General features: G+C 43.7%; 6 protein-coding genes and 1 long non-coding RNA gene across 15 annotated transcripts; 4 read left to right on the forward strand and 3 right to left on the reverse strand.

Annotated features, from left to right (window-relative positions):
• The first annotated feature begins 59,446 nt into the window (after positions 1-59,446).
• EML1 (EMAP like 1) lies at positions 59,447-151,606 on the forward strand. Of its 2 annotated transcripts, XM_075426506.1 has the most exons (23): positions 59,447-59,720; positions 89,014-89,196; positions 94,640-94,772; positions 103,715-103,849; positions 108,726-108,754; positions 110,195-110,221; positions 113,414-113,543; positions 117,677-117,826; positions 119,857-119,926; positions 121,684-121,794; positions 124,200-124,295; positions 124,785-124,919; positions 126,394-126,493; positions 128,627-128,781; positions 129,983-130,108; positions 130,372-130,503; positions 141,229-141,296; positions 142,875-142,963; positions 143,493-143,590; positions 143,716-143,803; positions 143,991-144,086; positions 149,639-149,769; positions 150,048-151,606. In XM_075426506.1, the coding sequence occupies exons 1-23, from the start codon at positions 59,654-59,656 to the stop codon at positions 150,171-150,173; spliced, it is 2,475 nt and encodes an 824-aa protein (XP_075282621.1). In that variant the 5' UTR covers positions 59,447-59,653; the 3' UTR covers positions 150,174-151,606. The 2 variants fall into 2 exon arrangements, with proteins under 2 accessions (XP_075282621.1, XP_075282622.1); XM_075426507.1 differs by lacking the exon at positions 110,195-110,221.
• On the reverse strand, positions 151,526-163,160 carry LOC142361973 (uncharacterized). Its single transcript, XR_012764565.1, has 2 exons — positions 163,067-163,160; positions 151,526-153,744 (listed from the first exon to the last, which is right to left on the reverse strand). It is a non-coding gene; the product is annotated as an uncharacterized LOC142361973 (long non-coding RNA).
• EVL (Enah/Vasp-like) lies at positions 161,899-323,646 on the forward strand. 7 transcript variants are annotated; one of them, XM_075426522.1, is made up of 14 exons: positions 161,899-161,965; positions 245,060-245,228; positions 252,320-252,497; positions 302,301-302,364; positions 306,730-306,791; positions 310,880-311,109; positions 311,760-311,881; positions 315,323-315,383; positions 317,457-317,523; positions 318,876-318,942; positions 319,047-319,109; positions 321,475-321,541; positions 321,919-321,976; positions 323,036-323,646. In XM_075426522.1, exons 1-14 carry the CDS (start codon positions 161,961-161,963, stop codon positions 323,071-323,073), a joined length of 1,251 nt encoding a protein of 416 aa, XP_075282637.1. In that variant the 5' UTR covers positions 161,899-161,960; the 3' UTR covers positions 323,074-323,646. The 7 variants fall into 7 exon arrangements, with proteins under 7 accessions (XP_075282637.1, XP_075282638.1, XP_075282640.1 ...); XM_075426523.1 differs by lacking the exon at positions 161,899-161,965 and adding an exon at positions 187,177-187,485; XM_075426520.1 differs by lacking the exon at positions 161,899-161,965 and adding an exon at positions 187,779-187,953.
• Positions 306,801-310,274, forward strand: LOC142361972 (ena/VASP-like protein). Its single transcript, XM_075426519.1, has one exon. The coding sequence runs from the start codon at positions 307,519-307,521 to the stop codon at positions 308,929-308,931; it is 1,413 nt and encodes a 470-aa protein (XP_075282634.1). The 5' UTR covers positions 306,801-307,518; the 3' UTR covers positions 308,932-310,274.
• Positions 323,647-323,851: 205 nt separating the features above from the next.
• DEGS2 (delta 4-desaturase, sphingolipid 2) lies at positions 323,852-346,501 on the reverse strand. The gene is made up of 3 exons (XM_075426528.1): positions 346,382-346,501; positions 336,547-337,289; positions 323,852-328,546 (listed from the first exon to the last, which is right to left on the reverse strand). Exons 1-3 carry the CDS (start codon positions 346,461-346,463, stop codon positions 328,403-328,405), a joined length of 969 nt encoding a protein of 322 aa, XP_075282643.1. The 5' UTR covers positions 346,464-346,501; the 3' UTR covers positions 323,852-328,402.
• Positions 346,502-358,567: 12,066 nt separating this feature from the next.
• YY1 (YY1 transcription factor) lies at positions 358,568-383,882 on the forward strand. Its single transcript, XM_075426448.1, has 5 exons — positions 358,568-359,554; positions 369,075-369,237; positions 378,910-378,970; positions 381,430-381,588; positions 382,696-383,882. The coding sequence occupies exons 1-5, from the start codon at positions 358,858-358,860 to the stop codon at positions 382,876-382,878; spliced, it is 1,263 nt and encodes a 420-aa protein (XP_075282563.1). The 5' UTR covers positions 358,568-358,857; the 3' UTR covers positions 382,879-383,882.
• Positions 383,883-394,262: 10,380 nt separating this feature from the next.
• SLC25A29 (solute carrier family 25 member 29) lies at positions 394,263-403,613 on the reverse strand. 2 transcript variants are annotated; one of them, XM_075426455.1, is made up of 4 exons: positions 403,481-403,613; positions 399,916-402,062; positions 397,210-397,293; positions 394,263-396,543 (listed from the first exon to the last, which is right to left on the reverse strand). In XM_075426455.1, exon 4 carries the CDS (start codon positions 396,508-396,510, stop codon positions 395,800-395,802), a length of 711 nt encoding a protein of 236 aa, XP_075282570.1. In that variant the 5' UTR covers positions 396,511-396,543; positions 397,210-397,293; positions 399,916-402,062; positions 403,481-403,613; the 3' UTR covers positions 394,263-395,799. The 2 variants fall into 2 exon arrangements, with proteins under 2 accessions (XP_075282570.1, XP_075282571.1); XM_075426456.1 differs by having other exon boundaries at positions 402,019-402,062; positions 403,481-403,604.
• Between the last annotated feature and the right edge of the window lie 8,269 nt (positions 403,614-411,882).

Raw genomic sequence — 411,882 nt, forward strand, 5'->3', positions numbered from 1 at the left:
GAGATGCTCAGATCCTAATGTGTAGTTGCAAAATGATAACTTGCCCTCCTAAGGGCCAGTCCAGGCAAAAGGACCTGGTTTGGCTGGGTCTCCTTTCCAGCTCCCTCCAGGCCTGCAGTGTGCAGCATGCTCCAGGGCATGAGCACCTCTGGTCTGCCCAGAAGCAGACCCGGTGCCGAAATCACTCAGCGGTGCCAACCCCGGGGACGCAAGGGCAATGCTGGGGCTCTCCTGGGGCTCCAGCCCAGTCCGAGGGGTCTGTTTCCTTCTGCACACCATGCGAGGGACCTCCTTGCCTTTCCAGCTGCAAGGCCAGGATCCCTGGGCAGACCAGAGCCAGCACCCACTTATCTGTAAAAATGTGAGCATCCGAATTCTTACAAAAACATTTAGAGCTTGCAGCTGCCTCCAGTCCATTGTTTTCTTACATCTCCTTTTCTCTCTAGCATGAGGTGGTTAACCAGGAGAACAACAACTCTGCTAGTTCTTGCAGCTTTTGGGTACCAAGCCCAAATGGCCCTTTCTGTCTTGAAGTTATGGGTTTCTGTTGTCTTGCTTGTCTGTCCTCTCAGACCCCCGTGTCCAATAATGATGTGTCTGTCTCCTTTATGTGTTCTTCTTCACTGATTTAATAACCTGTGCCACCTCACCATGGAGTTGTCTTAGTGCCCATGTTTTGGGAGGAATTTCGGAGACATCGAGTATCTATACGAGTCTCAGGGTTTGATAGTTCCCCTCATTCTTGTGTATTGCCAATCTTTCAACATTTAATACTGATAAATTCAATGATGCTACTTTTAAAAGGACTATTTCTAGGGCTGTAGATGTAAGCATGAAGCAGTATTTTGCAGTATTTTGCAGTGAGAGAGATGTAGGTAGTGGATAACAAGCTGTAGATAAAATACCCAAAAGAATGAAATCCTTGTTTGGAAGATCCAAAAGCCAAATTAAATCCAGATGCAATCGAGAAACAGAGCCAGACAAAAAGTCAAGTTTTGGCTGTGGTTTTATAAAAACTCATCCAACAAATAGAGTTTGCAGAGCCATCACACCTCTGAGATTTTATTTATCTGGATCACTGATAAGAAGAGTTAGCAGTGTTAGGTATTGCCAGATTCCAGATGAAATAATTCAATATAGAGCAAACACAGATGATCAGCAGAGTAAACCTTCAAGCCAGAACACCAAACACAAAATTCTACTTTTGGGTATTAGAAGTGCTCGGGGGAATGTACAAGGTCTATAACCAAGCTGTAAGCATCACCTGCTCCTGGGCATTGCCCCGGTCCCCGCAGAGCTGAGGGCAAGGCTCCAGCTGACCTCAGCACTGCAGAGCAGGCTCTGTGCGGCTGCCCGGCCCCCGGACAAGCCGGACCAGGGGCTGTGCGAAGAGTCCGCGCCGAGCCTGGAGATGGGAACGTGTCCCTGAGGAGGGCTGCCGGGTGACACCTCAGCGCCACATCTCCCCTCAAACAGAGAAACGGGGCTCAGCAGCCCCAGCTTTCACACGCCACAAAGCCCAAGGAAGGGGCAAAACCAAAATTCTTTCCTGCTCATAGCCTAAGAGCGGTAACATGGTGTCTGAAAGCCTTTGGGATCCTACGGTTCATAACACCTCGGTTCTTCCCGGCGTTAATGTCTGCGCATCACCATCCTGCTGCAAGCCGCTTTGCTGTGTGATGGATTCAGTACGCATTGTACGAGTGTGTGTTACATCAGGCAGATCTTGCATAAAGGTTACCAGACTTTTTTTCCTTGTTTCTTTTTTTTCCACCCCATTTGAACTGGTTAGCAAAAATACAGCTCATCCAACATTAGTAGGTACGTAAATTCCATTGCTTCATTGCTCCTCATATTTTTGGAGAGTGTCTGTAACCTGTTCATAAAGATGAAGGTAAATGACCACCATCGTTATGAAAAGGATGGAGGTAAATGACCACCAGAAATATTTATCGGGGATGACAAGGGCTCAAGAGCCAACAGCTAGCCACATGCGTTGGAGCCCCAGCCACAAGCAGCACACCCCTGTTCGGATGCATGTGATGTGTTTCGGGTTTCCTGGCCGCACTGTTAGATGCCACGTAATGCTATGGGTCAGGTTCACTCCTGGCGCAAGTTCAGTGAAATCAAATCATCTGCCTTTGGGTTACTGGTGCTGCACCAGGGACTAATTTGGCCCATGGTGTTTAATTTCGATTGTATTCAGTTTGAATTAGCATTGGTTGTTTCCCACAGCGGGCACGCTTTACAAACAGGAGTTTTCTCTTCACCTCCTGCTGTGTGTGTCCCAGTGCATCTTCTTCCATCTTTGAAAAATTATTCTGAGTCCTATTGTATTTAAGGGAAGTATTCATCAATGGAGAGAGAAACGAGGATTAGCCCCACACCTGCTCGCCCCTCCGCTAAGGAGTCGGGTGAAGCAGAGGAGGAGTTCTGCCAAGGGAAACGGTAGCAGCGAGCACTGTTGATGTAGATAGAAGTAAAAAGTCTGCCCTGAGGACAGCTTGTCACATGAAGCCTTCTGTGCCATTAATTACAGTTCCAAGATGCAGATGAAATATGTATGTGATAGAAGAGGTTTGCTTTCTAATGTTCGAGTGCTTTTTTAAAGAGACAGCATCAAGCCAAGCCTTCAGCTCACACATAGCTGGTTTTCTTTCCTCGTTGCTCATAGACGCGTGCCATTTCATTCCCAAAGCACAGACAGTAGCTCTGGTTACATCTCCAAAGGCCGATTTCTTCCTGGGGAACCTACAGGAAGGGCTCTAAGACTGACAGACTGTCTGTGGGCACATCAGCTCTCACATCATTATCTAGAATTGTGAGAGCAATCCCAGCGTCATTTTATCTGCCAGGGAATTACAACTTATATAGAACTCCATGCAAAATAAAAAGGCATCACATGAAGAATTGTAATTCAGCATTAGCTACTATTTTTGTATTTCATATCAAAAGCATAACAAGACCTTTAACGAAAATACAACATGAGTGTACTAATTACAGAAGTACACTGAGCTCTCAGCCGGGACAGGAGCTCCAGAGATAGACACAGCGTAAACAGGCAGTATAAAGCAGCTCCTGCCCCAGACAGGTTACAAAGGGAAACTTTGCTATCTACAGAGGGAAACTGAGGCAGGGAGAAATTTAATCTTTTGATTAGTGTCACAGAGGCGATCCCTGGCAGAGCCAGGAACTAAACTTAGCCTGCCGAGTCCCGGCAGCAGCAGCCCTTTCCCCGGGACAGGCTGCATTCCTCCCCTGAACACAGCTGAGCAATAAATAGCAGCGGGCGGGGGAAATGGAAAGGAGAGCAGGGAGAGCTGAGGGCTCTCCACCTAGGTTGGTGGTGACCTGGCAAAGCAGTGAAGCGGCCGGGGAGGAGGATTTGCAGCTGGGAGAGCTGTGCCTGCGGCCTCTGAGCAGTGCTGGGGGTGCGCAGTGGGGGCAGGAAGGTCAGGGAGGAAGGTGCTGGTGATGAAGGTGACTTCCAGAAACAGAGCGATGTGTTTTCAGCTTCCACCCGAAACGGCTGAGCCATATGGAGATGGGTTTGAGGCCAAGCACAGCCCGGCTGTGTGAGGGGGTCGGTGGGCAGCAGGCCCTGGGCAGGCTGCTTGCGGTCACAGGACCACCCCCTGCACCCCTGCGGCACCAACAAATGCTGGCTTGCCACGAATTTTTTGTCCTCCTTGTTTTTCTAGTGGCAGTGATGCCCGTTTCCCCCACGGGTTCTCTCCAGCATCCCCACCACATCACAGCGGTCTCCCGCTGCCTCTCCAGCAGCCTCCGCTGCAGCGCTGCCTGACAGCCCAGCCTCCCCCTTCAGACCCCCACCTTCCTCCTGTGTCCCTGTAACCCTGCCAGAGCCACTGTCAGGGGTGGAGATGGCACACGCGGGCCAGCTTCGGGGCTCCGTCGGGGCTGCGTGGCCAGGCTGGCCACCCATGCTAGCTGTGGTTCACTGTGCCAGCCTGTCTCTAGTCAGGCAGCCCTAAACTAGTCCAGTCTCCCGCCTTTAACAGAGTCCCAGATGTTTTCTGGAAGCTGCAGGAACTTCAGTGCCTTTTGGACCTCGTCGCTGCTTGGGACTAGCCAGTGGGTTGAGGATTTATTACCGAAGGGACTGTGCAAATCTTCTTTCTTGAAGAAGCAGCGATGAAAAGGAACATTAAATTGGCAAGAAAGCAGCGGGCCAAATTCTGCCTGCAGATGGGTGATTGAGAGCCTATGGTTACTTCAGTGCCAGCAGCATGTGCCTTTCCAAGGGCTCACTTTAATCTGAGGAGCCTCCCAGAAGAAGAAGGGAGACATTAGGAAGGGAGGACTGGCGGCAAAGGTGCGGCTGGCCAGGCTGTGCCCACGGGGAGGACAGGGGAAGGGAGCCGTAACCTCCTAAAAATGAGCAGCTGGGTTTCTGACGGCATGTGTGCTGAAAGGAGAAGCGTCCTTCGCTTTCTCTCCCTCCCCTTCCCTCGCTGAAAAACTCAGCTCGAAGGAAAAATCTTTTCTCCGAATGGAAATACGATTGCCACATTGCCCTTTGCGAAAGAAACAACTTGACATTTGACCATACGTGGAATTTCCTTAGATGTGGGCTCTGCCGCGACAGATTTCTCTGAAGCTTCCGCTGCTTTCTAAATTAAAAGAAAAAAAATATCAACGGTGGTTTAATTTTCAGCTGCAGCCTATGGGCTTCTCTGGTCTATTCCATGCAAGGTTAACATCTCATCATTAATAAGGTTTTTGTAACTTTTAAGCATAATTTTGTGATAAAATGTAACTAACTATACACTGGTACTGTACTTGAAGGATCCCTGATTAGTCCACATTAGCTGCTGCAGTGATAGCCGGGGGACAGCATTTCAGCACATCTAACTCTGCTCCGCACAACAGAATGATGATTTTATGTGCAGGCCCTGCTGGTTAGCTGAGTGCTGGGGTTTCAGAGGCAAGCGTTCAGCTGCTTCTACTAATTCTTGCCATTTCTGTGGATTAATAAAATCATAGGTGAGGAATGAATCCCGGATACATCAAGAATACCGGCTTGGGTTTGTGCCAAAGGGGAGTAAAGGCACAGTGTGAACCAGGCGTCACCGAGAACTGCAAGAGCAGCCCCGGGAGGGTGCGAGAGGTGGCAGCAGCCCTGGCTCTGCCCTGAGATGGGAGCGCCGGGGTTTGTTGAACTGCGTGACCAAATGCTGGAATTCCCCTAACTGCCCCACTCCAGTGAGGTTACGATGCCTCTCTGCAGAAATGGCAGTGGGAGAAATTTAGTTGCCAGATTAGCCCTGAACGAGAACTGGGGAGTGAGAAGGAAGAAGCAGCTTCATGCATCCAATTAGGAAACTGCAAGGAAGCTTGTCTCTACAATTTTAAGGCATAAAATGTTTGATCTGTGCTTCCTGAATGCCTCCAGCTCCCAGGGCAGGCTGGGACATTTACTCATAGAGCCTTTGCTGCGTGGATGGTTGGACTTGATGATCTTAGAGCTCTTTTCCAACCTATGATTCTATGATTCTATGACTACTGAGTATCTCAAGATATTTCAGTTGTAGAAAGCGACTACAGCTTATCGTAAGCTGTAAGATATTTCAGTTGCAGAAGTGACTACAGCTTATCAGAGAGCAAGCCCAGCCCAGTGGACACCGAGCAAGTCGCTGAGCTGCCCCGGGCCTATGGCAATGCAGCCAGGCTGGCGAGCGTGTGGCTGCAAAGGGGTCTCCTGGACCAGCTGCATCACTTCAGTCCACCAAGGAGGAGGGTGCTGTTAAGTGGAAGGATGTCACCTACTTAAAGCCCCTTCTTCAGCAGCTGTTCCTAACCAAAATGCCAGCACAGCAGTGCCAGGCACACCATCAGCCTGCTGGGCAAAAATATTTTTCCATTCATTGAGACTTTCTATAAGAAGCAAAAACAAAGATTCTCACATTTTTCATGAGCATTGAATGGAAACACAAGGCTTTTTTCTCTTCCCTTTCTTCAATAACAATAAGCAAATTAGCTTTATTGAGACTCTCCTGTTTGCATGTGGCACTCCAGATTGACAGCCTGATGTAGTGAGTTCCCCTGTTTGCCCCTCAACCACTGTGGAGCAGAGACCAGGCTCCCCTGCCACCATCCCAGGGCCTCAGGTGATGACTCTAGGAAAGTCACTTCACCCCTTTCTGGGATTTCCTCCTCTCTGTGCTGGCAGGGGGGGCTGTGATCCCTCCAGGGCTCTGCGTGCCTGTCACCCCACACTGCCTGGCTCAGCACCAAGGCACCGCAGACCCCGCTGTGCATCTAGCCCAGGCTTCCCACCCCACAGCTGAGAATCTCACCACACCAAGGCAGGCCTGAATTCCTCCTTGAGGCAGCTGGAGGTGCATGTAGTGAAAAACGTCAGTATCAGAGAACCTAAAATTAATACAATCCCTTTTTAAAATGAAAACTGCTTGGAAATACTGTTTACGTGCTATTAAAGCAGCCAGAAGTGAGCTTTCCTTTTGCCCCATCAACTTGCCTCACCCTCAACACAACTTAAAAGGTTGCTTATGTGGTAATCTTCTTTATTCTCTATTCCCAAGGAGTCTTGTCCTCTCTACAGAAATTGGCAACGAGGTCACCGCTTCCGTTAATTGTGACTGTGTTTATCGTAAGAAGGAGGCGGCTCCAAATGACTAAGAATGAAAACTCCTCCCAGATCATTCCCACTGTCAAACGCTGGTGACGAATGTCTGCAAAGAAGAAAATGAAAGTGGGTTGTAAAGTGGATCATATTGCACGATGTTACAAACTTCATAGGTACCCTAATGAATAATTTCCCCTGCTGTCCAACTCTGATTCCATTAGCAATTCCTTAATTAATTCTGTCTCTTAGCACAGCAGACCTTCACTCAGTGTCGTGGAGACAGCAATTGCCTCAGCAGAGAAGATCAGCTGGAGGATTATCAGACCTCTCTGGTGCTCTGTCTCTGCTGCTGGTCATTCCCGAAAGCACAGTTCGTTCCTGCTCCAAGCTTGGGATGAACACCCGACCTTTTGGTTACCTGTGGTGGTTAACCTTGGTCTGTGACCATTTTAATGATGTATTTTCAGCTTTATGAAAACATCTTGCTATTCTTGACATAGCACTGAGCAGGGAGAAAGTCTTGGGGGTGAGAATGGAAATAAGATTTCATTTATTTGAAAGTAGGGCTGTGTATGGCTGATGTAAATATTCTGTGTTGGTAACGTACTATTTAGGCCTGGTTTTAATAAAGACTGAAGGTAAGCGAAGATGTGGTGTCTCTCTGACCTATGGTGGAAGGAGGAGGCTTTCACTCCCTCAAAACACATGCTGGTGTTGCCAGGGTGAGCCAATAATTCCAGGTGTCTGACAACTCACCTTCCTTTATCACCGAACCCATACCCTTGATCACAGATGGCTGCAATTAGTCCCCAGAGCACTGGTACTACATGATGAACGCTGTGTCTTTTGCCTTCTGAAAGGACGATACCGCACCTTCGTAATTCCTCTTGGGATTTTCTGGCTCTGAAGCCTTTGTCAGCTAACCTTGGAGATACAAGCTGTCTAGGGAAGTTATTGATTCCTCTCATCTCCACCTCCCTGCCCAGCTAGGTTGATTTATAGGAATTTTGGTAGGAACCACTAAAAACCTGGCAGAGCTCATTAATTTGTGAATCTTTTAAAGACTTCCCTCATTGCAGAGACCATCTGTTTGCCTGAGTGTTATTTTTGCAGCTGCCAAATCAGGTTTGCAAGACTCTCACCTTCTCCTCAAACCCACCACTTGATACCATAATATTTACATTCAGGGCTCGACACTCCTTCTTCCACCAGATCTGTACGGAGCACATGCAGCTACACTCAGCTGTGCAAGACTCAATCTTCACCCCACTGAAACAAACAGCAATAATGCCATTAAAACCAGAAGCAGCAAGATCAGGTGGAATCCTATAATTGTTCTTGGCTTTTTAGATTCGCCGGGAGACTATTCAGTAACACCTGGAACATTTGCAGAGGGAAATCCTGTTAACACCGATTGCAGCTGTGCATGAAAATCTACTGCGTGTGGATGGGAAAGCAGCTTCGGCCCTGGCCCCCCTGTGTGGGGTGACTCCTGCAGAGCCTGCCCGCAAACAGCCTCCTGCGTTTCTCAGCAGATGCTGAACGCTGGGCTCACGCTGTCACGCTCACCTTCTCTCCATCCTTGTGGAAGCACGTTTCACCTGAGCGCCAGGGCAGACTCATTGTGGTACCCGGTGTGTCAGGAGACATTGCCAGCAACCACTCCGACAGCTCAGCAGCCAGTTTTGTCTTTCAGACATAGCTTTTCTCTTTCCTCACGTAATTTCACTGGCCTTTCGTAACCCCTCCCTAGAGAACCCAACCGCTTAGAAATTCAATGAGACTAAATGCCACCAAGATTCAGACCATCCACTTGTTTCTTCTTTAAGATAAATCCTCCTCCAGGTCTTTGATCTTCTTATTTTATTTACTCTAGATCTGCATTTTTGCATAGAATATTTTATCTACGAGCCAGCAATTATCACTGGTAAGGTTCACATTTCTTGGAGATAGCTGGAATTTCTCCCTCATTTTCTCTTTGAATGTGCAAAATTATTTTCCCTGCCATTGGACTGGCATCACCTGACACAGATAATCTTCTGATCTTCTTTCTGGGGTGACATCAGAGGAGATGATGGAGACATTTCCTTTCTTGAATACAAAGCTCAGATGCAATTGTGACTAGTGAAAATCTTGTTAATAAAATTTTAAAAAGTACAGATTAATGCAAAATGGTGATACACCTGGTTACTTTGATGGGCTGCTTTTACTTTTCTATTTGTTGTTTTCTGGAGGAGTGTTTCAGCTGTCAGCTGCGTCTTGCCTTTTTTCACTCACTTTCCCTTCACTGCATGCACCCACAGGAGAACCTGTCAGTGCATCAGCTTCTCTTGTGATTGCATTATTACACTTCCCATCCATCAAGTTGAAATGTGAACAGAATGTGTCAGGAAACAGTAATGAAATAAAATCCCAATTATTGGAATTTTCTAAGCACTTGACTTGTAGTCTGAGCCTGGTTACTTTCCTCAGGGTAGTCTTCCACTGATGGCTGTGCAGAGGCTCAGGCCCCTCTGACCAACAGCCCTGGAGTCATTTCTCTCCCACACGTGCACTGGCACAGCATCCCACGGACCCTGGATGTGGCCCGCTAGTCCCATGGGCATGGCCAGGACTGCACCGAGGCCGCGTCAGCAGCTCAGGAGGTGTGGGGCTGGCAGTGGGGTGGGTGGGTGGTGGCTGGCCAGCACATTCACCTCTTGCTTCTCCGCACTTTGTCTGGGTGGAGGTCAAAAGCTGTGGTTAATTTTACCCCTTATGCTAGAGGACAGAAAGGCTCATGCTCTCCCCACAAGCCGCAGGGCTTTTCAAGGGGGGAAAACCAGTCTTTGCCAACAAATTCCTACCCACCACTCCCAGGGAAAAACAGCACTAGGAGCAAAAGACTCAAAGCATGTTCTGAATTTACTCAGCTTGTCTGTCTGTGCTGGCAGGAATGTTTAGCTTGTCCGAGCGTGGGTCGTGCTCTGGAATAGTCCCCGCCTGCGGGACTGCCTTTTGGGCTTTTCAGGGCCTCTAGAGAAGCTCACCCACGTCCTGATGCCAACCTGCTTATATCAGCCTGCAGCTTCTCTCGCTCTCTCTAGCTCTGTCCCTCCCCTCCCCCTGCCCAGGCTGCGAATCCTCCAGTACCCAACAGGCAGAAATCTCTTCACACGGCATGAAAAACTCAAAGGAATTTGCATAAATTAGAAGGGAGAAGCACATTTCAGCCATTCTCTACTTAAACTGCGTGGAAATCACAATGATGGGAGATATACAAATGCCTGCTGAAGCAGGCAGTAAGGCGCTTGCTTCAATCTCACGGAAAATTGAGGATTTGATAATCAGATGTGACTTAGTTAGCTAAAGAAATCACTCTCGCTCCTTGTGATATCCCTTTGCCAGTAGGGAGAAAGGAAGAAGGAAGAGTAATTCGCCCACGCTCCTACAGGGGTGACAAGCTTAGCAAAGCCCTTCCACCAGTAACGTTAGCAGGCGGCCAGCATCTGGCAGGGCCTGAGATCTCACAGCGAGAACCACAGCTCCCTGTTTTTCCTACGAGGTTTGGATGAGACCGGCTCCATCCGTGGCTGAGTGAGAGGCGAGTCAGAAACAGCAAAAAACCCTGGTCCAGCTGCGATCTTTCGGGTGGATCTGGCTCTCTACATGGTCAGATGGCTACGCGTGTCAGGCTGTGGGGAAAATGAGGATCCCACACAGCATTTAAGATCTTAAAGACCAGATTTTCCAAGGCATTGAGGCACTTAGATCAGAAACCTAATGGGATGTGTAAGCTTCTAGGTTAGAAACTAAGTCCCGCGATGTGTCTTGCTCATTTAGGTGACAGATAATATTTGGGCACTAAAGTGACTGTGTACTTGTACCATTGTAGGTGCTCTGCACACAGCTTTCCCCACACATATCCCCTTTCCCCAGGCATATCAGCCCAGCTCCAGGTTCTCCGAATCTCAAAAGCCCTTTGCATAGTCCAGACTGTGGGTTATCCGCAGGATTTGTGGCATAAACAACAAATAAGACTTTTACTTTTCTTCTTGGAAAGCTCTGGAGACTGGTACGGACAATCTAGCAAGCGCTTAGGTATTTAAAGGTGCATCGGGGCGATGCAACTGTCTCATGCAGGAGACCAAATGAGTCCAGGCAAGCAGTCTTTAGGAAATATGCCAATGACTTCCTTCTATACATTACATTTACCATCCCACTCATGGTATTTGTCATGGATTTTACGCAGAGGACTCTCTGTTGGGTAGTAGTATGAAGCAGACAGATTCATGACTGGTTCTCACTGTGTGTTGAAGGATAAGCATCCTTCAGGTTCCTTGGAAAGCCCAAGTGAGAGCAGATATTGACAGATATCCAGCACATTTCCCACATGAGTTTAACACCTCCTAAAATAATATGTTCTTTATTTCTCACCTTTTATTGTTTAGTTCAATTTTTGGCATTAGCATTTTTTGCCGTGACAGACATCAGGCATATTCATAAATTCTCAAAACTTTCTCCTTTCAGACTTAAATTTTCCAGGCTTGGCCTTTCTCCAGGAGCAAGCATGGCTTTTTTTCAGGCTGAGAAACAGAGGAAGTTAAAAGAAATTGTTGGGTTTACTCCAAAAATAAAAGTCTCATAACCTCTCAAAAACCAACACTATAACTAAGGTATCCAGGGATCAAAGCTAATTTTTTAATTGGATTAGTCATTCATCAAAGGAGGGTGTTTCTGAGTATCATTGTAAGAATTAGATCTGATTTGTTCAGCTTTTGACCCCATGGATAACGTCATGCTTTAGCGTTTCACTGAAGAGCTCTCCAAAGGCCAAATCCTAACAATGGCTCTGGCAGACAAGCTCTTGCCAACTTTGCTGTAATAGTTTAAGATGTATTTGTCCTCCACCTTAGTCTTCTCTGCCCGTCTTCCCAAAGATGCTGACCCCCTGTAGCAAACTTAGCCAAGGATGATGTAATGGGGGTGACTGAGGGAGGCATAGGTTTCTTAAATTGCTCTTGAAGATGAGCTAGAGCTGAGACACCAGTCTGTGATTTGGCATGCCTTCACTGCAGGCACTTGTCCAGCTCTGCTGGAGGGCTCCAACCTTCGGAGGAGGAGCACCAGCACACAGCTGTGAGAGGTAACTTCGAAATCAGCTGCAGCTGTTTGCTCTGTGAATGCAAGTCGGAATGGTGAGCCCTTGATCCTGCAAATACTTACGCATGTGTTTGACTTTATAAGTGTGAGTAGTTCCAGGAACTTCAGTGGGGCTTAAAGTTGAATTGGCACGTAACCGCTTGCAGAACTCGGAGCCTGCGTTTGCACAGGATCGAGCTAAGAAAGCTTTGATACAGACACATTGGAGCAGTATGTTTCTGCAGCAAAACTGCACTGGAAGAAAAGTCCTCTGGTCTGGTTTAGGCCTTCTTCCCTTCCCAGATGTGTACTGAGATTGAGACCAGACATCTCCAAGTCTTTCTATCTTTCAGAATAGCTAGAGGCCACTCCTTGAGCCTGTGGGCGGCAGCAAGATGGAGAAGCTACGCACGATGCCCTACACTTTTCCTCCTTGTACAGCCTCTTTGGCAAAAAGCACAGCCTGAGGCTCTGGTTCTCCCCAGAGCCGCCTCCCATGTGAGCCGTACACCAGTGAACATCCCCGTGCTGTTGCATGAGCAGACCTGGAACAGCCACCCACAAGGCTGTCCCTGACAGAGTGATGCCAACAGACCTTCCTGCCAGCAAAGCCCAGCAGCCCTGGCCACCCCCAGCCCCGCTCGCCCAGCCCTGTGCAGGCGACCCGAGGGATGGTTTTGGAAACTTCTATTTGCATTTGCAGCTATTTTAGATTCTTAGCCACTGGCCTGATAACCTGACAGACTCCGTGGCTAGCTATGCTGCTGAGTAACCAGCGGAGTATTAGAAGTCTTCTCTTCAGAGAGAAAGCAGACAGAGGCTGGCACTGTCAGCCTTCGAGTGCTCAGACTGAAGAACTGAAGTAAAACCAGCCTAAATTTCTCAGAGGTGCTGAGCCCACTGAGCTCCTCGTATAATTCATGTAAATTAAGCCTTTTTTTCTTCAAGGCATTTTGAAAAATGGTGTCCCCTGGGGCTCCAACAGCTCATTTCCCCAAGGGGCTCTGTCTGGCCACAGCTTCTGGAAGCATTTCCCAGTGCCCCCCCTCCAGATCCCCCCTCTTGCCTTCCTCTCTTCCCAGCCCTCACACGGACTCTGGCTCCAAAACCCTGACATTTGTGAAGGGCTCAGACACTAAGGTCTGTGTCGGGTAAAGCACAGACTGTCCCTGAATGTTCCCAGGAGAAAAAGTGGCAGCAAACCACTCCCCCGGGTGCTGAGGCACCCACCAGGTCCCCACACCTCCCTGCCGAGCCCACTGTGGGCTCTGACGCTGCCAGAGCCCTCGCTTGCCCTGCATTAAGGTACCCAATGAACACACCAGTGTGCAGGGGTATCCTACTGACTGGACCAGTCTGGAAATCTCATAGCAAGCAAATCGCACATAAACATTTCCAAAGATTAAAAAAATAAGCTGTGGGAGCAACGGCAAAATGCTTCAGTGAGGCAGCATTAAAGCGGTGTATTCAAAGCAAGCAAAAGTCACAAAGTTACAGAGAAATCTGCACTCACAATGATATCATATACCATTAATGAGCCTTTCATAACAGTGTCGCAAAAACTGTTTCTGAGTTATTACAGTATAAACAGAAGAGCGTTTTTTTTCCTGCCTCCTTAAAGAGATCCACCCTGGCTCCTGCGCGCTCCCCAGCAGCACGTATTTCTGCTCAGACCCTGGTGTAACCTGCAGTCGGAGAAGGTACAGCGCAAGATGCCGGAGCGTGCCCCCCAGCCCGCCTCCTCCCCCCGCAGCTCCCCGGGAGCAGGAGTGCCCCGGCAGCCCGGCTCCCACCACCACCAACCCCACCGCACAGCAGCCAGCCCGCTTCTCCAGCGCAGATTTGCGGCTCAGCTCTTAAAAGCCGTTTCATAAATATTCGATGGCCTTTCCGACAGGGTAATGTGCCTCTGTGACATTAAAGAGGAAACTCTGCGAAGGGGAGGGATGACAACAAATTTATCCACCAATAGCACACTCTTTTGGCACAAAAGCACATTCTTATCTTTACATCCCATAATGAGAAGGCAGGGACGGGACTGTTGCTCCAGCTCTCTGGGTGGGTAGATGTACAGTGTGAGAGAAGGGTGGCTGTAAATTGTCCGATATTTTTTTTCCCCGCTGCCTTTGCAAGCAGAAGGACCCGTGCTTGCGTTCCCGCTGTGGTTTTCCGAAGCCCCCGGTGAGGAGGACTTCTCGCACGATGTCAGACTGCGAGGGACTGCCTGTGGGTAAGCGCCAGATTTATATTTACCCTGGTGTCCTGCCGACTCGTTTGCATTCTCAGATTGCAAAGTCACACATGAAGCTGCTTGCTTTCGAAGGGAGCCGGAGCCGCAGCAGGGAGAGGAGAAACTCCCCGCAACCACTGCGGATCCCGGAGCGGTTCCGTACGAGCTGTGGTGGAGGGCTGGCACGGGTGGTATCGCCTGGATTTTGTCTAAAGGCACAAGGGCTGGACAGGAGGAAGGGTTCGGTGATTCAGGCAGATGCTCTGAAGCGTCTGCGGCCGGAGAAACGATGGTATTGACGCACGTAGTCTCGAGCTTGCGAAGCAGAGTTTCTGGGGATGGGTGCTGCAGGACCAAGCGCGCTGTGTACGTGTCCTGTTCATGCCTTGATAAACCTTCCCGGATGGTAACGGATGCAGAAAGGGCAGATAAATGTAATGTGAAGGGTTTATTTGCTGAAAGGAAATAGAAATGTACCTTATTTTCAAAAGCAGTGCCTTACGTGTTTTGCCTATATCTGGAAAGGGGTCCTTTCCTAGCACTTATGGCTGTGTATGTCAAACTTCACCGAGCAGGAGAGCGCTCAGCAAGAAGCATGTTTCTCAGCTGTTTGTTTTAAACTTCTATAGGAATTGTAAACATCAACTAGACTGTCTGCACAAAAGGAAACTCCTGTCAAAATGCTGAAGTAATTGTCTGCCAAGGCATTTTGCGAATAAAGAGATGGACCGTCGAAAACATCTTTTTTTTCCTTTTTTCCTTTTGCCATGGCAAGCATTTCTCTTTTCACATATGTATATACACGTTTACATACACATACTGTGTAGCACTCGTGTTGCACTGGCCTGTGAAGGCTGCGTGTCAGAGATGAGGATCTGGACTAAAAAGCAGGGCTGGAGAAGGCGAAGGCTGCTGCAGTGCTTTTTTTTTTTCGTCTCTCTCTGCTTCCATCTTACAAAACCAATCCCAAGTCCAAAAAAGCGCATTCAAAACCAGAGCGGAAAAATATAAATTATGTATAGGGTGCAGAGAGAACCACACTGTGCACAATTCCCCCTGCCGCCGCTATCGTTGTTTAAAGAGAGGAGAGGTGGAGATGAATAGTTCCTGCTCACCTGCTCAAAGGGCTGATCTGCTAAGCAGCAAAGCTGCCTTCCTTCAGGCTTTGATTTTCAGGGCCTGACCTCAGCTTGCTTGTTAAGCACTCTGAGTTGAGGGTGGGATATTTCAGGGTGACAGTGACAGTATTTAGCTGGCATCTGATATTAATGATGAAACTGATAGTGAGCGTGCATGGCATGTTGTGTGCAGCCGTTACTGATATCTCAATTACCTTTGCTGCTGAAAGGACCTAGGTGGTTTCCTCCAGAAAAGTGTTCGTAGATGCACGATTTGAGGGAAGGAAGCAGTCTGTTCTGGGCAGGAATGAAAGGTAGAGACAAAGTGGTGTTTAGATGTGGACGTGGATCGGAAATGTGCCAGCATATGCAGAGGGAAGGTTCATTTATCTCCGTTCCCCCCATAACCCTTCCACATCCTGCAGCCAGAGCTGGCCTTGCCAGAGGACTGGTCAGGGCTGAATGGTGGCCCACTGCGTGGACTTTCTGTCATTTTCTGGTTCATGCACGTATAGATGTATGCGTGCATGTATGTATATATAAATACACACAAAACTGGCACTAGAGATGGAAATGGTGGCACTCCTGCAGTTATTAAGCAACTCTAGTCAACCAGTTGCTGACAGCTTGCTTTTCATATCAGGGTATTTTGAAATCAAATAGTACTCTTTGTGGTTATTGCTCTTTTACTAGCTAGTTCAGAGTTTAAAATTTCAGCAGCAGATCTCCATAAAAAGTGTTGCAAAAAATCAGCATCAGTCTTTCCAAAATAGCGATTAGTGTCCACTAGTGCAGAAATACCACTCTATTGAATCCAATGACCATAGTAGGGCTGGCACTATACTTCTAAAATCCTTATTTTCAAACGTGGTCAGATAACATAGCTGCAAAGAGCTGTTGCAGTGACAGATACCACTAGCATTGCAATGTGGCTAGAATCCAGAGCCTTGCTTACAACACAAACCGTACAGACGTGTGCATGCATCCATCCATACACATGCAGACAGCTATAAATAAGCTCAGCCAAAGCCCAATATTAGTCAACCGTATGTATTGCTTCACCAACTGCTTTGCAAAGGGTATGCCTCCTGAACGACCTGGAGAACTGCAGTTTGTAGTTACAGTAAATTCATACCAGAATTTTTAGACTGCTTTCAGCCTACACAAGAATGTAGCAAGAACAGCTGCGTAATTGTTCCCTCGGACAAGCAACCCAGAGGGAACCGCTGAATACAATCTTTGAATTAAATAGCTGGAAATGAACGGGTTGATATACCAATAATTTTTCAACAAGAAGCTTTATTCAGTAAGAGTACCCTACTTCTAAGCTGGAAATGGTTATGCAATTTTTCAGGATGAAAGCATTGGGGTTTTTTAAATCTCTGTTTTACATTCGATTCCAGCGTGGCTGCACCCTTTCGTTGATGTGGAATGGAAAATTAAACATATGATGAAAAGAAAGTTTTATTTTGTCTTTTGAATGTAGCACAGAAGACATAAAAAAAAAGGATCCTAGCTGTCAGATTACAGATTCAATGTAAGTAAGTGTATAGTCATTTTGGACTGAATTCATACCAAAAAAGGCACTCGAAAGCATCGCTATCAAAACAATCTACTAGTGAACAGAATTCTAAAATTTACACTGTTAATTTCCCATTGTAGCACGGGGAGATAAGGCAGAAGGATCAGTCACTTCAGGACAAATGCATTCCTATTTCTTTCTTGTTAGCAGTTATTGACATACCGATGCTATCCATTAGTACCAGCTACATAGATTTACTGTCATTCCTACATGCAGATAAAAGAAAAGCACATCAATTATTTAAGTGCTTCCTCTTGTGTGTATTAGTTTTCTCATGTAAGGAGACATAGTTCAGTCTCCGTACGACTGAACTGCTTTTTACGCACCCAGCGTTTTGATTAGGAATATATGAGTCATGATGTCTCTGGTTCTTAACACAATCCTTTTGACTTCAGAGAAACCTCTGAAGTCACGCAAAGGTTCTTAAAGTGCCTCTTTCCTTATTTTCTTCTTTCTTGCTTCAGCCACAGACTGATTTTGAATGGCATGGGGAACTCTTTGTGGATAACATCACTGTTGCAATAACGCAAGGTATTCGTTAGCAGATGAAGATTGTATTCCTGTAGCGGGAGTAGCTATTCAGATGCAGGGAGCCTTATATGTACATTCTCTGTTATTTACTGTAACAGGGCTAAGAATCGAAGAAACAGAATTGATTTAGCTTATTCTGCAGCAGGTGGCATGCGAATCTAACTGGATTTCCTTAAAATTTCTCCCAAACTTTCACTGGCCTCGTTTCAACGGAGAAGGAAGCAAGACCTTTCATCTGAAAAGTCAGTTCCTGACTCTTTAGCTAAATACTTCCTTTCAAAGTCAAAATTACACATTTCAAACATGTCTTTAAGACAGACTGGAGCCAATTTGCTAAAAATGGTGTTTTCAGAATCAGGATATCCCAGAAACCTACAGGAATTTAATTTTCCCGAAATTGAACACATATTTTACACTGTCACGGGGAGTCCATTCAGCTGAGCCAGAGAGGCTGCTAGTGAGCAAGACCTTCATCTCCCACGCTGGGCTGTCTCTAAACAGCCGCTGGGAATACAATATGGCACAACCGTATTTTTGTTACAAAAAATCATTGGAAATGACTCAGCACATGCACGAACAGTACTCCTGTCAAATAAAATTGCCCCACTTCCACATGCTCATATTAGAACAGGGCTATGCTTCGAACTAATCTTTCATCAGACTTAGTAAAAAATGTCTAGGTTCTTGCAGATAACCCTGTGTCCCCCTTCGGGCTGGAGCACCAGCTCCACTTTGCACTGTAGACCTCAGATGCAAGGTCCTGCCTCAGACACTAACGCTGCCACGTGAGTGAATCATAGAATCATAGAGTCATAGGCTGGGAAAGATCTCTTCAGTGGTCCCACTGAATACTGCTGTTCGCAGGGTGAGACCAGAAGTAAAGGGCAACACACTGAAATCACCTTGCAGAACTGCCATGGAGACTGCCTTTAGCGCTGAGGGATAAGCAGGGAAGTGGCAAGGTTTTCTTCTGACATACCAACCCAGCTACATGCTGCAGGTGAGAAAGGTAATGACATTCCTTCAGCGTCTCAGGAGAGCAGTCTGCAGGATGAAGGACAGCTCTTGACCCCACTAAAACGACCAGCACTGGTTTGCACATTCAGAGCTCCCCAGGAGCATCCCCTAGCCTGGGGAATGTGAGGCCAGATTGCTGGGGCCTCAACGCCTGCAGAGCTAGCTTTGCACAGTGAGGCACGAGCAACCATAAAATCAGTCATAGGTTGGAAAAGACCTCTAAGATCATTGAGTCCAACCATCCGCCCAACACCACCATGCCTACTAAACCATATCCCAAAGTGCCACATCTACACGTTTTTTGAACACCTCCAGGGATGGTTACCCCACCACTTCCCCAGGCAGACTGTTCTGATGTCTGACCACTCTCTCAGTAAAGAAATTTTTCCTAATATCTAATCTAAACCTCCCCTGACGCAGCTTGAGGCCATTGCCTCTCGTCCTACCGCTAGTTACTTGGGAGAAGAGACCAACACCTGCCTCACTACAACCTCCTTTCAGGTAGTTGCAGAGAGCAAGAAGGTCCTCCCTCAGCCTCCTCTTCTCCAGACTAAACAGCCCCAGTTCCTTCAGCTGCTCCTCATAAGACTTTTTCTCTAGACCCCCCACCAGCCTCGCTGTCCTTCTCTGGACATGCTCCAGCACCTCAATGTCCTTCTTGTAGTGAGGGGCCCAAAACTGAACACAGTGCTCGAGGTGCGGCCTCACCAGTGCCGAGGACAGGGGCACGATCACCTCCCTACTCCTGCTGGCCACACTATTCCTGATCCAAGCCAGGATGCCGTTGGCCTTCTTGGCCACTTGGGCACACTGCTGGCTCATGTTCAGCCAGCTGTCGACCAGCACCCCAAGGTCCTTTTCTGCTGGGAAGCTTTCCAGCCACTCCTCCCCAAGCCTGTAGGGTTGCATGGGGTTGTTGTGACCAAAGTGCAGGACCCGGCATTTAGCCTTGTTGAAACTCATACTGTTGACCTCGGCCCATCAATCCAGTCTGTCCAGATCCCTCAGCAGAGCCTTCCTACCCTCAAGCAGATTGACACTCCCACCCAGCTTGGTGTCATTTGCAAACTTACTGAGGGAGTCTCCCGTCCAGATCATTGATAAAGGTGTTAAACAAGACCAGCCACAAAACTGAGCCCTGAGGGACACCACTCGTGACCAGCTGACAGCTGGATTTAACTCCATTCACCACCACTCTCTGCACTCGGCCATTCAGCCAGTTCATTATCCAGCAGAGAGTACACCCATCCAAACCATGGGCAGCTAGTTTCTCCAGGAGGATACTGTGGGGAACAGTGTCACAGGCCCTACTAAAGTCCAGGTAGACAACATCCACAGAGGTTTGCTGCAGGCAGCGTGAGAGCAGCAGGACACAGGTGTCCTGTCCCGGGGCTTGGCGGTGGTTAGGTGGGAGCCAACTGTGTTCCCAGAGTGTCCTGAGCAAAGGCACAGGGTTAGGCTGCATCTTCAGCCTCTGCATTTAAAGTGTAGCAGGTGAGGGGTCCTTCTGCAGACAAGGTTAAATATTTATCTGGCAGGTGGGCAGCGGCTGCGCCTGCTCACTGTGTTACCAAACCAAAATGTGAGTATGTGTGCTATGCGCTACTGGGGCTCCAGGTGGGGGGTATCTGAGCTAGCAGAGACATTAACACCCATTTTCAGAAGTCTAAGCTTGCAGAAATGTACTGAAATAATATCTGGGATTAATTTTCCTATTAATTATCTTATTTTTTTCTTTTTTTGTTTTTTTTGAGGGGGAGCGCTGAAGAAGGAGAGCAGTCATTAGAGACATTTGAAGTTAGCATGAGAGTTTGCAGCTGAGATGCTGGTTAGGGATCTAGTTAAGGAAACACAGAAGATGCTACGCAGTTCCCAAGTGTTCCTCTACCCCAGTCCTACACCCTCTCCCCCCCCCCCGCCTCCGCCGAACAGGAGGATTTTGCTCATCAGTAGAAATACTCGGCAGCTCTAGTTTGTCCCAGGGTCTGTGAGCAAAAGCCCTTGCACAGGCTGTACAGCACATTTCTGAACAGTATTATTCCATGATGTTTACAGTAACTTAAGGCATGCAAAAAACAACTGAATGTGTATTTTCGCTCCTCTCCTCCATGCCTCTGCAGCATTTCCAACACAGTCTGTGTTAAGCCATCGGCATTTAGAAGCCATAATTGCATTTAACATTTGCTTCTTGCTGTCTGGAGCCCTCGTTTGCTACAGACCTGTTTTACAGACAGTAATTTAGAGGGTGGGGAACCCTTCCCTTATTTTGCCTTTCAGACTCCAAACTAAATGCTCAGTTTGCCCTCCCACCAACCTGGGAGCACCCAGTCTCTCATCTACATATTCAGCTGCTTCTCTGTCCCTGTAATTTCTTTCCCTGCTGTCTGTGATCAGCTCCCTCGTCATGCACAAATGGTTTCCACAGTTAAATTCATAGCATTCAGGATTCCCTTAGATCTCAGCCCTCCTCTAAAACTCACCTAGAAGACTGGCAAGATCCTTCAAATGCTTTCTTTCTTGTGGGAAAGAAATTCTGGGGTGGAGGAATGGGGTCCTGACAAATGCTAAGCACTGGGCATGGACCTGGTGATAGTGGCCAGGATCAGCTCCCTAAAGGATTCCTGGGTATCATGGAGCAGCTGAAGTCCCCTTAGAGTCAGTGGGGTCCGTAGGGACTGGTCAGAGCTGCTCTTTGGCTCTGCACAAGGTCTGTCAATCACAAAAATTGCTTTTGGAGGCCCTTGAGGAAAGTATAATGCTGTCCCCATCACAGATAACAGGGAGCGTTTCAGAGAGGTGCCAATGGCTCATTCATCTCAGACAGCTCCTCCCCAGCACCCAGGCAGGGAGCCCCCCGCACCCCATCACCGCTCTCAGCACCGTTTGCATGGCTTTTGTTTCCATCACTTCAGCGCTCCTAAGGAGAACAAACGCTTTCACCCACACCAGCTAGCGTGAGGGCATGAAATGGAGAGTTTGGAGAGACATTTGAACACTTAGGTCCAAAATCCCCTCATAAATCCATAGACACTACTTGCCAAACTTGACATTTCACGTGGTTTTTCACCTGTTTTGCAATAAATATACTTACTTGCTGCCTACACAGCACACGTGCCCACTTACCCTTTGCGATGAGCTCTTTGTGGAGCTGCAGGATATGCTGTGGCTTTGCCAGTACTCTTCAATCACGCAGCACACTCAGAACACTTCCCAGTGACTAATAAAACTGTCGTGAAAATGGTAAAATCCTTGCTGCAGCAGTGGGAGAGGAGCCCCAGGGCTGTTGGATGGGGCACATTTGTGCGAGCAACAGCTCTCCTAGTTCACTCAGATGGGCATGGTCATTCCTCCTTCTCCCCAGAAGCTCTGAGGAGAGAATGACCCTGCACATTGGCAGCTCCCTGTGTTGTAAAAACGTGTCAAACCCCAGCAGGGAGCCAGCTACCCAGGCAAGGGGTCTCCAGCCTGAAGCCAGGCTTGGGTGAAAACCCCTGCAGCTAGACAACTTGCCTAAAGAGGCCTTGTTGGTGCAACAAAGAAGTAAAAGCACACAAAAAAGACCTGTGTGCAACCTCTGAACACCTAAGTGTTTTCCACAGATACTGAAAAATCTACAAAGGTGACAGTGTGCTGAGTGTCTCAGGTTGTGCTTGATCATATCACAGGGGTTAAGAAGGACCTAACTTCAGGTTTAACTTCTAATTTATGCATCTCCCTCTCTCCGGAGGAAGGAAGAGCTTTAGGAGCCTGATGTAGAACCCTTGGAGTCACAAGGAGCCTTTCCATTCACTCCAATGAATTTGGATCACAATTCTTAAAATCTCAGAAATACCTTTGTCCACCTGACCCACAGACTGTGGCTGGGTCAGCTCGGTTCTTCTTCTTAAGACATGCAGCCTGAGCCCTGTGCTGTGTGGCTGGCGAGGTTTGCTGGGTGACACCTCACCAGCAAGCACTCCCGTGGTGCCTGGGAAGCACCGTGCATTAGTCATACTCTGTCCCAGCATGATTGCTTAGAGAAAAGTATTTATATTTGCACCTAATTAAAACTCAGTGACTGTTTCTTATTTCCCCAACTGAAACATTGCTAGATATGACTTAGCAGTAAGTCACAGCCATGTGTGTGGTATTATTCAGAGTCGACATATGAGTGACTCAGACACTTCAAGATTAAGCCCAAACCAGTTCCCACTGATGTGGGTGTCCAATTGCAGATGCTGAGGAGCTTCTCTTTCAGAGCACCCAGCACAGCATTGTATGTTCATGTGTTCAGACTTCATTGGCAGCTGTGAGTGTTGGGCATGTCTGTAAATCAGACCCATGCTCTCCGGTCCGGTATGAGGAAATGAGGAATGTGCCATCAGCGACCATTTCTGAAAAGCTTGATTTCCACAGTTTCTCCATGGAGAAACTCTTCACAGAATAACAGAATGGTAGGGGTTGGAAGGGACCTCTGTGGGTCATCTAGTCCAACCCCCCTGCCAAAGCAGGGTCACCTACAGCAGGCTGCACAGGACCTTGTCCAGGTGGGTCTTGAATATCTCCGGAGAAGGAGACTCCACAACATCCCTGGGCAGCCTGTTCCAGTGCTCCATCACCTTCAGAGGGAAAAAGTTCTTCCTCATGTTCAGACGGAACTTCCTATGCTTCAGTTTGTGCCCGTTGTCCCTTGTCCTGTTGCTGGGCACCACTGAAAAGAGCTTGGCCCCATCCTCCTGACACCCACCCTTCAGATATTTGTAGGCATTTATAAGGTCCCCTCGCAGCCTTCTCTTCTTCAGGCTGAACAAGCCCAGCTCCCTCAGCCTCTCCTTGTAGGAGAGATGCTCCAGTCCCCTCACCATCCTCGTAGCCCTTCGCTGGACTCTCTCCAGTAGCTCCTCTTCTTTCTTGAACTGGGGAACTCTTCTCCCTTCCAGGGCTGCTCTGCAGCTGAGGCACAGATGCAATCCAGTTTCCAGTAACACTTTTCAAGCTGACTTAGCCTGAAATCATTCTTGATCTTCCTGGAATCTCATTCTTTACCGTGGTCAGTATTTCCAACAGGTGAAGGTGTGATGTTATGATAAACATCTTATCAGAAACACATACGTCATACAATACAAAATACTCCTCATTACTAGATCTCTAGCAATAAGTTTACTTGTTATAATAATAACTTGATACTTTACTAATTGTTTGGAGATGATCTACACTGTGTAGCCTCACACACAAGTACTTTTGATACAGGCAGCTTGTCACTGGGACACTAAATCTGTCATTTTCTACAGCTCTTCTACCCCAAATCAGAGGCTCCCAGGTTCATATTGTTGCTACAACAGTCAGCTGGCTTTCTGACACCCATCTGACATAGGCATGAGATTGCAACGTGTTTGTGCTGCAGGCATATGGACCGCATGTGGAAAGGATTTTGACACGGAAATTATTATTTCCTGAATATAGCATAAATTCCAAATAGTATATTTGGGCTTAAATGTTTGAAAACAGACAGTACATTGATGAAATGGAAGCAATTTCTCTGGGAAATTTCAGCTAAACTGTTTGATTCATCTTAGTGCTGCCAACTCTTTGATGTTTATCATGAGCCTCATAAGATTTGTTTAAGTTTTTTTTTTCTCCTAAAGGCAGGTTTCTTGGGTCATGAGTTTTTGGGGGTTGTCAAGATGTCAATGTACCATCTGTTTTCACCCAGTCAGCAACACATGGGGAATTTTATGCCACTGGAGTGTGAGGATTTTTTTAAAAGATGTTTTGTTCAGGTATTTAAACATCTAAGGCACAGGGAGAAGCATTGTGTGGGAAAGTGTGAGAGAACGTGCAGTGTCTGGAACAGATATGGCAGGCTCAGGCAGAGTGCTCACATGTGTAGGCTGGAGAACAATATTTCTGTAACAAAAACTGTCTTTTTAAACATCAACCACATTTTTGCGTGTTTTCATTTTGAGTCATTTAATGAAAAAATTGGAAAACTCCAGGGAAAGCATTCAATCTGCTCACAGTTTTTCACAGGAGGAGTGGTTATTTTCCCAACAAACTCCTCTCCTACAATTATTTGGTTTCTTCAGATTTTTGTGGAGCCTCTCTGCACATAAAGTAGCTGAAGAATCTTTTTGCTGTCCTTTACTACTCCCTGCCTACTCTGATGTCCTATAAAGTGGGGGGAGTAAGAAGACAGCTATTCACTCTTCTCCCACCACACTGGATGGTGACTATCACTGAAAAATGGCCAGATAACACATTTTTGTGGAGGCATGATGAGTCTCCCTCCCTACTGTAGGAGCCCCACTGTTCAGATCAATCCAAACATAATGGACACCAGCAAGGCTTCAGCACTGGTTTGGGCTCTGGGGATGCACAAGGACCATCAGACCCTGAGCGTGAGCATCTCCCCACTTCATGCTGCCATTGGGACCTCAGCAGGACAGAGACAGTTCCCAGAGCAGCATGCATGCTTCCATGTCATGTCCCTCACTTCTGAGATCTGCTGTCCTTGCAGGGGAGAAAAGGCAGAGGAGCACCCCAAGGCAGAGGTGCATGAGAAAACTCACTACTCCATGGATGTGAGACACAACAGTAGCCAGGACCTAAATGTCTCTGTCTTGTCCAAGTGAGAGATACAGGCTTATAAAATACTCAGTTTTCCTCAGTTGGCTTTAATTTCTCCCACAGAAATGTGCCTCAAAGTTGAATGAACGTTAAGCATTTGCTTCCTTTTCCTAATGAAGTTCAGCATCTGGGTTATCCTAGATAATGGTGACAAATCTTCAGAGATTTCTTTGTTCGGAGGCCATTGCTCAGTTGACAATCTGCCTTGTTAATGAAGCTGCCTTCAGGGAGAGAGGAGAACTGGAGGCAACTGGACAATTTAATGAGTTGATGTGAGGGGCAGGACAAGGCTGTAGCGTGAGTCCATCCCAGCAGGGCCCGGAGCCCCCCCAGACAGCTGTGTCTTTGCCACTCAGAGCGCCTGTCGCCTGTGTGCTTGGGAACAAACTTGAACAGAGTTGTTTGGAGTAAGGAGCCAGCACAGTGAGATCAAATTTACTTTCCACTACTCGGTGCACTGCCTCGCCGCAGGCCAGCCTGTTTACACATCGGCTGCCTGGAGAATGCCGCAGAGCAAACGCAGCTGGGCAGGCACCCTCTGGTACATTTTCTCCAGGCTTGGTCTTGTCCCTCTGTGCCAAATTGCTCATTACTAGCAATGAGTCCCAGACTGCTCCTCTCAAAAGTTAATAGCATCTAATGAGCCCATGGAGATCCTTACGTGCTTGGATTTCTGTGTGTCGATCAGGTATCAGACATCTACAAAAGGTGTAAAAAATCAGGAAGATGGCTAATTCTTCACTGAGCTCAGTTTATGGTCAGGGATAGCCCTAGGTTTCTGCCCAGAGCCAGAGGTGAGCTTTTGTTCAGTAAAAGGTTAGTAGAATCTTATTTATGCTTTCATTATTTCCCAAAAGCCACTTAGCAGAACTGAGTTATCTTCCTTGTCTAAATTCTCTGGCTGCTGATGATGCTTGGCTGCCTTCGCTGTATTTCCAAGGCCTTATGCTAAATTTAGGCAAGGAGGAGAGATTTCTCCTCTGGACCTTCATTTTGTGGGTTACCCATTGGCTGCTGTGGGCACAATGTGATCTAAAAATCCCATTTACTGCACAGCCAAGTGGGCCGGGGCTTGGAAGACTGATTTCTTCTTCCTACACACTAGAGCTCCTTTGTGTGAAGGGCACGTGCCCCGTGCTCCGAAGGACACTGCTGCAGATTTCCAAAGACTGAGGGCCACCCCTTCCTTTCTTACGTATTACCTTAGTCAAGTACTTCTTAAAAATCGTCTCTCTTCAACTGTGTCTGTGGTTCTCAGGAGAGCCCAGATAAGTGGCATCTCTGCTGTGGTGTGGTGCTCCCAGTCTGAGACCTCTCTGGCCCTTTCTCAGGTCTTCCAGTCCTGCCCATCTGCTGCTGCCTTCCTTGCTCTGCCCAGCAACAATTCCTGGGAAAACACCTTGGTTTTATCCAGAGATGGAACAGAAATCATCAAAATATCAATAATATGAATTTATGGAACTAAAGTTTTTGCATCTGAATACTCGTGAAGTAGAAATGCAAAAGTAATTTTCTGCTTGGTGTGAAGAACAGGAGAAATTTCTTTGTGGTTGTTAGAGGAAAGCATCTTCTACTATTTTCACATCTTTAATAAAGGCAAGTTTCTCCAATTGCTATGCAATAAAGGTGGAATTTTACCAAGTATCTGGTGATGGCCCAAACAACAATAATGAAACATGAGCCACTGAAATCTCAGAAGGGAATTATAGCCTTTGGCAGGGTTCATTTGAGGTATCCTACTTAAGGTAATACGACTGGACAATCTCATTAAGAGTTATTTCTAACCCATTTAAACATGGGTTCAAAAGTACATCTGGAGCTATACTGTCTTTATCTTTGGCTTATGGAAGAGACTGGAAAAAGAAGTAAACAGAAAACACAATCAATTGCTCAGTCTGCTGGGCCAGGAGACTGCAGTATGTAGCGGACTTGCTCCCAGCAGGCTTGGAGGTTGAGGAAATCAGAACACACTTTTGTCCTGATTATATTGCATAGGCTTTTTTTTTCTCTCCCACTGATTTTTAAGAGATATTGCATCATTCCAGGATGGAGGGGGTAACACAAAACTATTGCCTCTGCTCTTCTCCACTGGTAGTTCATCATGCTCCCTGGACTTGTTCCAGACCTGAATTTGTCCATACTCATTTGGGAAATGCATGGTTTAGGAAAAATACATTTTCAAACATTTCAGCTTGTGTTGCAGATTCCCTAAGTAGTCTGAGATGTTTACAAAGCTTCCAGTGCATTGGGCTTGTCCTCCCCCAGATAATGATATGTGGCAACAGTAATCCTTCTATCAGACTCTAAGTGCCTGTTCTTGCTTCTGTTGAAGTCGTCCAGATTGCGGGTTATTCGGAAGCATTATTTTCTCTGCTTCTTCAGTATAAAAGAAGCAGAGGATCTTTCCACCTGGGAGAAGAGAATTAGCTAGATAGCAAATACAGAAGCCCACCAAACTTGCTGCAGTGTCTTTCTGGTAAGTGGGAATAGATGCACTCGATGCTTCAAATGCTGGAGAGAGGCTGCACCTACCAGAAGACACTCGTGGTGATCGTGGCCTGAAGCCAGGGGCTTTTGGGATCAGACACCCTGTAATCCAGAGGCCAAGCTCAGGCTGCCATCATGGTCCAGGCCCTGTCACAGCCGGCAGCAGCGGGGCCATCCCAGGGCTCAGCCTCATGGGAGGGTGGGCTGTGGGGCTGCAGGGCAGCGCCAAGGGGGGCTCCAGCAGGCAGACAATGCGAACAGCAGGCGACATGACCTCACACACATCCTTGATGTTGCTTCCACACAGCAACATACCTCAGCCCTTCAGCCTGTGAGTGGGTTTTCTTGTTTGGGCAAGACCCATGGCACTCTCACCCTTCTCAGATTTGGACCATCCTTTGTGGTTTACCGAGACCCTGGGTAAATGAGCGCACCCAGAGAGCCCTGGGGATGCCAAGGCAGGCAGATGCATTTGGCCCCCTCACACACTTTCTGTGAGAGGCTGGTCTGGGAAGTAGATCCAGCATCACTCTTCTCTAAGTATGATTTGCTGGCACTTGTTTGATGTATAAAAATGCACAATCAACGCTGCCATGTAGGACAGGACTAAGATCTGCATGTTTGGAAGAAAACTAAGGGATTGAATAGGAAAAAAAAATGGAGTTTGCAGTTCTAAGGACCCATCACCATAGTATCCAACCACTATTTACAAAACTTCTTTGTGAAGAAGTTTCCACAGGCTCTTTCCTTCAGTTTCAGTTAAACTCAACATAGTCACTGCTCTGGATTTAAACTCTGTTGTGAAAGGCCTGCAATCTAAACATGGAAACATTTAAGTCATGCGCTAAAACATGAAAACAAAGCTGTACAGTGTGATCTGGTGCCGTGTGAGGTCCCCCGAGCTGCTCCTGGTTAGAGTTGCAATGGCCTCATTGCATAGAGCAGCACCCAGGTAAAACCCTCCTGCAAGCCCCAGAGTTGCTGTCCCAGAGAAGACCATCCTGCAAGCCCCAGAGCTGCCATCCTTTGGGGCAAACCCTCTTGCAAGCCCCAGAGTTGCTGTCCTTGGATGAGAATGCTCATGCCATCCCCAGAGCTGCCATGCTGGGGGACAAAACTTTCATGCAAGCCCCAGAGCTGCCATGCTGGGATGAAACCCTTGTGCAAGCCCCAGATCTGTCGTTCCAGGAGCCTGAGGCTGGGCCAAAGCTAACAAGAGCTGCCCGGCAGCCGGGTGAGCCAGGGCATAACATGACCCCGCTGCATCTCTGCAGCTGCGTTTCCAGAGCTGCCTGGAGCATCCGTGCGCTGTCCTCCCTCCGAAGATGTAGGTGTGCTCCAGTCTGAAAGCACCCAAATAAAGCCCCATCTGTTTTTGGTGGCCAGGTTGTGTGAAATAAAGTTCAGAACCTGTCACAAAGGAGGAAAAATTAATTGGGTATTCAAACTTCATTCTGTTTTAATCTGGAATTATTAAGGATATTTATACTTCTAAACACAATGTTTAACCTCACAGTGTCCCATTAAAATGCTTTATATAAGCTCATTAGAAGCTTCTGTGCTGTATCACATTTATTGCAATTAGCAAATATTAGTGGATCAGCCAAACTGCAGGATGTTTTTTCTGTCCTGCTCCTCTTTTGTTCCTGAACCTCCTGCCTGTCATAACCTAAGCATAGCCTAGATTAAATCCTTTCACACATCAGCTTTTCTGTCTGACAAGTCCTAAAGAAGGAGAAATAAAAAAAGGAAAAGGAATAGAAAATTAACCATTAGGAGCCTCTAAGAAATCAAAAGAGCCTCTTAGATTAAGTCCCTCACCAGTGTCAAAGCTAGCAGCAGTGCCACTGGCATTAGTGGCACTAAGTCACTTAATTCCGATATGATTCAGAATCATTTGTAGCTATCGGCTTATTCAAAGTAAATCCTCTTCCTCCTAGGTCTTTTGTTTGCCATCTCTTGACAAGCTACGTTGCATATAAATGAACCTGTAAGATATGTGAAGGAGGGATATATTTTCATTTGTAGGGAAGTTTCATGCATGCAAATGCTACTGTAGAAGTACTAGTAATGAAGAGTATTAACAGCTGATGAATCCAGTCTTTATTTTGGTTTTGTTTCGGGTTTTTTGAGCCCTTATTCAGACATAGAATATGTAAAATGAAAGGGAGGTTTCCTTGAATAAGGACAGAAGCCTGTTTTTAGAGACACTTAGACCTTGCTCCAGTCAGCGGCACAGGTGACGCAGTCAGCCCATGTCCCAACCTGGATCTCATGGGATGGCTGGAATTTAGCCTCCGAGGTCTTTCATGGTTCATGAGTGAATCACTGGCTGCTGAGCCACTCCAGGCCCACAGAGAGCTTGGGTTCCCAGGAAGGAGCACAAGTTTGGGCACCCGAGTCTCAAATCCTACCCGGAGCGCTGGAGCTCCAATATAAGCGCCAGCTCAGACCTTTCAGCCCAACTTGCCATTTCTGTGTGCACCCACAGATACCTGAGTCCTGACATTGCTGAGCAGATAAGCACTGGCGCTTATCCTTCAGCTTCTTGAGAGGATTCAAATCCTCTAGCAGTGGGCATCCTAAGTAACTGGGCTGGGATGCTACGATCAGACAGTGTGGAAGCATTTCGGAAGCAGTGTAGAAATCAGTGTTAGACCCTCCACGACAGACCTTGGCCTTTCCCTAGCAGTGCCGTGTGGCTGCGCAGGGGAAGGACTGCTGGTCCTCTGCCAAGCTCCAGCCCTACTTGGCTTGTCCGCAGTGTTAGACGTTAATGCTCCTCCCGCCCCGTGTGCTAGCCTGCACTGCCTGTGTTGGATGATAGCTGGGAAAAAGTCTGACTTTTACAACGCTGTTAGAGTTTTTTTGGTTTTCTGAAAAGGGAGGACATAAAGGTGCCCACGAAGCTCACTTATTTCTTAACACTTACACAAAAATACATCCAATCATTATCTTCTTTATTTGCAAAGAACTTACTGCAAACGTGACAGACATGTGGAGCAGCAATCAGAAAACGGATTTTTTGTTTCCTGTAAACATCAAAACTGTCACATGAGGTTCAGAGATCAGAGTTTAGAGTTCTTTTTCAGGACTTGGGCAATGAAGGTCCATTTTTAAAGGAGACCCCTTCTACAGCTATTAATAATCTAGATTTAAGGGCCCATTTCACAGATGTTTTCTAGTTTTGTGCTTTTCTACTGGAGTTTCTTGGGTCTCTGTTTCTTTTCGCAGCTGGTGCTCTTTCGTCCTAATGCCCTCCAGTAGGACAGCCCCAGCGGGACAGCCTGCTACTGCACTACTTGGAAGTCAATCCCACAGTGTCTCTTGCAGCAGATGTACTCCAAGTGCTCACCACTGAATAAGCACGACCCCCCAAAGGCTATTGCATAGTGCTATGTGTCATTGCCACAAGCAGAAATTATCAGCTGCAAGATGCCTGGAAGTAGTTTGCAGTCCCGTCTCAAAATATTCACCCTGAGTCTGTCTCATTCCTCCTTCAAATATTTTCATTGATTTCAGGGAGCTCAGCCATTCTGTAGGACTGAACTTAGGTTCCTAAAATCTCAAGATCTCACCTACTACTTTTCTTTTCAATTGTTTGACCCAAACATAAATCAACCGACAAGTGTATCTTTGTCCTGTTGTGTCTTGCACAAATGTAATCTTTATGGCATGTACTGGCTGAACCGAGAAATATTGTTGATACCTACTTCCATTGCCTTTCCAGGAATGGGTTTAGGACGCAGTCTAGAGATTAATGCCTTGGCTGGCAGTGTGGAGCATTAAGAGTGGGACCAAGATAGGGCCAGCTTAGATAAAAAGAGAAACACTAGCTGCAAAGTCCACTACTACGCAGCAGAGAGCAGAATAGCTCACGGATGAATTTAACAGTATTTCAAAGCTAGTCTGTCAGAGATGAAGCCAGCTACAGCACTACAAACTAGAGTCTGTACTCCAGCTCTGTTAGCTGTGATCTTGCACTAGTTGGTTCAAAGAAAATTTGAAAAGGAGCATAAATATTGTCTATAACCCCTGTTGCCAAAGAAAATATAAGCAGTATTATTTTCAGCTGCTTACTCATTCAGAGGGAGCCACAGCACATGAGTCTTGCTGTGCTTTTTGGCTGCTGGGAGCCAGCAGCTTTCCTCTTCAAGCGTGGCACTGTGCGAGGAACTGTGCACGCCCGGCTCACGAGGGAAAACAGGGATAAATCACAAGTCTGCTGACGCTGCCTTGCTAACCTGATGTAGTCTAGGCATGTGCAGTATGGATCATGAATGTGCTGTTGGAAGAGAAAGTATTTGGGGGAACTTTTGCAAAAGGAGAAGACCAATACGCTGGTATCTCTTGTTGTGCTCCAATAAGGACACGTGGCATTATGTGCAAACTGCCTAAGGAAATCCCTTCCTTCGTCAGCGGTAACGATGTTTCCTAACAAAGACAGCTTGTGTCTACAGAGAAAATAAAAAAGGTGACTGCCAAATAGTATCAGCAAATCTATCAAGAAAATACTATTTCATTACTCTCCCCCCCGCCCCCCTCAAAAGACATTAAAATCTGGTTACATGGCTTGTCTAAACTGAGGAGACTAACTATTCAGTAACTAAATATCACTACCAGAAGGATTTATTTATTAGTCCCCATTTATCCTACCACAATTTAAATACCTCACAAGGTGACCCTTAGCAGCAAAATCAAAACCAGCTATATTTTTTTGATTACCGGTGAGTTCCTGCATCAAAAGATAAAAGATGTTAAATATGAGATCCCATTGGAAAGAAAAAAGAAAGAAATAAAGAAGGAAAGAACCATTTATCACAGCATCCCAGATTTGTTCCTGCTGGGGCCGGTGTTCATGGTCACACCGAGCAGTGAGTGGCGGTTTCAGTCGTGGGAAAGGCCTGGCTCAGCCCCGTGCAGCTGGAGGGATGCTCTGGAGGAAAAGCAGGTTTTGGCTCCTTGGGGTCTGCGGTTCACGTCAGTATCATCGATACACGCTCATTGACCTGCTCTCTCAGCTAAACCACCTCTGATTGACCTGCCCTTTGCATCGGAGCAGACATAAAGAAGCCCATAGTGCAATTGAAGAAGCATCTTGTTCCCTCATTCTTCCTAGGGCTTGTTAGTGATGGGCAGAGCTTGCTTACAGAAAACATAGGACAGTTCCAGAAATATAGTTACACTGTAACAGGCAATAAAAAAATATAACAGCTCCAAGCAGAGCCCATTTCAGGTTCAAAACATCTATCAATAAGCTCAGTTATACATGTATAAACAGTCACTTGCACTACTACAATGTCACCAAAGGGCCCAGTTTCATTTTCTCCCAATCCACAGCAAGTTACAGGACTGTGATTTAAATCCTGGTCATCACCCTGTGTGTGTGTGTTTGGGGGATGGGGAGTTAAATCACATAAAGCTTTCTTTCTTACACAAAGCCTTCTTCAGCTGTACCTCGAGAAGGCATTCAGCACAATTATTTATTACTTGCATAAATCAGAGCAATGCAAAGAGATCTGCCACCAAAGTTTAACAGCATATTCCTGTTTCTGTTACTGTTCCAACATATCTAACCTGAGAAAGGGATGATTCCTTTGGTTTTGTTTGCTAGTTTTGTTTTGGGTTTTTATTGTTGGTTTTGTTTTTTTTTTGTAATGCTATATGCTCCCAGGGAAATAATAGACAGTGATTTATTTATGAAATTCCTAGAGTGGGAGGAAGTCATGCTTGGGTCTTGCTGTTGTGGAGGGAGATAAATAGACAGTCCTAGTACATTCAGCTAAAGAAGATATAACCCATAGCAAAACAGACTCACCAAGACTGGAGAGACGTATACAAACTGGTACGGGAGATACTGAGCCAGAGAACAGACTGTTTAGATAGAGGCACTTATGGGTACTCCCCACCAACAAATGAATCATCAAGGGCATAACTAGCTATTTTTAGCAGCAGTGCCTATGTTTCTTTTGCTTCAAGAAAACTGTGAAGCACTACGTAGAGCCACTAAAAGTCCATATGGAGCAATGCTGGGCAGGGCTCAGAGTGCCCTTGGCTTGGCTGTGCAGCATGGCCCACGGTCACATATGTATTTATATATACGTGTTTGTGTGTGTGTGTGCGTCCATGCAGAAGTAGTTAATTCTCCCAATATACGTCCTTGCATGGTGGGGAGAATGGGGGTGCTCCGGCACCCTTTGCGCTGCACTCCCCCCCCCCTCCCCCCCCCCCGCTCCCATGCTTCCCCTCAGCTCCCCAGCAGGGATCGGGGAGATTGCATCTTCTGATAGCCTCATCATTGCTCTGGGCAAAATCCTCCAACTTCAGCTCTAGGGATCATGATTTAATCCAATAATTTAGCCCAATAATGGAAACCAGTGGGTAACACAATATTTGTTTTTATCATGATATTCACCATTTGGAAGTAATGGGCTGCAAACCCCTTATGATTTGTGGCAGGGCATTCCATTAACACAGCTACAAAAAAGCAAAGATGTCTCCATTGACATCACTTAATTTTCTCTATTACTTTGGTGACTATTCACTTAGAATGGAAAGTGCTTTTCCGCACCGTTGAAGCATAGCCAGTATATACCCTCCGAGCACTCAGAAACGCTGAGGTGCTACAAGAAGGAACGCTTAAGAGAGCGCATCGGCTCTTTGGCACGCGCTGCCTGGCGCCAGACCCCGTACCGCTCACTGCCTGCAGCGCTGCCGCGTCACTCGTCGCTCGGGACAAAACGTGCCCCGTGGCATTGAGAGCAGAACAGAGCTATTTCATCTTGCCTTCTGGTTTTGCGTGATTGCCAAGTGGATTTTACATTTTGTCCCTTGTATGAAATTGGTGGTAAAACCTACGCAGGTGTAAGCTTGCTTCATAAGCTTTTATTGGATAGCAGAAACTGTGTGTACTCGTCTGGTGGGGGGGATATGGAGGCTGTAAGTTGAGAGGCTGATGTTCAAATCCAGCAGATCAGCATAAAGCCCTCAGGATATTATTCTTGCTGCAATTACAAGTAACAGCTGTCAGGAGAAGAAAGGGTAGGAGACTGCCATGTAGTGAATAGAAATGTTTCTCTTCAGTTGTTTGTATGAATCCTGCAGACAAGGATAAATAGTTGTTGCTGTAAAGCTCTTGGTGACAAATTGATCCCCATCTGTGTCTCTAGCAGTCCTCTAGCTTTTCCTTATGGGAGGCAGTGGTGGGTCATCAGTGTGGTCATTTTAAGCTTGGTATAAAAAAAAAGATCCTGATTTAAGAGTCTCCTTGTGCGACCTTTGCTTATATTCATAAGTGTTTCTCACACAAACAGCCCCACTGATGCTGATGCTAATAGGTAGGTGGTAGAGACGATTTCCCTGTGACTGTTAGAGACTGGAGACGAGGAACAAAAGCTCCTTTCTGAGAGCTGCCCATCCATCTCAAATGCTCTGACTCACTTCACCTCGTGTGGGACTGACTGCTTAGAAAAACCAACACTGCCATCTTTTTACCACATTTACAGGATCACAGCCTTAGGATACACAAAGCGTCACTCACTTCAGCTGATTCCATTAATGCTGAAGACACAGGCTTGCACTTACTCTGTACAAGCTGTAGAAAAGGCTTCTGTGTGAGAGGATTATGGCTACAGCTCAGATGCTCAACATTTTCTGGTGGAAATATTTCACAATGAAGCAATAGCACCATTAAGAGCTTGCAATGCATCAGTATCTGCTTTAATTCTTCTGTTAGAGTCTCACTAATTTTTTTTCTTCTTTTTTGTATAAGGCTATGAAGAAACTCAAAACCAATTGTTGCTGTTCTCAACTTTTAAGAAACTAGTTATTTAGGAAATCGAGAAAAAATCTCAGGCTCAGTTGCAGAGCACAAACCATCAACACAAAATGACAATGCAGAACCACGGCAAGGCAAGTGGCGAGCTGAGCAGATTTCTGGTCAACCGACATGGGCCTATCTGAGCATGCAAACACAAACTCAGTCTGGCATAAATTTTATGAACCATGTTATCTTGCATCACGATATTTTCCCAGTTCTGTGTGTTTCCAAATATATCTAATCTATGGATTTCTGAGTATATAATGTGTGTTACTCACAGCTGAAGCAGGTGTATCAGCTCTTCTCCTGCTTAAATCAGAGATACTTTTGGATGTTTCAATGGACAGAAAAAGTACTTCTCCAGGTGGTGCCAGGATTAAAAAGCCAGAGGTTTGACAGGTCCACACAAGTCATCCAACACAACCCCTCCAAACTATAAGTTCTTTTATTGCAGGACACATACTCTCCCTTTCCAGTGACCTTGCCATCCTAAGCAGGTTCTTATGACATCACCTTAATGCTGTGGCTTAAAAGCAGCTTAATTAATTTAGTGTCTATGCATCGTTGTCTGCTGCCATTGTAACCTTCACATAAATAAAAAGAAGACAAGGCACCCAGCTGCCTCTCATGCAGAGCCCTTTGAGTCCCGGACATAACCCACCAGCTGCTCCGGCGGCATCGCTGAGGAACATGAAGTCCATCCCCGAGGAACCGGTCCCGACAGACCACAGCGGAGCACCAGAGTTCTGTGCAGGTCACTCGTTTCTTCCATTACTTTATTCCACATTGCTGTTGACAGGAGGATTACCTTGTATTTTATAACAGCTGGGATTTTAACTCCATCTAGAAAGTAATTAATTTTCCTTAAGTGTGGTGGTGGCTCGGTGTTAAGTAGTGAGTAGACAAGGTTACTGCAAGGGTGTTTTCTGTGGTGTGGATATGATACTCTCAGATAGCATCTGTTTCTGTACTGTCTGATTTTAAATACCATACTACTGCAAGAAAAGTCGTTCTGACTCAGTGCTGAGCTCTGAAGACCTTACAGACTTGTTTCTTTTTAAGTATTCCCTGTTCATGATGAATATTTTGGTGTGAGTTTAAAACAGAAAATAGCTTTCCTTTTCCTTCAGTACAGTCTGGAAAGTAGACAGGTGGCAGTAAAAAAAGGGCTACAAATCTAAAGCAAGCTATAATGCCATTAATGGTTTAAGTTACTTTAATAAGAAAGGATTTGTTGCTTACTATCTGGAGATTATACATAACTGTACTTTCAGTCAGTAGGGGAAAAAACAAGATGAGCAATCAAAATACCTGACTTTAAGTATATTTCATTTTCCTGAGTAGTAGACTTTTAGATCTTTCTATGTTACCCACTAGCTAACAAAAGTAATCCCCATCCTGAGATCTAGCCAAGCAAATCCAGGACTGGAGTTCATGCAGAGACTAATCTATGTAGATTAAATAGCTGTATTGTCTTTCTCCCTGCATTGTGCAGCTTGGCAGCATACCCCAAAACCCAAACTGGATTTAAAAGAGAAGAATGTGTTGCATTTCTCCCCAGCCCCAGAAACACCAGCTCTCCCGTATCAAGGTTTGCAGATGGTGGTGAGTTTGTGGTCTGCAGGTGTGATCCCAGGAGGTGCTGTCAGCGATTATTGTTCACTGCCAATGCCCTCAGAGTCCTTTGCTTCACAGCACTCGATCCCACAAAGCAGCCCGAGTCCGGCAATTGGCATCACAGCAGCAAACAGAATTATCTGAATTATGCATGTATCAAACCTGGGCTCAGCACAGGAGCTGGATGCTTTGTTCAGAGAGAGCTTTAAGAAAATGTGCTTGCTCTTGTGGAATAGGTTCAGGCACACAAAAGGTGAAGGAGATCTGTTAAAGAGTCAAGGTACCTTACACTGGCGGGAGCCAAGCATAGGTCTGTGTCAGACACCCAGAAGCTATTGAAAGACAGAATTACAGCGAGATATCTAAAGCGATCTGAAGCTATACGCTGGGAGGTCAAATGCCAGGGTTTGTGGAAGAGCAGCTATTTTTACTTTCTAACAAAAATCTTTGAGAAGATCCTGGTTCACGTGTTGCCTGTAGTCTATAATAGGTCGAATGAGGAATCCATCCTCATGGGATTTTATTTCTTCAAAATAAAGAGATAAGGTAGCTAGACGTGGATAAATGGACATCCACAAATCCATGGGCCCCGATGGGATGCACCCACGAGTGCTGAGGGAGCTGGCAGATGTCATTACTAAGGCACTCTCCATCATCTTTGAAAGGTCCTGGAGAACAGGAGAGATGCTTGAGGGCTGGAGGAAAGCCAGTGTCACTCCAGTCTTCAAAAAGGGCAAGAAGGAGGACCCAGGGAACTACAGGCCGGTCAGCTTCACCTCCATCACTGGAAAGATGATGGAACAGCTCATTCTGGATGTCATCATTAAGCAAGTGGAGGAAAAGACGGTTATCAGGAGTAGTCAGCATGGATTCACCAAGGGGAAATCATGCCTGACCAATCTGATAGCTTTCTATGATGGCATGACTGGCTGGGTAGATGAGGGGAGAGCAGCGGATGTTGTCTACCTCGACTTCAGCAAGGCTTTCGACACGGTCTCCCGTAACATCCTCCTAGGGAAGCTCAGGAAGTGTGTGCTGGATGAGTGGACAGTGAGATGGATTAAGAACTGGCTGAATGGCAGAACTCAGAGGGTTGTGATCAGTGGCGCAGAGTCTAGTTAGAGGCCTGTAGCTAGTGGTTTTCCCCAGAGGTTAGTACTTGGCCCAGTCTTGTTCAACTTATTCATCAGTGACCTGGATGAAGGGACAGTGTGTACCCTCAGCAAGTTTGCTGATGACACAAAACTGGGAGGAGTGCCTGATACACCAGAAGACTCTACTGCCGTTCAGCGAGACCTGGACCGGCTGGAGGGCTGTGCAGAGAGGAAACTGGTGAAGTTCAACAAGGGCAAGTGCAGGGTCCTGCACCTGGGGAGGAATAACCCCATGCACTAGTACAGGCTCGGGGCGGACCTGCTGGAGGGCAGCTCTGTGAAGAGGCACCTGGGTGTCCTGGTGGTTGACAAGTTGACCATGAGCCAGCAGTGTGCCCTGGCTGCCAAGAAAGCCAATGGGATCCTGGGGTGCATCAAGAAGAGTGTGGCCAGTAGGTCGAGGGAGGTTCTCCTCACTGTCCACTCTGCCCTAGTGAGGCCCCATCTGGAGTACTGTGTCCAGTTCTGGGCTTCCCAGTTCAAGAAAGATGAGGAGCTGCTGGAGAGAGTCCAGCGGAGGGCTACGAGGATGATGAGGGGACTGGAGCATCGTTCCTACAAGGAAAGGCTGAAGGAGCTGGTCTTGTTTAGCCTGAAGAAGAGAAGGCTGAGACAGGAAATTCTAAATGCCTATAAATATCTGAAGTGTGGGTGTCAGGAGGATGGAGCCAGACTCTCTTCGGTGGTGCCCAGCGACAGGACAAGGGGCAACGGGCACAAACTGAAGCGTAGGAAGTTCCGTCTGAACATGAGGAAGAACTTTCTTAGTTTGGAACAGGCTGTCCAAAGAGGTTGTGGAGTCTTGTTCTCTGGAGATATTCAGAACCTTCCTGGATGCAGTCCTGTACAGCCCACTCTAGGAGAACCTGCTTTGTCAGTGTGGTTGGACTAGATAATCTCCAGAGGTCCCTTCCAACTCCCATCATTTTGTGATTCTGTGATTCTGTGATTCTGTGATTCTGTGATTCTGTGATTCTGCGATTCTGTGATTCTGTGATTCTGTGAAATGATGCTACTTTTAATCATATTTTTGGAGTTCGCATTCCCCAGCATGTACAGGAAGTGAGGCCCCAGCATGCTGGGCTCCCAGGGGAGGTGGGGATGGTGGCTTTTGGTGGATACCATGAAGCTGTGCAGGGAACAGTCATGCTGGGTTGCCTCTTGCATGTGTTCTGGTGTTGACACTGAGCCAAGCGTGTGCCCGGCCACTTCTCTGGATTTAACTGCACACTGATCTTCTCCCCCCGGCCATGTCATCCTCAAGATGTTTTTCCATGTCCTTTAATCAGATTAACCAGCTGCTCATGCTCGCAGGATGCTGACTCTCTGGGATGTTCTTCAGACGTTGGTCTGTCAGGCCTTCATATTTACCCCCTCGACAGCTGTCTGTTCAGAGCAAGCGGATTTTATCTGGCTTGACTTACTGGGGCACCTATATTCTGTTTTCTGTGAAAGGGGCCCTTTTAGTCCCCTTGGACATACTGTGCTGCACCTGTGTTCCCTGCAAAATGGGGCTCGAGGTGGTACCTTCCCTGGGGAGATGGCAGGTGCAGACCTGTACCATCTGCTTTGGACTGGTATCTTCTTCCAAAACATTTTAAGGGATGCTTGCTGGTAGAAATGAGTCTTTTACATCTTTTACATCCCTCAGGGTGACATTGGGCACTATGAGATGGTAGCAAGTGATTGAGCTGATACTTCTGGAGAGGGCAAGCTGCCACAACAGTGAAGCTCCTGATTCTTAGCAAGGACATGGTGAGGAGCTAATTTGCTGCTAATTTGATGTAAATATGAAGTAAAATGGGTATTTGAAAATGACCACGAAGATATCACATACCTACATGGAGCCTGTTCTCTAACTCTGATCTTAAGATGACATGTCTCTGGTGACAGAAGCCTACTATTTCATCTGTGTCCACAATCCACATATAGCACTAAATGTGTATGCAATCCATCTCATAAACGTTTACATTATTGTGGCTGCAGCCTGGGAAAAAGAAGCCAGTAAACCTCTGAATAGCCTCAAATATATCCAAACTAGAACATAAAAGGCTTCTCCATAAATACATGCATTTTGGGATGCCTGGTACTCTGTTCTTAAAACAGACCCAGAGCTAACTGCCAGTGAAATCAGCAGTCGCCATACCAACCAGATTATCAGCAAACAGCTACCACTGTGTTTACAGGACAAAGTCTGGGCTGCGCTGTGCTCCACAGTGCCTAGAACAAGTTGCCATCACTACTTTTCTTACTGTTATTATGCAAGATTTCCCAACTGTACTGCAACTGGACTTGTGAAGCAGTAATTGCTATGACTATGGATATACCTTCACTCACATATTATTTCTGACACATATGTTTTAAGCAGGGCAACAAAGATATATGAACAAGACAGGCTGTAATTGTTAGTATGGAATATATTTTATGAAGTATCTTGGATTTAAATGTCAGGTATTTTTGCTGTGGTATTCACTACGGCAATAAAGTATTGATTTTGTCCCCCTGAACACTAAATACCATTGTTAATATAAGTTTATTTGCATGGACCTAATACCTGGGATGCTGTGCTGGTTGCTTTATTGTTTCTACAACAAACATCAGGTGCAGAAGATGAGATCACGTACCTGTAACCAGCTCCTACCCTGGTCATACCACAGCTGAAAGCATGAACTGGTTTATATTTACTGCACGTGTTTTGCATAGCTTTTGCATCGTTTTACATTTACTGCCTGGTTTTACATAGCTTCACGCTTGCAGCTCTGTGCTGCAGCTGTATTTGCACACTAGAAAGGCTGGGTAAATGGTGACATGGTCACTACCCACTTGCCCTAATCACTAATGATAAAGCTGGTCTATTTTTTCAAAGGAAAACTAGTATTAAGCTACCTAATCTACTGAAATACAACTATATTCAGAATTTTCTTTTTGCCTCGAAAATATAATGTTCAATTTAATAGCTGCTTCTTAAAAAAGTGTATTTGTATAACTTCTTCCTCTAATAATCACCAACTACAGTTGACAAAAACAAGCAGTGAGAAAAAAACATTTTCATTTTATAGTCTGAAAGCTCTTCTGGAAACATAGTCTTGTGTTAGAGCACTTCTCAGAATATTTCTCTAGATCCATCTGTCAAAGGAAGATATTAAAACGGACATTCTTTTATCTTTTTATGTATTATGTGCCTAATTTGACAGCTTTTTCTTAAGCACATTTCCTGTCATTTTCCTCGCCCTTCTGAAACTCAGATGATACCATATAGGAACACTCCCTGGTACATTTATTTACTATTTTTGGCTGACAAAATTTTCCACGTCACAATTTCTAGACTTATGAGCATTGGTATTGAGAAGCATCAACTCCTAAGTGTATTTATGCTGACATACTATCAGCACAGACTCAGAAACATGTCCACCCCACTCCATCTCCTGTACTCCGGTCACCCTGCCAGAATTCAAGTTGCTTTCATATTCTGATTAGGTGCTTGCTCCACGTCTGGTTTTAGCATCTTTGTTTTGCAGATGGTCTCAGCAGTGTGTCGTTACATTCCTAAAAAGTGCTCAGCCGACTGGGGTGGGAAGGAAGCTGGAAAGCTCTGTCCCGCAGAGCCTTCCTTCTCTGCTGCAGCGCAGGGGAGCACCACAACGCCCTCCCTCCCAAATGGAGCCATACTATCAGCCTGAGCACGTCACCTCATTTGAACTCCTACGTTATATAAAATGAGGAAAGAGGTTTTAATGTATCCAAGTATATCCCCGTGAAAGGAGTTTCAAGTCATTTCACCAATTATGAAATCTCAGCCATGAAACTCTTATTCAGGCAGAACTATTGGTGGGAAGATCCCCATTACAGCTAGATTATTTTTCCTCCTAATAACAACGAAAAACCTGCTACATATTATTACATTTTGAATGAGGGCTTCTATGCAGTAGGGTTTTAATGACCTCATTGTTGCCAAGTTTTTCTTTCAAAATCCCAGTGGAACATTTTTACTAGGCCAATTAGGTAATGCACACAACTTTTGGGCACAAATTCACTATCTCTTATTCAATGTCCTCACACTAGACCTTGCCAATGACACAGATGTTCCTTTTCCATAAATTCCATCAACCATAGTCTGGAAGCCATAGTTTTCATTGTTCTGTTCATCTCTGCTTTGTATGCATTTGTTATAGTTGATCATTACTCTTCTACAAAAAAACTTTCTGTCTAATTTAGCTTCTCTTTAAAATAAAATCTCTGAGGGAAACAGAAGAAGACCGTTCTCTGCTTGGGGCCAGTTTTGACCCATTTATAAGCCCCAAGAACATCTTTGGTACTTATGATTGTCCCAACCAATGAATAAGGAAATATTCTCTTCCAAATCTCAAAATATGTCAGTTACACAGGTTTTGCAATACTTCCTTCTTACAGACTTATTTCTAATGGGATAGTTCACATTTTGTCAGGCCAAAAGGGGAAATCTTAAAATTTATGAATCTTTCAAGTGCTACTTTCCATCTGGCATTAACCACTTCGTATCTTCCAAAGATTTGAAGAACCCAAGGCTGTGATAAATACATTGACTCCAAATCAGTTTCATGGAAGACTTGCCCTACGAAAAGATGTAAACCTAATCAGTGACTGATATCTGGGCTGACTCTCCAATCCTCAGATAAAACAATTGCCGTAGAGTGTCTCAGCTGGGATAGAAGCCTGAGGGCACATCAAGGCTGCTGTCACTGTTTAAGGCTCCTGCTGCTAATCCTCTGCCAAGGAATGGCCAATTCATCTGTTTTAGTGGATCTGTTGGTCATTCCTGTTTCATTGCCTTTCTTTCGATATTGCTTAAGAAACAGTCCTGTATTAACCAGAAGATTAATGACATCACCTAATTGGTTTTGCTATCCTTAGAGATGACAGGCCAAATTAATCCCTGTTAGAGCTCCATTAATCTTTATGGATTTACACCCAAGATTAATTCGTCCCCATGATGCTAATCACTTGCTGTGTGGTCTGTGGAAAATCACTTAACTTTGCATGTTGGTTTTCCATCTCAGACGGAAAATGGGGGCATTAACTCTGAGTTCAGCAAAGACAAATGCTCCAGACACTCTTAGGATTGGTTAAAACGGAAGACACTTTATAACAAAATGCATGTTTTTTTTTTCTGAATGTTAGTTTCTGTTTGCACTTGTCTTCTCGCTTCTTGGTGAAGCTTAGATAGAAACATTTCCCTGTGGGGGTATTGATATGCTTGGTATTTATACCGAGCAAAGCCTTGGCACTGTACAGCTTGGTGGGAATCTATGTGCTGATTATCACAGGCCCGGGGCACCACACTTCAGGTTTTACAGAAGTCACATGTGCACACCCAGAGGCAGAATTTGGCCTTTCTCATTTCTACCTTGTTTAGGCTAATTTCCAGAGCTGTTCCCCAGTGAGAATTTCACAGAAGATAGCAGGAATTTTGCTTAAGTAAGGATTACAGGATTAATCCCTCTATCTCTACTCATGTTTATTTTGGCAGTCATTTAGATCGGAGATCTCCAGAGCTCCCTAGCTCAGGTTCTGTCCATTCGGCTCACAGATATGCATCTAGATGCGCCTCTCATCGATTAAAGCAGCAATTGTGTTTACCAAGAGGCTTCTACATCTGCAGAAAAATGTTCTGGTAATGCCACCAATTAGATAAAACTGGGACTTCATGCAGATAAATGAATCTGCTGATCAGGACTGCAGCAATTTAATTTAGCTGGGACCCATGCTAGAGGGAAATAACAAGCAATCCATCCCATCAGATGACAAAAAGTACACTTGAGTTTTAGAGCCCATTCCCTTTTAACATCCCCAGGCACTATTACTCAACCAGAAAATATATATGTTGAAATCTGTTCTTCTCTATTTATGCATATTTAATGTGTTCAATTGTGCATATTAGCAAATAAATGTATAATACAGAAGTTAAAGGATCAGTTGTTGTAGTCTTTTCTAGTAGGAGACTATACAATAGGATTTAATGATCTTTGCAAAAATGAAAGTGCAGTGTGTTAAGTAAAGAAATAATTTCTGCAGCGTTTTGACATTTATTTGGTACAGCGTCTTTGAGCGATTTACAAATTGCTATGTAAGAGTAAGTATTTTTCAGCTATACATTTTATTTTACAGCCAGTATTAGTTATTTCTACTTCATTCTAGAAATACAAAAACTGTTTTACCTACTTACTGGAATTCCAACAGACATGCTAAATATACACTGAAATCATCGTCAATTATTTATTTGAGTTGGCAAGGAAAAATATTTTTAAAGTTTAATGAAGCCAGCAGTGATACACAGTTTCATGTTGCTGAGCAACAGTACTGGTGGCCAGTATTTTTAAGGTAAAAGAATACAGTATAATCATGTTGATGCCTCAGGGCTCTGTTGTACCTCCCCTGGTTAAACTCAGGGGAGTAGGATCAAAGAGTGCAGTGGACTGCTGCAGCTCACTGAATTTCTCATGAAGAAGCAGAGGCTTGCAGGTCAGGAGGGGAAGCCTGGGGACAGCCCCCAAACTCCACTGGTCCTGGAAAGCCACAGGGAAGGAAGCTCTCACCTCCTTCAGAGAAGAAAAGATTGAAAGGTTTGAGTAAATTGAAGGGGAAGCTTGAGAGGGGTGTAGCAAAAAAATTGAATACTGTAGAGCGAGCAGTTAATCTGGCACTTCTCAGAGTTCAAGGATAAAGAGACATTAAGCGAAGTAAAAGGCAGAAAATAATTTAATTAAAAGACAAGGCTTTTGCAAAATGCATAATTGATCTGTGGGACTAACTACATCAGAGTGCTACCAAAGCTCAAAACATAAAAGATTCAGAGAATGACTAGCTCTAATACAGGCCATGCAATCATCATTAGCTGCATGAAGCAGAATTTTATTTTAGACAAGGAAAATATATATATATGTGTGTGCATATATATCTGTCTATAAATATCTATCGTCACACTTCCTGGGACTAAATAACTAAATAGCAAAACTGGGGAGAAAATTGTCCTGAGGACAAGCTATTTTATAAATGCCTGTTGTGCGGCACGCTGAAGCCTATCTGGTACTGGGGCAGCCAGAGCACAGGTTGGGGTTAGCCTGGGAATTCTTGTTCTTGGGATGTTATGCAGGGATGTCTCCCTGCCAGGTGGCTCTTGCCTTGGGCTACTTCCTTCATACTTGGACCAAATCCCAGTCCAATGGGGCAAGGGTAAGTGAGAAGGGAGACTTCATACAGAGGGTCCCACAAACCTCTGTGGCTTTGCAAGGGAAAGGAGAAGCTTTCCCACTTGGAAAGGCCACGGAAGTCACACGCTGACTTGACCGAGTGTGTCCAAACATGTCCCTTACTGACAAACGTGGTTCCAGCCGCATGGCGATCCCGTGGGGAAAGGTGCAGGGCTGGAAGGAGCAGAGCGGAGCGCTGCTGTTTCCTTCACTGCCAGCTTCTGTTTCCCCCTGATAACAGAGGAGCTGAAAACATGCAGTGCTTCAGCATGTTATTTCTGAACCACGTTCCCCAATAAACACAGTGGTGCAAAGCCGTACCCGATTGTCATCCTCAATTTGTGCATATTTTTGAAAAGTGTACTCTGTGCCCACTGGGAGTTCTGTTTTTGAACGTTCTTTTTCTGTACTCTCTGAGTCATATTCCCATCATTCCTATACCTCACAATATTTTCCCATTGCCATAGTGACTGCCTCTGCCAAGCAACTTCAAACTGAACCCAAATCGCCTACCAGGCTGGACCTCTGCTTGAGTTTGTCTTACATCAAGCAGGCGGTGTGAAACAAATAGTGCTTTTTATTTTTGAGACAATCATAGTTCCTTTCTGACACAGAGATGATATTGTCACCTGCCTGATCCAAAAGTCCTCCCACCAAACCATCCCAGTCAGTCTGATCCTAAATCTTCCGAGTGGGTCTGACTCTGTAAGCAGTCAGTGACTCCACACCTGGATTCTCACAGAGCAGCTAAATGAATTGCAATAGTAAAGTATGTGTTGCTCACTTGCATTTGTGCGTGCTCCCCGCTGCCAGTGGAATTCCTTAAACTTAGAAAGAGTTTGGACCAAGCCCGCATTTCGGAACACCTCCCTCTGTTGGACACAGATCCAAATGTCACAGCTTTCTCAAATGTCACACTACTATGTCTAAGCAGAATAGCAACCCTGAGTTTCATAAGTGTGAAGATATCATTTTAAATTTTGTGGTTTAGGTTCTGGAATATAGAAAAGATTAATAGATTTTATGAATTTAAATGTGTATCTCAGATAATGTAAAAGTCAGAATTCTCTTGTAGAAATTAATTTTGCTAGCACTGTGAAGGGCAAGTCCGGAAAATAGATACTCTGGCCTTCAAGGTTAATGATCGTTTTCAATGCCTGTTTAGGAGATTGTGCCACTAAGAAATAAATCGTATTAGATTATCACTCGTTTATGAGGGAAAGGGAGGACAGTCTGTACAGAATGCCTTTACGTGTAGGTGTCTGTGAATGCATAGAAAAGAGAGGCATAAATGCCTTTCATCTCACACAAGGGGACAATATAAACAGACCCAAACATTCAATTTTGTCCCTAGCAGTACTGTGCGATATGAAGACAAACACAGACTGAGCTGACTCTCCAACATTTTCAGATGAGCTGATTACAGATGTTCAGGAGCATCAAACCCAGAGAGAGCTCTTCTTTCCATAGGTGTCCATGTTTGCCTGCTAAACAGCAAATAGACACTTTTAACTGAAAGCAAATACTGCAGTCAGTGTGAAGAGGCTTTTTACTTTATCAGCTTGCCCATACAAGCATTATAGGAGTGGATCCAAAAAGGGAACAGAGTGGAAAAATGAAATCCCAGATATCCCACGTATTGTTTTGGAAGCAGACAGTGAGGACACCTCAGTCCTAATGCCTACTTGGGCTTTTGGCATTTCACTGTTGCAACTGTGGTAGCGACTTTTTGCCAAGTTTTGACTCCGATTTCTGTCTTCTCTTCTCGTAAGAGGGAAAGGGGCATTAGCTCCTTTTCTAACGAGCACTAGCAGACAGAGATTGCTTCATGTTGACCTAACACACACCAGCGACCGTGCGAAGAAAGGCTGATTCTCCGTCATTAGCCCCCCAGAACAGTAGCACTGTACACGAGTGCTCAGAAAAATGACCTGATTTTTTTGTATATCAACTTTATTTTTTGGTATGACATTAACCAGACTGCTTTCTTCATCAGCTGCTCTTGGGGGTGGTAGGAATATATTGCCAGTTACTTAAATGGGGGCAAGATTTCATCTCCTCAGAACAGAAAAATGGAGCGATATCCTAATTTATATTATTACAGCTTGATAGCAACAAAGAGAGATTTTGTAAGTAAAGTGGGATAATTTGAGGCACTCCAGCCAATTACTTGTGAACCTCACGTGAGAAGAACAATAGCAAAATGCCCATGGAAGTGGGCCTGCAGCTAAAGTTTCCCACAAAGCTTAATGGGCTGGACAATAACTTGGTGACGTGGGTCTTGGGAAACCTAGGCTGGAAAAGACATTTAGAGTTCATCTAGTCAATCTGACCCAAGGAAGGACCAGCTATATCACATCAAACAGGACACATATTTCTCTAAAATGATCTTAGAGATGTTCCACGGATGCTCTGTAACTTCCCCAGGCAGCTTATCCCAGTGCTTTACTGCCCTTACAGCTGGAAAGATTTTTTATTCTATTGTCTAACCTGAATGAGAATCTTTCTTGATACAATTTACATCGAACTTAATGCTTCAACTGAAGTGTTATCAATGCTGAATAGGGTGGGAGGATTTCTTCATACATTTTCAGGATTATTTATCCATCACAGTATGATGCTTGCCTTTTGTACTCTGCATAGCTCAGCTGACTCAGTGTTTAGTTTGTGGTCTACCTTTGGTCGAGGTATTTCCTAACCAGTTATTACCCACCTTCCAGCAGATAATTCCTGTCTAAATGTAGTCCCTCGTACAGGTCCTTAGTACATTTTATCTTGCTTTTACAGACAGTTCCTTCAAGCTGCCAAGATCTTTTTTTAAATTTTACCCTGTCCATTGACGAGCATACTTGACCTGCATACTTACTAAGTATGTCCTCTGCTCCCTTTTTCAGCCGCTAATGAAAATGGGACTAAGGACAAAACCGTGCAGAATCATGTTTCAGACATCCTTTCATTTTGTGTCACTTTTTAAGTATAATTACCTGAACAGTCTTACACCTGTGAGAACAGGTGTAGCAGGGTCAGCAAGGTTGTGTTTCCTTATTTGCTTATGACAGTGTCATGAGTGTGCAAAAAGCCTCACTGAAGTTATGTATATGACACCAACTGCCTTTCCCCCCTCTACAGCACAATACAGTCATAGAAAGAACTAGACTGGTTTGACAGACTTTTGTTCTTACAACTGGAGTGGAATGCTCCCTACTTCCCCTTTATCTTCCAGGCACTTATAAATAGTTTGTTTAAAAAGTCCCAGATTTTTTTGGGGGGGATTGAAGTTAACCAGATCCATCAATAATCTCCTAGCTCCTTTTCCCCCCCATTTTAAAGAAGGCACCACGCTTTCCTATTTCTGATCCTCTGACATCCTATATACCTAGTCACTCAGAGGCAGTAACTACCTGTCCTTCGACCAGGCTGCCCTTTAGGCATCATATGATGAAGTTACCAAGCCTAGCTAATTTGAAAAACAGATCTGAATACAGTGCAGCCATGAGATGTACCAAACTGCAGAACTAATTGATCCTAGTAACCATCACCCATTTGCTAGGTTAATTTTCATCTGGATCGGTTCCCCCATCCAGATCCCTGCACACCCTCACAAATCGCTGTGGCAGCAGGATGCAGGAGGGCAGCGAGCAGATGGGAACAGAGTGGAGCAGGGAGGGTGTAACAACATTTTTCAGCAACGGTACGGGCTGAACACATTTGTTGAAATACAGCTTTAATGAAGACAGAAACAAAAAAGTCATTAATCACTTGTACCTTCCCCGTGTCATCTGTCGATAGTTGTCTCGCATCCCTGAGTAGCGGACCAGCACTCCTCTGGCCTTCTTCACACGCATTTGTAGAACGAGATCTTGTGACCTCAGCAACCCTGTTTGTATCCTGTTTTGTGCTTTTGTCTTTCTGATTGTACATCAATGTACTTTTTCCATTCATCTATACTCTTCTTCTGTAGTTCAGTCACTTTCCACACAGTTTCTTCTGGTCAGGTCAGAAAGAGGCTTGTGATGAAGCCAGGGGCTTTATTACTACATATTTTCTCCTTCTTCTGCGCGGGGATAACTTGAGTTTCTGAGCTCGAAGGGAAAACGTGCGGGGATGGAAAAACCCTGGGTTTCAGTCTTCATATGCTGTATTTCCAAATTTCACATGGAAGGAAATGGTGAACGAATGAATGACAGAGCAAACACACTGCATCAGACTAATGGAAAAAGTACAAAATGCTAAATCATATCAAGACTCTCCCCTAATTATATTGCTTGAATACGATATAACTCCGAGCAGGACGTAGTCCATGCAGGACATGAGCAAGAGAGCAATGGACATTCATTCTGCAGTCCTCCAGCAGTTCTGATCTGCTCGGCAGAGCTGAATGTAAACAGATATTTTGCTCTGCTTCTGGTCTCTAACTGCATTGTTTTCCATAATTTCACATGTATGACAGCTGAAAATCATGACTCATAGTTATTCTTTTCCAGCATAAAGTATTATTTACTCCTTATGCTTGGATGGTCACCAAATGACATTTATAAGAGTGAAGGTGGCAAAATGTCCTTATACAGGTTTTCCTTAAAACATCTTACTGATATGAAATGAACGCCATCAACCTCTTTGAAATGGACATTTTTCTTAATTGGTCATATGACATTCAATTGCATAAACATTGCTAAGATTTTTTTTTGGGGTCGAAACTATTCCTGAACCAGAAAATAGCTGCTGATGTCTTCAAATAAAAGATGTCGTGAAGGAATGGGGAGATGTTACAGATGTGTAAATCTGAAAAATCTGTATCCAGAGTTTTGACTTCGCCAAAAAACTGTTTAGTTGAATGAAGTCCCTGATGAGCATTAAGCAGCTACCTAGCTTATTTGTAACTATTTCTGTATATAGCACCATAAAGGTACAAAACATTTTTTCTAACAAATAAAAAGTAATAAAATCAAGATTTCATCTGAAGCTGATAGTAATCTTCAAGCTTCCAGCAGATGAAGACTCAGCCCTTGGCCTGTTCTACCCACCCGTTCATCTAGGGGGACTCATTCACCTTCATGTGGGAATATGTCTGAAGGGATGGTTTAGGGAAAAGATGCACATCTTCTTTGCAAGATTTCTCACACATCTGTAAAATACACCACAAGTTAGTTATGGTCAAACCACTCGTTAAACAGCTGCTGATATGTAGAAGAGCTGTTTAAGAGGAAGAATGTGAAGGAAAAGGAAGCAAGCCCCCGCGTGACAGGGCTGCAGGCTGATGTTTAGAGCAAGATCCTAGCTTGGCCTGCACGGTGGTCACGCAGTGTCCCTTGGCAACCTCCGGCCCTTCATCAGGCAGCGCACGCTGCAGGGGTTTTATGTTCTTAATTCTTTCGTTCATGGCTGCATCTGCTTGTATAATTTATGGCACACAATACATATTTTTCTTTTGAGATTCATTCTATTCTTTATTGCAGCACTTATTCAGTTGGAAAGTGGTGGGACAAGGAGGGGTTATCGGGCATCAAAATGTTGAAAAGAGCTTGACTTCTTGCCCTTTTTTTCTTGAACTATGACTGCACTAATGACCAAATACTTTTAGTTTCCCTCCTTTCCCTTATCCGTAGCTCTGTTTTTCTCCTGCTTCTTTGCAAGCTTGAAAGAGAAACGTCAGGTGGTGAAATACTTAAAGGGCTGCATCAGGAAGCGTTTTTGAAATTAGGTGATTTGGTGTCTGAAACAAATGCACGATTGTTCTTCATGCTTGGATGGCTGGCAGCCAGGCGGCAGGGCCTGGGCTATTTCTCAGGGTTTCATTCAGAGACTGTCATTATTGCCCCTATTACTTTTTCCTCTGTCCAGGACCCTCTTGAATGCCACCACCAAAGAGAAGAATGCCACGCATGGCTTCCTCTGAGGAGGATTACTAATCCTACACCTTGCATTGGCTGGCAGAGGTGTTTTAAGAACAACCAGTATTCTTTCCCCAAAAGCCAAGTATTTTATTACTCTTTGGACCTGATCCTGCAGTTTAAACCCCGATGTCTATTCATGTTCCTGGGCAATCCAGTGAAGGCTTCTTTGGTTCAACCATTTACTTTGTTGCATTTTATTTCTGAAGTTTTCTATGTCAAAAGGAGATGAAAAATGGAATTTATGTAATTTTCTGGATACACTTGCTATGAATCTGTAGAAATAAATTACTTTGAAAAAACACACGTAACACACAATTACTTTGATCACAATGTGGGCCTTGGGTGATAGCACAGACCAGAACAAAAAAGTTTCTGCCAAGCCAAATTCTGTTCCAAAGTAAATAAAAAAGTTTAATTCAAACCAAAACTATAGTTACCCACAAAAATAAAAGCTACAGTCCATGCTGGAAATTAGTGTAAAGTAATGTTGAAAACTGTAGGAAAGGATTGTTCCCTGTTGCTTTTTTCTCGAGCCAGCCAAGTTTAGATTAGCTGATGATTTAACTGTTTTATTCCATCCCCAGGTTGTGTCTCAGTATCTTACACTGGGAAAGCAGAAATGGGCTGAGGCAGCAAAAGCAGCGGAGGGGTGAAGGTCTCAATGTAGGTGGTCTGGGGCTCTGGCAGATATCAAAGGAATCTGCGAGTGTAGTGGGCTGAACTCCCTGCCTATCCCTTGTAGGTCATCCTGCCGTCCACCCTCTTGCTCCTCCACCCACTCAGGAAAAGCTCCTGGAAATTCAATGAGTTTGAACCAGTGGAGTTTCCATTGTCTGCTTGCAGACATAACCCACATCATACAAATGGAATATTGTCTTCTTTCTTCCTCTGCCTCTTTTGGGATAATTAATATTGTGTTTGATGAAAGATACAGGATAGGCAAAACATGAAACTAGGTTACTTGAGGCAATAAATCGGCATATGTGATGACAGGAGTTAAGATTACAGGTAAACTCTCTGCAACTGCTTTCTATGACATGTTCAGTAGTGCAAATTAGCTTTTCCAATAAACCCCTAATTAAAAGCAAGCATAACATACCAAATCAGTAAAAGAGATGCAGTATTGTTTCCAGCTACCTCTCAGAAGACACTTGCCATAATTAATTTTCCATCTCTGGGCAGATTTCCAGTAACATAAATTACCAGTTTTAGCTCTTATTCCAAATGTAAAAAGTGACATAAATGAGATTGGCTAGACCTTTCTAACATTATTATATTGAACAGATAATATATATTGCAGTGCTACGTCTTACACATACATTTTTATGTGTGCTTTGTTATTTACATGGCTGACTAAATTTTCCTGGTAAGCGTCAGTTCCCATGAGATGCCCTTAACTGTCCTGGATCCTGAAAACAGCGATACAGTGACATGGCAAGGTGGGAAATTATGAGTATCAGTTCTCATAAGGCACAATTTTAAACCACTATCCTGCTGACAGGGGAACGTAAGAAATAGTGCTGAGATACCTCCCTCTGTCCACAGGCACTGTGGGTATCTGTCTGCAGAGGAGAGAGACTGCTCTCGCAGTGTAGCTGACATACATCCTCTGGACGCATATCCCGTTTTTGCTTCTGGGTTTTACACATTCTTGTAAATTGTTACACTTAAATGCAAATGCTCATTCTAAAAATGCAACAGACCAACTATTATAGTATCATGTTACTAAAAAATGACAATTTGTGTGTACACCTTAAAGAATCAATTTGCTACGTTATTTAAGTACCATTTTAAAAAAAGTATATCTACATTATAGTTTGTTCTAGTCTTATTCTTCTGTAATATAATTCAGAAGGCATAGATTTATGTTGTTCTGGCTTTGTATATACTAGGTATTAAATTGTATCAAAATATGACTTAAATATACGCATAAAATAGACTTCTGGAATATTTATTGTCACAGTGACATCTTTATAATCATAACATAAAAATGAAAACAAAATCAGTGATCTCAGCCATGTGCAGGAGGAGCGTCGATGTGGTGCTAGCCACCCAAAAGCATCATCATATCATACTTGCTGAAAGCATTTCTGAATACCTACCTGTGCTGGGGCTCCCCGAGGTTTCAGTGGGTGCAGGAAAGGTCCTTCTGCTGGGAGGGAACTCCCCGTGGGAAGTGACGCAGATCTGTAGGGATGACCCTCCTGCACCCTGGCTGGTGAATTGGGGAACCTGTGCCAAAGCTATCGCACCTGAAACCAGAGAAGCCACTCTCACAGGAGGTAGGATTCCTGCCCCAAACACACAGACCTCAAAGAGCTCTGCTAGTGGAAGCTTTCACCTCTGTTGAGGGCTGAAACCACCACAAGCAGGGTTGGTGGTTGGTTTTCAATTCTAGCTAAGCTAAAATCGAAAACTTTTAAGGAGTAATTTTGAAGACTGGATGGATCATTTCTTTGTGTGATGCCATCCATCACTGCGCCTCTTCACGTCAATCTCTCAGAGCATTAATATCTCAGAAATGCTCTTCCCATCAGCACAGATTGCACTGAAGGTGGCAAAGGAGTTGCATTCCTACATTCCTACATATCTGTAGCGTATATTGCTTCTCATCAGTTTGGTACAGTAATGTTCTACCTGTGGATGTAACAAGTCTGCTGTTGGCCATTACATACATTGATGTGCACTGAACTCAAGTTGTTAGGGGACCTTACAAAAGTGAGGGTATTGCTACTGCAGGCACTATGCTTGAAAGAATTTCATAATAAACCGTAGAAGTAACACCTTCAGTGTCTGCGGGCAGAGGAGTCTAATGGTTAGTGCACTCCACTGGTAGTTTTGATTCTGTCGCTGACTTCCCGGTGTGACTTTGGCTTGTTTTCCAAATAAGTAAAATAAAGACAACATTTATTTCAAAAAGGTGGTGCAAGTCTGAAAGCACCACTGTTTGCTGAGCAGCCTCCCATCTTAGAATGGGTAGAGTCATAGATGTGCAAAGCATTCTTCTTTTCATCTTCAAAGCCTTCTCTTTGTATTTACAAATTAATCAATCTGCAAAGCAATATTTTTTTTCCTGGGCAGTATGATTAAGAATATTCTTATTAGTTATAGGGAAAATTCCACAATTCCAATACATGTCATTTGAAACAACCTGATGTATACAGACATATTGCAACATATTTTCATTTGGATTGTAAAACATGCATACCTTTGATGGTTTCATCCCACATTTGTTATACTGTATTTTTAATGCGCTCAGACTGCGCTGGCATAATGATGATCCTCCCCTTGCACCCCATCTTTCCCACACGCATGAAGCGTGCTTTGTAGTGACATTCATGAAGACCCCTGCTGTGCCTGAAACGCTGGAGTCTGGTTGTTTAGAATGAATGATTATTCCAGCGGTTGAAGTGTTTTCACAAAGGAGACTGGGCAGCAAGGCACTTCTTCCTTTCCGACACCACAGTAGGAGAGCAAATCCTTATCTGAGCCTATGATAGGACTCTGACAGAGACCCCCACTCTAATACCTGGAGATAGTCCAGCAGTGAGGAAAAGCCACTTCTGAAGAATGAAGGCAATTTATTCACCACATGAAATTCTCTTAAAAAAAACAGTCTCTGCTGGTGCTCACTGAAAAGAAAGCGGAGAAAAAAAAAATCTGTCTAAATCAGGATTTCAGCAGGCTTTAGGCAGCTAAATCCAAAACTTAACCCCAGACCCCTCTCTGCTAAATGCCGATTTCATGTAGCAAACGCCTAAAACCCAGGCGCTGGTTCTGCCTTCCCTGAGGCTCCCACGGTGGGCAGCCTCCTGCTGCTGCTGGGCACCACTGCTGCTGGGCACGGCAGCTGCCCAGCGCTGGCCCCCGGCTCCTGCTGAAGCACCGCGTCCACCAGCGCTGAGGCAGAGCACCACACCCATGTCTGGACTCCAGCATCAGCTTTCAAACCACCTAGCTCCCAGTGCTGGTGATGAACAGTGGGAAGAGGTGCCTATTTATTGTGTTTTGAATGAGTGATAGGTGATACAGGGAGAAGCACACGTGTGGTACCTCATGTTCTGGACTGTAGTCTGGGGCCAGGCACCAAGTGTTACAGTGCTTCAGTTTTTTTAAAGGATGAAACCTCTGACTCACAGAGCAAAAGCGAAACTTGAGCAAACAGGCAATTTAAAACCTTCCAGACTCGAGCAGAGAGCAGAGGCTGACTGCTGCATTACGTCTGTCACTGGTGAAATGGACTCTTAAATGGACACACAGTGGGCCACTGAACTGAGCTCAGCTCCCTTTGGCCACGCTGCAGTAAATGTGACCTATCAAATGATTGCTAAAGAGCTTGAGGGGCTCTTCAAAAGTCAGTCACGGTAAAATAGATGCTATAATCATATCCACTGATAAATTTTTGCACAAGCAGCACATTTGCTGATGGTGCTAGATGGTATGCCTGATGAGGTTTTTCTCTAGTTACAAAATATGTTCAGGGTGTGCAGCAGCCATCCAAGCTTTCCAAATCAGTGCAGCAGTCACGCATTGCACTGACCTGAAACAACAAACTTCCAGCGTCTGTGGTGAACCAAGCCTTCAGCCCCTGCAAGCTCTGCAAAGCAGGGCCCGCTACACCTGACACCACTCAAACCTCTCCACAGCTGGCTTTGCCACCGACATCCAAATCCCAATCACAGAATCACAGAATGGCAGGGGTTGGAAGGGACCTCTGGGGATCATCTAGTCCAACACCCCTGTCGAAGCAGGGTCACCTACAGCAGGCTGCACAGGACCTTGTCCAGGCGGGTCTTGCATATCTCCAGAGAAGGAGACTCCACAACCTCCCTGGGCAGCCTGTTCCAGTGCTCCATCACCCTCAGAGGGAAGAAGTTCTTCCTCATGTCCAGACAGAAGTTCCTGTGCTTCAGTTTGTGCCCATTGCCCCTTGTCCTGTCGCTGGGCACCACTGAAGAGTCTGGCCCCATCCTCCTGACACCCACCCTTGAGATATTTATAAACATTTATAAGGTCCCCTCTCAGCCTTCTCTTCTTCAGGCTGAACAAGCCCAGCTCCCTCTGCCTTTCCTTGTAGGAGAGATGCTCCAGTGCCCTCATCATCCTTGTAGCCCTCCGCTGGACACTCTCCAGTAGCTCCTCAAATGTCCTTCCCTTGCCGAGTGCCACCACCCCACCCCCCAAGCAAGCCCGCCGAAGGCAATGGCATTCAGCACATACCCAGGTGCCAGGTCTGAAGGGGAGACTGTCCAAGCCACCACCAAATGGCGAAAAGAGCCTGGTGCTGCCAAACGGCAGAGACACAGAAATGACCCAGAAGGGACAGTCCCTCTTCAAAAGTCCTTCTCTACCAGCCAGAAACACGCTTGTGCTGGGTTTTTTCTCTCAACTTTATTGCTAAACGTGAACAGTACAGGGATAATATTTATATAGTCAGTGTCTGCCATTTTAGTGGATTTTAAGAAAATATTGTAACTCAGATTTCTTTGTTTCATATTGGCATGGTGACTGGGACAGCTTGCTCTTGACTTGAGACTATCGTTAGTTATAACATCATATAATAATACTACACAATTGTATACTGTTGAGAGCTATGAACTACAGTACTTCTGATATGAAAACGCTCCAGGCTATTTTTTGTATTTATTAGTAACACAAAAGAAATATTGATAAAACCAGAAAAGGAATACATAAAACATCAAAATTACTTGAATATATCCTATCAACAGGGAGTGAAAGCAAGGTTTCTTTGTCCTACTCCTGAAAATTCCGCTAGGGATGGGTAAAAGCCCTTTTGTTCTCACTTACCTAATAGTCACTCATATTACACTACTCAACACAAATGAAACAAATCATTAGCTACAAAATACAGCTTTCAAAAACATAATGTCGTACAGAGTTTGTGACACTGCCAACAAGCGTGCACAAACATAGAGCAGCAGCTCCCCGCCAGGTCCATCTGTCCCGCTGTCCTGCTCAGGATGCCACATTCCCACCCGCGTAATTTCCCAACTTCCAATGCACTAGCTTTGATCTGTACAAATGATTAAAGCTACACTTTCCCGAAAAATGGACAATAAAAAGTGTTTTCATTGTTTTGCCGTACCAGCAGAATTCCCAGAGACACATTAGCACATCCTTCTGATCCATTGTCCCATTGTTCCCACAGCCGGACAGAATTTCTTTCTCATTTTGTGCCTTGTGGTCCAGTTTAGTGCAATAGGATTGCAACAGGTCTTGAAATCATGGCAATTAAATTATTAAACTGTTTGCCTTTTCTAACCCTTGCCCTCAGAATATAATGGCATCATAACAGCGTCTAGAGACCAGAGCCGAGATCTTTTTCTGTCACATCACTACTGTGCTGATTTGCAGTGCGGTGAGCTGACAGGCTTCACTGACACCTGCACAGCTAATTTCGGTGGACGATCTATTGTAAGGTTTTAGATGTTGCATCTTCCTTTAACGATGCCACATTCAGATCAGGTTTAGATTGGAGTTTCTAAGTGACTTTTCATTTCCGCTCTCCAAAACGGAGCTGCATTGCCCGTTTTCGTCCTTTCTTCTGCTTTGGCAGATGTCGTAAATGTTACTGGGCGTTTACCTCCCATCTTTGTAGCACTCTCACTGACAACACATTTTTTACTACAGACATAATGCTTTTAGATAGAATAGATTTCATAGATTTATTTGCCCAAACTTGCATATCTGAAGAAGGTATAGGTTAAGGTGGCATTGACATCTTAGTGCGACCACGCTACCTGTGCTGATACTGTCTCTGGCCGGTGGAAAATCTGCATATTAAAACACTTTGCAACCTCAAAAAGAATAACTTAATCCTGGCAATAATGTTTTAAAGTTAAGGAAATCCTTAATTAAAATTTGTATCACAAATTAGCTTCAGTTTTCTATTATTGTAACTCATCTGCTAAAAATCCCATGCATACATATGTTTCTGTGTGTACAGTTTTTTGGAACAACATGGTATCTTCGAAAAGTTTGATGGCTTATGAACGAAAAGGTCATGAGAAAACCTGAGGGCTCTGTGTTAATTTTGAAGACAAGAAAGAATCATGGCTCATTTAAAACCTGAAGAAAATCTATTGTCTTTAGTATTTTTGAAGTAACTTTCTCTTCCACTTTTTTCTGCTTTTTTATATAACCAAGCTACCACAAATTTCCGTGATTTTATAGCCCACAGCTATAAAATGCAGCTGCTTTTGTCAGATACAAGTTAAGCACCACCAGGCTGGGTAAGTACTTGTGTTGGAGATGACTTCAACTCTACCGATGTTGGCACTGACAATTCAGCAGGGAGCACTTTTCACTGCGCTTTAATATGGAACTGATATCTCGGCCTCATTTTATAGCGTATTTTTTGTGTTAGCACCACCATAGTTTAGTGGTTGGTGAAAAGACTCACATATACCGACACATATACCGAACCCACGCCTGTAAACGCATTCACACGACGGAACCACCCTGCAATCAGCTCCTGACAGGACCGGGACCTGAAGACACGCTTTGTTAAGCGCATTTTTCAAGACGGAAGGTGCTACAGATACGCAATGCACCATTCTTCTTGTGTCCTTCAGGAGCTCTAAATACAAACGGCCTTCGGTCACCGGTCACTTCAACATCCCTAGCAGAGAAAGCCTGCAAGATATCAAGGTAGACAATTATTTTACAGTATGACTAGCCACCAGATTTGTACTGCCACCCTCATCTCACCGGGAATGGACTTTATAAACATAACCTGACCAAAATATCAAAAACAGTTGAAATTATTTTAGTGTCCTATATTGGAAAAGGGCGTAATAATCTTCAAACTACGTAGTTACAGCCGCATACAAGTGGCACGACAAATTACAGCCTGCACCTCCTTTTTTGTGACTGTAAGGGAGTTTCAGCCCCAGCACTGCCCTGACCGCGCTGCCCCGCAGCCAGCCGAACCGCCACGGACACGCGGCCCGGCCGCAGCGCCGAGGGGGGCTGCGGGGCTCCCGGCGGCGAGGGGCAGCGTGTGCTGCGGAGCTGAGGGGCGGTGCGGGGCTACCTCCGGCCACCCCCGCAGAACCCCCGCACTCACAGCCATCCCGTCCCGGGGCAGGACACCCCGCCTCGCCCCGCTGCCAGGCCAGGGCCGGGTTCCGGCGGCGCGGGAGCTCGGGGGGGGGCGCTGAGGAGGCGAAGCGGCCGCGGGGCCTGGCTCGCCCCGGGGTGCCCCCGCCGCTCCCCCGGTCGGGCTGGCGGCCTCACCCCCGCGCTGCGGCGCCTCCCTTCCCGCGAGATCCCGCCGGCCTCGCTCCGCCAGGGCTCCGGGCGCCGCGGGCCGGGCCGCCGCCGAGCGACAGAGAGGGAGGGAGGGAGCAGCCTCCCCACCGCCCCCCGCCGCCGCGCCGTGACGGCGCTCCGCCCCGCCCCGCCCCGCGGGTCTCCCCCCTCGCCTCAGCGGCGGAGCGGAGCCGAGCGGCCGCCGCCCCAGCCGCGGCGGAGTGAATGGGTTGCCATGGCAACTGAGTGAGGCAGGCAGCAGGCCGCCGCGGCCCCAGCCGCCTCCGCTCCTCAGCGTGTGGGCGAGGAGGCAGCGGGCGGGCGGCCGCCGGGACAGCCGAGGGGAGGCCGGGAGCGCGGCGGCAGGATGGAGGACGGCTTCTCCAGCTACAGCAGCCTCTACGACACCTCCTCGCTGCTCCAGTTCTGCAACGGTGAGGGCGGGGGCCGCCTCCCGCGGCCGCCCCCGGGGAGCGGCGGGGTCCCGGCGGGGCGGGGAAGGCAGCGCCGGGAGAGGGCCTGCCTGGAGCTGCCGGCGGCGTCCGCGCCGCCCGGGGCCGCTCGGCTCCGCCGCGTAACTCGGGGAGAGGAGGAGGGAGGAAACTTCACCCCCCTCGGCCTCCCCCGTTTGGCAGCGGGAAGCCGGGCGCCTCCGTGAGGAACTTCTGCGCCTCCTTCGCGGGAATGTGCGTAGATACGCGCGCGTGTGTATATGTACAGATATAATGCGCACGTACGTGTTCCTGCCCCGCAAGCAGACCCGCGCCCCGCGCTGCGCGTCCCCGCCGCGCCCGTGCCAGCGCACACGTGTGCGGGGACGCGGCCCCGAGGCGCGGAGCGGTGCGGCGCGGAGCGGCCGGGGCAGGTGTCCTTCCGCCCCCCCGGAGAGCCCCCCATCCCCATCACCGCCGCGGGAGGGACGGCTGCGGGGTGTCAGGCGCCTGTGCGGGATGATGGCAGCTGCCCTGCGCTTGTTCTTTCTGTTATTTTGGTTTTTAAGGTAGGGGTCAGTGGGCTGCGGTGACAGGACCTGGGAAGGGAGGTGAGGAGCTGCCGGTGGGTGTCTGGAGGTCGGCCTGCACCCTGTTTGGGGTTGTCCAGCTGGCTGGTGTTCGCTGTTGTCCCGGGGGAAATAAATCTGGTACCCTGGATGTCACAAAGAGTTCTTCATGGTAAACTTTCAGCTCAAATTGCCTTGTTTTGATTCTGGTTGCTGCCTTCTAGCAGCAAAATTGTGAGAATTCATAATCTTGCATTTCACTGAACATGGATTCGTGGGTCTCCCGTCCCTCCAGGTTTCAGTGGTGGCCTGGCGTTGCGCTGCTGTCTGAACAGCTGCGGTCAGGTTTGCGTTAAACTGCTTCGTGACGGCACCCGCACCAAACGGAGCTGCCGCTTCTCCAGGAAGGAATGGAGGTGACAGATTTTACAGGATTCGCGTTGAGGTGTGGCGCGGGAGAGGGACAGGTTGGCAGAAAGCTCTTGTCTGCGTGGACCGTGCGACGGTGGGAGCAGCTTTTTGGGGGGGGGCACGCCGAGTCGCGCGCGTGGGCTGTGCATGGTGAGGTGATGCCGCACGCTCAGAGCTCCTCAGGAGAGAGAACTATGGCTGCGTACGGGGCTTGTATGCTAACAGCAGATGCCTGTTTTGCCTAAGCTTAATAAATATTTCATTGTGAGTATTTTAAAGAAAGAAAACATACAGCAGCGTATTTCAAAGTTTGTGCGCTAACCCGTTCATAAGCGGGCTGTCTTCCTGCCAGAATCCCTGGGCTTTGCTTTTATAGTGCTCGTGGTGGTAGCGCACATATGGGAGCAGTAGGAGTAGCAACGCTTTCTGAGTAGTTTGAATAAGCAAAGTAGCTAATTTCTGAGAATTGTCGCTCATGGTGATTTTGTAACTCTGAGCACCTATTGTACATGATGGAAATAAGCTGTATGTGTTTATGCTGTACGTAGGTTTTAAAATCTTAGTTAATCCTTAAGTATTATGTTCTAGAATGTGTTACCGACAAGGTCGCTTGCCTAGCTGTTGTCTCGTAGTAGACAGTGAGCTCACGAGCTGTTGTAAACTTTTATTATTCTGTGTTGATAAAAGGAAGTCATTTGATTCAGAAGCCTTTCGTTTTATGAGTTAGCCTTCAGTGAGACTGTGTTGCATGAGATGAGGAAGAACAAGAGAATTGGGCCTTGGAACACCGCCTTGAGCTATCAGATATTTCACACAGACGCACGTGACCCACGAGGAAAAAAATACAGATGGAGGGTGGCAGTGAGGGTTTTGAGGTTGAAAGAGGAAAAGAAAATTGCTTTACAGGAAAGTGGAAAACTCTCGCAAGTATAGTGGGTGGTGTGAAAGGCGATGTGAAATTGGGAGTGCGGCAGGCATAAAGAAGAACCAAACAGAGCAGGCAAGTGGTGGAGACGTGAAGGAAAATGTGGGTTTGATATAGGGTGAACTGAAATGGCTGGTGAGCACTTGACATGGTCGTTGCTGTATGCTGTGAGGTTTTCTGTTCTGAACGGAGAAGAAAGCATTAAATTTAGTTTTACAAGTAAAGACATGATGGAATTTCCTGGTGGTCTTGAACTGAAGAAATGATGGAGAGACTGCCTGTACGGATTGTGTTTGGGAAGATGGGGACGCAAAGCCTGTGCTCCGCTTGGAATAGCTGCGGGTCACCTGCGGGGCAGCAGCCAGGCTCCGGCCATGGCCCAGGGACGGCTGCTGCTTCTCTGGTGTCCCAGTGCGTGCTCCCCGCTCGGGGCGGGTGGTAGCCGCGGAGGGGATGGGGAGGGGGGGAGCAGTGGTGGGCAGGGGGCTGTGGTAGGAAGGAGGGAGCAGGATCTTGGCTGTTGGAGGACCTGGCCAGAGAGGAAAGGAGTAATATGAGGGCAAACTTACCCCAGGCCTCTCTTTCTCTCTAGAAAGGCTCTGGATTTAGGAGAAGAATTTGCGTCTTGGGGTTGGGGTCTTCCCCCCCCCCCCCCCCCCCCCCCCCACTTCGTTCTTTGCTTATATGCAGATCTAGTCTGCATAGTTGTTTGGTAACGTATTTTTATGGTTTGAAATGCGTAAAAAATATGGTAAATGGAGAAGGAAGGGAGAGAATAAAGAGATGAGGAAAATATGTTAGTTTGGAGCCTCATGTCTAAAATCTAGGGCAAATTTTTAGCACAGCTAGTTCAAAGACACCTACTTTCTGCAACTCTGTTTTACGGAACAGTAGAGTAGGGTTGGCATTCGAGAAACGTTATGTTAATGAGCGCAAGTGTCAGTCTGGGATAGCATCAAAGCAAGAAATACAAACTTGCAATGTGATTTTATGCAAGTTAGTTCATTCTTGTAGCCTTAGTTTCCTTAGTTGTAAACTCAGAGGAAAGTGCGTATCTACTTTGGAGGAGTTTATCACATTCGTTTGAAACCCCACTCTTGATTTTCAGAGGACAGTCTCTTCAGATGCACAAAATGTTGCTGTGACTATTCTGTTTGTTTATTTTTAAGAAAGGTGCTAAAGTAACTCCTCTCAATGCCTGTCTAAGGACAGTTCTGAACTTACATCTCACTTTCTAGGTAATGAACACTATTGGTTTATTTTGCATGTTGAAAAGTAAAGCTTGGTTATAGATACCCTCCTTGGTATTGATGTAACTTTTATGTAGTTCCTAGGCAGAAAGCCATTATGTTTATCTGCAGTCGATCAGGGTGTTAGTAATGTGTTATTTAAGCTGGAGGCAGAAGTGGTAGAATGCTGATAAGGCAAGATAGTGTTTAGGTTTTTAGCATCTGCTTAAAAAGTGATGGAGAGGACCATGAGGGACACGGCACTCTGCAGAACAAGGCACATATTTGAGTTACAGACAGGGCTCGTCTCGCCTCCAGCTGATTTACTGAGCTGCAGGAGTGATCAGCAGTGATCACAGCCAGGTCGGGGAGACGTGTAGGGTGTGGGCAGAGGTTCGTGGGTCCTCTGACCACAGTCCCCTATCCATTACAGCCGTAACGATGACCTAATGAACATGGCCTGCATGACGCTAATGGCTGTGTTAGGCACGTAGAATGTAAAGGGTGAAGTCTGCGGTTCCTGCGCTCTGCTGAATGCCTGTGTGGACTTAGAGAAGGAAGTGGGAATTTATCCTTGATTCATTTGCAACTTGTAGCATCTTTTTAATATTCTTCGCTTGGCTAGTGGGAAAATTGTAGCTGTCAAATGGCCATTTCTGCAACCATGGATGCCTTGTTTGGCAGGAACTTCCAATTTAAAATATCTGGGTAAAACAGTAAAAAAAGTGAAAAACAAATTCTTTCTTAATGAAATTGATTTCTTTGGCAAGAGATTCCATAATATTAATTACAGTTCTGTTAAACTGATTACCTGAAGTGTAATTGCTAGTAGAAAAAGTTAGACTTTGAGAAAATTTTGAAGCGATACCAACTATATTAACATTTATTAAAAAAAAAGTAGAGTAATAATAATAAAACACACCCCTCTTGACAACTGACAGTTGCTTTTTGCTCCCCAAATCGCCATATCGTATTATTAAGCTTTTTGACAGTTAATGGTTTTGATAACTGTCAGTCACTACATCTTTTAAGTCATGAGAAGTAAATTGTGTGAATCTATTCATATACTAGCTTTGGCCAGTTTATTTCCAGTTTGAATCTTCTGCTTCTGTAAATATCCACCATTCCTTAAAATAAATCGAATATATGTACCTTTTCTCTCTTACTCGTGTGTCTACAAGTGGAGCGATGCCCCGTCGGTGAGGAAGTGAACGCCACAAACAGGAAGCCTTTATGGACATTATTATTCTGGCTGTCGGCTCTTCTTTCCCATTTGACTCTCGCACTTCCTCTCCTTAACCTGCTGAAATACCGCCAGTTACCCTCTTCCTACAGCTGGACCAAGATCGCACAGCATAGCGTAGGTTAGGGGAGGAGCAGTGGTGAGCTGAGCCTTACAGCTTTCAGGTCACTAGTTCAAATCTGTCCGGGGTTGGAAGAGCCTGTAATTTATTTTACTGTGATCACTTCCTAGGAATAGCACACGGCCAAACTGGATTTAATTTGGTTCTCACTGGGCAGATTCATGCACTGTGTGTATGAAAAGATGTTGCAAGCATGTCAATGGCATTACTCATATTTGTTGTTTTTCCCAAAAGCCTATAACAACAGAGACAGACAGACAAGCCGGGCTTTCTCATATTTCATCTCTAGACCTGTTCTCTCCAGGACAGCAGAGTGCTTTGACCTTGGAGGTGGAGGAGATAACCTACATGAAGCTTCTGTCAGTTTTGTAGGACAGTAGAAAATTTGATTACTCAGAATTGCTTGGAGAGCATTTTTGTGTTTTCCCTTTAACTGAGATTTGTTCTGGCTCTTGCAGTCGAACCCGTAAATTTAATGCAAGGTTGGACTCCACATTTATAAGGAAAGGCTGAGGGAGCTGGGCTTGTTCAGCCTGAAGAAGAGAAGGCTGAGAGGGGACCTTATAAATGCTTATAAATGTCTCAAGGGTGGGTGTCAGGAGGATGGGGCCAGACTCTTTTCAGTGGTGCCCAGCAACAGGACAAGGGGCAATGGGCACAAACTGAAGCAGAGGAAGTTCCATCTGAACATGAGGAAGAACTTCTTCACTCTGAGAGTGACGGAGCACTGGAACAGGCTGCCCAGGGAGGTTGTGGATTCTCTTTCTCTGGAGATATTCAAGACCTGGCTGGACAAGGTCCTGTGCAGCCTGCTGTAGGTGACCCTGCTTTGGCAGGAGTGTTGGACTAGATGATCCCCAGAGGTCCCTTCCAACCCCAAACTTTCTGTGATTCTGTGATTGAATGTCTGTTTCGCATGTTTTGGAGCTGTATAGATTATAAGCTGCTCTTTCGATCAGCTTGCTTCTAGAACTTATTTTCTTCTATCCTGGAGTAAAGGGGAGAGGTGGCATACAGAAACACATTTTTTTGTATGTGCAGTAATTGAATGCAGAATAAATCAATACACTATGAAACAAAAATAACTTGCTGTAATGGACAGAGACTTTCACAATGTATTAATGTATATTGTTAGCCTATTAAAGCTCAAACTATTATTTTTAATAAGACACTATAGAAGTAAAATGAATTTGTTGCCTTTTAATTATCTGTATATTTCCAAATCATGAATTATTAAAACTTGTTTTAGTCATGGATAGTGTTAATTGTAGTTACTGGAATTTAATTTTTTTGGCTTTTTTTTTAATTAAGCCTTCATAAACAAATGAAAATATAGACCAGTCATGAGACAATCCTTTGGTGACAGTCAAACCTCAATAGAGAATCTGTGTTAGTGTTAGCAGTATGAAGAGAAACTACAAGTACCAAGTGTTTTTATCATGAATAAAACAACATACAGAATTGCAAATCAAAGCATTGGGCGCTCAGCAGAAAAACATGCTTTATCTGATCTTCAAGGAATTTTTTAAAAATTTAGTACTACTTTACAGAGCTAATAAAATATGTGTTTTAGGTTCTAATTAAGAATAGCGAAACTCAGATTCTTTTCTTGAAGCTTAAACCACGTGCAAACAATTCAAATTAGAATTATGTTAGAAGTACATTATTAAAGAGTGAACACATGAGGAGGCAGTGAGGCAGTATGCCAGTCAGTGACATACATTTTAGTAGGTTTTATCCTGACTTCCCTCCTGTTTCTCCTTTGCTTAGAAATTTGTGATGAGGGTTTTAAAGTTGATGCTGCAGCTCTTTTGTCAAGAGAAAGTTTGCAAAGCTGTAATGAAGAACCTGTCTTTTGATCATTGAAATCTCGAGGAAGATGTGAGAGAATAAATAGGAAGGTTGCATGAAACTGTATAATGACTGCATTTTTTTGTGGGGTGCTCGCCGTTTGCAAATGACATTAATTGGGCAACCATAAGAAATTGTGAAAACTAAGAGGGAGTGCAGAAGGAACTATGGATGATGCTCTTCTTCCATGAAACACAATATAAAGTGTTCATCCAGTACATAATTAAAATGTGGAAGTAGCTCCCTGAGGTTTTTTAGGGATATGGGGTGGGGATAATGATGTGTTAACAAGATTTCACTAAATTAATTCTTTGGAAAGGAATTAAGTGAGATTGTCCACACTCCATTACTTCCAAAGAGTAAAATGTGACATGGTCCATCATTTTCTTGTCTTGCTTCGAAATGACTGATTATTGAGTAAGTATAATATACTCATTTGAAAGCATATTTGAGGTCTCTAGCAGTGTTTTTAGATGTTGTGGAATGTAGACACTAATAGCCTTTTTCGATTTAAAATCTGAAATAAACACCTCATTGTGATAAAATCAGTTTGCATTTCTTAACAGCATGGGCCCTGTATTTGATTGGAAACTTACACAAGTTTCCTGCAAGCAGGACAGAAGAAATATTTCCTGGCTTTAAGTATAACTTCTATAATCTGTTGCAGGTCAAGATACTAAACATTGCTACTGGCTTGTAGTCATCTGAGAACTGTGTGTGAACAAGAGCCTAAGCTAAGCGTTAGAATGTGAGGTTCCTAAGATGCAGAATAGAGGAGCACATGTCAATATATAAATAGAAAAGGTAGAGAAACAGTCATTGTTTCAAGCTAGTAAAGGCAAATATTTTATAGTGAAAACTTTGTAAACAACCTTGTATTTCATGAAAGGTAGATGCTTCTTTTTGTTACAACTGTGGTGAAAACCACAACAAACGGAAACAGCTTTTGAGATTTCCCACCGTACACCCAAGTGGGGATGGCTGGGCAGTGGTGTCAGAATTTCCCTGAGGTGATGGAATGCTTTGTACCCTGAAGTCAGCAGTATTAGGAACAACTTTTTTTTTTATTTTTTCCCGTGGGGGGGGGAATATCATCCTGAAACCTGAGTGAGATCCCAACAGACGGTCAGTTTCATATTTATGCTTACTAAAACCAGTAACTACTCAGTCGCATCCTTTCCCCTTCCCTGTCCAGCATTTCCCAAGCTGTTTTGCACAGACCTATTGCTGCCTGGCAGGCATCCTTCCAACTCCCACGTGGAGATGCTGTCTTAAACAGCTTGCAGGTCCAGCAGGTGGGTCCTGCTCCCGACCCTGGAGTAAGCACCTCGGGCTTGACGTGTTGGATGACGTGGTCTTACCGCTCAGTGTGTGACGGATTGCACACCGGCGGAGGGCGGCTTGGTGGAGGTGAGCGAGGTCTGCGGTGAGGTGGGTGGTCTGGCGAGGCTGGCTGGGCCACAGGGGGCAACGGAGACTTTATCTAAACTGATAAAAGCCTGACAGGCATTAGCATATCCGGAGATGCTGGCCAGTCTTTATTCCAACCAGTGTCTGCTCTGCTGCCTTTTTGCTTTACGTCTTCCAAATATAGGCCAAAATAGCAGGGCAGGGCCAACCTGGACTATGCTCAAGTGATCTGAAAAATCAGGCCAGCTTTTGTAGTTTCCTACCTGTGAACCTAAAAATTGAATTTCGAATTGAATTTTAAAATTGCATATAAAGAGTTCATGTCTGTGAATTATATGAGGCATGGATATAAAGCGTATTTAAAATAGCTCAGTTTAACACAGTAAACAACTGCTGATGTGATTTGGGGTAAGAGGAGAAACCCTGATGCTGTGCAGCCGATAGGAGTTTGCCTGTGGACTTCAGTAGGACTGCAGTTTCAAATTCTAGAAACGCTCATGGCAAACTCCAGTCGAGTTTAAGGAAATGAGAATTCTTAGAAATTTTGGCTCTCAGTAAAAAAATATACACCACTGTAATTTGCCTTACTCTGTATAATGCCGTGCACGGAGGGAGGTGTGAGGGTAGGTTTTTTCTTTTTCTCCCTTTTGTGCTAGACAGCGTGTGTGTGTGAGAGGGAGATCCCTGTGGTGGCTGTACTTCAGTTTGGAAATAAGTAATTCCTTCTGTGTTCAGATGTTTTAATGAGCCGATAAGGGATCCTTTGGGACAAAAGATTTTACGCATACGATTTTTAAGTTAAGCATTTATATGTTTTGCAAGGCTCAAGGCCGTCATCTACTGAGAAGTGAGAAAAGATCCATTTTGAAAATGTGGGATGTTGGTGCGTGGTCTGGCAGATGTGTAGGCGGGGGTCAGCTACCGGTGGCATACAGATAAACCTCTGCTTGAATGGCATGCTGCAGGATCTGCACCTGGAGGGCAGAGCACTTCAAAAGAGCTATGTGTAAGACTCACTAGCTCCGAGATGCTGTATTTTAGCATTGTGTCTACGTGAGCAGGAAGCGTGCGACAGAAGGAAGAAATCTGTCCAGCAAACCAGTTCGCGGTGAGGCCTCCGGTGTCCGTACGTCTCTGCGTTTGCCGTGGGCTGGCTCTAGCCTGGTGCGGTGCACCAAACGCACATCAGCCCTCGGAGTGCGGTCCTGAGGCTTGCCCACGATGCCAGGCAGAGAGGGGCGAGCGGGGACGATCACTGCATGAGCACGAGCGTGGCCAGGCTGTGACAGGCATAGGGAGATGGCGGTTATCAGAGCCAGCAGGCAGCTAGAGCTGGGGCAGTTGTGCTGTCCTGAATGATTCTATGATTCGATGTTGTCTCCCAGTCTCTAGTCTCTTACCATCTCTCTTTCTGATTTGGGAAGAAATATGGTTGGTACACTGCTGCTGAAAATTTGCTTTCTTGTTCTACTCTTTTTTTTCTTGAGAAGAGATTCTTAGTATCATGAACAAGGGACCGTAGGACTTGTGTTGGACTTGAGCACTTCTGTGTGTCCGAAGATTTATTAATGATTTGTTTATCAAAAATCCAATTATGGACACTGGTCATCTTTAGAACTGAAAATTAAAAACTCTTGACTTCTTTTGAGCAAAGTTAAATGGATTGGGCAGAACTAAAACCAAGGCTCTACATTTACAACAGTTCTGCATTATTGAAAGATCTAAGCCCAGTCATTTTAAAGGTGGTGGGGAAGGAAATGGGTGTAGCAGTTTACCTGGCCTCTTGAGTATTTAATAGCTCAGTGTTTCCACCTCTGTTTTTAAAGTTGAATAAACAGGATACAAATAGTAAGGTTTTTGTTTATGGGATTCCCCCCCCCCCCCCCCGATGGATTACTGTATCATTACTGAAGCCAGGACAGGTGGGGTTTGCTTAGATTGTTTTTGCTACACTTTACATTTGACAGTCTGTTATCTGAAAGGCTTAGAATAAATAGGTTATCTGCACAAGTCTGAAAAATGTTTCTATCACACCAGTAGTCTTTCAGAACAAATTTATAGCTGAATTAAATCATTAGTTATCTGAACTTTACTTCAGGTTTCTTTTATGACCTGGATGCTTTGGTTTGGTTTTTGGAAACAATGAAGAAACTAAGTTGTGGGATTACATGTTCAGCTATGGAATTGAAAAATGTTTGCTGCTGTGTTAAGCAAAAGCTTTATAACTAAAATTAATGGAAGTTGGAAAATACGTTTGTTGGTATGGTCTCCCAAGAGCAATATATGTGTATCTATTCATTTTTTTTTATGGAGTTTATGGTTGTAAGGCATTAAGGTGAAACTTTACAACAGTGAACGGGGCAGTGTGGTTTATTCCAGCATTGCCTCATGTGCAAGTTATTTGAGAGATTCCATTCTGTAGCTGTCATTCCCAGGTAGGATACTCTTGCTGGGACCCTAACCTCTTATGTGAAGACATACCCCTGGGTGATTGATATGCTTATTTCTAAAATTTGTTTAAACAGGGAGAGTCAATACCAGGGCAACCTACCACTTTTTTTTTTCTTCCTTCTTTTTTCCCCCATGGCAAAGCTAAATTGAAAGAACACTTTCTCCTTTTATCTGCTTCTTTTCATAAAATTTACCTTGTTCCTGGTGCATATTGATGTTATAAAATCATTCCAACTACTAACTTTGAAGAGGAGGGACGCTATGTGACAATGTTTCAGTTTTTTCAATTAAATGAAAGAATACAATGTAACATAGATGGAGATGTATAGAGACTGAATAAGGGATGTTAAAGATGGCAGGCTTGGTCCTTCAGATGTTAAGTGATAAGAGGGTGTATAGAATTGCTTAGGAGTAAGGGTAAACAGGCCAGAAAGCTGTGGGAGCTGGAAGATGATAGTAGAAAACTCAGGTGAAGTGGGTTCTGGCACTGGGGGAAACCTGATGCCCCTCCCACCCATCCATTCCCATTTTCAGGCTGCAATGCTCGGGCAGATAAGCCAACGTACACCGTGCAGCTGCTTGGGAGGAAGGTCTCACTTCTCCTGCCCTCGCTTGCGCTCTGTGGTTTTACCCACTCAACACTTGACAGACTAATTTGTCAGAGTTGATTTAACGTGCTAATCCAACAGAAAAAAAAGTCTACACAGTGTTTGTGTGTGGTACTTTGGTTTTGCTTTTGCTGGGTTAGTTTTCTGCCAGGTTGGAGAATTAAAGCATCTTCCAGAGGCAGCAGAAGATAAATTGTAGGAGTAGCGGGTGCTGCAGGCAAACTGGGGGCTGCTAGGTTGGCCCTGGTGTCTTGTGGAACTGAGCTTTTGTCATTGCAGCTGATTGTGGCACCATGTGTTGCACGGCATCAATAAATTAATCCAAGTTAGAAGCGATACCCATCTGTTTTGTATTGTGGCAGGTAGATGTGATCCCCCTTTTTCTGTTTTGTGCCAGGTGTAGTGGTGGTGGGCAAAGTTTTAAAGCAATGTGTAAGGCAATACAGGGGAGAGGAAGGCAGCTGCCAGAAGACTGTAATAAGGAGTAAGAGTACTTTTGGACTGCTACAAATATGATTTATAATTAAATTAAAAGTTCCTAGAGGTAGAAAATTACATATTTCATTTTCAGTCCAGTTACCCATTCAAAGCAGAGTTGACTAACAGAAATTTTTTACCATTGGGATTCCTTCATTTCTTTGGTGAATGTTTAGCTTTTGTGGTTGCTTTGATGTGTGTCTGTGTGTGTTTTGTGTTTTTTTTCCCTCCCTGGAAGCCATAAATCTCAATATTTTTTGTAATTCTTCTTATATTCTTTGCAGTATATGACATCACATTTGATTAAAAAAAAAAGCAAACCATAGTTAGCCCCAGGTGCACAGGTGTACTCACAATATTTTTATACACAGGAATTTTAATTCTTAATTGCATTTCATCTGCACTTTTCTTGCACTTCAAAACTTTGTAACTGTGTATTTCTTTGAATTTTCTTTTGTACTTTTAAGAGAGAAGTAAAATTTCTATCAAAAGAACAATGATCTCTTCTTTCTTATATTGTCTTTCTTGGGAACATGTTGAATTCAGGGACACATTGATCAAATTATTCCACAACTTTGCAGGAAAAGGCATACCCTAAAAGCAGAATTAATCAGTAGCAAACATCATCGGCGTGATGCTGCCACTCTGTTCTCAGAATCAAGTCTGGCTGACTACAGCTGAAGCATTTCTCTTGATTGCAGCAGACTCGTTGCAAGGGGAAGAGGAAGATCCACAAGACCTCTGTGTGTTGAGGAATTTGAACAAAAATACTCTTGCAGGAGCTAGCAGTCATCTTCAGTGGTCCCGTGTAGGAAGGCCTGGATTAAGAGTCTTGCACTAGAGAGAGCAGTTGTGTGTTCTGTTTGTTTACTCTTCTTCGCTTCCAAAAGTTGAAGTAAGGCTAAAGCAGCTCCAGTGATTCCTGCAAGGCTGTGTAGGGCTTTGCAAAGCCCAGAAACCGTTTGGCCTATGCTGGGTTATTAACCCTGGTAGCTGTGACTCAGAAGGTTGTGAGAGATTGGTGTGTGTATTGTTCCAGGAGGGTGTAGCTTCAGGGATTTTCCTCCTTACTAGTTTTTGTTTTTGAGTTTTTTAATTTAAAAAAATGTTTAGCCTCGGGGAGCCCTCTAAGTCTAAGCCTTTTACTGCCTCCTGACTTTGGCAGTTGCTTCTCTTAGTTCGAGTCTCTAGGCCTGTGTGATGTGAGACTTTGAAGTAGCTGCTGCCTGGCTGAAACCTCTCTGGGGGCAGAGAGAAGGATAATAAAGTTTGTGCTTTTGACATTTTCTTTCTTTCCAGCATGTAGATATTTTAACACAAGAATAAGTGAAATGGCTGATTTTTAGTAAAGACCCTAAAATTAGAGAATTGCAAAGACTGTATATCTTTTGCAGTTTGGTCTTAATTTGGAACAATCGCTAAAATCAATGGTGGGGAAAACCACGTCTTTTTTTGTCAGGGTTTTAATATCTAGTGTTAGCAACTCATTAATCCATTTAAGAAGCAGAACGTGAGATTCAAGGGTGAGAATCATTGTTTACAGCCCAGTTTTGTTAGATGGTGTCCCGTGGACCACTGACAAATACCAAAAGAGGCAAGGAAAGATGTTTGGAAAACAACACAAGCTTTTGGATCTTTGTAATTCTGGTTCTACATAGCGTCTGCCAGTCCCACACTCAGCTCGGCAAGCAAACATTTGCGAAGCCCATGGCAGTCCGTATCCCAAACAACAAGCATGGGAAAAACCTCTCTACCTTCACCTTTCTTAGGAGGGCTCTTCAGATGCTCTCTCAGCACTTCAAATACATATAGGCCACCTTCTCCTCCTATTCCTAACTTTTTCCAGCCTCGCTCCCTTGAAAAGAAGTGTCTTGAGGGAATGGACTAGAAGTAGGACAAATAAATCAGGGAGAAAAAAAAGCTATTTCAAGCGTCTTGACCATGGCAGGGTGAAGGTCTTTCTGTTTGTGTGTTCCCAGCTGTGGCATGGAGCATTTTCTGCACTACACAGGTTAGTATCAACCAAGATTGCTAGATTTAGTATTGACTAAAACATATAAAGTGATTTTAAAACAGATAGTGTTCTGCACCCGTTGCTCAGTTGGCCAGGCCGCAGGGACCTGAGCGGTGTGGGGGGCGTTTTGGCCTCCCATTGAGGGCACAAACCCTGTGCAATGAGGGGAGCGTGCCCCGCGGCGCTCTGCGGAGCTCAGACCTTCGCTTATTTAATTCATTTGAGCCATTTGGTTCTGGCTTGAGCAAGGCAGCTTGTTGGGGTTCTGGATCAAAGTTGTTCAATCGGTCCTTACTGATCCCTGATGTTTAACAGAGCGAAACCTCGTTTTGTAAGCCCAGGAAAAATAACTGTCTTTATTGTTGTGACTTCTGTGCACTGTGGAAGCTTTACCATTACTGTAAATGTATATTTTTTAGTAGAAACTTCATTTATCTTAAACAGTAGAGTAAATGATCTGTTTTTATTTGCAGTTTATTATAGTACCTTTTGTTCTGCTGCATAGATATTTATTCAGTTCCTCTTTGTATATAACCATTTGTTGTACTAAAATTAAATGTTAGACCTGTATAAAAATTTAAAATCATTCTGTGCTGGAAACAGCAATTCTGTGACTCCCTTGACAAGTCAGCAACTTGCATGGTTGTGAAATCTTCCCTCTTTTTTCTAGTTATGACCGGGAAGAATTGACATGTTGTGGCTGTTACGAGTCCCAGTTACCTGTTGTTTAGCGAGCTGTGGTTAAGAGCTGCGTGCTAAACCTCGCTTATCGTGTGCTGTGATCTGTATGAGCTGAATTCCCACTTCCACGGCTGTGGGAGTGGAAACGCAAGGCAGTGAAATAAGCTCAGTCCTTCAAGGCTGCTGCCAAGGTGGCTGGTGCAGCAAAGTTCAGGGGGTCCTTCGGCCTTTTGTAGGCACAAACCTTGGGGAAACAAATAAGCGTTGTTAAAGTGACTGCGTCTTTCAGGATTCTTCATCCTTTTTTTCTGTTTTTTGATAAAAGTAGCATCTTTAAAAAAAAAAAAAGCTTTTGACACATTTGACAGGCTTCCACATGATAATTAGATAATAAAAAGGCGTGGGCTGGCAAAGTATTAGGTATGAATGATGTGCAAGTTCGTATGCGTTTTTCTGTAAGCAACATTGTTGCGCTGAAGATGAAGCCCTGTGAGCAGATGGGTGAAGCAAAGGTTTTAGAGCGAGAACGAGTTGTGTCTGAAATAACCAAAGAGAAGCTGGAGCAACCTGATGGCACTCTTGTTTCTAGTTCTGAATAACGCCTTTGTCTGGGTAAGAAGTTTTTAATACAGCATATTATGCATATAATCTTAGAACTGTGTGCATTAGCTTCCAGTTACACCCGGTGTCTTATTTATTCACTTTCAAGTTAACTTTCTGGAATAATAATCTTTTTCTTGCACTATATATTCTGAGAATTACCTTTCCTGCACTTTGCAATCTGTTGAGGGTGCAAGAAAAAACATGTGAAAGAGAAGATGGTTTCTGTAGTTTGTATCAAGGAGGAGGAGGGATGGACAGAGGGAGGGAAGATGAAGCAGGGCCTTGATGCAGCTCTAGCGTATGAATTTGATCAGTAGTCCACAAGAAAATGGATTATGGGGAGATATGCACAAGACAGAAGAAAATACATGGCATTTATTATTCCTGTGGGATTTTGGGACGTCCAACTTAATTTGGCAGGGTATTATCAGCCAGTCAAAGATAGTGGTGGCAGCAGAATTGGGTTCGGGAAGTGGCAGCTGTCCCCTCTCCTTCTGCCGTGTTTGTGGCTGTGTGCTTTGGGGTTTGTGGATGTTCTGGGTGCTGTGCCTATTGGGAACCCAATTCCATGCTGGTGGGAGGCATTCGCCCCAGACCACGACCCCAAACTCAGCTCGCAGAGGTGGCTGCGTCCCTGTGTGTGCTGACTTGAGAGACGGGGCAAGTTCTTCCATAAAGTTTGTAACAGCAACAGCTGCCTGCATTGCAGGGACTTGCCCATGGGCAGTTGGGAGGCAGTTGTGAGGGCCTGGTCCATGGCGCCTCTTTTTAGATACTGTTTTCTCTGCAAATATTTACAGAATCACAGAATCACAGAACCATTTTGATTTCTTAGAGAGACATCAGGCTGAATTCTGGAGGACTCAGTGCTGTCGGGAGGACCCTTTTCCCACCACACCACTGCTCTGTCACGTTACCAGGCTGTGAGTCTTTCAGAAACCAGATGTGAGCTGCCAAAATAGCAGATGATGTTTCTGCTGTGCTTGCTGTAGTCTCTCATAACACTGGTGTTAATCAATCAGGCTTCGTGTGCAGGTCTCAGCAGCACAACTCAATGTCCTCCAGCCCTTGTCCCACCTGACTGTGTGGTCTTTAGCCCCGCAGAACAGCTAAGGAGACCCTGACTGAGGGCCATGGGGGTAGGGCTGGGTAGATTTTACCTGTGATGGATGCGGGGGACATCTTTCACTAGATCAGGTTCCTTGAAGCCCTGTCCAGGCTGACCTTGAACACTTCTAATGATGAGGCATCCAGAGCTTCTCTGGGAAATCTGTTTCAGTGTCTCACCAGATGCTGAGCAGGGTGAAGAGCAGAAGCCTCCAGAACCTGCACCATGAGAGCATAGTCCCTTGCAGAGTCCATAAGGAAGTGCAGATTTCTTGGGTCTTCTCTTTGCTGTAGGCAGTTGTCTATGAAACAAAATATTTTTGTATCTTCTGGTACAGATCCACAGATGCTAATACACTCTCCTTGCTGTTGGTTGTTTCTCTGGATGGAGTAGCAAGCAGATAGAAAGTTCCAACACCTCTGGAAAAATTAGGAAAATTACTAAGCTTTCCTTTTTAAGCTCTGGGAAGTTAGAAAATGTTAGAACTAAGGCTGCATAATGAAGCCTAAAACGCAACTGTTTTATTCATGTGGTACAAGATTTTTTAATTACTTCATCAACCCCTATAATTTTTGTTGGAATTCTGCCTCGTTCATTTCACAAGAGAGACTTTCCCTGAGTCCAATAAACCCAGTAGATCTGTTTAATGTAAATTTGAAATCCAGTGAATATAAAGCTGGTAAATTTGATAGCCAGTTCAAAAGCCTCTCTTTTTCCAGCAAGGGGGGCTAGAAAGGCATTTAAGTACTTGCAATACAGTAAAAAATATATATAAAGTTAATGATGTTTTTCTAGGCATTTTTCTTTTATAATCGATAGGGAAGTGGGAACCAGATTGAGTCTCATTTCTCTTCAACTTTTGACTTTGCAAATATGAAATGCTTGGTTTTGGTGAAGAATCAGCATTTGAAAACTGTTTGGCACAAAAAAGACCACTGAGCATGAGGAGCTGGGTCACTGGCCCAGGGAAGCTGTAGCCCTATGGGCGAGACTTCACTGCTGTGGAGAGCGCCTGATGTCTGGGGGTTTTCCTAAAAGGCTGTATTAAATTTTGGGAATATGACCTTCTTATCTGTGTATCTTACCATAAGATTGTTTATTATGTTTTTGTCTTTTATGTAACTAAGTATTTTCATGCTGAAGCTTTTCTATACTAGGCTTTACTCATGTCTGTCTTCTGCTAACCTGAAGGGTATTTTCATAAAGGCATCTCCTGCTTGCCTTATCTGGCTTACAAAATTGACGCGCTGCGAGCAAATACTGTTTCCTGGACTACTTATTTGGTGTAGTAGGGAGAAATGTTTTTCAATCACTTTCAGCCTTTTCCCCACCTCTCATAAATCTAGTGATTTCCAACTTCAGTATGTTGCTTGGCTTACAGCCCGTGGAAATCACTGCTCTGTGCTGTGCTGAGGAGGTTTACTACACCCGGGTGCTGTTTCGGGCAAATCGTATCACTGAAATAATCTTGACATACTTGGAGACCGCTAATCTGTGTTCAGGACTGCTTTTAAAAATGTACCTGTTCGAATCGTAAATAAAGATTGTAGTGTTAAATGGTGTCCTGGCATGTTTTGAATTTGACTTCTGAAGTCGTAGCCTACCAAAAAAAAAAAATCGAAGAGGGAAAGATAAATAAGTAAAAAAAAAAATATTCCAGTTTCACCAGTGAGAACCCTGAAAATATTACATGAATTTTGTTCAAGTGGCTATACTTGCCTTACCTTGCATCTGCACAATTGGATACAGAGGTCTGACTTATGTGAGGTCCACCCATATCCCAAGCTAATAAAGCAGAAGAGAGCTTTTGTCCTAAAGCTGTATGGCCATATTAGCCGTAAAGGTTTGTCTTTGCTGGTAGGGTCCACCTAATTGTGAAGGTTGAAGCTCAGATGCTCAGTAATCATGGAGCAACAAGAGCTGTATCGGCCAGGCTTTCTGCAGGGTTTGTTGGCGCTGGGGCTTCAGCTCGGTGCCATTAGGAGATGGCTTTTAGAAAAGGGTTTGCTCTGCACAGCCTTCACCCATCTAATCTCTCAGGTGAAACTCCTACAGGAGAAGAACTGACTGCCGCCAGAAGGAAATCAGTCTCAAAGTCCTTGAGGGAGAGGAACGGTCGGGAGCCAAGCTCTGCTTGGACCTTGGCCTGGGGCTTGCTCCCAGCCAAGAGCGGATCAGACATCTGCTGGCTCTCTCCCTCTGACTGAGGACTCTCTGTGTAGCCTTGGGGAGATACAATGCTGCATTAGTTGATCAAAGCATATCTGTAAACTTTTTTGACAAACATGAAAGCTATAAAATAGATTATCTCTGTCTCCTCCTTCCTCCCCCTCCTCCATGAAAACCTGAATTTCTTCTAAAACAGGCTGTGTTCGTGTCATTGTAGCATTGCCAAGTGCTGTGGAGGATGGGGCAAACCTTGGAGTGCAACTCCTTCGCTCTCGCAGGGCAGCAGGACCACACTGGTGCAATGTGCTGGGAATGGCAGCGCAGCTGGGTGAAACTTGTGACAATGCTCTGCACCCCACTGTGGTAAAAATAAGAATATGACCTCATGCTAGGGAATCCAGTTAAAAATAAAAAGAATGCAAATTGTCTTCTGTTAGAAGAGCTGCATTTTAAACCAAATGGTTTTTCAGATTATGTATGTTTCTCTGTTTCCTGAAACAAACCTGTAATCATTTTATTTAAGTATTTATTTTTTTTAAGGATAGGCAATAAAGGGATTTTCTTTCTTCTGTGTATCCTGCAAAGCCCTAAAGCAGTCCTCTTCCATCTAACACTATCAAATGGAATGTCTCTGGCTGTATTTGAGACCCTGGCAAGGGCAGTTTGCTCTTCCTGCATTAAAGTCAGTAAAGATATTTTGCTGGAAAGGGGGAATGTGTGATCTGAAGATTTTAGAATAAAAACAATGTATTACTATGAGTTATATTATTATATTTTATCTGTCAGAATTAAATGAAAGGAAGACTTAACCCTAATTGAAGATGACGATCGACAATATGGGAAAAAAATCCAGTCTGTTGTGGGCATCCTTTGTGCTTTTATCCCTCTCCCATCCAAGCTGTCACTACTTAATTCAAGTACTTCTCACGAGCGTTAGATTAACTGGCAATAATGAAAAAAATAGTACATTACTGTGGAAGACAGTACTGAACAAGACAGGTCTTAAAAGAAGACTTAAAATAGTTTTCTAAATTTGAGATAATTATTTCCTTTAAATATTTAGATTGTGATTTGTCTTTTTGACAACCTGTAATGAAATCTAATGTTGTACTGCATTGACTTCAGAACCTGAAATATTCATGAGGTAGAGCTCTGAAGAAAAGTCAGACCACTGCTGGAAGTGAAGCCATTAGCTGAGAACAAGTAACTAGAGTTTGCAAAAGTGATAAATCTGTTTTTGACATCAATAACACTTTCTGCAGGTGCAGAAGGAATGTTTTGTTCTTTTCATATTATGTCGCTTAGTTTGAGTCTACAGAAAACAATTTTTAGAGCTGATAAGCCCTTAAGAAATGTAAATGCAGAATGTTTAGAGGGTTTTATCTCTTACAAATAAATGCTATTGATTAGAGGCTGAGATTTTCCCATTCTTTATTCTCAAAGGATAGACTTACGAAATAATGCAAAACACAAATTATTTCAAGTTTATAACTATGGGTTTCTTGCTATTGATGTGGTCTCAGTTTTCATAAATCTTGACCTTCTTACATGGAAGAAGTGTTTTATTTGCTTATTCAGGAATTTAATAGTGTTTTCAATTTGTTTTTTAAAACCTTATGCATCTATGATTATAATTTTTATTAAAATGCAGATTATGAGAAATTGTAGGTAAAAAGTTGATGATCCAAGTAAATTGGATTAGTATCAGTTGCCATTCTAATATCTAATATGTACATTAGGAAAGTGAAGAAATGTGTGCTAACTGAAGTAGTTTCTTAAGTGTTTATATAGTGCTACCTCTAATGTAACGTAAAGGCTGCATTTAATTGCAGATCAGCTGGTGGCTGATGTGTCTCAGTGGTTTCCTGCTAGTGTGAATCAGCTTTTCTCTACGCAGATAACTTTATTGAAGTACACAACAAACAAAATAAGATTTCTTTGTAATGCATAAGCAGAGGCTAACACCGGTAACTTTTAAAAGATGCTTTAAATCAGTTTTTCTTGCCTTTTAAATCTGTCCTGACTGCAAGTGAAAGTGCATCTTTCTGCTTTACTTGCATATGGCAGAGCTGAAGAATCCAGTGGAGACGTCAATTTTTTTTTCTTTAGAGGCAGTGAAAACATAAGAAAAGGTTTTGTGTGAACCGATGTGTGGTGTTTATTTGCGCATGGTATAAAACACGTTTAGCAAAAGCAAATCTTGCACCTAAATTGGTTCCTTTTGTCCAACGGTGCTAAACAAAAGCTGAAGACTTGTTAGCGTACCTTGTGTGATGAATTTGAGTTTGTCCATTGCTGGCTTTTGTAGGATGGTAGCTGTGACACGGAGATGAGACTCATCGTAAATGTTCTCCCATGTTCCACAATCTGCTTTGCTTCCCTTGCCCTCAGGGGTGTGTTACAGGCAGATCCTCAGCATGTCGCTGAGAAGGTAAGGTGGTGAAACACTGCCCAGCTCTTATGCCCTGAGGTGCCTCGATTAATTACCCTGCCGGTTCCTTTCTTTGCTAGTTCGTGTTCGGCTGTATCTTCAGCTTCTTAACTCTAGGTAGGTCCCATGGTGTCACTTTTTCAAACTGCTGTCCTTGCAGTAATGTTATGCTACAGAAGGTCGTCTTTATTCTCCTGACTTTTGTTCACAATGTTGGGGTTTTTTTAATGGTGTGGACTGATCCCAGCGTAATGTGGAGGAATGATAATTTGTTAAAACGTTTCCTATTGATTTCTGTGTCTGTTCTGAACTGTAAAGCATTTACATTGATAGCCCTCTTCTGGGGAAAATTCCTCTAATTTATTGATGTGTGAAAAATTTATTCCATCTTCCACTTAAGCATTATTCGGGAAGATCGTTTTTAACTGGTTGATTTCCAAGCTCTTCTACTATCTGCTGGGGGAAAAACCAGTAAGCTGAGGGTTATAGTTTGACAGCTACAGGCAGGTCAAGGGCACATGCTTATAATTTTGCTACAGTAATTGCTGAATAATTAGCCACAAGGAACTTTCTGAGATTTTTCTGTTAAGATCGTTTTCTTCTCTCCCATTTTGTTAATGAATACTGTGCACCCAGCTGTGAGGCTCTGAGTGATGACTACTATTATGGATTTATCCTTTCAAATTCTGCTTCTAATTTTAGGAAGTTGTATTCTTTGTCTTAAGGTTTCTAGTGGTAAAACTGTAAAAGGACAAATTATTCCTCAGCGAATGTTGGGAAATACAGTAAGAGGATTTTATAAATACTGGACTACAATAGCTAGTTATATTAGTGAAGGGAAAATAATACTGTTCACAAAAATAACCATCTGTAGTCCATATATAGTAGATGAACAAATATTTTAATTACAATTTTTTTATTAGAATGTTTTAGCAGTGGTCTGTTCTCACAAGATGATACTTTACATTCCTGTGACTGTGGTCTCTTTTGGATCATCTGTCTCGTAGGTTCCCAGTGCAGTCCCGAGTATGGCACATTAGGCAGATGTGTGGGATAGAGATGTCTTCTTCCCGTTTCCTCCTACACGTACATACCTTGTGAGGACATGGAAAGACTAATCTGGTCTGTTCAGATTACTTACTGCGAGATGTACGTGATTCTACCCAGCTAGGGCATCTCCTTGTAATGCTAATCACTCTTATCTTAAGTACATGCAGGAGAGTAGGGCTTGAGCCGAGAAGTTGTCCTACCTGTTCAGAGACTGTATGCACATGTACATATATAAGCTTATAGATATGTGTGGTATTGTTCCTATAGCTATCAGGTTTAAAGATTAGATGTGATTTCTTGTTCCTCACAATAAAAGCTTTCCAGCTAAAAAAGCATGTATGGTGCCTGCGCTTTTATCCTATTATATATACTATTATAACAAGATGCAATTAGAGGATTTGATGTAATAAAGGTGATTCCTTTAGTGTTCAGCTGGCACCAGTTTTGCATTCCAAAGTTTCATGTGAAGCAACTCACTTTTACAGTTTTAAATGTTGTTAAAGATTTCTGTCAGGTTTTCCCCTAACCACACAAAATAACAAGATTGAATAGGATAACATTATTTTGGGCTTTAAATCCACTTGCTTCTCACAGTGGAAAGCTCTAATCTGGTCAAATCAGGGTCTAGCAGACCAGTCCGGTATGTACCAGACTTCGTGATAAGCTGTTGCCCATGTGTTGTCATTGTCCCCAGGAGACAAGCCTGGAAAGCCGCTGCTGTGTTCCAGGTGCGGTGCAATGTTTTGCAATAGAAAAGTGGATGGAGGAAAGATATTTAGTCTGTGAATTACTGTTGACGCTAATCTCAAACAAAGGAGCATGGCCTGGTGTTGTCAAAGGAAGCTAAACCTGCTGTTTCATTTTCCCGTTGTCCTCTTGCACAGAAAGTCTTTTGGTCTGCAAACGACTGCTGATGTTACGCCACAGAAATTGCTACAAGGAGAATGCTTGGTACTTTCGAGATCTGGCATCTAAGCCTGGTAAAGGGTGTCATGGCTGCATTCCCCTGTTCAGGGGCCACAGCGAATTGCTCCTGTTCATTGTGTGAGACGTTTTCATTTTAAACTTGGGTGGTTGTTGCTCTTCCTAATTCTCCTTCTTCTCTCTGTTGCTGTCGGTTCAGACAGACTGTATCTATCAAATAGGTTGGCTGGTTGACTTCTGTGCCCTGGACTCAAAGATGCATGAAATGAACCAAAAAGGGAGGACAGGATTTGGAAGATGCAGGAGATGCTTGCCACAGCGCACTGTTTTTCTGGGCTGTGAGAGGTTCAAGCTGAACAGATGGCATTGAGAGAGGTGAAGCGGGGAGGTCGTTTGAAAGTTAGTGGCAGTGTGACTCCCAGGGAGCCTGAAGAAAATAGTTGAAGTAACTCAATTACTTGCATGAGATCTCAGCGATGATGTGGGCAGGTGAAGGGGAGGCTGCCAAATGTGTACCGAGTGACATGTGCCACATCTGACAGTTTTGCAGAGTTAGTGGAGTCTGAAAAATGTTGGCGTTTATGGGTGGAAAAACGTTTCTGGAAGTGTAGCATAATCAGTGTTCTTACCTGCTTGCTAATATGCTGGGTCAAATCCCATCTATAGTTCTTCCTATCTAAATTCAGCTGCGGGATTGTATTTTTGTTTACTTATTTGTTACTAAATGCTGTTCTTAAGTTTCTCTCCCTTGGTGTCGTGGGCCCTGTCAGCAGGTGCTGTGTCCTGCCGTAGGGCTGGCTGCGTGCTGGCGGTGGAGAGTTCCTTTCTGTCCGTGTGCGGGTTTCCTAAGGCTCTGGTAGCGGTGCTGAAGTTTGTAGTGATTGCCAAGGAGCGTAAATACTAGTACCAATCAATTCCAGGAGAAGTGCAGAGAATTATATACTTACTGATCTCTCTCAGTGATGGAAAGTATTCCTACCAGTTGAGCTCAATTCTGGCTTGTTGGCACAGTCTACGTCTTTATACTAGAAGAAGGGCATTTCTGTGTGCAGGTGATGCTGCCGTTTCCCTGCCATCCTTTGCCATGTTTTCCATCGTATGGGTTATCCTTAATTTTTGCAGCAGACCGCTGCTGGATTTGCCATCCCTAGAAGGTTTAGATTTTCTTTCCTGATGTCCTGCAGAGTGTCTCAATTCAGGGACAGCTCTGGCCAGGACTGTAAGGTGCCACTTTTAATGAGTATTGTAATAGTGTCTAACAACCACACCCCCATAGTGCTAGGTACTTTCCAGACATATAACACACAGAATATATCCTGAAAGTTTTGGAAGTACTTCATGTACAATTTTGTCCTGTTACTTGGTGGTCCAAAGAGTGTAGATTGAATAAGTTCAAATCTGTTTCCCAGTCTTTCCAGAATCAGTACCTAATGTTTCCACTGCCATAGTCTGAGCTAGGCAAGACAACCTCAAAATTAATGTCTACATATGGCAAAGGCAGAATATATTTAATGAAGTAGTTCTTCCGGGGGGAAAATGCCAAGTCTATTTTAATTTTAGCTTTTAAAATTTGTATTTTAGTAGTGTGTGGAAAACAAATGAGTAATACTTATACAACTTACTTAATTTGAAAATTTACAGGCATTAGACAATGCAAAAATAAACACATATAGTTTCCTTTTTGGAGGGGGGAGGGCTGTGTGTGGTCTTCCTCCCCAAGAAAAAAAAAAAAGCTATTAATTCTGACAAGGCCCTTTGATTTCTACACCATTAATTTACAGTTCAGATTTAGGTTTTCCACCAGGTGAAAGCTATAGAAAATAGTATGCATTTTAATATCCTTCCTCCTAACTAATAGTTCAAGTATGTCATCTTGCTTTAGCCTACATACAGTGAAAAAAGATTGAAATCAGTCCTGTAAACAGCGTACACGTCCTGTTGTTGGCTCTGCTTCAGATGTTTCTTCACATTTGGCAAAGTTAAAGTAATAAATTGCTGAAAAACTGGAAGATGCTCTGGAAGCAGATTAATCATCTGACTCAGTATTGTCTTTTAGTTTGCCACAAGAAATCTTTCCAATCTATGAGATCATGGATTAGCTGGTTGGAAAATTTAGAGAGGCATGAAGAACATTCCCTCTTTTTGCTGCCTTCTCTTTGAAACCTGTGGAATGTCAGCAAAGCATAAATGACAAATGACTCTTCTTTCCAAGCTTTACCACAAATATGTATTACGATGAAAATCAGGCATCAGAATTGATACCTCCTCATTTTATCTAATTTTAGACATTGTAGGTGGCATTTATCTCATGAGATGTAGCTTTGCATGTTTGAGACAATGATTTAGACTTGGGTTATAATCCATGAAAAGAAATGAACACTTGAAGAATGTGATTCACTTCAGATTTCTGAAAACAGGTTACATAAATTTTGGTTTCAAAGTCCTTTTCCTTCCCATTGATGAAAAAGGAGGCAATTGTTAGTTCTGACATGCTATCGATGCTACCGATCCAATGCTTCCAGGCGAATTGTTTGGACTTGTAGTCTCCTTCATATGCTTTTCAAGATAGTGAGCATCTGTGGGTTTTGTGCAGGTGATAGTTAGCATCTGTGGGTTTTGTGCAGGTAGATTGCAAAGAGGTCACCAAATCTAAGTATATTGACACTGTTAAAGAGTCATTGAATCACAAAAAGTAACATGTAGTGAAGTAATGATATTCTTAATATATTGTAAAGACGTGCAGTAACAGTTGTGTATTATTGCTGCAAATTTCTATTTATGTGGATTTCTTTTAAAAGCATGTTTTTATTTCCTTGGATTCACCTGAGGTGTTTTGAGGATCTTTACATCGTTACTATAAAGCTCCTGTCTCTCGGTTACAGTAACCACACAACCAAAGCATGCTTGTCACCCCGCTGCGGCGTGAGTGCACGCGTGGACGTGGATGCTGCAAGAGACGCTGCAGCCCTGGGCTGGAACACCCCGAGGTGCGGTGGTCGCTGGCCTCTGGGCACCCCGCAGCCGCCTTCCGCCGAACCCCCCGTGTCCCCCCCAGCCCCCTCTGCGCAGGTTCCTTGAGGACGCGCCTTATCCAGGGGAAGGCCATGGAACTAGGTGCTACAAAATGTGTGGTCACTTCAAATTTAATATTGCCTTGGGAACAGTAATAGTAAGATGGCTCTACTCAGAGTCTAAATTGCATTACAAGTGTGTGCTAAAACTTTCCTCGCAAATGTTCTGTGCTGTGAGGGTGAGCTGTCTCCCGCAGAGGCAGATCACAAGTTGGGCTAACAATATAACTTTTGCTCTTGTTGGCAGAGTAGGTGACATCTGTTGTGACTTTGTTGTTGTTTGGTTAGTTTATATCATTAATTATTTTTTTGTTTTCTGGTACGATACCACTGTGCTTACTTGGTTGTGTTTAAGTTGCAATGTTATTGCTCAATGTACTCGATGCAAAGATCTCAACGGCAAGAACATTCCATCCTCTCCTTGCGTAACAAACAGGTTATGCTTACTTTATAAATGAATTTTGCATTCGTCAGAAAACATAGCTTTATTATATTCTGTGTCTCTTTTCTAGCTTACTGGCCTATGCATGCAAAGGGGAGGCAAAGTGAAGTCTGGCAGGACTCTTGTCTTCAGTTGCAATCTTACTGAAAATTGTTACAAACTTTGTTCTTTTCTGCATCCTTGGAAGGGGGTTGCATCCAGTGTGGTAACCACCATAAAAGAGCAGGTTGTAGACTGCGGCAAGGACGAGGGTTACGTTCATGAGGAGCAGGAAGAACGCTGATGGCGGAAGGCACAGACGCGCGGTGTCCAGAGGAAGGGTTTGCTGCTGCGTGTTGGTCAGCAAGGGTGTGAGGGGCAGAGTCACAGGGACAGCTGGGAGAAGGGGGAAGAAGAAAGAGAGATGTACATCTTAATAGTTATTAGTGGGCGTGGGTTTTTTGTGGGACTGTAAATAAACCAGTGCCACTGATTTACTACTTGAAGATTTATGTTCAAGCAGAAGGACTGTATCTACACACTTAAAAATTGGTGAAATTGATACTTTAATGAGGATGTTTTCTTTTGTAACAAGGGCTAGATCATTTTATCACCAACTGATTTCTCCCTGGGTTTCCTTCTCTGCCCAGAATTTGGGAATTGGCTATTTTTTGTTGACTGCATTCAGAAGAAAACTGTGCTGTGCCGTATAGAGTTTGGCAGAATGGCTGAAGGTTGAATTTGGCTTGTATTGGTTAAATCAAGCTTTTGATGTGGTTGCCCATTGTCCAGTATGCTAATCTAGGTTATTTCCAGCTGAGTTAAAGCGTAAAGTCGTTAGAGCAGCGTGGGCCTTTTGTTTGTACAAGGAAAGGTTAAGTTCTGCAGGCAGCTCATGCTGCTGCCAGCACGGCTGCTCATCCGAGCTGGGGGATTAATTACCTGCAGCAGCTGCAGGACAGAGTCCTGGGCTGGGCAGGGGTCTGCTGAGGCCCAGATTTGGAAAGCTTTGTCGTCAGGAAAGTTTTTCAGCATTTTTCAGGAACTAGAGTTCTGGTTTAGTTTGTCAGAACAGGGTACTTACGTTACCACTGTGTTCAGCCTAAAAATATTCTAACGCTGATATTTGAAATGTGCTCCGAAAATCTTAGAATTAACAAGCAATTTAAACTATATTAACCTGTAGCTATTTATGGACTGTTAATATGATGATAGTCTTTATTTCTGAGCTGTTTCTAATTCAGCTTTTGGTAACCGCGGATAGCTGTTGGGGGAGGGAGGGGTAAAGAAGCAAAACGCAGTTTACGAACAGATTTCGAAAACAATTTCTATTGGAGTGGTTTAGAGATGAATAGAGGGTTTTTTAGTTTTACATGCAATTTTTCCCCAGATCTTTCTGTTTAAAAGTTTGTATATATTAACATTTTTGGACATGTTTTTAAATGTGCTCAGAAGCTATTGTTTTCCTCTTTGAAAATTCAACACTAGTTATTACTGTGCACAAGCCGTTTATTTAACTTTCATTTTGTGCCCTTGTGCAAAAGAAGTGTAAAACTCTGGTTTGGAATGGAAGATAATTAGGTACACAAGAAATGAAAACAAATACCAGCTTCTTCACAAAGAGAGAAGAGCTTTGACAGAAGAAATATGTGCTGTGGGCTCACATTAGGAATGAGGGAGAAGTAAATTACGATTGTAGATAGTTGCATAAATATCAATTTTTGCTAAACTGTAATTTATTAAGTCTTCAGATGAAAACTGTAATCCAATCATCACTTGACTAATGTTACTTAAAATGATCCAGTAAGTTAATAGCCAACTTTCTGTAGGTTTCAAATTCAGCTCGTTAAATAAAACCTTGCAATTCTCTTTAAAAACTGCACAGTTTTTTTTTTTTCCTAATAGATACTGACTTTGACATCTTTGGCATTGCTTTTGTCTTCCTTTCTTCTTCTTTTTCCTCACTTAATATTCTAAGAAATTGCAATGTTTCTATTTGATAGGAATTGGAGTGGAAAGAAAGTACTCATTTAGGAAAAATATTACTAGTTTTGGGTGGAAAGCATGTGTAGCCTGCATCGGGGAGTTGCAGGCTTTAAGATTCTGTGGGTTGTTTCCGAATAATGTGTGAGTTGTATGCAGAGTAATGACCCTTTCAAGAACTTGCAGGCTAAGAGTATAATTACTGAGTAATTCTGTATTTATTTAATGTTTCTATTTCAGTCAGAAGGAGTGTTCTCGTAAAGCTGCTGGTATAAATTAGGAGTTAGCAGATGGAGTTAATATCTATTCTTCAGTCTGTGCACAATAACTTGAAAAAGTGTAAGCCTATCTGTTGCTTATATATATATCTAATGTATACATTCTGTCATGTATGTGAGAAGGAAAAATCTGGAAGGGTGTGGAGCACATCAGAATGTATAGCTGTCTACCTGAACACCTGCCAGTGCCAGAAAGTAGTGTTGAGCAGAACAGTGAAAGGTGATGGGTGATCACTCCAGTTCAGACATGTAGAGAGTTGATAATGGGGCCCAGTTAGCACTAAGTAGCCCTGAAGCCAACCTTATTATCACATTTTACTTAGGTACTCATTTATTTTTTTATTTCTGTCACTTCCTTTTAGTCACTTAATAGCTTTCTTCCTCAAGACATCATCAGGTCAGAGCAAAACGGTGGTTTTACCTGCCCCCAGTTATATAAGGTGTCAACCTGATGAAGTTCAACAGGGGCAAGTGCAGGGTCCTGCACCTGGGGAAGAACAACCCCATGCACCAGTACAGGCTGGGGCTGACCTGCTGGAGAGCAGCTCTGCGGAGAGGGACCTGGGTGTGTTAGTGGATGACAGGTTAACCATGAGCCAGCAGTGTGCCCTGGATGCCAAGAAGGACAATGGGATCCTGGGGTGCATTAAGAAGAGTGTGGCCAGCAGGTCGAGGTAGGTTCTCCTTCCCCTCTACTCTGCCCTAGTGAGGCCCCATCTGGAGTACTGCGTCCAGTTCTGGGCTCCCCACTTCAAGAAAGATGAGGAGCTGCTGGAGAGAGTCCAGCGGAGGGGTACAAGGATGGTGAGGGGACTGGAGCATCTCTCCTGTGAGGAGAGGCTGAGGGAACTGGTCTTGTTCAGCCTGAAGAAGAGAAGGCTGCGAGGGGACCTTATAAATGCCTACAAATATCTGAAGGGTGGGTGTCAGGAGGATGGGGCCAAGCTCTTTTCAGTGGTGCCCAGCGACAGGACAAGGGGCAACGGGCACAAACTGAAGCATAGGAAGTTCCGTCTGAACATGAGGAAGAACTTTGTTAGTTTGGAACAGGCTGTCCATAGAGGTTGTGGATTCTTCTTCTCTGGAGATATTCAAAACCAGCCTGGACGAGGTCGTGTGCAGCCTGCTGTAGGTGACCCTGCTTCGACAGGGGAGTTGGACTAGATGATCCCCAGAGCTCCCTGCCAACCCCTGCCATTCTGTGATCCTGTGATTCCTTGATGGTTATACGTTGTTGATAATGCATCTTTTTCGACTCTTTTACACAGATGACAGTGCCTCTGCTGCAAGCAGTATGGAGGTAACAGATCGCATTGCCTCTCTGGAGCAACGTGTCCAGATGCAGGAAGATGACATCCAGCTGCTCAAATCTGCCCTTGCTGATGTGGTTCGACGCTTGAATATTACGGAGGAACAGCAGGCTATGCAGAACAAGAAAGGACCTACCAAAGGTTTGCATTTCAGATATATGTAAAATAGGTTGTGCAATTCAATGAGTGTTTTATATGTATTAAAACAGGTTATTCTTTAGATCTTTGAAATACTCAAAATCAACAAATCAAACTCAAAATACAATACGTTTGAAATTTAACCTGTTAAAAAGAGCACATAAAAATCCAAGTGGTTAAATCTGTGAACCTTGTACAGTTCCCATGAACCAGCGAAGCCTTTGCATATTCTTAGTACTTCATCCACTATCTACATTTAACCATGGCTACCACTTCCTGACTTTTGATCAAGATTAGTTTATAAACTCTTTAGGGAATGCATCGCATTCTGTGGGTGAAACTCTAGTAGGTTTGGGATTTTTTAATCCAAAAAATTAATTAAATTTAAATAAGGTGTAATTTTAATTTAATTTAAAACGTCCTAAGTGTCTTTGGATGGTGCAGCCATGGCCAAAGACAGAGCTGTGAGCTAGCACAGAGGTGACATGGCCAAGGAGATGGTTGCAACAGCAGCTGCTCAGCTACGAAGGAGAGGCCGAGCTCTGGTTGGTGCCTGGCCCTGTTCAAGCATAGCAGATCCAGAGGCAGGGAAGTGACAGGTGTGGCAGGCTCGGCACTGTGCTGGGCTGCGCCCATTGCTTGCTCTTGGCTCCTGCTCTGCAAGAAGGGATTTGTTTGTACACAAATCCGAAAAGCTGGAGTTGGACATCAAGCACTTCGCAGCAGTAAAGGTTGATTAGAACCCAACCGGTGTGATTTACTGCAGTCTGTGAGGCTGCAAAAGCCTGGGAGACCGCCGATGTGCCGCTTAGTAGGAATGCACGAGGTATTTTTGGGTAGTCTTAGGAGTAAGAGTGGTGGCAATCTAGATGTGGAAAGTAGGTATGGCTGACTTCACAGGCTCTCTGTTGTCTGAATCAAGAAATTGCTTCTTTTGAGGTCCTGACATGTATTAATATAAATTAAAAAATTAATTGACATTGGAAGTGTGATATGCAATTATGAATTCATAATTTTCTCAGAAATTAGACTTCCTTTCATTTTGGTTGTATATTTGTGAATTTGCAACAGATATTTACTGTTAGGCATTGATGTAACAGAATAGGTAAGGAACTACTTAATTTGCTGAACAGAGATGTCACGTTTGTTTTAATATTTTGTGTCTGGAGATGCGGAAAGGAGAAAGGGACAGAGTTACAGAGCCAGATTAGTTGATCATGTATCATGCTAGTTGTCAGACAGAATATGCAGTAAATGTCTGTGATCTTGTTTTCTTGTTCTCTTCCCTTTCTGTTGTATTCTCCTCATTTTGTCTTGTCTGTTTGATTGCAAAAAAAAAATAAATAGAATATCAGATAACTTAAATGTTACTAAAGATAGCCTGCGCTTCGATAAAATGTTCCACCAAATCTGGTTGTACAAGGGATTAAGAGGCTTTATGTTGCCTGTAAAATAGATATTATCTGATGCGTGGAGGAAATAAAGTCTAATAATTATTACTGAGTTGTAAACAAATCAGTTCTTCTTGCCTGCTAGCTTTATGTAGCAAAATACAGACTAGATTTTCATGGATACTGTGAGCAGAGTTGAACTCTAAATCAGGAGATGCTTTCTTGGTCATGGCAGATCTTTAAAGCCTTTGTTCAATGTACATTGAAGAAAAGCTGCTGTAAGCCTATCCCTCTGCCTTTTGTGGCTAGTTTGGGGTTTTCTGAGGATTTTGGGGGGTTTTTTGGTTTGTTTTTGTTTGTTTGTTTGTTTTTGGTTTTTTTTAAAAAATGTGTGTATGGGATGGATACTTTTTGGTATGTGTGTGAAATGACAGCGTAAGAAGTTTTACTGTGATAATGCAAGTGGACGGCTACAAATGACAGTTGCTTTTCCATTACAAATTACTGAAATGAGTCCTGATAATTGCCAACTAAATCCACCTCACTTCTGGAAAAAATTGCTACTGTAACAATTTATGTAAAGGACTTTAATTTTACTATGTATCAGTTGTATCATTAGTGTATGGTAAGCCTTATTAAACACACTCTGCAGCAGCAACAGAATCTGAAGCATCCCAATCATTGGTTTCTTCTGGCTGTTTCGTCAAATAGATCACCATGTGAAATGTATTGTATTTTTCCTATAGTAGGCACAACTACTTTATAACGAACTGCATGCAATTACTTAGCATAAGATTAAGCTGAATTTCAGTGTTTTAACTTGGAATAGTATTACAGAGGCTTCTGATGGAGACTGTTAGGAGAGGGGTTTGCTTAGACGTGGACGTGTTTGACCACTTGTGCTGTGTGACCTTGATCCGTTTTCTTTCCGTTTATCATTTAATGACTAATTCCACAGTTGGAATTGCAAAAAGCAGAATTTGATCTCACAAAGTGACACAAGAATCTCGTCCGTGCAAACTTGGGTTTGAAGCATATTGTGTGCTGCTTCTTTCATTTGCCTGATAGATGAAGCAGGTCAGGGTTAAAAGTGTGTGTGTCAGGGGGAGGTTTGTGCCTCTGGAAAAACAGGATCCCCAGCATACTGTTTAAAGTCTGGAACAAGAAGGTTCATGGGACAGAATACTACATTTTTGTGAGTACCTCAGATTTAAAATTGATTTAAAGATTTCAAGTTTCAGGCTTTCAAACCTATAATGGAAAAAAGCTTGAGCTTGTTTTCAGTCTCTGTGTGTGTTCTTGCTCTAGACTTGAGCTATGCGACTGAAGAGCAGTGTACATCATGGAAAGTGAACTGCTTATCCTGTCCATTTGTGGAGCTCCTCCACTAATGGTGTTCTGGGTTTTCCTTTGGGTTTTTTTCCCCCCTTCCTTATTTAATTCAACTACTTGGCGGAGTTCAGTATGGCTTCCTACCTTTGTTTTACTTGTGTTTGTTGTTCTTTCCTTTCGCAATTATTGGTTTGTTTGTAAACTTAACAGCCCTATTAATCCTTAGATCAGAGCATGATTAAAAAAGCTGCTGCTGAGGTTGATAAACATGTCAGTACAGGTAAGACCTTGAAGCAACAGAACTTCCAGAATAAACGTTACTGACAAAGCAATAATACCAACGTGTTGGAGTTACTGACTTCTAACAGCAATGGTGCATTTGGGGTTGTTTGATTGTTATGTCAGTTACCACTGGTGCGAACTAGCTGTTGTAAATAAAACTAAATAGCTTCAGAGTGACTAGTGGATTGATTGAATAATGTATAGTTTTTCTTTGTGCCATGGAAGAGTTTCATGGTGTTGCTTTCTACACTAGCTGGCCACAGGGCTAGACCTTTAAATCTCTAGTTTCAGAGCCCGCAGTGCTGGGCTGGTGGAAGCAAGCCAGAGCTGAAGCAAAACCTCTGTTAAAAGTTGCAGGATTTATTCCTGGCTGCTGCTAGTTTCAATTTCATAAGACTGGGAGAGTAAACAGACTCCAGCTAGTTCACTCCAGCTACTTTTAAATTGACTTTTTTATATATAAGTGTAAAGAAGGGAAATATTTTAATAATTTATTTAACTTTAATTGTTGTTCTAATTTGTGAGCTCAAAGCCTCATTGAAGTTTTGTGAGGTACAGAAATCTTGTCAGGAAACAAGTCTTCCACAACTGCTCAACTGTAGCTGTCTGTGATTCTGTAGTATGCAACAGAATCAGTTTTATACATACAGATGAATAACGGCATTGCAGCAGTTAGTCAGGAAACAAGCAGCAGAGCATCCAGCACAAAACCATAGGAAGAATATAATTTGGAAGAATGAATACTGTAGAAGTAAATACGATTGTGATATCTGAATCCCTTAATAAGAAAAAAAAAAAAACAAACCTCAAAAGAGTAGTCTGTTAAAGTAGATCATGGAAGCCAGGGCTGGAAGGCACCATGAATTCATCTGGATCTTGTTTGGCCTTTCCTTAAAGCTTCCTGGAAAATCAGAGCACCCTTCCTCTTCCTATCCGTGGTGAGAGTGGTAGTGTCTCACCGTATCGATCTTCCATGGTTATAGGCTTGCAGATCCTCAGTGAGCATGGAGAAAATTTTCTTCATTATTTTTCTTTTTTTTTCTTTATTGACTTGTTTTTGTGCCATCCTTCAGTCTTTTAAGCTGAATAAGCCTCATTCCTCCAATATTTCCTTATGGGTTGTTTTCTAAATTTCTCTCCTCTGAACAAATAAATGATGAATACATAACAAGTAAGTGTTTATTCTAACAAAATTTCAAGACAAAGTTTGTCTTGATAATTGCATTCCCTAGTAGGCTGCATTTACTGACCTAATCTTGTCAAGGCGCAGGCTTTCACATCTGTCATCTTTTGTTCAATATGTGAAAACTTCAGGTGAACAAGTCCATAAACGCTTGCCGTCAGTGCTACAGTAAGATGGTATAATATAACCTGGGACTGTATGTGTTTGTTAATGTTTCAGTTTAACTTTTGAGATTATTTAGCCTCAGCAGTTTTTTTTTTAAGATTTCATAGGCATTCTCTCTGCCATCCTTGCCAAGTTCAGTGAAGTTTTATCTTGTGTTCCTTAAGTGACTTGTGACTGCTGCCTTCTCTCGGGTGTTGTTTCTCTGAACCCAGAGACTTTTGGCATCTGTAAAAGCCGGCCTGCGATACAAAGTTCTGTCAAATTTCAAGCGACTCAAGCTTTCATCCCTGCAACAGAGAGAGCACTAGTCATGTTTGTGTCTCCGTTTTCAGGCTGTGGTCTGCTGTTGCTTTCACGTTTATACTCACTGCTTGCCATTTTAAACACTGTTTGTTTTTGCAACTAATTTCTAACGTACTTGAATGGGTCTTTTCTGTTGTTCTAATATTAATTACAAGTATGACATGTATATGCTTTTTTGAGCCAACGTTTGATCAGAAGAAAGTAGGTAGATAATGTCAGTGCATAATATTCCGCTGCTTTCAATCCCTTTTTCTGACTAAAGAATAAAATTCCTTTGTCAAACATAAGCCCACAGTCTTTGAAAGAAGACCTTCTGGGAGGAATAGGGATTTCTTAACAGATCATTTTCTTGTGGAAGACCTGCAAGAACGTTGAGGGGTGAAGAGCAGGTAACCTGCCTTCATTTCCAGCACTCCTCTGTACACTATCCAGGTGGGCAAGAGACTGATGCTCTTCTAAGACAGCAGGATTGTTTTCAGTGGCAACAACTACCTTTGCACTTACCGGTAAGCTCCTTGAGCTAGGACAGAATTTTACAGATGAGAGACGTTATTGGATTGTGTGCTTAAGCCACATGCAGATGATTTTCTTGGTATGATTATTATTAATAAAAATAACAGGAATAAAATTCCTCCTTGTTAAAACCCTCGTCTATGGTGCATTTGGCAATAGTGAAACAAAAATGGCATACTACATGGATTCTTTTAAATATTCTAATGTTGTTTGCTGGGGACAAAAAAAAAAGAAAAGCAGATGAAAACAATGATTTTGGCTTCCTCTTGTTTTACAGCAAGACCACTGGTGCAAACCCTGCCTCTAAGGACTGCGGTTAATAATGGCACTGTGTTACCAAAGAAACCAAGTGGCTCTTTACCTTCCCCATCAGGAACCAGAAAGGAAACTGTATCGCCAGCAGCAAAAAGGTATTCATCTATCGGAAACCTTACAATTGTGAAATTGGAAACATGGTATATCTCCTCTTTTAAGCTTCTAGAAACGTAGTTTTCCTTACATGCAAAGCAACGGTCTAAATATTTTGTTTGGAAAGAAAAAGAGAGATGGGTTTTGTTCTAAGTGGCTTTAAGTTTTTTTGTTCTAATTAGAATTAAGGTTATTACCATGAATATTGAAAGAATGGGCAATGCTTGGTTTACTGGTTTGTGTTATTTTCTTACTACAGCAGCCTCACATATAGAGAATAAAGCATTTCTACTGTGCTGTTGCACAACGTGACATGGAAAGTAGTGCAAGAATTCTTCCAGTAGCTAGCAGAAAATTTATAGTATGTAGAGAAACTGTGCTATCAGTACAAATCAGTATATTACCTTCGGTTTTTTCCCACTAAAAATTATCATAGAAACTGCATGTGCAGTGTTAGAAGCATCTCAGGGAGGAGGAAAATTCTATGCCTAGCACATATTTATGCAAATTAAAACATCCATCTTTAGATATCTTACCATTAGCATGTATTGAATTTCATTTAAAAATTGCTGCTCTATCTCAATTTGCTTTGGGTGTGTATAGTTGTTTTTAAGTGGGCTACATGTTTTGTACATCTAGGCTGTGAGGAAAGCAATGGATTGGGTGCAGCAAGTTCAAGTTCCATGTGACAGTTATTGTGGTCCTAATCTGCTCTATGGTTTGCCTGTAAAAGATAATAGTGTGGTTTGGGGTTTTTTTTACATTTGTTTTGTGTTGTCCTCAGCTTTTTGTAGTGATGATGCTGTCAGCTCTGAGGAGCGCAAGTGGTGGAGAGGAGAGCATTAACCTGCTAAGATCTGAGGTCTCTTTTGTAAAGAGATTTTTTCCTTAAAGGGGAGATAGTGGCCAAGGATATGCCTCTCTTTGTTACTATGTTAAAGGGGACGGATTTTCCAAGAAACTTCAGGCTTTGTTATTGTAGAGCAGAGAGAAGCTATAGCATGCACAATTAAAATTGGAAATTACCATATTTGTTTGTGTCACACAAATGAACTCCTGTGAGCTCCTGTGAACCGGAGCTCACTGCAGCTGCAGGGTTTGGCAGGTTTGCCTAAATCAGCCCTTAAGATAAGAGGAGGAAGGCAAATACTGTATAGGCTGTTCCATTGTCAGAATTATGTTATCGGAATTTTGAAAATGGGTGAAAGAGCCTGTCTTTTTTAAAAGAAAATTTATTAATGTTTAAAAAGGAGTACTATTTTGGATATGCTGAATTTTTAATGAAATTATATTCTGGACAATTTTTTTTCTTAATAATTCTTGTCATTTCATTCTTGCTCATCCAGTTTCAAGTAGTAATTACAAAATACACGAGAGAGCGCAAGCATTGGCACGCTTCACGTGTGTACCGCTGGTGTGATTCCTGAGTCTCTGCACTCCATCTCTAAGGTTCAGCATAGGACTTTCTGCCCCAGAGCAGGGTGGATGAAATGCAGGTCAAGATCTTACTCGTGCTTTGCCTGTTCGGAGAGTCCTTCGCGTAGTTCAAGTGGTCCATCAGGCATTGCCTGCAGCCCGTAGGCATCTTCCTAGCTCAGGATCCCTGTAGATAAGTGACACTCTGCAACCCTTCTGCCTGACCCATTTGCGGACTGGGTGCCCTGGGTGCCACTGGGAAAGTCCTGAGGGAGCATCCTCAGGGAGCATTTTTGCACTGTCTTGATTCCTGTATGAGAAAGTCTTCCACAAGGTAAAGAATTCATGTCCTTTTATTATCGCTTATTCCTTCTCTTTGCTGAAGAGGCTAGACTGAAGGTGCTTTAAATATGCAGTATGAAAAATGTATATTCAGTTTTGGAAAAGAAAAAATACACATGGGCAGTTTTGCTGAAATAGATGGACACTTATTAAAGAGTGCTTAGGAGAATAGGGTTATTCTGTGTCCTGATGAAAGCATTTTTAAGTCCAGGCGCTGTGGAATTCCTGTTCCCTTCAAATGCTCTAAAATTCTGTATTGATTGTATTTAACATGCAAATTTTATTTTTTATTAATTTACATTGAAGTATAATTTATGCCTTGCCTATAAATATACTTCAACATGAAGAGTGTAGAATGGTAAGGATCTCACCGATGAATTTTTGTACAAAACTTTTTTTGATAAATGAGTCTCTACTTTTAGTAGCTTTTGATAATGAATCTTAAAGTAACTGCTTAAAATCATGCTCCAAATATTCAGTATTTAAGGATGATGTATTAAGTGTTCCAAGTAGCTTGCTTACAAATAGTCAGGTAGATGAATTCATTATGAACTTGTTAGTATGAATTAATTCATATTTTATAATGGACACTTTTACATTCAGGAATATATGCATAAAACAGTAATGGAAATATAGGAGGAAGATCAAACAGGTTTTTGTTTTTTTTTAGGAGGTAGGACTTCTTGATTTGTGTTAAGAAGCTTCACTGAAGTGTTGAACAGTTTACAGATGTTGTAATTTTGAATAATTTTTTTAATTCTGATTTTTGCATGGTTTTATAGTGCTCTTTTCATAGAAACTGATTCTAAAACTGGTAGTACTTTGTAATGTAGGTATTCTTCAGTGCAAAATATGGTAATGTGGCATAGCAGCTCTAAATAGAATTGTTAATTTCTGCCTGGATACTTTTAATTCTTTTCCTATATGGTGTAGGTGCAGAACTGAAAAATCTGAATTTTTCAAAATGTGAAAAAGTAAAATTTGAAAAGTGAAAGTAAAAAAGAAGGGTCTTTTTTTCTGAGTCTTCTTTTAAACCTTTGGTCTACTGTTGTGAATTACAAATATCTGCTAAGATTACTGTACTAGAAAAATATAATCTTCAATTTTTTTCTTACCTATGACCTTCGAAAGAGACAAACATCCAGGTTAATCCAGTCCCTCCCAGGTGTTTTACTGAACACAGTTATGAAAAGGTGGATAACAAATAACTTTCAATTCCTCCATTCTCTGCTACTGTCATGATTTAGGTTAGGAAGTGTAGGATACCCAACTGAAATTACATCAGTCTGTCCCTTGAAACTGTATGTCATGCATATTTATATAAATATATGCAAATCATCTCTGTGGGGACCAAGTGTGCGTCCATACATTGCACTGCTTGGAAATAAATGTACTTATTGATATGTCTGCAGACACAATCTCATTTCGTACAATAGCTACGTTTAAATGTGCTGGTTAACTCGTTTGAACCCACGGGTTGGTATACGGCACATCTGGATTACCAAGGCGATGTGGTTCAGAGTTCAGTACATTTTCTGATTTCCCATTTAATATTTGAAATGGAAATGACTTCTTCTGGCAGGAATATGAAACTGGAGGTAACAAAAAGGCTGGAGGCTGAAAGGGTGGAACTGGCAGGCTTTTATTTCAGTTCTGCCACATATTCTTTCAATGACCTATGCAAATCATTTAACCTCTATGCATATTGGTTTTCCGTATGTAAAATGTGTATCTCTGGATATCAGTAGGTTATTATAGGGCCTAATGTGATAATTAGATCCACATCTTGCAAAGCGTTGAGTAACCTCAACTGACTCTGACTTCAATTAGAATTGAGGGCACCAAACCCCCTTCAGCATTCAGATCTTGTATAGTCAACACCCAATTATCCAAGTTAAGGAAGGAATGAAATGAGAGAGCAAAAGCATAAACACAAAACATAGGTCAACCAGCTTATAAAATATGTGGTAATAACACAGTGCAAGAGAGAAAGCCTGGTGATACTGGGACCAGAAATTCTGGTCCATCACCAGCGGGCGCTGCCACGCCTGGGTGCTGGGGTGCCCTGTGGGGGTGCTGGGGTGCCCTGTGAACACGGCTGGGCGGCTTCCAACTGCGAGCTGGCGGATGCCGAGGTGCAGTCGTTTTGTGGTGGGCTGGATAATCACCTGGCACAGATAACCAAGAATGGCCCGCCTGTGTAAGTGCTTCAAAGTCGTCTTCACAAAAACCCTTTGCTCAGGGGGTTTGACTTTAATATATTTACTATTTTTATGCTGTAGAAGTGTAGAAGCTATTTCAAGCACCAACTTTTTGAACACTGTTATATTTTTGTTCTGAACTTTGTGCATAGCATAATTATTTGAAATTTTCATTCAGAAGAAGAGGAATTTAGTGTATCAGAAGTTTCCCTTCCCCCTCCACTCTTCCTTTCAGATGTAATGTGGCCTGAAGTTCCCTGCTTAACACTGAATTTGTCTTTGGAATTTGGCCAGTGCACAGTAGTAATGTTTTGTGTTCCCTATTAAAATCGAAGGTTTTGTGACTCATCTAGGATAGCTTTGTTTCCAAGAGTTGAGGGGAAAAAAAAGGAGGGAAAAAAAAAAAAAAGAAGAATGTAAGGGAGGAGAATGCAGAGGGTACCTTTCCCAGCAGGGATACTGCTGCAGGCGAGCGCGTACTTTGCCTTTCAGAAGGGGACAATCAGTCATTCTTTCTACCCCAGCAGATTGTAAAGTATTACAATGGTGCAAAACTTGGACAATGGAGATCAAAAGGAAGAAGCTGGAACAAAGAAAACATAGAGCTTTGTTTGTAGGGAGAATAAAATACTTTAATATGATAAATTCCTGTTCTTCTAAACACATGGCCCCTAGGAAATTGTTCAGTCGCCTGGGATTAATGTTCTGTGTTCTGTTCTGGGGGCAGCAATGGTTTGTAACTGGCGCACACACAAACTCTGTATCGAACCTGCAATTAAGTCTTCTGTTGAACACTTGACTCTCAAAGAAAATGTTTTGAAATAAAGTGAATATAAATTAAAAAAAAAATCCCTCTCCATTGAACTTCGAGTGGCAAAACTATTATGCCACTTCACTGTATCTCTAATAATTGAAGTTATTAGTGCATTTTGCTCAAAGGCATAATGAAATTAAAGTCATATGTTATTCTTGAATTTATTCTAATTGATTTAAATGAGGGTCAGAAGGAGTGCTAGAGAAGTTTTAAAAATATTAATGTCATCAGTTACTGTCTCAGAGCATTGTGCGCCATTTTTTGTTTTTTATTACCACGATTTTTTTTTCTTTCGAAAATCTTAATAATTTTTTTTTTTTTTAATTTTGGCCAGATTTGTTTACCACAATTCAGTAATGCAACCACCTGAAACATTCATGCTATACTGTGGTATGAGTATGTATGTTCGAGGATTTATTATCTTGTCTCTACTAGTGCTTTTTTAATAGTCTTTGTCTTCTAGCTGGCTCATCTGTCTTGTTTCTTCAGGTAGCCTCTTTGATTTTCTTTTGGTGGTGGTTTTTTTTTTTTGAGTCGCTTTACAAATGGTCAGTCTATTGGAGCATTACTGAGATTTTGTCATTCAAAGATACATTGGTGTTCTTAAATGTATGGTTTGAAATGATCAAACATTGAACTGAGTCAATAAGCACTGTGTTGTTTACTCTTGCACGTGACTTCATATCTTGAAAGCATGCAATTATGTCTTTAATGTAAGTTTGTTTCAAATGTCTTGTTTCCACATCTTCTTGTTGCATTCACTTTTTATTCTGCTTTGTTTATGCACCTCTCAATCTGGATTAAGCAGGTCTGTGAATCTTCTCAATGCATGCAAACTGAAAAAGCCTGCTCTAAGGTGAGGGATCCTTAATAGCTTTGTAGTGTTGAAGCTCAGTTGTTTTTCCTTTCTGTTTCGGTTCAACACACAGAAAGTGGCTGTTTTATACAAGCATTAACCTGGCAGGACTGTAATTATTATTTCCATTTTTAACATTTTCAGAAGTACGTGTTTAAAACTTTCTCATCATTGATAAATGTGGTGCAAAACTTAAATAATAATGATTTCACTTACAGTACCTGCATTATCTCTTGCTAACATTATTTTTATTATAGGAGTGTTTAATTAGACCACATTGCTGTCTTAAAGAAGTTAAAAGTTGTGTTACCAAATGTTATCTTTTAAAATAATTGAAAATGCTATCCTTTCACGTTACTAATGTAGAAGCCAAATTCTGGAATCCAGTTATACTCTACAAACCTGTAAGTTAAATGAATATTTTCTGTCATTTTAAATTCTTCCTCAGGTGACAGTGTATCTACTGTAACCATGGTATAATCACTGGTCTTTAACACTATAGCTACCAAAATGTGTATATGCCAAAACTGAGCTAATACAATGGGGTTATAATCGTCTTTTCCAGCCACCTGCTAATACTTCTCATTGGGCTGCTGTTGTTGTTGATGAAAGTTTAAAATAAAATTTGTCAGAAGATGGCCTTGCTAATTAGTTTAAGCAGTCATGGATGTAAGCCAAAAGAGTTTAGAAGAATTTTGTTCTTGTGGTAAAAATAGTTTTTATACTGATAGGAGACTTCATTATTCAGAAAAAAGATAGCATTACACTTGTAAGCTTTAGTCCCAGTCATTCATTTTTTACCCACCAGGTCATCTTTTGAATGTTGATAGATATAAAAATAAACCCCCAAGCAACATTAAAAGTAGTTTAAATTTGCTTCTGTAACTTATATTATTTTATACCATTAGTATAATTTGATGGTTTCCTTAATTTCAGTGTAGGCTGATATTGCCTCTTTTCCTTAACCAGGAAAAAATGCCAAAATAAAGGTATGATCCTGCAAAATCACACAGAAAGGATGTTTTTGCAAGTACTGTATATAAAGCAGTGTAAGGACTCATGCTAATAAAATTATTTTATGTGGAGTAAATATTTTCAGTATCAAGGCTTTATTTTTTAACTGTAGTGTTAAATTGGATGATGTTATGAGATGCAAGGAGAACAGTTAAATGTTAAGAGTATATTCTTTAATTTACTACAGGAGTTTTTTTCATGCATTTGGCATTGAGATGACCCGGATAATATTAGGCTAGTGTAGGAAACACTTATTTCTGAGATGAAGACAGAATTAAATTCTTTTTACTGCCTTTTCCCTTCTCCTATGAATGTATTTCGCTTTTTGCCTGTGTGATTAACTTTGCATTCTGCTTGCTGTCCTACATCGTGCTCTCCACAGAAATGGTATTTTTTTTTAAATTTCAGCTTAATCGTTTGAATTGTGCCCATTTTTAATACAAAAACGTAGCACTGAACGTCTGTTTTGCCATTGCCTGTTCCAGAAAATTTTTTTTAGAGCTGCCTGAGATGCATCTTAAGACGCATCCGCTCTGCGGAGCTGCCCCGGATGGGGGCTTCCCTCCGTTCACAAGGGCGCCTGCTTTGCGGGAGGACTCCAGTTCAGTTCTTCCCATCGTTTCTGTAACTGAGCCTCAGCTGAGGTGTGGCAACATTCCCCTCCTCGCTGGTAAAAAAACAGGAGGGAGCAGGAATATATCTCTGTTGTGTTTTGGGTTTTTTTTTTTTTTTTTTTTTTTAAAGTGTACTATTGGTGGTGTACAGTTGATCAGCTGAATATTTTTTGACCAGATGGAGAAGTCTGTCTTGTTTCCTTTAGTTATGAGGAGCCAAAGCCTCTCTTTCTTACACCACACACAGAGAGGGACGGAGCCCGAGGAGCTGACTGAGCTAAGAGGGTAGGGGTGGTTGCTAGGGGCTGGTGGGGAAGTTCGGAGCAGTCCTCCAGGGTGCTTGAGATGAGCCTCATGGCAAGCAGAGAGTCCCTGGGGGTGTACGGAGTTCAAGGGGGAGCTGACTGGGGGTGGTGAAAAGGGCGACTGGGATGAGACTGGGCCTTGAAGGAGCAAGAATGGAAAGATCTAAACTTTTCACAGAGGGAGGGAGCTTGTGGTCGGGATTTGGGTAGAGGGGTGTGAGCTTGAAAGCGATGATTGGTGTCCGTGGCTTCCAGGGTGAGAGAGCTGCTGAATGTGGCCATTGAGTTACGGGGATGCTGTGGGTAAAGGGGATGTTTCCATTCCGCTCTTTGGAGGGGAGAAAACAGCAGAGGACTGGGGTGGGGGGCAGTGAGACTCTGCCACTGAGTTCTGTCTTTTAGCTGCTGCCCTGGGGCCGTTCCTGCCTTGGTCTGGGTAACGCTGCCTGCGCCTCCTCTGCACAGGGAGCGTGGCAAAGTGGAAAGCATCGCCCAGCCTGGCGCTTCGCTGCTCTCTCTCCTGCTAGGAAGCACTGGTTAGGGAGAAGTGCTTTGAACTAATGAATAACCACTATAATTTGTCTTCTGTTAGGTGAAAGCTCTGAGTGGGCTCTTCTCAATTTGCTAAGTAGCACTGCTTGTGTTTTGGCTCTCGTTTTTCCATCCGAGGGAGCTGGATGTCTGAGGGGGGCCATAAAGTCAGGCAAGAGCTCCCTGACAGCTATCTTGGCAGGAAGGATGGTTGAAGAGTGAGAGAGTAAGGCAAGCTTTGAGCCTGTGAGAAACCCCTTGTCAGGAGATGTGGGGAATCTAATCTATTCATACATGTAAGTAGGAAGCATATATTTTTGACAAGCTAACGAAAGAACGCAGGCTAGCTCATCGTTAATTGCACTTTGGGGTATGTTAGAACTAGCTTTGAACCACAGAATAATATGTACTGAATGAAGACATGAAGTTAGCTTCCTGGTGCTCAAATTTCGACCTACTTCTGGCATTCGCTGTAGACTGGCTGGAGGTGTCAGGTAATATACTTTCTCTTTAAATCTTTCACTTCTTAAGAAAATCCACAAGTCCAGAAGTATGGAGTGGTAGTCATAGATTTGAAATTGTGACCTGGAAAATAGATATTGCAACTTACTCTGTGATATTGATTTAGCCCATCTTCTATTTTATGATTAAGGAAAAAGGAGTATGTTTGTTGCACCAGGTACTTGGCAAAACTCGCATGTAGGCTCTTTAACACATCAAGTTATGATTAAGAATGAAGTTGTGGTTATTTTTAGGGTTAGCATGCTACTTAATATGTTTCTCAAAAATATTTGTTATAGAGGTACGTGCTTTTACAACTGCCACTGTAAAACTTGCTCCGTTTTTATTAGCACCGTCAAGAGAACCAGTTCAGCTGAGCGTGTGTCCCCAGGCAGTCGGAGGGAAAGCTATGGAGATTCCAAAGGGAGTCGCAACCGCACTGGATCCACCAGCAGTTCATCTAGTGGTAAAAAGAACAGTGAAAGGTAATGTTATCTAAATAGCTATCTCCTTTCTCTGCCTGCTGCCCTAATAATGAAATTAGTTTCTTTAGTGAGATTAGTTTCTCTAGTTTAGCAAATATTTGGAGCTTTTTTTAAAAAAAAAATCCAACAATTGGGCAAAAATATGTTTAAAAATATTTCAAATAAAACAGGTTTTTAAATTTAGATGAAAATTATTTGCCTTATTTCCAAACCATAAATAATGTGAGAACCTTGAGTTGCCTGGAAAGGTTTGTAATTATTAAACATACCTTTTGCATTATCTTAGTGGTTTCCCTTGGTCCTCAAGTTCCTGACATATACTTTTTCAGGTTCCTGGTTGTGGTGGGTTGAGCCCAGCTGGAAGCTAAGCACCACACAGCCACTCACTCCCTCTCCCCCAGGAGAATGGGGGAGGAGACTAGGGAGAGAAAAAGTGAGAAAACTCATAGGTCAAGATCAAGACCATAGAAACAGAATGCTGATGAAGATCACATAATAACATAATTTACCTGCTCCATGTGGGCACTGGTGCCATCATAGGGGTCGCTGGGTTGCTCGTGAGCTGATGGTGTGGCACAAGACATCCCTTCATTTTTATCGCTTCAGCATCTTCACTTGATGTGAGGAGTGACCGTGGTTGTTGTGTATTCATGGACAGCCTAAATATAGGTGATGAAATTATTAATAGTTTATATCCTGGCTTATATCCTGGCTTATATTTTCAGCTATGAAGCAAGACAGCAAGTGTGCAACTTGCAAGGGACTTACCAAATTATGGGAATAATGAAAAAACTGAGAATACCATCAGAGAAAAGGTTATAAAATTGTAAACAAGGAAGATAGAATTAAATATTTACACAAACTAAAAATTTAGCCAGTGTCAAATCTTCTTGATGATGTGCATCGATGCATGTGAATGAGGTTTTTGTAAGCCAGCAGAATTCTGCAGGACTGGGCCTTCCGGCACTGTTGGAAATCTGACTTTATCTCAGCATATGATTTTTTTTCTTAAATTTTTTTGTAAAACAATTATAAACAGATAGCCTTTGGGGAATGTATTTTGAAGAGATGAGAATCCTGCAATGGTACTGCATAGAAGTGATTTTGGTTTGTTTACAAGATTTTTGTACTTCACTTCAAATTTCCTTAAAGACTGAAATATAATTGCAAAAAAAACCTACTATTGCAATTGGCTCTTTAAATAATTCCTAAAAAATACTGGTTTTGAGAGGCAATCGATCTTTTATTGAATTACTTAGGAGCCATGTCTCTTTCTGCATGTGCAGACTTGGACAAAATTGCTACTAAGCATCTCAGACCCATCTAGCACAGAGAATGTGTACCTTGGTACATCTGATGGAATACTGCGGAAGCAGAAAACCAAATATCAACGCTCTTAGGGACAAGAGCTTTGAAAGGCAAAACTAAGCAAGAAATGAAAGACCAGTTAAGGGGTTGCTGGGAAGATAGAAGTTTGCTTTTTGTTTAAGCTGGAAGTTCTATGAAGTGTTGCAGTAGTGCATAACTTCATACAGTGACCTTGTGACAGTGAATTCATTAACAAGGAGCTGCTGTTTTCTGTGTTGATCTCTTGAAGATGGTAGGTTTTTCTAAGGCTCATTTTTTACACTTCCTGCTCTACGGCACATATCAAATCATAGCAACAAACCTTACATTGTGACTTCATTAATTCAAAAAACATCACCTTATATAAACTAAGCAAATTTCTTATGGAACCTTTTTGCTAAAAAATTTAAATTTCTGTCATTAGATGGGAATGTGAGGAGGAAGTACAACTACCAATGGTGAAATGTCAGTACTTTTCCAATTAACTGTACTTTTTGAAAAAAAGTTTTAACAAATGTGATGATCCTGCAGTGTCCTTTCTCTATGCATTTTATCAATGTTTTTTAACAAAACATTTCAAGTTCCCAAAGGGTGAATTCTGCATATGTTGTGCAGTGGAAGATAAACCTGTCAAAATCGAAGTACAGTGCTTTGCAAAATCTGGTTTTTTTAAGATATACCTGAGTTCCTGCTACCTGCATAAGGTGATAATTATCTGAAATCAGCTTTATATTAAAGCTACTAAAGAAATAAGGTGACATTATTAATTAGGTTGTTCTTAATTTAAATTAAGGAAAGATATGACTTCCAGCAGCTATATAGAGGTACTGTACACTTGAAAAATGGATTCCACAATAGCTGAGAGATAAAAACCTTATGATGTAATCAGTGGTTATCTGCAGAATTGTTTTGTTTCTGCTATGAAGTTGATCATGGTACTTGAGATGCATTTTTAGTTTTTAATACTATTCTAACAGCTACCAAATGGTTACATCATTCTGCAATTGTTAGGCCACAAAGGGTTGTTGAGCGACAGCATTGATCAGAAATCGCTTATTTTGGACTCAGGGAGGAGGTCCACCACGCAAGTGATGTGATGCTTAAATAATGTGCAGGTATCCCAAGGATCTAATCGAGAGTGCGTGTTAGAGTGCTTTAGCTGGAGCTAGTGATGTTGGTGTCCCTAGGAGAGAGTTTCCCCTGATTTCTGTCACTTGCAGCCTGAGGGTGTTGAGCACCACAGCTCTTCCTGCCTTGAAGAGTGTCCTTATCCTGTGGGAGAGGTTGGCTGGAGACTCGCCTTGTGCTACCTGTTGAAGCAGGGCCACCGTGCAAAATACAAAGCAAGAGAAGAAGAAAAATGAGCAGGATTCTGTATGCTGGGGACTAAGGCCCCTCCTAAAGCTAACTGTATGTGTGAAAGAGTGAGGAAAAGGATGTTGCTTAACCGTCTTCTCACAGCCTTATTATTTGTGTCATTGGTCCTTATGAGTCCTTTCCAACTTAGAGATATTCTGTGTCTGGTCTGTAAATGAAGCTTAAAGCAGAATGCATGCAGGAATCTAAAAAGGCTGTCGTGAAATTATAGATTTTTGAAGTATATGAGTTGTAGACAGTTATGCATAACCATGATGTTATAGAAAGCTATTTTAAGAAGCTTTAAGCATAAGGAGTAAGGAGATGACCACAATCTCCCATGCTGCTGTGCGGTGTCCCAGCTCCCTATGGCTAAGCCTTCCTAAGGGTTAGTAAGTAGGAAGTAACTCAAGTTCATGAAGAATACAAATGGTACTCGGAGGTCTGAGCTATGTGTGTGATTAGGGTTTGTATAATTATAAAGTACACATGATTTGCTTTATTACTGTCATGAATCAGCTTTTCACATCAGTTTCATTAGCTTGAATAAGTCAGCGTGATCTGTTCAGAACTAGGGACACTTTTGTTGCTAATATGGTAGCATTTCTAGTGCTCCAGCCCATAAGGTTTTTAATTTCTAAAAATATCTCAATTCATAAGAGAAAATGTTAATCTTGTTAACAATGGCAACACATCATGCTATTTATATAGATGAAATTGGCTGTGTACACCAGCTTGAAGCATAAATTTTGATAGGCATGATTAATACTAAGGCTGATACTATGAAAAGTTGCTAAATTGATGTGTAGGATCAATAGAATTCATTTTTTAATTTTGTTTTGGTTTTATCATTAAGTAAATGTAGTATGCTCAATGTAACTGTCAAATCAAGGCAAAAGGAAAAATACCATAAAATTATTTGCTACAACTTCTGTTGTAGAGAGAATCTTTTATGCTTAGAAAAAATTGTGTGCAAAAATCCAACCCAGTTTCATTTCTTTTTTTTTTTTTGATTTCTCTATATCTGCCCACTGCAGCCTAGGAATGGATGCGGAGATGGCATCACAGCTCTAGGGATACTTCATGCTTCAGCATTTCTCCGTCAAAATTATAGGATCCTTTTGGGATCACCCTAAGAAACATACGACTGTAATCTGATATTTCAAAAGTTTTGCTGGATAGGAAGAAAATGGAACTGGGAGGAAAAATAACTGTGTAATATAGCTTTGTGTACCCTTCATGCTTCATCAGAAACAACACCCTCAAGCCTAATTACACCGGGGCAAAGGACAAAGAAAGCAAATGACTGGCATTTCGTGAAAAAAAAATTGCTTCTTTCTGGCTAGGGCAGTGCTATCCAGAGAGCTCTTCAGCTTTGCTGCCTCTTCCTTCTCCACACGCTTCATGTGTTTTCACCACAAGTTTTGCCAAATCCTTTGTCAGACAAAAAGACAAACTGATTTCAGATTGTCTTCCAGGCAGCAGTGTAGTGAGAAGGAGAAGACATTTTAATCACGATGGATATGTGCTTTCTGGGTTTTACAAAGTACTGTCATTCACCAAGAAACAATTTGGTAGTGTCATGATTTATGTAAGCTCTTTGGAAAAGCAGGATTCAAACTTTGCTTTGCTCCTTAAATCCAGAGAGAACAAAGCCATGAAGTAGGTGAACACCCACACGTGCCCTGGTACAGTAGCCTCCCCTGCTGCACGTATGCAGAGACATTTTGTAGTTAGGGATGTATTCCTAGCTTTTAGTTACGGTTGTTGTAAACTGCTTTGGAGTAACAAACCTCACTGACTGGAAACCAAAATTGATGCAGCTACTCATGACCAGTTTCTGTGTCCTCCTGTAACTGGACTAACTCTGCAACGGAAGAGGATCTGGTAGTTGGTAGAGGAAAATATATAGTTTTGAGAATGTAAGGAGAATTGAATGTAAAATTTTTAACGCCTGCCATCAAGGAGCCACAAAGTTTGCTGGTTTTAATTGTGTCTGCCAAGGGATTTACCTTGTAAATAATTAAATTGAAAAAGTATTTTTATTTATATGTACACACAAACACAAAATTTGTCTTTTACATTATATTTTAAATGTTATATTAATGCTTTTGTATGTGCAGACTGTATGTGTGTGCTTTTTAAAATAGAAATTTTTTCATTATTTTCACAGCAAACCCAAGGAACCAATGTTCAGTGCAGGTAGGAACTTTTAAAATTTTTAAGCAGATAACCAGTGTGATAACATAGTAGATTTTTTTTTTTTTTTTTTTTCCCTGTGGATGCCTAGGAACTGATATTGAGAATCTAAACATGTTACTTACAGGCTACTGATAACATATTTTTTTAAAAGTTGATGCAGTTTGCTCCAGTGTTTATTGGCCCAAGAGGTTTATTTTACAGTTAGTATTCTTTGTAAGAAGACAAAGAAGAAAAAGGCTGTGCCTTCTTACCCCAAATAAGTCTTCCCTTTCAAAGCAGTATTAAGGTTTTGTTAATTAAAGCATATGCCAGTTCTGGCTGTGATGCTGTCATGTTCATTTAGTCATAAAAGGGAGCCCTCAACTACTGTTAAAGAATGCCACATCTGTCCCAGTGCCTTGTGATAAATTTTGTCAAATTACAAATGAAGAAAGTGTTTTGTTACTACGGTTTTGGAAGTCTATCTTTAATTTGAAAATCACTTTGACTTTTTCCTACTTACATATTATCCCTATAAAAAGATTTTGAAAGTGATATAGCAGGTGTAAGTGAAAGCAGAATTTGTCCTTGTCATTAGACAGCTACAGACTTTTGAACAATCTCAATAAAAATGCAAAGTGGAATAGTATACATAACAGTTATTTTTGTTCTGAAAAACTAAGGACAACTAAAATAAAAGCTTTCTTTTAATGGAATAAGGGAGCGAAAAAAACTGTTGATTTATCAGATGTATCATATTCTTTTTGTGTATAGTTCTGTAACAGTAATCATACATCAAGCTGAAAAAGTAGCAAATCTTTGTTTACTGAGCTGATTGATCAGCATCCAACAAAGCTCTTAAGCCATACTTTAGGGTTTAGTGTAATTGATTTTGAACTGAGTAATACATATTTTGTGGCAATACAGTCACAGTTCATGTCCCTTTCATGAAAACTGTTGGCTTAGAAAAAGAAAACTTCTGATTCACACAGAATATACTGCTCTTGTATAACATTTCTCCTTCTCTTGCACCATGTAAGCAAAGGTATTTGGAATAATTTTTCTTGTGACACTTTCCCTGTAGATAAAGATCAGTGATTAAACAGATGTGACGCCACTTTTAGCCTTGTCACCTGAAAAAATTCCCACTGAAATTAGTGGGGTTTTTTTTTTAAGAAAGTTATACTTGGTATTTTGCTTACTTTAAGCATAGAGTTGCATAATGGAGCTTAAGCTAGCATTTTAATGATAGAAGAACTAAATTGAGCCCCTAGCTGGAGGAAAAGTGTTTCGACTGTAACTACCCAACATACGATGTGGCGTATGGCTCAGTGTTATGTCAAGTACCAAGTTAGCCTCCAGCAGATGACTGGACAGCAGGTAGAGCAGGTATTTAGTAAGTTTAATGTATTCAAACACATCTTTATCTAGCCCTTCTGTCTCTGTCTCTGTAATCACAAGGGAAGCGCCGTGTGACACACTGCAAAGGTAGGCTTCACTTCCAAAACCTCATAGCTCTCGAAGCAAAATGGTACTGGTGGGATAAAAGCTCAACGTGTAAACAGCTACCTTCTAACCTGCGCACATTTTGCAATGTTAAAACTTTTCTATTGAGTGGAACAAAACTATTACGCCATCTATTATGCAGTCTACTGAATTATAACCCTTGGGTGCACTTTAATAATAATAATAATAACGGGTTATAATTTAGATTCCTGTGGATTTTGTCAGAAGAATTTGAATTAGAAAAAATATGTTGAGAGAGCTATATGGCAACACATGGATGTTCACTGTGTTTGAAATGGTGTTCTGCACATTTGCTGAAATTCATATAGAATTTGCCCCGTTGTTGGCTGTTTTGCTGTTAGGCTAACATGGTTATAGAAGCCTTGGTTTTTCCCTTGCTTTTTCTTACTGAATAGACTGTAGATTTTTCTGAATGTTGAATAAACAGACCTAGGCTTCCAACTAATTTCTCAGTGCTTTTTGCTCAATGTCATAAAGCAGAGTTATATTTGGTAAACATACCGTATTGTTTTCTAAAGCTTTAGCTAAACTGTAGTGTAAATATGCACATTTTGGGTGCATGTTTATGTCTGTGATACAATCACAGATTTGTCTTGCTTCTTAGAGATAGCTAAATCCTGACAGTTTCTCCACTAATCAGCATCTTTCAGCTTTGCAACCAATCTAAAATTTCACAAAGCAAAGAATGTTTGCTCTTAAGGCAAAGTCTTTTATACTCTCTGCCTCTGTGTATTCTTTGTACAGTTTTATGCCTGCAATCAGTAGTGATCTCCTTTGCAGATCCTACTGGCATTCATGTGCCTTCTTAGTTCAGTTCAGTAACTGTTAATTTTTAAGTTATTTTCAACAACAATTTCAAATTTACAAAATTGCAGATGTAAAAGATACATTTGTCTAAACGTTTCACCATTGGTCTGTCTTTGTAGTTTGATGATTGTCTGTCTTTACATCTGTATCTTCACATTTAGAACTCTGCTGTCTTAAAAACTTAGTTATGAAAAATGTGAGGAAAGGGATGTAGTTTGGTTATGTAGATAATATGTTTGGATTACTGACAAAAATCAGTACAGTTGTAATTAATATTACCAAAAGTTAGAAGTAAATACACGGTACGGATTTCTGTGCCTGACCTAGTCATCCTCGTTTCCTCTTTACAGTTGAGAGAGAGAGGCATTCTGAAGGCAGAATTTGTGTACTTGGTATAATATACTTGGTATAATTTACTGTACTTGCTTTTGGACATCTGCCTTAACATGCCATTAATTTGTCCAAAAGTACCTGCTTCTCCCTGTTTACTCTAAAAAGGAGTTTTGAGTGACTAGGTCAGATACTTCCACTGCAGATTGCTAAATGCAAGTTTGATGAGTCCCATAAGTTTCAGGTGAGAAAAGCAGCGCAGTGAATTAAACTTTCATTCATTCCCAGCCTTTGATAAGCTCAGCCAGTGCTTGTCACTGCTGAAAATCTATTGACTTCCAATGCACCAGTATCAGTAGTGCTGGCATGTGTTTCAAGCTCTTTAGATAGGTGCTGCATGCGCATACAAATAGTGCTGTGATGCTCTGCTATTTAATGCCCTATGCTCCCTATTTTATTTTCCAGTACAGATCTATTGGAGTAGATTTTTAAAACCAATTCCAGTATTCTAGCATTTTAACAGGCATCTTAAGCTCCAACTGTGTCACCATTATTTCACCATTATTATTACTTCTTTTTAGCGTTCAGTTTTCTGTTGTTTTCATTATATGTATGAATTCTATAAACGAAGGGATTTTAGAGAGCCCTAGCCGTAACTTTACTGTCACATATCAGGTAGATCTCTTTCCCAAATGAAGTAGTGTAAAGGCAAAAATACACATATATTTAGGTAAACAGCATAGCTATGACGTTTATTTGTTCAACCAATAAAATTTATTCATTTAGTCAGGATTTGTAGCATATGCATATTTCTAATTCAAATAAAGCCTTAGTTTTCAAATTAAAAAATAATGGTGTAGTTGTAATGATACTGAACAATTCATAGCATAATTTTAACAGTCCTAAATTGTTTAAGTTTTTTTCATTTACATGATTTTGTTACTTCTGCCCTTCCATTTCCTCTGTGCCCACGATTATTCTGTCTAGTAACTCTACAGATGTCACTGACTCCAAAACTGCTTGATTCGCATGAGAACAAGGCTGAACCCCTTGATCTGCCGATGGAGCAGCAAGAGCCAGCACGTTCTGAATGTGGACAAACTTCACCAGAAGTTCACAGGACACCCACTTTGGCCTTGCCAGTTCCCAAAAGTCCTAGTCAGACCTTCATGGCATTTGCCAGATCTCCTAGTTTTATAAGCCCCATGAAGTCCCCAAGTCAGTACTTCCAGATCTGTTATTAATTCCTGCTTCTCTCCCCCAAAAATATTTCTTACCAGTTCAACACATTACTTTTAGTATTTTCTTCTAGAAATGTTTACTTCTGTCAGCCAATTCAGTTTTTGTAGCTTGTCTTCTGTATGTCATTTTCCTTTCTTTTAATGTGCTGTCAATGTTGTCATTCCTTTTTCAATGTTTAGTAATTCTTAAAGTGCATATCTTTTCCGCATGTACATCAGCATGGTTCCTTTTACTAACTGTTTGTGTTCCGTATTTCGAATGTATCTCTAACACTGTATCAAGTGTAAAGCATATCTTTACACTGAGATGCGAAGAATGAGAGTGTTGGAAAATACTTTAGATGCTGATGCTCCACTGTAAATATTGATTAAAAAATAAAATTAATTTGAAGTGGCATTTCTGCGTTAATTGTAATCTTTGATGTTTTCCCCTTCATTTTTAATATTTTTTAAAAAGTAATATTGTAACATTTTTCACCAAAAAAGTTTTGATTTCAGTCCTTTCAGCTTTGTATTCCTTCTTGACATTGCTAAGTTCTAATTCTGCTGCTCAAAATATTTAGAGGAAAAAGGGACTTTGTATGTTTAAAAAAAGTTCTGCTTAGTTATTATGATTTACGAAAAAAAAGCCTGCTTAATTTCTTGAGTTTGATGTTGCATGTCATTCTCTAATTGTAACGCACCAAACTATTGAGAGGGAAGGGATGGAGGAGCACTGGAGTTCTCCGCTGGTGGCTGTTTTTGTGTAACACTAAACATTTCTGACCTTTTGTAGAGGAAGGATACGTAAAAATGTTTCTTCGTGGACGTCCTGTTACCATGTACATGCCCAAAGAGCAAGTGGAATCTTACAATTTGGAAGCAAAAGTAGAACTACCAGCCAAGAGGCTTAAACTGGAATGGGTGTATCCTTTCTGTGCTAGAGGACGACTGGAAATCAATCATTTCTTAATGATTTGTTTTAAATAATTTTTTGAGCTAAAGTGTAGCAAAATTAAGATCTTTATTATTAGGGATCGTTTCATTAGTGGAATGACATTCCGTTGAAATAAATGTTAATTTCTTGAGGCTGCTGTTCTGCACCTTGTGAAGTACAGGGTCGCAGCTTAAGAAAGATTTTGCTTAAATGTTGCCTGAAGGTTAAGTGTGAAGCATGCTAATTAGCTAAAGATTAAGCTAGGCATATTGTAAGAATGTAGTGAGCTGTGATTATTAATTATAGTATGCCCAGATCCAGCTCAGTTTTTTTTTTCTGGTTCTCACCAGTAATTTATCGTTTTATTCTGTGTTTTATAAAATGCGCGCCATTGTCCTTTAGAGGATGCTGTCATCAACTTCAGTACTTGAATAAGCCCTGAATTGAATAGTGCTTTGCAACTGATAGGTGCTTAGCAATGAAATTCATCAGGTATTGTATATAAAACAATGTTTCAATTTACTTTTTAAACTGTGTTTAAACATCATAAATACTGAACAACCAGAATTTTCCACTGACTTCTGTGACTGGACATAACTACAGAATCGGTGTTTCATTACATACAGAAATTTTCACATTTCACTTTTAAATATAATGAGAAAATACATTCTTTATTGAAAAAAGAAATGACATTTCATTTCTGTGTAATCTTAGTGTATGTAATATATGATTCAAGATAAAATATAAACACAACAAGATCTGAGTCTATTTGTAATATCCACTATCTTTAGAGAGATGAAGTCTTCATAAGGTTTTCTATTTTAAGAAAAATACTTTTTTTTTTTTTTAATTCCAAACAGTGCAAATAGGAAGTTGCTTTGTCTTCATAAAAAAGACGACAGGCTGCAAATAGTCTTTTTCGTAGTTGTATAAATAGAACTGCATGTGGTTTCAGAATGCACACAGAGCGTTTCCAAAAGTCCCATTGTATTCACAGGAGATTAGTGACAGATTTAGTAACCATTCTTATTATTGCTATTGCAGCTGAGCCTGTAGGTTCTACCCCACTCTGCTGGAACTGCATAGATAATGCATACAGAAATAACTGAAGAGGAGTTAAAAAACAAAAAATCCACAAAATTAATGAAACATCTGAGATTAGTGATAAATACTGCTTGCAGCATTTTACCATCTAATGGTTGCACAGGCTCTCGCCATGTATCACAACAGAACTGAATGATGTCTTTTGGTGCTTGCAAGGTGCCCCTCGCTTAGGGGGCCCAAGGATGGTACGGGAGAAGGTGTTAGGATGCTTGCTGAAACAACGAGAAACCTCAACCACTACACAAAACAGACTGTCATTAACAGTGTGTAGGTGGAAGCTAAAGTTAGTATTTCAGACTATTGTAAGAAGTTATAATTACCAATTATTATCCATTCAGTCTCATTATTTTCTTGCTTAAGCTTACTTAAATGACTGAATATTTGCCAGATGGAGTATTATTTTTAGTTTGAATATTCATATGTCCTTCCAGGTGTGTGCCTGTATGTCCAACAGAATCCTATATATAAAGGTTGTCTATGAATAGAAAAGGTATGAATTCATACAATGCTCTAACTCTGAATGGTTACTGAGGAGGAAGCACATTTTTTTCCAAAAATACTGTGCTATATTGTTTTTTAGATTTTAATTTATTTGCAGTGAGACCCCAGTCATCATATCCGTACTTAAAAGTTACACCAATGACTAGTTATATGAAAGACTTCTTTAGAAAAAAAAGAGAGAGAACAAATGCCCAACTTACAGACTATAATGATGAGAAGAAAAGCTGGGGGCAGAAGCATAAAATAAATTAAGGAGAAAGAGGAAGACAACAGAAAACCAACCGATACTGCAGGCCTTCATTCCAGTTAAGTGGGAGAAGCTGAGCTGTTTGCTTGGAGGGTGACAGAACTGAAGTGGGAGAGAACAGCTCTGTAGCGGACAAATCAGCTTGATGTGGGATTACAACCAGAAATGCTTTATAATATAAGAATGGGGATAGAGAAACAAGATACTGGAGGTGAGGTGGACAAATGGAAAGGGAAAAGCAGACTATGATGAGAAACAGAGGGAAGAAAATCTAATGTGTGTAGATTTCAGGGCATACCTGAACCTTAAAGGGGCTTTGCAGTCCTGGTAGCAGGTATCTGGGTAAGCCAAAAATGGTTCAGAGCACATCAGATATATTCAGACATGAAGAAACAGAAATGCTGAGTGATGAATTGTTGGGGAGGGCTGGAACAGAGGTGATAAAATCCTAGCGAGAAGCCAGCACGGGGAACATCAGGGCAGGAGCAGTGATCTGCACGGATCCGTCTGAGACCGGCTCGCTTGGCAAGCGGGAGGTACGAAACAAAAGCTGCAGCCCAAATGAAAAGAAAAAGGTCAAGATAACATTCCCTGAAGTGCCAGCTCACCAAATCAAAGTTGAAGCCACTGAATCCGAGTGTGGGAAACAGTGAGGAGGAGGAGAGACCAACCCCAGGAGTTTACATCTGAGAAAAAAGGCTGATAGAAAGAAACTGAGTGTTTGACAACAGCAATCATGCGAAGGGTTGAATGCAGCATTGTTCTCCACAGGAAGAATCGTAAAGAAAGGAGGTTTTCCCTAAAGAATGTAATCTTTCCCACTTAACAGCTATTTTTGTGCACAGACATTTGTTTCTTATGAATGTCTGTATAAAGTTTTTACTTCATTTTTTAAAAAAAGTTCAATTTCTTAAGCTAACTTCAGCTGCTAGTTCATTATAAATTGATTATATATTGTTCACCTAGGGAAATTTTATCTTGGCTTCAGTTGGTAATGGTGTCTGGCCTTATGGAGAAAAATAAATTTAAACAAATTTATTTGTATTTTCCTGCAATCTAGAGTAGTAACTAACTTTTACAGACAGATTCAAAATTGATAGTAAATGCTTTGCAGTTTGAAGATGTTGGTTGTTTCCATGTCTTCAAATTTGAGTATCTCAAACTTGAAGGAACTTTAGCTGAAATATTTCAGTTTGGGAGTCCAAAAGCTGTATTTTTTTAATGCACATTTTGATGGTTGGGTATGCAGCACTGCTTCTATTGCATTTATTAGAAAAAATCAGCAAGCTGTTATTTAAATTCCTATTTTAGAAGTAAGGTAACTATCATCCTTACTTCTTGGATGATGGTAACAGGAGTTTTTTAGTTTGACTGGGTTATCATTGACTGTAGAGAACAGTGCACAAGTATCTTTTTGATATCACATAATTAGGGTTTCAGTACCTCTCTGTATATATGTCACAGCCAGTTTCTCCATATTGACTGAATTAGAATACATTTCTATTTTGCCAAGATTCTGCTAATGCTGTTTCTCTCTGTTCCCATAAAAAAGGAAAGCCAAAATAGTTGTAGTCCCTAATGACTCTTTGGAAGAATAAAACTGCATAATTTGGCTGAATTAACATTCAGTCTAAATGAGATTGATTCTGGATTAGTTCCAGTTATTTCATTGGATTAATTTTAGATTAGTGTTGATATGACTAGCATCAGAATCTGGGCCACTGCCTTTTAAATACTACAAAAATAAATTGGAATGGATGATGTAACCCTTTTACGGTTTCACGTCCATCTGGCTGGTAATGCCCAGAATAATGAAATCAATCAACCTGCACAAAGGATAATGCAATCAATCCTAATGCAATGCAGAGAGCTGTAGTGAATGACTTATTAGTGTTTCCATCAAGTCTAAATTTTAGTTTTAATTAGTCAACCAACGTAAATAATAAATACACTTGGGACAAAATTAATATTGCCTTAGCCTGGCATTTTAACAAATTCCAGAGGATACTAAAGGGATAGTATGTCACAAAATCCTGTCTCTTTTGCCATGTATTTTCTGTAGGATATGTAGGTTTTAAGTCACTCCATCTGTGAAACACTTTAGCTCTCTTTGCTGTAGTAAGGGAGGGAGTTGTGAAGGGTGCCAGGTGACAAGCTGTGCTCAAGCCAAGAGATGCTGACTTCAAGAGAAGAGAATCCATTTTGGTTTTCCTTATTTTTAACATTCTTCATTGGTGGATAATGTTATTGCAGCTTGACCAACATGCTAGCTATGGATATAGGGGTCGGGACTGTCGCAGTAACCTCTATCTTCTTCCAACGGGCGAAACTGTGTATTTCATTGCATCTGTAGTTGTGTTATTCAATGTTGAAGAGCAACTTCAGAGACATTACACTGGTCATAATGATGATGTGAAGTGGTAAGTCACCTAATAACTGTTCTTTTTTCTTCGTAAAACAACACTTGGGAAGTAATGTTTTGTTCTTTTAATGTAGTTCTGAAAACTTGATTTAACTTCTAAGTCTTGCATAGGTTGGGTCCATTTGCCTAACAGTGCATTTTACAGTCAGATGAAGGTCTGACTAATCATGGTAAGGATGTCAAATGTATGTTATAGCTCTATCTCGTCAGCACACAAAGCAACTGCTGTCAGGATGTGACAGCACAGACCCGAAGATATTCAAATATGACCCTTACAGAGCCTGAGTTTGCTTGTGGAACCTGCCTTGAAGTCTGCTGTGCTACCTCGTTTGGATGTGTCTATATCCAGTTGCTGGATTGATGTTCTCTAAGCTACTGCTTGTTTCTCTGTCTCAAGAATTCCTCCTTCTATTTACTTGAGAAAATTTATTTTCCATAACTAGTATACTTTTTACATTGAGAATGCAGAAAAGTAGAAATCTGACTTAATCTATGGATCCACTCATTTTCATTACTTTGTTTTTAGGATGATGAACTACTTCCTTAGACTCTTCTTTCCCTGTTTAAGTAGGATTGAATTATTCATCTTCACCTGGGTCTGGGTGCCAGATACAGGTCCTTTAGGCTCAATGTAATGAACGAAACAGTTTGAATCTCATCTGCTGTCTTGCTGGTAGTCTTCAGGCAGGTCTACATCGTGGCTGATATTCTGCACACTACTCCTGAGCAGCCTGGCTTCTCTGCTGCTCTGCACCAGCTTGGGCTTCAGAGAGATTTAGCAGTGTTCAGGCTTAGGGGAGACTAGGTATCAGGAAATACCAGTATTGTTAAACTGAAATCTAAATAAACATATGGTTTATCTTGACGATATCTGTCTGCTTGCTGAGTGTAGCTGAAAAAGAGCACGTATTATCTGATGGGCCCTAATGTATGAAATGAGTTTGACATCCCTTCTTTAGATTAAGCATTATGAAACACCTGTTGTCCCTCAATGCCAAAAATAGACTTGATAATCAAATCTGGTTGCATTGTGAGCATGTTTCATAAAATTGAATTATTTGTATAATCTAGTTGTTTTACAAGGAGATTTTTAACCTGGACCTGTTCCATCTCATTTCTTTCTGTCAGATTTTCTGGCTCTAGATATTTGAAAGCTTTCAGGTTTATTAGAAAGTGGATACCTTTCTGCATTATAAAGCTGAATGAATTATTGCCACAGTTCATTCTGCAGGGCACTTTGCCTCTAGAACTGTATGCAAAGCAGCTGCTCTGAAAAAAAGAATTAAGAGTGGATTTGGAGCAAAAGGAGACGGTACTGCAGGCTTTAATACAAATTTTAGGTTGTTTTTCCCTTACAGACATTAGTTAACATTGATTGAAGTTTTGAAAATCTCAGTTTTAATTTTAGAATCAAAAATCCTGATGTCTGTATTCTGGTTTTAATTTTAGAATCAAAATTCCTGACTTCAGTGTCCTGGTTCTTATTATTAAAGGACATTTTTCACCTTTTGAAAAATTATTAGAGAGAAGTTGGTATCTCCATACAAGAGTTGCTGAATATCTGGTCAGTACAGTCTGAAAAGCAATACTGGAGTAGATATGCATATGTTTGCTCTGGAGGATTGTTGCTAGACAACATTGACCGTACTGACCAGGCCTCTACAACCTCTGATTAGAGATAGCTGAAGGTAGATAACTAGCGTGGAGTGTAAACTCATTATACACTGCAGTCACTTTAAATCTACATGAGATGACTCCCAACATAATTTAGTGTGAGGCTTGTTTGGTACATGCTTTGCAGTATTAGGGCTTAAGCAAATTACTGCCTTGTTCACAAGGAAGTATTTTTTTCAATAAAAGAGCACGAAAATTCTGTTGTCTGTTCTGTTTTTACATTTTTAAAATGTTTACATGTATGCTATGTGTCTTATATGACCAAAATAAGGCTATTTATTACAGGCTTAAGTAAAAGTTTGATGAAATAGATAATAAATGTCTGTAAGTTTGGCCTTTGTTTCTTTTCTTTAGCCTGGCTGTCCATCCTGATAGGATCACTATAGCAACAGGTCAAGTTGCAGGCACATCCAAGGATGGAAAAGTGAGTGACCGCTTTGCCGACATGTAGTTGCTTGTATTTCACAAAAGTATGCTATCGAGCAGATGCACGCTGGATTTTTTTCATGTTGCAGATAAACTGGTCTTACATTTTAGGACTGAACGTAAGCAAAACTTAATTTGAGAGTGCCTATTGCATACCGTCAAAGTTACCCAGTTCCCTTATCAAGATCAATCAGTTGTTTCTGGTTTGTTACTTACCCAGACTGAAGGTAAATTTGGAGCCGGTCTCCAAAAGGAATGGGGAGGGATGAGACTACAGAGGAGACCGAAGAGGGCAGATGGATGTGGGGAAAAGGAGGAGAAGCAGCAGAGATTAAATTGTACACCGTACAACTTGATTTCTGATCACAGCCACCCAAACCAAAGTACCAATAAGAATGGCTTTGGGTTGTTTGCTGAAAAAAAACCCAACTTCTTACTCTTGCCATCGTCTAGGCAAGAATATTTTCCTCTCTCTTATTACCTGTATTATGGTAAGCTTAGCTGTAGGCTAGGAATTTGTTTGAACAGAGTAAGGTGAACGTTGCTCCAAAGAGCTCAGACATGGAGAAGGCATGGGTACAGGTGGAGGCAGGAAAAGCACGAGGAAAAAGTCGCTGAGCGGAGTGTGCAGCTGGTGGCACGGCCAGACTTCTGCGAAATGTTTGGTTGATGTCAAAGAAGAATTTTAGGGTAAAAATGGATTATCAGTTCGCTAACTACGTTAAGTAAGTAAGGAAAACAAAGTCCCCATTATGCACTATAAGGTTTATGCAAAGATAACGTAGCTGAGTTACCCAAACTATTAATTTTTATTGTGTGTTGGAGAAATCCGTTATTTGGGTTTTTAACTCCATAAATACAATTCTTGACCATTGTGTTTGTGAAGTAAAATCTAAAGGTCTGGCGTCTGTGCGTGAGGGGGAAGTGGTGTGTAGGTAAGCTTGTATAAAAGCCATTGATACAACTGAGACACTGAGGTGCCCGTGATTTATTCATGTGTTTATTTTTAGGGGCAGTTTCACTATCAAGAAAGACTGGTGGCTGCTGCTTTTTTCCTTCTTGGCTGGCACCGTGATGAACCGCGCTGAGGTTGCCCGGAGGAGCCGGGGCAGCGCAGCGCGGCCCGGCCGCTCTCCTGCCAAAGCCGCAGCCGCCACGGCGAGGCGGGCCCGGCGGCGCGTGCAGGCGGGCGGCGCTGCCGGGGCGCCCCCTGCCGGAGGCGGGAAGCGTTGCCGCCGCCGGGGCAGGGGGGACCCAACCTCCCGCTTCTCCTGGGGAGTTCCTCCGGGGCCGGGGTGTGTGCACGATCCTATTCCACGGCCGTGTTCCTGACACTGAAATTAACGACGTTTCAGAGATCTTTAATCTCTTTTTTTTTTTTTTTTTTTTTTTTTTTTGCACTTGCTGTTTGGTGTCGGCCAGAATTACCCCAGTGGCTACAGTTTAACCTGCCGATCTCGGCCCGACCAGCAGGTCCCATGTCTCACGGTCCTCCCCAGTTGTCAGTGACTGGAGGGTGCCCCAGTGCGCCGAGAGGACCCGTGAGCCCATCCCAGGCACCGGCTCCAGGTGCAGCCATCAGCCCATCATTTGTGGCCTTGCTGAGCTGACCTGGGTGACTCTAGAGAAGGGCTGAGAAATTTCATACCGTAAACGGCATCAGAATGGTTCTTTGGATGCATTCTCATTGTTTTTAAATCGTGATGGTTTTTTGCCACCGTTGTTTCAGCTGTTCTTTCTGTGTCTGTTTTATAGCAATTGCCACCACACGTGCGTGTCTGGGATTCTGTGACTCTGAACACGCTGCATGTCATCGGAATGGGGTTTTTTGACCGAGCTGTCACTTGCATTGCTTTTTCTAAATCTGTAAGTAAAGTAAATGAATAGTCATGTTAAGAATGTTTGCTGAACAGGTCTTTGAAGTCTTTCAAATTGAACTTCCTTGACCAAAAGAAACTTCTAAGCTGCCTTTTCTCTCAGCTTCCTCTTTAGAGGAGGAAAGCTCGCAACCCAGTTGTTTCCAACAGTTTATGTTGCTATCAAAGTTAGCAGCAACTCAGCAGTCTCAGAGAGCTACCTTATGCTTAAAAGAAAATGCAGTTAATTTCTTCAGGGGCAATCAGTTGCAGAAGTACTTGTGTTTTTGAAATTTCAGTATCCTTACTTCTTCTCTTTAATCATCTGATTGTGTTTCTCCCTACATACAAAAGTTACTCTCTCCACATCTTTTAACCCCCTACACTGTGCCTAAGAGTGACTGATGAAAGACCTTTGCAGTGGCCTGTACCTCTGATTTGGGATTTAAAAAATGGGAGCTCCCATAGGAAAAGCAAAATCTTTTGCCTGAAAGCAGCAAAGGCATGTGAATAAAGAATTGCAAAGAATTAGAATCCTGTTGTTAGCCTCTTGGCACCATCCTTTGAACTCTAGTCTACCAGGGAGGTAAAAAAAGATGAAGCACTGAAGTCCTGCATGAAAACATGAGTCTGTAATCTCACACACACAAGTGTAGAAAACCTCCGTGCAGAACAGAGTCCGTAAGCAGTGTATCTGGTGGTGTCTGGTTGTCTCAACAGTGTTTTTAAAAAGGAGAGGGCTAATGGTGTATTCCCTAGGAAAAATGTACTTCAGTGAATCTTTCCACAAACACATGAAATCTGTTGATGACAATATTTTATAGAAAGCAGAAAAGAGAGGAGTGAATCTGGAGAGCTGGTTAAGAACATAAAGGTGAAAGCTAATGCAGTTCAAGATCAGCTTTGAAGGATAAATAGAAAAGAATAGCAAGCAAATGCTCTGTATGTATGTCCCTGGAGGAAGAAATAGGTACTTAATAATGAAGGGTCGCTGTTGGCAGATGCCAGGAGAAAACAAATATTTAGTGTGTTTGCTTTATACTGTGATTTCACAGTCAGCTTGGCCTGCTTTGAGCATCGCTGCCTGTCCCGTAGCAGCACCGCTTATCTCCTTTTGGACAGCCCCCTCTTCAGGCTACTCAGCCCTGTCTCTGCCCCACCTCTTGCGTTCCGCTGGCACAGTTATTTTTGTAGCTGTGTCTGAGATGTGTATTAGAGGCTTGATTCATCAGGAAAACATCGAAGCAACCTTGTATATAAACAAAACAAAGCAGAGTTTGCTTGGGCTTCTTTTCCTCCCCAGAACTGATCTGTTCCCCGAACAGGCTCACTCTGTGATAGCCCAGACTTTAGTGGTGGCTCAGCTCAGGAGACAGCAACAAGCAGTTGTGCAGCAGGTGGCAGAGGGAGGACTGTTTGTGTCAGCGTTGCTGCCAAAGGAGTGCTTGTGTGACCACAGGCTCGGTCTGTTCCAGCAAGCTGGTCTCCAGTCAAGGCTAACATAGCTGATGCCAGGAGCAGCAGGATGCAAAAAGCATATTTGAATGGGTTGGAAAGCAATTAGACATTACTGGGTGGTTTATTCCACTGTAGGCACACAGCTAGGAATGAACACCAAAGAAATTGGGAAAGATGGTCCAAGAAGTACCTTCCAAATAGATGCTTTCCTCTCTGGAAAAAGATCTGATGATTGTACGGCAGTTCCCGTCACCAATGAGACCAATGTCAGTCAGCTCCCATCAGTTCAGGTGGAGTCTCAGCTGGAGTTCCTCATCCAGTCTTTGGGTTCACACATCAGAAAAATGGCTACCAACTGGAGAGGGTCTAGGAAATATGATGCATGAAGAAAGACTAAAGGTATTTGGGTCATGAAGATTAGAAAGACTGATTGAAGACAAAACTATGAAAAAGATACCTGTCAGGAACAAGGTATTTTCTAATTTCTAACTATGTTCCCTCATTTTGATCCATTATTCCTATATAAAGAGTAAAATTGTTCCCTGTATCCATAGCAGATCTGAGAAGAAGTAATTGGTTTAAATTGCGAAAAAAGAAACTCGGTAGAGTAATTAAGAAAAGCTTTCTTAGTAGAATAGCTAGTGATGTGTAGTTTGCCTTTGGTATTTCCATCACTGAACGTCTGAAAAGAGATACCTACCTCATTCCTGACAAAGTCTGTTTGTCTACAGTTTGCAAGAGTTCCTCTTCTAGAGCCCTTTTTAGCCCTATTTTTGAATGACCCTATAAATTATTATGTTTTGTGGAGATTATGGGATAACTAAAAGTATAACAGTTAAAGTGTAAATATGTGTAAATATTTTCACTTACACAGCAGTATTTAATTATTTTGAATGTGTATGTATATTTCTTGTGTTGGTTGGGTGATGCATTAATATTTTCCATGTTTTGCTTCAGAATGGAGGAAGTAGCCTGTGCTCCGTGGATGACTCAAACGACCACGTGCTTTCTGTGTGGGACTGGCAGAAAGAAGAAAAGCTGGCAGATGTCAAGGTGTTGCAATAAGATATTTTGTACTACTTGCTTGTATGTAGATCTGGATTTCTTGTCATAAAACATCTTTTTATGTTTAACTTCCTGTGTCTTTTTAACACTTTCACTTTATAAAAGACAAAGAACATGAAGAAAGGGAGTATTCTCTTTCTGTTGAGATTATCCCAATAGAATTGATCAGAAAAGTCGAGGAAGCAAGAATAGGAGCACGTGCAGAAACAAAATGTCTTAAACTGATCTTTTGTGTAGAACTTCTCATTATCTGACATGGTTTTGAAGGATAACTTTTGGTACTAAGTTATAAGAATGTGGAATTTTTTAACTTCAAAGTATTCTACCAAAGTACTGAAGACTATGTTAATAAATGAATAGCTCAAAATTTTTCTTATGCCAGAAGTATCAGTTTATCTAACTAGAGAGCTATTTCATATTGTTTTGTTTTCTTTGATTTTAAAATTTTGATACATTGTTTTTCTTTTTCCTTCCAAGTGCTCTAATGAGGCTGTATTTGCTGCAGATTTTCACCCTACTGATACAAATATAATAGTTACTTGTGGAAAATCACACCTTTATTTTTGGACACTAGAAGGGAATTCCCTTATTAAAAAGCAAGGATTATTTGAGGTAAAATATTTCCTTAATTTTATGTTCGTAGTAATGGTACAGTCATATAAAAGTAAGGGTTAGTAAAGTTTGAGTAAAACAAAACAACTGGTCATTATTAAATTTTATGTTTTGCAGAAGCTCAGGTAGCATTCGTGGTATGGCACAGAGAACTTTTCCATGGGTAAAACTTCCAAAATGAAGTTTTGAAATGCAATTACCATTTTGTTCCTTGCATTCTTTTTCCTATATTCTTTATGCTACGCCCCAACCTGTAAAATAAAATTACCTTAAAACTCTCTATGCTTACCCCAGGTGAAAAAAAAATATAGATAGTGATATATGCAGGGGTTTTTTTTTCATTTATTTTGTCAGAGGAAAGACTTCCAAAACCCCATAGATTACATAAATATGAGTATTCTTTCCTTTTCCTCTGTTCTGCTCAGATACATACACATGTGTAATTCAAATACAGATTGGCCTAGCCACTTTTTGGTAAATATAATTTTCATTTCAAAGTCTTGATTTGGTTTTGTCCTTCAATATAGGCTAAGCTCTGCAGCAGTTTAATGCACAAATAAGTACTGTTTGAGGTGACTGCAGATAACTCCAGTAGGGCCTAATTAACTGTTTGTGGAGTTGTGGCTCACAAGTGTAGTCAAAACAACTGTTTTGCAATGTCAGTTAATAAACTTTGTGTGAAATCAGGAAGAGATGTTGAGATAATGCATTTAAAGTTTGTTACATTTTATTTTTCATTCATTTTTAACTCCTAAGCTACTTGGGCAGATTTCTGCCTCTGTTATGACTCTGTTATCCTTGGTGGTTTTTGCAGATGGAGAAGTGTGGTGGCCCTAGCTGAAAACAGTTGTTAGTTTGAGGGAGAAAGAGGCCATACACATTGGTAGTCCACAAAAATTGTGAATAATGTCCTTAGCTACTAGCTAGTGAATTTTTTTGTTCCCTTACACATTTCACTGTTTTGTTGCTGTCAGTATCTTAAATGCAGGGCCTCAAAGCAACATTTCTGTTACTGAACCTTAGGATTCTTTCAAGAGATGATTTCTTAATTCTTATACTGCAACCGAACTTTCTAGAAATATTTTTCTCCTAGAAACTTTGGAGTTAAAAATTACAGTAATAAAGCTTGTTTGCATCTTTGGCCATTTCTAATACCTGAAGCCCTTGGGACTATGTGGGAGTTGGGGAATTCTGTTTGTCTCGGAGCGTTCCTGGTCTCGTGGTAGGAGCTGGCAGGCCTTCTCCCTTGCTCTCTCCACCTCTTGTGGTTAAAGGCTGCAGGACTGTGCCACCAACCTCATCTTTTGCCCTTTCACAGATTAACTGTTTACACTGTAGGGCTGTGTTTAGCTCCTGTTTAGTCTCACACAGCTCTATTATTACCTAAATATCTAAACTAAATTACTCAGATGTGTACAGTTAAAATGACTGGGATGTGTGTTGCTGTGAGTGTGTATTTTTCACAACCATGCAGAAACAAGAGAAGCCAAAGTTTGTCCTGTGTGTGACCTTTTCTGAAAATGGTGATACTATTACAGGAGACTCAAGCGGAAACATTTTGGTTTGGGGAAAAGGTAAGACATTGAAGTTAATAGTGAAATTTTGATGTAAAAGTCTGTGAATTTTTACATGAGTGTAGCCTCCTTTTAAAAAGAATAAATTTTATCTTGAGTTCTTTTCCAAGACCAATCCAGCAGATTATGTCTGAATTTTCCTCTACAAGCACCTAAAGAACATATATACCTGAATGCTAGAGAACAAAATTCTATAGAATGTGTTCCCTATGGTCAGATGTTGAATCATAGAGCTATGCCAGCATGTATGGCTTTTACTCACCTAAGAAATGGCAGGAACAGTTCTTTTCCTTAATCAATGTGATAGTAAGAAACACTGTTGGTGTAACTGATGATCTCCAGTCTCCTATACTGTCCCTCTATAGTGTTAGCAAAAATTATGCCTATTGACATACACATTTAAAAAGACAATAAATAGCTTTATTTATTTTCCTAGGAAGTCAAGCTAAAATATATGCAGATGTAATTGAATTCCTCAGCTTTATTTCAAAAGAACAGGTGGATAAGACAAACTTCTTAAAAAGCATTTTCTAGTAAGAAAAGACTTTTTTTTTTTCTTTCTTAGGCAGCAGAAGGCAATGCCTGCCGGAAGGCAAACAGCAGCAACATATCCTAAACATTTACGTAGTGCATGAGATACCATGCATAGGAATAAGGAGAATCCCCTAAAGGAGGCCTTATTAGTGAAGGAAGAAGGGATATGGGTGGCAGCTGCTTCTTATTTACTCAGTACCTTCTCCCAAGATACTCAAAGGATGTAAGACCCAGGACGCAGTGTGGTGAATCAGTCACACAGCTGAGCCTTACTGATCTGTTTTTGTAGACTTTTTTTCATCCAAGCACATTCAGCCAATTATCTCCTCGTGGTTTTGACTGATACACTGCTGTTGAGGAAAGGGATGGATGCGGTGTTTGTAGCTCAGCTCCTCTTGTATTTCCCTTTTCTTTTTCCTGTGATAATTTAAAAGAAGACATTTGACTGCCAGCAGAGAGGGGAGATAGTGGCGGCTGCTGGCACGGCAGGGTCAGTGCAGTGCTCAGAGGCTCGTTTGCCTTCATGCTGGTTGACTAACTTCTGCCTTGACTGCAAGCAGTCTCTTCTGCCCTTTCTCCCAGGAATGAAAGGCAATTCTTTGTGTGCTGCAAGATCTCCTCACCTCTGCTGGTTCTTCTGGGACAGACAAATATGTTGTTGTTTTTCTGTCTTAGTAAAGCTTACTTTCTATGTCTTTACTACTTTTGACTCAGAGTTCAATGTTCAAGGGAGGGCTGCTTCCCCCATGTCAGAGTACTCTTAGCAAAAATGTCTCTTGACAGAAATCACTTGTAACTGACACATTGTATCCATAGACATGTATAGAAGCAAATGGGATTTATAAAGGAAAAAGCAGTTGCTTCTTCCTAACTTGCATCAGCCCCTCGCTTGTGCTAAAGTTAGCCAAGTTTTGATGCAAGGTGCACATTTCAGTAATAGAATCACGAGTAATTATTTATTTGTACTTCCTAATAGTAATGGTTAATCAAATTAGAGATATTTAATCCAATGTAGTTGGTTAGAAAGTGTTTTGAATCTATGAAGGTACTTTATCAGCAATAAAGATTTACAGACTCCATTTCGGAGAGTGGTTCAGCACCATCTGCCAGCTGTACGAAGACTTCAAGCTTAGTCAGGTTTTGGTGCAAGTTAGGTGTCTGGAGGCTGTGGAATATCCTTGGAAGATAACAAGTGGCTGGGTTATGGTTTCTTTGTTGATAAGGTGCATGGTGCTGCTGCGTGTCAAATATGATGTCAAATGTTTTAGCTTAAACTTCCATGAAAGGTTTAAATGAATGTATTTTACTTTGTGTTTGAACTAGACTGACTATATATACTTCTCATTTTTGAGATGGGGGGATATGTTCTTAAGATGTGCTAATTCAGTCTCTCCCGTGGGTCTGAGCAATAACTCCTGTTATTGTCATTGTTTACAATCCTTAGAATCATAGAATCATTAAGGTTGGAAAAGACCTTTAAGATCATCGAGTCAAACCATCCTTGACAGGTAGTAGAGAGATGGAGGAAAAAAAGCTGAGGGATAAAGGAGCTATTAAGCTGAGTGTTTCAGTACTAATATCTTTTCTCCATCTGTCTAGGTACCAACAGAATAAGCCACGCAGTTCAAGGGGCACATGAGGGTGGAATATTTGCGCTGTGCATGCTGCGAGATGGTACATTGGTATCAGGAGGTGGAAAAGATCGAAAGCTGATATCTTGGAATGGAAATTACCAAAAACTTCACAAAACTGAGGTGATATCGTCTATCTTGAAATTACTCTGCTACTCAAAATGAAATTTTAGCTGTCTTCTGAGTAGAGCTTTTTAAACAATTTTTTTTCTTATGGACGTATATTCTGTGGGAAAGCAAATCAATGGTAAAATGTAATATCATTTGAGTCATCAGATCGTTCCTGTGATAGCCTATTCATTAACATAATGTTTCCTTTTTAAGATCTATGGTTGAAAATTAATTGGAAAACAAATCTTGCATTCACATTTTTTCATATTATTTCTTCCTTTCTTTGCAATTAATAACATTAGGTCATTTTTCACTTCAGAATATTACAATATTAAAATGTTTTTGTACTTTCTTCTTTTCCAAAATGATATGAGGGGTTTTGGGGGGTCTTTAGTACTTGCATTTTTTCATTAATTTCTTGTTTAGAGTTGTTTTTTATTTAAAAAATAAATTCCAAAAATCAGTTCAGTTGCTGTGTAGGAACTTAAAATACAAAAGCAGAATTTGTTTGGACAGAACTACGTGATTTTTTTACATGCTGAGTGTAAGAGAACAATCAGCATAACACTCTGAGGAAGGGTTTCAATTCTACTATATATTGTTAAATGCTGTAAACATATGCAACTGGAATGGCGTGTCTGTTTTGGTAATTCAGTTTTTAACACAGCATAAGGTACATGCTAGTTGTGCTTTTTCTAACTGTGGCATCCTTCTTTTTCTCTTATTTGTTCATACAAGTGTTACTTGTTATTTTAAATTTTACTTCTTCCCTTGAACTATATATTGAAGATTTCCATTGACACTTTTCAGAGCCTAGGCTGCAGTTAAAGAAACATTCTCTGCAAGAAAGTACTAGTGATACAAAGCCTGACACTATCTCTGAGTAGAAATGATTAGTCTGATATCACAGCTGCAATTAAAATATAATCGAGTTAACACAGCATGATGGAACCTTCTCTGTTTGTTGAAATACTTGGTTTATATGTACAAACGGAGTGTTCGGTAGCTAAGGGTGTCTTTTCTTGTAGCATTATAAAGACAGTTGCTGAGCTGATGCAAGGTGTTATAAGCTTTTGGAAGTCAGGCGTGTATATTCATTTAATTTCTTCTCTGTGCAACATTTATTAAAATGCATTTGCTAGGCCATATGTCTTAAAAATTAGCAACGCTGGACAGATTGTCTGATTTATCTGTTTGCTTGTTATGACTGCAGATTCCAGAGCAATTTGGTCCAATAAGAACAGTAGCAGAGGGAAAAGGGGACGTTGTACTAATAGGAACTACTAGAAACTTCGTCCTACAGGGCACACTATCAGGAGATTTTTTCCCAATTACCCAGGTAAGTTGTTGCCTTACAAGGACATTTCTAATGGTGTAACAGCAGTAAAGGTATTGCTTAAAGTTAAGCTTAATAAATATGCATTTATTTGATGTATTATTACAGTACTTTTGGCAATAAATAACATTAGACATAGTAATCTACCGAAGCCATTGTATTTCTGTAATGCTTTAATATATAGTTTGGTCATTTTAATCCTGATTAAACATATTTAGTTTTGATGGTACTGTCCTTCTTGTCAAGAAACATTTCTGCTTGTGTAGGGTCACACTGATGAGCTTTGGGGACTTGCAGTCCATTCCTCTAAACCTCAGTTCTTCACTTGTGGACATGACAAACACATTACCCTCTGGGATGCTACCACTCATCGTCCTATCTGGAACAAGATTATAGAGGTATAAATTTATTAACACAGCTCTACTCCTCTTACAAAACTTCTCAAGCAATTTGAGTTTTTCATAACATTATTGATTAAAAATATCTTAAAGTATTAACTGGAGGAAAAAATGAGAGAGTAATAAAAATTGTCTTTCTGAAAATGGACGTAAAACTCTTGAAAACAAGAACTTAAAAGCCTAGGTTATATGGACCTATATGCTACATCATATAGAAGTGTACAGTGCTGTTGACACATTTTTTTGCTAGGAAGAGAACCACAAATACAAAGCTAGGAAATATTTATAATTTAAAAGTAGTTCTGTTCAGGATTACTACTACTGTTCTGATCATGATAGTCATGATAGTCAGAATTGAGAAGGAAAAGTTTTTTTTGGTACATTTTTTGGCCTTCTTGGTTTATTTCCTGTAGTTTAATTGTATTTTTATACATCCTGTTCACAAATAAACAAATGTGGGTTTTAGAATTCACTTCCTATCTTGACTATGAAACTTGGTGTCTGGGTACGGGAGGAATGCTTAGTGGAAGCTCAGTTTTATTCTGTACTTAAGTATTCAGTCGTGCATCCACAGACATCTAACAGCTTTGTGGTGACATGGGATCTTGATTACTCCATGCATCACTAGGAACTGATCTTTAGAGTACGTTTTTTGGACACCTGATCACCTTTCTAATTGTTTATCCATAAGAAGACATTGGCTTATCTGCTAGAGACAGCAGTGATGCTTTTATCTCTCTATTTTGAGATGCCACTATCACATTTTTTTCAGTCAGTCTTCACTTTACATTTTTTAATAGGTGTGTGAGTATGCTTTTTTTGGAGATACATGTACAGATCACAATAGCCAAGTTATTTCTCAGTCTTTTTTGTCTGCCCTCTGTACAGTGGAAAAGTTCAAATATTCCTTCAGGAAAAAGAAGACAGCACCTGGTGTATATATATATCAAATACCCAGGTTTGCAAATGAAATTGTAGCCAGTAACTTATAGATGACCTTCATATTTCTGACTAAAGTGTTTTCTGTGCGATATAGTAAATAATCCTTTATTAGTTTACATGAAGTTTTGGAAATTTTAATTGTGCAACTTTTTTCTTAAAAAGATTGTTCATTTTCAGGCCTACATAACACTTTAAGTTGGAGCTAGCATTGATAAGACTTCTTGAATACAACACATCTGCAATAAGTGTATGCTGCTGCATCAGGCTGAAGCTAACAGAACAGCATTTAGCAAATGGTCTATCGTTGTGTCCCGCTTCAGTTGTATGCACCTCTCAAATCACGCTTGCTTTTGGTGAATGTGGAAATTGGCATTTATTCTGTCTAACCAAGGTCATGCGTGCTAAGGTCCATATTTTTGTTGTCTTCTAAATTAATTGGAGACGCCAAATCAACAGTTCCACTTCCTCAGAGATGGAGCTGTATTTTCACAGTTCAGTGCCTCAGTTATAAAGACACTTTGGCCTGTAGGATAAGAAATTAAAAAAAGGAAAATAAAAGTAGTTCTTTTAATCTTAAAGTATCTTGAAATCAATAATGCTAAGGGTTTGGCCTGAGAAGGAGGCAGATAATTGCATTTTCCTACCTTCTAATGATTTTAGAGTTAAGATATATTATTATGATTTGGATTTAAAAATAAACTCTCTCCCCTTCAGCCTTTAGGAATACTGTACTTAGGCCTCAGGGGAATGGTCAAACCTGAAGATGCACCAAAATCCTAATGTGCTTGCAGATCTCTTGAACTGCTACCAAGATGCCAAATGCAAGATCAGATAAATACCAGCACACTTAGGCTACGAACTTCAACAATAAAACTTATTATTAAAAATTAGTGAGCCGTTATAAACCAAATTTTCATGGATCTGTCTTGGTAGACTCTAAGGAAAGATAAACCTGTGTCTTTTTTTTGTTTTGAAATACAATAATAGCAGTGTACTGTATTGTACAGTATGGAATTGTCCTGGGTTTGGCCAGGACAGGGTTAATTTTCACCAGACTCCAGGAAGGGGCACAGCCGGGGGGTGGGGGCTGACCCCACCTGGCCAATCAGAGCCCGGTATTCCATACCATGTGCCGTCACGCGGGGTTCCGGTGGGGGGGGCGGCGCGACGGGAACTCACTTGCGGCTTGGGAGCGTGCGGCGCCGGTGCGGTCCGAGAGAGCAGGTCTGTTTTTGTCGTGTTTTCTCCTTATCTGTATCGTTGTTGTTCCTGTTTCCCTCTGTTTGCTGTTCTGTTAAACTGCCCTTATCCCGACCCACCAGTTTCTGCCTGTTTCTTTTCATTCTCCTCCGCACGCCGGCGGGGGGAGGGGCGGCCACGTGGCGCTTTTGTTGCCGGCGGCAGCCGAAACCAAAACATTAATTTGGTGCCCAAGCGTGGGGCAGGGATAATGGCAGGGCTGAGCAGCGGGTGTTAAAACTGCTTTCTTAGATTTTTGTTAAAATTTTGTTATAGGCATTTTGCTGTGTTAGTTAAACAGTCGCCGGTAAAAATGTTTCTATCTTTCATCAGATGGTTGTGGTTTTTGAATCCGTACTTGCTGTACTTGTTCCCTGTGGTGCTATTCATTGTCACGGGGAAAAGGATCAGGATTATGATTTTACTTTACTGTACGATATCGACTTATGACATGATAACATCAATGTGCATGAAATTAGTCTTGTATTTGCATGCGGCACTGCGGTCATTTCCGTACCTCGGATCCTATGTCTTGGAATTTGTTAATAATCAAACCCAGCCTGTGGGGAAAACCGAAGGGGATACCTTCCCCCACTCTTTCGCCCCTCCTCTTTCTCTCAGGCTGTTCCTAACGGCTTTTGAGAATTTCGAGTACCGTGGGATGCTCAGGCCAGCACTCTCCTTTTGTTATGCCTCCTGAATGGGTTTTGGGACTTGTTTAGGGTTAAGCAAGTCGTTAAGAACATCGTGCAGAGACCTGCCCCGGGGCTGGATAGCTGTGAGTGGCTGGGTGTGTGGGACAGCATGGGCAAGTACCTAGGGCGGTGGACACCCCCGATGTTTTTTAAACTCACCCCTGAACACATGCAGGATCCGGACAAACTAGTAAGATATCTGCAAAAAGTGTGCTGCCACCCTGGGAACTCCAGAGAGACACAGATCACTGCAACGTGCTGGGGTCTGGCCCACGCCTACCGAGCTGCCCTGTTCAACACTGTTCAGTGCCCTAAAGGGGAAGGGGGGGGGAAACGAAGCGGCAGGCGCTGCGGCTGGCGCTGCCCCCCCAGCCGGCCCTGCAGCCCCTCCAGCCCAGCAGGCAGTCACAGCCCCCCCGACCGGCACCACAGCTGCTGCAGCCACAGCTGCAGGGTCTGCCTTGGTTTCCCTGGCGGGCACAGCAGCTGCTCCAGCCCCAGCTCCAGCTGCAGGCACAGTGACTGAGCCCAATGACCAACCTGTGCCGGTAGCAGTCGCCCCCGTAAAACTAAAGAAAGACGCAAAGAGAGCAGATCGCTCCGGGAGGGATGACGATGAGCCAGGGTCATCACGGGAGACAGAGACAGAGATCATCACCCGGTCCCTGTCCCTGGGCGAGCTGCGAGACATGCGGAAAGATTTCAGCCGCCACCCAGGAGAGCACATTGCCACCTGGCTGCTGCAGTGCTGGGATAACGGGGCCAGCAGCTTGGAATTAGAGGGCAAGGAAGCCAAGCAGCTGGGATCCCTGGCCAGGGATGGGGGCATTGACAAGGCCATTGGGAAAAAGGAACAAGTCCTCAGCCTCTGGAGGAGACTTCTGTCAGGCGTGAGGGAGAGATACCCCTTCAGTGACGATTTTGTATGCTACCCTGGCAAGTGGACCAATATGGAAAGGGGTATTCAGTACTTGAGGGAATTAGCTGTGAGGGAGCTGGTTTACTGTGACACAGACGATGAGCAGGTACCCACAGACCCAGATGAACTCCAGTGCTCACAATCCATGTGGAGGAAGTTTGTGCGGAGCGCACCCTCCTCACATGCCAACTCACTGGCAGGTGTAAACTGGAAAGGTGAAGAGGCACCAACAGTGGATGAGGTGGCTGTCAGACTCCGGCAATATGAGGAAAGCCTCTCTTCCTCCCTTGTCTCAGCTGTGAATAAATTGTCCCAGCAGTTCCAGCAATTCAAAGAGGATATGTCCTACTCCCCACCTGTGCGGGCCCGCATCTCAGCTATTAGGGGCAAGCGTTTCTCTGCTCAGGAGAGAGAGTACAGAGCCTACACACCACGGGGCACCCTGTGGTTTTACCTGCGTGACCACGGAGAGGACATGAGGAAGTGGGATGGAAAACCCACCTCAAGTCTAGAGGCACGAGTACGTGAGTTGCGAGGTAAAACAATCACAAAAGGGGACTCTGTTAGGAAAAATGCCACTCCGGTTTCCAGCAGTCAGCTCTCCAGACCAGGTAGACAGTTTGACCTTGATTCCGATCCTCTGGAGGGGACCTCCAAGTCATTTTTACAGCAGGTGAGCCGCAAATTCTCTGACGAGGATTAGAGGGGCCCTGCCTCCAGCCAGGTGGAGGAAAGGGACAACCGTGTCTATTGGACGGTGTGGATTCGGTGGCCTGGCACGTCAGATCCACAAGAGTATAAAGCTCTAGTGGACACTGGTGCACAGTGTACTTTAATGCCATCAGAGTTCAAAGGGTCAGAGTCCATTTGCATTTCGGGAGTGACAGGGAGGTCCCAAGAGCTGGGTGTATTGGAGGCTGAAGTGAGCCTCACTGGGCAGGAGTGGCAGAAGCACCCCATTGTAACTGGCCCCAAGGCTCTATACATCCTTGGGATAGACTATCTTAGGAGAGGGTATTTCAAGGACCCAAAGGGGTATCGGTGGGCTTTTGGCATAGCTGCTGTGGAGACGGAAGAAATTAAACAGCTGTCCATTTTGCCTGGTCTCTCGGAGGATCCTTCCGTTGTGGGGTTGCTGAGGGTTGAAGAACAACAGGTGCCAATCACGACCACAGTGGTGCACCGGCGACAGTATCGTACCAACCGAGACTCCCTTCTCCCAATTCATCAGCTGATCCGCCAGCTGGAGAGTCAAGGAGTGATCAGCAAAACTCGCTCACCCTTTAATAGTCCCATATGGCCAGTGAGAAAATCTACTGGAGAGTGGAGACTGACAATAGACTACCGTGGCCTGAATGAAGTCACACCACCGCTGAGTGCTGCCGTGCCAGACATGTTAGAACTTCAATATCAGCTGGAGTCAAAGGCAGCCAAGTGGTATGCTACAATTGACATCGCTAATGCATTCTTCTCCATCCCTTTGGCAGCAGAGTGCAGGCCACAGTTTGCTTTCACCTGGAGGGGCGTCCAGTACACCTGGAATCGACTGCCCCAGGGGTGGAAACACAGTCCCACCATTTGCCATGGACTAATCCAGACTGCACTGGAAAAGGGTGAAGCCCCAGAACATCTGCAGTACATCGATGACATCATTGTATGGGGTGACACCGCGGAGGAAGTTTTTGAGAAAGGGGAGAAAATAGTTCAGATCCTTCTGAAAGCCGGTTTCGCCATTAAGCGAAGTAAAGTCAAGGGAACTGCACAAGAGATCCAGTTTTTGGGGATAAAATGGCAGGATGGGCGCCGTCAAATCCCAATGGATGTCAGCAACAAAATAGCAGCTATGTCCCCACCAACCAGCAAAAAGGAAGCACAGGCCTTCTTAGGTGTTGTGGGTTTTTGGAGGATGCACATCACAAATTACAGCCAGATTGTGAGTCCTCTGTACCATGTGACCCGGAAGAAGAATGATTTTGAATGGGGCCCTGAGCAATGACAGGCATTTGAACAGATTAAACGGGAGATAGTTCATGCCGTAGCCCTTGGTCCAGTCCGATCAGGGCAAGATGTTAAAAACGTGCTCTACACCGCAGCCGGGGAGAACGGCCCAACCTGGAGTCTCTGGCAGAAAGCACCAGGGGAGACTCGAGGTCGACCCCTGGGGTTCTGGAGCCGGGGATACAAAGGATCCGAGGCCCGCTATACTCCCACTGAAAAAGAGATTCTGGCAGCATATGAAGGCATTCGAGGTGCTTCAGAAGTGGTGGGCACTGAAGCACAGCTCCTCCTAGCTCCACGATTGCTGGTCCTGGGATGGATGTTCAAAGAGAGGGTCCCCTCTACGCATCATGCCACCGATGCTACGTGGAGTAAGTGGGTCGCGCTGATCACCCAGCGCGCCCGAATGGGAAACCCCAGTCGCCCAGGAATTCTGGAGGTAATCATGGACTGGCCAGAAGGCAAAGATTTTGGAGCATCGCCAGAGGAGGAGGTGACACGTGCTGAAGAGGCCCCACTGTATAACCAGCTGCCAGAAGATAAGAAACAGTATGCCCTGTTCATGGATGGGTCCTGTCGCATTGTGGGGAAGCAGCGGAGGTGGAAGGCTGCTGTATGGAGCCCTACACGACAAGTCGCGGAAACTGCCGAGGGAGAAGGTGAGTCCAGCCAGTCTGCCGAGGTGAAAGCCATCCAGCTGGCTTTAGACATTGCCAGTCGAGAGAAGTGGCCAGTGCTCTATCTTTACACCGACTCTTGGATGGTGGCCAATGCCTTGTGGGGGTGGCTGCAGCAATGGAAGAAGAACAACTGGCAGCGCAGAGGCAAACCTATCTGGGCTGCCCCATTGTGGCAAGATATTGCTGCCCATCTGGAGCAGTTGGTTGTAAAAGTCCGTCACGTGGATGCCCACGTCCCTAAGAGTCGGGCCACTGAAGAACATCAAAACAACCACCAGGTAGATCAGGCTGCTAAGATTGAAGTGGCTCAGGTGGATCTGGACTGGCAACATAAGGGTGAACTCTTTATAGCTCGGTGGGCCCATGACACCTCGGGCCACCAAGGAAGAGACGCGACATACAGATGGGCTCGTGACCGAGGGGTGGACTTGACCATGGACACTATTGCACAGGTTATCCATGAATGTGAGACATGCGCTGCAATCAAGCAAGCCAAGCGGGTAAAGCCTCAGTGGTATGGAGGTTGATGGCTAAGATATAAATATGGGGAGGCTTGGCAGATTGACTATATCATACTGCCACAGACCCGCCAAGGCAAGCGCTATGTTCTCACAATGGTGGAGGCCACCACCGGATGGCTGGAAACCTACCCTGTGCCCCATGCCACCGCCTGGAATACCATCCTGGGCCTGGAAAAACAAGTCCTGTGGCGACATGGCACTCCCGAGAGAATTGAGTCGGACAACGGGACTCACTTCCGCAACAGCCTCATAGACACCTGGGCCAAAGAACACGGTATCGAGTGGGTGTATCACATCCCCTACCATGCACCAGCCTCTGGAAAGATCGAACGTTACAATGGGCTGCTAAAAACCACTTTGAGGGCAATGGGAGGTGGGACTTTCAAAAATTGGGATACTCATTTAGCAAAGGCCACCTGGTTGGTTAACACCAGAGGGTCCACCAACCGGGCTGGTCCTGCCCAGTCAAAACCTCAGCGCCCCGTAGAAGGGGATAAAGTCCCTGTAGTGCACAGGCGGAACATGTTAGGGAAGACGGTTTGGGTTAGTCCTGCCTCGGGCAAAGGCAAGCCCGTCCGCGGGATTGCCTTTGCTCAAGGACCTGGGTGTACCTGGTGGGTAATGCAGAAGGATGGGGAAGTCCGATGTGTACCTCATGGGGATTTAATTTTGGGCGAGAATAGTCCATAAATAAATTGTATAAAGTTAATTGTTAAATAACCCTGTCACTGTCTGTTATCACTGTTATGATTGTTATATTTTGTACCAGTAGTAGCATAGTAAGAATCGTCCAGATTAAAGAAGGATGGACTTTTTCGATGAAAACCTAGCAGAGCACAGCGATGATGGAACTGGACCTGGTTTTCAACAACTGGCATCCAACAACTTCATCAAGATCAACATCTCCTGCAGACTGTGGGCACGGGCCACACCAGATACATCAGCCGTGAGCTCCGGATGCAGCAAGTGACCGCCCATCACCACACATCACCTCCCCTGCCACGGAAGACCATTACGACAGATGGAGCCTGAAGTCATGGATTAAATGAACTCAACGGACACTTTAGAGTGATGATCCATAGACTAAAGGAATGATATCTGGAGACAGGAGAAGTGGTGGTGATCAACTGGACAATGGGGGACCTGGGCATGATGTAGATGGTATGGAATAAGGGGTGGATAATGTCCTGGGTTTGGCCAGGACAGGGTTAATTTTCACCAGACTCCAGGAAGGGGCACAGCCCGGGGGGTGGGGGCTGACCCCACCTGGCCAATCAGAGCCCGGTATTCCATACCATGTGACATCACGCTGGGTTCCGGTGGTGGGGGCGGCGCGGCGGGAACTCTCTCGCGGCTCGGGACCGCCGGTGCGGTCCGAGAGGGCGGGTCTGTTTTTGTCGTGTTTTCTCCTTATCTGTATCGTTGTTGTTCCTGTTTCCCTCTGTTTGCTGTTCTGTTAAACTGCCCTTATCCCGACCCACCAGTTTCTGCCTGTTTCTTTCCATTCTCCTCCGCACGCCGGCGGGGGGAGGGGCGGCCGCGTGGCGCTTTTGTTGCCGGCGGCAGCCAAAACCAAAACAGGAATATGACCTGGATTGTAGAAATCCTTCACACGCAGTTCAGAGTGACTCGAATGATGACACAACTGGAAACTTTTACATAGACCTTTCTGGTCCTCAGCATGGATTTTTTTGTGGAGACTTAATTTGATTATTTAGAAATGGTGCATGACTGATTTTGTTCAAGTCTTTTTATAAATATCCTGAAATGGAGAGTAAAATCATTGGTACCATTTTTTATGCTTTCCTAATATTTTTTTTTTTTGTCAGGAAAAAAAATCATAATTCAATTGCAAGTACGAATGTGATCCTTTACTCTGATCAGTGATTACACTTTCAAGAATGCTGGGAGAATAAGGAGTTAGTACTTCTGATATATTTCTCATTGCAGGAACAATATACTGAGGACAGCCTACAGTCATGAAGAGAAGTGCAAAATTTGGCACTTTGCTCTCTTGCAGTCTAAAGAAAAGAGCATTTAGAAGTTTGAGTTGATAGTGGAGATAAGTGCAGTATGGGGAACAGGAACAAATCTATTAATCACATAAGCTGCTATCTCAGAAATAAAGTCACTTAAGTAATCATCATCTCAAAAAAAGGATATTATTTCCACTGTTTTGTCCTCTGTGTCCTCTGAAAAACAGAACTGGAGTTTGGCTGATGATGACTTAGTGAGCCTCAATTAATATTTAGCTGTGGTTTTGAAAACATAAGATACACTCTCTAAGAAACTGTTGGTATTGAAAAGTTTAACAAACTGCTGTATTTACCTTAAGTCTGTTGAAAAGGTTGATAGCAGCAGCAGGACTGTTGAACTAGGCTTCGATTTATTTCTTTTCCCCTCCAAGTGCACACTGCTTCATTAAGACAAGATTTCTATTATCAGTCTTGACAATAATCTCCTTATTAACTACTTGAAGTGTCTGAGACCTGTTTCATAAATCGGTGACTGATTATCTAGAGTAAATAAATCATTTCATGTTAACCTATTTTTGTCATCAAGATCTGTTTAAAAGCTTCTTAATGTAGCTATGATTACAAGTCACTACTCAGATTAAATTCACTATTTGAACCTTTGGTTTATTCAAGAGAATATTGGAGTATTTACTATGAAATGACACTTCAAAAAATTAGCAAATTTTCCTTTCTGAGCTACTGTAGTGGTTTACAACATGTGTGTGGAAATCCAGGATCTCAGCTATTCTCTGAAATTTCTTTAGAGTTAGTAACGTCTTTGAAATTAGTCACTTGTTTAAAATTAATGAGAATATCCCTTACACCTTGCCTCTAGGGCTAGTAATTACAGCTGGTAAAACTATGAGCAGGTGTACTAAAATGGCTACAATGTGATACCAGTGTAGAATAAAGAAAAGCAAGGAGATAAACATTTCTGTGAGATACGTGACTGGATTTTTTTGCTTACATTTTAAAATTATTTTTGGCAGCTATCAGAAAAATAAGCTATTTATTTTGGAACTTTCTGCTATAACCTGGAGAGTTTTGGAGATCATTCTTTGTAACTGAACAAGTATTAGAAAGAAAATGCTTACCTTGTTTTATAGGCAAATGTTTAAATTGCAAGAACAACACTGCAATTCTACCTGTCTCCATAATAATACACTATACAAAGTGAAATGTTTTAAAATTGTGTCTTAAAATAAGAAACACAGTTTATGCCCTTAATCTCCCAGTAAGCCACAACTGGCAGGTGCTGAAAAAGATGTTGGTGTGTGCAGAAGCTAGGCTTTCCCCCTCCATGCAAAGTGGTACATACCTTTGTTCCATAAGGTACCTTCTTGCCCTTTGGACAGTAGGTGAGCTGCAGCTTTGATTCTTAATTCTTAGGTGAGCTCTAATTTAATAAGTTATTTTTATCTTGTTTGTGATTTGTTGAGAAGCTGCCTTTGCCAATGTTATTGTTATGAAGTCACTTGCCAAGCTTTTTTTAGATAGTGAAGAAAACAGCTGCCTTGTATAGAGGGAGAAAACAATCTATTGGGTAATATTTCAATCAGTAAAAATGTTTTTTTTTCCCTGAAGTTTATATTTAAAAAATACACCCAAAAAATCAACAAGGGAGACTTACTCTGTTCCTGAGGCAGATAAATGAACTGTGTTTTTGTTATAACTTGGACTGTTAAAAAAGTGTGCTTCCCTTCTGTAACATTTTAGGATCCAGCGCAGTCATCGGGTTTTCATCCTTCAGCATCTGTTGTTGCAGTAGGGACGCTAACCGGCAGGTAAGAAGTGCAGAGCAACACCTTGGGCACCAGCAAACACGACATGACTTTTCCAGCTCACATCCAAGTTCATGTTTTGCAGATGTATGCGTGCAATATGTTCATCCCCTATCGATTTCTGTTGACTTTCGGAGTGAAATTTATTTGTATTGCATTAGTGCCTGGAGGGTCTGGTCTCGGACCCGTATCCTGTGTTTGCTGAGCGTTGCACGAACACAGAATGAAGAGACGGTTTCTGCCCTGGGCGAGCGGCAGATGAAGATCAGTGGGAGGAGGTGGCTTTGGATGGGGTGGGAAGTTGTGGTTAGCAGTGAGACCGTGCGTGGGAGGTGCTGTCACCATGCCAGTGACCTGAATGCTAAACCTTTGTGTCCAGCGTGGCAAAGGAGAGGCTAAAGGAGCAGTTTGAGATAACAAGATAACTGTGCAGATGCATACAGAGAGCTTCTCTGAGGCCTGTAGGGCAACGTAGAGGAGCAACCTTTTTCTATGTGATTTCATTCAAAAATTTAACAAGTGGTTTACTATCTCTAATGCAGTGACGTCCAGAGTCTCTAACAAAATTTTGGGAAATCTTCCACTGCGCTAGACAGAGTGTAAAAATGAATATTGATAGACTTGTTCTGCCTGAAGAGTGTAAATTGTAACCAAGACAGACAAAAGCAGGGTGAAAAGTAGTATCTCCGTCTGGCAGGGCAGACTGAATGCTTGGTCACGTAGTGGGTCAGCGGCAGACCTGGGGTTTAAGCTTGGTTGCCTGTCAGAGGAGGAAGGAGCGTCTTCGCCAGAACTCCATCCTCTCCTTTAATGTCACTTGAGGGCAGACTTTGCTGTTAGTATCGAGAACAGTGGCATTGAACTGAGAACATATAGAATTCTTATAGGTTATAAGCCAAGATGGTTTCGGATTGTGTATCATTCCTAAATAAAGGATTTATTTTAGTTACTAAATTTAGTTCATTTACCAAATAAAGTCAATCAAAAGGAGAAGCTTTGAGAGGAATCTTTACTTTGGCTTTAATAATTTGATGGAAGTATTGAAACAGAAATTTTATCATTGTCCTTTCTACATGTTTCAACAAATTAAATTTGGATTCATTAAAAGTAATTAATTTAATTTAATTTATTACAAATTTAATAAATTAATTAACTTATAAATAAATAAAGCTAATCCTTCTGTCAAAAGGGAATGGTTCTTATTCTTGCTTGTGTTTTTCTTTGCTCTAGTATTTAATGTAGGCATCAGTTTAAACATCAGCATTGCATAGAGGAGGGGCATTAAAGGAGAAGGATCATTATGTGTAATGCTTACTTTATTCTAATGCATGATGTAGTAAAACAGACTAAACTCTGAAGGTGGATATCGGGGTCAATGTCTGATCTTTTTTCTGGTTAAAAAACATGGGAAAGAAACTATCCTTCTGTTAAAGTAAAAATAAACTAAACTGAGTAGCAGTTGCTGTTTTTCTTTTGCTGGTGTAAAACTTATGCTATTTTGACAGAAAAGTTGGTCAAGATTACAGTAGTTTTAAATTCCTTATGGAATGGTTTATTGACCTCTTTCTGTATTTATAACAGGTGGTTTGTGTTTGACACAGAAACAAAAGACTTGGTCACTGTACACACAGATGGAAATGAACAGCTGTCTGTAATGCGTTACTCACCAGGTTTGAGAGCGTTTATTTACTGGTTAAGAGAAAGCATTGGATTTTTTCATTAAATTTGGGGTTGGTTGATTTTAAAATAATTCCTCACTTGCTATACTGAAGTTGAACATAACTGTGCCATGAAACACTGGAAACACCGAAAGGGTGGTGTCTCAACCTCTATTTCTCTTTTCCTTCCCCCCTTCCCTCTCCTATATGTCTGATATGGTTTCACTGGGAAGAAAAAAAAAAGAAAGACTTAACTGTGCAGGTTATTGCAATCAGGTTAGCTGATTCTAACGGACTGTAGCTGCTTCTAGAAGTGTCATGTGTTTTTAACAATAATATGTGCTCTGTAAACTTGCTGTTGTGTAATCTTGAAACGTGCATCAACATGCAGTTGAAAAATAAAAAATAGAATTTTATTTTTTCATTTTTTGGTGTTGAGGCCTTTAAGAGCAGTTCCTCTGGTCTGTGACACACTAACTTTTCAAAATTAGCCTGAGTTCTTTCCTACAGGAATAAATACTCTTCACTTTTGCGTTTATAGATGGAAACTTCTTGGCAATAGGTTCCCATGACAACTCTATTTATATATATGGCGTAAGTGAAAATGGAAGGAAGTACACTAGAATTGGCAAATGTTCAGTAAGTAACCTTTTTTCCTCCTAGTTCAATATTAACAACTGAAGTATGTTTTGTAGCACTGTATGAATGCTGTCACATTGAGACACACTGTTAGTGCAGTTAATACAATATTTTTCTCTTCGTAGGGTCATTCCAGCTTCATTACTCATCTGGATTGGTCTGTTAATTCACAGTATCTTGTGTCTAATTCAGGAGACTATGAAATCTTATACTGTGAGTAAGAATTATGTTTAGTCCTTTTGTGCAAAGTTCAGGCAGTCTAATACAGATTTAAAATTTAAATGAGACCATATAACTGCCAAGATAGACCATATGCTGTAATTCATCTGGTCTATCAAAAATCGATATAATTTGAGAATGAAAAACATTATCATATTTGGGTTTTTTTTTTCTTTTGTAGGGATCCCCTCTGCTTGTAAACAGGTCGTGAGTGTTGAAACAACTAGAGATATAGAATGGGCCACCTACACCTGTACTTTAGGATTCCATGTTTTTGGTAAGTATCTTTCTTCTTACAAGCTCTTACCATTCTTGTTATTAACAAACATTTGGATTGCCAACTTCTTTTTATGAAACATGACTATTCAGGTTTCAGGGAAAAATACAGAACTTCTGTTATGCCATTTTTATTACAATCTGTCCTCTTATTTCAGTCCAGAAAGACTCTGATTTAATATTCTTGCTAGCTTCAAGTATAAATACTGAATTACAATGTAAGTGGGAGACAAGGAAGAAATCACACACTGCCCTTTCTGTCACACTAGAGCGGCTTCTTCTGTCTTCAGACTGAAAGTACCAATTCTAGGAAATTATCATTTATTTAGGCAGCTGCTGGGCCAAATCCCCTTACCAGAAGCAGACTGATTTGCAGTAGTTACTGTGCAAACACAAAACAGGTGACAATCTCCATCATTAAGTACTTACAATGTATTTTGATACAATATGTAGCAATTAAATGAGATGAAACAAATGCACGCAGAAAGAAGAAAAACGTAACAAAATCAGGATGATTTGTTTCCATGAGACTTCTCTTCTGCTGGTTTTGAAGGTGCTGCTTTCCTCAGTGTACTCTGAAGCCTTGTACTCGCTCCACGACATGTGCAGAACTAGACAGATCATTACAAAAGCTGAGTGAAAGAAGCTTCAAATTCTTTAGTTGTCAGGATAAAATGGTAAGCCATGGTAGAAGTTCAGAGAAGAGCCTGGTTTATTACAAGCAGTAAGCCAGGAAGATTTTCACCCGTGTTTCAAGAGTAGATGCAGTGACGTGTTTGAAAGCAGCCAGAAAGGACATGTTTTTAGAGCCTAGAAGATGGGATGGCAGTAACAATATGCTGGGAAGAAACAGTCAAATTTTCTAAAATTTGACTGACAAGCAGTGCTCAAGTATCACTACGACACGCAGATTTAGTAAAAGGAGGAAGTCGTAGAAGACTGGCTACGTGTTAACTTAATATACCTTATTATACCTCACCATAAGGGATGAAGGCCCTTATAGAACTTTTAGCATATTCCTGGGGTTTGAGTATACTTGACACACAGTTACAGAGAGCCACAAAGTCTTGCATTACGATCAAAGGTTCAGATATGCTGAAATGATGATTTCTTTAAGTGAGTATTCCTTACTTTATAATTTGGATTAGTGCTAATAGAATATGGACTGCTTGTGGTCCGTAGAGAGTCATAGGAGAGGGCCGTCACACCTAAGAGGGGTTTTTTTCTCCTTTGCAACAGATCAGCTTTTGGAGCAGATCTGTGGAACAAAATGATCTAGTGGGCCAATGGAGAACATGTGGAAACTTCATACACATTTTTATACTTAGAGTCCTCCATGCTGTACTGGCTTGTTGTAAGCTAATGCCACAAGAATGAGGAATAAGTAAAAGTAGCTGCTGGTTTCAATAATAATTGTCACGATTATTATTTTAGTAATGTCATAGAGATTGTGAGGGTGTTCATCAGATTAATGGAATTTTAACGTAAAAGGATATAACTTACTCGAAAAGGGTATGCAATGCACAAGGAGGGAACATGGTGCTGTATATACTGAGGATTCATAGCTGTACAGTTAGGTTCAGACTACAAAGATAATGCGTAAGAATTATAGATTAGTGAAAGAATATTAATGATGGCAGGGTTATATGGTTGCCTATCCTTCCAGAAAGATCAAGTGAATGGAATTTTTTAATAGGCAGTAGAATCAGTCAAATCACAGGAATTACTGGGGATGTGAGATTTTAACCGTTCCAGTGTCTTTCGGGAAAGGAGTTGCAGTACAGTGGCTAACCAACCAGTTCTCAAAATTCTTCTGATACAGGAAACAGATAAGCACCTAGAGAGGAGTTTCTTCCAGATTTCATTCTGGGGCGTTGGAAGGAGCTTACTGAGAATGTAATGCATCTTGTGTCGGAATGACTGTGGAATCAGGGAGGTGTGCTCCTTACCATAGGAAGGAAAAAGAGCAACAAAATGAAAATGAAAATGACTTCAGGGAGGCAAACTGCAGAAGTGCAAAGCCCTGTTAGGGAAGATGTGAAGTTGAAGAGGCGAGATGTGGTCGTTCCTTACATGGTACGAACTGCACCAACTCTGCCAGCCAAGCGGAGAGATAGGAGTGGCAGCAAGACACAAGTGTGGTTAAACTATTGCTGACCTCTCCTACAAGGAAAAGGAATGCAGAAAGTAGAAGCTGTTGGAGGACCAAGAAGACGCAAAAACAAAGTCTAAACATAAACGCGTACTTGTGACAAGTACAGAAATAACAGAATGACCAACGACAATATTGGTCTGCTATGTGGAGAGGAGAGATGACACTGCTAATGCTGAAGTGTTAAAAAACCCGACACTTTTTTGTCTTGTGTCTTTATTAGATCGCAGTCTGATGGCTAATGCAGTTAGTGCCAGTAATGAAAGGACCTCATTTCAGTAGTAGAAACCTCTGCTTTCAGTAGGGAAGGAGAAGATTGGAAAGTGTGATGAACCTTCTAGTATCTGTAAAAACATCTGTTTAGCATAATCTCAAAACCATTAGTACATATTTCCAGGACCTCACAGAGAACAGGCAAAGTACTGGAAAAATGGAGAAGAATGAATGCAGTATCTGCAGAATCGTATATTTACCTTCAGAGCCCATATGGAGAAGATAACGTGCAAAGTTAGTGGCTAGAATAATAAATTGGAGAAGCTCATAAACTATAAATTGGAAACCAGTCCGGTGATGCTGGAAGTCACTCTGCTATTCAGTACTTGGGGTCTCAGGACAGAGAAGAAGCAGTCACATAATCAAGGGTGTGAGGCTTCTAGTATATTGATTTTACAGTAGCTAATGGCTGACTGAAGCTAGGAATATTTTCTCACTCTAGTAGAACCACATAAAAATCACAAATAGTATGCATAGCACTCGCAGATCAACATAAGCAATGCAGGGGGGAAGATGAACATTGATCTGTTGAACACCTGTCTTCAAGCATGGGAACAGATTAGTCAGCCTGGAAATGTTTAGAGATGAGTCAACGGAAAATCAACAGCATGTAAAGAAGTGTGTCCAATGGAGGATATTTTAGTGATACAAACAAATGTGCAGGACTAAAGACTTTAAAGCACTTGCTGATCTGCATGCTTTTGCAAGAGCCATGTGCTGGTTAATATGCAACCAAGGCACCAGTTCGTATCACATGCCCAGTTCTGGAAAAATTAGTGTTTGTGGTGAAGGGCAGGAATAGAAGAAATCTAAGATGCTGTGCAAAGCCAAACAATATTGCAAGCAAAGCAGAGCTCAGGCTGGTTGGGTTCAAAACTGATTAGAAGACTGTACACTGGATATTAAGTTTGTTTGAATATATTTATTAATAGCATGGATGATAAAACAGCATGCATAATTTGTAGGTGACGTGAAGCTGCAGGATTAGCAAATTGTCTTGAGAAATAGAGGAATGGTATGAAAAAAGGAGGCAATTCAATAGAAACAAATAGGAGGCTGCACACTTGAACAGCAGAACCCGGTTGTACAAATACAGAATGGAGGAGAGCAGGGAAGAGAGCAGATCTGCACAGAAGATCAGATTACTTTTGCATACAAACCGAACATGAATCAACAGCATTATGCTGCTGTAGAAAAGGCAGATGCATTAGCAGGATATGTAATGAAAAGGATGCCGTGCAAAATCTGAAGTAATCGTCCATTTATCGGCATCTTCTTCAGTCACAGCTGGAATAGCTGCTTCTGGTTTTTGTGTGTTGGACCAACAGATAATGTGCTGACTAGCAAGAATAATTATCCATCTAAATATTGTTCTGTGAGAAGAGATGTAATGAATGAGTTTTAGAGAAGAAGAGGAAAAAAAAAAAGCATGGCATCAATCTTCAAATAAGAGAAAGGAAACGGTCTCTTTTTCCGTGTCTGCAGAGGATGGGGAGGAAAAAGTGGACTAATTTTTCATCAAAGGGGATTCAGTTCACATATTCAGAAAGACTAACAGTGAGGCACTGGAATAAATTTTGAATGAGCACAGAGTCTCAAAAAATCCACCTTGATAAAATCCTTTCCCCATTTCAGAATGGCAATCTTGTTTCTTAAACCATTTGCTTTAGGGGTAATCTCCAGCTTGTCATAAACACTCTTGTCTCTTTTCAGCTAGCATGGGATGGTCACACAGCCTCCCTTTTGTCCCGTGTTTCTTCTTTTCACCTTCCTTTTCTTTCTTCCCTGACTTTTTTACTGTCCCTGATCTAGCAAAGAGGTGTTTCCCCACACACGTCTGGAGAGTTAGGAGCAGCCCACAAATCAGTACTTTGCATTTCATTTTATTTACAACAATTTGCAAGTCCATATAAAGACACGGAATCACTACTTCTTAGTGCTTTTGAATTGCTTTGCAATGATACGAAGGCTGTATTTGGGAAGAATTACCCGTGGATCGAAGAGCGGCTGTTTCTGCAGCGCAGGGTTGGCGTTACGAGCGGCCCGAAGAAGGAGAAGCTGGCGTTTGCCTGCCCTGCCTGCCGACGTAGGCATCCTTCCGGGAGAGGGGAGGGTGAGCAGCAACCCATCCTGACCTATAGTAACAACGATGGAAGAGTGGGCAGTTGGGTGGTAGGGCTTCAGGGACACACTGCAGAGGGTGTGTGACATGGGGACAGTCACTGAGAATCATAACGCCAAGACAAGGCAGGGATTTTGCCAAATCATAATGGCAGAACACACCTTTTAACTGGTTATGTCAGTGGTCTCTGAAAGTTTGGTGTCATTTATGTTGAGTAGGTATTAGATAAAATCTGAATTAGAAAAATCGTGAAAAAAAAACCCCGGTACTGCGTACAAAAAAATGAAATTTCAATAACTGGTTGGTTTGTATTACAATCACAATTTATTACAGGCAAGTATTCAGAGGCTTTAAAGATGTGGTGCACAGATTTGATCCTTGCATTGATGAGCCTACAGTTTAATTTTAGAACACCACTTTGTGCAAGAACAGCAAGGAGTAGAGTACATGAGGAAGGAGGAGAATTACTTACAGTAAAATAAAAGCATTTTAAAAATTTATAGTAGGTTCAGTTTCTTTTGGAAGGATCTAGTAATTACTAAATAACATTTAAAACTAATTTCTTGTGTCAGGTTTTAGACTTTAGTAATATGAAGGAAGTATGTTGAATCATACGTAGGTAATTTTTTAAACTACAGTGGTATGAAGAAAGTGCGTTAGCTCTTACATAAGCAGGAGGGAAAATAAAAGCAGTAACAGTTATTTTTCTACATAAGCATATGAAAGGCTCAGACACATGACCATAATTCAGCAGAATTCTTTTATTCAGAGTAAAAAGCACTTTGCTGACTAGAGAAAATAATGGGTTTTTTACGTGCTTGATTTCCTCTTAGAATCTGACCTTTTGCTGGTACTGAAGTATGTATACGGACTCAGCTGCAGTAGTTTTTATAGTTTTATCTTTTTTTTTAAACAAGTAATCCTTTAGTAATAGTGTAAGAAAAACTTAAGCTGTCGTTTTTATTTCCATTATAGAAACCTTTTAATTAGTCCCTCTGTGTTTCAGGTGTATGGCCTGAAGGTTCAGATGGAACAGATATCAATGCTGTCTGTCGATCACATGGGAGAAAACTGCTATCAACAGGGGACGATTTTGGCAAAGTACATCTCTTCTCATATCCGTGTTCACAGTTCAGGGTAAGGTATTTCCAAAAAATTTACTCTTGTAACTTGCACAAATGTATTAAGTGTTGTTTTTGTAAGTACACAAAAAAGAAGGAAGAATGGGAATATGTGTATGCCTAAGGGATTTACTTAAGGTTCATTGAGACTACAATTAAATTTAAAATATGATTTATTATTAAAATACTTTAAGAGAATGATGTGATGCCTTGGTTTTATTGTCTTACGAATGTTATGTTATAAAGATATGTTTTTATGACAGTTTATATTCTCACTGATCTGGTGTTTTCTAGGCTCCAAGCCATGTGTACGGCGGACATAGTAGTCACGTAACTAATGTAGATTTTCTCTGTGAAGACACTCATCTCATCTCCACAGGCGGCAAAGACACAAGTATTATGCAGTGGCGAGTCATTTAGAGGAAACATCAGTGTGAACATACACAGTTGAGTCGACCATGCACAGAACTTATGTATAAGCTGTATATTTAAAACTTAACAGTATGTTTGCAGTTTAGCCTGGTCACTGTGATTTTTGTTTAAAAAATTCTTACAAACCTCAGGAAAATTAAGCCCTGTGCTGGTTACCTTACTCAGTCTAGTGATTTTTTTTTTTTTTTCCATTGTGTCACACCTAAAGAATGATGGTTTTCTCCTCTGTTGTACAATATACAAATGCAGTACAAGTTTAATATAAGAAATGTGGCTTGACAGTTTGCAATACAGTGGTATCAGCAAAATGTGACTCTCTTAAATGTTTTCCATAAACACTGCTAAAATGGTCACAAAAATGCCTTTCAAAGACTGTATATATGTGCTTATTTGTTTCACTATCTACACTTTGTACTGTATATCTACTTATCTAGAAAAATCTATGACAATGTCGAGGTACCGAATAGTTTCTGATGGAGGATGATGAATAGACGCAGAAAGTATAAACCGAGGTGCAAGATGCAAAAATAAGTGGTTTAGGCCTGAAAATGTGAAAATTTGCGTTCTCTTGGGAATAGCACCCCTTGGGTATCACCCATGAGGAGTCGTGTTCCCTTTCCAGTGAATCAGCAGGTTCTGCCCCAGTTTGACCTGAATATCTCAGCAGGGTTTACAGATGTCTATGTGGTTCAGGTATTCCATATGAGTTTAAATTTAAAATCTTTTTATTTGTATATGAACAGTTTCTTTTTGAAAACAAAACAAAAAAGCTTGACCACATCCCCGTTATTGGTTGATATATTTAACTACTATGTATGTTAATCAGCATGATGCTATATTGTACATGTATAAGATTTTAGCAGTTCATAACAAATGGTAAGGCAATCTAGCTTTACTTTTTTATGCTTATGGATATTGTATATTTGTATTTTAAGACCAAGTAGACCAAGTCTAAATATATCTTTTTAAGTGTACCATAAACCTGCAGAGGGTAAAGGAAGTCTTGGAAACCTACATGAAATATTAATGTGTAACTTCTGGCCCCTGTGTTTTGTGCATGGATGGATATTTATAGTATGAAATAAGATTGTGTTTTGCAATGAAGTAATAGTGGAGGTGGTATAAAATGGTTGAGAAGGCCTTATCAATGTTGATTGTGACACAGATTGAAATGTATTGTTTACTTTGAAGAATGTATCTGAAGAATTTTAAAAGAGAGGAGTTCTAACCAGGCTCGAAAAAGGTAATATTAAAATTTTGCTTGTAATGGACAGTAAACGCTAATTCTCTGAACTCTAAAGCACTGGTTGTTTAGAGTGATTCAAATGAAATGGAATCAATAAATTTTGAAACTTTTTTATTACATCTCCAACCTCCTACACTGAAAGTGCAGGACACCAATAAACATGTATTGAAGTGAATTTTCAATGCATTCTTCCTGTTTAGTAAAATACCTTTGTTTCAGCATGAAATACTTACAGAGGAGACAGGCTTTTACTGAACGACACACATTTGTGATTTCTCAATTAGAGCTGCATTTGAAGATATTTGGGAATAAAATCTAGATTTTGGGGTGCATAATTTCATGTGTGAGCATGACCCTGGCAATGCGATCCCTAATGCACACCTGGAGGGTGAAACTCCAGCTTCACAGCAGGGCCAGACGGACACGTCGCATGCTGTCAGCTCCCAGCTGCCGTGGTTCTGCCTCCTGGTACGCGTCACGTATTTCAGCTGGTGGAGGGGTGTCATTCCACTGCGCAGGGTTATGGTCAAGAGCAAGAGCTCCTGGTGATTTCTGTGTGTTGGGAACTCATCCTCAGGCAAGGCTGCGGAAGGCCGGGGTTTTGGGGTCACCGTAACCTGACATTATCTCGCACTGTCACTGAAGGAAGAGGTCTTGCCCCCAGCTGTTTGGTCCTATCCCATGCAGCAGCACAAGAGTTATTGTGGCCATTAGGGAGAACCCAGCTGAGAGATGGACCCAGATTAAAAAAAAAAAAAAGGGCCACCAAGTAAACAACAGCTACTACAAAACAGTAAATCCCTTTCTTCAGTTTCATCATCTCGTTTAGCTGTGCAGCTGTGTGAATCCTTGTGCTGAGCCGGTACAGAGGCAGGAGCAGTGTGGAGAAGCAGGAAATGGACAGAGGAGCACTGGAACAACTTTTGATGGCGATGTCGATCTCCTGCTTGAAGTGTGTGAAACTAAGGCATAATATGCCTACCCTTTCTAGGGTTAATCCAATCCTAAGTGGTCATAACACACAAGTGACAGGTTCTCATCTTGTCTGGATACTTGATTAATTGTGGCGCGATACCTTCTGTTTATTAAATTTTTTTGCTTTTGCAGACGGAGTGCTTTCAGGTTTTCTGCTTCCAGAATTGCAGGTGATTTGTCATTACTTGCGACAGAGAAAACAGGGGCTGCAAATTGGGTTGGCTCGTTCCCTTTTCATCCTTCTCCCACGGTGCTGCTCTTGGGATGTGATAATGTATTTGTGATCCCCTTCTTCATTTTAAACTATTATTCCTTGCAAGAAATAAATGAGGAATCCAGCAAGTTCATCCCTAGGGTTACTGATCAAAGGGGATTTTCAACTGTCCCATCCCATCTGTGCCTGTGCTGCTCCTCTGTTTCTAACTTTTGCCCTGAAATGTGTCTTTGTTCCTCTCTGAAAACCTGAAAAACGTATTAGCTGAATTGGCAAATGGTGGGTAACGTCCTGAGCCAGATATCCGTTTGACGACTGTTAAAGTGATTCTTGTTCCTTTATCCAGGAAATTCTACACAATTTCACCATTGTTATAGATAATCTTCTGCTCTTCTCGCTTCCACCCTTGTTCCTCAGTTCTTGCATTTATTTATTTTCTCTGGAGTGCCCTCTTTTTTAAAATATAAAAAAAGAAAGAGAGAGTTTATTCCTGAACTTTGCATATTTCATGCCCTCAGCAGTACCTGGGACTCTTACGCCTGATTCCGTCGCCTGATAGTGTGTATGCAGCAGTTGTCTGGTCCTGCCCTTGCCTGGAGCGTGAGGCTACTGCTCGAGGCCACAGCTGGAGGCACGGCCGGGCTTCTGCTGCTGCTCCTTCCCGCCCCTGATCTTGGCTGTGGCAGGCGTAGCATTGCTCAAAGGAGAGCCTCATCTCTTTGTGTCTCTTGTGTACTGAGGGTGTCTAACAAGCATTCAGCTGCTCCCTTGCAGCTTTCTGCGGTTTCAGTTCCTGTTTCTTGCTTTTCTTCGCTTCATTTCTGGCATTGCTCTTCTGTGGCTGCAGCTTCTAGGACCACATCCGCCTCAGCCCTTACCGGCACATTTTGCTGCCCTTCACTGCCGGTAAAACCAGCGGCCCTGACTACCTCTCTGATCGTTTTGGGGCCGAGTTCCTGGTTGCTTACTGTATCTGTATCTGTATCCACGCTGCTGCTTGGCCTTCAGCTTACCAATATCGGTGACTGCATCTGCTTTTAGCCCCTTCCTTCCTTGTGTGAGTGCACTGAGGCCATCGACGCTGTCTCGTTTCTCGATCGTCCTCCGTTTGTCTGTGGGCAGCCCTATAATGTATAGCAAGTACTTAGATTTGAAAATATTTTTAAGGTAGAGATTTTTTTATCTGTTGTTGCATGGTGTTTAGCAATGAGATTTTGTGATGTGACACTCGGTACAACAGTACCACTGTTGTATTTGTCCGAAACAGTGAGGATGTGTATTCAGATAACACTTCTGTGTCAGCACGTTCAAAGTGATTAGCTACTGGAGCTGATAATTTAAGACTCAGAGAATAGACACTATTCAGAAAACAATACACGTGCTTTCAAAAGACGTCTTCCTCCTTCTACATGCTTATAAAGCAAACATAGACTCAGTCTGTTTTTTAGGATCATTACGCATTTTCAAGTAGAGGCTTTTCACTATTTTGTTTACCTCTCCTGCTTGTTTTCATAAATTTATTGTACTCCTAAAGGACATATATTTGTCTTATATAAAAATACATCCTACAACTTAATTGTATATGTATTATTTGAATTACTACCTGAAAAATTATTATTACATAGATACTTGCGGTAGTGCTTGGTTTCGACTGGTTGTTGAAACCTGACAGGTATTAGGAATTTCCAGCAGATAAGCTCTACAAAAAGCAGTCTATTATTAAAAATTTAAAAATTATTAATAATTTGTATTGTATATGTAATAATGTATTTAAAAAAAGAAAAACAGGAAAAAGAAAAAGTTAAGAAGGAGATAAATTTAAAATAAATAGTTTTTCAATGCTGGTGAATTAAAACCCCCCCACCATTTCAAATTATTAAAAAACATCCTCTCACAAAGAAAATAATTTTTGTAAGATGGATTATTTTACTATTCTAATTAAGACAAGGGCGTATTTCCTATGTGAAATGTTTGGATGAAATTTGTCCTTCAAACGAATTACTATTAGAAGATATTATTTCCCGTCAAAATTATGTGTGTGGCAAGAGCTTGCAAGGGCAGCCAGACCCTTTTTTGCAAGGGTCGGCATTTCTCACTTCTGCAGGTTCTGCTCAGAGAAGCAGGTAGTCTTTTTGTTGTGTTTTCTCCTCCGCCCCTGGAACTGGGGCTGTTGACAGATCGCTCAATTGCATCCTCTAAAATCCTACAGATGGCAGGGAAAATGTCACTCTAATTACTGGTGGAAAGAACAGACTTATGAGATGCCTAAAGAGAAATCTTTTTCTTCCATCGCTGGCTGGGCTTCACAGCCGCGCTGGAGCAGTCCGATGGCTGCCGTGCCGCTCTCACCGCGGCCGGCTGCCCTTCGGAAGAGGGAAGGAAGACGGTGGAGGATGAGGAGCCAGCTCCTGAGGGGAAGGGCAGACCCGCACCCGGCTCTGCCCGCTCCCTGCTCCGGGACGGAGGCTGCTGGTCGCTGCACGAGTGAGTACTTCAGCCATTCCCGCTCTTGCTGGGAGAGATTTCTGTTTCTCCTTAGTCATGCAGTTCTGTGGCAATTTCGTTTTTCTTAAGGGAACAACTTTGGCTCCTGAATTCATTAAATAATTGTAGAAGGCTAAGTGATAATTCACGTGGGGGTGTTGATGACAGTGCAGCGAAAGCTGCCACCCAGCACTCGGTTTGGCAGACCTTGGTTGTGCCAGGGGCCATGCCAATGGGCTCATCTGTGAAAACCATGCAGGGGACCTTTGTCATTGTGGGTTCCCCTTGGTCTCCTGCCAAGGGTGGGAGTGAAAGGAGTTGCCTTCTTCGGACAGAGCCGCTGCGCTGGTGGTACCACCGGATCTGCAGGTGCTTCCTTTGGACCTTGCTTCTGTGAAAGCTTGAGGTCGTGTACTCCGTGAAGAGTGGTTCTTCCCCACCAGCTCCACAGTCCCAAATTAGCACAGGTGTTCTTTTACCATTTTTTGGCTATCTACCAACTGCGTTAAACTACCTTGGACATTTCCATTCATTTGCCGTGGACGTATCTGTACCTTAAAGGCTGCCTCTTTGGGTCTGGTATGAGGTGCTGAGGTTATAACCATGAGAAAAGTGACCTGTTTTCATGGTCTCTGTGCAAGTGAACAGGTTTTTAGCTGGAGCTTCTGTGAGATGAACATTTTTAAAATCTGACCCGCGGAATTACTGAGAATAAACATTTAGCCAGAGGCAAGCACATTCAGCTGCTCTGTGGATTCTGGCTATCAGTGCTATGTGAGCTACATTTGCTCCAGATTCCAGGTTGCAAGCTAAAGAAATCTGCTTCAGGCTGTTCAGTCGTTATGGTTGGAAAGCAAAACTTAAAAAGGCTGGATGGGTTCTGCAGCCATGTTAGATTATTGTAATTTGTCATCGCCTGGCATTGCCCTCGCACCGCAGAGACGTGCTGAAGAGGGAAGTGTCTGCTTGAGGCAGCCTGAAGAGAACGCCTCTCTCTACAAAATCAGCTGCCTCGGCAGTTCATTCTGGATTCAGTTTCTCATTAAGATAAATGTCAATGTTTTAGGGCTCCTTCCTTCCTGCCCAGCTTCTCCTTTTCAGCAGCTTTCATTGACATCATAATCCCGAATTTACGACATCAGTGTATAACCACAGGGGAGGTTGTTATGCCAGAGGTTCAAGTGTTTTGGCCTCCTTACAGCACCTAAAAAGAGCAGGAGCTGAGCTCTGAAAGTCTCTGTCTATGGCTTGAACAGTTGGAGAGCAAGCTGACAGGAGGCTCGGTTTAAGTGAAAAGCCCTCTGGCATTTCCCCTGTGCACGGCTCCTGTTCAGCGAAGGTCTGGCCACACGCAGTTCAGCAGCCTGGGGAGCCTCTGGCTGCACGAGCACAGCATCGCCTCTGGGCCGAGATCTCTCGGGCTGGCTTTGGGTGAGAACGCTGCTGCTTTTGTTACCCTGCCGTGACAGGCCGGGCCTCTTCCTAAAAAGCTCAAGCCCAAACAATCTTGACCTTGCAAGAGCAGGACCGAGGGGATTTTAATAATAATAAAACAAACAAAACGGAGCGGCTCCTTGCCTGGCTCAGTACAGCCTGCTCTGCAAGAGACGGCAAAGGTACAGACTGTCCTCCGCGGGCACTGCGTTATCCCCTGGCGGGGGGTACGCCGTACCAAAGCACAGGCTTTGCAAACCCTCGGGTGGGGCTAAACCCTAAGCTGGGGCAGTGTTTCTTCAAAGAAGCCCAAGTTACTTGTTAAAAGGAAAACTGGAGTTGTCAGGTGTGTTTGTGTTTCCCATTCCTGCCCTTCTGCCCTCACCCTGGCATGAAAATGCATCACCTGGGGATGCTGCTGGGGAGGCTGGACCACCGCTACCTGCGAGTACGGCAGGAGGGTGTGCGGCTGTGGAAACACCCTCACTGGTTTGGGTTTTGCACGCTGGGTGCCTACACGCTTGCGGTTTACTGGTGTCTTTTCCTTAAGTTGCGTGTAAAAGTTGTTAAGGAAGAATCAGCGGTGGCCTCGGACAGGTAAGACCGCAGCAGGTCCCCGGGGCCTGCCTGCAACGCCGAGCTCCCCCCAGGCGCCTGGAAAGCTGCACCTTCCCGCTCCAGCCTTCCTAGCGACTGTAAACCCTGCTCTCCTGAGGCATAATGGGAAAAATAAAAGCGCCAGCGGGCTCCTCCCTTTCCGAGAAGAGGTACTGACTATCCCCCGCCACCGTCTTGGGAGCGCATGTGGACCCTTCCTTTCCTCGGCTCCCGTCTTCACTTGAGGAAGTGTGATAAAACAGAAAGTACATCAACGGTGTGTTTTTTCCTACTTACTCTCTGCCTTTTCCCATACCGCTCCCCCTTCCTGTCTTCTTTCTCCTCTTCATTCATTCTTCTTATTTTTACCCTTTTCATCTAATTTCTTTTTCTCTCATTTTCTTCTTTGAAAAAATTCCCAAACCTCTGTACTTCCCTCATTTTTCTTTCGTTTCCATTCTCTTGTTCCCTTTAGCTCCTGCCAGACTCTTCTGCCACTTAGTCCTTTGTTCCAGCCTCTTCTTGTTCTTTCCTTCTCACCCCAAGACTGGATGAAGTCTTGCTAAAGAAGCCTGGGTTTTTGGGACTCTCTGGTTGCAGCCCTGCCATAGCTTCTGTCCCCGCAGCGGGGACCACGCCGGCTGCCGGTGCGGGCGGTGGGTGGTGTGCACTCCTTCACCACTGGTGCCTCACCAGGGCTCACTTCTGGGCTGCCACAACCAGTCCCCAAAGGTGGGACCTAGGCCTTGGCCAAACGGTGCCGAAGATCACCGGGAATGTCTAAGTGGCCAAGCACATGGGCATGGCGATGGGTGAAAACCAAACATCCAGGGCTAAACTCCTTTGAGTTTTGGGAATCTTTGGATCTCACTTCAAGCCCGAATTTAGTAATCGTGTTCTCTCGGCCCCAGTGAGGTGTCTGTGAAATTGCAACCCAACTTCAGCTTTGGCAAAGTTATGAGTCACGTTGCTGCCTAAAGAACATTTTTTTAGGAATAGGTGCATGTGCGTGTTGCTGGACGCAGTATAATGAATTGGTATAATGAATTCCTCTCACGGGTTCACAAGGCTAAATCCTCCATGCTTAGGAAAAGCCTTCCAAAAAAGTGTGTAGAACGAGCCATTGTGGACATTCGTTTTCTTTGAAAAGAGGCATGTATCTTTGCAGACAAGCCCGCAGGAAAGCCTGAGAGTTTTCAGTGAAAGCTCTGAGCTGGACAAATTCAGCGGGGAAAAAAATCACCAGGAGACTCTTGCTGCACCGGCGTGTGGCTCTGGACTTGGCATTGACTCACTGAGAAATGCCAGTGTGGGTGCGGAGGGGGCAGGTCCATCAGGGTTTGCAGTGCAGGAGGTCACAGCCAAGAGAGATGTGACCCTAGGGCAAGCTCTTTGCTGGGTTGTGCAGGGGGCTTCGCAATTAGGGACAGCTGCGAGGGGGAGCGGGAAGGCCAGCGAGGCCAGGAGGATGGAGATACATCCTGGTGGGTGGGGATTTCCCCCTGGATGAAGAGCAAGTGAAGCGGCAAGACTACAGTCTGAGAGTATATATTTTTTCATACAAATGAACAGGTTTGAGTCTTTTAGAAGACATACAGTTCTGACAGCAATATAGTGTAAGATTTATTCCAGCAAAACACTTATTCCGTGGTTCAGTCATGGCTTTCAGTCAACACAGTGATCTGGTGGACACTTGAACCCATGAACGTTGATGAAGAAGCCTCGTGGATTCTGATACAACCAAGATTTTTAGCACTGCTCTTCTATTTCTGTGCCGTTAGTGGCCAGCAATGTTGGCATGTGTAACAGTACATAAAATTTCTTCTCCTTTTCTCTCTTGCTGCTTTATATAAAAATAGATAAAACAGCTGATATAATTGACCGGTAACCTCACATACTCTGCATTTCTGCATCAGTTCTCAAACCGCCTCATGGGCAATTAAGCCTCCCAACCCTTTGCAAGGGCAGGCGTTGCACAAGTTTGAAGCCAGCGAGGTGTTGCAGCTTGCCCAAGGACGGTTCCTCTTCCCGGGAGGCAGCTCAGGTCCTGCGCCGCGGGCGGTGGAAACCACCCCGTGCCCTGCACGGCCGATCCCAGCCCCTCCGGGGCAGCTGCCGGGGTCCGGCGCATCAGTGCTGGGGCACGCGGTGGTTGGAGTTTCAGCCCTTGTAAAGACTCGCGAGCCTCTCCGCAGCATCAGGGCCCCTTCATGCTGCGCGGTGTACGTGGCCAGATAAAAGCCTTTGCAGAAGACATTTTTGCTTACTCTAGTTTTGTAACTTAACGATGGCGTGATTTACATACATATCTTTGCCTACTTGATTTGTGCCTGTTATAAACCTAGCTTTGCAAAACTACATTTTAAAAAAACATTTTCTCAGTGAACTCACATATGGATTTGCTCTTTTAATTATGTCTTAAGTTCTCGTACGATTACCATGAAACTTTCTAGTTTAATAAGCATCCTCCTTGCCTTCTGCTGCCTCCCATATGTTGCATGCGCTGGTCGGTGACCCACACTCTAAAGGATTAGTCACGTGATAGTAATAAGAAGATAGGTTTTATTTTTGCTCATTATTTCTTCATACGCTTGCTACCTTCGGCAACCCCATCACAAATTATGTGGATGAGTTTCTCCAAGCCACTGTCACTCACGGGAGACTGCAAATCAGATCTGTGCTCTGAGACACTTGTTTCTTTATACAAATAACATAGATTGTGCCTTCTAGGAAGTGCAGGATAATTGCTTATAAGGAAGGACTATAAGCTTCGGTTTCAAACAAATGAGGAGGCCCCCTAGTAACAGGGGGAGCGGCTTCTTTAGGAGAGACCTTCTCTGTCTGAAGTGAGCTTAGATTAATTGGTGGGGTGACTTGGGAAGGGGATGGCACAGGCCTGGTATGGGACAGGGAAGGCATGAGCTGGGCTCTGTGCTAATGAGGCAGAGAAGGGGTGGAGGTTCCCTCCCCCGGCCCTTCAGTAACTGTCCCTAATTATTTTTTTAACATTTTAGTGGCCACTGAAAACAGCAATTATTAGATATGCATTAGCCAAGAAACAAGCATGGCCTTGAATACAAAGCATACACATTGTTACTACCACGGGTTTTGTTGCTGTCATACTGTTGTTGTTGTTATTATTGTTGTAGTATATTTTTATTTGGTAGGGAGCTGCAGTAAGCAGCAGCAAGGCATGACAAGCCAACGGGGAAATCGGTCTCAGGCAGCAAAGCTATGGGCAACATTTATTCTAGTGGCATAGGCTACTACTACAGTAAAAAGAAGTTTTGTATTGGCTTGAATATCTGGAAACCTTAACTTTTTGGAGAAGTGGAAATGAAAATGTAAAGTATTTACCCCAGAAACGGCTCCCACTGCTTTTCACCGCACGTCCTGCACAGGCTGGGCCGTGCCCCATCACCTCCAGCACGGCCCCGCAGTCTGCTTGCCCTGCCCCACGGCCACGTTCCCCTGAGACCTGGCAGAGCTTCGCAGCCCTACATGCTGCCCCGCACCCCACCTTCCCCAGCCGCGCTCCCGGCAGGTCCTCGAAACAGCCTCTGCACGCAGGCAGAGGGGCTACAGCTTGCTTGCCCTCATGGCACATGGGGGTGGAGGTGGGTCTCAAGGAGCAGTAGGAGCGGTGTTAATGGGGACAGGGACATGCTAAGCAGCCATTTGTGTTCCAGACATCATGTGCACACACTTGCTAGCTGTCTGGAAACCCACTGCCTGCTGTGGGATTGCACGGGTTGTTGGGGGGGATTTTTGTGCCCACATTGGATGAAGCAGCACTGGGAGATGGACCCACAGACGGTCAGTCTGGAGAGCCTTTACTCTTGAGAAGTGCCTGTTAAGTTATGGTGACCTGTGTATGAAATACCTGAGAAATAACTGCAGTATTTGGTCCCTCATTGTGCCAGACCCTTGAGGATACCTGAGCGATACCGCTTCCAGCATCACTGGCGTCTGGGAAGAGGCAAAAAGAAATGTGGAGTGGGGCCGGGGAAGCTCCAGGCTCTGGACCTGCGAAGAAGCTGGTCACAGCGGTGGAGATCTCACCACGGGGTTCGGGCTGCATGAGGGGGCTGGTGGGAGGTCAGGGGCAGGAGAGGAGAAGAAGAGAAGAGAAGGAGAAGAGAAGGAGAAGAGAAGGAGAAGAGAAGGAGAAGAGAAGGACAAGAGAAGGAGGAGAAGAGAAGGAGGAGAAGAGAAGGAGAAGAGAAGGAGAAGAAGAAGAGAAGGAGAAACGGCCCTGGGGTGCAGCCCGGGAGGAGAGGCGGCGGGGAGGAGCAGCGGGGCTGGGGGCAGCCCGGGGCACCGGTTTTCACCGGGCGCCGGTGCGCAGGGCCCCTGTAGCGCTGGCAGAGGAGGGGCCCGCAGCCGCGGCGCTGCCCCCGCTCCGGCCGGAGGGGCTCGGGGACGCGGCACCCCCAGCTCACGGGCCCCTCGCCCCGGCCCCGCCTCAGCTCACCTGCGCGGTGGCGGCGGGGGGCGCCGGGCCGGGCCGGGCCGGGCCGGCCCCCCCCCCCCCCCCCCCCCCCCCCCCCCCCCGCGGAGGCCGAGCGGGGCGGGGCGGCCCCGCCACGCGTGGGAGCGGCGGCGGCGGCAGCGCTTTGTCCTGCCCACCCGCACCCAGGCGCAGGCAGCGCAGCCGGGCGGGAGCCGGCAGCATGGCCGGGCCGGCGCAGGGGCTGCCCGCCGCCGCGCTGCCCGGCTGACGCCGCGGGGCCCGGCGCTGCCGCTGGGGCGGTGCCGCCGCCGGAGCCCCCCCCCCGCCCCCGCCGCCCGCCCCCGGCCCCGGCCGCCGGTCCCCGCCGGGAAGATGAGGTGAGCGCGGGCGGGGGATGCGCAGCGCCGGGGCTGGGGGGGAGCGGGGGGGGGATCCGCCGTTCCCCCCGCGATGGTGTCACGCCGTGGGGGGGGGTTTCCTGCGCGAGCGGGAGGCGGAGGGGAGGTTAAGCAATGCGGCGCTTCCCCGTCCTTCACCGGATGGATAACGCGAGGGGGTGGTGACATTTTTGGCGTGTTTGACTGTCAGCGCCTAAACCCGTATGACGGATTATCCCGGCGGCTGCGGGAGGCTGTAAGCGCCCTGACAATCGTGCTGCGGGGGCTGGGGGGCGGGGGGGTCACACGGGGGTCCCGCCGCCCGCTGCCGTGCCCGGCGGGGACCGGGGGGCAGCCCCGCACAAAGAGGAGCTCCGGCCGGGGGCCGCCCCGGGGGTTCTCCCGAGCATCCCGCGTCGGTCGTGCCCCGTCTCCCGGAGTCTCCCCCTCGGCAGGCAGCCAGTGCTCCGGCCCGGAGTTTTCCCGAGGTCAGTTTGTCTATGGTGGATATGAAACGCAAAAAAACCCAAACGCCAAACCCCACAGGTCTCCTGCAGCCAGAGAAGTGCCTGCTGGAAGGCAGGGAGGGAGGAAGACGTGATTTGTTTTGGTTCCTACTCTTCCATATCTGTCTCTTTCCTCATTATTCAAGAGTTCGCTTGAGCTGTCAGTATCTCAGAGCAACCCAGCCTCTGATTCATCTCCTAATGCCAGTGATTCTTTCCACTTAATCATTATCTTTAGCAAGGTAAAACCACTCTGGGAAACCTTAAAAATGGAAATAACATTTTGAAGCCAGATGCCTTTCTGTGGTGCCCGATCCCTGGATTGCAAGGTTGGCGTTGCTCCTAGGTAGTACAGTGGAAGGCTAAAAACCTTCACCTGTGTTTACAGTTCCATTTGCTCCCAACACTGTCGTGTGTGTCGAAGGCCTTGAGCTGTGTCAATCCATTTAGTCATTTATATTATCATTAGTTTTCTTCACTTGCTTAAAATTGTGTTCTTGGGGGGGACCAAAAGCACAGAAGCCTGCAGTGTCATGCAACTGGTGGCCTAGAACCCTCTGGTCTCCACAAAAATGTGTATCTCCATCAGTCTTACCTGGTCGGATGGCGACGCTGCTCAGAGACCTCCAGAGATCAAACACAAGAGATGGCAGTGAAGTTTCCCCTTGCTCTCTCCCATTCAGTTAGTAGCCCACTTGGTAGAGCTCCTCCCTCGTGACGAAGGGTGGTAGAGCTCTTCCCCCATGACGAAGGGTTGGTGGAGCTCTTCCCCTATGAAGAAGGGTTGGCAGAGCTCTTCCCCTATGAAGGAAAGCTGACTCTGACTCATAAGCACATCCTTCATCCCCGAGGAGGCACCACGGGGCTAGCTGGAAGGCTGGAACAATTTTGAGTTTCTCACACAGAGGGTACCCTGCTTCACATGAATTTCTGCAGTTGGTTGTGCTTTGTGTTGGAGGAGGTAGCAGGAAAGGGAGAGACCCATAAAGACAGGCTGAATGAGGGTACCGTAATGCACCCAAAGTCATCCCCACCGTGAAAGCTAGGGCACTCTTGGAAGAGGTGTGAGCTGCAGGGCATTTTGGAAAGAAAAAGCAGCTTAACTCTGGGAGGGGCTTCAGGACTTCGCTGTGTCGTCACTTTTGACAGTGATGGACAGGGTGCTTCTCTAGGTTGGACACCCAATGCTGGGCTGTGCCCGGTGTAGGAGGGGGAGCAGCAGGCAGCTGGGCTGTGTGTGCTGCTGGGCGCTGCCTCGGACCCCTGCCCTGCGTTTCCCGTGGGACGCGTGGTGTCTGCAGGTGTATCACACTTAGAATAGTCTTTTCTTATAATTACCACTTCTAATTTACTGAATTTACCACTTTCATATCTTAACAGACATGCTTGTTTTAGCTTTTTTGAATGAATCCGTGTTTTCAAAGGTTTCCGTTACTGATTTTTTTCCTTGCTTATACAGTTATTACTGAATAGGTAGTACTTGTCAGTAAATACATGTCTGCAGATCACCCGAAGCCTTTTTTGGTAACAATTCTTGTTTAATATATATAGGCTATATAATTCCACCAGATCCTGGCAGGCTATACAATCATTTAATAAAAACCTTCTTAAAATGTTTGCTTAGCCATGTGTGTTTTATTTATATTGCCTTTTGTCGTGAATAGATTACAGTGCTGTTCTTTGAACAATTGCATTTATGTGATGGGTTCCTTTTTTTGATAATTTCTTCATGTCTTCACTTCAAAGATATAAAGTGTGTGTATAGCGGGTTTACCACAGGTCTTAGTAATAAAACAGATTATAGTAGATGTTTTGTCTCAGAAGTGGATTAGGATTCCTGGGTGGAAAATGCTAAAGTGCAGAGGTGTTATTACTTCTTAGTATATAAAAATATTCATTTAGTACAATGAATATTGAGGTTATTCTACAACAGATATTCATTTATTCTTGGAAGCAACAGAGTTAGCTCATATTTGGGAAAATGTCTATGAATATTGCTATGGGTGAAAATAAGATTCTTACATTCTGTCAACAGAGGTGTAACCTCGCATTTCTTTGTCATAACGGTAGTTTATAAGGCATCTGTGTTTCAGTGGTCTCTGTTATTAAAAAGAAAAACAACCTATAGCATTTTGGGGGCATCTCGGAAAAAATCTGCGCTGTCTCTTTGCCATGGCTGTGGTGAGTGGAAGTTGGCTCTCTGTGCTGCGGACTCTGTGTTGGAGTCCCCTCTCTGTGGGGGGAAGCCTCCTGGTTTTAAGCACGTTGTTTTTTCTGAACAGAACGTACAGCGAATATCCAGAGATGGAAACAACCTCCTTACTCTTTTGTGGTAACACATACTTTAATCAAGCAGCAGGTAATAAGTTCGCTACAGAAGCTACTGGGGAAAACGGTGTCCCTTGGCACCTTCATGTTTGTAGAGCTCTCTGGCTAAAGTCAACCTTTTTGTTCTGACATTTTCATACAGCTGGCAACTGGAAATCCTAAAAAGCTGTTGTATTTGGCCCTGGTTTAAAGAAATGGAGCAGCACCCTGAGAAAAAGACAACTGAAGGTTCATAGTATAAACCTGTTTTAATAACAGAAAGCGTATATACAGAATTCTTCTTAAACTTGTTGTTTTCAGACATAAACAAGCAAAGTCTTCACATTTCTTCCCATAAACACAATGTCTTGAGCATTTCACTGTCTTCCACATTTTCTATTCATTAAACAGTTGATGAGGGAACTCAAGAGTTTTGCCAATGCTTTTAGTTTGCTTGGAGGGTGACTGGAGTTCTATGTATGCAGTGTTGTTTTCTACATTTTCTTTTGCTTTACTGTTTCTTTCTGTTGCAACTGTAACAAATTAGAGAGTAGGTGTTGTTTGTGTTTATAATGCCGTCAGAATTGGCGTTACTGACCTCATTGGAGTAGTGGTGTGTGTAGCCTGGTGTACTGTCTCCTGCAGGAAAGTAGCAGCATCCCCTGAGATGGATAATAAAATCGAGTCATCTGTAAAGTTTCTTTTAACCTTGTCACTTAGTAATTGATTTCTGAGCTGGAGCAATACGCTTGTAACTTAGCTAATTTTTGTTTCATTTGAAAACTCTGCCCTGCCATGTTGTGACTCCTGCTATGCGCCTTGGCGTTGCGGCATGCGCGGCCGGGGGCGGCTGGGAGTCGTCCCACCACCTGCTACAGTCATGCCTGTCGGGGTGTTTAGGTTTGAAGCCTTTCCAGCTGAATCTGTGCTACGCAGTTCTGCCAGTGTCTCTCGACGAGAAAACATCCAGCCCTTTGGCTGTCGTGGTTTCGTCAGCAAAATCCCAAGTGTGGATACTGTGCTGCTGACAGAAAATTGCTTTTGTTAGCTCCGCTCAGATCTTTAGTGGGGCCGTTTAAGCTCTCGCTGCAGACAAACTCCTCTGTCAGCAAATGGGGTGCCTCGTGGTGGCCGCGGCCAGGCGAAGGCAGCGGCAGTGGCTGGTCGGAACCGAGCGATGCTGGCGTCCTTCAACGTCCCCTCACGGTCAGGGCGTGTGAGCAGGCAGGCCAGTTGCACCTCTTTCATACCAACTGTTGTTCTGTATACTTCAAAAATGAACTTACTTCCCCTCTCTAAAATAAAGCGTAAACTCTGGACATCTTTTTGTGCATTCCCTGTTTTTTGGAATATTTTGTGTTGTGTTCTTTTTGTCATGGTATCATCGAGGCTGAAGGTGATCTTTCTCGTGAGGGCCTGCAAGTCTGTTTAACTCCATGTTGTGGTGTCGTGTGGCATTTCGCTCCTGTCCTTTCCCGGATCACTCGGACTGTGGTGAACAACAGATGTCCTAAAGCAGAACAGCTCTATTAGAAGTGTGTTGTGGTTAAAGGTGCCTGCATGGTCTTTCTTTGTACTTGCCTAGGTGCTTCCACTGCACAGTACTATACTTCTATCTTTCTAAGTATTTAATGGTCTTTTGTAAGAAATCCTCAAAATTTTTCCAAAAGTGCAAACACAGTTCAGGCTCAGCTAGTTTCCTGTATCTTGCAGGTTGGCAATTTTGTGATTTCTTTCCTTTTTTTCTTGCTATCTGCCACTGTTTCTCTCAATTCTGGGCAGTGTGTAAGGTGAGCAGTATTGAACCTGTTTAGAAAAGATTTCTAAAGCTGCTGCCAAAATAAAGTGAATCCTGACTAATGTTCAATCCTAATAATTATAGAATTGAAGTAAAATAAATTGAATGAGCTATAGATTTTCTGTGTCTGAGAAGGTCACTATAGATATTTCATGTTTCTTTGCTGAATCTGAATCTTAGTACCGTCTCATCCCCTTTCAATTTACGTTTTAAAAAAATATTAGCTGATGTTTCGATGTTGTCCTTCATTGCAGTAGATGAGCAGTGAAAACTGCTGCAGTGTTCATTTGTAGTGCTCCTACAAGAGGACGGGGAGTTTCAGGATATATTTGGTGTTTTCTTCACAACCATTGCAAAACAGTAGGGATCCACAGTGCTTCCCCCTCCTTTTTCTTTTTCTCAGCCTTGTGCCTAGGTTCAGTTTCTCAGGAGCATGGAGGAGAGGTGGAGTAGCTGTGCCACCATTTCTTCATCTCGCCCCGTTGTTTGCCCTGAGGCAGATTTCCTCCTCAGTGACCTACTCAAGACTTCCATTTCATCTGCTTTTTGATCTAATGCACCATAACGAGGGCAAGCGACCGAGAGCTGCCCTGCCACAGCTCAGAGCTTCCACCAAGACGCACTGGAACCACGCACCAGTAAAGCCGCCATCCCTGCATGAGTACAGCTGTGATGCAGCCCAGGGAGAAGACACCAGACCTCCAGACAGGTTGCCGTCAGCCCCCTGGGGTGTAAGTCACTGCAGCACACAGCCTTGCTCGAGTTAATCTACCTTGCTGCTGGCTGATTAGCCCACAGGGAGCTTTGTGGTGTAGGGATGGGCTGTTTCCCAGTACCAGGGCTGGCAGAGACGATTCTCCAGAGGAAGAAAGGAGTAACCTGGTGGTTCATCCAGCACTTTCTCCCAGTGATGGCTCCGTGTTCATGGGTGTGCACACACATCACCCAGTAACACTCAAAGTGCGTCTCAGTCTGAGTTGTGACCATGTGAAACTGAAAACTGTAAATTTGGACTTTTTTTTCTTTTTCATTTCTAGGGTATTTAGCACTGAAGAACGTTTCTCCCTGTGAGACTTTGTATACGTGCATTGAGCAAACACTCAGAATGGTATTGACAGTCTTTCCAAAACTATTCTTCACTCGAGAGTTATAAAAGCATTAAGAATATCTATTTTTATTAATCAAAGGAGACAGGCTGGGCAAGTCCTTACCAAAAATTTGAGCCTGGAAACAGCCTTCACATTTCTGACTATCCAAAGTGCCATTCTGTAACATCACAACAACTAGTGAAGCGTTACATTTCACTGGATGTTTCACAGTCCTGGAGCAGGAGAGACATATGAGAGCCAGAAACTTTTGATTTTTTCTTCTTGATATAGGCATTCAAGCCTTACGTTTGTTTCAAGTTCAGTGTTAGTTTATACATTTCTTCTGAGTTCTTATTCCTGCTCCCCTCAGCTGTGCCAAGTTAGCCTTTTGTGGCTTGGTAGGGTGACCCAGATCATTAAGTCTTTACATACAAAGACAGAAGATAAGATAATTCAGACTTTCCATACACAAAGGGTGTATATCTAGGGTAGGAGCAGCCCCATCCAGCCTGGCCTAGAAAACTTCCATGCAAGGGGCATCCACAACCTCTTTGGCCAACCTGTTCCAATGTCTCACCATTCTGTAAAAAATTTCGTCCTTGTATCTAATCTAAATCTACCTTCTTTTCATTTAAAGCCACTACCCCTTGTCCTATTGCAACGGACCCTGCTAAAAAGTTTGTCCCCATCTTTCTTATAACCCCCTTTTAAGTACTGAAGGGTCTCTTTAATTAGTCTCCCCACAGCCTGCTCTTCTCCAGGCTGAACAGCCCCAACTCTCTCAGCCTTTCCTCACGGGAGAGGTGCTCCAGCCCTCTGATTGTTTTTGTGGTCTCCTCTGGCCCCGCTTCAACAGGTCCATGTCTTTGCTGTGCCGAAGGCTCCAGAGCTGGATGCAGGACTTCAGGTGGGGTCTCACCAGAGCTGAGCAGAGGGGCAGAGTCACCTCCCTTGACCTGCTGGCCACGCTGCTTGTGATGCAGGCCCACATAAGGTTGGCCTTCTGGGCTGCAAGCATACATTGCCAGCTTATGTCCATGTGCTGGTTTATTCTCTGGAAGCCCCTCGCTGTTGAGTGCAGATCTCGTTTAGGTGAGCAATTCATTTCTCAGGCAGTAGGTGTCATACCTGCAACTTGAGATCTCATAGTTTTCTTCTCTCTTTCTTCAGCTTCACATAGGTGCTAGGATGGACAGACATGTTTTTCTGTAATTTACTGGAGGAAAAAAAAGCAAAACCAAAAAGCTATGCAGAGGAACTTGGCTTAATGCAGTACTGCAAATTGTAGCAAGCCACGGGTGCAGGCACAGGTCGATGCTCCAGTTGGGAGGCCATAGTTTGGGTGTGGCTTTGCAAGGAGGCTTTTCAGTCCTGGTCCTTGTTGTGGTACACTCCATGGTGCAGATGTGCTGTGCTTCCTTGACTGGTCTGTGGCTGCTGCATATCTTCAGCTTTTTGCCTGCATTTCTTTACCTTCTGGAGGATGACACTACTTACCTGAGAGGGAATCAGGATGAGTAAGTAGCTTGGTCTCAGTCTAGCACAAGATTTAAGGTTATGCTCAAGTTTGGTCCTGTTTAAGTCCTTGCTTTGCTAGAATGGAGTCTTCTGTTCAAAAAGCATTTCTGAAGATGATAAGCATAGTTATACAAAGTGCTAAGCATTCTGGTAAGGTTCCTTGTGTATTGCTGTCCATTCACTGCCTCCTCCTCTTTCTTCTTTTCCCTTTCCCATCATTCGCTGCTTCTTCTTAGTCAGCATGGGCGTTGCTTCCTCCCTCTGCTTCCTTCCTTTATCCCTCGTCCGTAAGCCACTCCCTCAGTAACGAGGGGATCTAGAAAATACACTGAAATGGCATTAGCAAGAAGCAGGGCTGTGGCTGCTGTAATCCCTTTAATTGTATGCTGGGTGCTTTTTTCCTGTAGCTGTAGGCAGCTGCGGAGGGTGGCTGCGGTGATGCTCCATGGTGTGTGTTTGCATGCAGCAAGAACAGCTAAACACAACCAGGACTGCTGAATGCTCGTGATGAAAGGTTAGCTTAAATATGGAAATTCAAGTGAAAAAGATGTAATTGGAAATAACTCTGTTATCTGTGTGCTGGATAAGTAGGAATCTGTCTTCAGCACTGAATAGACCAGTGCTACTTAACTTGTGGTTTGTAGCCCAGAGGACATAAAAAATGAGTTCAAAAATGACTACAAAAAGCTGTAAAAATCAGAAACAAGGAAATTAAAATCACCTATGTATGTACATATTTTCATGCAGTTTGTATCTATGTACCCAGGCCCATTAGGTCCTTACTGTTGTTGTTACCCAGTTAAAATATTTTTGATACTATAATTGTCATTTTATTGAATGACTGTTTTGTCTGTCACTCTGGTTCCCACCTGCCAGACAGTACTGGGATTTGAGATAATCTATAAATTCATTTTTGAAAGGGATTTGTGATTTAAGATGAGAGAAATACTGGACTAGCGTATTTTGACAGAATGAGGTAACTTTAATATTCTGACTTTGTCGTGAATTAATGTTGAGCGCTGCAATACATTTGCATGCTAATCTTTCTATTAAATAACTAAATACATCATCTAGGTGAATCTCAGTCAATTTTTGATCCCACAGATGTTCTGTTGAGAAGCAGGCGTTTGGGTCATCCAAATAAAAGTTGCTGTTCCCAGGTAATTAATTTCTTTGACTAGTTGGGTAAGTGAAAGAGGCAGAACGTGGTCTTACATACTCAGTTTACCTGTATGCTTAATAAAATGTTCTGTATCTGTCCCTGTTTGTTTCACTTGCCTGGTAGTCAGAACCTTCTGTGAGTAGGTGGAGTGAGGGGTTATGTCCCTTCGTTGCGCTTTTCAGCGTGCAGTGTTTTCTCTCGGAGGAGTTCACCGAAGTGCTGCTTTGTCAGCGGCTATCAAAGTGATCCGTGACTCACAACACCGTCTGACGGCTCCACCGGTAGCCCGGCGTTGTGATGGATCCTCTCCAGAGCCTGACCTGCTGACTCTTGCCTTTGTATTTATTTGTTTTAATTGGCGCCAGGCGCTAGTTCGCAGCAGATGAATCACATACGGCTTCCGATGAGATTGCCGTGGTGGGTGGTGATCCCCGGGGCTGTCCAGCTCATCACACACCCAGGAGATGTCCAGAGCAGTGCCTCACTCTGGCTGCGGGTCGGCCCGGAGACGGCCATCCCCCTCCACCCTTGGGGATTTAAGCTGCCCACATCTAAATGCTGAAAGCCGGCTGATGCTACGGCATTAAGGTCCTAATCTTGAGAAGACTTGTGCACATTCTTGACCTTATTACTGGAAGCAGCATCCTTGATGTTTGTGAACCTAATAACCGTTGTGAGAAGACCACTGACCGTAATAAATCTAAGTACATGTGCAAGTATTGACAGGATTGGTGTCTAATAGAGCAGCAAAGGCTCACTTCTTCGTTTGAGGGCAAAGCTCAGTGGGGGAGATTTGGTAGTTTTCAGGAAGGGAGCCAAACTCTGCCCTATTCCTGTCCTGCATACGGAAGTCCTCACTTTTAACATATACAAATTGGAACATAAGCATCTCTTGTTTAAAATATTTACAACCCCACCCCGACCCCCCAAATGAGCAATTATCAACTGAAAACCTGGCAGAAAGTCAAACCCAACCCCTGCCCTGGGGGGAGCGGAGGAGGCAGGCGGGTGGTACAAGGAGCAGGTTTGTTGAGGGCTGGGGCTGGTGGAGCCATCCTGCTGAGGTGGGTGAGGCTGGCCCTTCCCTTTTGGGAGTTCACAAGGACACATGGAAGTACGAAGTGAATGGGAAGATGGGCAGAGCGTTTAGCATAACTGAGGAGCTTGCGTGTGTGTACTGGAAGGTCCCACTGGGCCTGTCAAGTTGACTTTAGGATGTGCTCCCTCAGTTTGTGGTCCTCAAGATGTTGCCCAAGGATGAACTGTGAGGGCCTGCTTGTCTCTGCTGTCCTGTCTTGCTAAACAAAAATAGCGTCAGAACTGCATGACTGCAAGGCTTTGCAGGATCTCAAAAAACCTGAGCCAGCATACTGTTTTAAAATTTCATGGTATTAAATACGAAAGTGTTACAGAAATAGCAGAGGGGAGACTGAGCGTACCGGCTGCCGGGGTTGGAGTAGCCGCAGTGCCTGGCATTTTGTCGTCAGATCCAGAGACCTTCTCTTCCCCTTGAGGGCACTGAATAGTGTTGAGCAGGGCGTGGTAGGCTTGGGTCAGGCACCGGCATGTTGCAGTGATTTGTGTCTTGCTGGAATTGCCAGGGTGACAGCATACTTTTTCCGAACATTTTACTAGGATTTCAGGGTTCTGCACTTGTTCAGGGTCACGGGTTTGAGCCACCATGTTGGGCACCAAAAAGGACTGTTGTGCTTTAGCCTGGCAGGCAGCTAAGCACCCCACAGCCGTTCGCTCACTCCCCGCCCTGCAGTGGGATGGGGAAGAGAATGGAAAAAAAGGTAAAACCCATGAGTTCATATTGAGACAGTTTAATAGGACAGAAAAGTAAGAGAAAATAATAGTTATAATAATGATAAAAGAACACACAAAACAAGTGATGCACAACGGAATCGCTCATGACCCTCTGACCGATGCCCAGCCCGTGCCTGAGCAGCAATTGCTGCCCCCCTGCCAACTCCCCCAGTTTATATACGAAGCATGACGTGATGTGGTATGGGATATCCCTTTGGTCAGTTGGGGTCGGCTGTCCCGGCTGTGCCCCCTCCCAGCTGCTTGTGCACCCCCAGCCTTCTTACTGGCAGGGCATGAGAAGCTGAAAAGTCCTTGACTTAATGTAAGCACTACTTAGCAACCACTATAACGTCAGTGTGTTATCAATGTTATTCTCATACTAAATCGAAAATACAGCACTATGCCAGCTGCTAAGAAGAAAATTAACTCTATCCCAGCCGAAACTGGGATGCTGAGCCAGGCAGCAGACTAGGGAAGATGGAAATGAGTCTGTAAGAACAACAAACGCACACAAGGACATGTCTCAAGCTACGAAGGTTGCTTGGAGGAGGTGTGTGGGGCAAATGCCTCACATCGTGCATTTGGCTGTCACCGCTGCCCTGAGCATGGTGGGGGGGTCTGGTGTCGCTACTGGTGTGGGGCCGGTTTAGCCAGTGCTCCCTGTCTGGTAGCAGAGCTGTGTTGTTTTCAGCTGGCTCCATCCCCTGAACTGGTTCACTGTGGTCTGGTGTGAACGTCTGTCAGCATCCCGCCAGCGGTGCTGCGGGGAGCAGGAGGGAAGGCTGCGGCGAGGGCAGGGTGCTTTGGGGCAGCCTGAGCAGAAGCGATGCTCTGTGTCCCACCCTGCTCTTGGTGGTGACTTCATGCTTCCAGGGGCTCGGCTTTAAATCACTGCGCGGTCTGATAAGCCCACTGGTTTGTGAAGGATTTCCATGCTAAACTGCTGGAACAATTGTCCTTCATCCTTACTCAGGAATGCTTTCTGTAGCCTTTTATTCTTGATGCTGGTCTCCAGTCTTTGATCCCTTTGTCACTTTGGTCCAAATCTGTCGCTGCAGACCTGGTTGCACCCTGATGCCAGCTGTCATCTGTTATTGCCATCATGGTCTGTTCATCATCCTTTCACTTCAGAGGCTTGGTCACCTTTTGTGACCCTTAAAAGACGATAATCCTGGGGCGACACTGCAAAATAAACAACACAGCTAAAGGTTCCCTGAACAAACACTTTAGAGGTATGCTTGGGTATTAGGGGCTACCGTTCAGCCTGCCCTTGCTAGAGTCCTCGTCTTCTATTTGAATGCAGTGGGATTATAATCTAATATCAATTTCCATCTCTGATTCCCCAGCACCCGTGTCAGTATGATAGGCCTGAACTGCAGTTCAGCTTCACAGATGGTACCTGCATTGCAGAAAGTATTAGATGACCGGTGCCCTAAATATGCCAGAGTGCATTTGTCTACACATCTGCGTATACAAAAAAATCTCTTTAAAGGTAAAAAGCATAGTCACGTAAGAGGAACGTGAAGGGAGTTTGCTAGCAGACTCTGTGGTGGCTTTTTAAGTGTTGGAGCAGGGTAAGCAAAATTAGAATAAGACCTTAAAACATGAGAAGTAACTTTAACACATCTGCCTAAAGAAGTGAGGTTTTATGATTTTTTTTGTTATTAAAAACAACAACTTTGATAACTGCTGTGTTTTCCAAACAGTACAAAACACGTCAAATATTTTAGTGACCTACTATTTAAAAAATAACCACTTTGAATGCCACAGGTTCCATGAGGATTGTCTCAGTTTCCTTCACAACATGCATGTCTCTCGGCCCATCAGCTACTGTTCAGGTATTGCAAATGCAGGGGGATGGAGAGGTGAAGACTTGTAGGGTTTGGTTCTCACTCTCCAGCCTCTGGGCTCCAGAGGAACTTTAGCAAGGATGGAGAACCAGGCGAGAGCCTTCATGGAGAGTGAGCACGCAGCAGCCCTGCCAGCGTGTCCTCAGCAGGATACACAGCTTCTAGTACCCCTTTCCTGAGGAATGAATTCATTGGCAGCTCAAAACTGTTGATTTTGGGAGGAGATTTCCAGCATCATTTCTGTTCTCTGCTGTCTCTATTCTAAAGCTGCCTGCACAGGGCTGTGAAGGAAAATTAATCCAAATCACCTAAAATATAAATGTAAAGTAAATTAGGTAAACTAAATTAAACCGTTGTGTATATTCTCAGATTCAGCTTTCAAGTGACCTTAATTTGATTAAGCTTAATTCACATCAAAGTAAATTATACTAAATATGAAATAGGGTTGATTTAATTAATAGTGAGTGTGTCTGCGGGGATCTAATGTGGTTTGATTCATTACAGAAACGTTAATTCAGATTACCTTTCTAGAGTTTTCTCATGTAGATAAACCCTACAGGATAGTTTATTAGTTGTGCCTGAACTGGTGCAATCGTGTGTTTATTCCCCCTGGCTCTAGAAGGACCTTCCCACCACTCTCGTCATGTGGGACTTCATGAGCATTTTGTTGTGGGATGTTCTTGTTAATTTGTTAATCCAGCCAAAGAAAATTCATCCGTTTTCTGTTGGATTAGCCAGCTTTTGACCTGGTTAGTGGCTGCATGGTGCTCCACAGGGTAAAGGCAGGAGTGTGAATGTGTGATCAAGGTGGAGGTGGTGGGGACTTGTTTTACCTAAGGTCAACCCTTTGTGCAAGAGAAACCCTGCTTCCAGCAGCACTCCCACGCTGGAATTTCACTCTCCATTGGGTGATGTAGCACATGGCCTGGAAGAACTCATGCATCTTGCTGGAGTTGCATGAAGTCAGATACCACCAAGTTTGATTTGCCCAGTGTTTAGGTACAACTGTCGCGTACTACTTGGCTCTGGCTTGTACTGTTTTCCTTTGGCTTTTTCTCTCTTTTGTGCCTGTGTAATACAACAGCATGTACCTTCTGAATAGCCATCACCTAAGCAGCCTGTGCTTTTAATATACGCAAGCTCTACTGACCCACTTTCTTACTGCTATTCTGTCCATGGCTTTAAAGTTCTGTGAGTATATTTTTCACCCTATGATTATTACAGAAATGGACACAATATGATTGCAAAGATGGGATGGCTGAGACCTGCAAGTTTTTCTCTAGGGTGTTTTTTAAGGACTTGCTTTGTTTTCAAAGGTTTGTGCAAAACAATTCTGAATTCATAGTGCTGTGCCTCGAGTGTAAAATACGTAGCAGAATGGAAGCAGCTGATCATTTTCAACAATTTGCCAAACTGAAACTATTGGAGTGACTCTTATAATAAATATGAACTCAGTATGGCAATGTTTATCTAAATCCATTGCTTTTTTCTTCTTTCTCTGAAGATGAGTAAACTGATATTTAAAAAATAGAGAAATGGCCTGAAACCTGGCCTGAACTTTACCATGAACCCTGCCTTTGATGCAAAAGTCTCTGGACTTTGGGAGGCTGAAAGGAATATAACACTGTGCCTCAAAAATCTATCCCCAGAGTACTAGGAAGTGCTGGCTGTCCCTGTTAGCATCTTCACACCTGCTAGTTTCAGCTTGCACAGGGAATGACTTAAAATAATGGCCAAAAAGGTGCTGTCATCTTTTAGCAGCTTCCTGTGATTCTTTGGTTCATTCTGTCTGGGCCAAGCTTTGAAACCACCGAGCTGTGCCCATCTCATCCTGTTTTAATATCAGCACACCCAGACACATAAACAATGTGCTTCTTCATGAGGCGATGAAAATCAATGAGGCTTTGAAAAGACATGCTCTTTAAAGTCATGGCCTTATTTGGGAAGTTGCAAGAAGCTTGGCTGTCACAAGAGAATGTTTTGGCTCCGTGACAGTTTCCTTTATATGGTTCTTCAGTGAGGAATCTCCTGTGTTTGTGCAGTGATAACTTGCAAGTGTTGCGTGCCTTTTTGTTCTCCCCAGGAGTATTTGCTGGAGGAGAACCCAGTATGTTGGTCAAGAGGCCAAACACTCATTTAGACCTCTGTCTGGTCCAAAGTATGTAGAGAAAGCAGGTTTTCAAAGGTAAACTGAAAAACCACTAGTATTTCAGTATTTCTGAGCAGATTCACATATGTTTTTGTTATAATTACTTCTCTATACCCATTTTTCTCACTAGTCCTTTGTTGAGTGTTACCTTCTCGTTATGTAAGTGTGGGATTATTTAGGAATAACCCAATCTGCCATTACCCTTATGTTCCTTACAGTCCCTGGGAATATTTCCTTTATGTTCCTGATGCCTTGGGAACTGTGGTGGGATAAAAGAGCCTGCATGATGAAGATAAATAATAAACTGAAAGGAAGGTGTCAGAGACAAACATTTTAGAGTTGGAGTTGTACGGGAAGAATGAGAGAGGAGAGAGAAGATTATCAGAGCAGTGTTTTGAAATCGTTTCAGAAGAGGTAGCTGAAAAAGAAAGAAGGATTGGAGAAGAAAGTCATGATTATAAGCTAAAAATCACTGTGGCTGTTGCTGAATCCCCTGTCCATATGATAAACCGATGGAATATGAAAATATTAGAGAGGGTTAAGCCGCAGAATTTAGTGAAGTGTGGAGGGAAGAGGACCTCCAGGCCACTCTGATTTTGGAGACCTGGGGCACAACGGAGAGCAGCGCCGTATGGATCTGTCATGACACTGACACCAGAAAGGACATCCTCGAGCATCAACAATACTGTTAAATGACAATTGTTTTTGGAGAGGTTGAGAAGTCAAGGGACAGAGGGTGAGGTCAACACAGTCTGGTTGTGGGACTAGTAGCTATCCTTCAGATTTTACATCCCACAAAAGGTACAAAATTATCCTTCTCCCCAGGATAGGGGATCCTCTTCTCCATCTGTCCTTACTGGGTTTCCTTGGACCTGTTCTTGCCATTCCTGTGCTCGTACTGACCCTACATACATTTCAGCTCTCTTTAGTTCTGCCCAGTGCCTTTCTGTTTCTGAGGAGGTGGGGAGGCAACTGCACAGGCTGAACTCTGTCCCCAGCCCTACACCGCTACAGTGCCCAAGGTAGTAATACTTGGCTGCTGCTGGCATGTCTGTGGAGGAAGGGCAGGTGGGAGGGGTGGTGAGCCTGGGATGGAGACAGCACAAGGGTCCAGCATTGCTTGTGTTTCCCAGGCATTAGCACTGTCTGGTAATACTAATGTCACTTAATATTGTGCTCGTCTAATAGCAGCCTAGGGTAACAGAGGAAAGAGTGGCAGTGCCCGTGGCAGTGGATGGGAAAGCAAGATACCCATGACAAAAGAGCTGGAGCTATTTGCAGCAGATATGGGGAATGCAGCTAGGAATGTGAGGCTGGAAGGAGCAGGCATCAGCTTAGGCTGATCGGCAGCACTCTGAGATAGCAATGTGAGTTCAAAATGTGGAAGAACGGTGCTGCCTGTCTGTGGCTGGAAACTTAGTAGGAATTCTGTGAGTGAGGGGAATAATCTTTGGACAGTATTTGAGGTTTTGTGATGATATCTCATTTTATGAGTCTTGGGAATTCATTTGCAGAGCCTTGGTACTTCTATCTTCCCTCTCAAGGTCACCAGGATGCACTGACTGCTCTGTAGCTCCATTCATTAAAAGATTAGCTAAACCAGGATTTGACTGGAATGTTTATCTGTGATGACCTGACCGTTTCCTTCAGGAAGCCATTCATACTTGGAAAGACAAATGTATCTCATGCTACAGGACAGGTCATGCTCTCCTCTCTTTGCCTCCAAAGACAAGGGAAGTAGGATTTGGCTCATGAATAAATATTTAATACTTGAAGATATGAGTCAGTTGTCTAAACTGAATTGGTGCCCAGTTCCATTTCAAATGCTCTGGAGTACCCAACTGATGGATGTGTGGCTGATGGCCATGACCAGAAATGGGAGACCAGAGACCAGCTGGATGCCAGACACTGTGCGTATGCTTGGACACCTGGGCTTAAGCAACTGGTTTGAACCTCGAGCAATGCCAGGCAGAGCGGCAGCAGGGCTATACAGTATTTCAGCAGTGAGCACTGTTGGGAGGAAAATGCTTTTGTTTGCTGCAGTTCACTCTGACATTTGGTGTACAAAAACCAGTCAGTGGATCTGGAGCCAAAGACCCCTCTGATTGCAAAACCCACTCCTGATTTCCCCTTCTGTCCTTTCCTGGTCCTGCACACCTTCTTTGTGCAGTTTTTTGGGGTGGACGAAAGTGCGTCTCATTGCTTTTCCCAAGGTTGTGACCCAGTTGTGAGACAGACTGGATGTGTTCTGCGTGGCTTGCCTGCTAGGCGAGCCTGAGTGATGAAAAGGACCCAGTCAGCACAGGCAGGGAGGCGATAGGTGTAGTACTAAGCTTGATTCATGGTGGTGGAGGGCAATTTGTATTACTGCTCCTTACTTGGCTGTAAAAATGCTACTAGCTCTACTATAGGTAGTTAATCACAGTTGTATAGCCTAAGTAGGTGTTTTTTTAAAGACAGACTGAGAAAATGGGATCATTCAGTTGAGAAATGGTAAGCCACGCAATTACAGCTGGGCAAGTAGCGTGCATGCATGACCTCCTGCTCTGCTCTCCCTCCTGAGCTCTCCTGGTTTCTTCTGGCTACAAGAAATGTTGCTGGGTCTGAAACAGTACTGGTGGATGGCCAGGGCTTGGGGGCTGCTGGGGCAGGTTGCAGTAATGGTTTGATTTGTCTCGGACCTCCCTAGTTCAGACTGTTCCTTGAGCAGAGGTCTGGGAGTTGTCAGAGCCCAGATGAGAATTCAGACTTCATCAGTGACTTTGCTGCACTGTCCTGAAGCAAGCGACATGGCTTCCCTCACTCATTCCCCATCTCAGAAACACAGATCTTATTAGACAATTCATAGGAAAATTAGGAGAGGTATGGAAAATTCTGGGTGTGGAAAACGCATGGTGCCCCAAACGTGGTGCTAGTGTTCCTGTTTTCCTCCTTTATGAATATTAGTGCATGTCCTTTTTTTAGGAAAATGAATCTCATCCCCAGCAGATGTGGAAACCAGACAATTGATGATGTTCAGATGATGTGGGGTCCTGACAGCTGCCCAGTTTCCTGGACTGCATAAAGGCATTTGCTGTGATGCTGTTTTTGTAATTTACATGCTTTTGACTCTAAAGTGTAACAGGCAGCTTATGTATAAAAGACATTTTTGTGTTCATGTTGCCAGGCCACATGCATTTCAGAGAAAGAGTTGTCTCCTGTGTTATCGAATATACTCGTGGCCACCTGTAACTCTCCCCCGGCATTATAGGAAAAAGGCAGCTTAAAGTCTCGAAGCTGTAGTCTAAATGCATCGATGTTTTTTGTTAAAGATCATGTATAATCTTCCTCCACTATGTGTATTTTCCTTTGGGAGCAGATGTTGTCAGTAAACAAATTCCATGAGAGATGAGTTACCCCAAAGGGGAGAGGCTGTGGGAATGACCTGATGTTTCTCGTGCAGCAGCTGCTGTAGCAGCCAGGCACACTTTGGGAGCAAGTTGTGCTACACCCAAGGGAAGGGAAGGTCCCGCTCACAGAATTGCACAGGGTCGTGGAGGTCAGCAGGGATGTCTGGAGATCGTCTAGTCCAACCCACCGCTCAGGACCTTGTCCAGTTGCGTTTTGAATATCTCCAAGGATGATGATGTCACAACCTCTCTGGGCAACCTGTCCCAGTGTTTGACCACCCTTTTGGTAGAAAAGTTTCTTCTTATGTTTGAATTGGATTTCCTGTGTTTCAAAATTTGTTACCATTGCCTCTTGTCCTGTCACCTCTGAGAAGAATCTGACTCTGTCTTCTTTACTCCCCCTTCATGTATTTATGCACAGTGATGACTGTGTCTATGAGGATGTGATGGGAGACACTGTCAAAAGCCTGACTGGAGTCAAGACTTGTCAGTACGGAGTAGGTCAGAACCTGACCCATGCGATGGTGGCGTCACCTTTCTCTGGGTAGAAGCATAGGTCCAGTGGCATCACACCACTGGCATCTCCCTCCTGCCAGCAAGGTCATATGGGTTAGTTTGTAAAACTGCTGATGGGTGCTAGGCTGTCCTGAACCCTTGGGTTATAAAAACTTTCGTATGTTCTCATGGGAGTGAGCAAATCATGTTCTGAAATTGCCCAGGCTTCTGTCTGGTGCTGCTGTCAGAAGCTGCTTCTGAGCAAAGAATTCCACAGTATATAATCAAGAATTCCTTCACAGATGTATTCTAACATTTTTTGCATCAGGGAAAGAAAAATTTGTGTGTTTTTTTTTTGTTGGAAGCAGGGACAGTATAGATCTTAATGCGATAGCAATGCAGCTCAGTATTCAGAAATTCTTTACCATCAGTGCCTCACACTGGATAATCGTTAGATGTCCTGGGTGAAATTCTGGGCCACAATCTGATCCGAGCTTTGACAGTATGCCTATGTAAAATCCCCGTAAGCTAATAGCTCCTAAGACTTTGGTGCTGTGATCTTGTGCTGCAGAGAGCTAGCTCAACAGATACATGGTACCCATGGAGTTTTATTGCCTGCAGTGAGGTTACTTTTGGCAGATAGAAGCATGTATAAAGTATAGAACTTAGCCTGGATTTTTCTGCTGTCTATGTCCTACCATTTAACTAGAGAGTGCAGAGGTGTAAGACTTTTCAGTTGTTACTAGGAGTACTCTTCCGATGTTTACAGAGAAGATGTCAAGTAGACTCTGATATTTTCCATGCATAATAACTTTTGGCCTGCCAATATACTTGATAATGAGTCCCCAGTTCACTAGGCATTTATGTGCTCATCTGTGTGTGGGAAGTCGCTTGGTTCATGTTGGCTGCTGCTTTTGACTGCAAACATGCCATTGTATAATTTAAATGCTTGTAAGATCTAGGCCAATGGTTTCCTTGAAAATGGCAAGCAGTCAGGTTCTTTGTGGTGGTATGTGAATGCATCTATTTGTATTCATGTCTAAAGCACACAGGTTTGTGTTTGTTGCTATATGATATAATACGCTCCGCGTAAATGTCCAAATGTTTCATTGTCAGTTGGCGCTTTAGTGGATGACCATGGTTTATTCAGATACTGTTTTCATACCCATTGACATTTCATTTGGTCGTGGTGATAATGCAAGTCTAGTTTGAGCCTCCCACTTCTCTTTTTTTCCCACTTAATCCCTCGCAACTTGGAAAAAGTCGAATTGACTAATTATGGCTAGCTTGAAGGGTATTTCCAGGTGGAAGCCTACACTTCTCTTTTATTTTCTCTGAAAGAGTCCTCTATGTCTTCTGCTCTGTGCTTGTACAGATTAAGATACTAATTGGCAAAGATGTAGCAGGTATAAGCTGCTGTGGCTGTCAAGTGAATATTGAGGCAGCGTAATTTGTAATTGCAAAGGGGACTTCTGTGTGCAGTGTGATTCAAAGTAATCTGTGCAGTATTGAAAAAGCTGTGGTTGGTAATTATTTATCTAGGAATAAATAATACATTACTGCCTTGCATTTCAAATTTGTGCTGCCCTGTACCTTTCCTTGGAAGAGATTTTGTGTGGTTCTATATAATATCTCATAAGCAGGCAGAAACTCGGGCAGGAATACCAAAGTCTTGGTCATATCAACTAACGTTTGCAACTTCACAGAATCACAGAGTCAGAGAGTCACAGAATCACAGAATCACAGAATAGTAGGGGTTGGAAGGGACCTCTGGGGGTCATCTAGTCCAACCCCCCTGCCAAAGCAGGGTCACCTACAGCAGGCTGCACAGGACCGCGTCCAGGCGGGTCTTGAATATCTCCACAGAAGGAGACTCCACAACCTCCCTGGGCAGCCTGTTCCAGTGCTCCGTCACCCTCAGAGGGAAGAAGTTCTTCCTCATGTTCAGACGGAACTTCCTGTGCATCAGTTTGTGCCCGTTGCCCCTTGTCCTGTCGCTGGGCACCACTGAAACGAGCTTGGCCCCATCCTCCTGACACCCACCCTTCAGATATTTATAAGCATTTATTAGGTCTGCTCTCAGCCTTCTCCAGGCTGAACAAGCCCAGTTCCCTCAGCCTCTCCTCGTAGGAGAGATGCTCCAGTCCCCTCATCATCCTTGTAGCCCTCTGCTGGACTCTCTCCAGTAGCTCCTCATCTTTCTTGAACTGGGGAGCCCAGAACTGGGCAGAGTAGTCCAGATGAGGCCTCACTAGGGCAGTGTAGAATGGGAGGAGAACCTCCCACGACCTACCTGCTGGCCACACTCCTAATGCATCCCAGGATCCCATTAGCTTTCTTGGCAGCCAGGGCACACTACAGACTGAATCGTAGTCTTTTGGGTGCTCAGTGGTATGACCATATTTCTTCTTTTATAATTTGACATTTATCTCAAATCACAGAATCATAGTATAGGCTTGGTTGGAAGGAACCTTTGAAGGCCATCTAGTCCAAACCCCCTGCAATGAGCTGGGGCATCTTCGGCTGGATCAGGCTGCTCAGAGTCCCCTCCAGCCTGACCTTGAATGTTTCCAGGGATGGGGCATCTGCCATCTCTCTGGACAACCCATCCCAGTGTTTCACTACCCTCATTATAAAAAATTTCTTCCTTATATCCAGTCTAAATCTACCCTCTTTTAGTATAAATCCATTACCCCTTGTCTTATCACAACACGCCCTGCTAAGAAGTCTGTCCCCATCTTTCTTCTAAGCCCCCTTTTGGTATTGAGAGGCCACGGGTGCTCTTGTCTGTTGCTTATTGTTATGTCTTACCTATTGGAGCTGCTAGGGACCTTCTCCATTTTCAGTTTTACATGTCAATCAGCACCATACAGTCCTAAACTTGACTGGGTATTTCAGGCGCTATTGCAGTGATCCGTATGGAGATTTCATCCCAACCAGCTCAGTTCTATTGGATTGCAAGTTGTGACTTGGTGCAGTCCCCAAGGGCTGATTAGAAAACCAGTAGGAATCCCATTGTGTCTAGTTCACTCTACTGCACCTTTCCTTAAGCACTAGAATAAGGCAGATGGGGCTGTATTTGGAAAAACATCCCATTTCAGCTCTGTGAGATGCTGTACGCTCGCCTGCACCTGGTACAGAGTATCTGTTAATGAAAATGGTACTTGCTGCTCCCAGTATGGTAAGAGTAAAGCTGTGGGAGAGAATCATGTGGAAGACCTCACATCAGCTGTCCTGTGGTCAGGCCAAGCCTCGAGATTTGCAAAGCATGACATGTATTCGGGCCAAATCTGGGATTGAAAAGCAATTTTTGCCGTGCAAATGTTCATGAGCTGTGATAACTTAAAGCTGTGTAAATGTGGAGGGAACACAGGTAGGATTTTTTTAGTGAAGGTCAACATCACAAAATGAAACTTTAGCAGTCAAACTGAAGACCAGAGAGTGAAAGGAGCAGTCTGAAATGTGGATCAGTCTCTTCTTGTGCATCAAAATTCATGTAGTGCTTTAAGACAACATACAATAGAAATCCTACTGATGAAAAGAGGCGGGGAATAAGTCCATTCTCTCCCCACCCTTTTCCTTTCACAGCTGAAGGTTTGAGTCAAAACTCCAATACTGACTATGCCATCGGTTGGTGAACTTTAGGGCACTGTAATTATTTCCACAATTTTCCCAGTACCTGAACAAACTAAGGTAGCCTTTCCTTCTTCTATTTCAATAATCCTTTTCAATCTTATTTTCTTAAGCCCAGGAAAGACTTTTGAACTCAAAGAAAATCCTATTGAAAGGAGATTTTTCTGGGATGCTGTCTGTGATTGCCACATCCTCTGCTGGGCAGAAATGTTAGAGCTGCAGTGGATGTATACTGATTATATATGCTCTTGATGGCTCATTTCCCTTCTCCTATTTGTTTTCTCCTTCACAACTTGAAGTGAATGCTGGAATTTTCAGTGCAGTTTGTTTTTTTAGTGGTCTGGATTTCAATTCAACATAATGATAATACAGGCTTAATGACAGAAGTCTGCTGTGTTAGTGGCTTTTTCCTTGCTTCAGCAAGTGAATAAATAGTTACTTCATTAAAATATTGCAGTCTGCTTATGATCGGATAATGTCACCAAGCATCTGGCCAAGGCTTTGGTGGATGCTCAGGTCAAGAGGACCAATACTGATGTAGTGATATACTGAATACCAATAATGCAACATGTTATTCTTGGGGAAACTAGGTTCATGCGTAGAGTATCGACACAACACCCTTATATGCCACTTAAATACTATCTAAAGCCAGAAATTCAGCATTATCTTCTGCCTTGTTCTGGTTTGTCGTATTTCCAGGGTTTTTTTTTTTTTTTGCATCCTTTGCCTCTGTATCAAGCTAACCACTCAAGGATAACCGCTTCTGTCATGGTCTCACGTGTTTGGTAGAGCATGGAATTAAAACTGCAAATTTTTTTCAAAAGGTACTTATCTTCAGTGGGAAGGAGGCCCCATTAACACATTTATCTGGCTGTGGATCAGAAGGTGGGATGTGGGTCCCTCAGTTCCCACTACAATAGTTTCCCCACCTCAACTATGTTTAGTAGCATTTTTCTTTTCCATGACGGAATTTCATTTAGTGGTAAAGTGAGAGACATTTTTCATCAAAGCTCTGGACCGATTATACAGCCAGGCAGGGAATAAACAACTCCTTCTTGTAAAAGATTTCGTTGCGGGTTGTGGTTTCTGACGTACCTTCTGTCTGCTTCTGGAGACCTCCATTCTGGCTCAGGGCATGAGAAGTTACAATCATCTTTGCTAAAAAGTCATGAGCAGGCATTATAATCCTGCATTTATTTATGTATTTGGCCATTGCAAGTGTTCATGTGACTTTCTGAAGTCCCTGTGAGTTCCGGTAGGTAGTTGCATGCTGAGCCTCATTCAGGTCAACAATATGACACCGTGGTCTCAGATCTTACTGTCTAATACGGGAATCCTAGTAATTAATTAACCAGAAATGACACTATCGGTTATCTCACAGGATAGGAGCCCTGCTCTTGCTGTCTGTAGTGCTATGAGCTGTTGTGAAAGTGCTGGCTAAAAAAAAAATTAAGTTTAAAAAAGTTGTCGTAGTGAAACCTTTCAGCAGCTGCCCTCTGCTGAATATGAAGGCTTTCTGGAGGATATTTGCCTTGCAAGTCCTGCACAGTGAACTCATTGATGAGGGAAGCCTTGACTTGAACAGTTGACTCTTTATTTGCATAGTGGCTCTTAAGGAATTGCGTAAATTGGAAGACCAGACAGTGATTTTGTCAACTCTGTTTTAAGAAGAGTGAATACCCAGGGGAAACAGCACACTGTGTTTGCTGTTAGTGCTGAAGAGGGGTTTTTATTTTAGCTAGCATGAAAAATAGACACATTTCAAGTGAAAACCAGCCCTCTTCCACTTGAATTCAAGTTAGGGGAGGATTGGGGTGAACAAGAAAACAGCAGTTCAGACTTTCCTCATTCACACATCTTGGCTAGCTCTGACTTGGAAGGTGAAAACTTGTTTCGTACCAAGTCAGTAGTGGAATGCTTGCAAAGGGCTACCTCACCCGTGGCTGGCTGCCTGGGTACTGTATATAGTAAGCATGCTTCTAGCAAAGTTCAGCCTAAATGTGGAAGATGACTTTTCTTGGCGGTTGTAATGTTCTCTCCGCTAGTTTTAATCTTTTATTAGGCTCTAGCCAGAAGCACCCACCTCGCAGTCCTTCTCTTTCTGGATGCTTATGGAATAATTAATTTCTGTCAGATGGTGTGACCGCGTGTGTTTTAGTGTTCCTACAGCGTGCCTTTATTGTCACTTAACACTATCACATTTGTTTAAAAGGAAATAAAATGAAACCCAAGGTCACTACTACATTAAAAACACCATGCCCCAAATAAATGTGGATTTTCTTTGTTTCCAGTGCAGGATTTTTTTGCCATGAGTGCCCTTCCCTTTTGCTCCAGCCCCTTCTGCTTGTAATTTTTCAGCTCCGTGGGATCAGACGCTGCAGTTACTGCAGCCTGTCACAGATCGCTGTGTCCAGGAGATGTGGCTGTCTGTGCTTTGGATGCTTTTCCTGTCTCCGAATCCCGTAGCTTGCTGGGGCAGCCACCACCCTAGAGCAGGATGAACCTCAGGAGCTGTAGTTGGGTCTGAATGTTTCCTACTCGAGCCAACATCCTCCCTGTGAGAGATTGTTTCCTTGTACTGGAAACCAGCCCTAGAAAGAGGCGAGACAAGGTGGGGCACAGCCCCAGAGATGACACTGAATTTGTTACCTCCTCCTGGCTTCCCCAGGCAGTGTGTTCTCCCACTGCCCTGTTATCTTGCCCTCCCAACCCAGGAGGGGTTGATTTCCCAGGATTTGAATCCCTCTTGTTTCCAGCAATCCTCTCCCTTAATCTGCTCTCCAGCCAGCAGCCGCGTGGCAGAGCCTGCTCCCCTTCTGCCTGGCCTGTGCTGGCATCCTTAGGGGCTGCACACGGTTGTGGCAGGGGTGCTGAGGCTACTGTAGTGTGCACAGCCACACGATAAACCCCCCTCCCGCCCCCCCCGAGCACGTTGCCGGTTCAGCTGGGGCTGTTGGGAGCCTTGGCGAAGCCTCCCCGTGACTAAGGCCCATGCAGTCCCTAAGCAAATGGATAGTGGTGGTCATCCAGCCTGTGTTTCCTACACATCCACAATTTCCGAGGGGCTTGCTGCGAGGTCGGTGAGCTCCTGGTATTTTGGGGTCTGTTCCCCCATGCTGTGAGCTGTGTTTACCCAACCAGGATGTGCAGTGGCACCGGGCTGGGTTACTTGGGAGGAGCAGGTGCGTTGTCCACTGCTGAGCGATCCCGGGAGCGAGCCCGTGTGCTTCCACGCTCCGCTTCGGCGCGACCACCCTGTGCAGAGCCGGTGCAAACCAGGGTGGCCAGCACAGCAGTGCTGCGGCCAGGCTGGCGAGGTTGGGGTCCCGAGGTTGGGTCCCGTTTGTCACCCCAGGGTGTGCGTGCAGCGGCGATGCTCTGACCCCAGCCCTCCCTGCGCTGTTGCTGTGGAGATTGCGTGCACTGTTGCTAGGCAGCTGAAGCATCCTCGCCTGCACACCGCAATGCCACGAAATTCTCAACTTTCCTCCTTCCTATCTCCTGGCTTCGATTTCGCAGAGATGACTCCTTTGGCTCTTATCCCGCTTCATTCAGTTGCACTGCTGCGATTTCTCAGTGTTAACCCGATAAAACCTGAAAAGCCCACGAGGCACTGCGAATAGGATTTATGGCAACAAATTCAGGGCTGAAGGAGTTAAAGTGGTTGGGGATAGACTACAGACGAAATGATTTCTAGCAGATAAACTACTTAAAATGTTCTGGCATTCATGGAAAGGGAGGTTTGTGGATGCAGTCTTTTGTTCCATCACTGATGGTTTATATGAATAAAAACACAGACTAAAATATCACTACAAGGTAAGAAAATCAGCTTGAATGGGCCTAATTACTCTCTTCGGTTACCATATATACTTAGTTTTTTACTATCCTCTGCTTGCCTTTACTGATTTTGATGTAGCATGTGAATGATAATTTAGCTGTGGAGCCTGTCGTGAACCATATTTGACTTATTTGGTTTGAATAATAAAGATATCAGCCTGTATTCTTGGAGTATACTGCATTAATCAGACTTGCAGGAATGATCACATGGTACTCTATCGCCTTTCCCTGTTAGCTGCTGCTTGTCAGCAGCTGGCTGAGCTGTAGGCTGCAGGCCAGTATCTGCATACCCTTTCTCTTCAGAATATTTCAAATATACTGTCTCGTCATTATGCATTTTGCTGCAGTTTGACAAAGTAAATGGTCCTCCTGCACGTTAAGAAGATTATTTTAATTTTCAGAGCATTTGTGTAGTTACTAGGCCATGTATGCATTTGAAGAATTCAGGTAGGCTCTCTGTTTTATACGTCAGTGTGCTTGGTTTTTGTTCTCACCAGGTTTTTGCTGTGTAATGTCAGTCAGCTCTACAGTTAGTTCTTCAATGTGCAAATATTTCTTGTGTTTTAAAATCTCTACCCTCTGCATGGGGAGAAGTGCTTGAAGGGTAAGATGCAGGTAACGGTAGCTAACCGCATGATGAAGTGCAAAGCTGGGTAATTGATTATATCTTGCACAAATTTCGTCGCCGTGCAGCCAGAAGCAGCGAGCACAGTGTAGTTATAAATACAAACCAGAAACTGTTCTGTTTAAAAGGGTCTTTGCTATTTTTGGTTCCGGAGAATCTGACAGATGCTCCTTCGAGACAGAATACTGATTGTACTACAGAAGAGAAAAATGATGCTTGGATTGTATATAGGATTATATTTTATGCTGCTGCAGAGTATACATGTCTGGTTTTCGTAATATTATAGCTGCAGAATTCCGTATGAATGACATTTAAAATAACAATGTGGTTAAGTTTGTTGGGGTTGGTTTGTTGTTTGCAAACATTTGAGCAACTGTGATTGTTAGAGTATAAAATTAGCACCTTTTATTTGATATTGGTTCTGCTCAGTGTTGCCTCTGCCCCCTCTCCTCCTCCATCCCCACCCCCAATATAACTCCATCCTTATGCAAGTATTGAGGTCTCTTAAAACTGTAACAGATTTTTGAAGACAGGAAACAGAATTTCTACCCTCCCTAACGGAGATGATTTTTTTATCTGCAGTAAAACAGTATTGGACTTGAAAAAATTCTGGTCAGTAGTTATGGGGTAGGAAGTGTCTCACAATTTTTAAAATTTGTTTTGCTTGATGTGTTCAGTTTCTTATAACTCATGTTATAAAATTGTCCAGATAAAATGATTACAATGTTGTAACAGCATTAGGGATCACCTCATGATATGTTTATCCATATATCATTATTATAATGCATCTTAAAAATACCCTTTCCTTTATGATTCAAAAAAAGAGATTGTTTGACCAGGTATGTAGCTAGAGGAGAGGGTGTATTCTCTTTATATACACAATGAGCATTCTGTACCAAATATTTTTAAATTCAACTTTCTAACCTCAGATGAAATATTACTAATATTATTTCTGCCATTCGTTAAAGTATTGAATATATTGGCAATTTCCCTTATTTCGTGTTTTGCTGATTGGTTCTGAGTGGAAGTGAGCAGTGTCAAAAGCAGTAAAGGCAACTACAGGACACCCCACCACTCCCAAATGTCCCAATTCAGCCGTGAAAGCTGAGGAGATACAGGCTGGTGATGTACACTTCTCCTGCTGTGAAATGCAGGAGGATGCTGTCTGAGGGAGAAGATTTTACTGGAAGACCAGATAACTCTGTGTAACTGCAGTTGTCAAAGGGCTGGCAGGAGATGCTTGAAATCTTGACATCACTGATTGTTGGTGGTAAATTAAGCTGTGAATGGGCCCCAAACTTCTTGCGCCACTTACTATGCCCACAGAGTTATTTGTATTTCACCCAGTTGCTTGGGTCCTATTCTTAATAGAGTGAAACTCTCAATAAATCTACACAGGAAAAAAAAAGTTGTCTTAAAAATTCTGTTTAGCTGTCTTTCAGTGGCTTTCCTAGACATCTTGGGCCAGGAAGACACCTACTGTATGGCAAGAATGGTCAAATGTTGGTTACACCCCCATTAGGCTTATTAAATTACTTGTCGCTCTCTCTTAGATTTGCTTTGAAAATAGCATTAACGTTTGATGTGCAGACTGCTGGACCTTTTCTTTTACATCTTCTGCACTGGTAGGGTTGTGGTTTCTGCATAGCAGTGTTTAAATGGCATTTATTTTCTTAGGCATTTCAGTGGTGTTTTGTTAAGGTTGTATCTGCATGTTGGTGTTTTTTTGATGCTATGTTTATTCTCATGCCTGTGGCTGTATTACATTTTGGTGGGATCAAAACATAACTTGCAAGATAAAGAAAAAAAAAAGGGTCTAGTTGAGCAGTGGGGTGGAAGTCTCACTCCCAGTCCACTCGTGCTCCTGGAAGCAAAGTTCATGCAGCAGTAGATGGCACTCTTCTCTGGACTAGTGGCTCCTGGTCCTTGGCGGGCCCACGCTTTACAGGTGCCATTTTCCATGTGCATGAAGCATAAGCTTGCACTCCTCTCTCACCTGAGGTTTGACCAGCAAGCAGGTGCTCACACGTTGCAGAAGCACGGCTGTTGCCATCTTTTGGTGCACCTCCAAGGCGTGAGTACTCAAGTATCTAGAGAAGTGGTGACCCCACTGGTGTCTGCTCATGCAAACCCCTGCATGTCATTTCTGTATGTGCTATTCTAGTTTTTTCTTTCTGCCTCGAGGCTGGGCCTTAAAGACCCACAGGACTCCCGGGTGGGTGGTGGGGGCTGTGGGACCCCGTCCCAGGGCCAAGAGGCGTCACTGCGGTCTGGCTGCCTGAGTTCCCCCCTTGGTTTCATTTTGACTCAGCCTTCTTCACTTCCCCGGTGAAATGGTGCTGGGGTATTTCTGTGAAGTGTTAAGCAGCCACTGGACCTCTCTATAGCACTGTGTCACTGAAGGGCTGGATAAGTGACTCTGGTGTGCTGTTTGTGAAACACTTCTTTGTAAAGTGCTTTGGGATGAAATATTACCCCTGTGGTTACAGGCTGGATGAACAGAGACTTAAGCCTCAGAAAAAATAAGGGGGTAAATCCATCAAATAATCTAATAGTTCCTTGCATCAGCCGAGCTTGGTTTATCTTCCTCTTGGGAAGAACCTAACATCCCCTGAAAAACTTTGATTGCTCTAAAAGTGAGAGTTAAAGGAGCTAAGCCCCTGCTCAGTTTATATAGGCTGCTGGTTTTTGCGTGATACCAGTTGGGCCCATCTTCTTACCGATTTTCTGCACCATGTTCATAAAACCCCAAAACTCACGTAAGTTTTGTTTGTGATTGGAGGTAACATTGTTGGTCAGCCAGGTTTTTATGATGTCCTGCCGACCACACTGTCATGAGATGACTTTGCATGTGAAGCCAAGGGGAGGATGATACACTTGGCCGTGAGTGGTACTCCTCATTTTGTATGTTCAGCCCAGATTTGGCTCTCTAGCGGCAGAACATTAATGCATTTTCTTTTCTTTAGTTGCCATGCTTTCATCTTTCTGGGATATTGGTATTCTTCGCAGTGAGCTAGTGTCTGTCTATTTCTGATACACCGCCCACCGTGGCATCGCAGTATTTTTAACTGCATCTTTTATTCCCCCATCCACCGAGCAAAACTGAGAACGCTATAAGAAGGAAAATGAGTCTCTCAAAGTAAGCTGTCTATGAACAGAGGAAACAAAACCCACTGATGACTAAAAAGCAAAGTTCATCAGTGAACAGAAAACATTTGGGTACCATGGTGCATGTGGAACCTCTCACCAGGGGTCCCCAAAGCAGCAGCAGGAGTCAGGGGTGCCTCCTGGGAGCAGGTGATCCCCTGTGCCTTTCCACAAATGCAGGCGTTGAGTTTAGCTTACCTGTAAGCATTTCATAATCGAGTTTCTCTGCAGAACTGGAACCAAACCCAGGAACTCTAACACGTAAGCTTCTCCTTTCACTACTGCCAAACAGAGGTGAATGCCTAAAATTAGTGAAGAATTCTGGTTTTAATATGATTCTGCAAAAACTGATTCCGGCAGCAGGTGCCCATCGAACGCCTGCTCTGACTTTGGCTGCAGCGTTCACCCCATTATGGCCAACAGTTCAGACATCTCCAGGGTAGGTGGCACGTTTATTAAAGAACAGTACAAAGGGTGAGCATGATCATTCTGTAAAGGTGACCATGATACTAAAACTTGAAGGCAGGTGGCTTTTTCTTCCCTCTCCCTCAAAGAAATAGATGATTTATGGGAAGGACTAAAGGCTGGTGCTCCTAAGGGATGCAGGCCTGCCTCCTGTGGCTTTTTCTGCTGAAAATTTCTAAGCAGGAGGCCTCTTAAATAGCCCTAATTTTTTAGAAGTGCAACTGCAGTTGGAATAGTCAAGCAGCTTCAGGAAGTTCTAGGTGAGGCACTTGAGGGGATTTGCTTGTTTCACGATTTACTCGTCAAAAACGACAAAAAAGATCTGCTGTTCTTTTCTACAAGAAATATGATCGTACTGATGAGCATGAAGTGTCAGGGCAGTTGCCAAAAGACTATTTCAGTTACTACAAGGGCGTAGCTTTTGTGGAGAGGGATAACAGGGTGACAGCTCTGTGGAGAAGTGGAACAAATTGTTGTTCCCGGTAGGTGACTCTGACCTCCCAGCTTAGATGGAACAGCTAGTGAAAAACACACCAAACAGTGCAGTTAGTCTTTTCTAACAAGAGGGAAAAAGAATCAGGGAGTAATTGTTGCTGAAGTCAAAAGGTGTTAAAATGAAAGGGAGTGAACATGTTTAAAATGGAGAAAACCCAAGGATGGTATTTTGGCAGACCATAATTGGTTGCAGTATCTCAGCCCGCTCTAACCTGCGTTGCTGAACTCACCGATTGCATTGTCGTGTTCAAAACATCCCACAGGTCCTGAATAAATAACCGCAAATGTGTGGGCCTAAACGCTTGGAGTGGGCAGCTCAGCTTCAGCAGACAAGTGAGGCTGCAGGCCTGCCGAGCCTCTGCTTGCTCAACGCTTGCTCCTCGATGGACTGCGTCCACCAATGAACCAGCTGGCCATGGTCCTCTCTTTTGTCCTTATGTAGATACAGGGAAATTGGATGCAAAATATGATAAAAAATACATTGCTGAGACAGAAGCTTTTAATTACACGTAGGAATTGGCCAGTCTAGTCGTTCACTTTGCAAAGGTGAATTTTCCATATGATGCTTCTCATCAGGGAAGACGCATGTACCCAAGGGGGGCAAGTTACGGTTCCTGTAAGATCCGTAATAGCCTTTGCATCACTCTTCACTTAAGAGCTGACCCTTCAGATCGTGACTGAGCGGCTAAATTTTATGGGTTCCTTGTGAAAAATCTTGCACTAAATTAAAAAAGGAGAAAAAGGAACTAAGTTTTCATTTTTCTTTTGCTGAAGGTGGTTGCCTGAAATCTGCCCTTTGATATTTGAAATTGATTTTAGATCCTCGATTTTTGGACAGTTGTTATTTATCCACACGAGGCATACACCCTGAGGAAATGTTGCTTCCTTAAACAGCAGATTGAATCAAATGTTTTTGCTGACATATTTTTCCCTGCGACAACTGACACTGCAGTTGCCACATATTTCAGTGATGTAGCACAGAGACATTAGAAGAGAAGGAGAGAAATACTTCTAAGGCAGTAATATGAGAATGCTGTTGCTGGGAATGAAGATAAGCATGTGCTATTCTCATAGTTGCTGCGTTGTAATATTTCTACTGAAGAGGAAAATAGCTAGAGACTCTTTGTTAGAGATGGTGGAGTTCGGTTTGGCAAGATTTTAAGGGGAAAATATTCTGGTGCCCGGGTGTATAATTTTATCGCAGATATAAATATGAAAGGAGATTTCTCCCAGGATATTCACTGGATTAGAGGAGCTCCGGTGTCTATGTTGGGAAGCAATTTCCAGTCACATTAAAATCAGTGTAAATTGTCTGGGAGGGATGTATTTAGTGCCTGAAAAGTGGGACTGTCTGTGGAAGTGTGCAGTGCTCCCATTTTTTCGCTGGTCCAACTATACACCCTGCAAGGCAACCATCTCACTGGTGCCACAGACTCGGTTAAGCTTCCTGAGATCTACTGCAGTATAATTCGTTTGCAAACCCAAGAAATTTCCTCTCTGTTCCCTTTGCCTTCTAGGTGTGGTAGCCTGCTTTTGCATTCTTCTGTTGTCTCTCTCATCTCCTCTACATGTTTATCCCTTCCCTCCCTTTTTTATAACCTTCCTTGTAGTAATACTCACAAACAAGAAGCGGCTGCTGTTGTTCAATGAGGATCCAGACACACTTTTCAGAACTGAAGCTAGTTATCAAGACACATGGAAATTTATGTCAATCTTTAAAATGAATGTAAACACATGAGTACAGACGGCTTCTTTAAAGAACAGAATTTATGATATTTTTTAAATCCACCTATGGGCATCCATTAGAGCAAGTCATTTGCAGTCCTGCCTGTCCCTGTCTAGCCTTAAGTATAAAATCTGTAAAGATTTGAAGGACTTTAGTTTAACTTTCATGGAAAACAGCTGCTGCCCACTGCTTCTTATCTGCTGGGCCAGCTTCTTAGGAGTGGGTGCTGGATTTTGCTATCCTGCTGTCTTCCAGAGATGCTGATTATCCCTGTCCCTGCCCTTATCTTCAGCCACAGGACGATGTGGGTGTCCAACAACCCTCTTGCCTGTTTGTGTGCAGCAAGGCCAAAGAGATCAAATAGTTGGTCCTGATATTCCTGCTGTTCAGAAGGTAGATACAGGATATGGGGGCTTCTGCCTATGACACATTCTAGTTCTTAAAGGTAATTTTTGCCTTTGAAGGGGAAAACTTTTTTTTATCTACTTCTTCTAGCATGAGTTGGGCTGGACTCCTGACCTTGTTCTTGTGGGAACAGGCTTGATTCCTGCAGGAGTTAGGAGTACAGAGCTGGACGGGATGACCCGTGCCTCTCTCTTTTCATACAGGAAGGATGGTAGGACCTCACAACATCTGCCGCTAGGAGAAGCTGACTACACATAGCATCAGCTCAAACCCCATCCTCCTAAGTTTTTTGTTCATCAACTAAAGGAGGAGTAGATATGATGCTTATGGGGAAAAAAACACTGACACTAAATGTAATGCTTTGTTACTAGAAGCACTTTTCATCTGAGGACATCAGTGTGCTTTTAAGGCATGAGCCTTTCACTCTCCCATTGAGATTTTGTGTGAGAAAAGGCAGAAACTAGGGAAAGTTGCTCCCTGCCATTCCTACACAAGAGCCTGTGCTCAGAACTGTATCTCAAACCCTACTTTAGCTGTAACAGGTTTGTAAGCCTGGTGCCTTGTGTCCTTGGAGACTTTCTGGGTAAGGTGTGTCCATTCACGTATCTCAGCCTGGGGTCATATAACCTTGTGTGTTTTAGATCAGCTGCCCGTAAAATGAGGTTGAAAACCCCATGATTTAAGTGGCTCATACAAAGCTTCGTGAAGGTTGGTTAAAACACACACACAGAAAAAGAAATAAGGAGCTGACAGGACAGCTGAAAAATCAGTTCAAAACAAATGTTGAAGTTTCTGCATATTAATATGCTGCTGTGTTGGCTCATGAGATTACAGAGAATTGAAATCAAATGTTTAGAATTTATTCCCTTTAAGGTGATATCTGTAGTTGCAGATTACTAGCTAAGCAGCAGCTGGAGAGCTTTTTCATGCCACCCTGGGGGATCGTTTATTTAGTTTCGTGATTTGGACTGCATAGCACAGCTGGGTCTATTGCCATTAGGAACCATTGCTGCCTCCTGCTAGGGACCAACATGGCTCAGGTAAGGTTGTGAGAAGAAAAACTTGTCCATTGGGTGTTTGCAGTGTTCAAAAGCAGTTATAGAAAGCTGACACTTGGTCTCTCTTGGTTGCAGCTAGTGCAGAGCAGGGGAAGCTGAGGAGAGAGAAAAGTCTGTGAAATAGCCCATTTCTTTCCATCTAGGTGTCACGGAAGGAAAGCTGAGCTCTGAGTAAGAAACGAACTGACCTGGGTGAGAGGAACATAGAGGAAAACTTGCACACGGGCAATACCTGTGTGTAGCAGATGGTGTTCGTATTGCAAAGTGCCATGAAATTTGGGCGATAACGGTACAGCAAAGCTGATTGCTAGGCTGGGCTCGAGCGTGGTGGCTGTTTTACAGATGTAGAATTGAGGGTTTGAATCTGAAACTGAATGAGAATAAAACTTCTTCAGCTCTTCTTTGGTGAAAGTATACGCTTTGATACTCTCCATGGTAGTATGATTGTTCTGGTGGGGATCAGTCAGGCAGTGTGGTGTCCCCGTGTTGGTTCAAGATAGGAAGACTTCACTTAAAATTCTGCTTTGCCTGATTCTGGATGATGTGGGATGAAAAAACTGTCCTTAAAATCACACAGAGTTGTTTTTAAATCTGGATTGTCCACATCCTAGGCAAATGTCTTAGGCATTTAGCTACAGAGCATGAGAGATTGTGCTGTCTTTCTGGAAACCAATGTATTTCCATAAAACATGCTATTATAGTGCTGTTGTAGTGGTCACGGTCTAGGGATATAAATCAGCAGTGTTTGAAGGGAGAGGGAATATCTTTTATTAAATCAATTTCTATAATAGGCAAAAACAGGCAAGCTTATGATTACACAAGCCCTTTACAGATCTGAAATGGAAGTTTCAAACAAGTTAGGAAAATATCAAAGCAGCCCAGAAGAAGGATAGTTCTCTGAAGTGGAATTTCTGCTCTTGTTGTCATTAAAATATCAATTGTTCGCAAGGTTGTAAAGCCTCAGACTAATTTCCCATTAAATTTGTCTGTGGGAGAGCAGGAAAGAGGGGGAAAAAACAAACTTGAACGAAATAAAAGGAGAAAAAGACTCATAAAAATTTAGTGAAAAATGACTGAAGATTTTGTTTCAGACTGAAGGAGGGTTTTGTGTCAAAAAGCTTGTCTTTTCTTCTGACTAAGAAAAAGAACTACTCCTGTAAACCTTGCCTCCTCAGATCAGCTTTGCTTGATGAGACAGCACTTTTTGATGTCATTTCATGCTAACTGCATTTCATGTAGTTAAAACTGTTCTGCCCAGCTGTCCCAGCTTTGCTGCTGTTTGGCGGGGGACTGTGTTTTATAAAGTTGCATTAAAATCCAAGTAACAGATAAGACTCTTTTTGACATCCATTACGAATTATTTGAGATCAAAGTCACATTCTTCTTTTAATTTGGGAAAACTAAGAAACATATTTCAAAAATCAAGAAAAATTCATTTTACATGGATAGGATTTTCACAAGAGCATGTATCTGCTCTGATTATTCCAGGGAGGAGGACCAGCTGGATGCTATTTATGTAGAAAATTGGCCTTTGTCTTTAAAGGCTCACATAGATGTGGAATATTTGAATTATTTGAAAATTTGTGTTTGTTTTTCAGTGCTAAACAATGGAAAAATGTGATCCTAAACTGGTCAGTGTGTATTGCAGAATGGAGGGAATAGGCATTATGACACTAACATTGTAGAAGCTGCTGTTTTCTTAAATCTGATTTTTCGGTGCATCATGTTACAGGAAAGTAAGACTGATAGATGAAGACTTCTTCCACAGAAAAGCACTAAAACTGGCAAACTGCAACATCCCCTGTGTGATTTTTATGTCATCTGTAAGACGTATCAGTAAATGTTCACAATTGATGGAGTGGTAGGCAATGATAATTGGTAGGCAATGGTGGTCAAAGCCTTTTCAGAAGCACTTACAAGAGGGACAAAGTCAAGCAAAAAATTCACTTGTAACCCAGAAGGATGCTGTTAGAGCAAAAGAAATGCATTTTGCTTGTGACCTTCTCACCAGAGAAAGATGTTCTCATCTAGACCCTGTGCCTTAGGTCACATGCAGTTACAGGACCACTTGGGCATAAATAATTGCATGTCCCAGTTAAGCCAGAGAATTGTACCGTCACTGTATATGGTGAGACACTGGAACAGGAGCAGGTTGCCCAGAGAGGTGGTAGGTGCTCCATCCCTGGCAACATTCAAGGCCAGATTGGACGGGGCCCTGAGCAACCTGATCGAGTTGAAGATGTCCCTGCTCATTGCAGAGGGGTTGGATTAAATGACTTTTAAATGTCCCTTCCAACCAAAGCATTCTATGATTCTGTGATTCTAGTTGCCTTTTGGAAATAATACAGCCCAAGATTCACCATGCTTTAAAACAAGTAAGGCAGTTCTTTGAATCAAATGTAAGGGTGCTATGTGGTGCAACTGGACTCATCCCATTGTGATATTGGGACATTTCTATTGCAAGAGAAACAGCAAGTAATTTAGGAATCCTGAGTACTTAGTACTACAAAGGGTGGGGAAAAACCCACCACCATCTTTGGAAAAGAATCGCCCTCAAAGCTTGAGGATGACACTACTGGCTTGTTAGACAAGGTTATTGACGCTAATAACAGGTAACACATTCATGTTAATAGTTCCCCTATAGTAATTTTTAGCTGCTACATATAACTAATGGTAATTTCCAAACTTACTCAGGCAGCACAAGCTCATTAAACAAAGGCAGGTATTTCTTTAAACTATTCATAAAGCGCAGTGTGAGAAGGAGGATAAAGAAAATGTCCTGTTACAGAAGAAGGTGAAAATGAAGTACAGTAAGGTGTCTAGGTAATTTTACAAGAAAAAAATGTCTGTTTTGTTGTGGAAAATCCTGACATTGCTGAAAAAGATGTAACAATATCCTAGTTTTGAAAGCTGTAGTAAGAAAAAATCAATCCTGAAAGACAACGTGATTTCCTGGCACCGAGACTTAGGAAGCAGCGGGGTTGTTCAGAGGGGGACGCCGAGCACTTGGCACAGCCTCAGCTCCCGCTGCAGTTGTGCTCCTTTCAGGTGCAATTTCGCCCCCGGGAAGGATCATATCTCTGCTTGAGAGCGCGCAAGCGTTGGGTGTGGGTGGGAGCTCAGTCCCTGCAGCTTCCCACGTACCCTCTGAGCGCCGGCCACGCTGGTGTGACCCAGGGTCTGCGTCAGGGCAGCCTCGGCTGCCAAACGCCGGGGATTTCAGCTGGCTGCTGTTGCGTGCGTGGGCGAGGGGAGAGCAAGCGGTCAGTTACGGACCGGTTTTCCCTGTAGATGCGCGATTTGGCGTCTCAAGTCTGGAATGCGTTTTGCTTTGCTTTTTCAGTTTGTTCCGTCTGAAGTATCTGCGGTCAGTCTGGCTGGCCGGGGGACGCCGAGGGTGGCAGCTCCGGCACAGGGCACAGGGATCGCCACGCTGGGGGCCCGCCAAGGGCAGGGGGCCTGCCACGATTTGACTTCTTGGGGTTTTCCCCCCCCTCAGTTTCCCCCAGAGAGCATTGTGATCCAAGTATAGCACTCAGCTGGTCATGCTTCACCAAATTAAAGTTTCTGATGCTTTCTCAGGACCTCTGAGGTTTTAGAATCTTTATCTGTAAATTGCACGTATGTAAATTACATATACGTAAATTAAAACCACTAATCTATGAACTCAGGCAGGTCTTTTAATTGTTTCTCAGTACTTTAAAAAGATAATACAAAGCCTTTTGGTGGGTACCATGAACAGAAACTTAAATTTTAAGAATGCATTTTGAGACATACATTCTCTTTTATGCTTTACTGAGTCCGTCTGGTAGAGGAGCTGCTAAGAAAATCCAGTGCAAGGGACGCAAAACCCTGCCATTGCATTGCTACAGTGGAAATATACACACCCTACTGCAGCTTTGCACTCGTGGTTTAAGATGATGACAGACAGAAAGCGTATTTCCAGGGCTTTCTGTGTTGAGCAGATTACTTAAACCCAGATTCTTTCAGATGTCTGAGCTCAGCCATGGAAGCATTAAGGAAAAAATTCAGAAACTTGACTGAGACTGTTCACTGAAACCATTATTAAACTTTAAAGGAAGCAATGAAGCAAGGATTATATGTAGCTGGGTGTGGGAAATTGCTGTGGAAACAGGTGTTGCTTGTCACTTTGAGTTTTGCTTCCATGTTCCAGCAAGCCAAGGCAAGCAGGGACAGAGCTGGTGGAGCAGTGAGGAGGTGCAGGTGTGCTGGCTTTGCTGGGATTGCAGCCTCTCACACCGCTGCTTGCTGCAACCCCCACAAGTGAGTGTCACTGGAAGCCGTTCACCCAGGAACACGAGCCGGAGGAGTTAATCTGCCTTTTTGTAGTCGGTGTTTGGTGTGCAGACTCTCGTCTTCAATCCCAAATCTCTGTAACCTCAAGAGGGGATCAAGCCTGACAGTGGCGGTTGTGCCAGAGAACTGGGGATTTGTCTCTAATGCTGAGATTTAGTGCGGATGCTACCAGAAATGGTACATGTGTGCCTGCGGACACGGGGCGCGTGGGGTGGGGGGGCTCCCTTTAAGCAAAACAGGGCAGCAGAGCAGCGAAGTGTTCACGGCTTTGTGGGGACAGGGGGAATTTCATGTCTCATGGCTGGCGAGTGACTGGGCTGAAGCTGGTCTCTGTTGCTGTCAGTGGGTTGCTTTCGTGGTGATGTGTATCCTCCATGCTACAAGTATGGCTGTGGGAGTCTGCCTCGGCGCTCATGCTTTTCCAAATGTTTTCCTCGCTGTCTCCTTCCCCTCGACGCGGCGATGTAAAGCCAGCAGCCTGCCTCAACGGGGTGTCCTGGGTTTTCTGCAAGCCACAGGAACCCTCTCTCTTTGCTCTGCGTGAGGTGCTGGGGCATGTGCAGCGTCAGTCCCATGGCTTTTCCTAGTGAGAGGTACTCTGTGACAACAACTAAAATGAGCAGAGATGTTCTCACCCATAAATGTCAAAGAAAAGGGAGGTTACTCACCTGTGTGTTAAAGACAGAGAAGTGGAGGTATGGGGTGTCCTAAATCCTGAGAGTGGCACCAGCGAGCGAGATCCTGGCTCTCGTGGCCCCGCTGTTGTGGGTCTCTCTGGTCCAAGGATGCCTTCCCTCTGAAGCGTGACTGTATGTGTATATATATACATATACATACTTACATGTCTGTATATTTTTGTGTGTCTTTCTACATCGTGCTGTAAATGGAAGCTGTTTTCAGATTAAAATGAAAGCATTTGTGTTATGTGAGCACTTCCCTTGAGCTTTCCTTGCTGGACTTGTGAGAACTGAGGATGGAGACAATGAAGTTTTGTTTTGCTTTCCAGTCCGAGGTACTGTGTACAGGGATTCACATGTGGCTCCTAGACAGAAATTATTAATATTTGTCCATTAGACTTGGCAAAAGGCTGCAGATTTGTTTACATAACCAAAATTGAAATCTGTTTGTCTGCTAAACTTAATGACGGAACGTGTGGGCTTTTATATCTGTATCTTTATCTATTTATGTTTTTATATAGCGATATTTAGGCAGAAAGCAAAAAAATGTGGTTTTTGCAGTAGTACATTATTTTGACAGGCAACAAAAAAGGGAACATGGTGCTAAACTTGCAAAGTATCAGATCACAAGATAGAAATCCCAGAGAAATAGGCATGTGAATACCACTGAGAAGGACTAACCAAAAAATAGCACATGCAAATTAATTTCTGCTGTTTTAAAGGTAATCATCAGATAAATTATGTCTTTGTAATGGTAATCAGGATAATGTTCATATGACAGTTAATAGTATTTCTGTTTTGATGAGAGGCACTGGGATCCCAGAACACTTTAAAGATCTTCATCAAGACTCAGCGTTCTTGCAGAATTGTTACAATTATCCTTACTTAGCAGCTAGTAGGAAAAATAAGGTTAAATGATGTGCCAAATGTCAGATCCCAGATTAGATGTAGCACAGGGAATAGGGATCATGACTCAGACTCTTACAACCCATAGTCTTAATTCAGATGTTTTAAACGGAAAGAAAGACATTGCCTTGTTGAGAATTCAGATTTGAGATCAGTCTTCAGAAGGCTGGTTGATTCTATTTTTCACTTTTTTCTGCAATGGAAATTAGCCCCACTTTCAGCCAAGAGAGGATAAGCAGTGCTGCGGATGCAGTTGTGCAGATGTCTGAAATGGCCCTTCTTTCCCCTAACCCTGAATGTCTACATCCAACCTGCTCCCTGTAGGCTCCTTGTGTAATCAATGGAGAGAAAAAGCTGCTGCTAACGTGATTCATCTGACCTGTTTTAGCCGCCTACTTGAGGAGTAGATGAAGCATGCTCTAGAAACCCTTTCATTTCTCCTGATTTTAAGGGAGTCCAAATGAAGAACTGAAACTTAGAGGCTGTCTGTCCTGGGTGAGGTGAAGCAGAACTCAGGACACTGTAAGCATCTTTAACAAGTCATCTGGCCCAGATTGTGGTTTACAGCAGTCTGCCATTTTATAGTGGGGTTTTGCATGTGGCGCTTTCGTTTTCTCATCATCTTTACTCCAGCTTCTGGCCCTTGTGTTTTAACATCCATTAGATTTAACTACACTTTTAGAGAACAAAGGTGGAAATGACCTAGGTACTGTCTCATTGACTCGGGTGATATCACAGCTTTGAATTCAGTTTATTGCTTGAATGCATCCTTTTATTTCAGGAAACTGAGTAAATAAGCTCCCTTGTAAAATGTGGTGTTAGTCAAGACGGGAGTTGTCTTGAGACTGGCATACAAGCAGAAAAATACAGCACGGCTTCAGTGTTGCTTGGGATACTTCATGCAGCTCTGGTTGCACCTCTTTGAACAAGATCACCTACTGCCCTCTTACAGTGAACATTTGGCAGTTCTGTTCTGTGTTTCTCTGATGCTTACCACATCCCCTGGGATGTTCTTGTTCTTTAAGTTTGCTCTAAATTCTCCTTGAAATATATTTCTAATACAGTGCCTGTGATGCTTCCATAGCCATTCAAAGACCACCTTTACAGGGGTACCCTAAGCACTACTACATCAATATTCTGAGGTTAATCCTAACTGGTACTGCATGTCACTACGTATTCATACAGACAATTTGTAAAAGCCCTCCCTGTATGGTAAGTTGTATGATGTGCTTTGTAGTTTGCCAGCGTTTTTTTGTGCTTTGGCTCTATTTTGGACATCTAATAGCACCTAAACCACAGAAATGTCTGTACTGTGGTGTCAGGATACTTTCCAAGGGAAAAATGTATTTAAAAGTCCAAAGAGCTACTTGTGCCTGAGTAGTAAAACCTATCCAAATGAAGAAGACTGAGAATAGCTTCCTTCATGATCTGCCTACCTGCCCATTGGGATGCTGGAGAAGTTGTGGAGAGAATTGCAGGGGATTTAAGGTTTCTGGTGTAGTAAACAATTGAGACATAGAAGTGGATATGTCAAAGTGTATGCTGAGCTGCTCCTAGACTTGGACTTATACTGACAATGTGCAACCTTTGTCATCTCAGTTGGGTGTTATTGTCTTTATACTTTGAATCAATTAACTAATGAAGTTGGAATAGCTGACATTTGCCTGAAACTACTTGTTTTTCCTAAGTGTTTTGTTTTAAATGGCATCCTAAACCAGTCTAGTTTCACTGGTGCAGTAGTTCCCAACACTACGAACGAAATTCCCTTCAAGAAAATAATCCCTGTACTCCTATTGACATCATCTTGTCAAAGTCTCAAATTCTTGGTGCTTTAGGTAGAGTAACTGGGGATCTTCTCCACTACTTTATTCCTATCCTGGGTCCGGCTTTTAATTCAATAACCAGTGAAATAACAGGGAATAATGAAAGCAAGCAGCTTAAGCATGGAGCCTAAGCATGGTTCATGCTTTCTGAGAACATGGGCAGATGGGCCTGTTTCATCCAGTTTACATTTTAAATCCCCTCTCACAAGGATAACTGATAATTTTTTTTTTTTTTAAGTTGAGCTCCGGGAGAAGAAATCCCATATTCCTTCTTACACCTGACTACGCTATTGCACCTCACTGCTCTGAGAGGTGCTGCCATGCTTTGAAATGTGCATGTGAATATCCTAAGCCAATAGTTACAGCAATCACACTTATGTTGGAGACTGCACTTACCCCGTGTGTCCCAGGAGCTGATCTCTGCTCATGTGTTCTTGCCAGTTGCAGAGTGACTGAACTTGGCTGTTTACTGGGGCATGCTTCCAACTGTCTTATCAAATATTAAGCAGATGAATATATAAATAATTTTTTATGTTACTGTGCTAACATCTTTATTGCAGTTATAAAGCACTAGTTGCTGTCCGTTTGGTATGAGTAGTTTAGGTTTTGTTTTTGGAAATGAATTGATAGTTCTCCTCTTGCCAAATAAGGCATGAGAGAGAATGAACTTCACAGTGAAATTTAGCTATAATAAACCACATAATCTCTTTGACTTAGTTTTAAAGCAGGCAGTTGTTTAAAGCAGCTGGTTAAGTACACAGATGTTCTGGTTGAGGGCAATCCAATATTAAAATGGCATAATGTGGCAACAAATTCTCATTTTAAAATGAATGGCTGGCAGAAGAAATATTTAGTTAAGCACCCTACCCTTAATTATAGTGGCAGATACTTTTCTTCTAGAAGCATGTGTTCAGAAGGTGCTGAACAACCGAGCCTTCTTTCTAGCAGAAAATGCTGTGTTGCATTTCCTTCAGAAAGAGAAGGTGCATTCACTGGCTTGCTGGACTCGGTTCCCCACTGCAGAATTGCTGCCTAAGTCTGCAGGTGAAAGGACAGTGGCTATGAAAATAACATTTTATTCATCTACAGACATAAGAAGGGTTGTGAAATCATACAAGAAAGTCAAAGGTAGCGTGCTTGTGTCAGGGTCCTGCCCCTCTGCAGGGGCTGGTAGAGTTGAATTCTTAAGCTGTGATGGAGACCAGCTGCCTCAGTGAGTTTCCTTGTGAAGACTGGGCTTTTGATTATAATATTTTACTTGTCTTCATGAATGCCTGCCCAGTGAAACATGGAGGTGTTGTGCTTTCTCTCCCTGATGCAAAGAGGATGTCAACTTATGTGATTTCCTTGCACTTCATTTCTTTGAACTTGCACAGCTGCCCTCTCGGGATGACAAAGTCCCTGGCCCTAGGGCCTGCCAGTTTTAGAAGTTTCTAAATGTCAAGTTTAATCTCAGTTTTCATTTTTAAAAATATGAAGTTCAATGCCTTTTTACTTGCAGAGAAAATGGAGTTATTCCTGGTTAGTGAAATGTTGGTACCTTTATGTTTCTGGGTGTAAGGTGGGAGAGAGAGTAACCGTTTCATATTCCTATGACAAAAATAGAGGCATGGTGTCTCCAATTACACGAATTAAACCAGTTAAACAGTATCTTTCCTCCTTCTTGTCACAACACCCCAGCTTTGTACAGGCCTGCAGCCTCCAACATCAGGAGCCCTTTATAGCCTGCCCTGACAGCTTGAAGACCAGGGCAGTTTTGTATTGCCTTGTTGCTGAGGTGAGGGCTCCTCATTGAAAGCTCCCAAGAGCATGTGAGAAAGGAGGGTACTAGGGGCCCCAGCATAGCTGAGCTTGTGGGGTACAGTACAAAGAGCAGTTGTGGGTGTTTTCCTATTCCCTCTTCTGGCTGCCCAATTTCCAGCCATTACTGGCATAAAGACCCAGGAGGCTAGCCAGAAACTGAAGATAGGCAGGTAGGTAGGGAGGGAGGGAGGTAGTTAGGTGAGCAGCATGAAAGGTTTAGTCTAGAACTTCTAAACACCTCTGAAAGTAGGAAGCCACTCAATCTTCTTGCATAGCCTCCCCTGTCTCAGCCTCCAAGTCTTCCTCCCTTGGTGCGGATCCTTTTTTATCCCTCCCTGAGCCCCACCAGCTGTCATTTCATCACTTTTAGCCCCAGGGCTGTCAGTTCTGCCTACCTTCCCTGCCCATCAGATATCTATCATTGACTTCAAAAGTGCTAGTAAGAACTTCTCCATCTGTCAGTGGGGATGTGGTTGCCTGTGTATCAATAGACTGTTGTCTGATGCTCCCCAGCAGCATAGGATTTTGCAGAGACTGTGAAACTCATCCAGACAGGTAGCAGTCAATTAAGCTGAACTTTGTGTCTGCGTTAGTGTGATCACAGCTTTATTAGTGCTGGGATAATTTTTATCTGAGTTCTATGCATAAACTTGAAGTCACACTTCTTGTTTGCAGGAGAGGAGCAGTATTTCTTCTTCTGCCATCCTTGTCTGTAAAACAATTTGTCTTTTCTACACTGATGTGTGTCACCCAGTGTTGTTTGGATTAACTGGTCAAATGTTCTAGAATGTGTCATCACAGAACACCCCCCTGCGTCTCAAATTATTGTAATCTTGCTGCCTGCTTGCGTGGTCTTAGAAGCACTGATAGGAAGAGCCTGTTCTAGCAGCGTTGTGTCTTGGCTCAGCCTTTGGAGAGCATGAGGCCTGTATGGCATGTAGGAACTCTTCTCTGAGTTTGAGGAACTAAGGTAGAAAGTACTGATCTCAGCAACTTCAGCATTTTAGTGCAGAACATCAATGGATTTATTCTAATTCCCACCCCTGTTACAGAGGCCTGGAGTCAGGATGGGTTTCAGAAAGGAGATGGTGGGATGCGGTGAGTGGATTGGGAGCAGGGCCTGGGCAGACCTGGGTTTGCTTCCTAGGTTTGTGCTAGCACTGGGGTGACTTTGGGCAAAACAGATTCCCCGCCTGCAAAAATGGGATAGTGAGACTTCTGGGGTGTAAACCTACTAAGGCTGAGACACTCTTCTTTGGAAAATAGCTTTTCCTTAGGCATTTTTCTTTTGGATTGCCCTTCCTGGACAAAGTTGCTTATATATTTACATGTCACACTGCTTTATAATGCGACTTCCCAGCAAAGCCGACCTGTGGCAGGAGGTGAGAATATATAGGCTTTAACACATTCACTCTGATTTAACTGCTTCTCCAAGAAAGTATTTAAAAGTGCTTTCTCCAGATAAGAGGTTTTCTATTGCTAGATGTCTTGAAAATGAATGTGCTGCCTCAGGGCAAATGCAGTATCTTCTTATTGCTCATAACACGGTTACTTTGAATCTTCTGCCTTTATTGAGAAAATTATTATACTTTTTGAGGATTCCTCCATTAGACTATCAGGGAGGCTGTTGGTTGGAGAAGTAGGTGAGTCATGTGAAGCCTTGTGTCTCTTGGTGCGTGTTTGCAAACCTAATTTTAGTCAGTCTACTCTATTCTGCTCTGCCAAAATTAGATAACATTGTTACAGCTATGTGAGTGTTTAAATCAAAATGATTCTCCAGATAAATGTAATTAGGAAAACCAGTTCCCTACAGCTGTATTCAGTCATGGATCACAAATACATCCTTTTTTTTTTTTTTTTTTTAACAAGATACCTAAATTTGGATTGGTTTCTAAGAGTTCTCTGACCCATTGGCTTCCGTGGGCTTTGTATCACATTTTTTACTGTACACGTATCTAAATGTGTGTCTTAACATTTCCTGTGCGTCTTTCTGCTTAAAAGTAATTGTTACTACTACTGCTGCATTCTGCCTGCGAATGTCATCATCAGACCCAGCAGCAGATTAGATAAAGATTTCTTGACTTGCCAGCAAGTTGTCCTGTTTACTGTTAATTTTGAGATTTCACACTGCCTCCATTAGATTTGTATTTGAGCACCTCCTACGCTGATGAATTTAACCCCTTTGTCCTTGGGAAGTAGGGGATCTGATCCTTGTTTTGCAAATCCTGCTAGTCTTGCTCTCCAGCTGATCCGTTGGCCTCCATGAACTCGGTGCTAGGTGAGAAGAGTTGGATTCAAGTCAGGGCGTGGACCCAGCTTAACAAAGAACTTGAGTGCATACTTCAGTTCAAAACTTTGTGATAGCTTATAAGGCTTAAAGACGTCTTCAGTGCTTTATCAAACGGAATTCAGCTAATCTACAAAGTTACTTTTCTGTTGGATGGTGAATCCTATCTGAAGATTATGCAACCCCAAAGACTGGTTGGTGAAGCTCACTGTGATGATGAGGTTAGATGGCAAAGGTTGCATAAGCACAGTTGCCTATCCAGAGGCTTGGTGGTATTATGTATTTACTTTCAGAGATGTGCATCTGCCGCAGTCCAACACTGTGAGTAAAGAAACACCCTGGAGACTTTGTTGCTGCGGTAGGTGAAGGAAAAGGTGGAATGGGAGACAGAGGTGTCCATGTGGTCACAAACTGAACTGAATATGGACTTGGGACAGGAGCAGGACCTGATGTGAAACAGAAGCTAAACACATTTGAAAAGAGAGAAAGAAACTGACAGCCTTTGCAAATCGACTGTTAAATGCTACATTTGATGCCGTTGCAAGAGGCTTTTTGCAGTATTCATTACTTCTGATTAGATTTGTGAGATGTACTAGATGACAACAGTCTATTTAAACATCTATTCATATTCTTGCTCTAACATGTTTTAGAACCCTGTGTGGGTTATATTTGGTGTTGTGAGGACACACTCACACAGCCTCTATTCTTTCTTCTGGAACTGTTGCTCTGATTTGCCAGCCATGGCACCTTACTCCCAGGATCTCCTTGACTTTTGTCTAAAAAGGACCAGACTTGGAGTCTCTGGGCTCCTGTTTCCCTCCAGATGCTCGTGTTGGAGGAATGAACTAGACTCACAAAATCTTCTTTGGAAGATGAGACTTCTTGCCCTTTCCCTTTCCTCCCAAACACATCATCTGCCCGCCAGCACAGGTTACCTCAGAGCAAGGTGTGCTGCCTAAGTGTGCAAGAGATAGCTAGCTCCAAACAGCAGTGAGTGAATGCAGCGGTTAAAGACGAGAAACAACACTGGGCTGTCTCCCTGGTGTGCAGCCTGCACGGGGAAAGTGTGACTCATGCTTTGGACACCCATTTCACACTTCCCTGCAGCTGTGCCGCATCTCATATGCCTACAGAGCTGTGTTGCAGGGTGCTTCGCAGCTTGGGATCCCACAGTTGCAGCTGGTCGGTGACCAGCCATCCAGCACGGCTGGAATGCGGGGTCATGGAGCAGGAGAAGTGCTGGGGTGCAGTCCAGAAGGAGATTTCCTAAAAATGTATCACTTAGGGAGATCTTCATGCCAAAAAGCATCATCGTATCTCATGGTCAAGAGTGCATGTGGGATCTCATGATCTGGGATAGCAAGGAGCTGGGGAAGGGAGGTTAAAATTGCTCCCTCTTGGCCTTCTTGATCCATCGCCTGCCCTCTCTTACCTTGTAGGTTTTCTCCTTTTCTTCTGCTGCCAGTGCCCTGCTAAGTGCCGAGGGAGGGAGGCACCCTGGCTTTCATTGCACCTGTGGTTGGGATAAACAGAGATTGACTGCTGTTGACATCGGTCCACAAGCCCTACAGTCTGTTGAAAGTTTCATTTAAATAAACAAAGCATATTTTTAGTTGTACGCAATGTTTGGCCATGGTAGCAGAGAGCACTAGCAGGTGTCTTTAAGGCCTCTAGAAATGAAACAGCAATCCCCAAGCGGAATATGCAGTGGGCTGGCTGCTTAGCTAATGGAAGTTGGCCAGCCTCCACTGGATTTGACCCAGGACAACTAGATTAACAAAAAACAAACAAACTCGACTTGTTTTCTTTCTAACAAGGAGCGTCCCCTTCTTTCTATCTCTCAGCAATCTGTCCAGGCTCATTCTGCTGCATCTTTCCCCATCTTGCTTCCCCTGACCCTATCTCTCCTCCCTCCCTGCTGCAGGGAGCAGACCTACAAATGTACCAGTTGCTTTGCTGGAGTAATTCAAGGACAATTTTGCCTTCTTGCTACTTAGGTATTCCAGGAAGCAAATACTGCCTTCGGTTTTACAAAAGGCTGGTGGAAAACTTGCAAGAGGCAGGTAAAGTTGTGTGGCACAAGCGTGTAGCAGCTCAATGCTGGGGCCAGTGAGGTGTGTAGGAGAAGCGTTGGGATGGGGCCATGGGAGCAGTCCTGTGATGCTAGGCTGCACGTGAAGTTGGGAAAAGCTTGAGCAGCACAAGACCCTGGAGCAGTCCTTTGGCAGGTCTCGTTCCTGGACTGCACACACCAGCTGGGCATGTGCCTAATGAAACTCCACCTGCAAATCCTAATGAAGGACTCATTAGAGCTCTTCCAGGCACTAGCTGCAGCTGAAGCATCTTGCACATCCATCAAGCATGCTGCTGCAGGAAGGGTGGCTGGTGAGCCAGCAAAGAAGGCTGAGGTTTTGACACTGTTCCCCACAGTATCCCCATAGTATCCTCCTGGAGAAACTAGCTGCCCTTGGTTTGGACGGGTGTACTCTTCACTGGATAAAGAACTGGTTGAATGGCCAAGTGCAGACAGTAATGGTGAATGGAGTTAAATCCAACTGGCAGCCGGTCACAAGTGGTGTCCCTGAGGGCTCAGTTTTAGGTCCGGTCTTGTTTAACATCTTTATCAATGATTTGGATGAGGGGATTGAGTGCTCCCTCAGTAAGTTTGCAGATGACACCAAGTTGGGTGGGAGTGTCGATCTGCTTGAGGGTAGGAACACTCTGCAGAGGGATCTGGACAGGCTGGCTGGATGGGCTGAGGCCAACTGTATGAGTTTCAACAAGGCCAAATGCCGGGTCCTGCACTTCGGTCACAACAACCCCTTGCAATGCTATAGGCTTGGGGAGGAGTGGCTGGAAAGCTGCCGAGCGGAAAAGGATCTTGGGGTGTTGGCTGACAGCTGGCTGAACATGAGCCAACAGTGTGCCCAGGTGGCCAAGAAGGCCAACAGCATCCTGGCTTGGATCAGGAATAGTGTGGCCAGCAGGAGTAGGGAGGTGATCATGCCCCTGTACTCAGCACTGGTGAGTGCCCAAAGAAGCACTTTGGGATATGGTTTAATAGGCATGGTGGTGTTGGGCGAATGGTTGGACTCGATGATCTTAGAGGTCTTTTCCAACCTATGATTCTATGATTGTAAGAGGTGGGAGGGTGTCACCAGTGTGGAGTCAGCTCAGTTAAGAAATGAAAAGCAAATGCTTGATTCTCAGGACTTTTTTAATTGCATAAAAAAAATGAGCAGACAGTTAAAAAAGTCAGTTAAATGTGAAACAAATAGTGAAGGTAATGGAGTTAACCGGGGATTAAAATTGATCTTGAATAGTGTGTTTGCAGTTATTTGTATTTACCCTGGTGTCTCTGTTAGTGGGACTTTATTAATGGCATGCTCAGCAGGCTTGGTTAAGATGAGGACTTTAAGCAAATAGCACTATATTTTGTTTTAAAAGAGCTTTGAAATATGAAGCACAGCAGGAGTAACAGGTGTTGGAAGAATAGTAGGCCAAGAAAGACATTATTAGGTTATTTTCTGCCTTCAGTTGATCTGATTACCTGATCATTATTCTAAACACTGTTTTGAAAAGGTGGGAAATGTGAGAGATGCACTTTCTCCTTGCAGTCTCGCTACGGGTGTTGCAATACTTCTGTAGCTACATGTCAATTCATGGCCAAGCAGCTTCAGAGGCTGGGAGAAGGTTCTTTGCTTGATACTTGGCTAGAGATAGCATCAGGTGGCAAATCATGAATCAAATCAGAAATCAGTACCTTTTTAAATGTGAATTATGGAAATAAAATTCGTATACAGGTCTCATTCTGAAACGAGAGAAAGCTTTTAGCAAACATGTGCTACTATTAAAACTAACTAATATGGAAATTCACCTGGTGTGGAAAACCAATACAAAAGGCAGCCTAGTAGAAGGATTTAGGGGTTGGGTTTTACCTTTGATAAACCACAATTATATAAAAGGTAATATATAAACTGTATTTTATATTTTTTAGTCTGAGAGCTTTGTCAGTGTGTGCCACAGCTCATTGCTTGGCTCAATTAAGGTTTTTGTTTGCTTGTTTTATATCTTTCTTTAAAAAAGAATTGTTAAAATGTGCATTCACTTAAGAATACTTTAGTCAGTGCTACGTGCTGGGTTATTGAAGTTACAAAGAATGTCTACTCACAGAAAAGGTGGAAGACTGAAAGTAGTTTGCGTTTCAGTGTTAAACTGCCATTCCCTCTTCCTGAAGAAGTACAGAGAGGGCTGCATTCATTCCTCTTAGTTCACCTGCATAGGCTGAATAATGTGAATTCAAAATATGTAAACTGAACAGAATAAGCATAAAGTTTTAGTGGTTTTTTTTCCTGGTGTTCCAATTCTGAATAAAAAAGTAATCAAGCAGATCTGCTAGCTGTAAAGCTGTGGAGAAGACCAAGCTTAGAATCTATCAGTTCAGTGTGATGGCAGATGATACTTCATCTCTATTTTGTAGTATTTTTAAAGTTAATTTTTAGGTGGCTCTGAGGGAGTTATGTGAGCTTATTTTTGTATGCGGTGAATTAAAATCAAATTTCCATCACTACACAGCATGTCAGATCAAAACCAGAAAAAGAAAAATCTATGAAATGCAAAATATACATCATTCACTTTTGCCTAAGTTAATGTAAAAATTAAATTTCTGAATAAAGGTATGTTTAATCTGTGTAATCGCTTATTGCGTTTAGATATGGAATAATGTATTCTCCTAATCACGTAAGGAAGCATCCAGTTTCTTCTAACCAAGAAGAGTTTCCTTTGGAAAAACAGCTTTAAACAGCACAAATGCAAACCAAAATGGAGATAGCGCAGGTAACCCTGTTTTAATTAATCTTACTGATTTAAATCATAATTAATACCAGTGATGCAAATCAACCTGTGTACTTCTTGCTTTTTCGAGAACAACCTGAGGGCCCACACGGGGATGAACGTGTGCTTGGGAGGAGCCTGGGCAGTGGGGACGGAGGTGGTACCCCAGGCTGCAGCACCCACTCCAGCTCACTGCATCTCTGCAAGAATGTCTCCCTTCCAGGGAAGAGAGAAAGCCAGGACAGAGATCGGTGGCACAAACCCAAGGCAGCTTCCTCAGGGGTTGTGAAATCACGCCCTTAAGTCCTCTTTTGAAACTAGCCTTTGTTTTTATTAGAAAGGTCTGAAAATATCCCAAATTGGAAAGCAACATGTAGTTTTTATTTTAATTTGAAATAAAAGGTTTCTTAGAGCCAAAGAAGGTGGTTTTGATTTGTTTCATCCAAAAAAGTTCAAGTTTTCTGTTTTCTGTTAAGAGAAATAAATCACTATTAAGTGCTGATTTCTGCTTATGGTTATTTATTGTAGTGCGATGGTCTCTTCTGCTGTCTAGTGTCATTTATCCCCAAGAAATAAATCAGAGTTTCTGAATAAGCTTTTCTTTGTAAGAATTGACCGGGGCTTAATCCTCAGCATTGTTAAAAAGGCTTTTATTTTTACAGAGGTGCCTTGTAAGGAAGTACAGGATGCGGATGGTGGAAATTTAGAGAATGTAGTTGTCTCCTGTTACTGTTGTTATTTCTCTTTTCTCTTTTCCTTCTGCTCTGTGTGGCTGTCTAGGGCTTGGGGTGAGGTTTCCCATAAGCATAGTGGTTTGTTTGAAAAGGGTGAGCAGCGGAGGAACTGTGCTGCAGTCTGATCTGGAGCTCCTGGGTCTGATGCTGCCTTCACTGCTCACCTGCATGGTGGCTTTGGGTGAGTTTTCTGGCATCACCAACTGGAAATAACTGCACGTAACATTTAGTCTTGGGTGGTGTAGCCTGATGTCTCTGTGCAATGTGATATTTCTGTGCAGGAAGACTTGCTTCAGAGCTGACAGCAAGACAGCAGAAATTTGTTAAAATGAAAAACAAACCCTCAGTAAAACCGATGTGCTAAGAATTACCCCAAACCCCATACGTTTCCTCCCATGCTCTTTACCTGCTCTTCCCAAGCAAAGACTGTAGCACATCAGCCAAGAGGCAAATAATTAAAAGCCCTCCCATACTGTGTTCCTGAGAAATGTCAACAGAGAGGACTCCTGTTTGATGGATGGTGGTGCTTTTGGGAGAGGGGAAAGGATTCTTTTCTCCGTTCCCTTCCCTGTTTGTGGAAGATGCGATGGGAGTGTTGTAGTGATGGTCCCAATTTATTTTAAACAAAACTGAAAAATCAAGGCTGTGTGTGGCAGAAGTAGTTTGTTCTCACTCAGCTCAGCCCCAGAGGAAAAGCTCCAGAAGGTCATTGGGCACTTAAACAGGCTTTGTATCTAGAAAGAGCTCGCTGGCAGTCGAGTCCTTGCTCCCTTGGGAACATGGGGCACTCTGACAGTACGCGAGGCAGCAGTAAACCCCTACAGAGAACAGTAGTGGAGCTGTACAGAGAGGACATCATACATGAAAAGACTAAGATTTCATAGGAGGAATTGTTTTGTTGTAGGGTTGTGTGAAGTTTTACTTTCTCCTTTGTAAAAATACACTCATAATCTCTACAGCAGCAGCTTTGATCTGTTCAGGGCACACCTCACGATGATGCCACACTTCTGTGGTTTTCTTTCTGGGCTTTTTATTTCTTGCTTTCGTATCTAAAATTTCTGTTGAAACAAACGTTGCTTGATGGAAACTGTCAATACCCTTTGGTTTAGGGGAGGAGGAGAGCCTTTCTGTTGACAGTAAGGGGAGTGGGGTGCAGGTTCAGACACTGGATTTGGCATGGATGTGTGATGTGGCTGCAAAATAAATGTATGAAATGGGCAAAAGTATCTCTGAAGAGGAGAGGTGGGTGTAGGAAAGGAGAGCTGGGTGTAGGAAAGGCGTACATGGGGATATCTTGCAAAATCCTCAGAAATACCTCCAATGCAGAAAGGAGATCTTTGTTGCTGGAGAGAGTTTGCCATCAGATTTAAAGAATGGTTGTTCACTCTTTCTTGGAGACCACTATCAGGGGATCAAAAGTTACACATCTGCTTCATCCCGTCCTGAAGTTCACCCTGCAAAAGTAAAACATCTGCAAATTCATATCTGCAAAATAAAACAAGAACTGGTGACTTTTCAATATGTATTGAATGTTTTATTATAATATCTACTGTGCCTAGAACAACCTTGCTAAAAAGTTCCAGAAAATGAAATAATGTGCCATGAATAGGCAAATGATTCCTAATCAATAACATGTGCTGAATAACCTTTGTACCTTAGTGAACTGCCACATCTGCAGTGAAATCTGGTAGTTGAATAATGTATCGGGTTTGGGGCTGCATCTGGCTCTGGACGTGGAAAGGAAGACCCTCCAGCTCCAGTGGTGGGACTGCTCTGTGGAGGAGGACACCGGAGGGGGTTCAACCACTGGTCTCAATGAAATTGGAGGGACAAGCCAGTCTGGTCTTCTCTAGTCGCTTCATATTCCTTCTTAAAAGCAAATCATTCTTTCAGGACCGTTTGTGGAAAGTAGAATGTGCCACTGCTACTAGTCTTGGGGGAAAAAGCAAAATACCCTCTTACAATGGGAAAAGCGCTGCAGCAGTCCACCAACACCAAGATGAGAGAACATGAACATAACTCTGTGTCTTATTATGGGCTTCCGAGTAGGTTTTTTCCCTGTTTCTTTCTGATTTAGAAGTTGAAGTAAATAATTATACAATGAATGTATCTTAAGAAGTAACTCATGTTCTAATACGGATGTCTATGTAAATCATGCTATATCCTAAGTGCCACTTTCTAGCACTCTGTATGTCATCAGAGCTGTTTTAGAACTTATTTTAAGCTGTATCAGCCACAGTGCATATTTTAAAAAATGCTTTCCTGTTACGTCATTCTGCTACTGACTCAAGGAAGGAAAACGGTAAGGCCAGATTTCAAACTGATGCATAATCTGTCTGCTTCCATTAAATCAATATGTTAGTCTCCACCTACTCTAGCCTGAGGTTATCTTTGTGAACTACGTATCAGAAGAACATTTTAGCATTACAAGCATTTGAAAATTATTCTCTAAAATCAATACTCTGTTTTCTGTTAAACTTGCATTTACTAAAATATTCTCAACATTTCTTTCTTCAAAAAAAGTTAGTGGCTATTCATTGTAGGAGAAATGCATTTGAATTTTATTTCCCCAGTGACACGATTTAATCCGTATTATGGCCCACATAATTTCTGTTCTTATCACAATGATCTTCCTGAGGTTACACCCGAGATAAATTTATCTTGATGTACGCTACGTTATTTATCCATGGAAACATGGTGGGGGGGAAGCAAAATCTGGCTGCTGCTGTGGCTGTGCACGTGCTAGAAAATCTGCTGGAAGCAAATGTGGCACGTGGCGAAAAGTTAGTTGCCCTGATTCTGTCTTTTCCAGAAAGTCAGAGAGACGGAGGCGGCCCCGAGTGCCCCGGACCGGCAGTTCCGACCACGTGGCACGTGGGCGTGCGCTGCTTGCTCGTGCTGCTGGATGCAGCACGCAGTGCTCCTTGCACAGCACCAGCCATCATGCCTCGTCATGTCAGTGCTTCACAGACCTGGTTTTGCGCTGAGCTGAATAGTATTTTGGGGAAAAGGCAACTCTTCAAAATATAGCTTTGACACTACACTAAAGGTCCTCTCCACTATCGTTCTTCTCCCTTTATATGGCCCAGCAGCATAAAAACCAGCTGCACTGATGCTGCGACTGGGCAGGCAGAGCCACGCTGTGTAGCTGTAGGAACAGAAACGCGCATGTGTCCCACTGATTACAGAGTCACAGAATCACAGAATGTTATGGGTTGGAAGGGACCTCTGTGGTTCATCTAGTCCAACCCTCTGCCGAAGCAGCGTCACCTACAGCAGCTGCACAGGACCTTGTCCAGGCAGGTCTTGAATATCTCCAGAGAAGGAGACTCCACAGCCTCCCTGGGCAGCCTGTTCCAGTGCTCCGTCACCCTCAGAGGGAAGAAGTTCTTCCTCATGTTCAGCTGCAACTTCCTGTGCATCAGTTTGTGCCCGTTGTCCCTTGTCCTGTCACTGGGCACCACTGAAAAGAGTCTGGCCCCATCCTCCTGACACCCACCCTTGAGATATTTATAAACATTTATTAGGTCCCCTCGCAGCCTTCTCTTCTTCAGGCTGAACAAGCCCAGCTCCCTCAGCCTCTCCTTGTAGGAGAGGTGCTCCAGTCCCCTCACCATCCTCGTAGCCCTCCGCTGGACTTTCTCCAGTAGCTCCTCCTCTTTCTTGAACTGGGGAGCCCAGAACTGGATGCAGTACTCCAGATGGGGCCTCACTAGGGCAGTGTAGAGGGGAAGGAGAACCTCCCTCGACCTGCTGGCCACACACTTCTTAATGCTACGTATGCACCTCTGATACCCGTGTGTTAACTTCAGGGCTGCTCGGGGTTTGTGTCTTCATCCAGTGAGCTGACAAAAATTGCCATCCTCTTTCTCTGCTTCCCTCAGCAATTACACATTGTGGATTTTTTATTTCTTTCTCCGGCAATGGTCTGCAACCTTGAATTGTGCTATTAACATGTATCAGATTGATGGTCATGCCACATGGGGTGGGTAGCAGGGATGCCTTAGTGCAGCCAGCATCCTCCTTGTGGAGATTACAGCCATCAATTTCCATCTGCTGGAGCATCTACAATGTGATTTCTGGGTACAGGAACATTAGTTGGTTCCCAACGCTGAGCAGGTTTCCATTTGGCAATCATCCCTCCACCCCCAGTATCAATGCTATAAAGACATCAGCAGCAGGTAATTTGCTTTGGCTCTGTAATATATGAACCTGCAATTGCCTGTTTTCCTCTACCGCGTTAGATTGGTACCCAGATTGGTACCTTTTGGGACTTTACGGACACCTTATAGCTTTCAGTGCAATAGCACAGTCATCTCTTGTGCTGGCTAATCAGAAGTATTATTATTCAATATTGGATTTTTGGAAATAAAAGAAAGCTTCAAACCTTAATGAAATGTGGTGTGAGCCAAGCCTAGAATTTCAGGAGGACAATGGGAGAAGCAGATCCATTTGCAGGGCAGTAGGTTCACAGCCTCAGCAACTGCGCAGCAACAACCCTTCTTGGCATGGCAGGCTCAGCACGTCTAAAACTCATTGCCTGACTTTGGAGACCTCTTGAAAACTTGACCAACATGTTGCTCTCACCCTGCACCACATCCAACAGCCCCAATCCCTTCTGCTCAGCCCCGTTTGCTGGCAGCTCTGCCCAGGCAGATACCAAAACCTGTCAGAGGGTTGTCAGCGTGTAATTCTGCTGAAACACTGGCTTGCTGGTCTGCTTTCCTGTAGCGTCCTTTACAAAACCCTCCCTGTCACCGTGGGCGCAGTCTCCTTATCGACATTGGAAGTTTAGAGAGCTCACAGATTTCCCAGTGGAAATCCTAAGAGCTGCACTGATGTTAAAGGGAAGACGTGGTCTGGCCGAGATGCTCTGGATAAAAAGTTGAATCTGAAACCCTGAAAGCTGCTTCTTCCTCTGAATTCCCCCCACCTTCTTTCCACTCAGCTGCAGATGCAGGGTCTTCCTTCATATGTGGTGCCTACTTCATCACTGATCTGGTCTGAAAGCAAGCACAGTAGGAGTTGCTGTCCTAGTGAGACACTAGTCTGAATTTTAACATGGATTTCTGTCAGGGAGGACCTATTGCCAGGGTAGAGAGGAAGGATGGGGAACCTGACAGGGAAGAGGACACTCTGGATGAAGCAGCCGGGGACTGAGGAGTTGAGACTGATCCCTCCACGGAGCATTGGAACCCATAGGCTGCAGGTACATCCCTGGTGCAGCCAGTAAACCCCTACGCTCAGCAGCTTCGAGGTGAACCTTGCGCAGGCTTTTCAAGCACTCATTCCCAGGATGTTTCTTAACAATGCCTGTGATTACTCCAGAAACCACAACTATAATGCTTGGAGGGAGAAGAAAGGCTTAAAAAAACCAAATGTGTTTGTTAACAGTGATGCACAGCAGGCTCTGTGGATGAGCCTGCCAGCTGCCATAGTCTGCAACGGCTGCATTCAGTCAGGCTTAAAAGCAGGAGCAGTACTAGCTCTGGAGGAACCTACTGCTTCCTCCTACTGTCTGGAGAAATAAATTGGTTTATAGTAATGCCTGGAAACTGTGCCAGTCACACGCTGAACAGATACAGATTTGTACAATGAATTTGCAAAACTTTCTCAATGAGGTATCAGTCTTTTGGGCCTCCTGTTAATAAAGGGCCTGATTCTTCCCTGTTTTCTTCCAGGTGGTGCTTTGTCCCTGCAGGGACTATGTAAAGCACTGTCACATCAGATGCTGTTTTGTAACACTTTGCTTGTGCAAGTGCTAACAGCAATCCCGGAAAATAGCATTTATTTCTTATTACCATGGTACGTTCTAGATCCATCAGGTGTTGCAAACATTCTAGGATAAATATAGCTTGTTCCTTTGCTATCCCTGAGCTTGCTGTGGGAAAGCTGCTTTCCTCCTCAAAAATGGAGGATGTGGTAGAAAGGAAGAGTCATCCCCTGGGTTACGACAAATCTGATTGGTGACATGTGGGAGGTGGGTCTCGGACTTGGAATGCCACCATAATGCCATCTAAACGTCCTAATGAACTGTTCATGATGGTGTTACATGGGCCAATTCTGCCCTCAGAGGCTGATCCCTGGAAATGCTCAGGGAAGGTGTTTACACCATCCTTAGCTTCTCTATTGCAGTGTTCATCTGCAGTCTTCCACCCGTATCTTCTCTCTGTTGGCACCAAAGCAGTTGTTGCTTTTGGCTCCTTCTCCAAAGACATGGTCTTAGCTCTGTTCTTCAGGAGACCTTTCTCTGCAAGCAGATGAGTGACTCCACAGACAGCAGTGGGAGTTCTGCATTTCTGAGCTCATCCTTCTTGGGTCATTCCTTATGCAGGACATCCCCTTTAACGCCGATGTACCTGCTGCATTGCCCACCTCGGCTCCTTTCTCTTGCCCGGTACTAACAGCAAACCATCTGCTGTGGCCTGGTGTCTCATTGCTGCCCTGTGTATGTCTGCTCTTTCCTCTGATGTTTGCTTAAATAGTCTAATTTTTGGAGCAGGGTATTTCAGGGAATGGACGAGTATGTCTTTGCAAAGTGCTGATGGAAATGGGAAACTAACCTTCTATAGCATCAGTGGATTACTGTTCGTATAAAATGGATTTGAGGGACAAGAATCTCCTTCCTTCCTCTGCATTCCTGTCTTTTTCCCCAAGGTATTGTGAAAAGCAAAACTGCCGCTGGAAAGCACTGTCCTGGCGGTGGAAATGGCTTTCTGTGGCTACTGACAATTACTGTGGAGATCAATAGGGAGTAACGGCACTTGTGCAGCGAAGAGTGAATGGCATGAATTTAACTTCCCCTCCCCTGCTGTGGTGTGTAGTGTGCTGTGGCCCTGGTTCCTTATCTTCTTTATGCAAGTGTCATTTAAGGCTTGATTATCAACAAGCAAGGTACAGATTTTACTGTATTGAAGCAACCCAAAACTTTGCCGCCTTTCAGAGAGGCTGTCTCCTCTTAATCTACCCTCCAAGATTATTTGAAGGCTCACAGATCCCTTCATCATGTCATGCTTTAAGATCATCTCATTGCCTTTTATATATATATATATATATATATACACACACACATATATATGTCTGTGTGCTATGTCTGGAGCTGTATGTGGAAGAGAGATGAGCTTCATGGGCCTTCCCTTAGCAGTCTTAGAGCAATGCTGGCTGCTTGAGATGTCATGCAAAGGAAAGTGGAACACTCTTAAAAAGCTGGGGGAAAAATTAAAAGCATTAGTAAAGGAATGGGAGGCATTTGGTCAATCTACACACAGACAAAATACATACCATTGTAAAGGTCTTTCTTCCTAATTTTTTTAAGCTTGTACAGCATAGTACCTACCAGGTTAAATTGTTTCCCTCAGAAGTCATTGCCAGTAGCAATTGCATTACAGTGGTTTTGAAGGCTGGACTGAACAGTGACATAAATAAGAGTTACATTTTTGGTTTGTGCATTATCATATTGCTCTAATTCAGCTTAATTATTCAATTATCCACTTACAGAAATTAATTACAAAGCAGCCTCTAGAAGTGTCCAGGATGGGTTGTGTTCAGCCAGCAGCATGTTGTGGGATGTGGTGAGTGAGGCTGAGCCTCTCTCCATCTCTGTGCCTGTAGGACACTTCTCTCCTTGGGGATGCAGGAGGTGGGAATGGAGAGCTTCGGTCTTGGACTGCAGTATGAAACCTCCTGTCAGTCTGTTGTACTTAATGTTCAGCTTCACCTTGGGTGAAAGTGGGCTTGAGAACATCACATGTTGGGGAAAAAATCTGAGTGGGGTTGGAGCTAATTGAGCCACAGCATCAAGGACTCTCCATCGGTCTAGGGTACTTGGGTGCTGTGCAGAGAGGATTTACTGTGGAGATTTAGATCTGTAAAACATGAAATGCCTGCAGCAATGGTGCAGCTCATGTCAAGGGACTATGATGCAATAGATCAGAGTTATATTAAAACTCACTTTGTGTATTTATAAATGAGAAGAGGTGTTTTCACGCTTAGGTGAACTTGACACATGCGAAAATGTATGAAGCACAGTCTCTGGTGGTTGTTATTGCTTAAATAGTAAGTGAAAAACTCAGAAAGTATAAATTGTGTTTCTTCATGGTAAAACTGGATTATATACAGTCTGGAAGGAAATACTATAATCGGCAGAATAGAAGTGATTCGTGTATTGCCTGTTAATCTTTCAGCATTAACGAAGTTGGAGCTGCTTTTGGGGGGAAGGGGACTGCTGATCTGGGGGTTGTTTCTTGTTATCAGTAAAAGAAGTTAAGCATTGAATTGATTATTTGAATATTTAAAGGCTGCCTCGTGCATCACCATGAATGCTGTGATCTGTAGAGGCACTGACAGCTTTCCCTCTGGCTGTTAACATGTCTGCTTTATGCAACACAAATGTCAACATCACTGCTCCTCTAATTAGATCAGTAGGTCAAACAGCATCTTTGTCTGTAGAAGAACCTAGGCCATTAGCCATGTTAAGAAGAAGTCCCTTTGTTAAGCTTGATTTGTTTTTTTAAGGTTTGTTTTATCCTGTGACAACCTACAAATGGTGTTTTTCAAAGGGCGCATTTTTGCTCACTGCAGAAAGGGAAGTGCAAAGGCGAGATTCTCCCTCCAGCCGTCCAGCCCTCTGCCTGAGCTGCAAGGCAAGCCTTCCCCAGCCGTCCCAGCTCGCTGCAGGTCTGAGCTGTGTGAGGGCGGGGCGCTGGTTTGCTTTTGTTCAAACACAAGAAAGATGTGTTCCCAGAGACAGTTTAAACAGTATTAGCACTGTAAGCTGTGGAAGCTTATGAAAGTAGAGAAATATAGTGCTGTCCCTTAAAATGGTTTTCTGTTAACTGATGCAAAGCAAAATTGCCACCATCTTCCTCCCCTGCATACGCTACTGGAGGCACCAGTATGTTTTGTCTTTTCTGATTTGATTTTAAGCAGAATTTAGCATCATTTCCACACTGATAAATCTTCTGTTTAAGACCAAGAAACCAGTGCTGCCCATCTTGAACATCTGATAGATGTGATTGCTGTTTACAGTTTAACCCATTTGTTTTTCTGACAATGACTTTGATTGCTTCTCTTTCAATGCACTGCCCATCTTGCTAGCTGAGATTGCCTGTAGTGTTACGGAAATAGATTGAAAATTATTTTAAACTAGACATAGGTTTTAGCATTTTTTAATTTTAAAATAATTTTTAGGATATTTTTAAATATATTTTTTATTTCCATGATCTTTGTTTCTGGTATCTAAGTAGTTGGTGAGTCTCCAGTGGAAATTCTCAGATTTCAGAACTGCAAGATTTTTTCTTAAAGTAATAGTCAAATGAGCTAACACAGGCATGAGCTACTGTATACACTTCAGTCCTACTGGTTGTTTCTCTGGAAGGAGACTGCCAGAAGTAGACAGGAGGTCACAACCCTCTTTGCTCCTTAAAGCACATTGAAGCACAGTGCCCAGGACAGACAGACATCAGGTGGTTTGAGTCTGGTTTCTCTGTTTCACGCTCTCGTTACCATTTGGCACAACCACTGGTGCTTCCTTTCTCCTGCTTGTTTCCCCTTCCCCACCTGTGCCCCCACACAGACCAGCGTGGGTGCAGTTAACTCCTTGCAGATTGCATGACCATTCGCCTGTACCCTCAAGCAAACCTGAAGCACATGGAGAGCACAAAGCATAGTAGTAATCCATTGTCCCTCCTCGAACCTGTCCTGGACCACACAGCGTGCCCAAAGCCCTGTAAGGCATCGGCTCTGGTAGGCACCTCCTGCTTGTCTTGGGCTGCCAGTTTCTGGAGGATCTGTGCTTTGCTATCATGGGCTTTTTTTGGGTTTATGTGGTTTTTGTTTTGGTTTTTTTTTTTGTTACATTTGCTCAGTGACTGTCGTTCTGCAGAAAATTAAAGCTGTTTATTCTCGCAGACAGAAGCTATATTTGCAGATTTATGTTGCCCTTCTCTGAAGAGGCAGTGCTGCTTCTGCCAAATCAGCTGCAGCAGATCTATGACCTGGAGGCTGCTCTTCTGTAGACTTCCAACATAAACACTGCTTCTATAAAGAAGCTTGGACAGAGGATACCAGGTGCCAAGTCTCCCTTGGATTTCAGAGTTGTACCTAACGTATCTTTAGAAATTCCAGTCTTACCACTAAATAACAAGTGGCACTGAAATAACTGAATTGGGCCTAATTTGTTTTCATTTCTGGAGGATGGACCTATCAATTGATGTCTTTCAATTAGGTTTTCCACTTCTTATTGAATATAAGTTGAAGGACCAAGGGATACTATTTCCTCCTTTCCTTTTTTTCAGAATAAGAATGTCCTTATATGTGCACCAAAATACTGTAAATGAAAAGGATGAAATAATTTTGGCTGTTGCTGGTGTGTAAAACTAGCCTTACATGGAGATCATGCATAAATATAGCCAGTTTCTCAGCTTGCCAAAATAGTTCAGCTCATATTGGCTCGGTACAAGTATGGCCTGTGGACTATTTTGACTCTTGATTGAGTGATGCTTTCTGTGCCCCTGAATGAAGGAGACACAGAGAGAGTCACAGGTGGCTGCCAGGTTGGTCAGTACCTTAAGGAATGAGCTGGGGAGCTTTGCTGTTTTGGAAACACCAGTCTCTGGTGTTTCTGAAGATACTGAAGATACCATGTTACTCACGTCAGCTATACCCTGGTTACTTGCTGGTAACCCTGCTTGGGAGGAGGCATTTCTTTCTCTCCCTCGCCCTGCAGTGCTGCCTCTCACACTGCTCCATGCAGTGTCTCTGAAGGCACACTTCAGTGCACACTGTGCTACCCTTTATTATAATGAGCTGGGTACTCATTAGAGCTTCACAGTTATAAACAGAGCCACAGTTTTGCCTGAGGAACACCATAATATTAGTTTGGTACCTGGAAACTAATGTTATCTCAGGTGGTGTTATGTCAAAATGGAAGTGATGGTACTTATTTGTAACATCTGCAGTGGATGATGTAATTGCAAATGTTTATAAAATGTACAGATGAAAAATTGAAGGAAAATGTAAATCTACAAAACCCCTCTCATTCTCTCCCACCATTCAGCCAGCCCTCTTCTTCCTGGCTCTTTGGTGTCGTGGTCCATACAGAGGGACTGTGCCCTCATAGCCTGGTTTTGGAGAGCTCCCATCCCAGCAGAGCAGACTCACTTCCCAGAGACCTCCAAGGGTTTCCATCCTTTTTGTTTTTGTAAGTTTATGCAACCAACTAAACGAAGAGGTCACTGTTAATTCCTTCGGCTATAACCCTGGTCTGCCTCCCCTCTCTGGCGATGCGAGTGCTGCTGTAGCGGAGCAGGTACTGCACTGTTTCCAGCCCGGCTGTGAAGAGCTCTGCGGCTCGGCTCTGCCTGTGAGCCCCACTGCTCAGCGCAGGACTCTGTCCGCTGAGTTGCATCTTGTGTGGTGTCTGTGGTCTGAGACGAGAACAGATGCACGGAAAGACGTTGAGTCTCATTTTTGGCACGGGACTGAGATTGCCCTGCGGTGATGCTGGGTTTGAAGAAACGGATGCCCAAAACCAACCTTGAAGGGCAGCACCAGTAAAATGGAATTTGCAACAAAATCCTCAAATGGAATTTGCAACAAAATCCTCCAATGGAATTTGCAACAAAACCCTCTCTTTTCTGAACTTTATACTCACCCAACGGTTTCTTAGTTCACTCAGCACCAGCTAGTAAAGCAAGTGTGGTACTCCTGTAGCAGGGAACGGTGGGTCCCACAGGTGCCACAGCCAGTTTGATGGGTGTGGATGTACGAACTGCTGAGTGAGCAGTATTCTGCCTGTTTTCTGGGGGATTTCTGTTAAACAACAGAGTGTCTTGAGACTGCAAAGTCAGAACTGGGCAGTGAGCTTGGCAGCAGTGATCACGGTAGCATGCGCGGTGAGAGCTGGTATTGCCTGCCTCAGACATGTCACGGACCAAGAGAGCCTGCATGGAAACTAAGACACGGAAAATCTTGTGTATCAGCAGGTTTTGTTCTTATTCTCTTTTTTAAAATGGTGTGAACCTAACTCTAAGTGGCAGTGGAAGTGAGAGACTGAGAGCAATGAGGCATATGGTACATCAATTAATACCTGGGGTTTTATTCTATTTTCCTTTTTCTCTTGTTCTGGGGCAGGCACAAGGAGTTCTGAAGAGCAAAATGCCTCTATCCAGAAAAGATATGGGGGAGGGATGGAAAACCAGACAAATGATAAAGAGTCCACCCGTTGCATAACAACAAGCTGGAAGCTGGAAACCATCCCCTGCGCAGGCTACCATAACCTTCTGAGTGAGGCAGGGAGGTTTTATTTCCACACATCACGTATTTCAGAGAAGCATTCCCCAAACCCATGGTCTGATTTCCAGCTGTGGTTGTTTTATTAAGGAAATAAGGACCATTGTTTGGTTGTTAGAAGCCAGTCAGCCTAAGCAGAAAGAGATGAGACAGGCAAGAAAGGCAGAAATATTGAAATGAAAAGGCTCATGGCAAAAAATGCAGACAGTACTTAGGAAAATAGTTCTTCGAAACTGGTGCTCCCTAACCCAGTTCCAGCTCCCATCACGGGAATGCAAGCGGGGTTTGAATAGGGATCTTGGAGGTCAGTGTTTCATCCATTAAGCTGTGGCTGCCTAAACGGAGTATGCAGCTCGAGAGGCAGTTCAGAGCTTTGCCTGATTTGTATTCTGTTTGCACGTTGGGGAGTTGGTTTCAGCAGACCAAATAATGCTGCAACGTTGCTCAGCTGATAACACACCAATTATAAAGTTCACTGTGAGAGATCCTGCTGTGAACTGACTGAAGGTTCTGCATCAATTTTGATTTTGGTAAGCTCTTCAGGGTGTAGACAGAGGCCAGTATGGGTGTAGGGGAGGAGGTTGGAGGTTATGCCAATTTATTAAATATTTCAAAAGTCTTGTGGGTTTTTTTAGTTAACAATTTCATCCTAATACAGCTTTGGATGCTGATTTCCATATTCTTGTTGAGGCTGAGAAACAATGGTTGCGGCAACTGAACGAAGAATTTGGCTTGAGATCCCACCTGGCTGTGGCTGTTAGCATGACTGTCGAGGCTGGGCTGCCTTAACACCAGCCAAGTGGAAGATGTACTGCAGGTGGTTTGTTGCTTTCCCTTAGAGACTCTCCACCACCTCATCTCAGCCCTCCTGGGTATGTTATCTTGGGAGATGGTGGAGCTTCAGGGAGCTCAGAAAGGCATTAGCAGGAAAGGAGAGTTGAATTACTTTTGAAACTTTCCCCATTCTCTGTATCCACATCTCTTTTCTGTAATTTGTTGACTTGTGAGTGATTTTCAATTCTCTTTCTAAATTTTTTTCAAAACATTGTATCAGTTATGTAAAAGAACAGTTCTAAATATTTCAGTGCTGTTACAATAAAACCAGGGTGCTCTTATGAAAAGCACATCTTCACATATAGGCTGTTGAATGCTCCCAGTCTGTAGAGTGGCTCAAGGTCTGAAATTCCATGGTAAGCTACGGGTGGGAGGGTTATACTAGAGAGGACAAGATGGGGAATACAGGAACTATAAAGAACTGTCACCTTTATGAGCTGTAACTGTGTTTGCTACTACTTACCAAGTGTAGGTTTGGAGTCAAAGGAATTTGTATGGTCTGTTTTTACAGGTCAGCACCACAGAATAAACACGTCTTCCATTTCCCATGGTTATTCAAAGCTGATTTGGTTTTTCATTCTTCTTAACCAACATTAACTTGAGGAAAACTCATTCCTTCCCCCTTCTTTTAAATTGTTATAGCTTTCCAGTTGGCAGAAGGACTTTAGATTTCTAGTATACAGTTTTAGAAATTCGACTGAAAATTGCTTTGCCTTAGATTTTTTTTTTCTCAGCAGTTTTCCACTCACGGTACATTTCACTGCTGGACACTGTGGCTCAGTAGAAGTAAAGGGTGCTGCTTCAGATAGTGTTGACATTTTACTAGACCTGCTTCCTTTTGGGGCTTAGACAAGGGTCTGTATTATTTGTCATTTTCTCGTGCAATGGTCTGCAAAGTGAGGTGTATATGAGACAATCCACTGAGGTGTGGGAAGAAGATACTAAAACTTCAGTAGTGCATGTATATAATTTATAATAGATATATTACATATTAATATTATATACAATTATAATTATATTATGTATTATTACCATATTATATTTTTATATATACATAAATTTGAGCTCACCTGCAAGAAATGTGGAAGAATCTTGGTCAACTCTGACTTGTGAAAATTGTCACAAACCACAGGAATGTCTTCTCCATGTTGTAGACACAAGTCATTTCATGGCAGCTCCAAAACCTGTGACATGGCCGCCGAGACTGGTGATGATCATTCTTCCTGCTGGTCTCAGTGCATCCTTTATGATAGCTTTCCAGCCTTTTTGCGCCTTCAGGTTTTGTTTTTACAGGGGGTTGCTTTCATAAGGTTTAATGAAATCAGCAACAGGCTACGTGTAGCCAAAATGCCTGAATTTACTGCTTGAAGTGCTTTTAGTAGAAATTTAGTCCTGGATACTGTTACACATGAACATCAGCAGTGAATTGATACTGTATTTGGCAATAGCCTGAGGCTGACTTTAAAAGGGACTGCGCACGCCATTGCGGAGGCTTTGGTGGTTGTTGGCTGCAGATGGGGGAGCTTGTGAGGGCACTGATGGAGGTGAGCAGCAATTCTCTGGGTGGCCCTCATTACCAACTTGTTTTCCTCAGGAAATAAGGCTTATGCAGTTGCTTCACCTTTCTGTCTGTCCCACCCTTTTCCTTCTCTTTACCAGCTTCCCAGTAGCTGACCAACAAACTCAGAAGTTTCAGCCTAGTTTGACAGAGGAATAAAAGTCGATGGTTTTTGAGACTCGGCCAGTGGATGGAGAGGAGAGCAACTCTTGACTCCACCTGGAGCCCTTCCCAAGGTGAAGGCAGCACACAGTCTGCTTGGCTGGCCGCTGACAGCCAACCTGCATGTGTCGTGTAGCTGGCCATTTATCAGACATGTAACTGCCGAGAAGTGGCACTGTGTGGTGTCTCTGCATGATGGGAATGTCACAGGGGGCATGTCAAAGTCAAGAACAACATTGTAGAAGAGATAAGGAAGGTTGGTAGGGGAAAAAGGGTGCAAATCACAGGAAAGCAAGAATACTTCTGCCATTATTCAAAAGAGTTTTTCGTTTCCTCTTTGGTGTCTTGTGCATTGCAAACATCATACAGCTTTGATTTAGAAAGATACGCAGTCATCTTGCAAAATCCCGAACATTGCACGCAAACAAGTCTGGTGCACAAATGTGCTCAGGGATCCTGTTTCAGTTTTGGCACTTGTGAAATGTTTTTATCTGCCAGGCAATGGGGAAAAATCTTTGCCAAGAAATAATGGAAGGAGGGAAGGGGGGAAAGGAATGGGCTACCAGGATAATTTTTGGTTTTTTAAGTATAGTCAGTAGTTTTGACAGCGGATTTGCTTGCTGCACATCTCCATTCACTAGCTCTCCTTGTGTTTATTTTTATTAAAATAACCTTAGAATCATTCTTCTTGTGAAATTTAGGGGGAAAAAAACCCTGCAGATTACAGTATGTTAATATACAGATTTTTGAGTGCAGCATATTTACACTTGGTGCTGATTTATGCCCACCTTGAACAGGACTGTACCTTTTCCATGATGGAAAGCTACAAATGATTAGACCTGCAATGTTCACTTTTTGTCAGAATGAAGATACTTGGTCTATATGACTCAGGTGTACAGACTGCTGTTTGTGCCCAGGCGTAATTTGCGGTTCATCCTAGCTGAAGCACATCTGCAAACATCGAGGACACGTTCATTGTCCATCAGGGCAGACACTGGATTTAAGACGGGGCTCCAATAGCCAAGTATCATTTACCTTGTTTTATTGCCTGACCGATGAGACAGATTATACAAAAGATAACTTTCTGCTGCAGCTGAAATTGCTAATGGGAGTTTTTCCTCCAACTTCCGAGAGCATAGAGCAGGTATTGAGCTCAGCATCCTGTTAAATGTTAAAAAAGGGATTGTTGTAAGAACGACTACTTATCTGCTCTAAGATATGAAAAAAGTGGAGGGAAAATGGGTGCTCTACTGTTGTTACAGGAGAGACCTTCCCTGTCTGTCCTCTCCACAGTGTGTACAGTGGTAATGAAAGATGTGGCGAGCTGAGGTGACAAACTGCTGACTGTACCCATTCCACCTCCGGGGATCCTGCTGCGAGCTGAAGTTTCCCTATGTCCGTAAGCCAACTATTTCCAACCTGTCCTATTCCAAGAAGTGCAAATATCTGAAAGAAGTGTAGAAACAAGGCCAGGCGTTCTTCATCCTTGTGTGAACCTATGCTCTTGTCTTTCTATAACCTCAACAAAAACCATCCTGGCGCATCTTTCTTCCCTAAGCAGTAGAGGTCACCAGCTTTGGCAGCCACTCTGCACAGCGCGGCCTTCACTTTATTATTATGCTTTGGGTCCTGACTTTTAGAGGATGATGTCTGTCTTCAAAAGTGTTTTCCCAGTTAATATAAAATGTTCTCAGTCTGGCAACCTGAACAGCAGACAGGCACATGCCTTTAAAGAACTGAAAACAACAAAAATACAGTTAAATATCATTTCTGATAATTTTTTCTGTCAGCTCCTTCCCCTCCAATCTCTTAAGCAGTTGTTACACGCTTTCTCTTCACTTCAGCATCCCTTACTGCAGAAGACCTCTCATGTTCACACCTGCTAGGCTGTAGCTCACCCATCCATGTGCCTCTGAAAGGCTTATGATAAGAACACTCCCACAGGGTTATGGTGCCCACAACAAGCTAGAGAGGTGGCTCGTGGTGCAAGTATCTTCTCTGTTCAGTGAAACATGATGTTTCAATTACATCATTACTTAGCAGTGGATGGCATTAAATAACAAAGGTTAGTACTAGAAATGAGCAAATGCTAGCTTTGGGTGAGAAGCTCCTAATCTCACTTAGAGACTTTGTTAAAGTTGGTGTTTCTTGTTTCAAAGCGAAACCCCAGAAATTTATATGACATGCCCATAAATTAGGAGCTGCAAAAAATAATGTATGCTGTTCAAATGACCACTGCCTACAACTGCTGAAACCACTTGTGATAAGATGTTTACTAAAGTCTACAGAAAAATGCAAGCTGGAAGTGAACACACATCTGCTGTGGAGCAATGTTGGTGCTGTGGAGCATATGCTTGGTGACACAAGTATATGAATTTCTTTCAGCTGGTATAACTTACCTCAAGTAAGTTATATTGACACTCAGACCATTGCTAATGGCTCTATAGATCAAGGTCATTGATTTGCTTTAACATAAAGTTATATGGAAAAGCTAAGTACACCTCTTAAAATCTGCAGTATAGAAGAGGGTTTGTAACAGTCTATACTCGAATTCTCAACCTCTGGAAAAGACAAATGAGAAGACTCATCTGAGGCTACTGGTGAGAGCAGCAACTGACCCTTACGTGCTGCTGGAGCTGATGTGGGTGCTGTGGCTGGCTCTAACTGTAAGCAAGGAGGTGCCTTCTGCCAGCAGCAGGGAGATGCCCGTGCTGGTGGCTGCAGTGAGATTGCTGACATGCAGGCATAGAAGGTATGGTTCTTTGCACCACTGGCTGCCATGAAACAACATGGAAATGTTTGTTTAATAAGGACTGTAAAATGTCCCAGGCACTCAGGACTCGTAAGTACTTTCATACTTTCAGGGGAACTTTTTCTGGCAAACTTTGATCATATTAAATACATTTCCCATGATATCATAACACTCAATTTGTCATAAATGTGCTGATTTGCGGATGTGCAATTAGCTGACTCAAGCAAAAAAGCATTATAGACATCTTGTGTATGAAGTGGCAGTTTATGTCTCTCCATATGGTCTATAACTTGTTCCATGCTGCTTAACGTGGGGTCTGGGCTTACTGCCCGTTGCTCATCACAGTTTATAGAGGAAAATTGTGGGCAGCCACAGAGTTAATTCTTTGCAATACAGTGATTTCCTTAATGCAATACCTCAGCTGTTTACATCAGCCAAAATAGACGGTCCCCTTGAAAGCAGGTGAGTCCTCACTGTTCCCTCTGCGGGGTGAGGGGGCGGGGAAGAAATTGTCTTAGAAAAGGGCACTGCATGAATGGAGCGTCCGGGGCTTCCCAGCAGGAAGAAACAGGGCTCTCCAAACCTTACATAACTCAGGTCCTTTAAAAGATTTGGTGTATACTTTTTCTTGCCATTTGTTTATTTATCACTACTTGAATGGATCTATACCCAGGGTTAAGTCTTGTCTCTTTTAAGTCCATTGCAAAACCTTCTTGGACCTCAGCAGTGATGGGATTGCATCCTCAATTAATAGTCTCAAGAAGACTCTCATTTGTAAAATATGCTCAGTGCAGGAGCAATTGTTTTGCTGTCAAAGTGGCAGTTAGCACCTTACCTCATTACACATTTTTAACTCTTGTAATAGTACATAAGTATATTTTCCTGTCCAGTGCCTCTCCTGCTCCTTTACAATGAGTGAAGAACATGGAAAAAAGATTTGAGAGCAATAGCGTATATTAATGTATAGGGTTAAGCTTTCTGAGGACAAGGGATGTTTTTTGTCTCATCAGCATGTTTAGCAGTTGCAAATCTCAGTTTATGAGGAAATGTCTTACATTCAAAGACTACTAACAGCAGTGAAATTAGTTTTGTGAATCTGAATATAGAACCGCATATTTTATATGTTGTTATGCAGCATTTGTGCATATATTAATGCAATTTTCTTGTAGTTTATGAATTTGAGTGTACAGGTTCAGTGTGAACATTCAGATTTCTTAATCATGAGGTCATTAAACGAAAGACATTGCAATATGCAAATTTTTAATTTTGTGCAGTGTAATAAGATGCTTTTTTGGAGTAACACTGAATTTAAAACAACAGATATTCATGCATAAAAATTTATTTGGGAGGTGTGAAATATATGCTCATTAAGAAAAACTGTTTTAATCATGTCTGCTTTCAGATAGGTCTTACATGGTGAAGTTTTATTTTTGCATTATGATTGTAATAGTCTTTATTTAGAGTATGCACAACACATTGTACAATGCATCTTCCTTTCATTCTTAAAAATTAACTGGGTTTTGTATTTGGAGATGAGTCATTTCTAGGCTGAGACGCTCACCTTTCCACATTCAGTCTGTAACCCTAAGGATTGAAAATATATAATGTTATTGTGTCATACAAATCATGTTTCATCTGGTAGTGAAACTCTCCAGAAGAAAACGCATAATTACTTGGACGTCTCTGGGACATGAAAGTCTAGTTTGTGGCCAGCAGACGTGCTGCTCGGAAACCTGTGGGAATATTCGCATAACTGCAACTAAAGCCTCACTTCTGTGTTCAGAAATCCTGATCTTCTCACACAGATCTCAACACATGACTGCAACAATCTGTTTATCCAGCATACGGTCCTTTGTGAGGACCGGATAGAAATCAGCTACTGGGTCTTACTTGCCATTTGTCCCAGGGTGCTGTTTCCTTCTAAGCACTCCCTTTCTCGTCCAGGGCCATGGAGGCATTTTAGCAATGCAAAGGGGTGATTAGAGGCACTTCTGCTGGAATGTGTGCTGTAGTGCTTAATGAAATTCATTTGGCTTATGACAGGGGTACTGAGAGGCAGCGCTGGGCTTTGTCCCGCTCACTGTCACTGTTTCCCGGCATGACATTGGACGTGTCGCTAGTGACCTGTGCTTTGCTGTGCTTGGGGCCTGCACAGTGCTAGCGGGAGCTGCGGGGAGGCTGGGTGTTTTCAGCTCTGCCTGAAGGTGTTTGTGTCCAGGAGGACCAAATCTTTACAACCAGATTAGTCTAACTCATCTTATTGTAGCTGATATTTGTGTGTAAGGAGAATCGTATCTGCTTGGTTTAGCAGGAAAACTATTCTGACAACAAAGTGCTTTCTCCTTCCAAAAAAATCGATGACTGTATCTATCCCAGACAGATGACAACAGAAACAAGAAGGCTGCTCAGAGCTTTGCTTAGTCCATCTTCCTGCATCCCTCTGCCTAGAACAGTGGATCAAGTGTGGCTGAGCTGGGCAATTAGCGATTTGAGTCTGTAGTTATTTGGAGATGTATTTTTCAGGTTATGTCCTTTTCCAATACATGCAGTAAGATAACGCTTATGCAGACAAACTGTAGAATAGTAGTCTAAGCAGTGTATGAGCTATACAGAGGAACTCCAAATAAAGTCAAGTTGTAAATTCATGAAAAGCAGGATTTTTTGACTGAAACAAGGTACTGGCCACAATCCACCCTGATCTCAAAGCGGAAAGGTGTAGTATCAGGAAAATGCAGCCAAATTGAAGTCTTAGAAATGTGATAATAAAATGTTTCATTAAACAGAAAAAAAGGCATTAAAATAAAACACATCAGAAAAGGCTTTGCTTAAATGTCAGTGAGAACTTTGTTTCTTGTTGGGTTTTAAACTTCCCCCATCAGTTGAAAACTGAAACCCTTCAGTCATACTGAGATTTACTGCAGAAGAGTCAGAAGCTGCAGCTGAACAGGTGATGCACTAGCAACCATGAGATCGACAGCATTTTGACACCCATATTGTTTACTAGGTGCCATTTCACCAATGGTTTCTGCAGGTCTTTCAGCTGGACCATGAAAGTAGTCTTTTGTAACAGGAAAACCAGTAAATGTGATAAGTACTCTGCTCCTCTGCTCAGGTAGAGCGGTATTTGTAGCTCTTGCTCCCCAACAGAAACAGCACTGGTGTGCCTTGACGAACTCAGCCTATTTCTTATGCTCCTCTCTTCTTGCTATATTGAACGGGTATCTGAGGTTATTCACATGTATGTTGCACCCTGAAACGACTGCAAGGACGTGACGGATTTTGTGATCTCCTGAGGACTGGTCTCCTCAGGGCCTTGCAGGTTTTGCTTTCATTAGTACAGACTTCAGAGCCTCCGGGGCTGACTCCCTGAGAGCGCCCGTGTGCGTGGGATGCTACATGCTGCCTGCATGGTGAAATCACGGGTCCCTGCTGTGCTTCCAGCAGGAGCGGAGCAGCTCTGCCATTTGTGGGGTGCTTTGGGAGGTTACCTGGGTGCTATGGCTGCTCCAGGTTGAATTGGGGCAAAGGGATCAAAGTGGGTGAGACAGATAAGATTTTGTGCAATGATTTACAAGAGGGAGGTATTTCATTCGCATTGCACTTTAGGGAACTGGGTTCAGATTAGGTAACGCGTCCGTTCCTGGTTTGTGTAATGCCCGGGTGGGCACAAAGTGTCTCAGCAAAATGCTGAGTGACACAAAAGTGAGTGCGAACCTTCCTATCCCCTTCCACACGCTGATCCTGTGCTGCATCGTGGGGTGGCTCAAGTAATGTCATGGAAGAAGCATTTTCTTAAGCAATGTGGGTTAAAAATTATGTTAAGGTAAAGGAGGTAAAGTCATCAGGTGCGGAGTGCTCGTGATGGCGTGAGCACGGGAGAGGCAGTCGGGACCTCTGACCATCCAGCGGGTTCGTTCTGCAGTTGTTTACATTTTGTATTTGCACTGTCCTTGTTTGTGTAAGCACGGATAACAGGTGACATATTTAGATGCATTGAGAAAACTTTGAGCACACTGACAAAAAACCCCCAAAGATATTTTTGTGTGGAAACTTGAAGAAAACCCCAGCTTTCTCTACCTGCAACCAGAACACGGTAGGGTCCATTCAGCTCTCCCTGTCGTGTTTTCCTGGCACTGGTTCTCCCTCTGCTTTTAATCTGCTCATGCCATAATCCACCCATGCCCTGGGGTGAACACTGGACAGTGTTTGCAGGGTGTTTACTTCCATGTGTACAAGTTGGCCAAACCAAGGAGTGGGGAGAAAAGAAGGTTGCTCTGTCTTGAGGACTTGTCACCTCTGAGAAGGAGCCCATCAAAACCGCTGCAGTTTTGCCCCAGGAAAGGTAGTACTAAAGTATTAATTTGCTGTTCTGCTCTCCAAGACCTCTACTAATTTATTTTTACTGCAATATTTTTAATTATTATTCCTAAATTTGCAAAGTTTCAATTTGTGTTAACAGGCCATCTCACTGCTGTGGCCAAATGGCAATGTCCAGTTAACAGAGCAGCTGAGCAGGCAAAGAAGAGCTTGCAGAGATAGCAAGGGAGGTGGAAGTGTTATTGGAGGGCAAAAGCAACCTCCCTGTTACCAGGAACGCGGATGCATGCAAACACATATATAAGCAGATCATGGCAGGATGGAAACAAAGGCTGGTGGTCTCTCAGGGATCTCCTGTTGGCACAGCACAGTCAAGGAGGCTTAGTTTTGCAAGACACTCCAGTGAAAATAGTCAGGATGGTACACAGAACTAACTGTCCAAAAAGCAATAGTGGATTGCATGTCTTCTACAGCAGAAGCCATGAGATAAGGAGTCCTCCTCCCTGTGGCTGTGCTTTCCACAGTGGTTATTCCAAGCCAAATCCCGCATGCCGTCTGTGGGAGGCTGAGCACAGGGCAGGCAGAGGTGCAGGGAGAGGTGACGAAGTCTCATCTTTGCTGTCTGCAGGTACCGGCTGGCTGGGGGCCTGCCCACTGCTGAGCCAAACAGGGGCTCTCCCAGCTGCTGGCTATGGAGGGAGAGCACGCACTGCTTACATACCCCTTGGAGCAAATTTTGACTTGTTTTTTAAATGTTGGAGATTTCTCCTTTGTCCTTCTATAAGCTACTTGATTGATTACCTCCTTACATAAAGATGTGTTTCTTAGTTTATGTATTTATGGTGATACCCCATGTAGGACGACAGGGTTGGAGAGCAACCAAAAAAAAGGTTTCCTTGGGCTGGACCCCAAGTTAGCCAGAGTAAGGCAGCTCCCGTCCAAAGTCTGTGTTGCCGTGGGAGATGAGAGTCAGGGTGCAGTAGCCCGGGCACCGTCCTGCGCTAATTCAAATTTTGGGCTGGAGCTGGCCCCCAGCCATCCAGCAGGCAATGCCAGGCTGGTGGCAAGGCAGGACGGGGCCCTCGGTACCGACGGGGCCCCTGGGTTTGCTTCAGCACCATGCTAACACCCATGCTGTAAATGAGTAATAGCAATTTTTTCTGGGTCTGAGGTTTGTTTGCTTTTTCTTTTTCTTGGACAGCAAACCTGTACCTTGAGAAAATAAGTGAAATACTTTTAATATCCATGCCACCAATGAGGCAAAGGTGGCGCATCTAATCTTCATCTATATTGTTTGGGCTTTCGTTAGGTAAATCAGCTGAAAGAAAGAATACATTTCTTCTTTAAAGTCCCTTCCCCGCCCCTGCCGTACAAGTAAGTGTTACTTCCTGCCCTTCTGCTAGCTCGACAGCGCTTCCCTTTCCTGTTTTGATTATAAGCCTTCGCAGGGACTCCTGGCTTGTCTCCCTGCCAAATTTGTCTTCTGCTCAGTAAGCAGGTGAAATAGCCTGTTTGGGTTTACGCACACGTGCCGGACTCGAGCGTATAATCCTGCGGGATTACCTGACCAGGTCCTCCTCCATGGCAGGCACGTAAGTATCTGGGCACTCTGCAGGATGGCGGGGAATTTGTTGACCAGGGTTAATGGGACTGGGTGGGAAGGAGAGTGTGTATTGTCATAAATGCAGAAGGTCTGCGTTTTGGTTATAGCCTCATAGGACAATTTATAATTGTATAAAATGGTAATTAAGCTTTTATGGCAGTGCTACATTAACATGCATCCCCTGGCAGTGAGGGAGAGGGTGACTTGACAGAGAGAGCCTTCTTCATTCCTGGTCTGCCTCCATTGGTTCCAGGGCAATCGTCACAGGTTTGTTTGCATTTCTTCTGGGATTGAAGGGAAAACAAGGCAAATCAATGCCAGCTTTAATGAAAGACCTTCGTGTTGATTTCCTGTATTCACTGCGGAGTCTGCCTCTCCAGATCATTAGTTATAATTATGATCTTTCAAAGCCTTTGTTTAAGGTATTGTTCTCCTGAAATATGGATATGGCTGGCTCATGAGTGAGAGCCCTTGGTTGTGTATTTTCACTTGACAGTTCAGTTTTTGGGTTTTGCATATTGTGTATTTTACAAGTTTAGTTACTTCTTCGTTTTATTTCTGTAATTTAAGGGTGAAGGGAAATAGTTGATATTAATAGGAACCTGATCTAGTCAAGTTGCATTTTTACTGTTTTTGACTAATTGGGTTCATAGTGTTTCCACAGGCCATTTACTTGATTTATTTTTAGGAACTTCTAAACATTTACTTGATATTTATTTTCAGGAACTCCCAAAGTATATCTTCAAGGTGGTATGCAACATCTGAAAGCGAACCACACTTCACTGCAGAAAGCAATGTTGTGTGAATTAAAGCATTAACACAGCAATGGAGTTTCTCCATTAGGAGACAGCAGTGACCCAACCTTGCTGGAGCCACTGGAAGCTGAAGGGAAAGTTTCCCGGAGCACGGCATGGCTCTGGGAGTCTGGCTGCCTGGCAGCGATGGCACTTCTCTGAATCACTACACTTCTGCTGTGAAGTGCCTATTGCAAAGCAGTTCTCTTAAAGCTTTTTTTTTTTGAGATGTAGAGTTGAGATACTGATGACTGGAGTTCCCCTTAGAACCATTTAGATTCGCACGCTTCAGTTTGCAAAAACCACCAGAAAAGTGATAGGTTACAATTAACTCCACCACGTAGTTACAAAATCTCAGCAACATAAACTAAGCAGATGTGCCTGCTTACAAGGGCATCAGTCTGCGGCCACTCCGCTGGCCCCAAGTCTCCGCCGACTGGTGGATGTGCTATTTGAGTGGAGCGGCAGACACCGAGAGGTCAGGGCTTTCCACGGACTTTCGCTGGCAGTGCTGAGAACTGAGTGGCTCTGCACTGACAGTCAGACCCAGTTGGAAAATCTCTTCCGCTGCATTATCGTTTTGCATACATTATTTATTTTTTGTATTTCTACTCACTTCTCCCATGCTTAAGAGCACTGAGGGGTGAGAGAAGGTTATGCAAGTTTCTCTGGTCATGCCAGGATTGCATGTATGTTCCCAAATTTAGCAGCTTGTCTCCCAAAGTCCTGGCTTAGTGTGAGACCTGGGTGCCTCATAAGCTGCCGCTTTTTTGGTTTACAGCTGAAGTGTCTGCAATGGATATCTGCAACAGGTACTGGACCACCGGGTATGCCAATGCAATGAGGGAGGGCTCAAAGTGAATGCCTGATTGCTAGCAGAACGAATAGTTACTCTTAAATACTCTTCCTTGTGGAGGTGAACTGGAGTTCGTCTTATTCTTGCTCATGCTGTAGGCACCAGTATTTCCATTTCCTGCTCTACAAAATATGTATTTATCTTGCAGGTGTGTCATGACTTTTTTTAGCAGTGTCAGTCTTTTTGAGAGCTGTTTATGAAGGAAATTTTGTAGATGCACCATTTCATTGTAGTTATTTAAAATGAGTCTGTTTAGATGCTGGAGTTTAACAGTGGAGAAAGATGATGGCCAAGGCACCTGCAGCAGATGCTCAGTGCAAAAGGCCCATCACCTGCTGACGATGCAGCCAAAGTGCAGCACCAAAGGCAGGTCTTCCATGTGTACGTGCAAGCTGAGCAGGAGGCCAAAAACCAGCAGCTCCTCTGGGAACTGGGCTTCATTTCAGGCTGACTGAAGCAAGGGTTGCACTGCTGGGGGGGTCCCTCCGCACAGGCAGGCAACCTGGAGTGGGTGCAAATCGAGGACTTCTGACCACTGGGTCCATGGGTTGGTTGTTCAAGGGGTCCCATGAAATCGGACTCAGAAAAGCAAATGGAGATAGTGGCTGTGGCACCTCTGTATTATGTATGAAACTGTGACAACTGTTTTTCTAAATGTCTGCTAGAAAATGTTCAGATGTCTGTACGTCACTGAGTGTTGAAAGCTCCTATCTAGATGTAAAGTCTCTACGGGTTTCCTCTGTCCTTTAGTGTGATCAGTGGCTAAATGCTGTTGTTTCGCTAGGAGTTCTTGCTGCGTTGCTGGAGAAATAAGTTCTTCAGTGCTGTGGGACAGAGGTAGGGTGAATGATGGTGACACTGCCTGTCCTGTGGGTTTGCTTGCAGAGGGAAGTAGACTGAAAAAGGAGGTCCCAGAAGGAGTCACAAGCATGAGTGACATTATGTGGAGAAATAAGGTTCCCAATGAGAAATGGGGTCATGCACAAAGCTGGCGGTGGATCTCTAGTGGTGGACCTCTGGTGTGAAGGTTGGAGACCCACTGCACTACAGCAAGTGCTATCTGTAATGAGCTCAGATCTCAGATATGCTCTATATGAACCCAGATGACCTAACTTACTTGTGTTCAGAGGGTCTCCCAGGTTGTTTGTTTTGTAAATCCAGTTGTCAGGTGAAATGTCTGTGAAGATTACTGCTGAAACACTTTCCCTATATCGCAGACATTATTGTATTTGTTGTAGTGAAACCAATTAAAATGTTTAGCAAATTAATCCATTAGAGTTTGCAGTACGCTTTAAATGCTGCAGGAACATGACTTGTAGCTTACTAATTTTGAGGTTTAACACTAAGTACCACAGAGACCACAAGTCTCCATATAGATTTTGTATTTACGTTAGCTATTTAAGCTGACATTGAGAATTCTGTTGGTTTCTTAAATCAGCATCAACATCTATTTCTTGCATGTCAGGTTTAACCACACAACTGTGACTTTCGGTAGACAGACTCAGCGGACAAGTAGAGCAAGATGTGTTAAATGGCTTATGAGGTTTCTCGCATGTTCTGTGTGCTGAGAGTTTGTTCCCAGGTAGGATAAGCCTTGGGAAAAGTATCATTAGCATTTTCTGACACCACTAAGGATGATCAGATCAGTCAAAAATAAGTTTTAATCATTAATCATTTAAAGAGGAGGGAATGGATGGGAAATGGAAATAAAAAATGTTTGTAAAAGTATCTGTTTGCATTTCCTAAGAATACCAGAAGACAGCTCATTTGAAGGTGAGAGAATCATGAGCAGCTTGAAACAAGGTATCTCCATGATAGGTTCAAAGCATGATAGCTGGATTTCTGTCATCACGGGATGATTTCACAACTTATGCTAAGTGAATTTCTGCCCCAAGGAAAGAGTTGTGTCTATAAATATAAAGGTTAGTGGAAGGCTCCTGGTCCTGCTGACATGCTGGAGTAGAGCCCACAGAATTAGGTGGGCTAATAATTAACCCTGAATTTGGTTAGTTGCCGTCATTTGTTACACCTTTTGTGAGCATGATTTGGTGACCCACCAAAAGTTGCCGTGGCTCTAGGAGAAAGTGTTTTAAACCTCTCCCATTGCCCTCTGGGTGGGCTGGTGCTGGATGGGGGGCCTGGGGTAAGGCTCAGTACCACGCTCTGCCAAAGTTGCATTCATAAGAAGATACCTTGTTAGTAGAGAAAACAGGTCAATGGAGGAGCAGTGCAGCTTGGCCTCTCGTCTTTTTCTCAGTCTAGGACGGGAGACAAAAGCCTTGGAGACCCTTCAGAGCCTCTCTACCAAAGATTTGCATCCAAACATTATGATTTACTCCCTTTTTTCTGTTTATTCTCTGTTCCAGGTCTTTTGTGCTTCCATGCTGAGCTTTTTGCTTGTACATTTGGATAACCCACTGGGCTAGGCGGAGTGAAGCAGGAGGACTTATCACTGATCCGTGGCTCCCCCACTCCCAACCTCCACAGTCATTTCTGTCATTTCATTTCCCCCTGTGTTTCCTCCTCCTGTTTAGTTACATGCAGTCAGCCAGGTAATGTCAAGCAGCACCATTAAGTCTCAGGTGATAATTCACAAAAAATAGAGATATTTTCCATAAGACTCCCTGTATTATCTTTTCCATATTCCTTTGTGGCTCTCTTTTGGCTATGAGACCTTGGTAATCATAAATTTACTAAAAGCCAGGAAGAAAGGACTGCATTTTCATGTTCTGCACAAACGGAAGAGGAGAGACATTTCTGGATGAAGCTGCCTTCACTCCAGCACTGTCTTGAAGTGCAGCCTCATTGCTGCCCCTGACTGCTCTCTTCGAATGCAGGAGTCTATGTACCTTGACTGGTACCTTTGAGCTTCACGTGACTCATTTGGGGCTGGAAGTGCTGCTGACACCTTAGCTTGCACAGCAAGGAGGATACAGCAGACCTGTGTGGCCAGCCCAAGCACCATGAAGCCCAGGCACTGTGCTTGGCTGCCCACTCTCACCGGGGCTGGGCAACAAGGGTCAGAATTGACCCTTTCAAGAAGGGCTAGCTCCAAATTAGCTAATCTGCTAATTTTTGAAGACGAATCCTGAACGGAGAGATGAAAGACAGTGGGTCAAAATGGGTTATGCAAAATGAAGCAAACAGTGTTTTCTGCAAATGTGTTTTTTTTTAAATATGTAGTTTTGTAATATTGAAACATAAATAATGCATTTCCCAGTGCAGTGTGCTTCTGTCAGTCCTGAAGTTAAGCATATTTGCTTTAACTTCAGGCAAACAAGTGGTCCTGGTGCAGAGGTTTGCCCTTCCACAGATGTAAAGCACTGAGAAGAAAGTGTTTTCAGAATAGATATGGGTGGATATTAGGATTTGGGTGCGAAGGGATTCCTAGGAAGAACCCCTTCCCTTCCGCATATAAATAAGATGTCTCAAATCTGCCCTGGAGCATCCTGCAGCTCATTGAAGTAGATGTTATGCACAAACATGAATGATGTTGTAATTAAGACCTCTCCATGATGCGATTTTTATCTTTTTTGCAAGTAATTGCCTATGGTGGAAACCCAGGTGGATGAGTCTGGCAACTTGCATGTTAATGTAACATAAAAAAAACCAATAGGGGAATTAGTAATATTTGGAAAGGTATGTGAAACTTCATGAGTCTTCTCGAACACATACCCATTTTTCAGTAACTTTTGTGTATTCTTAGGAAAATAAGGCAAGTTCTAGAAGCTACACTCATGACTTTGTGTATAAATACTGGTATCTGCCAGACTCTTCTCATGGAGGAGAAATGTGAGTGCACAGTAGTGTCACGAAAAACCATATTTATTACCTGTTATGTGTAGTTGACATAAGTATCAATGGTATATGGTCCCAAAAATAACAGAAAATTTTGCTGGAGCTTCATGAAATCAGCATTGCTTGATTTATGTTTAAAGTGATGGACTCCACAGAGGGTAATAAGAGAGGTTCTCTCCGACCTTTAGAAGAGGAACGTTTTCTGGACTGTTTTCAGGGAAGCCCCTCAGAGTGGCAGTGGGAGAATTACTCTTTTTGTGGGTAGAACAAGTACAGAGTCTTCAGGCATAAAGAGTTACACCTCCATTTAGGGTGAGACAGCAAGCTAGTGGTGGGTCCCTGGGGGCATTTTAGGTTTTGAAAGATTGATGAAGTGCTTTGCAGGAAAGGATTCCCCTCTTGCTGTACTTGTTTTATGTTATTTGTTTATGTACTTTGTTTCTGTTATTTCACTGGAGGCCAGATAACAGGCTTAATCCTGTTTCCATTTAAATGAATGATGAAAAACATCCATTGACTGCAGGGAGAGCAGGGATGGAGCTCGATGCATTGCTTTATGTTACAGTAACAATTTGTCGTCATGCATTGAATATTGCTCCTGGGGCCTATATCCGTATTTCAATCGTGCGGTTACAGAGGGGTTCTTTGCTGCAGTTTTCAATGGCAGCAACGTCTGCAGGCAAAGTTGCTGTATGCACCGGAATCTGGATATGGCATTATGAAGAACGCCATGCTAAGGCCCTCATGTCTGTATGGTTAACTGCATTTGCTTTTTGTAAGTAAGGATAATTTAATAAATTTTGACTAATTTAGGAGCCCATGGCAATTGTGGGTTCCAAAATTCATCTGAAATGGAGACAACATTGAGTCCCAGACTTGCTTTGATGAAACCAGTGGCATGCTCTTGTTTACTTCAGTACAGCGAGACTTATAGTGGCTGGCGAGGCCTGAGGAGGACTCCGTGCCATGCTGGCTGACTGTGACTCTCCTGGGAACCATATCTTCTGGGAGCCCACAGGCTTGCTGGGCAGGGGGTTGCAGTGGCCTCGGGCAGCTGATGGCCTGAGCTCCAGAGCTGGAGGTGGCACAAGACACCTGGTAGCGCAGGCAGGTGGGCACCATCCAGCCACAGGACTGCAGCGGAGATTATTCTGAGCCATTCCACTTCCACATGGCAAGGCTAATCCACTGTACTTGCCTTTTTGCTGGTGCATTTCCTTTCCTCCCCATCTGTGAATGCGAGGCAGAGTGAGCGTCCCCGGGCATGTCCGGAGGATGCAGGCAGTGCTGCCACTGCTGCTGCCAGTCTGCGGCTCTTGCACCAGTTGGAGGATTAGCCAGGCTGGAGCAAGCTCAAATCCCTCAGCTGCTAGTGTCGGATATGGAGAAGCTGCCATGAGACATTAGATTACCTTAAAAACAAGGATGGAGAGGTGTTTGCTGGGTAAGTACATCAGCAAAGGCACAGCTGTTCTCCAGGTATCTCGCATAAAAAAGCAGCAGCAACTGGTGGATGAGCTTGATTTTATAAATTCTGAAGAGTATGAATAAAATAATGTTAGCCTTTCTCATCTGAATATATTGCTCTAGTAATGGAATCTAGCCGTTTCCATGCTACGTAATAAAAATACAATTTATTCCGAGTTTTCTTACCTTGTTCTTTATGCAGATGTTGGCCAGCATCGTTGCTCCCTCTGTAAATGTTGTGAAGAGTTTTCAGACTCTTACCCACAGCCTGGAGGAGGTCTGTGGGCTACGTGTGACTGACAAAACAAGCCAGAGTCAGTAGGCTTTAGTGTACAAGGGGGGATGCATCTGCCTTGGAAATCTTTGTGAGACCCACATATCAGAAAAGATTGGAAATTGCCGCTGTAAGCTACCCAGATCCTCTTAATACTTATGGTACGTGCTCCCTTTCATTAAAACGATGACAGTGACGGGGTCAGGTGGGTTTGGGTTTGCAGCAGCTGATATGATTTACCAGCGGTGTAATTTGGCATGACAGCAGTGCACCACCCAGGAGCGTCTCGCTTGTTTGTTTGTATGTTAGTGAGGCATTACTGAGGCAAAACCAAAACAAAGAAGTATGTGCAAGAGGGGGAAAAAAAGGATTTGTGTGCAAAGCGGATTACCACTTGATACTACATTGCCAATAATTGTTTAATTCAGTTTGGTCTAAGGAAGGGAGGTATATGTAAATATATATAGGTCTATAATTAATAGGACAGTCATGAACTTCAGATTTTTGCAGGACATAAATCCTAGCAGTTTTATTTAGGCCTAAGATGCACCATTTGCTTGTTGAAAATCCCTGTTACATTTGAAGATCTCAAATCTCCAAAAACTGGAGGATTCATTTTTGTCCTTTGTACAAGGAACTCTCATTTCCTCTGGTATAAAAACATGGCTGGGAATTCAGGAGAGAGGGAACTGAAATCCTGATCCATATTGACATGTCACCTCAACTGTGTTTGCCAATGGCATTTCTTGCACAAGAAGGGTGTATTTTAGTACGAATCTAGTATACGTATGTTAGTCACGAATATGCAAGCAAGAGGTAGAGAACTGATGAATTTCTGTGAATCTACAGAAGAAAAAGAGTTATTAATGCCATGCAAAATGATGGCCATGTACTTTAACACCGAAATGCAGACATTCATGGATCCCCCTTTCCCACCTTCTTTGCTACTAGGATGAAGGAAAAAAGAGTTCCTCTGTGGTTTGCACCGTGTAGTCCGGGACTTCTAAGTGCGTCAGCGGGTCTGGGTATTAGGCGTCAGCTGGATTTACATAATTGATTTCTTCAGTTTACCTAACGTGGCTTTTGGTTTGAGGTCTGCTTGCTTCCAGTTTTAAATGTGTAACTGAGCTATGGATGTCACGTTTGTTTTGTCAGTAGGCTGTAAAATATTGGTTAAGTTTTCATGCAAATGTGAAAGGCTTCACTTGCCAATAGGGGCATAAAATAAACGGAGCATTCATACTGTTGGACAGATTTCATAACGTTTGTGTGATACAGGTTATTCCTCAGGGCCTAATATTTCTATATAAAATAGATTATCAGCTCAAAACAGCAGCATACTGGAGTTTTTTTTGTCTATGAACACATACATGCCAGCTTTCATTTAAGAGACAGATTGCATTCAAAGGATTAGCAGATCTCTTATAAAACGTACGTTGTAAGTAGTTCTGATAATTTCTCTTGGTTTCTTTTCCTTCAGATGTTTTCAGTAGTAGGCAGCAAATTCAATGCTTTTTTTCCTGTTTTTGTTTTTTTTGCTCTCCAGTGAACAGAGTATTTGCCAAGCCCGGGCTTCAGTTATGGTCTATGACGATACAAGTAAGAAATGGGTGCCAATCAAACCAGGACAGCAGGGATTCAGCAGAATCAACATATACCACAACACGGCCACCAACACCTTCAGGGTAGTTGGAGTTAAACTGCAAGATCAACAAGTGAGTAACTGTGTCGCGTTTCCTGTGAATTAACCTTTGATCTCGTTTGATACCGTCAGTTCTCTGCTTAATGCAGTCTAGCAGCATTTCCTGCTCCCTGCAAGGTGCCTTCGACTCTGCTTCCTCCAGTCATTCAGTTGTTATATAATTTTTTGCACACAGAATGTTTCGTATTTCATTACTGCTTAGTTGCAAACAGAACTTTTGGTAGATGCCAGAGAGATTTTAATGTTATTTTCCCACCCCTCCATTTTGTTTGTGAAATGAGTCTTATTTCATTCTGCAGGTTTTGCTCTCAGCTCCCCCAACTTGCTTTTTGTTTGGTTTTGGTACTATGTTAAAAAAAAAATAAATCAATTGTTCTGCACTGCCATCTCACAAAGTGTGATTGTTACATTGCTGTGATAAGTAATTAGTTCCTCGTAATGCATTTTAAATTCCTGGGTACACACTGTGATCTGATTTGTGGCAGCTTAAGTCTGCAGGACCTCCTTGGGTATTAAAGGAGTTATATGGGATTTAGATCATCAGAACTGGGATCAGAGCCCCCTCGGCCACCAAAGCACGGTGCTCAGTCCAGCGCTGCCATGGTGTTGCTCCTGGCAGCATGGCTCGCGGGTGCCAGGCAGCGTGTACCATCAGATGGTCCGTAACCAACTGTCATGTTTAGACCTTAAACTACAAAAATTTATCTGAGTGGAGTAGCAGCGCTATACCATAGTGCCATTTGTGTTTTAGAGCAGAAATTTCAGAGTTGGGGACTCCTTCTGTGTGTTGGCGTGAAGCTGTTACAATGGTGGCAGCCCAGCCTGCCCCGCCTGCCCACCTCTCGTGCTCACCTCGAGCTCTCAGACTGGCAGAAGAATCAAAAAAGAGTGAGTGATTAATTTCCTGTTGGTTCAGAGAGTGGTGTTGCCTCCTGGGAAGGTGAAAGACGGGCAGGGCAAAGCGAGCCAAGCCAAGCCAAGCCCAAGAGCAGGAGCAGGGACACCACCACGTCTCAGCTGCCACAAACATTGAATTGACCAACCTGCTCATGGAAATGCAGGTGATGTCCCCCAGATGTAAGCTGTAATGATGCTTGGGCCAACTGGAGAAGTTAGTCAGGTTGCTTACCAGAAGCGCTAATGATGCTGCTACAATGTCCGTGCACACAGCCATCACTCTGAAAAGGAAAAGCAGAATAGGTATAGGTGGGGGTTTTGAGCACATTGGTTTTCAGCTCCTTGCAGTGCACTTTTGAAACATCTGCCATATCTTTTGCCACTGCTTTTATCTTTCTCAGTAGAGCAAAGGCAATATATTAACGTAGTTCCATTTCAAAAATAGAAAATATTTTCAAAAATAAGTGAAATACAATGGCTCCTTAGTCAGTTGTGAAAGCCAGTACTGCTTTGTAACAGGCCATGCTAGCTGTTTATTTTACATAGCCAGCAGGTGAATGTAGATGATTTTCATGTGACTACAACATAAGGTGGGTCTGACTGGCTGTAGTAGAACAAGCAAAAGTCATAATGTCTACATATATATGTAAGGGCGACTATCTACTAGAGGTCTGTCTTAATCAGAGTGTACAATTTAAAAAGTCAAATCTTGGTCTGTACTTTAAACCTGTTTTGCATGAACTGTAACACTCTACTTGCTTGCAAATGTTCCTATTCACGAAGAGGCTGCATGCCATTTAAAAATCATCTCAGATCAAGAAGAAACACGTAGAAGCATATATTTCTCTAGAGTTTAAAGAAGAAAAATCCTCCCTCAAGCAAACAAAAAAGCACAGGTTACCTTAGTCACATAAAACTGTCTAAAAGAAAATATCCACCTTAAATATGATTACAGAAATCCAGTATTATGAATAGAGCAAATTCATGACAACGTAGCATAGTAATATTAAAAGGAACGCTCTGAAAGTCTCAAGATTCAGAATTTAATATATTTTATGATTGTCTCACATGGAATCATAAGCTTGCTAGGCTTGCTTAGTATTTGCATTTAATGGTAACAAAAATGAATTTCAGTTAAAATAATTCTCTGTACAAGCCATTTCATGCTTGGTCTCAGTTGGTGCTACATCACACTGAAAGTGAGGTTTTAGTAAAAGCTGTTGCCAGGAAAGCCATATTTTTCTGAAAAGGACCAATCTTCAGCTAATATGTAATTTGGCATGTAATGAAGCTAATGAAGCTACACAGATTTCCAAAAGCTGAGAAACTAGTGTAAAATATGTAACACAACAATACCACAAAGGAACAATTTTAAGTTTTATTACATACTGTTTGGCAAGGCACAGACTAGAGTAATCTTCATGACTTCACCCCTGCCTGCCTTCAGTGTTTCTCTTTTAATTTTTGTTGTTGTATATTACACCTTTAATAACCCCTCTCTTTAATTTTCATCCTCTTTTTTTTTTTTTCAAGTACCTTCTTTTGTAGACTCCTTTTGTGGTCTTTGTCTAACTGCCTTACTGTTTTCTAGCCCTTTTTTGGTGCACATGTTAGAGTTTGTGATACTGCCTTCCCATTCTGCTTACCTTATCTGTGTTTATCTTCTTCTCTAGCTGACGGTGTCTAAAAAGTTCACCGCAAAGGAATATGATTTTTAGAGCAGCAGAACTTGATCATCGTTCTCACCGCCGGGAAGCGGTCACCCGAACTCTCGTTGTCCTTGTGCGTCTGGGTGCCGCGCTCCTGATGTGCTGGCGTGCAGCAGCAGTGCAGAGGGACAGGCCAGCAGTGCATGAGTTTTCCTCTCAGCTCTGCACAGGCACGCACGTTTGCGTAGACTCATGCTGGCATGAGTGGTAATCTTCAGAAAACCAGAATAAGACTTGTGAAGCTTTGAAGTGGCCACAGAGGCCAGAACTGGTTTGAAGCTAAGGCCAGATCAGTATTACTATCGCTTGACCTCATGAACTTTGATGTTTCCTTGGAGCCTTCATTTTCTCAAAGCCCAACAGTCGCACGCAAACCCCCACGTTGCAATGTGCCAGCTGTTGTAACCTAGCCTGCTGTAAAGGTGAAGTGCTTTAGCTTCAGTCACCATGCAAGAAGTTCACAAAGCTAAAAACTACAAGTGGTCCATCTTTATGGCTTAGCTGACAAGCAGTAGCTTCCCAGTTTGGAGTCCTAATCAGCTGAGGGTTTAAAATTGTAATTTTACATCAAGTGATTTCAGCTCAGCGTGATCTCATCAGCGAATGGCACGTGCTGAACAAACAGGCAGGGAGGAGAGTGCAAGTCAAAAGTGAGTCATATCTCCTGAGAGTTCACTGTGTTGATGTGGCTAAGAAGCGAATGTAAAAACAGGGCCTTGGGGAAGGTGGGCCATTTACATTTGAGCCTAAGGCAAAACTAAAACAGGGACAGCATTCTTGGGCTATAAACTAAACCACATTTTTTGAGAAATAAAGAACCAATTATTCATCACTGTAACTTATTAGAAGTTGGTCAGGTTTGGGCCTACTTACAGAAGTAAAGCATCTGACCTCAACTGTAACAGTTTTTAGCTGTTGCGCCGTATCCTCCCTGTTTTAGCAACCATATAACTGCTCCCCATGAGACATCTGAGCGCTGGCAGTGCGGCAGACCCCAAGCTGATAGCAAACTTCTGAACCATTTCATCCTCTGGAGAAACAAGCAAATGTCTTCTTTTCGTTCAATAAACAAGAGTATGGGTGGTAAGACTTGTGTGGGAGCTCTTCCCATGATCGTGGTTGTGGTTACACCTCAGATATGGCCCTAAGGCCCCCTCAATCCCTTCTAGCCCCATTCCTGTGAGTCCTGTCAACCACCACCATCATCACTGCTGGCAGCTTATAACTCGGCAGCCTACAGGCTGCAGTCAAAGGGAAGGGCTTCTCGGTTGTGAGCTTTTTAACAGAAACCAAAATTCCATGCCTGCCCCTAGAGAGCCTACAGTTGAAACTGAGATGAAAGGATGAAGGAGAGTACCAGGCAAAAGTGAAGGAAATATTTTTTTTAACATTATAGTGATGGGAACATGGAAAGGTGTCAACATGTTAATACTATGCACAACGGGTCTGTGAAACTGCTTGCCATACGAGATCATTGAAAGCCAGAATTTAACACGGTTTGAAACAACACAGACATTTATATCAGTAACAAGACTACTTTGTTTGAGGGTAGACAATACTAGAAATGGCTAGAAAAGGAAAAAATAGGCACATAAAATGTCATATTTCAGCTTTTGAGACAATTCTGGGTGAAGGGTTATAGGATGAACTGTTTGCTATGGACAAATCCATGGCTTATTTCTGCGAGATTTCCAGTAAGTTTCTCCAATTCACCTATTACAGACTACCACGGAAGATTAAAAGATGAATTGTTGGTCTGCTCAGCATGGCAGATGCTATCTTACTGACATCTGAAGCTTCAGAGTAAAGATACCTTAGAAACACCTGTAAAAAAAACCCCTGTGCTCCTAACAGGGAGACCTTCTTTGTTTTAATTACTGCTCTGAAGCACTAAGTTATCATCATGTGCCTTGCAGAGTCTCAACACCATCTGTACCGGATACCTGTGTGCACTTGTTCTTAACAACAGCAGGAGATCCTATTCTCTTTTTTCTGCTTTCTAGAAACATTAGCCAAAGGAGATAAAATGAAACTCTGGCTATTATGTGTTTCATTTCCCAGTTTTAAACTCTCTGTTTTGTGTTTGAAGACAAAATGTTACATGTCTTCATATGCCTTCTATACAAGGCACCCTGATTATTAATGAAGGTCAACATTCATATTCTGTCTTTGTTCGACTGAAGGGATCAAACTCTCAGTATAGAGTGGATTCTCTGAGTTCCTTAAGTCAATGTTCTGGGAAAGCAGGTTTTGAACAGTTGACCTGGCTTCTGTTAAATGATTTTTGGCATACGTTTTTACAATTTCTGTCTTTTGTTATACAAATGCAGTACACCCTCTGGTGCTCTTTGGACTTTAATAGTGCTGTCCTTTGAAACAGAAGGCTCTTTTAGCAGGTGAGAAATAGTCACTTTGCAAAGCCCAGTAGAAGCTCACAGTCTTTCTAAACATTTCCTCAAAGATACTGGCTGTGCCCTCCCTTGGTTAAGCTACTCAGAAGTGGCTGGAAAACTTAAAAACTGGTACATGTTAAAACTGTTGGGTTAGTAATCCAGGCATGAGCCTACTTGATGCTCCAGAGGCACCTTTAATATGAGCAACATTGGAACAGGCTCTCCCATGCTCAGTGGTAGAATGGGGATGGTGTCACCATGTTTCAAGAGAAAAGGGCCATCTAAGCTGTGAGCTGTAAGAGTTTGTGGCTTTGCTGTGACTGAAGCGGCATGGTTTCCACGTCATTCTGCTTGGCGTGGGTGGCTTTCCATGCAGCATGCTGGTGATGCAGTTCCCATTTTCACGGGGCCAACTCCTGGAAGCTGGTGTACCGAACCAGTGGTGGTTTCAGTGGTGCCCAGTGACAGGACAAGGGGCAATGGGCACAAACTGAGGCACAGGAAGTTCCGTCTGAACATGAGGAGGAACTTCTTCCCTCTGAGGGTGACGGAGCACTGGAACAGGCTGCCCAGGGAGGTTGTGGAGTCTCCTTCTCTGGAGATATTCAAGACCCGCCTGGACAAGGTCCTGTGCAGCCTGCTGTAGGTGACCCTGCTTCGGCGGGGGGGTTGGACTAGATGACCCACAGAGGTCCCTTCCAACCCCTACTATTCTGTGATTCTGTGATTCTGTGATTCTGTGAACACAGGCTGCCCTTCATCTCCCAGGTCAGAAATCTCTCTATGAAATGTGGAAAAAAACCAGCAGTGTAAGTCTGATAGCCACCCAGTGCATTTACATGGAAACTTAATAACGATATTGGTTTGAGAGCAACACTTGGACCGGATACCTGACATTCAATAAACTTTGGGATAATTTATGCCCAAAGCTAGACTAAGTTTTTAAAGACTATCTGCTATTTTACTGTTTAATGCTGACTCATGTAAGTAAATGCATTATAGAAGTAGGGTATATCTGTAATTACCTACTGGTGTAGTGGCTTCTTTGCTGGTCTCCATATAATGAACTTCAGACTTTACTTGCTCATAGTTTAAGTTTCTCTGTCCCTGGTTCACTACAGACCCCAGCCTCTGCAGGCTGACGATGAGGGAGCCTCCATTTCCCACTCCTTCTCTGTTTTCAACTGCACCGTGCCTTTTTATGAGAATAATTATGATTCTTTCTGTCAGCATTTTGGTTCTTCAATTTGCATGACAAGAGAGTGCCATTGTCAGCCCGCAGACGAGTATCTCGGGCGTGCTGTCTCTGCCATGGGTCTGGCTTATCAGTGCTGCAGTCGACACTCCTGCCTTTCCACCTTGAGCTTATGCTTTTAGCATTGGAGGTTTCTGGTCAGATCCCACATGTACTGTGTAGCTGGATGCCCCGTATGCCCTGCCTAAGGATTAAGAGGGCACAGTATTTAGCAGATTAGATCATAACATACAGAAACACCCTTCTGCTGCAGTCACCTCTTACCTGGAACTCATAGCGAGTACAGCAAGGGAGGAGGTGGGAGAGGAAATATTTAGTTGTCTGTTTTTTTCACTGCCTGTCTGATTCTAGAGAAAAAACTCTCTCAACATCAGAAGCTGGTGGTGCTCAGGCACTTGGGAGGAGAAAAGCAGAGCAGATGCAATGAGTCAAACATTTATCTGCTGTAGGGCAGGGTTAGTGCCAAGAGCTCTCTCTGGCTCTTTTTCTGACAATTGTGCATGATCATCCCCTAAAAGATGGCAACAGCTGCTGGCCCTGGCTCCTGACATCTGGCTGCAGGATCCACACAGCTGTATCCTGCGGACGTGCTGTAGAAAACACGAGGCGCAGGTAATAGATTTTGCAAAACCAGCTTGCAAGTCCCCGAGGCTGAATTGAACTGTTGTAAATCTCACCCTCAGATGTGGATCTTGTCATTGAAACACTCACTGCCTCACTGTACAGCCATGTAGGAGCTGCCATAGGAATTGCCGCTACCAATTTATTTAACATTTACCAAAGGGTTCAGGTTTTTTCCTGCTGAAAACAGAACTATTTTTAATCGTCACCCCTCTCTTTCAAATTGCAGGTAGTGATTAATTATTCAATTGTGAAAGGACTGAAGTACAATCAAGCAACACCTACCTTTCATCAATGGCGCGATGCACGGCAAGTCTATGGCTTGAATTTTGCAAGCAAAGAAGAGGCTACCACGTTCTCCAATGCAATGCTGTTTGCTCTGAATATCATGAACTCACAAGATGGAGGTAAATTAGCAGCTACTATGCTCTGCATTAATCTGTGACTCTTAAAATGCTGTTATCAATCACCTGGTTAAATTGTGTTGCATAGTGTGCCATTATAAAGCACGTTCTAACAAAAAAAAGTTGGTCTCTGGTAGGCAGCCATTAGATCAGCATTTGCAGTGGTATGAATTGTGCATGTTTTCAGGTTTTATTTGCCTTCCCTCTCATGTTTCATGGTGCCTTAACTCATGACAGGCAATCAGTGGTTATTTGGGAATGCCTCGGCAGACAGAGTGCCCCACTGCTTTATGTGGATCTGTGTATGTCTTGTGTTACATGTAAGATGGCAGAATACAGCTTTAAACAAACAGAAGATAGAGTAAAATTAGCAACATTTTATAAGGTAGAACTCAGAGCTAGTATTCCAGTGTGTTGGGTGTCAGCTACAGCCACTGGCTCTTGTGGGCCAGCTTTCAGAAAGAGGAGTGTGTGGCATCTCGATTATTCCATAAGGTAAACTGCAAAGGCTCATACTCTGGACGTTGACTGATGTTGTTCCCAAGTACTATATTGACCGCAGTTGAAGTTGGTGGTGAAGTTTACTGTTCTGTGAAATTGTCATTGCACTAGCTTGACAAAGGCCCAAAATAAAGTCCTGGTTTCTCAATGGAAACCAGTTTCTGGTCTGTGGTATCTGAATGAAGTACTGTCCTCAGTTACACACCTATGACTTCTCTGGGCTGGGAACAGAATGCAGTCCTTATGTGGTGTCTTTTTTCCTGCAAAATACAGACCACAGCCCTGTTTTCCTTTTGAAAACACAGTGAGTCAAGGTTTACATCACTTGCTGCTGTCCAGATTTCACTGCACTGCTCACTGGCAATGGATAGCAGCTCTCGAGAGAGGTTGTCGACTGACCGCCTCCAATGTGCAAATGTGTCTTACTAAAAGGTGTATTATAAAAGTTCATATTTTTTTCTTCTGCTATTTCCATTCATCCTATTAAGCCCTTAAGTTTTGGGGGGGTTTTCCCCTCCATTTCTTCCCATCAAAGGGAGTGGTTTTTTTGCAGGATTTTGAGGTTGTTCCAGGGAGGTGCCTTGTGGAAACAGGCGTCTCGAGATGAAAGTTTATTGCTCTAAGGCTAAAATGAAAGAAAGTATCTTAAAGTGGATACTTTCATTATGTGAGCTACTCCTAGCAAAGAACAAGAAGTATTTTTAAGAAAGTAGTTTTGAGTACTTGAAAAGCCTATTAGATTTCTGAGAAGTTTATGAATATACAGCAAATAAAAATTTGCATTTTGGGGGTGTACTTTTATTCTTTGCTTAGCACACCAAAGTCTGTTAGAAGCTTTACAGACATAAGATCCAGCCCATGATAAACATGGGCTCACATTTAAAATTTGTAAATGTCGCGTAGATAGACATTAATTTGGTCACAGATGAAAAAATTTCCTACTTTCTTTTCTAGAAAAAAAAATGGTCTGGTAAACGTTCAATCTTCAACAACCCCTTTTCTCTCATACATAAAGCGTTAGAAGTTTCAGAGATTGCCAGTTATCCCATTCCTTACAGCTGAGCTTGTCAAAAACTGATTTAAAGGGAATTTCAACATCTGTGTTTTTTTAAAAAAAATGATTCTATGAGACAGATTCCCAAAATACTCATTTTAATCAAAATTTATTTTTTAAACAAAATTTATTTCCATAAATATTTCTCTTTAAAATTATATTAGCTACAAATTAATACTAGATTATATTGAGGACTTCTGTGTCATCAGAAGTGTCCCAGTTGTTGCAATGATCTCAGTATGCGAGCTGACAGCAAAAGTACATAATGGATATAAAGCATAAAATGTTTTTTCAGATCTGCTCTTCTAGGCTCATATAGCACGTAAGTGTTTGTGGGTATGAATTAATGCAAACAGAAGCTCACACAAACACACATATCCATACATCTTTTCAGACACAGCCACTGCCTGCATACTCCGTCCATTCTGCTGCCTGCGTGCTGCATTAGGATTTCCTTTTTCATACGGAAAAATCATTAGGAAAAAAGTGCATTTATTATATCTATGTATCCATGTATTAAAGTTGCTCATGTGCTGATGCAGTTGGATGACAGCTGTAAGGAGTGCATTTATATGCACAGAACTGCTCACACACTAATAAAATCCTCAACCAAAACCAGAGAGTAGAACAGAGGTTCCCTCTGGCACATCATTAGTACAGAATACCCTATCTGTCTGCTAGCTGTACAGTTTGGGATATGCTACGTGCCCTATTGGGATGTGCTATTTCTAATGTTTACTTGTTTCATATATTCCCTGCTGAGACGTTACAGTGTTTAGGTACTGCTAATCTTCCCGTAGTTTGATACAAATTCTAGCTTCCATGACTACATCTCCCTTTGTTCTGCCGCCCACTTGCATAGACTAAAATTAATCATGGTAGACTACAGCAGAAAATCTGAGACTGCATCATATCTTCAGCAGATGTGGAGTCAGAGTACTGCAACCTTTGGCAAAATAACCAGTCTTAGTCGCAAAGCAATGGTGTGGGTTTCTGAATGGCACATTAAGCTGAATTAGTTTAAAAAAATGGTAGCAGTCCATGTTTTGGGGAGTTGGAAATAATTTTTAGGCAGCGCTGACTTTCAAATGAATGAGTCATTTCAAATGAATACACAGTTATGAACTAGCATTTAGAATTACTGTACTGTCCCACTTCTTCATGAAAGAGACTACAATACCTGAGCTCATTCACCGCAGGCACTCATCTCCCTGTGCTGACTACATGAGGCACTGCTGAAAACTAAACCGAGTGCTTCATTAAATGCCTAAGGTTAAGTGGGCTGGACCAGATCCTACATCCAGCCTGTGTTAACCTGGATTGCCTGTCATGATCATCCCTGGGGAGGGATTCTTCCCAGGCGTCAGATGTCCCAAAGTTTGGGAAAGTTGGGAGAAAAGCCATAGTCTAAACTTGCTGTGAAGTCCCATTTCGGCAGTGGACAAACTCGTACTCCTACCCGCGGGGAGGGCTGGCCGTCTGCCGCGTGGCCGTACTCAGCTCAGTCTGGTGCTCTGTAAGGATGCTAGTGATCATGTGAGGAGTAATCTGAAGTGAGATAAAAGAAGAGTGAAAAGAAACTAATAATACAAACGTGTACCATCCTTCCTTTAGAGGATGACAGTTGCCTCACTGAATCACAATCGTTTACCTGCCAGCTTGTTTATATGCCTAATTACTTTGATTTCCTTATAAGTCTCTTTAATCCATTCTCCTTTACAATAAAAACTGCAGTTAGTCTTGAGCCAGCCTGTAGAATGAGAGCAAATGATAACATTGACTTGCTCATTACCAATCTCTTGCTTACAGTTCTTTAATGGTGTCATTTAGTAAGGCCATTAGTATGACGAATGACTTCCCATTAAATTGTTTTTCTTTCATGGGTGTCCACTTTGTGAAGCCAGACCTTTTGCTGGTATAATTTACTTGACATAAGGAGTGTCACCAGCTTACCTTGTCACCTGCAGGCAGGTTTCACTGGGGACAGAGCATCATCCCTTCTTGCCCAGGGATACTGCAGGAAAAGCATTTTGCACGGATCCTGCCCGCAGGCTGTTGGCTGCTTGGTAAACAGGCAAGGTTCATGTTCCTCAGGGCTTACATCCTTTTAGATTTAACAAATGCAATGACTGGTTTCAGCACAGCACGGTTATTGGTGCAGGATGCAAGGTGAGGATATCAGTAAGCTAAAATGGGTGAGTTCTTCCCTGGCATAATTTTGCAGGAAAGCCGGTGGTGCCCGTAATGAAGGTAACCCTTTCTGCAAGGCTTAACAGAGCCTGTACACTGAGCGCTTCTCCCAGTGAGTGGTTACACTTCCCTGAGAGAGGGAATGAGGCTGTTTTCTCTCCTTTCTTTCTCCCCAAATCGTTGGAGACAAGGCAAAGCAACAGCTTCTTTTCTTTCATTCTTTATTTGCTCACTTGAGATGCTGTCCTGGCTTCTCTGCTGCTCCCTGACAGCACCTGCACGTCTGCGTGCTGCAGAAGGCAGCAGCGGCTCAGCTTTGTGGCTTGGTGTGACCAGCTCTGAGGGCATCTTGGGCTTCCAGGGCTTAAAGACTTGGTGCCTCTTGGAGAAGTATTGAAAGTCTGATCTATGCAATGTGCTGGTAAATGCTGCCTATGACATAGTGAATACAACACATTATGGACTTTTGCTTTTCTTTTGATGTCTTTGCTCTGGGGACTTGGATAGTTATTGCAAGAAAATCGTCTTTCTGAATGTAAACACCACGTGCTGGAAAGCCTTATGCAGAGGGCTGTGTTGCAGAGTTCATCATGGTTAAAGAGGTCAGCTGCCTTGTCTGACTAAGAAGGGAGAAGTTGGAGGAAAGCATGAAATAGTAGGGGAGCGGTTTGAAGAAAATGGATATTTTTTTTTTCTTGTGTGTACGAAAGCCATTTTCATGTTCTGAGTAGAAAAGTGGCTTATGGACCACACAATGCAGACACGTGGGTCACAGAGGGTGCAGAGGCCAGCCCTGTGCCTTCCGACACGGAGCTTCACAGACCCAGCTTTAGCTCTGCAAGGAGGACATTTCGGCAGTCGGAAGGATTGCCCCTCACCCCTCTTCTTCTGACTACCAGATCTGCTGGCTTTTCTCTTCCACCACTGTGGATTATTTGACATGTATTTCTCCAACCCTCTTCCCCATAAATTGGATTTGATGAAGTTCTTCAGAGTTTGAGATCTTTTTCCATTCCTTCCGTCATTCTGCTCTTATCCTTGTCCAGAAATGACTGCATTTGTGTATTGCTGGGAGGAAGTTCCTTGTAAAACACTTTGAGCCCTCCAAAATATGGGGAGAAATAGAAGAATAAAGCATTGATTCATCCAACAGCAGATAAACTGGCAGCATATAGCATACATTCTCTCTCCTAGTTAGATGCTGTAAGTATTTGCAAGGTTTCTGTCGGTGCAGGATGTGTGTAAAGATTATGGTGCACTGGATTTCAGATGAAAGTCTATACAATTTCTTTTTTTAATAAAAATTTGTAATGTTATATTCAGTTCATTTTTTCAGTGGAATTTTTCCAACTAGTCCCGCGTCTCTTGGTATTTCAGTGGCATTAAAGTGCAACTTCTGGGAAAGTTCAGTCATCTGCATTCATCTTCTACAATGCGGTGACTATTTCATTTGATAATATTGCCCCAAGACTTCCCAGCACCACAGAGGACACAGTGTGGGAAGACAAAAGACTGCATCTTCGTTACCGTACTGCATAATACATAAAATAACTCATTAATAATGGAGGGGACCCACCACAGAACACAATGCCTACTTGCAGCCAGCTGGTTCCAAAACCACGCTGGTGTAAAGAGATCCGTGCCCCACGCGAGGCACCTCGCATGCTGCGTTGCGGACTCATTTCCCACGCTATCAGGTGTGTTGGTGCAGGTTATAAACCCCTAAGATGGTATATTCTGTGCACGTTGTACTTTTAAGTGAGCCAGTAACATTTAAAGACTTGTGTAACCTCATTTGAGGCATTGCAGGGCTGTAAGCATGCTGTTTTGCTGCAGGTCTTTTAACCAAATCATCCCAGAAGTTGTTCCTATTTATAATGTAGGCATAGAGAACTTGTAAATAGCACACTTTGAAACTTACTAGTGTAAATATGATCCATGTGATCAGACACCTAGTGCTAGCCAAAACAGAAACCTACAGGCAATGGTTAATTTGGGTGCATGTTCAAAATACAAAAAGCTTTTGGTTCTTTAACAAACAAAGCTGTCTCAAAGGAATAAATCTTTCCTGAGTGACATCTTCCAAAAGCACCAGAGAAAGGCTGAGAGAAATAAATTTCACAGTTTTTCCAGCCTCATGCCTACTCCAGTTTCAATACAAACTTCAGTTGCCCAGAAATGCTCTACAGATAGCGCAGCTGCTGACCTAGCTTGCTGTACTTTGAAAGTCAATGAAGAAGGAGGGAAAAGTCACATATGATGAGCTTTTTCCTCTCTTCTGCTGCATTGCTTTATAACAGGAACTGTTCCAGAAAAATCCACCTGACATAAATAATTTTTTAGGATATTGCTTATTGTAGGAATAAATTCCTTCCTTTGCGACATATCTGTCCTATCTGGATATGAGCTGTTACCCAGCAAACTGGGAGTGAGTTTATTTTCCTAAGCAGGCAGTGAAGGGTTCTTCCCAGCCGGTGCCCCACCATGTGTCCAGTGGGTCCCATCTTGGCCCGACCCTTGGAAGGCAGGAGTGCCCTGCCGCTCAGCTGGAAAACATCAGCTCAGGCCATAGTAGCACTCGTGTCTTGCTCCCAAGCCTCTTTCGTACTGTGCTGACAGGGATGACAGTCCTCGTACGCACCCACTGCCCATGTTTCCAAAACAGCCAGTGCTTCTCCCCCTGGAACACGGGCACTTTCCTTGCAAGCTTCCCCTGCCTGCAAAACTGCTCAGGTGCCCTCTTCTCCGGTTAACCAGGTGGACATATGACATTTCTAAGAACCTGGGTACACTTCACAAGTTGAGTTCACATGAAGAGCAGAAACATGTTTGAAACCAGAACTGAAAGAAGTTGGCCCAGCCAGATGAAGCAGTGAGTAAAACTGGTTAATCTTCCATATTAGCTTGGCTCCAGCTGACTGGAGCACAGGAGGTGAATTGCTTCCCTCGTGAATAGATAAACTGGGATTACAGACTCCTTTCAGTGTTAGAACTGTAAATATCATTGCTATTATTCATCTTTCAGGAAGTATCAAACCATTATTAAATTATTCTGCTCTATAGAAGTAGGCATCATTTTTTTCAATGCAGTTTTTCAATCTCCCGGATGGTAGAGATCCATGGCAGAAAGTTTTCCAGGGCAGTGAAGTGCTCTCCCAGTGTTATGCTAATAAAAACCCATGACATGTTGCTTGTACACGTCTTAGCCACTTTTCTGCAGGACTTTATTATATCGCTTCTTAGAGCAGCGGCAGCAGCGCTGGGGCCGCTGTCGCATGTGTAGAGCAACAAAAGGTGCCTCTGTTCTTTGAAGAGCATAACATATCCAACGGCACTTGAGTCTCTCGCTGATGTTTTTTACTGTGCTGAATTCTTCTGCACTAAAGGAAAACCACTTCAGGAAGGAAACTGTGTGGGGAGAAAATTGTTGAGAGATTTAAGAGAGACTCTTGCACGTTTGAGAGTGAAGACTTCTGCTAGTGAGATTCCTTAGCACCATTGCCCTCAAGCCCTTGTTTTTCTGAAACTGGTACAAACTGGCAATGTTCCCGGAGCTCAACGGTAGGAGACAAAATGTGGCTTTTTCGCTAGCCTACAATAAGTGGCAGAAAAGTGTATTAGCTTAGAAGAAAAAAGTATCAAAATTTAAGAAGTCCAGTAATTTATATGCAAGCATTGTGGACCAGATTTTGGCCAGTATTCCCTTGGACACCATTTATAGTGTGTTTGCTTGCTGAATATACCTCTTCATCTGGTGGGGGCTCCTTCTGGGGGACTAGTCTGAGCTATGTATACATCATTCCCTCTGTCAAGCCGCGACTGTGAGTGGAGCTCAGCCTCAAGTCACAGAAGTGCGAAACGTGCCTTGCCCCAGGAGATGCCATGCCTCAGAGGCAGCTCCATGCCACTCTCCTCCCTGGCTTCCTCTCCTCTGCCCAGAGACGTGGCAGGAGAAGGGGTCCCTGCCACCAGCCTATGCCAGCAGTGTGCTGGCAGCAGCTCCTCGGGCAGGCGGTGGTGGGCTCTGCCCTGACTCTGTCCCCGTGCTCTGTGCAGGCCATGATCTAAGGGGTGGCTTTACAATTCGGTCTGCCTTCTGGTCTCCTGCGGAAGCACCTAGTCTGTGCTTGGAGTACACAGCTCTCCAAAAACCTGAAGCATATGAAGAGAAAATGACTCTGTGTGATGAGAACGGTGTTTTTCCCTTTGCCTTTTCCAGTGCTGTGCTTTGGTATGTCAGGTCTCAGTGCATTTTGCGTTGCTCAACAGTAATAGACTGTGGAACATTTATTTATTGATTGGGCATCTGATTTCTTTCAGTGAAAGAGAAATGGCTCCTTGGAAGAGATTTGATTTTTTTTAGAAAACTTTTTTCAGTTTTGTGTTCATTTTCTGTCATTCTTAAAGTGCTTCGATATTTGGTGTCCTGGGGTAGTCTCTAAAATAGCATGACTCCATTTGTGTCGGAACAAGAATTTCTTTTCTCGGGCAGTTTGTTTTCCTTCTCAGACCCTGCATGAGTTAGAGATGCTGTAATTCCAAGCAGAATGATGCTCTGTTTACCTCTGTACATGCACTGACATCCCACCCCACTCTTCAGATTGGTTCATGCAATTTTTAAAGCGAAATATTGAAAAGACTATTCTGTGAAATTTTTCTCACTAGAAGAGAGTAAACAATACTGAAAATAAATAAATTATTTAAAATACCTTAAGAGATGCCTTCATTTTTAAAAGGAAAAAAAAAGACCAGGCAGTGTGCTGTGGTGGCAGTTACACGGATCCATATTTGCAAAGAATGATAACTACCGATAGGCATTCCTAACCTGAGACACCAAGCCAGGTAAGATGGTGTCATGCTCCTTCAAACATTACCTATTTTTGGAAAAGAGATTGTACGGAAAGTGACATGTCCAGCTTTCTACAACATTAAGAATTATTAGAATATACCTCATACAAGAATACATATTTTATTCCTTTCAAATCATCTTGCAGAAATGATGCATTCTGATAATGATGATGGTCTCTAATCCTAGTGTTATCCACCACCCCACCATCCCCAGAGATAAGATACACAGATATAAAGGGATGAAGATAGGTTTGGATTATTAGCTGCTGAGCTGGGAAGAAACTTAATTTTTTTTTTTTAGTAGACTTTCTGGATTCCCAGCTAAGAGCCAGACCTTGTAATAGTTTGTCTCTACACAGTAATTCATACACTCCCCTAGCTGTGATCCCACTCCAAACAAGTACTAATTGTGTGGCCATGATCCTCCTGTTAACTGGAGTAGGAATATAGGCATCTGCAGTACAGGGCTTTGTACCTGAGCTGGGCTGCCTGTGTTGTCCAGCAAGAGAAACAGATGCTCCTGGGACAGCCAGTTACCTATTTCAGGTGTCTCTACCAGGCACCTCTAGGCAAAATTCAGCCTATTTCTCGCTCTTTTTCTTCACTGACTGTAAAGGATTGCTGCTAAAAGAACCCTTCTCTAGTTCATGACAATTTTGCTCTGATCCCCTCCCAAACTTTCTAATTAATAGATTCATTATTTCTAATTACTCTATAATTAATTGGTAACTACAATAATAATTAAACCTCCCTAAATTAGGGACCTGGAGACTAAGGTACATAAGCTGTATTTTTGGTGATGCTCCATCGATTTCCGTGGGGTGGTTAGTGAGAACTCGCAGGAATACATGTGTGTTGTGTGTGTCCGTATGTTGGTGTTCACATGAGCAACGCACATCAGGTTATCGCTTCTCCTACTGCCTGAGATCTGCAAACAGATGGTCTTTGTGCAGGGAAATTTTTGGCTTTTATACCAGAAGTAGACTCGGGAATAAATTCAGACATATAGAGATCGAAGTCAGAAATAAGTTGCGAGGCTGAGAGGATTTTTCACATGTAATCAAGATAAAATTCAGTGGTTTGAATTTTGTTTTTAAGCTCTGCTTTCATTATATGCCATAGTTGACATTCAATAAAAACATGTTCCTGGTAAAATCAGAGCGCGTTTGGGAGCAGAAGATGGAGCAGGGGCAGTCAGAGGTACGGCTGAGGCAGCAGGGCAGAGCTCTGCATCCCTCCCCAGCAGCAGGCTCAGCGGAGGGGAAAGTCTGCCGCTTAATTCCAGCCACCGAGTGCATCGCCATATGCTGCCGCCAGCAAAGCATGTAGAGCAGCTTCTGCTGCTGGCTGGTAATCCCCGGGGAGCTCACACAGAGTCTATTAATTGCCTTCTTAGATGACGCTGTGCAGTCATCCAGCATCTTTTCACCAAGGCAGAGACCCAAAAGCTCTAGGTTGTGTGGCATTCTGGAAGCAGAATTTCAAACCCTTATGGAAGTGACTTGTAATTTCTCCAGTTAATCCCAGCAAAGCAATGAAACTGAAAATGGTATTCATTTAACCGAACTTCAGCCACGTAAATGTTAGGCATCTAGTCTACAATAATTGTATGGTTTCCTTTCCACTCCACGGAGCGTGGAAGACCCACTTAAAGGTGATGAGCATGCATGTAGCCCTGTGCTGCGGGCTGGTGCCTCGACAAGCTGCACTGTCCCTGCGATGCAGCAGGGAGCGAACCGCAACTGTGATAAAATGGAACAATCTCAGGTCGTCCAGGAGTTCAGGAAGGAAGTAATCCGCTAATAGGTGATTTTAGTTCACGAAGCACCTAGCCTTTGCACTCGTACGTGCTCAGCTGCACAACTTGGAGAAGGCAGCGTGATTCAGGTCTTGAAGGCATGTTTAAAAATCCGCTCCAATTCTACTGATAAAAAAGCCAAACCCTGCAAAGCAATCACCATCAATCTGATTTGCATGGGTTGCTCTGTCTGTTGGTCTTGATTAGCATTGCGGAGTGCTCTACAGAACACATCGATTTGTATTGCGTTTCCTCCGCTGCCGGTTTGCAGGACCTCCCTCTGGTGGTTTGCACAGCCCCGAAAAACTGCGTGCACAGCTTCACCGTGCAATACGGCATGATATTAGAGGTGGATACTGTGGGCACAGTGATGTAAGCTACAAATGTAAGCCTTTTTCATTTGCTAAATGGGAGGAAAATAGCAGTAGTTACTTACTGCACTGGTTTTGCTCTATTTTGATGCAAGCCTGTCCTCCATGCTAAAGGATGGATGATGTGGTGGATGATGGCCTTCCAGCATTGCCTTTGCTGGCACAAGTACATGCTCCACACCTGCAGTTTTACCCTGGCTTACACATGTGAAGAAGCATCCTCCTCTGTGTGTCTGCAAAACAGTGCTTCACTTCCTCAGTCGTCTCCGAAGCAGGGAACACCCGAAGTGTATCTGCTGCAGGTATCTGTGTGGTTTAGCCAAATGCTTCTGAATCCTCTGAGAAAGCACCTGTGGCTGTCAGACTAGAAGATGTTGGCTAGAAACTAATCCTTATACATGGGCCAGAGAGCTGATATTTCATAGGCAGTAGGCATGATAGCCTCTGAGGGAGACCTCAGTTCGGTGTGCTCAGTTTGCTGTAGCTGCAGGCTCAGCCTCTGGCCGCGCTGCTCAGTGCTTTTGTGTCCCATCTCCAGGGCATTCCTCCTGAGCCCTTTCTACTTCTTTCTTTCTTCTGTCTGTCTCCCTTCCTCCTTTATGGAGGCAGCAGAAAAACATCAGCATTTCCATAGACGAGAATATGTACTAATAACTTCTCTTAGCTTAAGCAATGACACGCTCCAAAGGCAATTCCCCTCGGTCTGAAGGTAAGCACTGCGTGCCCTGATCCACCACAGCTCCGAATCTGAAGGTCCAGTAAGAGAGGGGAATATGCACTGGCAGAGGCGTCCATGAGGGAACTATTTCTGTACTAATGCCATCCTATCCCAGCAATATAATTAACCAAATTTTGTACTTTGCAAAAACAGATGCCCAGATTATGGGGAAGGTTTCAACTCTGTGTAGGAAGATTGTGAATCTGAGGCCAGTGATAGCAGAGGCCTGATATACCACAGCCATCCAGGCAATAGATACATAAAGAATTATAATTTAATACATAATCAATGGGGCTATCAGTCTTTTACAATGGGGTTATGATGTTATTTTCCTCTAAGGCCATGCATAGTCCAATGTATGGAAGTCCTTTTTATTCTGATCTTATGCAAGACTCGGAGGACATCAGAAGGAGCCAAGGGAATCACAATATTAATGCTTCTAATTTTCTAGTGGTGCTCTGCAAATTGGCAGAACGCTGCTGTGGGGAAGCTGAGAGGCAGCTGGCTTAGAAGTGCTTTCCAAAAACATGCCCCGCATCAACTGCAAGAGTTAAACAGAAGGTGCAGCTGTAAAACTGCGTCACAGGTGGAGGCTGTGGGCTTCTGAAGTACTGCCCAGGAGACAGTGCAAGAGAGGCAATCCTAATGTGTTTTGTAAAGCAGATATCTTAGAATCGGTTATTTGTCATAGGTGACAATAAGCAATCTGACAATAATCTAAGTCATCTGCAAGTCTGCTCTCGAGTAATGTTTGAGCAAATTAATGTAAATATCGTAAATGGCTTTCCGGGAGGAATGCAATGTATTATTATGAATAAAAATGTTGTTAGGGATAAATCTGTTGTTTTATTAGTATTTGAACTGACAATATGTGCATTGACCGTGCTGAGAGACTTGCCATCTAAAGGTTTGACAGCTAGAGGCATACACTGGGAGAACTGGGGGAAGAGTGGGACCTCTTAATCTGACAGTCAAATCTTGTTTCTCTTTAAGAAGTGTGAAGGGTAGGAATGCGTGTGGTGGGAGGGAGCCAGCCGTACAGACATTAGAGAGTATTGCTGGTATTTTCAGAAGTGCCTGGATCCCCAGAGCTAGCTGTGGTAAGTCCAAATCCCTTGTTCATGGCCAATGCAGGCAAAGATCTTGCTCCAGGTTTGCTCCAACTTTTGTCTTCTGTGATCATAGACTTTGGATGTTATGCTAAGACTCTCGATACAGAACTAAAACTAACAGGAAGTGTAACCTGGTAGTAAACTTCCCAGGGTACAACGCCCAGAGCTATCGTGTGGGGAAAGAACAGGCTTAAACACGCACGCAGCTGTCTGTGTGGCTTCTCTCAGCGCTGTCAGTGTAGCCACCGCTACACAAAAGTCAATGTACGGTGTGGCAGTCTCTTTGCAGCAGGTGATACATGTAAATTGGTGTTCATACGTATTTCTAATGACGCTACTTGGCTGTTCACTAGGAGGAAGAATGTTGTTCGGCATTGACTGAGGAGTATCTTGGCTTTTTTCACACCTTTAAAAATAAACACATTGTCGCAAGTCATTGAGAGTTTCGCCTCTTTGGACTGCTTAACTCGCTATGTGTGAATTGTTCGTTCTTGTGAAGTAATGGTGTGTTTCCTGCAGCGCGGCAGAGCGAGGAGCAGGGCAGAAGTACCCACGTGCCAGGCTGGTGCTTTGTGGGCAGGAGCAGGAGGACGTTCAGGAGGTTGGATATTGTCAGAAATCCATCTGAATATAGATCGTCCTTAATTTCAGTGGATGTTCAGTTCTAAGGCATTTTAGTTTATGGAGTATTTGTTTTTCTCTTTTGTTGGCATACCATAGGCAACCAGTATTAGCATCCACAATAGAAATGACTGCACATTTGGATCTGGGTGCTTAGGTTCCCCTGCATCATTTACAAATATATACATTTCAATTTCACTTCTTAAGATGCTTTGCCAGCAAACCTTATGGGATCCTTGCTAAATGCAAAAGAAAACACTTTGAATCAGCAAAACAGCGAGGCTAACTGAACTCGGACAAAAAGGAACAAGTGTTTCAGTGTCTTCCAGAGCCTGCCAAATCCCTAAGTGCTGCCGATGACTGGCAAGGGGTGGCACATCTAATGCAAAGGCTGGCAAGAGTGAGCACGCACAGCGCCGCAGGAGGGGCATCCTTGAGCAGGGATGGAGGGGTGGGTGGATGCAGGGAGCCACAGGGCAGCAGCAGCATGCTCTGGAGATGCGTGGCCCAAGTGTGTGGACAGGTTTCTAGGTCTGCAGTGGAGGCAGGAGCCACCAGGAGAAAGCTTGGTCTCTGTAGATTCAGCAGAAAAACTCCTGACTCTGAGATAAATGAGGAATTTACCTCTAGTTTGTGAAGGGAAGAAGGGTTTGAAAAGTGTGACAAAGGTGAGGATCCAAAGGGAAGCATGCTTTATGCTTTCTGTTGATCATTTCATTCCTCATCTCGCTGACTTTTCTGATCACTCTAAATTTAATATTTAGACTTCAGTGCTAAAGCTTGAACAATAGACATATCGTTCTTTAGGTGAACTGCCATTTGTTTCCTTTATTTTTGCTATCTGCTGTAACAGTCCTGTTGTCCCAGAGTAACTGCATTTTTTTGACTGTTATTGCAATGATTTTCTTACAGACAGGATTGCCCCTGGGTGCCTTTTCATTATCTTGTCAGGCTGAGAGTTCACCCCCAAACCGCCTTCTTTTTCCTTATCAGAGTTTAGTGGCGTGTCCAGAAATCGCCCAGCTAGGGTCATGCTGTATATATTGCTTGTCTTAGATCACATTATTTTGCAGTTAGATCTTTCAACACTACTGTATTTTAAAATAATATTTTCCCTGACGCTGCAAATGGTGCAGAAAGCTGTAGGCAGGCAGCCACTGAGTTGAGCTGTTACAGTTGGGGGCAGGGGGTTTGCTCAGCAAGCCTAAACAGACAAGGAGACTATTTTTACATTGCTATGTTGAGAAACCATTGCAAAAACCTCAGCAGTGCAGAGATGTGTCCTTGGACGTACTGTAAATGTCAGCGTCGGCCTGTTGGGTGCATCAGGGGGGGCTGAGTGTGCAAGAGCTGCTCCGAAGTCTGTTTTATAGGCAGGCTTTCTCACGCGTTTCACTGCCACCGCGTGTATTCGTGCTAGTTTCTCTTCAGCTTCTGAAGTTCAGTTACAGAAACCGCAACAAGCAAACTGAGTGTTTCTTCCAGAGCATTCTCGAGGCGCCTCAAGCCTGGGGAACTCACTGAGAGACCTGTAGCAGGCATGAGGTGTTTAAATCACCATTTCTTCAAGGCTGGGGAAAATGTTTTCAAGGGTTTTCAAGGTGCTTTTAACAGAAAACAAAACTTTTTCCCAAAAAAACACATTGCATCTGATTGTACTTATCATTTTAGTGAAATCAAAATGGAACTTTTGACCTTCCTGAGAAGGATAAAGTACATATTTTTCATTCTGAAAATACCTTTTTCACTTTTCCTTTAAAATGCACTTAATGTAAAATACCATATTTGATTATCTTGAAGGAAATAACAAAATCCCAGCTTTCTGAATCAAAATAGAGAGAAATTCAAACTAAACATTCTTTGTGTTTCCATTTTAAAGCTCAAATTCAAGGCACATTAAAAAAAAACCCAACAAGAACCATTTTGTTTGAAAAGCTGAAATGAAACATAATTTTTTGAAAGAAAATAAATGTATTTATTCAGAGTAAAAACCCCCATAAGTTTCTGTACAAATTCCCAAATTGTTTTTAAAATATGCTATTAAATTAAAATTAAAAATTTTACCTTCAACTTCTTTTTGCATTGCTGTACTAGAAACAGTAATGCAGTAATGATTCTTGGTCAGCAGTATCTTGAACTACTGGATTTCACATTATTTCTTATTATAGGTTATTTTTAGCATTAAGATCCATTTATGGCTAATGTGAGAACAGTAGCTATTTAAAACAACCTGCAAAACATATTGTCAGCTTTCACACTGCATAAATTAAACAAATATTTTCTCATATTACATGAGAAACAGATTTAGTAGGTGTTTGGGGTTTTTTATCATGCAAATTCATTCTGAAAGCATCCTTTTTTTCATTGGTTGTTTTGAGGAGAAGCTTGCAATATTTGCTAATATAAAATTAAGGAAATATATACATAAAATCAGGAGGAATGTGGATGTACAGAGTAGAAAGCTGTGTAAGCCAGTAGTCCCTGCCCTTGCCTCCTGGCCATGCCCACAGGTGGCTGCCCAGGGCTGTCGCGGCTTCTGGCCGCCCTATTTCTGGGTGCAGCATGGAGGCAAACACATCATTTTTACGCATTATTTCTGGGGCTGCTTGCATTGTTTTCCCCTGTGTTCTTTATAAGCAATTGTGTTAATCAGCTGATTTATGGGTTTTGTTTTCCTTGTTCTGCAGCACTGTGAAAGCGATGACGATGCCTCTGTTTTCTTTTCATACGTGCTTTAAAATTAGGTGCTTTTGTTTTTTCCTGTTTAACCTTGGTTAGAGATTTGAAATGTTTTTTTCCCGGGCTTTCCTCACCACCTTTCAGTTTTCTCACTTAGCTCAGTGCGTACAGCAGTTACAGTCAAATCTTAGTTTCTTTCATTTTTTCAGCTGGACTGTGTTTTTCCCCTCATGCAAGTTCCCATTAATATGAGAGCGTTTAAGGATGAACGGTAGTCTCTGGGGCTTCTGCCATCATGACCTACGTTGTTCGGGATTTGTCTCCTGCGATGAGTTTGTCAGCAGAGGTGGTTGGCCTAGGCAAATTTAAATCAATCTTTTTTCTCCCTGTCAGTGGTCAAATGTCCAGTGCTTTTACTTAAGTGCTCTGTTCATGTTTCAATTTAAAAAAAAAAAGATCAAACCCCAAATTCGACCTATTGTTAGGGTGGAGCACAGTGCCCGAGCTGGCTTCTTTGTGCACAGCGTAAAAATAATGAAACTCTGGTGTTTTGGGCTGGTATTTTTCCACACAGTTCCCCTAAAAGGACATGCTTTGGGAACCCTTAGGAATCGGGTGGTTCATTTTTATAGGGCTCGGCATACACAGCTCAGAGTACATGGGAGAACAGTGAAATCCCCCAAACCATAGTCATATGGCCAAACAGTCCAACAGCCAGGAGTCCCTGGCATGAAACTTCTCCAAACGAGGGCTAACAGCTGCACCTTGTGGGCTGGAAACGCCTTGCACAGATTAAGGAAAGAAGCCCCGTGTCATGAGACTCTTTCATTAACTGACTTTCAGAAGTTATTGGCAGGTCTTTGTCTTGTCAGAATAGATCTTGATTTCAAGCCAGTAAAGATAAGGGCAAGTTTACAATGATGACTACTATGTAGACAGAGTATTATTTAAGGATTTATATTCATTTGCATGTCACATTAAGGTCCTGTGCCATTCCCTGTGTGAATTAAGCACAGATAGCAGTTATAACAGCTACGAGCTTTTCTGATGGATTTCTACGTTGAAATGCAGTGAAATCTTACATTATCAGATGAAAGTGCCCACTCCCATACATTAATATCTTCCTGTATTAGGAACGGATATAAAAATAGATATCATATTGTGTATGCAAATAATGCACCGTATTCACAGGGATTTTTATTTCAAGGAAATTAAAGGTCATTCTAACTCAATAGGGAATAAAGTTTACAGTTGGTAAGACAAAGCAGGGGTGCATGTCCTTTATGTTACAGGTCCCCTCAGGGAATGGTGCTTCACCTCCTATGACTCAGGCAGCAGTCGATGTGGATCCAGATTCCCGTGCTGCACCCCACCACCCTAATTATGGGGTCCAAACTGTGTGACATTGCCTTGGAAGAGCCATCTCTCTCTGGTGGCTTATGAGGCTTGATGAGGGATGGGGAGCCACCAGAGCCATCATCCCAGCTCTGGGCAGAGCAGGTCTGGGGTGGTGTGAGCCAGCAGGACTGTGTCCCTGGCACCTCACAGGTCTGCATGGAAGGGTGGATCTGGACAGTCTGAGCACATTCTTGCTCCCAACACCCTGCACAGCAGTCGTGGTTTAACCCCAGCCGGCAACTAAGCACCACTCAGCCACTTGCACACTCCCCCCACAGCAGCATGGGGGAAGAGTATTGCAAGGGTGAAAGTGAGAAAACTCATGGATTGAGATAAGAACAGTTTAATAATTGAAATTAATAATAATAATACTGGTGATGATGATGTAATGAAAAGGAAAATAACAGAAAGAGAGAAATAAAATCCAAGAAATACAAGTGATGCAAATGAAAACAATTGCTCACCATCAACCAACCGATGCCCAGCCAGTCCCCGAGCAGCAGCCCTCCTGCCAACCTTCCCCCAGGTGTATAAACTGAGCGTGATGTCGTGTGGCGTGGAATCTCCCTTTGGTCAGTTGGGGTCACCTGTCCTGGCTGTGTCCCCTCCCAGATTTTTGTGCACTCTCAACTGACTCACTGGTGGGGTGGTGTAAGGAGCAGAAAAGGCTTTGACTCTGTGTAGGCACTGCTCAGCAGTAACTAAAACATCCCTGTTTCAATGCTATTTCCAGCACGAATCCTAAACATAGCCCCATGCTAGCTAGTATGAAGAAAATTAACTCTACCTCAGCCAAAACCCGCACACCAGCCCTCTGCAAGGTGATCACACACGCCAGGAGTATGCAAAACATTGGTGAATTTACTCCTGAGAATATACGGTACACCAACCCAATATACCAACATACACCAATTATAGTCATGGGATCACAGAATAGTTTCGGTGGGAAGGGACTTTTGAAGATCATCTAGTTCAACCCCCTCCCTGGGCAGGGACATCAAGCACCAGAGTAGGCTGCCCAGGGAAGTGGTGGAAAAACAGGTGGATGTGGCACTTAGGGACATGGTTTAGTGGTGGACTTGGCAGTGTTAGGTTTATGGTTGAGCTTGATGATTTTAAGGGTCTTTTCCAACCTAAATGATTGTGTGGTTCTATAATTCTATGATCTTTTTCTTGCTCAGGTTGCTCAAAGCCCCATCCAACCTGACCTTGAACATTTCCAATGATGGGGCATCCACAACTACTCCAGGCAACCTGTTCCAGTACCAACTGAGTGCACTGAGCTGCTAAGTGCCAGGTGCAACTGCTACTTTGTAGGCATCAGACCTCTCCTCTAAGCATAGGATGGACTCATCCCCCCAATCCCACTTCATCAATCAGAGCCCACGGGCACATTTCCTCAGTCCCAGGGCCCGTCTCTTGCTCCCAGCCACCCCCCGCCCCCATTCTGCGCCCGGTCACTGCAGCAGCGATCAGGGGAGACCCCCTGCTCTTCCATGCCTGCCCATGCTGGTCCCTCTCTGGCTCTGTGCCCCCCATCCCACCTCAGCCCCATCTCCCGCGGAGGGTTTCCTCGGGAAGTGTTCTGAGGGAACTGGTCTTGTGCAATATTCGGGTAAGGAAAGAAAATTTCTGTGAAGGAAGTGGATTTTCAGCTGTTGGACGTCACATCGAGAAGAATGATTAAAATGCGAAAATAATGTTCAGCCACAGGGTAATGGGGTGTGCTGATGGTGTGAGAAAGGCTTCACAGCATTTCAGGGAGAGGTTAGTTCTCACCAGTAAAGTGTGCGAGTTAGAAAAGGAAATAAAATGCTCCCGCATCCCCAGGTGTGAGTGACTGTAGGGTTTATAAACATCGTCAGGGCTTCTTTGGTTCTGACGGATGATAGTAAGGGATTGTTGTGACCCCGCTACGTTGCAAGATCCAGATTTAAAGTGTCGATGTATCACTTTTTCATAATATTGCGAGTCTGTTCCCCCAAACTACCTTGAGGTGTTATTCATGGCTGCTTTGGCAATTTTTCATCTCAGCTAAGATGATTGATTAAAAATAGAACAACTGTCTTAAAGCTATCCCATGGCTCAATTCTTCTATTGAATTGGTCTTGCCTGATCTCCTCTCCCTGCTATATATATTATCCTGGGAGGAGCTGTGCTGCTGCCATGAGTGCTTGCAAGAGGAGCGTAGCAAGGGAGCCATCACCAGATATTGAGGAAAATTAATGCTGAGCTGGTAAGCCCGAACATACAGAGCAGAAACCTCATTATAATTATTCTCTTCCAGTGTAGCACAGCACGTATCTGGAATTATATAAGAAAAAGATTTTACAGAATTGTTCATGCCAGGATTGCAGAAGATGATTTATTCTTAATATTTCTTTGGGGGGGACAACCTTCAAAATTAAACAAGTTTTGACAAACACTGTTCAGCAGGTGTCTTTGTATTTACATACTGGATTATGGTCAAAAGTGCAAACTAATTATTAAATACGAAATATTCTTTGTCTCTAATAATAGGTTTTAAAAATAGATCATGTTATTACAGAAGACATTAATATTTGGAGAAGACATTAATATTTGGTGCCCCTGATGTCCCTGGGTTTAAAAGGGCTTTATTACAATTGTTTAATACTACATATTAAAATTTCCTCTCTGTTTGTGATGTGAACATTTTATTACTTTGGCCTAAATGGTAAGAATTAAATACATCCCCAGCTGATGTCAGTGGCTGGAGAGTGAAAACCAGCAGCCAACCTTCCATTCAGAAACGTCTTCACACTTAGACCTCAGAACCGCTTTGCTAAAATAGGTTCAGAGTGCATAAACCCTTCACACCTCACCAGCTAAGTAAGCATTGCTGCAGAGGATGTCTGACCCGAGCAAGAGGTTCAAAAGAGCTTCGGTTTTCTATCTTGGTGTGGTACTGCTGTGGAGCCCTGCACTCCTACACCGTACCCCTGTGCTCAGTCACCATCTGGGATGGGCACTTCCTTACCTTTCCAGAGGCACTACCCCTTCCAAAGTGGTATTTAACATCAAAACTGAGAAGTTTTATCCATCGTGTCAGTATCTCAAGTTCTGCTGAGCAGATCCGGGATTGCGGACAGACGTGATTCACAGCTCCGTGCCAGGCAGACGGGTGATGTGGGCTGTGGGCAAGGGGTAAAGCCGTCTCCTGGTGCAGGCTCTTAATGGGCTGCCTGATCCCGGGCGTTTGTCATCGGGGGGAGGGGGCTTTGTGTATGTTTTTCCTGTTACCACTTCTGTCAGCAGAGATGCAAACCAGCCTTGGGAGCCCTGAAGTTTTGTGATGGATTTGAGATGATGTTCCACTCCTTCCCTGGCGAGTTCACCATCCGACAGGGTGTCCCTGGTTGCACAGTGGTTCACTGGGTCCATATTTAGGTGCCGGCTTTTCCCAACATCTCATTTGGACACTGATTGCGTAAGTCAGTCCACAGGGTTGGTCAATGTCTCATGTTCATGTTGTTCGTGTTGCTACTTGGGAAGTTTTTTTTTGAAATACCAGTCTGGCTGGCTCAGCAGGGCCATCTGGAATAGGTGAGGTGGGCTGTCATCAGCCCGAGTACTCACTGGAAGTAGAACCGTCATGTGAATTATGGTGCTTGCAAGGCACTTGGTGCTACCCTGCCCTGCCTTGGATGGCTGGTCTGGGTTTTGCAGTATCACTTCTTCAAAATAAAAAATAACTGAATGTAGTTTTCCACTGTTTATATTTTTAAACTATTGTTTTTTAAAAGATAGTAATGTTTACTATCAACTAGACAGCTACATGGTTGCTAAAGCAGATGTCAGTACTTACCCTGGGAGGATTGCAAGAGGGGATAAAATATTTGTACATCCAGAAGAAGTTAACGAATGTTAATTCTGAGTTGTTGCACTACAGCTAGAAATAAAACTGCAATTTTCTTCATGTGTGAACCTCAGTTGCTGTGTATTGTAAATCCTGCAGGTCTGCTTCTCTTACCTGGCTTTTGTGCAATGCACTGCCTGCGTGCAGTCACTGCTGATTTACAGGTTTGGAGGAAGCCAAATCTGTTGAGACTAACAGGTTTATAAAATGCTATCTATTTCTGTTGAAGAGTGAGTGCAATACATGAAATGTTCATCGCTAGCATGGGTTTTTCTGAATGGCCTGCTCTAATGCTGCTCGCGTGAGGCTTCCTCTGCTTGCAAACTCAGCTGACCTCTCTGGTCACCTCCACCTTTCTCTTGCAGTTGAGCTTTGTGAAGAGATTCACAGAGGCATTACAAAATTAATTTCAGCGTAATGGAAGGCAGTTATGTATTTACACCTATCTTTTGTTTTATTTTCCATCCATAAAGTCTGGTATTTTTGCTTATTTCTTTTTTTTCTGAGCAGATCCAAACACAAGGATTGGCATATTTCAGCAATGAGAATTGGTACTGATCTGTTGTGCCAGCTTAGAACAAATGCATACTACAAGTTTAATGGGAGAAGTTGGGCTTAATAATTAGCTCATTAGAGTATTCTGATTTTTTTGTAAAAAAGCAGGCTGCCGGTGGGCTCCAGCAGCATTCTCTCTCCTCATGCTTTCTTGAGAACTGAGGAAGGATGTCTTTGCTCTGTGATACTATTTAAAGTATCACGAATATGTGTAGTGTATTGGTTACATGTGTGCGATGTCTTATGGGATGGAGTGACTAACTGCTCAGGGGTCTAGCAGGAGGATGGGGCACTTTTCTAATTTTTTTTCTTCCTTTATTCTGTTGTTCAGATTTCAGTTGAGACAGAAATCCAGTCCAGGAGTAAGCAAGTGACTGCTGTGCAGCTGTTTGAGAAGTCCTGAGCAGCTCAGCACTTTGTGCTGTCTCTGGGAGTTAAAAACACTCCATGTCCTTCAAAAGCAAACCCCGTCTGCCTTTCTGAGAGTCTACAAGTACTGGCTCTCTGTCCTGTTCTGGCTGATCCAGAGCGTATATCCAAAAAGCTGTCTCTGTTGGTCTCAAAGGGAAGCCAAAGTGCCTGCCTTGTGGATCATCCTGATTTCTCATCATTGTAGATGATCTTTTTTATTTGGGTTTTTTTTTTGGAAAACATGAGTAAACTACATCAGCTAGTCAGGAAGCAGAAATTTATGCAGCCTCTCCAAGTTAAACCTTTTCATTGAGAAAAGGACAGGCTTTGGTTTGCAAGCTTTCAGTTCAATTGTCCTGAAAGCAGTAGATGTTTTGGAAAAACATAAAATATCTAAATCGATTTATTAGTCTGACAAGATTATTTGAATTAAAGTTCCCAGTTGGGGGGGGGGTGTAGATTATAATTTCATTTTCTAAATTCCTTGTGAACTGAAAAGAGACTGAGGGGAAAAAAATCTTTTCTCATCTTTCATTTGGTCCTTTTTTAGGACAGTAAGAGATGGCAGGTGGAGAAAGTCTGAAAAAACACCTTGTGGGTTGGCAAGGAAGCAACATGAAGTCTGTCAGATATCCATATTCTGAAAATTAATTATTTTTGACTGGTAAAGTGGAAACACAATGTAATGATGCTTCCAGGTGTGCTGTTAAAATGCATCACTTCTACTTATTCACTCCAGCCCCAGTTCAGGATTGCAGCTGAGTGTGTGCTTAGCAGTAACCACTTCAGTCATCAAATGCAACAGCTCAAAGGTTTATGTTTAAGCACATTTGTTGTGGTAGGATCCCAAGTGGCATTGTAGTATCGCAGTGCAGAAGAGCAAAGTGTTGGCATTGGGAGGTTTGAGAGGACTCACTGTGCTGCCAACTTCTTTCCCAAGTTGCCTAAACCCCTGGGGCAGGAAGGAGATGGGCCAGGAGACCTTGGCTCCAGCAAGTCCGTACAACACCCTCTTGCCATGAGCTGTGCCGCTCAGGGCATGGTTGTGTTATCACAGGTAAGAAGTAGTTTATAAAAGTATTTAGTTGAGAGTGAAGTTGTAGCCTCAGCAGTTGTCCAGCTTTACTGACGAGAGTGTGATCTCTGGCAGAGAGAGACCTTTATCATCAAGGGAACTTCTAATTGTGCGTTTCCTCGTCTTTCATTATTTCTTGTCATTCCCATTGTCAGCTGAACGTACCTTTGTTTGTTCTCCAAGACACCACGCACCAGCATGACAGATGTGTGCGGTGTGTTTATCCGTCAGGAAGAAAGACCGCGAGGAAGGATGGATGCCCCTGAGACAGAGCCGTTTTGAGATGCCCCTCCACGAGTGCAGCCACAGGTCCCATCTGCAGCACCCAGGCAGCCTGTCTGGAGCAATCCCTCACCCACCCTGTTGTCCGTCCATTAACAGCCTTGGCAGCTTAAAGCCCTAACCCATGCACCATTTTGCCCCTTACTTCCCCTCTGGGCATAGACCTGAGAATAACATTTTTTTTTTTGCATTTTCATCTTTGCAGAGCATGTCCAGATGTATTGAGACTTTTCATGCTCTCCCTGGTTCAGAGTCTTTCACAGGCACCCTCTGCGAAGCTACTGCATTGCCGCTCAGGATGTTCACAGCTGAGATGCCCGGGCTCCAGCTCTGCCAGCTCCACCTCCAGGCAGGCTCCCAGACAACCCAAACCAGTGGAACATCACCTGCCAGTCACGGTGGTGCATGCTGTCTCCCTTGGCTGTCACCGTTCTTGGCCCTGGAACCTGTGTCCCCTCCATGATCTGGCACATGCTTGCCTCATCTTCAGTTCAGCTTCAAGCAGGCAGCAGTGTTGCCCACAGTCAGCCAGCGAGGACACGCAGGGGGAGAGGCGCAGGACAGGAAGGTCCCTCTGCCATTTCGGCTGCTCCCCAGCATCCCTTACCCTGTCCCCCCTTCCCTAATTTCGCAAATCGGAAAGGAGCAGAAGACACATTAGTGTGTTACCATCACCGTTTTAGACACAAATGCAGAACATGGCACCCTACGGGCTGCTGTGAAGAAAATTAACTCCATCCCACTCGGACCTGGTGCATGAGGGTTTGTGCAGGGATGCTGGCAGCTGGTCACATCTGGGCCCCAGACACGGCAATGCTTGGGCAAGGCTGGGCACGCTGGGCATCCAGGCAGGCCAGGAGCACGAACAGCAGATTTTCTGATACCAGGTTGCAGGTGCAGCGAGCAGCGCCAGGTCCTGGAGGCAGCGGTGCCGTACGAAGGTTACAGGAGCTGCGGTACATTTCCATGGAGTAGGATGCCACACGGAGAGGTGGCAGGGGCAGAAAGAGCAGCCCTGTGTTGTGTTCAGTCACATCCCTTGTAGGAAGGAGGTTTGCTATGCAGTACTCCCATGCACACACACTTGTTTTTTTAATAGGCAGAGTTGAGTTCTAGAGCAACCCGCTGCGCCCGGACTGTAAACCCCTGCGCGTGTGGAGGATGGTCACTCACCGCAGGTCGCGCGCTGACCCCCGTGGAAGCACTCACTTGAATAACCTCTCACCAATGCGAACAAGAGATTTGTTCGTTTGCACCTGATCCTATATTTTCAGTTGGGAGTTTAAACTGGAAAAGAGCTACAGGATTTGTCTGATGTAGGACTGTATGCAAATTGCCATGGTAACCGCTGCATTTCAAGTGCTCAGGGCGTTTTCCTAAATTCTGAAAGAAGCTGTAGCTGTGTTTGTGTATGCAGCTCAAAAGTCAAGTTTCATTAAGCCACTAGCTTTTTTTGTTTTCTCAGCATCTCTTTTCTTTTCTTACCACTGTCCATTTTAGGTCTGCATTTTTCTTTTCCATTCCAAATACGAATGTTGTTTTGCAGCTTGGCGCCTTACCTGTACCAGAACCCCCTTTTGATTACAAGAGCAATCATAACCTAGAATGACTCTTCCTTGACAGAGGAAGAGTGGAGTAGCACTGGAGGAGTTTTAGTCATCGTTTAGCTCACTGGACCTCGTTTGGGAATTTTGAAGCCTGAAAACAGTGTTCCAGGTCGAAGATCCTGAGTTCTCATAGATTTACGAAATTATTTATTATTAAATGAACATAAATCTTTTGGCTTGAATGTTGTAGCATATAGAATAGCATTGTGTCTTTTAGGGTTTGGTGCTGCTAGGAATTTTAATACTAAATCAGCATCCTTCTGCTTTCTGCTCCCTTGTCTCATATGAGGCCATCTGTAACAGCAGAGCTCAAATTCAGGAAAGCATTTAGGAGAATATTAAGTACAGTGAGTTATTAAATGCTGAATTATCTTTGAAGTAACTACCTTAATTAAGATCTAGAAGCTGTTTAGTGGACCCCAGGGCATCAGCAGATAACTCATTTTGCAATAAAAAAATGGTCAGATGAAGTTCCTTTATTTGCTCTGCATATGCTGTGGAGACTAGTGAACTTGCTTCCTTGATTTCCCCAGTGTCTTCAGACAGTTATTTAGGGACCTCTGGAGATCATCTAAGTCCAGGCACCTGCTTAAAGCAACGCTAAATTCAAAATTTGATCAGTTTACTCAGGGCCTTGTCCCAGTGAGTTCTGAGCATTGCCAAGGATGGAGACTTCTCCACACGGCCAGGTCTGTGTTCCAGGGCTGTGCCTTTCTCATCATGAACTAGCTGGACATTGGCACCAGCAGTGAGATTGCTCCTCAGCCTTCCTTTCTCCGACCCAAGCAAGATGGCTCCCCTGGCCCCTTCTCATGTGCCATTTGCAGCCCCCAGCCATCTTCATCACCCTCCACTGGATCGTGGCTCTATGGCAATGGTTCTCTTGTATTAGGGTCCAGAGCTGGACCCAGAGTTACAAGTGCAGAGTTGACTCAAGGCCACTTAGATAGAGAGGAGTTACACTGCATTTCATCTCTGCTATTCTCCTTCCAAGCCAGTGTTTAAAGTACCGTGTAGGGGTAAGAACAGAAAAACACAAATGTTTCTATATTCTGCTCCAACTTTTAAAACATGGGGGGAGTCAGCATCTCCCTGGCTCAGTGCAGAAGTCAGTGTGGGAATCACAGCTCACCCAGTGGGGTGCTGTCCTTATCCTGCACCTAGCTAGCTCGCCTGGGCTGTCGTGCCGCCTCGGCATGGCCCTGCCGTGTTGCATAGGCATGCCCTAAAGAGGTGAAACAAATGGCATCATTACTCCATGAACAAGAAGTATTTCTTTTCATTTAGGCTGTGTACTATAGCTCCAAACCACAGCTGTGCTTTCTGAGCGTATGGAGTGTGAAGGGTAAGAACTCTGGTCTCTTGATTTAAGAACAGTTGCGACACTGGGAAAACTCCGTGGATTTCTCAAAGAACCTGGGAAGCAAAGAGCCTTCTAGTTTCCCTGCTAACTGTCAAAGTGTTGATAATTATGTGTTGAAGGTAATGAACTTCACAGTATTGTGGGGACCACAGATTACATGCAAACTGCAAACATAATATTTTAATGACAACAATCCTAGGTGTTGTCCAGTTTCTCCTTGTCAGTAGAAGGGCTCCCATTGACTTCCCTTACGGGTTTTGTGTGATGACTGTCTGCTGTTATTGTATTGACTTCGTGGATATTTTTTATCTAGTAACGGAATTTTAGCTAAGAAATGCCAGACTCCTGTATTTCTTTCCATCTGTGATGTTTTATGTTTGTTAGTGATACATCCAAGCTAGAGAAATAGAAATGCGAGCAAATTGTATTGCTAAACAAAAGTGGGTTTAGCTATCAGGAATACACAGAAATGTCTGGAAGACTCCACTGAAGTTCAACAAGTAATTAAGCTTATCTCCTCAAACATAGGATACTGTTATTAGTAAAGCATTGAATTACCTGTCCATTGGTGATGGAGCTGAAAGCCAGATACCTCATCAGGCATTTCCCAAGCAGCCTGTCTGTAGTTCACAGAGCAACACTTTAAGGTTGTGTGTCACATAGAGACTGAAGAAGATTTTGTTGCAGAAAGCTTTATGATAATCTTCATTGTATTATTATGACCAGCCAAAAAAAGCACCTTTTTTTAAGAGATCATGAGACAAAATTAAACTGATCTGTCTTCAGCCATAGAAAGAAAGGTCTAACAAATATCCCAAGAAGGTGCAAAAGTAATACAAGCCTTCAGGAGACTTTAAATTGTCCAGTACCAATGTTCCTGCTTCTGCTCCAGCACAGCTAATGAATGGAAGAGGGACTTAAGAAAAGGCTTTTGTGCCACACTCTGCAGATATTAGGACAATTCTGGATAGGATTAAAATGGATGGCAAGGAGGAGTAGTGGAGGGGTTGATATAGTGAAGTGCTGACTTCAACATGTCTCAGGAATGTGCTCTTGACTCCTTGTAATGCCAGGAGAGACGAGGTGCTGGCTCCTCTTGTGCACAGCTCAGCACCTTGGAGAACTGGGTCTTCACCTACCACAAAAGCAGCACAGCCACCCCCAGTGGGAAGACTCCTGTTCTTTGGGTTTCACTGAGCCATCCTTGGTATAATTTGTGTACGTGTCTGTCTTGCAGATGACGCTCGGGACACCACAAGGCTCCAGGCTTCTCAGCACTCTTCCCCATCTGGGTGATGGGAGATCTTGGTTAATGCGAGTACGGCTGGAGGGTGTCCCTGCCTCGCAGGTGGGAATCCCCTTACTAGAAGATCGAGACTTACTTGCCTAGATTGTGATCTGTCCAGGACAGGGAGTAACACCATTTACATATTTGTCAGCACTTTGCAAACAGCATCTAAAAATAAAACCAAGGTATCATTGACAATAGCCCACATGTAAAAGATTTATTAATATGGATAAAAATGTTTATTTTCATAATCTTTTCTCATAAAGTAGCCAAAATAACTGACTTAATATAAATTGCCGAAATAAATTAATAATCTTTTATTCAGTAGCATGATAACACTATTTGTAGGAGGAAATATGAAAACTGATATTCATTAAGGAAACATTTTACACTACCATTAGATCTGATCCTGCTCAGCATGGGGTTTAAATTTGTTTGATTCACGTTGATGTGTAGGCAAGACTGCAGAACAAGAAAAATACAAGCATACATTTAATATTAGTTACATTTAATGTTACATTTAATATTAGTTCATGCATAGTCTAGCTAAAGTCTTGGTGTCATACAATTTCAGGTTCTTTTTGTGTGTCCCTAATCAAATATTCATGGTTACCTTCTTACTTACAGTATGTTCTCTCTGCTAAAAAAAACAATTCTGAAGCCTTACCTTGTAGTAAACATGGAGAATAAGCCATATGTTCAGCCCAAACTTTGGTCCTGCTTATGTACTCATGGACTTTGTAGCAACAGCTACAACAAGATGTGTCTGTGAAAATTAAAGGACAGATGCTGCTTAGGCACAACATTAGCAATGGGAAGCTATTGGACTTTCCAGGACTAAGATACATCACATTAAGAGCATGTGCAGTCCTCATTTCTCATTCCAGCTAGGGAATGGGTAAATGTGCTTTACCTAGGAGGACAGATCAGCACAGAAAACATTATCGTCTAGATCTGGTTTAGCAGGAGGTGATGTCCATTGGGCTATCAGGAATAGCGCTGAGTTCCAGCTGAGGGGCTGGTCTTCAACCAAATATTCTATTCAGATTTCACTCTTCATTCCTATTTGCGGAAGAAGCACAAAAGCAACTATCTTAAGATACAATCCAAACACTTAATTCTGCTTATTTCATTATTAAGGAGTAATAAACATCACTAATATTACCTTTTGCAGAAATAATACTGTAAAAATTACTAATATGTGTTTAGATTTTTTTTTGTCATTGGAACAGAAACATGTAATTTGGTGTACATCAAAGGAACTTCAGAAAGTATCACTGTGCTCGAACATGAGTCATGGCTAAAAAAGAATTCAAAATATCAGTTATTTAGCTCCCTAACTTTGCCTGTGTTGGGCACTTAACTCTTACTCATACAGTCATTTTAATGTTTTGTACTATGTTCCTATATAGGTTGCTACTGTAAAGGGACTTAAATTTGTTAGTGCTGTTTATTATTTATGTAGCGCCCTAGGTAGAAAGAAAGAAAACTGACAAGCTCCAACCTCACCTTCACTTTAATTCCTAGGGAAGGATGTTTCATTATTTTTCCCCCCTTTGAAGTGCCAGGTCTCTGAAATCTCTTTTTAATGATACAGATGAAAAATAAATGCACTGCGGAAGGAGTCAGCATGCAGAATTTGAAGAACACGAGACGTTTTGAGGCCATGCCATCCAGGGGGATGGGAGCAGCGTCTTGGCATTGGAGGGCTTGCGTGCCGGCTCCCCGGGCTCCCGGCGCTGGCTCTGGCTCAGCAGCCAGGCAGGAGTTTCTCCGTTGTCAATGAACCAGCTGTTATGGCAGTTGATCGTGCTGAATTTCAGGTCATTTGATAACTAGGGCAGGCAGACGTGTTTTGCAGTTCAGCTTGGGTGACATGTAGATTAAGAACTTCGTCAGCACGATGCAGAATTGCTCATGTTTCTCGGCTGCTGGGGTGGGTTTGTGCTGGGGGGGGAGGTGTTCAACCAGGTCCCGTCCTTGGCAGCCAGATAGCAAGCACTGTCTCCTGCTTGGCACTTCTGTACGCTAGCTTTTTGGCTTTGTTATGAATGACAATCAGAGTGGTTCTTATTTAGGCTATCACTTAAATCTGCAAGCTGTTTGCAGGCCTGGTAGTCTCTGCTTGGTCGTGTCAGCTGCTTCTTCAATGTGAATTGTGGTGCCGGCTTCCAGACTTGTGAAGAAATGCTTATACTCATGTCAGGGAATGGCAAGGAAAGCTTCCCAGTTCCTCCAGTTGCTTCTCCCAGCAAGCGGGGAGCCCATAAGGAGCTGTAGAGAGAAGCAGACCAACCATGCTCCTTGCTCAAGTGGCTCGGAAGAAAAGTGGCAAGGCTTGCTCAGGGCCAGGGAAAGGATTAATGTGAAATTCTGGGGAAAGCAGCTGGAAATAGCACGCTAGTTTTCTAAGCTTCACACGCTTTTAAGCTTTAATGGATTCCCAGAAGCATCAAGCAGATCTTTGGTGTAAAGAAAATGGTAACCAATGATGTTAGATTCCTAGATTTTTGGAGTCAGAAGAGATTATTAAAGCCATCTTCTCTAGCCTCTGTGTTCAAGCATAAGGTGCTCTGCCCACAAATTCTTTACCAAGTGCGTAATGCCCTGTTTGTGCTAGAAAGGCGTACTTTAGAAAGCCACAGTCTTGATTTAATAACTGCGTGTGATAGCGAATCTACCACTTCCCAGTTAAGTATTCCCAACTGGCTCATTACCACCGCTGATGAAATGCTGTGTCTGGAAGGATGCACTTTGCCTCTGAGAGCGCCGAGCTCGGGCACCTGCCCTGCCATAGAATCATAGAATCATAGAATCATAGGTTGGAAAAGACCTCTAAGATCGTCAAGTCCAGCCATCCACCCAACACCACCATGCCTACTAAACCATATCCCAAAGTGCCACATCTGCACTTTTTAAAACACCTCAACCACCTTCCTGGGCAGCCCGTTCCAACATCTGACCACTCAGCAAAGAAATTTTGTCTAATATCTAATCTAAACCTCCCCTGATGCAACGTGAGGTCATTGCCTCTCATCCTATCGCTAGTTACTTGGGAGGAGAGACCAACACCTGCCTCACTACAACCTCCTTTCAGGTAGTTGCAGAGAGCAAGAAGGTCTCCCCTCAGCCTCCTCTTCTCCAGACTAATCAGCCCCAGCTCCCTCAGCCGCTCCTCATAAGACTTGTTCTCTAGACCCTTCACCAGCCTCGTTGCCCTTCTCTGGACATGCTCCAGCAACTCAATGTCCTTCTTGTAGTGAGGACCCCAAAACTGAACACAGTGCTCGAGGTGCGGCCTCACCAGTGCTGAGTACAGGGGCACGATCACCTCCCTACTCCTGCTGTCCACACTATTCCTGATCCAAGCCAGGATGCTGCTGGCCTTCTTGTCCACCAGGGCACACTGCTGGCTCATGTTCAGCCGGCTGTCAACCAGCACCCAAGGTTGTTTTCTGCCGGGTAGCTTTCCAGCCACTTCTCCCCAGAGCCTTGCCAGTGCCGATGCTCAGCTCCCACGCTGGGCTGCCCGGTCACCTCAGCGCCGGAAGGATGTGGCCAGCCTGCCCGCGCTTGGGTGGGTGAGCATGGAGCGGGGCTAGAAGAGGGTGTCGGGGGGGCTGAAACAATTCTGGAGTGACAAATGTCGGAGGAAAGGCCGGGCTGCAACAGATGTCAAGAAATAACCTTGAAGCGCGTTTTTGGTATGAATAAGGCTGGTTTTAATGTCATTTAGAAGGCAGTATCTGCCCTCTCTCCCCCCGAGCTTCTTATAAAGTGGTGAAAAGCATCTACAATTTCAAATAGTAAAAGTTAAGGTGGAGAAGAAAGAGCAGGGCAGTAGGTATTTTGACAAGGAACAGACTGATGAAGATGCCTGTCATATTAGAGGTGGCAGCTAAGACTTGTTTTCCATGTTTCAAAGTGAATACGCCCTTTAAGGCAAACCAGCTATTTTTAACTCTCATTCTGGGAAGTCCTTTTTCCTGATGCTGGGAGGGAAGATACGTGCAGTGCGGCACAGTTGTCTCACAACCATGTACCTCACCAGCCTGCTTTCAATAAGGAAAGCCAGGTAATAGGATAGAAAGTTGGTCACCCAAGCTCAGTGATTCATAAACGTCCCCTCCTCGTTCCAGGGGATGACCAGGGAGAGCGGAAGCCTGTTTCATTCAGTGGGAGTGGTTCCGTTGTGGATGGTAGGACAGAGTCAAACAGGTATTTATTACCCACTGCTAGGAGCGTTTACATGCCGTGCCCCATGCAAGGCTGGCTCCGGCACACCCTGCAGTGAGTCACCAGCGGTGGGCAGAATGGTGAGCCAAGATGCAGAGCAATATTCCATTTTCTAAACCCTCCCTGAATCTACTGGTATTTTGATAGAGCTTGTGGCTTAGTCTCTTAGGATCAGACTCATCCCAGCTATATTTACAGGACTGAAAGTCTGTCGTGGAGTCTCACCCAGGCTCCTCCTGTAATCAGGATTCATCCCTCTTCCAGATTGGCACTGATAATTGAGGAGGTTTTAGAAGACTGGTGATGCAACCAGAAGTTTGCAACGCTGAAGTATTTTTGAATTGGGCTTGGCGGTTTTTCTTGGGTCCCAGGCTTTCTGCACCATATGAAACAGACATCACACTCTCTCCCAAAATGGCTGTTCTTACTCTCAGGGAACAGAATGCACTTTCTGAACATTTTCAAGTGAATCATAATCAATTTGCAAGTTTAAATTAATTAAAGTTGGGCCCTCTGAGAAGTATCAGATCCATGCCAGCCCTTCCTTTGTACCAAATTATCTTAATAGCAGTGTACCATAGACTTCAAAATTCACCATCAGTTAAACTGATTGAAATTTTTTATGGAAGACAATTTAGAAAGCAATATATTGTAATACAGGTAGGTTACTAATGACTATTTAATTGTTACTGTACTATGGGCTGCTGACAAGCAGCAGCTTAAGTAACTTGCAAGCAGGGCAACTGTCATCAGAAATGACTTACCTGCCTTCATCTTTCCCGTGCAGCTATTTTGCCCCTAGCAGTACCCTGCAAAGAAAAGATAGGCAAAGCGCAAGCATGTCTTTTAAAAATGGTTTAATCTGGTACCACAAACACTGATATGATTTAATCATAGCATATTATTAGAGAATGGCATCAGTACAAGACGCTCCAACGCAGATGAATTTCGGGTGGTTGTAATCTTTACTTGAGTTGAAGGGGGTTTTCTGGGCTCAGTCTATGAGACTCACGTCTGCCTGGAATGGTTCTTGTTCTCAATTTCTTGGCAGAAACTTTCAGTCTTGCATCCTATTTAAAATTGCTTGTAACTGGAAAGATATATTATGGTCTAGTTCTGAAATAGATGCTGTGCTGGTGGAGTCTTCTCACTCCCACAGACAAGTCTTGGTTCAGGCACCTGAATCTGGTCTGTCCATGTAAGAAATGAAGGTTGCATGCTGCATTCCTCAGTTGGTCTCACTCTCTTGTGCCGGTGTTGCAGACACTGAAATTTGGGAGAGGATCCATCAACTCGGTGTGCCTGCTCAGTATGGGCTCAGCCAAGGTCTCTGTGCAAGGAGCAGCTCCAGAGAGACAATATGTGGAGAGGAGTGGGGTGCTTTCTCCCAAGTCTTAAATCTGCGCCGGACAATCTTACACCAACCAAATTGCTAGGGTATGTGAACGTGGTGTCTGTAGACTCGCAGCCATCCCGCAAGCATTGTGTACTGGTAGGAAACACTTCAGCTCTCCTTGGTGCAGTACTCAGGACTCCTTTGAAAGTCACGACTGAAATGGAGATCGAGAGCAGAGAAAGGCAATATAAAAAGTTAAGCTTGCTTCAGTGTAAGCGGCCTCTACTGGTAGAACAAAACATCTGACACTGATCCCCAGTAAAAGAAACCAGTTTCCATCTTCAGGACTACAATGATCTGGGCAATGGCATGATGATGCCTTTTTTAGTCTATTTTGCTCAGCTGAGGAACTTAAAAGTTCATTGTTCTCCTTCTTGAGTGCTTTGCAGAGCTCTTTAGAGTACAGAGCTTCTCAGAGAGCCAGTGGATAAAGACACTACTAAAACCGTGAAACCAAGCACTCGGTTCACTTCACAGCGTTATTTCAGTTTTGGCATGGCCTCTGGGTTCTTAGCTGTCTAATGCGCTGGGAAGTGCCTCCCCGAGGACAGATAGCAGGTATTAGGAATAAAAAACGAAAGCAACCTTTGCAATTAAGGGCAAAATGTACGGAAAGTAAAATGACACAAGTTGTGTCAGCTGCATATTGGCTCCTACGTGCACAGTCTCCTGATATAATTAGGAGGTGCTCAAACAGATAATTATGGTCTTCACGCAAAAGGCTTCAGGTAGGAGAGACACCTGCCTGCCTGCTACCACTTGCAGGATCAGAGCTGTCCTTTACTTTTACTGCTGCAGATTGCGGAGTTACAGTTTTCCAACTTCTGTTCAAAAAAGAAGCATTTTTCTAGCACATCTCCTTTCAGAGGACTGCTGCACCAGGTAAGTGCTGGGCATCGAGTGACTTGTCAGCCTTTGCCGTAGACTCAGGAGTGATTTATATTTGTCAAAATGCACTTTGCAAAATTGATTTCCTGTTGCCAGGATTACAGGAGCAGTTAGCTGAGGCAGCGTTTGCCTCCTAGCCAGCTGGTATTGGTTCATGCTCAAAATAGGGTCAAGGCTGTTTTCTGTTCAGGAGTAAGCAATGGTGAACTGTATCGTTACTTGAAGTCTCTTTAGGTGCACATCTGCAAGTGCTGCTCGCTCAGGAATCACCTGTCCTGCCACAGGTGAGCTGGCCTGTAACCTTTGTGAAGGCAAGAGTCAAATAGTGATAGTAAGAAATTCTGAGGTTTCGGGGGGGGTTTATGCCCAGTACTGATTCGAAGATCCGGTAAGAAAAACCTAACAGTACAATATATACTGTTAAGCAGGTATTCTTTATTGCGGTGCCGGGCACACGGGAGATTTCTCCTCCAAACGTGCGTGCCAGACACCCTGTTGCTTCAGGTTAAACACAATCACACAGGTAATTATTCATTATATTTCTAGGAACTAATTAGCATATGTAAATATCTTTCACGCATGTCTGTTAGTATCTTTGGGTGGTCTTCGGGGGTCCCAAGATGAACGCCCATCCTCTTCATCACGCTGTTCACTGATTGACATTTGTTTCTGCGCAAACTCAGTTCTAGCATCACGTATATCATGTCCTTCAGGTTGTTTTGCTCCGGTCTTGTTACTCTCTTGGTGCCTCCTTATCTCTGTAGCTTAGCTCATTTGCCCTCCCAAGGCTGAGCTGTCTGGAGTAGAGTTATTTAGGAGTCTCTTTTATCCCACAATTATCCCAATTATTTGCTGAGAATCAAGACCACTTTTGTTTCACTTAATTATTTTGTCTAACGACTAAGTGATAGCTTGTGCCCATGTCCTTCCACTACATTCCTTAATGAGAAAACAGGGATTAGTGTAACAGTTATATTGTTAGATCACTATGCATGCAGAAATACAAGTTACAGTACTAAAGACTACTAAAAACTGGAAAATATTAAGGCTTTTTGTTATAGTTTCACATTTCTTACAATCCCCTCTATCAGTACCGAGTGCTGCAGTGCAGAGTATTACTTTCAAGTGACTTGCGTACAGCTGGTGGCACATGTACCACAGCTTGGGAATCCCAGTACAGGTATTATAAAAACATTTGGTCACAATATTTTCAGCCACACTTGAATTTTTTTTTTTTTCCAAACTGATAGTGTCCAGCAAGTTGCAATTCTGTCCAAAGTAGAAAGCAGAGGTGGTGGCTCACATCATACTCACTGGGGCAGCTGCTTTCTCAGGTTCTTGAATGATTTTTCCTGTGGGACGTGCTGCTATTTCCCACCTCCGAGGGGTCACTTTCTTGCTGATGTGATTGTGGATCCCAACCTTCATTTCAGAGTTAGGAGTCATGATGGAGCCGCTGCGGGAACTCGTTCCCAGTCTGTATGTGCCCTCCTTGCAGATCATCTAAAGCCACACTGTGCCACTTACTCAGTCACATGGTGGCACTCTCTCTGCTGGCCCACTTTGTGTTTGAATGAGCTATTTTAAAATATCATGTTAATTTTAGGGTTAGGCAGTGGCAGAAGCAAGCATACCCAGCCACTTGTTTTCCTGGTTGTACGTCAGACTTTGTCAGCAGGGTGTTTTCAGTGCAGGTGGTAAGTCTGCAGCAGGATCTGCAGGAATTTGTTAATCTTTGTTAGATCAGTCTGAGATTCTCTGAGATACTGGTTGGCCTCGAAGGACATTTTTCAGCTTTTTATTAGTTATGAGTGTATTTAACCCCTTAGCAACCAAAATCTTAGTGTGCCAGAGAGAAGTGTGTAAGACAATAATAAAGAAAATACTGGCAACAGATAGTCTTGGCCAAATAAGTCATTGAAAGAGTTAGATGTATCTTATGGCAGAATGAAGTTGTACTTCTCTGTGTTTACAGATTCCCCCATTAGTTTGGTATATTGTTTTTAATTGCCTGCATTGTGCTCTTTTGAAAGAGCTGGTGGTTCCAGTGGTGGTGGAGGATAAGGCAGTGCTTTAGAGATCAGAGCTGATCAGAGCTTCTGTTTTACACCAGCTAGATGCTTCCCTTCTTTGTGAGATACAGGAGGAAAGCAAAGGAGAACAAAAAGGATTTGGAGCGTCCTCAAAACTGAGAATGCGATGGTTTGAACATACCTTTTTCTCTAGAAAAACTGGAGTCCTGACAATAAAACGTAGTGTAAAATTTTGTTATTTTAATGTCAGTTTTATTAATCTAAATTTATTTCTGGATTTTTTTAAACCCTTAGAAAGTAATTACATAAGACTGTTGGCATTTATGGCTATGGAAACCTGAATTTACACAGAAGTTCGAGTGTAATATTCCTGTTTGCTGATGTGCTTGTAATGGCTTTATAACCCAGCAAGCAGAAAACAGTGAGCATATGCAGGTAGAACTTCAATCATCTGGGTGCTATAGTGAAAAAGACAGTTTGCTTTAACAGAGTTTTTGCTGCCTCAAATATTAATTAGTTAATACTTGTTTTGCTGCATCTGATAGTGGAGCATACCTGAGGGATATTGCTATTGGAGACTTAAAATGGGACATAAATAATTCATGGCAACAAGCATTAGAAAACATATGATAAGCAGCTTTGCTATTAGAATATCTACGTTATCACTCAAATGCTCTGAGTATGTGGTAATGTTTTAGGAGGCAGGTGCAGAGAGCAAATAACTACTCAGTTATGCTGAATATGTACTTTTTGAGAAGGATAGGATTGGCTCTTGATTGCAAGGTAGCTAAGGACCTGCCTCCACCTGGCATTTCACCCGCTCTGACCATAGGAAGAGCCTTATAGTTTTTATTCAGCACATTCCAGAAATTAGATAAAAGACTTACCTGCTAAGTTCAGTGGGTCAAAACATTCGTCAATCTAAATCAGAGTAGTGTCACTGAAGCTGTGGAAATACATCGCCTAAACCAGCTATGAGTTTGCCTGAGGAGTGCAGGACTGGGCTGTGTGAAGTTCCCAGCAGACAGAGTAATGCAAAGGCAAGAAAGGAAAGAAATGGATCAAAGGACTGGTGATAAGGCAAAGACAACAGGGAATGAATAGTCTGCATAGCCTCCTCATACAAACTGTCCTCTAACCTCAACCGGATTGCCTCCATGACACCTGCTGTACTTAAATATAGAAGAGGGAAGTGATTGGCAGGCAAAGTAGAAAGAGAAAAGTGTTGGAATCAGAGGAGATCAGGAATGATGGGATGATGAAAACAACTGAAAGACAGTAGATGGGGATTTTAAGCCACACATATTTATTTCTGAATCCAGTATGTTGACACATATTTTAAGACTAGTGCTCAACATTCGTTGCTGATGTAGCCCCTTCAACTTCAGCAACTACACCGCCAGTGAACTTGATCCTGCATGTTCATTTGCAGTCATTTTTTCCCCAGCACAAGCTAACTTTCTGCTTTAGGCTTTGCATTTATTGTAATTACTTGCATGTAAGTCCACATATTGTGGTCTGATTGGGGCAGGAGGCAGAAATGCAATTTCTGTCTGACTTTCACGGTATTATGTGAAAGTCCAGACAATGCAGTCTGGCTTCAGACACCCCGAAGCATTGTGATAGGTGAGCAAGAGGGTCCGATTAAATATTTAAGCAGCTGGGCCCACTTTGCTGCTGTGGTGGTAGATAGATTACACCTGGTGAAACTTGGTCTGCAGCGGGGTGGTTGGTAAGTGCTTGACATGAGGAGGGTGCAGAGAGGAGTGCGCTGAGGAGGCTGCTGCCATACTATGGTCAACAGGGAGTGGATTTGGCACTGCTTCTGCCTCTGCCACTGTGACTGCGTCATCCTGTGCCGGATGTCTTGTAGGTGATGGAAACGTCCCTGCTACCTCGCATGTCCCATCCCTTGCATGCCGTGCTCCGGCAGGAGCTGTCCTGGGAAGGGGGACGGGGTGCTTGTGCTGGGGCTCTTTTGCATGGAAGTGTTCTGTGCCACCATCCAGTCGTGCTGGGAAATTGCTTGCAGTTGTAGCTCATCAGTGGATCGTTTGTCTTTTGCTTGCTTTTAATTCTGGCAGGTGGGCAGTAGGATGCTGAGATAATATCTGAAAGAAATGACCGATTAGGTTCAGATGACGCCGGCACTAGTCAGGGGTATTAAATCAGGAGAAGTCATTGCAGTGAGAATATGGGATGATGCCTTCTGAATCAATGTGTTTGATTGCTTCTGTCTTTACTTGGTAGTGAGTAGCATCTGTACTCCTGGAATAGATATTGATTTAAAAAATAGATATGAACAAGGGCAGCACTTTATACCTGCTGTAGTTACCTGGATATTTACCTATCGTTTTTCTCCATAATGACATGCCTGTGACTGTCAATTCCTGTGAACTTTGCTGGAAATGAGGATTTGCAGGGTTATGTAGGGTTGGACCATCAGGCTGAGGAGGATGGGTAGATCTACTCTGGACCTGCTTAGTTGGTGGGATTTTTGCTTCCCTTAAGCAGTGAGCTTGGCTTTTGGTGTAATTGTGAATGGCATCAGATGCTGTGTTTGAGTTTTTTGTCTATCTGTCTATTGAATTTGTTAGACTTGTAGGTTTATTATCAAGGAGTGCTACTGATTTCTGATGATGTTTTTTCATAAATCCCCAATTATATCTCCATTTAGTCATGTTTCGTAGGAAAGTTCTCTGCCTTCCAGCACCCTGTCCAGGTACGGTTGGCCACCCTAGTTGTCTTACAGCAGCGCTGGGGTTTAAATCGTGGTAAAATGGATCTTGTCTGGCTCTTAACCATTAACTAGATGCAAACTCTGTGTTTATAATGTAGAGTTGTCTATGTGTGCATGTTGCTTGAATGCACATACTGGAGAAGACTGCTCTGAGGATTTTCCTGTCTCACCAAGAGTGAAAAAAGAAGGAGACACAAACCGAGAGACTTGCCTTTCAAGGTTATGTACGGAGTTGGGACAAGATGAGACTGTGGTACTCTAGGTGCCTTGGGTGCTGCACCGGGCTACACTGTGTATATATATTTTTCTGATTTAATGTGTCATAAGTCTTATTGTTAAACAAAACTAGAGATGGTGTTTGACCAGCTAAGTGTGTAAATATCAGCTGATTGAACTCCTGTACATGCCAGTGTCTGGGTTCTTTTTCCCTGTGGCTCCAGAGATTTTCAGAGATTCAATTTGTCCCTAAAAAGGATTGAATTCCTGCTTTTTATTTGATGTAAGGAATTGTTGAGTATGAAGTGGGTAGAAACAGGTATATGCCTGTGCTCATTTGCGAACACACACATGGTCACACCTAGCTAAAAGAAGATACTCAGTTTATATTTCACAGGACAGATGAACGGGGCTTGAGGCATCAGTGGGAAAGTGCTTTCTGAGCTCAGCGATGCTCTGGCTGCAGAACAGGAGGCCAGCGTTGCCACTGCTCCCCCCTCTGTTGGGACAGCGCCCGGCAAACTGTCACCGGAGTGAAACAACTCATCTCCTCATTAAAACCAATTTCAGGAAAATATCTTTGCAGTATAAGCCATATGTTTAGATGGTGTGTATCAATTTACACCCTTGGCTTCTTTGGAGCAGCTACTGCCTGGGCTGTGGTGTTAACCAGACCCCCATGCAGTGGCAGGGAGGTGACAGCTTCTCAGTATGGCTAACGCTCTTGATTTTAACAAGAGTCTGAGGATATTTGGCATTTTTCTTAAAGCTCCATTACTTCCTAGAGGCACAAGATTATGAGCTAATCTTAACCTTTATTGAAAAGTTTCAAACCTGTGTATGAGGGGAAAGTAGGCTTGATGCACGTTCATCAGAAAAAGGAGGGAAAAAAAAAAGAACTGAAGTGCTTGTGGTCTTGTTTATTTAATATTAGTAATTGTGGATTTTATTTAATACTTTTTTTAGCTAGTCTCGTGGTCCTGGATTTTATGGCTTACTTTTTCACTTATGGCACTGATTGACAACTTGTCCCATCATCTTCCCTGTATGTGTTTATAAAGCCAGCAACACTTGAATCACACCCATAGAAATTCAACAATGCCTTTTTTTCCTCTAAAAAGAAAAAACCCAACTATTCCCATAGCTTTTCATGCACATACCATTTTTCTCAGAGCCAGAGGCTATTCCCATAAAAAAAAGCAATTGGTCATCAACTAAGCAGGATGCTTACTTATCATGAAACTGCCTGCGGAAACAAGGCTGTTTCTCTAAATGCAGCAGAGCCCCCGTGTCAGCCCCTGCAAAGGAGGGAAGTGCGTGGCAGGTGGCTGCCTGATCTGCCTTTACTTCATTAGTGCATAATTGAGAGCCCACTGAATTAGTTCTTTCTAGCTCAGAGCTCAGCGCAGCAAACAGAATCCCACCGGGATGCTCCAGTTCCACCTTTCCCTGCCCTGCGCGGAGGTTCCCTGTGCTCGTCTTGCTGGCCGCACTCTCCATTTCTTGGAAAGCTGGTGCTGCACGGGGTCTGGTCCTGCCCTGGCATGTTCGCTGGGTTCCACAGCGATGGGGCCCGATCCAGTTAGCTGGGTAGGCATCGCCTTCAGCTTTGCTGCCATCCGGAAGGTCTGGTGCTTGAAGCGTTTCCCTGGGAAGTGGGGGCCAAGGTTCAGCCACCTCCCCTGCCCAGGGGCAACTGCAGCTTTCGTTTCCCACCTCCCTCCACCCCCACAAGCTCGTGCTATTCTAGGTCAACGTGTGGGTTTTTTTCTTCCTGTTAGCACTGAGCTGCTGAGAGCAAAATAATTCCCAGTTCTCATGCAGTTCTTGTCTTTTACATTAATCAGTCACTGGCTAAAATACAGGGAGTCCCAGGCCAGACACGTGGACATCCCACCCCTGCTGCATGCCCTAACCGTGGGGATGCAGTCCCACCACCCCCGGCTGCGTTCTGCAGGAGATGCTAACCCCGACAGCCCTGGACCCACCTCATTGTGGAAAGCTTCCTGTTCACGGTGTCACCTATGTGTATTTTTGAACTTCTTTTAAAGCTGGTTGAGCTATCTTTTATGTGAGAGGTAACCCAAGCTGTGCTCCTGAGCTGAGCCACTGATGCTGATAAAAATGCACCTGAGTCATGTTGTTTACATATTAAATATGATCCCAGCTGTCAGAGTGCAGTTGCTTACTGCAGGAGCTGCTTTAGAACCAACTGATCTTTATTGCATTCAGAATGAAAAAAGTAAGTTTTCTCCTCCAGCTCAACCAAGACACCAGCGTGAAAAATTATCAAATTCTGTCCCAGTGCCATGAAAGATAAACAGCCAGGATCAAACAACTGCCGTCGTATTTTATGCAAAATAACTGAATTAACAGCTTTAGCAGTTGAGTCAAAGCCATGCTGGTGTGTTCAGTAGCACTTCTGGTGAATTGAAGATAATTTCTTCCTAATCATCTTGCAGCACTGCATCTTTGCATGGCATTTCTATTTGGTAACTCCTTCTCTCTGGATCTCGCGTCTTCCATCCTGCTCAGTCCACGTGCACAGCTGTGTGGTTGTGCATGTAAGGACCTCTGCAATTCCATTTCTTGGTTTTCCTAAAAAAAAAAAAAAAAAAAAAAGGCCTGTGCACATACCTGTACATATATACTTGCAGGAGACGTGAATTAATGGTAATCCCATGTTAACTACCAGACTGGTTTTTCCAGCTCTGTCACTGTCCTTAAATTTTATCTACATCAGAAAGTTTCAGCAGTGAATGTTAAATCAGTTAATCAGTTTTTAGTTTAAATGAACAGACTTCATACAGACCTCCTGTGCTCACACCCTTATTTCAGTTTCAGGAGGGCCCGTTTCATGTTAGATTAAAGTAATCTTACAGGTAAAAGGTAAAAGATAAAAGTAAAGCAATTGCAGTCTTGGGAATGGTGCTTTTAAGAGCTTCTAAGCTGGGAGTTTCTGCAACTTAGCTGAGAGAGGGTACTTGGATACACACTGCTCCCTCTCCAGCGTAGTACAAGGTAAAATGAGATTGTGTGAAACGTTGCTGGGGATGGGTTTGAAAGGAGGTGTTTTAGTTTGCACTGCCACAGACTGGCAGCACTGCTGGTGACCAAGCGACAACGGAGGGAGATAGAGGTGTTCTCTGGCACAGAGCTGGAAATGCTCATTTCACTGCACTCTTCTTGCCTTAGGTCAAACCAAAACTAATTTGGTCTGTATCAGAATAAGAGTGCCTTAGGTGACCTTTCGCATAGCTTTGACTGTGTCAGTAGCAAATCTCACTTGTAGGTAAATAGATGTAAATAAATTTTACTTGTGCAGATGTGTTCTGGGTGTAATTGAGTCATTTAACTTCTGCCTCACAGCCTTGGTGAAGCTTAATTAAGACTGGTAAAGTTCTTTGCAGTTCTCAGAGGAAAAGTTTGGTCCACATGTAAATGATGTTATAGAAGGTATTAAATGTGCTCTGGTATCAATGCTGCGGAGGCACCCAGCCTGTGAATAGCACTCTCTGAAACTCTTTTCAGAGTTAATGTTTAACAGGAATGAGGCAAGCACTGCCTGAAAGCAGGCTTTGTGGCACTGTACCCGCACCCTCCCTGCGGTGGGTGTGCTCCCTCCCTCTGCCAGGGTGGTTTTGCTTGCTGTGGTCTGAATGATCCAACAGGATCCTGTACAGAGCTGTAGCCGCTCTGTCGCATATTTAACCGCGCAACAAAACCCTAATGGCGTTAAAATTTTTAGAACCGAGCTGCTAGTGATCCACGGACAGAACTGTCCCATTTGTCCGTCTGTCCGTGCTTTGCCTCAGCCCCTGCATCCCGGTCAGACAGACACTGCCTGCAGCATGCCTGACGCGTGACCTGCTGCGTGTCGAGAGAGGCGGTACACGTGAGCCCCAAACACCGGCATGGAAACACTGCGGCAGCACGCCCGAGGGGCCCAAGGCTCTGCCCAGCTGCGGCGGTGAGGCGCAGGGAACGGGTGATCCCCCTTCCCAGTCCCTTAACTCGCCGGAGAAATTTAGGTCTGCGTGACCTGCTGTGTCATCTGGCTCTGCTTGTGCTAGCTCGGGCCCCAGAAGTAGCGTAGGCACCCTGCTTTATCTATGTTCTTTATCTAGGCTAATTAGATCAGTGCTTTGTCCAGGAAAATTGTCTCTACTAATGAGTTTGAGTGCAGTGTCACTAGCGCCTGGTTCCAGCGCCGGCTCCTTTGGCTGGCACAGCCTCGCAGCATGTGGCCATGGCAGATCATCTCCGGCACGTGTGGTCCCCACCAGCAGAGACCGAAAGTGCCGAGAGCGGGTCGAGGTCCTCGGGGCAGAGGCGGATGTTGGCAGAGCGCTGGCAGAGCCTCGGCAGCAGCAGCGTGGTTGCCCAACATCTAAAATCACAGCCGGGCCGTGACCGCGGGGCAGCGGTGGTGCGAGGGGAGGCAGATAGCTTCCCTCCTCCGGCCAGAGCCCACTTGATTTCACATCCGCATGGCAAGGCTGCTCTGTCTGTGGTGCACTGGGGGGGGGGGGGGGGTCAGAGCGAGGAACCCCCCCGATGGTGTGTGGGTGAAGGGGAGAGGCAGTGGCAAAGACAGCGAAATGCACCATCCGGGCGAGCCCCGGCGTGGGTCTGCAGGTTGGCCCCAGGAGCTGGCAGCAGCCCGGCTGGGACCCCCTCCCCAGTGCCCTGACACAGGGAATGGTGGCCCAGGCTGTACCTGAGCGAGGACGCTGGGGTTGGCATTGGTCAGAAATGCTTTTGACAGCTGATTTTTTTTTTTTTTTTTCTGTCAGAAAATGTCAATTTATTTGAAAGATATTTCTGTGGGAAGGAAAATCTCTGCAGGAACTTGTAATCTGGAACGATTTCTTCTGTTCTGGTCAGGATAAGCAAGTGTTTATGTCACATTCCCAGGATATAAATGACAACAGGTCAGACCTGGTGCGATCCAAGTACGTGCTGAAACCATCACAAAATGAGGGAAAGCTGTCTGTCTGTCTGTCTTTCACCTCTTTTCCTCCCGTAGTGGTTTTTTCACACAAATCATAATATTCTGTTCATATGCAGAACAAAAATTTTCAATACCTCATGAATTTAAAGCCCAGGTATATTTCGTGTTCAGCTCTGACTCTGGACCCTTTCCTTAACCCACCGCATGCGTCACACTGGCCCATAAGTACCATGGAGGCTACAGGGGTTGGAGAAACCCCACCTGAGGGCTGCTTCCAGTGTGTATAACCAGTAGAAGCTCTGTAAGTGGGTTAGATTGGACTTTCTGTACTGAGGAAGCACAAAATCCTGGTTGCTCAGGAAAATGGGCCTAGTTTTGCCACTTTCTTGAGTGCATGCAGTCAGTGATGTTGGCAGATGTAGCATAAGGAAAAGAAGAAAAAGAAACACAGCTTGTGGCTGCACCAGCAGGAGAGAAATGTTGATGTTGTTCCTGCTTGCTCATGCTTTCCTGCTGCAGCTACTCCAGAGTGGAAGGCGGAGCATGGGTTTTCCCTCAGTGACAGCTTTGGTCCTATTTTGTGGCTGGCTGTGGGTCCAGACGCAGACATCTTCGAGCAGTAGCAGGGCGCAGTGGTGCAGGAGCAGCCACCGGCGTGTGGAAGCCGTCGCACCCACCGCAAAGCAGTGCCCCATGCCAGAAGATCCCCGTCTTCAGGGACAGCTGGGGGAGGGCAGAGTGTATGCTGGGGCAACTGAGCGGGAGGAGAAGCAGCAAACACGGAAAATGTCCGTGTGCTGCTGAAACCTGCCTTGAGCTGAATCACAAGATACTTGTATAAAAACACGGTTAGTTATTACAAAGCAATGAAGCGAGGAAACATAGACTTTCACAGCGTACCTCCTGCATTAATTACTTGCTAAAAATGTAGATCGCAACAGCTCTGAAGCTGCAGACGGGTCAGTAGCAAAACCATCTCTCCTGGTGGTTGTGCTGAGAAGCCCGCTTCTCTGTGAGGCCATTCCCAAAGGCTGTCCAGGTTGAGGGAGCTCATGGGGCGATTTGAACAGCAAGTTTAAATGAGGATGCCATCACCAAGAGCACTCACTGTTCATCTCTGCTCAGGTCTGAGAAATATCTAAAAATGTGGAGAGAAGTTAAAGCTGGAAGTCCTCTTGAATTTAAAAAACCCTCAGTCAAACAGGTGTCTGCTGTAAGTGCACTGCAGAGCATACCCATACGGAACTGAGCATAAAAATAATCTCTGCCTTCAGTATCTGTATAAGCTTTGGCCAAGCGTGATAAAAGCAAGCTCAAGGACGAGAGAAACAAGAGGCTCCACCATTATGGAGACTGAAATGGTTTGCAGACTTCACATCAGATGGTGGTGTGCCTGGGTCTGCCAAGAAGTCTGGATTGGCGGGGGAGGAGGAGGAGGTGTGGAAATCTAACAGAGTTTAGATTTCTGATAACTAACAGACCTGAAACCTTGGGTTGGACTTTTAAGTGTATTGGCCACCCTCAGGCAAAATCTTGGTTGTCAAAATAAGGTGCAGCTAACCTTTCTCTTTAGGGTTTGCAAATTAAGGTTTCACATTACTGTAGAAAAAATATTGGTTTGAATATGATCACAAGCAAGATGCTAGGAGGAGTTGTTTCTTATGGTTCCTGAGTAACTCAAGCCAAAGAACAACCAGTGGCAAACAGAACTGGCATGTTTCCCCACTGACGGCAAGAAGAGCTGTCACCTCACTGGCAGCAAAAGGTGTGCCTGCCCTGAACACTCTGTTATCCCAGGACAACATACAGCTTGCCTCAAACTCTTTTCCAACCACTTCCAAGCAATACAAGCCTCTGCAGGAACACAAAACAGGTATCCCTGTTCCCACAGGCTGTGACTGACCCCTGCAGTTGGTAGGATAATGCTACCTGAGGAAAAGCCTAGACCAACTTTTACTCCGCCGCTTCTTGTTTTACACAGAAGAGGGGCAAGCTACCTGCTACAGCTTCATCTTCCTCTTCTGTTCATGCTTGCCTTTGTTTATCTCTCAGCTTTGTTAGGGTACTTCACTTCTAAAGCACTCTGAGAAGAAAATTGTGCTAAACAAAACTAATGTGCAGAAGAGGACATTAAAAATATTTCAGGGTTGGGTATAAAGTGAAGACTGAAATCAGGAAATCTTGTTTAATGTTTCACTACTGGTCACTAGCAAAATAAAAGAAAAATGAGTTTGGAAAAGATTACAGTAAATGAATGATATTTTGCTGCAGTGTGTTAAGTAAGAAATCTAAACCTGTGAAAGAGAGGAATTAGTGGTTACTGAGAAAACACTAATTGTTATATGTCTCAAGATAGCAGAGAGAATTAAGGCATTTTGGGGGCCATGCAGTCATGTACGCTGTGCATCTGAAAAGTTGCCTGGCTTTTTAAATTAATGGGCAAATAAAAATATCTGCAAATTTGTCAACGCTTATGCAAAGAGTTTTTGAATGTCAATTATTTACTTATTCAGGTCTGAAGTAGCTTCTTTCCTTCTGATCTTTTTTGTCTTGTTTTTGTCTGCCAAAGGAGGAGAGCACTTCTATAGAAACTATGGAGAAATTGGCAATTTCAAGACATAATTAGGAGTTTTATGTGCTTCATTTTAAGGACATTTCACACTACGACCAAATAATAATAAGAACAAAATGCTGCCAACTGGAACAATCAGCTGGGGTTCTCAATGTGAAAAAAAAATTAGGGACTGTTAATGCATGGAGCTCATCTCTGAATAAGGGAGTGAAATTAAGTTATTTTAGTGAAGTGAGGGAAAAATTTTCCAGCAGCATTCTCTGAATCGATTTGTGGTCTGCCCTAGGAATATATCAGGTATTTGCTTTACCACAGCCAAATTTTTTAAAGTTCATTTTGCAACTATGTATTGCAACCAGAAGCTATGTGTTTAGTTTCAAGTGTGGTCTTAATCCTGCAGGCATACACATACATACTGGAAAATGTAAGTAAACTCATCGAATTTACTAGCACTCCTTCATGCTGAAAATTGGGATGGACTTGTTTGCAGATTCATATGCCCTTTCATTTACCTGCCTGCTATGCAAGATCACCTTGAGGGGTGAGATTATCAGGTGATAAAACACAGCAACCCCAACTTCCAGATGTGTTTTGTAACGTTGCCTTAAAAGGATTTCTTTAGGCTGCTTTCCAAATTAATTTGCTTGGATTTATTTGGTTTGAAACCTACATAGCCAGGTCATAACGGTGCCCACAGGAAAAAGGAGTTGTTGTTTTTTTCTGTGGTGTTGATAGTCTGGTGTTTGATTCCTTCTACATGTCTGGTATCGGTCAAACTGGCCACGCTGACTCATTTCTCTGGGAGTTTGGCCCCAAGAGAAGATTCATGCCAAAGTACCAGATTAAAATGGCGTCATTAGAGCCTGCTATATACTTTGACATGATTTATTGCCAGGGAAGTATTGTTTCTGCTGCCTCCTCCTCTGGCCTTTCTTGTTCACGGTGGTGCCTACTTTTAGTCCTCTTCCCAAGCAGATTGCTGGCTTTGGTGTCATGCTCTGAGTCTTTATACAAGGGAAGTTTTCTTGTGATGAAATCATAAGCAGTGATGAGCAGGGCTAAGGCTTGTCATGATGGAATTTGTTACCTGGTGAGGGAGATGTAACTTCAGCCTTGGAAGTCTTTCACCCAGAACTCTGCTTGCTGATGTATCCCACAGGTACGTGTGCACAAAGGAGAACGTGGGGGTTACCTGCAGACACCAGAGCCAGGGTCCAAACCGGTGACACTGCTCACTGTGGGGAGTCTGGTCCCATTCCACAGGCCAGGGATGGGACCTTAGCTGTCTTCTTGCGGTGCTCAGGAGAAGTTTAAATTCACTCTGTAACTGCTGCTCAGGGGTAGCTCTGGCCATCTCCCACTTAGTGGTGAAGGTGCACAGTACAAGCATTCATGCAGTAAAGTGGCATCCTTGTTACACCTGACACTCCTTACAAGTGAGCTTCCTGCTCTGTGCTTTCCAAATACCTCCTAAGTTTTTTCCTAAGGCTTGCTTCCAGAAAAACCACCCTCTCCCCCTGCCATTCATTGTTTTGTGTGATGTTCACAAAATGTGGCATTTCTGTCCAAATAGTTTGCCAAAGGCCTGTGACAAACAATATTAAGTTGTCAGTCGTGAGACATTAAAGAAGTGAACTGTCTTCACTTCATACCCAGTCCTAAGATATTTTTAGATGTCAGAGCTTTTGACGCTGTGGTTGTGACTGGCTCCAGTTTTGGGATACCCAAAATTGGAATACATGGGCCTGATTTTCAGAAAGTGCTGTGCTCCCTTGCTGCAAATGTTAATCTTTACACACATTTCAAAAATATGCACAATTTCATCAGGATCAATCAATGCTCTGGAATTTCTGACTGTGATGCATTTCTGCCATCTTTCCTGTTTTCACGCAGTCATACTTTGTGAATTCATTTTCAGATAACATCCTGCCTGGCAGAAACATAGAAAAAAAAGAGAGAGAAATATCTTTAACAATTTGTGAGTGACATACTTGGCTTTGTCAGTAGTTACTTCTGATTTGGTCTTGTTGGATAACTTTTAAAAGGATGAAATTTACATTTTAAAATGAAAAAAAAATAAGGTAGATGTAATAATTTCCTGCTTATAACTGATCTATTTTTAGTGCTGTTTATCAGGAAAATTGCTGTTGCGTTTAATAGAACTCTTATCTGTTTAGTCCCAGTTGAAATCCACCTTGTTAAATCAATGGAACAATCCTGCTTCCACTGAATGCAAGATCACTGTAGCTTATGTTACCAACAATTATTTTTATTTTCAGAATAATTATTTCTCTCTGAAAATGGCATGTAGTGTCAGTGTGCTTAATTAAATGTCCAAGAACAGAGATTAAGTTATCGGAGACAAGAGAGGAGATGTGACTTAAATGGTGACATGTGTAGTTGGGTTTTGTTGGTGAATGCCAGTGAAAGCTCAGCTTGGTGTGGGTCCTGCAGAAGCAGAAGACCGACAACGTTGTAAAAAGAAAAGCCACCCTTGTAAAAGGCTTGTTTAATTTTGCATCTCCTTGCACCTTCCAGCAGATAGCTTCTTGGTGCCAGCTCAGCATCAGAGCAGCATTAGCTAGCAGGCATGCTCAGAAACTCAGCACTGGGGTTCAATTACTGTGCAAGCACAGAATAATCCAGGAAGGCCAGATGTGAACCCTGCAGAAGCTAGAAAGGTATCCCAGTGTTATGGATTTTCCTTCCGCAGGACGTCTTTTGCAACACTAAGGGTCTTCACCACCACCAAGGCATTAGTATGCAGTGTACAGCTACCATGACGTGAAGTTTCTGGACAAATCTGCTCACGCATTTAGCCATTGGATTCTGCCAGCGAGACTACAGATTTACAGGAGGCAATGATTTGTCTAATAGGAACAAAAAAAGAAAGCAAAGAGAGGGCAATAATGCTTGAGATTTTTCTCTCGTAGTAAAATGGAGAAGCAATTAATCTGAGTGGCACTGTTTTCTGAAAAAGCCACACGTGCTTTCCTAATAGCCTTCTCTCCTGTTTTTGGTAGGTCCAGCTGCCCAGCGCCAGGTCCAGAATGGGCCATCTCCAGATGAGATGGAAGCACAAAGAAGGTAAGCGGAGTTAATTAGTTATGTTAGAGTTCTAGTTTGTAACTTGGATGAATGTGCAGTCCCTGCTTACCAATAAGCACTGTTCTTTTCATTTGTACCTGATTTAAGCTGATTCTGAGTTCTCTGTAATTATTGCTAATGATTCTATAATGACTTTTTGAAGGGTGAAGTGAACTGAAGCCCTAGGTAAGCTTTTTACTCAAAGGCAAGTGTGAGGCATGCTGATGTTCAGATTTAAAGACAAAACATGTTTAAAAGTAATTTCTTCAGTGTGTGTTTCTGAAGCATGTTAAGAAAGCCTAACCTTCTCCTGCTCCGGATCACCTGCTGGCAGCTCACAGTCATATTGCCCGGGGAGCATCTGACAGACCATATACACTCTCAGTGATAGCTTAGGTTCATTTTGTGTATGGCTACTTCCTATATCGTATGCCACTCATTTTATGAATGTTTTGTTTTAAACCAGGATAATAAATGAAAGTGTGAAGTCCTACCCTTCACCTATGCGCTTATGTCAGGCTTAGTGCCAACCTTACGCATGGCCTGTTCTCCAGCTGCTAGGAGTGGTCTTCTTGATGTCAAAGGGAAGGTGCGCAGGAGTGTCTGTCCTCATACGCCTGTCTCCATTATCAAATTACGAGGCCCATCTCATTTCGGCTTTGCTGATCCAGCCTGGATTCCTGTAGCAGCAGTGGAAATCACTGTAGCAGCCGTATCTTCCGCTTCCTTCGCTACATGTAAGACATACCTGTCCCTTTCTGGACAAGGTCTTCTAGTCTGACCGGTAGTCAGAGATGTGATCTGTCTGTCCGGCATCGGTGGTGTTCACACCAGCAGCACTCCTCGTCCAGGCTTGTGCTTCCCTGTTGAAGTATAGGCTTGAGCACACTAAAAAAGCGCTTTTGTTCCCCATACTCCTGCTCACCACAAGTGTATTTCTGCTACTGAATGAGAAACACCAGAGCACATTCTGCCATAACACAAATAAGCTGGTGAGCCTCACTTCTTCAGGAGTGTGCTGGAGTACAGAAATCGGCAGGATCTGTTGCTGCTCCAAGCTTGGTGCCTGGCTTTGCTTAAATGAGGTGTCTGCCTTTGCTTCCGGAACGCGAGGAGGATCAGCAAGTGCAGTCAGCCCTCCAGAAGACCCAGCCCAGTGTTTGGTTCAGCTAATGAATACCTTTTATCCTAAGTAAGGATTTTAGCGGAACCAGATCTGCAGGGGCAGTTCAGCACCAAAGATGTCGGATGTTGGTCTGACGTGACAGCCGCTCGGTGGGCTCTGCCTTCGTCTGTGGGTGCAGCCTGTAAGCAGGCAAGGTCTCCCTGTGCAGGGTCCAGGGACTGCCCTGGCCCGGTGCGTTGTGTAGCTTGATACCACACGCTCCTGGAGCTGGAGCAGCAGAGAGAAAGTTTTGCAGTGTACTGTTTGCATTGATGCTTCAGGACTACTGTTCTGACTGGTCCCTATAAAAAACCACATATAGGTCATTTAAGATAAGGCCCACAGAGCTGTGACAGGTACTTAGGATTCTCTCTTTCCCTCTCCAAAATCTGCAAGGAAAGTGTAGAGCAGCTGTTTCCCCGCGCTTTTTATGAATAATGCTGAATGGCCTGAGATTTAGGAGGGATCTACATATGACCGTTAAATGGGTCAGCAGGTAATGATATTCCACTTGAGGTCTGTAAGATTTACTTAGGGATAGCAGAGCTATCATAAAGGTCGGAGGAGACCTCCTGCTCACCTGGAGGCGTGGGGGATGCCACCTGACCCCGGTACCCTGCTGAAAGGCTTGATCCAGCTCTTCATTTAACCAGTGAAAATCACTGATTCTTCAGACCTTATGTAACTCAGCTCAAATTTAAGTGTCTAGTCTGTACATTTAAAGTGTGAGCAGCTTAACTGCGTTAGGAAAAAACAAATATTTTATTTATTGTTTTTCATTTAGAGACAGTAAAAGCCTTTTGGGTAGGTATTTTTCGACTGCTACAGGGCACATGGTTCTGGGAAAGCTTTTGCTCCACTGGACTGGAATAAGCTATGCCAGTAGATACACTTAGATATTACTGCATCTGCACTAGAGGATTTTCAGCTTTAATTATGCTGAGGCATTCTTTAAGCATAGAGCAGACCTAATTTTAGGCCTAGCTTTTTTTGAACATCTTGTAAACAGTCAAGGAAATGAAGTTATGGTAACTACCCTGAGAATTTGTTGGTTTAAGAGTTTTTTTTCAGAGACCTTTACACAAATGTTGAAAGAATGTATTTTTAAGTCAGAGAATATAATTTGTCCCCTCTTAGACTTTACTCATTGCATACTCCTTAAGCAGCCTCCTGCCAGTCTCAGTCTTTATTTAGTTCCACTGGGATATATTTGACTTCCTAAGAGTGTAAGAAGTTCTCCTTTTAGCACATGTGGGAGGGTGTATTTTAGCACATATAACTGCTTCTGCCCAAGGACAGACAGGGCTAGCATGAACCCCAACGACTTCAAACAGCTGTGACTGACCCTTGTTCTGGGGAGCAGCCCGCACCTGTATCTGCTCTGCAGCAGCTCTGAGGACTTGGAGATGTCTTTTATCCATATTTCTTTCCTGGTCAGTCATGCTGGAGTTCTCCAAGTCTCTCCTTCAGATAAACCTAGAATTTCTCCCAGGTTTAACAAGGAAACTATATGTGTCAAGATGTTCATCATCAAATTTAGTTAATAAATGAGAAGCTACTGTAGAGGATGTTCTGTTTCAGAAATTTGTAGTACATGAATTTACAACGGAAATTTTAGCAGTGCAATTGATGCTGTTGCATACGTGTTCAGCCTGTAACCATCAAACAATAGTCAGGGTATATATTGAAGAAAAAGTTTTTATTTATTCCATTTAAATTGTCATAGCTTAAATGAAACCAATTGAATCAGCCAGCTAAGACTGTTCCTCCAAACTCTTTCCTCTTTGCACATATAATAACTTTCTCAGATGCCTGCAATGGTTTTGCAGAAACTGCTAGTGTTCAATGGATTGCATTCCTTTCCCGTCTATTGAATTAGAATTGAAATATGGGAAATTGTTTTGCAAATTAAGATATTCTTTTTTCCTTACATAATGTAACTTTATTTTTCTAGACTTTTTTTGTAAAAAAAGGTTTTATTTGTATATAAGAAGACAGAATTATTTAAAATTGCAGACTTAGGAAACTACAAGTGAAATGTAACAGAGAGATCTCTAAAATATTACATAAGGAGTCAAAATAGAACAGTTGCCTAGAGTTAAGTTTGCCTTACTGTACAGACCATACAGTAAAGATGTTACAGAAGAAAGAAATCTCTATGCAGTGAAGACTGGCCCAAACATATGTGGAGTAAATTCAAGGCAAATTTGGCCTGGAAATGATGGAAGAAAATTACAATAAACTTTATTAGCAAGTGCTCCGGTAAGGTCATTTGAGAGTTGTGTTTTAGCGTCGTTGAAATCTTTGGTCCCTACCCATGCACGTGGCAAATATTCTAGTTTTTAGCTCTCAATCTTTTTCACAAGAGAAATGCCGGGGAGGGTTTGTGACAGGGTCAGAGCGACGGCGCGTTCTGCAGAAGTGCTACAGCGTGCGAGAGAAGACCTCTGCTGATAGTCCCTGGGAACTGCACGTCCCTGGGAGGCAGAGCTGGGAAAAGGCATCTCCCAGTGAGACACCAGGTCCGGGTAGCTCGGGAGCTGGTGGCTCCTAGTGAGAAGGATGCCAAAAACGCAGCACTGCGGTGTGATCAGCACTGGTGGAGGGCACATGATGGTCGCGGTCCCTGTGGCCACGCTGGCTGGTGCCGGGGCGGGAGGTGGCAGGGCTGTCGGCCAGGCTGTCCGGTGCCAGCAAAGGGCTTGGTGGTGCAGCTGGGCAAAACAGGTTTTGTACAGCCAGCACCAAAATGCATATCAAAATTCCTTATATTTTCATTCTGACTACAAGCCTTTTGGGCTCCTGATCTGTAAGACTCAAGGCTGCGGCATTTTGTGCGAGACGCCCCTTCCTCTTCCCTAGCAACACTCCTGCACGTCAGGTTAACAACACGCATGGCTGCTGTGCTCTCCTGGGCCTTGGGCACTGGCTGCTCCTCCTGCAGAGCCCATTACTAAGAGTCATCTTAAATAGATCAGCCAGCCTCTGCAGTGCCCAGCGGGTGTAGGGCAATGCCCTGGTCACCCTTCCCCAGCACATGCAATGGCACCGCTGCGGCCAGGGCAAGAGAAATCAAACCCACCTCCATCTCACGGGATCAGCCCGAGACATACAGCTTGAGTGCTTCTCAGCGTATAAAGCTTTTACTCAAAATTCTAAAGAATGCATAATGACCGAGGGTTCTTTCATTGCTGTTTCAGACAAGTGATGGAGCAACAGCAACAGCGCCAGGAATCTCTGGAAAGAAGAACCTCTACCACAGGCACGTATCAAACCAAGCAGATAGAGTCTCTCCCTGCTTGTCTCCTCTAGCTGTAGTTGGGTTTCGTGTGGTGCTATACAACAGCTAGACTGCTAAAAGAGGTTATAGTTAGTTATTATTAGATTTTTAAGCATTTTCAGCTAGGGACTTGGTTGCATTTGGGCATGATTGTGTTGCTTTGCAGAGGCTCAGGTCCAGGGCGTACAGGTGGAGCTAAGCAGGTTTTTGGGCTTGGCAGAACTTGTATAGCTGAGGGGGATTTTAGGTGTACCAAGGGGACCTGGCCATGTTTCTTCCATGCTCACGAGGAAAGCAGGCAGCACAGCCACTACAGGAGTGACCCCGCTTTTCCAGGGGTTGTCAGCACAAAGCGGCGGGGTGCTGGGTGTGCCAGGTCAGGTGCTCCCCATCACTCTGCAGCAAAAGCAAACTACAGCGCAGAGTAAGCTCTAGATGCTCATCAGTGGGGATTTTGTGGTCATGAAGTGAGGAGTCTTCTGTGAGCTTAATGGAAAAAAAAAAATATATTTAATGAGCTTATGAAAATCTTCTGTAGCATACTAAGTTGCACTAAGCTGAGAGAAGAGATGACAGGAACAGCTTATGACTACAAAGTACAGCTTTGCCTCTCTGAAACAAGGCAGAGCAAGCAAGCCAAGATGGCCATCTTGTGTTTGGGCTTTTGTTTTGGGCAAGTTTTTTCGGTTAATCTGGTCACATAAGGGAAATGTTTCTCCTCAGCTGTTTTTTGCTAAAAAGCAAAAACTTTGTAGTTTTTGACTTGAAACCAGCTCAGACATACATACCTACCTTAGTCAGCGACGGATGTTGCTGGACTCTGTTTCGGCAGAGGCTACTCTGTGCTATTCTGCATAGGGAACACAGCCAAAACCCTGCCTCGGCATCTGCAAGGAGCGGGACGTGGCTCCTGGGGACTGCTGGCTGTCCCCTCCCTGGCTATGAGGAGTCATGCACGTCCCTGGCAGCTGGCCCTGGTGCAAGGGGGATGCTTGTGATCCTGACTTGGATTCACACGGGCTTGGAGGAGCCTCGCTGGCACCAGAGCACACAGCCCATCCTGTGCTGCCAGGGTCCTGCTCCACACACCCTTCCAATTCTGCCAAGCGCTAGGAACCCCCAAGCTGGTGACTGCACCATCTTCGCTTTGTTTGAGTCCTGTTTGCGTTTACTTTGTGGTTCCTTTTTCTCCGTTCTGCTTTGCCTTGGTTGCGTTCCTTGCTGTGTACCCATCTCACTCTTTTCATTTGTCTTTTGTGTTCTTGTAGTTCCCACCCCTCAGACAAGCGTGTGCTCTCCCCACTCCCAGCCCCAGTCTCCTCCTCCCCACCGCAGTAGCTGTGGTGCTTCTGGTGCTGTGCCCCCGCCACCCCCTCACGCCACCGCTGCTGTCCCCGAGCCCACCAGTCAGTCCTCGTTCCCACCCCTGCGGAGAGCCCGAGAGCCCCGGCAGCTCCTGCACAGGCACTCGGCCTCTGAGCTGCCAGCAGCCCCATGTTCCCCCCCTCCAGCCTGCCCAAACCGCAGGACCGTAATGCCAGGCATCCAGCGAACCTCGCTGTCTCCACCATCTCCTCACCCTTCACACCTCCCCTTCGCCTCTCACCAGCCTCTCAGGCGCTCTTCTCTCTCCTGCTCTCCTCGGTCTTCTGCCTCCCCAGCCACAAATGCACCACCTCTGCACAGGGGTGACGTCCTGCAGCCACGTGGTCCCACCATCCTGCCCATGATTCCTGTCCTGCCTGACAGGGTCAGGGGACCCACAGATAAAACAGGCCAGGAGACCTCAGCAGACGTACGTCTGAATTGCCATCCTGAAGAACAAACTGCTTTAGGCCCCTCTGGGACCCAGGTGAAAAGCGTGGATGGGTCCTTCTTCCCACACCTAGGAGCTGCACCCTCCTCCCCGCTGCCCACCATCACCATCCCCCCTGGCTCCTGTGGCCAGGCTCCCTCCCCGTCCTCCCATCCGTCATCTCGTCCTCCACAGCAGTGGTATCAGCCCATGTCACACTGTCTTCCGTTGCCTCCCCCTTACGCTGCTGTGTCTGAGGTGACTATGTCCAGGAGGATCCCTCCTTGCATGACTTCATCAGCCATTGCCCTCTTGAGTAAGTACTGATTGTGAATGAGTTGCGACCTGTGTAAAGCCTTAGGTTTCAGCTGTTTAAAAAGCCCCATTTGCACTGCCCATGACTGCTAGAGAAAGGGCTGAGAGACGCAAGGCTGCTCCTGCTGCATGTGATTTCTGCAACCGAGGTGGAAAAGTGTCGCGAAAGCACTCAGGACAGGTCCAGGAACCTTCTGAGCCAAAAGCAAGGCAAAAAGCATGAATTACAGGACCAAGGCCCTGTAGCTGGGTGGCTGCAATGCAAATTGTTACTGTATTAGCCCAGAAGAAGATTTTTCTCATTCAGCAGAGTCAAATTGCATTTGACATCAAGCTTCATGCAAAACCTGTGTTCAGCTGGTCCAAACGTATCAGACGGGCTCTTCTGGAGCTGGAGGCCAAGTCTGTGGTAGACTTGTTGTCTGTGTAGCAATATTGGTAGAGGCTGTGATTTTTATTCTTTCTCGTAAGTGCTATTTCTGTTACCAGTAAAAGATGTAACATAGATTTTGTTATAATTTCCCAGACTCCCCTGTGCTTGTGTAATTTATTTCATTCTAGAAACTCTCTTCCTGGTATAAACTACATTTATAGCTGGGGGCTTGTGACTAACTATTTCAGCAAACCTTTTTCATTGCAGGCAGATCAAGAGCTTGGGTCTGCCACTTTGCATATGGTCTTGATTTCTAGCACTCATTTAAAGCCTGTGGAGTTAGAACAGTTACGAGTAATACCTATTTGCAATTCAGATCATAGGTTTTGTGACTTGGATCCATTCCTGTTTATAACCACACATGATGCTTAAATGATGTGCCTAGAAAAGGAAGAAAACTGAGATATTTCCTTTCAATTTCTGCTAAAAATATTACTGCAACCACTGTAGGCTCAGTCCTTCAGCTGATGTAAGTCCTTGAAATCCTCTTAGTTCAATAAAGTTATTTTAAACTCATATCAGTCCATTATTTTGACTCAGTTCAATTTTTGCCTCAGGCTGCCCTCTAATTAGGTGGGTGTAGTTTTGCAATTACAATTAACTGTACCCACAATGAATTACTAGCTATTATGTTCATGAACCAAAGAGGGCTTAAAATGTTTAAAGTATTTCTAATAGTGGCTATAGTTCATTTCAAGAATGGAATTGGGAGTGTGAAATAATGGCAGAAGTAACCACAGAAGTGAGGCAGTATTGTAAGAAAACCTAGATAAGAAGAAAAGCAGGCTGCTAATGTTAAATACAGCTTCCAAATGTTCCTCAGTCAAAACCCGCCTGTCTTTCAAAATAACACTTACTGAACAGCTGAACCTATGTTTATGTATCAAAAGCAGCCTGAGGGAACATAACATGGGGAAATACCCTCGGGGAGGTGGATTCGTTCAGCTGGGCCAGACGGGCAAAACACTGCAGCGGAGTTATCCACCATCAGTCCCTCCAGCAGGCTGCTGCTCTGAGCAGCTTTGCTGAACCTCAGCGTGCCTGGAGCTGGGCTGTCCCCCTGTTATTTTGCAAGACCAGCCGAGATCACATGCCCTCCGTTCAGCAGAAAGGAGGATGTGTCACTGTAGCCCATGAGGTGAAAAGCTGGTGTTAACAGAAACCCACCCATTTGGCTGGTGAAATTCTCATGTCCATGTAGAAAGCTATGATAGGAGCAGAAGAAGGTGCCACTTATGAATTGGGAAGTGTTGTCTGTGTTTTGATTTCAGCACAGAATAAAACACTAGCCCATCCAGGGAGAAGAGGAGGGTGAAGGCTAGTTTATCGGTGACAGGGTCTCGCAGGAGGACAGAGCTGTAGCTGATGGACCATTGATCACCCACTGTTTCCTGTTCTTCTTGGTGCTTCCAGCATTGCTCACTCATCATGAAGTTGGGTCATGGCCTTGGGAGCGGGAATTTGGCCTTGGTGTACGGGCTGGAGGAGGTCATGCTTCATGTCCGATTCATATTCTCTGCATTTCAGGCCCGTCTCTTCCAGCTGGTCATCCCAGTGGCACTGCTGTGATCCCTGCTTCGTCCGGGGGGCCCCCACCTCCGCCACCCCCCCCGGTCCCTCCACCACCCATGGGAGCTGCACCGCCCCCACCGCCCCCACTGCCAGCAGGCACCGGGCAAGGGGCCGGCACTGAAGATGGGTCGGTGTCAGGGCTCGCAGCGGCTCTGGCTGGTGCCAAACTAAGGAGAGTTCAACGGGTAAGGAGGTGGCACTGGGACTCCCCGATAGGCTTTGCTCTGCTGCAGGGAAGCCTGGCACAGCGTGGCGTAATGGTCTGCAAATCCAGCGTGAAACATGGTGAAACACGCTCCAGCTGACCATTAGGTCAGCTCTGAAATGTGAGTTTTTAGTGCAAACAAATCTGAGCAGGAAATGTTTGGCAGAATTTCTGCTCTTCAGGAGATGTTAATTCGCAGCTGGCTGCAAGTTCTCACGTTGCCAGGATTTCATTACTTCTGCAGAGTCCACCATTGTACTATGTGTTGGTGTTTTCAGTCGTTACAAGGGGTTAAAACTACATCATGCTCACAAAAACCAGTGTAGACTGCTGAGGGCTCACATTAGTAGGTGTCCACTTATGTAAGGGTTGCATAGCCATGCATAAACATAATCATGAGCAAACACCTCTGTGGATTTTTCCATCATTTGCCTATATATCTGCTTCACTCAGACTACTCCTGATTTTAGTAAGGTCCATGTGGGTCTCCTTCCCAAGGCAGAACCCATCTGTCTCTGGGTTTGGGCTGTGATTCTGATCACTGTTCCTAATACACAGGAAAACTAAACACTAAGGGTGTGGTTGTAAATGCAACTTTTCATTAATTCTGATGTTGATTTCTGTCTTAAGCCAGAAGATGGTTCAGGAGGGTCCAGCCCCAGTGGGGTCTCTAAGAGCGATGCCAATCGAACAAGTAGTGGAGGAGGCGGAGGAGGACTAATGGAAGAAATGAATAAATTACTGGCAAAAAGGTTTGTACTTAGACTTCAAGTAAGCACTAGCATGAGCTCTGCAGCAAATTGTGGAACAATTTTGGTTAGCAATGCGTCACTTTGGTGCTTCTTTGCAATTTGACAGGCCCTGCATAGATGTTTGTCACCAACATTGCCTGGCCTTTCAGATGAAAGTGTAGGTGTTGCAGCAATGATGCCTGGCAGAGCTTAGCTGCTGTAGCAGATCCTGCAGTGTGGTCGCTTTCAAAGATGGTGATAAATATATCCCATTTTACCAGATCTATGTCAAAGTTACTGTTTTTGGAAAGAGTAAACTATGAAAGGAACTTAGACAAATCATTGTTTATGCAACACAGTCCATATGTTGGGCCCAAAAATATAAACAGAAGTGCAATAAAAGGACAACATCTTGGCAGGTAAATTATTATCAATTGTCAGTGTGTTTCAGACAGGCTAGCCAAGTTATTCTCCACCGAAGTGAGTTGTGGTGTATCAAGCTACTAGCTGCTAAAAGGCACTCAATTACTCCAATTATTTTTTCTTTCTCTTTTCCCCCTGATTTTATCAGTAATGTTCTGTCAGACTCCAAGTTCCTAGTGTTAGATGTTTTGTTTCTAGTGCTAAATTTTTTTTTAACTTACGAGTAGTGAAAGGATAAGTAAAATAATGAAGAGTAGGTACAGTTTTATAGTGGGCAGAGATGGAGTTTTTAAATAATGTTGTCTAGTATAAAACCAGTTCCCAGTTCAGAGGATCTGATTCCAGCTTTCCTCCATGTCCTGGTCATTTCAGAAGGAATTCTGAACATTGACTGTGGATGTAATCCTTTGGAAAGCATTAAATAAATACACAGCAGTATAAAAATTTACCAGCAGTGTAAAACACCAAACAGATAAATTTCTCTCTTTTCAGAATAAAAATAGCTTAAAATAGTTATTTACTATTTCGCCTTCTGATCTATTTTGTGCTGCTACATATTAAGACTGACCCTGCTGAACTGTAAGATGTCTGTAAGCGAAGTAAGGTTCAGTGACTAGATGCTGGGGTAACTACCTCTGTTCAAGCAAGCAAGCTAAACGAACATCGCATGTGCTTGGATATAGGAATCCTACAAATTTCTGTGGTTCTAGTCTAAAGTGTACTCCAGTGTGGCTTCTGGCAGAGGGATCTGGTGTCTCCAGGTATTCAGGGTTGAACCCCCTCGCTATCTGAACAAAAGCACCTGCACTGCCGTGAGCTCCATGCTGCCTCTGCTCTGAAAACAACCAAGCAGCAAATCCTTTCCCAGGCAGTTGACAGCAACAGAATTGTCTCTTAAATTTTGCTTCTCAAAGCAGTGGAAGTCATGGAAATACACAAGTGTCAGTCAAGGGTTCAGTCTGGGTGCATGCTGTTAAACTGATACTGAGAGGAATTCTTTCAGCTGCAAAACCCTTTTTATGTGTGACAACATAGAGAAAGGAAGAACCTGGCACTGTGTTTCAGGTTGCTCTTACTGCACTGGCAGCCAGGAGGTGAAAAAGATGGGTTTTTTAAACTGACCGTGTTCAATACAGAAATCACTGAATGATGAGCACGGGATCTCAGGGGCCCTTTTCCGAGCAGAAAACCACATGCTCAGAAACAGGGAATGTGTCTAATGCTGAGTGAGTAACAGAGGAAAATGCTTCTGAGAGCTCAGGCGGTACAAAATATCGTTCTCTAGATGTAGTGGCCCTTGGTGAGAGCAGCCCTTTGCTTCAGGACTGAAGTGCAAGCAGAATAATGATCTGTCTCACAAACCGCTGGCATTTCTAGCCCAGATAAGTCTGTTGTGGGACATAATCTAACACTGGTCTCTGCACCCTGACAAATATTTCCCTCGCCCAGGTTTGTAATCATTATAACTTTTTTCTTAAGAAGAATCAAGTAAATATTAGAGAAAGACTATAAAAATTATTACTGATCTAATAAAAATATTAATACACTTGAGTATCTGGAAATAATTCCCACAGAGCACTGTGTCCTACAAACACATGCATGTGTTTTACTCCTCTGTTTTTTTGTCAAATTTACATCAAATCCTCCAATTTGTGTATCCAGTAAGGCTTTTCTTTTGCCAGTGATATGAAAAAAAAATCCTTTCACAAACTTGTGGCAGTGTTTTGAAACTCGGCAGCCTTTATAAATGCCACTTGGGATATTTTTTTTCTGTGAGATGAATTTTGTCTGCTTCAGAAGCAAGACTAAATGAAATACCTGTCATATTGGTGTTTTAAAAAACATCTGCTAAGGGTAGTGTTCACAGGTGGAGAAGGATCATCACAACCAAAATCCATGTGGAGACTTGATCTGCAGTTCCCCTAAAATAGGAAACTGGATGCCTAGACAATCAGTACACAGCACACTTGAGTGCTGTTTAGACCCTAAATAGGGCTTGAAAATCAATAATTCGGTTTTCTATTCTCCGGACGGTGTGGCTAGCACCGAAGAAGTTTTACCATGTGTTCTTTAAAGACAACCAGCCAACACCTTTGTTTACTCTCATGTCCAGCTGCTCCACTGGATGGATTGCAGATCTTTGCCACTTGCTTCTCAGGGAGTTTTGCCTCTGCTTGGGAAGCAGGGCAGAGCAACCGTCTCGCATCCTCACTCAGCTTCTGTAGGCACCACCAACACTTCCAGTACTGGGGCTACAGGGCTCAGGTGCCTTTGAATTGGATTTGAGACAGCACTGATCTCCCATCACTCACCAAAGGCACTTGAAAACCCAGGCTGGTGCGCTAGATTCCTGACTCCTGGTCTCCAGCCAGAGCTTGCCCACCCTGGAGGGAGCAGGGGTGTTCACTGAGCAGAAATGGTGCCCGATCTTTCCCAGCAAGGATGGACCTGGATTGAAGGGCTTTTCTGACTGTCTTCCCATCACATGGGAGCACTGCCACAGCCGTTTCTGTGGGTGGCAACAGGGATGGGGGGGATATAGGACAGGTAGCAAAGTGATACCGGAGCTGGCTGAGAACATGGTGTCATCACTGCAATACCCACCAGAGCCACCTGGGGGGATTGGGTTGGTCCTCAGAAACCCCTCTGGGGTGTTGGTTTGTTCCTTCTGCGTCGGAAGGACACAGGAGCCACCACTTCCCAAGCCCTAGCAAGACGCCATCGCTTCCTCACCCGGTTTCATAGCCAGCTGCGCTTCCTGCCTCCGCTTTGACACATTTCCTTATGCTCTGTTCCCTGTGTTCCTCTGTTAAACACTGCCTCAAAATATCGCCACTCTCCCTGAGTCGTACCGCCGAGGTCTGGATTCCTCACCTCCACCCCAGTCCTACACAACCGAACACATCCAGCCTTTGTCGCGTTCCCTAGGATGAGCTAAGTAAATAATAACTCCCACCAGAGCCTGAATCAGCCTTCCCACGTGGAGGATGTGTTTCTAGAGGGTTGACTGTGTGTCCTGTCTCTTGTTCCTTTGCAAAGGAGGAAAGCAGCGTCGCAGTCAGACAAGCCAGCTGATAAAAAGGAAGAGGAAAGCCAAAACGTAAGTGAAAGACTCCTCGCTGTTGCGTTCTTGCAAACATGGTGATATGCAGCCTTGTAAGCCAAAGTCCTATGCTCATTCACTGTCTGTGGCAGGCAACGACGAGCAGTGCTGATCCAGGAACAGATCTGCACATTCAGTCCAAAGCTAAATGTAACTGCTTCCACCTTTCCTGGGAAAAGCACCCTCTAAACAAGAATTGCTGCCTTATTCATAGGCGAGGTATTGTCCAAACCAGGTTAACAGGCGCTTTCTCGTGGTCTGATCCGAGAGTTGTTAGGGTATGGTAGATTCTTGCCCCTTAAGAAGATGCATTGAACCTTCTGGCATGGCAGCTTGAGATCAAGTTCATACTTATTTTAAATTTGCAGCTTCAGCTAAGCTGAAGTGGATCATCAACCATGCGCTGTAACTTTGGATTGCCATCCTCCACGCAGTGCAAGAACCATCTTACTTCACACCCCAGAGTGCACGTAAAACATGTCTCTAAGGGAGTGAATGGGGAACAGTGTATTAACCATTAGACCATTCAAAAGTTAAAATATGTGTTCATGATACTTACACTAAAATGAGATAGAATTTGGACAACTTTAGGGAGCTTTGATTCATCTCTGTTTGAACTGTGCTTTGTGTATATCATCCACAAAAGCAATTAAGCGAGAGTTTTGATTTGACGCGGTCTTTACAGTGAACTTGATGCAGCAATTTTGAGTTCAAAATGCAGATTAAAACACTTCTTTTTACCTGTAGAACTGATAAAGCGTGGGAGATCATTCCAGTTTCAGAAGAGGCCAGGATTTACACTCTCCCTTCCCACGTGGTGCTTTTCTGGGCTGCTGCTTATACAGCATTCCTGTTGCTGTCCTGTACCCTTGTGAAGGCTCTCTGCCATGGCCGCAAGTTCATAAAGCATTGTGTGTGCCTCATATCACCTATACAGAGATATTCCCTCCAAAGACAAGGAAACAGTTGCTCAGCAGGACCGCCGTTCCGAAAATGCACGTCTCACCCCAGTCTGAAAGCTTTGTAGCAAGAACAGGAAAAAACGCTTGCACTGCTTAAGGAGAAAAGCAGCCATTTTTTAAATGTTCCTCGAGGGATGCTTCAAGCATGGAATTTGCCTATTGAAATTTTGATGCTGCTGTGCAACCATTACTCTTAATCTTGCTCCAAAGCTAGTTTTGAACCATACACTCAGAGATGAAAGGCCTCATTTAGCTTCTAACTAGGCTGAAGCCTTTGCTGTCTTTCTGCCACTTGTTCTCTCTTTCTGAAGCTCTGCATTAGTTTGCATCCCCAACCAACCTTTTCGATAGCACCAAACTGTTTAGAAAGATGTTTTAGAGAACCTCCGTTTAATGTGTATCTTGAGTACATTTTGTGGTGGGAGGTATCTTCTGCCAACCTCGGTGCAATTCCATTTTATAATGCACAATTAATGCTTTGCCTGAGTGTGTTTTGAGGGCTGCTAAATAATATTGACTTATCAAATACATGAGTTAATGTTTTATGATCTGCCACGCATAAATCCCAGAAAAGACAGAGTCCAGATCTGTGATGTAGTGTTTAATCTTCTACTGAGGAGGAGTATTGATTGATTTAGTTACGTCCTGTTAGTACCCGGACTTCCCTCACTGATAGCAGTGGCTGTCCTGGGCTAAAAGTCTGGGATCTACTGTTCCTTCAGGTGGCTCAGTTTCCATCTCACAGAGAGTTTCTAAATTTGAGAAAAGGATGGTTTGTATTTAGACAACCCCAGTCAGCACTTTAGAGTGGCAATTCAGCCTGGTTTGGTGTACAGGGATGAGAGTGATTCAGTGGCATCATGAAAAGGTGTCCATGTTAGCGAGAAGTGAAAAGAATGATTTTGCTATGCTAAAGGGAGAGAAAGGTTAAAGTTTAAGTGGACTTGCACCATACCTTGGCAGCAGTGCCTGTTGGACATGATTAGAGGAAACTTGCTTGGAGGAAACTTGCTTTTGTATTACCTGCACTGCAACTGGTCTCCAGAGTAGAAGAGGACTCGGCGCTTCATCTCCAGAATAAAGTCATGTCCTGTTTTTCTCTTTGTAGGATGATGCTAGCACCTCTCCTTCACCCAGTACACGAGGTCCCACCCAGCAGCAGCAAAATTCATCAGGTATTGAACTACTAGTGGTTTAGTTGTCTTCTTAATCTAGTCTTCTCTGTCACCTCTAGACTCTGGATTCATCGTCCTACTTCTGACTGCGGCAGCAGTAACTAGCAGAAAAATTCCCAAATATCTTTTGTCTTAAAAACTGTACTTAGCAAGAAACGGTGGTTTTATATGCTTCATGGCCAAGAAAATGACAATACAGCTAATCTAGATAAAGGGGTCCAGGCATGTAGCTGAGGATTTGTCTTCAACATTGTGCACCTGAATTGTCCTAAGAGAAAAAAGACATACCATTTTACTTTTGGTAGTGTAGCTGTCCTGGTTTATACAGTTGGGGTCTGGGTCTCAAACTGTTATTCTTCCTTAACCTAGTAGCTTGTTGCAGTAAGCCTGATCCTGAGAGTTACTAGGTGAAATTAAGGAGCCCCCAAAATATGTTTTTTCCTATGATGAGTTGAAATAACTGTATCTGAGTAGCTAAGCTGCAAGCCAGTCAGATGCATCCTTGCGTCAGCCTTGGCTTTCATACATGTTAAAAGAAATCTCTTCCAAGTGAAGGAGTATTTAATCATTCCAGCTTCCTGTTGGAACAAAGCCATGATTTGCATGTTTTGCAAGGGAAGGGGAGGAAGCCAGGAGAAAGGTGCACATAAATGAGGAACGAGATCTAGAGATTTCCTGGGAGGGCCCAGAATTCTTGTAAAGAGTTTTTTAAGACCTCACAGGAGGAAGCCCTTGCATATAAAGTTATGTGTTACTCAGGTCTCTGAAACAGTTCACTTCATTTTAGACTATTTGCACAGGAGGAGATTGGGACGATAGTAAGCGTTTTCAGTAACAAGGGTTATGTAGTGCAGCTTTTGTGAGTGTTCTGCAAGTCAGAAATGTAGACATCATTAAATAAATTCTCTGTGGAGATTTGCATAGTGGGGTTCTCATTGCCTTTTTTTAGATACATCCACATTTTCTACCAACTATGCAGACAAAAAACCTAAGACTTTTTAACTTACAGTGTAAATAAGTGTTGTACTGAATAAAATAAGCCTTGCAGTGATAAGCCTGTAGTTCTTAACAGAAGTGATTTGTGCTTTTCCTCCTGCTGTTCCAGTTACATGTCCTTTTAGTATCATTTAACTATCCAGTCCCTAATTAAAGGGATCACTAAACAGATTTTTGCCAAGGCTTTCTCTCTTATGCAGGTAACTGCACTCATTCAGCACTCCTGCTTTGATGGCTCTTTCTAAGTCACTCATCCTCACTGAACGAAAGCAGCTGTATAAGACAATCAACTTCAGGATTTTACTTACGGTTAGAGAAAAAATAATAAACAGTAACTTGTCATTTTCGTTTTCCAGACTCTGGGAAGAAGCCATGGGAAAGGAGCAATTCTGTTGAAAAGCCTGTATCTTCATTACTTTCTAGGTGAGCTGCACAGGGTGTCCCTATGGCTGGCTGGCAGTCAGGATGGTCATTCTGTCCCCATGGCATTTCCACAACTCATGTCTCGTTTCATTCCATTGCTGTAGAAATTCATCAGTGGTGAAGAGCTGTGAAGCTAAGAGCCCCACACAATCCCACGTGTCTTCTAGGTACTGGCTAACTGCCCGGCTTCTTAACTACCTTGGCTTGTCCTTTGGATAATCCCATCGTTCGGCACTAATGTTCGTCTTCTGTTGCGTCTTCTCTACTCATTATATTACAACCTTCTTTGTCTGTCACTGCACTAAGTGTGAAGGTAGAGTGTGTCGTGTCAAAGGCTTGTTCCATGGAAACAGCCCTCTGATCAGGTGGGCACAGGCATCAGGTGTTCAAAAAACGTGTAGATATGGCACTTCAGGACATGGTTTAGTAGACATGGTGGCGTTGGGTTGACAGTTGGACTTGATGATCTTAGAGGTCTTTTCTAACCTTAATGATTCTACTCTATGATCACAGACATTAATCACACTTAAGCAAGTGCTTAAAGCATCCGTGCTCATCAGTCAGAGGCACGGTCTTGGCAGCACACTGTGCCGTGTGAAAGGCAGGTTTTGGAGCATCTTTTGCAGCAGCTTCAGGGTGACCCTGCCAATAGAAGTTTTCATTGTCTGACCTCTGCAGAAATTCAAAAGCAAAGGCAGAAATGATCTGAAGAGCCTGCAGCTGGGAGAAGGGAAGTTATTCCTCCATCCATGTAACTGCAGTGGGTGCACAAGAAAGGAGAGAAAAACTCCGTGCAGTAAGTTAATAACATTGAGCTATAAAAAGGCCTGGCCACAAACAGGGAATTCAGAAATATGGGGTACAAAAGCTGGCAGGTGTCAAAAGCCAAGAGGCCTAAAGTAGGACTCCAGAAGTCCTGTCAGTCGGAACAGCCAAGCTGCACCCATGTTCTTACCCACAGAGACTGAGATCAAGTTTGATGTTGGACAGCTGAAGAGAATCGTCCTTTCTGTGCTGGTCCAGAACCACCCCGTGTTATTGCAATACTGAATACTGGGATGGATGGGCTGAGTAAGGAGGTAGAGCACAGACTCACCTATGTTTAGCATTTACTGCAAAGAGATGTCCCTATTTTACACTGTTACGTATACGACAGTGCTGATGATAGTCTGCAGAAAGTTGCCCATGGCAACTGTCTGCACATACTTGCTGCTGTGTTAAAGGTGCTGGAACATGCCATGCCTAAACGTTCAGAGGGATGCACCAGTGTTAACTCGAGCAAAATACAGTCTCTCCCATGCTCCGGAAAACACGTTGGTTCTAGGAAATATGTGAGAGTTTCCAATAGATACGGAAAGACCATTCCTTCTCCTTGCGAATGGGAATGAAACGTGGGCTGTTTAAAGCAGCCATCAAGTTTTCACCAGCTATCTTCTATAATGCCAGTCCACCTTGGGATGAGGAGGAATTCAGTAGGCAAAAATCCTTTCCTAGTTTAATACCTGGAGTAGTGTTCAGTCTTTCCTTGATCCAATGACTTCTGTGGGGGCAGGTTTCAAAATCTCTCAGCAGTGACCTGCTTCCATTGCTGTTCAGTTTGATGGCATTTGTATCTGTCTTCACTCTCAGCTTAGCTGTGAGATGGTAGGAGACATGTTAAGATTTTCCTCAGAAAGGGTTGCAAGACCAAGCATACCCTCAGGAGCAGCAGAATCTCTGCCAGTACCCAGTTTGAGCCCAAAGATGATGGCAAACTTATTTGAAGCCTTGTCTACAAATTATATAGCACAGTTAATTTTTGAAATGTTTTAGAGTTACTGATTAAAAGAGAAAGTCAAGCAGCTTCTGCTTCCTTAATTTATTTTATCAGCTGTCATCAGAGTTCAGCCCACTGACTAATACTATCCTGGAAGTCTGGTAACACTGAAGTGTACTGGCCATTAAGGGCAGACTGGTTTTGTCACTGGGTCAAGAAAAAGTGCCTGTGCTACTCAGTGCTATCAACAAGCTCCACAGGCCTTCCAAGGAAAGGATTATTAGGTTATTATTTCCCCTACAATGTTCTTCTAACCTGTATTCTGCTATTGTTTTAGCACCCGATTAAAGTCCAGGTGGCCAAGACAGGGTTGAAAACAGGCTGTGAGAGAGAACCAGACAACTAGCTTACAAATTGCAAATGTTGTACCAAAATACAGTCAAACAGGCTTTATCCTGTGAAGACATCTCAGCATTTTCTAGTCTGAAATGATTGAGACTCCCAACACCGAAAAAAAAAAAAGAGTAAATTACATTTCAGTGCAGTCTTTGCACTGCCTCTGACATGTCTGCAGTAGGAGAAAGCAGCACCTATGAGGGTCGGGCTGTGCAACCGGTGCCCAGCACTCCAGGGTGGCACAAGAGGGAGCCTCCGGCCCAGTGCCGGACACGGGTGCTCCTGCTCTGGGGTGGATTTTCTCCATGCCATCAGGTGGGTGTAGCTTAGCGTTGCAAGGAACTGACTGGCTTGTTTGTCCTCTTCTTTCATTTCCCAAGGATGAAGCCAGTGAGCAGCAGCAATGATGTGGCTATGGATGCCTTAGATTTTGACCGAATGAAACAGGTGAGTGAAAAGGTCTTTCGCACTTAAGAGGTTTGATGAGCTACCCATTTTCCCCCATGCATGCGCTGTACAAGCAAAACAGCTGTTCAGTCTTCTGATTTCCTCTATAACTAGGTGCTTAGAGGAGGGCTAGCTGGTGAGCAGCAAGAGAGCACAATCTCACTGCTATTTGATCAAGATGTCTGTACAGAAACGTGCAAATAAATATGCCAGCATCTTCTGCGTCCTTGGCCTGGGAGTGCAGACGTAGCTGTTAGTAGTGCTAGGCTCTGCTCGTCAGCGGAGGCGGGGGACAAGCACAACTGTGTTAAACTTGCATTTTCTTCCACCAGTTAGAAGGAAATTCTGAGCAGCTGACTTGTGTTTTGTCTCATCAGGAAATATTGGAGGAAGTTGTAAGAGAGTTACACAAAGTGAAAGAGGAGATAATTGATGGTAAGAAAGAGAAAAATTATTATTTTTCTCATCTTTATGACTAATTTCCCATAGATAAGATGATAGGAACTGCAGAGAGTTCCCTGGTGCTTTCAGACTTCTCTGAGCAGCTCTGATTTACATACACATTTGAAGAACAAGCATCTACCTTATCTGAGCTCTGAACATGACATTGTGTTTACATCTTTTATTTTTATGCTGTTGATGAGTATTTTCCCCCCAACCTGTGAGAAATTCACTGGCTGGTGTTTCTCATAGGTGGGAGAGTGAGAAAAGGCCTGCCCGTAGCCTGTGGCATGTCAATTTATCACAATCAGGGAGCGTGAAATCGCTTGTAACTAGCCAGCCACGCAGGTCTGGGCTGAGGAGGGGACAAAGGTACCAAACTGAAAAGCCTTCCCGAGCATCTTCTGTAGGCTTCCTGTGCTTGGAGAGCTATTTCAGACCTTCACTCAATTAGATCTTTCCAAATAGCCACGTATGTTTATAACTCATTGAAAAGTGCAACAGCTGTACTAAATGTATCAGCCCTTTTTTTATAAATTGCTCTGCAATATATGACTAAATGTATTTTTCAGGGCCATTATTGAAATGCACAGCAAAATACCTGTTTGAAGCCCGCACTAGGGCGTATGAGGATGCATGTCCACACCCTGCACTCCCCATCTTAGATTCACGCAGCAGGGGAAAAAGAGGAGACTGTAAAACAGCTAAAAGCCATTCCCTGCCCCCTTGCCCTAGATCCATCTGCTCACAAAACCTCGGGGCAATTTGCAGTTGAGGAGACCCTTGCCCGTATGCTACCGTCCCTGCAGCTTGGCCCTCAGAGCCTCCCTAGCTCATTCCAGTGCAAAATAAGACATTCACATGAACCACAGATGCAACTTCTTCAACCAGTACTGCAGTTTGCAAGCAAACAGCTGACTGCTTACCCTTACTCATCCTTTTACCCTCCACTCATCTTTCTACCAGCGTGTACTTTCTGCAACCTCTATACTTAGCATTTTCCATCACACTGGGTATAACATTATGCATTAACTTTTTGGTTTGGTTTTCTAGCCATACGGCAGGAGTTGAGTAGAATCAGTACAACATAATGATTGCAAAGCATTTGGACGGTACTAAGAATGCTAGGAAGATCGGATCATTTCTAAGTGTACCAAGGTCATGCAAGATGGTGAGAGAGGACACCGGCACTGTTTTTGTTCTTATACCCTTTTTATTAGCAGACTCAGCACACTTTGAAGCTTGCTGCTGCCTTGGATTCGCTTCATTTTAAAAGTCTTAATCTAAAGAATATTAAATTTTAAAATTCTGGATTTTTTAGATTTCATCTGACACTGCACATTGGATTTGTCAGCCTTTTTTGTATTTTGTATTTGCTTATTTAAATGTATTACCTTTCTTTTTAGTAGTAGATAAGAACACACGTGAACCATTTGCTTTTGATAGATGACTTCAAAGTAATTTTACTAGTAGTCTGCAATGTAAATGAAGATCCTTTGCCAACAGAAATGTATTGTGGCATCACCAGAAGAAAGAGAGACATGTTAGTTGTCAGCCAACAAGTTCTTTGTCTCAGAGTTATCACAATATTAAAAAAAAATGGTACGTCAGTGCATCACAGTATCTGTGTTCATATTGGTAATAAACTGTTTATTGTCCACATGGCCCTGCCTTTCATTGTTTTCATTTGTCCCTTGCACCCCCGCACTTCCGTATCGCGTGGGTTGAGGGTGAGAGGAAGGTGCCTGAGACTCGCCCTGGGGTGACACGCAGAGCATGAGGAGACAGCCTGAGTGTGCTGGGGCTGGTGCGACAGCAGCAGCCCTGCCTCTTCTTACAGCAAGACAAGACTCACCTGCCCAGCCCTCCTCGCGTCGCCAGCTGACCACCACCTCCTGCAGTGGTGCCACCACCTCAGCAGCCTTGTGCCAAAGTCAGTGAAGGACAGTGGCTTACGGCTCCTCTCAGGCCACCACTGACTGTCCCGCTGCACCTCCTGCCATCACTGAAAAAGTCAGGTCCCATCATCTGCACTCGTAAGGGCTTCCAGTAAATAAAAGGCAGGTATTTATGCAGAACAAAGCCACCGAAGGAATTAGGAGGGTGCAAGCTGAAATCCCTGGCACAGCACTGCAGAACTAGATGCTTAAGGGGAGTCATTTGTTAATATCTCACATATTTGATTTGTTAATGTTATGCAGGTCTTGAGCTCTGTTTCACAGAAAGTGAAGGCAAAGGTATGAGTACACGACACTGAACACTTAACAGCGCACACCCAGTCATGTCATTCAGGTCATATCATTTTTTTTATTTAGAACCATTCTTTCCACCAGAAGGATCTCAGGAATTTTTGCTTGACTTAGTTTGGCACAAGTTCTACATGGCAGTAGCTGATACCATCTTCTTGATAACTTTGTGCAAAAGTCAAGAGACTGGAATTCAGCTACTGAAATCGGTCAAACATTTTCCAATCCTCCCTGTTTTGCTTCAGGCTTTCCAGAAGATTTAAAATTAAAAGTCAGGCCCCAGGAATGGTTTTGGGAGCAGAGCCTGGTGCAGCAGCCCAGGAGAGGCTGTGGCTGTCCCCTTGCTCGCATCCCCCCAGCCCCGCAGAGCACGGCAGCAGGCAGGAGGGACTGCCTGCCAGCAGCAGCAGACCTAGGAGAGGAGGCAGAGTGGGGAGTGCTTCACAGTTAGCTGTAAAATGTTTTCTGCTTTGGCTTGGAGAACATGGGGTTGTCCTTCAGCACTCTTCAAAGCAACCCCATCTGCCTTTTAAAAATAGTCTCATTTTCAATGAGGTTATACTATAGATTAAAGATGGGAAAAAATGGGAGAAATTTGAATTTAATGCAATGGTGAGGTCCAGACTGAGTCTAATAGCTGTTTAATGCCAGCAGAAGGTGAGAGACAGGTTAGACAGTGGCATAAGTTTTCCACGTGGGAACTGAAGCAGGCAGACATTGATATGCAACACAATGCAACAACGCCAGGACCAGGAAAAGGGGCCTTTCCACAGGAAAAACACAGACAGGCACCAGTAACAGCAAAGATTATAATGCCCTGTTGCACAAACCTCCTATAGTAGCTCATGTGTTTTTTTAATCATAAACCCACGTAATGGCATACCTGACAACACAAGTACTTTTCAAAACTGCTGCCTCTCAGCTGATCACAAGCATTCTGTGAAACTCTCCCATGATCTTAATTAAGCTTCAGGAAGTTGGGGCCTGGCACGGTTCACGTTTTCCCTTGGAATGTAGCATTATGCCTCAGGTCAGTAATAACTGCATTGTAATTCAGGCCGCAAGTACAGCCTGGATACGGTGTGCCCCTCTGTTAACATCAGCCACCTGCTGTAAACGAGTTTTTCTTACTTTCTTCTTCTACCTTTATAGGCCTTGGATAATTAAGACATAATGAGCTGAAGTTTGTGCAGGGCTGGCTGCCTGATAGCTGTGGGAGCAATCAGGTGCATGGGGATGGAAGGGGAAGCTTGGCTGATAAGGGCAGGGGAGCAGTCGCAGCATCACCAGTGCTTTGCTGGTTCCCAGCCTGTGGTTCTGGCAACAGTGATGCACAGGACAGCTTATCTGTAGTAGTGGCACTGCCAGAGGATTTCCCCCTCCTAGACACTGATTCAGCTTGCCTGTTGCCTCTGCAGAGAAGGGTGTCCCTTCGTGCTGGGCTTGTTGCAGGTACCGCTGCAACAGGGCAGCCCACTGGCATTTTACATCAGCAGAAATCAAAAGGGGCATTAACCTCCCCTCCCGCTTGTCATACAGCTATTTGTCTCTCCTGCCTCCTCTTGCCAGAGCATTAGTGTGGCCATACAATAAAAGGGACCTGGATTAATTTTTAAGCAAAGAGAATAAAACTATACATAGCACCAGTGTTCTTTTAACCCAGACTACTTCTGCCAGCTTCACTGGTGGGGGCAAGGGCAAGTGTCCATGGAGAGGACAGGATCACAACATTCTCCGGCAGCACCCACACACATTGAAATTCAGCTTGCGCCACACAGCTGCAGGCACCATGGTTCCAGGCACTTCAGATTCCCACTGAGATGGAGAGTGCAGAGGAGGAGAGCTGTGTGGTTGCCCAGGCAAAGCAAGATGGGACAGTGATGGAAATACTGATGGGAGGCAGGATAAGAAGCGGCTGCCAATGTTGGTTACCCTCTGTTTACACCATAGCCTCTGTGTCAGGCTAGGCTAGTAACCTGTAGACCCCATATCTGGCTGCATGATGGAACAGCCAAGAGAAAGGCCACTCTTCACAGAGAGGAAGAACAATAGTCAGACTGAGAAAGACAGCATAATCTTTATTATAGTTTTCATATTAACTTGCTAAGTTTGCCAAGCTTGCTAACGACAGGGGAAGTTGAATATGTGATCACGGAGTGCTAGCAACACTGAATAAATTAATAAAAAAGTGAAGCTCCTGACATGAGCACCAACACAAAGAACTCAAAGGAGGTTCCCACACCAAAGCCTCTCCCTTTGGGAGAACAGGCACCTAAGGAACCAGTGAAGTCTGAAGTGTCAGAAGAGTCCCGATCCTCTTCTTTTCCAGAAAAAGAACCATACAAAAACATCTGTGAATGAACTGGTATTCAGCCCCTGCATCACAAAGGTTCTTGCACTGCTGAGAACACCTGGGTATTTACCCAACTGCCAAAATCAGACAGATGAGGAAAATGGAGGAAAGGGAAATGGAGGAGGAACTCAAAATGCATCAGGCTAGCCTGGCTGCCTGGTATGCCAGGCCAGCAAAAGGGCAGACTGACTCACTGAATCTACTGCTGCAGGAGGAAGGAATGAAACTGTTTATCGAGGAAATCAGGTTTCCCAGGTCTAATAGCACACTTTGAAGGACCAAAGGAAGGCAGAATAATTCTTTTCTTTGTTACAGGCATAGATTTCCAGAAGAACACCAAAAAATCCTACTGATAGAGGGTTAGGGTACAGGAGGACCTTTACAGATCTATTCTCTTTCAACCACTTAGTAAGGACAGAAATAAGTTATCAGCTTTCCAGGGTGGAGGGAAGTTGCAAGATGGCATCTGAGCTCCTGACTCCCAAGATACTGTTCTGCCTGGAGAAAGGCATGGTGATTAAGGCTTTTGATGATACAGAATTACTGAGGACAGCCAGAAGTTGATAGTTGGAGAGGACAGGCAGGAAGATTTAACTATTCAAGTGTGTAGAAATGGCAGATGAAGGTTAATATCAATAGCACAAAAAAAAGACATGTAGAGAGAGAAACAACCCCACCTCTGTATTCCCTTCATACCCATCCCCTTAACACCATCAATGACTGCTGTAATATAGTTGGAGTATCCCACGCTTCCCAAATGTCAAGTCGGTGCCCCTTGAACGACAGAGGGAAAAAGTTACAATTATTCTGAAAGCAGCTAGGAACATATAGCACCATAATGTCTGCTTGTCTTCACCATCACATTCTCCCAACTCTTATTCACAGAAAGGGGTATAATATATAGAGAAGACCAAGAAAGATGATCAGGAATATTAACAACCTTGGTAAGCAGCAGTTAAAGCTAGAACCTTCCCATCCTCAGAAGAACTTACAGTGGAGAAAAGTATGAGAAACATGAAGTTATGAATACTCTTGAAAAGGTGAGTGAGAAAGGACCACCCAGTTTCTCCACAGGCACATCCATGCTGCTGATCAGACAGCAAGCAGAAGACTAAGGTGGGTTTTCTCCATGTCACAGCTCAGCTCTGTCATTTAACTACACGGAGTATTAGATCCGAACAACAGAAATGGATTCAGAAAAGGTTTAGACAAAGTCTTGTAATAAAGATCAAACAGCAGCTACTAAAATAATGATCAAAATGTATAAAAATATACACATATTTCATTGCATATACAAAATCTCTGTTGCCAGCCATTATCGGAAAATATTAGATTAGACAAGGCATTGAGCTAAAGGCACCCTTGTGTTCTCCAGAAAGTATCATTTACTACTGTGTGCCAGTCCTCCCTGCTTCAATGGTCCTGTGCACGCAGAGCATCTACATTAATCTGGCACAAAGAGTAATGAGTCCTAAACCACACACACATGCTCACACATCCACATACCAAGCACTCTCCATCGCAGACCAGGCTTGGGCAAACATGGGCCAGGTAGTTAATTCTAAGCCAAGGCCAAAGGTTCACATAATCATAGCTCACTCTAATCTAGTTTCTCAGGGTTACATACACAACTATCCTGTATTAAAATCCATCAGTAGTCTAAAATAGTGCATCCAACAGCTTCATTTTGACACTCACCCTCTTGGTCTAAGGAGCACACAGCAACGCTGCTTCAGCACACACAAACATCCTTCTGCTTCTACAGCAGACTCAGCTCATTCAAACAAACCAAGCCCCAGGGCAGCAGCCGGAGCTAGTCCTTTAGCTTGCTTTTGCCAGCTTGCATACTCTCTTAACCCTTGAATAAGGGCCAATAGTGTCATCAAAAACAAAGTCCCACAGAACTCGAATCCAGGACTGGTGATGTGGGAGGTTATCATAATATTCTGCTGCAATCTTCTTCACCTGGAAGAAGAGAGAACAAGCTGTTTAGCTGCACAGTGTCAGGTGTGTTTCAGCCTTCCTATTCAGATCTGACAGCACAGCCGCATCCTGAAGTTACTTGTTACTGCTTGTGAGCTTCTGAAGTTCAGCCGAACGAGATGTACTTAAATACATTTAGATACTTCTTAGCAGACTTCTGACTCAAGTTTTGTCTCACAGTGTCAGAATTTGAAAGCAGAGATCCATCATCTTTCAGTCAGAACTATTTTCTCTCATTTGGAAGGTGGAGGGATCTCCACAGTGAGATGATAAATTGCCAAGATTATAATGCACTGTGTTTAAAGCCCTGTTCGCCACTTGTAATACTCATCTGCTGAGAGTTCCAGGCAGGAGAGAAATACCAATTGAGAGAATGCCAGACACAGCCCTGGCTACACTTCATTTTCTTTCATACATTCTGCTACCATGATGCAAACCCAAGAGATGGGTTCCTCCAGCAGGCAGAGCAAATTGCAGGGGCGGTCTGTTCTCCTCAGTCTGGTGTTAAAAATGCTGCAGATTCATTATTAGATCTTGAGTCTAATAAAATTTCACCCCTGTTCCAATCCCCAAGTCTTAAGACTGTTGCCATCTCAGAAGCATCGCGCATCATTGTGGGTGATGCTTGTAGTGGGAGTGAAGCCAGAACTAGAGCACAAAGAGGTTCCAGACCTGGCAGGTCATGAGGACTGAGGATTCCCCGGTCATCAGCAATGCCTGCTCCAGCTAGATGCTCTGCTTTTTGAACACATTTATGAAACAGCAGAGTCTCTTAACAGTTGTACGGTTGCACATAAACTGCTTGGGCATGGTTTTATTACAGCTCCACCTCCTAGACAAACAAAGCTGTGTACTGGAGCGAGTTGTCTTGCTGTACAGCATGACTTCTCTCTTTAAAAACCTTGCAGAATTGTAAAGCCAGCTATGCTGAGCACAGTAAGGACTTCCAGTGAAGGTCAAAAGGGTTACACAGAAATTTCCATCTGGGAGGAGGGTCTCATCAGCATCCGAGGAGCAATGGTGGAATCTTAGCACAGCCTTTTGACTGTTTGTGAAAAGATAAGAATCCCAGCAAAAGTTAAATTATAAGCCAGCACCGCTCACTGCTAGTTACCTGGTTAATTCAGCTTCCTAGCAGACACTTCCCAGTGAGGCAGGTTGGGCAATGTACAAGTCTCATTAAGAGCAATTACCTCTGGTTCTCAGCCCCTATGAATCCCTTGTGTTCATGGCGTGGTGGTGCTGTGTTGGAGGTGGAAGATTCAGTTCGGATCTGATTATGTTCTGTTGTTCACTAAACATCTCTAACTTCCTAATAATTCCCTATATCAAGCTTTAAAGTGCTGGGCTGTACCTGAAATGTGGTTCATTTTCAATGGGATTCAGACAAGATCAATGTTCCCCCTCAGATGTATTTGTTAATGACTGGAAGAAAGGTGGTTTCCAGGCACTGGGTAAGATCTCTGGAGACAAAGATGTAGTTCCCCATGCTCCTTCTGTAACCACAGCCAGAAATAATTTTATCTGGGTTTTGTATCCTCCCTTTTCCCAGCTGGGTAACTGAAATAGCCAGAGGATGAGAGGTAGGACTATTTAGACAGTAATCTCCATTGAATGAAAGCCACTAACCAGGCCTTATGCAAATACAAAGAGGGTCACAGGTACCCAGCCCCAAAAGCTTTACTCCAGCTCTGACATGGTCATCCCCTAGCACACTGCTGCTTACAGACCTTCCCTTCTACCTCCATTTTAGAAGTTCTGCTGAATTTCTACTTGCAGCAGCAATTCAGCCCCCATATATACTAGCCAGGTTCATATCACAAGTCCACCATTCCCTTCTTCTCCAGAACCCCCATATATTTCTTGCCCACAGAAACAATGGTCTGAACCAGACACATTTTCTTAGCCAGTTACAGCATGCTGCAGAGCTCTTGAACATGTTAGACTCTGACCACCTCAAGAACTTCAGAAAGTCTCTGTATTGCCCCTTGCACGTGGAAGTGGAGGGCTGGAGATCCACAGAAACCAATTCAGCTCCTAGGAACAGTGTCTCAGGCAGTAGCTGTGCCCTCTGGCACCAATGGCTAAGTAAAAATGACCCCAGTGACAAAGTAGGAAAAAATTACTCTGAGAAGAGGCCAATAAACAGCCTGTCTGTGCTCAACCCAATAGTTTCCTCACTTTCAGCAAATATGAGCAGCGGTATAGTCCAGGCATAGTGCTGAAGAGCATGGATACAACATGCAAGCCTGGAAACTTGCACTTACATATACTCCATGGACATATTGAGCAGTTGTATTACAGATTTAAAGCAAGCACCTAGAATACAAGTATTATTTGATATTTAAGTTGATTACTCACAATACTCAGCTGTGAATTTTGAAGAGGATCATACAACCTGGTCTAGTTAAAGAAGTTCCTGCTCACTACAGGGGGATTGGGCTAGATCTAAAGCTCTAAAGGTCCTTTCCAACCCAAAGCATTCTATGATTCTGTTCTAGAAACAGGTGGCCCAGTCATGGCTGGCAAGCTGCTTGCCAGCATCAGGCAGTGGAGGAGTTGCTTGTTCACCAAGCACACCCATTTAGCATTCTCCTGCAGAGTATGGCGGCGTCTCATGCTCAGTATGGAAAGTACGGTCAGTATGGAAACCACAAGAGACAACCAGGGACTTGCACTGGAGTGCGCTACCCTAGATAAGCTGCGGGACAGTGACTCACACCTACATGAAGTAGGTCTTCGCTCTTGCTTGGCTTTGTGCCCAGCAGCACCTTGTGCAGGAATGGAGGCAGCACTTGCACCATCGGCAAGGTCCCTGCACTCCGGGCAGGACAACTGTACGAGACTTACAGAAACAATGGAGAGAAGGTGGTAAACTGCAATAAAGTGTTTTTGACAGAGGAATGGGGAAGAATGAAGATTTAATGAATGCAGTTAGAGAGGGGACTTCTGAAGGGCTTTCTCACAAAAAAGACAAGGAAGTTTGTTAGGTACATGCTTCCTTTTTGCTGTCACATGGCAAGAAAGAATTTTAAAAGTCCTTTCTCTTTTACAATGAATCAACACAAAAAAGTTTCCTGATAAAAACACCTCACCTACTGTAATTTGTTTCAGCATGTCCCTATGTAAAACAAAAATATCTCCTCCTTACCTACCAAAAAATTTGGGGGGTGGGGCAGAAATAATTGGTTTTTAATGCAGATTCCCTTTTAAATACAACATTAAGCTACATGTATTAAGTATATTTTAGGCTGGAAGAAATCATCTTCCATGTTGCCTTCTGGGTGCAGTACGAAACCTGCGGATGGCAGTTTCCAGATAGCAAATCATAGATATCAGAGAGAATGGCACTGTGACAAAGTATTCATAGATCCTGCTCCTGACTTCCCTCTCAAGCTTTACATATTGCATTGGAGATAGTCCGTTTGCTTCAATTCCTCCCTCCTGTTTATCATTTCTGTTGGCAACATGGACAGTGGGATCAACCGCACCCTCAGCAAGTTTGCCGACAACACCAAGCTGAGTTGTGCAGTCGATACGCTGGAGGGAAGGGATGCCATCCTGAGGGACTTGGACAGGCTTGAGAGGTGGGCCAGTATGAACCTCATGAAGTTCAACAAGGCCGAGTGCTAGGTCCTGCACATGGGTCAAGGCAATCTCAAGCACAAGTATAGGCTGGACAGAGAATGGATTGAGAGCAGCCATGAGGAGAAGGACTTGGGGGTGCTGGACGATAAGCTCAACATGACACAGCAATGTGCTCTCAGACCAGAAAGCCAATCGTATCCTGGGCTGCATCAAAAGCAGCGTGGCCAGCACGTCAAAGGAGGTGATTCTGCCCCTCTGCTCTGCCGAGACCCCACCTGGAGTCCTGCATCCAGCTCTGGAGCCCTCAGCACAGGAAAGACATGAACCTGTTGGAGCAGGCCCAGAGGAGGCCACAAAAACAATCAGGGGGGCTGGAACACCTCCTCTGTGAGGAAAGGCTGAGAGAGTTGGGGCTGTTCAGCTTGGAGAAGCGAAGGCTCCAGGAAGACTTTATAGCAGCCTTCCAATACCTGAAAGGGGCCTACAGGCAAGCTGGAGAGGGACTTTTTACCAGGGCATATAGGGATAGGACAAGGGATAATGGCTTTAAGCTGGAAGAGGGTAGATTTATATTAGATATGAGGAAGAAATTCTTTACTAGGAGGGTAGTGAGACACTGGAACAGGCTGCCCACAGAAGCTGTGGATGCCCCCTCCCTGGAAGTGTTCAAGGCCAGGTTGGATGCGGCTTTGAGAAACCTGGTCTTGTGGAAGGTGTCCCTGCCCATGGTAGAGGGGTTGGAACTAGATGATCTATAAGGTCCCTTCCAACCCAAACCATTCTATGACTCCCTTCCTCCTTACAGATCTCAGCTGTAAGTCTAAACTCATTGCTAGTTTGTGAATGGAAGTTGTCATGGAAGGACAACAAGAGGCCACAAGGTCTGCAAGAAGCTTATTAGGCCCTTGGCACCTGGTATATTGAGGCTTTTCTTGAAGTCAATCAAGGTGGTAGGTAAGAAATCACATTTTTTAGACAAACTTTGCCTATGGTTTTGTGCTCAGAGTACAGCAACAAGACCCCAATCCTACTCCACTGTATCAGATAGGTGCAAAAGTTGAATGCTACAACGTATTCCACCACTGCTGTTATAGACCTTTTGTCCTGGGGCTATACAGGAGCTAGAGATCATTATGACAAGAAGCTAAAAAAATTATGTTTAGAATGTCAGAAGGCATATTATACAAGTTCCCTTCATAGTCCTTGACCAGGGAAGGGGAGCACTCAAGCTAGCCCTCCTGGCCATCACAGTGTTAGTGAAATCTACAGTTCAGAACCAGAACATCTACCATGTTTTCCAGTCTTGTCTAATAAATTTGGGTTCATACCATGTCTTTTCCTTTTCCCAAAAGCTTAATGAGTAACTAGTTTGCCTCTGGTAACACTGCAGTTTTTATTGCAGTCTGTAGGAAGAGTACCGAGTTCCTTACTTCTTCTCCTGTCCCCTCTCCCCCTAAGTATATTCAGTCCTTCAGATAATGAACAGTGGATCTTTTTACTCATCTGGTAAGCAATGCAATATTTTACAGTCATAAGGCTTCATGCAAAGACTAATCTAGTTGTAAGTCTATATAAGGTTTTTTTAGAGCAGGTCCCTCATTATAATGTTAAATTTCATGGTCTCTTCAATGATTTCTCATTACACTAGTGGGACAAGTTCTTACTGCACACTGAAGTCACTCATCTTTACAATCCAAGCTTAGAGCACAGCCTAATTCTTCCTCTTTCAGATCTGTCACCCTCTTAGGGTAAAGGTCTTTCCAGTGGCAAATACATTACCCAGAACATTCTGACCAAGACACCTGTAACAAAGGACAAAGCTGAATTTACTCTTCTGATCAGCAAGTGGAAGAGCCAGTTACTTTCCAAGATTAAGATCCAGTTATTCTCTGACCCTATTTCTCCCCTGCTCTCGAACAGGCAGGAACCAAATACTTCACAATAATTGAAAACAAACATAGCTACACTGAGGGGTCATCCATATTATGCAATTCAACTATTAGAAGTTGAAGCGCCTAGGAGACTAGATCTGAAAAAAAAAGTAGACGTTTTCCAAGTAAAGAATTTGCTAGGAGGTAAAGCAGAGGAGACCAAGGGGAGGTTTCTAGTCCTACCTGTTTGGAAGTTCAAATACTAAAGCTATCCAGACAGGATCTGTCCCCTTATCTCCTTCCAGCAAAGATGCAGAGAATTTTTCTTCTTAATTTGCAGAAGAGAATAACCGACTTGTTTTAATGGACTAAAGATTTTCTACAGTAACTGTTTCACCAAAGGATTTTCACTTCATAATAATAGATATTCACTTCTAATTGATCACTCAAAGACTCAAAGTTTTCCGTATAGTTCTGTCAGGCAACAACTATTGAGAAGCCTCCATCCACAGGGCAAGTCTCAGTTGCCCAAGAGCTAAAAACACATGAAGATGAGCCCATGAAATTCAATTAATAAATATATCATCTTCACACAAGATGGCAGACACTTCCAGCTGCTGCACTACCTCAAGGAATTGGGCTGAACTATTTGTGATGTGGGTGGGGAAGAGATTTTTCAGTCTCAATGAGGTCTGCAGCAACAGTCCCAGGCAGCTCAATTAGTCATTAACCTTCCTTGTGTGAGATACAGAGCTAACCTCCTTCTCTTCTATTTACATTTCAGTAATCTAAGTATCTAAGCCTATCTAACAAGTTGGAACATTTGAAGCTAAAGCTAAGTTCATACACCTCACAGCTTAGCTATTGGGTGTATCAGTAACAGGAATGCCTGACAGAAGAACTTCACATGTGAGCATAGTCCGCTCTGAACCCTGCCAGGAATGACCAGCTTCTCCAGGACAGACCTATCATACAATCATAGGTTGGAAAAGACCTCTAAGATCATTGCGTTCAACTGTCAACCCAACACCACCATGCCTACTAAACCATATCCCAAAGTGCCACATCTGCACGTTTTTTTAAACACCTCCAGGGATGGTGACTCCACCACTTCCCTGGGCAGCCTGTTCCAATGCTGACCATTCAGTAAAGAAATTTTTCCTAATATCCAATCTAAACCTCTCCTGATGCAACTTGAGGCCATTGCCTCTCATCCTATTGCTAGTTACCCAGGAGAAGAGACCAACACCTGCCTCACTACAACCTCCTTTCAGATGGTTGTAGAGAGCAATAAGGTCCCCCCTCAGCCTCCTCTTCTCCAGACGAAACAGCCCCAGCTCCCTCAGTCGCTCCTCATAAGACTTGTTCTCTAGACCCCTCACGAGCCTCGTTGCCCTTCTTTGGGCAAGATCCAGCAGTAAAAGAGGTGTGTTAAAACACGTGCAGGCTATGTAGAGGCTCCCCCTGCTCTTCTACACCACAAGAAATTCTGCTCTTGTTTTGAATCTCTTCTAAGACAGTGTTTCTGTGATGAAAAACATCAACACATAAAGCAGAGTTTGCCTGGATATACCATTGTACATATTATGCAGGAGTGGGCAGGTCACAGCTCCTGAACCTCAGCCGCCTCAGCTCGACCTCCACCTCATGAGGATGTTGCTGTAGTAGTCCCCAACTTTGCATCAGACCAGAGACAGATGATGTTTCCTTCCTACTATGCCAGAGGATTTGTGTGTCAGAGTGATACTTCGAAGTCACGTACCTCTAACACTGTGAGCACCTGCTGAGGAATCTTTGTACTAAAACCCAGGAGAGCAGCTATGTGCCTGGAGGGAGATTTAAAACCCTTCCTAGACACCTGGGCTTTGCAAATTTGATTCCCACAAACGTAAACAAAAAGGGGCTTGATTTTCAAAAGAGAAAAGCCACAGCACTTTCCCTAAGACAGATCAGTCATCCTCTGTTTCTGTGGGTGGGACAGCAGAGCTAAAACAAGCCATGTAAAGTAGGGCTTTACCTTGTAGTGCTATTCGTGTCAGGCTGGAACATGCTCCAGTACTTACGTCATCTCAAAAATAGAAAGACTTTTATTTGATGTTAATCAAGCAATATAGTTAGCAGATTGATCATTCGACAAGTTTCAGGTAGTAATTGCCACCTGCCTCATTTCAGATGGGCCTATAAAACTTCAAAGAAATGAAACCTGGCAGTTGAGGAGAGGAAGTTATGAAATTTAGAGCACTGTTGGAGAATTTTATCATGCAAAAAGTATTCCTCAAGCCTTCTGAGACTCAGATGTTCTTGTTTAAATCAAATAAACTAAATATTACAGCAGTTGGCAGCCATTTCTCTCAAACTCCTGCTTAAAATGAATTAATTAAACAAATCCAAAAATCTTTCTTCGTTTTTCCTTTTTTTTCCTTTTAAAAATTGATCCATTACTATGATTTAGAGTAATTTCTTTGAGACAGTTTAGCAGCTTTTATAAAAATCCAATTCCACTTGTGCTCATGCCATACTTACCATTGGCAATCTGCATCCGGGAATGCTGGGGAAGTCATGATGCTCCATGTGGTAGCCTACGTTAAAGGTGAGCCAGTTCAGAGGTCCGTAATAAGAGTATGTCTCATACCCTTTTAAGAACATGTAGTGTTCTGCTATGAAGTGCCCAGAAATCGGATGTAAACCCATGCAAAGAAGTGTACCTGCTATTAAGTAAATAATAGGCTTGAGCCCCCAAAGGTAGTAAATGATAAGGTCTATAGAAAACTGGACAAGAGCGTTAAAAATTTCCATCCGTGTAATTGCTTTGGGGTTTACATACAGTGGTCTCAGACTGTAGAATAGAGGTTGGAGGAAAAGCCAAAGCAGTTTCCGGAGTGGTGTACAGAAGAACCAGCCTTCAAACTCTGTGGGAATGTCCACATCCAGGCTGTCCCCACCAAGGTACCGATGATGGTCAATGTGGTATTTCTTGAAGGAGGCAGAATAAGGGATTCCAACTGGCAAGTTGGCAAAGACTGCAAACCATCTGTTCCACTTGGCCTGCTTGTTCCCAAAGGCGACGTTGTGGGAAATATCATGGATGGCTAGGGTCAGCGAATGGTTGATGCAACCCCCAAAACCATAAGCCCAGAAGAAAATCCATTTCCAAGATAAGTCTTTCACCAGGTAGCATGCCAGAAACTGCACGAAAACCATCCCAGATACAATCCACTTTAAATGTGGATCTGGACCCATTAGAGTCTTGATCTCTGGATACTTTGCTAAAGGGAAAAACACAGAGAAAACCTCATTAGATCACTGTTAAGTAAGCATAATCACTACTGGCAGTCTATTTTTACCACCGTATGTTTGAAGCCTTAGTTTTATAAAGTGGCAATTCCAGGGCAGAGTTGCCACTACAGCAAAAGCTTTACTAATGTACGGGCTCCATTCCCACTGCCAGCATCACATCCAATTGTGATTGATATCGAGATACATATATACACGCACACAAAAAAAAAGTTACCTTGATGGTCAATATGTGGCATCACACGCCTTCACAAGGGTGAGTATTAGTATACCAAAACATGCCAGATTTAAGCTCTCAGAAGCACCTTCTGTCAAGTTTTTCATTTTTCTTTTTGTTTTGCCAAATCCAGTCGCTATTTTCCACAAAAAGAATACAACTGCCTTTTTTATCGCCCTTTTCATGCTGTTGCTTCAGAAATACTAGCAGGGGAAGAGGGCTGAGCAACAGGCTTGCCAGCTCTTGCTCTGTGGTTAGATGACAAATGTAGCATTAAAAAAAAATCTGCTGAGTATTTGAGTGCTCACCAGCGCTCACAACACGTACAACTCTTTGCACCAGGTAACATCACAAGTAAGTCGTATTGTCAGGAATTTGTAATACATGGAAAATTTTTCTCTATTCCTATTCATTAGTCTGTTCCCAAGTCACATACCAGAAACAGGCATGAAAGTCACACAAATAATCACACAACAGCTTCACCGGCCTCACAAACACTGCAATACAGCACACGAGAGACACGGGCTAGGCGTGCCAGGTCTGCTGTATCAGGACAGGACCAGGTTGCTGATCCTTAGTGCTACTGACCACTCATCTGTCCTTTTACAAAAGAGAAAATACACAGAAATACAGCTTATCTTCTAGGTGCTGTTCATTGTTTCAGGTCTCTTCTTTACAAACCCACACTCCTCACTTCCAGTATTAACTTGCACGTGATTCTTTCCACTGTTTTATGGCTTTTACCCACCTGCTGACCTCCCTCCTTTCACTCATACTCCGCATTTCTCAATAATTACAGCTTACGCAGATAAGACTGTAGGATAAGTCACTCATTTTGAACCCTGAGGTTACACACTGTGGCCCTGCAAGTTTCATAGGCCCATTTTATGAATAGAAAAGTAAATATCATCTGACTGTCACTGTACAATACAATAAGAGCAGATTTGCATCTATGCAGCTGTATATACTGTAAACAAATGCTGGAGAAAACACACGAAACTTCATGTGACCTTGAAAGCGGTGGCATGTACTGAGCGCAGGATGCAGAGAAGGATTTTATACAAGCAAACGCTGAAAAGTTCACAGAAGCTCAGAGAGATGAAGAACTACCGATGAACCAGGCTGATGTGGTCATGCTCTACAACCATCAAAACAACTTTTGAGCCTGTTGGCCAACTTCAGCCCAGCTTAACAGAGGTTAGAGACAATAAAGATTAGACAGGTTTTGTGGAAGATGGTGAGCAAAAGGATATTCTTCATTCTTCTCCTTGTGAGGACAAGGAAGCAAGATCACCATGAGGAGCATTCAGGCAGGGGAGAGATTTTCTAAGTAGGGGGAAAGCTCTAGTAAAAGTTCACATCTTTCTAAAGTCAGACTAACTTTTCAGTAAAACTCTCGGGAAAGCCCAGGTGGTTTGGTTTTGCTGCTTTGTTTTTGTCCCTGTTTGTGCAGATTTTTTAATTAGTTTTCACATTAGAAATGCTAACCTGATAGAAATGGTTCTCTGGTACCTGGACAAGTATCAAAATTTTCAACGAAGTGCTGGGATATTCACTCTATAGAATAACTTCATATAATGACCTGGTCAGAATATCCGTTACAGACATAGATTTTTACATAGCTTCATGTCCTGATTACGAGCACCCGTCCAAAACCCCAAAAACCTTTAATAAGTCAAGCCACCTCAAATTTTCAGTCCTGAGGTTGGCTACTGCAGTCAGCAGAAGAGATGAAGAAATGTAAAACAACCAAACCTGTTCCTCAGCCTGCTCAAGCTGAGGCCACTGACCAAAAAGAAAGAAGTTTTAATGGGATAGGAAAATGATGAAGAGATGATTTATATTGTATTTTTAAAAAAAATGGAAGTTTTTGACTGATTTCTTTTTGTTGCAGCCAACAAGGATTGCAGATGACATTTAAGAGGTTTCAGAGCAGTAACTGCCAGCCGGCAGCGACAGTGCCTGCAAGCAGCAGCACAGGTAGCCTGCCTTTATTGCAGGTGACAGATGTTATGTACCTTGCTAGGGTTTAATATTAAATGCAACGCATGACTAACTCCTCTCCAGCAGTAAATTTTTGTGCGCTAGTTAAACCACAATACTGTGTCTGTTTATCATTAATACTGATAAACCCTTCCCACTTCCGTGGCATGGAGAAACCTCGGGAAGGCTGACAGGTGGGGCTGCTAGGCTCACTGGAGACTAGAGGCCCCGCTGGTGGTGTAGCCTGCCAGAGACCTTTCAGTTCAGGAGCGCTGCATGTGCCAAATGTTGCATGCTGACCCTTTCAAAAGCTGAGGCCAAGCACTCTTCAGCGACACGCATTTATCCTCAGATTAAGCGATCTTGATGACTGAAGTTTATATATAAAGTGCTGACACAAAGATACGACAATATAAATGCGTATCTCATTTTCCCCTCATGCTCATGCCTTGCAGTTAGCTGAAGGAATCCTAGTAAGGCAAGATAGAGCATTTACAGTTGAAAAAGCTGGACAACCCTGTAAGGCTGCTGTAACAAATGTCTGTAGGTTATCAGCCGGGCTCTGCAAACCAGCTGTCAGCCTTCTGCATGTCCCAAAGGCAACAGAGAATCAGACATAGGGTTGCTGCGTGGTGGTGAACCAGAAGCCATAAAGGACTATGAGACCTGTAGCAGCTACACAATAAAGATCACTTTCATTTCCTACGCATTGTGCTTGGAGAAGTAAACAGACACCTACTCTCCACTCCTGAGACTGCTCGAGTTTCAGGCTAACAGGCATCTGAGCAGAGATTTTCATCATGCTGCTCTTTCCTGAATTACTTCTGTTTTGGGCTTCCTGAGCAATTTTCCGTTATAAAAATGACAAGCTTCTATATGGCCAGAGTCCATTGCTTCCCAACAAGCACTGGGTCAGGGCTAGTACATGACCATGGCCATAAAATGTCATATATAGTGAGCTCTCCATTACTGACAATCATGGCATGGAAAAAAGATGCAACATTCTACATAAGAGGGGGGACGGGACACAAAAAACCCCCACGAAACTAAAAGACCACATGGGGTCAGGATTTGTCCTGTAGAGTACAGTTGAACCAGAACAGCTCCAGCTACTCGGATGTCTCCATAGCACATTCTCCAGTTCACTGGGAAAGTCTGTTAGTTCAGCCTGGCAGACTACTTATCCACATGTGCTGCTTCCAGCTTGTCCATCGTGCTGCCAGTCAGAGGGCAGGGATACTGCTGTAGATGTACAGCAGTGCAGAAGCATGACTCTTCCGTCCCAGCATACCGCAAAAGCAGTGCAAGCACTTTAGCAGTAGTAGTAGCCACCTTAGTGGGTAGAAGTAGTTAATAATTCTGCCCAAACAGCTCCACAGTCTCTACAGTGTAACCTCAGAGCAGCTGAAAACTACACCACAATGAAAGACAGCATTTCCCACTTGTACAGCAGTGTGGATGAAAGAATAGCAGTCAAGAGAGAACAAATGCTGCAAGTATATTTTCAGAAGCATTCATAATTCTGAAACAACGCATTTACTGAATGAACATTTCAGAGATCACTCCAATGTTGTGTGTAAGCAGCTGTCACTTTTCTAGAGGCATGCCTCACCCTGAAACACTACCGACAAATTACTCCAACTACATATTTTTTCCCTTGTTGCTGCTCTCTGGAGATCCAGGAGCTCTCACCATAGCCCTATAGCGATGCTCTCTTAGGACTGGAGTAACTGTTCCTGGAGAAGCTGTCAGTCACTATGTCCTGGTGTTCCTCCTCCTCCTGAGACAGTGAATATCTTATTCTGAATCCTCACCTGTCCTCTGTTCCCACTGACAACGCACCTAAGACGACTCAGGAGAGACCCAGTGAGACCTCAGCGACAGCGGCAGATTCAGTTTCTCATCGATGTCACACCACACAGTCAGCACTCGCACATTTTGGCATGCGCAGGAGGGAGCTGTCCACAAACGCAGTGGTGGTGGAGGTTCAAGGGAGCAGCAGCACTGCGCACATCCATGAGAAGCCAGTAGTAACAACAGAAGAAATTTAATTTCTACATCTTACTTTATTTTGACCACAAGTGTAGCATAAAGGTATGGTTAAAGTGGAGATGTTACTCAGTATAAGACTTTTAGAAGGTCTGATAAGGAAAAGGTGAAAAAAATATCTGTGATGCTGCTGTCCTGGACTATGTTCTATCAACTATGAGTCCCTGCCAGAACAAATAAGAGACACCAGGCACAGGACGGTATTTGTACCAAAAAAATAAACAAAAGAAGTCAGTTTGCTGACACGATAGTGTTTTGCTTTCTACCACCTCAACTCATGAACATGCCCACACACAGCACACTTGAGTCCTCAGCACAGGAAAGACATGGACCTGTTGGAGTAGGTCCAGAGCAGGGCCACAAAAATTCTTAGAGGAATGGAACACCTCTCCTGCGGTAGGAAAGGCTGAGAGAGTTGGGGCTGTTCAGCCTGGAGGAGAGAAGGCTGCGGGGAGACCTTCTAGTGGTCTTTCAGTACTTAAAGGGGGCTTATAAGAAAGATGGAGACAGATTTTAGCAGGGCCTGTTGCAATAGGACAAGGGATAATGGCTTTAAACTAAAGGAGGGTAGACTTAGACTGGATTTAAGGAAGATACTGATCACGAGGGTGGTGAAACACTGGCACAGGCTGCCCAGAGAGGTGGTAAATGCCCCATCCCTGGAAACATTCGAGGCCAGGTTGGACGGGGCTCTGAGCAACCTGACTGGGTTGAAGATGTCCCTGCTCATTGCAGGGGGGTTGGACTAGATGACCTTTACAGGTCCCTTCCAATCCAAACTATTCTGCAATTAATTCAAACCATACACTAGCCAGGACACAGGTAGGGGACAGAGGACAATGTGCACAACAAAAGCTTCTGGTTTTGCACAGCCTCCCGTCCCCTTCAGTATGAAAACTAAGAAGAAACCTTTTTGGCCCAACTAATTTCACTGAAGTTTTGTATGTCCACTGTGCCAGGACAAGGGTCTTAATCTTGTATTTGCCACTCACAAGATCCTAAATTGCTTTGTGCTAGCTGGTCCAAGGGACCTGGGTCACCTAGACACGGCCACCAGAGGCAAAGCACCACAGCGGTGCCACATTGCTGATGTCAACAGAGATGGATGGTGGCAGCACATCGCCATGACACCAACTATGACCTGTTTGTTTACACTTATTAGCTGGTTCAGTATAAAGGCATGTAGGATTGCTAGCAAGAGGGCTTCCAGCTCCCTCTGAAACAAAAAACTGCAACATGGAGTAAGCTGAAGCCTTCAGTTGCACTTAATGTAATATTTTCAGCAGAAGACCACAAGTGCCTAAACCAGTGACTTTCTCCTCATGTGATTTATTTTATAGGTGATCCCCACAGGGAATTGGCACGAGCACTAAGACAGCAGCTATTCTGAATGCGCTCAGAGAACATGCACATCAGTGCGAGCGCTGTGCCCACGTACTGCAGCATAAAGGGGAAAGAAGCTCATAGTTTCTTTGCCAGAAGCAGATGCAATTCAGAGCTTTGATTTAAGCTAAGGAGATATGCATCTTGCACATTTCAGTATGTACAATTTATTTTTTCATAAATCTGAGTTTTAAACAGGCAACAGGAGTGTCAGCTGGAAGAATTAGCAGACTAATCTCTGAATAAGTGAGCAGAGCTGGAAGCTATTATATTCAAACTGGCTAAATGCTAAAATAAAATGGATTATTGGATTTTGGCTTTTTTTATTTTGCTTTCCCCCCGCCCTGGCTAACATCTCAGACTTTCTACAGGGTAAAGCACATATAAACCACTTGCACCATTTCCACTCCAAAATAACTTGCCAAAGAACGAACTATATAATTATTCTTAGATGTTAAATCATATTCAGATAGTCCTAGCCTACCCTAAGCAACACTGATTCAGCCCTCATCAGCAAACAAGTGCTTCCCTGAGGATCCTGTGAGGCAAGAGATTTTCTGAACAACCTATAGTAATTTTGTGAAGTTAGATCCAATCCACAGCACATACAAGGTATCATTCTTTCCACGCCACAACATATTGCTCATTGCTTGCATTTGGAAAACAGTTTGCAGGTGAAATGACCATTTGATGTGTGCTTTTGGTGTTGTCAGCATCTGAGCAATGATTTCTTCATCTTCCCTCAGGACCAAAAAGACACCAACACTTCCCACTGTGCAAGACCATCGTTCTCCAAGTGTTTCAATCCAACAGACACTTGCTGCCACTGAAGTAGAAATCCTACTCCTACTAGGAGTAGATATCCCCTCTACTTTATTCCTTACATTATATCTCCCTCTAACAGCATTTGTATAACTCTTCAGCAAGGCTAAGAGGATCCAGAGGAAAAGATTTTCTTCCGACCTGTGAGTTTTTAGCCAGGCCTTACCCTAACACAGCTCACTGCAGCATTACACAAATGTCCGTCCTGACACAAAACAATAACAGGCTTTTCATAAACCAGAGGGTAAGAGAACAGCAATGACACAATTCCATTTTATAAACTGAAAAGCATGAACAACATGTTCAGGAACATGCAGAAAGTGATCAGGGTCGAAGTGCCAGCTATGTAGGAGACCTCCACTGTAACCCAGAAGCAGCTGGCACCTTGACAGTACCAAGCACAAGCTAACTTTTAATACCTAGACTCTAAGAGGAAGATACTACAAAGAGATGAGAGAAAGTATCACCTCTCTTGCACAAAATGTTGATCTATTTGCTGATATAATTACAGCTGTTAGATATCACATCCCACTCCTAGTAGGTTCATCTAGTGCAACAGTGTCCTGCCATAAGCTAGCATCCAGCCAGCCCAGTTGACACACACAGCTCATAGCTCTGCTGGTCAGCTGGAACAGGTTGCCCACAGAAGCTGTGGATGCCCCATTCCTGGAAGTGTTCAGGGTCAGGCTGGATGGGGCTTTGAGCAACCTGAGCTAGTGAAAGATGTCCCTGCCCATGGCAGGGGACTTGAACTCACAGAGTTATCATTCAGACATATTGTCACCAGCTACAAAAGTCTTATAGACACCTGGGCTACTAACTCTCAAGCCAGGACACACAACTTCTTGATGGACCACTATTATCTCTCAACGGCTCTATAGAAACGTATTGGGGCAACAGCTCAAGGAAACACCACCTACGCAGAAAGAAACTGCCTTATTTGTTTGTCAGTTTTCCCATATTTTTTTCCAATGGATAATTTCAATTTGTATTTAAATCCAAGCAGCTATCTCTGAGAGGCCAACATTTCAAAAAGCTACAGCCTAAACAGAAAACAATCAAGTTTCAGTGCTTAGCAACTAAATCATTAACATATTGGGAGGAAAATACTTCCCTTACCAGCACAGAATGCTGTCCCCAAGGCATTCCTACATACAAAAACATAAAATACATGGATATTTACAGATATTTGTTCATATGTAATATAAAATTCCTGCAGTGCAGTGACAGTGCCCTCCAGCTCAATAGACACGAAACACTTTGGTAAGTTTGTACTCCAGACACCAGGGGTTTGCTGACCCTCAGGCTTTGAACAGTACAGTGATGATCATTGTACCGATATCGTATGCTTTCAATCACTTTTAGTAACATTTTGGTATTCACGACGCTAGTTTCATGACACGTTCTGCCTTGTCAGACACAGATTGTTCTGCCCATGTCTTCATGTCTCCCTTTCCATGTTGTACTTCTCTGTGCCCTTCCTTCTGCTCCTACAGCAGGGGCAGGGGGACCTGAGGGGAAAGAGATGGACCTTGATTCCAGTTGCTCATTCTGAAGGTAAAGAGACTGGGGGCAAAACCTCTGCAGGTATGCAGTTGAAAAGTCCTAAAAAGAGAGTTTGGCAAGGGTATGGCAGTTCAACCACTCCAGCACTTGCCACACAACTACTGTTGCAGTTTGTAGTCCCCACTCTATAGCAAGAGTCCTGCCACACACACTCCTACCCATAACTCACCACATCCCCTTGCCTGAAAGGACGAGTAGCATGACGCCAAGAAGCATCACTTTATATAACGACATCATTTGACTCTCTATCATGATTACATAGTAAAAGAGTAATTACTTTCCTGGATATAATTCAAACCTGGATCAGGATATACAACCACAACTATACTGCAAATGTTTTTGTAATTTAGATTAATTTTGGATTAGTCTATTAGATTGGGGAGGAGTTAAGAAACTATACCTAATTATCATAGCCCCTACACAGCAGCTCAGCTACAAGTCCCAGTGCCTTTAAAGGCTTTATCCTACTCGAGGGGAAAAAAACCACCCAAATGATCCAAATAAAAACAGAAAAAAATATTCTTTATTATAAGCGTTAAAAAATATATTTTCAGGAGATACACAACAACATTCCGCAACAATTCTGAGTCGTTAGTCCTTCTCAGAAAGGATCTTCAGCAGCACCCGAGCCTCCCAAGCGAACACGCTCCCGTACGCGGACAAACCCCGCCCGCACATCACGACCGGGCGAGCGCGTACCTTGTCCCCGGCAGGCAGCGGGCACTCCCCGGCGAACGCTCACCCACAGCCGCGCCGCTTTTATTGCGCTACCGAGCAAACGTGCCCGCAGCACGACTCCCATCCCCCTCCCCGCGCAGACCGGGCAGCGCTGCCGCCCCCCGCCGCCCCCCCGGGTCGAGGTGCGGGGCCGTCGGACACAGCCCGGCCATGCCACCCCGCCGCCCGCCCGCCCGCCCCAGCCCGATGCACCGGGGCTCCGCTGCCCTCGGGAGCCGGGGCAGCGCCGGGAGAGCGGAGCACCCGCCGGGGAACCCCCCACCCCCTCCGAGCCCACCGGGCGCGCCCCCCCCCCCAGCGACGTACCCAGGATCTCCTTCCTGCGCTGCGTGTGGGGCTGCTCCGTGTAGACCCACTCGAAGTCCCCGCGGGTAACACGGTTACCCATGGCTCCCGCTGCCCTCACAGCCCCGCGCTGCCGTTATAGCTCCGCGCCCGGCGGAGGGGCGGCCCCGCCCCGCCCCTGGCCCGGCCCCGCCGGCTGCCGCTCGCCTCTCGCCGCCGGCGGGGAGCTGCGGGGCTCCGCCCGGCTGTGCGGGAGCGGGGGGAGCTGCTGACGGGGGCCGGGGGGAGAGCGGGCCGGCTGCGGGGCAGGGGGGCTGCGAGCGCTTCCCGCCGCGCTGCGGGGCCCGCGAGGGGCGCGGGGCGGGCGCGGGGCCCCCGCTGCGGCACTGCCGCCGCCGTGGGTGCGCGGGGGCTCGGCCCGGCCGCCGCAGCCGCCCCCTCCTCAGCGAGCCTCGGAGCGCGGGGGGTCCCCGGCGCCGCAGGGCTGTCCCCAGGCGCTTCCAGACGAGGCTTTCGGTGGGGACGGGCGGTCCGCATCCCCCGAGTCTGGTGCCGCGGCTCTCAGCAGAAGGTGACTTCGGGCAAAGCCCGGTCGTGCGAGCTCCTCCCCGGGGTGGAAGGCCTGGGACAGCGGGAGGATGACCAGCGCCTGGCACAGGTTTCCTTGGCGCTCTGACTAATCCCGTGTGAGCGGTCCCGGTAGCATCCAGCCCTCGGCTGGGTCACGCTTCGCTCCCGGGAATCTGCGGCCCATTTCCCAGCGCCGGTACCATCCCTGCTGAAGGAGCACGAAATCACAGCGCTCCCTCGGTAGCAAAGCCAGGCAAAGGACCTGCTAACCGTAGAACTAAGGTAACCTTGCTAACTAACCTCTCTCGCCTCTCTGATTCACAGGGAGATCACTTACACGGTGATGTTTCTCCATACACACAACCCAAGATTAAAGTGCTGCTCTTATTCCCACTGTGCTCTTTCGCAAGTCCATACCTGACCGACTGTCCATCTTCAGTGTTCGCTATCCCTGTCGTTACACCTTCCACTGACAACATCCCACTTGGATCTGCTCCACACTCGGAAGGCAATTTTGTTTCATTCTATTTCAATATGAATCCCTGTAGCTCCCACCATGCTCTCTTACCCTTGATAACACCTATCACAATTGAAAGTTAAAAAGGGCAAAAAAAGCAGTCTTGTAACATGTGACACACAACTATTTTTCAGCAATAAGTTTTGCCTGCCAACACAGGCAATATTATCACCTCTTACTTTGGTCTAATTTAACAATTCAAGATTTCTTGGGAGCACAGTTTCGTGAAATTATACAGATTTAAAAACAGCAACCAAACGACCTACAAACCTCAAACTTTGCCACTTGACTGCTAGAAAGCTTTAGGAGGCTTTTTTGATTTTCACTTTTTTTTCCTCTGAAGTCATCTAAAAGTAAACCCTTGAATGCTTAAATGTCCAAAGGAGTTTGAGTGGAAGGAGCATGGTGTAAAGGTAAGCAGCTTTACCCAGAGCAGGAGTTCAACCACTTTGCTTTTATAGGTCAGCTCTCAGTATGTTTCTTCACCATTGCTCCAGCACGAGGTTGGTGTTCTCCCACAAAGTTGCAGCTAATCCAAATTAAGGCTATTACATGTGTCTATAACAAAATAATCGTTCAGAGAGCAGATGCATCAGTATCTTAGCCTAATTCTTTAATTGGCTCAAATGTTGTGGCTTGTTGACAGCATCGGTAGAGAAGCCTAAGATGACATGAACGTGATGATGCCCTCCTGTCACTTCCTGCTCAGGAGTGCTCATGGTGACTGAAAAAGTGAATTAGTGGTGCAGTTCATGCAGTTGTAAGGAAAACAAATATGACTTCATCCCCAAAAGTTCATCCAAGAGGCTAGTGTTATTGCATATGGTGAGTTATGCAGGGAAAGTTAAGCATCTCCTTTGCAGACAATGGCACTGTCTTCGTGTAACTTATTACTACTATAGGCTCAACCCAACCACATGAGAAGAACAAAAGGCCTTGCTGTCTCCAGTGGCTTGGCGTTTCTTTTTGAGGATAGAATTTCACGCTTTATATTTCTATAATAAGCAAAAAAAATTACAGTAATTTAAGAGGAATTGTGGATGCCAGACAAACAAGAAATGCCAGCTTTAGACCATCTTCTAGAACTGGCAGAAGTATTATCCTGTTCTGACCATTTGGCACCTTGGTTTTATAGCACCCTAGTAAAGTGCAAAGAGGCTTACAATCACTCACAAAGGAAAAGAAGGGGGGATTTTAATGTCACCTGGCAATAACAGCCCTTTTAATGAATGCTGTAGTGACTGTGATCTCTACAGGGTCACATACTCACTACACTTTATGGCAATTCAAACACGCTCCATGTAGTCAGGTTCTCCCAGCTGTTGCCTTCCTTTCCTCAGCAATTTCCTAGACTTGTTCAGGATTTCTAACTACTGAGAAGCCTAGCTGAGAGAAATTCCTAACAGTCTGAACAGGAGGAGCACTACTGACTCCATGTAGGGTACCATCAAATACCTCACTTACATAGTTTTGAGTACACATCACACTCACCTCCAGCATCCCAGCTGTCAATTTCCAGGGTAAAAAAGACAAAAATCCTTTGCTCCATTGAGCAGATGACCTACAATATGCAAGTCTGAAACAAGACATACTGGTCTTCTCTTCCACACCCAAAGGTGCCTGCCCACCAGCTGGCTTCCCAGCATAAATGTATTTCTGCCACATAACTCAGACGCTTCCTCCCTCTGCTTATTAAAGGAGCAGGTGTCACAGAAAAGGCAGCAGGAACACCTGCACGTATTTCCCAGTGGCTATGGCCAGCCTGAAGAGCAGGCCTGGTGTCTGGGTTATCTTACTTCTGCCCTGGTCTGCAAGCCTTACCTCCTCTTCTTCTGGTTTCCAGAGACTCATCTTTGTTAAAGTTGATGATGGGAAAGGAAAATAAAGTTGTTTGGCAATTTTGTCTCTAAATAAGGTGTTTTCTCCTCTGAATAGAGAGCTCCTTGTCTCAAGTCAGACCTGTATTTTCATTTCCTGAGTTACCTAGTTTCTTCTCTAGGTAATAGAGAATAGTTATTTTGATTACCTGAAGAAAACATAGCTGTATATTTGCTTGTTTAGAAAACAATTTGCAGTCATTTTGAATTGGGTGTCATGCTCTGACTTGATGTAACCAGTGACAAGGTTTACAACGCGATGTACTTTGTTGAACAAAGTCAAGCTTTCATGGGCGGCATAGTTTGTAGGTGAGCCATGTCATCGACACACACACACCCAGTGGAGTTAGCTCAGGGGAAAGAGCTCGCCAATAAAGCCCTACGTTCTGCCTTCCCCTCCTACCCGTGCTGACCCTTCCCTGGCTCGTTCCGGCTGTCTCTTTCCGCTGGGTTAACTCCACACCAGAGCTGGGAGTTGATTTGACCAAGCAAAGGTGCTGAGGAGCCGGTGCGACAGAATCTTAGGGGGAGAAGGACATTTTCCTGCTGCCAGTGGTAAGCTGTCAGATAGGTTTGGTGGTGGTGTGTGTAGCAACGCAGCGCTCTCGCGTCAGCCAGCAGAGCCGCGGCGCCCGCCCAGCGCTCGGCAGACCCTTCTGGACCCAGGCGAGGTCACAGCGTCTCTGCCTGCAGCTCCCACGGCGAGCAGAGCGGTTCGAAGCAATAAAGAGCCCCCTGCGAGCCCGGCTCCCTCCCGCCCGGCTTCATCGCTCCCCGGCCCCGGGCTGCGGGGCAGGCGCAGCAGCCCTCCCCTTCACCGCCAGCCCTGCCGGGGTCTGCAGAGCGCCGAACCACCCCCGCTCCCCCGCGCCCGGAGAACCGGCACAGCCCGGCACTAGCGCCGCGCGGGGTGGGGATACCGGAGCGGAGCCAGCGGGCCCGGCCGCCGCGGAATAACCCCCGCTCCCCCGGCAGCGGACGCCGGCTCCCGGGCGGCGCGCAGCCAGCGGGCCCGGCGCGGCGGGCGGGGCAGGCCCGGCCCGGCCCAGCGCACCGGCTGCCGCCGCGCAGGCCGCCCCCTGCCGGCGCCGCGCCGCCAGCGCAGCGGGCCCGGGGCAGGCCCTCGGCGCAGAACGCTTTTCGCGCTCCCGCGGCTCGCAGGCAAACCGGGCGCGGGCTTGGGCCAGGCCCGCCGGGAGCAGCGGCTGCAGGGCCGCCGCCGGTAAAGCCGCGCTGCTGCGGCCTCGGGTCCTTGGTCGTTTTCTTTTCTTCCAGCGAGTCTGATCGTCCTGCGAACGTGACGGGAGTCAGCGGAAGGGAAGACTGCCATTTCTGCAGGGCTGACTGCACGGGAGCGATGGGCTGGATTTGTAGCAGTCAGATGCTCTCGCCTCCTTTTCAGAAATATGTGCTTCAGGAATCTTAAAATGTTTTGATCTGATCATTAGCTAGAAGCTGAGCAAATGCGGGCCTGCGGTAATTAATGACACTGCGACGATCAAGTACAGAATGTATTTAGAACGACTGCTTCTGCAGAAGTCCAGTGAAAACAATTTCCTCTTCTACATAAATATTTTCTTCTCGTGTTACATTTTCACTCTTTTGCTTCTTAGCTTTTTCAAAGAATCACAATCTTTCTGGAAAGTAATTTATTCCACCTGGTGTTTTATACTGTTCAGGGGATTTGCAACTGCGTGCTGTCATGAGATACAGTCGCTGTCAGGCACCATAAGCCCTTATCCCACGAACACCTCATGCTCCCCTCCCTGCAGCCTCGGCATCTCAGGAACAGCTTTACTAGTATCCCAGTATGGAGCGTACTAACTAGACTTCCCTTCCACAGCAAAAATGTTCTATGCAAAGAGTAGCAACATTTGTAATTGCTTATCCAAATACGAGAACCTAAGTGGTTCCCTTTCGACAGAGTGTCAGGATTATAGAACAACACAAGTCCCGTGAAGGCAGCCATCAGATTACACTGCGATGTCTCTCCTCCCCCTCAAAGCGTTGATGGATCTCTTCTCCAGAACCCTACGCTGCCGTACATCGCTGGTGTGGCGGTGCTTTCTAGACCACAGCTGACCCTAGCAGATCTGCTCTTTCCAACGTATTTCCCCATACTCAGCTTTCAACCTGATGTACTCCAAACCTGATTTATTTCAGCGCTGGTGAGCTCACTTCTGACAATAGGAGTGACACAGGGTTAAGAGGGGTGCTTTGTTCAGCCCCTTGAAGTCAGAAACAGAGCTTTGAGTAGAGGAAAAAAAGCCACTTGAAAACGGCTGGCTGCGTGTGTGTGTATGCACGTATGGGTGTGCCTGTGTATAGGAAGAATTCCCTCCGCAGGGATCAGCTGGAGAACAACTTTGATAACAAACTGTGCTAAATTGCAAAGATTATGTCTTACAGTCTCCATTTTTGCTTTGGAGAAATATTTTTACTCAGTATTTGTATTGTAGCAATATAGACAGTTCCTCCACAACGGATCAGGATTCATCTATAAAATCACAAAGTAAAATTACAATCTTTCTTCTGAGAAGTTTGAGTTACAAATCCTCCTAAAATAAGCACACTAGAAAAAGTATTCATCAGCTTTGCTTATGCCTGAGGAGTATGAGTATTTATACTCGTATTTTATCAAACTGTCAGAGAAAATCAAGTCACAATATCTATCGCCTTGTAGAAACCCAGCTCAGTTGCTTTAAGAAAAAACAGCTGCTCTTGGGCTCTCATTGAGACTGCAGCAATTTATACATCTTATTTATTTTTAGTTAATTAGCCTTAGTAATTTCAATCTGGGATTAATTTTCTTTCAAAATTTAATATTAACACTAGGGGTACTTCTTTCTTAGTGCTACCGGGACCGACCAGTACCCGGCGACACTGCCGGAAGCTGAGAGCTGCTCCCTTGCCGGCGTCAGGCCTGGCACCGGTGACCCAGGGCAAAGGACGTGCGGGAGCGGGGCTGAGCGCCTCTGCCGCGGGCGAGACAACAGGCACGGGCAGGAGCTGCGGCTTGGCTGCTGTTGGGATACGCATCCACACGCGTCGCCTGTGCTGGCAGGTGTGAAATCATGTCATGCTGGCTCAACTAATGGGTATTGCTCCGTGGAAGTTTCTGCTTTGCGTGTTGTCTATAATTTGGAAGATAAGGCCTGTTCAGATGTCCATACACGTCCTCTGTTGATAGCTTTAATATGACTGCGTTTTCATATTAAACTGATAAGGATTTTTGGAAAGGTGGTTTCATACCCTCAGCCATGAAATTGTGAATAGAGCAGAAAGCCTTCATCTTTGATTACCAGCGTTACAACTCAATAATCATTATTTGTATTTTCCATGCACAATTAAAGGATTAAACATTTCTGGAGCAAGGATCAGGCCCAATGACTCATGTATCCTTTCATACAGTAAGAAAAACAAATTATATGATCTGGTCCTTACAACCAAACCTATTTAATGAGACTGGGGTGATTAGTGACTGTAACTTAGAAATTCGTTTGGAATGGTGGCAGTGCAAATCCTGTCTCCCCCCCTGTGCAAGATAATGAGAGAAAATCCTTCCTCGCCGTGCTCAGTCTCAAAGACACAAGCAGATGACAAATGGAGGAGACTGCTGTAAATCTCAGCTGATCAATTGGTGTAGCTGTGTTGGTTGCTTGGTATGTTTTTAAGAGAGGAAACTGAAGTAGAATGTGGTACAGCAGAGAAAACAATAATTACTAAAAGTACCAGAAAAAGAAACAGAGAAACGAGGCACACATAGAGTTCATTGCTTGTTCCTAGTCGTGGTCAGCAAGCAGAACGTTATGGTCATAATGAACCTTTAAATGTGTTTTGTAGGAGTTCATTTCCCTCATGTTTAATTAGCAATCTGAGGAGAGAGGACAACGACATTTGCCGCAGACGCTAGTGGGCTGTAAAGGCCAGGCATGGCAGTAGCTATACCAGATCAGCTGAAATGAGGAGGCTAAACTATGAAGGAGTATAAAGGTATTAAAACAACATTTCCTGCAGAGCTGCAAAGAGCTAGGACAAGGACCCTGGGAGAAAGATGGCATAGCTAATTAACATTTTTCTTCATGAAGTACTTCAATGGCATTGCAAATGCTAGTTTAGACTTCTTCCTGGGTTTTTTTTCTTCAAGACCTTTTCTGTTTTAGTTGATTAATAAGCCATTCTAGATGAAGATAACAAGGAAAACCTGATGTCTTGAATTGGCAGAACTTCTTAGTCATAGATAAGTCTTTAACAGGTGTTAACAGGAGAACCCTGTATTATCAACTGCTGATTTTCTTTTCCTCCAGTAAGTGACTCTGTACCTGGTCTTCTTTACACGAGAGCAAAAATATCTTAAAAGCTATTCATGGCATATGTAACTTGCTATGTAAGTATTATCAGTTTAGTGATTTACAGTGGGAGAGCTAATCTTTCTTCTCGAACATTAGACAAATAGTTTGTGTGAGAATGAGAAGAAAAAAAAATAAGATATCAGAAGTTTCCAAATCAGTTAATTTGAAAGGCTAGGCGAAACACATTGGGAAATGGGTGCATTGACCCCGCTAGAGGCAAGAGAGAAGGCTGTGAAAAGCTCACTTGTTTCACAAGTTTCACACTTCAAATTTCTCCCTCTTTCTCACTTTAACGTAAGCTGAAGGGGGCTGGAATAAGACTAAAAGGAAAAAAACAAAACAAGATTTAGAAAACAAGCATTGATCTTTTTGTTCATTCTTTCTTACTTTGTGAAAGCATAACTTATTTTGTATCACCTTCCTTTTCTTAAAATATAGCAGATTTTTGTATTTACCAAGTAGTTCGTGTTTAAAAGAACAGTGACCTAGTTTTGGCTTGATGCAGCTGAGATAAGGACCAGAACAATTAGTTCTGTAGTATAAAACCAGAAACAGCTCTTTACGTAAATACCGTGCAACTGGGTATTATACACAAAGTTGGATTAGTATAGCAAAGACAACTAGAGTTTCTAGTGAACTACTAGTTCTCCACAAGAAAACAAAAAACATGCAAGAGGAAAAAGTGTAATATTGATTGAGTGGCTAATGATGCTGAGTGCTGCCCATCATCTGCTGATGCTATATGGAGCATATCTGAGAGACAGATTGCAAGACTTCTCCCCAGCCAGGATGCTGCAATGCCTCAAGCATCCCATATTTTCTTATACTATGAGCAGCACTGATGATTTCAGTGCAGGTCGTCTGCATTTAACAAATGCTTTAAGTCTAATCAGGACACTGAGAATCCTAGGAGTCGCAAAATAAAATTACAAATCAAAAGCAAAAAAAAAAAAAAGAAGATGGAGCCAGACTCTTCTAGCAGTGCCCAGTGAAAGGACATGAGGCAACAGGCACAAATTGCAATACAGGAAATTTTACTTAAACATGAGGAAAGATACTATTTATTCTGAGGGTGGTCAAACATGGGAACAGGTTGCCCAGAGAGGCTGTGGAGTTGCCATCCCTGGAGATATCCAAAGCCTGCCTGAACACAGCTCTGAGCAACCTGCCCTATTTCACCCCACTTTTGAGCACGAGTTTGGACAATCTCTGGAGATCCCTTGCAGCCTCAGCTCTTCTGCGATCCTGTGATCAACTGCTCTTGTTTAAAGCCCAAGCTTAGTATCTTTTGGGGTAAATTGAAGAAAACATGATTTTTCAAATTATCCATGTATGTCATGTATGCATACAAAACAGTGGCAGTAACTTGTCTTCAGAACACTTACGCAAGAACCCAGCACAGACTATCTTCTGTAACACTTGACACCAAGTATATGCAAAACCACAAAAGCTGAGGGATGTTCAGAGGAGTAAGAAGGCTCTTGGAGAACATGCACCTCACCTTCACTTCTCCCCTGCCCCCTCCCCTCCCTTTTCATCCCCTTCCCTCTCCTCAGTGCATGTTACTGGTAGCTCAGGTATATGTGGATGGCACTATTTTTTATGGGACTTTCTACCAAAATCAACCCATAGCTTTCTAACTTCTCCAAACGATGACTGCACAGAGCTACTACGCTGTCCTGTGCTGGCTTTGCAGCTGTCATCTCTTTGAATCCTGAGGCTCCCTCTGCTTGCCTAGCTGCTGAGGCAAGTCAGACACAGGAACCAGTTAAATTCAAAAGAAGGAAAGGCCATGAGGACCGGTAGAAGCTGGGTTTGTCAAGAGAAAGCTCATGCAGTTTGGATCTCTCAGTTATCAGGACCTGAAAATATTATCAGGAATTTTGCAGCGCCAAGAGAGTGGAGAAAAAACAATGCAGATGAGTGTGTGTGTATGAAAAGTTAAAAACTGGTTTCTGCAGACTGATGGTGCACTACAATTTAGTACAGCAGATTTTAAGGAAGGAACCAGAAAAAAACAAAACAGCTAAGTCTGAGGCTTGTAAAGAACATATAGTCTTAAAAACTTGTTACGGATGCTTAAAAACTAACATTTCTTTCCAATTGAAGGTTTAAAATTTTTTAAATTAAGGGGTTTTTCCCCCTCAATTTTTAAATGTGGCTAGGAAACAAGTTGGAGTGCTGAGGATGGGAAGAAAAATGGGGTGCGTAGGGCAGAAAGATAAGAGATTATGGAGGGAGTAACTTCTGCTGCTGTTTGGACAGAGGACAAAATTTTCTTTTAAACACCTTTACATTGGGCAGCTTTCACATCTTTTTTTTTGCTTGTTGATGAATTTTTCTCTGGTCAAGCAGTTGGAAAAATGATATATGTGTAATCCTCGCAGTTACTGAAAAATAATCATATGATAGTAATGTAAATCACCTCATTCAGGATTAAGAGAACTGTATAATGGATAAAACATAGAGCTGATGAAGAATATTTGTGTCATGTAACATTTCTCACTGAAAAATCATGAAATGTGAATGTTGCAGCAAAACATTAAAACATTGGCTTTAAGCCAAAGTATGGGAAAAAGTAGAACACACTTGAAATATTCAAAATAAGGTGGTTCTGAATCTTACAAACCTAAAAGTGCCTGATCTGTCCAAAATTATGTACTTCTTTGCAGTAAAAACACAAAACTTAAATGGGGTTGTACAAAATTGTTAAACTATTATCATTGACCTGGACCATAAAATTTAAATTAATAAACAAGAGAGACTTGTGACTTTCTTCCTACATTTGAAAAAGCTCATTTACACTAACACTAAAAAAAACTTGACCCAAAACAGTCAGTTCAGGGCCCAATCCCACTTGCTCTGAAGCCAACGTCAGCTTGGGTGGGAATTTAAGAGCAGGACTGAGTGCATGCCTAACATGTAGGTGACATTAATATTTTGTCTATGCAAGCTTAGAATAAAAAGTGTAACTGAATTATGCATTCTTCCTAAAAAAAAACCAAACAACAGAATGACTCGCCTTTTTAATTACATTTAACTTTTACTGGGGGAAAAGGGAGACATCATCCTAATTTTGAAATATTCTTGTTCTTAAAACTTATAGGCACTGTTTTTCCTACAGTTGTATTTGCCCTTCCAACTATACACAGACGGGCAGAATTATATGTAAAGGTCTGGAAATCTCTCTCCACAATCTAAAAATAGCCTTTTAGTTTATGAGAATTTTGCAATGATAAACTACATCTTGTAGTTTGTTAAAATGGGAGTTTTGAGTGTGACTGGAGATTTGGAATTCCCAGATCTCCACAAGTTCAGTAAATCAGTTGTTATTTCTGATACTTAACAGGAAAACATATCGTAACCTCATCATTAGCCCAGAGCTCAGTATTGCTGTCTTGCGACTTGCTCTAGACTAACTTGGAGAGGACTTCATACTGAGACAGAAGAAGAAAGTATTTCTTAGCAGGAATGCCTTAGCAGTTTTTGTATCATGGCAATTTGGGATCTGAGCAAGCAAAGCAGTGGTGTAGTGAGACGTGAAGATAAAAATGGAATGTATACTTGCAGCAGCCTTAAATACTTCAGAGGCAAATCTGTACTTGCAGTTAATAGTAGCTTAACATATAAGGAGAAGGAAAGGTGGTGTTAACAGCAGAAAAAAAGAAGGAATGAGGACAGGAGACGATCTTGTCATGAGTACAGAAAGCCTACAAGGCTTTAACTTGTTTTAAAACCCTCACATTCAGCAGCGTTTAATTTATTTCTTATAAACCAAACACATCTTATTTTTTTTAGATTTAAATACTTGCAGAGCTACCAGCACATCAATCTCTGACTGAAGATAACATACAGCCCTTTCGCAGGACTTTTCACCACTGCCTTCTGAGAACATTCTACGACCAGATCCGAAGAGACCCAGCCCCGGCTCTGTAACTCCTTCTTGCGAACGCTCTGGCGTCTGTTCCTCCGCAAACGCTGTCCTGACGCGGGGGGACACGGCCCCGGCCCCTCACAAAGCCCGTAACGGGGCGGCGCTTGCCCCGCAGCCGCTCTCCAGGCGGGGCTGCCGCCACGGGCCGGGTACCTACACCCCCTAACTCTGTTTTAAACGCGGGGACCGCTTCACCCGCTGCCGCTCCGTGCAGTCACTGAACCACCGCGCACCGCCGGTTGCAAACTCTGCGCCCGGGTAACCGAGCTCACGGACCCGGCTGCTGACCTCGGCCACGGGCTGCGGCTCCAGTCCGCGCTCCCAGGGGCACCCGGCGCCAGCAAAGCCTGCGGGACGGCTCCGTGCCGCGCGGACAGCCTCCCGAGGCTCCGCCGGCGACCGCGCAGGCCGAGCGCAGCGCTCCGCGGGACCCCGCCGACAGCCCTCGACCGCGGGGCCGGGCCGGGCCGGGCGCTCTGCGGGGCGAGCTCGCCCGGGGCGCGGCCGCTGCTCCCGGTCCGCGTTTGCGGCGCGGAGGCCCCAGCGCGGCGCCCCGCGGCCCCCTCACGCGGGCGGCTCACGCCGCGCTCGGGCTGGCAGCCGGGCCGGCCGTTAACGGCCGGGCTGCTGGCGCGCCCCCTGCCGGTGCCTCGGGGAGTGGGCGCAGCGCCCACCTCCGGCGGAGGTGAGGACGGGGCGGCGGGGCCGGGGCGGGGCTTCCGCGCGGGGAGGGGCGAGCAGGGAAGGGCGGGGCGCGCGGCCTACTGAGGGGGCGGGGGGCGGCACCGGGGCGGGCCGATTGGCGGCTCAGCGCCGGGAGGCGCGCTCCGCGTCCGCCGCGCTCCTCGATAGGCCGACGGCTGCAAGTGGGGGCGGGCCGCTGCGGCACGGCGCGGCCCCATACGCTACTTCGCTTGGCTGGGCGAGCCGCGGACGCGGCGGGCGGCGCGATTGGCCAATTGGCGGCGGGGGGGCGGGCCCCGGCGGCAGCGGCCTCCCGGGGCTGGGGTCCGTCTCGGCGGCAGCGGCGGAAGTCTCGCGAGGGAGCGTCGCCGGGATTTGGCGGCTGGCTGCCTCCCTCCCTCTCGCTGGCTGCGAGGAGCTGGTGTTTGTGTGGAAGGGGGAGGAGGAGGAGGAGGCGGCGAAGGAGAGGTAGCGAGAGGAGCCCGAGCCCCGCCGTCCGCCGAGGGGAGCGGAGCGGAGCCCCCCTGGCCGCCCGCGGAGCTCTGTCCGCGCCTCGCCCCGCCATGGCCTCGGGAGACACCCTGTACATCGCCACGGACGGCTCGGAGATGCCGGCCGAGATCGTGGAGCTGCACGAGATCGAGGTGGAGACCATCCCGGTGGAGACCATCGAGACCACCGTGGTGGGCGGCGAGGAGGACGAGGAGGAGGAGGACGAGGACGAGTGCTGCGAGGAGTGCGGCCCGCACCACCCGCCCCATCACTACCACCACCACCAGCCCATGATCGCGCTGCAGCCGCTGGTCTCGGACGGCGACCCGAGCGGGGCGGGCGGCGGCGCGGCCGGCGGCGGCGGGGGACAGCTCCACCTGCACCACCACCACCAGGAGGTGATCCTGGTGCAGACCCGCGAGGAGGTGGTGGGGGGGGACGACTCGGACGGGCTGCGGGCCGACGACGGCTTCGAGGACCAGATCCTCATCCCGGTGCCGGCGCCCGCCGGGGAGGACGAGTACATCGAGCAGACCCTGGTCACCGTGGCCGCCGCCGGCAGCAAGAGCGGAGGCGGCGGCTCCTCCTCGGCCGGCGGCGGAGGCCGCGTGAAGAAGGGCGGCAGCGGCAAGAAGAGCAGCAAGAAGAGTTACCTGAGCGGGGGAGGCGGTGGCGGGGCCGAGGGCGGCGGCGGCAGGAAATGGGAGCAGAAGCAGGTGCAGATCAAGACCCTGGAGGGGGAGTTCTCGGTCACCATGTGGGCCTCGGGTAAGTGCGCGCCGGACCCCTCCCTCCCCGGGCCCCGGGCCCCGCCGGCGGCCGCCCGGCTCGCCCCGGACAGTTTTGTTTTGAAGGGAGGCCATGTTTTGATGTGTGTGATGGGCGCCGCCATGTTCATCGCCAGGGCAAGTATGGCGGCTCCCCCGAAAAGATGGCGGGGTCTGCGCTGCTGCCGCCGCTGCTCCTGCCCGGCTCCGGCGGGGGGAAGGAAAGATGGCGGCGGCCGCCAAGATGGCGGCGGCCGAGGCGGGGGGGGGTGGTGCGAGAGGGAGGGAGGCAGCGCGCCGCTGGCTCCAGGACTAGGCCGCAATGGCGTAGTTTCTGCAGCAGGGGGAGGCGGGGTGTGCGGGCGGGCGCAGGGCGCGGGGCGAACCCAGCCTCCTCGCTGCTCCCCCCGCCCCCGCCGCCGCCGCTCCCCGCGGCGCCCCGCCGCTCGCTCCACGCCTGCCCCTCGCCCTGCCCTCCCCGGCCGCCGCCCCCCTCGCCTCCCGCCCTCCCTGCTCCCCCGTTTCGCGGCCCGCCGCCGGCCCGCCTCCCCTCCCCGGCCGCCGCCGCCTTGCCGGCTCCCCGCCGGCCGCTCCGCTCCCTCCCGCCCTGCGCTGCCGCCGCGCACCCGCGGGGCCCCGCTGGGCCGCGTGTTAATGCCGGACGCGGGCGGCGGCCCCGGATGAGGCGTGTGCTGCGGGCCGTGACCGTTATGTGGCGGGGGAGAAGCGCCCGCCCCAGCGCCGCCCGCCCCGCCGGCTCTCCCCCGTCCGGGGGCGGCCGTCTTCCCGAAATACCGTTTCACAGGTGGGCCCGGGGGCCGCCCGGCACCGGGCCGCTGCGGTAGCCAGGCGGGGTGCGGGGAGGGGCCTCCCTGCTCGAAGCCAGTGGTGCGGGGAAAGGGGGGGGGGGCACTTCTTCGCCCGCACCCCTCGGCGGTCTCGGAGGGGGCGGCCACAACCAGCCGGGCCCTCAGCAATCCCTGTGGCCGGAGCCGGGGGCTGGCAGCCGGGAGGGGCGGCTCCGCGCCCGGGAGGGCAGAGCCCCGTCCCGGCGGGCCGCGGGGAGGAAATTAGCGGTTTCTGGTTGGTGCTCGGGGACTGGTCAGCTTTTCCTCGGCTGGGTCTAAAGCTTTAAATAGGTGCAGGGAGTCTGCGTTGTGTGAGGTTGCGTGTGTGCATTGTGAGGAGCTGGGGTTTTTTTGTGGGAGTGTCTCTGAAAGGGAATAAAATCTTGTGAAGGTGTTCAGGATCTGCGGGGCTTGGAATAAACCTGACATGCGCCTGCCCTTCCCACTTATTTTCTCTGCCACGGTTTTCTGATCCTTTCCTTTAAAATACAGCGGGGGGAAAGAGTCTTTTTAGTCAGCAGAGAAGCGTTACTTGTGGCACATGGGGTTTTTTGTTTAATTATTTCTTTTTTTTGTTTTTTTTTTTTTTACAAAAATGTATTGCTGGAAGCTAGGCTCTAGTCAAAGTTCTGTGCTAAAGTTGCAGACAGTCAAACAGTATCAGTTCATGTAATATTTAAATTGATGTATGGTTTATGTGTAGTATGTTGGCAGTCTATCTTTCATATCATAGTTTTTGTGTTCTTTTGCATTTTTTAAGTGTCTAGTAAGATAGCAATGCTCTTCAAGCTTCTGCTGTAGTCTGAAATGTTTGCTTTCTGTGATGTTTGTGAATGACCAGTAGTTGGTAGAAAGGGCAATGTTGAAGGAAAAATGTATCAGATGGCTGAATTCACTTGTCTGAGAAGATGGAGAGAATGGTGATTCTGATCTTTAATCCCCAAGTAAGTGATTACTTAGCAAATTTGATAAGAGTGTCTGACACCTCTGGTATATCTTCGATTGACATCTTCATGAGTACGATCGAAGTTCTCTGCTTCTGATGAACAGAGAAGAACTTTCATTTAAGAGTTTCGCAAATCCTGTGTCATAGAATAGGGTTCTGTATGCTTCTGTGTGTCATCGTATGAAACCTGACTAAATCCCCTTGCTGGGTTTTTTTCTTAGAACTGACCATCCAAGAAAAAAAAAATATGCTGGAAACTAATACAGTCTTCTGGTTTGTGGAAGCTAAGGTAGCTGAGTGCAAGTGGATGTATGACTCATGAGCTGGCATGATACAGGACCTTGCTGAGATCAATTGACAATTTCTAGCATGCATTGGCACTCTGAAATTCAGAGTGCCTGATAGGATGCTTCCTTAGAACTTGTGCATGCTGATACTTACTTGACTGAAGTGAAGGGTGTGTATAATCAATATACTTGATTCTCTTCCCGCGTACACAACTTTTACATCAGGATAGCCCTATTGATTTCAGTGGTTTTGTTCTTTATGAGTGTGACAATGCAAGCTCAGCGGGAATGATACCCACTTGCAATTTACTGGAGATTGAATTTCATTGCTACATTCAACTCATTATATCCATGATGCAGAAGGATGCAGAATACCTATTTTGATTTGACTTCTAATACCAAAAAAGCCCCCCAAAAGCAAAATCACAAAATACATAATGAAAGAAAAGTACTGAAGTTTGACCTTCCCTCCCTGCTGCACACCTGCATATCCCTCCCAGCACAGCCCCCAGCTTCAAACAGTCTTTGGTAATAACCCGCTCAGTTAAGGGTTCAGAAGTTTTACTAAGCCTATTGAACAGGCTTTTATGCCTCTTACACAGCTTATTGAATGTTATAGAAGTGGTCTGAAGCGGTCAAATGCTGAGGCTTTATTGTCTGTTTTCTGAAATTTTAGAGGGGAGCAGTTGCCAGAAAAACTCCAAAAGAAGCAAAACTCTGTGTGTTGTGGGGGAACCCAGAACAAACTGCTGGCTTGCAAAAGGGTAGTTGTACTAAAATTTCCCTGCAGAATCGGGCATACTGTATTTTGAACAAAGATAGTAGTTTTGCCTCTGTATTTTTACATAATTGAAGACTTCCTTGCACACTGATGTGATTGACTGTTTGGTTTAAAAGCTTAGCAAAAAGTTTATCAAAAGACAAATAGTAAATAAGCCCATGCATGAAGATAAAACAATGAGCCCTGTATTGCCGTTCATGTGTATTTGAATTGGGAACAAGGGTATTTTGCTCACTGCAGTGTGGGAAGACAATGTGAATGAATTACTTGTTACTGTTTTCCAGTGCTGCTGTATTAGCTTCTACATGGGTGGTACCGAATTTAGCCGCTCCTAAATCTTTGTCCATAAGAAATATGTAGAAATAATCTGTGCAATACATAGCAATGTGATTAAAGGGGACTACTCAATCCTTGTCTTGTTACGTGGTTACTTGGAAGTTGCAGTACTGTTGTTGGCAACGGTTTAGACTCACCATAACTTCTTGTATCACCTTGGTATCTATGGTGATATCAAACTTGTGACCCATGATTAATTAAAGTGTTTAGGTCGAAACAGGAATGCTTTGTTCTAGTTCAGATTAGCTTTCCACATCTTCAGAATGGAATTATTATTAGTCTTTTTTCACCTGTGAAAATAGGAACTGAACAAAGGCGTTCTATTTTCTGAAAGAGTTGAAGAGATGTGTAAGGTGGATACTTTAATCATGTCCCTGTAGTGTGTTTTCTCTATACTGTCTAATACCTATCCTCGTTATTTTCATTGGGGTATCCTGTGATGGATTTAGAAAATTGTATATCGTTAGTTGTGCTCTCCGAGTGACACCCCCCAGTTTGTACTAGGAAAATTTGTTTTTGTGAAGCAGAATTTATTTGTGCGTTGCTAGATTCAGCTTGAATCATCCTCTTTATTGACTGTCTCCAGGTTGGATACACAGTAGTGATGGGGGAGAGGAAGGATTATTAGAAATCATTTGTCAGATTGCTCTTGCAAAACTGATTCTTAGATGCAGGAGTGTCAGGGAAAGTGGTACTGAAATGCTGGCTTCGCCAAATGCTGGAGTTTCAAGCAGCTGGAGCTTAATTTTGAGGGGGAAAAATGTATTAGTGTAACTACATCTGCATCTAGGTAATGACTGCTGACTCTGTCAAGCTTTCAAACCTGAAAGAGGTGTTGGCTTAAACTGTTACTGTTAGCATAGATAGTCTGCAAGCTTCGGGCTGAAATAGCACAACCAAACTAAGCACTGCCCACGGATGTTAAACTTCTTAAGTATCCTGTTCCTAGATGGGGAAGACAAAGATGCAGAAGTTACGTGTATGGTTTGAAAATGATCCTTGATAATCCAGGGGGCCTGTGCTGTGGACCCATATTTGGAAACCCAGGGGCTGTATGTTTGGTTTCTAGAAGGTTCTTCAAAACCTCTTAGGAAAAGCTTTTAATGTCTTGAAATGAAAACCCTTCTTTTTTTTTTTTTTTTTTACTTTATCAGATTGCAGGGGTGAAAAAAATAATCATCTGCTGTCTGACCAGTTGTCTTACATAGTATAAATGATAAATGAGTTATTTAGTTTAGTTGATGAGTCATCTAGTTTGTTTGTGGGTCGGTATCCAAGGATGGCTGAAATTCTTTGTGATGGCAAATAGGTAATGACCTTCTTGTATGAAAAATTTTCATAATGGAGGCAGAAAGTGGTTGTCTGGTTCCTTCAGAATATTAAGATGATAATTGATTTCTGACTGATTAAGACAACAGTGTAGGCTTTTGGCATCTGTAAGCATTGAGTCTGCCCTGACATTTTTGCCAATGAACCTTAGAGGATAAGGTAGATATTTTCCTTCAGCTGTTTTAAATATCTTTTAAGTTTTGACAGTGAAATACATAAATGCGGTTCGTCGCTTAAAATGTCTCAGTTAAGTTGCCTCTTAGCCCACCTTCAAAGCAGAATACTCAGACTTTCTATGGGACCTTTCCCGAGAGGTCCATGTCACTTGTATGCTGATGATTCAGGACATAGTGCCTCGGCACAGTGTCTCACAAGTGTGGAAATCACATGATGACTATTTGATGAACGCGGTGTTTTTGTCAGTTCACGTATTGATAGCATGAAATAAGAGATGGGTGCCACACGGGAAAGAAGAACCTGTTCTCCAGCTGTGTGCAGGGCACATCAGAGGGAAAGTCATCTAGCAGCTGATCAGGTTAAAAAATGACATACTGTGCAAAATGGGATTTTAACATTCAGAATTGTCTGCTAAATAACTGTATTATTTAACAAGCTAATTATGGTTCTGCACTTCCAAACATGACCGGTGAACTAATTCGCCTGAGGAGACTGCAATGTGGTAGCAATAACCAAGCTGTTACCACAGCGCCTTGGTACTGCACAGTTGCTGAATACATCCTTCATCATGTAATTGCATTTCAGCTGTTCTAAGAACAAATGTGTTTAACCATGTGATCATAAAAAGAAAATTCAAGCGTAAATGTTGTTCATCCTTTTAGTTGGCAAGCAGAATGTCTTCTAACTTGGTACCTTGGGGAGGAAGCTATAGGATTAGATCTCATTGCTTTGTTACCAAGTGTATGTTCTGAGTTCCCTTTTGCACTCCTTATTTTCCTCGGGGGAAAACTGATTGAATAACAATGTGTTCTCCCTGCTCCATGTTAGAAAAGGATGGCTCAGAGAGTTAGGGATCTAGAAGAGGAGTACAATTGCTGAAGTCAAGAATAACTGGGGCAGAAATACTGACAAGGCTTTTTGGGTTGAGACTTAAGTGGATCATCTTGTAAAGCTGGGGAGTTCCAGAGATGTCAGCTGGAGCTAGCTACTGTTCTAGAAATGCGTGAAATAACGGAGTTCTAAGGCGGAAGGTTTCTCTGTGCAACAGAAGGGCTGCGAGAGGTGGAGAAAGTGTGGTAATAAGAGCAAAAGGTAATCAATAAAGAACTGGGGAACATTCTACCATGTTTTGTCATTGATCTGTTACATGGAATCTGCGGTTACTAGTTTTATCCCAGTAATCTGGCTTCTTGCTACTTCGTTTGGTACTTGGGCTTGGTGCTGTTAAAACTTCTGGTATGTTTGAAGTGGTAGTCAAAAGATATGGCTGGCAAAAATGCTGAACTTTCACTGATGTTGGTAAAAATAATGTTTGTTTGACATAGTTGCTTTCAAATGCAGAAGTGAATCCGGTTCAAGATGTGTATTGCCCGTTTGTAGGGCATGAGAGAAGTGCAGACGGAAGGACACTGAACGTGAAGTTTTGTTTGGGTATGTCCTCAACAGGTACGTAGACCAACCCAATTTGTACTCAGTATCTATCTTAATGTGGATAAGATAGATACCTAGTACAAATTGAGGGCATAGAGGGATTAGGAAAAACTGCTTTATTGAAAGAGTGGTCAGGCATTGGAACAGGCTGCCTAGGGAGGTGGTTGAGTCACCATCCCTGGAGGCCTTCAAAAAACATGTAGATGTGGCACTTCGGGACATGGTTTAGTAGGTATGGTGATGTTGGGTTGACAGTGGGACTAGATGATCTTAGAGGTCTTTTCCAACCTATGTTTCTGTGATAATTGACATACATTCAAATCTTCAGTATCTTTCAGATGGGACTAAAATCATGTTCCAAGTTCCTTACAGAAAGCTGCATTAGATCTATAAGAATACCACTAAATACACACTGAAGCAGAATGCCTTGTATTTGAGTCTGCTGTACGCTCAAGTGGTTTTAAGGGACAAAACAAAGCTGATCAGATAGTATATAGCAGTTAATTTCCTTTTCCTGACTGGCTCCATGGCTCTGTCTGTATTTAGCTTGCATGGGTGGCATCCAGATCAGCTTGGTATGGGCATAGACTGCATGGCATTACTATGCCGTATTTGTACTGTACGTCTCCAGAGGTGTCACTAGCATTGTGGGATTGTGTCTCTGTTTTGCTGTGCTTTGAATGCAGTGTGTTTGATTCTCTGATACTTGATCAGAGGAAAAGGGGAAAGTAATTTGGATGTAGTGGGCATCCGCACTTGCTTGAAGGCAGAAAACATCAAGCAGTCAACTTGCCCTGTTTGCAGTGAGAATGTCGGTTAACTTGTCGGCCTATATGAAAGTTTGCTTGGACTTCACCCCCCAAACTTTGAGCTGCCCATTCCAAGTTGGTAGGGGATCACAAATAAACTTGTGATAAATTTGTGCATAGAGGACATTGGTAAAGTTCTTCCAAACCTCTTCCAAAGAAGTGTGTGGTGGTTTTTGTTTAAATTAGTTTTTAAAATTGCAGGTATGTATTGCTGTAGAGATACAGTTTTTTTTTATATAGGAAAATTTGATTGGTTTTTATTTTCACATAACTTTCAATGTATTAGGGCATGCTTTCTCTTATTTTCTACTGTATCAAACCAACATGTTCAAAGTTTTTCATGTTTTACTCGAATAGCCTGTGGAATTGAATAGCTGCGGAATTGATTTCTGTTGGTGGCCTTTCGGGAAGTAAAGGTGCACTGAAGGCTGACTTGCTTTCAGTTTGGTGCTCAAATAGCAAGAAACTGGTGTGGAATAGTGGGCCTTTACGCTAGGGAAGGAAAGAAGGTCTTAAGGAATGTATACAAAATTTCCCTGTTGACTCGTGCATCTGATCTGAGGCAGGAAATGAAAACTTGTTTCTGTTAGAAATGTCATCAGACAGTCAAACTGCCAAGTTCTGGGTAGCTGTTGAAGTGGCTACATTGAAGGCAGCTGATCTCGTTCTAGTCTGCAGCTTGGAGAAGGTGTTGCTTTTCGCTTTCCAGAAGTTCTGTGCTCTTCTGACCTTCATAATATCTTTTCTGTCTGTGTAGGCATTGCTAAATATGTTTAATCAAGATTCAATTTTTTATTGCCATATTGGAGGTTTATTGACTTGAATTTGTAACTCCTGCAGGTACTGTAAAACTTAGCATGTAATCCTTGCTTAAGGTAAATTCAGTTGCTTTCTTCAAAGCACTGGTAAAGACTAAAAGGTAGTGTGGTGAATGGAAAGCTACATGAGAATAAAAAAAAAAAGTCCAAATAGTCAATTTTGTAGTTTATTCCCAGTTTAGTGCTGCAGATAGTATTTTCTTATTAACACTCCTGTCTCTGCAGTGTTGGAGTCTATTTTCCTCTTTCACCATGGAACATATACATGAACTGCTATTTGATCTGGTAGATCAGATTAAACCCCAAACTAGCAGTAACATTTCTAGAAATAGCTCAGTGGCAAACATTAAAGGCAGACATTACAAATCGAATAGAAATTTGTCCTTAGTATATTTCTTGCATATGTCTTGTCCTCTCTTTCGTAACCTAAGTTACAGAGTAATGAGTAATGAATGTTATTTCCTGTGTTTTCTGTTTAGGAAAAAAAAAAAAAAAAAGAAAATCATCACCTCATTTGTTTGCTGCTTTATGTGTGTGGGGTTTTTTAACTGGGGAACTACTATTTCTGTCCTATCACCTTGTATTTCCAGTCCTTAAACACTACCTGTAAAATAGAACTTACTGTTGTTTTGGTAAATATTTTGAACTTGCAAGCCCTTTGTGTATAAAGTGGTTTGCTCTCCATACACAGGGTAGGAGAAGTGTAGTGGCAAGTTTATTACCATTACAACCATATGTACATCTGTCCTAGGTATATTTGAGGGTGGAAAATGGAATTGGTGCTGGTGTGACCACTGCATTGAAGAACATAGGTGGACGTGTCTGTTCTCTGTCTTCTTTGTGGGTCCCTTGTTGCTGTTATAAAATAGCAAGTGGAGAGAGAAAGTGTGTCTTGGCATATTCTGAGGTCTGAATGGGAGTAGACAGCAACAGCAGGTCTTCCACCTGATTTCACTGCAGCCATTGAGCACAAATACATAGGAGAAGCTCTAGAGCGGATAAAATAGCAGTATCTTAACTGGTGTGCAGGTCGAAGTTATGAATGATCCCTGTCTGCTGTTCACGTAGTAGGGTGGGAAGGAGCTTAGACTGGCCTCTGCCATGGAAGGAAGAAGCCCCCTTGGGAGGGAGACACACTGGTTAGTTCCTTGCTTTCTTTCAGACCTGTCTGCAAGTGTTGAAAAACTTCAATTTTGTCGGCAGGTGCAGAAGCCCATTAGCAGTTATTTTTAAATTTCTTGTTCCTCTGTGACACTTCTGTTAGAGGTCAAGGAAGTCTGAAGACTCTGAAGTAAAGATCAGTAGTCCTAACGTCTTAGAGTATCTGCCACTCCTCTGATAGGCTTGCTTGGTTAACGACTGCTGTTTAGATCCAAAGTGGGTATGGTGGACGTTAGTCTTGAAGAGGTGAAGGGAATTAAATATTTAGGCATCGTTTCAGGAAAAGTGCATTATCTTTCAGATGCAGCCAACATTTGTAGGATTGTTCCACTTATTTCTGGGTTGGTTTTTTTTTTGTGTTTAAGTAGATATGCCGCTTCTGCTTCTTTTTCTTCACCCGCTGTGTTCTTTCTGTGTTCTTCATACTGTAACTGTATGGATGTCTTTTTGCTCTTTACAATTAGTGTGGAATTCTGGAAATGCAGTGTATTCTTTGAAGTGTGCAGCAATAGTGAATTTATATTGAGATGAAGCGTAATAACTTATGTGCTTTTTTGATCTCTAGTACTTAATGAATTTGGTATTCTTTGTATTTCAGATGATAAAAAAGATATTGACCATGAAACAGTGGTGGAAGAGCAGATCATTGGAGAGAATTCTCCTCCAGATTACTCAGAGTACATGACAGGGAAGAAACTTCCTCCTGGTGGAATACCTGGCATTGACCTCTCAGACCCCAAACAACTGGCTGAATTTGCTAGGTAAGTTGGAAAAAGGGATCTTTAAACTAAAATGGTTTGCTTTTCACTGGTCAGTTATGAAACTGTTAGGCAAAATAAATGGTAGATTCAGTGTGGCTTATTGTTCCATTTAATCGTCTTCTGAAATGAGTGACTTTATTCAGAACAGAGTAGCTGATACCATGTTAAAATAACTGGGTTTTATATTCAGCAGTGACTGCTTCAGTGACTTGTGGTCTTTGGTTCCTGTTGGGTAAGACAGGACCTAAACACACTGATAGGCTGCATCTTTGACGTGACAGAATGCATCTTTCACGTGAGTAGTCTTATGTTCTTCAGCACCAAAGGATCCAATAAGTGAAGTGGTGCATTCAGGTTGTTCACTACAAGAAAGCCAGACTACAGTATTGAGTTTGTAAAGCCGCTTACTGTTCTTTTTCACTTGCTTCTTAAGCTTTAGGTCTTAAATTTCTGTTTTATGGAGTCATGTGTCTTGCACTTTGAAGTGCCACTGGTGATTGCGTTTTCACACCTGGTAACTACACTGCTTGGATTTTCTGCTAGTGAATCGGAATTGTCACTTGTTTACACATCAATACGCTGACCTCGGTTGCGAGGTGACTTTCACTTTCACACAGAGGTGGAGTGGCGGAAGCCCTGTCTTACGGGGAGCACTGAAAGTGCTGCGTGTCCTTCCCGGCGGCTGTGGGACCCAGTGTCCAGGGCAGTCGGTGGCCACTGGAGGGGAACCATGAGCTCGCCAGAGGAGTCTGCTTGGGCACCTGGATGCTGCGGCGTTGGGGTGGCCTTTGCAGCGTTTACTTGGTCCCCTTCTTTGTGTGCATGTGCTTGCAACTACCAAAGGCACACCCCCCCACTCAGTGCACGGACAGTGTTGGTGCTGGTATCTCCAAATGTTTGGGCACAACTGTTAGGTTCCTGCAGCTGCTAGAATCAGTGTTTCGGGTGTTGAAAGCAAAGCGTTTGTATGAAGCTACACTGATTGTCACTTTGTTACCAGCTGGCTATGCTTCAGAGCTCTGGTGCATATTTCTGACACTTAGGGCAGGTGGATGGTCAGCCGTTGTTACTCTTGCTTCCTGGGTCAGCTAGGAGAGGGAGAAGTATGCCTTTTTTTCTTTTTTTACCACCAGGTTCTTCAGCTAGTTGCTAGATGGCAGGGACTGTTGAGACAAGTTAGGTGGACCTTGCTGTCCAGTCTCTGCGTCTTCTCTTCTTTCACCTTTTTGATCTTGCTGCTTTCTACAAGCTTTTTTTGTTACTCTTCAGTGTGTTTGTGCAGGAGGATTGCCAGCACAGCCTCATCCCACAGTTATTTTCAGTGAAGTCATTGAACTATAGATTTTGAAGGCTCGTAGTAAGATGATTATGCAGGGCTTGCTCCCTGCTTCAGGTGATCTGATCTGGAAGTGTATAAAGAACACATCGTGAACAACTGAAAACAGGGTTTTGTCTAAAGTGGTGAGTGGTTCTAGCTGTTGGTACTATTGTTACTTCTTTCACTGTTGTTGATCAAAGTGTTTGTGTTTTCCTGTCAGACCTGTGGAAAGGCTAGTACAATTTTTTGTGAAAGAAAATGTTTAAGTGATACTCTAGGGTGTACATAGCATTCTAATTCTAAAATGTTGCTTTATACATTTCTACTCATCAAGTGCTTAGGGTGGTATTCTCAGTTATTTTAAAACATGCTGAAAGCTTTGTTTCTGTTAAACATTTAAATACAGAATAGCTATCTTTTGCTAGGAAGCTGAAATAGTTTCTCATAGGGTATTCTCCATTCAAATTCTGAATATTTTTCTTTAGATTGGATTGAATATTTGAAATGGTTGCCAGGATTTGGGCTTCTTGAAATGACCAGATGGCTTCTATCAGATCTGTCTGCATATTTCTTGATATTGTAAAATGTACTGCATCTTTGGGTTTTAGTTATTTTTCTGTTGAGAAAATAGTGGCAGCTGGCAGTAATGTAAAATTACCACTTTTGGTAATTCATGGTAGAATGTTCTAGGAAGTTCTAGAGCTAGAATTTGTGGCAGATGGAAAGATTGAGTTCTATGTGTACAGAAGTGTGTTGACAGAAAAGAGACTGTACAGCAGATAAAATGTAATCCGCTTCAGTCATAAGACAAAATGTATGGTGGTAGAGTAAGCAACCTGGGGTGACAAGCACCTTAAGCAATATGCCCAAGGTGGTTAAAACCTACAGAGAATTTTCTGGTACCTTAGTTGTAGACACGTGAAAACTTCAAGCATCTGCTGTTGTAAGAAAGGTGTTTTGATTTCTTGTTTAGAATCAATGACTGTTAAACTTTTACTCTTGCCTTAAAAAAAATGAAAATGAAAAAGAAAACTGTTAGTTGTAGGTTAAGTCTTAAATGATTGTGCATAGCTGAGGCTGAAGAAGTATGTGTGTATTAGATTTTGAATATTTCCTGTTAAGGTCTTGGTTGTCTTGCAGTGAAGCATATGGAAGGGACTCCTTTTAGCTGATAAAATGAATTCAAATACTGATATCTAAAAGCTGTTTTTATGCCGATCAGTTGTCTCGTTGATCTAGATTGTTGTGTGCAGTATCATTAGAAACCTTGCATGGCGAACTGAAAGAAAAAAAAATGGTTTTACATGTACTGGAATTGGGTTTGGAGGTCCTAGTAATACAGTTGTTCGTGCTAAAGGGATATGCTTATTTAGTGTAAAGTTCTCTGAAAGTTTCAAGCATCACTGATTGCTTAACAGTTCAGAATTAGGAAATTCTCAGCAGATGTATTCTGAAAACTGAGCAGCATGTGAAGTTGAAACTGTTAGTTTTGAACTTATTAAGTAGCTTCATGTGCTTCTTGTGAGTAAGGTTTTGAATAACAAATTTGTATTTCAATGACTTCAAAAAAGAATTGTGCATGGTCTACGTATAGGGAAGCATGAACTGGCTAGTAAAATTATATGGTAAGTGTATTTTTTGTGCAGCTGAGAGCAGGTTATTTTGAGTTGCTTTCCTGTTCTCACTGAGGTCGTTGGGAGAATCTCACTATACACTTGCAGAAATTAGTTACTCAAAACCAGGCTAGATAGACTGTTTATAACCATGCAGCTTATTCTGATTAAGGATAAATTGACCGAGACATTTGCATTGATTCTTAGTAACAGAGTTTTGAGGTTAAGTTTAAACAGGCAAAGCTGGAATTCTAGTGGTAACAAGATTTCACGCAAGGTTCTGGAGTCTGGTTAGTGAGAGGTAAGCAGGGGTGGACTTGACACGTGACATCCTTTGTAGCTCTGCAGCCCTTAAAAAAAAAAACCAAAACACTAAACTGTAGTGATTGAGCATCTGCAACAGACACTGCTGCTGCTCAGCAGCTGGGTGGCACTAGCAGAGCGAGCAGTTACACTGTCTCTTGCGATACAATTGTCTTTCGCTGCTTTTTTTTAGTGCATTTGTTATTGAGTCATATAGCAAGAATCCGGATCCTTTAACTGGAACTCTTGTAGTTTTTCCTGGAAAGACTTTTATACATTCTGAAACTATTGAAAAAACTGTGAATAAACAAGCTGTGTCAGAACATTAAAATGTCTTCAGTAATGCATAGATGAATGACCATAAATTATGCCTAGTTGGGCGATTTGTCGCTTTTTACAAATTGTTTCGTTCTGTTATAGGACTCATGCGTTTTCTCTAGTATGCTTTAAAAACACAATAAAAATGAAAAAAAAAATGTGGATTACTCTTAGCAGTCACATCAGAATGTGAAATCTTAGTTGTGAATGATTTTCTCGGAAAGAAATAAAACCTAATAAATTACCACATTCATATTTGATACCTTTGATTGGGACACTGGAAATCCCTTCAAGTGAAATAAAATGTTTCATACAAGTCTAAATTGATTACAGGTAATTCTGTAGTTAGCATAGGAAGTCGTAACTGCTTGGTAATAAAAGCTTGGGGAAGTAGCAGACATATTTCTAGTTGGTGCATATGGCACATTCCCTCAAAGCCACTAAAAAGGATATCCCTGATTGCCCTCTCTCTCCGTCTTGCCCTCCTGACAGGCACATGACTGAGCTGGCTAAAGACAGCAGAATACAGACATCAGTAAAACTAAGAACTAAGAGGGGAACATGCTGTAGCTGGGAAGTTGTCACAGTAATGGATGCTAGTGGTAAAAACTTCACTTTCCATGGCTTTATCTTCTGGTCTTCTTAATAACTTTTCTGAAGGAGGGCCGTGGTGAGGACTGCCCTTCCTTTCTCTCCACTTTCCAAGATGGATAGAAAACAAAGAGGAGGAAACTGTGTGAGAATTTGAAATTGGACACCCTTCTTAAAAGTGACAAAGCATGCTGGTCGCCTAGATTTATGACTTAAGCCTCTTTATGAGGTGTATGCTTTTGTGTTGGTTTTGTTCTTGTTAGAGAAGCTTAAAGGGCAGTGAACTGACAGTTGCTTTACCCAAAGTGTTCGTCTACGGGAGGGGAAATCTCTTGCTCTGTACCACACTGCGAAGGTCACTCTCGCTGTTTACACATATGATATTCTTCGTAACTGGAACAAAACTAGTAATTCTTTTTGCTAGAATCTTGGAGTGAAAGAGAACTTTTTATGACATTTTCTTACCTAACTGACTGAAGCATGGTAAGACACTGGCTGTGGGCTTTTTGATTGTAGATAGATTCCTAGGACACCTTGCATCATTCCCCTTTTGTCTTTTTATCCAAAAGCCAGTCTAGCCGTTTTCAGGAGTTCTCCAGCACAAATGAAATCTTGCAGCAGCGTAGAGCCATGATGCTCATGGTGTTTCTGCCTCAGCAGGGCAGTACAAGGGGCATGGCTGAGTGAGGGAACAGATCAGAAGTTGCAGTGACAGCGCTGATAGAGAATAATTTCCTCCTCTTCTAGGTATTCTTAGGGTTGCCATCATCAGCACAGGTGAATATCACTGCTGGTCATCAGAGACCTCTAGGATGTGTCGAAGGAGTTGCCTGAGAGAGAGTAGTGCTGTTTAGGTTGGATTTGTCTATAGAGGGAGAAGAAAGCGTGTGAGAACACGGAAGTTCAGCAGAGGCAAAAAAGGGAGGTGGTGGAACTAGGGGGAAATTCTATACTGTTACTTGCTTTTTGACTTATGAATTTCCTTTATTACTAGCCTTAACACTGTTTCTGTGGCTAACTTTTAAAATTGGAGGTATCTACAAGACACTAGGTTGTGGAGATTGATAGGTTTGGGATGGGGGTTTGTTCTGTCAAGGTACAGTTCCTTCAGTTCAGCTGGGTAAATGAAAGAACGTAGTTAGCTGTTACTTTCTGACACTGCACAGTGAAAGAGTTGCTTTCTTTATTTTGAGCAACTAAGTCGTTTAATACCTGTGATTTCACACAGTTTTCTTTATGCATGGATAAGAGGGTGTAATTTTATGGAGCTCATTCTGTGAAGCTATTGGATTGCACACCTTTCTGCTCCCTCTGCTGTCTCTCATTTCATCATTCCACCCACCCCCCAATACAAGTTAACAGACTTTGCCTTTAATTGCAGTGTCCCTGTGCCTTGATCCAAAAGGTACACTTACTAATGTTTTGCAGTTAGCTAGTCTGCAGTTGCTACTACGAGATATGGCCCGTATAAACTCGCTGCAAAAATGACAGTTCCGGTCTTGCCGTGTAAATTGACTTTCTGCAAAGGCAGCTGTGTCAAAAGTTCCACCCAGGTTTTGATGTGTGTGTCTATAGTTGTTTTAAATAGTGGTATGTGTTAGAGTTCTGTTTTTGATTAATGTTTCAGGCTAAGAAAACTCGGACGGAGCTGGTAGAGATGCTCTACTGGGTGGGAGCCAAAAGTCTAACCACTAGCAAGAGCTACCTGCAACAGTGTAATTAAGATCAACACCCCAGGTTCTAGTCTGGTCTCCTTTTGCAGAAAGTTAATTTTAAAGTAAGACCAAAATCTTTTTTCTAATACATTTCAATATTTAAGTCTTTAAATTCTTCTGTGAGCGATTGTCCGTATAGATTCCACAGCCTTGAGAGCAAGATGGCATTTTTGACAAAATGATCTGTTGTAGCTGTGCCGATAGTGTACATGCCCTCATGCCTTTAATCACAGTGTACGGAGAGCCCAGCAGCTTCTTACTGCTTGTGGCACTGAGGTGGAATCTGGCCACGGTTTGCCACCTCTTCCTATTGAAGTGTCTTGCCTCTGTCTTGTTGAATACCTTGGTTGCCTGTGGAACCCTGTGCTTATACACAGTCTTGTTCCGCATTTTAAGTTGCCCGCTTCTGTACTTCCAGGAGAGTTGAAAATATTTAAAATCTCCCCCTTTATTAGCTAAACTTTGTCATCTTATAGTCAGTAGGGACTAAGTGTTTTTAGGTTCAAGTATACTGCTGGGCTAAACTCCTCAGTTTAGAAACAAAGTCTGAAAAATAAAAAGTCAACTTATTCCAGAATGGACACTCCTAATGTTATGTGCCTGCTCAGACACTGAACTGAAAAATGTAAGGGGAATGTTGAAGCTCCAGCCTGTCCCATGTCTGATCATCCAGTTCAGCTGCAGTTGATTCCTCAAGCTTCCTGACTACACTGGTCTAGAATCTTCCTGGCTACACTGGCCAGGGCATTTTCCCTCTCACTCTACTTCAGCAGCCTGTTACAGATGACACATCTACATCATTTCTTTCTCAAAGATAGACTTCATACCAGAGGCAAGACACAAGAGTTACGAATAGGATTGAACACGATGATCAATGGGACTTTATGCCAAGTGTGAAAAATGCAGGCGCTGCCCACTAAAGCTATTTACTACATCTCTTATTAGCGATTCCTTTTCTATCTAGTCTCTCCCTTTACAGGTGGTCAATTAATACTTCAGAACAGTAGTGGTTTTATTCATGCTGATGATGTTGTGGGCACCAGTCCTGGGCCTAGGAGTATTTTGCTTTGTTTTTTGGGGCTGGAGGAATGACTCGTCCAACATTTAACAAGTTGATGAAGTTAGAAGTGAAGGAGATGTTTTTGGCACCAGCTTTGTCCCCTAAGGGTGTTTGTTCTCTAATGGTATTAAACCATGGCACTGTGTTCTCTCGTGTCCCATCTTGTCAAAGTGTTCTTCTCTGTGTCCATTTTGGCATAACAGGTGCTCATTTCTGTTCCTTTTCATTTTTTGTGAAAATTGTAGAGACACAACAAGGAGAATCCAATGCAAATGGTAGTTGAAAGCTTTCTGTAGGGGTGCTGTAAGAAAGCTTTTGTGTGTTTGTTTTCCTATAGCCTCAGTACCTGTAGTGCTATTGGTCTAGAACTTCACTGGAGAGTGTAGTCAGTCAGTTAATCCCAATCACTTGTTTGGGTTTAGGTATTTAATACTTCACTCAAGGAGGCTGTGTAAACTAAACACAGCACAATAATTCTGTATTCCAATTGGCTTATATAAATTAAATCTAATCAATAAGGTCATAGAAGTTGGTTAGTAATCTTGGAAAAAGACAAGTTATCAAGACGATTAAGGTAATAAAGAGGCTGGTCTACAGAAACAGGTATAGTTTGCTGTGTTCAGGATGTTTCTGTCCTCAGATTGATGAAATGTTTAGGTATGCTGCTGGCAATGGTGTAAGAGCTTTGTCCACACAGATACCTCACACCTGTCTTCTAGGAGCTGTTAGTATCTGTAAATGAGAGGATTGTTGGACATGATGCTCCCCAGCTTCCATATTTTTGTCGCATCTGTATTGTTAACCATGCAGGAGACTGCAGTGTTCTTCAGTTAGCACTGTACATATTCAGTGTAGTCTGGAGATGCTAAGCCAACAGGAGTTTCCTAAGCATCCACTTAGAGAAAAGAACAAATGCAGCCTCTGAATGCTTGGGTTTAAATTTTGTGTCTGAAGTGGTGAACAGTGCTTTAGTCCCTACGTGATAACTTGAACTGTGCTACATCTGCAGTACTGAGAGGAGTCAGATTGTTTGAGGGACAGATGATAGCCCACAGGAGACTTCTCCATCACATATGACTCCACTGGCAGTTATAAGGAGATTTTCCTGGATGCAGTCTTCGGCACTTGTCGGGGAGGCTTTTCACTGCTCTTGCCTTAATTCAGCCTCACAAAGCCTTCCATTGCTGTCCTCTCTCGTCTGTCCATATGAAGGAGGCAGGTGAAACAGTGGATTTCAGCCATACACGTAGGAATATGACAGTACCAAAGACGACTGGACCCTGACTGCAGAGAAACAGATGTGTATGTGGTTGAATTGGAGGGATTTTAGCTTATGTTCCCTACAGCTCTTGGAAATTGTTTTGAACACTTAGAAATTGCTGTTTAGCTAGTGTCAGATCAATTACTAAAAATGCGTGTAAAAAAAAAAAAGTACATGTATGCACTACTTGGAAGTCTCTTTGCCCAACCCTGTTCTTCCATATGTCTTTCCAGGAACTGAACTCGTGAGGACTGAAACTGTCTTGGATAGCAGCAGACTCCTTACTCATCTGCTTCTTAAGAATAGTGATTCAGATAATTCTGATTCTTTTGTTAAATTCAAGCCACTCATATCTGTGTAATTGAGACTAGACAGTATACCAGAAAACCTTTCACTTAACCTGTAGATGTGATACACAGCTACCTTGTCATACAGAACTATCTTGTACTGTGTTATCAGGAAATGTCATTCAGGAACTCAATAAACAGACTAGGTCCCCTTCTACAGCAAGGTTTTGGAATGCACAAAATCTTGTTACTTATGTAAGTGAATCTCCAGCTGTATGAAGTGCATTTATTTACACCTGCCTGCCTTTACCATAAGGTGGAGATAAGCCATTTCTTTTTTATTTTTTTGAAGACAGCACTACAGGTTTGAGAAATAAAGATAGATAAAAGTGCAGCACACTTCCCCAGAATAGTGTCTGCACGGCTGACTCTTCTCTGACATTCAGACAGGTGGTTGTTATGGCAGGACTGTTCTAACATTGTTTTCTATAGGGACTCATACTGTATTTGAAACACCTAGCATATGCAAGCCATAGTTTACTGGGCTCCTTGTGTAGTCAACGGACACTTACAGGGCCCATCAAATAGTGGTGAAGATCCCTATCAGCAACCAAGAGTAAATAGATGATTGCTTGTCAGTTGCCAAGAGTGGAATCCCTGTGCACAGTAGCTTAAAGTGAGAATAATTGCAGTTTCTGGGGCTATGATGGATGTCTGCATTGTCTGTGTAGATTCCTCAACTTGCCTGCCTTCCGTGCGTCTGTAGAGTTCTGTTCTCAAGTCTTGTGTGGTGAAAATACTGAAGAATGATTGAGGCTACTCTGTCCTTCATGTCCTGGTGCAGGGATGGAGGGGAAGTGGAGACAGGCCACATAGGTACTGGCACAACAAAAATGGAGTTTTCAAGCAAAACCTACCAATTACAACTAGTGTAAGTTAGAAAAAACCTCTCTATTTCCACGTATTCAAAGGACTAGGAAGATGGTATTAAATGTGGTCTTCTGTATTTGAGGCTTTTCCTTCTGGAAAAGCTGAACTTTCCAAATGCCAAACTGTGCTGTTAATATTATCATGAAGGTTTTGAAAATATTAAACTGAGTGCTTCTGATGCACGTAATGCTATCAAATACATGTGCACATTATGTAGACAGTTACAGGAGAAGAGCTGTCTACTGATGTTTTTCTACTATTTTTTTTTTCTTTAAGAATGAAACCAAGAAAAATTAAAGAAGATGATGCTCCACGAACGATAGCTTGTCCTCACAAAGTAAGTGAAGTGCTCAGTTTCTGAGTAGGTAGTAATTTGTACACTAGAATTTTGTATTGATGTTTTCTTTTGAGAATGCATAACTAAAATATCTTACTGTTAATAGAGTACATTCAGTTAACTGTGTTTTAGTTATTATTCTTTAGAGGCTTCCTTAAAAACCTTTCACTGAATAATACATTATTCCCATTCCTTGTCTTAAGGTGAGTGCATCCCTAATCTTCTGGTAACCATGATGCACAGTCCCTAACATGCTGGTTTTACTGTTGTGATTTCCTGCCACCCAAGAATACATACTTGAAAGAATGTTCTGAAAGCTGTTCAAAGTACGTTCCTAAGATCTATATATCCTCTGCTTGGAAACTATGACAGATTTGGCATCTAGATCAGGAATCAGCAATTCATGGTGCTGATGCCAAAGTCAGCCTTATTGGAAGACTTTGAATTACGTTCCACAGAGCTGGAAGGTGCATCATCTTGAAAGAGAGAGAGAGGCATCTTGGAGATATAATTCTGATCCACTGGTAGTAGCGTGGAAGCCTCTGTCTTGAATAAATGTTGCCAGTCACCTAGATTGGTAGCATCTAACTTTACTGCATTATCCAGCTTTTGTAGAGCTTCTGTTAGCTGACTTAGTCTGTAATGAAAAAAGACAAATAACAGTCTTGCTGACTTCTGGTCTAGATAAGCGTGAACCTAAGCAAATAATCAGGGCAGATTTAGAGACCGTGAATAGAAGGCTTCTTTCTGACAGCCGTAGTCTAAGGAGTTTACTGGATTCCGCTTTGTGCTTATATTGATTTCCAATTCTTCACATTCAAGAAATGTGATGCTTTTATTGTAGTATAGTGTGTGGAGATACAGGAACAGTTACTCCTTACAATACCAAGGAATGCTGCCTTCATTTCTTTGATTTACTTTTTCATAGCCTCAACTTCATCTGAACAGGGGGAAAAAAGAATATTCTGTCCTTCCATTTTCTATCTTCTACTGTTTCTGTGCTTTGTACATTTATGCTTCAGTTTAAAAAAGAAAAATATTGTAGAAAATGTAACTGCTCCTCTCGGAGGCAAGCAGAGGGTTTGAAGTAAAGGCAAAAAAAGTTGGTGGTGTGTTTATTTTGGTGCTGCTTTGCCCCACCCAGTTGTTACATGCAGTGAGTGGCGGCACAACACTTCTTAAATTAGCCAAAGAAATTCTAGTGCCTGAAGAGAGAACTACTCTTCCTGAATGTGGCATTTCCCACCTTTGTGAGAAATAAGGCATATTTAAATGTGATTATTAGTTTTGAAAAAAGTATTTTCTAAAGAGGAAGCCTGTGAAATTTATGATTACCAATTGAATGTTTCTTTAGATTCTGTTGTCAAATTTTAGGCCTCATAACACAGTGATGTTGGTAGACTAGTTTTATGTAAGGTTAAACAGCATCAGTTGGAGAAGAGATGGAATTTACAGTTGTTCATAGGATTTTATGTGGGATTTTGAACCTTGAGAAAGACATTTGTAAAACATATGAGAGATGTCTATTGATTGTCACTAAAAGGTGAGAAAAAGGTATAGAAAGATGAGGTAAGGAGAGCCACAGGTTGCTGCTGGCTTAACTGTACTCTGAATCAAAAGCAGTATTTTTGTGTCAGTGCAGCATGGACCCCAGATTAATATTTCTGGTGTTCTAGCTGAGCTGATGTAGCTTTTGCTTTTAGGTTGAGTTCTCAGTGACTCAGAGATTCTCCTACCTTATTCAGTTGCCCAGTATTACTTTGTAGGTTTAAACTGTAGAAGCAGTGGGAATCTCTTTATATCTCAAGATGTCAGTGATTGCTCTGCTGCTGCCAATTTGGACGAGGTAGTTTCTGTAAGCTGTTACGTGCTGGAAACCCTCTTGCTCCTTTTCTGCTCAGTAATGAGAAGGACAGAGAAGGAAGAGGACAGGATATTGAGAGATGGAGTGGTGCACATACAAATTGGTACTAGAGCATAATCTGGGTTATATCAGAGACTACATCGTATGTTGTAGCACTGTAGTATTCAGAGTATGGCTCACTGAGGAATATGCCGTAGGTTATCCGTGAGCTATCATTCTGTCTTTTGTGTTTCCCTGAAACCGTAAGTGCTTTTGTTTGGTTTGTTCATTTGCTTCTCTCAGAGCTACATCTTCTCCATGAGGCTGTCCTGTTATTCATTTGACTGCATATGGTTCATAATACCCAGTGGGGGGGGGGGTGTGGGGGGGGGGATTTTTTTGTTTGGGATTGGGTTGGGTGCTTTTGTCATGTTTTCAAATGATTAATTTTCTTGGTATTACTTTTTTTAAATAAATGTAAGAGGTCTCCTTTTCAGGGCCAACTTTTAAGTATTCAAGATATAAAAGTATTTTAAATTCTTGTGCTGTAGCAGATAAAGCCTTCTTTATCAGAGCTAGCTTATCTACTAATTGAGTTTTCACTGTTCTTTTTAAGGGCTGCACAAAGATGTTCAGGGACAACTCTGCCATGAGGAAGCATCTGCACACTCATGGCCCTCGAGTGCACGTATGTGCAGAATGTGGCAAGGCCTTTGTGGAGAGCTCAAAACTAAAGCGACATCAGCTAGTTCATACTGGAGAGAAACCCTTTCAGGTATTGTTAGCCTCCAGACATAAGTACCACAATTTAGTTGGTAAACATGTGGATGGTAATTGTAACGTAGCTTCCATATGACTTCAGGGATGCTATGTTTTTCCTGAAAACAGGTGAGGTACTGAATGATAACCTTAAAAACTGGAAATCCCCTTAAGTTAATTAGGCTATCATTTAACTATTTCTGTGGGCTTTTGTTAGAATTTAGCAAATTGTATGTACATAGAATGCTAAGTTACCCACTTCAAAAATGAAGTCTGCAGTTACTACTGAACGAGGAAAATGGCTCTTTCTCCTCATCGTCTTTTCAACTTAGCACTTGTGGACAACTGAAATTGGGGCTGTTTGCTCCGTTGACTCCTGATGCTAATTTTCATTAGCGGGTATTAATCAGTTTTCAGCGAAATGATGGTAGTCATCGAATCTCTTGCTGTTTGTATGAAGTCACATGAGCTTCTGCCACCAGAGGTCCCCTGCCTACTTCCTATAATACTCCTTATAAATCTTTACAGATATTCATAGTCTTGAGCATATCTGTGTTCTTCAGTACACATTTAAGATAATTATTTTTTGATGATTTTTTTTTAATAAATTATTTTAGAAACTTGATTTGTAGTCATCAGGCGTTCACTTAGATGTGTATGCTGGATCTGCTGTGTGGTAAATAGAAGTATTTACCGCTAAACATACTGCCCTGTGTATTTTGAGCCCATCTTAAAAGCAAAGCTGGTAAAATGAGCAAATCTTTGCAGATTATCACAGAAAGGGGGAAATTCTGATGTGAAACACTGTTTCTGTTTTCTAGTACAGCATAGCAAAATACCGTTTCAGATGCATAGAAGGTGTTTTTAGTGAAAGCATTTGCTTGCAAGCTGGAAGTTATTTCCCTCTTTGAAAATAGGTATACTACTGCGGTTAAACAACCTGAAGTATTGATTTTATTTTTTAGTGCAGTTTACAAGTGATGCCCACAGCTTCACCTATAATAGTCTTCAGTACCTAGCTTCGTGTTTGTGCATTCTAGTGATTTAAAGAATATTGTTCTGACCAATGACTGCAATGAGTGCTATTTTGTTAGCTAATGGAGTATGTCTTTTCCTTCCACAGTGTACATTTGAAGGATGTGGAAAGCGTTTTTCACTGGACTTCAATTTACGCACACATGTGCGAATTCATACTGGCGACAGGCCCTACGTTTGCCCATTTGACGGCTGCAATAAGAAGTTTGCGCAATCAACTAACCTGAAATCACACATCTTAACACACGCTAAGGCCAAAAACAACCAGTGAAAGCTGGAGGAGAAAGTTTTTGAACTCAAAGTATCTTACAGGAATATGAATTGGAAATAAATACGCCTCCCCTTTGTATATTGTTTCTAGGAAAGAATTTTAAAAAAAGAACCCTGCAAACCTAAAGGACATGTTTTGATAAGTAGTAAATAAAAAGCAAAAAAAACCACATAAAAACTTTAAGGTGACGTTGCTAAGATGCTCTACCTTGCTCTGTAATCCCGTTTCAAGAACACGGTGTTTTGTAAAGTGTGGCCCCAACTGGAGGGTCAGTTCATGAACTTGCATCAGAAAAGACAATTCTTTATACAACAGTGCTAAAATTGGACTTCTTTTCACATTCTTATAAATATGAAGCTCACCTGTTGCTTACAATTTTTTTAATTTTGTATTTTCCAAGTGTGCATATTGTACACTTTTTGGGGATATGCGTAGTAATGCTATGTGTGATTTTTCCTGGAGGGTGGTAACTTTGCTTGCGGTAGATTTTCTTTAAAAGAATGGGCAGTTACATGCATACTTCAAAAGTATTTTCCTGTAAAGAGAAAAAGTTATATAGGTTTTGTTTGCTATCTTAATTTTGGTTGTATTCTTTGATGTTAACACATTTTGTATAATTGTATCGTATAGCTGTAATGAAATCATGTAGTATCAAATATTAGATGTGATTTAATAGTGTTAATCAATTTAAACCCATTTTAGTCACTTTTTTTGGAGAAATACTGCCAGATGCTGATGTTCAGTGTAATTTCTTCGCCTGTTCAGTTACGGGAAGTGGTGCTCAGTTGTAGAATGTATTGTACAGGCACTGACCTTTTATTAACACCTGATAATATGTACATCCCATGTAATAGAAAGGGCAACAATAAAACAGTGGTCCTAAAGAACGAATATGGCAGAAAATGATCTGTAAGCACAGTCTATTTTCTTTTGTTGTCCAGAGCAATCCTAGTTCCGCTTGACCTCCCAGAAATTGGAAGCTAAATAAACTCAAGTTTCCTTTACTTTGCATTCAATTACAGTGATTTGTGATGAGATTACATAATGCTATGTCAGGTGGTATACCTGAGCAGAACTGGTGACTCTAATTCTGTTTTGGAGTGTCCTAGACTTCCATGAACTAGAACTGTGGGTTTTGGAGACTTGGCAGCATAGAGGGGAGTTTTCAGTGTGCCTGGACAGCAGCTCGGTAAAACAGTACAGTAAATAGCTACAGGAGCACCTTTATTTAGTCAAGGTAAAGAATCCTGGAGGTCTAAATTCAATAACAATAGAAAGTGGGGGAATGCTAGGGTTTGAGTGGTCGTACCAGAAAAAAAGAAAATTGTTTCTTTTGGCTAATTTGTTTGACTGAGTATAATGATGAAAATTCTTGGAACCTTGTTGGACGCCTTTTACTTCAAAACAGGAACTCTGAGTTCTCAGGGAACTCAGTGGAGTTTTGATGGTCTAACTAAAAGTGGTTACTACTCACTTGTTCGAGTGTTCAAAGTAAGAAATTTGCAGATACTATAGTAAAATGCGACAGACTAATAAACATAAAAATATTCACAGAAATGCATGTTATTATTTCTTAGAGGAATGTGACATTTTATTATAGTAAAAACTGTTGTTAATCTTTTTCCGAATTCTCTGCTTGCAAGGTTCATCAAATTTTTCATGGCTAATACTGTAAAAAAAATACTTTTAAGTCTAGTTTTGGTGGTAGTGGAAAAAACATGGATAATAAGGAAGCTACACTTAAGACCAAGAGAATTTTCATCCATACATAAGTTAATCTGAACACTGCAGCTCTAGTCTGAGGTTATTAGGGGTAGAGAGAAAGATGGGGCATTTAATTGTAAAGTGTGCATTCGAATTTTGGCAGTATTTTTTTTTATATACATGTAAACAATTCTTGAACAGGACAATATACTGAAACTTGTATAGTTATAGTTAAATTAAATTCTGTATACAGTTAAATTAGTGTCTGTCCTTTTTGGAAGGAAATAAAATCAGTTCAGTATAGTTCTAACTGACCTTACTTTTTTTTTTTTCAACAGCATATGTGATGGTGTGAGGCTTGCGCAAAAGTTTGCTTTCCTGTGTCACAAAGTGGTACCTGTTTTATTGAATTGCGAGGTAAAGAGATTCCTTGATGGTGTCAGTACTTCATCCTTGAACATTTGAGACTAGATTATTTATGTTAAATATTGATTTGAGGATTAACTGGGAATTGAAATTTGTATTGCCCTAAGTTATATTGCATCTGATTACAGAGAGAGGTCTGAAAAATTTTCATCGAGGCCTCAAATCAGGAGTATTCGATACACTCCTGAGTGTAAGCAGCAGCACTTAGTAGCATGAAAGATCTTGCTTCATAACTAGTTAATTCCATATTGGGTATGAATAAATACTTGTATTGAGCAGCTTCTGTAAGTTATTTAAGCTTTTGAAGTATAATTGGCACATCTTGTTCTTAAAGCATCGTACTTAGTTGATTCCAGAGTTCTTATGGATTTTCAGTGAAGACATTACAGGGTTTGAGCATAGCAGCAGAGTTGACTTCAAAACCGCCGTTGCCAGCCCACTGTCAACAAGTTCCTGCATTATACCATGAATTTGTGAACAAGTTCAGGTAAGAGGAGGAGAGTCTGAGGGGTGGGGGAAATGTAGCCAGTGGTTTTAAAGCTGGAAAAAGATTTTAGTGCTTACTCATCATGTCTGTTGTACTGCTTGTTTGGTCTTACACTTCATATTAGCTTATCTGGTTCTCCTACTGTCAAAATGGAAGGAGACAAATTCTGTAGGTGTGTGTCTTTTGGACTCAGACCATTTTTTAAAAGGTAGAACTGACTATAGACTTTTCTAGCGGTGTCTGTTTATGGCCTGCCAGTAGCAATAGGTCCTGCTTTAAATACAGGACAAATTAAATACCTGTTACTTGTGGAGATTGTTTTTCTTGGAAAGATTGTCGGAGAAGCGTAGGTTCAGATTTGAAAAACTAAGTGAATAAATTCTTAATGAAATGGAATGCCAGGACTTCAGCTGAGCTTGCGCTCGATTGTAGTTATCTTCTTGAAGAGGTTCACTGTTGAATTGGAGAGTGGAACTTGACTCCCCCCCTACCCTGCAGTGGCCACAAACTGTCAATCACCAAAGCCAAACGCTAAGCAACATTCTAACAACATAGCTTGTCAGCAGTAATATAGCTTTAAAGGCAGACAGAGATCCTTTCCCTCTCCGAATTCCACAGTAAGTAAAAAGCAAAAGAAGCAATAGTTAACAGAAATGGCAAAATTACTGAGGCTTTAAAATGTTTGAAGAGAGCTACTCCCTTCAAAATGCTAGATGAAGAGGAATGGCAGTGGGGGTAATAGGTGTATCCACTTGGTCATCACCTGGCCCAAGGTGTTCACAGGACGTTTTATCAGTGCGTGCTTTGGAAAAACTGATCAGACTGAGTCTTTCTACTCAGTTAAGATGGAGAAACTCGAGGACAGTATGTGCTGAATAGCAATCTTCAAAATGCAGTTCCTTAATGCCTCGAAGTGGAGAAAAATTGGTATTTATGTCAGGGCTGTTAGACAAATCGGTCTAGGAAGTCTAGAATCAGTCAAATGGTAGCAGTTACTGGCGTTGATTGATCAATTGTTCTGTAATCATGGCACTTTGGAATAGTTTTCCATCTGTACAGCACCTTTCTTAAGTCTGTGCTGCCGTGGCTTGAGAAGGAGGGGGAAGTAAACAGTGTTTGTGTCAACATTAAGCTTTGACTTCTTAGTAACTGCAGTAATGCCCCTGCATTGCTTAGAGCTATGGAGAAATCAAAGGTCCTTTAAAAGCTTCCAAACTTGGAGTGGATTTCAAAACTGGATGTTGAGTGTAAATGTTGCAGGCAGAAAAAAAAATAAAAGCCGGGCTTGGGACCAGTACGGTTGCTCATAGTTGTGTAAATGTAATAGTTAAAAAGTAGTACTTCCTGTGGGAAGAGTGAAAAGGTTTCTTGTATCAGCCTGATTTGCGAAGAGGGTGTGAGCCCTGCTGTAGAAAATAACAAGCAGAAACATCTACACAGTGACCTGTAAAGGTACCAACAAAGTACTATGTGTGATCTTGCATTATCGTGAGGTGCAGTGTTCATTTCGATCATATGAATTGATCTAGAATCAAGTTGCCAAAAGACTAATAGTCTGAGGATGGCTTCATAGCAATGCTTAAATGCCACCTGGATGGCTACCGGCTTCATTTTGTAGGGTAAGTGGTCCTTCACTGAATTTCATTCTCTGCCTAAAATAAACCACCTTAGGCAAGTTTGTGTACTCACAATCCTGTATTATTAAGGCTGTTCTCCTTAGAATTTTTTTCAGTCCCTTTGTTGCTCAGGAAGTAGTCTGAAAAATACTGAATTTCCTTTTGGTGAAAGCACATCAGATGCAGTGTAAGAGTTCGTGTTAATTTTTCAGGTCCTGACTTCCCGTAAAGTAGGGGAAAACCACCATTTCGCTGTAGGCAAATGAAAAAGATAGCTTATAGCAACTTTTTTGGACAACTTCAGTTTCAGGGTTTACGTAAGTCTTCTGTTATTTTTTTTTTTTTTTCTGACAGAAGAGCTGTAAGGTTGGATGCTGGTTGGATACCATTCGTTCTATTGCATGTTACAGTGTGGATGTAATTCCCTCTTGTGACCTGCCGTTCTCACCAGGTTCCGGTGTAAACTTGAAGCTCTCTTCAGGAGCAAACCTGAAGTTCTGTAGAAATGTTGGTCAATTTTGGGAGGGAGGGAAAGGGACAGTGAGTCTGTGGGGTCCTTGCAGGACGTTTGGATGCTTTTCTTGTAACGTTTTCTATGTTAAATATTCTTGTAGGTTTAAGTGTTATTTCTCTCTAACTGGGCTGATACTAGGTAGTGTCTGTGTCAATGCCTGAGTGGAGTCTGTACGGATACTGTTGAATAACAGCTTGCCTGGAGATGGCAGTGAATTACCAGCTTGCACTGCGTGAGCAGCAGGCAGAACAGCTGAGTGTCACGGTGCCCCGGTGAGGTCAAGCATGCGTAGGGTGTCCACTGGGGTTCAGTGGACCTGGACAGACGTGGAACGTGCCAGGGTCACAGAGCAAGCTTCCCACACACCACTGTAGAAGAATAAGAAGTACAACTGCTGATTTCTGAGACTCCTGAGTGTACTTGCACGTTTGTAAAAAGCACCAGCAAGGCAATGAAAATAAAGACAGGAAATAAAAGCTTTGTGACAGAGAACATATATTTTTAGGGTGTTCCTACATCCAATATTAATACCAAATATCTTTAAAGAGAAACATGGGAATCTAATGACATGTAGTGTTAATGAACATGCTTTGAAGTGTAAGTGGCTATTTTGGTTAGCTGATAGACATGTAAAACACCACTGCTTCACTTGAGCAGTGGCTTCCTAGAAAGCCTAAGCTCACCTGAGGCAGTTAGATGCTTGCCATTTGGCTTTCCTTCAGTGTGTTGCTGCTCATAATGTTTGCAAGGCCATTGCAGAGACTGTAGGACAGATGTCGCGTCAGACCCCTGCATTGCTGCTATTTAGGGAACCAAAGATTTCAAGTAAACTGGTTCTCTCTCTGGTGCAGGCCCACAGCAAAGGTGTATTTCAGAGGGATGTTGCTTGTGAATAAGAGGTAGATCTTTCAGATTAATCATGGAGCAGATAAAGACTGAGGCATAAGATGGACTCCTTGTTAAATAGTGGAAAATCCATACACCAAAAAGCGTGGTGACTGGATGTCGTAATGTACTTCAGCTAAAGCTCATCTCGGCAATTGATTGCAAAACAAATCTGTAGAAAGCTCTGTCTTACCAGTTAGTGAGTATTAGGGCTCATGAAGTCAGCTGTCCTTCAGAGCTGCAAGATGCTTGCCAAGGGCAGCACTAACCTTGCCAGCTGCAACTTTGCCTTGCAGAGTTTTTGACTGCCTCACACCTGGGGCATCATGCAGTTCATGTTTTGATTTCTTTTTCAACACATTTCTTTTTTCTCAGCAACGCAGAAGATTTGGCTTTTGGATATAGAATCTTTTAATCATCAATCTTAAGCTGTGCTTTGACTGAACCTCCAATGGATTTATGTGAATCCAATGACTCCCATAGGTTGAAAGGGCATATAAATGTGTATGGTTTGGAAACGGGTTGTGAGGAATGCTACCGTGGCAGGTCTTCAGGTTTTCCTGTTGTGGGTGTGTGTGTTTTTATTCTTTCCTGTTGCATAGGTTAGGGATAGAGGATTTCATCCATGTGTTTTCCAGAGTGTGAAATGAAAATGTAAAGTCTCTCAGTTATGAACTGGAAGGGAAACAGGTATCTGCCTGGAAGAAATTAAGGGTAAGAGAGTTTTTTTTACTTTTACCTCCTAATTTAATTGCAGTTAAAAAGCTTGAACTTTATTACTGGACTGTTTGAGAATTATCTGTTGTAGATTCTTTGTTGGGTGAAAATAGGACAGTAGACAAGGAAGAAGGTATGTGGCCTCATTGATTGCAACAATTTATACCTGATCTAGGATAAATCTCTGCTTAAGACAACTAGATCAGATCCCGGAAAAAAAATACTAATTTTCTTTCATACCACCTTTAGTCTAGCCAAGTCAAATTACTATAGCAACAGTTATTACTATTTTGATATATTTAGGAAACAGTGCAGACCATGAGGTCAAGCTTCATTATGATTTTAGTATTTCCTCTATTGACACATGGATATGGTTGAAATGGTGTGGCTCTGTTTTAGTGTTAGTGAAAAACACAGAGGGTTTCTTTCAGTAAGAAAAAGCAGTCATGATAAAGTATAACCATATAAAGAAGCTGTTTAACTGTGTTAAATGTAAAGTTTTATAGACCTCAAGAATGTTCTAGTGTTCACAGAACTTACCTTTCTTCCATTTATATCAGTGTGTATGGTAGTGTTTTTTACTGCAGAACTTGCTTTGCTTGCTTTCAGTTTATTGATGAAACTGTATAGCTTAAAATCACATTCTAGGTCAAATCAGTTAAAACTTGATAATAACCTAGAAGTAGACCAGATTTTACTGTATATCATATTATTGTGCATATTATGCCACTAATATATTTTTTCTCTGTTAGTGAAAACCATTGTTGTAATTAGTGTAACTAGTACAAAAATTGCAGAGCAGTTGCACTGGGAAGATGACAATGGCTTATTTTCCTCTGCTTTCCTCTCCCACTGCCCCTGAACATGCATAAATTGCTTCCTCATGATCTCAAAGCCGACCTCCCCTAGGTTTGGCCCAGGAAGTTCTCTGGTTCCCTGCTCTCTTGCTGTGCCTCCCAGAGCCACATAGTCCCCGAGATCTTTCGTCTGTCCCCGTGGCTGGGCTGTTTGCTATGGCACATTGTCTTGAGGAAGATTCTCTTTGCTCTGGCTTGTTTTCTCGCAGAAGAGGGGTTTAACTGCACCTTCTGCTAATCTAATGGTTTTTGGCACACTGCTGGGCTTGAAGTTGTTCTTTAACTATCCACAGATCAAAAGTCTGGCTAACAACATCTGTTAACACCTGTTTTTCCAGCATAATAGTAAATATATTTAATTTCAAAGAACAAACACATCTCTTGTTTGCAAGGTCAACTTTTTACGCTTAGGTCTTAGTAACTTTCACAGTCTGCCACCTGTGATGTACAGTTTTTCATCCCTTGAACATCTTGCTACTTTTTCATGTGAACCGTAAAAAAGCTGTATGCAGAGAAAGGCAAGAAAGAGAGGACAAAACTGCCAATGAGTACTGTCTTGTTATGGCTGCAGACATGATAAACGAACTGAATTTCACCCAGTAGTTTCACTAAAGTAACTTCTTTATAACTTGGAAGGGTTGTACATGGGTGCTTTTTTCCCTTCTTGTCCCAACCGAGTGTGTTTGTGGCTGTGACTTGTAACACTGGTGTGACCCAGCCACTGGCAGGGTGAGTCAAAAGGAGCAGAGCGTGGGGCCTTGGTGGTAGGCGAGTTTTACTTTCAGTGAGTTTTACCTTCTTACTCCCTTCGGCTGTTGGGGCATTGCTGGAGCACTGGTGGATGAAAAGCTGGACACGAGCCACCAGAAGGCCAGCCGTATGCTGGGCTGCATCACAAGCAGCATGGCCAGCAGGTCGAGGGAGGGGATTCTGCTCCTCTGCTCCCCTCTGCTGAGACCCCACCTGAAGTCCTGCATCCAGCTCTGGAGCCCCCTGCACAGGAAAGACATGGGCCTGTTGGAGCGGGGCCAGAGGAGGCCACAAAAATGACCCAAGGGATGAAACACCTTTTCTATGAGGAAAGGCTGAGAGAGTTGGGGCTGTTCAGCCTGGAGAAGAGAAGGCTGCGGGGAGACCTTGTAGCAGCCTTTCAGTACCTGAAAGGGCCTGTAGGAAAGATGGGGACAATCTTTTTAGCAAGACCTGTTGTGATAGGACAAGGAGTAATGGCTTTAAATTAAGGGAGTGTAGATCTAGACTGGAGATAAGGAAAAAATTTTTTACCGTGAGGGTGGTGAGACACTGGCACAGGTTGCCCAGAGAGGTGGTTGATGCCCCATCCCTGGAAACATTCAAGGCCAGGCTGGACGGGGCTCTGAGTAACCTGGTCTAGTTAAAGATGTCCCTGCTCACTGCAGGGGGGTTGGGCTAGATGACCCCTAAAGGTCCCTGCCAACCCAAAGCATTCTGTGATTCTGTGATTAATAGAGCATCTCCTACCCAGTCTCAGGATCTGGGGAGGCAGAGCACAGTTCTGTCCGGCTTGGCTGATGCTCTGCCGTATCAAAAATCTAGCAGGAAGGAACTGAATCATGTTTAAAAAGGCTGAGGCCAATTGTCTAGTTTGATTTCACAGTTTGGAGTCACACAGGTTTCAAGAAACTGAGATCAGACTAGGCCGAAAGCTGGCTTATATCTTGCTCTTAGGCTTGTTGAGTAACCTCCAGTGCCTGCTACTGATTATTTAACTTCCAGATGGCTGAATTTCTGGAGAAAATGTTTTAGTAAACACTGCAAGTAAAACATTGTGTAGCCCTTTCTGCTGTGATGATGATACTGTTGTTTAGGGAGGAACTGTTTGCTTATTCCAAGTATTTGTTTCTGTGCCGTATGTCAAGGGTGTTGCTCCTGGTGAGAGAACACAAGGTGCTTGAATGGAACTGCCCCCGGTCATGGTTAGGTGAAGTGGTGGCCTTTGCCTCTTCTGAGCTAGCAAACTGATGCTTGACGGAGTTTCTTTTGGTCCTGTGTATCTACCCTTTAAGAAGATGAATTAGCAGAGCCAGTACCTGAAATAACCTCTCATCAGCAATGAGAGGTCTTTTTCATAGCCCATAACACCCATCATCCTGCTTTTCCCGTGTGGCTTTTTATTTGGAATGTTGATGCTCTTTGTGGGCTGGTTGCACTGTCTAAATGCAAAAAAACCTACAACTTACAAAGCTTTTTGCTGAACTTGTGCATCTTGGAGACAAGCATTGTTCTGATTCACGTATGAACAGTGCTGTTGGCAGACTTGATTCTCATTCTTGATTCTGATGTGACTCTGCAGGGACCCTAAACTTGTCTTCCGCAGTTGTGCAGCCTCGGTGCTGATCAGCACTGATCAAGTAAATGGAGAATATGAATCACAGAATCACAGAATGGTAGGGGTTGGAAGGGACCTCTGGGGGTCATCTAGTCCAACCCTCCTGCCGAAGCAGGGTCACCTACAGCAGGCTGCACAGGACCTTGTCCAGGTGGGTCTTGAATATCTCCAGAGAAGAAGACTCCACAACCTCCCTGGGCAGCCTGTTCCAGTGCTCCGTCACCCTCAGAGGGAAGAAGTTCTTCCTCATGTTCAGACGGAACTTCCTGTGCCTCAGTTTGTGCCCATTGCCCCTTGTCCTGTTGCTGGACACCACTGAAAAGAGCTTGGCCCCATCCTCCTGACACCCACCCTTCAGATATTTATAAGCATTTATTAGGTCCCCTCGCAGCCTTCTCTTCTCCAGGCTGAACAAGCCCAGCTCCCTCAGCCTCTCCTCACAGGGGAGATGTTCCAGTCCCCTCATCATCCTTGTAGCCCTCCGCTGGACTCTCTCCAGTAGCTCTTCATCTTTCTTGAACTGGGGAGCCCAGAACTGGACAGAGTACTCCAGATGGGGCCTCACTAGGGCAGTGTAGAGGGGAAGGAGAATCTCTCTCGTCCTACTGGCCACACTCTTCTTGATGCACCCCAGGATCCCATTGGCCTTCTTGGCAGCCAGGGCACACTGCTGGCTCATGGTTAACCTGTCGTCCACCCGGACACCCAGGTCCCTCTCCACAGAGCTGCTCTCCAGCAGGTCCACCCCAAGCCTGTACTAATGCATGGGGTTGTTCCTCCCCAGGTGCAGGACCCTGCATTTGCCTTTGTTGAACCTCATCAGGTTCCTCTCTGCCCAACTTTCCAGCCTATCCAGGTCACGCTGAATGGCAGCAGAGCCTTCTGGTGTATCTACTACTCCTCCCAGTTTGGTGTCATCAGCAAACTTGCTGAGGGTACATTCTAACTCTTCATCCAGGTCATTGATGAAGAAGTTAAACAAGACTGGGCCCAGTACTGACCCCCGGGGGACACCACTAGTTACCGGCCTCCAACTAGACTCAGCGCCGCTGATGACAACCCTCTGAGTTCTGCCATTCAGCCAGTTCTCAGTCCACTTCACCGACCACTCATCCAGCCCACACTTCCTGAGCTTCCCTAGGAGGATATCATGGGAGACTGTGTCGAAAGCCTTGCTGAAGTCTAGGTAGACAACATCCATGGCTCTCCCTTCGTCTACCCAGCCAGTCACGTCATCATAGAAAGCTATCAGATTGGTCAGGCATGATTTCCCCTTGGTGAATCCATGCTGACTACTCCTGATAACCTTCTTTTCCTCCACTTGCTTGATGATGGCCTCCAGGATAAGCTGCTCCATCACCTTTCCTGGGATGGAGGTGAGGCTGACCATCCTGTAGTTCCCTGGGTCCTCCTTCTTGCCCTTTTTGAAGATTGGAGTGACACTGGCCTTTCTCCAGTCCTCGGGCACCTCTCCTGTCCTCCAGGACCTCTCAAAGATGATGAGGGGTCCAAGCATGCTGCCAGCTCTCTAGCTCTAAAAGCAGGATTGTTCTCTTGGTAGGTAGAATATCTTCACGGGAGTTACTCTGTGAGAAGATGAGTTTGAAGGAGTGAGCTCCGGCAACTTCCCTTCTCCAGCGAACTGATACGCTCTAAGCCAGAGCAAGGTGCTGCCCTTGCTGGCAGTGGATGGAAGGTGGACAGGGAACGAGTCTCTTCAGGCAAAAGCCAGACACCGCACCCTCTTGCAAGGTAGATTTAACCCAAGGGAGCATCTGAGTGAAACGTAAGAAAATTGAAAGAACCGAAGTCAAAATTTAAAAAAAATTTATTCCCTCAATTTTATACACAAGAATTACAGACTACAGTACAAAGGTGTAAATGGTCTTTGCTGTGAGTTGTTGTGCATATGCAGCTTGGTAGACAGATTTAACATTCAATTTGAATTTCAGTGCAAGTAGGCACTAAAACATCCAACATACCTCCAAGGTATAAAAAGACATACCAGTTTTACAGGTTTCTCCAGCATATTTTGTTACAGTGCAAAATGCTATGAAATAAGGTTTCCTTAGAAAATTCAGATAAATTAGACACATTGCACTTGTCCCAACCAAAAGTGTAACAAGTTGTACTTAGTGAACTAGCTTGCTACTTTTGAGAACATCCCTCACATGTGCACTCCTTCCTCCTGGCTATCTGTGCAAAATATGTGTAGTTCTTATTCCAAATCTTAAAGAACTGTTTATAGCTCTTTGACTAACAGAATCCCTCTTCAACAGGCTGCTAAAAGCAAATCACAGCAGACTAACCTAAGAAAATTCTCCAAAACCCTTTTCAGTCATCTTCCCAGTAGCACTGTAACTAAATACATAAAAATCAGTATGGTTTAAATTCATAATGCAAGTGTACTGAACACCAACCGTTTCAGACACTTGCACCCCTATTGTCTGGAAAGGAATGAAACCTCCAGTTCTAAAGACATACATATTTCTACAGTACTTCAAGCTGCTAAGTTACCGTTGCACCCATGAACGTTTTGTGCAATACCACAGGTAGGACTTTGACTTCTGTACATCACTGGCTGCTATGGCGCATGTTGGGAGAAGTGGCGCAAAGTTGCATTAACTTCAGAGAACAAAGTCTACTGCGGTTGGATCTAGTCAATGCAATCCATGCACCCACCAAACGAGAAATAGTGGTGAAGGCAAATAACGTCAATCTTACTAGTTTTGAGTTTCCTTAAATCCTTACAAGCCTTGATATTTAAAGGAATGAGTGTGTATGGTTAACAAACCGGTATGACAAAGTTGCTACTAAACCCACCGACGTATAAACACAGAGGAAAAGTGAAACACGTGGCTAGCTGAATGCTAGTCCATGTCTTAAACAGTTCAGGGTTACCTGCAAAATGCCTCTTAACATTTAATTTCCTCCCCCTACTTCACCTGAGAGGACTATGCTTACTCCTGTTACACACAAAAAGAGTACTTCCTTTCTGAAAACATTTCTGCATTGAACTTAACTCGATCATGCAGAACATGAATGGAAGAAAACCTGATTTCTGGTACTATGACATTCTCCAGACCTTCTTATGGAGCTGCAACAGTAACTGTACAGTAATTTCTAAAGGCAGGTCCCCATCTTACTTGGATACTACTAGATACAAAGTCCTTCACAAGGCAATATGCTGTTTATACAAGTAATGAGATGAAAGCTCAATTTGACACATTTAGGAATTCTTTATACAGATAGCATACATTTACACCCACACTTGTGTGGGTCAAGTATTTACATTTAAAAAAATCCAAAGAGCCGGGCTTTGGATCAGGAGAACCAACAGGTAATATTCACAAGCTGGAAGGCTGCTGGATTACTGGACCTGGTTCACATTCACGAAAGTTGTCTTCTGACCTTGCATACATTAGGAACACAGTGACAGTAGCAAAGGTAGCTGCGTTGACAGGAAAAGCACGGAGAAGTGTGGAAGTAAGACCTCTCGTGAACACCCTCCAGCCTTCTTCACGGTAACTCTTTCTGACGCAGTCTAAAATGCCGTTGTATTGTGCAACGCCTCCGACTCCATCGGCCTGAAGCCGGGATTTGATCACGTCCATGGGATAGGTTGAGAGCCAGGACACGATTCCTGACATCCCTCCGGAAAACAGCAGTTTGGGAATAACGTAACTGTCTTCAGCTTCACAGCCTAAATACCTGGTCATGCAGTCATAGGTCAGGAAGTAAAAGCCAAAGCTTGGAGTCTCTCTTATGAACGTAGAGACCATGCCCCTGTTGATACCCTTCAGCCCTTCCTTTTGGTAGATTTTGATCAAACAATCCACAGAATTTTTGTAGTTCTTTGTTTTTAGTTTGTATTCACCTGTTCCTTGAAGCTGCATTCTTGTCTTTGCCAACTCCATGGGGCAGCAGATGATGCACTGGATAGCTCCTGCTGCTGACCCTGCGAGGAACTGGTTTAAAGGAGTGTCTTTCCCAAGAGCACGAAGCGTGTTGCCTTGCACACCAAACACCAGCGCGTTAATGAAGGTAAGTCCCATCATTGGTGACCCAATGCCTTTATAGAGTCCAAAAGCCTGGTGGGAGAAGGAAGGAAGAAACGGGTTTAACAGTGGTGTTGATAACCTCCTGGAGCTGTGCAGAACATGGCCTTTCTGGCTCTCCCTTGTGCCCTAACTTTCTAACAGTGGCCAGAAGATCGGCATCATCTTGCTTTGTCATAATAATTTCACTGCTGCCTAGGACACAAACATCTAAACATTTTTAGCAGTACAAATATATAGTTGAACATATCCAGAATATAGTTGAATATATCCAGAAAATAATCTTAGTCCATCCAAAGAAAAGTTTTTCTGGTAAATTTCATGCATTATTTTTTTTAAGTAGCTACAAGCCTAAAGCCACCCTTTTTAGTTATGGTCTTCAAGCTTCAGCAGAAAAAACATCTCACCAATTTCTTCACTCATTGCTCAGGTTGCTTGGGTTCTCAGAAAACTAGCTGTTCAAATAACCTGTTATTTTAAAAGTTAACTTCAAAATATCAACTTTCAGCTTAGTGATCATCTTCTTGAAGTTTCTGGCCAACTTCTGACTACAGTATCTGCCCTATGGTCAGGTGATGTTCAGAGTATGCTTGTCTCTTGATCTTCAATGATTGTGAGGTTTTCTTAACAGCTCTCCCACCCTTCTGATACAAAATATATGAAGATACAAAATATGCAAAGCTTTGATTTTGTACTTACAGATTCTTGCTTTATGATGGACTGAAAGCAATGGAAGGTCCCACGGTAGAGAGGTTTCTCTACATTTTGAACTTGTAGACGAACCTATAAAAAGTTGTATGAGATACTGATTTGTATGTCAAGAGCACCCTAATGGGTAAACTAATGTCTTGTACGTATGTGGTGATTTGCTATAGCAACGTATATGCAAGAGCACAGGCTGGACACTGGAATGCCATGTGTGGCAAAATAATTTACAAATACTCTCTAAGTGTTTTGAATTAAATTTTGGGGTGAAAATGGGAAGTGAGGAGGATTATTAACTTCTTGTGAATATTAGAAAGACAATATGTGGAAGTACAACAGGGTACGCTATTATCTAGAATTTCAGATAGAATTTTGCCAGTACTGGCTACAGGAAGTACTTTCTTTAGCTACCAAGAATACCTTTGTTCACACTAAGGAATATCTGTACAAACCTGATAGAATTTTACGAAGAAATTATTTACAAATCAAGCATGAAATAAGAATAATTTTAAAAGGATGGAAACTTCCGACAACACTACCCATAGTGTTTCTGGCTACCAGAGCTAGGAGCCTTCACTGAGATCTGGTGTTTTTTCAGAAGGCAGCTGGGCAGTGACTCTGAAGATGTCTTAGTTTGCATAAAGGAAGGAATGAAGAGCCACTTGTCCTTTTAAATTGTAGTCTGTTTTTTTTTTTTTTAATCTACTGAACACAAACAATTTGGGAGGGTGTGGCTGTTTCAAGCCTTTAACGTTAGTAATCAATTAACTTTTCCAAAACTGCAACAGTATGTTCTGCTGGACAGATAGCTGTCACTGTAATTGGTGATGTTAGGAGACAGGCCCTTTTCCAAGATGGTTTTTAACTTTAATGGGAAAGTCCAATTCTGATTTTTCCTGTTAATTTGTCCTCAGCATACTTAAAAAAAAAATCTCAAAGCTACCTAGTTCATGCAAAGCCCTACACTGCAATAAACTCCACAAATTGGTTTCACTGGGTTGGTAAAGTTAGATATCTGTCTTTGATCTCCAGCATGGAGGGCTGTAATGTTCCTCAGAAAAGATGCCTGTCAGGCATTCAATGCTGCTGCTGCAACCCCAGGGCAAAAAACTTCTCTCAAAAGACTCATATTCTGAACAAAACGAAATATTATCAGGTCTGTGTGAAAGATTCTCAACTTTAAAATCTTTTTATGATTGTTTGCCTAAAGTAATAAAAACCACCAGCACAACAATGAAAGACCTGTAAGACGATAAGGGTCTAGAAAAGGACCTGGGGACATGGTTTGTCAAAATTCTATATTCAGGTTAGCTTTCTTTGAGGCAAAAAATAAATTATTTGCAGGTTCAGTATTTTTTTTTATATATTCCTACAACACGTTATTTTGTTTCATAAACCAAAACTTGAGTTTTCAGTGTCTTTTTAGCATACACATTAGTGTGTGCTAGCTATATTGGGAGGCTGACATCACCTTGGGTCTTTCAAGATGGAACAGGGTTTTAAAACATCTTAGTGTTAAAAGTAAGCTTATGGTAGGATTCAAAGAAAATAAACCCTTTGTTAATCAAAGTGACGTTTGGGGGGTAGGCAGATCATTAAAACTGCTCAAGAAGCAGACCCACCAGCAAAGTCATAAATCTTAGCAAGCTGTCAGAATTGCACAAAACAAAGCTTTTACTCCAGTTGTAGTTTAGAGCTATTGTTTCAAACCCTGGCTGTGAAGTCAGGGGACTTCCACATGCATGGGCTTTGGGAGAATTGCAGCTTAGGAACTTTCTAGCTTTAACTCTTCTATACACTTGTCCTTAGTGGTTTAGAATTAGTCATGGTCTGTATATACGTTGAATTTCTTAGTGGCATACAGCTCCTACTATTTTTATCTGAATAGTTTGTGAAATATTAATGAATTAAGCCCTGTTGTAGGATAACATCTTTAGAGAGTCTTAGTACCTTAGTAGAGGTCTAAGAATGAAAAAGGGCTCTTTCATTTTAGCCCAGTGCTGATCCCATGGGGGTACCCGCATTAAAGGCAATGAACGCAGATGGAGCTCTCGTTTGTGAGCATTAATGCCATATTCAGGAGGCTTTTTAATGGGTACAACTATAGGAAGGATGAATCATGCAAAGTTTAACCCTCTATTCTATTCATTGCCCAATATTCTTGATGCTTTATTATTGGAAACCACTGTTACTTAGGGTTTAGGTCCAATAGTAACACGCTGTGATTTCACATCACTAAAGACTTGCATAAAGGTACTCAAGACTAAGCAAAAAAAAAACAACACCACCCCCAAAACAGCCCAAACATTTAATAATGTGCAAAATAAGTGATTTATAAGTGTTTGAGTAACGAAAGTGTCCTCCAAGCATATGTAGTGGGTAAGACTTCAGCAACAGTGTGCCTGAGATTCAGTTTTAGAGGCACTGTGTGGAAGTGTATGTAGCCAGAAATGCATACCAGAAAGCAGGTTCAGAATAAGACTTGACATTTAAAAAAAAAACCAAACAAACACCAAAATAAAAAAAAGGATATTTAAACCCCGCTCCCTCCATGCCATAGCTGTAGAAGAGGGACATAGCCGTTTAAAACTAAAAAGGGAAAAATCTTCAAAAGTTTTTTTAGATCTTTATTTGAACTAATACATTTGGGAATAAATTAAGACTGAGAGAAACAGAAGTGTTCACCTGGGCTATACTTACTAGGTAACTCTCCCGTGATGAGGCTTATCTGTCATCTACAACAAAGTAACACTTTTGCTGTTAATGAAGACAGCCCCTAGCTCAGAAAGTAAAGGCAGTTAAAAGCAAAAAAGCAATTTTATACATTACATCAAACAACCAGGGATAAGGAGTTTGCCAGTTCTGAGATCAGCTCAGTTGTGGGTTTTGCAGGGTGACTTCACTGGCTTAATCTCTCCCTGTGTGTCCCACCATCCCCCTCCCCGCTTCGGGAAACATGATCGCTGGCCAAAAAAAGAGCTTAAAAGCCAAGACAGGAGTAGAATTCTGGCTTATCTATGCAGCTTTCCCATTGTTCAGTTACATTAAAAACTTACAGTTGAAAGTGACTACCAGCTAGCCCCTTAAACACTGCAGAACTATAAAAAGAGTTAATTCTTAACACAAACATACACAAGTTTACGCAATGTGGTTTTCTTTTTTTTTTTTCAAGATCGGTTACAGTGTTTGTTAGTTTTACCACATATAGTGGTGACTATGCCAGCTAATAACACAAACATTAGTATTTTGCTCTAAGAAAAAATAGATAAATGCTTATAATATCTTCTAATGGGTATAAAAAACCAAATAGTGCCACACTGGATTTCATAAAGTGTTTAAAGTCATCTGCAAAGAAATTATTTGCTCTATTGTAAAGCAAGATGCTTTTTCTAAAGCAAACACATCTATTTTGCATTAATACATCTGCTGGAACTAGCACAGGAGCCCCAGTTTTGCAGACACTTAAATGTTTAGTTTCATGCACTAGAAGCTGTTCCACCTAAAAAAACCCAAAAATAAAGAACAACCCTCCACGCAGACTTAACTGTAGTCTGAGCGTAGAATTTTAGCAGTTTTGCTGGCTTCAGTGAAATGACCTGTCACCGTAAGGTCAGCATGTAAAACTTGGCAGGGTGAGTGTGAGAGGAAGAGACAGCTGGCCCTGTACCACTGCAAAAAAATGTGCAAGTCTGGATAATACCATTCCTGAAAATATATACTAGAATTCAATCCAATTAACAGTCAAATTTACCATACTCTGGGAAAAATACATACAGTTTTTACTATTTGAGCAGCTTGCACTTGACTGGCAAGGGCCGATATCCACTAGGTAGGAAAATGCGTCTTGAATTAACCATGTGCTAGAATACAGAATATGGTGATGACCTCGGTAACACTATCAGCCCTTTGCGTATCTAAATTCAGCAAGGTAGAGGTATTCCAAATATAGCTCTAGAGGGTGGCATGCTGTCTGCCGCAGTCAAGTGATCTGGTGTATTAATTTAGCAGGAAACATGTCGGCATCCCTTCTTCTATTCTTCCAGCATGAGACTTTGGCTAAGGCTGCTAAAAAGTGACTTCAGTTGTCATCCCATTCTGAAAAATGGGCTTGGAGCCCTAGGAACCCTGGCTGTGGGGCACTTGGGAGATATCAAATCTTATCTTTGAACAGGTCTTAGCTACCCTTAGTGTGCATAATACATACAGCTAAGCAACTGTGAGGAAAATCAATTTTAACTTGAAAAATTGTAAAAACATATAACAATACTTAAAGGGAGGAAAAAGGCCCCAGACAAGCTTCACACTGTGGGTTTTTATCCACTTATACCCTTTGGCTAGCATAACAAATTAATGCGTGAGGAGTAAGTAGCAGAGCTTGACAGGGGGCGGGGAAACAAACCACAAATTTTCAACCTAGTAACAAAGTAGGTTTGAGTTATAAACGCAAGGAGAGGAAATTGTAGCAGTTAGTGGCAAACAGCTGCAGAGAAACAAGCTTTGAACAAAATTAAGTCAAACATAAGATCGTGTTTTCAAATACAACGTTACTGCCCGCATTAACTTGTAGTAGTTTAGGCCAACGTTTGTGGTGTTACTGGGCTGAACCATACATACAAAGAATTTTTTTGCTGCTCAAGAGCTGGAGACTGCAAATCTACAAAAAGTGATTGAGGAAGGTTGCTCCAAGCTTTCCAGCACACATTTATGCTCCTACAGCGTCTGGGGATTTTTTTTCCTCCCCTGTTCCTTGGAAAAACTTCAATTTTTCTACCGAGAGACAGAGGTATTTTATAATCGACCCACCTTAACAGTGTCGAAGGGGTGTCCGACCAGTACTCCGGCAGCACCTGCAAGACAACGAAGGCCACGGTTATGCCTCAGAGTTTTCCTCCTTGGTCTGGGGCTGCAGCAGCCCAAGCACTGGCACCAGCCCGAGGTGGAAGTGCGCAGCGTTTCTTGCTGGCCAGCTAACGAGCATCCTGCCAAGGCAGAAGATGAGAGATTGACAGTTCGGTCCTCCAGGCCTGTGCTACGTGCCTTTACACTCCCGTGCCTTTACACTCCCATCAAGCTTCTGAGCCCCAGGCAGAGGGGGAAGTGTGTGGCTGTAGAGCCTGCCACGTCAAATGTGATGTTCAGCAGTGATTCCTGGCCTCGGGCTGAGGCAAGTGCAGTGGGGAGAAATCACAGAGTTCCTCCAAAGCACAATATTTCAGGTACATGCCGCTCTCTGCAAGTGTAGAAAACCCAGAAGCTTCTCTCGAGGGAGAAGAAAATGCCTGCTCTCTGCCGACAGCCTTTCCAGATGCGACGGCAGCACCTGCAGAAGGACTGGGCATTACCAAACCCTTTTGCTTTGTTCTAGCACCAAAGGGCCTCGACACGCAGTCCTATTAGTTACACTGCCTGATCTGAATACATGCATTCTGCACCGAAAAGCACCAGAACTGGCTGAAGCAAGGGATCCTCCAGCTCCCTAATTCTGTGAACCAAAACTGGAAGTTCAATCCGCTTATGACCTTCTCGCACTGGCAGAGAGATAACAGCCCTCCCTTCCCCTGAGAGGACGCGGCAGAAATACAAAACCCGCCTAGGATGGAGTAGCCCAGCAGCAAGATATAGCCCTAATCACAGAAGAAAATAGCGATGTGCACTGTGTTCAGCACGGAGAGACCAGTGGCACAGATAACCATGCAGCATCCCCCGCAAGGCAAGGATCACTGGGATGGAGGCAGAAAGAAGCTGAAAGAAAGGAAAAAAAGCCCCAAAACCTCTTTGCCAGGTTGGCAAGGAGAACAGCAAACGCAAGCAACCGAAAAGACGCGAGAATTAATCTCCCGAACACAATTTACCAACCGCTGAAAGCAGAAGGCGGCAGGCCGTGGGCAGATGCACAGGGACGAGCAAGGCGAGGGCACCTCCTCCCTCCTCCTCCTCGCCGCCCTGAATGACCGTTTTCGTGTCGGCGGGCTCCGTGAGCGTGGCCGCTGCCCCTCGCCAGCCCCCTCCCAGCGCTCCCAGTCCCAACCCCGGCGCTGCGGCAGGGCCACGGGGAGGGTCGGCCCGCACCGGCGGGGAAACCCCGGGGACCCCTCCGCCGCTCCCATCGCCCCCCCCCTCGTGCCCACCACCGTTCTCCTCTCCCAAAATAAAAGCGACTGGCTCCTCTCCCCCCTCCTTTTATTTCTCCCTGTTTTTTAAAAAATCCCCCCCCCCCCCCTTTTTTTTTTAATATTTAAATGTTTTTTTCTCCCCCAGCCCTCACCGCCGACGCATCCCGCGAGGAAATCCAGAGCCATGCTGGCACCGTTCCCGTGGAGGGGGTGGGGGGACACACACGGCACCCAGCCCTGCGTGATGCTGCCGCGCTCACTGCCGCCTCCCCTCTCGCCGCCCTCCCTTTTTTACCGCCGGTCCCTCCCCTCCTCGGAGCAGGGACCGGGGCCGCGCCTCCGAAGGGGCGGGCGGCGGGACAACTCCCCCCCGTTTCCCGCAGCCACTGGCGGCTGGGTCGGGGCGGCTGCGGGCGAGGGGCGGGATGGGGATGGGGGGGGGGGGCGGAGGCGCGGAAGGGGCGCTGGGCGCCCCTTCCGCGGCTCCGCCCACCGCCCCCCCCCCCCCCCCCCCCCCCCCCCAAATCCCCAAACCCCTCTTATTTTGCAGCTACATCTAGGCAAGGCTGAGAGTTGGGGCTGTCCAGCCTGGAGAATGCTCCGGCGGAGACCTTAACCTAACATGGAGAGAGACTTTTTGTCGAGGCCTGTAATGATAGAGCGAGGGGTGGCCATCAAACCCATCCTCTCCTAGTTGAAGATCAGATAGAAGGAAGGAATTCTGGACGATGAGGGTGGTGAGGTGCTGGCATGGGTTGCCTAGAGAAGTTGTGGATGCTCCAAGTCTGGAAGTGTCCCCAAGTCAGGTTGGACGGGGCTTTGGGTAGCCTGGGCTACTTCATGGCAGGGGGGTTGGACTAGATGACCTTTAAAGGTCCCTTCCAACCCAAGCCATTCTGTGATTCTTTAACCAGACTCCCCCACCCAATGTTGTCCCAGAGAGGGGAGGAAAGGTTGCAGCAGCAGATGTGGGCTCTGTGCTAGCTGTTGCCCCCACGGCACAACTGGAAGGGCTCGGATGAGCCCCTGATGGTCAAGGCCACAGATGAGTAGCCTGCTGCCCATGAGGCTTAGCAGAGCCCGGATCTCAGGCTTACACATCACTGCTGCGCTTCACCCTGCGGAAGAGGCTGCTCCCCTCCCCATAGGCTTTCCCTGTTTTGTATGAACTCTGCGTTCCTACTAACGTTACCTGGCTTCAGGGCGCTCTGGTGCCAGAGCTTTCTAATGGGGAACTCGAGATTTTGACAGTTTCAAAAGCGAGCCCTGTTCAAGCTGCTGGTTATTTCTGCAGGCAGTGTCTGAGAAAGGGGAATACCAGCAGCTTAGAACAATAAGTAGCCTATTCGAGTTTTGCTTAGAGTAACATGATCTTCTTCAGGGCCTGGGAGGTCAGCTTTTAGAGAGTTAAGTTCCAGAAGCAAAATGGAAAAGCAGCTGAATTTTTTTTTTAATTGCTTTCCACGATACAGTAGTGCTTTTCTAGGTGTAGCAGCTCAATACAAAGTCGATAAAATCTTGCAGTGGAGCAGCATATTAATAATCAAGCCAGCTTTTACCTTCTGTGCAAAGAAAACACACAGACAAATGAACAAAGACAAGAATGCTTCCAAGGAGGTTCAAAACTACTACTGCAGCACAAAACCTGATAACCTGTCTCAGGTTTAGCAGCTCTTGGACCATCCTTGCAATTAATAAGCTGATAAGATGGAAATGCAAAGCCTCAATGAATCCCTGACCTTCCCCATATCTTCTTCCAGCCCAACACTCATTTGGGTTCCTTCTCATCTCCAAACACCGCCAAATCAAATGAAGCACCCAGGTGTCTCCAGGATGCTTTGGATTCCCTGATGCCCATACCTGAGGACAACCAACTGGTATTAGAGAGCAGGTAGGTGGGGTGGCCCTGCCCTTTGCCGCAGCACCGATGGCCTTGGGAGCAGCCTGCTCCTGCTGTACCACACACCGTTCTACCTCCTGACGGGGACCTCAGACCTTGCCGAACACATACACCTGCAGCCGGTGCTTCAAATCAGACAGGAAGCCCAGAACAGTCCTTTTTCTCTCAACACTTTCTCCACGTAGAGGTGGAAGCGACTTTCTGGAATCCTATCCACTCTGGCATCGATGAGAGGAACTGCAACCGTGCTCACAGCCCTGTTATATGCATCTGCCTCATAGCCCAAGCCTTAGCAGGATCAGCTTGGCCTAAAACATTCCTGGCCAAAGTGTTTTTAATCTGTTATTCAGATCCTCCGATCTCTCAAGCAATCTGCCACAGAGAAATTACCTTCTCCATTAGAAGTGTTTTGTAATTTTAATGTTCACCCACAATGGACAGGGAAAACGTTTCCTCTCTCTGCAGGCGCTTCTTAGGTTATCTGAAGACAGTTTCAATCTTGCCGAGTTTCAGTATCCATGCAGGGACAGGAATGACTCTCACACATTGATACAATGCACAGTTGATTCCGATTTATTGGTCTGCTTGCGTGGTTATATACATTTTTCATATCTGCACACACGATCACGCTTATTCGGATAGGCTGCAGACATAGATCACGCACTGTTCATGCGCCCCATATTCCCGTATGGTTGGTAACTATGCACTAACGCTAATAGCAACAGGCCGCCTCCACGTCCTTGAACACATCTTGTTTTTGCTAACCCACATCATGTGCACTATCAGAACTTTCTCAATAGTTATTCTTACCTGTCCTTTCCAGCGGCCTGTTCAGTTATGCTGTTTTACTTAAACGGCCTAGTCGTGCTAATTCTCAAGCTACATCGACCCCAACACAATCTTAATCTTTTCTTCTCTGAATTATATTGATTATTATTTTTGGACCTCCAATTCTTCTTACCCACTTCTTTCTTCAGCTGGTCTGGAGTTCCTTGGACTGACCCCTAAGGCCTTGCTGAGTGAGTAATGGGAGATTGCCTTGGGTGTTTGCAGACAACACTTTTGTTCATGTATCTGAATACGAGATCAGATATTTGCAAGAGTCCTCACGTAACGTAACGTGACATAACATAAAATGATATTGTTCATTTATGGGAAGCCTGTGACACATGATGTGCCCTAGACCCTTTTCAGTAGATCAGCAACGTGCCACCATGTTTCCTGTCTCACACTTGCAGTTCATTTCTCATAGTCATCCCTAACTGTCCATGCTAAATTGCTTTTTACAGATTGTTTTTCTGGTTTGTCGAGATCACTTGAATTCTAATCTTGCTGTCGATGTTCATGCAGCCCCTCCCAGGTTGCTGCAATTTCCGAAGGCCTGTCTTGTTCCTGCATGCTTGAGCTGTTCCTAATAAGCTTTATTCAATGCTGCAGAATGTTTTGTTCAATGCTACTGAACCCCACTGGAGCAGGCATGCACTTCAAAGGGGGCGGGGACACTTTATAAATTAGCACAGAGAGCATGAAGGGCTCGTTAGTATAAAGTTTGCGATGTCCGGGGTTGGCTCACTAAGGAATGAGCATGGCTTTAGTCCCACAGGGGAATTTCCCTTTTGTTCGTATTTTCTTGCTTGAGGTTTGTTTTGGGTTCAAGTTACACTTGTGAGGCAATGTTGGATGAATGTAGAGGAGTCTATTAAGCTGGAGGGGCAGGACACGGGACAGTGAGTCAATAAAGCTGCTTGTATTTGTGTGCGGCTTCCATAGGAGCTTTGCGATAAAGGGAAGGAAGTCATATAGCTCCTACGATTTCGTAGTATCACTTAGGCTGGATGTTTACCTATTGACCCAGGGCCTTATCTGTGCAGTACAGATACAGTTCTGGAAAGGAGAGCTAACTCAAGGCACCCCAAATTTAATGGTTCTCCTCTTCACTCAGGCTCAGATAGTTCAAAAGCTATGTCTGATCTTGCATCCGCTTTGTTGATGTGTGATGCCCCTGACTCAGACCGTGACTCAGACATCTGTTGGGAGCTCTTGTGGCCCTCAAGCTCCAGAGATTTGGCTCAGCTGTGACCATCTTTCTTTTTATTCTGCTAAGGCAGATCCAAACATAACTACAACTGGCTGGAATGCATTCCCTAGGAAGGTGGTGTGCAGGGTTGTGCTTTCCCTGCTTTGTTCTGCTTTGGGAGTCTTTAGCTTCCGGCTGGATGGTGAAACCTGGGCTCATCAAATAGAGAGAGCAGAAAAGAAAGAGCTGATGGAGTCTACCAGCACATACAGCAGCTGTGCTGCCACATGTCTGAGAGAAAACGTTACAGTTATAATTTAATGTTATCCTGCAAAGACTCTCTTCCCTTTGCTCTGTTGGCCCTGTTGTCTTCTAGGTCTGAATGGTGGCAGCTGAGGTGGAAGAGGCTTTGCAGATGGTGCTGAAGGGGTGAGATAGCAGAGAAGGCTTCCCTCTGTTCTTATGGCAAGCAGTGACTCTGTCAGCTGTCTGCTGCCCTCAGTGGCACCCAGTGGAGGTCTGGGAGAAGGTGAGCCTGAACAGAAACCCGGGAAAGGGAACTGGGAGAGTAGGGAGGGGAACAGAATAAAGCAGAGAGTAAAGAAGCAGCATGGCAGAATTAACACTGCAGGTAGATGAAACATGAAGAGAAAGGGCAAAAGCAGAATGAAGCAGGAAAGGAACAGAAATGTGGAGTTGTGATAAACTTGTAGAAATTCTGGTGGCGATGTCTTGCAGTAAAATACACATGGTTTGGCCAGCTCTGGGACTACATGGCAGGAGATTTTTCCTTGCATATAGCCTTCTGCCCTCAGCCCTTTCCTTGTCTTCTAAGATCATGTACTGCTGCATCCTCACAACTTCAGTACTCATCACGTTACACAGAAAAATGCATCAGTTTCTTTTTTTGTTTTGGGCTGGGATTGGATTTTGAGCTGCTTCTTCCTAGCAACTGCTTGGGCTCCCTGAATCACTCTTCAAAGACTCTCTGGCGCAGCAGCTCTCTCTCTGTGCCCTGTGTGTGATGTGAACGTAGGTGGCATTTAGACCATGTGCCTGCAGCCATGTGAATGTTTCATTTACATGAGCAAGCTGCTTGCAAGGAAAACCTTGCATTGTGCAGTCCAGCACAACTAAACTTCAAGACCAACTAGTGCTTCACCAAATGGCTGACCATCTAAAGCAGCAACAAATAAATCCAAATGGTGAAATAAGAGACATATTGGGACACAATGTTAAGTACATAAGAAAAACTTAGAAGCTGAGCTGCTCTGTGGAAACACCCAGCTTGGTGTAGCTCAAACTTCCCATGCTCTATCCCAGTAAAGTGGAAACATCTTTATTACTGGGCACAGGTATGTTGTGGTTTTGCCTCAATTTGGAACAAAAGAACCACGCAGTTACTCTCTCACTCCTTGCCCCTCCCTGGTGGGATGGGGAGGACAATCAGAAGGAAAAAGGCAAAAACTCGTGGGTTGGGATGAGAACAGTTTAACAGAATGGCAAAGGGAGAAGAAAACAACAATCAGCAATACTGATAAAAAGCATATACAACATGCAGTGTTCTCACCACCCGATGCTCAGCTTGCTCCTGAGTAGCAAAAGCCCCTCCTTCAGCCAGCTCCCCGCTTAAATACTGAGCATGACATCACTTGGTATAGAATATCCCATTTGAGTTTGGGTCAGCCCAACCAGCTTGTTGTGAAAATTAACTCTATCCCAGCTGAATCCAGGACAACGTATCTTCTGGAAATCCCGACTCTTGCCATTTTATGCAGAAGTGGCCAAGTTCTGACCTGCACCTTCTGCTGTTTGTCTCAGCCTCTGCTCCGTGTGATATCGTGTGTGTGTAGGGGCATTTTAGTGTGGGTTACTGGTTTTAAATGCATTGGTCTGTTGGAGAAGGCAAGAGGAAGAAGCATAATGCACACTTAAAATAGTCAACAACGTTTATGATCATTCTGATGAAGAATCCATCCGTGTTCATAGTCAGTTGTCTTGTGCTTTGTTTGAAATACAAATCCAGAGCCAGTCCCTGGGGTGCTTCCCAGGAAGCAGATGAGAAACCAACAGACCGAAAAATCAGAAAAAGCTGCTTACAGGCATTAGTCCAAACCCCCCTCCTTGGCACTATTTTTAATTGCAAAGATCATATATACTTTGAGTTCTAAATAAACTAAATTGCCGAATCTTAACCTCTTCTGTCATGTTTCTTTCAAGCGGTCAGCAAGTAGGCTGGAGAGGGAAGACTTACACAAACACACTCCTATGCTGGATCTTTTCTGCTCTCTTCATAGGTCCCATCTTTATTCTCTGGCTTGTGCTAGTACTATAGCAGCTAAGACATGATGATTATTTGTTTATGTATATTTGGGCGACGAGATGAGTTTAAAGTACCTGAAATACTATGAGGACTAGGTCTTCTTATGTTTGCTGCAGGTGGACCAAGTTTCTTTGCTGTTGGCCTCCCTTGGACAAGACCAGAAGACTTTGCATGTGTGTGCAGATGGTGATACGGAGAGCAGGTGTCCAGCAGAACCCAAATGCCAAGCTACCTAGCAGCACCATTTTAAGATGCCAGAGACCATGCAGAAGCACATAGAGATACAGGGGCGGGCACCGAGTCCAGTTACCTGAGTTAGTAACTATCAGCCCAGCAGCTTTACTCATCTCTCCCTCTGCACATTAGTCACTCAGCAAATGTACTTGTGACTGGTGACAGTGAGGAAGAACTGTTGGGAAACCATTCAGAAAAGGAAGATAAAAACTCAGTAGCTGGCATCTTTGTAGCATTTTGCCAGTCTAGATTTGCAGACAATATAAGCTAGGCCTCAGGATGTTTCTGTGCAGTAAAAGTATGCAGTTATGCCCATTTCATAGATAGGGAAACTGGTAAAATTGATTTGTCCTAGTGGAACAGGAGGCAGAACTAGGAGGACAACCTCCTCTGCCTACATCATGTCTTTGTTTTTAAGCCACCCTGTTCTTACAGGAACGTTTCTGTGAGGCAAATTGTTTTTCACTGCCAAAAGCTATACAAATACACTTTCAACACCATGTACTTGAAATCCTCTGGCACAGTTTGTATCCACGTGCAAAGTCAACTACTGGGAGACCAGGTCTCCAGCTGAATCTAAATGCTAAGTTATTCAGCTGTGTAGACACACAGTGTGATGCACCAGTGAGGAATGAACGAGAAGAGATAGCCAAAAAAAAGCAGGAATGTGTCGTGAAGGAATGCCACTGAGGTTTACGTACAGACGTATTTTTAATATCTTGGCTTTTCTTCAAGGCAGCTTCCTGCTGGGCCATATGTGGGCTTCCAGCTGTCATGTGAAATATGTTTGTTGTTGCATTAGTCTTACAGAAAAGGCACCCATTTCTTCGAAACAGAAAAAATAGGCTTAGCAGAATGAATAAAGTGCCTCTGCAAAAACTTCCGAAGTACTCTGCGAGATAGGCGCTCATACGGCTCCTGAGCTATTGCCAGGGAAAAGACAAGAGTGATAAGTGAGGGTGTGAACTTCCTACAATATTCAGAGACTGGTACTTTTAGTACTGGTGTCTGGATATTCTTTGCTAATGCTGGGGGTGCTCCTGAAAAAGCTATGGAAACTAATGGCTGAGACCTCAATTTTTCTCCAGCTTGAGCCAAAGGAAAAAGTCAGGTTAATGCTGGAGGTACAGAATAGAACACTTGCTGATGAAATGGGTCTATATCCCACTAGGGCAGTGCACACTGCTTACAAAGATTTATGGCAGAGATCCCTGAATTAATGTTGCTCAAGCTATCATGGGTATCAGTGGCTCTTTGCCCCCCAACAACATGGGGAACTTCTCTGGCATAAACTTGTTTTGTAGCAGAATTTTTAAGGGAGATGCTTTGGTTTTGCTTGAGTGCGTTAATTAATTTAGTGTAATTTCACTTGTTTTCTACTTCTGCAAGATAAAAAGTCTCAAATTCTTTTGTATATACCCCCTCTTAGCATAAGCTCATAATAATGCTGGTATGTAGAAAAAGTTCTCTTTCCTGAATTCATTGGTGCCAGGTTTGCCAGCTAAGTATATTTATAACAATCTTTCCCATGTGATTTTATAAGCTGATATCAAAGTCCTAAATAACAACTCTATATAGTTCTAGAGCTGAGTTTTATACCAAATTTCCAAGTAGCTCTGAGGTTGTTAAATCATATCAAATCAGACAGTTCCAAAGGGAAGAAAGATTGTCGGCTAGTCAAGATGATGTAGCATCTCATATGTTTTTCACTGGTGTACAGCACAAGTCTGAGGCAGACACAGTTTGATGATATTGGAGAAAAAGGTACAGAGCTGTAACTCTGGAGAGAGCACTGATACTGCAACAGCATCATCAGTGGATTTGGGGCTTATCACTGTTCCTACAACGGCAGCTATGTTTTATTGCCTAACACCTGAACTAGCCCTGCTGAAAATGTTGAGGGCTGTACATTAATATCAGCATGACAAATAAATGGCACACTATTGCCTGGTGGGGAAGAGGAGGCGGGGAAGGTGAGTGCCTCCCTCCGCTCCTGGCTCTCCAAGCCTGCTGCCAGGTCACTGACTACATCTTCTGTTCATTACAGTGCAGAAAACGTGCAAGAGGTTGGAAAGAGGCT

This window comes from Opisthocomus hoazin, chromosome 7, assembly GCF_030867145.1.
Source record: "Opisthocomus hoazin isolate bOpiHoa1 chromosome 7, bOpiHoa1.hap1, whole genome shotgun sequence".
Classification (NCBI taxonomy): domain Eukaryota; kingdom Metazoa; phylum Chordata; class Aves; order Opisthocomiformes; family Opisthocomidae; genus Opisthocomus; species Opisthocomus hoazin.

Excerpts from the sequence above, each read along its gene's own strand:
- EML1 (XM_075426506.1), top strand. The coding sequence starts at position 59,654 with ATGGAGGACGGCTTCTCCAGCTACAGCAGCCTCTACGACACCTCCTCG. Across the intron at positions 103,850-108,725 it reads GGTAAAAAGAACAGTGAAAG|CAAACCCAAGGAACCAATGT; the intron begins GTAATGTTATCT and ends TTATTTTCACAG. Across the intron at positions 124,920-126,393 it reads AAAAGCAAGGATTATTTGAG|AAACAAGAGAAGCCAAAGTT; the intron begins GTAAAATATTTC and ends ACAACCATGCAG.
- EVL (XM_075426520.1), top strand. The coding sequence starts at position 187,931 with ATGTATGCATTTGAAGAATTCAG. Across the intron at positions 306,792-310,879 it reads AAGAAGAACCTCTACCACAG|GCCCGTCTCTTCCAGCTGGT; the intron begins GCACGTATCAAA and ends TCTGCATTTCAG. Across the intron at positions 321,977-323,035 it reads GAAAGAGGAGATAATTGATG|CCATACGGCAGGAGTTGAGT; the intron begins GTAAGAAAGAGA and ends TTGGTTTTCTAG.
- LOC142361972 (XM_075426519.1), top strand. The coding sequence starts at position 307,519 with ATGTTTCTCCTCAGCTGTTTTTTGCTAAAAAGCAAAAACTTTGTAGTT.
- DEGS2 (XM_075426528.1), bottom strand. The coding sequence starts at position 346,463 with ATGGGTAACCGTGTTACCCGCGGGGACTTCGAGTGGGTCTACACGGAG. Across the intron at positions 337,290-346,381 it reads GCGCAGGAAGGAGATCCTGG|CAAAGTATCCAGAGATCAAG; the intron begins GTACGTCGCTGG and ends TTTTCCCTTTAG. Across the intron at positions 328,547-336,546 it reads CCGGATGCAGATTGCCAATG|GTGAAGAAGATTGCAGCAGA; the intron begins GTAAGTATGGCA and ends CTCTTCTTCCAG.
- YY1 (XM_075426448.1), top strand. The coding sequence starts at position 358,858 with ATGGCCTCGGGAGACACCCTGTACATCGCCACGGACGGCTCGGAGATG. Across the intron at positions 369,238-378,909 it reads CAACTGGCTGAATTTGCTAG|AATGAAACCAAGAAAAATTA; the intron begins GTAAGTTGGAAA and ends TTTTTCTTTAAG. Across the intron at positions 381,589-382,695 it reads CTGGAGAGAAACCCTTTCAG|TGTACATTTGAAGGATGTGG; the intron begins GTATTGTTAGCC and ends TTCCTTCCACAG.
- SLC25A29 (XM_075426456.1), bottom strand. The coding sequence starts at position 403,514 with ATGGCTCTGGATTTCCTCGCGGGATGCGTCGGCG. Across the intron at positions 402,063-403,480 it reads CCTCGCGGGATGCGTCGGCG|GTGCTGCCGGAGTACTGGTC; the intron begins GTGAGGGCTGGG and ends GTTGTCTTGCAG. Across the intron at positions 396,544-397,209 it reads CCATCATAAAGCAAGAATCT|GCTTTTGGACTCTATAAAGG; the intron begins GTAAGTACAAAA and ends TTCTCCCACCAG.